The following is a 535780-nucleotide window of genomic DNA, read 5'->3' as shown; positions in this document are numbered from 1 at the left end:
AAAGGAAACTGTTTTAATTAGCCACATATGGTGCCACACACTTGTATTCCTCCCTACTTGGAAGGCGGAGACAGGAAGATCCCTTGAGCTCAGGAGTTCAAGGCTGCAGTTAGCTGTGATCACAACGCTGCACTCCAGCCTAGGCAACAGAGTCAAAGACCTCATCTCTTTAAAATACGGCTGGATAGATAGATAGATAACTCAAATATGATTGCCATAAGAAGAGAAAAGTCACGATCTTTATACCAACAAGATGAATAAAACACACAAAAAATAGAAAATATGTATCTGTCCAACTTTTGTAGGGCTCTCGTTCACACCCGAGAGCAGCTTTAGTGGAAAAAACACCCCGGCATGGGGCTGGCTCCATGGGGACCATAGTTTGTCACTCTGAGCCTCCTCATTACCTCCTAAGACTATAGTTTCCTAATCCTAAAATCCTGCTAATCTTGCTGATCTTTTCTGTCAGTGATTTGAGAAATGCTTTTCAGAGTTTTCTTTTGCATGTAAAAGAAAGCTTTGTTTTTGTTTTTTTTTTAAGATGGGTCTTGCTCTGTCACCCAGGCTGGAGTGCAGTGGCAGGATTGCAGCTCACTGGAGCCTCCAAATCCTGTGCTCAAGCGATCCTCCTGCCTCGGCCTCCTGAGTATCTGGGACTACAGGTCTGCACCGCCACACCAGGCTATGTATTATTATTATTATTATTATTATTATTATAAAGATAGGGTCTCACCATCTTGCTCAGGCTGGTCTTAAACTCCTGGGCTCAAGCAATGCTCCCCCTGTGGCCTCCCAAAGTGCAAAGAAAACTTAACACCTTTATCCACAGTGTGATTTTCTTTTCTCTTGATGCTGTGATTTATCCCCTTGATGTCAGTGAAGCTGGGGTTGTTTTGAAAGACTTAAATCAATACTTTCATTGAGAAAATTGGACCTTGCTGGCTAAAGATGAAAAGCTGGAACCCTTTCCAACAGCTCACTTCTGTGGGCTGAGATCAGGGGCAGATGGCTCAGTGTCCCTTGAGGTGATTTGATTACCCGTCACTGCCGGACGCCTGGTCTGGGTACGTGAAGAGAAGCACAGACAGACAGCTGTAGTTATACTGTTTAAAAAAACAGAGGTACTTTTTCAATTCAATGACAGGAAAGCAAAATGCCCCTTCAGATTTGAAGGAAAAGTAATTTTTTTCAAAATGGAAAATTTATTCCTGTCTTAAAGGGTCTGTTTCAATAACACACTCCCTTCGGGCTGAATCTTGTCCTCTAGAGTTCCATCAAGCTTGGTTAAGAAAATGTCCCAATAAAAAGCTCCATTAATTCCAAAGACTCATAGAACTAGAGCGCTGAGGGAGAAACTTCAGGATCATACAATGCTGAGTTCAACTCTTTTGTTTTTCAGTAGGAAGCCAGTGACCTCCTGGCATTTTGGTAGCACATAACCACACAGTTTACCCAGCGGGGTGGATAGGAAGGTGCATGAGTGTCCCACGAAGGCTTTTTGGTTGCATAATCAGAAACCTACTCCAACTACTTTAAATAAGGAAGAAAAATCAAAAGGAAGTCATGTGATGGAAAGAATCCTGGGGGCTCTCACAGAATCCAAGGACAAAGGGTGCATCTGAAAATCACTGGAAACCTGAGAAACTCCAAAGCCTTCAGGAACCCTCTGAGCATCTTCCACCTCTCAGAAACCACAGGGCTTCTTGCATACCTGCTCCTTCATGTTGCACCCGCCCGCCCAACCTGCAACCCCATCTTTCTGGCTTCAACTCTCAGCTCCAGCACGCACCACGGACTGACTCAATGTCCCACGTCCTCAAGAGGGAAACCCATTTGGTTCTCTTTCACTGTCATGCCAGCCTGGCCACTGGTGAGTCTACCGAGGGGACCCTCAGGTCAAGTGTCCAATTGTAGTGCCCTCACCAGAGGCTTGGAGCTGGGGAGGCAGGGCCACTTATTCAGCTGTGGAAGTGACCCAGAGGCAGGAAACGATTGGCATCTTTTATAACTTGAGATGGTTTGTTCTCCAGTCATTTTCAAATGACTGTCAAATATGAACAAAATTATAGCATGTCAAAGTAGTTTATGGAATACAAGAGTAGTCTGACACGTTGTTTTATTGTTATTGCTGCAATATCCCACATCTTTAAATTTAAAAATAAGAAAACATATCAATAGGTACAAATAAGACATTTGGTAAAATTCAATAACCATTCATCATTTTTAAATGGAAAAAAAATTGTTAAAACACCATTCAAAAAGCAAATAGCAAGCTAATTAAAATATGTACTAGACGAGAGGTTAATATCTTTAGTATAGAAATATTTCTTTCCAGATTGTTTTTTAAAATTAGCTTCTCAATAGAAAAAAATGGACAAAGCAAGTGGGCAAAAGGCAATTCATACATCCAAAAATACTCAGCTTTATGAGAGATTAAAATACAAAAACAATACTAAAGTATTATTGGTACTCATCAAATAGGCAAAGATTGAGATAACGATTATACTTAAGGCTATTTAGGGTATGGTAAAATACACATGCAATGTTTTTGGAAGCACGTATTGGTAAAACTTTCTGGCTGGGTGCGGTGACTCATGCCTGTAATCCCAGCACTTTGGGAGGCCAAGGCCGGTAGCTCACTTGAGGTCAGGAGTTGGAGACCAGCCTGGCCAACACAGTGAAACCCCAACTCTACTAGAAATACAAAAATTAACCAGGTGTGGTGGTGGGCACCTGCAGTCCCAGCTGCTTTGGAGGCTGAGGCAGGAGAATCGCTTGAATCTGGGAGGTGGAGGTTGCACTGGGCAGAGATTGTGCCACTGCACTCCAGCCTGGGCAACAGAGTGAGACGCTGTCTCAAGAAAAAAAAAAAAAAACTTTTCTGGATAGCCTTTTGGTATTATTCAGCAAAAGTCTTAAAATTGATTATGTGATTTTACTAGGAATGTATCAGATGTATTCTGATACTTATGTAAGTAGATTGTACTATAGTATCCCTTAAAATAAAGGAAAATTATAAACAAAAATGCATAACAATTAGGAATTTCAATAATTTATGGTATCATAACAATAAAGAGGATATGAGAAGCTGGATAGAAATAGACATAAAATAGTTTACAGGTTTATTTTTAGGTAAACATTTTCATACTACCTATGATTTTCATTTTCTTCTTTGTGCTTTTTTATATTTTCCAAAATTTTTCTAAAGCATAGTAATCTGTCATCAAGAAAGAAAAAAAAATGCAAGCATTTACAAAGATGCAAAAGGAAAATAAAATTTTAAAATAGGGACAAATGGGGAAACACTGGAGCCAACCTCCTTGAAATCAGTACCAAGAAAAATGTTAAATGTAGCAATTATTATTTAATATTTTTATTTCCTGTCACTGTGAGAAATAAAAAGGAACAAAACAGAGATTAGTCCATGGAAAACAGTTTAGAAAAGCTAGCCAGATGCAGTAAAATAGACTCCTTGAATATATTAATCACAGGCCAGAAAATGTAAAATAGTAATGAGGAAAATATGCAAATCTGTGATTCATAAAAGATAATCATATCTCACTTACATTCCTAAAGTTGTTGTGAGGAGTAAAAAAAATAATAGATTTGAAAGCTTTTTGGCATTTTGTAAAAAGTGGTATAATGGTAGGAATAATAATTGTATGACTGTGTTATTTTTTAAAAATTATAAAAAGCATGTGATCCCTTCCAAATAATAGTCACTATTGTCCCTCTTGCCAAAAATCACACTTTGTGATATTAATATGTTCTCATTATTGATGTCCGGCAGAACAGAGCTGTAAAAACAATGGCTTATGGCAGCAAAATGGTCACTATCCCTCTGCCCCCACAACCCTACACCTTTCTGGGTTTGGCACATATAGAAGCCCAGATATGAAGAGAAATCACAGTAGCACAGTTCTAGAGAGAGCAAAGGACTTGGAGCATAAGAACCCACGGGAGATCCATTAGGGGCATATGTGCTCTGATTGTCTTGCAGATACCACACATGCAATATCCAAGGTCATTTCCACCAACCTCAGTTCAGAAAGGGTGAGGGAGTGGAATTCTTCTCTATAGGCAGCAGAGGTCACAGGGGCTAGGAAAAATAACAGGGAGGAGGCAGAAGGTTCAAGAAGAAATCAGAATGTCTAAATAGAAAGGGGTGTGCAAGAATGGGGCCCTGGCTCTAAGGGCCGAGCCTGAAGGACCAGCCCTCACTTAGGAGCTGGGAGACAAGGTGAACAGTGTATAGGAGCCACCTCTAACCACTAGCCCCCGTCTCCACTCAGCTTCCTCCTTGGGCTCTGAAATGGTTGAAAGACAAAGCTCAAACCTGCAGTTGAGAACTGTTTTGTGCCTGATTAACTCACTTCCTGAATCAAGAACAGTATCTCAAATAGAGAATAATTAATAAATTGATTAAAAAAAGAAAAAGTTGGCCGGGCGCGGTGGCTCAAGCCTGTAATCCCAGCACTTTGGGAGGCCGAGACGGGCGGATCACGAGGTCAGGAGATCGAGACCATCCTGGCTAACACGGTGAAACCCCGTCTCTACTAAAAAATACAAAAAACTAGCCGGGCGAGGTGGCGGGCGCCTGTAGTCCCAGCTACTCGGGAGGCTGAGGCAGGAGAATGGTCTAAACCCGGGAGGCGGAGCTTGCAGTGAGCTGAGATCCGGCCACTGCACCCCAGCCTGGGCGACAGAGCAAGACTCTGTCTCAAAAAAAAAAAAAAAAAAAAAAAGAAAAAGTTTCTGAGGACCTATTTCCAAATGTGTTTTACTTATCTGATACTCCCTCCTGCTTCTCCATCAGTATCAGGATCAAAATTTAATGTCCCTCATCCCTCCGTAGATGTATGTCTATGCCATACCAAAAACCCAACTACTGGGTTCAAATCCCAGCTTCACCACTTTTAGATGCATGATTTTCATTAGACTGTTTAACTTCCTTGTGACTCATTTTCTTCATCTGAATAATAGTATATAACACTTATTTTATGGGGTGCCAGAAAGGTGAGTAAGATCAGGCAAGGAAATCACTTGAGAGTGCTAAATACTGGAAATTGCACCATAAGTACTGGTCTTTAAAAGAATCAATTAACATTATTTTGTTTTTAACATGATACTTGCAAGTTTCATAACACCACTGTTAAAAATGTAATGACCTGTAATCCCAGCACTTTGAGAGGCCAAGGCGAGCAGATCTTTTGAGGCCAGGAATTCGACCAGCCTGCGAAACACCGTCTCTATTTAAAAAAAAAAAAGTACAAAAAAGTAGCCGGATGTGGTGGCGCACACCTTAATCCCAGCTACTCTGGAGGCTGAGGCAGGAGAGTCCCTTGAACCTGGGAGGTGGAGGTTGCAGTGAGCCAAGCTCATACCACTGCACTCCAGCCTGGGCAACAGAGAGAGATCCTGTGTAAAAAAAAAAAAAAAAAAAAAAAAAAAAAAAAGATGTAATGAAACAGAGAAACTTTTATTAAATGAGATTCCTCTGAGGAAGTGCTTTATTTTTATTGGGTAGAAATATTTTGATAAACTGATTAGCATTGAGGGTAAGACCTCAAGGTCATACTTCAGGTGAGAAAAATGCTAAATTGAGATTCAAGAGGCAAGATGCGGAATTCGTTCTACATCTGAGAAAGAAGGAAGAGAAGAAAAGCAAAATGGGGTGGGGGTTGGGGCAGGAGAGAGAGAGGAGAGAGAGAGAAAAAAATTCTTTAGAATTTTATGCCCAGGTTACCTAACCAGGCAGTCACAGGGAGAGAGGGTATCCAGGGCTAGGATGTCTAGGAGAAAACTATTTCCTCTTGGAATTTAAGAGGAGATTTTCATATAGTTTTGTGCAGTTCTCTCATTTTCCAGGGCATTTGTCCCTGGAGAAACAGTTCTCATCTAGACCTTGGCTAGGGCCAGATGAATTCTCATCTAGTTAGTTCTTATCTAGTTAGTTCTCATCTAGTTAGTTCTCATCTAGACCCTGGCTAACAAAGTAGATTATGTCTCCAAAACTACTAACAGGGCAACGTGAATTACGTGAGTGTAGGATGAGAAGGGGTACTAGTTTGAAATATCCGCTTTCATATAGATATGGCCAATAGATTTTTCACTCAGTGCTGCCCTTTTTTATTTTCGGTCTCCCAAAGACCTATCACTTTAGGGAATTTAAGGCATTTCACACGTCTACACACCCAGTTGGTCTAGGGTTCGCTGAGCCTGCTCCTGTGTCTTCTGGTGTCGGTTTCTCTATCCCAGCATATTTACTGGATTTCAGCAAGGGCTAAACTTTTGGCAGTTTCACTTCTCTTGCCATACAAACCAGTAGGCCCATTAAGAAAAATGAGCTTCTGTTTATCAATTTACATTTAAATGTGTATGTCTTTCTATTTCTGTTATAACTAGTATTATAGCATTCAATTTCTTCATATCATTATATATATTTTACCTATAAGATTTTAATAAATTGCATAATATTTAATCATATGTATTTATAGTAATTTATGTAACTAATCCATAATGGGTAATGATCATCCTTCTGTACAACTTTTATTCCCATCTCACTTAAAAGACTTCCCTGTGATAGATCCTAGTCACGTGCCTAGAGGACACGTACACTATTAACGTTCTTAAAATATATTTTCTAAGTGTTTTCTAGGGGGAAAATGATGTATACTAATTTATAATCTTTTTAAACTAATTTATAATTTATTATAAATTTAAACTAATTTATAATCTTACCAGATGCCGCTATCAGCCCTGAGTATTATCAAGTGTTTTAAACTTTTAAGTTTGCCAGGCCTGGCACGGTGGCTCATGCCTGTAATCCCAGCACTTTGGGAGGCCAAGGCGGGCAGATCACTTGAGGTCAGGAGTTCAAGATCAGCCTGGCCAACATGGTGAAACCCTGTCTCTACTAAAAATACAAAAGTTAGCCGGGCATGGTGGCACATATCTGTAATCTCAGCTACTTGAGAGGCTGAGGCACAAGAATCACTTGAACCTGGAAGGCAGAGGTTACAGTGAGCCAAGATTGCACCACTGCACTCTAGCCCGGGTGACAGAGTGGAAAAAAAAAAGTTTGCCAATTTCATGCGCAAAAATATCTTGTTTTCATATTTTTGTGTTCACTTTATTTTCATTATTCATTTATTCAGTTAATATTTATTGTGCCACCATATGCCAGGCACAGCTGCAGGCCTTGAACATACAGTAGCGAGCACAGTGCCTCCTTTGTGGGTCTGGGTGTGAGTGAGGGTGCCATTTTACATTAAGGAGTCAGGGAAAGTCTCTCTGATATGGTCACATATGAGCAGGAACCTCAGTGAGTCCCCTCCTATCCTCTTGGAGCCTGATGGGAACAGGCCTTCTTAAAAGGAAACATGTCTGGCCTTGGGCCTTTTGTGCCGGCTATAAGCAGGGCCTCCAGAACCAAAGGGAGCATACAGCTCTTCTTAAAATTGAAGGTGTTTATGGCCAAGATGAAACTGAATTCTATTTGGGCAAGAGATGTGCTTGTGTATACAAAGCAAAGAGCAACACGATGATTTCTGGCAGCAAACCAAAAAAAAGCAGAGTAATCTGGGGAAAGGTAACCTGGGCCCACAGGAACAGTGGCATGGTTGCTGCCAAATTCCATAGCAATCTTCCTGCTGAGGCCGGCCCAGTGAAGTGGCTCACGCCTGTAATCCCAGCACTTTGGGAGGCCAAGGTGGGTGGATCACTTAAGGTCAGGAGTTCGAGACCAGCCTGGCCAACACGGTGAAGCCCTGCCTCTGTTAAAAGATAAAAATAAAAAAATTAGCCAGGTGTGGTGGCATGCACCTGTGCTCCCAGCTACTCGGGAGGCTGAGGCAGGATAATTGCTTGAACCTGGGAGAAGAAGGTTGCAATGGGCCAAGATCGCATCACTGTACTCCAGCCTGAGTGACAGAGTGAGACTCTATCTCAAAAAATAAAAATAGAGAGAAGAAACAGACACAGAGAGGAGAACACCAGTTGAAGACAGAGACACACAGGGAGAAGATAGTCACATGAAGATGGAAGCACAGATTGGAGTTATTTGCCACAAACCAAGGAATGCTTGGGCCACCAGAAGCTAGAAGAGGCAAGGAAGGAGTTTTTCCTGTAAACTTCAGAGAGAACATAGCCCTGCCTGCACCTTCATTTCAGACTTCCAGCCTCCAGAGCTGTGAGAGAATACATTTCTATTGTTTGAAGTCACACAGTTTGTGGCACTTTATTATAACAGCCCTGGGAAACTAATGTACCCTCTTTATTATATATTAAATTATCTCATTGAGTGGGATCTGTCTCTTGATTCCCTTCATTTATCATATCAATGTAACACTATTTCATTAAAGTGTTTTGATTTAATACTTTATACTTTTCCCTCATTACTTACCTTTTCTAAATTTTCTTAGCTAATCTCACACATTATTCTTCACAAGAAACTTTATTTTTAGAATAGATGTGTCAGGCTTAACGCTGTGTCTTGCACCTGTAATCCCAGCTACACAGAAGGATCCCTTAAGGTTAGGAGTTCGAGACCAGCCTGGGCAACACAGCAAGACCCCATCTACAAAATAATAATAATAACAGTCAGCCAGCTGTGATGACAGGCACCTGTAGTCTCAGCTACTCAGGAGGCTGAGGCAGGAGGATTGCTTGAACCCAGGAGTTCAAGGCTGCAGTGAGCTGTGATCATGCCACTGCACTTCAGCCCAGATGATAGAGTGAGACCCCATCTCTAAGAGAAATTTTAAAATAAAGAACAAACATGTCAAGTCCTGTTTCCACCAAAACATAAACCTATAATTTCCATATACAAAGTGATTCATTATTTAACAAGAATAAAAATTTACAATATGATTAAATTGAATAAGAAAATTTTCTGTTTATTTTAAATTATTTCAGTTTTTAGAACTTATTTACATTTAATAATTACATTTACTCTAGATAATTGGATCAATATGTGTTTTTAAAACACTTATGTGCTGAGGTTTGGGCACAAAATAAAAAGAAAAAGTTATAGGTCTTAAAAAATAATAATAAATGCATACTGCCTATAGTTGAAGAGAACTATTTATAAATAACAATTAGATTTATAGTTGTTATTGATAATGATGCATGTCTGATTTCCACATTATTTAAAATTTTTAAAATTCTTTCCCATCACTTATTTCAAGTAAACAGTAAAACAGATATTCTGCCTCAAGGAACATTTCCACATTCACCACCCATGCAGTCCAGTGCCCCAATTCCAATCATGAATGTTTGTCCAAAACATTCTGCTTTCCCAAAATCTTCCTCTTCCCTATATCATGAATGCTTGGATCCCACCAATCCTTCAAGAACCCCTCAAGAGCTGCTTATACCATGCTAAACGCCCTGAAGCCATCTGAGTTAGAAGTAATTCTTCCCTCTGCTCAAGTTTTTACTTTTGTCTACAGCTCCTTTGGTACTTATCATTTATTGTATAATACTGTTAGTTATCTTTTATTTGTGTTTATGGTTTGGACAATGATTTATTAAGTCACATTAGTTTGACAAAATTAGTCACATTTTGTTCTATTGTGTCCTAAAACTTTTTAAAAATCAGATTGGCTGATGCTACTTACTCCCCCTAAATTTGTGCTTCCAAGTAACCTGTTCTTATATGGAGAAGATGATGAGAACTGGCCTCACCTAGGACATTTTTGTGATACGGAATTCCCAGCATTTAAAATCCATTTTTATGTAGGTCAGGGTTAGTCCCTGTGGCTATTTCTCTGCATGCCAGATGCAGACATCAGTATTACCCTGATGTTTTCCAGTGTGCTTCAAATCTAACTTTCTCAGTGTGATGAAATAAGCAGTGGGCAAAGGGGTCTGAAAGACTGGATTCAAGCTCTGGCTTCTTTTCTTTTCTTTCCTTTTTTTTGAGATGGAGTCTTGCTCTGTTGCCCAGGCTGGAACAATCTCGGCTCACTGCAACCTCTGCCTCCTAGGTTCAAGTGATTCTCTCTCTCTGCCTCCCAGGTAGCTGGGAATGCAGGCACGCACCACCATGCCCAGCTACTTTTTGTATTTTTAGCAGAGACGGGGTTTCACCATGTTGGCCGGGCTGGTCTCGAACTCCCGACCTCAAGTGATCCACCCGCCTTGGCCTCCCAAGGTGCTGGGATTACAGGCGTGAGCCACTGCACCTGGCCCAAGCTCTGGCTTTGTTCTAATCTTTTACTTCTCTGGGCCCCAGTTTCTTCATCTATATAATGATGTTATTGCACCAGATCACTAAGAGGTAGGGGTGGAATTCTTTGTTTTATTTTCATTTCAACAGCAGTGGAGACTTTTTTGAAAATTCAAATGGGAGGAAGGGCAGTGGATAACAGGGAGTTGCTCTTGTGGTAGCTGGGAGAAGGCTGGGAACCTGCCTCTCCTTCCCTCACAGCAGCCCTGGAATCTCCTCTTCAGCTGACCCCAGCATGGCTCTTAAGAACACACTTTGAAACCATTAAACTAGGTCCAAGTTTCCTAAGCTTCAGGCATTCACGTGCTACCTTGCGATTTTTGCCGGAATCAGCATATATTGTGTGCTATTTATTCATTCATTCAGCCATTCAACAAGGATTTATTGAGGACCTACTCTGGGATGGAGATCCAGCTAAACCAAAGTCCCTCTGTTGAGGGTGTGGCTACATTCTTAGAAAGCCATATCTCTCTCGGTGGTTAGGAGTCTAGGCTCTGAATTCAGACAGATCAATGTCTGGATTCAGACAGGTCTGCCCCTTAAAATTTTGTGAACTGGAGAACTTATTATGCAACTCCTCTTTGCTTCAATTCAGTTTTCTGTAAAACAAAATTTTTACTCACTAAAAATTGTGAGGATTAAATGAGGAACTACATTGAAAGCACTTAGTACAAGACTCAGCACACAGTTAGCTCTTAGTAACAGCTGTTATTTTCCTAATCTACTTACTTTTTAACTAATTTTTTAGCCTCATTCTGAGCAAATAAATTTAATATACAAGCTGTATATTTCTAACACAGTTGAAGATATATGCACAACAATTTCATTTCAAAATGTTTTTCTTAAATTAGCTGGGCATGTTGGCATGTGCCTGCCTATAGTCCCAGCTACACTGGAGGCTGAGGCAGAATGATCACTTGAGCCCAGGAGTTCATGGTTGCAGTGAACTATGATCACCACCATTGCATTCCAGCCTGGGTGGGAGAGCAGAGCCTTGTCTCTAAAAAAAAAAGAAAAGAAAAGAAAAAAGAAAATGTTTGTCTTCACACATGAAGTCGTTTCAGAATACCTATGGTACAGGTGACACATTTGGGAAGCATAATTACATCATTCCTTCTACTATGACCAGTCCATGCTTGGGCTGCATGGACTGTAAGACCTCATTTTGCTTTGTGTACTGCTATCACTCCTATTCATCTTAAGAAAACAGTCATTAGATGTGCTTAATTGCCTCAGCATTTCGTATCTAGGGAACGGCCTGCACCCACTTCTTTGTCATCCAGATAATGATCGCAGTTGCACAAGGTGTGATGAAACCAGGCCCAGATCATGCATGCAACTCAACAAAGGCAACAAGCCAATCCATGGAAAGATACTAAAACATTTATACCATACAGTGCTTAGGAAGGATTTTTCAGGGATGGAGACAAGAGCAAAGCCCTGTAAAGTTAGCGATGTTCAGCACACAAGCTCACTCATCTCCCCATAGTGCTGCTCCCGCCCCAGAGGGCCTACAGAAGCCTGCAATACTCCCTCTCCTGTCTCCCTTTTCCCCAAGATGGAGCCTGGGGACTCTGCAAGGGCAAGGACACCAGGCAATCCTGAGCCAGAGACCTTGCTAGCTTCCTATTTGCTGCCACATAAAAGCAGCCTTTTCTGAGACCAGACACCAACTCCCTCTCCCACCCCACGCGCTACATACAAACTTTCATCACCACGAATTACCTGGCAGTTATTAAGAGAGTCATATGGCACACAGAGATAGGGTATGTCAGAGGTAAACACAGACATTTTCCAGTGACGAGGCTGGGGCCAGCCCTCTGGGCAATTCAGGAACTCTCTGGACACCCAGTTTCTGCTTCAGCACTAAACAGAGGCCACCACCTTTGTTACCCTCCTTACCCACCCTATAGCTTACAACCTGATGGGTGACCATATTTGGGTGTAGTCAAAGGGCTGTGTCCTAGTCCTTTGTCTGTCTGTTACCAGCCAATGGTGTCACCCTGAACAAGTGTCACTCTCTCAGCCTTATTTTCTTCTTTTGTAAAATGAGGAGTGTGTTTGATGAGATTCCTAAAGTCCCTTCCAAAACTAGCATTCTAGTTCTAGTTCTTCCAATCTGATTCTAATGACCTCTGTTTTCCATGACAACCCTTCCAACATTTAACTGTAGTGTTCAAGTCATCCCTTCCTCTGCAAATGTTCCCTTCCCTTCCACACATCCCTGTCACTCCTGGTTTCCAGATCCCTCTCTGCTCTGGTCATTGTCCTCTGGACGGGGGCCAGCTCATCAGCTCGGTTCAGATAAGGGGCACAGCAGAGCTTGCCTGGGACTTCTTCCAGAGCACCTGCTCATTGCCAGAACCAAGGCTGACTCGATTAGAACATCTGGTCACCTTCCCTTGCCCTGGCGCCTCCTCATCCTGTGGCAAAACCACTAGTTTCACAGATATAGTTAGATTTAAATTATTAGCCATTAGGAAAAGACAGAAAAGTACCTGCTGGCTAGGCATGGTGGCCCAAGCCTATAATCCCAGCACTTTGGGAGGCTGAGGCAGGAGGATCACTTGAGCTGAGGAGGAGTTTGAGAACAGCCTGGGCAACATCATGAGAACCCCATCTCTTCAAAAAAAATAGAAAATTAGCCGATGTGGTGGTGCACACCTGTAGTCCCAGCCACTCAGGAGGCTGAGGTGGGAGGATCAAGATGCAGTCAGCCAAGATGGCGCCACCGCACTCCAGCCAGGGCGACAGAGTGAGCAAGTTTTTGTTTTGGCCACCCTGCCTCAACACAAAAACAACAGTTACCTGCTAATGCATAACCTCATATTTTCCAAGACATTCATTTAAGGAAAAAGAAAAACATGAAGAAAACTCCTTGCAATAAGTGCTGTGAGGCACCTCAGCTCCTCAAAGAGCAACTTGAAGTCCCGGAGGGAAGAAAGCCATGGCTTCTGTATAGCTAGAGAAAAAGCACCCACTAGGCTAGGTGAGCGCAGCCAAGAAGATACTGCTGCCACCGTGTGGCGACAGTTGTTATATTACCTCTGTCCAGCCCCGGAAGGACTTAGGGATGAAAGGCTGAGGAAAATACATATTGACTGGTTTCCATATTAGGAGTCCTGAGACAGAAAATTAATGAAGACAGCACACTTGACCAAAATGTCATCAGATTGGTTCTCCTGTCTGCATTCTTCTCATCTCTCAGACCACTCACCTTCCTCCCAGCCCTCTTTAACATCAGGAACTAAATGTGGACTAGACCTTGCAGCATGACAGTCATCCCTGTGGTAGCAAGGGTGGCAGCATCTGACTGCCGACCTCTGACTCCCACCAGAGTGGGGAGTGATTTCAGAACCACAGCACCCATCTCTCTCTCTCTCTCTCTCTCTCTCTCTCTCTCTCTCTCTCAATTCTTAACCTTCTGTTACGCTCCTGGGACAGATCATATGTGTGAACCTTCTCGTCTCTTTGTCCCTACATGAAGCGGGTGTAAGCAGTGGCTACCTGAAGGGGGCGTAAGCAGTGGCTACCACCCTTTCTTGGTCATTTTCCACATCCCTTCAAGCTAGTTAGCTTAACCCACTGGTCCCGTGCCCCCGTTAACACCAATGTAGAGAAAATGTCTTTATTCATAATCTAAGTGGAAGATGGAAGTCTGACTTCCATCTCTGCAGGAAGATGAACTGCCCCCTTTTCAATAGTATTATGGCCATATGATTGCTGTCCTGGGTGATCTCCACCAAAAACTCTACCTAGAGATCTCTAGGCTGGATGGTGGCTCCAAGGAGGCACAGTCATAGCATAGTGGCTCTAGGGGTGCACACCACAGCTTCCCATGGTTGGTCCCTCCAGATTCGGACTCTAAGTGCCTGTGCCTGTGTCTATGCCAGTCAGCAGCAGCATCTTCTTCCCTCACAGATGTGTCCCTTTTCCTTCTGCATGTCCCACTGCAGGGAAGTGGAAGGTTGGAGGACCAATGTACAGGAGCAGGGGTGACTATGTATATCTGGTCTAGTGTAATCCCTGGGTATGATTCTAGGAAGTTAGTCAACCTTAAAATAACTTACTTCCCCATCACTAATTCACGAGTTCTACAGACTGAACAAAAAGTGCAAAAAAGAAGGTAGTGAATTCATCAATCATAGAAAAGCGCTATATTAAGCTTACTGTACGGCTCAAACTGATATTTACCTAAGCACCTTCCCCAGACAGCTATAAAAATAACTGTTGCCATCACAAAGAGAAAGAAAAGGACCTAACTGTTCTGGCTAAAAGGTGATGAGGGGCCAGGTGTGGTGGCTCGCAACTGTAATTCCAGCACTTTGGGAGGCAGAGGTAGGCAGATCACCTGAGGTCAGGAGTTCAAGACCAGCCTAGCCAACATGGTGAAGCCCCATCTCTACTAAAAAATACAAAAATTAGTTGGGCATGGTGGCACATGACTGTCATCCCAGCTATTTGGGAGACGGAGGCAGAAGAACTGTTTGAACCTGGGAGGTGGAGGTTGCAGTGAGCTGAGATTGCGCCACTGCACTCTGGCCTGGGCAAAAGAGTGAGACTCCATCTCAAAAAAAAAAAGGAAAAGAAAAAGGAAAAAAAAAAAACAGGCGATGGGAGAAATCATCTAAAGAAGGGAAAGAGATGGAAACAAACACAATGAAACATACTAAATATTCACTACATGATCTGGAGCAGAGGATAGAATCACCTGCACATCACAAACCTGTACTTTCTGAGGAGAATGAGTTACAAACTAACCCATTCCCAAGTAGGGCTACTTAGCCACATGCAATATGTAGCCTCATAGGAATTCATCCCGATCATGGCCTCCCAGGTCTTGTGAGCACCACCATCCTGTTCTGGCCCCGCGTGTACAGTGAGACACAGATAGATATATGAAATTTCTAGAATAAAATCTGGAAAGAGCCACGTCAAACTGTGACAGTGGTTACCTTGGGGAATGGAGGTGGGGAAAACAAGAATAGAGAGAGTTGATTAATGGGAACATTAACCTATTGCATCTTTTTTTTTGTTTGCAAAGAGAATGTATTCATTTATCATTTATGTGATTTTTTAAATACATTAGAGATATTACAAAATCCAGTAGAAGGAGTATGGATGTAAGTTGCACTACTTGGCCTACCTGGGTCCTGGCTCTGTCTGTATCTTACTGGTGGGTCTAGCTTTGGACAAGACACTAAAATTCTTGAGCCTCCATTTCCTCATCTGTAAAATGCAGGCATTAATATGTAACTCACAGGGTTGCTGTGTTGATTGAGACTGTAATAGAAAGCAACAGAAATATAGTTGGTCCTCAATAAATGCTTAAGAAAAGAGAGATCGTGGCTGGACATGGTGGTTAACGCCTGTAATCCCAGCATTTTGGGAGGCCGAGGTGGGTGGATCACCTGAGGTCAGGAGTTCGAAACCAGCCTGATCAACATGGTGAAACCCTGTCTCTACTAAAAATACAAAATTAGCCAGGCGTGGTGGCGCATGCCTGTAATCCCAGCTACTTGGGAGGCTGAGGCACGAGAATCACTTGAACCCAGGAGGCGGAGGTTGCAGTGAGCCAAAATCGCACCATTGCACTCTAGCCTGGGCAACAAGAACGAAACTCCATCTCAAAAAAAAAAAAAAAGAAAAGAGAGTTCATTACCCAGATCAGAGGTGATGAAGGCTTATGAAGATGGTGGTAAAGAAGATGAAAAAGAAGATAAAGATGGGAGAGACATTTCAGAGACATGAGAGAAATGAAGGCGATTTGCCAACGAAGCCAAGGCTTAGGACCCTGCACCCCCTTGCTATCCCAAGGTGACCTCTGTGCCTCTTTTCTCCTTCCAAGCTGCTAGAATGTTGCTGTTGTGTGAGAATATGAAGGGGGATGAGAAAAAAGAATGGAATGGAATGAATTCAAGAGCAAATAAAGTCCGTGGTGAGACTTTTAAATATTTATATTCGGCAATGGCAATTTTGTAAAAGAATTTGCAATGCCCCTACTTTCTGTAAATGAGTGGGTACCCCCATCCTAGGGATATCCTCATCTTAATACCTCCCGTTAGGACAGCCTGTCTCTCCCTGTCTCTCCCTCTAAGTCGTTCTTGGTGGAGATGACATCATCTTCAAGAAGACAAACATTGTTCTGGGGAAACAAAAAACTCTTCCTATGTTAACGTGTGAGGTACAGATACAGAGAACACACGCAGATAAACAGTATGTTTGTGGTATTGAATTTTGTGGGGAGGATATCAGAAAAAAAATCCAAAAAGATTCTTTAGAGAGGTGACAAAGAAAAACAGTCAAGAAACTCTAGTCTATATACCCTAAGCACCTTTGGGGCAGGGATTCTGAATTCACATTCACTGTGGAATTCTCCATTGGGAATGTCTCCATTGTGGAAGGTCTCTATTGGGAGCATTCAGTGGGTTTAAATGATTAACAATGTGAGCTCGCTGACTTGGAAGTCAGTTAGGTAGTGAGGTGATGTGGCCAATCTCGGTCCTCACCAAGTAACCAAGTAACCTTAAAAGAGAGCACCTTCTGGAAGCTCTCCAATAGGCCTCCTCTCCACTATTGTCCCATTTGCCTGACTTGAGCGAGGTTCCTTTTCCAGAACCAATCACAAGCAAGGGATTGGAATACCCCTGAGACCTTCAGGACGTGGACCTGGAAGTGTTGGCTTCCCCTGAGGCACAGACGCCGCCCAGGGGCAGGGGAGTGGCAGGGACCCAAATAAAATGACGGTTCTATAAGGAAGGAAAAAGGAATGAATGGACGTTGGTGTTGGTGGGACAGACAATGGTGTCCATGTAATTACTGACTCAAATGTTCCCAAACAGTTTTGTTAAGAGAAACAGGCTTCTACCTTGTTACCTCCATATTTTACTAGCTTTTTACAGAGCAAACAATTTTTAAAGTTGTAATTTTGGTCACATTTATTTTGGCTAGCTATTAATTTAGACACATGAACAATAGTTGAATCTTTTCATGTCATATGCACATTTTACAGTATGTTGTGGTCTCTTATTTAAGCAATGTGAGAGATGAAAGAGAGAGCACGCGTGCGTGTGTCTTAGAATCTTTCTGGGGACAGGAAGAGTATGTTAAAAAGGGAACATGGATCTGAGAACCTGGGGACCAAGGCTATTGCCTTTGCTTTACTGAGTTAAGTGGGTGACACCAGGCAAGTTAAGTGGGTGACACTCAGTCTTCTGAGCTTTGATTTTCTCACTTCTTATGAAATAAAGAAAAGATTATCAACGTCTCTGCCATCTCCCAGATTCTATGTTTTGGAATTTGCTTTTTTTAAAACTATATTATAGATTATAGATATTTGTAAGGTTTTACCTATATTGTTGCTTTGGCCAAATATTTGGAGCTTATTAGTAATTATTTCTGATATTTTGAACAGAAGCAAGCTCTCAATTATAGTATTGTTTTGATGGAAATATATAACCTATTTAACTATAAAACCTTGCCACATCACAGTTTCCAAGAAGAAATATTTGCACCATCAAATGAAGCCTGCTGTATTCAGTTTTAAATGAAACATTCAATCTTTTGGCAGGATGGATGGATGGATGGATGGATGGATGGATGGATGGATGGACACACAGATATCTGAATGAATATGTGTTCTTGCTGTCTGATCTTAGGTATAATTCACAGGTGACACCGAGGAAATTAAGTGGCAGGTGTATGTCATTCAGCAATTAGGAATGGTTGGACATTGTCCCTGTTCTAATAATAGGCCTATGGATGGTCTGCAGCTTGAGTCCACATCAGCAGCACACTCTATTTGTCAGCTTCCCAAAGGACATTCTGGCATTTTCATCAGACTCTGCTTTCTTTCTATTAACACATCTGAACAGAATGTGCCCTTGCAAAGGGAAGCCAGTGACAGTATTTAAGTCTATAATGTCAAAGAAAATCTCCAATGGTAGATACACTTCCCTGGTCTCTTTTCCCTTAAGTATGAGATTTATATACCTAACGAGTCAGAGTGCGTTTTCTTTCTATGCAGTATCCCATATCCAAATAAATAATGAAATAAATACACAAGCACAAACACCACATGTACATTTTGCCATTTACTGAGTCAGTAAGATTTTGACATTAGTAAGAGCAGCAATGAATTATGAATGTTTCTAAGAGAAATTTTTAATCCAGGAGGACTTTTTAAAAGGTACTTTTCGATTCTGGCCTAATAGATTAGTATAATCAAATAGCTGTTGTTTAAATTATTTAGTTATTCCCTACTAATATATAAAGCCCAACTGACAAAAACCAATTCTAATATCGCAGGCTGAGAAACTCCACTGTCTGCGCTTCTCCATACTCCCCATTCAGTGGAAGATCTACACTGTCAACACCACATTGTGATTGTTGCTTTAGCGGCCACTTCCTGCAGCTGCCATCTGGCTGATTAGAAGTGGGGAAGGCCTATGGTGACAAGCCCTCGGGGCATTTTTCCAACCCTTTAGGAAACAGAAGGAAACGCTTGGGACTCTAATTACAGACTAATAAATAGTTCAAGCAGCCTTAAAAAGAAGCGGTTATGGGCCTGAAAGGAGTTGATCCCTTCGTCTACCATATTCCACACTCTCTTTTAGTGTCCCTTTTTCATTTTAGAAGGTTCCCTATTCTTTTATTTTTTGTCTATCCTTTTTTTTTTTGTTTTTTTTTTAAATGGAATCTCACTCTGTCGCCCAGGCTGGAGTACGGTGGCACAATCTCAGCTCACTGCAACCTCCACCTCCCAGGTTCAAGCGATTCTCCTGCCTCAGCCTCCTGAGAAGCTGGGATTACAGGCATGTGCTACCGTGCCCGGCTAATTTTTGTATTTTTAGTAGAGATGGGGTTTCACCATGTTGGCCAGGATGGTGTCGAATCCCTGACCTCAGGTGATCTACCTGCCTCAGCCTCCCAAAGTGCTGGGGTTGGCCCTTTCTTTCTTTCTTTTTTTAAACTACAAATCTGAATGGCCAACCCATGGCCCCATTGTTAAGAACCAAACATTTCTGCTCTGCATCATGCCTATGACCCTATCCGATGATTCAACGAGTGTCTCTATTATGCACCAGGTGTGGAACTAAATGATGGGAATTCAAAGACAAACAAAGAAAATCTTGCCTTGAAAGTACTTAAGAACATAATCAATCCAATATCCTTCACTGTCTATTTATCTGTGTCTCCCTCTCTCTCTCTCTTTCTTTCTCTGCCACTTGTTTATTTTTGCTCCATGTAGCCCAGAAGTTAAGAATACATGCTCTGCTCTCAAATGGGACTTGAATCTCAGTTTCACCTTCCATCCCCACACCTCCAGAGTTCTTGTCCTATTCATATGTTCAGTAACTTACTCATGGTCACACAGCTTTTAAGAGGTGGAACCAGAAAGGGACAGAGCCATGATCCAAAGCCAAGCAGTCTGACTTCTGATTCCGTGCACCACACCACAGTGCTTGGTAAAAATTGGGGAAAATAGTTCAACATCTGTATCAGATGAAAGGTTAATGTTAAAACCTTTTCTGCTTTTCCAAAATACACATGCTATTTTTCACATAAAAATATATAATGTAAAGTTCTTTCCAGGTTCTTACTACATATATATACACATATGTATACACACATATATATACACACACACACATATATATATGTTTATATATATGTTTTTTAAGACAGTCTCACCCAGGCTGGAACGCAGCAGTGCAATCTCAGCTCACTGCCACCTTCACCTCCCCTATTCAAGCAATTCTCATGCCTCAGCCTCCCAAGTAGCTGGGATTACAGATATGCACCACCACATCTGGCTAATTTTTGTGTTTTTAGTAGAGACAAGGTTTTGCCATGTTGACCGGGCTGGTCTCAAACTCCTGGCCTCAAGTGGTCCTCTTGCCTCAGCCTCCCAAAATGCTGAGATTACAGGTGTGAGCCACTGCGCCTAGTCTTAATATACATTTATATAATTATTTTAACAATTAAAAAATCCTATATACATGTAATTCATATAGTCCAGGTATACATATATGTATACATATATATGTATATATACAAATATATATTATATCATAGTATTTATTATTTATATGTTTATAAATATATGTTTATATATTTAACCAACCTCCATTGTTGAGCATTTAGGCGGTTAACAATTTTCACTATTATAAATCACAGTGGCCATACTCCTGATAAACACAGGTATATCTATGTCTATTTATTTCTTCAGGATAAATACCTGCAAGTAAAATGCCAAATCAAAGAATATTCACTTTCTAATATTTTTAAGAGCTGAAGCCCAAGCGCCCCTTGGGAAGCCTCAAGCCAACAGGATGTGAGAGCATCTGTTTCCACCACACCCTTGCCAACGCTGATAAAATTTTGTCAGACTGAGAAGTAAAAGCTTTTCAAATATCTGTTTCTATTGATTAATAGTTGAACATTTCTTTGCTAGGTGATAATCATTTGAATTCTTTTGCAAATTGCCTTTCCTGTTTCTTTTTCTAATGAAATTTTGAAATTTTTCTTATTGATTATAGTATTTTCCTTATGTATTTATATTAACCTTTTGTCTAATACAGATGTTGAAATATTTTCCCCCAATTTTTAATAAGCTTGGTAATGGAGAATTTTTTTGCCCTACAAAAGTTATATGTGGCCAGACATGGTGGCTCACACCTGTAATTCCAGCACTTTGGGAGGCTGGGGTGGGCAGATAGCTTGAGCTCAGGAGTTCGAGACCAGCCTCAGTCACATGGTGAAACCCAGTCTCTACAAAAAATACAAAAATCAGCTGGATGTGGTGGCCTACACCTCTGGTCCCAGCTACTCCCTCTAGGGAGGCTGAGGTGGGAGGATCACTTAAGCCTGGGAGATGGAGGTTGCAGTGAATCATGATCCACCACTGCACTACAGCCTGGGTGACAGAGTGAGACCCCGTGTAGCAGGACGAGCCGCAGACAAAACTCCTCAGACACCGGGTTAAAGAAGGAAGGAGCTTTATTTGGCTGGGTACTTCGGCAGACTTGCGTCTCTAAAGCCAAGCTCTCCGAGTGAGCAATTCCTGTCCCTTTTATGGGCTTACAACTCTAAGGGGGTCCACGTGAGGGTGTCAAGCAAGCAGGAGGTACATGACTGGGGGCTGCATGCACTGGTAATCAGAGCAGAACAGAACAGGAGGTACATGACTCGGGGCTGCATGCACCGGTAATCAGAACAGAACAGGACAGGACAGGGATTTTTCACGATGCTTTTCCATACAATGTCTGGAATCTACAGATAACATAACCAGTTAGGTCAGAGGTCAATCTTTAACTACCAGGCCCAGGGCAGCAGGCTGTCTGCCTGTGGATTTCATTTCTGCCTTTTAGTTTTTACTTCTTCTTTCTTTGGAGGCAGCAATTGGGCATAAGACAATATGAGGGGTGGTCTCCTCCCTTATCTGTACCCCTTTCAAAAAAAGAAAAAAATTATATGTGTGTGTACACAAAGCAGGATATTTCCCTGACCCTTCTGTGGGACTTGAGACAGGGGTACATCATTTACTCAGCCCACAACTCTCGACTCCTCACAGGAGGAAGTGCATGAGCAAACGAGGGAGGCGGGGACTGGAGTGCACAAGGCCTGGAACTGGCCAGCCGCTTCAGCACCAGCAGGAGGGAGCTCTGTGCGGGCCCCATGGCAGCATCCAGGTGGGGGTGCCTGACACCTGGAGCCCCAGAGGGCGTGTTACAGTGCTCTTTTAGCTCTGCTGTCCTCCGACTCCTTAAGTGTTAACAGCTCGGTGAGGCCTTTGCCTCCTCGTGTGAGACGACTGCCCTCCACCAGCGAGGGCAAAGGGCTAGTGTGACAGCCTTTTGTGTCCACACTTGTGGCTCCCAAGCTCTTGTGTGGCATCCAGGAAAAAGGAGGTCGCACGAACGAATTGAAGGATGGTAAATGTGGGGGATTTTATTGCCAAGGAAAGTGGCTCTCAGAGGAAACGGGAGCTGAAAAGGGCATGGGGGATAGGTAATCTTCCCCTGAAGTCCAGCCGTCTTTGGCGAGATTCTTCTCCAAATTATTCTCCGAAGCTCAAGCTGTCCCTCTGAAGTCAAGCTGCTTCTCTCCAACTTCCAGCCCCAGACCCCAACACCCAGCTGCTTCTCCTTTCTGCTGGCTGAGTCTGGAGTCTTCTATGCACAGGATAGGGGCAGGGTGGGCCACAGTAGTTTAGGGAAAGGCAACATTTACATGGGAAAACAGGGATAGAAGTTCTCACTTTGGACCATGGGTTTCGGGCTTTTTGGCTTGAGGGTGGGATTTCGTCAGGGACCACATTTTTCTGCCTAGAATTTCTCTGCCCCTGTCCCTATCATGCATATAAATGGCATTCTCGATGCCAAGATTATACATATAGTCACTTATATTTGGATGGTCGTACAACCACCAGAAGCATGACTAACATCAATAGAGGGAAATAAGGCATTATAACCCAACCAGATAGAAATATGACTAAGTTGAAGTATTTCCACTTTTTAAATAATAATTTTATTTAATTTTTAATAACTGAAAAGATGGGGAAAAAGCAAACTATCTGACTAATCAAGAAATGATTCCACAGATCCTTATCTGGCAGCTCAGAGTAATTGAGTGACTTGGCCAGGGTCATGATATTAATAGATGAAATGGATTTGAACCATGACCACCTGGCATCAGAGTCTAAGCTCTACATCATTTAACTTATCTGAAAAACTAAGTCCCTTATTCTATCCCCACACCTCGTAGTTCATCCTCACTCTATTCATGGCTTCTGGCTTAATCGCCTAGATGCTCTCCTTGTGGTCCCTTACTCTGGCCGGAGAAACTTTGACTTCACCTGTGAATGTCAGGCTCCTGCAGGTTCTTAGGAGCATTCTAACTGTTGGCAAGGTTGCCTTCCTTTGGGCTTTTTGAGTTGCTGTCTTTGGTGGTGAACCAGTGCATTGGCTCCTGACTGCTACCTACTTTTCAGGGCTCAGTGCAAAATGACAATGTGGGGCCCCTTTTTCGAAAACCGAGAGAAGGGATTTTTATTTCTCCCCCTCACGGTTTCTCTATTGCCCATTCCTGGTGGTTGTTATTTGCTATGTAATGCCACACGCCCATGGGCACAACAATACTGCGAGGTGAATGCAGAGCCTCAGAAGCAAGGGGTTGGCGTGTGGGGTGGGGGTGAGCATGCACATGAGACTACCATGGCCCACACTGGGGCAGGGGGCGGTTGCAGTGGGGGAACCTGGGACTGGGGGGGGGTGAGAGGGGAGCCTGGAACTGGGTGGGTGGGTGGTGGGGGAGTCTGAGACTGGGTGGGTGGGTGGGGCAGTCTGAGACTAGGTGGAAGTAAGGGAGGAGACCACCCCTCATATTGTCTTATGCCCAATTTCTGCCTCCAAAGAAAGAAGAAGTAAAAACTAAAAGGCAGAAATGAAATCCACAGGCAGACAGCCCGGTGCCACACCCTGGGCCTGGTAGTTAAAGATTGACCCCTGACCTAATTGGTTCTGTTATCTATAGATTACAGACATTGTATAGAAATGCACTGTGAAAATCCCTATCTTGTTTTGTTCCGATCTAATACCGGTGCATGCAGCCCCCAGTCACGTACCCCCTGCTTGCTCAATCAATCACGACCCTCTCACATGCACCCCCTTAGAGCTGTGAGCCCTTAAAAGGGACAGGAATTGCTCACTCGGGAAGCTCGGCTCTTGAGACAGGAGTCTTGCTGATGCCCCTGGCTGAATAAACCCCTTCCTTCTTTAACTCAGTGTCTGAGGGGTTTTGTCTGCCGCTCATCCTGCTACAGAAGTGTGATGGGGGAGTCTGGGACTGGGTTGGTGGGTGGGAGGGGAGCCCGGGACTGGGTAGGTGAATGGTGGGGGAGCCCGGGGGTGGGTAGGGAGTGAGGAGAGCCTGGGACTGGGTGGGTGGGTGGTGGGGGAGCCTGGGACTAGATGGGTGGTGGTTGGGAAGCCTGGGACTGGGTGGGTGGATAATGGGGGAGAGCCTGGGACTGGGTGGGTGGGTGGGAAGGGAGCTTGCAACCAGGGCCAGGAAAGGCAGGGAGGTGGCAGGAGGCTCCAAGCTCCCAGCTTCTGCTCCATCATCCCATTAGGACTTCACTTAAAAGATAAATCAGAATTATAAGACAGCAACTGCAGACACTGGGAGTGCGGGGCCCTCTTCTGGGCTCAGAGGCTGTGTGCCAGCACTGGTCGCAGGCCTATGCAGCCGGCCCTGCCCCAGCTCCTCTTTCTCCATTGGAGTGCCTCTTCCTTGAGCTCCAGTCTGCCTGCACTGGGCCGTAATTAACTTTTTTCTTCCTCCCCTCCTCATCACCCCAGCCCACAGCCCACAGCCCACAGCCCACTACCCACAACCACTGAGCTGGCTGAGATAAGCACAAACAGCCACAGGGAAAGCCAAGAGGCCCTTCTGTGTGAGGTGGACTAGAGTACCAGAGTGCATTCCACTTAATTACCAGGATAAATTCTCTAGAACTGCTTTGAATACTATTCCTAGAACCAATTAGCCCGAACCTTTCATTTACATGCAACTCAAAGATGCAAAAACAAATAACTGTGGTACTGTATTTTAACAGCTTAAACAGCTCTGTTTGTTTAGCTAAAACAGATGAATAGCTTTCCAAAAATACACAGAAGAGCACTTCCGGCCTGATGAATGCATAACAATGACAGCTGCGAAGTCACAAAGGAAGTACCATTTAGGTGGCATTTGCTAACAAGTTGTATTTTAGGAGAGAAAGAAGAAAGTTGTTAACATAATTAAAGTCAAAGCCAAAGTAGAAACCTTTTCCCATCTACTTGATTTTATAAATTAACAATTTGATTATCAGTTTGAAATATGATCTGGTTGCCATCAGCCAGGAACAGGGTAGAGCATTTCATAAAGGAAGGCTCCGTCTCAGAGGACTTGTTTGACTTTACATTTAAATAGAAATTATATGTACAACATTATTCTATAATTGTGTGACTGTAACATTTGCTTTTGCTTTCATAAAGATATATGTTAACAATGAGATACAGGCCGGGCATAGTGGCTCACACTTGTAATCCCAGCACTTTGGGAGGCCAAGGTGGGTGGATCACATGAGGCCGGGAGTTCAAGACCAGCCTGGACAACATGGCAAAACCCCTTCTCTATTAAAAATACGAAAAAAAAAACAAAATTAGTCGGGCGTAGTGGCGTGTGCCTGTAGTCCCAGCTGCTTGAGAGGCTGAGGCAGGAGAATTGCTTGAACCTGGAAGGCAGAGGTTGCAGTGAGCTGAGATCATATCACTGCACTCCTGACATCAATCACTTTTTTGAGTGAGACTCTGTTTAAAAAACAAACAAACAAACAAAACCTATCGGCTATATATATATGCTTAGGAGCCACATTATTTAGAAATCAGAATTTCTACAAATAGGCATGTGAGTTTCTCAATTCCAGTGAACAGTTAAAAGCTATGCTAAAAAATATAAAACCAATTTTCAAATATTTTTTAATTTTAAAATTATGTGCTCAAAATAAGTTAAGGGTTTCATGAACTTTGAATTCATGCAAAGATTTTAAAATTTTATTTTGTTGTTTTACTTCTCATGTTTCATTCAAAGATGGCTTTTAAATTTTAACTTAGTTGATTTTCCATGCAAAGAGCCTAATCTTACCAAGGATGATTTTGAATTACATTGGTAACAATGTAAACCTGATAGCAAACATTTCTTGCTATTAATACAGCTCTATCGATTTGCAAATGAAAAGACTGATCTGAGAAATGGCCTGTTTCTCAATGACGCTCGAAATGTTTACACACAAAATAAGTTTACACACACAATAAAGACCATTATCCATTTGGAAAGTGAGAGATAGTGTACTCCAGTTGAGAGAGAACTGAACTACATTATTCCAGCTCTAAGGACATTTTAATTTAATTTGGGAAGAGGAAGCAACATTTGCAGCTAAAACAATGTTAATGATGGAAACCAGGGAAACAGAATCAACCTGCCCCGGCTTTATCTTAAGTCCTCTCCCCTTTTTCCAAATTGTCCCCTTTCTATCTTCTAATCTTCACCTAAATTATAAATCTTGAATTCTAATTTTAATTCCTTTCTTGATTAAACCCCTGAATAAAAATCAGCCCCTTCAACACACTGTCTCACAACCAAACATGTATTATTATTTAGCCTGCTTTGGTGTTAATTGACAAAACAAAACCCAAGACAAAAACACTGGGTTCTAAATTTTGTGCTGGTGAGAGTGAGTCGATGGTCGATTTATAACACAGAGGGCTCAGCCACAGTCAAAACTGAATTAACTCTTTTGTGCTCTTTTAGTTATCCCTTATTTCCCTACCTGACTGGTACTCCCTTCCTCTTCCCCACAGCCCTCTCTACACCCTACTCCCATCCTTGCCCATCCTATCCTTCAAAAGAGTTCTTACCTCCTTTTTCATTAATGCATCCATCATGCCCTACGTTGGTGATCCTCAAAATAGGCACATGTCGTATTATGGAAATCACTTCCCAGATCCTCACCATCCTTAGGGGCTTCTGCCGAAAACCATTCTCCCTGAGAAAGAGCCCGTGTGGTTCAGGTGTCTTGCTGGTTCTCTGTTCCCATCTCCCCTTTCACAGGCACCCTTTCTTCACCAGAAAAAAAAGGAAGGCATCTCATCTACCGGGACTTGCCACCATGGATTGCCTCAGGGCTTAAAAGCCTCGGAGGCACCCAAGATGAAATCAATCTGAAATCCTTATGTTGGTGTTGAGACCACGAAGGATTCCAACAACTAGCTGACAAATCCTTTTCCAAGTCAAGTGGATTCTACCTATTTGGAGGAAGGGATGATAAATCATTAAAAAATTTTTCGGCTGGGTTCAGTGGCTCAAGCCTGTAATCCCAGCACTTTGGGAGGCCGAGGCGGGCGGATCACGAGGTCAGGAGAGTGAGACCATCCTGGCTAACACGGTGAAACCTCGTCTCCATTAAAAATACAAAAATTAGCCGGGCATGGTGGTGGGTGCCTGTAGTCCCAGCTACTCAAGAGGTTAAGGCAGGAGAATTGCTTGAACCCGGCAGGCTGAGGTGGCAGTGAGCCAAGAGCACCACACTGCACTCCAGCCTGGGCAACAAGAGCGAGACTCCGTCTCAAACAAACAAACAAACAAAAATTCACAATATATCACCATATGATTTTGTTAGGATGTAACTTGGAGAAGTGAATGGCTTTCCTACAACAAAACACTTCTCATTTCCAACTACTTATTTTAGTGAACAAAGTTTCTCAACACTTACATGTGTAAAAATGACAAATATGATGAGAATTGGAATGTAACCCTATGCCTTTCTGATTTTACTATCCTTTGGTCTACTAACTAATGCACTAGCAATATACCAATGGTGATGAGATGTTGTCTGAGAAAGCACATTTCAAGGCCACTGCACAGTAATTGTTCAAAAAGTCCCATGACACAGAATACTTCTTTATTGTGTCAGAAATATTATGAGAATTGGAGCTGAACCCTATCTTTTTCTAAGTAATATTCATCCATGAATATATAAAATAACTTTGTTTTTTGCTTTTTAAATCCTGCTCCTCCTGTAATGAAATAACTTTTTAAATGCCCTATCTCATTAAGAGATGTGGTTCTAATGGAATTGTATCTTTATATTTAGTAACTACTAATACTTGTAATGTAATGATGTTGAGGACTTGCGAATACTATTAATAATTGTAATGATAACTAAATACAGAAGAAAACCTTTAAATACTTGGAGTCTTACAGTTAAAGAAAATCAAACATCAATTTCAATTTATATACATATTTTTGTTTCAGAAATATATTTAACATTTTTAAGCATAGAAAACACTAGGATAAAATTCTATTGGAGAATGAAATTGAAATATGATTTCAAAGAGTTTAAGGAAAAAGGATAGGATATAAAATTTCTCTCTCATGTCTACCTATGCCTTTCTTATTATTATGCTATCTAGCCTCCATTGAATACATTAAAAATAATTTATCAATGTTATTTTAAAGCAAAAGGAGAAATTACCATCCTTTGCAATTGTGTAGATTTAAGTTGAATTTTTTAAATGTCAATTTAAAAATGTTCAAAGAATACATAGCATTTAAAAATCCTCTTTGGGGACACACAAGCAAAACAGTTTGAAGCCCACGGCTCTACTTTATTCCAGTGCACACCTCTTCCCTCCCCAGCGTTGCCATCCATAAGATTCTGCTTTCAGCTATGGTGCAGTAGTTGGGAGCACAGGCTTTTGAGTCAGGAGGACATAGAACCAGGACCAGGTGAGGCAAGCAAGGACCAAGGGTGCAAATCTTGAGACAAATCATCTCTGGTTCAATCTCACATCAACCCTGCACACACACGCACATATCAGAGAGTTTGCCTCCCTGAGTGTTGCACTCTAAGTGCCCCTCTTGCCTCACCCCTCTTGCCTCTCTTCCACTTATTACTGAGTGATCTCAGTAGAATATTTAGCTCCTGTGAGCCTCAGTGATCCCCTTAATAAAATGGAGGAAATAATACTATTGTCCAGAGTCGCAAGAGAAGATTAAAGTAGAGAGCATGCAGAGAACTTGGCCAAGTGCCCATCTGTGGTCACCAGTCAATAAGTGGTTGCACTTTATTCTGACACCACGGAAGTGTCTGATAAACAACTTGTAATGAGACAGTGATCACTGGATGACTTAATGAATTATCTTTCCCAAAAAGGTTGATTTTAGGAGACCTTTGGAGAGGCAATATCTCTCTCTCTCTCTCTCTCACACACACACACACACACACACACACACACACACACAGAACCAGAGTGGCTGACCAGTGAAGTCTGTAGGGGATAAAAGGTAATATATCTTTTCTTTACCACCGTGAGGTTTTCGACTGACATCCCCATAATGAAGGACAAATTAACGAGATAATATCATAACCAACTGTATTTAGCCTAAGTTTTATGTGACACAGGAGCCTTCAGAAATAAAGACCCAATGACCTAGGAGACACTGTGTTTTTATGCTTAGGTTTGATGAAGAATTGACAGTGTGTAGAAATGTGATTGGACAAAAGGGTGTGATCTCATGGTAATAGACTGAAGGGGGGATGCCAGTAAGGCCTGTTTGTTTAGATTTTTCTTGGGCCGGGTGTAGGGCAGGACCCTTCTGGAATGAGGGTTTTGTGGCCCACTGTCAGGCGAGGTAGGTCAGAGAATCCCTATGACCAATGCCTCTGGAGAAGGCGGGAGAAGCCAGAGTGACCTTCTTGCTTCAGTAGTTTCCTCCATCACCAAGGTGCCATATTTTGGGATATGTTCTGAGCCTTAACAGGGCTCTCCTCCTTTCCTCGTGTCTGTTTTCTGCTTACACTCCTACGTGCCCTCTCTGTGCTTGGGAACATCCCTGTCTTTCAAAGCAAACTCGAAAAGGGCAGGAACCTTGCCTTTCCTTTGCAATTAGTGTAGACATAAGCACTCAGTCTGCATAATACTTTAGTGTAACTATATACAAACAGTATGGTCTCCAAAAGGCACTATTATGGAAATAACTAACGTGCAGAAAGGGTTGGCCTCCATGTGGGTGCCTTGAATAATTCTGTAAAAAGCCTAGTGAAGATTTAATAATCTCCTTTCCTGCCCAACTGTTAACATCTGCCCATAGAACCTGGACCCACCCTCAAGCTTCCAGTTACCAAACACTGAGTGTGGATCAGGCAGGATGACCTACAGGATGCAGTGCTGAGGGAACCCAGTGCTTGCCTGCAATTACCTTATAATTAAGAGGATATATTTAATTTCTTCTCTTGGCTCTTTATTTTCGCTTTTCTAGCTTCACAACACCAAAACTGATATTCTCATTTGTTTGTTTCTTGTTTGGTTTTACATGTCCAGGGTCACAGGGATACCAAGTGTTCATTCAACCCTTCTGTGTAAGGGAATTTTACTCATTCAATATCCACTAGCAAATATTTTTGAGTGCCTAGTCTATGTCAAGCAACTGTTGTAGGTGCTAAGGACATAGCAGAAACAACAACAACAGAAAAAAAGAAAAGAAAAGAAAAGAAAAGAAAAGAAACCCTTCTGTTAAGATGGGGTGAAGGAGGTGTCTCTTTTTAATAAATTAAAACTGCAACTGGATGTGGTGGTTCATGCCAGCACTTTGGGAGGCCAAGGCGAATGGATTGCTCAAGTCCAGGAGTTGCAGACAAGCCAGGGCAACATGGTGAAACCCCATCTCCACAGAAAACACAAAAAATTAACCAAATGTGGTGGTGCACACCTACAGTCCCGGCTACTCGGGAGTCTGAGATGGGAGGATGGCCTGAGTCTGGGAGGCCGAGGCGGTAGTGAGCCATGATCATGCCACTGCACTTTAGCCTGGGTAACAGAGTGAGACCCCATCTCAAAACAAAAATAATAAATAATTAATTAATACCTAAACTCTCAAGGTTTAAGCAGACAGAGAGAGACTGGTCTCTCTCTTGAGCCACCTGCTCCTTAGGCTTCTCTCACTTCAATTACTTCTGCCATCATTTTCCTTGGGCCCCAGGGATGGGCCAGACCCCCTTTAACTATGTACTGCACATTGAGGCCAGGAGGCCAAAGCTGCTAGCTCTGTGATCTTATAAATAAAGTTTGACTGAAACCCAACAACTCTCATTCATTTATGTGTCCTCTGTGGCTGCTTTCCCACTACAACAGCAGAGTTTAATAGTGGCCACAGAGACCATATGGCCTGCAAAATCTAAAACACTGAAAATATTTACTATCTGATCCTTTAAGGAAAAATAACAAAAGACTCCTGGTCTAGAAGCCTAACTCAAGCCTGCACCTGCCCTGAGCTCCTCAGTGTATCTGAAAAAGGCTTAAATTTTCAAAAAGATCTTACTAAATATACACAGAAAACAAACATGGAAATGAATGCAGAGAAGAAAATAAGCATACAAGCATTCTGAGCCTGTGCTTTGGTATCTGACCCCGTCATGGCTGACTCAGCATGGTTCACTGCTCGTGTCTTCAGTTCCCATCTTCTAATCCAGCCCCAACGGCAAACCCAGAACTGCAGATTCCTTCTCCCGCTTCCAGCCTGTTCCGTGTGGAGATCATCATCTCACGGTCCAACACTGGGGAACTACCTCCGGGACATCTTGATACCCTCAGGTCGGAACCCTGGCACACTTCCATTCCACAGTCCTCCCGGGACTCTTTTTTAAAAAAGACTTTTTTTTTTTTTTTTTTTTTTTAAGAGCGGTTTTAAATTCACAGCAAAATTGAGAGAAATGTACAGAGATTTCCCATTTATCCACTACTCCCACACATGCATAACCTCCCCCAGTATCAACCAGAGTGGTACATTTGTTACAACTGATGAGCCTACATTGACACGTCATTATCCAAAATCCATAGTTTACATTAGGGTTCACTCTTGGTGCTGTACATTCTATGAGTATGGACAAATGTAAAATGACGTATATCCACCATTTGTTGTCTGTTGTTGTTGTTTTGAGTTGGGGTCTTGCTCTGTTCCAAGCTGGAGTGCAGTGGTGCAATCATGGCTCTCTGCAGCCTCGAACTCCTGGGCTCAAGAAGTCCTCCCACCTCAGCCTCCTGCATGGCTGGGACTACAGGCATGCAACATCGGGCCCACCTAAGTTTCTTGTTGTTTGTTTTTTGTTTTGTACAGACAAGGTCTGACTATGTTTCCCAAGCTAGTCTCTAACTCCTGGCTCCAAGCAATACTCCTGAATCAGCTTCCTGAAGTGCTAGGATTATAGGCACGAACCTGTGCCTGGCCTGTATCCACCATGATAGTATAATATAGAATCATTTCACTGCCCTTAAAATCTATGCTGCACCCATTCATCCCTCTCACCACCCAGTCCCTGGTAACCACTGATCTTTTTAGTGTCTCCATAGTTTTGCCTTTTCCAGAAGGTCATGTAGTTGGAATCACACAATATGTAGCCTTTTCAGATTGGCTTCTTTCCCTCAATAATATGCATTTAAGTTTCCTCCATGTCTTTTCATGGCTTGAGTAAAATGTTAGGCCTGAGTAAAATTCTATTGTCTGGATGGACCACAATTTGTTTATCCATTCACCTACTGACAAATGCCTTGATTGCTTCCAAATTTTGGCGATTATAAGTAAAGCTGCCATACATATCTGTGTATATGTTTCTGTATGGACATAAGAATCCAATTCATTTGGGTAAATGCCAAAGAGTACAATTTTTGGATTATATGGTAAGAGTACATTTAGTTTTGTAAGAAACTGCCAAACTGTCTTCCAAATGGCTGTATTGTTTTGCATTCTCACCAGCAATGAGTGAGAGTTCCTGTTGCTCCACATCTTCATCAGCACTTGGTGCTGTCAGTGTCCTAGACTTTGGCCATTTTCTTAGGTGTATAGTGGTCTCTCATTGTTGTGTTAATTTGCATTTTCAGAGTGACATATGATGTGGAGCATCTTTTCAAATGCTTAATTGCCATCTTTATATCTTCTTTGATGAGGTGCCTGTTAAGGTCTTTGCTTACATTTTTTAAATCAAGTTGTTTCTTTTATTGTTGAGGTTTAAGAGTTCTTTGTATATTTGGGACAACAGTCCTTTTTTAGATACTTTTTCACAAACATTTTCACCTAGTCACTGGCTTATTTTTTTTTTACTTTCGAAATGAAATTTCACTCTGTCGCTGAGCCTGGAGTGCGGTGGCGCAATCTTGACTTACTGCAATCTCTGCCTCCCAGGTGCAAGCAATTCTTGTCTCAGCACCATGAGTAGCTGGGATTACAGGCATGTGTCACCACACCTGGCTGATTTTTGTATTTTTAGTAGAGATGGGTTTTCACCATGTTGGCCAGGCTGGTCTCGAACTCCTGACCTAAAGTGATCTGCCCACCTGCTCCTCCCAAAATGCTGGCATTACACACTTAAGCACCACACCCAGGGCAGCTTTTCTTCTTATTCTCTTGACATTGTCTTTTGCAGAGCAGAAATTTTTAATTTTAATAAAGTTGAACATACTAGATTTTTTTTTTCATGGCTCATGTATTTGGTGTTACATCTAAAAAGTCATCTCGAAGATGGGCATGGTGGTTCACACCTGTAATCTCACACATTGGGAGGATCACTTTGGCCCAAGGGCTCAAGCGAGACCAGCCTGGGCAACATGGTGAAACCCCATCTCTACCAAAAAAAAAAAAAAAAAAAAAAGCTAGCCAGGCATGGTGGTGCACACCTGTAGTTTCAGCTATTTGGGAGGCTAAGGTGGGAGGATCACTTGAGCCCAGGAAGTTGAGGCTACAGTGAGCTGTAATCTCTCCACTGCGCTCTAGCCTGGGTGACAAAGCAAGACCCTGTCTCAAAAATGAAAACAAAAATAGCAAGTCATTGCCAAACCCAAGGTCAGCTAGATTTTCTTCTGTTATCTTCTAGGAGTTTTCTAGTTTTGCATTTTACATGTAGGTCTGTGATCCATTTTGAGTTAATTTTTGTGAGGAGTATAAGGTTTGTGTTTAGATTCATTTTTTTACATGAAGATGTCCAGTGTTCCAGCATCATTGCTGAAAAGATGATCTTTCTTCCATTATTTTACCTCTGCTCTTTTGTCAAAGATCAGTTGACTATATTTATGTGGGTCTATTTCTGGACTCTCTATTCTGTCCCATTGATATATTTGTTTATTCTTCTACCAATACCACATTGTCTTAATTACTGTAGCTTTACAATAAGTTTTGAAGTTGGCTAGTGTCAGTCCTCCAACTTTGTTCTTCTCCTTCAATATCGTGTTGGCTTTTCTGGGTCTTTTGCTCTCCATATAACCTTTAGAATCAATCTGTTGACATGCACGAGATAACTTGCTGAGCCTCCTGAACTCTTTCTCTCTGATATTTTTTTTTTTTTTTTTTTTTTTTTTTTGAGACGGAGTCTCGCTCTGTAGCCCAGGCTGGAGTGCAGTGGCCGGATCTCAGCTCACTGCAAGCTCCGCCTCCCGGGTTCATGCCATTCTCCGGCCTCAGCCTCCCGAGTAGCTGGGACTACAGGCGCTGCCACCTCGCCCGGCTATTTTTTGTATTTCTTAGTAGAGATGGGGTTTCACCGTGTTAGCCAGGATGGTCTCGATCTCCTGACCTCGTGATCCGCCCATCTCGGCCTCCCAAAGTGCTGGGATTACAGGCTTGAGCCACCGCGCCCGGCCCTCTCTGATATTTTTTATAAATATCAAGTGCAGCAGTTTTTTCTCCAATGACTGACCCAATCAATGATCTCACCCTCCATAAAAGGGCCATATCCAGAGTACAAAACCAATAGTATTAAAATTCCTGATAAAGATAATATCCCAGTGAAAGAGTCATTTTCATGTAGTAGCAGTTGGTTCTGTCACATTCCAGTTTCAGAAACCCCAACTCTTAGGCTAGAAATTATCTGAGGAAATCAAACCTATTGGTGGACGATAATCTGAGAACTACATGAAAAACGTCCAAACATAAGTGTAGGTATAAATGCAGTCGCCGAGGGCTCTGGAATGAAAGAATGATCAGAGGAGTGGAAAGAAGAGGCAGGGAAGGCTTCTTTGAAGGGGTGGAACTTGAACAAATGTGGGATAGGAACGGACAAGGAACGTCTGTATCACTGAGAAACTCTGCTATGACTGTGCTGCTCTCCATTTCCCCCTCTACATGATTTCTTCCCTTTTCAATTGTCTCAATAGCCATGGCCACAGCAGCAGGTGGCTAGGGGTCTGGTCACAGCAGAAGTATTAATGGCTGTGTTTACTGAAAACAAAACAACAGGCAGCACGGAGAGCATCAAGAAGAATAGCTAATGGATGCTGGGCTGAGTACCTGGGGGATGGGTTGATCTGTGCAGTAAACCACCATGGCACTTGCTTACTTACGTAACAAACCTGCATATCCTGTACCTGTACCCCAGAACTTAAAATAAAAGTTGAAGAAAACAACAACAAAAGAAGATTTTAAGAGATCGTAATGCTATGGAGATAATTAGGCCTTTGGTAATCAAAAGTAAAATGGAGTTTGCTCAAAAAAATCACCCTTTCATTCCCATTGTATTAGTAAAACACCCACTAAAAATGGAGGAAGTAACTATAAGAGGCTTTCTCTTATCTAGGCAAGATGAATTTTTATAATTGTAAGGTAGCTGCTAACAGAAACTGATTTCCGCAAAAAGTACAAAATTTCCCCAATATTGCACACTTCCCCCCACCCAATAACTGGTTTTTAATTCAATGACTTTCCTTCATCACACAGTCATGGAATAAATATTCTTTTCCTTATAAATTAAGTGGATGTAGACTTTGATGTAAGATAACAATGAGGAGAATTATTAATAAAGACAAGATTAAGCTTAATCATTTGCCTTTGGATTTTTATCTTCCACTCTATATTAGTATTTCTAAGAAGAAGCAGATGAGGTCAAAAATATGACTAACATTTACTTTACTTCAAAGGAAAGAATATTCTTTGTTTCTGTGGAATTGTTGGGCCCCTGTTCAGCATTAATTTCATTCTAATGGACACTCTTTTCTGTCTTGCAAATTACACTTGAATTCCATGTTTTACTTTGATACATTTCCAAAGGAATATTCAGACAAATTGTGTTTTCTCTTTTAAATGTAATATTAAAATCCCATCCTATGCCACTCCTCTAGGTGCCTTGTTAAAATTTTTTAAAAGTCATAAATTTTCTTCTATCTGTGGAGGTTTGTTGGGGTAGAGGAGGTTGGAACAAGATGAAGGGGCTGCGTTCACTAGAGAATTGTTCCAGGATGAAAAAGCTCCCAGGAATATATAATGTGCTTCAGAAGAATTAAGGAGGAAAAAGCAAAGGTTGGAAGGAATCTGATCTTGTGGGTGGCAGACGCACAGGAGAGACTGCTCATGCATGACATGTTTCAGATCTTTTGACACAGTCATGCAAGCAACAGAAAGTTATATGGTTTTTAGTCTTCTAGGTAGCAGTGAAATGAGAACGTGGGTGGATCCGGAAAAAAATGAACTTCTCCTTATTTTTTATTTAAATGACTTTTGAGCTAGTTCTAGACTGTGGAAGAGTTGATAAACCACCCAGTTTATATACACTCATACCACCCTACTCCTCCACACTCACATCAGAGTTGTCCACAGACTTTCCCTAGCCAAATCATCATTTGCTCAAATTGCACTGATGCAATTTGACTGGTACATGTGGTCATCATGTCTATGCCCAGGAAAAGTAGACGAAAGAACACACTATTTGCCTCTAATGAGAAAGTTGGACAGGTAGATTTAAAATGACACACAGAGCCAGAAGTCCACTGACAGGGGCAGGAAGTTAGGAACCTGGTACTTGACCCAGCTGGGGATGAGTGTGCAGGGGCTAAGGAAACCTTCCCAGGAGAGGTAACAGCTGACTGGATTTTGAAGATGGACAGGAGTTGTTCAGGAAAGGGAAGGACATTTCGGGCATTCTCAGCTATGCAATTCCCAGATGTAAGACATGGCACGGGAAAACTGTGTTTGGAAAAGAAAGTAGAGACAAACACAAAGAGTCTTGGAGGTTACAGTAATTTTGGACATCATTCTGAGGTTGATGGGAAGCAATGACTAGGATATTTAAGAAGGGAGTTATCTGATTTGCATTAACAGCATCAGTAAAGTCTGTCTTCTCCTCCCCAAATGACTTGAATCAGGGAAACCAACTAAGACAATGACAGGGCTGGAGAAGTGAGTGTGAGGACAAAGACATACACGTGATTCAAGAGATATTTATAAGAAAGGGGTGTACCGAATGGGTTGGATGTGGGTAGTGAGTGAGAGCTAAGGCAACCACATAGATGGTAGCACAATTCAGGGCTCAGGAATAGGGGGCTTCATAGAGGAGGAAGTAGGGTGGGGGACAATGGTGGGCACAGTTTAGATGAGATGAGTTCAATCAATGGAACTATCCCAGGGGCAATTGGATCTGATGCTCAGAAGACAAGAAGGGTAGAAAGATATATTTGGGTGCCATCCAGGGGATAGGAGCAGTCACTTTTGGGGATGAGACGGTCAAGGAGAGATATGGAGCCCACAACATTTACAAGGGACCCTGAGAGAGAGAGAGAGAAGACCAAGAAGGGCAGATGGGCGGAAATAAACCATGAAAGCCATGTAAAAGCCAAGGAGAGAAATGTGCTTTAGAAATAGAGTGATCTGCCATAGAAAAGTAATCAGATCAAGCTGAAAAAGGGACTTGGCTTTTGTAAGCATGACATCCTTGCAGATCTTGGCAGAGCAGTGAAGTGGTCAGGGTAGAACCCAGACCTCAAAGACCGAAGACCAAATGGAGATGGGAAAGCAGAGAAAGGAATAGCAACTGGAATCTCAAGAGGCAAAAAAGGCAAGTAGGAAGAAGGGACAAAAAACAGAAGGAGATCCAGGCCAAGGAAGGGGTAGAGTGAGGTGGAGAGAGAGATTTCAGGTTTTCTTTAACAAGATACCATCTCTTTCTCTTTCCTGCCCACTGAGAACTCCAGCACTAATCTAATCCAATTCTCAGGTAAAGTTAAAAAAAAAAAAAAGAAATAACAGTGTGTATTGTCTAGGAATCAGTACACATGGAATGCTTACTGCATGTCAAAAGCTTTATGTATTTTTTTCCTTTTGTCATCCCAGCAGCTCTACCCCATGGACATTTTTATATTGTCTCGCTTTGAACTTCTGAGGAAACTAAGTCAGGAAGGTTCACTGATTTGCCCAAAGGCCCACTGTAGGTAACGGTGGAGTGGGAATTTGGTTCCAGGTCTTCCTGAATCTAAGGCACTGATGCCTGGTAGTGACAGAGAAGGCCAGCCACTGTCTAGCAATTTCGCCCCCAGGGGTCTGTTTCCTTATATGTGAAATGAAAGCATTGGGTTGGGAGGTCACAGTGAGGTACTTGTTTACTCTCTTTGGTGCACCTTGCAGTCAAGACTCAAGAGTTCTACTGAAGAAGCAAACCATTTGGCAAACAAACCATGTGAAAATCCACGTATTTTATGTCGCCACTCCGGCTTCCATCTGCATACCTGAGCACACAATTCTATTATTTTCAAACTCTAATTTAGGTGTAGGAGGAATTGAGGTGGTTTTAGCACCGTAAGTGGCTAGCTCAGCATACCGAAGACCCATTACACTAAACACAAAAGGCTTTGTTAGGCAGTTTCAGAAGAGTTTTTCTGGGAAGAGTTTTTGTTTTGTTTTGTTTGTTTTGTTTTTTGAAACAGGGTGTCACTCTGTCACCCAGGCTGGGGTGCGTTACTGCAGCCTTGACCTCCTGGGTTCAGGTAATCCTCCCACCTAAGCCTCCGTGTAGCTGTAACCACAGGTGTGCACCATGACACCTGTGGCTAATTTTTTTTATTTTTTTGTAAAGATAGGGGGTGCATGTGTGTTGGGGTCTCACCATGTTGCCCAGGCTAATCTCAAACTCCTGGGCTCAAGCAGTCCCCCCACCTCAGTCTCCCAAAGTGCTTGGATTATAGGCATGAGCCACCATGCCTGGCTGGGAATCTTTTTTTCCTCACTTTTTATCAGGTTTCTTTATATGTATATTTAGATTTTAACTTTTCATGGATATGTGATATACATTTACAATAGTGAACACATCCTAAGCATTCAGCATGAAAGATTTTCACAAGGTGAACACACTGTTGTAACCAGCACTCAAATGGCTGACTCTTTTTGAAAATTATTTGTTCTTTGTTTCCACAGTTATAAAGCTTGCTTGATAATTCAACTCTCTACCTCACAGTGAATTTAGAAGGGCTAGCTAATTATAGCTTTAAATGTAAAACACTTTGACAAACTTGAAGTAGGTAGAGAGCTACTTAAATTGATTATAATGTCACATGGTTTCTACTTAAATTATTTCACCTGAGAGAATGTCAAACTGTCCTCATTAGCAGATCATGAAAGAAATGTGTTGGAAATTCGCTTTAATGGAGACTTGCCAATTTTTTAAACTACTGGTGGCTCATTACCTGAAATATTCCTGTTTAATTCCTCCGAGTCAGACTCCTTCTTTTCCCATGCCTTTCTCTGTATTCCCTTTTCTATAACAATGGGAAATTTGCATTTGAAAATAATAGTGGTCCCTAAAACCTCCATGTATTATGAGTTCGTCATGTATTGGCTGCCACTGATGTCCAGCCACAAGTCTTAGATTTCAGGTGTTAATCATGTTTTATGCAAAGCCACATTCAGATTCTAACCATCTCCAAGCATGGACAACCTTTCAGAGTCCGATCTTCTTATATGTAATTTCTAGTCTGGAGGAGCATGGTTTGAAACAGCTAAAGTATCCTCTTCTCAGGGTAGAGGGAAGGAAGCAGGAAAGCAACTGACGTGTTTTGAGTACTCTATTTCCACTACCTTATTGGACAATGGTGGGGACAGTGGAAGATCCCTCTGTGACAATGATTCTGATGGCGAAATCTAGAGTCTCAGAGTGAACATCAAGGTTCATTAAACTGTGCAATATTTTCATCCAAAAAAGTCAACAGCAAATCAGCCATTGTGGGAGAAAGATGTGAAATGCTGGGGTTCAGAAAAATGATACCTGAGAATATAGCGCTTTGACATGCTGAGCTAAGCAAGCAGCCCTAGCATCTCTCTGATCTTCCCACACCTCTTTGTTTATCTGATCCTCTTTCCAGAAGCATCAAGAGGCACTCTTTCTGGACATTTTCTTATCTGACTAGGAAAACTTCTTTCCAATACGAATGCCTTGTCTTAAGACCTTCTATGTAGAAATCTCATCAAATAACCAGGAAATATTAACCGCTTGAGAAGAGAAGACTCTGGGAGTCATTACCATGCTCAGACAGACTTTTCATCTAGTTTCCTGAGGGCAGCTCCCAGAGATTACCTAGGAGACTTTATCTATCTAATAAGACAGCCTTTGTTCCTATGCTGTCAGTCCTTCCCCTTCCTATAACTTGTCCATCCCATTCAGCTTCCAAAGAGAAACATTTACAAATTAATGTCTGCCTCGCATGCCCATATGACTCTCCCATGAAGAGAGTATTCAGGCATCAACCATCTGCCCCTCTTTGAGTCTCATGCTTTGTGTATGGCTCTTACGTTCATATGCGCTTTTGTAAATTTTGTGTATCTTTTCCTCCTATTAATCTGCCTATTGTAAGTTCATTTTCAGTGAAACTTTGGAGTGCAGAGGGGAAGTTTATCCTTGGCCCCTATGAATTTGAAGAAAAATAATGTTTCTTGTGGCACATAAAAAGGAGTCTCCTTAATATTATTTAGTTACGCTGTTTGTGTCCAATAATTCCAACATGACTGGGAACTGCTGGAATGATTGGTTCCTGTATTAGTCCATTCTCACACTGCTATAAAGAACTACCTGAAACTGGGTAATTTACAAAGAAAAGAGGTTTAATCGACTGACAGTTCCATGGACTGTACAGGAAGCATGGCTGGGAGGCCTCAGGAAACTTACAACCATGACAGACAGCCTAAAGGAAGTGAGCACCTTCTTCACATGGTGGCAGGAGAGACAGAAAGAGAGAGAGAAGGGGAAGGTGCTACACACTTTTAAACAACCAGATCTCAGGATAACTCACTCACTATCATGAAAACAGCAAGGGGGAAGTCAGGCCCCATGATTCAATCACCTCCCACCAGGCCACGCATAGGGATTACAATTCAACATGAGATTTCGGTGGGGACACAGAGCCAAACCATATCAGTTCACTTTCTGATAGTTATTTTGATAAATCTAGTCCTTTTACATAATCTCTAGGAAATTAATTTTACTTGCTACCTGCCTGGAAGATCTAGCTTACAATCTAGATTTGTCTTCAATGTAGACAGATAGCTTCCATTCCCAAATTATGTGCCTCCAATCTTTCAAGCTTAGAGATTTACCAGGGGAGTGAAATTTAGCCCAGCTTTGGAAGTTACTAACTTTATTCTCTGTCTTGGAGCAAGCATCTATAGTTAGCAAATTCAAGGTCTATTGTTATTTTTGTTTTGCTTTGCTTTGCCTTTGGAACTGGCTAATGTACTATCTTGGATTCTTAGGTCACTTGTTATGTATATGTCTTATCTTCTCAAAGAGAATGATAGTTCCTTGAATGTAGAAACTAAGTCTTTCTTTCTATGCCCAAAGGGCCTTACACAACATAGTGCTAGAAACTATTTGTTAATTGGATGGTTGATAAAGGGGAAAAAAAGGTTACTAGACCATATTAATATTTTTTACATTTAGGAATATGCTACCTGATTTTGAGGTTTTTCAAGCTTAAACCACTGTTGCAGACAATCAATGAATCAACATCCGATAGAGTATCAGAGATAATAGCACCTTTCCTTTTATAATTCTAATGACAGTTTCAGATGAGGACCATAACCAATTCTGATCCACCCTGGAAGAGCTAAGGCTTTTTGCCCACAAGCAGCTAACAAAGTTATCACAAACAAGCTGAGTGCCTCCCTACAAAACATTTTAGATTATATTCTTGCTCTCACTCACCTCGATCAATTTGTACAATCTCAAGAAAGCATCATTTTACATATCTGACAATGAAAATTATTCTCTCAGCAAGTGTAACACCCCTCTTAAGCAATCCACGCAAGTGACATGAATAGAAGGAAGTAAGAAAGGTACTTCTGAATGCATGTAAATGAGCAATGTAGGGGCTTCCTTGACCTTCTCAGAGAAGACAGTCTTTATAAATCCTGAAGAGTGGTATTATTAAGTATTTCAAATGCAAAATATGAATATATCTGTTTTGCTAATTAAGATGTCTGTTCAACCAAGTACTTGGCATCTCATTTAAATAATTATCTAGTAGAGTATATTGCACTTCTATTTGGTATATTAAGAGTGTTCAATCAGGAGAAACCCTAGCCTGCTTAGGAAAGTTTGTTAATTAAAAGATTTGAAGATTTAAATAGAGTACCTCCAGCTTTGGGAGAATCCTTAAAGTTAAGTCAGTAAAACTTATAGTTCTTATTGTTCATCTGGAACTAACAACAAGCTCTGGCAGGCATTTGAACACATCCTCAGACAAATAGAAGTGGCTCCACTCACTAGGCCACTTTAGAATGCCACCTTTGCTAATCTCCCAGAGCTGGAGTCTTCCTGCTTCTCCAGCTTTGCCCATCTCCCCAAGGATCTTTTTCCATTACTGAATCTGAAAACAAAGTCAAAAAAAGTTTTTTGGCCCTAGCTGTTCAGCTTATATAATAATGTCTTGCCCAGGTTTGAGGACAGCCTAATTTTCCAGTAAGAGATTAAGAGCCAACTTAATAAAAAGAAAAGAAGAAACTGGATGTCTGTGCTATAATTTGGTTTTAATATTTTGACAACAATCCAATAGTAGGAAATTCAGGAAGGATTTTCAAAGAGTTACCTGTTTTCAAGGTCTGCCATTGAAGGGTCTGTGAATCCCCTTGTAGCAAGTGTTTCATTCATTTTTATGATGAATGTTTTTTGGAAATTAAATTTAGTTTGAGGAAATAGTTTCGGGCTGGGTACAGTGGCTCATGCCTGTAATCCCAGCACTTTGGGAGGACAAGGCAGGAGGATCACTTGAAGCCAGGAGCTTGAGACCAGCCTGGGAAAGATAGCAAGACCTTAACTCTACAGAATTTTAAAAAATAGATGGGCATAGTGGCACACACCTGTAGTCTCAGCTACTGAAGAGGCTGAGGCAGAAGGATTGCTTAAGCCCAGGAATTGGAGGCTACAGTGAGCTATGATGGTGCCTCTACACTCTAGACTGGATGACAGAGCAAGACACTGTCTCTTAAAAAAAAAATAAAAATAAAAAGAAGAAGAAGAAAGAAAGAAAAATTATTTCAAGAAATCAAAACATGTTTTCAGTGCACCAGAAGGAATTCATGCATTGAGTAAGCACTCACTAAATGCCTACTCCCAAGGAACGCAGAGATGAACAAATCCAAGTCCCGCTCCTTGGGAGCTCAGTCTAATGGGACCACAAGCACAGAAACATAAAAAAAAATACAACACAGGATGCAAGTACTATACCAGGTGTTGAATAGACCCTTCTAGATAAGCTCAAGGAAATTGACTAGGCTCTTCAGAAAAACTGTTGAGAATACTTCTGTAAAACAGGCTTAGTGCAGTGGCTCATGCCTATAATCCCAGCAGTTTGGGAGGCCTAGGTGGGAGGATCACTTGAGGTCAGGAGTGTGAGACCAGCCTGGCCAACATGGTGAAACCCCATCTCTACTAAAAATACAAAAATTAGCCGAGTGTGGTGGTGTACGCCTGTAATCCCAGCTACTGGGGAGGCTGAGGCAGGAGAATCGCTTGAACCTGGAAGGCAGAGGTTGCAGTGAGATCACACCACTGCACTCCAGCCTGGGCAACAGAGTGAGACTCTGTCAAAAAAAATAAAATAAAATAAAAAATTAAAAAAATCTGCTGTAATACAAACTATCTCTTTTGTTAGAAGTTCACATTTTAAGCTTAAAAAAAAAACAAACTGAGGTGTACACATCATTCTAAAAAAATAAAAGCATGTGCTCCTGGCTTCCAGTCTTCATACAACTTCCTGCTGACATGATTGAGGACTTAGTAATTAGATTTGCTTCCTATATCAGCAATTAGGCAGTTGCCTTCTAAAGAAGACTTCCTTAACTTTTCTTATGGAACCATTAAACTTAAAAATCCTTCTGGTCCGGGTGCAGTGCCTCACACCTATAATCCCAGCACTTTGAGAGGCTGAGACAGGTGGATCACTTGAAGTCGGGAGTTCAAGCCCAGTCTGGCCAATATCGTGAACCCTCATCTCTACTAAAAATACAAAAATTAGCTGGACGTGGTGGTGCACACCTGTAATCCCAGCTACTCGCGAGGCTGAGGCAGGAGAATTGCTTGAACCTGGGATGCAGAGGTTGCAGTGAGCCAAGATCACGCCATCGCACTCCAGCCTGTGCGACAGAGCGAACTGGCAGCAGAGCAGCCTGGGCTCCTTTGCATTTGAGTCAGCAACCACATATTTTTTTCTTTCTCGTTGTTTTATAATCTGAGGTTATCTTGGGCGTGACTTAGATTGTGTTGGCACTGGAATGCACACTTTATAACACTGGTACCCCTGAAAGCATCTTAGACATCATCGGAGTTACTGACTCCCAGCAAACTCTTGTGCTATCCTTCATACCCCCTTGCTTTCTCCTCATTCACCCTTTTCTAGGGCTTCTTCCCACACTCATTTGATTCACTTTCTTGCCATCTGTTTTTTCTTATCTTTTTATTTTTTCTCTTTGGATATTGCTAATTCTGTTAGGATAGTGCAGCGCTAACTTAGTGCCCGCTGACGGCTCTGTTAAGACCCACATTCCTCCAAACTCGGATGTGGTTGACCAGTTTCCCAGGATGTCTTCTGCTGTGGGGCCCTGTTAGGGAGACTGCTGGCCTCCAGTGGGTTCAGTCTAATCATTTCCTATTTGTTAGTTATATTGATTACCATCCCCAGAGGAGTGACAGAAATCCTGGCACAGATATTAACTCCAAAATACAGAACAAATTTCATCTGCCAAAAGCTATTTCAAACACTGTTCAAAAGATTAAAGAAAGGCCAGGACAGCTTCACCCTTCATTTTTTGTCTGACCTATTTCTACCTTCCCTGTCTGAATTGTTAACAATGTTCTGTATTATTTTTCAAGACAGGCATCCTAGCCAAAAAAAAAAACGTTTCTTTATGAACATTTTTATTGGATTGAGCCAGGGCAAGCCTCTTAAAACTTGCCTGTAGGGAGCTCCTGGGCACCAGGGGTGCTGGTGAGAGCACTTCGGACTGAGTGAACGTCCAAACACATGTGCCAAGCCTTCCTGCTCCTCTGCATTTTGTTTGTTTGTTTTGAGACAGAGTTTCCCTCTTGTCGCCCAGGCTGGAGTGCAATGGCACAATCTTGGCTCACTGCAACCTCCGTCTCCGGGGTTCAAGCGATTCTCCTTCCTCAGCCTCCCGAGTAGCTGGAATTACAGGTGTCCACCACACGCCCAGCTAGTTTTTTGTATTTTTAGTAGATACGAGGGTTCACCATGTTGGCCAGACTGGTCTTGAACTCCTGATCTCAGGAGATCCTCTTGCCTCGGCCTCCCAAAGTGCTGGGATTACATACGTGAGCGGCTGCACCCGGGCCTCCTCCACCTTTTATGCAGACTCTACCCAGCCCATTTCTTACCCAGCAGAACTAATTTATAGCATTTGCTTTTCTAAGAATGGCCCTATAGGCAAATCAGACTTATCTATCAAGCCGTCTTCAAAGGAGCTGTAGTTGCCAATTGAATGAGAAAACTAAAGTTAGGCTTTGATTTCATGACTTTGATTTCTTTCGGCAGGCAGTCAACCAATATTTATTGAGCACTGGACCAAATTCCAGGCACGGTGTTGGGCACCAGGGAGTACTGGAGCAGATAAAATAGCCAGAATGCCTGCCTTTGTGAGGTGTACTGTCAGGCCTCTGCCTCCCTTTCTACAATCATCTCTCCACATGGGTGTGGAATTAAAGAGGACAGTATTTACTCAAAGTCATTCATCAAATGAAAAAGGCAGTGCTATCCTATGATTACAGCAGTGCTCTGGAAGGCTTAGGCAATATTAAGCAAAGTGAATTTCCCTTTATACCATTGCAATGACAGTAAGTGCCTACAGAAATGGCCGCTTACCAAGTCAGTAATAACGTTTATAAAATACATTGCAGATTTTGGAAGACAGCCACTAGGTGAATTGCAAAATGTAAAACTTTTCTCTATTTGCCTACCCAATTCATCTGAAAATTGAATGCTACTCCTTCAGGAAAAACAGAAACTAGCCATTTGAACTGGGTTGCTTATTATGGACTGCTTTACGAGTGTAGCAGTTATTGACGAAAAAGCATGGTGGCCCTCTGGAGAGCCGGCAATCAGAGTGGATGCACTCTACATACAGGCAGGGCTTTTGAATTCCAGTCATGACCTGTGTTAACTCTCACTAATCCAAGGCAGGGATGCTATACAGCAGAGATTCACAACTGGTCGTGTTCTATTAAATTATACAATAGATTAGCGTTCTAGTCACACCGTAATTGTATGAAAAGCCAGCCCCAAGACCAACAGCACCCCACATTCATTAAGAGGTCTTTGATACAAGGAAACACACACACACACACACACACACACACACACACAGAGTGGGAGAGAGACACACACAGACAGTCTACATGAAGCCGAGTAGCCAAACAAAAATCAACAAATTTGGTCTACTGCCCAGATATCTCGAAATTTGATGCTCTGCATCAAGTCCCCAAAACATTAAGTTGAATGGTTTTTTACATTTTTTCCAACTAGGCTTTTTGGCATCAAATGATTGAAATTAAACTTTTTTCCATCACACCAAAAGAGAGAGTTGATTCAGAGGCAGGAATGGATCCAACACATTTGGAATAATATCTCATGGAGGGATAAAACCAATGGCATGCTTTTTCTAATAAGTAATTGTTCTTTCTGTGGCAGCAAGTTTATTTTATGGATTTTTTCAGAACGTATCACAGAGGTTAATCCATTGTTACATTCTTGGAAGCTTTGAAGGTCTACCAAATTAGTTTACATTAAAGGAGGGGTTTGAAAAAATGATGGTTTCTATCCTTTTGCTTTCATGGTCTCAAATCTTTTCTATGATGAGATAAAAGGAATAGATGACAAATACACATGCCTTCGATGCCTTTTTTGAACATATCTATTATATTCAATTGACTCTCCGTTGGCATAAACCATGAACTCAACCTTTTTTTTTTTCTTTTTTTAGGCTAGTCAAGTGAAAAGCAGTGGGAATGGAGAAGGAGCAAAGAAATCTGTAACTGGTTGTCATTAATTAGTTGTAAACACCACTGCATTCAGGCCACTCCATAAACTAATTCTTATTTGAGTTATAATGTAGGATATTGTACTCATCAAAACTATCAACTATTAATAAAATCAATGAAAACATTAAACGATAGCAGCTTACCCTTATATACAGTACTGTGCCTCCCACAGTTCAGTAAATTAAAAGCAAACTAACGTAGAGGGTACTGGGAGTGTGGAATCTGGGGCATGACTTGTTACAAGCTGAAGGCTGGTCAGGATGAGGGAGGAAGAAGAAGAAATAGGGCAGGTAGAAGCCCTCAATTACTGTCTGTCTGTCTTTCTCATGAGAGGTGAGGTGACAGTGGATTAGTTAGAATACGGGCCACACAGTTGAACTAAAAAGAACCCTACATATAAAAGCTCAACAGACAAAAGTGTATTTTCTCTCCTAATAGTTTGAAAGCAGGGATGGGGGTAGAATGGTAGAAAGCCTTTCTCAAAGGATGATTCAGGGCCCCAGTTTCTTTCTGTCTATGCTCTGATGTCCGCTGGAGCATTGTCATGGCTGGGCCAGTGCCACAGCCACCGTTGGGCTGTGGGACTGGAAAGGAAGGAAGGAAAGGACAAGCAGGTATCTTTTTTTTTTTAGAGTGGCTTTATTAAGATATAATTCCCATACCATACAATTCATCCATTTAAAATGTACAAGTCAACAGATTTTAGTATTACATTATTAATATTTTTAACTGTGGTAAAATATATGTAACACAAATTTTGTTATTTGAACCTTTTTTTTTTTTTTTTTTTAGGCGAAGTCTCGCTCTGTCACCCAGGCTGGAGTGCAGTGGCCAGATCTCAGCTCACTGCAAGCTCCGCCTCCTGGGTTTACGCCATTCTCCTGCCTCAGCCTCCCGAGTAGCTGGGACTACAGGCGCCCGCCACCTCGCCCGGCTAGTTTTTTGTATTTTTAGTAGAGACGGGGTTTCACCGTGTTAGCCAGGATGGTCTCGATCTCCTGACCTCGTGATCCACACGTCTCGGCCTCCCAAAGTGCTGGGATTACAGGCTTGAGCCACCGCGCCCGGCCTTGAACCATTTTTAAGTGTACAATTCAGTGGCAGTAATTACATACACAATGCTGTACAACCATCACTACTATCTATTTCCAAAACTTTTCATCAACAAGCAGTTTTAAACAAGTGATACGGATGTTGTCCATGCTCCTTCCCTTCCGCTTCCCATTGCTGCTTGTACCTGAATGAATCTGGAGTTCTGAGTGCAAGGAAGAATTGGTGGGTGGAGGGTAGGAGGGTAGGAGGACAAATGGGCAGACAACCAACTTTGTATAAGGTTGTAACATTTTCCAGGATAAGTCTCCACTCAGCATATGAGTTTTGCATAGTCAGACGGAAAAGGGGTGATGTTTTAGTAACAATGACTTTTCCACATGCTGGGAAGTGGTGAAGAATTATATTGGAGAGCATCTGTTCTTTAGTTTTAGAGAACACTGTTATAGCCTTTCTGGTTTATTCTTGAGAAAATGAAGAACTGGGGTCCTTGAGTCTAGAGTAAGAGTAATTATGAAAAAAGAATCTGTTCTGATTTACAGAGGACCCAGCCACATAGCAGCAGGCAGGGCCCACAGAGGGAGGACCGAGAAACTCCAAGCAGGGACTTCGGACATTAGCTTTCACGTTTTCCTTTTCTACATTGAGATGCCCTTATAGTAGATGGCATCAAGAGTTCAGTAAATCTTGTCAACTGCATCCCAGTGCCAGCTTTGTTCTGCAGTGCTTTGGGTAAAAACAGGAGTGCAGGAGTAGGTTAAGAAAAGCAGGCTGAAAAAACAATTTAGGATACCAAGAAATGATCAGTCCATACAGGCAGATCCATGGAGACAGAAAGTAGATAGTAATTGCTGGGGGCTGAAGGATTGGGAAGAAACGGGTAGTGACTTCCAATGGGTATAGGGTTTTTTATTTTTTGAGGTGAAGGAAATGTTCTAAAATTAGACGGTAGTGATGGTTGCACAACTCTGTAAATATACTAAAGATCACTAGTTTTACACTTAAATCAGGTAAATTTTATGGTATCTAAATTATATTTCAATGAGGGTTTGGTTTTTCTTTTTTTTAATTTTTAAAAAATAGAGACAAGGTCTCATTATGTTGCCCAGGCTGGTCTCAAACTCCTGGGCTCAAATGATCCTCCCATCTCAGCCTCCCAAAGTGCTAGGATTACAGGTGGGAGCCACCATGCCCAGCCTCAGTGAAGCTGTTTTTTTTTTAAAAAAGTGATCATCAGCACAGCAGCCTGGAGCAGGAAGTAACCAGCAGCACTGAGCTATGCTGCTAAGATAGGGCAGCGGTGCTCAACGACTCCTTTGAAATACTAGAGCAGGTCTGTGCTTTCCAAGGTTATATAAGGTGAAGGAATATGTTATATTATTTGAATATTAAAGGAGATATTGACCCAAAAGTTTGGATAGCTTGGGGCTACTTTGTTATAATAACAATTGAGACCTTTCTCTACTCTGCTTTGCATGGTTCTTCAACTGCTTTCTTGGTTCCTAAGCTCTCACAAACAGAAAACCACACACACACACACACCCCACGTTGCTTCTAATAGTGTTGTATCCTCTTCCCTTCTGAGGACAGCAGAAAGGAGTGAATGCTAGATCCGGGGTCCTCATGGAGCTGCACAACAACTTTGTTGTTGTTGTTCATTGCTTAAGCCATTTTGATTTGGGACTCCTGATACTTGCAACCCAAAGAGTCCCAAGTGACACAAACATAAATTAATGGCTTTCGTCAAGCAGGGTGGGGTAGAAGACCAAAAGAGAGTTATTGTTTGTTTGGTTTTGGTTCTGATTTTCTCCAGGGATGTCAGTGAAGAAACACAAGCTGGCTCCCCGTTGTCCCTTGCACCAACTAGGGACTAGGTAGGCCTCTTTGGGCTCTTGCAAATCACTGTCTAGCATGTACTGCTAGAACTCCCTACTGCCACTTCCACCACCTCCAGCTTTACGATATCAGACTGAATGCTTCTCACCAAGACGCAGAATGGCACAGTGGGGAAACACGGGCCCTGAAGCCAGACTACCAGGATTCATGTCAAATCCCAGACCTACAAGTTACTAGCTATAACACCTAGGGCAAGTTAGTTAGCCCCTCCATACTTCAGTTTACCCCTTGAATGATTGGGCTAATATTCATAGCAACATAGAGGAATGTTGTGAGAATAAAATGAATTTGTAAATATAAAACATTTGGAACTGAACCTAGCAAATAACAGGCATACTAATGATTAGCACTGGGTATTATTGGTATTACTATTATATTTATTTATAGTAGTATACAATTTATAATATCCTGCAATCTCCAGTGAATTTGTGAAGCATAAACGTAGGAATCAATTGACTTGCAAATTGAAGTGAAAGAGAGTAGGAAAACTCACGGGTTATTTAGGACTATGGGTGGTACATGCTAGACAGTGATTTGCAAGAGACCAAAGAGGCCTATCTAGTCCCTAGTTGGGTGCAAGGGACAACAGGGAGCCAGCTTGTGTTTCTTCGCTCATATCCCTGGAGAAAATCAGAACCAAAACCAAACAAACAATAACTCTCTTTTGGTCCTCTACCCCACCCTGCTTGATGAAAGCCATTAATTTATGTTTGTGTGACTTGGGACTCTTTGGGTTGCAAGTATCAGGAGTCCCAAATCAAAATGGCTTAAGCAATTAACAACAACAACAAAGACTTTGTTTTACATAACTGACAATCTGAGGAAAAGTACAAACTCAAGGTGAAAGCTTAATAGCAGGGCCAGTTAAGATCACTAAGACTCAGTCTCCCCAGAAACCTGCACTGCACCCCGCTCACCTTTCTGTGTTGTTTCCTTCCTATTACATCTTTTCCTCATGGCAAGATGGCAACAGCACCTCTCGTTCACCCTACTCCATTCTCCTAGGTACAAATCCAGTGAGAAAAAAAATATGCAACCTAATTAAGTCTTGCCAAAAGCATCCTTGCACCTCACTGGCTCTGACCAGGTCCCATGACTGTCACTGACCTAACCTTGGTAGCCAAGTGGAGGACATACTTTGGATTGGCTAGAATCTCATTCTGAGGGTGCAGGGATGGAGTCAACACCATATGAACCACCTGAGCTCAGAGTGGGAAGGGGATGGTTTCCCAGGAGGGATTTAGGATTCTATTTTATGGGTTGTGTGTCCTGCTATTCTGTTATACTCTGCTCTGCTCACAGGCTCTCTTCCAAACCCTAGTGTTTTATCTTAGCAGTAGGACAAAGCTGACAGGGAGATAAATATTTCAGAATTAGAACTACTTGTGATGTATGTAAGTGGGAGGGGACATAGCCAGGGAGAGGGTACCATTTCAGTAGATGCTGTGATGGAGTCCATCCTGGCAGATCTAACATGGTTTCTAGAGACTAAGCCAACAGATGAGTCAGGCTAGCAGTCATCACTGGGAAATTAACATGAAAAGTACAAGTGTCAGAGAAGGTGGTTGAAACATGGTAAAAGAAAATCCAGAAGTGGAAGAGGCTTGTGTTATGCAGAAGTGAAGCATTCCAAGAAGGTGAAGGAGTAATTGATACTAATTACAGCTGTCGTGGCATGCCAATCTTAATATGCATGGACTCTTGCTCACAATGCACTTGGATTTGAATGTTACCCACATGCATATGTCACCATGGCTGAATGCAGAAGTGGCCAACACTCAACATGCAGTATGGGAGGGTGGGAGTTACAAGAAGGGCCAGTAGCTTTGGGCACTTTTGTTTTCTCTTGGGAGCTTCCTTAGGAATGTCTAGGTTCCCTTCACACCTTCTGTTTTTAGAGAAATTGAGCAGACTTTTCAAAAGTCTTCACCCAGGACTTCTGGTTACAGCTCCAATGTGGAAAGAACTTAGAAGTGGTTACTTCCATCCTTATCATAAGAAAAAAGATGAACAAAAACTGAAAATCAATGACATTTCTTGGACCAGAGAACTGAGGTCACAGGGCAAATTGCCACCCCTAAACCTGAAGAGAGGTAAATCCAGAAAGTTTATAGCTGAGATCTCCTTACCTGGAGCAGAGGCCACTGGGGCCATTGGTCAAAACACTTAAATGGCAATTTTGATAAATTTCTGGAGGCTGAATATGGTCTATCAAGAGAGGGAGAAATTCCTCAGGATCACATTTTCATGGGCCTGACCTCCAGGAGCCCCAGAGGTGGTGGAGAGCTGAGAAGGCGCCCCTTACCCTTTGGATGGGGGAGGGGAGAGTAATCACTGTAATTAACAGAGCACTCCCCATGACAATACCGGGGTCAATTTTACTAAGACTCTGCTGGGCGCGGTGGCTGATGCCTGTAATCCTAGCACTTTGGGAGACTGAGGTAGGTGGATCACCTAAGGTCAGGAGTTCGAGACCAGCCTGGCCAAAATGGTGAAACCTCGTCTCTACTAAAAATACAAATATTAGTAGGGCGTGGTGGCAGGCGCCTGTAGTCCCAGCTAGTAGGGAGCCTGTGGCAGGAGAATGGCTTGAACCCGGGAGACAGAGGTTGCAGTGAGCCAAGATCACGCAACTGCACTCCAGCCTGGGCAACAAAGTGAGACTCAGTCTCAAAAAAAAAAAAAAAAAGATTACTAAGACTCAGGCTAGTGACTCCCAGGGTCAAAGGCTCACCAGAGCCTTATCCCACCTGGGGAAAGGGCATCTCTCCCATTTTTGGCTCCTCTAGCCTTCCTGTCTCATGTAAGGAGAGGGGGAAACACGCCAGCAAACACTTGTGAAGGTCAGAGACTAGGGACACAGGCCCACTAAAAGGCTGAAGTTTAATAAGATTGCAGACCACTTCCCCTCCTCGACACCTTACCACCACACCCGCAGTGGATTCCAGCTGAAAGAGTGGCAATGTGCCTGGCTCTAAGGAAGGAAGACGTCTCAGGGAAGCCCAAAGACAACAGGGAGACAAAAACAAGGACACTAGAGGAAGTTTGCAGCCTCTGGCACCTACAGTCACAGCAAACATTCAATAGAACCTGACTTCTAGCCAGATTAGCATGAAACTTCACACTAGAGGCCTGTTTGCCTCTGTTTATATTTTCTAATACAGCATGTAACTTCCAATAAAAAAATTATAAGGCATGCTAAATAGGTGAGGAAAAAACACATCTGAAGAGACAAAGCAAGTGTCAGATATAACACAGGTTCTGGAATTATCAGATGGGGAATTTAAAATAACTGTGATGAATATGGTAAGGGCTCTCATGGGAAAAGCAGACACATCCAAGAGCAGATGGATAATGTAAACAGAGAGAAGAAAAACTACGACTCAAAAGGAAATGCTAGAAGTTAACAATGACACTGTGACAAAAATGAAGAATACCTTTGATGGGCTCATCCAAAGACTGAACACAGCCAAAGAGAGAATCAGTGAGCCTGAACATAGGTTAATAGAAAGTTCCCAAACTGAAATGCAAAAGTGTCTTCAGTCAGTTAAAGACTTAGAGTTTCACCCACTTTTGTCTTCGTGAAGTATTGCTATTAGTCGCTTAGATCACGGTGTCCTCTGACAATGAGTGATTGCTTTTGTAGGACTGCTGGTCTTACAAGAGTTCATTCAGGTCAGTGCTCAGTCCTGCTCAGCAACCCCGGTAACATGCATGCACCCTCTCACCTACACAGTTCTGGCAGTCATTGCCCCATTGTTTCTTCATTATTTATTTATTTATTTATCTATTTATTTTTTGAGATGGAGTCTCGCTGTGTCGCCCAGGCTGGAGTGCAGTGGCACGATCTCGGCTCACTGCAAGCTCCGCCTCCTGGGTTCAAGCCATTCTCCTGCCGCAGCCTCCTGAGTAGCTGGGACTACAGGCGCCCGCCACAATGCCCGGCTAATTTTTTGTATTTTTAGTAGATGGGGTTTCACCGTGTTAGCCAGGATGGTCTCGATCTCCTGACCTCGTGATCTGCCCATCTCATCCTCCCAAAGTGCTGGGATTACAGGCGTGAGCCACCACGCCTGGCCTATTTATTTATTTTTGAGATAAGGTCTTTCTCTGTCACCCAGGCTATAGTGCAGTGGCACGATCACAGCTCACTGCAGCCAACCTTCCTGGGCTCAGGTGATCCCCGCACCTCAGCCTCCCAGGTAGATGGGATGATGAGCACACACCACCACGCCTGGCTAATTTTTTTGTAGAGGCAGGGTTTCGCCATATTGCTCAGGCTGGTCTTGAACTCCTGGGCTTAAGTAATTTGCCCACCTCAGCCTCCCAAAGTGCTGGGATTACAAGTGTCAGCCACTTTGCCCAGCCTTTCCCCAGGGTTTCTGATTGATCTATTCCTCAATAATAGAAAGCTAGGCCCAGGCAGAGTGGTTCATGCCTGTAATTCTAATGCTTCAGGAGGCTGAGGTGAGAGGATTGCTTGAGACCAGGAGTTCGAGATCAGCCTGGGCAACACAGTGAGACCTTCATCTCTACAAAAAAAAATTTTTTTAATTGGCCAGGCATGATGGCATGCAGCTATAGTCCCAGCTACTCGGGAGGCTGAGGTGGGAGGATCACTTGAGCCCAGGAGTTTGAGGCTGCAGTGAACTATGATTGCACCACTGCACTCCAACCTGGGTGACAAAGCAAGACCTTGTCTCAATAAAATAAAATAAGACTAGACAGCATATAGGGGGAGGGGGTCAGCAACAGGCCCGGTATTGAGAAGGTCTGTCTGACATCACGTTGTGTTTTAGAGACAGATTCTAGTTGGGCAGTGACAGGTGAGCATGGGGCTGGGCCTCAGCCATGAAGAATTGTTATAGGAACGGGTTGTCGAAGTGAGGGCTCAGTTGGGTACTAGGTGGGGGTGTAATCTCAGAAACAAGGGAAAATCCAAGTTGTCAGAATGGGGTAGACCGAAAAAGACTGGGTCAGTCTAGCAACAATGGTGAGTGACTTCCAGTGGAGTCCCACCCATACGGATATCCTGGAGCTCCTCAGAAGCCCCCTGCCTGCTTGATGCAAGGTCTTACTAGAGCCCGAAAGTCACGGTAGACCAGAGTCTCGGATTGCCTCCAGTGCTACCGACAGTGGAGGAAGGATTACTTTTATACGTCAACTTGGCTAGGCTGTGGTACCCAGCTGTTTGGTCAAATAGCAGTCTAGATGTTGCTGCAAAGACATTTCTAAGATGTGTCTTCCAATTAGTTGAAGGCCTACAGACCAAAGAGCGAGGTTTCCAGAAGTAGCAACATCAATTCTGCCTCAAGACTGCAACATAGAAACCCTGCCTGAGTCAGTCACCTGCCGGCATGGCCTACAGACTTCAGACTGCCCCACAATTACCACTTACTTAAAATCTCACTCTCTTATGGGTTCTGTTTCTCCAGAAACAAGAAGTCAAATACAGTGTCTCTATAAGTTCATTGGCAGTAAAGAGTTAATCCTTTTGCTATAAATGCAAACTCACATTTTTAACCAAAGGAGATTTCTTTTTTTTTTTTCTCAGCGAAAAACAATTATTCTATCCACTTATGTGGCAGTGATAGCCACAAGAAATATATGCTTCATCCAACTTTGCTGCTTTTCATTAATTCTCAGCTTTATAGAGTTGCAACGCGATGTTGCCCTTTGGCATGTTAGCATTCAAATTAATGCTTATTTTTGAAGAAGTCATCATAACCCTGGCAAACCATTTCTAACTGCAGTATGTGAGGTTTCCTACATCTTAAATGGCTTGTGGAGGCACCTCTGGAAACAGTCAATTGCCTGTGGAAACCAGCAAACCAGGGCCAATCACAAACCACAATTACACTTGCTCAGCTGCTTGTGGAGCCAAACTGATGGAGCTGAAACCTCATTTTTGCTTCTGCTTTTTGCTTTGCTTTCATTTTTAGAAAAGAAAGAAAAATATAAGATGCTACTATCTGAGAATCTCAGCAACATGCTGGCAGATCTGAGTACCCCCCTCACTCTCAAAGTATGTCTCCTGCCTGGAGCTCACAGAAGGCTTCCTGCTTGGTGGACATGACCATTTATTACTTCTCAGACTCCATGTTAACTGAAGTCTGGTGTGGATGGCTTTCGTACCTCAGTGCGATGGAGTGTTTTATCATTTTCTGTTTGTTTGTCTGTTTGTTTTTGAGGCGGAGTCTCGCCCTGTTACCAGGCTGTAGAGCAATGGCACGATCTCAGCTCACTGCAACTTCCACCTCCCAGGTTCAAGCGATTCTCCTGCCTCAGCCTCCTGAGTAGCTGGGACTACAGGCACACACCACCACATCCTGTTTGTTTGTTTTTGAGACAGGGCTTCACTCTGTTGCCCAGGCTATAGTGTAGTGACATAATCAGAACTCACTGCAGCCTCGACTTCCCCGGCTGAGGTGATCCTCCTATCACAGTCTCCTGAGTAGCTGGGACTACAGGTGCACACCACAACGCTTTGCTAATTTTTGATATTTTTTGCAGAGATGGGGTTTTGCCATGTTGCCCAGGCTTGGCTTGAACTCCTGAGCTGAAGCCATTTGCTTGCCTTGGCCTCCCAAATTGCTGGGATTAGAGGCATGAGCTGCCGCACCAGGCCATTAACAGCTTCCTTCACTGGAAGATGTGTTTCTGTTTTTGTTGTTATTTCAAACCAAACAGCTTTGTTAATTTAGGAAGTTTCCAGTGGTGCGGCCCCTACACACCAGATACTATGACCACACATTGGAGGCAAACACAAACAACTCTACAGCAACAATAGAACAGGTGTCTAAAATAAATTTCTAACAATGTATCTTTTAATATTAGACTCATACTTTATTTTGACAAATTTAAGATAGAAAAATATCATAATGTGAATATAGCAGTTGCTCTTTTTGTAACATGGTTTGGGATGTGCAGCACAACTTGAAAGGACTTGCTTTACAGGTGGTCCCTCTTCTGGCTGGGTTTCAGTTAATTCTGAATTATATTCCAGCCATTGCATTTGCTTGAAAGAATATTGGACACAGTAAAAAAAAAAAAAAAAAAAAAAAAAAAAAAAAAAAAAAAAAAAAGAACAGGTTTGGCATTCAATAATAAATATTATAAAGCAATGAACGGAACAACTTTTAAAATAATTACTAAAAGCAAACTTTAGACTTCATGATTAAAGCTAAGAACTCATATTTTCAAAATAGCTTTAACAGTTTCTATCAATATATAATACAATAATAGGACACCTATTTTTAAAAAACAAGTGAGTAGAATCAGAGTAAATATGGTATTTCAGATGACTATAATCAGTAAACATCAATTCAGTATATTTATATATCATTTCAGCAATATACTTTTTGCCCAGCTGGCGATAAAAACTGTAGTTCTATCATCAAAAATGCATCCCTGAATGTCATCTTTGAACTTATTAAGTGCTCTCATCATTTCTACACTCCATCTTTGGAGGGGGTGGCTTGGGGACTCTTGGTACATGCAGATATTTAGTTATGGTTATAATGACAAAAATTAAATGTGCCAGGAGTCTGAAGCAGAAACCATTGCCTTACTTTGTTAAGTACCTTCACATTCTTTTGTCTCTGTGATGCCTCAGGTGGAGTCACACTAAATAATTCACACAGGTGCTAATTTTGTCGCTCTGTGTCAGTACCTTTCAGCTTCTTTCTTTTCTTCCCTTACCCACTCCTCAAAGAATAAAATGGGGAGGCCTCTCATTAAAACGTGTCATTTCTAACATATAAAATAAGTGTATGCACATAGGTACATACATGCATCTCCTTCTCAAGGACTGGGTAACTCCTCATTTTCTATCAAATAATCCTTCTTCATATACCTGGTTCCCCTAACCAACCTCCACACCTCGAGGTAAGCATCTTTTAACGACCTCCTGCTCCCTTCTTCAGAGCTCCCAGCCACCAGCGGGACTCCTCGGGGGCTGCCCCTGACCTCTTGCTTGCTCTGCTGATTGGGGCCATCTGCTGCCTCCCCACCTTCTGACGGGCCATTTCCTCCCTCCCCAGGCAGCTCCTCCATCACGAATGGTAGCTGGTCTCCACTTAGCTGCGCCTCCTCTCCCCTGGGTTGGGCCTCCAGGTCCTCGTACTTGCTTTGCTTTCTGGTCTCCATGAACTTGGCCACACAGTAAATGATGGAGCCCAGGGTGTTCACCACCACGCCGGCAATGAACAGAGAGGTGGGTTCCACGTCGCTGAAGGCCACCATGCCCACCGTGATGGTGGCGATGCTCTTTACCACGCCCACGAAGCTGGTGGTCACGGCCGAGTTGATGTAGGTGCAGTGCAGCGTGGTGAAGTTCATGGCGCAGCCGATCAGGATGCAGGCCACGAAGATGCAGACCATAGCTGGGTCCTTCCAGCCAGGGAAGGTCCAGGCGTGGATGGAGTCGGTGCTGGCGAAGGAGCAGATGACCAGCAGCGGAGTGGCGGTGACGGCGATGACGTACTGCGCGGTGAGGGGCCCGTGCTCTGTGTCAGCGCTGGCCTTCTGGATGAGCACCAGGTAGGCGGCGTGCACCAGCACCGCCAGCACTCCCGTAACGTACCCGATGGGGTCGCCCGTCAGGTCGCCGGCTCCTGCGGCGCACAAGGAGGACGGCCGAGCCAGGGCAGGAAGGTAAAAGAGAGAAGACAGCAGGTTGGCGTGGGCGTGGACCCACCGGGAAAACGCGTCGGATAGGAAAGGAGACTGGGTTCGCGCCCCAGCTCTGCCCACCGATTCGAGTGACAGACGCCCGCCGTCCCTCGGCCACCCGTGTCAAATGCGACAGCCAAACTCAGTCAGTGCTCAGAGCGCCTTCCCGCCATATCCCCGGGTCACCCCATCTTCCCCTGTCCACGACAAAGGCCCCGGAGAGCGCAGATGCCCTCGGGGCAGGTGCTGTGGCTTCCCCGAGCTGGCACCGAGGTCACTCCGGCGCGTGGTACCTGCACTCCGCAGCCCCTGCCCCGTGGGGCACCAAAGGGAGAGGGAGCCCCAGCCAGTGGCCTGTAACCCAAAGGGGCCAGGAGCAGGGGAGAACGCCTGTCCTGGCCCCCAGTGAAGCTTCCCCCTGCCCCGGTTCTCGTCTCGCTCAGCACCTGGGTCGTCTGCCTCACGCCCGCAGTCCCCCGCGCGGCACGAGACACCCCGCAGTAGCCCCGGGAGCCTAAGCTTCGCCCCCATCCCCCACCTCCATTCCAGCCCCTGGTGACCCAAGGAAGTTCACGGCCCCCTCCTTCCGGCTTGGTCCTGGCTTGGAGAACTCCAGCTCCCAGGCTCAGGCGGCCCTCCCACCTCTCCCAGAGAATGGGGTGACAGGGGAAGACCAAGGGAGGGGGCAGCAGGAAGAGCGATGCCAGGTGAAGCAGGGTCGAGGGTCGGAAGCCAGGACATTAGGGGGTAGGGGCACTTGCGGGAGGAAACCGGAGAGCTGGGGAGCTCGCTGGGTCTCGGAAGTCCCTTTTGCGAGCTGAGCGACCACTTTCAAAGCTCTCCGTCCCTCTCTGCCTCAGTCTCCCCACCTGGAAGTGAGGTCGTTGCACTCAGTGATCCCCGCGGTCTCTGCCCGACGGAGAGGGGTGGGTGGGGTCGGCTGGGGTCGCCGCGGGGCCCGCTCACCTGCCAGGGCGGCGCCGCAGGTGGTGATGAGCACGGCCGCCAGCACCCCTGGCGAGGGCGCGCCGTTCTTGAGCACCAGGACGCCGATGAGCATGGTGACCAGGGGCAGGCAGCGCTTGAAGACCACGTACATGGGCAGGCTGAGGCCGCGCAGGGACCAGAGCGTGAGGCTGGACTGCAACGTGGAGAGCACCGCGACCCCCGCGAAGGAGCGCGCCAGGCTCAGACCGAAAGGGGGCACGGCTATGAGCCCGAGGCGCCGCAGCAGCTCCAGGCTCAGCGCCGCCGTGGAGCTGGTCAGGCACTGCACCAGGGTCAGGAAGGAGAACTGGTAGCGGCTGATGAGGAACTTGAGCAAGATGTTGAGGGAGCCCGAGAAGACCCCGTGCGCGATGGCCACCGAGATGCCCAGCACTCGTCCCCGGCACAGCTGCCGCATCGCGCCGGCCTCGCTGCACCCAGCGGTGGCGGAGCTCCGCGACCTGCGCGCGAGGAGCCGGGAGGAGCGGAGTGAGGGCGGCGGGGGCGCCCGCCCAGCGCGGCGGTGAAGGGCAGGGGGCGCCGGCTCGGCTGCAGAGGGCAGCTCTGGCCAGGCGTTCTCGCGGTTCGGCAGCTCTGCGTCCGACTGCCCCGCAGCTCCGGGGAGGCAGTGGCGAGGGCGGGGGACTCCGAAAAGTGGCAGAGGTGGCGGGGGGGCCGGTCTGAGAGGAGTGGCGGGAATCCTAGCGACAGCTATTTGTAAGTGGGTGATGAGCCGCGGTGGGTTGTGTCCCGCGCGGTTTCACCGTCAGGGAAGACGCTCTGCTGAGGGAAGCGGGCGGCTGGGCGCCCCGGGGCGGCTGCCGCAGAGCGGGACGGGGGCTCTTGGGGCGCGGCGCCCCTCTCCTTCCACAGTGCCAGCGGCTCTCGCTTGCCCCTTCCTCCCAGCCGAGGGGCTTGGGTTGGAGGGATCGGGACACAGCTAAAGATTTTAGAAACAGCGCATCAGGATCGAGCGCCGTTTATTGGTCGCAACAAGTGACGGTGCCCCCAGCCCCATCGCCCCGGCGCTGCAGCGGCTTTTTCTACCCACGGTCCCTCCCGATGCAGCGGCGGGACCTCTTCCAGTTGCCCTCCAGGGAAGTGAAAACCGTCGGTACCGGCGGGCTCCCGAAGCTCCCGATCCCGGCGCCGACGCCCTGGTATCAGCGGAGGAACCCGCGGCCCGGGGCGCTGTCCGGGGGTGCCTCGGGGCCCGGAAGCTGGCTCCTTCCGGTGCCAGGCCACGCGCACCGCTCTCGGCGTGCCTTCCAGAGAGGGTCCCGGGATTATGCGCGCGGCTCCGGGGAAGCTTTCAGGGGGTTCAGTGGTCTCGTACAGCAGCGGAGCCTGGTGGCGGGGACACACATTAGAATTGAGGCAAAGATGTAAATAAGCAAGCGCGCACAAACGAAGTCACAACCGCAAGTAGCCACCACCAGGAACCGAGAAGCTCGGGGGCGACGCTTCCCGAAGCGTGGGAGAAGGCTGGCTGCGCTCGCAGAATGGGGGAGTAGAAGGGGAGGGGGCGGGAACCCGGGGCCCCTCACCCTGTAGGGAGACTCCGCGTAGCATTCTCCGGATCCCAGGGAACTGATTCCAGGGAACCCTCACCCTGCGGGACCGTCGTGGGTTGCTTTCGGAAGCAGGATAACCGGGAGGCAGAGGGCGGGGGAGTCACCACCTCCCTGGGCCAGGGTTCACACCTTTGCACCGCAGGACTTGTGAACTGTGTTTTTCCTATATGACTAAGAAAAAGGGAATTCTAATTTTGGGATGGGAGTACGGCTTCGGTGACTCTTTCTTCTGAATTCAGTTCCCTGGAAAGTAACTCGCGCGGACCTGTAGTTAAATCAGCAGCAGCCAAGGGTTTCGCCCAGCCGATGGAACCGTTAAGCGCCAGGCAGTTTAGTTTTAAGGCGATTTGAAATTTGTGGCATTGGCCAGGGTTTGGCTGTAAGGGAAAGGTTCGAGATCGCTGCGCTCCAGCACCCCTTTCGTTCACCGCCAGCAGTTTATTTCTCTTAGCCCGGGGGATCGCAACCTCCTAACCTTTTAACGCTGCATCACGTTGCCTTAATAGACAGGATCCATTTCTCTCGCGGTTCTTCTGTTTTCTGCCTCTTACTTCCATCTCTGTGCTGAATGCAGCACACTTCAGCCAAGGTGTTGAAGTCGTGATTTACTGCAACAGGGGAAGAAAAAAAAATTACAGCAGGGATCAGCAGCATCACGGCAGCCCTTCATTTGGGCCAGCATTTTGGGCTTTGGATGCTCACTTTGGTGAGCTCTAGAGAGCTCGGTGTCAACCAGTCCATCAGCTCAGGTGCCCGGCGCCTAGGAGGGCCACCTCCCTGCCCCCCCACAGGTGGGCACTCAAAAAAATGTTTGTGAATGGTCCAGGGTGCCAACTTTCCAGGAATAGCTGGAAAGCATTATACTGAAACACGTGCTTCCGGTTCTCTGGGGAGCTCTTGGTTTTTGTTGCTAAAACTTGTGGTTACATACTATTGGCTGTTTAAGTGACTCTTTTTCTAGAGTTAATGTTATTTAGGAAGTAATGAAGTCTGAAGCACCAGTTCACATTATGTGTATGTATGTGGTATAACTGTATATTCAAAATATATTGATTAAAAACTCTGAAAATTAACTTATAGACATCGGCAAATAACGGATTTCTGCTTCTAGAGACTATTCCAATGAAAGTGTGGCTGCTTTAAGCCATCCCAAGTGCATATTATTAATATAAAGAATTGGCTGCACAGACCTACTTTTGGAATGATTCATTTCTGCCCGCAATTATAATTGCATCAATTTGTGATACTAACATTAGGTAAAAGATTTGGGGCTGATTCAGCTATCTTACTCTTCTCATTTAGGCAAGACAATTTAGCTTAATATTTGAAACCTACAGTGGCATAAAATCGCACATTTTCTCCACTTTGTTGCATATAATTCTTTTGGAAAGAAAAAAAAAACCCCTTAACCCCCATCTCCCACAAAACCAGATACTAGATGAGCTCCTTTTAAAAATTGTGAAAAACTAAGAATACCATGTTTAGCAAGGTTAAATGATCTAGATGAACAAAAATGTAGATCTAAAGGTCAAATAGCTATTTGACCTATTGGTATCAGGGTACCAAGGGTCTAGACTCAAGCACATCATCTTTGGAGCTACTCAATAAATATTAATGGCATTAAATAAATCCTTTAGTTTATCCATTCATTCAACAAACATATACTACAAGTATTTTGTGCCTAGGTACTCTGTTAGCCACAGAGGACTCAAAGATGAACACACCGCCTTCGTCCTTAGCAACAGTGGGATTGTGTGGCAGAAAACGGGAGCGCCAGGAGGGCAAGTACATCAGCTTGATAGCAGTAGCAGAGAAGGCTTCCTGGAGAAGGAAACACAGTCTCTTTGAAAGCTTATTTCATTATTTTTAATTGTAAAAGTAACACATGCTCATTGTGGTACATAAGAGAAAAACAAATTTATAAATAAGTAAACATGCTCTCTTCAGTATTCACCATCCCCAACCCTACAACATAGAGCTTGCTGTGCTCAGTGTGGAACCTTTCAGCCTTTTTGTATGTATGGGTTTTTTTTGTTTTTTTTTGTTTTTTTTTTTTTTTTGAGACGGACTCTTGCTCTGTCGCCTGGGCTGGAGTGCAGTGGCCGTATCTCTCAGCTCACTGCAAGCTCCGCCTCTCGGGTTCACGCCAGCCTCAGCCTCCCGAGTAGCTGGGACTACAGGCGCCCGCCACCGTGCCCAGCTAGTTTTTTGTATTTTTTAGTAGAGACGGGGTTTCACCGTGTTAGCCAGGATGGTCTTGATCTCCTGACCTCGTGATCCGCCCCTCTCGGCCTCCCAAAGTGCTGGGATTACAGGCTTGAGCCACCGCGCCGGGCCTGTATGTATGTTTATACACACACAAACTCCCCCTTTAAAAAAATAACAAAACCAGGATATCATATATATTTGTCTATAATTTCCTACTTTAAAAAGCACGTATTATGGGAATTAGCCTTCTAGATAGTCCCCAGTGATACCTGCTTCCCCACATTCACACCCTATGTTAACTCCTCCCACACTGTACCAGGGTTGGTCTGTGTAGCTAACAGAACCTGGCAGAAGTGATGGAGGTCACTCCTGACTTTAGTTTATAAAACACTGATGCTTCCATCTTGTATGTCCTTTTTCTTGTATCATTAAGTCTGGGGAAGCCGAATGCCACATTGTAGGGACATTCTGCCTATGGAGAGTCCCAATGTGGTTGAGTAATTGAGGTCTGATAACCATGGAAATAACTGTGGTGTCATGAGAAAATCTGAGCTCAAACAACTCAGTTGTTTCTGGATTCCCGACCTATAGAAACTGTGAGATGATAAATGTGTGTTGTTTAAAACTACTAAGTTTTGGAGTGATTTTTTACATAGAAATAGCATATTTTTTCAAATGACTTATTATTTTCAATAACTGTTCTACAGTATACCCTTTCTGTAGACAGGCATTTGGGTTTTAGCAAATGATGTAATGAATACCCTTGGACATAGCCATACTTCTACAGGTATTTTGGGAAAGGGGGAGAGAGGGAATCCTAGAGGTGAAATTGCTGGGTCAAAGGGTAATTTAAAATTTTGGCCGGGTACGGTGGCTCACACCTGTAATCCCAGCACTTTAGGAGGCTGAGGCAGGTGGATCACTTGAGGTCAGGAGTTCAAGACCAGCCTGGTCAACATGGTGAAACGCTGTCTCTACTAAAAATACAAAAATTAGCCAGGTATGGTGGCGCATGCCTGTAATCTCAACTGCTCTGGAGGCTGAGGCAGCAGAATCACTGAAACTGGGAGGTGGAGGTTGCATCTGTGAACTATTTATTGATATCCTTGTCCAACTTTTGTTTGGTATCTTCTTAGTGACTTTATTTATTTATTTATTTTTGAGACGGAGTTTCACTCTTGTTGCCCAGGCTGGAGTGCAATGTTTTGATGTCGGCTCACTGCAACCTCCGCCTCTAGGGTTCAAGTGATTCTCCTGTCTAGGCCTCCTGAGTAGCTGGGACTACAGGCATGCGCCACCACACTCAGCTAATTTTTTATATTTTTAATAGAGATGGCGTTTCACCATGTTGGCCAGGCTGGTCTTGGACTCCTAATTTCAGGTGATCCACCTGCCTCAGCCTCCCAAAGTGCTGGGATCACAGGTGTGAGCCACCATGCCCAGACTTCTTAGTGATTTTTAAGAGCTCTTTGTGAAGTTTGGCTATTAACCATCCATTCTGTGTATGTTGCCAGTATATCCTTTCATTAGGTCCTCTTTTAGCTTTGCTAGTGATGTGTTTTGCAATTTTAATTTTTGTATGTTGTCAATCTTACTCTTTATTTAATGCGACTTTTATTTATTTTTAATTATTATTATTTTTTTAGATGGAGTTTCGCTCTTGTTACCTAGGTTGGAATGCAATGGTGCAATCTTGGCTCACTGCAGCCTCCGCCACCTGGGTTAAAGAAATTCTCCTGCCTCAGCCTCCCAAGTAGCTGAGATTACAGGTACTCACTACCATGCCTGGCTAATATTTTGTAGTTTTAGTAGAGACGGGGTTTCGCCATGTTGGCCAGGCTGGTCTCAAACTCCTGGCCTCAGGTGATCCGCCTACCTTGGCCTCCCAAACTGCTAGGATTACAGGCATGAGCCACCGTGCCCAGCCTAATGTGACTTTTACATGATGGGTAAGAATTTACCGAGCCAAGAGCAGGGTAGTCCAGGCACATAGACCAGCCGAAAACCTGCATCACTTACATGAGGAATTTGTGAGCACACTGGTTGAGTGTGAAGAGAAGCGGTGCTGTAGACAGAGGCAAGGGCTATCCCTGGAGGACCCTGGCTGCTTGGTTAGTAAGCTTGAATTTTTTCCTATAGGTAATCCTATAAGCAGAGAAAGGTTTTATACTGAAATTGATGTAATCAGATTGCATTTGAGATCCATCTCCGGCAGCTGTGTTGAGGAGGAGGGCTCTGAGGACACAGAACTGGAAACAGACACACCATTTAGGAAGCTGCTGCAATTGTCCAGAGAAAAGCTAATGATGGCTTGAACTGGAGCAATGGTGGTTGGATTGAGGGGAAGAGATAGAAGGGAGCAGTGTTTAGGGGGTAAAAAGGATCTCATTCGATATATATGGAGAAGTGGGAATAAGGGAAGGACCAAGGATGGTGTTTAGGTCTTTAGCTTGACCCAAATGGATCTTTTATAACAGCTTGACTTTTGTCAACAAATGAAAAAGCATGTGCAGGAGGAAAAGCTGGGTTAGCAGGCAAGTGAGTTTGGTTGGAACAAAATGAGTGCAAAGGCTTGTGGGAAACCCAGGTGGGGAAGGTAGGTGTACAGATTTGGGAGTATTCAGTATTAACATGAAACTAAAAAGCATTTAAGTGGATCAGCAAATACAAGGAGAAGCCTTTTAAGTAAGAAATTCGAGTTCATTTTTGGAAGAGCCACATTATTGCTAAGATACACAGTTAAGAAGTGCCAAAGGCAGAAAGGATAGCTGACTCAGCCTGGATCTCCCTGGGCGTGATGGACCTTGGTAGGGTCACTCCAGACTAAGGCTCAGCTTAGCTCTTGAGACTTGGAAACTCAATTCTGTCAATTCCTTCAGGAATAATCAGGATCTACTCACCAGAGAGTTCTACATCTTACAACTATTTCTCAGTGTGCCAATTTCTGTTATTCTTAAGAAAAGGAGGCTATGTGGCAGGACCATGGGTTTAGATTCAATCATTCCAGATTTCAAATTCATTTCATTATTTTTTGGCTATTATGACTCCTGAGAACACTGGCTTCCTTGTCCTGAAAACAAGGAGGGCTACCTTGCAGGGATGTTATAGAGATTAAAAGTGATAACATATATAAAGCATCTCACATGGTGCCCTGACCACAAATCAGTAACTGAGTTCCCTTTTCCTTTATCCACTCTTTAGTGCTGTTCTGTCACTACAGGTACAGGAGGAGCTTGTGGGGAGGCCCACAAGATGAAAGCTAAAAGCTCAGCAGCCAGGAGACAAATGCTGATTTCCCAACCCAGAAAGAATGACTGGTCATCCTCTAAAGTCCAAAAGCTGCTTAACTTGTGATCTACCAAGGATTCAAAAATCTTGCACATTGTCTTTCAGGAGAGAATCCTTAGAGTTTTCCAATTCTAGTTCCAGGCAACCAACTGGATAAGCATTCACCCACTCTCACAATGATACCTGAGTTATATATTATGAAGCTAGTGTTCTAAACTTCTCTAACATTCCTGGAGTAGAGGGAAAAAATAAATCAAGGGAGAGGTTAGTTTTTAAATTATAAGTTTTTGTTTCAAAAGATACATGATAGAACATTTTATTAATAAAACCTCTTGCATTCTAGAAGGAAAGGAAATAATTTCATTGTAAATATTATCTGGGTTAGATATTTTTGAGACAAGGTCTTGCTCTGTCACCTAGGCCAGAATGCCTTAGCCTGGGTCACTGCAGCCTCAACTTCCCAGGATCAAGTGATCCTCCTGCCTTAGCCTCCCGAGTATCTGGGACTACAGTAGGTGCATGCCACCATGTCTGACTACTTTGGGTGGGATACTTTTAAGGGTCTATCTCAAATTCTGCTGATACAGAGAACACCCATTGTAAACCCACTTTTACTGACCACACCTTAGTATAATGCCGTTAGTTCATATAGAGGCAAGCAGCAAAAAAAAACCGCTGTCAAACTCATCAGTGTGACAACTCTAAGGATGTGGCTAAGCACCATGTTCACTGCAGTATACTTAGGTGGTTAAGCGGTGTCCTCTTTATCGAACCTCTCAAAAGCAATCTGTATTGCTGATCTAAGAACCAAAAAAAGCTGAGCACCGTGCCACGTGCCTGTAGTCCCAGGTACTTGGGAGTCTGAAGTGGAAGGATGGCTTGAGCCTAGGAGTTCAAGACCAATTTTGGGCAACATAGTGAGGCTCCATTCTCAAAGAACAGAAAAAAAAAAAGAAAAAAAGAACCAAAAAGAGCTGTATTTTCCCTGAGACCATTCATTCATTTAACTAACAGTTGCTGAGCCCCTTCTGTTGCCTGAGCCAGGCAGGGTGCTAGGGCCAAGCCTGGCACAAGGACAGAGTCTGCCCTCTAGGCTATAGGCACTGAACTGTGTAGCTGATCAGATTTCCCATTTATGAGGCTAGAAACCTTAGCGGTAAATCTTTGGCCCAGTCAGTAGTAACTTTCCAGGACTTTGAGGTATGTATACTGAAGCCCCACTCCTGGCTCCACTTTCTCTCTCTGGTTCCACTTCTTAATTTATGCTGTTTTGCTTTTATATCTTAAGCTGTCTTAAATTTTTTCTGCAAGAAGTAAACAAGCAAATTTATAAAGGCAATATATATATATTTTAGTTTATTTTTGCTCTGGTTATTATGAGCACATTTTGTTCTTTAAAAAGAACTTAAGAATTATAATCTTTACCACTTATAGTATATCTTAATATTATATAGGAAATATAAGTGTTATGCAAAGTAGTTTGATTTTTCCCCTTTAACGTACTTTTTTTTTTTTTTTTTTTTTTTTTTTCCAGTTCATCTGCACCTAGAGCTTTTCAAGAAACCTTAGGGAGGTGGCAAGGAGCATAATAGCGGTACTTAGGCCTGGTTTCAAGGGCAATAGCTAGAAGCCTTAGTAGGACCTAAAACTTTGTGTTCAATTGACAGTTTAAAAAATTTTTGATATTAGAGAAGTAGGAAGACAAAATTATAGAGTCATAAGTATAATATCTAAAAATATGTGAATAAATGCTAAAAAAAAAAAAAAAAAGTAAGCTCTTAGCTCATAGCATTCCATGTTCTTAAAAACATGGCACCAGTCCCTGAGAGAATCTCACTCAGTCTATGTGTCAAGCACTGAGTAGATGCTCAATAAACAGCTACTAAATAAAAGAATAAATATATTCTAGTGTCCTGTTACTGAACCACAGATATATCTATATTACATATAATACTGTATTCACATATACAATGTATTAGAAAGAGCAGTCTTTTTGGGGAAGTCATAAAATGATAAATGATCAACAGATATAGTTTATTTATCACAACAGTGATTGTATTTTACATCAAAAATGACAAATTAAAAATGAAATATATCACTATCTATACAAGTATAACCTACTGCGATCCCATATTTTAATCCATTTTATGACCCAGAGACTACATTTTAATAGATATTATAAGATACACCATAATATTAATTATTTCTTAGAATTTTAAGAAATATGGCTTATGTATCAGGCTTAATGAGTGAGCCAAAGCCTTTATCAGCTCCCTCAAAACTGATAAACTGGAAAGAGTTGAAATCTGAATAGCATATAAAAGCATAATGTCTATGTTTTCCATAGTTAATTTATTTGCTGTTAGGCAGTTCTTCAGCCAGCATCCTCTGTTTCTGACCAGAGTAGTGTATCTCAAGCAGGAATAGTAAGACAAGCAGGGTCATAGATCTTTATTGTTTCATCCCAAGAACAGTCAGCCACCTAGAAAACAAAAATGAAGTAAGAAGAAATGTATTTAGATGTACAAAAATTCAAAATTGGCAGCAAAAACCCAAGTCATTTAGAGTGTCGTAAATCATCCACTAGTAAACATATTTTTGAACAGGAAAAACATAGGGCTAAGTTTTGATAAAAAGTCTATATTCCCTTTTTAGGATATACCTCAGGGTATTCCAAATGATTCCAATTGATTGAGTATATTCCAATTGGTATATTCCATTTGATTGAGGTTTCCTATAAGCATGTCCCCCACCTTCACTCCACCCAACAACTACATAATTCCCTACCATCTGAGAGAAATGTTGAAAAGATACGTTCCAGACTGTGAACAAGATGCTGTGCTCAATATTGTGGGGATGGAGAGGAAGATAAAGTAAAGCTCTTGCCTTCAAAAAATGGCTCATTCGAGACTGACTGTGGAAGGTGCACTAACAGAGACTCTTAGGGGGACTATATGACTCTAGCTGGGACAGTGTAAGACAACTTCACAATGCCATGGCATTCCCACCGGACCTCTGTAGGAGGCAGACACAAAAGACAAGGACATTCACATCTACAAAGCCACAGGAAAACATGAAGGGAAGAAAGTCCAGGGTGTTCAGGAACTATGCATTAAAAACTTAGTGTAGCAATGTCTCCAGGTATAAAATTAATACATGAAAATGAATTGTATTTCTATATACTCATTTTTTAATAGAAATGGATGAGGCAATTTTTAAAATTTATGTGGAAATGCCAGGACTTAGCCGAAAGAATCTTGAAACGAAACAACAAAGCTGCACTACTTACTCTAGCTGACTTACAGACTCAGCATGAAACTACTGTAATCAAGACTGTGCAGGATTAGGATAAAGACAAGTAGACCAAAGGAAGAGAACAGGGTTCAGGAATAGGCCCCACACTAGGACAAATGGCTTTCAACAAAGGTACCAAAACAATTAAAGACAAAAGGAAAAGTCTTTTCAATAAATGGTGGTAGAACAACTGAATATCCATAGGGAAAAAAGTGAATCCTGACCCCAACTTTGCACATAAAAATGAATTTGAGATGGACCACAGACCTAAATATAAAAGCAAACAGTATAACACTTTTAGGAAAAAAAATAGGAAAATATATTCTCAATACAGAGGTAAGTAAAGATTTCTTAGGGATACAAAAAGTAATAATCACAAAAATTTGGTAAGTTACTCTCAATCAAAAATAAAACTTTTGCTCATCAAAAGACACTGTTAAGAAAATGAACAGGCAAGACACAGTTAAATAAAAGATTAATAAAATATACACCTGACAAATAACTTGTATCCAGAATATATAAAGAACAAATACAACTCAATAATAAAAGACAATCTAATTAAAAATGATGGGCAAAAGTACGCACATAAAAAAGTGCTCAACATCATTAGGGATTAGGGAAATGCAAATAAAAGTAACAATGAGATACCACCATATACTCACATTATGGCTAAAATTAAAGATTGACAACACCAAATGTCAGCAGGGATATGGAACAGCTATGATCGCATAGATTGCTGGTAGGGATGTACATGGTACCACCATTTCGGAAAACAATTTGGCCATTTCTTACCAAGTTAAACACATACCTATCTTTTGACCCAGTAATTCCACTCCCAGATATTTGTCCAAGAAAAATGAAAACATATATTTGCAAAACAATGTATACAGGAATGTTCACAGCAACTTCATTCACAATAGCAAAAAATCGAAAACAAGGCTGGGCGCAGTGGTTAATACCTGTAATCCCAGCATTTTGGGAGGCTGAGGCAGGTGGATCACCTGAGGTCAGGAGTTCGAGACCAGCCTGGGCAGCATGGTGAAACCCCGCCTCTACTAAAAATACATAAAATGAGCTGGGTATGGTGGTGCATGCCTGTAATCCCAGCTACTAGGGATGCTAAGATGGGAGAATTGCTTGAAACTGGCAGAGGCTGCAGTGAGCTGAGATTGTGCCACTACACTCCAGCCTGGGTGACAGAGTGAGACTCTGTCTTAGAGGAAAAAAAAAAAAAAAAAAGGGAAAACAACCAAAATACTCACTAACAAAAGAATCGATAACAAATTGTAGTAAATTCATACAACAGAATGTGCTCAGCAAAACAAAGGGAAGAACTGCTAACAGGCTCAGTACCATGGATGAAGCTCACAGGTAAGAGGCCAGAAACAAGTGAGGACATACAGAAGAGTTCCTTGTAGAATTTTAAGACAGGCAAAACTCATCTAAGGTAAATAAACAAACAAACAAAAAATCAGAACAATGTTACTCTTCTCACCTGGAGGGAAGGGTGGGGATAGGGGAGATTGGAAAGGGGTAAAAAGGAAACTGGGGGAAAGATCAAATAACTGGGATGATGTGAATTTCATAGGCACATCTATTTGTCAAAAATGTATATCTAAGACTTGTAAATTTCAATATATGTTAATTATACCTAAAAATAGTAAAAATAATGTTAGCGATAATAACTAAACGATGGGTGAGAGTACAGGAATAAATAAGAATGTTGATAGTTGCTCAAGCTAAGTAATGAAGTTCATTATCCGATTCTGTTACTTTGTATGTTTTCAAAAATTTCCACAATAAAAAAAAAGAAGAAAAGAAACAAGGTAGGCAGTAAAATGAAAGATGAAGTAGGAAGAGAGTACTTTTGACCAAAAGTATTTGCACTCCATTTCCCAGCCTTTCGTGGTTATTACAAAGGTTGAAAATTACACAAGAGAACCCTCGTTTTGACTAATATAATTTCTTGGCTATCACTAACTTTGAATACAAGAACCATTCAAACTAATCAGAGTAATATTAGCTCCTTATCATTCACTAGCAATATTCTGAGATCACAATCCAAGTTACAGAGAGCGTTATAGACTTTTCAGTCAAATGTTTACATTTTAAAACCACACTCTTCAAAATCTGGTTGTTCTCACTTCATTTCTCATTGCACCAGGATCACACCTCAAATCCAAGCATGCTGCTTCTGCCTCTTGATGCTCTTGTTCCTTTACTGATCCCTTCCCTTTAATAACTCCTCTTCTCCCTCCCTTTCTGTCTGCTCCTCTGTCCCCTTTGCCTTGCTCTGCCAGAGATGTCTCTTCTTTAAAAAAATCAGTTTAGGCATCACCTCCATGAGGTGTACTCATAATACTTCATCGTACCCATAATACTTCATCGTACCCATAATACTTGATTGTACTTATTTTACTGACCGAAGACAAACAGTTGTCTTCAGCTCTTTCAGGGCATGGACCATGTCTTCTTAGAACATAACTCAATGAATATTAGCTCAACAAATTAATCTTACCGATTAAAATTTCAGAGATTAACTCTGTCCTCGTGTTCACACTACAGTAGCAGAGCTACAACCAGAACCTAAACTTGTTGAATGTATCCACTAAAAACAGTGCCTCGTAGAAAAGGCACACTGAAAACCATTATTCGCCTAATAATGTTTTATACCAGTTTTATACCAGTTTTCAGTTTTTATACCAGAGGACACAAAGATCATTATGTTAAATTAACCGTCTCATCTATGCTTATTTTTTTTCACGTGCTGGGCCTTTCCACAAGTTAAACATCCACTGCTGGAGAGAAAAGAATCAGATAAATAAGACTTAGGTTTCTAGTGCAAGGTATCTATAAATTATGTTTCTGAAACCTTATTCAGCACTCTTCAATCCAGCTTCTTATTTACTCAGGACTTATAATAACTACCAAATATTAAGGCCACTGATTCAGCAAATGTTCATAAATCTATACTTAATTGGATTAAGATAGATGTAAAACTGCAATGATACAGAATTAGGAATAGATTAATTCAAATTGATGAAAATAGTATTTCTCTATTTGTTAATTAAACCCTATCTGGTTCTACAAATTTAAGCAAACTAACAATAAAGAAAATAATAATAAGGTAAGAAAAAAGCACTTTACTAACAAACAAAGAGGCTCCAGATTCTCCAAGGTTGCCATGTAGGAACTTCCTGGTAAGAAAAAACTGCTGTGCCATGTGGTCCCCAGGGGACCTCTTATTAATCATCACCACCACTGCAATGGCTTCTGGTAGCACTACTTGCCCTCTAATTCTAGAACTGAAAGTAAACACAGGGTTCGTTCTTAATGCCCCATGGTACCTATCTGTGGTCAGCCTAAGAGACATTTTAAAAAGACTGTACTAAAAATAAGGGCTAACAAAAAGACACATATTAAAAAAAGACTTTGCTAAAAAAAAAAAAAAAAAAAGTGTTAACAAACAGAAAAAACAAGTAAAGAAAATGGCATGAAAAGAAATAATCTGCTTTATAGGATGAGATACACTCATTCTTTAGCTTGTCAAACAGAGAGGCATCTTTCCTGGCTCCCGACCTGCTTCCTCATAACAAAAGCTTCCCCTTCCATCCCCAGAAATGCATGCCTGGCCATGAAGACTCCTTCAAAGCCAGACTCAGGACACAGAATGAGAAAGATGATGATAGGAATCTCCTTTTCTACTTACCCAAGATTATCTTTCTCAGTTTCAGTCCCATATATGAGAACCCCACTTATTTGCCCATTATCTTGCTATGAGAAAAACTGTGAATGATTGAAATCAGAAAAAAAGATGACTAAGTATCCTTTCAGTGGGAGGCTGGCATTGTCTTAGGGACCATATGGGTTACCTGTTTCTCCAGAGCTCTGTGCGTTTCACTTTCTGACTAGATTACTTTAGAACTCTGTAAATTATAGAAAACAGATAGCAATGCAAACGATTCCCATTCATAAAAGTTGCAAGGGAATCCTGTCCTGTAGAGATGCAACTGATGCCCCCGCTTACCCCCTGCAAGAGATGACTCCAAACCTTAAGTCTTATTGCCCTGTGGATACTGTCCAGTTCTGCACCTATTAGTAAATTCATTTCAGCACTCAATGATTCCTTTAAGTTAGCTGTCAAATCTTACATGAGTTACATAAATGAGTTAAATAAAATCTTTGACACATGTTCATACTATGAGAGTCATGTCACCATTTTGAAAATTATCCTTTAACATGGCCACACACAGGGATTCAGTTTACTGTGTCAAGGGGGTAACCATTATTTCAATGAAACATCGTAACTCTTGCTTTCTTATAGGACATACATAGTGAGTAACAGAAAAATCACTTCATTAACAGAACAAACATTATTAAATGGGGAAAACGGATACATAATTATATTTAAAAAAGAGGCTGAGAATAGTTGCTAAAATTGGACATGAAATTAAACGCAAACAATAATATAAGATATACTGATATGATCAATTTACCAGCTCATCAGAGGATATAAAAGTTTTTCCTAGTACTTGACTATAAGAGAAATACATAACATGCCCCCATTACAAAAATTATTCAGTGCCAAAAGAGTGGCTTTATAAAAAATACATCTTTCTTCACAAGGCAGTAAAAACAACATCTCAACTCTCCTGTAGGCCAAAGGCAGACATTAAACTATAGTTTACTGGAGGCACTTCTGGAAGATGGTGGTTCTCAAGCTTTAGTGTGCATGAGAATCACCTGGAGGTCACACAGACTGGTCCCCATCTCCCTAGCCTCAGGCTTCAAAGTGGGGTCCTGGGATCAGCATCACTAGCTCCACTTTGGGCTGACACAGGCTGGGGTCTTGAAGCCAAGGTCCACAGATAGGCTTCAGAAAGTCCATACATACAACATTTTGTGTATATTTACATTCTGGTGGCAAGGGAGAGAGAATCCATAATTTTCTTCAGGGATCAATTTACCAGCTCATGAGAGGATATAAAAGTATCCTGACCCCAAACATGAATCCAGAGAATTCTTCAGCTGGGCATTGTAATCGTCTGTGGCCCTTTCCAACACTCAGCTAGGACTGGGGACCGCTGAGAAACAGTGTAACATGTATCAATTTTTTAACTGGGTTTCTGTCATGTGAACTAAGATGGGGGACTTGTGCAGGAATTTTCTGTTGTTGATTAAAAGAAATTCAAAACTTGGCAGGATTCAAATATTCTTAAGGAATAATTCTCTTCCTTTCCCGAGGAGAAAGAATAAGAATATGCCACTAACACAACGGAAAACACCTTGTGCCATATTTTTACATTTTTATTTAAAGTTTAAGTTTCAAATCTGATAGGTTAATATGAAATAGGAGGAGACAGAATTGGGAGGAGGACTAAGAGGAAACATGATTGAACTATCTTTAAACAAAAACCAAAGTCCTCCCTGAAGCATCCCTAAATCAAAAGTTTATGTAGCTTCCTGGTCCTACTCTACATAAGCCAGTATCCAGAATTTCTATTGAAAGGCATGAGAAAATTTTATTAATCATTTAAACTATGGTTAATCACAATATTTTTATTTACTTTCCTCGAGATTTGTATCCTGCTAAGTTCTAAATGGGCTGATATGGTTTATAGATTAAACCACAGAAAGCCAAATAAAGATTTTTTAAAAAAAGCCAACTCCAAATAACAAAATCTGTTATAAAGGGAATGAATGGAGCAAAAGATTTCAGGCATCAGAGCTGAGCACATCTTAATACTGGCAAAATAACTTAGGCTCTATGCTTTACAACAATGAACAAGGAGGCAAAAGCATGCTGAGTAATATAGTATCTGTTTTCTAGTAACATTCATGTATGTTTATAAAAACTAAACCTCAAGATAATTTTTTTTTTTTAGAGTCAGGGATTGTATCTTGATTAAATCTGTAAATCTATATTCCTTGTTTTCTATATACAGTAAACCTTTGATAGATGCTTGTTGACTAAATGAATCCATGTATGAGCCATAGTTTTCTACAAGATTTTGTTGAGTAGAGAGAGCCTCTCACATAATAAAAAGCATCCAATTAGGTGTGAGTTCAGAGATATGGGTAAAAACAACAAGTTTTATGGGATTTGGAGGATATATATTTTGTTTGTTTGCTTTTAATTTCAGGAATATTTAGAAAAGTTTCACAGGGAGCTTTCCTTTGTGTCTTAAGAACTGTTTGTTAAATATTCCTCAGCATTACAAAGCTATCTAAAAGATAATTTATGTATATTTATCTATTCATCCATTTTTTCAATGAGAACTTATTAAGAACCTCCTCTGTGTCAGAAGTATGTACAGGTTATGACAATAAATACAAGGGTCCTGGTCTCTGGCTCCACAGATCTTGATTGTAATGGAGAGACAGGTAAGCAAAGAGAGACCTATACTGTAGAGTAGTATGTACAATGATAGAGGAATTACGGGGTCTCATAAAAGTAGGCAAGGGGCCATTATCATCGAATGTGAGGGAAGTGCCTGCTTTCAGGTGGAAGTAATATCCAAGCTGAGGCTTAACGGAGGAGCCGGCCAGACAGCATTTGTTGCTGTTTTTGGGACAGTGGCACAATGGAAAAAAGGAAAATGTTTTAGGCAGTGGGATACATCAGGGTAAGTAAAGAACTGAAAGTTTTAGTTTTCAGGCAATTTAAAAGTTATAATTGCATTATAACTCCTCTGATGAAACTCAATCTTTCGAGAGGCAGTTTTTTTCTGAATCCCATCTAGGGTTTTTTGAAGGCTGCGGCATCTCTTGTTTGACCCTCTTCCCTTACAGTATGAGTGTGCATGTGGACACTCAAGGGCAGGGGCCTCCAGGCTCTACTGCTTCTGTCCAAGGATATGCAAGTGGAAAATGTATTCCTTTACTCACAAGCCCCCACTGTGGTACATTTCATCCCTATGCCCTTCTGAATTTCCTTTAAGCTAAGATCAACATGCTAATCTTTTCATCAAAAGTCAGAATTAAAATTACTGACATTATGGGAAAAAATGGTTTGTCAAAATGTTGTATTTTTTTACTTAATGTAAAATTTGAAGAGAGAATCAATCTTCGTTATTATTTTAAAAGATGCTATCTACTAGGGTAGTAAAAAAAAAAACTAAACCAATAGGGTAAGATGCCATATAAGTTCTATTTTTAATTATTTCATTTTCACTTTAATACAGCAAAATAGGTATTTCTGTTAAAAGAACAAGCACACTAATCAGAAATATGAATTACTTGCTTTGAACTAATATGTCAGTTTCTTCGAAACATATAATAAAGCTTGAAAAACTGAACAGAAATTTATTTTATGTCAATAAAGCCTATTAATTGGTATGTATGGCATATACATTAAGACATCTTCATGCATGGAACGCCAGAGAACAACTATATTAAACCAGTATTTCAGCATTTCCTATGTGCAAAATACCAGACTAAATGCTACATAAATCCAAAAATAGTAAAGAAACATGCATTCACTAAGGAGACTATAATAAAAATTTACCAGTGGTGGATCAAATCACATGTATTATAGAACATCTTCAATAATAATGGTCCCATAAATATGGATTTTAGAGAAGAAAACATTAAAATGGAAATATGACCCTTTAAATACATGTAAAATTTAGAAAATGAATTTATATCCCTTAATTGTATCAATTCCCTCCACTTTATTAAAATGTTTACACATGCAACTGATAAGGTAACTTATCTCAAATGATTTAATGTGATTGTTAATAATTAGAATTCCAACTGACTCATTAGGAGCTTTACTTTATTAAGAAGTTTTCCATTTCCTATTTATCATTATACCCTTTTTTTTCTCAATTTCGTGGACAATTGCTTTTGCCCTTGGGAAACTTGTTCAATCTACTGTAATTATCTTTATGACACATGGCCTCTTTAGCAAAAATGAATAATAGAAACAGGCAGAAAGACACAGACAGAATGAAAAAAAAATCACAGTTAACTCTACATTTTGAAAAAGCAGCCAAGACGTTATATTGCAGTATATTAAACTTGGGACTAAAGGAAGAAACATGTTTTACTTACTCAACCAGCTTACAATAGAAAGTGACTACAGGAGAGAACATGATAATCATTATGGAGTTCATGCAAAAGCAAGAAAAGAGTTGATCAATAAACTAAAAAAATCCTTTTCATTAATTCATTCAATAGCTATTTAGCATATACGTATCAGGTAGTTGACATTAATCCTCTGTGTGTCTCCGGGCACTCAAGATATTTAGCTGACACAAAATATTTACTGAAGCAGAGAAGAAAAGAAGAGGAGGAGAGAAGGAAGAGAAGAATTTAATTCTGGAGTCAAAAAGGCAGAAATAATTTCCATAGGCAGAGGTGGAGGAGAACAAGAGAAACAGGGGTAAAAAACAGGGATATGACGAATAACAAAATGTAATTGTTCTGCAATAGAGGATTACACAGGATGGTGAGAACTAAAATTGAAAAGGAAAACAGATTATATTGAATCCTGAAAGCAAGATTAAAAGTTCAGACTCTACACTGAAGGGCATGAATGGGCTTCCTCTTGAAGGTTTCTGAGCAAAGATGACAGTGATAAAAATGACAATTTAACTGGATTAATTTGCAAATTAAAACTAGTATTTAATAGTATGGCAGGAGGTTAATGGTCAGAGTAGTTTAAAAGCATCACAGGAGTGATTAACCATGAATTCTAAAAAGAGAAAGACAGGTTAGGAGGCAAATATAGTAGCATCTGTATTGGATGACAAATGCCTTAAAAAAGGGACAGCAATAGGAAAAATGTATTCTGTTGCAGGAACATGATATGTCTGTCCATTTATTCCAGTCTTTTTTCAAAGGTCTCCTAGCAAAGTTACATAATCTTCTTAATCTAGAGTCCTGTATATTTTTAATTTTTATTCTTTAGGAATCCTACACCCATACACACACACACATGCACGCACACACATACACAGCTGTTGCCATGTAAAAGTGATTTTTCCCATTTTATTTTCTAACTGGTAATTGTTATATCTGTAGGGTATTCAATGTTATATATTTATTTTAACTGACTTTCTTATTGGACTCTCATTATTTTTAATAGGTTTAAAGTTGATATATTTAATACTTATTCAATTTGACAATCATATGAATTACAAATGACAATAAAATGTTCTACCTTTAAAAAATTTATATTCTATTTTGTTTTCTCCTATTTCTAACTGGCCACACAATTTTTAGAACCATGTTAATTTACAGTAGTGATGGTGGCAGTTCTCATCTTGCTCCTATCTTTAATGTGTTTCAGGTCAAGCACTAACAAAATCAGATTTGCATTATGGAAACCTCTCTCTAGAGGCAACATGGAGAATCAATGGGATAATGGAAACAGCTCAGAGACTAGCTTTGAGATTGTTGCAGTAATCCATGGTAAAGGTACAAATAAGTGCTCATCTAAGGCACTGGAGATAGAAAGGCATTGTCTGGATTTCAGAGATATTGGTGAGAAATAACTCATAAACTCGATACCAAGTTGAATTTAGGAAGTGTGAAGAGACAGGAAAACTAGGATGACTTCCCAGATCTCTCGTATGGCCCCAAAATGCAATCAATTGACCAGGTTAGGAATACTGAAGGAAAAGCATGACATCTACTCAGATCTCACAGTAAAGTCCGCTGGATACACAGGGCAAGTATCCTAGCATAGAATTATATGACAGCTTCAAGGAGAAGTTGCACCAAAGTAAAAGGGCTAAGATTGAATATTGGAGAACATCTACTTTTGGAAGGATGGTGATGAAGATATTTAGCAAAGAGGTAAGGAAGAAGAGGTCAGCATGGTATAGCATTGAAAAAATAGGACAGGAAGATTTTTTTCAATGGCTAAATAAGAAAAAAGTCGGAAAAAAGGCTAATTTGGTTTTCAGGAGTTTACTGGTGATCTTTTTGGGCTTAACTTCAATTGAATGATGAAAGGAAGACAGGTTTAAAAGAGAGTGTAGATTCTGAGAAACTAAAAGCAAGAGGTCAATCTACTAATTCTAGATATTTAATAATAGAAGAGAAATAGAACTTACTGATAGTGAGACAGGACAGTGGGGTAAGCCCCATAGAGCTTTGAAAACAGAAGAACTGATTGAAGATCTAAAAACAGTGGGTAAGGGAAGAAGCAAAGGTGTGGATGAGGGAACCAGTGAGAAAATTAGAAACCCACTGGAAGGATGGGGAAAAAAACAGAGATAACATGGAAACATTTTGGGGTGACAGAGACGGAAGAAGATGCTCATTCCTGGGAACTTTCTTTTAACAGTAAGTAGAACATAAGGTCAAATGTCCAGATACTGACACTGAAAAAGGTTGAGGAAAGATACAGTGGAGAATGGGCTAAAAAAATCAAAAAGACTTCAAAGGTAAAATCAGAAAGACTTCAAAGGTAAGTTGAGTAGGACCAAGAGCCCAAATGAAGTTTTTTTAAAAAGCTATTTGAAGTGTGCCTAGTCAGTATGTTTGGTGGGTTTTTAGAAGCAATGCTTCATAATCAAGAGAAAGGAAATTGAATAGGAAAGTGAGTGATTCAGAAATGGAAGCTCAGAGGCAGATGTCAACAGTAATGGGATGCTATAATTGCAAGGGGTATGTATTAGTCCATTTTCACGCTGCTGATAAAGACATACCTGAGAATGGGAAGAAAAAGAGGTTTTATGGACTTACAGTTCCACATGGCTGGGGAGGCCTCACAATCATGGCAGAAGACAAGGAGGAGCATGTCATGTCTTACATGGATGGCAGCAGTGAAAAAAAAAAAAAAAAAAAAGGGCTTGTGCAGGGCAACTCCCCCTTATAGAACCATCAGATCTCATGAGACTCATTCACTATCATGAGAACAGTGCAGGAAAGACCTGCCCCCATAATTCAATCACCTCCCTCTGGGTTCCTTCCATGACATGTGGGAATTGTGGGAGCTACAATTCAAGGTGAGATCTGGATGGGGACACAGCCAAACCATATCAGGGTGTCTATGCAGTGCAGAGGGTAGCAGACACAGCCTAATACCATCCATCTAAGGAGCACACTGATATCCTACAGAGCTGGACCTGGGAAATGTTTTATGGCTTGGGGAAAACAACGAGGACTTGTTATATCATTGTAAGCTAAAAAATTACACAATTATGAAAGCATCAATGAGGAAACAGCAGAGACTAATGCCTGAGGACACTGACTGTTTCTGGCACTTGTTCTTTTTAACTCTAAAGCTAGTCTGTGACAGACGCAGAAAATATCACCTGACATAAAAGGTGAACAGGACACAAATATCCTAACTACCAATAATGCTTGCCATCTTCTAATATCCAATTTTTCAAACTCATTAGAGAATTCTTAAATACTTTTATCTATTGTCAACCATTAAACCTGATATCAAAGATTATGGAAATAGAGATTTGAACCAAAACAAGAGCTGAATTTTTAAATGATACCTAACCAGGCACAGTGGCTCATACCTGTAATCCCAGTACTCTGGGAGGCTGAGATGGGAGGATCACTTGAGCCCAGGAGATCCAGACCAGCCTGGGCAACACAGTGAGACCTCATCTCTACAAAAAAATAAAAAAATAAAAAAGTGGTGCACACCTGTAGTCCTAGCTACTCAGTAGGGTAGGGTGGGGGTGGAGGCTTGAGGTGGGAGGATCGTTTGTGCCCAGGAAGTTAAGGCTACAGTGAGCCATGACGTACCACTGCATTCCAGCCTGGGTGACACAGTGAGACCCTGTCTCAAATAATAATAATAATTAAAAATAAAAATACATCTAAAGAACTAGTTTAAATTAGAACCAAATCTAATCATCTTACACTGAAACAAAACAAAAATATACAAAACTACTTCTACTCTATTAATATTTTAAAGAAAACTCATTATATAGGAGCTACATATTCCTAACATGGACAGATTCAGATATTCACTAATTAAAGATTATGTTAGGTGGGGCATGGTGGCTCATGCCTATAATGCCAGTCCGTTGGAGGCCGAGGAAGGAGAACTGCTTGAGTTCAGGAGTTCTAGACCAAACAGGGCAACATAGCAAGATCCTGTCTCTATGAAAAAAAAAGAGAAAGAAAGAAAAGATTGTTTACCAAGCATTTTGGGAGTCCCAGAAGGTAAACTTGTATATGTAGTATAACCAAACTTTGAAAAACTTGAAAAATACACACACAGAGACTGGAAGGGTAGCTACCATTGAGAAGGAGGGGTTCAGATTTGGGATGAGGCTTCTGGAATGCAAGCCATGTTCCATATCTCAATGTGGATAGTGGTTATACAGGGGTAGTCACTTCTGGAAAACTAATTGAGCTGTACACTTAAAAATATGTGCATTTTAAAATACAAATTTACATTTAATTAACTGTAAGAAACATAATAATATGGTAAAACAGACTTTTAAAAGAAACATAATAATATGGTATAACAGAAATTCTTTCTTAAGTGGAGAGACTATAGGTACTCTTTTCTCTTTCTTCTAAATGTAATTTCCAAAATTTTGTCATGAGGAAAACATTAAAGCTTATTAAACATACTGCAGTGATATCTGAAAGTGATAACGTTTACTTTAAAAGAGATTAAAATAATAAATATGCCCCAAAAAGAATGTATAAAGACATGTAAACATGTATCCAGCTTATAAATACTAAACTAAACATCACTGAGCATTCGGAAGAGCAGAATTGATACTGTAGAGCACAAAGTCAGGAATTCTAAAGATAATACAGAAATTCCAATTATATAAATAGGTATATTATAGGTCTAGAATCACAAACTTACAAAAAGAAAAAGAGTATCCAATTTAGAAATAATAAGGATAAGAAAGAAAAGATAAAATGTTAGAACTGTACAAATCATGATTAGAAAAAAAAAAAATCAAAGAAAACGATGCCTTCAGCCTGCTTAACAAAAGAGGGCGTAGAGCATTTCTCAGCAATTATCCTTAAAGAATGACCCCAGACACTTACTTGTCAAGTTTTAAACTTTTAAAGACAAGATCTTACATTCTGTTAAGAAGAAAGGTGGTGTAATGTAAGAATGCCCTTGACCTCATTTCTCAGATATCTAAGAAAGGAGAAGCTAAAAAGAAACAGAATTATACACAGAAGAACTCAGATAAATCTCTTTTAAGACTGAGAATATATGAAAACACAGAGCCTTAAAGTAACATCAGCAAGGTCCTACAGCTGCTAAGATCACAAGAGACAATAGGTATATGAAAGCAGATGGAAAGATACTAAGAGGTGACAGAAAGATACTTTCTAAGGGAATAAAATATGATCAAAGAGCAAAATTAACTTACAATCTGTAAATCTGACACATTATGAGACTAAAGGATAAATATAGTATGTTAAAAATAACTTGGCTGGGCACAGTGGCTCACGCCTGTAATCATAGCACTTTGGGAGGCCGAGGTGGGCGGATCACCTCAGGTCAGGAGGTTGTGACCAGCCTGGTCAACATGGCGAAACCCTATCTCTACTAAAAATACAAAATTAGCTGGGCATGGTGGCACATGCCTGTAATCCCAGCTAGTCGGGAGGCTGATGCAGGATAACTGCTTGAACCCAGGAGGTGGAGGTGGCAGTGAGCGGAGATCGTGCCATTGCACTCCAGCTTGGGCAACAAGAGCAAAACTTCGTCTCAAAACAAACAAACAAACAAACAAAACTTAAACCACCTACTATACCAACAAAGGTTAGTGTGGCAGATTTTAAGTGACTATCAGTTCTTCACAGGCCCTCCCATCAAGCGGTAGAGTCTATTTCCCACTCTTTGAATCTGGGCTGGCCTCGCAACTTGCTTTGCAACAGAGGGAATGCTGTGTGGCTTCCAAGTCCAGTTCTCAAGATGACTTACGGCTTTTGCTCTTGCCCTCTTGGAAACACACAACTGTTAAATGCAGAGACCTGGGCACACCTAGAGACACACGGCCTGGAAGACAACCAGCACTACCCACCAGACACACTGAACAAGGCCTAAGACTACCCAGCCCTAGTTAAGCCACCAGATGGCTGGAACCACATGGGTGGCCACAGGAAAGACCAAAAGAAGAACTGCTAGGGTAAGCCTGTTCCAAATTGCTGACTCACAGAATTGTGCGCAAATAAAATTGTTGTTTTAGGCCACTAAGTCCTGGGAGTTGTTCGTTATAACAGACAAAATAAGTGAAGGGAAAAATCTGGAGATACACGTAGACCTTGATTCATATCTCCCCTAGAAAGGAGTTTGATGTGGCCTGCAAAAATACAAATTATCTCTCTCCTCCAGTCGCCCAAGATGCTGAAAGAAGACCAAGGGCAAGACGGTGGCCCCAGTCCCTGCTGTCTTGAAGCAATAGGCCAAGAAAGTGATGAATCACCTGTTTGAGAAAAGGCCTAAGAATTCTAACACTGGACAGGACATCCAGCCCCAAAGGGACCTCACCCATTTTGTGAAATGGCCCCACTATGTCAGGCTGCAGCAGCAAAGAGCTACCCTCTGCAGGAGCCTAGAAGTGCCTCCTGTGATGAACTAGTTCACCCAGGCCCTGGGACCACCAAACAGCTGCTTAACGACATAAGCTGGCCCACAATACAGACCAGAGACTAAGCAAGAGAAGAAGCAGAGACTCGGCTCAGGCTGAGAAGAAAGCTGCTGGCAAAGCTGCTGCAAAGGGCAAAGTCCCCACTAAGAGACCACCTGTCCTTCAAGCTGGGGTTAACACCGTCACCACCTTAGTGGAGAAGAAGGCGGCTTAGCTGGTGGTGACTGCACATGACGTGGATCCCATTGAGCTGACTGTCTTCCTGCCTGTCCTGTCTCATAAAATGGGGGTCCCTGACTGCGCTGTCAAGGAAAGGGCAAGACTGGTCCACAGGATGACCCGCACCACCGTCACCTTCACACAGATTAACTCAGAAGACAAAAGGGCTTCGGTTAGGATGGTGGAAGCTATCAGGACCAATTGCAATGACAGATATGATGAGATCTGCCGTCACCGAGGGGTCAATGTCCTTGGTCCCAAGTCTGTGGCTCACACTGCCAAGCTGGAAAAGGCAAAGGCTAAAGAACCTACCACTAAACTGGATTAAATGTACACTGTTGAGTTTTCTGTATATAAAAATAATTAAAATACTACAAATTATCATTTAAATATATATAAATTAATAATATACACAACTCAAATGTTTGTGTTTAAAATGTATTAATGTTAGATACATTAAAAAAATAAAATACTGGATGAGATCACCATCTTAATTTGAATAAAATCTATTACTTAGGGACGTATGTCCTCTGATTAAGTCCTCTCATCACAAAGTTGCTTTTAATAAGGTAGGTCTACTATGTGTGGAGGATTTAGAAAACATTTGGTATTCTTCAGACCCGGGCGAGGAAGCACCACAGCTGAGGAAAAGGGCGCTGCAGCTACTGCCACAGGTTCCAGTCTGGGCTCACAGAGGACAGGTAATAGAAATACGTAAGGATGAGGATTTAATGAATATTTACTTAGGATCCTTTGTTTGGGGGTGCCATGTTTCAGTATGTACACTATAACTTTTTAAGACTAAAACAGAAAACAGGTACAATCATCTTACTAAAAACCATCCATAAAAAATGTATCAGAAAAGGACTAGTTCATCTGAAACATATTATATTTATGCTGAAAATAATGCCATTTCACTCATCACTATTTCAGGTTTTTCTCTTCTTGTATGACATTAAGTCATTTTAAATGATTATTTCTGGCCGGGCGCGGTGGCTCAAGCCTGTAATCCCAGCACTTTGGGAGGCCGAGACGGGCGGATCACGACGTCAGGAGTTCGAGACCATCCTGGCTAACACGGTGAAACCCCGTCTCTACTAAAAAATACAAAAAAAACTAGCCGGGCGAGGTGGTGGGCGCCTGTAGTCCCAGCTACTCGGGAGGCTGAGGCAGGAGAATGGCGTAAAAACCCGGGAGGCGGAGCTTGCAATGAGCTGAGATCCGGCCACTGCACTCCAGCCTGGGCGACACAGCAAGACTCCGTCTCAAAAAAATAAATAAATAAATAAATAAATGATTATTTCTAATGTTAATGGGAACTTTCTAATACCGAATGAAAATCTTTTAAACTCAGAATTACATCTTTAATTCCTAAAATGAAAAACTCACAGGCCGAGAGCTCATGCCTGTAATCCCAGCACTTTGAGAGGCTGAGAAGGGTGAATCACTTGAGGTCAGGAGTTTGAGACCAGCCTGGCTAACATGGTGAAACCCCATCTCTACTAAAAATACAAAGATTAGGCCAGGCACAGTGGTTCATGCCTGTAATCCTAGCACTTTGGGAGGCCAAAGCAGGTGGATCACTTGAGGTTAGCAGTTTGAGACCAGCCTGGCCATGGTCAACATGGCGAAACCCCATCTCTACTAAAAATATAAAAAGTTAGCTGGGTACAGTGACATATGCCTGTAATCCCAGCTACTGGGGAGGCTGAGGCAGGAGAATCACTTGAACCCAGGAGGCGAAGGTTGCAGTGAGCCAAGATTGTACCACTGTGCTCCAGCCTGGGCTGGAGTTAAAAATTAGTTGGGTGTGGTGGTGCATGCCTTTAATTTCAGATACTCAGGAGGCTGAGGTGGGATAATTGTTTGAACCTGGGAGGTCGAGGTTGCAGTGAGCCAAGATTGCACCACTGCACTCCAGCCTGGGTGACAGTGTGAAACTCTGCCTACCGCACCCCCCCAAAAAAGAAAAACTTATATATTTATTTAAATTTCAGAACACATTAATGTGAAGTGGGATTTTCTTTTTGTTTAACTTATGAAAGTTATCATAAAAGCACAATTCCACAGTCATGCTCTAGAATTTCCAAATGTTGTGTTTCACTGATATGCTGGTTCTTTAACATAGTCTGTATTTAAAGGGCCTTATCACTCAACATACTGTAGTGTTTCTGACTTGACTTTACAATTTCTAAAATGAAAAAGCTTTTTAAAAAAAAAAAAACCTGAGGGATATTTAAAGTGCAAAGTGTCTACTCTCAAGTCCTCAAGAGAACAAAAAGGGAGAAATATATTGTTTATTAACTTAAATAGTAGACATTCTCCTCTACTTGTTCTCCATCTGAAGGCTCCCGTTCGACACGTGGTGTGGAGACAAGGGCGACAGTCCTGAGAGGGTAGTGACCTGCCTGCCCATGGTCTCAACTGCCTAGTGGGACGGCTGAGTCAGGACCACATGCTCCTGACTCCTGCCAACCTGTGGCAACAATCCTGCCGTATTCCATCTTTCTCTTGTCACTTTTCTGATGGGAGAGGCCTAGAGAAAGTCTTCAAAATGTTAGGATAATACCTCCTGGGAAGGTTCCTTTTTCTCTCACAGAAATCAATCTTTCAAGAGGAGAAAGGTATGGGAACTTTCTTGATACCTCTTATTCCCTAGTAGTTTAATGCTCAAACACACAAACTTATATAGCTAAAATGGCAACAACGTTATTCATAAAAGCAACGCATGCCACACAGAGTTGGCTGTGAACTTGGGCAGAAGAGAATATCATGAGATTGTATCTGTTACCTGAGTGGGGCTCTGAAGACTGAAGTCTAAACCACAAGTAAACTCTGTATGATGCTCCACTGTTTCAAGGAGAAAGTCAGGCTTTGAAAAGTTCCAGAATCTATGAAGATAAACAAAAGGGAATAATTTAAATGCTAAAACTACCAAAAAACTTATATTAAGAAAAAATAGATATTTGACATAGCAAAGATTTTATCCAAACAGGCTCAACCAATTCATAAATACAGAACCCCACTATTAAGCCCCACATAAAAAATCCTATAAGAAAAAAAAAATGTACTCCATTCTATTATATAGAAAAAAAACCTAATTATTCATCAATCTACCCTTATAAAAGATTATTCTACTCCCATTAGTATACCTGGTAGGACAGAAGCTTAACAAGTTTTAATTTAAAATATGTTTTTATATTGCACAAGGGCATGAGATGATAGTCAGTATGCTTTTGTAGCAATTTCTAAAAGCATTCATGGCTGTAAAATAAGGATACTGAATTAAATGAACGCTAACAAATTGTGATTTTAAATACGACTTCATTTCTCAACAAGTGACATGAAAGATCTTAGGCTTAATTTGAATTTCAATAGCAATTAGAATTCTTTGAAAAAAATCTGTTCTCTTATGAAAATCTCTGTAATTCTGAAATTATCTTTTTTCTTTTTTGAGGCATAGCCTTTCTTACAGATTCCACATCAATATAATTCCTAGAATCAAGAAAAACAGAAATGTATTTTCCTGAGCCAATATTATGTATTCTACTTAACCTCCATAGACTGAAAGTGTAATATTTACCATAATCAAGCTCTCATTTGTACTGTGCAGACAAGAATTTGGCCCTGTTTTCAATACGTAACATAGTACTTTATTTCGAATGCTTTATTTGCTCATCATCTTTTTTATTTGACTCTAAACACACTATAAAAATGGCACTTTCAGGATCATAGAGTCATATCCTAATTCAGCTTCTCTAATGATCTACAACATGGCACACTGAAGGTTTAACAGATCCCGTTGAAAGAGAGTAAATTCACAGAACCAAGAGCCATAGTTTGTTTAACCTGGCAGTATTATTTCCCTAATAAATACAGAGTTGGCTCTATTAAGCTTTGAAAAGGGTTGTTGCTATGGATAATCCACTGTGTGGGTACCAAAGAAACAATGAATAAATAGCTTATTTATCAGATTACTGAAATCTACAAAATATTTGAGGAGAGTGACTTTACTTTTGAAAATTTGTCTGTTCAACCAAATGAGGGAACAAGCTGTACACATTCTCAGAAATCCTAATAGTGGTCTCCACTGTCTTTGCATATTTGTTTCTTTGAATTCTAGAGACAGTGAATTATATCAAAATCTAATTTTCTGGATCTCGATAATGTTTAGAGAAGCAAAAGTAAACATATAATTTTATAATTTCATTTCTAAAACATGGTTATTCACTAATTTGCATTATTTGAAACAATAATCAAATGATTTTGCATGTGGCTACCATGTTCCAAAAAATACTCAAAATGATTTAAAAATAGGCATTTAATATGGCAAAAAATGAGTTAAAGGAAAATTAAGGGTAGGGAAGTAAGATGGCATCTGCAATGAGATTGGTACATTCCATGAAGTTCTATGTCCTTGACAGGGAAGGACCTCAAGATGCTAAGCTTTCTAGCAGCCAAAGAAAACAGGGAGACAATCAAGACCCAAATGCTTGGTGTCCACAGCCAAATTGTTCCTGGAAAGCTCAGAAGGAAATTCTCCCTTGGGAGTTCAGTGACAAGAAACCCAACATTTATGTAATAAGAACATCCTCAGCATCTGTGAGGAAACATACAGATGCTTTGCCAGCTGCTGCTTATGAGTGAATGGCATCACCCTAAAGGGCAGTTTAAAAGAATGGGTCTAAGGGAAAGTCAATTTGACGTCATCCAGGTATTTAACTCTCTGACTTCATTTGAAATTTAGATTTTATTTCAGCAGAATGGATAGACTAAATATTCTTTATGTAAACCATAAAAATTGGTTTCTTCTAGAACATAAGGATAATACAAAGCAACGAGAATTTTATACTCTCCTGATAAATTCCTGGAATGCAGTTTCTGTTGTTTTGAGCCAGCTTAGGACAAAGCTGCACTGAGATAAGGTGGGCCTTATGAAAATTAAGATGCCTTACAAAGACACCTGGGTGCAGCTATCCAACTTCAGTCTGAAAGTGTGATGAGGCAAGTCACACTTTCAGGAGAACTGTGATTCTATTCAAAAGTCCATCTGAATTTGCTCTAATATACAGCTAATGGGTAGTCAAAGCCTCACAGAGTTCTACACCACAGAATCACAGACATAATTTTAACCTGGGAAAAACGATCCAGTATTTATCTGCATCTTGCAAAGAATTCATCAAAGAAAATACATGCTGAAACTCTTCTTTGGTGAAGGGAGGGTTAGTCTACTGAATGGCATAAAGACACTTCATTATACCATTTCACAGCTCTGGTAGAAATTATGTAACACACCAAGTGTATACATTATGGTACAAAAACTAAGAGAGGTTCATTTCCAACAGAATGGCTGACCTGGTTTCTAGATCAACATTTTAAAAACAACTAAAAACCCTGGAGGAAACATAAAAACAAACCACCACCATTAAAACTTCATTAAAGCATTAGTGAGGAACACTAATAGTGTAAAAACCAAGTAAAGTAAACAGTAAAAACCAAGGAACGACTGGAACCCTGAGCAGTAAATGGAACAAGGAAGCCAGCTTTTGCCTTGAGAGGATTTGCTAAACAGAGACAACCTAAGCTTCAGATTTCTTCACCGCAAGGGGATCAGGAGTCAGGAACATTTTTTCAATCAATATTAATATGCAAAATTTAACAATAATTTTCAGTAGTGAAATATCAAAAATATTGTTAAATACGGTAAATTATACAAACTAAGTTGAGAAAACCAAATGCTAAACTGTATGTAAATACACTATAATTTATTATTCAATTGCTAATGGTTTTTTAATAACAAAATAAATATATGTATTTCTTTCCCCATTCTCACTCTCTAATTAGCAACCACTGTTAATAGTTTCATGAGTATACTTCCAGAGTTTTTCTATGTATCTCTATTCAAGTTTCACCTGGAAAGAGTGAGTTGAAAGGAGGAGGAGCTAACAGGAAGAAAGCGGGTGTTTCTCCAAGTTTTCTCAAGTTTGCAATTAAGGGAGTGGGCATGGTCTCTCCTTGCAACCTTCTTCTGGATTCAAGCACCCCATAAGTGCTATATATCCAAGGGCCTTCATGCGTATATCGCGTAAGTAAAATGGGCTCCTTTTTGCTGGGAGAAGTCATACTATAATATATCATTAAGTGGTCAAATAAGGCACATTATTCTGAAGTGAAATGTTTGTTTTGATCCAGCACATATACTACTTGGTGCCTTTTTGTCTCTTTGCTGATGAAATCATTGACTATTTAATCTCCCTCATGGGAAGTAAATATACTGAATAAGTCTTCAATGATTAAAAATATTACTGAACTGTAGGAACATTTTTCATTTAAATCGTTATGTCATAATGTCTTGGTTATTTTTTGCTTTTTGGTTCCACAATTCTTGAACAATGCAAGTATACAGCACTATATTACATCTCTTCTTTAAACATTTTATTATTACTTTTTTTTTTTTTTGAGATGGAGTCTCGCTCTGGCCCCCAGGCTGGAGTGCAGCGGCGCGATCTCAGCTCACTGCAACCTCCGCCTCCTGGGTTCAAGTGATTCTCCTGCCTTTGCCTCCTGAGTAGCTGAGATTACAGGCGCATGCCACTACGCTCAGCTAATTTTTGTATTTTTAGTAGAGACGGGGTTTCACTATGTTGGTCAGGCTGGTCTCGAACTCCTGCCCGCCTCGGCCTCCCAAAGTGCTGGGATTAGAGGCGTGAGCCACCGCTCCCAACCTATTATTACTTTTTTTGGAGACAGTGAAATCATAGGTCCCTGGCAGCCTCAAACTCCTGGCCTCAAGCAATCTCCCTACCCCAGCCTCCCAAACAGCTGGGACTACAGGTGGGTACCACTACGCATGGCTCCTCATAGTCTGTATTAAATAAAATGTCAAAATCATTTCAACGATTAAGCTGAAATTACTTACTTCCTACTTTAACCAAATGTAATTTGAAATCTCTATACTAACACTTGAAATTTAGCCAACAGATGAATTCAGCAGAAGGTTTAAAATATTTTTTTAAAGTTCTTTCTTTTCCTTTTCTGTACTCAACTTATGAGTTAGTCACAAATTACTTATAAGTCTTTCCTTACTATGAGAAAGGGACAATGTTCTGGCTATTTTTCAATGCCTTACATGTACATTAATTTTTGTTGTGTTTTTATAATTTTAAGCAAATTGCACTATTATACTCCCCTCCATTTGCAGTACTTGGGCACAGTAGTCTCTAGAGCAAGTAGCAAAAATGTAACTACACTTACTTTCACCTCATTTAGTTACTCATTCATTCAACAATTTATTAGTCCTTCCATGTGCCAGGTAGGTGGTAAGCACCATATGCAAGACAGACATGGCCTGAGCCCTCCTGTGCAGCTCATAGTTCAGTGAGATCAACTGACATGTTTTTAAAAATCACCAAAACACAAATGTAATGACAACTGACAAGTGCCCCAAAAAGACAATGCAGGATGACTTAAGAGGATGTCCTGAGGAAGTGACATCTGAACTGCAAATCTGAAGGTTGAGGAGTTAGCCTGGGAGAGAACAGAAGAGCAGCTTGTCCCTTGTCTGCAAGGAGCCTGACAGTGTGTGACCAGGCAGGCCCATGAGGCTGGCACAGGGAAAGGGAAGAATGTTCCAGGACATAAACAGGGCCAGGTCAAACAGGTCTTGTAGGTCATTCGAAGAATTTGGGATTTTCTCTTTCAGAAAAGAAAGAAAAAAAAAACCACTGAAGGATTTTAAGCAGCAACTTAAATTTGTGTGGTCAGTTTATTTTAAAGCATTTTAATAAACATTTTTCATTTAGAAAAGTTCTAAATTTACAGATAACTTGTGAAGATAGTAAAGGAGGGGTCCCATACACCTCAACAGCCAGGTTCTCCTACTGTTAACATCTTGTCTATGGTCAGCTTTGCCTTCAAAGGTGTCTCTGGCCACAGTGAGAAGAATGGACTTGAGGGCTTGAGTGGGTAGGGGAAGATCAGTGGTCCAAAAAGAGATCATAGCAGCTTGGACTTAAGGTACTGACTGTGATGATGAAGAAAAGCTGATGGACTGGAGATTTATTTAGGCAGAAGAATTAATACAACCTGGTGATTAATGGAACAGAAGACATAAAAAAAGATTCTCATGTTTCTTGCTTCATTCATAATACTCATAATACTTCCATGCATTTATTTATTTCTTAATACAAATCTCTCCTCCTTTAATAGGCAATAAGCTCCTTGAATTCAGGGACAGTGTCCTATTCTTCTTTGTATCTCTTGCATGTATAAATATGTCTGACACACGGTCAACCAAAGAATTTATGGACACTCAATGAATGAATGAGCAAATAAATATACAATGGGTATAATTATTCTCATTTCAAAGGTGAAGACAATATGGTCCAGGAAATTAAGCAATCCATGGTTATAGAGCTAATAAATGGCAGCCCCAAAACACAGACCCTCCTGACATCATGTCTAGTACTTTTTCTACTAAAAAAATGGCACCATACATTTTTTTCTCTATGCCTGGGTCATGCCAGAAAATTTTAAATATAGGTGGGCAGGATCTGGAATTCTTCAGGCAGTTTTGATTAACACCCTGAAAGTTCAAATAGGCCTGGACCAAGTCAAGTATCCCCCAAACTCTTCAAACAACAGAAAGAATTTCATAAGCCAAAGCCCATGCATGCCAAGAGCCCATTAGTCAGCCACTTAGAATCAAAACCCTAAGGAAATTATGAGCCAGAATACATCTGAACTACCATGGCAAGGACTTCAGAAATTTTATTTTCTCCCTTCTAATATTTTTTACATGCACGTACTGCATCCTCTAGTCTACTGTGCTGTCTCTTTCTAACTTATGTATCACTCACCTCTCTTTCTGTAACCACTCAGATTTCCATTCTTTTGCAGTGAACCCACTATAGAACATATGGACTCACGGGCCTATTTCTTTATGATCTGTATCACTTTTGGAAGGGATTAAACAACAGAAGTGGTAGGGCATGGTAGCTCATGCCTGTAATCCCAATACTTTGGGAGGGTAAGGCAGGTGGATCACTTGAGGTCAGGAGTTCAAGCCCAGCCTGAGCAACATGACAAAACCCTGTCTACCAAAAATACAAAAATTAGCCAGGCATGGATGGTGGTGGATGCCTACAGTCCCAGCTACTTGGGAGGCTGAGGCAGGAGGATCGTTTGAACCCAGGAGGTAGAGGCTGCAGAGAACTGTGACCTGCAGTGAGCCTTAGCAACAGAGTGAGACTCTGTCTCAAAAAAAAAAAAAAAAAAAAAAGAAGTTGTTGGCTAGCAAAACAGTTTTATAGAGTTAAGCTATTCAATCACTGAAAAATATTTATTGGGACGGACGCGGTGGCTCACGCCTATAACCCCAGCACTTTGAGAGGCCAAGGCGGGTGGATCACGAGGTCAAGAGATCGAGACCATCCTGGCCAGCATGGTGAAACCCAGGTCTCTACTAAAAATACAAAAATTAGCTGGGGGTGGTGGCAGGCGCATGTAGTCCCAGCTACTCGGGAGGTCGAGGCAGGAGAATCACTTGAACCCGGGAGGCGGAGGTTGCAGTGAGCTGAGATTGTGCCACTGCACTCCAGCCTGGCAACAGAGTGAGACTCTGTCTCAAAAAAAAAAAAAAAAAATTATTAATGATAACATTCATTTATTTGCATGATTTGATTAAAAATTGTTTTTTGGTTTTGGAACTTATACTAACTTAAACTAATAACAAAAATAAAGTTTAAAACAGAAAAAAAACCTAACTACCTGCTAAATGAAGAATACATGATCAATTGCGAAAAATTACTGAACAATTTTCAAAGCTGTCTCGGAATGCTCAATCACTAATATCCAGAAACCCCACATTTACAAACTTTGAAGGCTACATATGATAAAATTCCAGACTTAAGCTTCCCTCTCAAAATGAGTCCATCACAATATTTCATCTAAAACTCTAATCGGATCAATATTTTAGAGGAGCAGACTTTACTTCATCACAATAAACATTAAGCCTGGGAACCACATACCACAAAGCCTAGGGTACTTGGACAAATTAATGAAAATGATCAGGCTGATGGAAGGCCTGCTCTGAGAGTATTTATGGCAGAGATCCACAGGGATGCAGGATGACTTTCTGAAGAATGCCACATCTCAGTAAGAGGAGATAAAGGAAAAGAGCCAAAACTCCTCTGTGGTTTGTGTATTGCTTACTGGTACAAATCAAAGAATCATGAAATGACTTTTGCAATACAGTTTCAAATAAATACTTGACTAAAAAAGAAAGAAAACTGGAAGAACTCTACTCATGAAATAGTATCACTATCTTAGGAATAAGAATAGTCTGTGTACATCTGAAGAGTAACTGGCAGCACCAAAATGTGGCCACCTAGAGCAAAAGAGCATTTCACTGATGGATAATGTGACCACACAGCGTTGCTTTAGCACTTCACCCCATACCTAAATGTTGACAATCATTAAGCTTACAGCAGCTGCCTATGCTTTGGTCATTTATTAGCAACATTACCATGAAATACTTAATGTCCTCATCTCTGCAGCTAAGCATTTATGAATAAACCCACTCAGGCCGTCATGTAATGGAATGTCCGCATTGCTCACGACGATCTCCTTTATTTAACAACTCTCTCCTCAGCAGACGGTGGACACAGTGATGGGGGTGTGGAGGGGGAGAAGACAGACACCGACAAAGAGAGAAAAAAACAGAGACAGAGCAGACCAAATAACTCTGTTCCTTTTCTTGTAAATGGACATGCAAGCCTGAGGAAAAAAAAAAGAAAAAAAAAACCAGCCTGCAGGACGAGGAGGAATGACAAAGTCAGCTGTACAGTTTCAGTGCCTTCCACAGGCCGCACTGCGCACAGTGCTCCTGCCTTTGGGCTCTGAGGGACCCCACCGTCTGAGAAATACTTCCCCGTTTATATTTAAGCTATCTAACGATGGTTTCTGTTTTACACATGTGCGCACAGACACACATACTGTAAATAATATAGTCGAGAAAGATAAGGGACTCTGCTGAATTTTATTTAGGATGAAAATAGATGAATAATTACAGTCTTTTATTCTCCATATGGTTCGTTCCATTAAGTCCAATCTCTAAGAATTCCATTTTAGAATATTTAGTGTTGCCACACTCTAGGGTTTCCGGACAGGCCTCAAAGGGTGCATTATTCATCCTTGTGCTCTCTGGGAACTGTGTAAACTACTACCAGCTGACTGGCAGTACCCAGTTGGTCTAAGTAAATAGGCTTACTATGTGTGCAAATAACGGAGAGAGGGAAAGACAGGTTTTCTGCTCAATTATCCTTTTCTTAAAAACTATAATTGCACAGATTCGAGTCAACTAATTCTACAAGGTTTATAACAGAAAACAGCAGCTTCCTGCTGTACTTTCTCAATCTTTCACCTCAGAGGCAATCACTCTAAATTCTTTTAGTTGCTTCTTCTGATATTTTACTCTGTATTTCTAAATAATATGCTCATGGAGCTCATTTATTTTGTCATTTTCAGATATTATCTTTTGACTTCCTACTCTGAAAAATGAGAAAAAGCAATATCTACATTTAAAAATACAAATACATGCAACAAAATCTACTCAGTTGCCTTACTGAAACCGCACAATAGGATTTTTTAAAAATATGACGCAAATTAACTGACAAAGTCCATAAATTTTCTGTAGGAACTAATCAGCAGAATTCAAAGTTCAAAGCAGTGACTTACACTGCATTAAGCTAAGGCTTAACATTCCTCGCTCCTTTTAGATTTATCTATTTATTCATGTGCTTGCATTCGGTTATGAATTAGACATGGATCTGGTTTGATTCTTAAAGAAAAATGTTAGTAACAAATAATTCTGAAAATGCTCTGCAGTTATAAAGCAAGCTATTTAAAATCAAAAGTCTTACAAGTTTCTTTCCAATTAATGTATGTTGTTTCATTTTATAGGAAATTATTTTCATTTTCTTCTGGTACTTAACTTACAAAAGTATACTTCACTTCATGAAAAGATCTTTCCAGTATGATAGTAATTAACACAAGCATTTTCTAATTTAAATAAGTCAAATGGAAAAACTCTTTTGGGACATATTAAAAAACTAACATATCAACAAACTTGGGAGTTATTGCTTCATATATACAAATATGTATCTTAACCCAAAGGTATAGGAAGCTTAGAGATTTGTCAGTATATTGCATATTACAATTGATTTGAAGAAAAAAATAAAAATGTTTATCTGTCACTTTAGTTAACAATCAGGAAATACGATGGTTCCAAATGTGCTAAATACTAACATTCTATTAGTTAGTTAGTGCTGACTTAACTACAATTGAACAGCAAGTTTTCTCCTTGGAAAAGATTTTGCATTCCAACAGGACTTTTCACCTTAAATTGTTTTTATTAATGACTGCTTCAGAAATATTTAAAGCGGAAACCATATTAAAACACAAGTGTTTGAGCTTCTACAGTCAGAGTGACCAAAGGATATCACAATTTTTCATTTAATTCAAATTCACTTACATGTATAAACATGTACTTAGTATATCCACATCCCAGGAGTCAGGGACAAAACAATAAAACAGAGAAGTCCTACCCTGTCAGGCAATGTGCTTTATTAACACAGAATAAATTCAGTACTAAAATATCCTTGCAAGGATTACACACATCGGGGAATGCAAATATTCCCGTTCTTAAAAGGAAACCAAAGACGACTATTAAGATGCTTTTCTAAAGTCATTGGTGAGGTGTGGTGAACCTGTCTCACAAAGTGAGAAACGGCGATAGGGTTACAAAGACATTTCTAGCCAAGATATCTGAAGGCACAGAACATTTTAAAAATCTCTGATCATCCTAAGAATTTAACTGTAGTTCCTGCTAATGTTAACAATCAGCATCATATCATTAGCCACATGATTTCTTGTGGTTTGATGAACAACAGTAGAGGAATTAAAAACAACTATCTTAAAAGATGAGGTAAAATGATCATCTGAAGCTGCATGGCAGCTCATATTCAGCCACATTTCTTATCTGTTTACTCTGACTGACCTTTTTTTGTTGGTAAGGGGGACTAGGTAAAGTTGAAACGAAAGGTTTGTGAGGCAGAGTACATATTCAACTATACTATCTATTTACTTTGGCTGACCTTTTTTTAAGGGGAAGGGGAAGAAAGAGAAGTATCTGCCTGTGGAAATCTCTGTGCTAATAAACATAAGGATCAAAAAAGCCCATCAGCCACACCAAAGTTAAGACACTTACTAGATAAGGGCAAATCCCATGAGAGTAGCTGTGACAAAGATAAAAGGTATTTCTGCATCCTCTACTTTAAGATTTTAAGTTTACGACAATCCAATTAAAAATCATTTTCTCACTTAACACAATATAATAAAGCTAGTTATCTTATTCTACAATTAAACTGATATCATTAAATAATAACATTAACTAGAAGGTATCTCAGGCTCTTATTTTGCATGAGTAAATACAGCTTGCTTTTTTCTCAAGTGTTTTTATTTTGAAAATTACCAACCCACAGTAAACCTCAAAGAATAAAATGAACACCCGTAGGTCCTTTGCCTAGTTTACTAACTGTTAAAATTTTGCCACATTTGTTTTCTCTTTCTCTCTCTACACATATGCATATGAAGGAATATTTTTGCTGAACCATTTAAAAATAAACTGCAGACATCATAACTTGTCTTTGTCATTCTGCTGGTTTTCAGCAATTTTGATCAGAAATATAAGAACATATTTACAGTGACATGACAACAAGAATAAAGTCTGAAGAATATATATGGGAATAAAAAATAAAATTCTGAGTGCCAGATATGGGCCAGGTACTATGGGAACAGCCTTGCATATATTGATATTTAAATATCATAACAGTACATCTTATGACTGAGGAAACAAAGGCTCAGGGAGGTTAAGTCACTTTATAAGAGATCAAATATAACCAAATTACATTAATTATATATTAAGTAATATATAATTAAATTATAACATAGCTAGTAATGGCAAATTCAGGATTTTAAGCTGTATCTCTTTCTCTATTACATCATGCTGCCTCCTTATGAAATAATTTTTTCAACAAATGTGTGTGGGTAATACATAACAATTTAGGGGAAAATTTCTAAATAGGTTGAAATGAAGTAGAAGTGGTCACCTGGTAACAGGTTTTGTTTGTTTGTTTGTTTGTTTTTGTTTGTTTTTTTCAAGATAGGGTCTCACTCTGTTGCCCAGGCAGGAGTACAATGGCAAACATGGCTCGCTGCAGCTTCCATCTGCTGGGCTCAAGAGATCCTCCTGCCTCAGCATCCCAAGTAGCTGAGATCACAGGTGTGTGCCACCATACCTGGCTAATGTTTTAATTTTGTAGAGGTAGGGTCTCATCATGTCATCCAGGCTGGTCTCAAACTCCTGGGCTCAAGAAATTTTCCCACCTTGGCCTCCCCAAGTGCTGGGAATACAGGCATAAGTCACTGCGCTTAGCCCCTCTGGGAACAGATTTGAATCAAATGCCCAAACATATTCAACTTTGTATGGTGTAACCATTATCCTGGTTCACGCTGCACCATATTCACTAGGTTCACTCTCCTACTTCACCTTCACAGTGCAATGAAAATTCCTATTCACAAAGCTCCTTAGTGACTGTAAGCAATATAATTATGTTATTAATGTAATGCTAGGTAACATATGAATGATTAGTATCTTAACTCTCCCTAAAGTACTTACATTTTAAAATGGGAAACATTATTACTACTAGTATTCTCATTTAAAACATCTGCTATTTTTTTGAGCTCTTACTATGTGCCAGAGTATTTACAGATACTACTTCATTTAATCCTCTGAACATCCCAGCAAGGTAGATCACAGTTCATTTCCCATATTTCACAGCTAGTAAATAGAGGAGTCAGCTTATCACTTCAAGTATGACTCACTCAAAGGTCTACATGCTCACCCCACTACGTAATAGATGTCTAATCTATAGAACGTTCCTAAATATCTCCAAAGAACAGGGATGTGGAGGGACAGAGCAGATTCTAGATAACTTCCTACGCCCAATTTGTACTTCTCTTTCACCTCCAAGGAGCAGAGGACAACAAAAGGCTAGATGGGGCTGCTTGCTCTTGCTGCTGTAAAATAAAAATTATTACCTCACCCTTGAAGACTAAAGCTGAAATGGCCTCAAGCCCAATGAGACAGCCTTCCGTCACCACCCATTCTAGCCTTAATAATGACAAACGTAGCAAACACTTACATAGTACTTACTATGTGCCAGCATTTGTGTATATTAGCTCTTCTGAAGCAGAAGCAGCTTTCCAGACCCTAAAGAAGGCCCTAACCCAAGCCCCAGTGTTAAGCTTGCCAACTGGGCAAGACTTTTCTTTATACGTCACAGAAAAAAAACAGGAATAGCTCTAGGAGTCCTTACACGGGTCCGAGGGACCAGCTTGCAACCCGTGGCATACCTGAGTAAGGAAACTGATGTAGTGGCAAAGGGTTGGCCTCATTGTTTACGGGTAGTGGCGCAGTAGCAGTCTTAGTATCTGAAGCAGTTAAAATGATACAGGGAAGAGATATTACTGTGTGGACATCTCATGATGTAAACGGCATACTCACTGCTAAAGGAGACTTGTGGCTGTCAGACAACCGTTTGCTTAAATATCAGGCTCTATTAATTGAAGGGCCAGTGCTGTGACTGCATACTTCAGCAACTCTTAACCCAGCCACGTTTCTTCCAGAAAATGAAGAAAAGATAGAATATAACTGTCAACAGGTGATTGATCAAACCTACACCACTCAAAGGGACCTTCTAGAGGTTCCCTTAACTGACGCCTACCTCAACTTGTATACGATGGAAGTTCCTTTGTAGAAAAAGGACTTTGAAAAGCGGGGTATGCAGTGGTCAGTGATAATGGAATACTTGAAAGTAACCCGCTCGCTCCAGGAACTAGCGTTCAGCTGGCAGAACTATCAGCCCTCCCTCGAGCACTAGAATTAGGAGAAGGAAAAAGGGTATATATATATATACAGACTCTAAGTAGGCTTACCTAGTCCTCCATGCCCATACAGCAATATGGAGAGAAAGGCAATTCCTAACTTACGAGGGAACGCTTATCAAACATCAGTAAGCCATTAGGAGATTATTATTAGCTGTACAGAAACCTAAAGAGGTGGCAGTCTTACACTGCTGGGGTCATCAGAAAGGAAAAGAAAGGGAAATAGAAGGGAACTGCCAAGCGGCTATTGAAGCCAAAAGAGCCGCAAGGCAGGACCCTCCACTAGAAATGCTTATAGAAGGACCCCTAGTATGGGGTAATCCCCTCTGGGAAACCAAGCCCCAGTACTCAGCAAGAGAAATAGAAAGGGGAACCTCACGAGGACATAGTTTCCTCCCCTCAGGGTGGCTAGCCACCCAAGAAGGGAAAATACTTTTGCCTGCAGCTAACCAATGGAAATTACTTAAATCCCTTCACCAGACCTTTCACTTGGGTATTGATAGCACCTATCAGATGGCCAAATCATTATTTACTGGACCAGGCCTTTTCAAAACTATCAAGCAGATAGCCAGGGCCTGTGAATGTGCCAAAGAAATAATCCCCTGCACTGCAGGCCATATATTTCAATCCCTGTATCTTTAACCTCCTTGTTAGGTTTGTCTCTTCCAGAATCAAAGATGTAAAACTACAAATGTTTCTTCAAACGGAGCCCCAGATGCAGTCCATGACTAAGATCTACTGAGGACCCTTGGACCGGCCTGCTAGCCCATGCTCCAATGTTAATGACATCGAAGGCACCCCTCCCAAGGAAATCTCAACTGCACGACCCTTACTATGCCCCAATTCAGCAGGAAGCAGTTAGAGCAGTCGTCAGCCAACCTCCCCAACAGCACTTGGGTTTTCCTGTTGAGAGGGGGGACTGAGAGACAGGACTAGCTGGATTTCCTAGGCCGACTAAGAATCCCTAAGCCTAGCTGGGAAGGTGACCATATCCACTTTTAAACATGGGGCTTGCAACTTAGCTCACACCCCACCAATCAGGTAGTAAAAAGAGCTCACTAAAATGCTGACTAGGTAAAAACGGGAGGTAAAGAAATAGCCAGTCATCTATCACTTGAGAGCACAGGGGGAGGGACAATGATTGGGATATAAACCCAGGCATTCGAGCCAGCAACGGCTACCCGCTTTGGGTCCCCTCCCATTTTATGGGAGCTGTTTTCACTCTATTAAATCTTGCAACTGCAAATAAATAAATAAAATAAAATAAAAAGCTTGTGTTACAAATATTAGCCATCCAGAGAATCTAAAGGTAGTATCTGTATAGTTATCAGTGCTAAAAATTAAACAGGTTATTGCTGGTCTTATATCTGAAATCTTTTTCTTCATGTTAAAATGGTTTTCTGACACTAAAAATATCATCAATCCAATCAGATTTAAAATTCTTCAGAGGATAAATTTAACTCATATCACGTGGAGTAAAAATCCACCAAAAACGCACCTTTTCTGACCTTTCCAATCAGTGGTCACCGCATTCAAATAATGAGACTAGACTCACATAGGCATTAGAACGATTAAAGTCTTATTCTTGACATGTGTTGAAAATTACAAATATACATACATGTAATATAGTCAAAAGTGAAGGGTTTTCAAATGATTTTGGCTTCCTTTTCTATTTATTTTTCTTGTTACAAGAAAGTCTTCGATAATCTTATATTGGAATACACAATCACTAGCCTCCAGTTACATTCAGTATGGAGCTGAAACAGTAATTTAGTAGCTACAATATATGTTAAAATTAAAATTATAATTCTAAAAAGATGATGTTGCTTTTATATACTGCCTGTGAAGCAATGCTCCACTTCATAGATGGAAAATGTTCACCAATTTTTCAAGAAAAAGGAGAATTCCAGGTTTCTGGCTTGTTTGAATAGGGATAAGGTTCCCATTAACTGAGATAAATAACACAGATAAACAAGCAAAGAAGGAGTTCAGTGTGAGATTCCTGTTTGGACACTCAGGTGCCTGTGTTCAGATACAGCAGAATATGCAGGCCTAAGGCTCTCAAGAAAGGCCAGACCTGGAAGAAGGGGCTAGAATTATCATTTAGAATGGGCATGTACAAAAAAGTTCTAAACCAAAGGGAGATGACCAAGTTTAAAGGGAAGGGAAGGAGATTCTATCATGAACCGTAAGAAGGAAGGGTCAGAGGAGAGTAAAACAAATAAACAAAAAAGAACATGGAATCCCTAGGATAAGGAGTTTCCAGAAGGGAAGGTATGATCGACAGTGTAAAACAGAAAAAGGTTCAGCATGACAAATGCTGACAAGTGGACTAGATTTGGTTTTACAGAGGTCGCCAGTGGTTTTTGCCAGAGCAATTTCAGTAAAGAAGTAGGGACTGAAGCCAGTTGTGCCATTAGGAAGAACTGTAAGTGCCTATGCCTATAAACTTTCAAAGGTCTACAAAATGCCTGAGAGCTGAACATTTAAATTAAACTTTTAAAAAAATTAAATTTAAAATTAATAAATTAACATTACTAATTGATAAACCTGGCACTCAGAAACATTTCATTCCACTTGGAAACAATTTCTAGGTTAGGGTTGTTTTTTTTTTTTTTACTTCACAAGAATTCCTTAGCAAGCGTAATGATTGCCAAAAAATCATAATCAATCATAAGTGAGTTACTCAATGCAAATCACTTCAAAAGCAAAAGCCACAAATCTTTTCAAAATAATTAACCTTATTTAATCAGTGATGTGGATCCATTGTATAGGTTCAAGTGATCCAGGGTAAGACCTCCAACATAGAGTACCCTGGGACAGTGAAGACCTTAAAATGGCCCTGGTGAATGGAAGCTTATGGGGACACTAAAAGCTTGGCTAAGAAAAAAAGAGAGATGTAAGAGAGGAGTTAAAGTCAAATGCAGGATGAAGGAAAATGTTACAGGCTGAGGAAAAAGTCACCAGAGATTTGGACACTAAAGATACAGAGAGATACGGGGGGAGAAGAGGTCGCTTCACGGCGTAAAGTCCTGAAGAAAACAAGTATGAGGGATCAACAGCATGCATGCCTAAGGATTCTAAATAACAGGAGGAATGAAGAGGTACAGATTTAGAGAAAATCCACAGGCCTAGCTTAGAAATTAAGATAATTTGTGCTTGAGTCCCACAATTATTATTATTATTTTAAAGGTAAGATCTTTTGCTGAATGTGCAGGGAATAGGGTTGGGAAGATGGCTTTAGAAGAGAGGCAAAGGGCCAGGAGTGGCGGCTCACGCCTATAATCCCAGCACTTTGGGAGGCTGTGGTGGGCAGATCGCTTGAGGTCAGTTCGAGACCAGCCTGACCAATATGGTAAAACCACGTCTCTACTAAACATACAAAGATTAGCTGGGGGTGGTGGTGTGTGCCTGTAGTCCTAGATAGTCAGGAAGCTAAGGTGGGAGAATCACTTGAACCTTGGAGGTGGAGGTTACAATGAGCCAAGATCGCACAAGTACACTGCAGCCTGGGTGACAGCGAGACTGTCTCAAAAAAAAAAAAAAAAAAAAAAAAGAAGAAGAAGAGAGGGAAAAGCAATTAAGAATTATCACAGTATTTTTAAGAATGTCTTCTCATACAATTCTTGTAATCACCCTGTGAGCTTGTGAGCACAGATGTCACTAGTTGCCATATTACATATTAATAAAAGAAACCTGGACTCTAAGTTATACAGGATCATTGCTTTCAAATATCTTTTAAACTTTATGTTTAACTTACGTTAAAGATATCCTATTATTGAACCATAAATCTCAATTTTCCCAAGTGCTTACAAACATAGCTACAACACCTTTGATCTGGTCTCAGGACCATGACCTAAGCCACCTCCCTCACCAGGGGCACTAAATACCTACTCCCCCTCCCCCGTCCATGCTCAGAGACTCAGCACTTAACAGTGGAGAGAAAAGTAAGGATTCTGAGCATGGTTTGATACTCCCAAGATTTTCAGAAATGCAGTTCACATCCAGTCTTAACGAACATTCCTGAGACAAACTTACATCTATAAAAGTAAGGCATTTTCCCACAGGGTGTTTAGGGGAACTTAAATACATAAAACAGGGAGTGGTCAGTCAGTACGATTAAGATCATAATGACAATTCTGAGAAGAAAGTCTCAGAAGTCATTAGATTTTTCTCTTTAATCAGAAACAAAGCACCAAATGGATTTAAGATGTCCCAATTAAAACTGTTAAGAATACCAAATATGAGATCACCCAAAGATTAATGTCTCATCTCAGTTTATGCTTTCTTCCCAGAAATATGTTCGAATTCCAAGATCCTATATGTGGAAATCTTTTTGAACCCATGAGTGACAATATGTAAGAGAAGATTCCAAGTTCTCTTTTTATCCTGCTTAACCCATCTGGTGGATCTGACATTACTGGCCATTCACACCTGGTTGAAAGCCCCTCCTCCCACAGCTTCTGTGACTACTGCATGCTCTAAGGTTTCCTCCTGTTCCTGGTGGGCTGCTCCTTCCTGCTTTCCAACATGAATTCCCTCCTGAAGAAAGGAATTTTTTGTTCTTTCTGTACATTTATCTCCCTTTGGCTTATTCATTCTTACGGACTGAACTATCAGTAAGTAAATGGTGTCCAAAGCTACATGCACAGCCTTCACTTCCAGTCAGTGATCTAGCTCCACAGTTCCAGTTTCTTCCTTTCTGTTGTGTTGCCACCAGTTGGTTCCCAAGTTGAAAAATCTATAATCACTACTTATTATTTTATATAGAATACTAAAAACAAACAAACAAAGGCCTGGTTATAGTACACTTTTGAAAGCTGGGAGCCTCCATGTGATTATGCTTCCCAGTTGTCTGCCTGCTTGTATTGAATGAATCAAGAAAACCAAGTTAAGGCATGAAATGCATCTCAAGGCTTTGTAATTTATTCTATTGGAAGTACATTTTATACAAACAAAGTTATATAGACTGGGCCATATCTAATACGGACTCAGAAGTGAGGAGAGAGGAGATTTGGGTAGTCTAGGCAATGAGGCTGTGTTAATCCAAAACTGTTACTGTATTCTTCAAAAACCAATACAGAACAACAAAGAGAACAAATAAAACTACACAAACCTCAGGTCTTCCACACATCCAAACTTCAAATTAACTGTAAGAAGAAAAATCAAAACAGAATCCTTATGAGCTTGCCTCCCTGTTCCAGCTGCAAGCCTGTGTGAATGGCAAGGGCAGTTTGGGGAACACTGAATGGTACAGAGAGGGCAGGAGCTAGGATTAGGTCTACCGCTGACATAAAACCATCATGAGAAAGAGAAAGTGCATCCTATGAGTGAAAATACTGGAAAAAGGCATAATAAAGATTAGATTACAGATTTTAAAGTACACTGGATACAGGGAGGTGATCTTGGAAAGCTGATAGTTTAGGGGGGAAAGGAAATTAAAAGGCAGGAAAGGGGCCAACCTCAAACCATCAACCCTGTCCACAGATATAAAGAGACAAAAACATTCTTTATTTATTTTTAAAAACACAAATACACATATAAATGGTTACAAGAATTCCAACAATTAATCTGACAAAAACTTCCCTCAAAAAAAAAAAAAAAAAAAAAAAAGCGAGGTAGAAAACCGTAACATATCCTAAACTGAATCAAATATCTTCAAGCAAGCACTTGGGGACATGGAAGAAAAAAAACCAACAAAACTCTTGATTAGGAACTCAAAAACAAAGAAAAGAAGTGGACAAAAACAGAAAGACCTGAAACAGACCTGACTGAACTCAAGAAAGAAATACAAGAAAAAAGGCACAATCATTTCACAAATAAACACAGAATTACATTGGGGCCCAAGAAGAACAGATTCACACAAGAGCATAACAAGGGCATTGAAGACAACAGGAAAACAACCAAGAAAATGAAAATGAGATAAAGAAAGAAAGAAAGAAAAATTATCAGAGAGAAAGTATCTGATATAGAACACAGGTAAAGGAGAGTCTTTTTATACATAATGGGAGTTCCACAGAAAATTAAACAATTAAGTAGAACTATTATTTAAAATTATAATCCAAAAAACTTTCTGGGAATAAAAGAGGACCCCAATCTATACACTTAAAGAGCTCACTGAGCCTGCAGCAAGAAAAACTAAAATGCAACAAGGGTTCTTTTTCCGCCCAGGGGTCTTGAGGAGGAGGGAAGGGGTTGATGGGGGGGCGGGGCGGGGAGTGTGCCAAACAACTTACAACTACAAGAAAATTAGACTGGCATCAGAATTCTCAAAAACGACATAGAAAACAAGGTAAAAACATAGTAGCATTTTCAAAAACCTCAAAGAAATAAATGTAAATCAAGGGGTTTATATTCAGCTAAACTATCCTCCAAGTAGGAAAACTACAGAAAAATAGTTTTAAACATACGAGAGTTCATGAGAATTCTATGCCCATCAGTCCCTCTTGAGAAATCTACAGCATTTCCTCAAGATAAACTGCATCAGATAATGGGGGAAACTCAGGCAAAAAAAAATTGATAATGAGTATTTGATATATTTAATTATACATTTAAGACTAAAACAAAGGTAGAAACCAAGTAAAAATATATTATATGCTATGTGCTATATGTTACATGTTGCATGTTCTAACAAAGCATAAATGAAACAAAATTTGATGGAAAAGGGAAAAATAAAAAGGGAAAGTAGAACAAGTTCACTGGTTATTATATAAGAAATAGGAGGGATTTCACAAAAATATAATGAAAAACTTACAAGGCAATAAATGGTTTTTTTTAAGAAAACTTTTGAAGACATTTAAAAAGTTGTAACACCAAAGGCAACCACTAAAACAAACACATAAAATCTTACCTAAATGTCAAAAAAATCTTAAGTCAAAGAAAAAAAACAAAACAACAGAAAAACACATCACACACAGAAACATAGCAAATAAAATACAAATAATAATCATAACATATGACACATTCGATGCTAAACATTTTTATCAAGAAATATGAAAGAGTTAAACTTACATATTCTAATAAAAAGACTATTTGTTCACTAAGCAAGATCCTAATATATGCTCTATACAAAGACATACCTAGAACAAAATGGTTCAACAAAATTGTTTAAAAATAAAGGTATGGGGGTTCAACATACACAAATCAATAAATGTAACCCATCACATAAATAGAACCAATGACAAAAACCCCATGATTATCTCAATAAATGCACAACCGGCTTTTAATAAAATTCAACACCCTTCATGCTAAAAACTCTCAATAAACTACATATTGAAGGAACGTATCTCAAAATAATAAGAGCTATTCATGACAAACCCACAGCCAATATCATACTGAATGGGCAAGAGCTGGAAGCATTCCCTTTGAAAATCCGCACAAGACAAGGATGCCCTCTCTCACCTCTCCTATTCAACACAGTGTTGGAAGTTCTGGCCAGGGCAATCAGGCAAGAGAAAGGAATAAATGCTATTCATACAGGAAGAGAGGAAGTCAAATCATCTGTGTTTGCACATGACATGTTTGTATATTTAGAAAAACCCCATTGTCTCAGTCCCAAGTCTCCTTAAGCTGATAAGCAACTTCAGCAAAGTCTCAGAATACAAAATCAATGTGCAAAAATCACAAGCATTCCTATACACCAGTAACAGACAAACAGAGAGCCAAATGACACATGAATTCCCATTCACAAATGCTACAAAGGGAATAAAATACCTAGGCCAGGAATACAACTTACAAGGGATGTGAAGGACCTCTTCAAGGAGAACCACAAACCACTGCTCAAGGAAGTCAGAGAGGACACAAACAAATGGAAAAACATTCCATGCTCATGGATAGGAAGAATCAATATTGTGAAAACAGCCATACTGCCCGAAGTAATTTACAGATTCAATGCTATCCTCATCAAACTACCACTGACTTTCTTCACAGAATTAGAAAAAAAATACTACTTTAAATTTCATATGGAACAAAAAAAGAGCCCATATAGCCAAGACAATCCTACAAAGCTGAAGGCATCATGCTACCTGACTTCATACTATACTACAAGGCTACAGTAACCAAAACAGCATGGTACTGGGGCCAAAACAGATATATTGACCAAGGGAACAGAACAGGGGCCTCAGAAATAACGCCACACACCTACAACCATCTGATCTTTGACAAACCCAATGAAAACAAGCAATGGGGGAAGGTTTCCCTATTTAATAAATGGTGTTGGGTAAACCAGCTAGCCATATGCAGAAAACTGAAACTGGACCACTTCCTTATACCTTATACAAAAATTAACTCAAGATGGATTAAAGACTTAAATGTAAAACCCAAAACCATAAAAACCCTAGAAGAAAACCTAGGCAATACCATTCAGGACATAGGCCTGGGCAAAGACTTCATGACTAAAACACCAAAACCAACGGCAACAAAAGCCAAAATTGACAAACGGGATCTAATTAAACTAAAGAGCTTCTGTACAGCAAAACAAACTATCATCAGAGTGAACAGGCAACCTACAGAATGTGAGAAAATTTTTGCAATCTATCCATCTCACAAAGGGCTAATATCCAGAATCGACAAGGAACTCAAACAAATTTACAAGAAAAAACAACCCCATCAAAAAGTGGGTGAAGGATATGAACAGACACTTCTCAAAAGAAGATATTAATGTGGTCAACAAACATATGAAAAAAAGCTCATCATCACTGGTCATTAGAGAAATGCAAATCAAAACCACAATGAGATACCACCTCACAACAGTTAGAATGGCGATCACTAAAAAGTCAGGAAATAACAGATGCTAGAGAGAATGTGGAGAAATACGAAGGCTTTTACACTGTTTGTGGGAGTATAAATTAGTTCAACCATTGTGGGAGACAGTGTGGTGATTCCTCAAGGATCTAGAACCAGAAATACCATTTGATCTAGAACCAGCAAACCCATTACTGGGTATATACCCAACGGATTATAAATCATTCTACAATAAAGACACATACAATAAAGACACGTATGTTTATTGCAGCACTGTTCACAATAGCAAAGACTTGGAACCAACCCAAATGCCCATCAATGATACACTGGATAAAGAAAATGTGGCACATATACACCATGGAATACTATACAGCCATAAAAAATTATCAATAGAGTTCATGTCCTTTGCAGGGGCACGGATGAAGCTGTAGACCATCATTCTCAGCAAACTAACACAGGAACAGAAAACCAAACACTGCATGTTCTCCCTCATAAGTGGGAGTTGAACAATGAGATTACATGGACACAGGGAGAGGAATATCACACATTGGGGCCTTTCAGGGGGTGGGGGACTAGAGGAGGGATAACATTAGGAGAAATACCTAATGTAGATGACTGGTTGATGGGTGCAGCAAACCACCATAGCATGTATATACCTATGTAACAAATCTGCACATTCTGCACATATATCCCAGAACTTAAAGTATAATTTTAAAAAAAATTTAAAGAATTGAAAATATGATAAAACAAAAACAAAATAAAGGTATGGGGGAAAGTATATCTGGAAAGTAAACACAATATGAAAGCGAGGGCAATGATTCTGATATGAGACAAGGCATAACTGAAACAAAAAGCATTAACTGTGACAAAGAAGGATATTCTTTAATGCTAAAAGTCTCAATTCGCCATATACATTATAGTATCTACACACCAGAAATACAGCATCTGTTTCTATAAAGTCAAAACTACAAAAGATGCAGGGAGATGTAGAAGCCTGCTAATGATAGGAGATTTTAACACACCACTCTCAGTAACATACCATTCTCAGACTAAGTGGACCAATAATAAGAAAGGATACAGAAAGCCTAAACAACATAATCAATTTGCAAGCTTATGATTACATACTGAACTTAACAGCCTGAAAATGGAGAATATACATTATTCTCAACTGCAAATGAAACATTAACAAAAACTGATCGTTTATTAGGTTCCACTTCCCCCAAATGTCAATATGTTCCATAAAACTGAATGACTAAAATAGTATTCTCTGATTTTAATGCAATAAAACTAGAAATTATTAACAAATTTTTTTAAGTTAAAAGGCATTTTCATATGGAAACTAAGTAATTTACTATTATACAACTCTTGGAAGAAAAGGCAAGTAAAACAGAACTTACAAAAATTTTTAAATGATAATGAAAACATTATATATCAGAATCTATGGGCTATAGTTTGAATAACAACCAGAAAAAAATTTATAGCCTTAAACACTTTATTAACAAAATGAAAGAATACAAATAAATTCCCACCTCAAGAAGCTGAAAAAAAGAACAACAAAAAGAAAGTACCAAAAAGGAAATAATAAAAATAAAAGCAGTGATTAATTTTAAAAAGCAGTTCTTTTTTTTTTTTTTTGAGATAGAGTTTTGCTCTTGTTGCCCAGGCTAGAGTGCAATGGCACAATCTTGGCTCACTGCAACCTCTGCTACCTGGATTCAAGCAATTCTCCTGCCTCAGCCTCCCCAGTAGCAGGGATTATAGGCATGCACCACCATGCCCAATTAATTTTGTATTTTTAGTAGAGATGGGGTTTCACCATGTTGGTCAGGCTGGTCTTGAACTCCTGACCTGAGGTGGTCCACCCACCTCAGCCTCCCAAAGTGCTGGGATTACAGGCATGAGCCACTGCACCTGGCTGAAAAAAGTAGTTCTAATTAATAAATTAAAATTCTGCCTGCTGAAGAAAAATAACAAAATAAACATACCACTAGATAGTCAAAGAACTCATAAAGATACAAAATCAGAAATAACAATAGTAAAACAACAAACATAAGAGAAGAAATCCTACAACATTCCTTCACAGACTTTTTTTTTTTTTTGAGGCAAAGTCTGCACCCAGGCTGGAGTGCAGTGGCACGATTTCAGCTCACTGCAATCTCTGCCTCATGGGTTCAAGCAATTCTGCCTCAGCCTCCCAAGTAGCTGGGATTACAGGCACCTGCCATCACGCCTGGCTAATTTTTCTATTTTTAGTACAAACTGGGTTTCACTATGTTGGCCAGATGGGTCGTGAACACTTAACCTCAGGTGATCTGCCCACCTCGGCCTCCCAAAGTGCTGGGGATACAGGCACGAGCCACTGTGTCCACCCACTTTAGAGACACGTCTACAAATAAATTTGAAAACCTACAAGCAAGGGACAATTTCCAAACTTGATCCCATTAGAGACACAAAGTTTAAACAGACTCATTTCCATAAAAGAAATGAAGTTATCAAGAAAGTACTCCACAGAAAACACCATGCTTCACTAGTTTCACAGAGCAATCCTACCAAGGATTCAAAGACCAAACAGCCTCAATGCCGTACAAGTTGTTCCAGAGCTTTGGAAACAAAGGAAAATTTCTTAATTCTTTTTTATGAAGCAAGTAAAATACAGACACATAAACAAAAGGAAAAAAGAAAGAAAACGGCAACTAATATCACCTTTGATTACTGATGCAGAAGCTTTAAATAAAATATTAGCAAACACAATTCAACATCATGGTGAGAAAATGATACACAAAGAGCATGAGAGACTTACTCTAGGAATGCAAGGTTGGTTCAATCCATTAATATAGTACATCATAGCCACATCTCTAAGAAGAAAAATCATGATTATCTCCATAAATGCTGGACAAAAAAAGCCTTCAACAAAACTTAAGATCCATTTCTGATTAAAAAAAAAAAAAACTCAAGAAAATAGGAATTCACGCATACTTTCTTAGTATGACAAACAAATAAACATATATAATTTGCATTACAGTCAGAATCTTATTTTTAATAGAGAAACACTAAAGGCATTTGCACTTGTATCATGAATCAGACATTCTCTATAAACTATTTAGCACTGTATTAGTGGTATTTGTGGAGGCAATTTTAAGAAAAATCAATTAGAGGCATCAGAATTGGAAATGAAGGTGTAGAACCACCTTTACTTGCAGGTGATATGATCATACACCTGGAAAACCCTAATGAATCAATGATCTTTAGATGGCAGAGAAACAGGTACTCTCAAACATTGCTGCTGAGTATCAAAATTGGCATATTCCTTATGGATGGGAATTCAGTAACATCTAACAAAACTACATGTGTTTACTTTTTAACTCAGCAATCCCACTTCTAGGAATACCGGACATTAATTCTCCAGTAACACAAAGCTATCATTCACTGTGGCACTGTTTATTTACAAAACATTGAAAACAAGCTAAATCTCCATAGATAGGAGAACAGCCAAATAAACTACAGTACATCCACACAATGGTGTATTATGCAGAATGAGAATGATCTCTTTGATATAGAAAGATTTCCAGGATATATTTTAAGTGAAAAATGCAAAATTTAAAGGAGTATGTATCGAAAGTACCCCACTCTTTGTGTAAGAAAGGGGGAAATGAGAAAATATATATCTGTCTATGTATATGAGTGAGACTAGTTACCTATAGAGTATGGAACAGAATAAAATAGAAAGGCTGAGGAAATAGAAGGGGGGAAATGACACCTTTCTGAATATATCTTTATGTACATCTTGACTTTTGAAACCATGTCAATGTTTTGCCTAGACAAAATCAACAAGGACGGGAGGAAAACCCTAAAATTGAATACAAACAGAAACAAAGGAATCAAACCATGTTTCAAGTGAATAACATAACCACACTCTAACAGAGAAGAGGAGAATTAACCTAAGTAACTTCTGAATATAGTATTTGAACTAAAGACAAAAAAACTCTAAGCAAGTGCTGAGCTCTAATCAGTAAGATTCTTTTTTTCAAAGGTATGGCTTTGCAATTCTGAAACTACTTTCTAAGCATTACAGGGTTTAACACGTAAGAAAATATATTGTGAATAAAATGGAAGTCAAGAGTTACAAATTTGGAAAGAGAAAATAAATCCTGTGTGGTGTGGCACTGTAACTAGAAGTATAAATAGAGACACACACCCACACACACTCTTATCTAGATACCCATGCACATATATACACATATATGTTCATATATCTACATTCACAAAAAATCATACATTCATGTTCATTGTTTTTTTCATCTAAGCAATCTTAGCCTTAAGACTCATATAATTAGATCTGAAGAAATGAAATTTCCAAATTTCTAAATCTAAATTTCAAAGATATTGGCTATGCGATCCATAGTGTAGGAAAGTGTTACCATAGAAACATCTATTAGAAAAGAGGGCTTTTAAACAGAAGAGCCAGGCTAATACTTGAAGAGAAAAAATTTACTCATATATGTGACTGGATCATGAAAACAGGAAAAATATAATATTAATCCTAATAAATATTTAAATGTACCCATCTCAGATTATTTTCATGTTAGTAAGAGTAATCACATTATCTTTTATAAAAGTTGCAAAGATGCAAATGTTATCTGGTATTTCAAAAGGAAATGTATTAAAAACCACTGTACCTTACAGTAAAATCATACGAGCAAGAGGCCAGCACAGAAGCATGAAACGGCGAAAACTAAAAAAAAAAAAGAAAAGAAAAAAACCCTTTTTGAAGTCAGCTGTGATAATAATACTGCTTTCTAAGATCATTCCATAAACATTATAATAAATTTAAGTTGAGTCAGAGCTGTCACTTAAAATTATGCTTTTCCAAAGCATATATGCTTTAATTTGAGGCCAAAATCTTCTGGCCTTTTAAGTATCCATCTTCGGGAAAAATATTTTTATATTCTCCAAAGAAAATTATCCCTCAAGCTTTTTAGAACTTACTTAGAACAAAATATTCCCAAAATGTTGCTATTCTGGAAAAATTAAATACAATTTCATACTGGCTATCCAAAAATGATTCTTATAGGCCAGGTGCGGTGGCTCCCACCTGTAATCCCAGCACTTTGGGAGGCTGAGGAGGGCAGATAACCTCAGGTCAGGAGTTCAAGACCAGCCTGGCCAACATGGTTTAATAGAAACCCTGTCTCTACTAAAAATACAAAAACTAGTCAGGCATGGTGGCATATGCCTGTAATCTCAGTTATTCGGGAAGCTGAAGCAGGTGAATTGCTTGAACCCAGGCGGTGGAGGTTGCAGTGAGCTGAGATCATGCCACTGCACTCCAGCCTGGGCGACAGAGAGACTCTGGCTCAAAAAAACCAAAAACAAACAAACAAACAAAAATGATCCTTACAAATATAAGGGATTTAATTATATAATAGTACAAATATATAATTATATCATTTACCAATTTTACAAATATATAATTACTATAATCACAAGTTATCAAAATAAACATTTAAATGTTAAATAAAAACACCTTTAAGATATTTTTATGTTATTTGTATATTACAGCTAATGGAAAATGATATCAAGGATAAAAAGCAAGTTTAAAGACAAGTAACGTCTTCTAGATGAGTAAAAATGTACTTAATAAGTTGACCTTTGCAATTACCTTTCTTCAGTGTTTGTCTTACCAGCACTTTAAACAGTTAAATACACATATGTAACTACATTTGACCAGCACTTAGTTTGCAAAGTACTTTCACTACATTACCTTATTTCATTCTCAGAATCACTCTGAAATATACATAGAGCATATTTTTCAACTGCTAAAACTTGTCCACATAAAACAAATTTTTATTAAAAAATAAAACAGCACTGTGTCTCCTATGTTGCATTGCAGCCAGCGAAACTTAAAATATTAACTTAACTAAAAATTTAGAATTTTTGGCCAGGCATGGTGACACAGCCTGTAATCCCAGCACTTTGGAAGGCTAAGGCAGGTGGATCACTTGAGGTCAGGAGTTCGAAACCAGCCTGGACAACACTGTGAAACCCTGTCTCTACTAAAAATACAAAAAAATTAGTGGGGCATGGTGGCGCACACCTGTAGTCCCAACTACTCAGGAGGCTGAGGCAGGAGAATTGCTTGAACCCAGGAGGCAGAGGTTGCAGTGAGCCGAGATCGTGCCACTACACTCCACTACAGGGCAAGACTGCATCTCAAAAAAAAGAAAAACAAATTTAGAATTTTTAAAATAGTAGGAATACTGTAATTATCTTATTAAAATAATCAATAAGGTACTTTTTTACCCTTAACGTAAAAAAAAAAAAAAAAAAAAAAGGATGAAATTGGGAGATGTCACTTAATAAGATGTTTTCCAGTCATTTAGCAGAACCTGCCTAAATGAAAGCCAGGAAACTAACCTAAGTCATCTTATAACCCAGAGAAATTTACTGGGACCATCATTAAAAATTTACCTCATCCTCTGCTGTTCAGAGTAGAAAACTTTCTATATCCCAAACATCTGTGAACAGTCATGTATGTTATCATGTTAGGAAAAAGAATTAACCATCTCTTTACACCTGTTTCAACAAAGAGACTCTCACTGATTAGAAACTTATAAAGAACATAATACTAAAAGTGAATTACTATAGTTAAAAAAATAATATTAAAGGAAATAACAGATTGGGGGTGAAAGAATGAGAAAAAGATTTTTATTTAACGTTAAGTATTGAATGTCTACATTGCCCAAATTCATTCAATAATTATTCAAATATTCTTAACTAATTTTAGCTTTCAATATTAATTAACTAGGTAACAAAAACACATATAAAAAAGAATTAGTAACTCCAATCCCTAAACCCAGAACACTTCTTAATATATGCTTCATTGATTATATTTATGTAATTTTATTCTACATATAAAAGAAAAGATGAAAACTTACTTTCACCCTCCTAATAGCATAGGTATGACCAAGAAGTTCAAACACTGGTTGTCGTACATTCCTTAAGTCCCAGCCTCTCAAACTACAGTCAACCGCACCTGTCACCAGCAAATTCTAAAAACAATTCAGAGAAACATAAACTGTGACATCTTTGCAATTAAACAGTATGCAGGCTTTCCTACTAGAAACAACATCTACTTTCTGATAATTATTTAATATGAACCCAAGAGCCATTTTTGAGAAGTTGTATAACAAGTACAGACAGGAATCAACATAGACATTAATAGCAAAAAATTAGTATGACTTGTGAGAAAAAGAACTCAATATGCTTTATGTACACGATGGAACACTACACACAGCTGGAAAAGGCATAGTTCCAAATAGCATTGTGGATTTTCTAATCCACCTTTACAAGTGGCAGTAAGTACACAGGGGATTAAAATTTTTATCTGACAAATGAGCCCAGCTTTCTCTTCAAATGGTTTTCCCTGGAATCCCAGCACCTTGGGAGGCACAGGTGAGAGGATTACTTGAGGCCAGGAACTTGAGACCAGCATGGGCAATAAAGCAACACCCTGTCTACCCAAAAAATTTTAAAACATTAGCCAGGCATGGTAACACACACCTGTAATTTTAGCTACTTGAGAGGTTGAGTGAGGCAGGAGGACTGTGTGAGCCCAAAAGTTAGAGGCTACAGTGTGCTGTGATCACCCCACTGTACATCAGCATGGATGACAGAGCAAGACCCTGCCTCTAAAAAAAAAATAAAAATTTAAAAAAGGTTTTCAAGACTGGGTGCGGTGGTTCACTCCTATAATCCCAGCACTTTGGGAGGCCGAGGCCGGTGGATCACTTGATCCTAGGAGTCTGAGACCAGCCTGGGCAACAGTGAGACCTCGTCTCTAAAAAACAAACAAACAAAAAGGGTTTCAACATACTCTGAGGTTTTTCCAGGCATTAAAAGGCAAGAGGTCTGTTCATTTAGGTACATCTGAAAAAGCAAAGGCTATGAATTAAATTTTTCCATGTTCTCTAAATCTAAATTAATCATTGTTTCCAACTCTCTTGGACCACAATTCTTAATACAATATCTAATCATATCCAAGAATGTAATCAAATAGTGGTGAGTCTCTTATCTATTCTGGCTTTACAAATTCTGCTATCTAGAGCCCCAAGTGAACCCAGAGGTCCTAGGTGAATAGGTCAAGTGCTGGGTCCACACTCAGTCCACCCCACATAACCCAGAACAGCAAAGGATTTAAGTTGGTGCAAAAGTAGTTGCGGTTTTTGCATTGAAAGTAATAGCAAAAACTGCAATTACTTTCGCACCAAGCAAACATTGTCTGACTATGTTGGGTTTTAGTGTAAGCTAATTTGAAGAAAAGTTTCAGTTATTAGAAAATAAATTTTGTAAACCACTCTCAAATGTCTATCAGCATCTTTGTTTAGAATTCCCAAACATCTAATATACAGGCCATAATTAATTTTCCAATATGAAAAATTCATTTATGACTTTGAAACTATAGTCATCAGCATTGAAATGTTTCGATTAATATCATTGCATATGTACTTATTAATAACTTATTTTACTTATTTTTATTTAAAGATCTCTGTCAGTACAATGTTCTTTTAGCTTTAATTAATTTAAAACTGGGAAAAAACAAAGCATATATTTTATGTATTTGTCACGGTCAACAGACTACTTCAGGGACATAAATACAGTCATGCATCACTTAATGATGGGGATATGCTCTGAGAAATGTGGCATCAGGTAATTTCATCTTCGCGTGAACATCACGGAATGTACTTATACAAACCTAGGTGGTACAGCCTACTATACACCCAGGCTAGATGAAACAGCCCATTGCTCCTAGGCTACAAGCCTGTCCAGCATGTTACTGTACTGAATATTGTAGGCTACTGTAATACAATGGTAAGGATTTCTGTATCTAAACACAGAAAAGGTATAGTAAAAATACAGTATGGAAGATAAAAAAATGGTAGTAGGGTACTTACCATGAATGGAGCTTACAAAACTGGAAATTACTCTGGGTGAGTCAGTGAGTGAATGGGAAGGCCTAGAACATTACACTAAATTTATTTTTTTAATTTCCTTTCTTCAATAATAAATTAACCTTAGCTTACTGTAATTTTTTGCTTCATAAATTTTCTATTTTAAAAAAAATTTCTTTTTGTTGTTGTTGTTTTGAGATAGAGTCTTGCTCTGTCATCAGGCTGGAGTGCAGTGGCATGATCTTGGCTCACTGCAACCTCTGCCTCCCAGTTCAAGCGATTCCCCTGCCTCAGCCTCCCGAGTAGCTGGGACTACAGGTGCCCGCCACCACGCCTGGCTTTTTTTACTTTTTGATTCTTCATAATAACAAAACTTAAAACACAAACACATTGTAGAGTTATACAAAAATATTTTCTTTCTTTATATCCTTATTTTATAAGCTTTTTTCTATTTAAATTTTTTTATTTTAAACAAAACTGAGACACACATGCATTAGTTTAGGGCTACACTGAGTCAGGATTATAAATATCACTGTCTTCTACTTCTACATCTAGCCCTGCTGGAAAGTCTTCGGGGGCAATAGGAATTTTTCAGCTCCATTATGTCTTAAGGGCCCTGTCATATATGCAATCTGTCATTGGCTGAAATGTTGTTATGCAGTGCATGACTGTAGTATATTAACACATATTTAATCCATTTCTATCTCTGATTCATATGTTCATGTGGTTAACTGAAGCTTTAAAAAAGTTGCACATGGACACTTATCTTACAGAGGCATGAAAATTGGTTAGGCTTAAAAAGGAAGATGAAACAGAAAAATTTAAAAACTGATGGACTGTCAAATTAAAAATCAAATTACAAATAGTTCAACAGCCTGACTAGCAAAGTGAAAAAGAAATAAAAGCAAAAGATGATACAAAATTGCAGGGTTAAGAGCAATAAAGAAAAACATTACATAAATTGGTAAGGCAGCTTCCCAAAACAAACAAGTAAGGCTGCACTGTTGAACTTTGAAAATTTCTGTTTCTTATTTTGCCGTTTTATGAGCACTTATATCCAATTAATGCTAATGCAGGTCAGTCACAATCATTAATTAGAAAGGAAAGGGACAGAATTTAACTTAATGGTCCAGGAACACCACCAAAGTCCACATAAACAAAGATAAATAAAATTTAGAACATTTTAACATTAGGAAGGACAGCAGCTTAGGATAGAGCCATACACTGTACCTCACTGTATTTACACCAGTCACAACTCAAGATTTCTGCCTGATGTGCGGGAATCACGATTCTGACTCCTGCTGCCTTCACATCCCATATTCTCAGAGTCTGATCACCTGGTAAAAAGGAAGACTTGATCATTTCCCATCACACCACTTGAATGCGCAGTGACATAATGTGTTCATAATAATAAGTCAAGCAAAAATACACTGCTTTCAGTGTTAGGATATTGCCACCTTTAGACTTATTTTTTTAAACCATAATAATGCATAGGAACTATTCAAATGAAGGAATACAAAAGTGACGTTGCACTGTGATAATGCTTTTAGGAGGAAAATTTGAATCTCACAGAGATAAACACAATATTGACTAATCACACACCTGCTGCTTTTTTCTTTGAGGCAGGAAAGGCCCTGAAAATTCTTGTATTAGGAAATAAAGTGATCACTCTGTACCCACATATTGTACTAGAAACCAACAATAGAGTAACAATTTTACTGCTAAAGGCGGGCAAAGTCTACCAAGCCAAAATGGAGAATTTTTTACTTTTCATTGTCAAGTACGCTATATGTTAATGGGCCAGCTATAGGTGTACTTTTCTCCTCAAAAAAAAAAAAAAAAAAAAAGCTAAAAAATTTTATTTATTTATTTATTTTGAGATGTGGTCTCGCTGTCACCAGGCTGGAGTACAGTGGCATGATCTTGGCTCACTGTAACCTCTGCCTCCTGGGTTCAAGTGATTCTCCTGCCTCAGCCTCCTGAGTAGCCAGGACTACAGGTGCGCACCACCACGCCCAGCTAATTTTTGTATTTTTAGTAGAAACAGGGTTTCACCATGTTGGCCAGGATGATCTCGATCGTCTGACCTCGTGATTGGCCTACCTCAGCCTCCCAAAGTGCTAGGATTACAGGCGTGGGCCATAGCGCGTGGCCTATTTAATATTTTTTTGAGACAGAGTCTGGCTCTCTTGCCCAGGCTGGAGTGCAGTGGCACGATCTTGGCTCACTGCAACCTCCACCTCCTGGGTTCAAGCAATTCTCACGCCTCAGCCCCCCAAGTAGCTGGGATTACAGATGTGTGCCACCACACCCAGCTAATTTTTGTATTTTTAGTAGAGATGGAGTTTCACTCAGGTGCGGTGGCTCACACCTGTAATCCCTACACTTCGGGAGGCCAAGGTGGGTGGATCACCTGAGGTCAGGAGTCTGAGACCAACCTGGCCAACATGATGAAACCCTGTCTCTACTAAAAATACAAAAAATTAGCTGGGCATGGTGGCAGACGCCTGTAATCCCAGCTACTCGGGAAGCTAAGGCAGAAGAATCACTTGAACCTACGAGACAGAGGTTGCAGTGAACCGAGATTGTGCCACTGCACTCCAACCCAGACAACAAGAGTGAAATTCTGTCTCAAAAAAAAAAAAAAAAAAAAGAGTGAGAGAGACAGGGTTTCACCATGTTGGCCAGGCTGGTCTTGAATTTCTGACCTCAGGAATCCTCCTGCCTCAGCCTCCCAAAATGCTGAGATTACAGGTGTGAGCCACCATGCCTGGCCAACAAGCTAAAAACATGTAAAGATTACACTTTGCATTATTACAAAAATAGTTTGCATTACCTAACTGCACAGTCACCTGATTAAATGTTTTACATGTTGCTTGCCTCCAATTTTTCTAAACTATAGGAAACAAAAGATGACAAGATCAATAAAATCCAGAATATATACAGCTACCTCAAAAGTAAAATACAAACAACTGACAATGGGAGAAAACCCAGTTCCATGTAATGAAAAGCACGCAGTTTCTGGCATTTTACCAGGTGGGGTCATGAATGCCATTTTGTGGTTCTAGGTCCCTGCATAGGATATGTAATATCTCTGAGACTGATTCATTTCTAAAGGAGACATCAGAATGCCCAACATGCAGCACTGTCTAAGAATTTCACCAAGTTTCTGTAAAGCACCTGGCATGGTCTCTAACACATAGTAGACACTGCCAAATATGGTATATAAAAGTGCTAAAATTTTAAAGTATCTTTTACTTATCTACATGTATTTTCCTATATTCCCAATTCTAAATCATATATTGTTAAGCTAAATTTAGCTATCCTAGGCAACTTTTTCCCGGCTTCTTTGGAAGTTGCTTAAGAAAGATAAGAAATGTGTTGGCAGTAATGAAATGCAGGGGTTAAGAACGGGGCGTTTGGAGTTCCCGAGCTTGGTTCTAATCCAGCTCAATCATTTGGTGGTCACTGATGCTTAATCAAGTTACTTCGCTGATCTTCAGTTTGCTACCTACAATAAAATAACTGCCTTGTAAGGCTGAAATGAGACAAGGTAGTAGCGTGAGTACGGTGCCAGATGTGTAGTAAGCTCTCAATATGTGTTTTTTTAAATGAGAAAAAATACCCATGATTACAAGTTATTTCTGTCCCCCCAGTAATAACAACATGAATAATAGTTAATACTTATTGAGTGCTTCCAATGTGCCACCACATACTGTTCTAAGCATTTTATACATATTTTTTCTAAAAACATCACAACTACATAAAGTAGGAATTTGGAGATATAAAAAGTAATTGTATAGTACTATACAAATGAGGAACATAGTACTATACAAATGCAGCATATAGAGATGAAATAACTTACCCAGGATAGTAAGCAGCAGAACCAGGACCTGGACCCAGAACTCAGGGAGTCTGGGTCCCCAGCATGTGCACTTTACAGCTTTACAACTATGCTACACTGCTGCCTCCTTGTGTTGCTGGAGGACAAATGCCATACAATCAATATTGGCTAATTCTGGAGGAATTATTTTAATTCTTTTATTTCCAGGCTGGAGTGCAGCAGTGCAATCTCGGCTCACTGCAACCTCCACCTCCCAGACTCAAGCAATCCTCCCATCTCAGCCTCCCGAGTAGCTGGGACTACAAGCGCACACTCCCATGCCCCACTAATTTTTCTATTTTTGGTTTTGCCATGTTGGCCAGGCTGGTCTCCAGCTCCTGAGCTCAAGCAATTCACCTGCCTCAGCCTCACAAATTGCTGGGATTACAGGTGTGAGCCACTGCATCCAGCCCTATGTTACTTTTTCTTTAAATTGGAGAAAAATCTGTTATATTTTCAATACCACTTCCCATCTCCCTGCCCAGAGACCACAACAGTCATGAATGTGGTCCACAGCCCTTTAGTCTGCGTTTTGGTAATACTTCTATTACATTTTTATGGATCCACAAATACGTACTACTACTGCTTTGTATGCAGGATTTTTTTCCTTTTTTGATTTAAAAATATTGTCTTATTACATTAAAAAAAGGTTGAAAACCACTTTGATAGACGAGAGTAACAAACATTTTTGGACCTAGCTAAGGATGGTACCTCTGTCCACAGCACCTCATTCCTTGTTCAGACTACAGATGACAGGCCAAATGGGGGTACTTGGGATTTTTCTGAACTACAACTGAAAAATAATGTCAGTCCCTCTTCTATGGCAGAATTGACAAGTTACAAAATTCAGGACCCACTAGTGACAACATATCTCATTGTGAAAAACAAATGATGAGTTTGAAAGTAACAAAAGGAAACTGTTCAGAATTGGTACAGGTTAGAGTTTCAAATAACTTCAAGGGCCCTCATTATAATCACTGTCTGTGGTCTAGCCACCAGTCAGTAGAATTTGCTTCCAGAATGCCAAATAGCTTTGATGCAATGATCTCTCATGATTTTCTCCAGCCTTCAGTGTGTAATGCCGGGTGACGTGGATGTCTAGTGTTTGGCCTGCCCAGAAATACCCTTTTTCTAGGAATATCATATGTCCTTTCCTCACCAAGTGATTCTATAAAGACTTACACCTCAACACAACTGACTGACCAAAGGTAGGTCCAGGCAAGACCAACTACAGTACCTCAGTCCCTGCTCTGACTACAGCTGAAAGGTCAAAGGTAGGTACTTGGGATTTTTCTGAACTATAACTGAAAAAATAATGTCTGTCCTTCTCTTATGGTAGCATTTACAACTTAAAAAATTCAGGAGGCCGGACATGATGGCTTACACCTGTAATCTCAGCACTTTGCGGGATCACTTGAGCCCAGGAGTTCGAGATCAGCCCGAGCAACACAGTGAGATTCCATTTCTACAAAAAATTTAAAATTTAAATTTAAAATTTAAAAATTTAAAAATTAGCCAGGCATGGTGGTGCACACCTGTAGTCCCAGCTACTCTGGAGGTTGAGGTAGGAGAACTGCTTAGGTCCGGGAGGTCGAGGCTGCAGTGAGCCATGATCGCACCACTGCACTCCACCCTGGGTGACAGAACAAGACCCTGTCTCAAAAACGTAAAAATATGGCCAGGCACAGGAGCTCATGCCTGTCATCCCAGCACTTAGGGAGGCTAAGGCAGGATCACTTGAGACCAGGCGTTTGAGACTAGCCTGGCCAACATGGCAAAACCCTGTCTCTACAAAAAATACAAAAATAAATAAATAAATAAATAAATAAATTAGCCAGGCATGGTGGCACACGCCTGTAATCCCAGCTACTCAGGACACCGGGGCACAATAATTACTTGAACCCCAGAGGTGGAGGTTGCAGTGAGCTGAGATCACACCACTGAACTCCAGCCTGGGCAATGGAGTGAGACTCTGTCTCAAAAAATAAAAATTATATATACTATAATTTTTTAACTATTTTAAACTATACTATATTTTTATACATATATATAATTTTTATTTTTAATTTTTATTTTATTTTAAAATATATATATAAAAATACAGAAAAAAATATATATGTAGCTTTGACGAAATAATCTCTCATGACCTTCTTCAGCCTTCAGTGTATATGTGTGTGTGTGTATATAAATATAGTGAATTTACATATATATATATATATATATATATAAATTCAGAAGCCACTCACTGGTGGCCATGTGTCTCATTGTGTAGAGAAAGCCAGTCCAGAGTGTCAAGTCAACAAGTAGAGAAAAGTCCAGATGAGAGACAGAATGTGTCCTGGGCCTTTCAAGCAGCCCTTCCTTTTCTGGAGTACGTTTTTTAACAAATTTCACAAAGATCTAACATAGTTCCAGTTCTATCACTTGTAGGCAAAGGAAATCACTCATTACAATAAGGGAGCAAAGGGTATTCTCCTGAAGCTTCAGTCTCCTGAAGCTAGCTCCAAAGAAAACCATTAGATTAAGCACGAGGCTTCCATTAAAACATATGAAATGCCTAAACAATATATACTAACTTTCAGGAATTTATATCTAACACTAGGTTAAAACTATAAATTCTACTATAGCTACAGCATTGTCTCAAGATCAATGAGCTTGGGTTCACCTTAATAAGAGTATGTGAATTGACTTAAAGTACCAAAACAGGCCAGGCATGGTGGCTCACACCTGTAATCCTAGCACTTTGGAAGGTCAAGGCAGGCAGGTCGCTTGAGTTTAAGAGTTCCAGAGCAGCCTGGGCAACCGTGAAATCCTGTCTCTACAGAAAATACAAAAATTAGTCGGGCTTGGTAGCATGCACCTGTAGTCCCAGCTACTCAGAAGGCTGAGGTGGGAGGACTGCTTGAGCCTAGGAGGCAGAGGCTGCAACGAGCCGAGATTGTGCCGCTGACTCCAGCCTGGGTGATACAGCCAGACTCTGTCTCAAAAAATAAAATTAAAAAAATTTAAAAGTGACAAAACATTACAATGAATGTGGACTAGGAGATTAAGAACTGTTATTGTAGGAATAACATGGATGAGTCTTACAAGACATCATGTTGCATGAAAGAAACCAGTAACAAAGGTATGAAAATGGGCAACATTAATCCATGTTATGGAAGGCCACACACTGGTCACCTGGGGTGGGGGGTGGTGAGAAGTGACTACAAGGATGGGAGGAGGCTCTCTGGGAACGTTCTGTTTCTTTACCTGGGTGCCAGTTACAACGATGTGTTCATTGTGAGAATTCACCAAATTGTATACTAAGATTATACACTGTCCAATATGTGTATTATACTCCAATAAAAGATTAAAAAACATAGTAACAAAGGTTGGGAGGTTTTGTTCCACACCACCACTCTCACGCAATATAAAAAAAAAAAAAAAAAGACAAAAACAAAAACAAAAAAAAAGCCATGGCTTGGGCTGTCCCCTCTTGCAGTTAATTTAATGGGAACAAAAATGTGAAGACTGCTGGGCAGGAGCTGAGAATTCCACTTCCTTGACGGCAACTCCTGATGTAACCATTTGGCACTTTGTCCTCACCATTTTGTTTTCCAGGTGGGAAAGAGACCTAATGACCAAATGGTACAATGACTCATTCAGCTCTTTCAGCTGCCAGGACATCTGTATTTATGTTGTTTTTTAAATTGAATTTTCCAGACAATTGGCCTTTCATTGACAGGCAGACATTTATCAGGGCCCTGTGATGGTGCCATAGACTCACCTGAATTGCCAGCTTCTCATCAACTGCAGACCTGCCACTGACAGAACCACTGAATTTTTTTTTTCTGAGACAGAGTCTCACTCTGCTGCCCAGGCTGGAGTGCAGTGGCTCACTGCAACCTCCTCCTCCAGGGTTCAAGCAATTCTCCTGCCTCAGCCTCCCAGTAGCTGGGATTACAGGCACCTGCCACCAGCCCGGCTAATTTTGTTGAGCTTTTAGTAGAGATGGGGTCTCACCATGTCAGGCTGATCTCAAACTCCTGACCTTAAGTGATCCGCCCACTGTGGCCTCCCAAAGTGCTGGGATTACAGACGTGAGCCACTGTGCCTGGCCAGAACCAGTGAATTTAAATATACAATACGGACGAGGAAGTGCTGGCTGTTACTATGTCTAATTTCAAATTGCAGCAGGTAAGAGGAAGTTGCATAAGGAGAATGAGTGTAAACATAGAGTCTAAAACTGGGAGGTGAACTGAGTAGCAATAAGGTACTTTGGGGCCAATATAATATAACTTAACGAAAATGCCCTGTGCCTTTCGGCTGTAATATGACTTTTTCTTACAGTAGAATGAGGTTTGCTTTAACTACTGATCCCACACATTCAGGCATGGTTATGACTTATGCAACTAGATGGAGTCCGTGACAGCAACAATTTAGTTTTCATGATTACAAAGATAATTTACTTCATATCAATCCTCTTCATAAAAAGAGCCCAAATATTCTTCCCTTCTATCTCATATAATTTAGAAATATGAATTCTGTACTAACACAACTATCATGAAATAGGCAAAATGCAATGTCTTTAGGGAACTCTGCTATGGAAGGTAAATCTAGATCTATTAGTAGTTCTCTAAAAACTTCCCCCATTTTGGCCTGTCTTAGCTTAGCTAATGATAACAAATTTGATTCCAGATTTGCAAAACTATACAACCTTGAAGGTGATTAAATTCTTGGAGTAAACTAAATGCTATGTTCTCATATATAATCTTAAAATATAAGTTGTAATCAGTTGAAAGATACACTTAACTATATGTGTGCAACAGGATTAGACATAAAAATATATCTTGACTGCCTATCACATAAGCTTCCACCATGAAAAACAAGTATTTTACAACTATGTGTTCCATACTACAAACTTTGCAATTGGGATTACTTTATGCAAAGATTATGTTATGTTTTATAACAAGCACTTGTTTGTAAGCAAGAAGACAAAGCAAGAGAATTAATAAAGATAAATTCACTAGCAAAACTGAGAAAAAAACCAAGCAGTTCTCAAACTAAAGAAACCACTTCTCTGAATTCAGCACTGAAACCATTATGTAGGCTTTTTAAAAAAGAGTTGAGTATATTCCACAATGGGAAAACAGACATGCAATTCCCATTACCTCAAATAGAACTAAGCTGTCAATTTGGCATCTCAAACAGAGATATTCCATAGACTAGTACAGTGCTTCCCAAATTGGACTGCTCACTAGATTCAGCTGGGATTTAAAAATATACCTCCCAGAGGTATTCTGTCTTTTTATTCGGCAAGACTTAAGATGAAGTCCAGAATTCTGCTGCTGTTTTTTAATGCTCTCCCAACGGTTCTGATGATTAGCCAGATTCTAGAATCACTGGACTAGTATGTTACTATACAACCATGCATTCCAGAGTCTACCTAGAGCAAGTCACTCTAGAGCTGTACGAGTTTTAGCTCTCAGATACGCACTAACTGTCGATTGTTACAGCACACATACACTGCAAGGGCCATTCTGATGGTCCTCAAAAATGCTCTGTTCTCTCCACATTCCAGCTTTTGCCTCCCACTTCCCATTTCCTCTTACTTGTTCATAAAGTAGTAGCTTAGACTGTTTCTTTTTTTCTTCTTTTTTTTTATTATTATTATACTTTAAGTTCTAGGGTACATGTGCATAATGTGCAGGTTTGTTACATATGTATACTTGTACTGTTTCTTGAGGGAAGTAATCTGACCAGTCAACTCTGACAAGCTCAGGAATCCATTTATACATTTCCACAGAATTCCGGGCATACGTGTTAATAATAACTGTAATCTCAGCACTTTGGGAGGCTGAGGCAGGAGGATTGCTTGAGTCCAGGAGTTCTAGACCAGCCTGGGCAACACGGTGAAACCCTGTCTCTACCAAAAATACAAAAATTAGTTAGGTGGTGGCGCACGCCTGTGGTCTCAGCTAGTAGGCTGAGGTTGGAGGATTGTTTGAGCCCGGGAGGCAGTTTCAGTGAGCTGAGATGGCACCACTGCACTCCAGCCTGGGCAACAGAGCCAAATCCTGTCTCAAAAAAAAAAAAAAAAAAAAGAGGTAATGCTCACAGAGCTTTTACTCTGCCAGTCACTGTTCTAACTAAGCCCTTTATACACATTAGCCACTTACTCCTCCTCAACACTCCATGATATGGATACCATTATCACCCTAATTTTAGAAATGAGGAATGAGGAGACAGGTTAAACGGCATGACCAAAGAAATTCTCCTAACAGCAGGAAAGTAGAACTTGATCTGAAGCAGTCCAGCTCCAGAATTCTTATTCCTGACCACTGTGCTATATTACCTCTCCTTAAAGAACTTCACAGTCTTCATCATTAGCTGCTTCTAGATTTTGTCTTAGCATTCCTCTTTCCTACTGGACGATATGCTCTAGGAGGGCAGGAACTCCATCTGTTGTCTTCCTCACTGAGTCTCCAGTAAATGATGGACATTTGATAAATATCTGACTGACTCATGGGCAACGTCCTTCTCAATAATCGAAATGAACTCAGATATGTTTTAAAAATTTGAATAAGATGGTTACTACCATATCTTATATAATAACAATCAAAAATATTTTCATGTTTGGCTATGTAAGGCATTTGGCTATGTAAAAGAATACACAAGTGTTACAGGAAATGTATGAAAACAAGCGAAGAAAAGAAGACCTAAGCACTGCATTTGCTTACAAACGCATGGTACATAGCTCAGTAAGTAAATGTTCTTGTCTCTGAAATGGCTAAGGCACAATGAGAGTTTCAGAACTTGCCTTGACTTTTTACTATACCTCAACTCCTTCCAATATTTTTGCCGAGTGGAAGAAGAACTTTGAATCTTTTAAAAAGTACTAAGTAGACTAATATTTGTAAATCATCACAAAGGATTATTTCAGGAAAATGGCAAATGTTTGATAAATCAACCTTCCAATGAGTTCCCCAAGTCATAAAAATGGGCAGAAAACAGCTTTACTGTATCCATTTCACAAGGAAAGTTTTTAAAGCACATATTTTAGAGCTTACAGGTCCAGAACTTGATTTTCATCAAATCCCCTCTGATTTATCCGAAGCCTTAGATGTGCAGCCAATTTAGTGAATACTGGCCCCTTAGACTCCATCCACCTCCTTTCACCTAATCTAGATTCACTCTTTTCATCCTCAGTCCATGTTGTTTGGGTAACTCTCTCATTTTCCATTCCCAACTGCAGGGACTAACTAGGCCTAAGCCAATCAACACATTATATCCCCCTCACCCACACACACTGATTAGTTCAGGTACACCCACAAGGACTCATCAGAGCCCATGACAGAAAAATGAAACTGCCTGGATGTCTGAGAAGGAATCTTTCAGTTTTTCCTACTGGACAGAAACCAGAAAGGATGTACTAGGGGTTGGAGCTACTGCCATCTTGCCATCATGTGGTGCCTGATACCCTGATTCTGAAACCAACACAACAGAAGACAGAGCCCTACCATCCAACCATGACTATAAAGCCAGATTTAATTCTGAACATTTCACTTATGTGAGCAAATAAGTTATCTTCTTCCTTAAAGTACTTTGGGTGAGAATTTTTTTTTTCTACTTTCAACCAAAGAAGTCCTGGCTGATACGACCAAGATTTATATTAATTTCTAACATAACACATGAAGGTAATGTAATTAAACAGGTGTCTTCTCTTCTACAGAAGCAATCATTCTGCTGATAAAAGATCGCTTTTCTACTACCCACTTACACTATTCAGATAGTTTGAAAAGTTAAGTGTTGTGATTACACTAACGCTCTACAAACAATTAATCTTCTGTTATTCAGTCTCATACACCGCAGATTCTACAGCACTATCCAGAGTCAATGCTATGTATTCCATGCTACACAAATACCAATGTAAAAGGAAGAGGTGTGTGTGACTCAGCGCAAATGACTAATGGCTAATACACATAATTCTGACTGATGTCTAAAAAATGCAGCTGCATTAGTTTGTGATTTTGTCACTATCAGATTTATATTTGGTCATACGCATAAAGAGAACAATGATTAAAAACAAATCAATACCCTCTTTTTACTCTGCCAACTGGATGTATGTAATTACTGGTCATTCCAGTGGGGCAAAGGAAATATCCTTTTTAAAACTCAGGCAAACTTGATGTTTGTCATAGTCATGTATCCTGTCAGAGAAAACAAACTGAAAACAAATAAACGAACAAAAAACAACAAAAAAATGCCCAAATCAAGGCAATTTTAGAACCTTAAATAGCCCAGGCACAGTGGCTCGCGCCTGTCATCCTAGCACCTTGGGAGGCCAAGGCGGGCGGATCACCTGAGCTCAGGAGTTCGAGACCAGGCCTGGCCAACAAGGCAAACCCCCATCTCTACTAAAAATACAAAAATTAGCCAGGAATCGTGGCGCGCATCTGTAATCCCAGCTACTCGGGAGGCTGAGGCAAGAGAATCACTTGAAGGCGGGAGGCAGAAGTTGCAGTGAGCTGATATTGCACCACTGCACTCCAGCCTGGGCGACAGAGCCTCTGTCTCAAACAAAAAAAAAAAAAAGAAAAAGAAAAAGAACCTTCAATAATAAAAAATATCAACAAGATTACATAAAATAAAAAGGTAAGGAATTTTTTAAGACCTACCAATTGTTCAAGGAATTGTATTTATGAATACTTTTCCAACTATACAAAATTATATTCTCATTATTAATTTTAGTTTACTGTGTATGTTGCCAATTAGAGCTCCCCGCAGACAGGTCTTCACTGTTTCACTAGAAGAGAAGCATGTTTCAGTTCTTTTTTTTTTCTTTGAGACAGTCTTGCTCTGTTGCCCAGGCTGGAGTGTGGTGGCTCTATCTAGGCTCAATGCAATCTCCACTTCCCATGTTCAAGTGATTCTCCTGCCTCAGCCTCCCAAGTAGCTGAGATTACAGGTGTGTGCCACCATGCCCGGCTAATTTTTGTATTTTTGTAGAGACAGGTATCACCATGTTCGTTGGCCAGGCTGGTCTCGAACTCCTGTTGTCAAGTGATCCATCCGCCTCAGCCTTCCAAAGTGCTGGGATTACAGATGTGAGCCACCATGCCTGGCCTCAGTTCATTTTTGAGGTGGAGCTATTCTATACCACTAATTCAATCTAGAGTTTGAAATGACTCCTTTGAAACTGTAGGATATGATGCTAAAAGGCATCCCTCACCTAAGAAAATAATGCTAATGTCAATCTAATTCACATCCTTACAAGAACTTTAATTCGACTTGGACTAATACTCTCTGCGGTAGAACCTTTCACCAGTGGTAAAATTACAAACCAGTAATGTGCTCAACTTACAGATCCAATTCACTATAAGCACAAAACTCATTACCATTGATTCCAAATCAAAGCGATAGGCCAGGCACAGTAGCTCACACCTGTAATCCTAACACTTTGGGAGGCCGAAGTGGGTGGATCACCTGAGGTCAGGAGTTTGAGACCAGCCTGGCCAACACGGTGAAACCCCATCTCTATTAAAAATACAAAAATTAACTGGGTGTGATGGCACACACCTGTAGTACCAGTTACTCAGAAGGCTGAGGCAGGAGAATTGCTTGAATCCGGCATGCGGAGGTTGCAGTGAGCCGAGATTGCACCCCTGTACTCCAGCCTAGGCAACAGAGCTAGACTCTGTCTCAATAATAATAATAAAAACATAAAAGATAATTAACTCAAGTTATATATGTAAGTGAAAGCGTTTACTGATTCAAATTAAATGTATTAATATTGCTACCACTGACTTAATACACACTCAGCCTTATGGTTAACTATGTTACAGAAAGATAAAAGACCAAAGAAGGAATTCAGGCTTGGAAAAGGCAACATGAGAAGAAAAAATGTATTACCGGTCCCATTCCAAACGACTTCATATGAAGTCTTAGAAAAAAATTTAAATTAAATCTTAGAAAAGATTTAACTCAGATTATGGACAAAAAAAAGCTATGACTTAGCTTAAAAATTCAAAAAATAATAGTTTATAACTTTATAAGTTGACAGTGTGTACTGCTCATCATTCTAGAAAACTGTTAATTTTTATCAGAGAACAAAAATATTTTTTCTTTTATTAACTATGCCCCTACACATAGGCATTACTAGTATTCATTATTAGGATCTCAAAAAATTACATAATCTTTCACCTTAATCATGCTCCCTGTAAAAAGAAAATTGCATACTCTAAATGGATATACTTGTCTGTATATAATTTACCTGAAGGTTTCCATTTCTGAGTGTTTTCAACCTAATAGTACTTTCACAATTTAGAATGGTTTGGTAATTTTTCACTTTTAAAATTAAAAATAATGAAATAATGAGAAAAATAGTGTGTGATATTATATCTCCTAAGAAAGCCAATCAACATAATTCAACAACTCAGGGCACTGATACAGTTTATTAGCAAGAAAGGAACAATTATCCTACCTATTGCCTATCTTTGGATGCTGCATAACTGAAAGAGGAGACACTATTAGGAGCACCACCTCCTCTTCCAGCTAATGTCTTCTGTTCTCTACTAAACAGCCAACTGCACAAAAGAGTTTCCGCTTCTTTCTCTCTCCTTGAGGATTTATACCAGAGGTCAGCAAACATTTTCTGTAAAGGGCCACAGGCGGTAAATATTTTTGGCTTTGAGGACCTTTCAGTTTCTCTCACAACTACTCAATTGCATCACTACAGTGTGAAAGCAACCACAGACAATATGTTAATAAATGGGCATAGTTGTATCCCAATGAAATTATTTATAAAAACCATCAGTTTTGATCTCAGGGCAGCAGTTTGCCAACTTGTGCTCTATTCCAAGGTTTCTTTGACTTAGTCTTTCCTAGGTGCTCTGATTTATTGCAATGGCTTCAGTTACCAATTCTAAGCCAATGATACAATTTTTATTCACAAAGCCAGAGTTCTCAGCTCCAAGCTCAACCTGCTTATTGACAAGCAGATGCATGTCTCACAGGTTCTGAAACAGTGTTCTAAAACAAAACTCAAGACCTTCTCTTTCAAACATGTATCATATCTCAGTTATAACATTACCATCCATGAATTTGTCCTTGCCAGAAATCTAGGAATTATTCTTTAGGAGCTGGAATCATCGAAAAGTAATCTGAACCACAGCTAATTCTTGTCAAGAGGCTGATAAAGAAGTAAAGTCCTAAACATGGAAAGGAACAACCGGTACCAGCTACTGCAAAAACATGCCAAATTGTAAAGACCATCGATGCTAGGAAGAAACTGCATCAATTAACAAGCAAAATAACCAGCTAACATCATAATCACAGGATCAAATTCACACATAACAATATTAACCTTAAATGTAAATAGGCTAAATGCTCCAATTAAAAGACACAGACTGGTAAACTGGATAAAGATTCAAGACCCATCAGTGTACTATATTCAGGAGACTCATCTCACATGCAGAGACACACATAGGCTCAAAATAAAGGGACAGAAGATCTATCAAACAAACGGAAAACGAAAAAAAGCAGGGGTTGCAATCCTAGTCTCTGATAAAACAGACTTTATACCAACAAAGATCAGAAGAGACAAAGAAGGCCATTACATAATAGTAAAGGGACCAAGAAGAGCTAACTATCCTAAATATATATGCACCCAATATATGAGAACCCAGATTCATGAAACAAGTCCTTAGACACCTACAAAGAGACTTAGACTCCCATACCATAATAATGGGAGACTTTAACACCCCACTGTCAACATTAGACAGATCAACGAGACAGAAAGTTAACAAGGGTATCCAGGAATTGAACTCAGCTCTGCATCAAGCGGACCTAACAGACATCTACAGAACTCTCCACCCCAAATCAACAGAATATATATCCTTCTCAGCACCACATCACACTTATTCCAAAATTGACCACATAATTGGAAGTAAAGCACTCCTCAGCAAATGTAAAAAAACAGAAATTATAACAAACTGTCTCCCGGACCATAGTGCAATGAAACTAGACTCAGGATTAAGAAACTCACTCAAAACCACTCAACCTCATGGAAACTGAACAACCTGCTCCTGAATGACTACTGGGTACATAACGAAATGAAGGCAGAAATAAAGATGTTCTTTGAAACCAATGAGAACAAAGATACAACATACCAGAATCTCTGGGACACATTTAAAGCAGTGTGTAGAGGGAAATTTACAGCACTAAATGCCCACAAGAGAAAGCAGGAAAGATCTAAAACTGACCCCCCAACATGAAAAGAACTAGAGAAGCAAGAGCAAACACATTCAAAAGCTAGCAGAAGGCAAGAAATCATTAAGATCAGAGCAGAACTGAAGGAGATAGAGACACAAAAAACCCTTCAAAAAATCAGTGAATCCAGGAGCTGGTTTTTTGAAAAGATCAACAAAATTGATAGACTGCTAACAAGACTAATAAAGAAGAAAAGAGAGAAGAATCAAATAGACGCAATAAAAATGATAAAGGGGATATCACCACCAATCCCACAGAAATACAAACTACCATCAGAGAATACTATAAACACCTCTATGCAAATAAACTAGAAAATCCAGAAGAAACAGATAAATTCCTAGACACATACACCCTCACAAGACTAAACCAGGAAGAAGCTGAATCCCTGAATAGACGAATACCAGGCTCTGAAATTGAGGCAATAATAGCCTACCAACCAAAAAAAGTCCAGGACCAGTCGAATTCTACCAGAGGTACAAAGTGGAGCTGGTACCATTCCTTCTGAAACTATTCCAATCAATAGAAAAAGAGGGAATCCTCCCTAACTCATTTTATGAGGCCAGCATCATCCTGATACCAAAGCCTGGCAGAGACACAACAAAAAAAGAGAATTTTAGACCAATATCCCTGATGAACATCGATGCAAAAATCCTCAGTAAAATACCGGCAAACCAAATCCAGCAGCAAATCAAAAAGCTTATCCACCATCAAGTGGGCTTCATCGCCAGGATGCAAGGCTGGTTCAACATACGCAAATCAATAAATGTAATCCAGCACAAAAACAGAACCAAAGACAAAAACCACATGATTATCTCAATAGATGCAGAAAAGGCCTTTGACAAAATTCAACAGCCCTTCATGCTGAAAAACTCTCAATAAATTTGGTATTGATGGGATGTATCTCAAAATAATGAGAGCTATTTATGACAAACCCACAGCCAATATCATACTGAATGGGCAAAACCTGGAAGCATTCCCTTTGAAAACTAGCACAAGACAGGGATGCCCTCTCTCACCCCTCCTATTCAACACAGTGTTGGAAGTTCTGGCTAGGGCAATCAGGCAGGAGAAAGAAATAAAGGGTATTCAATTAGGAAAAGAGGAAGTCAAATTGTCCCTGTTTGCAGGTGACATGATTGTATATTTAGAAAACCCCATCGTCTCAGCCCAAAATCTCCTTAAGCTGATAAACAACTTCAGCAAAGTCTCAGGATACAAAATCAATGTTCAAAAATCACAAGCATTCCTATACACCAATAACAGACAAACAGAGAGCCAAATCATGAATGAACTCCCATTCACAATAGCTTCAAAGAGAATAAAATACCTAGGAATCCAACTTACAAGGGATGTGAAGGACCTCTTCAAGGAGAACTACAAACCACTGCTCAGTGAAATAAAAGAGGACACAAACAAATGGAAGAACATTCTATGCTCATGGATAGGAAGAATCAATATTGTGAAAATGGCCATACTGCCCAAGGTAATTTATAGATTTGATGCCATCCCCATCAAGCTACCAATGACTCTCTTCACAGAATTGGAAAAAACTACTTTAAAGTTCATATGGAACCAAAAAAGAGCCCACATTGCCAAGACAATCCTAAGCCAAAAGAGCAAAGCTGGAGGCATCATGCTACCTGACTTCAAACTATACTACAAGGGTACAGTAACCAAAACAGCATGGTACTGGTACCAAAACAGAGGTATAGACCAATAGAACAGAACAGGGCCCTCAGAAATAATACCACACACCTACAACCATCTGATCTTTGACAAACCTGACAAAAACAAGAAATAGGGAAAGGATTCCCTATTTAATAAATGGTGCTGGGAAAATTGGCTAGCCATATGTAGAAAGCTGAAACTGGATCCCTTCCTTACATCTTATACAAAAATTAATTCAAGATGGATTAAAGACTTAAATGTTAGACTTAAAACCATCAAAACCCTAGAAGAAAACCTATGCAATACCATTCAGCTCATAGGCATGGGCAAGGACTTCATGACTAAAACACCAAAAGCAATGGCAACAAAAGCCAAAATTGACAAATGGGATCTAATTAAACTAAAGAGCTTCTGCACAGCAAAAGAAACTACCATCACAGTGAACAGGCAACCTACAGATTGGGAGAAAATTTTTGCAGTCTACCCATCTGACAATGAGCTAATATCCAGAATCTACAAAGAACTTAAATTTACAAGAAAAAAATCAAACAACCGCATCAAAAAGTGGGCGAAGGATAAGAACAGACACTTCTCAAAAGAAGACATTTACGCAGCCAACAGACACATGAAAAAATGCTCATCATCACTGGCTATCAGAGAAATGCAAATCGAAACCACAATGAGATACCATCTCACACCAGTTAGAATGGTGATCATTAACAAGTCAGGAAACAACAGGTGCTAGAGAGGATGTGGAGAAATAGGAACACTTTTACACTGTTGGTGGGATTGTAAACTAGTTCAACCATTGTGGAAGACAGTGTGGCAATTCCTCAAGGATCTAGAACCAGAAATACCATTTGACCCAGCAATCCCATTACTAGGTACATACCCAAAGGATTATAAATCATGCTGCTATAAAGACACATGCACATGTATGTTTATTGTGGCACTATTCACAATAGCAAAGACTTGGAACCAACCCAAATGTCCATCAATGATAGACTGGATTAAGAAAATGTGGCACATATACACCATAGAATACTATGCAGCCATAAAAAAACATGAGTTCATGTCCTTTGTAGGGACATGGACAAAGCTGGAAACCATCATTCTGAGCAAACTATTGCAAGGACAGAAAACCAAACACCACATGTTCTCACTCATAGGTGGGAATTGAACAATGAGAACCCTTGGACACAGGATGGGGAACATCACACACCAGGGCCTGTCATGGGGTGGGGAAAGGGGGGAGGGATAGCATTAGGAGATATACCTAATATAAATGACCAGTTAATGGGTGCAGCAACCAACATGGCACATGTATACATATGTAACAAACCTGCATGTTGTGCACATGTACCCTAGAACTTAAAGTATAATAATAAAAATAAAAAATAAAAATTAAAAAAAACAAGTAAAGTCTTAAGAGCACAAAAGAGTAGTAATAGGCTCCTGTTTTCTCTTTGAATCTAAGGTACACAGCGCCACCTAATGGTAAAAACAAGGCCACCATTCACTACAAATAAGGCTTTTGGTAAATACAGAATTACTTACCTGAGGCTGAAGCAAAACAACCAGGGATGTGGGGAGACCAGATTGTGCTATAAATAATACTTTCATGGCCTCTAAAGGTGCACAGAGACTTTCCAACAGTTGGATCCCACTAAAAATAAATGAATAGATCAATTGCTCAAGAGGGATAAATTCAAATTTATGCTTTTACATATACTATACATACCAATAAACTATATACATTTATATATACACATACAATATATATACAGATCTCAAGGATTTTTAAAGATCTATTTTGATATAAAGCAGGATGGTATTTAAGTGCCAAACTAATGCTGAGCTATTAGTTCACAGCCAAAAGATTAGAAAATTTTAAGTTCTAATAAATGTTTTAATTTTTTTTTTTTAAGAAAACTCAGCTATCCAATCATAAAGCTACAGAAGTATGTTTGGAAAAGAAAAGAAAATTTAGCAGAAGCTCTAGAGAGGGGAATATTTGTTTTCGAATACAATAATGCTATCATACCAATTTGACAGTTCGATCCCATGAGCCAGACACCACAAGCTGTTCACCTCTGGTTTGGCTCCAATCAACACTATACACCTAAAAACAATCAAAAGCATTTAGAAAGCAAAAGACCATCAAGTTCAACGTTGCATTTTATCTCTTGTTATATAACAGTGAGAGGCAGAACAACTAATTTACTATGTCAAAACATCAAATAATTCCTATCCATCTCAACAAGGTGTCCGAGAAATGAGAAGTTGATCTTGTCCATTCCTCCAGACTTATTCCTTACAGATAAGACTCCATTCTGCTTTCATAGAATTCTACAGTATACTTCCAAACCTTCTTCACTGAAACAAATTATACATATTTTAAAACCTACCAACAAATCACTGTTTGCAGCCCCACGAAGAAATGTCAAAGCAGATTAGAAAGTTAGTCATCTAAAAAAGCTTGCTGGGTCAATGTTTATTGGAAAGCATTAAAATTCAATTAATATCCCTATCTGGCCTTTCCTAGAAAAAGCTTGCAGGAACCAGGTGATCCTTCCAGATCTCTTGGTAAACAGTTTTAGTTATCCAATGCTGCTATTCTAATGTATGCTTCACTGCTCTCAGTGAACCATTTCAAATGAACCATTTGAAAACTTTTGGAAATGTTTTCATTCCTTCATTTTATACAACAGATTATACACAGATCACTCCTGTAAACTAAGTTCAACAAAATATGTGCATAATTATACTTTATGAAATTAGTCCTGACAAGGACCTGCGTATATGCCATTGGTATATCACATTGGTGATCAGCCAGCAGGTTACTTTGAATCTTATTACTCTCTCCCACATATATGTAGGAAGTATGAGTATCTGGGCTTAAGCCACTTAAATGTGGGTTACTTTCTCTCTGCTGCCCAGTACTATGTTGAGCCATGTTGGAGGCTGAGGAAAAAAAACATCAGTAATACTGATCCCGTCACTTATATATGGAATCTAAAAAAGTCAAACTTAAGAGAAACATACAGTAGAATAGTGTTTGCCAGGGGCTGGGGGTGGGGGAAATGGAGATATGTTGGTCAAAGGATACAAACTTTTAGTTATAAGATGAATAATTTCTAGAGATTCAATGTACATTATGGTAACTATTATAAATAATAATGTATTACTGAATACTTGAAATTTGCTAAGAGAGTAGATCTGCAATGTTCTTATCGTGAGAACAAGAAAATGGTAACTATTCAAGTGATGGATATGTTAATTAGCTTTACTGTAGGAATCATTACTCAAGATATATTTAGATCAAAACACTAAGCTGTACAACTTAGATTTCTTTTTTTCCCCCCCCCAAAACAGGGTCTTGCGCAGTCGCCCAGGCTGGAGTGCAGTGGCACAATCTCGGCTCACTGCAGCTATGACCTCCTGTGTTCAAGCGGTCCTCCCACCTCAGCTTCCTAAGTAGCTGGAGTCACACTTGCGTGCCACCACACTCAGCTAATTTTTTTCTTATTTTTTGTAGAGACAGTGTCTCACCATGTTCCCCAGGCTGGTCTCAAACTTGTAGGCTCAAGCAGTCCTACCACCTCAGCCTCCCAAAGTGCTAGGATTACAGCCACTGTGCCCGGCCTACAAATTTTTATTTGCCTATCATACTAAACCTGGAAAAAAGTTTAACAAAATTATATTAAGCTTCCAAAAAAGGAATAAAAAAGTAAAATATCAATACTTTGTTCATCATGGGTTTTTTGCATTAATTTTTATTTTTAAAAACATTAACAAATTATCTTATCAAGTTTTTTGGGGCCCCCTTAAATTGTGTACCTAGAGTGAGTGCCTCACACATCCTACCCTAGTCCTGGCCCTGCCTCTGACCACATTCATGCAAAAGATAGAAGAGTAGCTGGGACACTAAAGGAAGTACAATCCAGCAGCAGCTATGAAAGGAATAGAAGGGCCAGTGAAAACCAAAGCTACTGTTGCCATCTGTTAGTTATGGATAGAAAAAAGGCTGGTTTGGAAGCAATCACTGAAGATCTTGAGAGATAAAGAGTTTGATTTTATCCTCTAAATTTCTCCTACAAAGGACCATATAGTAAATGGTAAGTTTCTTCAAAAAGTTACATTTCTTCTACAAAGAGCCACATGGTAAATACTTCAGACTTTACAGGCTATTTGGTCACTGTCACAACTACTAAACCCAGCTCTTGCAGCACACACAAAGCAGCCATAGTCACTACTGAATTAATGGGCATGGTTTGGTTCCAATAAAACTTTATTTGTAAATCTAACTGCAGGCCAGATTTGGTCCTGGCCCACATGATGTAGTTTCCCAACCCCTGCTTTAGGCTGATGTAAACAGTCAAAAATAAAAATAGCAAACCTTTATTGAACACTCTGAGTGTCAGATCCTGTTGATAAACACTTTATGTATTTTATTTCATTTAATTTTCATTTATATGAAGTAGATACAATGTCAAGGCCCAGAGAGGTTAAGTAACTTGTCCAGAGTCCCAAAGCTAGTAAGGCACAGAGATGAAATCTGAACCTGGGCAGCCTAATTGCAGAGCCCACTCTTAATCGCTATGCGAGGCTATCTGTACAGCATGCTACTTGAGGGCACTGTTGAATCAGAACTTCTTGGCTACCTTAAGCCATGATATCAAAGAACTAAAGCTCTACCCCTGCTGGTATCACCCTTTACTGGAGCTACATTTGGGCCCATTGATTCCATTGTGTTTTCATGAATTACCTATACAAGGATCTTAAAGCCCCTGTCCACTTGTAAATTTCCATTTATCTGTCAAGATGTGGCCCATTACATCCCTTATGAAATAAGCCTCCCCTGATAAGCCCTTCAATGAGTCATATGATGCCTTCAACAACAGCTTGCACCTACTTCTAACTCAGCATTTACCATATTTTATTTACTTAAAAGAATGTTACATAACTGACATACCTGCTAGATTTTGGAGACTCCTAATGAGCAAAACATTTTGTACATCTACGTTCATCACAGTAAAATAGGCATTCAAACATTGGTTAAAATAATTTAACCAATCAAATTTCTCTTTACAACCTGAATCACTGCTAGGTAGGTATAGAGAAGTGCTAAGTAAATACTAGCATCATCAGCTCAGACTCTACTGCCTCCATACACCTCCAGCGTGATGCAGCAGGTGAGACCTTGTGACTTCTCACCTTCTAAAACTGCAGGAGCCTCCACCGGCTCAAGAGAATCCAGCCTGAATCAACATCAAAGATAGGAAGAAAACCATGCGGATGGCATTGTTGCTGCCAGCTGTCTTCTGTTGCACAACCAAGTGGCAAGCATTAGGTCTCTAGGACAGAGCTAAAGATAGGACACATACGGTGGTGAAGTTAAAAATGGGATAATAAAGAAGGAAATAGGCTGAGTGTGGTGGCTCATGCCTGCAATCCCAGCACTTTGGGAGGCTGAGGCAGGCGGGTCACTTAAGGCCAGGAGTTCGAGACCACCCTGACCAACATGGTGAAACCCCATCTCTACTAAAAATATAAAACTTAGCCGGGTGTGATGGCATGCACCTGTAGTCTCAGCCATGCGGGAGGCTGAACCAGGAGAATCGCTCCCGGGAGGTGGAGGTTGCAGTGAGCCAAGATTGTGGCACTGTACTTTAGGCTGAGTGACAGAGTGAGACCCTGTCTCAAAAAAAAAAAAAAGAAAGGCAACTGAATACTATGTTCAAAATATTAGGACATGGGAGAGGAACTAACAGATCAGGAGACTGTGCGGGTTTTTTTTTGTTTTTAATTAAATAAAAAGTAACTACAACAGGCATGGTGGCTCATGCCTGTAATCCCAGCACTTTGGGAGGCCGAAGCAGGAGGATTGCTTGAGGCCACAAGTTCGAGACCAGCCTGGACAATATGGCGAGACCCCGTCTCTATAAAAAAATTTTAAAAATTAGCCAGGTGTGGGGACACGTAACAGTAGTCCCAGCCACCCAGGAGGCTGAGGTGGGAGGATAGCTTGAGCCCACATGGTCAAGGTCAAGACAGCACTGAGCCGTGACCATGCCACTGCACTACAGTCTGGGTAGCAGAGTAAGACCCTGTCTCAAAAACAAAACAAAACAAACTATTGACCTAAGAGAAGGATTGAAGCGGGGCCCTGAGGGCTGGCTAAAATGTCAATAGGCAAAAAGCAGAAATCAAACAGTAACCAGAAAACTTCCCCAAAGACATAAATGGGAATATACAGCACCCTAGAGGTCGGAGGTAGTGAACACTGCAAGATAACACCAAGGTTTTGTGCCTGAGGACTGTCAGTGATGACAGCATTAACAAAAGTAAAAGACTGAAGGAAGGAAAATAATGTAATTTTATATATACTGAGTTTGAGGTGACAGCAAGACAGGGTTTGGGCATTAACCTCAAGCTCTGAAAAAAGTTCACAGCCAGAGAGATGTTTGAGATACAGCTGAAAAGGGAAGAATGAATTCCATTATCCCAACTTCAATCAATTCACTCATCTATTCAACAAATGTTTATTAAGCACCCACTATGTACTAGGTATGGGGGGAAGGGAGGTTACAAGTTTAGAAAAGACCAGCCCCTATGGATCTTATATTTTAGCAGCAGAAAACATGCTATAAATAAATGTATAATTTCAAGTTGCAATTTTTTTAAAAACTACAAAGGAAAAGCAGAGTAAGGAGAACAGAAAATAATGACAAGAGCAGGGGGTCATTTCTCAACAAAATGGCCAGGAAAGACCTCTCTGTGCAGAGACTTGAGTGCAGTTAAACATTGAACTCTGCAGGCCCGAGATGAAAGGCTCAGGTTACAGAGAACAGGGAAAGACCTTGAACAAGGAACAAGCTTGCCAGATTTGGGGAACAGCAAGGTTGAATAGTTGGGAGGGATAAGATCCTGAAGAGCTATGGCTAAGAATTTGTCTATGATTTCTCTTAAGAGGTTACAACCATCAACCATAAGTTACCACTTAGATTATAACATCCTTCTAACTGTTCTCCCCATCCATTTTTGTTTACCTCCAATCCATTATCCACACTGCATAAAAAGTAATCTTTAGAAAATACAAATTAAATGTCACTCCCCCGTACAAAGCCTTTCAATGGTTTCACACTATATGTAGCTCCTACAGCTTAGCATCTTCGCTCAACATTACGTGAGATTCATCCATGTTGATTCTTATTACCCAAAGGTCAAAATCATGCAAAACTATGCATGACTTAGGGATGCATACATATGTTGTAAAAATAGAAAGAAAAGCAAAAAATATATAAAATTTAGGCTAGTGGTTACTCCTGGGAAGAAGGGAGGAAAAAAAATGGAGAGAGGGGAAGGATAGGACTAGAAAGGGTAAGCAGCGGACTCCAATGGTATAGGTAATGTTTCATTTCTTTTTTTTTTTTTTTTTTTTTTGAGACGGAGTCTCACGCTGTTGCCCAGGCTGGAGTGCAGTGGCGCGATCTCGGCTCACTGCAAGCTCCGCCTCCCGGGTTCCTGCCATTCTCCTGCCTCAGCCTCCCGAGTAGCTGGGACTACAGGCGCCCGCCACCACGCCCGGCTAATTTTTTGTATTTTTAGTAGAGACGGGGTTTCACTGTGGTCTCGATCTCCTGACCTTGTGATCCGCCCGCCTCAGCCTCCCAAAGTGCTGGGATTACAGGCTTGAGCCACTGCGCCCGGCCGGTAATGTTTCATTTCTTTAAGCTAGATGGTGAATATGTGTGTTCAATATATCATTTTTACATCTTACATGTTTTTTATAATGTATAAAATATTTCATCGATTTTTAAAATCTGCAATGTCTTTCCCCTGATCTTGGCACAATGGCCAAAACACTGACAGCTCCAAGCACACAGGCTCTATCCTTTCTGGTCAAGCGTGCTCTTTCATTTGACTCTAACACTACTACCCTGGCCTCTCCACTTGAATAATTCATTCCAACTTCCCCTTTAGACCAAAGGATGCCCTCCCTGCCCCTTCCCCAGACAAATCCTCCCTTCCCATAACACTGCATACATTCACAGCGCTTACCACATTAGACATTAGATAACCGGAAGTCTGCCTCCCTAGACAGGGCAAGGACTCCAGGAGGGCAAGGGCATGCCTAAGGTGTTTGTCTTCCCAGCTAGCCTGGTACAGTGTCTTGTACACAGTAGCGCTAATAAAAGTTTCTGGAATGAATGAAGGAAAGGAGAAACAAATCTGAATGGAAAGCACATCTTCTGTTAGTCTCCTCTTCCATCTCTTCCTTATTCCCAACCTCCCCCTCCACTCCCACTCAAATAGTGGGCATGGCAAATGGTCAAATTAAATACAAAAAGGAAGAGAGATATGCAGTGCCTGACTTTATGCTTTAAGAGCAGGGTCCTCTAGAGGCCTATCTGATGAAATAACTCTTGGCAGTGGTGAAGAAAATTAACCAGGAGAATGGAAAAAGAAAAAAAAAAAAACCCACTGCACAATGTTTTGTGCTGCTTTATGAAATCTGAACCTCATCAAAACCACAGTTTGAGAGGACAAATTTTATTACTGAAACCAATTCCCAAAGAGCTCATCTTTAATCTACTGTAAAGTACTGCCCTTTTTAAGTTGGTCTATTTAATTAAAAGTTGTCAAATAAAAAACTATGTCCAGAATTTTTATTCTTATCTGTATCAATACAAAGGAAAGGGTCACTGACTTTTAATTCCTGAGTGACTAGAAAGGGCTATATATTTCTTTTAAGGTGAAACTTTAGTTTTCTCTTTTGAGACAGGGTCTCACTCTGTACCCAGGCTGCAGTGCAGTGCCACAAGCGCAGCTCACTGCAGCCTCCACCTTCTGGGTTCAATTGATCCTCCCACCTCAGCCTCCCGAGTAGCTGGGACCACAGGTGCACACCACAACACCAGCTCATTTTTTAATTTTTTGTAGAGACAAGGTTTTACCATGTTTCCCAGGCTGGTCTCTAAATCCTGGGCTCAGGTAATCCTCCTGCCTAGGCCTTCCAAAGTGCTGGAATTACATGCATGAGCCACCACCTCCAGCTCTGAAACTTAAATTTTCAACTTTTTTTCATTATGGACTTTTTAAAACATGCATAAAATAGAGAGAAGAGTATAATAAACCCTCAGGCACCCATTACGCACCTTCCATAATGATCAACATGTTGCCCATCATGTTTCATCTGTCCCATTATTGACTGAATGGCTGACTACTGGGGTATTTTAACATCAGACCTTTTATTCCTAAATACTTCAGTAGGTAAGGCCAGTTTGTTTTTTACATAAGCACAGGTCAATTTCACCCCAACGAGATTAACAATGGCTACTTAATATAATTTAACACTCAGTCCTTATTCATATTTCCCTGACTGTCCCCAAAAATGTTTCTTTCACAGTCAGCTTATTTGAGTCAGTATCCAAACAAGACCCACATTTTACACTTAGCTGTTATGTCTCTTAAGCCTCTTCTAAGTTAGGACAGTCCTCCTCCCCATACCTTGATCTTCCTGCCCCACATCCCATAACATTTATTTGTTGAAAGAAACCAAGTTATTGGTCTCATAGAATGTCTTGCCTTCTGGATTATCCCAAATGTTTCCTCATGGTGGTAATTAACTTTTTTCTCTACCCTTCCAATTTCCTTTAAATTAGAAGTTAGATCTGGAGGCTTAATCAGATTAGTTCATTTTTTTTTTAGCTTCCAATTATATTAGGAGGTATATAATTTCTGGTTGACCCACTTTTAGTGATCCTAAGATTGTTCAGAGAATGTTTCAATCTTCAACTAATGGTTTTAGCATCCATAGTGATCCCTGCCTAGAGTCATTATTTCATTAGGGGCTACTAAATAGTGATTTTCTAATTTCTGCTATTCCTTCTGCATTTATTAGCTAGAATCCTGTTATAAAGAACTTTTCTTATCAACTATTTTATAATACCACAATAAAAGTCATAAAAGAAAGGGAAGGTAAATGCCTTGATTCTTTACTTTTGTTTATCAATTTTCAGAATAATGAGCTGGTTGTCCTAATAATCTTCAATAGTGACTACATTTTTCCTAATCACAAGTCTATCTCCATATAAGGACTGAAAATACGTGTGTGTGTGTGTGTGTGTATGGTGTTTAAATTCATTGCTTTCATTCTTTTGGTTGTTCCAATAGTCTCATCTTTGGCCAATGAGAATCCCTTCAAGTTGTACCTTCTAAACCTTTGATATGTCTCCAGCGACCTTTCACAGCTTTCCTGCTTTCTGACACAAGAAGATGTCTTGCATTCCTGCCCAGCCCTGGAATAAACGACTTCTCCAAAGACACTATTCCGGTCAGTGGCAAACAGTATTTAGAGGCCATACTCAGGGCACTAAGAATATTCACTGCTACTCAGTTGTCACTGCTTCTAAATCTTTATTGTGCAAAAAACTAAGAAATATGTACTTTTCTCAGACAGAGAAAAATAAATCACAAGCTTATATGACGATTTCCCATTCAACTTTAAGATTGTTTCTACTTCTTTATTCTCGTAATGCTTTTCTCTCACTTTAAAACTTTCAGTTTCTTTTTTTTTTGAGACAGAGTCTCAATCTGTCGCCCAGGCTGAAGGGCAGTGGTGACATCTTGGCTCACTGCAAGCTCCGCCTCCTGGGTTCATGCCATTCTCCTGCCTCAGCCTCCCGAGTAGCTGAACTACAGGTGCCCACCACCACACCCGGCTAATTTTTTTTTGTATTTTTAGTAGAGACGGGGTTTCACCATGTTAGCCAGGATGGTCTCAATCTCCTGACCTTGTGATCCGCCCACCTCGGCCTCCCAAAGTGCTGGGATTACAGGCGTGAGCCACTGTGCCTGGCTAAAACTTTCAGTTTCTAATGACATAATTACTGGTATGCCTTATCCTACAATAGTTTCAAAGTAGCAATGTTAAATTTTTTGAATGTAGTTTCAAATTTCTTTCCAATTCTTTGTTTTTGTTTCTTGTGACAAGAGTCTCACTCTGTTGCCCAGGCTGGAGTGTAGTGGCACAATTTCACTCACTGCAACCTCTGCCTCCCAGGTTCAAGCGATTCTCCTGCCTCAGCCTCCCAAGTAGCTGAGATTACAGGTGTGCACCACCACACCCAGCTAATTTTTGTATTTTTAGTAGAGATGGGGTTTCACCATGTTGGCCAGGCTGGTCTGGAACTCCTGGCCTCAAGTGACCCACTCGCCTTGATCTCCCAAAGTGCTGGGATTACAAGCATGAACCACCATGCCCAGGCCTAATTATTTTTGTTTATCAGACTGATCTTATTAGGAATGTCTAATCAAAATACTGGGTTTCTAAAGTCACTTGAAATAATTATTTCCAATACCTAGTTATGGCACCAATTTGATGGACCTTTAATGTGCTTGTTTTCAATTTTTAGCAATTGCTTTTTCTTTCCAACTTATTAATACATTGGGATTCTTAATTACATAAAACATTTCAATGGTTCCAAGGTCAAAACTATAATACAAGTTATATGTGAAGAAATCTTATTTCCATTCTGGTCCCCTTTTCCCTGATTTCTACCTTACCCCCTTTCAAGGTAACCATTTTTATTAGTTTTTGAATTATTTTTCCGTTATTTCTTTTTGAAACGTATATACACAATATATACATATTTATAATATATAACTGGTACAGTTAAATATATATGTGCTTCTATTCCTCTCTTTATGTAAAACATAAATTTTACATACATTTACACAGCTCTGCCAATAATTTCATTTCATATTAGCTTGCAGCAAAACCAAACATAATTTCTAGTTTCATATAAATTGCATAATTCTCCTACATATGTTTTTGAATAGATTCTAAAATCAGAGATGGGGATTTTAATTTCTATCTACAGTTCACTCACTAACTCACTTCAGAGACATGCATAGTGTTGACACCTACACTGTGTGTATGAGAGAGACTACAGATACAGTAGCAGTAGTCATGCTTGAAAGTCCTTCTCTATCTGAACATATTCTATTATAGTTTCCATCTATTTAAAACTATCATTTTCTCTTCTTTAAAAAAATTTTAGAAAACTTTGAGGTTAGATAACGGGTTGGGAATAATGATTTTGCAAGGTAAACCAAATAGCTCCTTTTATTAAAGATTTTTTAAATCTACATTTTGAATATTGCAATCCCCAAATTATTAGATAACACACATATCAAGGTCATTAGAATTGAACACTTATCAAGTCAAGGCAGTGGCTTCCAAACAATGCTGCACATTGAAATCATCTGGGAATCTTTAAATAATACTGATATCTGGCTCCAGTCCCAGACACTGTGACCTGGGCATGAAGATATTTTAAAGCTTCTGGCTGGACGCAGTGGCCCACGCCTGTAATCCCAGCACTCTGGGAGGAGGAGGCAGGCGAATCACGAGGTCAGGAGTTCAAGACCAGCCTGGCCAACATGGTGAAATCCCATCTCTACTAAAAATACAAAAATTAGCCAGGCATGGTGGCACACGCCTATAATCTAAGCTACTCAAGAGGCTGAGGCAGTAGAACTGCTTGAACCCAGGAGGTGGAGGTTGCAGTGAGCTGAGAACATGCCACTGCACTCCAGCCTGGGCAAGAGAGCAAGACTTTATCTCAAAAAAAAAAAGAAAACAAACAAACAAACAAAAATTTTTAAAAGGTCCCAAAGCAATGCTAATCTGTTGCAAAGTTTAAGAACCACAGACCTAAGGCTGGGCACAAGCTCAAGCCTGTAATCCCAGCACTTTGGGAGGCTGAGGTAGGCAGAACACCTGAGGTCAGGAGTTCAAGACCAGCTTGACTAACATGGTGAAACCCCATCTCTACTAAAAATACAAAATTAGTAGGGTGTGGTGGCGCATGCCTGTTAGCCCAGATACTTGGGAGAGTGAGGCAGGAGAATCACCTGAACCCGGGAGGCAGAGGTCGCAGTGGGCCGAGATTGCATCATTGCACTCCAGCCTGGGCAACAAGAGTGAAACTCCATCTCAAAAAATAAATAAATAAATAAATAAATAAAATAAACTACAGAGTTAAGACAAGCCTTTGCATACCTTTTTTATGTTAAGTATTAAAATTCCAGATGCCTGAATTATAGTCTAATCCTACTTGACAACTAATACTTGAAGAAGTGGATTAAGTAGAAAATGGACAATACTTACCTATCCATGTACGTCCTGTTTTCTGCCCACAGTGTGTGGCCCAGAATCTACACAATTCATCTTTCTCCTGAATTTTAAAAGCATAAAGTCCAACCCCCACGATAAGGTATTCAAGGCCCATCAGGATATGAACCTTACCCACCTCCGTTACACCATCTCCTAGCACACACACTCTATGCTCCAGGCACATCAAAGGACATGTGGTTGTGTGGATATGCCTCGCTCTTCCACAAATCTTAACTTTTGTAGAGGCTCTTCTCCATCAGAAATGTCCTTTTCGGTTAGGTGTGTGGCTCATGCCTATAATCTCAGGACTTTGGGGAGCCAAGGTAAGTGAATTGCTTGAGCCCAGGAGTTTGAGACCAACCTGGGCAACATGGAGAAACTCCATCTCTACAAAAAATTCAAAAATTAGCCAGGCGTGGTGGCACGCACCTATAGTCCCAGCTACTCAGGAGGCTGAGGCAGGAGGATTGCTCGAGCTCAGGAGGCCAGAGGATTGCTTGCCTCAGGAGTCAGAGGTTGCAGTGAGCTGAGATTGTGCCACTGCACTCTGCCTGGGCAACAGAGTGAGACTCCATCTCAAGATAAAAACAAAACAAAAAAAGAAATATCCCTTTCCCTTAGGGCTGCCTAGCAAACTACTAAAAACTACTAACTGCCCAAGACTCAGGTCAAATAGCACCTCATCTGTGGAAGTCCCTAGTTCTCCTCTCTATGTACCTTCTAGATACCTCTTTTCAACATCTATCATCTTGTACGGAATGTTTTTTTTGTTTTATTTTTTAATTTACATGGAACCCTAAACGGTTTGTTTACATGTCCCAGAATTACAACCAGAGAACAGCACATGAGTCTTATTTATACCTGCATCTTCAATGACTGACACATGCCTGGCACATAATATGTGCTACAAGTAGAGACAGGTCTCCCTTTTTTAATACAAGTCTAAACTTTAAAATATAAAACAAAGTCAAAAGAAGGTAAATGCTTTTAAAACATGAGAATTGAAAGGTGATGACATATCACATCCTAATGGCAGTAAAATCCAAAAAGGGAGAATTGATTCAACTGACATTTAACCAGAAACTATTTTTCTGTACAATCACAATCTTTACAGGGAGAAGTTTTAAATGGCTATTATAAATTCTAATAAAATCTTATTGCAGTAACCTATTCCAAAATCAATGGCTGGGCATGACTAAATATGCAAAAGGAAATATATCAAGTCCAACTATTTCCTCAATTTTTTAAAAAGAAACAGGATGCAAAGAAAGAAAAAAATGCCTTCAGTTGATAAATCTGTTGTGTAGTTTTAAACATAAATGCATTTCTGAAGAAAACACACTGATTTTAAATGCAGGACTGGTTGTCATTCTGCATTAATATTTTTTATTGGCACCTGATATGGTTTGGTTTTGTGTCCCCACCCAAATCTCATCTTGAATTGTAATTCCCATGTGTTGAGGGAGGGACCTGGTGGGAGGTGACTGGATCATGGGTGCAGTTTCCCCCATGCTGTTCTAGTGATCGTGAGTTTTCATGAGATCTGATGCTTTTAAAAGTGGCAGTTTCCCCTGCTCTCTCTCTCCTGTCGCCTTCTGAAGAAGGCGTCTGCTTCCTCTTCACTTTCCACCATGATTGTAAGTTTCCTAAGGCCTCCCCAGCCATGCAGAACCATGAGTCAATTAAGCCTCTTTCCTTTATAAAGTACCCAGTCTCAGGTATTTCTTTATAGCAGTGTGAAAAAGGACTAATACAGAGAATTGGTACCAGGATAGTGAGGTACTGCTATAAAGATAATCTGAAAATGTAAAAGCAACTTTGGAACTGGGTAATGGGCAGAGGTTGGAACAGTCTGAGGGCTCAGAAGACAGGAAGATGTGGGAAAGTTTGGAACTTCTCAAAGACTTCTTGAATGGTTCTGAACAAAATGCTAATAGTGATATAAAAAATGAAGTTCAGGCTGAGACGGTCTCAAATAGAGGTCAGGAACTTAATGAGAACTGCAGTAAAGGTCATTCATGCTATGCTTTAGCAAAGAGACTGGTGGCATTTTGCCCCTGCCCTAGAGATCCGTGGAAGTTTGAACTTGAGAAAGATGATTTAGGGTGTCTGGCAAAAGAGACTTCTAAGCACCAAAGCATTCAAGAAGTGACCCGGTTGTTTCTAAAAGTGTACAGTCACATGAATTCATGAAGAGATTATTTGAATTTGGAACTTATATTTAAAAGTGAAGCAGAACATGAAAGTTTAGAAAATTTGCAGCCTAACCATGAGGTAGAAAAGAAAAACCTATTTCTTGGGGGAAAATTCAAACCTGCTGCAGAAATTTGCATAAGTAACAACGAGCCCAGTGTTAATAGCCAAAACAATGGGGAAAACGTCTCCAGGGCATATCAGAGATCTTTGCAGCAGCCCCTCCCACCACAGGCCTAGTGGCATAGGAGGGAAAAATGGTTTTGTGGGCCTCAGTGGCCCTGCTGCTCTGTGCAGCCTCAAGATATGCTGTCCTGCATCCAGCTGCTTTAGCTCCAGTCATGGCTAAAAAGAACCAAGGTATAGCTAGAGCCATTGTTTCTGAGAGTGCAAGCCCTAAACCTTGGCAGCTTCTATGTGGTGTTGGGTCTGTGGGCGCACAGAAGACAAGAGTTTAGAAGATAAGAGTTTAACCTCTACCTAGATTTCAGAGGATGTATGGAAACACCTGAATGTCCAGGCAGAAGTCTGCTGCAGGGGTGGAGCCCTCATGGAGAACCTCTGCTAGGGCAGTATAGAAGGAAAATGTGGGGTTGAAGCCCCCACACAGAGTCCCTACTGGGGCACTGCCTACTGGAGCTGTGGGAGACAGCCACTGTCCCCCAGGCCCCAGAAAGGTAGATTCACTGACAGCTTGTATTATACACCTGGAAAAGCCACAGGCACTCAATGCCAGCCAGTGAAAGCAGCCATGAGGACTGCACCCTTCAGAGCCACAAGGGTAGAGCTGCCCAAGGCCATGGAAGCCCACCCCTTGGATGTGAGATATGGAGTCAAAGGAGATCATTTCAAAGCTTTAAGATTTAATAACTGCCCTGCTGGGTTTCAGACTTGCATGGGGCCTATGGCCCCTTTGTTTTGCCCAACTTCTCCCATTTGAAACATTTAGCCAATGCCTATAGCCCCACTGTATCTTAGAAGTAACTAACTTGTTTTTTATTTTGTAGGCTCATAGACAAAAGGGACTTGCCTTGTGTCAGATGAGACTTTGGACTTGGACTTTTGGGTTAATGCTGGAATAAGTTAAGACTTTGGGGGACTGTTGGAAAGTCATGATTGGTTTTGAAACGTGAAAAGGACATGAGCTTTGTGAGGGGCCAGGAGTGGAATGATACAGTTTGGCTCTGTATCCCCACCCAAATCTCATCTTGAATTGTAATACCCATGTGTCAAGGGAGGAACCTGGTAGGAAGTGATCAGATCACGGGAGCAGTTTCCCCCACGCTGTTCTTGTGATAGTGAGGAGTTCTCAAAAGATCTGACGGTTTTAAAAGTGGCAGTTTCCCCTGCTTTCTCTCTCTCTCTTTCTCTCTCTCCTGCTGCCTCGTGAAGAAGGTCATCTGCTTCCCCTTCACCTTCTGCCATAATGTTAACTTTCCTGAGGCCTCCCCATTCATGCAGAACTGAGAGTCAATTAAACCTCTTTCCTTTATAAATTACCCACTCTCAGGTATTTCTTTATAACAATGTGAAAACAGACTAATACAGTACCTATCATTATTGACTTCTCAACTTCTATCATTATCAAAAAGCAAATAATTGATTCATTTTTTAAAATAAACAAGATTTTAACTCTTAAAATGTATAAGCAAATACATTTCCTCCATAACAGAATACTAATAGTTGCATACTTACGTCAAAAATAAGTTTTTATAAGCAATGCTCAAAAACCTCAATGGATCAAATATGTTATAAAAATTCAGCAAATTGATAAACCTTGCTATTTGACAATGAAAACAAATTTTAACTTTTTTAAACTGTGATAAGCAAACTCATTAGTTTGAAAATTAGAAATTAATATATTACATTGATTTATGTCATCTTTAAAGTCACTTTAACTCACTCTCAGTAGCACAGTGTTTTAAGTCAGAAAGCAGTGAAATAAAATTGTCGATTCACTCTTATTTTTCTATTCTCACTGAATTTTTTAAATTTTTTATTATATATTCAGCAGCATTAGAATAAGCAAAGCCAAAGGCATTTTATGGGACTCAAAAGACACAATGACCTCTGTAGACACTAGTTAAACAATACACAGAACAATTTGATTCCTACTTCGATGCTAAGTTTAGCAACCATTCACACAGATAATGTCCACGTTTTTCTTTCTTTTCATTTCACCAAGACCTTCATTCCTCAAAGCCTAAAATATATCTAAATCTTGGATTTCTCTTTTTTGCTTCATCTGACAACTTGAACATTGACTGTTGGACACACAGCCATCAAGTGATAAAATGGGTAACTGGAAAAGTTCTAACTTGTTTTGTATTTTTCAAACCCTATTAAAATAAGAGCAAATAATAATACTAGCTCATATTTATTCAATGCTGGTTCTAGTTCAAGCACTCACAGCAACCCTGTGATACAGACTACTAATAAACTTAGTTTGCAAATAAAAACACTCAAGTTTAGGAAAAACATGTGACATATGCAAGGTCTCACAACAGGTAACTTACAAAGCTGGGATTCAAATCCCAGATTGACTAAAACCATGCCATACATCTTTATTATATAATCTCTTCCATAGAAGAAAATGAGCCATTAGTTGCTGTTCCATTTCACAACATAGCTTCCCTGAACATACTGGTGGAAAAACAAACAAACAAACAAACAAACAGAAATTGGCTATGTTCATTCATTTATCAACTTTTTTTTAATAAATTTTTTTTTAAGACAGAGTCTCACTCTGTTGTCCAGGATGGAGTACAGTGGCACAATGTCAGCTCACTGCAACCACCACCTCCCAGGCTCAAGTGATTCTCATGTCTCAGTCACCAAATAGCTGGGACTACAGGTGTACACTACCACACCCAGCTAATTTTTGTATTCTTAGTAGAGGCGGGGTTTCACCATGTTGGCCAGGCTGGTCTCAAACTCCTGGCCTTAAGCGATCTGCCAACCTCGACCTTCCAAAGTATTAGGATTACAGGCATGACTACCGCACTCAGCCTCATTTATTAATTTATTCAACAAATATTTACAAGCTCCTTAAAACTCTCATTTGAGCTCAAATCCTTTTAAGTATTTTTGAGTATTTTGCATGTGCAATGGACTGAATATGTCCCCACAAAACTCACAAGTTGAAATCTTAACCCCCTACAATGTAATGGTATTAGGAGGTACGGCCTCTGGGGGGTAATTAGGTCATGAATGTAGAGCCCTCATGAATGGGATTAGTGCCCTTATAAAAGGGATTTCCAAAACCTCTCTCATCCGCTTTCCATCACCTGCAGATACAATGAAAAGATAGTAGTAGTCTTTGACCTGAAAAAGGACTCTCATCAGAACCCAACCATGTGGGCACCCTGACCTTGGACTTCCAACCTCCAGAACAGTAAGAAATAAATTTCTGTTCTTTATAAGGCACCCAGTCTATAATACTTTGTTACAGCAGCCTGAGTAGACTGAGGCAGAAATTGGTGCCAATAATTAGGGGTGCTGCTGTAACAAATACCTAAAAAGGTTATCTTCATTTATTTTTCACATAACCAAGCAAAATATGTGAAACAGTAAACTCTGACTGTTGAAGCTACTTGTTTTCTATTACACTAACATTCAAGGCATCCTGATACAAACGCTTACCAAAAATTGCATTTGAAAAGAAAACAAAGGCTAACTAGAATAGTAGCATGCAAAACAAATTTAAAAAGTTAAAAAACAGAAGTGTATCTTCAGTTCAATAGATCAGTTGCAAAATTATAGAATGATGTAAAACTGGTTTAACAGCAGTTCAAATAATAAAAGAGGTAAGTGTGTTACTAGTAGACTCAAAGTAACCTAACACTAAGACATGGCTGAGAACAATGTATAGCCACTTTAGGTAATATTATTAGAACTAGGGGCTCAAGACTATGGTGGTAAAATCTTATAAAGCTTAGCCCTTCATCACATTTCTGGAATAAATTAGATATATATTGAAAGGGGCACTGAAAAACAGTGCCCCTTTCTAAGGCACTGTTTCAAGGATTATCAAAGGAGGCTACCAGGAGGATGAAAGATGTAAAGATCATGTCATCTGAGGACAGGGCAATGAAATGACAAGTGCACAGTCTGGAAGAGAGCACAGTGGCTATTTTCAAGAGGTTTCCTGGACAAAAGGGGCTGGACTCGGTCTTACCACTTCAGAGAAAGGCACTAAGAGCAGCAGTTGGTTGCTATAGAAGGTAGATTTGGGCTTACAAGAAGCAGTTTCTTAATCATCAGAACAACCTAAAAATCAAATAAGTTATCTCAAGAGAAAGTGAAATTTACTTTCACTGAGATGAAGACTGAGTGACCATCCATCCAGGACATCCTAGAACAGTATTTCCCAGAAAGTAGGTGCACAAGAAATTATTTTAACTGGTACATACATTTATTTTATTCATTACTTATTTATCTTAATATACATTAAAAACAAATAAATGTACATACTAAAGTAGCCATCAACCCCATTGTTTCATGAATATTAGTGTTTTAGGATAAATGAAGCAACAACTTTAGTTGATTAAAAGAAAAACATTAAGTCAATATACTGAATTTAACTTAAGTAGCAATATTATTTTATGATGTTAGTTATCACCCTTGAATTTATATAGGTAATAAAAGGCACCAAAGATTTAAGAAAAGGAAAAAAAAACTTCTAAAAAGAAAAGTATTTTTTAAAAAAGAAAGAAGGAAAAGAAAAACATTAAATTAATTATAATACAAATGATAAAAGAAAAAAAAAATGTCAAAAATCACAAAAACTAGCCTGGGCAACATAGCGAAACTCCATCTCTACAAACACACACACACACACACACACACACACACACACACAAATTGACTGGGCACGGTGGCTCACGCCTATAATCCCAGCACTTTGGGAGGCCAAGGCAGGTGGATCACGTGAGCCCAGGAGTTCAAGACCAGCCTAGCCTACATGGTGAAACCAGTCTCTACTAAAAATACAAAAATTAGCAGAGAATGGTGGCGCACATCTGTAATCCCAGCTACTTGGGTGGCTAAGACACGAGAATGGCTTAAGTCCAGAAGGTGGAGGTTGCAGTAAGCCAAGATTGCACTAGCCTGGGCAACAGAGTGAGGCCCTGACACACATACACACACACACACACACACACACAAAATTCACATACGTTCCACAAAAGTATCTGAATTTTGGACATACTGTTCTGTAGAGATTCGTGCACTGATCATCCTGAAACTAAAACTTCTCCTTTACCAAAATTGTCTTAGTACTCAGTAATTCCCTGAAAACATGATAATTTACAACTACATTTATTCAAATAGCTATCACAATTTAAAAAAAATTAAAATTTTTCATTATTTCAGTAACAATCTTAGAAATCTTTTTTTTTCCTTTTTTTTTAATTTATTTATTATTATTATACTTTAAGTTGTAGGGTACATGTGCATAACGTGCAGGTTTGTTACATATGTATACTTGTGCCATGTTGGTGTACTGCACCCATCAACTCGTCATTTACATCAGGTATAACTCCCAATGCAATCCCTCCCCCCTCCCCCCTCCCCATGATAGGGCTTGATTGTCAATAGCTATAGCTCTAAAACATCTGGATCCCTCACATAACTAATCTTTACCACAAAAGACTGATATTCCTGCATCTAATAAGCATTTATTGAGGGCCTTCTCGGGCCAGGCACTGTGGTGGACAAAAATTTGAAAGTAGGGTAGCAAGTTGTCATTTGAAGGATGTACTGCTACCTTAAGGAAAATCTTAAAACATTTAAGGTAAAAACACAAAAAGAGGATGTCTTCATTATTATGTTCACTGAAAATATACATGTATGTTAGTATAACTGAAGCCCAAACTATTTTCTATGCTATACATATACACACACAAAATCTAGACACATGAACCAGATTTAGATATAAAATCCCTTCAGTAAGTCCTGCCTCATACTCAGTATTTTATGCTCTTGCTCCAATATACTCTGAAACACCTCGAGAATCTCACTGAAGCCCCAAAGGCAATCTTATGACGTCTATGTGAAAAGTCCACCTACCTCTACCTTAAGGCACCATGTGGCAAGCACATTCTTAGAGCACAAAGAAAGTGATGGGCCTCTCAGGAGGAAATGGTGCCAGAGTACACTGCTGGAGGCGTTTCTTCTGCCTAATGAGAAGACTGACCTTTTCTTTTCTTTCCCAGCTCCTTAGGCCAAAGGTACTTTATGTTTGAATAATCAAATAATAAGTGACATCTAATATGTATACGAAATGCTAAAGTTTAAACTTGTCCCCTGAAGATATTTCTCCATGTGTACATCCCCAAATGGATTTCAACCAAAGTCGAAGAAAGAAAAATAACCAGCTCAGAAAGATTCCCCTCCTACCTCCTGAGTGTGTTCTTTATAGACTTGCAGTGGCCCCGCAGCTTTGGCAGTGTCCCAGAGCTGCAGCGAGCCATCGCCACTACAGGTGATGAGGACGTGTTCATTGTTCTCACTCCAGGTCACATCAAACAAACCATCATTCCAGTCAAAGCTACACTAGGAAAAAACAAAAAAACACAACACTTACATAGGCAGTGACACAACAACAACAACAAATAACAATTATAATTATGGTTTTTTTCTTACAATTTATCACATATTTTAACACGTATATCTCATGTAATCTTCACAACTATGAGAGTTAAGAGAGCAGGTACTTGACAAATATGGCAACAGATTCAGAAAGGTTAAAAAAACAGTCCAGTGGAACGTAACAGTCCAAAAATGTAATGCTACACAATATACTACTCCATATTTTTTTATGTTTAAGTTTTATAATTTATGAGTGGACACTAAGAGACAGGCTTCAGATTTGTTTTGTTTTTTATTTAAGAGAAAGAGTCTTGTTCTGTCACCCAGGCTGGAGTGTAGTGGCCCAATCCCAGCTCACTGCAGCCCTGAACTGGACTCAAGCAATCCTCCCACCTCAGCCTCCCAAGTAGCTGGGACAACAGGTGTGCACCACGGCATAGCTAATCTTTAAAAAAAATTTTTAGGCCGGGCCCAGTGGCTCACACATATAACACCAGCTCTTTGGGAGACCAAGGCGGGCAGATCACCAGAGGTCAGGAGTTTGAGACTAGCCTGGCCAAAATGGTGAAACCCTGTCTCTACTAAAAAATACAAAAATTAGCTGGGCATGGTGGCGGACACCTATAATCCCAGCTACTCGGGAGGCTGAGGCAGGAGAATCACTTGAACCCGGGAGGCTGAAAGATTGCAATGAGCCAAGATTGCGCCACTGTACTCTAGCCTGGGTGACAGAGCCAGATTCTGTGCATAAAAAAAAATTTCTTTTAGAGACAGGGTGCCCCTAACATAGTGGGGGACCCTATGCCCATGAGGCTGGTCTTGAACTCCTGGCCTCAAGTGATCCTTCTGCCTCAGACTTGGGAATAGCTGGGACTATGAGTGTGCACCACCACAACCAGCTAAAAATAAGCTTCATCCCATGCAAACGCCAAGGTTCCTTTTATATTGTATATTAAAACATTAACCAAAGAGTCAAAACCTAACTCTATTAAGGCTTTAATAGCAACAGTAAATACCTTTAATAATTTCAGCCCCCTTACCTTCTAAAAAGCCTTAGCCCAGATTCATCTGGATCCAGTATTAGTAGGGTTCCACAGCCTAAAGAGAAAAAAAATCAAGGTCATCCCTTTGAACCTGCCAGGGTAACATCAAAAGTCAAGGAGTTATCAAGTAATTGGTACCTGATTTTAATACCACAAATTTCTCCCCCGAGTTTTTCGGACCTTAAATACCAAACAGTCAGGTGATCAATTTCTCCCTAAAGTTTTTGGGACATGAATACCAAATGTGTTCTCTATTTCTGTTTTTCCATATTGTACTTCAGTTACTAAATATTCAACTTCCCATTGCACCTAAGATTGGAATCCAGACATGGGCCTAACAAAGGGGTGAAATACTTAAGGGCCTACTCTGTAGCCAGACAAGGCACCAGAGACACAAACCTTCCAAGTTGGTGTTATCATCCCTACTGACAGATGAGAAACCTCTGGCTTACAGACCCCAGGGACTGCACTCCTCACCAGTAAATCTAAAATACATCTAACACAGGATTTTAAAGCAAAATATGAATGCGGAGATACCTGGTGGGATTTACCACATAACTGGTGGTAATACACCGCTGAAAACAGTATTAATATGTTACCCGTCAAAGATTATTTTACCAAAGGGCCATTGTATTTTAAAAGTTATATTTACTTTTATAGAGACCAAGGGGGAAAATCTCTTCTATTTAAACATGACTGAATGTTTTTTTAAATACCAATTCCTTTTAAAGAGTTTTTGCATAAGATTTTAAGTAGCATTTACAGGCCAGTCACAGTGGCTCACGCCTGTAATCCTAGCACTTTGGAAGTCCAAGGCAGGAGGATCGCTTGCACCCAGTTCAGAACAAGCCTGGGCAACACAGTGATACCTTCTCTACAAAAATAAAAAATCAAAAATTAGCCAGGTGTGGTGGTACGTGCCTGTGGTCCCAGCTACTGGGGAGGTTGAGACAGGAGGATCATTTGAGCCCAGGAGGTTGAGGCTACAGTGAGCCGTGACTGCACCACTCTACTGAACCTAGGCAACAGAGTGTGACCCTGTCTCTAAAAAGAAAAAGAAAAAAAGGAAACTACTACCATTATAGACTCATGAGTCTTCAATCCAACTGGTGGGCCATGTAAATCTGAATGTGCCAAGCACTAAGAGCTAATAAAGAAAATAAATCAAGTATTTCTCTGAGTTTTAGAAGTAACATTTTTTTCTGCTGTAGGACACAACAAAAAATACAACAGACCACTGACATTATGAAATGAGTTGTTGCATCTCCCTTCAGTGCCTATAATAGCTAGGACATGAATTAAGGCAAAAGCGAGAGGCCGGGCGCGGTGGCTCAAGCCTGTAATCCCAGCACTTTGGGAGGCCGAGACGGGCGGATCACGACGTCAGGAGATCGAGACCATCCTGGCTAACACAATGAAACCCCGTCTCTACTAAAAATACAAAAAAATTAGCCGGGCGAGGTGGCGGGCGCCTGTAGTCCCAGCTACTCGGGAGGCTGAGGCAGGAGAATGGCGTAAACCCGGAAGGCGGAGCTTGCAGTGAGCCGAGATAGCGCCACTGCACTCCAGCCTGGGCGACAGAGCGAGACTCCGTCTCAAAAAAAAAAAAAAAGGCAAAAGCGAGAATGAACCCATGCCTTTTCATCTAGTCCACTGAGAGGGATGATTAACTTTTTTTTCTTTTTTCTTTTTTTTTTGAGAGACAGTTTTGCTCTTGTTGCCCAGGCTGTAGTGCAAAGACACGATCTCGGCTCACCGCAACCTCCACCTCCTGGGTTCAAACTATTCTCTTGCCTCAGCCTCCCGAGTAGCTGGGATTACACGCATGCGCCACCACGCCTAGCTAATGTTGTATTTTTAGTAGAGTCGGGGTTTCTCCATGTTGGTCAAGCTGGTCTGGAACTCCCGAACTCAGGTGATCCGCCTGCCTCGGCCTCCCAAAGTGCTGGGATTACAGACGTGAGCCACCTCACCGCGCCTGGCCTTTTTTAAGACGGTGTCGCAGTCTGTCACCCAGGCTGGAGTGGAGTGATGTGATCTCAGCTCACTGAGCTGGGGCACAGCGATGTGATCTCAGTTCACTGTAGCCTCAACATCCCGGGCTCAAGCGGTCCTCCCGCCTCAGCCTCCCGAGCAGCTGTAACTACAGGCTGAGCCAATGCGCCCCGCTGGAGACAATTAACTGTAGTCTGTAACAGCTACTTGCTAAAGTATGCATTCCTCGTGAGACAACTACAGGTGAGAACTGAACTTAATATATTTCATGGTGTCACCGGTTGGACTCCAGGCATCCATTCAGGAGCATCCTTCTTAGGACGGCCAGCCCGCAGGTCGTGGCTCAGTGCTCGAATGCAGACTGGGAAATCTGGGCCAACTCGCGAGCCCTGGGGCGGTTCTGGCTCAGACCGTCTTTCCCGTACAGCTGTGTGGAGCGCACCGCTCCGAGGTGCCGCGCAGGCTACCCCGGCTCTCCGCACGGGGACGTGTGCCTGGGCGTGTGACAGGTGGCAGAGGCAGCCGGTCTCAAAGAACAAGGACACGGGCTACCAGGCTACACCTATATGCACTTACACACAACTGAAGAGGATCGACTCCCGCTTCAGACCAACTCCTCGCGCTCCGCAAAGTGAGAGGAGCCGACCAGCGCCTCTTCTGCCCCCTGGCGCGGACCCGCGGAACCGTCTACGCTCAGAGGGGCTTTCCCTCAAGCGCGAGGAGCTAGAGCCCGGCCGGCCCCCGCCTCCGCCTCCGCCCCCCAGCCCCGGCTGCGCGCCCCCGCCCCGGCTGCGCGGCCCCGCCTCACCCGCGATGCCGTAGTGCTGCGCGGTGGCGCAGGCCAGGCGGCCCGGCAGGTACGGGGAGAACTCGGCGGCGTAGCCGTGGCGTCCCGGCACCCGCAGCGTCCGCGCCGGTCCGCCGCACACCGCACTCATCCCGCCCGCCGCCCCCGGCCCTCGCCGCCCCTGCCGCCCCTGCCGCGGAAGTCGTTCCGAGTCGGAGGCGCACTGGCGCGATTAGAGAGACCAGGAAGACCGGGCGGAAGTGCGGGCCCCGTGCCCTGTATTCGATATTCTGATTGGTCCGCACAGGAAATGGACTCCGACGGAGACCATTTTTGTTTTGGGTGAAACCAAACTGAATTGCGCCTGCTGCAAAGATACAGATCTTTCAGGGGAGTAATCCAGGGTTAGGTATTATTAATAATTACGACAACTTTTGTCGTTGCATCTCAGCCTCTGCTGCGGTGCTGTTTTTTGTTAATTTCATTGAGCGTTTGGAAGACTGGCATCAGGAACTTTTCCTGATGATTACAAAGTGAGACAAGTTACAGCCGACTCTGAAACCACGCAGCGCGTCCAAAATTGCGTGCTGCTTGCCCAAGGAAACTGGAAGCAATGATAACTTAAGTCCGTGAAGTCAGTGCGGTCTTTAGGGATAACAGCGTGGGCTGGTGGGCTACTTTCACACTATAACTGGAAAAGACGAGACACCGACTCCAAACCAACTCCCCATACTTGGCAAGTGAGAAAGAGGAGCTGGCCAGTTCTAATGAAGCTAAGAAAAAAAGCAGCACATCGTCATAAACAACTTTTTAAAAAAAGTATTACTACATATGTATATATTGTATGGTAATAAGTGCTCAGATTCTGGTGCTCACTCTATTCATTCATTGCCAGGCATGTACTATGTGGAGAATGACCAGATATAACTTATCTGCCAAACCAAGATACTTTTGGAGTAAAGAGGGTCTAATTATTAAGCCGGGTCAACAGGCACAAACCAAGTCATATGATCACCTTAACCATATACCAAGCACAGTATTAGGCATTTGGGATTCAGAATAATAGGATATGGTCCATGGCCTCAAGAGACTAGAGAAGAAGACTAAAAGAGAAGTCGTGTAATTAGTTAAGTGTAATCAAAATACTGTAGAGGCTAGGAGAAATATAGGTGGGGTATTTTTAAAAGGTGATTGTCAGTGCCAGAGGTATGGGAATTGCAGGAAAGGCTGCAGAAGAGAGATAGTCTTTATGGTGATTGCACACAGATGAGTAGGTTTTCTTTAAGTAGACAAGAAGATGGAGATATTTGTAGGAGCAGGAATAACATGAGCAACCCAGGAGATCTCAACCAGCATGATCCATAGGGGATCGTGGCTGCCAGGACTCAGCCTGGCCAGATGGAAGGGATACAGTGAAAAGAATATTGGGTGGGGAGACTATAGAGTGTTGTACTGGGGCTAGATCATGAAGAATCTTATATACCATTTAAGAGAATTGGATTTTTACTGTAAACAATGAAAAAGAGTGGAAGTTTTCTAATGTGAGAAATTAAATGACCAAGGTTTTATTTTAAAAAGTCCTGCAACACTAATATGGAGGATGGAGTTTGGAGATGGGGAGGCCAGTCAAAAGACTAGCAGGCTGGGTGCGGTGGCTCACACCTGTAATCCAAGCACGCTAGGAGGCCGAGGCAGGTGGATCACTTGAGGATCCAGACCAGCGTGGCCTCAATTATTTTGGATTTTTATCATATGTAGTCACTGGAATGTATGCTGCATGAGGGCAGAAATTTTTGCTTGTTACGTTTGCTGGTGTATCCCAAGGACCTGGTATTTAAGCATTCGGGAAATGTTGAGTGAATCCAGCCTAATACAGTGCCTAAATGATCACTGTTTTTTGTAATACTATGAAAAGTAACCTGGAAACATTCTGGAGTTTATTGAAATGCTAAATAGGCGTTAATAAAATATCAAACTAAGCAAACATGAAGCAGCTGGGACCTTGGCAAAGCGTTGTATGTGGAGAGTTATCCAATCTAAGCTAAAAGTAGTGTGGTCTCTCTGGGAGGGACACAGGCTGGTTCCAGCTGGGGTAAAGGGGTAAACTATTTACAGTGACCTTGGACATACACACACACACAAACTGAGCTGTTATCTGCTCCTTACCTAACCATACATGATTATAGCATTGTAAAATACTTCATCCCACCTGTGAAGCTTTCTAAAATACAAACAACTAAACATGTAAAAAATAAACCATACTCTTAAACTAGATTTTGAGCATCTTGAAGTAATGTCCAAGTGTAATTTGTTTGTGTCTCCAGTACCTCATGTGCTGGAGGTACATGTTTGACAACTTGAGCTGAACTGGAAAATTAAGGAAAAGGAACATGAAATGCTCCTTAGATTCTCCTTGTTCCCTGCCCTTGCTCCACACCCCTTCCTCCACCTATACTTTACCAAGTGGAGTCCAAGTTTGCTAGGGATATGGATAGAATTGGAGTTAACAATTGCCTAGAAGGGCCAGGCATTGTGGCTCATGCCTGTAATCCCAACACTTTGGGAGGCCGAGGCGGGCAGAACACTTGAGGTATGGAGTTTGAGACCAGCCTGGCCAACATGGTGAAACCCTGTCTCTACTAAAAATACAAAAATTAGCCAGGCATGGTGGTGGGCACCTGTAATCCCAGCTACTCTGGAGGAGGCTGAGGCAGGAGAATCACTTGAACCCTAGAGGCAGAGGTTGCCGTGAACTGAGATCACACCACTGCACTTCAGCCTGGGCATCAGAGTGAGACTCCATCTCAAAAAACAAAACAAAAACAAAAACACACACTAAAAAACAACTCTCTTTGTTGTCTACCACCTGTTTTTGTCATCGTTTAGGAGTACTTGGTATTTCCCAACTGAGACAGAAACCGTTTTTTAATAAACATTCACTACACCTCAGAGTTGTGTAATTTCTAAACTTGTCCAACTCTGTGGAAGACTTTCTAACTCTGTGGAAGGCCTAATAGTGTAGGCGGACATGGCTCGATGTCAGGTTTCTATAAGGATCTACAATTATATTTAGATTGTTTTGTTTTCTAACTGCTGTGGTGACCTCATACTCTAACTGCAAATATTTACCAACCCACATCATTTTTAAAGCTAGTTTAGCTTTCCCATGGAGAGAGACCGGAAGTAAAATAATTGAAATACGTGGTCTTTCCACCCAGGTGAATCATTATCCTAGGTAAATCGGCAACTTGTTATGTTTAAGGCTGCATGTGGTAGTTATGTGAAATAATTCCAAGAAAGGATGGATAATTTCATTGTTCCTTTTAGCTCTGCACAACATTGTGCTGGGTAACTAGTAAGCCTTTAATCAACGTTTGCCAGAGGGTTAATGTAATCATCATCCAAGAACTTTAAGCACTATCTTCAAATATATGATGGGTACTTGGACTGATGCACTTTAGAGACCACTTAAAGCTCTGAGAGGCTACAATTATGGGCTAACTGTCTACATTGCTCATTTTATATCATTCATCACTTATTATTTTAGTTATACTTTCTTGTTAAAAATTTTAGAATCTGTGGTAATGTAAAATGGTGCAGCTGATATGGAAGATAGGATAGCAATTGCTTAAAAAATTAAACATAGAATTACCATATAATCTTGCAATTCCACTCTTGGGTATATATCTAAAAGAAACGCAGGAATTCAAACAGATATTTGTACACTCCTGTTTGCAGCAGTATTACTCATAATAGCCAAAAGGTGAAAGCAACCCAAGTGTCCACTGGCAGATGCTATGGTCTGAAAGTTTCTGTCCCCCCAAAATTCATATGTTGAAATTTAATCACCAATGTGATGTCTTAAGACGTGAGGCATTTGAGAAGCAGTTAGGTCATGAATGAGATGATTGCCTTTGTAAAAGAGGCTGCAGAGAGAGACCTCTTACCCCTTCCACCAAGTGAGGACACAGCAGGAAGTGAACATCTATGAACCAGAAAGTAGGACCTCACCAGACATCAAACCTGCTGCTGATGGCTTGATTATGGACTTTCCAGCCTCTAAAACAGTGATAAATATATTTCTGTTGTTTATAAGGTACCAAGTTTATGACAGCTTGTTATAGAAGCCTGAACCAACTAAGACAATAAGTGAATACATAAAGAGAATGTAGCATTTGCATACGATGGAATATTATTCTTCCCTAAAGAGGAGGGATATTCTTACATGGATGAACTTTGAAGACATTATGCTAAGTGAAATAAACCAGGCACAAAAGGACAAATACCATATGATTCCATTTATATGAGGTACATAGAGTAGTCAAATTGATACAGACAAAATAGAATGGTGGTTACCAGGGGCAAGGGGAAGCGGGGAATGGAGAGTTATTGGGTGATAGACATGGAGTTTCAGTTTAGGAAGACGAAGCTCTGGAAATAGATGGCGGTGATTGTATAACAATGTGCGTGTACTCAACATCACTGAAGTGTCTGCTTAAAAATGGTTAAAATGGTAAATTGTATGGTATGTATATTTTACTACAATCAAATTGGAATCTTGAGTATTGGTTTAGGACATACATTTACTGCACTTCTATGTAAAAGGAGAGAAAAATATATGAGTGATTGGTATAATCTGATCATAGTAGAAAATGCATTTAGTCTTTCCCTCTTTTTCTGGAAAGACAGCAATTAAGAGCATGGTGTTTAGAGTCAGAGACCTGGGATTGAACCCAGGCCTTATGCTTTTTAGCTTGTGTGATGGAAAGCGTGTAACATCTATTTATCTACTTTCAGCTCTTGGATAGGATTAATATTTTAGGTGATGCTGCACATGTACTGACAGCTCCTTGACTCCCCACATGGCTGGATAGACAGGTGCCTCTTCTGCAGGCTCAACTCAACAAAACAACATGAGGTGTGATATATTGGCTCTTTCAAATCCCTATCCTGATAACATCTCCCTCAAAGGGTTGTTGTAAGGATTAAATGGGGCAGGTATCACGTGTAACTGTAAACCCTTAATTGGCAGAGGCTATTATTTGAGTTGTGTGCATTCTAACTTGGATCAAGTATTAAAGTTACTTCTTCATGGCAGGAAATTAAACCGTCTAGTTCCCATTTCACTCTTTTTTTTTTTTTTTTTTTTTTTTTGAGATGGAGCCTCACTCTGTCACCCAGGCTGGATTGCAGTGGCATGATCTTGGCTCACTGCAACCTCCACCCCACAAGTTCAAGTGATTCTCCTGCCTCAGCCTCCTGAGTAGCTGAGATCACAGGCATGTGCCACCATGCCCAGCTAATTTTTGTATTTTTAGTAGAGATGGAGTTTCACCATGTTGGCCAAGCTGGTCTCAAACTCCTGACCTCAAACAATCTGCCTGCCTTGATCTCCTAAAGTTCTGGGATTACAGATGTGAGCCACTGTGCCTGGCCCCATTTCACTCTTGATTCTCTCTCTTAACCTCTTTTACTATCACCAAGAAATAATGATTTCTCAATGCTGTTAGTACTTTCCTAATGTTTTGGCTCATATACTTCCTAAAAGAATTGATAATCATGATGAAGCACATCTATGTTTTAAGTTGCCCTCTAAAATGTTTTCTCATAAGTTTAAATAGCTGCAAATGACATAATTTCAAGTTTATTGAAAATTAATGTCACTTTAAAAGTAAAAATATTTGATCACCCTTAAATGTATCTATGGATTCTAAAAACAATAGGCTTTTGGTACTCATCATTATTATATTAGTTATCTATTACTGTGTAACAAATTGTCCTTAAGCTTCACAGCTGAAAACAACCATTTATTATCTCACAGTTTCTCTGGGGCAGATAAAAGTCTCTCACAAGACCGCAATCAGGGGGTCAGCCAGGACTGCGGGGTGATCTGAAGACTTGACTCGGGGAGGATCTACTCCCAAGCTTCCTCACATAACTGTTGGCAGGATTCAGTTTCTTATGGACCATAGGGCAAAGGGCCTAAGTTTCTTGCTGACTAATAGCTAGTGACCTCCCTCAGTTCTGTGTCACATGAGGCTCTCCATAGGGTAGTTCATCATACGGCAACTGGCTTTCTTCAGAGCACAGAAAAGAGAAAGAGAGAGCAAAAGAGGAGAGCAACATAGAAATCACAGGGCTTTGGTAACCTAATCTCAGAAGCCTCATCCCATCACGTTTGCTGTATTCGCTTTATTATAAGCAAGTCTTTAGGTCAAGCCCAGTCTCATGGGGATGAGATTACACAGGGGCATAAATATTATACCTGAGGGCAAGGATCACTGGGGGCCATCTTATAAAGCCTGCTATCCACTACTATCAATTTTTTAAAAAACATTCGAACAAGGTCATTTTTAACTGTCAGAAAAATTTGTCGTTTCTTTTCTTCTTGAACTTGTAATTCCATTCTACTATTCTCTTGTAGAATTTGCTCTAGTGTAATATTCATTTATGCTTGAAATCATTTTATTGATCTCTTTATCATATATATCACATTAGAAAATTATGAACATAAACTGACATTTTAGTTTAACTTAATTTGGAGACAGGGTCTTACGTTGTAACCCAGGCTGGAGTAGAGTGGTGCAATCATAGCTTACTGCGGCCTCAACCTCCCAGGCTCAAGTGATCCTTCCACCTCAGCCTCCTGAGTAGATGGAACTACAGGCACCAGCCATCATGCCTGGCAAATTTTTTTTATTTTTCACACAGAGAGGGGGTCTCACTATGTTCCCCAGGCTGGTCTTTAATTCCTGGACTCAGGTGATCCTCCTGCTTTGGCCTCCCAAAATGTTAGGATTACAGGCATGAACCACCGTGCCCAGCCTGAAATTTTAATTTTTAAACAATTTCCTGGGGCCAGGCGTGGTGGCTGATGCCTGTGATCCCAGCACGTTGGGAGGCTGAGGCGGGCGGATCATCTCTGGTCAGGAAGTTGAGACCAGCCTGGCCAATTTGGTGAAACCCCACCTCTACTAAAAATATACAAATTAGCTGGGCATGGTGGCAGGCTCCTGTAGTCCAGCTACTTGGGAGGCTGAGGCAGAAGAATGGCTTGAACCCGGGATGTGAAGTTTGTAGTGAGCCAAGATCGTGCCACTGCACTGCAGCCTGGGTGACAGAGCGAGACTGTCTCAAAAAATAATAATAATAAATAAATTTTCTATAACCATATGGCTTTAAGGATTATATTTTTCTAGACTGAGTTATCATTAATTTGTTATTAGTAGTAGTATGAATAGCATTATTGATTAAAACTACATAAACATTTAATAAAATTGGATAAATAATATTATGAAATACAAAAGTAAAATGCCATTGGAGATACATTGCTTAATGCAATAGGTTTCTTTTCAGTTAGTTCATTCATGCTTTCTTCTGTATAACTTAGAATGAGTGAGGGCCACTAATAAATGAGAATCTAATGTTTATTAATGATGGTTGTTAAGTGTCTTATTTCTGGGAGAATTCACATTATATTCCCATTAAACTAATCCAAACTTAACAGATACATGGGAGGAATAATAAACGAGCAGAGAAATGGTTGCTGAATGAGAGAGTGCCAAAGTAAACACTAATATGGATTTAGGGTATCCAATAAGCTTTTGGAAAAAAAATAATGAAATGTTTCCTTTGCAAACTTTTATAAATGTTTATGTAAATACAAAACACTGGCCAGGCATGGTGGCTCAGGCATGTAATACCAGCACTTCAGGAGGCCGAGGTGGGAGGCTCGCTCGAGCCCAGGATTTCAAGAAAACACCAACTTACTTCCTAAAAAGGAAAAAGAATTCTGAAAACCTTTTCTCTACTCTAGCAGTACAGCAAAGATATATCTTTAAAGGGCACAAAAGAGAAAATTTGTAACAGGGGAAAACACATTCCAGAGTTTCTCTTTTTTCACAAATTCATAATCACCAGGAAGAACGAAAATGATCATCACAACATGAAGTGCGTTATTTTCAGGGTTCTTCTTTATTGAAACCACGTGCTTTGGTTCAAAGTGTGAGCGACTCTATTCAGCAGAGATACTTCCACATACATGTGGAAGTGATGCAGTCAGCAAGATCATAGCAAACTGTAATTTCTGCATTTGGTGATAAATGACCATAAATATTGTGATAAAGATGCCTCAATTCATTGGGGGAAGAAACATGAAATGCTTTTATTTTCCAGTTATTATCACCAACTATTCTTTATCTAATCTTCTTCATGCTGGGTAGCAGGACTACTGGCAAAAACATAGTCTTTCGTATGTGACTATGACCTTGAGTAACCTTGAGTACTGTATCTCAGACAGGTCTCCATCAATTTAGAAAGTTTATTTTGCCAAGGTTAAGGATGTGCCTGTGACACATTCTCAGAAAGTCCTGATGACATGTCCTCAAGGTGGCTGGGGTATAGCTTGGTTTTATACTTTTGAGGGAGACATGAGACATCAATTAAAACACGTAAGATTTACATTGGTTTGGTCCAGAAAGGTGTGACAACTCAGAGAGGGAGTGGCTTCCAGGTCATAGGTAGATTTAAAGACTTTCTGATTAGTGATTGGTTGAAAAAGTCATTATCAATAGAAAGGAACATCTGGGTTACTAATAAGGGGTTGTGGAGACCAGGGCTTTATCATGCAGATGAAGCCTGGAAATATTTCCCTTTTTAAAAATTTTATAAAAAATTTATTCAGGATCCAAAGCAGTATGTAAATGTTTCTTACCAGATTTAAAGAGTCTGTTCTATCAGTAATTCCAAAAGGGAGGAGTGTATAATGAGGTGTGTCCAGCTCCCCATTCCCATCATGGCCTGAGCTTATTTTCCAGGCTAACTTTGGAATGCCCTTGCCTACAGGAGGGGTCCATTCAGATGATTGTTGGCAAGGGCTTAGAGTTTTATTTTTGACTTATAGTATTTACAAAGGATTACTAGTGTCACAAAGGCTGAGGATTCAGAAAAAGCTGATGGGAATAATGCTATGGAATTCATGCAAAAGCAGGTTACAGTAGGTCTTTCCTTTCAGACCACAGGAGTGATTATAAATCTTGGCAGAGGTTATTGAGTCAGTCTGCCCAGCACCCCTTACTTCTCTGGAAGCTACCATCTGCTCCACCTAACCTTCACGACATAGGCCTCTGCCTAGGACTGAGCCTCTCCTAACACCCCTATCTAGATACCATGTTGTTCCAGGACTGCACTGGACCCAACCCACATTAGTCAGAGTTAGTCCCTGGGACTTTTCTAATTATCTTCTACTTTGTTGTTGTTGCTTTTGTTTGAGACACAGTCTTTCTCTGTCACCCAGGCTGGAGTGCAGTGGCACAATTGCAGCTCACTGCAACCTCTGCCTCCCAGGTTCAAGCGATTCTCCTGACTCAGCCTCCTGAGTAGCTGGGATTACAGGCATATGCCACCATAGCTGGCTAATTTTTATATTTTTAATAGAGATGGGTTTTTGCCTTATTGGCCAGGCTGGTCTCAAACTCCTGGCCTCATGTGATCTACCTGCCTTGGCCTCCCAAAGTGCTAGGATTACATGTGCGAGCCACCACGCCGGGCCCTAATTATCTTGTACTTTGATGAGAAGCCAGCCTGAGAGAATACTCCAAAAATGATAGTTTTAGGATCACCAGAGTATGTACCTTATAAAAATGCTGTACTACAGTGGAGGTTGTCCCATCTCTCTTAAATGGACTAAAGTCACCTCTCCAGGAGAGTTGAAAATGTATTAAAATCCACCTCCTCATTGTCTAAACCATAGGATTTCAGAAATAGCAAATCAAAATAAGCCTATACTACAAGGGTAAAGGAATTGGCTACATTTGAAAGAAAGAATCCCAGTGAATCAGAAGGCAGGAAGTAGATGCTAGATTTTAAATATTCATAAATGTTAAGACTTTGGTTTAGAGTATAAGGTAATCTGTTTTACAGCTAAAAGTTTCTGTTCTTTCCAAAAGGAGCTGGGAGCACTGTGAATCACAAAAGCATATTAGAAGCCTCTTGAATTGGAAATGGCATTCAGAGAACTCAGGGCACAATAATGAGATTTGTATATTCCAAAGATGATGAAACTGAAATTAGGAAACTTTGATTGGTAAAATGCACAATATACAAGGAACTGGAAGTTGAATAGTTCACCTGAAATTATTTTTAATCCAGAAAGGGTAACTATAAATGCATTCATACAAAGCTAGAAGTAGTATAAATTAAACTTTTTAAAACAATGTATTTTGTTCTGAAATTAGTTGTAAGCTCAGAAAAAATGAAATATAACAGGCTACAAGAGAAGAATAAAAACTTCAAAAGGACTTCAAAGATAGAAAATAAGCAAGAAACTTCAAAGAAAGAAAGGGAAAAAATGGCAGTTTTAAATAATATCTAACAGCAAAGTCTCTGGTTTTACCAAGATGGGGATTGAACCAACTACTCCTCACCCTTTTCTAAGTAAAGGAATGATTTATGAATATTAATTTCTTTTAAAAAAATTCTAAATTTGGGTATTTTTATATTAAACAATTTTAAATATCTAAAGGGATAACATTCTACAATGAATCAGGGAGATTTAATTTTACCTTAATTTTAAAGGAATATAGTTTTATTATAGATTTTCTCAATAATGATAAGTACAGTTACTACAGAATATAAAACTGGTAATTGAGGCATCGAATAACTTGTTTGTTTGTTTTTTCATTTTTATTTGTTTTAAGACAGAGTCTCGCTCTGTTGCCCAGGCTGGAGTGCAGTGGTGCCATCTCAGCACTTGGGCTCAAGCGATCCTCCCACCTCAACCTCCTGAGTCTCTGGGACTACAAGCATGTGCCACCACACCTGGCTAGCATTTTGTATTATTATTATTATTATTGTTATTGGTAGAGACAGGGTTTTGCCATCTTGCCCAGGCTGGTCTCGAACTCTTGGGCTGAAGTGATCCTCCCACCTCAGCCTCCCAAAGTGTTGAGATTACAAGCATGAGCCACTGCACCTGGCCAAGTATATTTGACTGCATAAACAAATTTGGAATTGTGCACTAAAATTAAATAGTCATATTGTAGCAGGACGAGCCGCAGACAAAACCCCTCAGACACCGGATTAAAGAAGGAAGAGTTTTTTTATTCGGCCGGGAGCGTTGGCAGACTTGCGTCTTAAGAGCCGAGCTCCCCGAGAAAGAAATACTTGGCCTTTTTAAAGGCTTACAACTTTAAGGGGTCCATGTGAAAGGATCGTGATAAATCAAGCAAGCATGGGAAACGTGACTGGGGGCTACATGCATCAGCTAACAGAACAGAAAGTTTTACAATGCTTTTTTCATACAGTGTCTGGAATTTACAGATAACACAAGTAGTTTAGGCCAGGGGTTGATGTTATTATTATTACTTTGTTTAACTCCTAGGGCCAGGTGATCGTGCCAAGGTTGTCTGGCTATTTATCTTACTTTTGTTTCTTTCTCTTACTCCTGTCTTGTGAATTAGGCAAGGTTGGGGGAGGAGGGCAGCAGGAGTAGTAGTGGTCTCCTTCCTTAATATTTATGTAAATATGCTTTTTTTAAAGAAATGTGTGTGATTTCAAATGGAATTTATTGTGCTGGAAGTGTATAGGCACATGTATATTTTGTGAGTTGGTTTTAGCAAGAGTTAGGAAAGTAGAACATTTTCTGAATCTATAGACCACTTTGATACTGAGTAAAATTGCAGTGTTTAGCATTTGACACTTTTTTTTTTTTTATATAAGTGATTATATCAGTCAGGGATACAGAGAGAAAGAGGTTTATATTAAGGTTGGCTCATGGGATTGTGGAGGTTGGCAAGTCTGAAATATGTAGGGTAGGCTAGAAACTCAGTCAGGATTTCTATGTTACAGTCTTGAGTCTTATTTGGGAAACCTCAATCTTTGCTTTAAGGCCTTCAACTGATCAGATGAGGCCCATCTACATTATAGAGGGTAATCCTCCTTATTTAAAGTCAAATGGGCCAGGTACAGTGGCTCATGCTTATAATCCCAGCACTTTGAGAGGTCGAGGTGGGAGGATCACTTAAGGCCAGGAAGTTGAACTGGGCAACATAGTGAAACCCTTTCTTGATACAGGTTTGGCTCTGTGCCCCTACCCAAATCTCATCTTGAATTGTAATCCAAATTGTAATCCCCATGTGTTGAGGGAGGGACCTGGTGGGAGGTGATTGGATCATGGGGGCAGTTTCGAACCATGCTTTTCTCGTGAGAGTGAGTGAGTTCTCAGGAGATCAGATGGTCTTATAAGTGCCAGTTTCCCCTGTGCTGTCTTTCTCCTGCTACCGTGGGAAGATGTGCCTTGCTTTCCCTTTACCTTCCATTGTGATTGTAAGTTTAATGAGGCCTCCCCAGCCATGTGGAACTGTGAATCAATTAAACCTCTTTCCTTAATCTTTACTCAGACTCAGCTGGGCGCAGTGGTTCATGCCTGTAATCCCAGCACTTTGGAAGGTCAAGGTGGACGGATCACCTGAGATTGGGAGTTCATAGACCAGCCTAACCAACCTGGAGAAACCCGTCTCTACTAAAAATACAAAATTAGCTGAGCGTGGTGGCACACGCCTGTAATCTCACTAACTCTGGAGGCTGAGGCAGGAGAATCGCTTGAACCCGGGAGGCAGAGGTTGCAGTGAGCTGAGATCACGCCAATGCACTCCAGCCTGGGCAACAAGAGCAAAACTCTGTCTCAAATAAAAAATAAAAAATAAATTACTCAGACTCTGGTAGTATCTTTTTTTTTTTTTTTTTTTTTGAGACAGAGTCTTGCTCTGTTGCCCAGGCTGAAGCGCAGTGGCTTAATTTCAGCTCACTGCAACTTCCACCTCCTGGGTTCAAGCAATTCTCCTGTCTGAGCCTCCCAAGTAGCTGGAATTACAGGCATGTGCCATCACGCCCGGCTAATTTTTGTATTTTTAGTAGAGACAGGGTTTTGCCATGTTGGCCAGGCTGGTCTCGAACTCGTGACCTCAGGTGATCCGCCCACCTTAGCCTTCCAAAGTATTGGGATTACAGGCATGAGCCACTGCGCCCAGCCGACTCTGGTAGTATCTTTATAGCAGAGTGGAAATGGACTAATACATGTCTCTACAAAAAATTTTAAAATTAGCTGGGTGCGATGACACATGCCTGTAGTCCTAGCTACTCAGGAGGCTGAGGTGAGAGGATCACTTGATCCCAGGAGTTTAAAGCTGCCATGAGCTGTGATCACACCATTGCACTCCAGCCTGGGTGGCACAGCAACATCCTGTCTCTAAAAAAATAAAAAATAATAAAATAATAAATTCAACTGGTTATAAATATTAATCACTCTACAAAATACCTTCACAGCAACATCTAGACTAGTGTTTGCCCAAACAACTGGGCATCATAATCTAGCCATATTGACACATTAACTATCACAGTTATCAATTTAATTAATTTAATTAATTAGTCTAGATAAAATCTGATTTTAAAAAGTTTCTTTATTGGCTTTTGGAGGTTTTAGTTCACTAACCACTAAAACAATAAATGTTTATATTTATTCAAAGGCCTCTTCTTAATTGGATTTCTATGCTAGAGATTAAAGTTACCTGCAATTAAAATAAAGGTAGTAGAAATATATATGACATTTTGGCCCATACATCAAAAGAGAATTTTAAATAATCTCAAGGGTAGCTGATATTTACATGCATCAATATTTCCTATTTACATGAAATTCCAAATACCAAGATCATCTTTGATTTCCTACTGGAAAATGAAAGACTATAAGAGATATTGCATCAAGATATTACTAATTGGGAGAGTTGTTCAGATTTATACAAAGCAAACTTCAAAAAATAATAATACATAGCATAATATTATATAAATTTGATAGGGGGATGTTTTGTCTTTTAAAAGAAGAAAAACTGGTAACTCAGAAAAAAGAGCAAAGTAAACGTAAAGGCTTTCATAACTGGCCAGGATTTTGTAAAATTAAAATATTATTAAATATATAAAAGTATAATATAAAATATATAATTTTACATATATTTTATATTATATGTAAAAAAGTATATATAAATATACTTTTATATATTTATAAACACGTGGGAATTATGGGAGCTACAATTCAAGACGAGATTTGGGTAGGGACACAGCCAAACCATATCCCCTTACGTCTGTCTACTTTCACTTTTGTCCTAATATTGCTAGAATTTAGGTAGTAGAAGAAAGGATCAAATTGTTTAGCCAGAACTTTATGTATATATAAAAGTTTATATACATGAGTCTTGCTCTTATAATTATACAGTAAGGTGTTGAAAATGGACTAGATGACAGTAAGATGACATCCATCAAATCGTAGAGTGACAATTTAAGGCTATACAGAACCTTAAATTGCACGAGTTTCCCTATCATCTCAAAATGGAATATGTAGATGTTCCTTTCATTGTATGTGCAGATGTAAAAATACATCCACATCCTTTCTTCCTTTCTAACTCTATCCACTTGAGAGGACCCCAGAGTTTCTGGTTCCCCTGATGAGATGAACCCAATAGGCAACCCTAGTACTTGAAATATGACTTCTTATACCAGTGAGTCAATAAAAGGCATGAGTCTCCTTAGAACGCTAGCTGATTTCATGTTTGTGGCAGGGCTACACTGAGCCTGGCATATCTTCTTTTATCCCAAAGCAAGGAAACTTTCAAAGATTAATGCAGTGGTGTCAAAAGGAAATGGGTGCTACTTAATAAAGGGCTTCATTGGCCAAGTTGTGACTTTGAGCATCAAAAAGAGAACCAAGGCTGTAGTTGATTAAAATATATCAAATCTGTGAAAGGCCCTAAGTCCATAATAACATGCCAAAAGAGAAAAGCGTTCTGAAGGAAAGTGAATGGAGGAGAATATGGCATTGTTAATGGTCATACTGGTCTTATCCACATAGTTGAGAAAATAGATATAGAAATTAGTAAATATTCAATTACATCAGTTAAAAGACATTTTTGGCACGGTGCGGTGGCTCACGCCTATAATCCCAGCTCTTTGAAAGGCTGAGGCAGGCAGATCACTAGAGGTCAGGAGTTTGAGACCAGCCTGGCATGGTGAAACCCCGTCTCTACTAAAAATATTAAAATTAGCTGGGCATGGTGGCAGTGGCCTGTAATCCCAGCTACTAAGGAGGCTGAGGCACCCGCATCGCTTGAGCTAGGGAGATGGAGGCTGCAGTGAGCCAAGATCGTGCCACTGCACTCCAGCCTGGGCAACAGAGTGAGACTCTGTTTCAAAAAAATAAGAGATTTTCTGATACAAGGGCATTTCAGAAAAAAGAACATACTTGATCCTCCTTCCCTATATTTTATTCTTTTCATTTCTAGGAGTAAATACATTTCCTAGAATAATTATGAATCCTTTTTGTCCATGTTTTTCTGCCTTTTACTGCACATATATCTACCCATAAATAATACACAGTATTATTTGGTTTGTTTTTAAAATGGACACTTGTCCTTTTGCAATGTACTATTTTTCTCTCTCAGAGTTTTTTTTTTTTATATATATTTACTCATGTTGATATACATATGTGCTCCCTTATGTGCACGGGGTCATTTCTGGGTCTGTCCCATTGGGCCATATCTCTGTCTCTGCATTAGTATCATTCTGATGTATAAAACCATATTTACCTCTGTAAAATGTCTTGATTTATGTCTACATTGAATCTTTCCCTCTTTACTCTTTAAATATTATCCTGGCTAGTCTCAGTCATTTAGTTTCATATAACATTTAGGATCTACTCATCAAAAGTGTTGAGTTTTAAGTTGATTGGGTTTGATATGGATTGAATTTATAACTTAAGGTTGCTATGAATTAATATATTTTAGGAGCCGGGTGTGGTGGCTCACCCCTGTAATCCCAGCACTTTGTGAGGCTGAGGCAGGCAGATCACTTGAGGCCAGGAATTCAAGACCAGCCTGGCCAACATGGTGAAACCCCCTCTCTACAGAAAATTCAAGAATTAGCTGGGTGTGATGGCCCACGCCTATAATCCCAGATACTCAGGAGGCTGAGGCACAAGAATCACGAACTCGGGAGGCAGAGGTTGCAGCGAGCCAAGATTGCACTACTGCCCTTTAGCCTGGGCAAGAGAGTGAGACTCTGTCTCAAAATAATAATAATAATATATTGTAGCATTCATTTTTCTCATAGATGTTTATAGCAAAACTCTCTGTCATTTAAATGTTCTTTCAAATATTTCCAGATAATTTTTGTTTGTTTTTATAGTGGAAAAATGTATGCAAAAGTAGAGAGATTACTATGATAAACCCTCATAAACTCATAATCAAGTAAAACAATGATCAATTTGTGGCCAATCCTATTTCATCTGTATTTCCATATATTCTACTACTTTCCTGTTTTATTTTGAAGCATATCCCAGACATCATATCATTTCTTCTATAAAAATTTCATCAAATATCTCTAAAAGATAAGGACTCCTTAAAAATATATCCACAATACAATTATTACCACTAAAACACCCAATAGGCCAGGCTTGGTGGCTGAGGCCTGTAATCCCAGCATTTAGTGAGATCCTGGCAGGAGGACCATTTGAGCCCAGGAGTTCAAGACCAGCCTGGACAACATAGCAAGAGCTTTTCTCTATTAACTGGGTGTAGTGGCTCATGCCTGTGGTCTCAGCTACTCCAGAGGCTGAGGTGGAAGAATCCCTTGAGCCCTGGGGGCCAAGGCTGCAGTGAGCCGTGATCGTGCCATTGCACTCCAGCCTGGGCAACATGGCAAGACTTCACCTCAATTTTTCTTTTTTCTTTTTTGTTTTTTTGAGATAGAGCCTCGCTCTGTCAAGTACAGTGGTGCCATCTTGGCTCACTGCAACCTCTGCCTCCCAGGCTTCAGTAATTCTCTCACCTCAGCCTTCCCAGTAGCTGGGACTACAGGCAGGTCCGATCATGCCCAGCTAATCTTTGTATTTTTTGCAGAGACAGAGTTTCACCATGTTGCCCAGGCTGGTCTTGAACTTCTGGTCTCCAGCCATCTGCCCGCCTTGGCCTCCCAAAGTGCTGGGATTACAGGTCTGAGCCACTGTCCCTGCCTATTATTATTTTTAATTGATACATAATAATTGTATATATTTATATGGCACCAATCAAGATAATGAACAAATCTATTATCCTCAAAAGTTTCTTCATGCCCCTTTGTCATATCTCCTTCCTGTGCTCCCCTTCTCCTTCCCCAAGTAACTACTAATCTGCTTCATTATAAATTAATTAGCATTTTTTTAAGAATTTTACAGGCCTATCACAGTGGTTCACACCTGTAATCCCATGGCTTTGGGAGGCCCAGGTGAGAGAATTGCTTGACTCGAGGTGCTCAAGACCAACCGAGGAAAAAAAGTGAGACCCTGTCTCTACAAAAAATCAAAAGGTTAGTTACCAGGCATGGTGGCCCATGACTATGGTCCCAGCTACAATGAAAGGCTGAGGCAGGAGGATTCCTTGAGTCTAGGAGGTCCAGGGTACAGTGAGCTGTGATGGGGTCACTGCACTCCAGCCTGGTCAACAGACTGAGACCCTGACTCAAAAACAAAAAAAAAACAAACTTTCTTTCACCTTGTTTTCAGCTTGTTTTTATGTGTATCTGCAGTCCATTCTTCTTATTGTGTACTCCTTTTTGTTGTACGTGTATACCACAATTTGTCCATTCAGTCACCTAATGGTGGACATTTGGGTTGTTTACAGGTTTTGCCTATAACAAAGCTTTGATAAATATTAATATGCAAATCTTTTTATGAATATATTCTTTCATTTGTCTTGGCTAAATACAACAAAATGATATGGTGAGTCACAATGGAGATGTGTGTTCGAGTTTTAAAGGAACTGTCAAACTATTTCCAAAGAGTTCTACCATTTTACATTCCCACCAGCAGGGGAAGAGACTTTCAGTTCCTCCATATCCTCACTAACACGTGATATGGTCAGTTGTGGTATTTCATTGTGATTTTTAGTATGAGTTTCCTTAATGACTACAGATATTGAGCATGTTTTCCTGTGCTTATTTGTCACTGGTTAAATATCTGTTAAAACCTTTTGCTCATCATTTACTGGATTTTTTGTTTTCTTATTGTTGAGCATTGCAAATTATATATTCTTACAAGTCTTTTGTCAGATAGGTGATTTGCAAATATTTTCTTCCAGTTTGTGGTTTGTTTCTTCATTCTCTTAATATGGTTTTCCAAAGAGCAGAAGTTTTTAATTATAATGACATCCAGTTTATCAATTCACTCTGTTATGGATCATGCTTTTGAAATCTTTGCCTAATTCAAAGTTGCAGAGGTTTTCTGCCATTTTTTTTTTTTTTTTTTTTTTTTTTTTTTTTTTTTGACAGAGTCTCACTCTGTCACCCAGGCTGGAATGCAATGGCATGATCTTGGCTCACTACAACGTCTACCTCTGGGGTTCAAGTGATTCTCCTGTCTCAGCCTTCTAAGTAGCTGGGATTACAGGCACCTGCCACTACGCCCAGCTAATTTTTGTATTTTTAGTAGAGGCAGGGTTTCACCTTGTTGACCAGACTGGTCTCGAACTCCTGACCTCAGGTGATCCACTGCCTTGGTCTCCCAAAATGCTGGGATTACAGGCATGAGCTATGGTGCCCAACCCTTTGCTATGTTTTCCTCTAGAACTTTCCTGGTTTTAAGTTTTACATTTAGGACTATGATAATTTTGAATTAATTTTGTATAATGTGAGAGGTATGGATCAAAGTTCATATTTTTGCACATAAATAGATGATTGTTTTTGCATATGGATATCTATAGTAACCAGATATCCATATACAAACAGACTATCCTTTCTCTACTGAATTGCTTTTGAAATTTTCTTCAAAGTCAGCCATCCATATACATGTACTATATATCTATTTCTGGACTCCACTCTGTTTCATGTCTCTATCTCCCAAGTAGCTGGGTATTGATGCCAATACCACACTGTGTTTATTACTACAGCTTTACAGTCTTAAAATAAGTAATGTTTGTCCTCCAACTTTATTTCTATTTTTCACAGTTGTTTCCGCTATTCTAGGTCCTTTCCATTTCAATATGAATTTTAGAATCAGATTTTTGATTGGAATTATGTCAAACATATAGTTCAAATTTAGGAGAACTGGCATCTTAACAATATTGGATATTTCCATTTATTTTCCTTCCTTCCTTCCTTCCTTCCTTCCTTCCTTCCTTCCTTCCTTCCTTCCTTCCTTCCTTCTTTCCTTCCTTCCTTCCTTCCTTTCTTCCCTCCTTTCTTTTTTTTCTCAGTGTTGCCCTTGCAGTGGCACACTCTCAGCTCACTGAAACCTGTCCCTCCCAGGTTCAAGCAATTCTCGTTTCTCAGCCTCCCAAGTAGCTGGGATTACAGGCACGCACTACCAAACCTGGCTAAATGTTTGTACTTTTAGTAAAGATAGTGTTTCACCATGTTGACCAGGCTGGTCCTGAACTCCTGACCTCAAGTGATGTGCCTGCCTCGGCCTCCCAAAGTGCTGGGATTACAGGTGTGAGCTACTGCACCTGGCCAACCAAGCCTGTTCATTTTTATACAATGTCTAGGAACTGCATATGTTTTAATTTTGATTAAGTCCAATGTATACCATTTTTATATATTTATACATATTTATATAAGATTCACATATAAATTATATATTTATAATTTAATTTGATTATTTTAGGTCATATCTAAGACACCTTTGCCTAGCCCAAGTTCACAAAAGTTTTCTCCATTATTTTGTTCTATTAGGTTTGCAGCGTTTGCTTTAAATCTAGGCCCATGATCCATTTTTAGTTATTTTTGTGTGTAGCATGAGTAAGGATTGAGGTTCATTTTTCTCTTTTTGTGGGTATTTGGTTATTCAAACACTGTTTTTGAAAAGACTGCCCTATCCCCATTGAATTACCAAGATACCCTTATTGAAAACAAATTGAACATATCTGTGTGCCTATTTATGGACTCTATTCTTACTCATTCTTTTCATGTTGTCAGGTTACCAGAGCTTTATAACAAGCAGTATAAGACCTCCTTTCGAAATTGTTTAGCTACACAAGTCCCTTTGCTTTTCATATGTTTATATATGTATTCAGATCCTTTAAAAGTATATTTTAGATGTAGCTTATCAATTTCTACAAAAATAAGCCTGCACAAATTTTGCTTGACATTGTGTTAAACTTTTAGATCACATTTGGGATATCTAAATTGGGACTTCTTATTAGTCCTAGTATTTTTTATTTTTGGTGATTTTTAAAGATGTTATACATACACAATCGTGTCTACAAATAAAGGCAGTTTTACTTTTCTTTTTTGAGACGGAGTCTCGCTTTGTCACTCAGGCTGGAGTGCAGTGGCGCCATCTCGACTCACTGCAAGCTCCGCCTCCTGGGTTCACGCCATTTTCCAAGGCAGTTTTACTCTTTTAGTTCCAATATTTATTCATTTTATTACCCTTTCTTGCCTTAATGCACTAGCTAGGACTTTGATACAAAAAAAATTTTTTTTTTCTTTGAAACTCGGTGTTGCTCTATCACCCAGTCTGGAATACAGTGACACCATCATAGCTTACTGCAAGCTTGAACTTCTGGGCTCAAATGATCTCCCCACCTCAGCCTCCTGAGTAGACTGGATTACAGGCATGTGCCGCCATGCTGTTTTTTTTGTTTTTGTTTTTTTCTTAAGAGATGCGTTCTGGCTATGCTTTCCAGGCTGGTCTCGAATCTGGCTTCAAGTGATCCTCTTGCCTCAGGCTCCCAATGTGTGAGGATTAGAGTTGTAAGCCACCATGCCCTACCTAAAAGTCATTAATCAGGCGAATATACTATTAAATAAATACATTTGTCCTTGAGAAATATACTTGCATAAAGGCTAGGAAGGTGAATTTTGAATTTACAATTGAACTTCTTGGAGTTCCACACCCAAGTGCGGTAGCATGGACAGAGTGACCTTTCTTGCCATCTTTAGCTCTACAAGATCTTATAGACATTTTTGGAGACATCCCAGCCTCAGCAGCCAAACTCCATCTATAGCCCTCACAAACAGGCTCTGAAAATGGGCTTGATAATGCTTGAGCAGATAATCCTGGGGTCTGGGGTCTCCAGAGGGCAAATTAGAAGAGGGAGATTTTTCTGTGGGTTCATACCTCTGATTCTCTGAGAAAGGGACATGGCCGGGCCCTCTAAAACATAGGGCCCAAGGGAGGGGCCTCTCTTGTCCAAGCAGTACTGCAGGGCAAACTGAGTCGCTCCTACCCTGTTGTACTTCCATCTGCAGGCCACTCTCATAATGATTTACCATTGCTGTTTCTTCCCTTGGGGTTATTGACCTTCATAAGGCTTCTCTATTAACCATGAACTGATTCTCCTGGTGGACTCTTCCCTGAGTCTTCTACATATGCCCAGGCATGGCTTAATTTTCAAAGTAAAAACTGTTTAGGCTCTCAATAGGAATACTCACCACATTAAAATAGATATTAATTAGGCTGGGTGCAGTGGCTCAGACCTGTAATCCCAATACCTTGGGAGACCAATGCAGGTGGATCACCTGAGGTCAGGAGTTTGAGATCAGCCTGACCAAGATTGTGAAACCCCATCTCTATTAAAATACAAAAATTAGCCGGGTGTGGTGGCACACACCTGTAATCCCAGCAACTCAGGAGGCTGAAGCAGGAGAATTGCTTGTATCGGGACATGGAGATTGCAGTGAGCTGAGGAGCTGAGATCGTGCCACTGCACTCCAGCCTGGGCGAAAGAGTGAGACTCCATCTCAAAAATAAAAAATGAAATAAAAAGATGATTTGCATGAGACTCTACAAATGTTCTTTTGTGGTCAGAATGGTAAAACATTTTTCATATGAAAATGTTGTCTTACATTCTTTCTGTTTCCATGATTTTATTTAATTTAAACTTTTTATTATGAAATATTTCAGACACATACAAGAGTAGAAAGACTAGTATAATGAACCTCCTCCATGTACCCATTATAAAAAATCATTAGTTAGGGTCAATCTTCTTTCATCTGTATTCTCACGCATTCCTGTACCTCCTACCATATTATTATTATTATTATTATTATTATTATTATTATTATTATTTGAGACAGAGTCTCGCTCTGTCGCCCAGGCTGGAGTGCAGTGGCGCTATCTCGGCTCACTGCAACCTCTGCCTCCCGGGCTCACGCCATTCTCCTGCCTCAGCCTCCCGAGCAGCTGGGACTACAGGCACCCACCACCACGCCCAGCTAATTTTTTTGTATTTTTAGTAGAGACGAGATTTCACCGTGTTCGCCAGGATGGTCTCGATCTCCTGACCTCGTGATCCGCCCGCCTCGGCCTCCCAAAGTGCTGGGATTACAGGTGTGAGCCACAGCGCCTGGCCTATATTATTTTTAAACCAACCCCAGAAGTCATTTTACTTCATTTATATGTATTTCTGTATGTAGTCTCTGAAATATGAAGCCTCCCTTTTTAACATAAGCACAATATCATTATTATATCTTTACAAATTAATCTTTTAATCTCAACATTGCCCTCTTCCACCACTGCAATTTATTTGTGCAAGAAAGTGAGCCATTTGTCTTACAGTTTCCCACAGTCTAGATTTTACTCATTGCATCTCCAGGGTATTTGACCCTGTTTTTATGACTTTAATATTTCCTGAAATTCACTGTTGAACCCAGTCCTTGGGTTCTAGGGCTTTGACAGATTCATGTCCACTGTTTTTGGGATGACTACCTCATGGTTGGTAGTGTGTTCTTTCATCAGGAGGCACGCAATAATCTGGTCATCTCTCTTTTAATGATATTAGTGACTATTAATGATTGATATGTAGGCTGGGTGCAGTGGCTTATGCCAGTAATCCCAGCACTTTGGGAGGCTGAGGCAGGAGGATTGCTTGAGCCCAGGAGTTCTAGACCAGCCTGGGCAACATGGTGAAACCCTGTCTCTACCAAAAATACAAAAATTAACCGGGTGTGGTAGCATGTGTCTGTGGTCCCAGCTACCAGGCTGAAGTGGAATGATTGCTTGAGCCCAGGAGGCAGAGGTTGCAGTGAGCTGATATGGAGCCACTGCACTCTAGCTTGGGCAATATAGCTAGAACCTGTCTCAAAAAAAAAAAAAAAAAAAAAATTGGTATCTGAATCCAAATTCATTAAGAGTTACAAAATGGTGATATTATAATGACATCAGGCTTTTGCATGCATTAGCTGGAATATTTCTATAAAGAGAAAGTTCCCTTATTACTATTTGGTTGCCCAGTGGTATTTTCGTTCTTTACACATTTCAATTCAGTATAAGAACTGGAATCTTAACTGAATACTTAAAATAGCACGTTGGAGCTTCAAAGGATTTTCAGTTGAATCTAATTCAACATTGTATTTTGTGGATGAAGAAACAGGTCCAGAAAGGTTAAATTAGTTTTCCAATTTCTAAACACTCATTAGTAGTTATCAGAGTCCCAACAGGAAACAGGTAGGATAATTTGAAGTGGGTTTATTTACAAAAAGACTAATTCAAAGGTGTGGAAGGGTATAAGGAGGCTTCAAGGAATTGTGCATGAGCTTGGGGCTAGCAACTTTATCATTTCTAGGTGCCAATAAACAACAAAGCAAGGGACAGTTATGAGACCCTGTAAGAAAGTGAGTCCTATAGGAGCTGTCACCTTGGGAAGAGTAATGACCTTCTGTTGAAGAACATAGCCAGCCTGTAGTGACTCATACAGAGTGAGTCCAGGAGAGAAATACCCAACTCCCAATCTCCTTTCTCCTGCAGATCCCTGCATGGACTCCCCATTGACCAAATCCAACTGATAAACAGAAAGGAAGGGAGCCCATTGACTTAATTCATGGTCTCCCAAGACAGATACTCTGGGGGATATAAATGGAGAGTCAATCTAGAGGGGAAAAGTCAGAAACAGATGGCAAAAATTTCAATTCACATTCTTGCTCCAATTCCACCATTCTACCATGCATTCAAATATTTGCTTACATTTACAGATCTTATATTTGTAGAAATAATTCATGGCCCAAAATGATGTCATCTTTCTCTGGAGTGAATTTTGTTTCTCAAATGCAGGGAACTACCTTAATACAATTTTAGGGTTTGAGACTTCTTTCTGGGTTACTCAGATGTTTGGAAGTAGGATTGCCATCCATGTATGGGCCATCTAACCTGTAGTTCAATCTTACTTGTAGGGTATATCATCTTTTTTGTCCTCAAGATGTTATCAATAATTCAGTTCAGATAAACACATGCACAAAAATCCTCAACAAAATACCAGCAAACAGAATCTAGCCACACATCGAAAAGTTAATTCACCCGGATCAAATAGGCTTCATTCCTAGGATCCAAGGTTGGTTCAACATATGCAAATCAATAAATGTGACTCACCACATAAACAGACTTAAAAACAAAAACTAGATGAATATCTCAATAGGTATGGGAAAAGCTTTTGATAAATCCAACATCCCTTCATGATAAAAACCCTCAACAAACTAGGCATCAAAGGAACATACCTCAAAATAATAAGAACCATTTATGACAAACCCACAGCTAACACATACTGAACAGGCAAAAGCTAAAGACATTCCCCTTAAGAACAGGAACAAGACAAGGACACCCATTCTCAATATTCCACATAGTACTGGAGGTCCTAGCCAGAGCAATCAGGCAAGAGAAAGAAATAAAAAGCATCTAAATAAGAAAAGGAGTCAGATGCTCTCTCTTCCCTGAAGATAAGAATCTTTTTTTTTTTTTTTTTTTTTTTTTTTTTTTTTTTTTTTAAAGACAGAGTCTCACTCTGTCACCCAGGCTGGAGTGCAGTGGCACAATCTCGGCTCTCTGCAACCTCCGTCTCAAGTAGCTGGGACTACAGACTAGACGCTCAGCTAATTTGTTTTTTAGTATTTTTAGTGGAGATGGGGCTTCACTGTGTTGGCCAGGCTGGTCTCGAACTCCTGGCCTCAAGTGATCTGCCCGCGTTGGCCTTCCAAAGTCCTGGGATTACAGGCATGAGCCACTGCACCTCGTTCCCTGAAGATAAGATTCTATACCTAGACTCCACCAAATGGTTCCTAGAATTGATAAACAATGTCAGTATAGTTTCAGGATACAACATCAATGTACAAAAATCAGTAGCATTTTCATAAACCAATAACGTTCAAGCCGAGAGACAAGTCAAGAACACAGTTCCGTTTATAATAGCCCCACACACACGCAAAATCTAGAATACTTCTAATCAAAGCAGTGAAAGATCTCTACAAGGAGAATTACAAAACACTGTTGAAGGAAATCATAGATGACACAAACAAGTGGAAAAACATTCCATGCTGATGGATTGGAAGAATCAATATTGTTTAAATGACCACACTACCCAAAGCAATCTAGAGATATAATGGTGTTCCTAAGAAACTACCAACATCATTTTCCACAGAATTAGAAAAACTATTCTAAAATTCATATGGAACCAAAAAGGAGCCTGTAGAACAGCAGGAAAAAATAAAATAAAATAAAACCCCAAAAGAGCCTGAATAAAGCCAAAGCCAGAGGTATCATATTATCCATCTTCAAACTGTACTGTAAGGCAACAGTAACCCAAACAGCATGGTACTGGGACAAAAACAGACACTCAGATTGATGGAACATAATAGAGAACCCAGAAATAAAGCCGTATACCTACAGCCATCTTATCTTCAACAAAGTCAACAAAAATAAGCAATGTGGAAGGACTCCCTATTCAACAAGTGGTGCTGGCTAGCCTTATGCAGAATAAAATTGGACCCCTACCCATCACCATATACAAAAATTCACTCAAGATGGATTAAAGATTTAAATGCAAGACCTCAAACCCTAGGAATCCTAGAAGACAACCTAGGAAATACCATTCTAGACATAGGCCTTGGGAAATAATTTATGACTAAGTCCTCAAAAGCAATTTGCAGCAAAACCAAAAACTGACAAGTGGGACCTAATCTAAACAGCTTCTGCACAACAAAAGAGACTATGAACAGAGTGTGGTGTTATGATATATGTTGGTTTTCATCTGCGGTTTCTGGCTTGTAACTCCCACAATCCTTGTTACAGTCTTTGGTTATGTTGAGTGTGTTAGGCCTCAGAGGCAGGCCTCTGACATTTTCCTGCTCTCCTTTTACCTGCTAATAACCCCCCACCTTTCTGATTGTGGGTCCTAATACCTTCCCAGGAGATGGTCCCATTGGATACACAGAGACATAAAGATGAGAACAATAGACACTGTGGACTGGAGGGAAGGCAGGAGCAAGGGTTGAAAAACTAACTGTTGGGTGCTATGTCTACTACCTGAGTGACAAGAACAATTGTACCCTAAACTTTAGCATCATGCAATATATCCATGTAACCTGCACATGTACCCCCGAGTCTAAAATAAAACTTGAAATTACTTTTAAAAAAGCCCTATTTTGCATAGTTCAGTGATTTTTAGGAACTCATGTGTGCCTTCACAGTGGAAGTGACTGTACTCCTCCCAGAGTATTTTCTTCATATACTTCTTCAAATACCTCCTACACTTCAGAAACTTCTCCAGATTTTCTTCATATCCTTCAACCAAAACAACATGCTGCAACAGCAGGAATGTAGAAGCAGAAATGAGAATCCACTGTCATCTATTAAGCCAGACATTAAAAAGATTTGTGAAAATGCACAACAGTGTCACCATTCTTTTTGTTTTGTTTTGCAAAATACCATTATTTTTCATTAAAAAGAATTCACTTCAGCCTTTCAGCTGCCTAATTCAGATCCACAAAAATCCTAAAGCCAAAGGGAACCCTGACTGTAGACTCACCCTTCGGATTCCTGTCCTTTCTTCCAGAATCTTGCCAGCGAGTTCCTCATTATCTCATAACCCTATGCTATGGAACATAAATTACCTAAACTGTGCCTTTTAGGTAGAGGGAGAATCTCAGGGCCAGCTAGAAGCAGCAGTATTTCAGCATTGTATTGGGGTTTGGGTGCCTAACATCAAAAACATATTTAAAGTTAATAAATCAAAAAAGCCAGCAAAGAAAACAAAAAATAAAAATTGTGTATGAAAATGGCTCTGAAAGGATCTGGAAGGAAAGCACAAAGTAAGAGGGTATAAAAAGTTATGGCTTTGGAAAATAGCTTGATATATAATCTCAGATTTTGTATTTCTACAGTAAAATGCCACTTGAACATTTAGGCATTTTAGTTTTCCACACATGACCCTCATGGATTTCCAGAGTTTATTGTTCTTGGTGAGGATGGAGGGGAGGATTATCTTACTCCTACAAGGTTTTGGAGGTTTAACAAGTTGTTGAAAATATTAAAAGGCACATAACCATTAGTAGCTCATCAACATTTTCTTTCAGTATAATCACTGATTCACTAACTACATATTTTACTATTGATATTAATTCCAAAAGCTAGTGTGGGTCACATAGATTCCATTTTACATGAAGAAAATAAAGTTTCCTTACTAAGAATTTACTTCTATTATTTTATACACCTTTAGAAAAATCTAATGTCACATTGATTCATTGAGGATACAGTTGTGTAGCTGGTAGGTGTTTTACCTCACGACTATTTCCTGCCTTCCTTTAATTATTACTTTTTTTAAGATGGTGGTCTCGATATGTTGTCCAGGCTGATCTTGAACTCTTGGACTCAAGCGATCCTCCCACCTTGGAGAAAATTTAAAAACTCTTTCCTTTAATCCTTTTATTCTCTCTCTCTTTTTTTAATTGAGATGGAGTCTCGCTCTGCCGCCCAGTCTAGAGTGCAGTGCTGCCATCTTGGCTCACTGCAACCTCTGCCTCCCGGGTTCAAATGATTCTCCTGTCTCAGCCTCCCGAGTAGCTAGGATTACAGGCGGCTGCCACCACGCCCAGCTAATTTTTGTATTTTTAGTAGAGAAGGCAGTTTCACCATGTTGGCCAGGCTGGTCTTGAACTCCTGACCTCAAGTGATCTGCCTGCCTCGGCCTCCCAAAGTGTTGGGATTACAGGCATGAGCCACTGCGCCCAGCCTTTCCTTTAATTCTTTAGTATTCAATTATTTTATCCTTCCTTATTACCCGGTTTGAAATGTAATTCATAGCTGGACATGGTGGGTCACACTTGTAATCCCAGCACTTTGGGAGGCCAACGCGGGCGTATCACCTGAGGTCAGGAGTTCGAGACCAGCCTGGCCAACATGGTGAAGCCTCCCTGCCTCGCCCTGTCTCTACTGAAAATACAAAATTAGCCGGGCGTGGTTGGCGCATGCCTGTAATCCCAGCTACTAGAAAGACTGAGGCAGGAGAATCGCTTGAACCCGGGAGGCAGAGGTTGCAGGGAGTTGAAATCGCGCCATTGCACTACCGTTCCGGCAAGAACAGCGAAACTCCGTCTCAAAGAAAAAAAAAAAAAAAAAAGAAAAGAAAAAAGTAATTTACATTTTCTTCTGCCCTTTTCATAGGACTCACCAGTCTCAGTTCCTGGAGACGGGAAATACAAAACCTATTTCTTTACTCAGTTGTAACTTGCACTGGCTTTCCTAACAATTACAGCATTCTGGGGTTCTCTGGGAACTTACACATCTGTTCTTTGCTCCCCAAATAAGCAGGTACTTTTTTGATTGCTCTTAAACAATCTGGGTATTTCCCTCCCCTCCTCGAGTGATGCAGTTTAAAAAATAGAATAGGTCACGTAATTCTCCTGTTTCATCTTGCTGATAATTTGTGGAGTCGGGTATAGACTCCATTTTCTATCTTAAGTAAGTATCTGGCGCTTGTGGGGGAATTAAGATCCTAAATGAGAATGCTAAGTCCTTCGGCAGTTGGCACTAATCAATTACTCATTACTCATAACGGAATGAGCCACTGGAAATTTTAAAAGGAAAGGTACATGGGAGAACCTGATAAATTTGGCCTGCCACTTCTGGAGTGCCACAGTCACTAATGAAGCACCCTCCGGTGTAGGCCCTGGGTCCAGGGCGCTATGTGCAACCTCCTGCCTCGCGCAACGTCGGTCTCCCGGAGCCTGTCCTGCCAGCGCCTCGCACGGTCCCAGTCCACGAGGCCGCCAAGGCCCGGAGGGGGGCGCCCTCGTTGCGGGGAACACTGGAAATGCTTCAGGGGCGGACTCCGAGGACCGAGTATTGGTTGGAGAGACTTTTTGCGCCACCCTATAATCGCTTGCGCTCCAGGTCTTCTTAGTTGGGGGCCGGGTGGGTGAGGACCGGGACCCCATGCCACGGGCGGCACTCAGAGAAGGGCTGGGGTCCGAGGGCCGCAGCGCGGTCGGTTTCGTCCGGGCTCGAGCTTCCTAGCAGCGCCCTACCTGGGGGCGGGCCCTGATCCCGGGTGCCGCGACGAGTGGGTGGCCAGAAGCTGGTGGCGGAGAGTGAGAGCGACTGCTAGGAGCGACGAGGCTGGCGCGGGGACGACGCGACGGAGGCGATCGGAAGAGAAACGAGGTCGGGCGAGTAGGAGGAAATCCAGCCCATGAAGGGGAGCTGCCGCCAAGGAGGGAGGAGGGTGCTTTCGGCTGCCGCTGCTGCTGTTCCGGGACGTCGCCCGGGGAGCCCGCCCGCTCGTAAGGTGCGCGCCAGGTAGCTCAGCACCCAGGGGGCGCCCTTCCTGGCTCCTCCCAGAGCGGCCGGGACGGAAGGAGCTGCGCTGTGCGGCGCTGCTGGTGGCAAGCGCGGGCTGCACCCCGAGCGCGGCGCCCTTGAGCTGCACCGCAGCGCAGGTTTGTAAGCCGACTTGTCAGCCGGCCAAGAAAAGGAAGCTCCGTCCCTTCCCGCTCACCCGACTTCCCCACCCCTTGTACTCTAAACCCTGCAGAGGGCGAGCGGCGCGGCCACGGAGGCGCCGAGGAGGAGCGAGCCGCCGCCGGGCAGCGGCGTGCCCTCGGGGGAGAGGGCGCCGGAGAGGAGGCGGCGGCGAGGCGGCGAGGGCGCGGCGCGCGATGGCAGTTGCTTAGCCCGGCGGGCGCGGAGCAGCCCCGAGCTGTGGCTGGCCAGGCGGTGCGGCTGGGCGGGGGACGCCGCCGCCGTTGCTGCCCGGCCCGGAGAGATGAGCACGGAGGCGGGCGAGGGCATCACTTTCTCCGTGCCACCCTTCGCCCCCTCGGGCTTCTGCACCATTCCCGAGGGCGGCATCTGCAGGAGGGGAGGAGCGGCGGCGGTGGGCGAGAGCGAGGAGCACCAGCTGCCACCGCCGCCGCCGGGCAGCTTCTGGAACGTGGAGAGCGCCGCCGCCCCAGGCATCGGGTGTCCCGCGGCCACCTCCGCGAGCAGTGCCACCCGAGGCCGGGGCAGCTCTGTTGGCGGGGGCAGCCGACGGACCACGGTGGCATATGTGATCAACGAAGCGAGCCAGGGGCAACTGGTGGTGGCCGAGAGCGAGGCCCTGCAGAGCTTGCGGGAGGCGTGCGAGACGGTGGGCGCCACCCTGGAAACCCTGCATTTTGGGAAACTCGACTTTGGTGAAACCACCGTCCTGGACCGCTTTTACAATGCAGGTGCGTGTGTGACCCCTTTGCCATCCCGCGCGGTCGGGACCCACGTTTAATCTGGCCATCTTCGGGGCATTTCATTTTTCTGGGCGGGAAGCATTTACTTCTTGCCCCACTTTGGGGGCAGCGAGCGCTGCTGCGTGACTGCTCTTGTCGCTTGCTGCTCCGGGGAGAGCGTGTGTGTTTGTGAAAGAGTCTGTATTTGTGCGAGAGACCCATGGATCCACCCACCGCCCAACGCTGGAGCCCTGGGTCCCTGCGATCGACTTGAACTGTTCTCTAGCAGTGAGAGATATTAGCCCCAGTCAGTCCTTCTCCGTTCAGTGTCTCGGTTTCGCTTCTGTGAGGTTTGGTCCCTGTTTTCCTTCTGTATATACCTGTGACCGTTTTAGATGAGGTTCTCCTTTTCTCCGTGTAGTTTTGAGAGTACAGGAACGATGACATACCATGCACGCAGAGTGTAACTATAGTAATTTGCACGCCGTATCATGAGCTTCGCAACACACCTTACCCTCAATAAGTTTTAGTAGCTTGAATTTCCTCTCACCAACCCAGACTTTGAAGTAATTACAGTGCTTCCAAAGGCAATAACATCACAACTTACACTGAACTTGTGTGTTATCTTTGTAAGGATTTTGGTGAAAGAACCAGGGCCTGTTTTTTGTTACCCCATAAACCATGATGGGCTAGAAAGTTTATAATTTAACATTGTCTAAAACACCTATATGCTATCCTAGTAATAAGATTAGTTTGGCCATTAAAGTGATTGCTAGCATAATCCATGAAAGAAATGTATCTTTTCAACCTATCTCAGATTTCAGAAAACGTTAAGGCAGTTCTAGTAACTGAAGCAATTAGCTGTTTGCAAATGTTAGGAATAATACCATGCTATCGAAATTAACCTTTAGCCTCCTGTACGTCCAGTGTTGAGAATATATACATATTTAAGTTTACATTTGTGGGTAAAAACTTGGTTTAATGGTTTCAAAACAGTACACTTCTTGCATTTGTGATCACATAAAAGGCTTTATTTTCCAATCTTGTTTTCAATTCTGATTCTCTTCAGTATCTTCCAAACACCTGAAGTAGGCGTATGTCAGTTTTGGAATTCAGCCAAAGCTGAGTATTTTAAGAACAACAAGAACTTCATGTTAAGGAAGCCAGACTAAATAAACTAGGACTTTCTGGTTCTGGTATTTTTAAAATAGTTTTGGTCTTCATAACTGAGCATGGCTATAATGTATTATAGCTTGATTCTTTGGGTAGCTTGCTATAAAAGTTACATCAACGTAACTTTTCTAAAAATTATAGCGCTCTTATTTTTGGATTATAATTTGGAAGAAGCTTCAAAGAACTAAAAGATATGAGAGGAAAATACCCAACTGAACACTTGAGCCTATTTTTATTGCACTGATTGGGCGTTTTTTTCTAGGGCTCTAGAAAAAAAATTTTTTTTAACTCTAAGCTAATTTGAAAGAAACTTTCCTAACAAGGCTTGGTTTCTGTTACTCTCCAAATACTGTCTCTGGGAAAGGGAGAGAGAGAATGATTAGAAGGGAGCTGAAGTTTGAGTGTGTTTCATTGAATCCTCCAAACAAGCCTGTGAAGGAAGTACTTACCTTCTTAGGTGAGAAAACCCAGGGATCCCTAACTGGCCCTAGGATTCATAGGGAGTAAGTGGCCAATGTAGGATTCCACTTCAGGTGGCTGACCCTAAAAGGTTGTGCTTGGGCCAGGTGTGGTGGCTCACGCCTGTAATCCCAGCACTTTGGGAGGCCAAGACAGGTGGATCACCTGAGGTCAGGAGTTTGAGGCCAGCTTCCTGGCCAACATGGTGAAACCCTGTCTCTACTAGAATGACAAAAATTAGCCAGGCATGGTGGTGCACACCTGTAGTCCTAGCTACTCAGGAGGCTGAGGAAGGAGAATCACTTGAACCTGGGAGGCAGAGGTTGCAGTGAGCCGAGATTGTACCATTGCACTCCAAACTGGGTGACAGAATGAGACTCTGTCTCAAAAAAAAAAAAAAAAAAAAAAGGTCGTGCTTGGCCCTTGCTTCCTCCATTTAGGTGGGCTGAGTTACTCTCAGAATCAAGGGAAACTCCCTATCTTGGAATCACGTGAGTGAGCTGGCAAATATCTTACCAGGCATTTAGGTGCATTTGGAATAGAGGGGAGGGCATGCTCTTGGAAGCCTCTTGTTCCTGTGCCTTCCTACTGCTTCTTTCAACCTAGACAGGTCTCAGTTTAACCCCTGCCCATCTGGGTGGCATGAACTCCCAGGATGAGTGCCCTCTCATTTAGCATGAAAGCATGAAAATGTGACAGAATGAAGGTAGTGCATCAGTTTCATCTAAACCCTTTGTTTTTATTTTATTTTATTTGTTTTAGAGACAGGGTGTCATTCTGTTGCCCCGCCTGGAGTGCAGTGGCATGATCATGGTTCACTGCAGGCTCGAACTCCTGGGCTCTAGTGATCCTCCTGCCTCAGCCTCCTGAGTAACTGGGACTAGAGGCATGAGCCACCACACTGGGCTAATTTTATTTTATTTTATTATTATTTTTTTGTAGAGACAGGGTCTTTCTATGTTGCCCAGACTGGTCTCAAACTTCTGGCCTCAAGCAGTGCTCCTGCCTTGGCCTCCCAGCGTGTTGGGATTACAGGCGTGAGCCCTTCACCCAGCCTCCCTTTGTTTTTTCTAAACTAAGGGCTGTGGAGTTTGATGGTAGTAGAACTTATTTTCTTCTGACTTCTAAGAGGGCTTATTCTTCCTCACTAGGGGTTGACAAACTTCTGGAGATGTCCAGATACTAAATATTTTAGACTGCAGTTTTTAAAAAACTTTTACTTGAGAATCAGAGGGTATTTGTGCAGGTTTGTTACAGAGATACATTATGTGATGCTGAGGTTTGGGGTATGAATGAAAAAAAAATTTCATTGTACCCAGTGGGTAGTTTTTCAGCCCCCTCTCTTTTCTCCTTCTAGTAGTCCCCACTGTCTGTTGGTCCCATCTTTAAGCCTTTTTTTTTTTTTTTTGAGATAGTGTCTTGCTCTGTTGCCCAGGCTGGAATGCAGTGGCATGATCTTGGCTCACCATAACCTCTGCCTCCCAGGTTCAAGCGATTCTCCTGCTTCAACCTCCCGAGTAGCTGGGACTACAGCCGCATGCCACCATGACTGGCTAATTTTTGTTTTTTTAGTAGAGACAGGGTTTCACCATGTTGGCCAGGCTGGTCTTGAACTCCTGACCTCATGATCTGCCCGCCTCGGCCTCACAGAGTGCTGGGATTACAGGCGTGAGCCACTGCGCCCAGCCTCCCATCTTTAAGTTTGCTTGTACCCAGTGTTTAGCTCCCACTTAAGTGAGAACATGCAATATCTGGTTTTGGTGTCTTTTTGGTAGAACAATTTATTTTCCTTTGGGCATATACCTAGTAATGGGATTGCTGGGTCGAACGGTAGTTCAGCTCTTATTTCTTTGAGAAATCTCTAAAGTACTTTCCACGGTGGCAGGACTAATTTACATTCTCACCAACAGTGTATAAGTGTTCCCTTTTCTCTGCAGCCTCACCAACATCTGTTATTTTTTGACTTTTTAACAAAAGCCATTCTGACTGGTGTGAGATGTTATCTCATTGTGGTTTTGATTTGCATTTCTCTGATGATTAGTGATGATGAACATTTTTTCATATGTTTGTTGGCTGCTTGTATGTCTTCTTCTGAGAAGTGTCTGTTCATATCTTTCGCCTATTTTTTAATGGGGTTATTTGTTTTTTTGCTTGTTGATTTGTAGACCTTTCTTAAATGCATAGTTTGTGAATATTTTCTCCCACTCTGAGGGTTGTCTGTTTACTCTCTTAATAGTGTCTCTTGTTGTGCAAAAGCTCTTTAGTTTAATTAGGTCCCATTTGTCATTTTTGTTTTTGTTGCGATTGCTTTTGAGGACTTAGTCATAAATTCTTTCCCAAGGCCGATGCGGAATGGTATTTCCTAGGCTTTCTTCTAGGATTCTTATGGTTTGAGGTCTCACATTTAAACCTTAATCCATCTTGAATGAATTTTTGTATATGGTGATAGATAGGGGTCCAATTTTATTCTGCATATGGCTAGCAAGCACCATTTATTGAATAGGGAGTCCTTTCTCCATTCCTTATTTTTGTCGACTTTGTTGAAGATCAGATGGTTTTAGGTGTGCGGTTTTGTTTCTTGAGGTCTCTTTCACAACTTCTCAGCTCTGCCCTGTTACTCAAGAGCAGCCATAAACAGGACCTAAACAAAAGATCGTGACTATGTTCCAACCACACTTTATTCATGGACACTGAAATTTGAACTTCATATACTTCATAAAGTATGATTTCTTGTTTTATAACCATTTTAAAATGTAAAAACCATTCTTAGCTTGTAAGCCATACTCAAAAAGAGATGGCCCGCAGGATTTGGCCCCTGTGCCAATGCTGACCTTTGCTCTACACCCATGACCTGTACTTGAAAGTTGAGTTTTTATGAGATAGTGGGAAGAACATGGTCCCTCATATTAGATCTGAGTTTTCATCCCAGCTCTGCTGTGAACCATGTAACTGTGAGAACAGCCCTTCATTGCCTCCAGTGGTGTTTCTTTGCTTGTAAAATTGACCAGGCATAGAAGTGAAGGGGGAATTGAACACAGCTTTTAGGATCCCCTTATTTAGTCCTGTGAATTTACAAAGGCAAGGCAGCATGGGATGCAGGCACAAAGTATTAGAACAGCATTTTCAAGGTTTGGCTTCGGGTCCTGATTGTTTTCTAACTTGGAGCAAGTCATTTAAAGCCTCAGAAAAGAGTGGAGTGTTGGAATAATTGGTATTTGAGATTCTGTCCAGCTCTCAAATTCTGTACTTTAAAATGACAACATTATTAAGACAAATGAGTCATTTCAGCTCATGGAGATTAAATGAACTGCTTGTATATATCATATTCCTGCCTCTGAAGAGCTCAGAGTTGGTGGGGAGGGCAGACCAATGCCTTTGCCATAGCAGTGCCTCTGTGCCAGGATGCCCTGGGCTCCCAGGAAACAGCTTCAAAAATCAGATTGAGGCTGCAGTGGGCTCAAGGGTAGCTTCTTATGCGTGTTTTTGTTTGCTTTTTTTCTTTTTGTGGAGAATGGGGTCTCGCTATACTGCCCAGGCAGGTCTCAATTTCCTGGGCTCAAGCTATCCTCCTGCCTCTGCCTCCCTAAGAGCTGGGATTAAAGGTGTGAGCCGCCACACCTGGCAAGGGGTAGCTTCTTAAAGGAGGTGACACCTGAAGTGAAATGGCAGGGTAAGCAAGGAGAGCTTAATGAAGGTCTCAACGTTTGCATGGGAAACAGTGATGTTCGAATAGCTCAACCTAAGGGAGTGAAAAAGAACTTAGTCCCAGCTACTCGGGAGGCTGAGGTGGGAGGATCCCTTGAGCTTGGGAGGCTGAGGCTGCGGTGAGCTGAGATCATGCTACTGCAGTCCAGCCTGGGTGAAAGAATGAGACCCTGTTTCAAAAAAAAAAAAAAAAAAACCAAGAAGAACTTAAAGTTTGGTAACATTTTTAATAAACTTTCCCAATCTTTGTGTATTGGTATCTTTAAAAAGAATAGATTACAAGTTAAACCTTTGCACTGATTTTTCTCGATCTGATTACTATTTACCTATATTTTAATTTCTTCTTTGACTACTCTTGTAGTTTGCTTTTTCATTTTCTTTCTGAGGTGAAACTAATGCTCTATTAATGCTTTTATGAAAATTCATCTTATTTATGTATACAACAGACTGTCACTCAGAGACAGCAAAGCCAAGCTGACAATACCCCTTCTTCGCCCTCTGCATTGTAGACAGAAAATTCTGTAAAAGCTAAGGGATGTCAATATCATCGTGTTGCCCTGGGTAGGTGGACAGATCCCAACTGGGAAGCTTTCCAAATACTTTTTTTTTTTTTTTTTTTTTTGAGATGGAGTTTTGCTCTTGTCACCCAGGCTGGAGTGCAGTGGCTCGATCTTGGCTCACTGCAACATCTGCTTCCTGGGTTCAAGTGATTCTCCTGCCTCAGCCTCCTGAGTAGCTGGGATTACAATCGTGTGCCACCACATCCAGCTAATTTTTTTGTATTATTAGTAGAGATGGAGTTTCACGTTGTTGGTCAGACTGGTCTCTAACTCCTGACCTCAGGAGTGATCTGCCTGCTTTGGCCTCCCAAAGTGCTGGGATTACAGGCATGAGCCACTGCACCCAGGCCTAAATTTTTTTCAAAAGACATCAAGTCTGTTGTTCTTTCATTTTGCTTATGAAAACACTGAACCTTGAAGAGGATATATTCATTCATTCAGATTAAATGGTTGAAGGTTCTTGCTTGGAGCACACTTTTTGTAGAAACATTATTGCACATGGTGGGCAGATTCTGGGACTAGCTTATAAGAAGCCTGGTTAACACAGTGTATGGAACCATTCACCATTTTAAACATTCGGGAAAATTCTGTTTCTGAAACCTAAAACCTGTATTAGAGCAATTACTTTTGCTTTCATCTAGCTCTGAGTAGCATCTTGGCCAGATGTAGGAGAAGCATCAACTTGGAGTGGTGAAAGGGGTGGGACTGTGGTGAGGTAGGGGACAAAGGGAAGATCAGGTGGCTGCAGGGAGAACCAGGGTGCTGTGTGAAAGAGGAGGCAATGCCAGCAGGAGATCCAGCAACACTTTCACTTCCTTTAGGCTTCTTCCCCTTCTATTTCCTGCTGATGTAAGACCCAGGGATACTGCTGTGCTCAAGGCCACCTCACTCCCTCAGTGGACACAGGGTTAGCTTGGCTGCCCGCTTCCCATTTCCTTGCCACCAGCCTTCACATCCGCCCGGGCCTTGGCTCACTGCAGATTGCAATCTCTTACTCAGCTTTTCACCCTGTAGCAATCATAGGTAACAGGAAGGAAGCACATGCTAGTTGAAATTGTGAGAACTTAGCTTTTCTATTCTCATCCATGGTATGTTCCCACTTTACTTGAGCTTGTGACAAAAGTCGCTCATGTGTTAATATGCCATCTCGCTGGAGAGGCATCTGACCTTGCCAGGCTTTGGCTTCAACTTGCTTCCAGCAAAGCTCCTTAGGACTTCTAATCTTATTTGGTAAAACAATAAAACAAAACAGAACATAACCTTGTATCCCATCTATCCCAGATGGAGAAGTTCTTGAAAATTTTCTAGCCCACTTCTGCATTTCTACTTTCAATATGCTTTCCAAGTATATTATCTCATATATTTTGAAGTAGAAGGTAAAGTCTGTATGTCCTAAATAGTGGTTCCCATGAACCAGTTAAAAAATTTGGAGGACTGACATGTGTTTGCCAACGTTTAAATTTTTCTACATAAGAGTGTTGTTATAAGTGGAGAGAGAAAGTGAGGAAAATTGAGAGAGAGAGAAAGAGAGAGACAGAGAGAGGAGATAGAGAGAGAGAAAGAGAGAGACAGAGAGAGAGAGACAGAGAGAGAGAGAAAGAGACAGAGAGAGAGAAAGAGAGAGACAGAGAGAGAGAGAGAGAGACAGAGAGAGAAAGAGAGAGACAGAGAGAGAGAGAAGAAAATCAACAGCCACCTATTGCCATGATTTCTTAAAAAGGGAAGTTTTATGTTAAAAAAAATTAGGGGGCACATAACTTTGGAATGAAGGGCAGATCTTTGCATACAGAAAACGTATGGAAAAACTCATGACTTTTTATTTATTTTTCCCATTTCTCCACGGATGAGTGAAAACTTTATCACACCAGTCAATAGAGTAGTGTTTAAGAGCCTCTGATTGGAACCACCCTACAGCCCCTTCCCACCTTTCAGCCACTGCTTCACATGAGAAACGAACCTTAGTAAAATTATCAAAAGAGCAAATGTGGAGAAACTCGTAAGGCAAAACTCTGGTTAGGAAAGGATTTAAAAAAAAATCCCAGTGGTGCCCAACACATGATTTTTCTCTGAGCTGTTCACGTTCCCTGGCACACCATTGCGGCAGCTGCCACCCACCTCATACAAACCGACAGCACTGTGCTGCTTCTTGCTTTTTTGGATAATGGGTCAATTAAGGCAAAACTATAATTTTTTAAAAAGAGCTTAACTAGAAAATCGGACGGAAAAAAGCAAAATCAAAAAGAAAACTCCAGAGCACAAAAATAGATTAGTTTTTAGAGTACCAATTTCTTACCCCACATCATCAACTGCATGTTGTCATGACCAGCTCTGCTTCCTAGGCTCCCAGGATCCTGGTTTCTTTCCTTAATTTGGTCACCTTTTGTCTACTTGAGACATTATCAGTTGGTAGTTCAAGCTGGTTCCATCTCTAGGTGAAGCCTGTGTATTATATAAGTGCATAACACAGGCTTGTCTCACCAGTGGCCTTGGCTGGAGCCTGCCTTTTGGGAGTTCTCTGTTTATAGGGCAGTTCCCCTCTGGTGGCTATAAGAACTGTGCCCTACTTCCTGTATCAGAGGTCTGGTTAGAGGCCCATTCAGTTCCTGTTTCTGGTTTGCAGGATAAAATTGGTTCATACTTTCTTTGTGAAGCGGTAGGAGATGGACAAGCACAAAATCCAGTAAATGTGCAAGGCTCTTCAGCATGAGGTACCAATCATGACTACTTTCCAAGTACTTCCTCCAAATGGTGCCTTCGAACACCAACCCAAGCCAGGAAAGTAGAGAACCGTAGGAAAATGCATTGTTGGCTACTGACTCCAGGGCTGACAGTGTGCTATGCAGTGATGGCCCCTCCCAGGAGGTCATTTGAGGGCCTTGTATCACACGCTCCCCTTTCCGTCACCCATGGGACCCTCACGGTGGCTGTAGAACATGCCAGCAGTCGCCCCACTCCACCTGGGGCAAGATGAGAGTGGGAAATGTGGTGGGGGTGGGCAGTGTTGCAGGAACCCACAGCTATGTGGTTATCAGAAGAAACTGGGAACCCACAGCTTTGGGAAAAATATATCTTGAAGACAGCCTCATCTTCCTGTAATTTGTATATAAGTAGGTGGGGAAACTGGCTAGATATGAGAAAGATCTTGAAAATTTTATTAGTGGCATAAAAGGGAAATAAAGGAAATCAAGGCAAAATGATAAATTAAAAATCCATTGGTGATTGTAATATATTGGTTTCTGTAGTTGTGGGTTTTTATTTATTTATTTATTTATTTTTTTAAAAGACGATCTTGCTCTGTCACCCAGGCTGGAGTACGTTGGCATTATTTCAACTCCAGCTGCAACCTCCGCCTTCTGGACTCAAGCGATCCTCTTGCTTTGAGCACAGCCAAACCTGGCCAATTTTTGTATTTTTATGTGGAGATGGGGTTTTACCATGTTGCCCAGGCTGGTCTCAAACTCCTGAACTCAAGCGATCCTGCTGCCTCAGCCTCCGAAAGTGCTGAGATTACAGGCGAGGGCCACTGCGCCTAGCCTAGTTGTTTTAATGTATTAGTTTTTCTCTTTGGCCAGAGGTATTGACTAGAGACACTGATCGAAATATGTGCCAGGTTAGTGGAAAAGAAGGAAGGATACGAGACAAAGCCGATTTTCACAATCTTGTCTAATTGTTCAAAAAATGTAAATAATTGATCACTTATGTTTTATATGAATTTTATTTTGTAGTGTTTTTGGTTTTCCAAAGGAAAACAGAAATAACTGAAGCTGCATTGTGGTAATTTTCTTAGGGGAGACAGGAGAGAGAATTTTAAATATGAAGGGTATCTCTTGTTTAATGAAATCATAGTAGATCAGATCTGTGTAACTTAAATGCCACAGAAGTTGCACAGGGTAACAGAAAACACTCCACTATAAGCAGACCTTTTCTGTTACAGTAGTTCATCAACAACGAGGAAAGCAATTGCCTTTGGTATATGATTCATACAGGAAGTAAGTTATATTCCTTTGTACAGGCAATCTCTAAAAATGGTTGAGACCAGTTATACCAGTACTTTCCAATACTTGCAGCCTCTTCTATACCCGTGAACTCTTAAGAACTGGAAACATGGAGGAGAGCTGCCCTAGTCAGTATCAATCAGCATCAGGTTATCTGTCCACTGACCCCAAGCCATATAAAACCAAGTCTTTGCCTAAGCCCGAGAATTCTCTCTCCTTTAAAAATGTTGATTACTTCTGTTTCTATTGTTTTTTCTTATCTCTTCTTCTTCTTCTTCTTTTTTTTTTTTTTTTTTTTTTTTTTGAGACAGGGTGTCAGTCTGTCTCCCCGGCTGGAATGCAGTGTCCCAGTCATAGCTCACTGCAGCCTCTAACTCCTGAACTCAAGGGAATTTCCCACCTTAGCCTCCCAAAGTGTTAGAATTACAGGCATGAGCCACTGTGCCTGGCCTAATTACTCCTATTTATTATTTTAAAAAAGTCATCCAAAGCTATTACATGTCAAAAGCCTCCCCCCCGCAACCCCCCCTCCGACTAGAGACAGGGTTTCACCTTGTTGCCCAGGCTGGTCTTGAACTGCTGGGCTCAAGCAATTCATCTGCTTCTGCCTCCCAAAATGCTAGGATTACTGGTGTGAGCCACTGTGCCCGGCCATGTCAAATACCTCTTAATGTCACACTCAAGTTTTGTAATATGGTCATTATGACAAATGTCAGCTTAAAACCGGGGCAACCAGGACGGGAGTGCTATTTCTGATGTCCAGGGGCCACTGCTTTGGCCTGTAGCTAGATATTTCCCAATATATAATTTGATCACTCTGAGGTTCCAGTGATTTTATGCAGTTGGGTCAGAATGATAGTATCAGTGAATCAGTTGTTCAATGCTACTCCTCCTCCTTTGATTATCTTACTCTTCAATAAGATGATCCTATTTCTTATAAAATAAGTAGGCGTGGCAGTGTAATTAACTATATCTTACAGTTGGAAAGGCTATGAGAGCGGCCAGATTAAATCAAGTGGTTGGATAGGAAGTCTTCCAACTTCCAAACAATACAGATGTTTTGTTTGCTATACTACAGTTTCCACCTGCAGTGAAAAACATTTCAAAACATTCTGAAGTACATGTTCTGTTTAAGAGGATCAGTTCTAATATTTTGGTCCATGATGGCAGTTATTATTATGAGGAAGAGTCATAGTAGTCACACAACTTCTGATCCCCTCTTGCTAGCAGATTTTAGTGACACCTTAATCAAAAAGCTGACTTACCTTTTTCGGTCAATGTCAACAAGGGAGCCAACTCAATAGTGGTTGCCAGTTGCTTGGCCTTAAGCTGTGAATTGGGCTTTCTTCAGGCAAGTCTTGGGTTGTTTTCTGAGCATGACGGTTAGATGGACTGTGATAGGCCAAAACCAGCCTTTCTCTAGAATGATCCAGAGAGCTGGGTTCACAGCACAGCCTGGGGACTGTTCTTTCCTTGTTTCCCTGAGATGTGCTGGCTCTGGAGTCTGATGCACTTTCCCTTAATGTGATAGCATATTCTAAGTAATTAAATTTTGTAAGCATTTATTATTAATTGCCTATAATAATATGCCTCTTACTGAATCAGGATGTATTGAAGAACTAAGAAGCAGAAGAAGGCATACATCTTCAGGAGTATAAAGGTTTATAACGTGTATCTGTTAGCATGGGAAAAACTGAAGCTAAGGGAAGCAGTCAGGAGGAACGACCTAGATTCCCCATTCCTCTCTACCAGACTCATTCTTTTTAGAAAAAACATTAAAAAAATTTATGAAACATTTTAGTCATAAAGAAAGTATATAAAATAGTTTAACAGACACTTATGCATCTACATACTACCTAAATGTAATAGCTAATGGCAATTAAACATTTTGACATACTTGTTTTACTTCTTTTTCTTTCTTAGAAAAATAAATAATTCTGGGTAAAACTAAAAGCTCCTTTCTGTCTCATCAGTTTCTCTTCCTGTGAAAGTACATTCTTCACGGGAAGCGCCACGTTACAATGTTCTAAACTATAATTTACAACAATCCAAAATAACGACTCTCTACAAATATAAACATATGTCAAATATTGAATTAATTTATTATGTAATGAGAAAAACCAGAAAGATATTAAAACTGGTTGAAAGGAGAGTTTGAAGAGCAAATATTATATACACACATACAAAATCAGGAATGGTGAAATGAATTTGCTAATAGATGCAAAATTGGCTAACATTATGTAAGGCAATTCTATAAGTATAAATGCTGGAGTCATCTATTCTAAAGGGTGGAAATCAATTGTATCTCTAGCAAACCATATTCATTTGTATTGCTGTGGACAAAAAATATTTGCATTACTATCAGTTTTGCACAAGGTAATATTTACCCCAACAGCATTGTAAAATAGCCAAATCACTAGGAGGACAATCAAAGGTACACACCCCTTTAAAATCAGATAATTCCCAGAGGGAGTGCTGCCCTAAGCCCAGCCCTCCACTGAAAGGATACTCAGTACCTTTTGACCTTTTCCAAGTCTTTGACAGCTCTTCCCTGCAGAAGGTTGGTCATTTCGGCAGGCTCTATGCCTGTCTCTCCAAGTGCTCTGAACTCAGCCTGACTTCAAGGACCTGTTATTGTCTCTGCTACTCTGCCATCTGAAGCCTTTTGCCCTCAGAGGGTCCCAGAATACCTTGCTTTAACCAGGATTCCCAGTCATGGTTATTTTAGGTCAGGGAACGTGTACAAATTGACAATAGGATGTCAGTCCCCTAGGTTTTGGATATGAGAAGAGATATAAGCCATGTGGCAATAACCAAGTCAGGAATATGCTAGTGGGATGCTTGCAGTGTCTGGAAACCCAACTTCATTCTTATGCTAGGATAATATAATTATTACTATGGGACCTTCATTAGTTTAGACTGCTCCAAATAAGCCTATTTTATGGAGGAAAAAGGTCCTTATTTTATTTTAGAGGGCTAGCAAACTGCTGTAAGATTACATAAGCTGACAAGCTGAATATATGACACTTTGGTCTTATAAATTAAAGCAAGCCATACACAAAGAGCATGCTTTACTGTGGCGTATGTGCTAATCACTCTATCACTCTATATGCGTTATCTTATTTAATCTTTTTTTTTTTTTTGAGACAGGGTCTCACTCTGTTGCCCAGGCTAAAGTTCAGTGGCATGATCATGGCTCACTGCAGTCTTGATCTCCCAGACTCAAATGATCCTCCTGCCTCAGCCTCCCAAGTAGCTGGGACTACAAGCATGTGCCACCATACCAGGCTAATTTTTTATGTTTTTATTTTTATTTTTTATCTTTTATTTATTTGTTTTTAAGACAGGCTCACTCTGTACCCAGGCTGGAGTGCGGTGGTGTGATCTTGGCTCACTGCAACCTCTGCCTCCCAGGTTACCATGCCCAGCTAATGTTTTGTGTTTTTAATAGAGACAGGGTTTTGCCATGTTGGCCAGGCTGGTCTTGAACTCCTGGCCTCAAGTGATCTGCCTGCCTTGGCCTCCCAAAGTGCTGGAATTACAGGCATGAGCCACTGCACCAAGCGTTATTTTTATTTTTTGTAGAGACAAGGTCTCATCATGTTACCTAGGCTGGTCTCAAACTCCTGAGATCAAGTGATCCTCCCGCATCTGTCCCCCAAAGTGCTGGCATTGGCATTACAGGTGTGAGCCACTGCACCCAGCCTATTTAATCTTTAATACAACTTTATGAGGCAGATAGCATCAGTTGATCAGTTTTTTTTGTTTGGGGAAACTGAGCCCCTGAAACTGTTACTAACAGCGGTCTCAGTGTCACATAGCTACTGGGGGCAGAGTCCAATTTTGAATCCAAGTCTGTCAGATTCCAGAATCTATTCACTTATAACTTATGTTCTCCTGTCTTACAGAAATACATTTTCTATTTGAAAACATTGAAATAATTATTAATATCATAATTACAGACATCACATCAGCAGACATTTTTTGGCTACTTAAAATCTGTAAGATTTCTTTCTAAGGTCTGTATAAAATTAGGTTAAAAAGGTGTAATTTCTGCCTTTTATGATTTTATAGTCTACTATTTGAATTCAGCAATTTAATAAATAATTGTTGGGAGCCTACAACATGCAAGATTATATAATGAACTAAGTAATGAATAAGTAAAAAATTCAAGGGAATATTTTAAGGACTTCATAATGTAGATCATTTCATTGAACTGTACACTTGAGAACAGTGTTTATTACTGCTATAAAAGATGTGAAAATGCATCAAAAATAAAAAAATCTTATACAATATCATACTGTGCATTAGACTCCCACTTAATTTTTTTAATGAAATCAGTATCATAATGAAAATTACGTATGTAAATTCCAAGATTTTATTAAAAACCTGTCAGATCTCTTATAAACACAGATAAAATATTATTAAATTTACTTCCAAGAGGGGTATTATGATTCTTTAATTAAGAAGAACTTGTTTATACTGACTGTTAGGGAAACAAATAGAGTTATTACCTGAGATTTAGAACCTTTTAAAAAATATGTTATTTTCCTAGTAGTGGAATTTGAAGTCCTTTGTATTAGTCTTTTCAACTTGTGAAAAAATCTAGGTTTTAGATAATTAAAATATGCCAACAACATAATTTCAATTTAGTATTTTTCTGACCTGTGTTACATAATAAAATTGTGTTGCTTGCTTGTTGATGATGTGTAGAGTGTGTGGTTCTTGGCTGACAGAAAATTGTCAACCTGCATGCCAAGCATTTGAAAGGCTGGACCAGAATAAGAATAGCAAATAAACAAGCCAGGTTCCTTTTGATAATAAAGGTGGATGTAGTAGATGCATTGTCAATGCTGAACCATATCTGTATTATGATATACATAAAACATGACTAAGGGAGAAATCTGGGCTACCTCTGAAGGTTCTAAGTAACATTAATGAATGTGTACTTTATATAACATTTCTTTTTTAAACATTTATGTAACATTTCTGATTGTTTTTGAGTCACATACATACAGTTGATATGCGTTAGTTCTTCCATGATATCTCCTAGATTGTTAGGAAATTGGTCTTGGGAAACTAGCTTTGGTTGATCCAGGGAAAATTGAGGTTTCAAATCTGGACAGTAGCATTTTAATTTTTCAGGCTGCAGTGAGCTGCAATTGCACCACTGCACTTTAGCCTGGGCAAACGGAGACCCTGTCTCAAAAAATTAAACAACAAAACACCTCCTGGTCAGTTTCCCAGATATAGTGACCCAGTGCTTACTGTATACATAGAATTTGAGTAAGAAAAAGATTTGTAGATACTCCCAGCACTTTGGGAGGCAGAAGCTGGTGGATCGCTTGAGCACAAGAGTTCAGGACCGGAATGGGCAATGTGGTGAGACCTCATCTCTACAAACAATACAAAAATTATCTGGTTGTGGTGGTACACACCTGTAGTCCCAGCTACTTAGGAGGCTGAGGTGGGAGGATCACTTTGAGCCAGAGAGGCAGAGGCTGCAGTGAGCCGTAATTGCACCACTGCACTCTAGCCTGGGTGATAGCAATGCCCTGTCTCAAATAAATAAATAAATAAATAACAAAAAACAACCCTAAAACCTTAATAGCATACAAGTGACACTCTTCTACTTTAGCCGAATCATGTATATACTTGGAACTAAAATTAAGATATTGATGTATCTCCTTGGTTTACCTGGAGAGACATTTTCACTGCTGGGTGAAATATAAATAAATAATGAGAAAGTACAGCCTCACAATTTCCAAGCTTCGTAGAACTTAGGACTCTCCACTTAGTGTAGGTTTTATTAAAGAAGTAGGTTTTTATCATGTTAAATAAATAATGAACATTCTTCTTGATGGATAATCTCTTGATTATTCAGGATTGGATCTTCTTATCATTACCTGTTTGCAGGCAAGTTAACTTCTAATTTGAAGTAGCCCAAGAAGGGCCAGATCTCATCTTCAAGTGATCCCAGAAGGGAACGCATTGTACACACAAAAGCTATTGCCACCGTGTTGTGACATTGCTTGAGAATTTTCAAGCAAAATTGCACTATGGTATTTGTATATTGCCATGCCTTAATTTTCCCAGGCCACAACTATTTAATAGGCTTGTATGTTCTTCTAAAAACATCATTAGATACATTGGACTAAGTTTGTAGGAATGGGATGTATGAAGCAATCATGATTTTTCTGTTTTCACACTATATGTTCTTTGGGTTATTCTCCATGGTTTATTATCAGGAGCATGTTACCTAAAGAGAGTTCTGTGCCAGAGGGTATGCCACATTTAATGTGAGGAGGTTTTCTGAGAGCATAGAAGAAGAAAAAGGCTATGATAGGAGAATTCGAGACTCTCATCTGCTTTCAGTTTTCAGTTACCTGGTCTACATGCTGAAAGCTTAATTTGAGACCTGGACTAGGTTACAAGCTTCTGATAACTTAATATTTAGTCTGAGATTACTTTTTCAAGACTTGTCATTGTCCCATTTAGCCACAGCAAAAAGTATTACCCAACTTTTGAGCCATAATCTATACCTAATATGTGGTCACCAGGTAAATTTCTTCCTGAATCCAGCACATTGCATAGTTGCTTATAAGCTTGACCTTAGCATTCTTTTTCTTTTAAGGTACGAATAATCCTGGAACTATTTATCCCTCTATTTTTATTCTCTCTTTAAGATCTGAATTTTTTAAAATGCATATTTCTGTTAGCAGCCCCTATCTATTCCCTCTTGAAATGATCCCTGAAGGTTGTTAAATAAATTTTGATTTGCTTTAGGGATTCAGTATTCAAATCATGCTTGATTCTTTGGGAGCTATAAAAAACCTGTTGCTCCACAGATCTTGCATCATATGTGATATGAGTAAGAAGGAACAACTGAAAAAGTCAAGTCCAATTTACACAATAATGAAAAACCTTTTGCTATAAATATCTGACAAACAAGGAACAGTTTCTGGTTTTTTAAAAGAATTGTTAGAATATAGTTCCATGTCTCTTTTTCTGTCTTATTAACCCTGCACCTCTAGTACCTAATGGAGTCCTTGGCACTTGATGCAGATTGCTTGATTGAATGAATGTCACACTTTCCCCCAAGTGGTGTTTTAGTTATTGGTTTTGATGTCTGCTTTTTCTGCTTAAGTGTGAGTTAATGACAAAGATCACATTTTGTGGTTCTTGACATCCCCCAGGTCTTCTTTATCAGTGTGTGACCTGTAGATGACACTTAATGATGTTTATAGAATACAATTCAGTGATGTCATCCCTTTCCTGGAGGGGCTCACAGTCTGATAAAGGAGACCAGCCTATGAACGTATTACATATATTGTGCTAATTGGTGGTGGTTGTTGTTTTTTAAAACATTTGAGACTGAGTCACTCTGTCACCCAGGCTGGAGTGCAGTGGTGCGATCACAGCTCACTGCAGCCTTAACCTCCTTGGGCTCAGGCGATCCTCCCACTTCAGCCTTCTGAGTAGCTGGGATCACAGGTGTGTGCCACCATGCTGGCTAATTTTTTAATTCCTTTTTTTGTAGAGATGGGGTTTTGCCATGTTGCCTAGGCTGGTGCTAATTGTTATACTAGAGGTTTATGTAAAGTTCTTTGAGAATACAAATCATGGAGGATTCTTTTGGGGGAGAAGGAAGTGTGGAGGAGGTTGGCTAAGACATTGGACAGGAGGTGACATTTGAACTGGGTTTTGAAGGATAAAGATGAAAGCTAACATTTATTGAGCACTTAATATGTGCCAGACATTTTATAATAAATCATGGAAATAAATGAGTCTCTGCATAAGAAAGGGGTAGAATAAAGAGAGGGCCTATGATAGAACTAAGGAAACACTGGCATTTAAAGATGGTTGGCCGGGCACGGTGGCTCATGCCTGTAATGTAATCCCAGCACTTTGGGAGGCTGAGGCAGGCAGATCACCTGAGGTCAGGTGTTTGAGACCTGCCTGGCCAACATGGCAAAACCCCATCTTTACTAAAAATAGAAAAATTAGCCAGGTGTGGTGGCACGCGCCTGTGGTCCCAGTTACTTGGGAGGCTTAGGCACGAGAATCACTTGAACCCAGGAGGCAGAGGCTGCAGTGAGCTGCGATCGCACCACTGCACTCCAGCCTGGGTGAAACAGCCAGACTTTGTCTCAAAAAACAACCAACCAACCAAAAAAAAAAAAAAAAAAAAAAAAAAGGCAGAGGAAGGCGTCATCTAGTGAGAAAGGGAAGATGGTAAGATGGCACAACAGATGAGAGAAAGTTCATCTAGTGAGAAGGGGGAAGATGGTAAGATGGCACAACAGATGAGAGAAAGTTCAGAGAGGGAGAGAGAGAAAGGATTAACTGTAAAAGCAATGCAAAGAGGGCTTGTCCGAAGGTCAGTGAAGTTGAATGTTTCAGAGAACTAGCTGGACTTGGAGATCAGAAAACCCCTGATAACTTTGCCAGAGCAGTTTCAGGAAAGCAGGTGGCGGTAGATGTCAGGTACAGTGACTTGACTGATTTCTGGAGGACAACAGAAGACGTGTAACAGGGAGTGTTATTTAAAGAAATGTGTTCATGAGGGAAGCAGAAAGAGAAGGCAGTCTCTGGAAGCGGTGCAGGCTACTCCCAAGGTAAGGCACGTGGCCTGGCTGCTGGTATTCATGCCTCAGACAGGATGAGGTCAGTAGGCCTTTGTGGGCTCAGGTGTTATTTAACAGGGTTTCCATGGGAACAGGGAAGGCAAATTCCCAACCACTTTCTTATGAGAATAACTTCTGGAGCATGACCCTTTGTAAATGTACTTGTTTTCTTGCTAATTTTAATTGGCTGAAAATAGAGTTGTTTTTCCTTCTGAGAATCTCTAACTTAGAGAAATTTGAATTCACAGTAATACAGCTTAAGTTGAGAATTCTTGACTGGTTTGAACTCAGTTTACAGAAGTGTAGGGCTTCTTCAGGAAGGGAACGTGCCCATCTCTCAGGCCAGGTAAGTCTTCCATGCGTTTGTCCCCAATGGCCAGATTTCACAAGGCTTTTGAAAGCTCAAGAATAAGAACTGGAACCCGAAATGCCTTTCTTGCTTTCTCAACCACTCGAAACACTTAATTGCTCATAATGCTGGCTGCATAATAGTGAACATGATTCATTTTTAAAAATGAGGTTTTTCTTTTTGCTCAATTTGCCACCTTACTTTGTAAACTTACAGTGGAAACACTTAACATTTTTTCAAAACTGCTTGATTTTTAGGTTTTCTTCATCTTAAGCTTCCTAACCCCTCCTCAGTGGAGGACTGCTGTCAGTAGATTAGTGAAATAAACCCTGGATTAACCTGCATTGTCTCACTACTGTGTGTGCATTCATTCATTTTCATTGTGTGTTCATCCATTCCAAAAAGAAGCACCCCCACCGCCCCCAACCATCCTTTTCTGAATAGGTACTATTATTTCACTGCACGTCTTGGAATGAACTCCCTTCTGCCTTATCTGTGTACAGAGAGGTGCACAGTATTGACTGCTGTTTCTGATGATACCTTCTACAGGCTCTTCTGTGCCATGCTTACCACAGTAGGGTAGGAAGGAACACATTTGCATAGAAACATTTCATATACTTAATATACTAGAGAATTACTTTACTAGGGACTAAGCTCTCTCTCTCTCAAAATAACGGGAGACCACAGGCTGGGTGTGGTGGCTCATGCTTGTAATCCCAGCACTTTGGGAGGCCGAAGCGGGGGGGGGCAGATTACCTGAGGTCGGGAGTTCAAGACCAGCCTGGCCAACATGGTGAAACCCCCTGTTTCTACTAAAAAATGCAAAAATTAGTTGGGTGTGGTGGCACACGCCTGTAGTCCCAGCTACTTGGGAGGCTGAGGCAGGAGAATCGCTTGAACCTGCGAAGCAGAGGTTGCAGTGAGCTATGCACTCCAGCCTGAGTGATGGAGCAAGACTCTGTTTCAAAAAAATAAAATAAAAAATAAAAAGGGAGACCATTATAAAGCCAAATAGTTTGAAAACCTGTTTTGAAAATCAGCTCTCAGGTTGGAAACATGAATTTTCCAAAAAGAACATATTTTAAAATATTGGGTTGTTGAGATAGAGCTGCTGCAGGATACGCAAGACCCAAAGTGGAGCTTAGCCCATGAGGGTTCTTGACTTTGCCCAGGAAAGAATTCAAGGGCAAGCCAGAGGTGCAAGAAAACAGTTTTATTGAAGAGGCAGTGTTATAACTCTGTGACTGCTTCTTCAGAGCAGGGCTACCCAGTAGGCAGTGAGTAGTAGCTCAGGGCAGCTTTGCAGTCATATTTATACCTGTTTTTAATTGCATGCAGATTAAGGGGTGGTTTATGCAGAAATTTCTAGGGAAAGGGTAGTAACTTTTGGGTCACTAGGTCATTGCTATGGAAAGGGGCGGTAACGCCCTGGTATTGCCATGGCAACAGTAAATTGACACGGCATACTGGCGGGCATGTCATTTTGTTGTTGAAAGCTGCTTCTGCTTTGGCTCTGTTTCAGCTAGTCCTCAATCTGGTCCGGTGTCCAAGCCCCACCTCTGAAGTCAAGTCCTGCCTTCTACCTCAGTACAGAATGGTTTTTGATGACAGCAATAATCATGATAATAATAATGAGATTAGGGTAGTAAGTTTTCTATTTGCAGTAGGGGGAAATCAGCTAGGTTTCACTCCTTTGGTTCATGTGAAATGAAGAAAATGCGTTTTTGATTATCAGATGACTCCCTAATACATATTTGTAGCCCAGACCTCAGAGCTGTAGGTTAAGCGTCTGCTCTACTCTCCATACCTGCTGGCTGGCCCACAGGAGCCTCAAACGTAGTTTCATACAGAAATTGGTTTCCATCTCTAGTTCCTAACATCACATTAAATGACATCCAGTGTTGACAACCAGAAATGTGCTTTAGATTCCTTTAATATAATGAGTTGTATACATATTAAGAATATTAACCCTTTGTTTTTAAAAATTTATTGTATTTTTCCTTAATTTTATGTTTATGATAATTTTTATGTGAATTCTTGACATATTTTTTAATTAGTCAAAATTATTGTTTTTAAGTGCAGATTCTTGCTTTATACATATATCTGAGGAATATTCATTTGTATTTTATTATTTTGAGAGACAAAGTTTCGCTGTGTTGCCCAGGCTGGAGTACAGTGGTGCCTTCATAGCTCACTGCGGCCTCGAATTCCTGGGCTCAGGCAATCCTTCTGCCTCAGCCTCCCAAAGTACTGGGATTACAGGCGTGAGCCACTGCATCTGGCCTATATTTTATTCTGTAAAGTTTAATATATTTTATTTTTACACTTGACTCTTACCTCCATCTTGAATTTATTTTGTTGTATGATATAGGAAAAGTAATATGTCTGTATTGAAATGTACTATGATTGATGAGAAGAAACAATTTGTGGGCTAAGTGAAATTTATAAATTTAACATTTCTTTAAATAACACATAGTATTTGGTCATGGCATGGTCTGAAATGTATCAGTTATTTGTATGAAAAATCTTTTCCCTTGCTTTTAAGGATTATACTGAAAATAATTTAACCTTTTCTACTTTGCCCAGAACTGCTGTTATAAACATTGCACTGTTGTGTATTTATTGTATTATACTGTAATATAATTTGTGAGAGGGGCTTAGCATTCCCTTTTACTATATGCCTCAGTCCATCCCTTAGGGGAGAGATGCCCCAACATGGTCTCAAAAAATAAACATGGTCTCTGTCTCAAAAAATAAAAATAAATAAAAATAAAAAGGGAGACCATTATAAAGCCAAATATTTTGAAAACCTATTTTGAACATGGTCTCCCCTTCCCTTGCAGGAAGAGGCAAACTTAGTAGCAGTCATTTAGTCACTTTTAGTGTAGCATAGGACTTACTGATGTATATAGTAGCTGTCTATTTTAAACTTCACTTTTTCCTTCCTGCCTGCCTCTGTCTCTTTCTCTCTCTCCCTCACTTCTCTTCCCTCCCTTCCCTTTCCTTCCCTTCCCTTCCCTCCTTCCTTCCTTCCTTCTTCCCTTCCTTCCTTCCTTCCTTCCTCCCTTCCTCCCTTCCTCGCTTCCTCCCTTCCTCCCTTCCTCCCTTCCTCCCTTCCTCCCTTCCTTCAGTGCACATTGGTTGGGTCAGCCTTGTGTGTGCCAGTGCCAGACATTAGGAACAGAAAGTGAATGTGACATGGATCCTGCCCATTGAATACTCAGTGGCGGTGGGCTTCCCTCTTCCATCTCCTCGCTATTTGTTTTTCTGTTTACTGTTACCCCGCCCCACTTCTGTATATTCACTCTTCTGTTTTTAAATTTATTTTAAAAATTGAGAGATAACTTATAAGTTACCATAAAAGTTACCATTTTAAAGCACTGTGTACAATTTAGTGGTTTTCAGTAGATTCACAAAGTGTGCAACCATCACCAATATATAATTCCAAAAGATTTTTAGCACCTCGAAAATAAACCCTGTACCCATTTGCTGTTACTCCCCATATCTCCCTTCAGCCAGCCCTTGGCAACCACTAATCTGCTGTCTCCATGAATTTGCCTATTCTAGATATTTCTTAGAAGTGAAATCATGCAATATGTGGCATTTTGCGACTGACTTCTTTCGCTTAGCATAATGCTTTCGTGCTTCATCCATGTTGTGGCAGGGATCTGTACTTCATTTACTTTTCTGGTTGAATACTATCCTGCTGTGTGGTGCTTGAACACATTTTGTTTATCCATTCATCAGCTGATGGACCTTTGGATTGTTTCCACTTTTTGACTACCATGAATAAACCATGAACACCCATGTCAAGTTTTTGGGTGGACATGATTTCAGCTTGCTTAAGTATATATCTAGGAGTGGAATTGCTGGGTCATATGGTAATTCAATGCTTAACTTTTTGAGGAACCACCAAGTCATTTTCTTTTCTTTTCTTTCTTTTGACATGGAGTTTTACTCTGTCACCCAGGCTGGAGTGCAGTGGCATGACCTTGGCTCACTGCAACCTCCGTCTCCCAGGTTCAAGCGATTCTCCGCTTTAGCCCCCAAGTAGCTAGGATTACAGGCACCTGCCACCATGCCTGGCTACTTTTGAATTTTCAGGAGAGATGGGGTTTCACTAAGTTGTCTAGGCTGGTCTCGAATCCCTAACCTCAAGTCATACACCCACCTTGGCTTCCCAAAGTGCTGGGATTACAGGCGTGAGCCACCACGCCCGACCGCCAAGCCATTTTCTAAAGTGATTGTGCTGTTTTGCAGTACCACCAACAATGAATGAAGGTTCCAGTTTCTCCACATCTTCACCAATGCTTGTTATTATCTTGTCTTTTATTAAGCCATCCTAGTGGGTGTGAAGTAGTACCTTCCTGTGGTTTTGATTTGTATTTACCTAATGACTAATGATGTTGGCATCTGTTCATGTGTTTATTGGCCATTTGTATATCTTCTTTGGAGAACTGTCCGTTCAGATTCTTTGCTTATTTTTAAATTTGTCATTTTATTCCTGAGTCGTAATAGTCTGTACCTATTCTGGATACAAGCCCCTTATCAAATATATGATTTGCAAATATTTTCTATCATCTTGTGGGTTGTTTTTCATTTTCTTGATAATGTCTTTTGAAGCACAAAATGTTTTAATTTGAAGTCCATATTTATCTGTTTTTTCCTTTGTTGTTTGTACTTTCATTGTCTTACGTAAGGAAGCGTTGCCCAATTCGATGTGACAGAGATTTACACCTATGTTTTCTTCTAAGAGTTAGATATTTTTGCTCTGACAGTTAGGTCATTGCTCCATTTTGAGTTAATTTTTATATATGATGTGAGGTAGGAGGCCAGCTTCATTCTTTTGTGTGTGGATATCTAATTGGCCCGGCATCATTTGTTGAAAACACCTTTCTTTTGTCATTGGATTTTCTTAGCACCCTTGTAAAAAATCAATCGATCATAAATGTATGAGTTTATTCCCATACTCTCCATTTGAGTCCATTGATCTATGTTTGTCCTTATGCCAGTACCACATAGTCTTGATTACTTTTGCTTTGTATTAAGTTGTGAAATCAGGAAGTGTGAAGCCTCCAGCTTTCTTCTTTTTCAAGACTGTTTAGGCTATTTTGGTTCCCTTGTATTTCCATATTAATTTTAGGCTTGTTAATTTCTGCAAAAAAGGCAGTTAGATCTTCCTCCTATTTTTAACTATCCCGGATATTCTTTCTTTTGTCATGACTTTTTTTTTTCCTTTTTGTTTCATTTATATTTCTTGATTTTCATGACAGCTGGACTCAAGTTTTGCTTCTTACCTATTGACTACTGAACTGATCAGTGAATTGTAGATTGCAGTTTTCAGGTTTTCAAGGTTTTGGCATTTATTGTCATTTATCACAGCCCAGTGGTGTGGGTGGTTTTCCCTCCCTGCCCTCCTCTCTTCCTTCCTCCTTGTCTCACCCCTCCCCTCCTTTACTCCACTCCCTCCTCCTTCCTCCCTTCTTTCTCCTTCCTTCCTTTCTTTCCATTCTTTCTCCTTTATTTCTTTGCTCCTTCCCTCCTTTATGTTGTCTTCCTTCCCTCTTTCCTGTGGGTTTAGCGCTTATGAATTATGGGTGTTAGACTCTGACTTTGAAATCAATGAGAATCACTACTTATCTTGTCTGTATTTTACCTAAAACTTAAATATTTCAATGTGAAAAGTCAAAATATTTTTTGAAAGATTTATTATAGAGATAAACTTGTCCTTTGTGATTTAGTTTCTTATGCAAATATATATACACATATGAAGTACAACTTTAGAGGTCATGTAATTTATCACCTTATCTAATGCATAAATCTACCAAATGGCTTTTAAATGTGCTTTTATTATGTTTCTATTTTGCCTTGTAAATTTGATAGTGGAAATGTAATGAAACTTCCTAATTTTTGTTTGGGTACTGTGTAAAAACTCTGATTTTTGTAAGAAAAAAACTTATAAAAATTAATTTTCCTGTAGTATACTTACTAGTTCATGCTCTTTCTGAAAGTAATTCCTATCTGTAAATATTTCCAGGGTACATAGTTTAGCATCTTGTGTTTTGCAGAGTACATTTTAGCACTAAGATGTAAGACGAAGAAATGGAGTTTATTATAGATTTAGATTGGTCTTATGTTGGTCTAATAGGAAACCTTCTCTGAAATGTTACCTCGAATTTGGAGATCACGATGACATGCTCTTTTCTGTGTAAATCCTTTAATGACCTCTGTTCCCAACCACAAATTCTGACTTGTTCAGTTTTGTTGAGCCAGATGTCCTTGTACTCAGTACCCTAAAACCTAGTTGTTGGCTGGGATGTCTGGTAATGAAGGGAAGACGTCAGAACTTCAGATACCCTACCCTTCTATTCGTGACCCTGAGTGAATTCAGATAAAGCAGATATGAACGTGTAGAACTGGCACGGGCCACAGCCTTGACCTACTTGGCTGTGGGATCAGTGGTGCCCAGCTATTCTGGTTTTTAAATTATGAAGCGTTTCCAGAGGTCATCCTTGTGGGCCTTTCTTTAAAGAGTTATTGCTTGGCCTTGTTCTGAAAGATAAACTAGAGCTGCAATTCAGAAGTTTATTCCATAGAACAGTTGGTGCAGATTTGCAGGCTTAGTGTTTATACACTCAGTCTCCAACTTCTCCCCAGGGCAGGAAGTGGAAGTTGGCTTGGGTTCTGGCTTTACCTGTAGCTTCCATGGTTTTATGCTGTACCAGATAGATTCTTGCACACCTCATGACCTGTGGTGCAGCTGGGATGGCTCTTTTGGAGTTGAGACAATTTCTTGGAATATGTGTAGTCAAAGCAAGTCCACAAATTATGTCTTCCTAGTGAAGGAATAGAAACTGTATATTTTATGACAAAACTTAGGCTGTGGATTTGGGAGACCTGTGGTGTTTAATCTTGGCTCTGCCACGTACTATTTCTGTTTTCTTGCTTCTCTAAGCCTTAGCTTTCTCATCTGTAAGGGGGAGATAAAAGCAGTTACCGCTGGGCAAAGTGGCTCATGCCTGTAATCCCAGCACTTTGGGCGGATCACCTGAGGTCAGGAGTTTGAGACCAGCTTGGTCAACATGGTGAAACCCTGTCTCTACTAAAAATACAAAAAAAAAAAAAAAAAAAAAAAAAAAAAAAGCCGGGCATGGTGGTGGGCGCTTGTAATCCCAGCTACTTGGGAGGCTGAGGCAGGAGAATTGCTTGAACCCGGGAGGCGGAGGTTGCAGTGAGCCGAGATAGAGCCACTGCATTCCAGCCTGGGTGACAGAGCGAGACTCCGTCTCAAAAAAAAAAAAATAAAATAATATAATGCATAAATAAATTAGCCATGCATGGTGGTGTGTGCCTGTAGTTCCAGTTACTCAGGAGGTGGAGGTGGGAGGATGTCCTGAGTGTAGGAGTTTGAGGTTAAAGTGAGCTATGTTTGCACACTGCATACCAAGCAGGGTAACAGAGCAAGACCCCAAAGACCTCCAAAGAAAACAGTTTCTACTTTATAAATATAGGCTTATTGAGAAGGTTAAATGAGATCATGCACATAAGGAATTTTGCACAGTGCTTGGCAGGTTATAGATTGCTGGAAGAAAAAGGACTTCAGAGTTTGTATAATCTGTCATCTTATCTGATGCATGAATCTACCAAGAGGCTTTTAGATGTGCTTTTATTATGTTTCTGTATTGTCTTATACATTTGATTAGAGCGAATCTAATGATGACTTCCTAATTTTTGTTAGGATACTGTATAAAAAGTTCTCCATTGCCTGGGCATTAGTGGCTGGATGGTAGAGGAACATGATCCTGAAAACACACATGGTAATACTGATCCCCAAAGCAGATACATGTTCAGAGAGCTGAGAGTTGACCCCTCAGAGTCACTTGTCCCAGCTTCTGAGATGCAGTGAGACAAACACATCAATTAGGGCCAGGAAGTGTGCCTTGAGTTTCAGTTCCGCCTCTTATATAATCTCTCTGCCATGAGAAAGCTGATATCTTAGCATAGTTTTGAGCATTAACTGAGAAAATATATATTAAAGGAGCAGGCCCATAGTGGGTGCTTTGCTAGCATTTATATTTTCACAGTGTGGACTTGTGATTTTGAGAGGTCTATATTTCATTTTTCTGTTGCGGCATAACCACAGAAAAAGTGTAGTGGCTTCAAACAACAACCTGTTATTATCTCTCACAATTTAGTGGGTTGAGTGGGTTCAGCTGTGTGGCTCTTCTGTTTCACATAAACTTGGTTGGGTCCAAAGCCATCTGGGGGCTTGACTAGGCTTGAACGTCCAATAAGGTTCATTCCCATGGCTGGAAGGTGGTGTGGGCTGTCTGGCCTCAGTTCTTTTCCATGTGGCCTCTCCACGTGACCCAGTTGGACTTCTCACATGGTATCTGTGTTCTGAGAGGGAGCATTCTTTGCGTGAGTGTTCCAAGAAGAAGGACATAGAAGCTATCAGTCTGTTAGGTTTTGATCTCGAAATTCTCAGAACATTATTTTTGTCTGCATCCTATTGGTAAAAGCAGTTACAGCACCAACTCAGACTCAAGGGAACGGAGGTAACTGAATGGGAGAGGGGGCATGTGCATGCACAGGGGTGAGGACTTGATGGGGGCCATCTTTGGAAACATCTACCATGGTCTGAACATTCTTGCATATGTCATCTGGGTGTGCACATGTACAGGTGGCTGATCAGCAGGGCAGTAGCTTAGTCCATTTTCTGTCGCTTATAACAGGATTTCTGAACCTGAGTAATTTATGAGAAATGAAATGTAATTTTTACTGTTCTGGAGGTGGAGAAGTCCAAGGTCAATGGGGCGCATCTGGTGAGAGCTTCCTTGTTGTTGGGGACTCTGCAGTCTCAAGGCGGTGCAGGGTATCACATGGCAAGGGGGCTAGCTTAGGTCTCATTTCCTCTTTAGTCACCAGTCCCAATCTGTTAATGGATTAATCCATTCATGAGAGCAGAGCCATCATGACCCAGTCACCTCCTAGAGGCCCCACCTCTCAGTACACCCATATTGGAGATTAAATTTCACCATGAGACTTGGAGGGGACACCTGTTCTGTTCAAATCACAGCAGTAGCTCTCTGACTGTTTCGCATCCATCAGGTAGCCAAGTCATAGAGGGAAACTGAGGCCTTGAGAACAGTCATCAGATTTTGAAAAAGTAGCAATTGAAATTCAAAATAGAAGGTACCTGAATAGATTCAGCAAGAATAAGCTTTGTGTGAAAACTTTTTTCCCTCTGTAAATTTTCAGTTTCTATAGATAGGATGAGTGGAAAACATACTGTCAGAATACTGCACCTGAGACTTTTTGCTAACCAGTCAGAAGAGCATATGCTTGTAAACTGACCTGTTTTCCCACATCTTTGGGCATATTGAGATTAAATGGTTGAACAGAGACAAGACAGCTGAAGATCTACCCTGCTGGTGTTTGAAGAGGAGAAGGCAATGAACAATCTTGTAAAAATCCTGTTTACACATCCAAGACTTCATCTTAGATGACTAGTTATGCAGGAAAGCAGAGATGGTTACCTTTTATAAAGGTATACCAGGAGTTCAAGACCAGCCTGGGCAACATAGTGATACCCCGTCTCTACAAAAAAATGCAAAAATTAGCTGGGCATGGTGGCATGCACCTGTGGTCCCAGCTATTCGAGAGGCTGAGGTGGGAGGACGGCTTCATCCTGGGAGACGGAGGTTGCAGTGATCTGTGCCACTGCACTCCAGCCTGGGTGACTGAGTGAGAGCCCGTCTCAAAATAAATGAGTAAATAATATAAAATAATATAAAATGAGTAAATAATATAAAAGTAAATAATATAAATAAATAAAATAAAATATACATAATGCTAACATGCATCCTATATATACTATTTCATTGCAGCCTTAGAAATAGGCGGCATTTGCTGTTTTTATCCTCTAGCTGTGAAGAGGGCAAGGCAATGAAGGGGTGAATTCACAGAGAGTACGAGGGTAGCAATGGTGCTAGAAACCTCCAGAAGACTGGGAGGAGGAGGGGGGAGAGGACTCTCTCCAGGGGCAACGCAGACATTGGCATGTGGTTTATGGACTGCTTTAATTCACCTGTAACCTGCTTGTCCCTAGAGGACCTTGCAGCAAGCATTCTAGTTTCCAGATAAAGACAGAGGACAGGAGGTGTACTTTCCCTGGTATAATTTCCCTCGGTGCTTTTCCCTGTTTAATTCCACTTGGCTTTAGAAACTCAACTAGGAGTTTAGTTTTCTTTTTGTACTTTTCTTGAACTAAGCCCTCCTCCCCTCTTGCCCTCACACACTCACTATCTTGTTTCTGATGCTGCCCATGGCTGAACCAGTTGAGGCACATGAGCCACCCTCTCTGCCTAATCTTTGTCCATGGAACACCTGAGGGTCACGTGCAAACATGGGCAGACAGTTCTTGGCTGTGTATCCTATCAAATGTACTGTCTATATTTGGAAAAAGCATGGGTTCCTCTACTTGATGAAAAAACATTTACAGCTTTAACCATACAGTGTCAGGGGCTCTGTTCACCTTGTGCTTATTCCCATACCTTGTCCCTTCCCGTTTACTTCTCTGTCTCTTTTGTGCCTCTTTCTTCCAATTTTTCCCTGGCTGGGCATCAGGATAGATTTCCCTTTCTTATTTTTGTCACTTACTCCAGACTGACAGTGGTGTTCTCTGCTAAAATTAGAAACAAAAAATATTTGCATAACTTTCTGTAGGGTCATGGATTTTAAATTTTAAAAGGCTGCAGAGTTCATTTCAAGATTACATTGTTTCCTTTTTCTAATATTTGGTTGGTGAACAGACACTCTACTCATTTTAATTTTCGGCAGGATTGCTGCCTGGTTAGGAGAATGCCCAATCCTCCCCAAATGCGTTGTATCTGCCTTAAACTTTTGACCTTTTCTGGTCTCAAGTGGGCCATTCAGCGGCTTTCCCTTTTTCCCTTCCTTCTCCGTTGCTTCTCTGTGCTGTCTGAGTAGTTGCTATGAAATTACCTTCTGATCAGTGGAGTTTCCTGCTTGGAGTTCACTGGGCTCCTGACCAGCTACGGGAGGAAACTAAATTTGCTAGCACAGCAGCAAAGCGTGTCAAGGTTTGGTGTCCATCTGCCTCATCGCAGCCCCTCTCACAAGGCTCCGTTTCTGGGACCAGCCCCAGCCACAGGGTTGCCAGTCTTTTCTCTAATAGAGGTTGGGATCTCCTCACCCTGGGGCACATCTGTCCTTCTGTACTTATTTTCCCATTTCAAATTCTATAGTTTTATTGTGTTGACAGTTGCTGGAGCCACTGATTTGGGATGCGAGAACGATTCTCCCAGGCTCCTGGCTCCTTCCTGGCATGGCATCCTGCAGGACTGCTGTGGGCACCTTCTCTCCTCCACACAGCTCTGCCCAGACACCTGGGATCTAGTCTTCTGTCTTCCCACAGTGCCTGCTGCATGCACTCTTGCATTTTAGTGGCCAGTCTCCTGGCTGAGACTGTTCTTTTTTTTTTTTTTTTTTTTTTTAGGTTAGGGTCTGTTTTCTGTATTCTTGTGCCCGTAGTGCTCACATGTAATAGGTGCTCTACAAGTATTTGTCCTATTCAGTCTGGCTGCCATAATAAACTCCCATAAGCGAGGTGGCGTATAAACATCAGCCATGTATTTTCTCACAGTTCTGGAGGCTAGAAAGTCCGCGGTCAAGGCCCCAGCAGATCCAGTGTTTGTGAAGGCCCACTTCCTCATAAATAACTGTCTTCTCTCTGTTATCGCACGGGGCAAAAAAAGAGAGGGACCTCTCCTCTCTGGAGCTTCTCTCTGTTTTATTTTGTTTTGAGACAGAGTCTTGCTTTGTCACCTAGGCTGGAGTGCAGTGGTGCAATATCAGCTCACTGCAACCTCTGCCTCCCAGGCTCAAGCTATTCTTGTGCCTCAGCCTCTCGAGTAGCTGGAATTACAGGCATGTGCCACCATGCCTGGCTAATTTTTGTGTTTTTAGTGGAGAAAGGGTTTCGACACATTGACCAGGCTGGTCTTGAACTCCTGACCTCAGATGATCCACCCACCTCGGCTTCCTAAAGTCCTGGGATTACAGATGTGAGCCACCGTGCCTGGCCTGGAGTCTGTTTTATAGGGGCACTAATCCCATTCACGAGGGTTCCACCCTCCTAACCTAATCACTTCCCAAAGCCCTCACCTTCTAATATTATCACCTTGGGGGTGAGGATTCCAACATATGAATTTTAGGGAACACAAAAATTGAGACCTTAGTAGTATTTATTGAATCAATAAATTAACAAATAATACCATTAATTACATTCACTGAACATAAGTGAATTACGGATTTGATCATTTTCATAAATAATACCTCATGTAAGAGCTTTATTCAGAAAAAAATAAAGCTTTTTGTCTTTCGTTCTAGTTGTTATGGCCCAAAGAGAGAGCTAATTAATATATAAGATGGCATGTGCCTTGAGATTTGTGATAGGATTTACCAGTATTAAATGGCTTTATGTTTGTTGTTTCTATAAGGAAAAAAATTGTAGTCTGGTGACAATTATATATATAATTGACTGCTGACTAGTCTTTACTGTTTAAGCATGAGATAGCATGTTTATGCCACCTTATTGCAATTGGACTATCCTAATTGAAGAAATTAAAAAATACTCTATCACTCTCCACAACATGACAGAGGACAAATGAACAAATTGAATAGTGCAGTGTGCATTCTGTCCTGCTTTCTTTGGTGTCTGTAAGAACAGGATTCAAACATTATTTTCATTTTTCTCTTAAACTAATATGGATGTTTACCATGATAATAGTAGATAGAACCTATTCTTTGAAACTAGAGGGCCGGATGCGGTGGCTCACACCTATAATGCCAGCACTTTGGAAGGTTGAGGCGGGCAGATTGCTTGAGCCCAGGAGTTTGAGACCAGCCTGGGCAATATGGCAAAAACCTCGTCTCTACAAAAAAATAGAAAAAATTAGCGGGATATGGTGGTGTGTGCCTGCAGTCCCAGCTATTCAGGAGGCTGAGGTGGGAGGATCGCTTGAGCCCAGGATGTATATATAGTTTTAGTATAAAGGTTATTTTAGGAAACTTTCTTCTTTGAAGATTTTCTTAGGATCATATTATTCTTAGGTTACAATGTGGGTTTTTGTTACTGACTTTTGCCTTTTTATCTTTATTGGAACATGGTACATTCATGAATCAACTACTTGTTCGTCTTTGCCTGTATTGTTCAGCCTATATTCAGGCACATAATACTTAGTCAATAAATATTTTTTGAATGAATAAGTAAGGCTATATAGAGTAAAACTTTACTTTCAAAAGTCTATTATTTTATTTTATTTTATTTTAGGCAGTCTCACTCTGTTGCCCAGGCTGGAGTACAGTGGCACAATCCTAGCTCACTGCAACCTTCACCTCCCAGGTTCAAGTGATTCTTTTTTTTTTTTTTTTCCCTCAGGGATTTTATTTTATTCTTTTAGTTTTTTTTTAATTATACTTTAAGTTCTAAGGTACATGTGCACAATGTACAGGTTTGTTATACATGTATACATGTGCCATGTTGATGTGCTGCACCCATTAACTCGTCATTTACATTAGGTATATCTCCTAATGCTATCCCTCCCCCCTACTCCCTCCCCAAAATAGGACCCGGTGTGTGATGATCCCCTTCCTGTGTCCAAGTGATCTCATTGTTCAATTCCCACTTATGAGTGAGAACATGTGGTATTTGGTTTTCTGTTCTTGCGATAGTTTGCTGAGAATGATGGTTTCCAGCTGCATCCATGTCCCTACAAAGAACATGAACTCATCCTTTTTTATGGCTGCATAGTATTCCATGGTGTATATGTGCCACATTTTTTTAATCCAGTCTGTCATTGATGGACATTTGGGTTGATTCCAAGTCTTTGCTATCGTGAATAGTGCTGCAATAAACATACGTGTGCATGTGTCTCTATAGCAGCGTGACTTATAATCCTTTGGGTATACCCCCAGTAGTGGGATGGCTGGGTCAAATGGTATTTCTGGTTCTAGATCCTTGAGGAATCGCCACACTGTTTTCCACAATGGTTGAACTAGTTTACAGTCCCACCAACAGTGTAAAAGTGTTCCTGTTTCTCCACATCCTCTCCAGCATCTGTTGTTTCCTGATTTTTTAATGATTGCCATTCTAACTGGTGTGAGATGGTATCTCATTGTGGTTTTGATTTGCATTTCTCTGATGGTGAGTGATGATGAGCATTTTTTCATGTGTCTTTTGGCTGTATGAATGTCTTCTTTTGAGAAGTGTCTGTTCATATCCTTTGCCCACTTTTTGATGCGGTTGTTTGCTTTTTTCTTCTAAATGTAATTGAGTTCTTTATAGGTTCTGGATATTAGCCCATTGTCAGACGAGTAGATTGCGAAAATTTTCTCCCATTCTGTAGGTTGCCTGTTCACTCTGATGGTAGTGTCTTTTGCTGTGCAGAAGCTCTTTAGTTTAATTAGATCCCATTTGTCAATTCTGGCTTTTGTTGCCGTTGCTTTTGGTGTTTTAGACATGAAGTCCTTGCCCATGCCTATGTCCTGAATGGTATTACCTAGGTTTTCTTCTAGGGTTTTTATGGTTTTAGGTCTAACATTTAAGTCTCTAATCCATCTTGAATTAATTTTCATATAAGGAGTAAGGAAAGGATCCAGTTTCAGCTTTCTACTTATGGCTAGCCAATTATCCCAGCACCATTTATTAAATAGGGAATCCTTTCCCTATTTCTTGTTTTTGTCAGGTTTGTCAAAGATCAGATGGTTGTAGATGTGTGGTATTATTTCTGAGGACTCTGTTCTGTTCCATTGGTCTATATCTCTGTTTTGGTACCAGTACCATGCTGTTTTGGTTACTGTAGCCTTGTAGTATAGTTTGACGTCAGGTAGCGTGATGCCTCCAGCTTTGTCCTTTTGGCTTAGGATTGTCTTGGCAATGTGGGGTCTTTTTTGGTTTCCATGTGAACTTTAAAGCAGTTATTTCCAATTCTGTGAAGAAAGTCATTGGTAGCTTAATGGGGATGGCATTGAATCTATAAATTACCTTGGGCAGTATGGCCATTTTCACAATATTGATTCTTCCTATCCATGAGCATGGTATGTTCTTCCATTTGTTTGTGTCCTCTTTTATTTCACTGAGCTGTGGTTTGTAGTTCTCCTTGAAGAGGTCCTTTACATCCCTTGTAAGTTGGATTCCTAGGTATTTTATTCTCTTTGAAGCTATTGTAAATGGGAATTCATTCATAATTTGGCTCTCTGTTTGTCTGTTACTGGTGTATAAGAATGCTTGTGATTTTTGCACATTGATTTTGTGTCCTGAGACTTTGCTGAAGTTGCTTGTCAGCTTAAGAAGATTTTGGGCTGAGACAATGGAGTTTTCTAAATATACAATCATGTCATCTGCAAACAGGTACAATTTCACTTCTTCTTTTCCTAACTGAATACCCTTGATTTCTTTCTCCTGCCTGATTGCCCTAGCCAGAACTTCCAACACTATGTTGAATAGGAGTGGTGAGAGAGGGCATCCCTGTCTTGTGCCAGTTTTCAAAGGGAATGCTTCCAGTTTTTGCCCATTCAGTATGATATTGGCTGTGGGTTTGTCATAAATAGCTCTTACTATTTTGAGATACGTTCCATCAATACCGAATTTATTGAGAGTTTTTAGCATGAAGGGCTCTTGAATTTTGTCAAAGGCCTTTTCTGCATCTATTGAGATAATCATGTGGTTTTTTGTCTTTGGTTTTGTTTATATGCTGGATTACGTTTATTGATTTGTGTATGTTGAACCAGCCTTGCATCCTAGGAATGAAGCCCACTTGATCATGGTGGATAAACTTTTTGATGTGCTGCTGGATTCGGTTTGCCAGTATTTTATTGAGGATTTTTGCATTGTTGTTCATCAGGGATATTGGTCTAAAATTCTCTCTCTTTTTGTTGTATCTCTGCCAGGCTTTGGTATCAGGATGATGTTGGCCTCGTAAAGTGAGTTAGGGAGGATTCCCTCTTTTTCTATTGATTGGAATAGTTTCAGAAGGAATAGTACCAACTCCTCCTTGTACTTCTGGTAGAATTCGATTGTGAATCCATCTGGTCCTGGACTTTTTTTGATTGGTAGGCTATTAATTATTGCCTCAATTTCAGAGCCTACTATTGGTCTATTCAGGGATTCAACTTCTTCCAGGTTTAGTCTTGGGAGAGTGTGAGTGTCCAGGAAATTATCCATTTCTTCTATGTTTTCTAGTTTATTTGTGTAGAGGTGTTTATAGTATTCTCTGATGGTAGTTTGTATTTCTGTGGGGTTGGTGGTGATGCCCTTTATCATTTTTTATTGCATCTATTTCATTCTTCTCTCTTTTTTTGTTTATTAGTCTTGCTAGCGGTCTATCAATTTTGTTGATCTTTTCAAAAAAGCAGCTCCTGGATTCATTGATTTTTTTGTAGGTTTTTTTGTGTCTCTATCTCCTTCAGTTCTGCTCTGATCTTAGTTATTTCTTGCCTTCTGCTAGGTTTTGAATGTGTTTGCTCTTGCTTCTCTAGTTCTTTTAATTGTGATGTTAAGAGTGTCAATTTTAGATCTTTCCTGCTTCCTCTTGTGGGCATTTAGTGCTATAAATTTCCCTCTACACACTGCTTTAAATGTGCCCCAGAGATTCTGGTATGTTGTATCTTTGTTCTCATTGCTTTCAAAGAACATCTTTATTTCTGCCTTCATTTCGTTATGTACCCAGTAGTCATTCAGGAGCAGGTTGTTCAGTTTCCATGTAGTTGAGTGGTTTTGATTGAGTTTCTTAGTCCTGAGTTCTAGTTTGATTGCACTGTGGTCTGAGAGACAGTTTGTTATAATTTCTGTTCTTTTACATTTGCTGAGGAGTGCTTTACTTCCAACTATGTGGTCAACTTTGGAATAAGTGCGATGTGGTGCTGAGAAGAATGTATATTCTGTTGATTTGGGGTGGAGAGTTCTGTAGATGTCTATTAGGTCCGCTTGGTGCAGAGTTGAGTTCAATTCCTGGATATCCTTGTTAACTTTCTGTCTCGTTGATCTGTCTAATGTTGACAGTGGGGTGTTAAAGTCTCCCATTACTATTGTATGGGAGTCTAAGTCTCTTTGTAAGTCTCTAAGGACTTGCTTTATGAATCTTGGTGTTCCTGTGTTGGGTGCATATATATTTAGGATGGTTAGCTCTTCCTGATGAATTGATCCCTTTACCATTATGTAATGGCCTTCTTTGTCTCTTTTGATCTTTGATGGTTTAAAGTCTGTTTTATCAGAGACTAGGATTGCAACCTCTGCTTTTTTTTGTTCTCCATTTGCTTTGTAGATCTTCCTCCATCCCTTTATTTTGAGCCTATGTGTGTCTCTGCATGTGAGATGGGTCTCCGGAATACAGCAAACTGATGGGTCTTGACTCTTTATCCAATTTGCCAGTCTGTGTCTTTTAATTGGACCATTTAGTCCATTTACATTTAAGGTTAATATTGTTATGTGTGAACTTGATCCTGTCATTATGATATTAGCTGGTTATTTTGCTCATTAGTTGATGCAGTTTCTTCCTAGCATCGATGGACTTTACATTTTGACATGTTTTTGCAATGGCTGGTACTGATTGTTCCTTTCCATGTTTAGTGCTTCCTTCGGGATCTCTTGTTGGGCAGGCCTGGTGGTGACAAAATCTCTAAGCATTTGCTTATCTGTAAAGGATTTTGTTTTTCCTTCACTTATGAAGCTTAGTTTGGCTGGATATGAAATTCTGGGTTGAAAATTCTTTTCTTTAAGAATGTTGAATATTGGCCCCCACTCTCTTCTGGCTTGAAGAGTTTCTGCTGAGAGATCCACTGTTAGTTTGATGGGCTTCCCTTTGTGTGTAACCTGACCTTTCTCTCTAGCTGCCCTTAACATTTTTTCCTTCATTTGAACTTTGGTGAATCTGACAATTATGTGTCTTGGAGTTGCTCTTCTCGAGGAGAATCTTTGTGGCATTCTCTGTATTTCCTGAATCTGAATGTTGGCCTGCCTTACTAGTCTGGGGAGGTTCTCCTGGATGATACCCTGCAGAGTGTTTTCCAACTTGGTTCCATTTTCCCCATCACTTTCAGGCACACCAATCAGTTGTAGATTTGGTCTTGTCACATAATCCCATATTTCTTGGAGGCTTTGTTCATTTCTTTTTACTCTTTTTTCTCTCCACTTCTCTTCTCACTTCATTTCATTCATCTGATCTTCAGTCGCTGATACTCTTTCTTCCAGTTGATCAAGTCAGTTACTGAAGCTTGTGCATTTGTCACGTAGTTCTCGTGTTATGTCGTGTTATGGTTTTCATCTCTATCAGTTCTTTTAAGGTCTTCTCTGCATTGATTATTCTAGTTATCCATTCATCCATTCTTTTTTCAGGGTTTTTAGTTTCTTTGAGCTGGTTACCTAGTTCCTCCTTTAGCTCTGAGAAATTTGATTGACTGAAGCCTTCTTCTCTCAACTTGTCAAAGTCATTCTCCGTCCAGCTTTGTTCCGTTGCTGGTGATGAGCTGCATTCCTTTGGAGGGGGAGATGCGCTCTGATTTTTTTAATTTCCAGCTTTTCTGCCCTGCTTTTTCCCCATCTTTGTGGTTTTATCTGCCTTTGGTCTTTGATGATGGTGACGTACTGATGGGGTTTTGGTGTGGGTGTCCTTTCTGTTTGTTAGTTTTCCTTCTAACAGTCAGGACCCTCAGCTGTAGGTCTGTTGGAATTTGCCTGAGGTCCACTCCGGACGCTGTTTGCCTAGGTATCAGCAGCGGAGGCTGCAGAAGATAGAATATTGCTGAACAGCGAGTGTTGCTGTCTGATTCTTGCTCTGGAAGCTTCGTCTCAGGGGTGTACCCAGCCATGTGAGGTGTGAGGCGTCGGTGTGCACCTAGTGGGGGATGTCTCCCAGTTAGGCTACTCAGGGGTCAGGGACCCACTTGAGCAGGCAGTCTGTCCGTTCTCCAATCTCAACCTCCATGCTGGGAGATCCACTGCTCTCTTCAAAGCTGTCAGACAGTGGCATTTTCAGGTTCAAGGGATTCTTGTGCCTCAGCCTCCTGAATCGGGATTATAGGTGCCTGCCACCACACCTAGCTAATTTTTTTGTATTTTTGACAGAAACAGAGCTTCACCATGTTGGCCAGATTGGTCTCAAACTTCTGGCCTCAAGTGATCTGCCTGCCTTGGCCTCCCAAAGGACTGGGATTACAGGTGTGAGCCACTGTGCCAGGCCAAAAGTCTGTATTTAATACAGGTTTGGCACGTGGAAACATAGGCAGAAACAAGATTCCTACTGTGAATGTAAGATGTGTAAAAACTCAAAATACATTTTAATTTTCTCAGATAGACTTACAGTTTTAATCAAGGCAGAATACACTGAAACCTAATAATTGATTCCTTGTAAATTATTAAAGTATAAACAGAGTCTTCGCTTATGAATTTGTCGTTTGCTTCCTGCTCGTTTCTATTTTATTGATTTTTCTGATCCATAGGTAAAGGAGGGGTAAAGATGATTTGCTTCTGAAGTCTAAGAATCTAGATCTGGATTCACTGCCCACACTGCAAAAATGATTTGGTATGCCACTTGAAAGTGGTTGAGGGGGTGGGTAAGGCCCATGGCTTTTTTAAAAAAAATGGGAAACGAAAGATAACATTTATGAATTTGAACTCCTGGAAGAATGTCTCTGAGAGGTATAAATGCAGTGTAAATTCAGAGATTGTTTTCATTTTCATTCAGTTTTCATCATATATAAAGTTATGAGACTTTAAAAAATCTATCATGGGAACATCATAAAGAATAAAAATTAGTCAAAATAATGAAAAAGAAAAACTGCAAGGCTTTGTTCTGTAATGATTTTTTGTAGTGCTCTAAAATATTATATAAGAACAAATTTGCAGAGGCAAAGAAGATTACTTTTAAAAGGCATGAAGATTGTTGAACCTTAAATTTTAGTATGATGTGATGACATTGATTTGCAGTGTATCTAAGAGAAAGTAAAATCAGAATAGCATTTGTTCCTAAATTACTAAAGAGCCTAATGTACTCTCAGTATTTTAGCAAAAGTCATGCATTGGGTGCTGGTATTAAAATAAGCTTTAGTTATTTACAGAAAGGCTATTTAGTTCTAATACTTTTATATAACTCTCCTACTACCACTTTGCCACTTTAAATGGTTTTATTTTTGTGTTCCCTAAAATATATTCAGATATTTCAGGTATGAAAAGAAGTCTCTAAGATCTATAAAATGAGCCTGGGCATGGTGGCTCACAATTGTAATCCAGCATTTTGAGAGGCTGAGGCAGGTGGATCATCTGAGATCAGGAGTTCCAGACCAGCCTGACCAACATGGTGAAACCCCATCTCTACTAAAAACAAAAAAATTACTGGGCATGGTGGTGCATGCCTGTAATCCCAGCTACTTGTGAGGCTGAGGCAGGAGAATCGCTTGAACCCGGGAGGTGGAGGTTGCAGTAAGCCAAGACTGTGCCATTAATAATATATAATATATAATATAACATATAATATTAGATAATATATTAATATAATATTAGATAATAATTATTAAATATAATATATTATTAATATACTATTAAATAAATAAATAAAAATAATAAAATAAATCTATAAAATGAGTTCTCTGATTAATATGTCTGTTGATCTTCTCATATTTCTAATTGGTAAACACAGTAATCGAAAGGAATCTTGCTAATTATTATGAACATTATTCACAAATCTGTAGTGCTATCTGACTAGACAGACAGCTCATAAATTCTTGCTTCCCAACACAGAAACATCTCCCTTGAGCTTATTTCTCCAAAAACCCAGCCCTGACTCTCTTACTTCCTGTAAACTGTGTTGAAACTGAGATGCTGTTATAGTTGTATTTGGCTGGGTTGCTAAGGAATTCCACAATCTTTTCCTGGAACTTATTTTCTTGAAAAGTCCTAGAGGTAGGTATGTAGTCAGAAAATAAACTAAGGCAAAGCATCTCTTGATTATTACGCAGGGCTCTTGCCCCACATCCCAGCGTAAAACTCTGGTGAGCCAGGCTGCAACCCTATGACATCTTCCCTGGACTTGGTGACTTGAATGGTCTAGAACCAAAGCAGGCCAAAGTCTTCCTATCAATTTCTACTGCAGCACTGAAAACCTGAGTTTTCTCAGGTCTTCACCTTGATTTGCTGGAAAACCAGAGATGCTGGAAAGCCAAAATGAGCTTTACTCCTGAGCCTCGTGTGGTCCTGAAGAGAAAGCCTATGCACACTTGAGAAAGTGTCTCTTGGAGTCTTGGGGTCAGTCTTCCTAATGAGATGGAAGAGGAAAAGGAGACCTTATCCACATGCACTGGGCCATCAGCCCCTCAGTGCTGACAATTCTCTGATAATCTAGAAGAAGCGACTCATGTTACTCACCTAAGTCTTGCAAGTATCTTTCTCCCATCAGTTGTTGGAAACTGTCTTCTGATGAATCAGCAGGACCTTTAATCATTCAATAGTATGACCTTCAGGCTTAATTTTCCTTGACAGGAGGGTAAAGGGGCTGACCACTCCTTTTCTCTTGAAGAATTATTGTCTCATTATTTAGGACACTTATGATAAAAAGGTGAGTACAACACAGGCAATACCCTTCCGGGAGGCAGAGGTTGCTGTGAGCTGAGATCGTGCCACTGCAGTGACAGTATGAGACTCTGTCTCAACAACAACAAGAAGGCAATACCCTTAAGGAGCTTCTAGTCTAGTTGGAAAGATATATTCAAAGAGATCGTTTCATTACACTCTGACTCAGCTGTATAGCATCCATGCCCAGCTCAGTGAAAATGACCTACATTTTGGTTTTTTGAGACAGGCCTGGCTGTGTCGTGTAAGCTGGAGTAGAGAGGTACCATCTCAACTCACTGCAGCCTCTGCCTCCCAGGCTCAAGTGATCCTCCCACCTCAGTCTCCCAAGTAGCTAGGACTGTAGGCATGCACTACCATGCCTGGCTTATTTTTTTTTTTTTTTGAGACGGGGTTTGCCATGTTGCCTAGGCTCGTCTTGAACCCCTGGGCTCAAGCAATCTGCCCATTTTGGCCTTTCAAAGTGTGACAGTGACTTTCAGGTACATATTTCTAGCCCATTCTTCTCTCCTTAGTTCCATTTCTACTTTTCCACCAATCTGCTGAACATAGTTTTCAACTTCCAATTTTAATGTCATAATTTTTTCCTTTTAACTTACACCCCTTTGCTTACCAGTGATAGTGTCTTCTCTCTAGTCACCCTGACTGGAAACCTCAGTGTCATCTTTGTCTCCTTGCTTCTTATTCATCTGTTCATCTAATGAGTGCCTTCTATATACAAGATACTATTCTAGCCTGTATGTTTAGGGTAAGCCTGGAGCAGAGGGCAAGTCTAGGGAAACAGTCATTAAAAAAGTAGCTTTTCAACTTTAACTTTTTTTTTTTTTTTTTGGAGACAGAGCCTCACTCTGTCACCCAGGCTGGAGTGCACTGGCAAGATCATGGCTCACTGCAGCCTTGACCTCCCAGGCTCTTAGCTGTGACCACAGGCGTGTGCCACCATGCCCAGCTAATTATTTTATTTTATTATATTTTTTGTAGAGTCGGAGTCTCACTATGTTGCCCAGGCTGATCTTGAACTCCTGGGCTCAGGCGATCCTCCTGCCTGGGCCTCCCAAAGTGTTGGGACTACAGGCATGAGCCACTGCACCATGGCTGCTTTTCAGCTATTGAATTACAAATTATGTGCTCAAAGGAAAGTTTAGAGGGCTGGGAGAGGAGACCCCATGTCTGAGGGCCTAGGTGAAGAGTGAGGGGCATTTCTTGGGGTGGGGGAAGCAGGGAAGAGCTGAGTTGTGCATGAGGATCTAGAAGGAAGCCAGGGGCAGAGAGGAGCTGGATGAGGCTGGAGAGGGAGGCAGGAACACAGTTAAGCAGGGCATTAGAGACTAAAGTGAAGGGTTTTTGGCCTCTTTCTAAGCCATTAAAGGTTTTTTCATGTAAGAGAATGTCATTATCAGCTTAGCATTTTTTTAAGAGATCAACATGAATTTTGTGTTGCGAATGGAGTGGAGTTGCATGCGTTAGGAGACCAGATGGGCCATATAGATAGAGAGGAGTAAATGGACTCAACAGGAAGTAGAATTGATGGAACTTCATGATTCACTGGATTGAGGAGGAGACGACAGCCTCATATTTCTGGAATGGGCAACTGTGTGAATAGAATAATGGTTTCCCCAACATCTGAAGCATCTAGATCTTGTCAGTGGACCCCAGGAATGTGCCTCAGCCCTGTTTCCTCCTTTCCATCTGCACTGCCATCTTTCTTCCCTAGGCTGCCGAGGACCTCCCTTGAGGTGTCCTCTGCAGATTTGCTTCTCTCTAGTCCAGCACATGGGTGTCCTGTTCTTCCGGAAGCATTCTTCTGGACATCTTACTGTGCCCATGCAAAACCTTTGATCAATCTCCCTTTTCTGCAGATTAAGCATAGGGTGGGGAAGCCCTACAATCCACCTTCAAACAGGATTTTCTGTTCTGTTCCTTTTCTCTTTCTCTCTCTCTTTCTTTTTCTTTCTTTCTTTCTTTCTTTCTTTCTTTCTTTCTTTCTTTCCTTCCTTCCTTCCTTCCTTTCTCTCTCTCTCTCTCTTTCTTTCTTTCTTTCTCTTTCTTTCTTTCTTTCTTTCTTTCTTTCTTTCTTTCTTTCTTTCTTTCTTTCTTTCTTTCTTTCTTTCTTTCTTTCTTTCTTTCTTTCTTTCTTTCCCCTCCCTCCCTCCCTCCTTTCCTTCCTTCCTTCCTTCTTTCTTTTCTTGTCTTGTCTTGTCTTGTCTTGTCTTGTCTTGTCTTGTCTTTTCTTTTCTTTCTCTTTCTCTTTCTCTTTCTTTCTTTTTAGAGTGGTCTCTCTCTGTTGCCCAGGCTGGAGTGCAGTGGTGCATGCCATCACCGCTTGCTGCAGCCACGAACTCCCCAGCTCAAGTGTTCCACCTGCCTCAGCCTTCCGAGTGGCTAGGACTATAGACATGTGCCACCACATCTGGTGAATTTTTTGTATTTTTAGTAGAAACAGGGTTTCACCATGTTGCCCAGGCTGGTGTTGAATTCCTGGGCTCAAGCAATTCCCCCGTGTCAGCTTCCCAAAGTGCTGGATTACAAGTGTGAGCCACTGCACCCAGCCTGGGGATTTTCTTTTCTTTCTTTCTTTTTTCTTTTTCTTTTTGAGATTGAGTCTCACTCTGTCACCCAGACCAGGGAGCAGTGGCATGATCTTGGCTTACTGCAACCTCCACCTCCCAGGTTCAAGTGATTCTCCTGCCTCAGCCCCCTGAGTAGCTGGGATTACAGGCACCTGCCACCAGGCCCAGGTAATTTTTGTATTTTTAGTAGAGACGGGGTTTCATCATGCTGCCCGGACTGGTGTTGAACTCCTGGACTCAAGCGATTCTCCGTGTCAGCCTCCCAAAGTGCTGGATTACAGGTGTGAGTCACTGCACCCAGCCTTGGATTTTCTAGTACTGCTTCTCTTCCACCAAACTGAACTCGCTGCTTCTCACAAACACCTTTCAGTTTCCCGCATCTGCCCTAAATGTGCTCATCCCTTCAGCAGGGCTGCATTCTCCCTTTACTTCAAAGCCCTGTCTGACGCTGCTGTTCTCCTTGTACACCATCTACCCTCAAGTGCATCCTCTTTGCCTGTCTTGTGGCATTTGGGGCTTTGAGACAGGCCTTAGCATTATTTATGATGATAAGCTACCTGAGGTCTGATTCATCTTTGTATTTCACTCAGACGTAGTACAAATGCCTGAATGAAACATGATGGGATATTTGTGGAGAGTGAATAAGCATTCAGTGGATACTTTTTCACCTCACCCAAGAATAATTAATTTTCAGGTAATTTAAAGTCCATCAATTTAACACCATGCCTTACTTTTTAAAGTATTTTAACAAGATTATCAAAATGCTTTCTGGTCCTTTTAGATTCTGGAAAAAAAATACATATATATATATGTGTGTGTGTATATATATATGTATCTGTGGTAATGTTCCCCTGCTGCCACGGAATTTCCCTTTATAACTTGGCAAGGCCAAGAGAGATTCATGCCCCATCCTTACCATTCTGCATGCTGTACCCAAGGTGTTTTCATGCACACCATGGGGACCCACACTGTTGCTGCCAAATGTTAGGTTCATATACTTTTGTAGTAAAAGAAAGTAGGGAATTCCCTGTGTTCACTTGAAAAAAAGTGGTAAAGGCCTATTATTGTTTTAATGGACTGACAACTCAGATGTATTTAAATACAGTCTTCCCATGTTAAAAACAAAAGTACTTAAAGTGTAGACATTCTTTTTTTATAGCATCTGTGGGTCCTGAAGTGTGTATTAGAAAAATATCATGCAATAAACAGGCAGAGAAACAAATTAATAGTGGGTTCCTGTTGGGATAAGTACCAGAAAGGAAAGATAAAGTGTTGGAGGGCACAGAGGTAGGCTAGAGTTAGGGATTATAAATTTGGGGATGGGGCATGGGGGCAAGAACTATGGGGTGGTGGTGTTGGTAACCAGGCCTGAGTGGTGTGAAGGAGCCATGCAGAGATCTGGGAGGAGTGTGTACCAGGCAGAGGGAGCAGAGCCTGTCTTCTAAAAGCTGACCTTTGCAATTGCAGTCTGACCCCTTCCTCTTTCCCCTCCAGCCATTGTCCCAGCCATGCTGAATTTCTGCCCTTTCATAGCTCTGTGCTTTTGCATAACTGCCTTTGTCTGGAGTGCCCTTCATCTTCTTCCTGCAGTAAAGTCACATTCAGAACCCAGCTAAAGGCTGGGCACAGTGGCTCACGCCTGTAATCCCAGCACTTTGGGAGGCTGAGGCAGGCAGATCACCCGAGGTCAGGAGTTCGAGACCAGCCTGGCCAACATGGCGAAACCGCATCTCTACTAAAAATACAAAAATCAGCTGGGTGTGGTGGCATGCGCCTGTAATCCTAGCTACTTGGGAGGCTGAAGTAGGAGAACTGCTTGAATCCAGGAGGTGGAGGTTGCAGTGAGCCAAGATCGTGCCATTGCACTCCAGCCTGGAAGACAGAGCAAGACTCCATCTCAAAAACAAAAACAAAAAAGAACCCAGCTGAAATGGCAGATACGACCCACCTGCCCAGCCACCTCCCCCTCCTCCTCCTCAGGAAGAGCTGGGCTCTCTGACTGTGTTGCTTCCTCGGTGCCATTCCTGTTTCTAATACAGTCCTTATTGATCTGAATGGTAGGTGGTGTGTTTAAAGTCTCCTCCCCCACTAACTGTAAGTCCTTAAGAACAGGAACTATGACTTGATCATTTCTGTGTGCCAGGGCCTAGAACCTTGCCTGGAACAGGGTAGGTGCTGACTCATTGTGGAGTGTGTGAATGAATGAGGGAGAGAGGGAACAGGGGAAGGAAGGATGGAAGTAGGAATGAGAGGAGGCAGAGAACGAATGTAAAAAATTTTTTTTGAACTATGAAGCACACCGAGAAGAAGACTCTAGAAAGAAAAGTAAATTAAGATGACTTAAAAAATAATACCAGAGATGTTTCTATAAATTTAACTAGAACCCAACTGATTACTGTGGTCACTGGGATTCTATCAAGCCATAAATCAAACTGAAAGTTCACCTATGTCTAAAGGGTGGCAACCTTCCGAAAGTAGGAGTGGCTTGGCTTCGTTCTTTTAAGTTCGTGTGTTTTCAATATTTTACATGTTTGGTGGCTTCGATTACAAGAATGCAAGCCTAAATCTACTTTCTGTATAACCACATCCCTTTAGCAGCCTGCATTGGCAAATCATACTCTGGGCCAGAAAAAGAGAAGCATACCAATATGCTTTCTTCCTCTTAAGCAGTCTTCACAGTTTTTCTAGGCTGAGGTCACATCTTTAAACTTCATAAAACATTACTGCCTGATTGTTGAGTGGGATGGGAAGGAGTGTTTAATTCAGCACCTGCAAGCTGCAACTGCCAGCAGATTTCTGCATTGAGACACATTTTGGTGTTTGTGTATGCATAGGATAGAAGGAAGAAATAAGCAGGCCTTTATCAGTATGTTCTTTTGTAAAGATCATTACTAGATTTGACCAAAGTTCTCACAACCATATTTAACAGTCTATCAGTGCTTTCTTGAGTGTTTCCTTAATGCTAGTAAATTCTAACTCTCACAAATTCCCATGGGCTACAGCAGTGCCATCTGGAATTTAGTTCCTTTTACTAATCTGTGATTTAAACATCAGAAAGATATTGCCGTAATCCCCAAATAAACACTTAACATGTGTGGGAAGATTCAGGATAATGGGCCTTCTGATGACCTAATAAAAAATGAAGGTGGTAAAATCATAAGCCAAAAAAGCAGCCAGAGCCCAGAGAGAAGCAGAGATTATGAGCAGATTTGTGCAGAGAAATCTTCATTAGAGCAAAAGAATGCTATTCTGGGATGAAGTGGTCAAAAAGTGGGGAAGAAACAACTCACTGGGGTTATAAGTCATGAGAAAATTTGACCTCAGAAGAGGCCCAAAAGAGAGGAACATATTCTGTGGTTAGTCATTCTGATGAGCTGAGTTGAGAAGTTATTTCAGAAAAAATTTCAGAAGAAACTCAGAACTTTTAACATCCCAAAATACTAAGTAGGAATATTTGTGGAAAATTTTGCATTTTGTAGTTGATCCTTAGGAGCAGGAGACAATTGTGTAAACACACTGCAGGTCTAGGACTCAGGATGACTTTCTTTAGAAGGAGGAAGAAAATGAAATGTATGAGAATGACAGGATCTTCACAAGTTTAATACCTTTCTCCATCATTTGAAACAAAAGATAAATTGGGGGAAAAGGCTGAACTTTTTCATCTAGATTCAGAAATACTTTCAAAAAGCAACATATTCTAAATCTATCTAAAGATGCTACATGATCTTGTCAAAAAGGTAATTTGACAAATTATTTTTAACAACAAAAATACTCAAGTGCGACATGAACAATTCACCCCTTCATTGTTGAAGAGAACTGTTGGTTCTCAGCAGTCCTGCAGAACACCTCAGTGGCATAAGAAGAAGTATTTATGGTCTTTTAGAGATCTACAGGAAATGTTTTTGAACTAATCTGTATTAACTACTGAAAAACTGGGAGGACAAGGCCGGGTGCAGTGGCTCACACCTGTAATCCCAGCACTTTGGGAGGCCGAGGCGGGCAGATCGCTTGAGGCCAGGAGTTCGAGACCAGCCTGGCCAATACGGTGAAACCCTGTCTTTACTAAAAATACAAAAATTAGCCAGGCATGCTGGTGCACTCCTGTAATCCCAGCTACTCAAGAGGCTGGAGCAGGAGAATCGCTCGAACCTGGGAGGCGGAGGCTACAATGAGCCGAGATCATGCCATTGCACTCCAGCCTGGGTGACAGAGCGAGACTCCATCTTAAAAAAATAACAAAACTGGAAGGATGGAAGGCCAATGGGGTGTGGAGAGAGGGTGGCCACACCTTGTCTCTAATTTCTGCTTTGATGAGTACCTTGGGCAAGGGCATTTGGATAATGACTGGTTGTTTGCAGGTTTATATGTTGGAGGAGGAGGAATTTGAAAGCAGCATCAGTAGGTGGTTTACCGATATAGCTGCTCACCATGAGCGTTAAATACTGGGTGGATTAGTGTTGCAAAGCACAGCCTGCCCCAGGTTCCTCCTTGTGCTTCCTTCATCCCTGGCTGCTGACTTCCAGCCTTATTCATCCTGGTCCTCAGTCATTCAGTCGACGTCCATGTGGGCTTATAGACGTCAGATGAATTAGACTTGCCCCCTGCCTGAAAGTTCACATTCTGTTGGACAAGACTGATAAAAAAAAAATGACAGATTTTAAGTTCGTGGTAATTGCAAACTAGATGTGGTGTGTGGGTGGCAGGAAATCTCGTAGGAGGCAATGTTTGAGCCCTCTGTTTTGGGAGATGAATGAGCATTCCCTAGGTGCTGATGATGAGCATTTCATTTTGAAGAAGGTTATCTGGCTGTGGGTGTGACAGTGGTCCTGAGATATTGGAGTCATATTAGACAGCAGCACCTGCCAACAGAGTATCATGGAGGCATTGTGTTTTCACTGGCGACCTTAACGCCCCCTAATGGATTCCTTTTTTTTTTTTTTTTTTTTGAGACAGAGTTTCACTCTTGCCCAGGCTGGAGTGCAGTGGCATGATCTCGGCTTACTACAACCTCTGCCTCCCAGGTTCAAGTGATTCTCCTACCACAGCCTCCCGAGTAGCTGGGATTACAGGCACGTGCCACCATGCCCGGCTAATTTGTGTATTTTTAGTGGAGATGGAGTTTCACCATGTTGGCCAGGCTGGTCTCAAACTCCTGACCTCAAGTGAGCCGCTAACAACCCTGACATTTTCTTCTCCAGGTTACAACAGCTTTGGCCTCTCAAAGTACTGGGCTTATAGGCGTGACCCACTGTGCCAGCCAGCCCTAATAATTAAGGCAATTTGACTATAACTTTTGAACATATTATGTAATTTTCTGTCTTGTTCCAGTTTTATTTCTTAACTAAAATCATGAATTTGTCTATAACTTTATGTAAAAGATGCTGAGTAAAACAACAGCCACTGGCTTTCTTCTCCTTAATTATCCAAAATAAATTGCATGTACAGGTATCCAAGAGCCTTAATCAGTGTTAATCTAGTTAAAACTACCTAATTAAAGCTGTTTTAAAATATTTTACACTCATTTCTTAGAAGTTTTTCTCTTACCTTTGACCACAATTTCTACAAAACACATGCTTCAACTTTTAACTTTTAAAAATCTGCCTTCAAGTTTTAATTCTTTATTTCTAAGATATCTTATTGTACCATGCCAGGTGTTAAATTCTGCAATTTAATTGCATCTTTATTCTTCAAAAAACTAACCTTATTGATATCTTGTAATCTTTTATATATTTTCTCATGTTTTATTTGCCCTGTGTCTTTTCTTTGCATATGTTTTGTGAAGAACACTCCCCCATTTTTTTAGAACAATTTTTCTTCAATTTTTTTTTTTCTAAACAAATACATATTTGTGTGAGCATACACATATAGATATTTTGGGGGATTTTAACCCATTTATGACTGAGGTTGCAAGTTTTTGAATTTTTGCAATCAGACCTTGGTGGTGACCTTGAGCAGTAGGATACAAATAACTCCTACATGCTTGGCTTGGTGTTCCAATAATGGAACACTAGGTATAAATTAATATGAGTCGTTAACAAGGTTCAAATGTGACTGTATAGTGATAAATATTGACATTTTTCCAAGTGCTTCCTTTATCTGAATACACTTGAGAAGCTTGTCAACCAAGATATCCACACCTGATTCAGAAAGGTGAGATTAAGTCAACTGAATAAGGATGTGAAACGGATAATATTGTACACTCTCTGCCTACATGGACACATTCACAGCTCTACAAATGACTCAAGGAATATTGCTTTATTTAGGATTTCTCACTTTGGGGCAGAAAATGGAAAATTTTTTTTTTTTAGAGATTTGGCATCTTGAAATCCATCTCTTAGACCATGGTAATAAAAATGGCCTCCAAAGAACCACCATATATCTGATAGACCTGGGTTTTTACATATAGCAATATTTGCCCTGTTGGCTAAAGTTGGCTTCATTGTATGCTGAAAGCATTCCTTTTTACCCTGTTTATGGATTTACGATATGGCCACTGCTTGGAGATTGCTTGATAATAGTCTACACCCTTGCTACTCAAAGTGTGGTCCCTACACAGCAGCATGGGCATCACCTGGGTGCTTATGAGAAAGGTAATCATCATTCCTGTGTCACACAACTTAATCAGAATCTGTTATTTGACACAATATGCTGGTGATTCATGTACACATTAAATTTGAGAACACTCGTCTGAGCTCACTATTTTTGCCTCGTAATCTCCTACTTATTCTTCAATCCATTGTTTTTAATCTGCCAGTCTTGCAAAAAACACTCATGACCTGTTAATACTAACATGCACAAGTCTTCTGAGCCTTTGCTGTACGTTTCCAGCATATACTATTGTGGTGGGTTTTCGGTTCTGTTGGTTCCTTTTAGAGTTATACTTTGTTTCACCCCAGAAAATTCTTTTAATGGGCATTTGCTCCCCGTACATTCTTTGGCCAGAGTGTGTCTAGACAGCACCCATATTAACAGGACTAGAAGCCCTGTTGCCCTGTGAAGGGACTAGAGATGTTGTAACCTGGAGAAGAAAATGTCAGGGATGCCAAGATTGCTGTTCTTAAGTCTGAAGGTTTCTGGAGGAGAAGGAATTTGAGTTTTTCAGTGAAGCTCTAGGAAAGCAGAAAATAGAAGCAATGGGCCAGACATAGAAGCTCATAGCTGTAATCCCAGCACTTTGGGAGGCCAAGGCAGAAGGATCGCTTAAGACCAGAAGTTCAAAACCAGCCTGAGCAACATAGCAAGATCCTGCCTCTACAAAGATTTAAAAGTTAGCTGGACATCGTGGCACATGCTTATAATCCTAGATACTAGGGAGGCTGAGGTGGGAGGATCCCTTGAGCCAAGGAGTTTGAGGCTGCAGTGAGCTATGATTGAGAGAGCAAGGCCCTGTCTCTAAAAAAAAACAAAAGAAAGAAAGAAAATTGAAGCAGTGGATGATTAGAAGTTAGAGAGAGACAGATTTTGCATTTGTATAAAAAAAATTTTTAAAGAATTTGAATATTCTAATAAGAAGTGTAGTTCTTCCAACTGTATGTAGCAAGCTGACCATTCTTAGAGCATAGACGGTGTTCAAACCAAGATCACCAGAGGTGCTGAAGAGTAGGGGTCAGAAAGAGGACTGGAGGATTTCTCCTAATCTTTCTCACTAATCCTCATTGCTTTTTTATTGCAAAAAGGAAAGTATATTGTTGTGCATACTCAAATTGGTTTTTTTACCTCTTAAACCATGATTATACATAGATTTTGTCACCCTCTCTCGTGGGTATTAGAACCCTGCATGGTTTTCTCTGTGTAGTGGGGCCATAGCTTTCTTCTAGGATAGTTATTAAAATGCATACTACTTTCAATTGTGTATCCAGTATTCTTTCTGTGATGTTCAGTGCCTTGCTAGTCATTTTCATTTAAAGAGACCCAAATACCTCCATAGACTAGTACACAGAAATTCCTGGGTCAATAATTAAGTTGTAACTAATAGCTCATAGTCAGATATCTTGTTATTACAGGTAAGATTATCTTCTACCTGTATCATTTTTCACAGACCTACAGACACGAACGTATTTGTATTTTCCTGCCCCACCTCAAAATTTTATGAAATGTATTTCATTTGATTCCTTTATGTCTAGTTTTTTCATTCTGTAAACCTAGAGAATACTTATTAACTTGAACATTAAGCCATAAACCTGCTGTATTTACCATAGTTGGTATTTCTTCTATTGGGGAAGTCAAGAGTTAAGATATTAAATCATTTTAAGTATCTGATGCTCTTCCAAAACTGCCACCATCCTAATTCAAACATCAGCATTTCGCACCTGGACCCATGCAGCTGCCTCCTAACTAGTCTTCCTGCCTCTTCTCTTGACCCTGTTTCCAGGCTATGCATGCTCCTTACCAACTGACATCCCATAAGCAGACGTAACAGAATCAATCTGGGTTTGAGAGAGAAGCAATGTTAGACATTAAGCTAACATTAGGATGAGACTTTGGAACATGAGTAAGAAATCCCTGGGTTATGCTGACTCTCCTTGGAATTATCTAGATTAAATTTCTTGCTACCAAAAATGACATAATCTATGCCTTTATTGAAAATATCTTTGAGTAGCAGATGCAGATGTGAGCTCTTTTTCATGTCCACGGGCCCTTTTTCTCTGTGTGCAGCTGGTAGCTGGAAAGCTTTGAACAAACAAGCAGCGGAAACATGCAGAATGCCTGCAGAAAAACTGAGGCACAGGCAGCGGCACAGGGAATTTTATTTTTAGAGTCCACCCTGTGAACAGGGTTTTGTGATGTTCATGGGCAAGATGGGAGGTGTGCTGGGAGTCACTGCATTCCTCTACTCCCAGCTCAAAGAAGGGGAGAAAGAGCCATTCAGCGGGGAGAGTTCCCAGCATCCTCCTCCCTCCCACAGCAGCCAGAGGCTGGGAGCTGGCCGGCCTTTCCTTTAACTCTTTGAGTGCCCTGACAAAACCTCTTTTCTAGGTCACATCCGTGTTCTTGTATTTTCAAAAAGTGTATTCGTGTGTTGAGAGTTGAAAATGGAGGGAAAATTAATTTTCCTCCCAACAACTCATGTGTTGGTGAAATAGATGATTATGATATTTATCCCATTTTTAATACTCTGATATAGGAAAGAGAAAAATAGTCATCTTCATCTGTTCAACCAATTTAAAGGAACTTTTCTAAACAAGATACATAATAGATGCAGAAGCTCCAATTAAGTTGCTCAAATAAAAAAAAAAATTTAATAACTGCCAAGTGTATGCCCACTGCTGCCCTGTCAGCATTCTGAACAGGAAACATTATGTTCCAGCCAAATACTACTTACACTGGTCTTCATTTTAAGAGCAATTTATTTCCATTAATATGAAAATGAATATTTGTTGCCAGAATTTCTAAGGAGCATGATAATGGATCAAAACGCTAAAATAAGCAGTCCGTGCTCTGCGGCATGGTTGATGGATGAGTGTCTTTAAATCAGCTTCCAAATCTGTGGTTCTTAGTCTTATTGAAAATTAGAATCACCTGATTCCAAAAATCCTGATGGCCACCCTACACCCCAGACCAGGTAAATTAGGATCTCTGGGGTGAGGACTCAGACTTGCTGCTTTTCAAAGCCCCCAGGTGATTACAGTGTGCAGCCAAGGCTGTGAATTTTTCTTTAAATGACTAGGCTTTGCAGCTGCACTTCATTGAACCATAACCAGAACTCCCTGGTGTAGGGGTTGGTGAGGGGTGTACAAGGTGTGGATACCTGTCCATGTTAGAGTGCATGGGGCTGAAGGTTCTACTTTCTGCCACTGGATTGGGAGCTGCTGATTTCCAAACTGTGGTGGCATGGACTAGGTCCTCCTTCCAGCACAGTGTCAAGATATCTGTGGGAGTTCTTTGGCTTCTCTCAAAGTGTCAGGGGCCTTCCTTATAACCCTGAGACCATGAACAGAGACTTTTTTGAGCATGGGGGAGTCAAGGGTTCTCATATATACATATATATGTGTATATACATATGTACACATATATACACACACGTGTATACATATATACACACACATGTATATATATATACATACATGTATATACATGTATATGTATATTTCAGAGCAGTTTTAGATTTACAGCAAAACTGAGCAGAAGGTATAGAGACTGCCCATGAACTTCTTACTCTCCCACAAGCACAGCCTCCTCTGCTGTTAATATACTGATCTAGAGTGGTGCATTTGTTACAACTGATAAACCTACATTGACACATCTTTATCACCTGATGCCCATAGCTTACTTTAGGGTTCACTCTTGGTGTTGTATATTCTATGGGTTTGGACAAATATATAATGACATGTATCCACAATTATAGTACTATATTGTACAGTATAGTTGCACTGCCCTAAAAATCTTGGTTCTCTGCCTATTCATCCCTCCTCACAACCCTTGGCAACCACTTATCCTTTTGCTTTTTCCATTGTTTCTCTTTTTCAGAGTGTCGCAGCCTTTTCATACTGGCTTCTTTCACTTACCAGTGTACATTTAAGTTTCCTCCATGTCTTTTCATGACGTGATGGCTCATTTCTTTTTAGCCCTAAATAATAATGGTCTGTCTGTACCACAGTTTATTTATCCACTTACTTCCTGAAAGACATCTTGGTTGCTTGCAAGTTTTAGCAATTATGAATAAAGCTGTTATACACATCTGTATGCAAGTTTTGTGTGGACATAATAATTCATTTGGGTAAATACCAAGGAGTGCAAATGCTGGATTGTATAGCAAGAGTATGTTTAGTTTTATCATAAACCGCCGGACTGTCTTCCAAAGTGGCTGTATCATTTTGCATTCCCATTATCAATGAATGAGACTTCCTGTGGTCCCATATCCTTACTGGCATTTGATGGTGTCAGTGTTTTGGATTTCAGTCATTCGAATAGGTGTGTAGTGGTGTCTCAATGTTTTAATTTGCAATTCCCTGGTGACAGATGATGTTGAGCATCTTTTGTTCTTTTTCTTTTCTTTTTGTTTTTAGAGACAAGGTCTCACTCTGTCACCCAGGCTGGAGTGCAGTGGCATGAGCATAGCTCACTGCAGCCTTCAGCTTTCTGGGCACAGTTGATCCTTCTACCATGACTCCTGGTCTTCAGTGATCCTCCTGCCTTGGCCTCCCAAAGTGCTGGGATTACAACCATGAGCCACTGTGCCTGGCCCCATGAACATCTTTTCATATGCTTACTTGCTATCTGTATGTCTTCTTTGATGAGTCATCCATTCAGGTTTTTGGCCCATTTTTTAATCTCATTGTTTGTTTTCTTATTTTTTAGTTTTAAGTATTCTTTGTATATTTTGGCTAACACTCTTTAACAGATATGTCTTTTGCAAATATATTCTCTCAGTCTGTGGCTTGTCTTCTCATTCTCTTGACAGTCTTGACAGTGTTTTTTGCAGAGCAGAAATTTTTAATTTTAATGAAGTCCAGCTTATAATTCTTTTATTATGCCTTTGATATTGTATCTAAAAAGTTATGATGATACCAATGGTCAATTATATTTTCTTCTATATTATTTTCTAGGAGTTTATAGTTTTTCATTTTACATTTAGGACTGTGATCCATTTGAGTCAATTTTTGCAAAGGGTGTAAGGTCTGTATCTTTCTTTCTTTTTTTTTTTGCATGTAGAGGTTCAGTTTTTCCAGCACCATTTGTTGAAAAGATTATCCTTGTTTCATTATATTGCCTCTGCTCCTTTGTCAAACATCAGTTGACTGTGTTTATATGGATCTATTTCTGGGCCTTATATTCTGTTCCAATGATCTATTTCTACAGTCTTTTGCCGATACAACACTGTCTTGTTATAGAGCTTAAGAGTAAGTTTTGAAATCAGGTAATGTCAGTTTGTTCTTCTTCAATATTGTGTTGGCTCTTCTGGTCTTTTTCCTCTCCATATAAACTTAAGAATCAGTTTGTCAATATCCACCAAATAAGTTGCTGGGATTTTGCTTGAGATTGCATTGAATATATAGGTCAAATTTTGAAGCACTGACATCTTAACAACATTGAGTCTTCCTATCTATGAACATGGAATAGCTCTCAATTTATTTAGTTCTTTTTTGATTTCTTTTATTAGAGGTTTATAGATTTCCTCATATAGTTTTTATCGATATTTTGTGAGATTTATACCTAAGTACTTCATATTTGGGGGTGCTAATGTAAATGGCATTGTGTTTTTGTTTTCGAATTCCACTTGTTTGTTGCAGGCATATAGAAAAGTAATTTACTTTTGCATATTAATCTTGAATCCTGAAATCCTGCTATAATTGCTTATTAATTCTATGAGGGATTTTGTTATTGTTGATTCTTTTGGGTTTTCTACATAGATGATCCTGCCGTCTGTGAACAATGACAAGTTTTATTTCTTGTCTCCATCAGTATACTCTTTATTTTTTTCTCATTTTATTTCATTAGCTGGGATTTCCAGTATGATGTTGAAAAGGAGCGGTGAGAGGGGACAAGTTTGCCCTTTTCTTCGCCTTAGTGGGAAAGCTAGTTTCTCACCATTAAGTATGATGTTAGCTATAGGGTTTTTTTTTGTAGGTGTTTGAACACTTTCATTATTTTGATTTGACTGCAAATTATCAACATCTTATTCAGGCTTCTCCGGCTGTGAAGTTAGCAATTAGAAGTGATTGTGATTGAAACATTATCTATAATTCAATTTTGAATTAATAATATATAAACCAATAATTTGAATTTGCTCCCATACCAAATGGGCATGTGTATGTTTATTTGTATTCATAATAAATTGTATAGGGAAATGCTTACAGTGAAATATCAAAATGCTTAGTATCTCCGTGTACTAACTAATAACAGGTCATTTTAATATGTATAGTTCTTTGCTACTGAGGACTAAATATACTATATTTTTGAGGGTTGTCAACCATTAAATTGTTTATCATTTGCCTGGATATAGTTTCATTATTTCATACATTTAGTTAAGAGGCTTACATTGCTAGTGTCATGGTCTATATCGACAACCAAGACAGTCTTATTGATAGAAAGCAAGTGCATATATTATAATGAAATGTGTTGAGAACTATTGGGAACTCAACATGAAGAAGTAAATAGTCTCTCCAGGAGTGAAAAAAATTAACCATCTTAATGTAACCCTCATTTTCAAAACAAGTAAAAAATCTAGCTCTCGTACAGAGCAGTAGGATCAAATTAAATGGCAGAAAATTGCCCCTTTGTTATTTTGCACTCAAGCTCCTTCTCAGAAGTCTGGTTTATTTATGATGACGGGAACAAATGGAAGATTCAGAGCAGTTGAAGAAAATAACTTGTGTAGCACTTTTTCTAAAAGTAACCTAACGTAAAAGCTCACTCAAGAATCCTAGGAAAAATGTCATTTGGTGAATGGTGGCATTATGGATGATGGAATTTCAGGTAACATATCTTCCTTTTTTAAATCTTTCTTTTTTTTTATTGTCTCAACCTTGCTCTTAAATAAATCACATGGAGGTAGAAAGAGCTGGGGAGAAGTCTTTCAGATATGGCCACCTGGTTTAAACCAGTTTCCAAAGAGTATTTGGGACTTTTAGTCCAGGACTCAGGGGACACGTGGTCTGCATTATAAAATCAGCCCTGGCTTGTTGATGTCTAAATGAAACTTGACCTGACATGCATTTTTTCAGTAAGAAATCGTAAGTAAACAGCAGAAATTCAAGAAGACAAAGATCAGCCCTTGGAGGAAGATGTAGATTCCAAAAAAGGAAACCCAAGATTAAAGGTGAAAGAGGGGGAAGGTAAAAAGGAGGGAAAAACACCTCACCTCCCCTTGTCCCCAGCCGCCCGTGCACACTCCCACACAAACAAAAAAAAACATCACCAAAGAAAAGATGAAAAATCGCAGCAAGATGAAATGCAATTTACCGCGAAGAGCAAGGGCTAGAGTTGAAAAGCTGTCTGATTCTACTCCATGCCATTTGTAAAATTTCTCTCATTACCTTGGCTGGGAGATTTGGAAAAAGCAGCTTGTGTCTGAGAATAATTTGAAGAACATGCGGGGCTGAGGTCTTCATCCTGTGAAAGCCCCGGGGCCAAGCCACCTAGAGTAGCAGCGGTAAAGAGGGGCTCCTGCTGAGTTTCTTGGCTGCTGCAGGGCCCTGCTGCCACTGCCCGTGGAAGGGATGGCTAATGGTGTGGGAACTGCCCCTTTCTTAGGGCCCAACCAGGACACTTGAGAATGAAAGGGGGAATCTACTAGAAATGACAGTGAGATCATACACATCATGGGATAACAGACATCTAAGACTGTTTGAAGCAAACTGGAATATGTATTCAGCTGGAAAATTTCTGTACCTTCTATGGGGCTTGCCATTAGCTGCCCAGGTCTGCCCCCTTCAGACCCCCAAAATAGTGACTGCAAATGTTGGTTGTGTCCATATGGTCTAGGACCTCTCTTGAAGATGCTCTTTAACTTCAGACTTTTTTAAGGCACTAAAGGGTCTACTGAAAAGAATGAAATTCGTCTTATTGATTCCATACCTCCTGTTTATCAAATAGGAAGAGTATGGGAAATAAGTACAGGAAATAGGAAAAATGTCTGTAAGTGATTGACAGTACCCTAGGGTGGGAGTGAGGGGTGAAGGGACGTCCCCCCAACCCATGGCCCACTCTCTAGTCATGGCTGATGTTCACTGATGCCGCTTTGTTGTTAAGCCCTGTCTGTAACAGGGACTATTGTTATTGTTGGTTGACAGGTGAGGAAATGGGCTCAGGGTGTTCAGGGCTTCATAGAGCAAGTATGGATTTGGGCATTCTGACACCAGCCAGCTATACCCCAGGCGTAGCAGGCAGGAGCGACACCATTGTCATTTGTAATGCCTGGTCAGCACTGACTACTGATAGGCCACATTTACTTCTACATCCCTTTATTTCTATATCCTTCAGACCCCATGGAGCTCCACCGACGAATCAGTTCTGTCTGTTGTACTGTTCAAAATGCCCTGTGTCATGTTGTCAACACACTTACCACAGTGTGCATTTGTTTTGTACGTTTATTTGATTGTCTCTTCTCCTGCTAGATCATCAACTTTCTGAGGGCAGGAACCCAGTGTGCATGGGTGTTTGTTGTGTGTGTGTGTGTGTATGTGTGTGTGCACGTGTGTATGTGCGTGTGTGTGTGTTTGGATGACTTTTGTATCCCTTGGACCTAGCACTTAGTAGGGATTTCATGAACATTGGCTGTGCTGATGACTGAACCGGTCTCTGCTTTGGAGCTGACGTGGCTACAGGTTCCTCAGGCCGTCAGCCATCTGTTCCAAGTAGTGCTAACTGTATGTGGTACTTTGACTGTTCTCACCAGCACTTCGGCTCATTAGCTCTTTCTGTTTCCGATGGTTAATATACATATAGAAGCAAATGCTGCAAATTCAGGAGCTTATATAGCCTCCTTGAAATGAATTAATTTTGCTAATGCCTTTGTCAGATCTGCATTTTGTGCTCCTCATTGCCTCCAAATACTGTCTGTTGCTGTGGCGATGATCTGTGGACTCTTGGGCTGAGTGCCTGTTGGAAGACTCTTATTATTATTCAGAAGCCTTTTCCACAGGTTGTCTTCTGTTTGTTTGTCTCCCATTTTAGCAATGTGAATTAGAAGCTGTCTCCTTACCATCAAATGCCTCCTCTGCCGAGTATTTTTGTTAAACGGTCAGGTCCCTTGGAGTACACAGACAAGCAGGTCCGCAGCTATAAGGTCTCAAGTAGAGAGAGGTTTGCCAGGAAGAGGACCGAAAAACTCCCCTCTGACCAGGGGAGTGGGGGATCCAAGTGATACGTTACAGGAGAAGATGCATTTAGTTGGGCACGGTACAGTGCACAAAGACACAAGTAAAAGGAAATTTCTCTCTTCCCTAATAAGAAAAGTTTTTACTGAAAAGTGTTCCAAAAAATGATTGTGCAATTAATTTTTTTTCCCCTCTAAACTTCCTGTGGAAAGACCAGCTGGGCAGAGTGATAAGCCATTTCTCATTTGGTGGGTGGTGGTGTACATGTCCATTCTTAGGTAGTGGAGCAATTTTTTCTGGTAAAAAGAAACTCCTATATTGTGCAATTGCAAAGCAGCCAGGAATGTCCCTTCTTCCCAGGCCCTGCATCCTGAAATTCTACCACTTCTCAAGGCTTATTGTGAAGCTGTTGCCCTGAATGGCCTTCTCCGTTACTCCTATAAGAATCAGCCACTCCTTGTCCTCTGCTCCCAAAGAACATTTACATCTATTTCAGTTGACTTTGCACTTCTGCCGCTCACATGTCCAGCCCTTGCACTTGAAGAGTATCAGCCCGTGAAGGGCTGGTGCTGATTCCTTTGACCCCTTCTCAGTACTTTGCATAGAATAGACAATCAAGTGTGTTCAAATCAACATGTGGGAGAGCAGAGTAAAGGGAGTTCTTACTTCCACAGTGCTGTGATGGATGGAAGCTGAGGCGAAGAAACTGGAGCCTCCTGGGCAGCGTGATAAGAAGCCATCAAAGGGCTCCTTGGAGGGACTTAGTATGTGATACATGGCGGGGACTGCCCTCTCCTTTCCTTTCTGGTCTGTTGTCTCTATTCAGCAGGCTTATCTCATTTTCCCCATTGCGGGGCTGGTGAGGGTCTTTGGTTGCCTGTCTCACCTCTGTGTGGCTGGCCTTTTTTTCAACTTTTATTTTAGTTTCAGAGGATACATGCACAGGTTTGTTACGGGGTGAATTGAGTGTCAATGAGGTTTGGTGTACGAATGATCCCATCACCCACGTGTAGTGAGCATAATATCAGATAGGTAGTTTTTCGACCCTTGCCCCCTTCCTACCCTCCCGTCTCTAGTATCCCCAGTGTCTATTCCTATTTTTATGTCCATGTGTACTCTCATGTTTAGATCTCATTTATAAGTGAGAACATGTAGAATTTGGTTTTCTGTACGTGCAATAATTTGCTTAGGATATTGGCCTCCGTTGATAGCCTTCTTTTAAAGAGACATTTATGTAATCACATTTAAGTTATAGATATGTAAAATTAATTTGTCACATTAAAAAAATAACAACATGGCTGGACACAGTGGCTCATATCTGTACCTGTAATCCCAACACTTTGGGAGGCTGAGGTGGGATGATCACTTGAGTCCAGGGGTTTGAGACCAGCCTAGGCAAATTAGCAAGACACCGTCTCTACAAAAAATGTGTAAAACACTAACCAGGAGTGATGGGGCATGCCTCTAGTCTCAGCTACTTGGGAGGCTGAGGTGGGAGGATCACTTGAGCCCAGAGAGCTATGACCATACCATTGCACTCCAGCCAGGGTGACAGAGTGAGACTCTGTCTCTAAAACAACAACAATATTAGTTTTCCTAGTGAGTATGTGAGCTCCTTTACTGATAGATTTAATCAAATGGAAGAAAGAAAGAAAAAAAAAAGGAGACTATTTAATTATAGTCAGCAAAGTCCAGCCACCTGTCTGTCAGCAGTTAAAAGATCAGTTAGCAATGAATAGTTTTAATCCTACTCATTTCCTCTAATCATTCTCAAGAAAGAAGTCTAAACCCCCCTAAATGGATTGTTGGACTCAAATGGAATGTCAACACGTATGCTAGGAATGAAGTTATTTACTGGCAGAATCATGTATACATCTGTCATGTCAACAGAATTACAGATACTATTAGAAATAAATTTGAACAAAAACTGTTGCACATTTTGACTAGATGAAATTATTTACTACGTGTTGAAAATGAGTTTAACAGAGTAGAAAAAAAGGAAGGGTATGGCATCTTTTAGAGATGTTGAATCCTGACTGTGAGAGGTTTCCATTTGTTGACACATTAAGAATCTTGGAGCACTGCGGAGCTCCCAGGCCCTCACCCACACTTCTTAGATCCAATGGAATTTAAGACCACAAGAAATGACAGCCATAATTGCAAGGGAAAAACCCTCCAAACTGGCTTGCTTACCAGGGTGAGCAACAATTTCTGCCCATAAGTAGTATGCAACTGGATTTCATTTAATTTAGTTTCTACAGCAGTAGAAAGAAAGAAAAAAACCTGCTGATTTCCTTTCTACAGCAATAATGGTATAGTGTTTATTGCTTACAATTATATTTTCATGGCATGTGAAATAATGCTTTTTTTGATAAAGAATTCATACAACATGTGGTGCCAGACATTAGCATTCTTTATGTTTTAACATAGGATGAAATTACCATGCTTTTTTTTGTTTTGTTTTTGTTAGAGATAGGTTCATGCTCTGTCACCCGGATTGGAGTATAGTGGCACGATCGTAGCTCACTGTAACCTCGAACTCCTGGGCCCAAGTCATCCTCCTGCCTCAGCTCCTGAGTAGCTGGGACTGTAGGCATGCACCACCACACCCAGCTATTTTTAACATTTTTTATAGAGATGGGGTCTCACTATGTTGCTCAGGCTGGTCTCAAACTCCCGAACTCAAACGATCCTCTTGCCTCAGCCTCGCAAAGTGCTGGGCATTACAGGCTTGAGCCACCTCACTCAGCCTATAATGCTACATTTTTCTTCTCTAAAAGGTAAGGACTCCTACCATAGTACCTTATCGTACTTAAAATAATTCGTTTCTTGATATCATCAAATATCCTGTCAGTTTTCAAAATTTTGATTACCTCATAAATGCCATGATTTTTTAAAGTTTGCTTTTGTAGAATCTAACCAAGGTCCACACATTACAGTTGACTATGTCCCTTAAGTCTCTTTTAATATCTAATTTCTACTTCCATCTCTTCTTTACCTCTGTGATGTTTTTGTTAAAGAATTCAGGTCATTCTTTCTGTAGAATTTTCTAGAGTCTGAGTTTTGCTGTATCACTATGTTATACTGCTTTAATAACTATTAATGTTTATGTAAACATAATTCACATAAATGACAGTTATTTCTCTAGCCAGAGTGAGAAATACCTCCTCTAAATCAGAACGACCTCAAACATGAGTTAAACTACCACAGCCATTTTTGCTACTGAACATCATCAGAGAATGTGAAGTTCTCCCTGTTCTCTTTCTGTTTTCCATGTGAAGAGGTTGTGAAGGTATAGGACGATTAGGTAAGAGTATGTCACTTAGCATCCACATCTGTGAGGAACAGTCAGATTTTCTTCAAAAATTATCACAAATCAACTCCTATAATCTTACGTAACTTCAACAAGTGCCAATTAAATGAGGCAGATTATTGGTTTGGGTTGTGAGGGAGGATGCTCCCATAAGAATCTTAAAGTTACAAAGGGCTACTCTGTGTGCCTGGGGAACTTCACTGAAGCATAAATGAATGAAGCTTTGATGGTTTAATTAAAACTAAATATGAGAGACCAAAAAAACAAATGACATAGACCTTAACCACAGTAAAACTGTAATAAGCTTTACAAAAGCTTGTTCATATATTCATGAGCAGCATTTTCAGTATCTGATTAAAGTAGATTGATTACTTAAGGACTGAAATGTATTATACAAAATGAGTTTATAGAGATCTAAATGTATGCATATAGACTCAAACCCAGCACACCTTTATGAAATATAACCATTTCAAGGAGAAAAATGGTTTGCCATGGTGATACAGAAATTTTTACCAACATAGCAGCCTCCTATCCCATTTCTTTTTTTTTTTTTTATGTTTTTGAGACAGAGTCTCACTTTGTCGGCTAGGCTGGAGTGCGGTAGCATGATCTTGGCTCACTGTAACCTCTGTCTCCTGAGCTCAAGCAATTCTCCTGCCTCAGCCTCCCAAGTAGCTGGGATTATAGGCGTGTGCCACCGCGCCTGGCTAATTTTTTGTATTTTTAGTAGAGACAGGGTTTCACTATGTTGGCCAGACTGGTCTCGAACTCCTGACCTCAGGTAATCTGCCCGCCTCAGCCTCCCAAAATGCTGGATTACAAGTGTGAGCCACTGTGCCCGGCACCCATTTCTATTTATAATGTATAGCATGTGCCTGTCACATAATAAACCTTATGGTTCATTTTGACTTATACATTTCTTATATACTCTTTGAAGGTCATTGACCTGTTGTATTGCTGTTACCATGACATTAAAACGTAATTTTTTAATGGATAGGCAAAGCCTGGAGGATTTTTAGGGCAGAGGAATTTTAGGGTGTTATGGTATCATACTCTGTATGATACTATAATTATGATACCATAGTGGTGGATTCATATCATGATAAATTTTTCCAAACCCAAAGAATGTACAGCACCAAGAGTGAACCCTAATGTAAACTATGGACTTTGTGTGACTATGATGTATCAATGTAGGCTCATCAGTTGTAAAGAATGTACCACTCTGATGGGGGATGTTGACAATGGGGGAGGCTGTGTGTGTGTGAGGCCATCAGGTATATGGGATATCTTTGTACTTTCCTCTCAATTTTGCCGTAAACCTAAAACAGCTCTAAAAAAAGTTTTTTTTTTTTTTTTTTTTTTAAACTTAAAGACAAAAACAAAACAAAACAAAACATTAAGGCATAAATCAGGCTCTATTTTAACTTGAAAAGAGAGTAACACTTTTTTGGGTAGAACCTATTTGTACTTTTCTAATAAGCAAAATTATGTAGGGGATTGCTATGCTCATATCAGAAAAATGTCTCTTCATAAAGTAGTTGGTATGCACCAGAAGATATAAATTGTGATTTACCCACTTTTTTTTGTGAAGTGATATGAGGGACTCACTTGAAGACTGAGCCCAGTGACAGTATTTGCAGGGCTCTCTTAATAACACTTACTAAACCATCATCGAAATGCTGTATGCTTGAGGCTGGGCGTGGTGGCTTATGCCTGTATTCCCAGTACTTTAGGAGGCCAAGAAAGGAGGATTGGTTGAGGCAAGGAGTTCAAGACCAGCCTGGGAAACATAGTGAGATACTGTCTCTACAAAAAATAAATAAAATTTACTGGGCATAGTGGTGCACACCTGTAGTCTAAGTACTTGAGAGGCTGAGGTGGGAGGATCGCTTGAGCCCGGGAGGTCGAGGATGCAGTGAGCACTGTACTTCAGCCTGGGTAATACAGCAAGACCCTGTCTCAAAAAGGAAAAAGTACTATGTGCTTGAAACTGGAGTTTTTGTTAGTCCAGTCCATTTTGTGACCAAGAACAATCATTTGTAAGATTGGGATTTTAATGTGTATTTAAGGCTTTTGCCTGTGGCCACTAAGCAGAATGAAGTTTAATTCTAGTCTAGATCTTCCCTCTTTTCATATTTTCCTTTACCTCTATTGTAGGCAGATAAGAGTTCAAAAAATGGTGTTTTTGATACTTATGAGGCTTACATCTTGCTTCTGTTGCTGTAGTTGTAAGCGTTGTTACTATCACAAGTAAAAAGAATGCTAAAATAAATTCCTTTTAGTGAAAAAGACGACGAATTGGGGTCACGACATGCAAAAACTCAGGTAGTGCTACTTTCAGGCACATCTCCAATGATGTCACTCAGGCCTATTTCAGCTGTCCCTGGAGAGGGCTTTCTTTTCTGTTGACCACTGGCTATCTATCAGTGAGTCACCACCTGAAGTGAAGGAGGAGATCGGTGTTCTTCCTTTCACTTCATCACTTCCTTGTCTTTGCCATTAATTAATTCCCTCCTTGTTTTTTTGTTTTGTTTTGTTTTGTTTGAGACAGAGCCTTGCTCTGTCACCCAGGCTGGAGTACAGTGCTGTGACTTTGGCTCACTGCAACCTCCACCTCCGGGGTTCAAGTGATTCTCCAGCCTCAGCCTCCCTAGTAGCTGGGACTACAAGCACCTGCCACTGTGCCTGGCTAATTTTTGTATTTTTAGTAGAGACGGGATTTCACCATGTTGGTCAGGCTGGTCTCAAACTCCTGACCTCCTGACCCGCCTCAGCCTCCCAAAGTGATGGGATTACAGATGTGAGCCACTGCGCCTGGTACTTCCCTCCTTCTTACCTTTAAAGTATCCCTTTTCCCCCATGGTTGACTTTTCTCCTCTGTCATAGAACCCAACCCATCTGTCTAATCTGAAAATGTAGAGATAGCCTCTATTAATTAGTACCCCCTTTAAAATCTTTCTCTTTTTTTCTTTCAGCTTGACTTCAAAAATGCATACAATCTCCACATGTCCTAATAATGTTCAAGTACACCATTCTAACACTAAAAACCTTTAGATCTTTCTGTCGCATTAGAATATTGTCTGATCTCTTGCTTTCCTTAACTGATTGTAAAGGTGCCTACCATGGACCTTGGAAAATGTTAATCACCTTTTGTTCTTCGCCTGTCTTTGGAGAATCCTTTGGGCTCCTTCCCTCCATTCCTTCATCTTGTATTCAGCACCTTTTGTTCTGTTGTAGTCACCTTCATTATCATGCAGCTTCTTTATAATCCTTGTGGTAAGCTAAAATTTGTCCCTCATCTCCCCTGCCACCCTAATATCTATGTCAAAACTCTGGAAGGTGTGCATGGTACCTTATTTGGAAAACGGGTCTTTGCAGATATGATGAAGTGAAGGATCTTGAGATAAGATAATCCTGGATCATCTGGGTGTGTCCTAAATGCCATCCTAAGGTTCCTTTTAAAAGAGGCAGAGGGCATTTTGACACCACATGCATACACATCACAAGCCAAGGAATGCTGAAAACTTAGAATCTTGAAGGGGCAAGGAACTGATTCTCTTCTAGAGCCTCTGGAGGAAGCATGGCTCTGGCCCTGCCTACACTTTGATTTTGGACTTCTGGCCTCTAGAACTGTGAAAGAAGACATTTCTGCTGTTTTAAGGCATCAAACTGTAATAATTTGTTACAGTGGCACAGGAAGCTAATGCAATTCTCTTTTAACATTCTGGGCAAAATAATCGATTAGAAATGAGTTAATTTTCACAAGGCAAACATGCCAAAGTAACCAGCACCTAGATCGAGAAGTAGAACTTTACCAGCACCCCAAAAGACCCTTTTAAGCCCTCTTTAGTCATGGCCCATCCTCTCCAAGGTGTGCGCCGTTGTGACTTTTAATATTGCAGAATCACACGGTGCCTAGTCCTCTGTATCTGGATTCCTCCTCTCAACAATGCATTTGTGAGATTCATCCATGTTGTCACATGTGGTTGTAGATTTTTCATGCTCATTACTGTATAGTATTCATTGTCTCTAGATAGCATGCTTTTTAATTTCTTCTGCTGTTAATGGTTTACAAATACTATGGCTATGAACATTCATTACATGAACACATATCTGTATTTCTATTGGGTATATAACGAGAAGGGGAATTCCTGAGTCCAGGAAGCCTCATTTCTTTCTGTACTCTAAGTTGACAACCTCATCTACATTTACGGTTTCAGTGGTCACTCATTGCTGTGACTCTTTTTTTTTTTTTTTTTTTTTTTCTGAGTTGGAGTCTCACTGTCGCCCAGGCTGGAGTACAGTGGTGCGATCTCAGCTCACTGCAAGCACCCCCTCCCGGGTTCACGCCATTCTCCTGCCTCAGCCTCCCGAGTAGCTGGGACTACAGGCATCTGCCACCAGGCCTGGCTAATTTTTTGTATTTTTAGTGGAGACAGGATTTCATCGTGTTACCCAGGATGGTCTCGATCTCCTGACCTCGTGATCCACCCGCCTTGGCCTCCCAAAGTGCTGGGATTACAGGCATGAGTCACTGTGCCTGGCCTGCTGTTATTCTTACATCTTTCTGTTTTTGATCTTTCTGCTGAGATTCAAAAGGACTGCTATCAGTAATATATTCACTCCCCACCCCCCAATTTAGTGTGTTCCAATTTGAACTCAAGCTCCTATCAAAAAAAAAAAAAAGTTCGACCAGATGTGGTGGCCCATGCCTGTTATCCCAGCACTTGGGAGGCCTAGGCGGGTAGATCACTTGAGCCCAGGAGTTCGAGACCAGCCTGGTTAACATAGTGAGACCTTATCTCTAAAAAAAAAAAAAAAAAATTAGCCAGGTATGGTGGCGTGTACCTGTACTCTCAGTTACTCAGGAGGCTAAGGTAGGAGGATTGCTTCAGCCTAGGAGTTGGAGGCTGCAGTGAGCCATGATTGCATCACTGCACTCTAGCCTGGATGACAGAGTGATACCCTGTCTCAGAAAATACCACAAAACCTCCCTTACTATGTTAATGGCAAATCGTTATCCTTAATTATGCATGTTCAAAGCAGAATCATCTTTAATTCTTTCTTTGCCTGTAAACACCAAGTCCCTGAAGGCTGTTGGGTTTCCCCACATGTTGTCTGTGATAGTCGAGGGACGTACTCTCTCGGATGACTCCCACACGATCCCCAGCCCCCAGTCTGTGTAGTCTATTATCCATCTACAAATTCTAGTTTTATCTTTCCACAGCAAAGCTTAGATCATGACATACATCTTCTCAAAACCCATGGACATGGATGGATCCATCCATTGATTATAGGATCAAGTCAAAATTCTTTATGTTGGTTTTCTATGTTTTCAAAAGTTTGCCTTCAACATCATTTCTATGAGAAATTACTCATATAAGGCTTTATCAGGAGGTGTTGAATTGTATAATAGCATTATCTTCAATCACATTTTAATGATTCCTTGCTCAAAGGGTCTCCTCTGGGCATTTCTTGTCCTGGCTCCATGTGATTACCATTCATGGTGAGTTTACTGTGCCTAGCACACATGTAATCCTTACAACAGTTTTGTGCAGTCAATACCTGTGTTGTTATTCCCAATTTATACTTGAAGAAACCACAGCTCAGGGAGTTTGAGGTATTGTCTGACGTCATCCGTCCAGAAACGTAACTGGGATTCAAACTCTGAAAGTCAAAGAACAGCTTGTCTGTTATTTACATGCTCATTACTCTTCTGGAGATGGGAGTGTTTCCTTTCCAGCTCTTCAGCTCCGTGGAGTGGTTTACTGAGGCTGGGTGTCCTCCTGGCAGAGAGCCGTGGCTCTAGATCGTGACCTTCTGGTCTGGTCACCTCCGAAGGATGTGTGCTTTCTCCGCCTTCACATTCTCTAAAGCTGAGCTCTTGCAGCTATTGCCTGGGTAAGGGGTCTTTAGTTATTATAACACCTATCTTCGTTTTGCACCCTCCTCTGTCTCTGTTTCACTCTTCCTCCCTCTTCCTCCCTCTTCCTCTTCTCTTTTTCTCTTCTGCCCTCCCTCCCCACTAGGTTTCTCTCTTTTCCTCTCTTCCCTTTCCTTTTGTAAGTGTAGTGGCTCTCAACTCTTTTTAAGGCCAACCTCTAAAAGTGAAAAATATCCCTCTGATTACCTCCCTACCAGGCCTCACTTAGTGGATTAACAACAACAACAAAAAGCCAGCAAAACACTTCAGTGTAATACAGTGTCACCAAATAAGAAAATTAGGGCTGGGTTGGAGAGGTTAGGTATAATTTGCTTTAGCAATATAAGAATGATTCATGTTTGAATCACCATGCATACATTTATTGGAGTTTAGTGATGAGGAAATTATGGGCCAGAATATACTGTTGATATAAATTTGCATCATTTTACATGGTATAATTAACCAAATAACACACAAGAAATTAAAAGCAGGCTGATGAAGCTGAAAGAGTAGTCATTTATAGTAGGGATTGCCAAACCGTGACCAATTCAAGGCTACAACAATAGATGATTCTTATGGCCTTCTTGAAAATTGCAACCATCCTAGCTGTATAACAGGACTTTTGCAGTTTCCCAATGTTATCTACTTGCCAAACTTTAGAAAAGTGACTTGGAGTCTTTAGGAAACTCTACCAGGACATGACTTTTAGGTTAAATTTCAGCAAATGCCAATTAACATCTTCCTTCAACTCAACTCAACTCTTCACAAGCAGCAGCAACTCATGTGAGATATTTAACTAACAGATACCCTATTATGAAGGAAAAATTCAATTTAAAAACCCCACAGACTACCAGCCACTGCCATTTGACAACCAAAATGCAATTAAGCTTAATGGTTTAATGTTATTACCCTAAAAATTTTATTATGCTTTAATAAACCCCTGGTAAACCTCATGTTATCCTCCATTTAACATTAACTCAATCGGAACAGGGAGGCAAATTACACCTTAGGTAAAAATGTAGGAGATTTTTGTGTCTTTGTCTATACTTTTAAATGACTAACTTTCTTAAATTTCTAAATGTGGCAGTTTTACTTACAGTATTATTACAACTCAATTAGATAATTATTAAGTGCATTTACTCATAAAATACACAATAAGACTGGTATGATTTGATCCCCAAATCTATTTTCACATCTCACTTATGTTCTGAACTTGTGAATTTCTGTCTCCTGTAAGTTTAGGATGTGAGTAAGTGAAGAGTTAAAAGAGCTTGGACTCTAGAGCTGGATTGCTTGGGTTTGAATTCCAGTGGCAACACTTTCTAGCTGATCTTTGACAGGTACATTCTCTGCTTCAGTGTCCTGAAATAATACTACCCATCACAAAGGGGTATTAGGAAGATTGAGTTAATATTTGAAAAGCATATAGTGCCTGACACATAGTGACTACTGAATATATGTTTATAAAATGAAATGGATAAACTGTTCCTCCTATAAATGGGGCTCAGGAATTCTGGAGTATCAGGCATTTGTTTAATTTATTATAATTACATCTTCATTTGTGTTTTTAATATGTCTTAGGATCATTTCACAAGGAAGATAATTTTCACCTGTTTATTTTACTACTTTTGAGAACGTACCCAGCAGAGTCAGGAAGTAGCCACAGAGAATATGTTCTTTAGTTAGGTAATGAAATATTACCGTTTAAACAGTGATGTGTTACTGGAAGTCCTAGCGAGTATAACAAGGCAAAAACAAACAAAAAACAAAAGGCATACAAATTGGAAAGGAAAACGTAAAGTCACTTTTAGTTGCAGATTACATGACTGTCTATGTAAAATAATACATATAAAATAATATATATGAAAAAAGCTTCTGGAACTTATAACTGAGTTCAGTTAAATTTCAGGATGCAAGATCAATCTACAAAAATTATTGTATTTTTATATATTAGCAATGAGCAATTATGATTTGAAAATTTTAAAAACAGTACCATCTATAATAGCACCAAAAAAAGAAAACATTTAGGTATAAATTTAACAAACTATGTGCAGGATCTACATGTTTAAAATTATGAAATACTAGTGAAAAAAAAATCAATGGCGACCTAAGTAAGTGGAGAGATATTCCATATTCTTTTTTTTTTTTTTTTTTGAGTCAGAGTGTTGCTCTGTCACCCACGCTGCAGTGCAGTCATGTGATCTTGGCTCACTGCAGCCTCTGCCTCCAAGATTCAAGTGATGCTTGTGCCTCAGCCTCCCAAGTAGCTGGGATTATAGGCATGTGCCACCACACCTGGCTAATTTTTGTATTTTTAGTAGAGACAGGGTTTCACCACGTTGGCCAGGCTGGTCTTGAACTCCTGGCCTCAAGTGATTTGCCTGCTTCGGCCTCCCAAAATGTTGAGATTACAGGTGAGATATTCTATATTCATGGATTGAAAGACTCAGTGTTGTTAAGATGTCATTTCTCTCTAAAGTGATTTTTTAGATGCAACACAATTACAATCAAAATCCCAGGATTTTTTTGTAGCTATCAGTTGATAGATATCAACAGCCAGCTGATTCTCAAATTTACACAGGAAAGCAAAGAGAACAACTACAACAGCCAAAACATATTTGAAAACCGAATAGAGTTGACCTACCTGATTTCAGTAGCTACCGTAAAGCTCCAGCAGTCAAAACAGTGTTGTATTGACAAAGGATAAACACATAGATTTCATGAAATAGAGAATCCAGAAATAAACCCACCAAAGTATAGCAAGTTAATGCTGAAAATGCAGAGGCAATTCAATGGAGAAAGGACAGTCTTTACAACAAATATGAACCTTGACCCATGCCTCACACCATATACAAAAATCAACTCTAAATGGTTCATAGACTTAAATTTAATGTAAAGCTATAAAACTTCTAGAAGAACCCATAAAAGAAAACTTTTGTGACCTTGGGTTATGCAAATATTTTTTTTCAATACCACACCAGAAGCACAATCCATTAAAGAAAAAGTGGATGAACTGGACTTAATTATATTTAAATACTCTTATCTTGTAAAGACACACTTAAGAGAATGAAAAGACAAGTCATAATCTGACAGTATCTGCAAATTGCATATCTGACAGAGGAACAATATTCAGAAAATACAAAGAACATTCAAACCTCAACAGTAAGAAAACAAACTCAACAATAATTTTTAATGGGCAAAAGCATTGAGTACTTAACCAAATAAGATATACAGATAGCAAATAAGCACATGAAAAGATGCTGAACCTCATTAGTCATTAGGGAAATACAAATTAAAACCATAACGAGATACCATTACATACCTATTAGACTGGCTTTAGAAGAAAAACTGACAGTACCAAGTGCTCACAAAGATGTTGGACAGTTGAGATGCTCCTCATGCTTTTCTGGTGGGAATGCAAAATGTTTCAGTCACTTTGGGAGACCTTGGCATATTCTTATTAAGGTAAACATACCCTTACCTATGACCCAGTAATCCTACTCTTAGGTCTTTACTCAAGACAAATGAAAGCATATGTCTATATAAAGACTTGTATATGAATAGCAACTTTGTTCAAAATTGCCCAACCTGGAGACAACCCAAATGTCCTCAAACCTGTGGGTGGACATCTGTGCATGAATCTCACATGCATTTTGCTAAGTCAAAGAAGTCAAACCCAAAAGGCTACATACTGTATGGTTCCATTTATATGACAATCTGGGAAAGGTAAAATTTTCGGAACAATAAATAGATCAGTGGTTGCCAGGGGCTGGGATTTGGGGTGCGGGGAAGACTAACCTCAAAAGGAGAGCATGACAGAGATTTTGGGAGTGAAGGATCCATTTTGTATCATGACTATGCCGGTATATATGCATTTTTCACAACCCATTAGACTGTACATCAGAGACAAAGAGAATGAAGTTTGCTGTATGACAATTAAAAAGTAAATTTAGAAAAGAATAGAAATGTCTTAGAGCAAGTCACTTATTTGAATTTGAAATAGAAAAAAGCCAGCCTTTTTCTAAGTTACTATACCGTATTACTGTATTTTAAAATTATACCAGTAAGCACCTTTCAGTATTCTTTATAGCATCCAGAAATGGATCTGTTCCTGCTTAGGTGTTCAGAGGTAATAAATATACCTTACTTTGCTTGCACCATTTATTTTAAATATCTAGGCTGGGCACAGTGGCTCATGCTTGTTATCCCAGCACTTTGGGAGGCTGAGGCGGGCAGATTACCTGAGGTCAGGAGTTCAAGACCAGCCTGGCCAACATGGCGAAACCCTGTCTCTACTAAAAATACAAAAATTAGCTGGATGGATTAGCAGGTGCACACCTGTAATCCCAGCTACTTGGGAGGCTAAGGTAGGAGAATCACTTGAACCCGGGAGGTGGAGGTTGCAGTGAGCTGAGATCGTGCCACTGTACTCCAGCCTGGGAGACAGAGTGAGACTCCATCTCAAAAAAAAAAAAAAAATCTAGTTTCTCTCTTAATCTGAAAACTTTCTGCAGTGTTTTTATTTCATTTTAGCATCTAATTCCACATGTCAGTTCTCCGGAAAAATTTATCCCCTCCTTTCATTACTTTAACTTAGCTAGTATTTTTCTTTGCATGTCTCTTATTTTTCATCAGTAAGTGTTTTATTTGGTTTCTTCCAGTCCCACATAACGCTGCTTCTTGATTTTAAAGCAATGTGATTGACTGCTGAGTGGCTGGCACCTGTGGGAGGAGGAAGCCGTGTGGGTGCAGGAGGCAGCTGGGCTGTGTGGGTAGGATGCAGTGACTCACTTTTGTCATGTGTTGATTTTTGATGCAGAAACGTTAAGGACCCCAAAAGAAAACTCTTTATTTGTATTAAAGAGTCCTTAAGTCATTTTTAGCCTCGAGGGGGGAAAAAACCTTCTGAAGCTCCTTTGACCTGTCTTCCCATTTCATAAACTTCTTCTGTGTCTTTTACCTCAGTTTCATCTGATTGATTTCTCATTCACCAAAGTTTAATGCTAATTTCATGCCCATTAGACAAGATGGACTCTGCACCAAACAGCTTCTCAAGCGTCTGCGGTATTTTTATGTGCTGCACTTTGGTTTTATATTCTGTCACACAGGTCTTGAATGTTGTTCATTTTATATTTTGATAGGTTCCTAAATTGTGAAAGTAATCAATGTTCATAATAGAAATTGTGGGAAATATAGAAGGTATAATATAGAAAAATAAAATAATCCATAATCCCTATAACACAGCTATTACCAACAAAAGTTGGTGTACAACTTTTCAGGTATTTTTTATGCACATGGATATGTACATAGAATGTAAACATCATAATGCACTCACTATAATGTATACATTGTATTTTTAATGTATATGCTATACATGGCAGTATGTATATTATATTTTACTTTTTATTTTTACTTAATATAGTTTGAATTTATCCCCTGTTGCTGAGTATTCTTCTACATTTTTCTTTTTCTTTGGTTACATGAAATTCCATTATTTGAAATTATGATATACATATATATATCTCATGATTACATATATACACATACACACATACATATATAACCATTTTCTTACTGATAGGTATTTAGATATTTTCCATCATTTTATCATAAAAAATAATTTTTCAATGGACAGACAGGTAAATCTATTTTCACATTTATAATAATCTTCTCAGAGTAAATTCCAAGGAATGGAATTATTGGGTCAGAGTGTACATAATTTTTAGGATTTAAGCCTCCTAGAAAGTTTACACTTGGCTGGGGTGTGGTGGCTCATGCGTCTAATCCCAGCACTTTAGGTGGCTGAGGCAGAAGGATTGCTTGAGGTCAGGAGTTTGAGACCAGCCTGTGCAGCATAGTGACACCTGTGTTTACGAAAAAGTTTTAAAAATTAGCCAGGCATGGTGGCACACACCTGTAGTCCCAGCTACTCAGGAAGCTGAGGCCGAAGGATCGCTTGAGCCCAGGATTTTGAGGCTGTGCATATATACAGTGAGCTATGATTTTGTCACTGCACTCTAGTCTGGGCAACAAACTGAGAACTGTCTGCCTTTAAGAAAAAAGAAAAAGGAAAAAAAGAAAGAAGAAAGTTTACACTTCCCACAGCATAAAAGAGTGTCATTTCTCTGCATTTTCATTGACTTCTTTACTTTGCTCACTTAGGCAAAACATTGGCATTTTATAGTTGGTTTAATGTGCATTTATTAGAAGCAAGATGAAGAATAATTTCTCATATGTTTATTTACCATTTTAAATTTCTGTGAATTTGCTTGCTGATGTCTATAGTGTGATTGTCTAACGTAATGTTTTTATCATTGCTGAGTTATTTTAAATTGATCATAAGAGATGATTTATAAAGATATTAACCTTTCATCTCTCAAATATTACATATATTTTTAACAAATTATCTCCTTTTAAATTTGTTATATATTAACATTTTCGTCGTAATTATGAATGGCTTCTGTTTTATATTTCCGAAATGTTTATTGCAATTACAAAGGAAGCTCTTTGTTTTCATAATAGTTTTCCATCTTGATGCCTTACTAAATTGTATTATTACTTCTAATAGCTATTCAGCTAAGTCTGTTGGGGTATTTGGTTGACATCCACAACATCTGCAAATAGAGATAATTGTGTATTTTATTTTCTAGAATTATATCTTCTTACTTTCTAGAAATCTTATTGCAGTGGCTGGGATTTTTCAAAAAGCCATTATATAATAAGTAGTGGCAATAGCTGACAGCCTTTGTTTCTGATTTTCATGAGAATACCTAAATGCACAAAGTTGGAAGTTGTTATGAAATGTGTATTATTCTCTATGTTATGGAAATGCCCTTATATTTTTAATTTGCAGTTATTTTTTAATTTTAAAATTTTATTCTTCTTAGAGCTAGAGGTCTTGCTGTGTTGCCCAGGCTGGCCTCAAACTCCTGGCCTCAGGTGGTATTCTCACCTCAGCCTCCTGAGTAGCTGAGATTACAGGTGTGTGCCACTATGCCCAGCTCAGCAATTATTTTTAATGATAAATGGATTGAGAATTTTAATTAATGCACTTGGAACATATTCGAGATGCTGATGACTTTTTTCCATTGAGCTATCCTTGCATCCCCCAAATAAATTTTAAACTCACGATCTTGGTCTTATAACACTTGATACATTTTGTTAGTTTTTCTTTCATATTTTTGTTTATAGCCATAAAGGAGTTTTAGACTAATCTAAATTTCATTTTTGTGACATTGTCAATTTTTGATATCAAATTTCTACTACCTTGTTACTGGTCATCTTTGAGCCTTGGATGGATTTGCATCTGTGGTTATATTCCCCTTAGTTATATTTTCTATACCTTTTTTCTCTCTTTTTTTCTTGATTATACTTACCAGGGACTTACTAGATATTAGTTATTTAACTCTAAAACCCAATTCTGGATTAACTAATAAGCTTACCTATTTATTTATTTAAGTCTCATTTTACATGTGTTACTGCTATTTTTTATGAATCTGCTTTTTTTAAAAAAAATTTTCTTATTTGAAACCTTAATTAACTTGTTTTAATGTTGAAATTTATGAGAGAGCAGTAGCCCCTGCTTCCCACTATCACAAATTCTCTTCAGTTTCCAGTAATCATGTGATCTCCTTCTTCTTTAAAAAAAATGCAGGTTTGGGCCAAGCGTGTTGGCTCACACCTGTAATCCCAGCATTTTGGAAAGCCGAGGCAGGAGGATTATTTGAGGCCAGGAGTTTGATTTCCACCTGGGAAACATAGTAAGACCCTGTCTCTAAAAAAATTTTTTTAACTAGCTGGGCATGATGCCTCATGCCTGTAGTCCCAGTTACTAGGGGGCTGAGGTGGGAGGATCATTTGAGCCTAGGAGTTCAAGGCTTCAGTGAGCCACGATCGTGCCACTGCACTCCAGTCTGGGTGACAGAGCAAGACCTTGTCTCTTAAAAACAGAAAAAGGAGGCTTGTTACATTTTATAAAACCGCTTCCAGGTAGAGCTGCAAATTAAAAATTCAGTGATAAATGAAGAGGGAAAATCCCTATCATTTCCTTATTTCCTCTTTTGAGTACTAAGATAATTAAAACCAAAATGTGCTGATTGGGCATTATTTGGGTGTCATCCTTTGGGGGACTTTGTTTTCTGTTTGCAGATATTGCGGTGGTGGAGATGAGCGATGCCTTCCGGCAACCGTCCTTGTTTTACCACCTTGGGGTGAGAGAAAGTTTCAGCATGGCCAACAACATCATCCTCTACTGTGATACTAACTCGGACTCTCTGCAGTCGCTGAAGGTACCTCCCTTGTTTACTGAATGTTTCATTTTAGCATCAGCATTTCAGGGATACTGGTTTGTCATCCAAACATTTTGAGTAGCTTTTATTTGTGAAAGGCGTTTATATGTGTGGTCAGTATGCACCAATTACTAGTCAAATTGGGAGGTTTATTGAGAATTCACTGTAGAAACTTGATGACATGAGTAGGAAAAAAGTTCACATTGAGTTCTGAGTTTCACTTATGGTTGTAACGGAGGAGACTGTGTTAATAGGAAGTCATCAGCACAGACGTGGAGAAGGGAGATTGCATAAGGTATGGTTAAACCTTCATGCTCTGTCACTTTTGGGAGCTTCCTGGTGCCCACCGGTCTCCTAACTAAAAGTACACTTCCTCCTTGAAAGTGCTCTGAGAAATTCTCTCTGAGTATACCAAAATAGTTGGCATCCTCTTTCACTAGGGTGTGATTTAAACTAAGATGGAAGAAAAGGAAGAGAAACTTACTGTGTTTGTCTACAAAATTCAACCTGTCTTAATGTCATTCTCTCCAGTAATAGGAACTTACTGCTATAAAGGCATTTCCTCCGTCCAAAAAAATTTGCCTAAAATGCTTTTTGCAAGGCCAAGTGATTTTACACTGTATGATTCTTTGAAAAGCATCCCACAGTTCAGTGAAACGCATGCTGTGCTTGCCATCATCCATTTCTTTTGTGAAACTTCCAGCTAGCTTCATGTGGCTTTTTCTCAGCTCTGTCTTCCAGTTCCCAAATCTGAGCCAACCTTGCGACATTGAGCTCTAGAATCCTGAACCATATTACTAATGACTTAGCAATTGTTCTATGAGTATCTCTAACCCATATTTCATGCAAAAAAATGTCAATAGCATTTTGAATTCTGCGTATTTAAAGCATGTGTGACTTTCTTTGAGAAATCTGCAGAACTTCATTGAGCAAACGTACCTACTACATGCCAGGCATTGTGCTGGTGATCGACAGGCATATCCCTTTCCAGAATACTCTGAAACAGTTCTAAGAGATTTGCCCCTATTGTCCTAAGTCTGTTTTTTGTCCTAGAGCAATCCTTGACCTGGAGCAATCCTTAAGCCCCTCCTTAATTTTCCTCCAGATTTACCTCTTTAATAAATACATCATAAAATGTTGTAACTCATTTTTAATTAGACATTTTGATTTGCTGCTATTTGTAACACATATTAGCATTTGATGAAGGAATTAGATTATTTGATTTAGCTCTTTTCATTTTTCTTTGGATTAAGTTTATGTATGTATTTATTTATTTAGGGTCTCACTCTGTCACCCAGGCTGGAATGCAGTGTTGTGATCACCGCTCACTGCAACCATGACCTCCTGCGTTCATGTGATCCTCCCTCCTCAGCCTCCTGAGTAGCTGGGACTACAGGCGCATGCTACCTCACCTAGCTAATTTTTCTCTTTTTTTGCAGAGATAGGGTTTTGCCATGTTGCCCAGGCTGGTCTTGAACTCCTGGGTTCAAGTGATTCTCCCACCTTGGCCTCCTAAAGAGTTGGGATTACAGGTGTAAGCCACCACACCTAGACAGATTAAGTTTATTTAAGCAGGCACTATTATGTTGGAGATTTTTTACTCTCTACATTTTTTTGCTCTTGCTCCTACTAGTATCTGGTGATTTAATTTTGTGCCCATTCTTTCCTAGGGAAGTATTCTTAAATTCTTTATTGTAACAACACTTATTTTTAAATACTTCCCTAGGAAAAGGTGTGGCAGCACATGCCTAGCCAGATGTGGCAGCACTTGCCTGTAATCCCAGCTACTTGGGAGGCATGAGAACCCCTTGAACCAGGAGGCAGAGGTTGCAGTAAGCTGAGATCACACCACTGCACTCCAGCCTGGGCAACAGAGCAAGACCCTGTCTCAAAAAAATCCCAAAACAAAGAAAAATAATAATAATAATTCTTAAAAGAGCTCTGTGAGGTGTATATTCTATTAGCATTTTTTTAATATCACAAACTGAAGCCCAAAGAAATTCAATCATTTGCCTAAGGTGATATAGCTAGGAAAATTTGGAATTAGGACTGCCTGACTCCAAAGCCTGTTGCCCTTCACCGCTAAGCATTATTGCATTATTGTCGGTTACTTCTAGTTAAAATTATATCATATATTTCTGCTGAGTGTATTCATTTAGAAAAACCTATCAGCTATGCCTCCTGAGTTTTCCTAGGTAACATCCGTCTTTTTTTCTTTATTCTTTATTCCCTTTTATTAACTGAAACTTTTGCTGTTTTCTTATTTAGACTATTTCTAGCCTGGTAGGTCATGTGTCTGGTTGCAGAGGACAGAAATATCTGGGATAGGAAGCATTTTTGGCAGTCTAGCAATTTCCTCTGAGTCCTGAAAGTTCTTCAGGTCCTGTGCTACTGAAAAGAATTGGTGTGTGTATATATTTTTAGTTTTATTCATTTCTGGGCAGTTAGTTAAAGATGTAACCCTTATTCCTGCCATTGACCAACAGATAGGAAAACTGCAATGAAATAAACAGAACAAGAGATATTTAAAATAATATATCATATAAGGATTAGCCAAGCGAAATAAAAACAAAGCATCCCTCTGTTTTCACAGGGCAAAGACAGTTTTAGAATGCTATTCTTGTCATATGTTTAGTTTCACTTAGGTTGATTCTTTGGCCGTCTAGAAAGTACAGCTGCACAAGTTTTATTTTAATCTGTTGCTCTTTGTTGAAGACTGCAGTTTCTCTTTGGCGGCAAATTCTCAGGAAGAAATCGTAGAAAAAAAAATTTTTTTTTAATTTAAGCTCCTGGAAAAATAATGGGAGCTATAAAAGTACTTTAAAAATCTATGTCTAAAGTATCATTTGAAAGGATATTTAGAATCTAGTCATGGCATTTAATTGTAATAAGCTTTATATCCATTGTTTTAAATCACAAGTACTATCAAGTACTAAAGAATGAAAAATTTTGGTTTTTTTTTTTTTAAGAAAAGATGACCATTACACTTTGAGAGAAGGAAGTTGATTTTTTTTTTTTTTTTTTTTTTTTTTTTTTTTTTTTTAGTGCAATGGAGCAATCTCGGCTTACTGCAACCTCCGCTTCCAGAGTAGCTGGGATTATAGGCATGTGCCACCACACCTGGCTAATTTTTACATTTTTAGTAGAGATGGGGTTTCACCATGTTGGCCAGGCTGGTCTCGAACTCCTGACCTCAAGTAATCTGCTCACCTCAGCTCCCCAAAGTGCTGGGATCACAGGCATGAGCCACTGTGCCCGGCCAATTCTTTTTCTTTTCTTTAGCATTGTAACAACACTTATTTTTTATAATTTTCTTTAAATAAATCTCATGAGAATTTCTCATGTGCCTACTAATGTTTATTGAGAGAATATCTGTGCCAAGATTTACATTGGTTTAAAATAAGAAATGCTAGTAACAATTACTCTGTGATTTATTTCATGCATTATGAAATGATCATACTTCCACTTGGGGTCTCTCAGTAAGTAGTGAGTAAGTCTGGACGCTCCTGGTCAATGAGCTGTGGCGCAGATGCGTTAAACACCTCTGATGACTTAGGAGAAATGAAGCCGTTTTGTGTAGAGTGAGGAAATTGTTTTCATGAACCATCTCTTATCACTAGAAATTCCTTTATAACACCAGCTCTCAGCTCATCTTCTTGTGATCCTTTCCTCCACTCCCTTTCTCAGCTCCTTCTCTATGTTCTGGGCCATTCCCCACTCACTTTAAACAATTGTACTATAAAACAAAGCAAAACAAAACGATGAAACATGCCTGCACGTGCCAGATAGTCAAGAATTAAAACCTCTTATACTACAGATGGCCAGGTTGTGGAGAGTGGGAAACCTACGCACTACTGGTGGGAGAGATAGTACCTTCTGAAGCGTAATTTGGGGATATTTAATAATATCAAATGAGCGTATCACCAAGACTTAGTCATTCTGACCCTAAATGTATACTGTAAAAAAAAATCTCTTGCATGCATAAGGAGATATAATCAAGAATGTTTATGTTAACATGTTTATATAACTCCTCCTCCCAAAGAAATGGAGAATTAATAGATACCTTCAGCTGTAATCTTTTTTTTTTTTTTTTTTTTTTTTGAGACTGTCTTGTTCTTTTGCTCAGGCTGGAGTGCAGTCATGCTATCTTGGCACACTGCAACCTCTGCCTCCTGGGTTCAAGCAATTCTCCTGCCTCAGCCTCCATAGTAGCTGAGATTACAGGCTCCCGCCACCACGCCCAGCTGATTTTTATATTTCAGTAGAAATGGGGTTTCACCGTGTTGGCCAGGCTGGTCTCGAACTCCTGATCTCAAGCAATCCACCCGTGTTGGCCTCTCAAAGTGCTGGGATTACAGGTGTGAACCACCGTGCCCAGCCAGCTATAATTATTTAATGGAATATTATAGAGCACTTAAAACAAATCAGCTAGTGCTTTAGACATCAATATAAATATATCTCAAAACAACAGTGTTGGGGGAAAAAACAAATTACTTGTGTACAGTATCATACCATCTATATAAAATATCATGTGCAAGAGGATGTTTTTATACACACTTGTGTTAAAAAAGGATAGACATGTGTATGGGAATTATAAGCAGCATTCAGAATAGTTACCTCTTAGGAGATAGGAATGGAATAAAATTGAGAAGGGAGTATGAGAGTCTTCAACTATATCTGTGATGTTATATTTCTAAATCTAGGTGGTAGACCATGAGTGCTAATTTTTATACTTTTTATATACTTGAAATATTTAATAATTAACCTTTTTTTAAAAAAGGAATAGATTGCTATATTCTTTTATTTTTTTTGTATCCATCAGGATAACGTATATGCGTTTTGGACACTGGAATCCCAAAATATTTTTAGTGTCTTTTTTCTATGTTCTGGCTGTGGTTAGAAAGCTTCAGATATTTGGATATTTCCCTTTCTGCACTCCAACAGACTTTATTCTCATTTTATCCATTAAATGAGATGTTTCCATGTTTCCTGATAGATTGGTAGGCAGATCAGTTAGTGGCGATGCAGTTTGTGTTGAAACATAATGATTATATTAGATTATTTCTTGTTCAAAAGATTTAGTTGTATTTTTATCTTTAACTATTGGCTGAAAAGTTACTTTATGGATGGGATTTTCATTAATAGACAGTCTTCTCTGTGGCAACCTGTCTACATGCTTCCTTCTTCACTATCTCACTGAATACAGAACACACATATGTGATGCTTGAAACACTTACTCTGCCTCAGTGCATCTATTATTTTCTAGATCGGGATCTGACTAGCATGAAATCTTAGGTGCACAAACCAAAATTTGTAACACTTCACTAAATTAGCCCTTAAAAATCAGCAAATGTTAATAATATGGCAGCTCCCCAAAACATTGAAAATAAAATTACCACATGATCTAGCAATTCCACTTCTGGATATACACCCAAAAGAATTGAAAGCAGGATCTTGAAGAGGTATTTGTATACCCATGTTCATGGTAGCATTATTCTTAGTAGCCAAAAGGTGGAAGCAGCCCACATGTTTATCAACAGATCATTGGCTAAACAACATGTGGTATGTACATAGATGGAATATTATTCAATCTTAAAAAGGAAGGAAATTTTGACACATGGTACAACGTAAATGAACGTTGAAAACTACTGCTCATTCAAGCAGTTCCATGGCACCTAGACCCATGATCTTTTATCTGCAGGCACTGAGGGCCCCAATCTCCTTTAGAACTTAAACACGGAGTCTTGTCTTTCTGGCACTCATTCATATCCATTTGAAGCAAATGGTTATAGTTTTGAAAATAACAGTGGTGTCCATGTGTAAATTTTGATGATTATACTGGTTTGTACATTGGTGAGGACATCTGGTAAGTTATTACAAATACCTCACACTTGAATTGAATTCTTACCTGTATTTGGAGAATCTACTCGGATTCCAGAGTGTTCTTAAATCCATAAAAACATGTATCTCTTTTTTTGTTTTTATAAACAAAAAACAGTACTTCCTTTTGTTAAAGTTTTGCCTCCCTTATCAAAGTAAATAAGGTGAATTTGGTTTTAGCTTGAGTTGTGCATGAAATTAAAATTTTTATTTTTCAAAGGTTTAGGACTCTTTTAGTTTAACAAAGAATTTTTGGCTGGATTCTTTTCAGCATTTTAAAAATTATCAACTTGTTAGTGGTACAAAGTACACATTCAATAATGTGTTTTAAAAACATTGTTGTAAAATATGATCCTATAAAGTGGTCTCACAATTTGTGAACCGGGAACACTGGCCCTGCCCCTTTTTAATAGTGCTGCCTCTGGACATCCCTGAAGTTTCTAGCTTACTTTATGACCAGCTATTGATTTTAAAATGCTGGGACTCTGTACTCTTCCTGGTTCAATGTTGCCATCCCATACACTTCTTATCATTTGGTAGAAACAATCTTGTTCCTTTATTTTATTTATTCAGAAATGATCTAACTTTCTTTTAAGCTATAATCATTCCATCTCAAATTGGGGAAAGAAAGAGGTAATTTGTGGGGAGAAGCAGATAAGCCATTTGTGTAACATTGCTTTATGGAGGTTTTCTCTGAAGATCTTGAATTGACAAGCTAGATGAATGATTTATTTAGCAGGAGTTGACTTCCTAATTGTAGAATCCCTGAGGTTATTGAAAGGACTCAAGACTGGAGAATTCAGCTTTCTTGGATGTCAATTAGCAATAGTGTACCTTCTAAGGAATTATGTATAGACTGGGTAAAATATGCCCTTGCTTTCTCCTTCCTGATTCCTCTTTAACCACCCTCACTCCTTGCCCACTGTTTTGAATCTCTTATTACCATTTTGTCCAAGAGGCGATGCACAATACCATATATGACTGGGTAGGCACCAGCTATTTGTCTCATTTGTAGTGACTCTGGTCATAGGCCTGTGACTTTGAATACCCGTAAAGACCAAGAAGGACTACCTCTGTGCACAGAGGAAGGAGTGGGGCAAGCCTTGCTGAATTATCTTTCTTTTCATTTATTCTAAATAATTGACTCTTTCTGTGAAAGTTGATCTTTTTGGCATTGTAACCCATCACCCTCTTTGGGCCTTTTTAGAATATATCTTTGAAACTATTGCTGAAATATGTGTGTCTATTAGTCCATTTTCATGCTGCTGATAAAGACGTACCTGAGACTGGGTAATTTATAAAGAAAAAGAGGTGTAAGGGACTCACAGTTCTGTGTGGCTGGGGCAGCCTCACAATCATGGCAGAAGGTGACAGGCACATCTTACATGACAGCAGACAAGGTAGAATGAGAGAGAAGTGGAAGGGGGAACCCCTTATCAAATCATCAGACTTTGTGAGACTTCTTCACTACCACGAGAACAGTATGAGGGAAACTGCCCCGTAATTCAATTATCTCCCACCAGGTCCCTCCCACAACATGTGGGAATCATGGGAGCTACAATTCAAGATGAGATTTGGGTGGGGACACAGCCAAACCGTATCAATGTGCAAAGTATGATTTACTGTAGAAAAATTCATTATGCTTCCAACTTTAACAATACAGTTAAAAAGAAAAGTAATACATGAACTTGAATATTATGGCCCAATTAGATGTTGCTGAAAGAAACAGCTGGTTAAAAAGAAGAAGAAGTTGATTATAATAGCAACACAGTATAAAGTGAAGTTTGTGTTAAGAAGCTCTGTTAGGCCGGGCACAGTGACTCATGCCTGTAATCCCAGCACTTTGGGAATGTGAGGCAGGAGGATCACCTAAGCCCAGGAGTTCAAGACCAGCCTGGTCAGCATAGTGAGACACAGTTTCTACAAAAATTACAAAACTTAGCTGGGCATGGTGGTGTGTGCCTGTAGTCCCAGCTACTTGGGAGGCTGAGGTAGGAGAATTGGCTGAGCCTGGGGAGGTTGAGGTTGCAGTGAGCTGAGATCACATGACTGTACTCCAGCCTGGGTGGTGATAGAGTGACAGAGTGAGACCATGTTTCTAAAAAAAAAAAAAAAAAAAAAGCTCTGTTAAATGCTTTATATATAAAGTGTCATTTTTCAGCATTCCAGCCCAGTTTAGAGACAGATATCTACTTACGGCAGAGTTCTTCCACCAAGATATACTTATTTAAATATGAAAAGAATTTAATAGGGAAAGAAGAGAGGCTAGAATTCCTTTTAGGATTAGTTTCCAACTTTGGTATAATTTAACCTGATTTTTGATACTAGTTGTTTTAATTGATAGGTATTCATATTCAAGAGAAGGATGTGTTCTTAACCCCTGTCATGAATAACATAGGTGTGAAAGGTCTCTAGACCTGGCAGTGCAGGAATTGAGTTGGAGTTGTTTGCTTTGGTTTATTAATACCTCCTCCTATAAATGGCTTTAAAGTACTGCAAATAGTTTCGTTAACTTACTCCATTTGGCCTTTGCATAGAACCCAATGAGACAGACAAGTTAGATATTATTTGGATTGGAAAGATAGAAGGTATTTTCTTTTTCTTTCTTTTTTTTTTTTTTTTTTTGAGAGAAGGTCTGACTTTGTCACCCAACCTGGGGTGCAGTGGTGCCATTTTGGCTCAGTGCAACCTCCACCTCCCAGGTTCAAGCAATCCTCCCACCTTGATCTCCTGAGTAGCTGGGTATACAGGCATGTGCTGCTACACCTGGCTAATTTTTGTATTTTTTGTAGAGATGTGGTTTTGCCATGTTTCCTACCTAGGCTGGTCTCAAACTCCTGGGCTCCAGTGATCTGCCTGCCTGTGCCTCCCAAAGTGCTGTGATTATAGGCATGAGCCACCCCTCCTGGCCAGAAGATATTTTCTTTACAGAAGAGAAATAAGTCCAGAGACATGCGATGACTTGTTTCAGGAACACACACAGCTAGTGTCAGGGCAAGGATAAGCCCCATATTCTTTGACTTGTCATCTGGTACTTGTCTCTCTCAGTCTGTCCACAGATTTCATATGTTTTGCAAAAAGATGATTTTCTTGGTGTTTTTTTTTTTTAAGATTATTGAGATTTTTTTCTTTTAAAGCTTGAGCTTATGTAGGCATAACATGTAAACACAAAAGTGCTTTGTTTCCTATCTATCTTTAAAGCCTCTGTGTCACGGCTCTATGACACTTGTGTTGGATTACTCTCCTCAGGTCTGCTCAGCTTGTTTTAGCAGCGTGCAGAAAGGGTAAAGGGAGTGTTTCTCCTTCTCAGCAAGGCCCAGTAGGCCCACACAGCCCATCTGATAGTTCCTTGTTTTGCTTTTTTGACACATTGAAATGAGTTAAGAAGATGGAGCTGAGGAGTATAGGGATTATTCTTTTCCCCCACTTTAATGGAAAACTTGCCAAGTTCCACTAGGACAGAAAGAGGGATCAGAATGGAAGACCCAGAAAGCCACCAGCCAGGGCCAGGTTCTTTCCCTGGCCAAGAACTCCCAGCCTGCTCCTTTCTCTTCTTTCAGGAAGCTGAAATCCTGGTTCCTATTCCTGCTTCTCCCACCCCAAGTCTGATTCGACTTGGCCACTCCATGCCTGCGATTCCCACTTTTTCCCCTGGCTGCAATTACCTAAATTTTAGGCACAAAAACTTTCTAGTGGTGGAAATACTCCATTTAATTATCCCTGAGGTGGCCTTTTCAAACATTGTCCCAGAGAGCTATCAAAAGTTAGTATTTGCCTTCAAATGAGACCTGGACTAGATTGTTTCTTTTGTCTTGCTTCCCTTACTTGGTTATCAACCAATACCAGAAAATCAGGAAAAAAATTTTTTTGGATGTTTCTGGTATAGCCAGGGCTACACTGACCAAAAACCCCCTGAAGACCTCAGACAAGTACAGAGTTGTAGTGGGATAATGCATCTTCAGAAATGTGCCACTGGTAAGGAACTGGAATTTATGTTGATTTTATCTTCTTATTCATAGGTACTTGAGATGAAAATTTCTATGAGCTGATGTGAAATAGAGCAGTTATGTCTTAAATTTATTCCCTTTCCTTCCCACCCCTCTTTAGTGGATTTAATACAAATTAAGCATTCTCTGCTCTAGGTACCTTTCAAGGTCTTATTTGTTATTTATTTGGATTGAGTTAAATGCACAGACAGTACCTTTGCTCCGTTAAAGTTGATGCCTCCTTTAAGGTTACATGATAAACTGTGAAGAAACTCTGTCTCCTTCAGCTTTAGCTTCTACAAAGCATAAGCAATAGCTAATGAGAATTCAGATGTTATACGAATGATTTTTCTTTCTCTTTTTAAGAGACGGGACTCTCTTGTCACCCAGGCTGGAGTGCAGTGGTGCAATCATAGCTCACTGCAGCCTCGAACTCCTGGCCTCGAGCAACTCTCCTGCCCCAGCCTCTTGAGTAGCTGGGACTACAGGTGCACACCACCATCTGGCTCAGGAATGATTTTAATAGAGTTTTGTAATTTGCAGGCACAATCGGCAAGCATAATCTAAGATGCATGCTTTATAATGTATGCATAATCTGACAGGAAGGCAGAGGAGACATGTAAGAGGGTTATTATTTCAATGAGCAATTCATAAGGAAGACATACCATATTGGCACTAAGCCAGTAGTGGCCATTTCCTTTTCTATAGAGCCTTCTGCTCACTCAGTACTCACCACTGTTCCCTTCCCTGCCACTTCCATTTCTGTGCCTGGTGCATCAAAAACAGAGTCAAGGGTAGAATATCTCGTATGCTGGGGGAGCATGAGGGCATCTCTCCTTCTAGCAGCACAAGGACAACACTGACCATGAGAGCCCTTTAGGCTAAAGCAAATGATGAACACAGCGTTGGAAGAGACTAGCAATCGCTTAGTCCAACTCTCTTAGTGTCACATGAGAGAGAAGTGAAATGGCTAACTGGGAGCAGAGCCATATCTTGCACATATCTACCCCTAATTCATAGTCCAATATTTTATACATTCATTAATTTATTCATTTATTTATGTTTTTGTGATACCTGCTATATGTCATGACATTTGCTAGACCATCAGTCAAGATACAAATATGAATAAAATACATGGTCTTTGCCCCCAGGAAGTCATGATGTAGGGTGAGAGAATCCTAGGAACAAAAATGTGCAATATAGTAAGTGAAGTGCTATCAAGGAGATCTGTATGAGGGTTAATGGCAGCACAGATGAAAACATAATCTACTTCTGTTGGGAAGATAGGTGTCACAGAACACAGCGAAGGCCAGCTTCACAGAGGACAGGTTTCTTATACATTGCACAGAGGATGCTGCGCGGAGAGGATGGAGAGGGCATTTCCTTGTTACTTAGAGGGGAAGAGAGAAGGATATTCTATCAGGCGAGAGCCATATTTGCAAGCGTATGGTTTGCTACTCTGGAGAGAGGCTCCATAAATCAAGTTTGAAAAATTCTGCGTACTGTGTTCCTGGCTTTGTGATTATCCAACATTTTTCAACTTCCTTGTTCGTGAGCCATTTCTATGTGTGTGTGATATTATTTGAAACACCTGCAGGAAAAGCCATTTTCAACCTTCCTCTAAAATGCCACTCATCTGTCCTTTGATTTCCATTCCTGGGGCACTCCCATTGACTAAACACTTATTATGATGTCTCCAGACTTTTTCAATAGCCACTTAAATGCTTTTCTTCATCAAATACTAAGTACTGGCCAGGCACGGTGGCTCACACCTGTAATCCTAGCACTTTGGGAGGCTGAGGCAGGTGGATCGCTTGAGCCCAGGTGTTAGAAACCAGCCTGGGAAACATGGTGAAACCCCATCTCTACCAAAAAAATAAAAATTAGCCAGGTGTGGTGGCACATACCTGTGGTCCCAGCTACTTGGGAGGGTTAGGTGGGAGGATTGCTGGAGCCTGGGAAGTTGAGACTGCAGTGAGCCGTGATCCCACCACTGCACTCCAGCCTGGGTAACAGAAATTAAAAATTAAAAAAATTAAAAAATTAAAAAAAGAATAATTAATACTAAGTCTCAAAAAATTAAAAAAAATAATAATTAATACTAAGTACCATCATCAAATTAGTTTGCGTAAAACTTTAACAAGGTTTACCTTTTATTTATTTGTCCTTTTAAGGTAATACATTCACCCGCTACAAACATTTAAAAGTACAAAAGGATATATAGTGAAAATTTATTCTTTTATCTTTATCCCAGCCAACCAACTCCATTGGCAACTACTGTTATTAGCTTTTTATACATCCTGCCAGAGAGATTTTATGAATTTACAAATTAGAATTTCATTTTTCTCTCTTTTGTACATAGATAGGCGCATAGGATAAAAAACTGTTCTCTACTTTGCTTTTTTTACTTAGCAGATCTGGGAGATCCTGCTCTATCACTTCAATAAGTTCTTCATTGTTTGTTTGGTTGTAATGTATTCCAGTGTATGGAGGTACTAGAGTTTATTCTACCAGTTTTTAGGTGATGGCCATTTATGTTGTTCTCAGCCTTTACTATTAAAAACGGTGGCCCAATATGTGCTGATACTTCTTTGAACATATCACTCAACTTAAAAAACACGTTGACTGCCAGGTGCTCACAGAGCAGAGTACTTTATTGGAGCATTCGAAGCCTTCTTCAATAAGGCTCCAAATAGCTTTCTGATTTTACTTTTTGTGTGCGTCAAAATGAATTTTCTGCGTTAGCCAAATGACTACATTCAAGGTTTTTTTCCTTCCCCCTGCTCCCTGCCCAAGTTCCTCTTTAATTCACTCTTCCTTAGGTCCCCAAGTGAACTGTCTTCTTTAGCTCCCTTTGATAACATTTATTATTCCTCAAATGGGCCTTTGCTTTATGAAGCTCTCTGGTCTGAATCCCCACCTTCGGGCTTTGCCCTTGGAGGTCGTGTCTGTCCTTCACAGCTCAGCTTGAGTTCCACCTTCTCTGCTGAGCTTCCCAGGCTTTCTAAATCTACAGGAACATCTTTCTCTGATAAAGCATAGCTCTTGCTGTCTGTGTCATTTTTTTTCTTTTAGCAAGTGTGTGTATACACAAATGTCCATCCAGACTTATATAAATGTTTAAATGTTAAATGTGTACATGTCCTTTTTTATCAGCAACATTGTGAGGTATTGAAGAATATATTTTAGTCATTGTTTTTTTTTTTTTTTTTTTGAACCAGGATCTTGTTCTGTTGCCCAATCTGGAGTGCAGTGGCACAATCACAGCTCACTGCAGCCTCCATGTTTAGGGCTTAAGTGATCCTCCCGCCCCAGCCTCCCACGTAGCTTGGTCTATAGGTGTGAGTTGTGTGCCACTACACCCAGCTAATTTTCAAATGTTTTCTAGAGGCAGAGTCTCATCATGTTCCCTAGGTTGGCCTCAAACTCCTAGTCTCAAGTGATCTTCTGGCCTCAGCCTCCCAAAGCACTGAGATTTACAGGTGTGAGCCACGGCACCAGGCATTTTTAGTATTTTGTGTACATCTTCATGGCCCTCACAACTACCCAGTGCAGTTCTTTCCTCTGTCAGTTTTTGTTTTCTCATTTGCTATCCTTAAACATTCAAAAATCTTACATGCTCCTTTGCATGAAAGCCCTCGTTGGTTCTTCTTTGCCCCATGTGGATTCAGCATCCTGGTCCTGGGCTGAAGATGATGGCCACTCAGCCGGGCCTTGCCTGGCCACACTCTTCCCTCTCAGATCTGGCTCCTTGCCTCAGCCAGATGGACTCGCCCTTGAGGCTCCACAAATGCCTTACGATTTCTGTTTCCATGGCAACATTCATGCCATCCTTTCCAATATGCTGTTCCCTTTTCCCTTTTCTAAATCATGTTTCCCCAACCTCAGTGAAGCTTTGATACAACAGGCTTTTCTAGATCGTCTCTCCAGTGTCTGCAGTCATGGTGAGGTACAGGAATAACAATACCGATAGTTAGCTTATATTGAGAGCTTTTACGTGTCAGGCACTGTATAGCTATATTATTTGTATAATCTCACTCACTCTTCACAACCTAGAAGATAGGCACACTGCCCACACACTATGTATTTATCCCATTCTTTTTTTTTTTTTTTTTTGAGGAGTCTCAATCACCCAGGTTGGAGTGCAGTGGCGCAATCTCAGCTCACTGCAGCCTCTGCCTCCCAGGTTCAAGTGATTCTCCTGCATCAGCCTCCCAAGTAGCTGGGATTACAGTCATGCAGTCATATGCCACCATGCCTGGCTAATTTTTGTATTTTTAGTAGAGATGGGGTTTCACCATGTTGGCCAGGCTGGTCTCGAGCTTGTGACCTCAGGTGATCCACCTGCCTCTGCCTCCCAAAGTGCTGGGATTACAGGCATGAGCCACTGTGCCCAGCCACTTATCCCATTATATTTCTTAATGAAAAATACACAAATTATGACTATTTTTTGTCAGATGTCCTGATCATCTGTGTGTGGATTTGCCGGTGGCCAATACCCTTTACTTCTAGCTGCTCAGGATGTAACACACTGCTTTTTCCCCTCCCAGAGTGTGAGACAGATTGTGCTTAGGGAAAGCAAACTCATTTTAACCTCTTCCCAAAGAGATGGTGGCTGATCAGGTAATGTGCAGAAATTAGTTTTAGGTTATTCAGTTTGGGGATTTTACATATTTATGCTGGTTTTTTGTTTTGCTTTGTTTTTTAAACCACAGACAATACTTTTGTATTCTCCTGTCTCCTCCATAGATTGTAAACTTTTTGGGCTGGGCATGGTGGCTCACACCTGTAATCCCAGCATTTTGGGAGGCCAGAGTGGGAGAATTGCTTGAGGCCAGGAGTTTGAGACCAACCTGAACAACATAGTGAGATCTTGTCTCTACAAAAACAATTATTAAAATTAGCTGGATGTGGTGGCATGCACCTGTAGGCCTGTAGTCCTAGCTACTTGGGAGGCTGAGGTGGGAGGATCACTTGAGCCCAGGAGCTCATGGCTGTACTGAGCTATGATTGTGCCATTGTACTCCAGCCTGGGCAGCAGAGCCAGACTCTTTCTCTAAAATAAGTAGATAGATAGATAGATAGATAGATAGATAGATAGATAAACTTTTCAGATGCAGGAATGTAATCTACACTTCCTGAAATTTCTAATTGCTAATATCATTGTTAATACAAATTTTCCCACATAGTTCAAGAAATGTTGTTGAATGATTCAGTTTTATATTAACTTGTGGTATATTTTTTTCTTGTTTTTCAGGAACTCATTTGCCAGAAGAATACTGTGAGTACTTTATTTAGCCTTCCGGAGTTTTAAAAATATTTTCTTTTTCATTAACTAATCTTCAGTATTTTTAAAATCACAAATTATTAATTTCTCTCTCTGTTACTCCTCTTTAGATTTTCTGATGTATCAATATAAACATGGTTATCTAAGTACTTCATTGTAGTGAAACTTTATTTTTCATAATGAGAGATGACACTGATACCTGTCTTTTTCTGCATATAATTAAGTTTTGGAAGAAAATGTTTCATAGTATATTCAGGCCAGACATGATGGCTCATGCCTGTAATCCCAGCATTTTGGGAGGCGGAGGCAGGCAGATCACCTGAGGTCAGGAGTTCAAGAACAGCCTGGCCAACATGGTGAAACCCCATCTCTACTAAAAATACAAAAATTAGCCAGACATGGTGGCATGCTCCTGTAATCCCAGCTACTCCAGGAGGCTGAGGCAGGAGAATTACTTGAATGCGGGAGGCGGAGGTTGCAGTGAGCCAAGATCATACCACTGCACTCCAGCCTGGGTGACAGAATGAGACTGCGTCTCAAAAAAAAAAAAAAAAATGAATAAAAAAGAAAATGTTTTATAGTATATTCAGTGTTGTGGAATTATGAGTGGCTCTAAAGCAACATATATCCACACAGAGATACACATATGTGTGTATGTATATGTGTCTGTAGTAAGTTTCCATGGCAACATTCATGCCATCCTTTCAAATATGCTGTTCCCTTTTCCCTTTTCTAAATCATGATTCACCAACCTCAGTGAAGCCTTGATACGACAGGCTTTTCAAGATCATCTCTCCAGTGTCCGTAATCATGGAAAGGTATAGGAATAACAATACTGATAGCTTATATTGAGAGCTAGCCGGCTCAATATAATATAATTAATGTCCACTAAGATATAGACATATCTATCATCTGTCTTCTACTTGAAGAGATTGATTTAAGTTCCTAAGTATTGTACTCTGCCTCTGAGACTACACTACAGAATTCCTACCTTCCACACAGAATTAAACAAATGTGAAAACATGAGAAAAGTAAATTTTAAATTTAAAAAAATGCTGTGTGAAGAAGAATTATAATATAAAGTGGAGACAGCCTTGTTAGGCCAACGGTTGTGGCCAGTGGTTGTACATTTATTTCAGAAAGTAAGCCAGTATTTAAAAACCTTAAAGAATGTACCCCTGCAACTCGGAGTGAAGATAATACACAATATGTTATAAAAGCCTGCACAAGATTTGATTTAAGATGACAAAATTAATAATACAATTGGTCATTTCTCCTTAAATCAGAAATTTTAAACATTTTTTTTTTTTAGTAATGATTATACAACTCTGAAGTAATTTTAAAACATATGCTTAAGATTTAACCAGGGCAGACACATATTTCAGCGTAAATAATGCTGCCATTATAAACTCTTATCCTTCCTATCTCAACAGGAAATGAGCAATTGTTGCTTCATGCTTTAATGCACTGTTTTTAAATATTGTTTAATTTGTTAAAGGTGTTAAACTGTTTAATTTATCTCACACTTTTTTTTTTTTTATATAACAAATATTGATTGGACATGCACTGCGTGCCAGGCTTCGGGCTTGGTGCCTCAGGGTTCTCACGGGGGAGGCTGGAAGTGGAAACAAGCACATGTGTAACTGTTGTGTAGACAGTCTAATTGGTAGAAAATCAGCAAACAAAGAAGCAGACAAATTAGAAAATGAACGTAAGGTGATGTGCTAAAGAGAGGGTAGCCATTATGTCAGTGTCTTTCACAGAAGGTAGCACTCCCTGAGACCGAATGGCAGAAGGAAGTCCGTCCTGCCTAGCCCAGCTTGGACTTGTGGAGAAGCAGGTTGATAAAAAGACCAAATATTGTACCTTGTGAAGAAGTTGCCCCCTGACTTGAGAGAGAGCTGTTGCATTTCAGGTGCTGAATGTTCTTATAAAAAGCTGAATATTTCAAGCATCTATTTCAATACATTTGAATGCTGACAGCTTTTCTTTCCAGAAGCTCATTTCATTTTCAACACACACTTCTGTTTACCTTAATGTAGTTTCTAAAAATTGAAAAACAGAATTGGAGTATTTTTGTGGTTTTTTTTAAACGGTGAAAAAAATTAATTAGGGGTCAGGGCAGTGGCTCACGCCTGTAATCCCAGCACTTTGGGAGGCCGAGGCAGGTGGATCATTTGAGGCCAGGAGTTCGAGACCAGTCTGGCCAACATGGTGAAACCCCATCTCTACTAAAAATACAACAATTAGCCGGGTTTGGTGGTGCACGCCTGTAATCCCAGTTACTTGAGAGGCTGAGGCATGAGAATGACTTGTAGCTGGGAAGTGCAGGCTGCAGTGAACCGAGATCATGTCATTGCGCTCCAGCCTATGCAACAGAGCGAGACAACAACAACAACAACACAAATGAATTATGAATTAGAATAACAACAACGACGACAACAAAAATGAATTATGAATTAGAATAAGACTAGATTTTGAGCTGTGGGATTTTATAGCTTGTGTTGTCATTTTATGACCATGCCTCAGTGTTTTGAAATTTAAGGAAACAAGGTTTTTGAAGCAAGTTTAAATATTTTAGATTGAGTACTTTATTAATAAAAGGCAATTGTTCCACTTCAGGTGTCTATTCTTGATCACATCGGAGTTGTTGTTACTTACTTTGGGTTATCAGCTATTTCATGCTATGGGTTTGGTGGCAGTCTGCACACAGCAAATACAGAAATAACATTTCTAAGTTACATGTGAGCCAACTTGGGAAATAAATGTTCCCATACTATTAGTTTTCATCATTTTGCAAAAGTGCTTTTCTGGGCAGTTATATCTTTTTGAAAAACACAGTGTCACACAGCTTTTCCCCCCACTGCATACTCACTGGGCTGTCTCTTAGCTCAGGCCCAGTTGTAGCCATGTGGCTTCTGTAGCTTATCACCCGCCTTGTTTCCTGACATTGGCAATAGGAAGTTGAAAAAAAAAAGATTGCCTTAGAAACATGGGAAAGAAACTCCAAAGAATGCGTTGAAGCCTAGAACTTGGGAAAACCCTTAGCATGCTTAGGTATTTTCAGCAAAGATTCTGAAGCCTTATACCATGGGGTTTGTTTCAGGAACTGCTTTTCTCTGCTGTTTGCGTACTCGTTATTACCCCTTTACCTCTCCTCTGCCTAACACACACCCAGACATCTGAGAGTCATTCTCCCCCAGAATTAGTTTTACACAGGTGCAGTATTCCCCATTGCCCGTATTTCAATAATAATGTCTGATAAACTAACGTATGTAGTATTAAGGCTTCTGAGGATACATAATTTTATCTAGCAGCTTAAATTCTGATACCACTTTTCTGCTTTATTGGCTTTTTGGCTCTTTGTTCTCATTTTGTGACTTGGAGGATTCAGATAATTTTCGTTCGTAATTTTGAGTTATGGTGCTTATCTGCAATAGTGTTTGATTCTGTCGTTCTTTTAGAACAATTCTCATAGTTGAAGCTTCAGATGCTTTGGAAAGCAGCCTCTTTGGTATCCTTGCCTTTCTTTTCTGCTTCAGCAGTAGCTTGGGTAAAAGGATTAAATTGGGCGGATGTGGCGTGGAATCTTGGTAACATTTTAGAAGCAGGACATGTTCACTTTCCCTTTTCCAATTATTGTTTCCTCTTCTAATTATTGTTCCATGGAGGAGAACCTGAGACAGGAACAATTTAGCATACTTGATTTTCAAATCAAATCTCACTCTCTGGAAGTTCTTCTCATGCTTTAACTGGAAGTGAGGTTTGGTTTCTGCTTCATTACCTGACATACAAGAAGCAGCCTTAAAGGATAATATGGTCATAAATAATGAAGTCTGGCCATAAGGGCATTTGGCATTTCTTGTCTGTTTTCTGTGAAGAGTCATTTGGCTCATGCAGGGTTCCCACAGAAAGTGACAGAAGGTTAGAGAGCAGGTATGTCTGCTGTAAAGGCCACTCAGGAGGGTGCATACCCCCCTAGTGGGAAGGACATGCCCTCTAGAGAAAGAGGTCCCTGGGCTGGAGTGCCAAACATGTCACGGACCAAATGTAGGATCTCTCTAAGCCTTACCTGTCTCCTCACTTTTAACATGAAGGCCACAGCAGCTTCTTTGTAGGTTGTGACCCACTGACTTATGACTGTTCACACCCAGGCACACGCACATGGTGAATACATGTTTGTACCTATTACTTAAGTGCTAAGGGTAAGAGAAATGCTGTATTATTCTCTGTATGCTAATATGGCTAGGAATGGATAACCTGGACTTTTTTTGTTCCGCGTAATAGCAGTAGTCGGGTTTCCCACATACCTCTTTCTAGTTCTCAGCCTCTGCCTTTTTCTATGATTTTTCTCATGGAGGTCTCTCCCACTTCTTTTGATTCTACCATATCCAATAATTCTCAGGTCTGTATTTTGGCTTGAAACTATTTTATGTTTCAATCACATATTGCTAGCTCTCTTTTGGACATTTTCACGTTAGGTATCTTGCCCCACCTCAATCCCAACCTCTTTAAAAGTGAACATTTCACCCCATCCCACCAAATGCAAATCTCAACCTTTTGAAGTTCTTCTCATATTTTAACTAGAATTCAGATTCTTTGATTAATTACCTGATATACAAGTGTCTCGAAGAGTCATGTGTTCATAGATAACTTAGTCTGGTTCTGCTTTCTGAATTCTTGCTTTCTGTTAATGATACCACTCTGTATAGGCGGTCCCCCTTAGGACTGCAGAGTTGCCTTTGATGCCTTACCCTTTCTCAGATTGTGTTATCAGTTACCAGATCCAGCTGATTCCTCCTTCTTCAGTCGAGCATGTGTCTGTTTCTCTATCGCCACCTCTGCCGACCTGGTCATGCTGTGTAGCTTCCTGCCTCATCTCTTCAAACCTTGTTTCTCTTTCCTTTAGTGCATCTTGTTACCTGCCCAGGCTGCCAAAATGCAGTTTTGATTGTGCATTTTGATTCGTGCATTTGATTTGTGTATTTTGATAGTGCGTTGTGAAAATGCACAGTTCTCCATCTCTCCCTCCTCCCTCCCTCTTTTCTCTCTCTCTCTCTGCCTCTCTCTCTCTCTCCTTCTTTCGTTTGTTCATTTGTTTGTTCTTCTTGACAGAGTCTCGCTCTGTCACCCAGCCTGGAGTGCAATGGTGCAATCTCGGCTCACTGCAAGCAATTCTCTCACCTCAGCCTCCTGAGTAGCTGGGATTACAGGTGTGCACCACCACACCTGGCTGATTTTTGTATTTTTAGTAGTGATGGGGTTTCACCATATTGGCCAGGCTGATCTTGAACTCCTAGCTTCAAGCAATCTGCCCGTCTTGGTTTCCCAAAGTGTTGGGATTACAGGCGTGAGCCATCACACTCGGCTGATTGTGTTTTCTTTCCCTCTGTGGATCCTTCTATGATTCTCCATTTCCCAGAATGTACAGTCTAACATCCTTAACTTTGCATTTAGTTCCCTTCCCTGAGCTCCAAGCTCTAGTCATATTTGCTTACTCAGGGTATCCAACTCACTTTCCACTTTCATCCCCACTCTGCTTTTGTTTGCACCAGTTTATCCTCACTTGGGCGTCATCCAGGAACCAAGAGAAGGTCAGTGAGCCCAGGTTGTAGTGGGCGAGGGGAGAGTGGCAGGGCTGAGGTTAGAGAGGGGCAGGATCTGCATAGTCAGGCCCTTGTACATTGCATTGCAGTTTCTTCTTCCTCCCAAGAGCAAGAGATGGGGCTTTAAGCAGCTGCGGGAAGTGATCTGAGGGAGGGTGTTGAATGATCACTCTGATGGCTGAGTAGAGAGTGAATTAGAGAACAAGAGTGGAAGCAGGGGGACCAGTTAAAGCTGATGACAGTGGCTTGGGCCAGGTCCATTGGTGTATGGACTAAAGTGCTGGCCGAGAAGATGGAGGGAAATGGACAAATATGACATTATATTTTGAAGTCAGGACAGATAGGACTTCGACAGGATATGGAAGGGAAAGGGAATGGAAGCATCAGGGATAACTTCTGGGCCTGTCGTTTTAGTAGTGGGGAGACAGAGAGAGAGAGAGCAGCCTCCCAGGGAGTGGATTTGAGCAGGACCTACTTGCAGCATCACCTTATATGTAGGAAGCCCTTCAAATGTGAGCTTGTAGCATTTTCATATATGTATGCTGCACCCTGTGACTAAATTATAAGTTCCCTGAAGGCTGAAGGCCATGCTTTAAACTACGTTTTCCAACAGCAGTAACGTAGTGCCCTGGCCTTGAAAATGGTGAATCAATATTTAATTGATAGATAGAAACTGTTCCACTCTTTTTTTGGTATCATCTGTAAGTCCTAATTATTTGAAGTGAGCAATGAAAGGAATTGGGGAAATTTTCATTGTCATAGGTCGTAAATAAGTAATGAGGCTTTTCTATTTCCCTTTGCATTTGGAATTATTAAAACTGAGTAAGACATGGGACCATCTGTGCTGTGTCTCCAGGCCAGCTCCCCACTTCCCGGTGCCTCCTCTCTCCACAGATGTGCACTGGGAACTACACCTTTGTTCCTTATATGATAACGCCACATAACAAGGTCTACTGCTGTGACAGCAGCTTCATGAAGGGGTTGACAGAGCTCATGCAACCGAACTTCGAGCTGCTTCTTGGACCCATCTGCTTACCTCTTGTGGATCGTTTTATTCAACTTTTGAAGGTGGCACAAGCAAGTTCTAGGTAAAGTTTAATAATGCCATTTGTTGATGATAATGAAGTGTTATTCTACTTCTTTATTTGTGCATGATATCAGGTGCTCTTGAGATATTAGTATACATCTAAGAACCAGGGGGAAAATGTTTATTATCCTCCAAGTAGATAAAATAGATGCCACATAATACATTTTATTCACAGAACAACAACAGGACAAGTTGAAATCAGCAAAAAATTAAAAAGTCTACTAACTGCTTTATAGTGATGGTAGAACTAAAAATATATACAAAGCAAGTACAGAAACATTACCAGGATAAATGTCCAAGGACTTTTAGTGTAAGGGCAAGAACATTTTAACTTTAATTAACTCTTAACTCTAATTGTTCTTTCAGTGAAGAACAATTATTTATGTTAATAAATGATAGGCTGCGTCAGAAAGTTAAGGTTGTATTATGTTCAAATCATACATCATGGCTGGTGCAGTGGCTCACGCCTGTAATCCCAGCATTTTGGGAGGCCGAGGTAGGCAGATCACTTGAAATCAGGAGTTCGAGACCAGCCTGGCCAACATGCCAAAACCCTGTCTCTACCAAAAATACAAAAATTAACCTGGCATGGTGATACACACCTGTAATCCCAGCTACTCATGAGGCTGAGGCAAGATAATTGCTGGAACCCAGGAGATGGAGGTTGCAGTGAGCCAGGATCATGCCAGTATACTCTGGCCTGGGCAACAGAGTGAGTCTCTGTCTCACAAACAAAAACAAAAAACAAACAAACAAAAAATCATAGGTACATCTAATTTATTTAGAACAATTTATACTGGAAACAGTAAAATGGAAAACAAAGTTTTGGCATTTTAAGTGGTTTTTTGCAGGAAAATTTATTAATACGGAGTACCTTTACCTTTAATTCTTTCTGAAGGCAGAGTATTAAAAGAAATACATTGGCTGCTAAATTTCTTAATAATGCCAGATATGTAAGATATTTACTAAAGGCATCTGAATGAATTGAAAGCTACAAATGCTTTATAGCTATTGCTGCAAATATCATTCATTTCTTTATTAAAATTATTGCTTTCAATTGAAATCATTTCTAATGTCAAACTCTTTGAAATGTGTGTGTTTTTACCAGCCAGTATTTCCGGGAATCTATACTCAATGATATCAGGAAAGCTCGTAATTTATACACTGGTAAAGAATTGGCAGCTGAGTTGGCAAGAATTCGGCAGCGAGTAGATAATATCGAAGTCTTGACAGCAGATATTGTCATAAATCTGTTACTTTCCTACAGAGATATCCAGGTGAGAAGATGTTTAAAGTGAAATCTTTGTCATGTAAAATGTTGGAGGGATGAGGGAGTATTAACCTCAAATTTCACTTTGCTGGTAAGCAGTTCATGTTACTACACGTAATTTTTTATTGACTCTCTTAAGCTTTCCATCCTATAATTTTATGGTGGATGAAAAAGACTCATGTGAGTTAACCATCAGTGATTGTGAAAGACTTGTATGGTAAAGGCCTGACTTTTTCCTCCAAAAGAACAAAAAGAAAAATCTGCTGGCACAGCGAACCTGTGGACACAGTCTATTCTACTGTTCGCCTCAGGCACACCTGTCAGTGAAAGCTTTGTTTTGGCAAATAGCAGACATTTTTAGAGCTTTCTGGACATACTTTTTATCCCTTGAAATTGTATTGCTTGAAATTGATAGTGCTGAATCTAACTTGCCCGAAGGAAAAAAATATGTAATTGATTACTTATAGAAATAACTTTAAAAAATATGTAATGTAAAACACACTAACAGGCTATATCATTTTTATTGACATGTCTTAAAATTTTAAAAATAGGGTAAGTAGAATAAAATCCTCTCCAAGTTAGGGATTTGCTCTTAGGTTTTAATAGTAAAATTTAAGTGACATCTGGTTTCTTCTTTCCATTCCTAGCCTTTCAGGTCTGTGTAAAGGCTTCATGTGGTTGAGACAGACTCATATCCATGGAGGGCTGTGGCACATAGGATCCTGTGGCTAGAGTGCTTACTCATGTGACATGGAACTGTGTTGCTACTTGTAACAGAAGTTCAACCAATTGCCTCATGTCCTTGACATTTTTATTTCCCTGAAATTGCTAGAACACTGCATACCAGGAATCTGGCTCTGTGGAGAAATAAACCACCCATATTTAGACAGCAGAGCATTATCATGCTTGGCGTTTTTGTTTCTTTTGCTTTTTTAGTTTTTGTTCAACATGGTAACTATGTTTCTAATGTTTATATATATATATATGATCTAAACCTTTTAGAAGAAAAACAAAAACTGTTATTCTAGGTTCTTCAAAGTGTTTTCTGGATTCTAATGTCTTTTTAATGTGTTTCTTGAATTCAGATACCTGGTTGTCAAAAGACATGTTATTGTCAGAATTTTCTCCTAATGGTTTAATTCTGTGCTATTCTCACCTTGTTTGAAAGGACTATGATTCTATTGTGAAGCTGGTAGAGACTTTAGAAAAACTGCCAACCTTTGATTTGGCCTCCCATCACCATGTGAAGTTTCATTATGCATTTGCACTGAATAGGTAAGAAGAAAAAGTTCCCTTCCAGAATGCGTTAACATATTATTGTGTAACCTGCATTTCGTTACAGGGAATGTGTTTACTGCAGCATTGCAGGAAGTCCCTATTAAAATGTAATATTAGCATATCTGCTTCAACCCTGTGAAATATAGGAAGCACACATTCTTATTTTTTTCTGATTTATTTTTCAGTAAAAAAAGTCTCACACTGTTGATATATTTAAATTCTTACAGTTTTCTGCTCTGTCAAAGTTTGTATTTGCTATTCATATTTTTTAGAATTGTAAAAGTTACATGAATATGATGTTATCTTTAAGCAAATACACTCAACACCAGATGGTCATTCACACAAAAGTTTTCACTAGAATAAGGATGGTTATGTCTAGGTGAACATAGTGTTAGATATTTAGTACAAAGGATAAAAAGGAATTTCATGGACAGAAGATTTAGAGTAGTAATTGAGAATAGAAATGATACATTTTTTATAATAGCTTTATTGAAATATATTTCACAGGCTGGGCATGGTGGCTCACACCTGCAATCCTAGCACTTTGAGAGGCCAAGGTGGTCTGATTGCCTGAGCTCAGGAGTTCGAGACCAGCCTGGGTAACACGGTGAAACCCCGTCTCTACTAAAATACAAAAAAATTAGCCAGGCGTGGCGGCGTGTGCCTGTAGTTCCGGCTACTCAGGAGGCTGAGGCAGGAGAATCGCTTGAACCTGAGAGGCAGAAGTTGCAGTGAGCCAAGATCATGCCACTGCCTTCCAGCCTGGGCAACAGAGCAAGACTCTCTCCAAACAAACAAAAAAGAAATACATTTCATTAAAACAATAAATTTTAAAACATTTTCATCACTCCAAAAGGAAACCCTGTACCCATTAGCAGCCCCCCTTCCATTTCCCTCCCAAATCCCCAACTCTAGGCAACCACGAATCTACTTCCAGTCTTTACAGATTTGCCTATTCTGGACATTTCGTATCAGTGGAATCGTACAGTATGTGGTCCCTTGTGACTGACCTCTTTCACTTAGCATAATATTTTCAAGGTCCAAGAAATGATAACTCTATGTGGTTTTTATCTGGTTTTGTGAACTGTCTACACATACTGTCTTAAAACATGCTACATAAAGCAACTTCCTTAGATAATCAGTTAGTCACATGTAGAAATCAAGCAGTTGTTGGGTTTGATTTGATTTTTGGTATCGTCTGTGAATGAGTTTGCTAAGTTTTGGAGCAAAAGCCATTGAAACCTAAGGTCAGGGTTTTGTCCCTACTTGGATTAACTTACTCTGCCCTATTCAAAACCACAGACTACAGCTCTAATCTCATTTCACCAACTCGAACCTGCATATAGGCTGCAGGGAAATCGGAAGGATTGTGGATGAGTAACTACAAATCCATCACCGTTATCAACACAGAAACTCAAAAGAAATCCTTGTTAGACCCAGTAGACATACAATAGGATAAATCAAAAAATTAGGCCTAGGACAGAGGTTTACAGAGGACTCTCAAAATCTAATTGTTTCTATCCTGGCAAATTTCTCTAATGTGAATCAACATGTTAAATAGAGCTTTTTAAAAAGAATTGACCTGTATTGCTTCTGTAATGTATATTGAAACAACAATGTTTTCTACCTTAGGAGAAATCTCCCTGGAGACAGAGCAAAAGCTCTTGATATTATGATTCCCATGGTGCAAAGTGAAGGACAAGTTGCTTCAGATATGTATTGCCTAGTTGGTCGAATCTACAAAGATATGTTTTTGGACTCTAATTTCACAGACACGGAAAGCAGAGACCATGGAGCTTCTTGGTAAGTATATAGTATATAAATGAGCTACTTACTTGGTAAATCCATAGCATAAAAAAGTATTTGCAAATGAGAGTGTTAAACTGTTATTATAATCCATAAGATTGTGTATTATGAACTAAACCTTAGATTTTATTTTATTTTATTTTTGAGATGGAGTCTTATTCTGTTGCCCAGGCTGGAGTGCAATGGCGTGATCTCAGCTCACTGCAACCTCTGCCTCCCAAGTTCAAGCAATTCGCCTGCCTAAGCTTCTCGAGTAAATGGGATTACAGGTGCCCGCCACTATGCCTGGCTAATTTTTGTATTTTTATTAGAGACGGGTTTTACCCTGTTGGCCAGGCTGGCCTTGAATTCCTGACTTCCGGTGATCCACCTGCCTCTGCCTCCTGGGATTACAGGTGTGAGCCACCATCCCTGGCCAATCTTAGAGTTTATAACTTTAGTAAATAATTTGATAAAATTCATGTAACATGGTAGAGTAAATTAGGATTAATTAGATGAAAAGATAATTTAGGAAATATAATTTTAAAAAGATATTTTAAATAATTAATGTAAATAATAAAATATAATTTTGTAGAAAAATTTATATAAAGACATTTTAAAAGACCTGAATGAAAGGAAAAATATACCAAGTTTGTAGATGAGAAGGGTTGATATTTTAAAGATTTGAATTCCCCCTAGCAGAGGTTTTCATGTGATTTGAAAAACCAATTCCAAAATTTATTTGGAAGAATAAAGGACTGAGAATAGGCAAAGCAATTCTGGAAAAGGACAAGGTGGAAGGACTTGCTCCACCAGTTAACAAGACTCATTATAAAGCTGTAATGATTAAGATATTGCAGTGTGGCTATAGGCATAGACAAACAAAGCACTGGAATAGAAGAGACAGCCTGGAATAGACTGAGATATACTTGAGTCCAGATTTATGACAGAATCAGCTTCATGAGCTGTAAAGGAAAGGATGGACTCTGTAGTAATGGTACTGGGAAAATTTCTTTATTTGCTTGGAAAAATAAAATAAAGTCTTATCCCCATTTTAAGCCATGCACAAAAAATGAAATCTAAGTGAATTAAAGACCAAAATATGAGAAAATATTTTAGAAAAATATTTTTAGAATAAAATGTACAAATTATATATGACTTTTGGATAAGCAAAGATTTCTTTCTTTTTTTTGAGACAAAGTCTTGCTCCATCACTCAGGCTGTAGTGTAGTGGTGCAGTCTCAGTCCACTGCCACCTTCGCCTCCTGAGCTCAAGTGATCTTCCCACCTCAGCCTCCTGAGTAGCTGGGACCACAGGTGTGTGCCACCACTCCTGGCTAATTTTTTGTATTTTTGGTAGAGAGAGAGTTTCACCATGTTGCCCTGGCTGGGGCAAAGATTTCTTAAACAAGGCTTAAAAACGCCATATACCATAAGAGATAAGATTGGGAAAATGGTCTGCATGAAAATTGGCTTCTGCTTATCAAAGTAACAGCTTTTGGAAACAGCAGAGTAGATTCTATTGTGCTGATCTTCCTGTTGATAACAATTATAAATGTTGGAAAAAGTTGGAAAGCACTGAAGAGTGACTAAAAGTAGCCAGAAACTGGAGAGGTTTTCATCCTTGGCTGACGGGCACCACATGGGATAAACTCCACATTTGAATGGCTTTTCCCTTGGGGCATTCCCTGGTCTGCAGGGAGCAGGACAGATAGAACTCTAGCAGGAAATCACAGTCTTATTGGCCTGAGAGTGAGTTTGAGGCTGCCAGAGGACCTGGACATTGAGTGGGATAAGGCTTTGTGTGAACAAGGTGAACCACCAATAATTTATTTACCTTTTATTTAAAAACTAAATACTCTTGGCTGGGCACGGTGGCTCACACTTGTAATCCCAGCACTTTGGGAGGCCGAGGCAGGTGGATCACGAGGTCAGGAGATTGAGACCATCCTGGCTAACACGGTGAAACCCCGTCTCTACTAAAAATACAAAAAATTAACCGGGCGTGGTGGCGGACGCCTGTAGTCCCACCTACCCGGGAGACTGAGGCAGGAGAATGGTGTGAACCAGGGAGGTGGAGGTTGCAGTGAGCCGAGATCGTGCCACTGCACTCCAACCTGGGCAACAGAGTGAGACACTGTCTCAAAACAAACAAACGAAAAGACTAAATACTCTTAAGAGGAGGATAACAAATCCAAACTCTCTATAGCATATGATCCAAAATGTTTAATACACCATAAAAATCACTAAGGAACCTGGGTGTGGTGGCATGTGCCCATTGTTCCCGCTACTCAAGAGGCTGAGGTAGGAAGATGGCTTGAGCCCAGGAGTTCAACTCCTGCCTGGACAATATAATAAGACCTTGTCTTATTTAAAAAACAAAAACAAATAAAAAAGAAAAAGAAAAACCCCAACTACTAAAGAGATGAAGAAATAGGAAAGTGTGATTCATAATTAAGAAAAAAATTAGTCATAGAAATAAACCCATAGATAAAACAGAGTTTAGAATTACCAGACAAGGACATAAAAATAACAATGATAAATATATCAAAGAATCTACTTGAAAAGATGAATAAAATGGGTGAAAATATGGGGAATTATAGGAGATATTTGGAAACTGGAAATAACCAAACGGGAGTTCTAGAACTGAAAAGTGCAATATCTGAAGTTGAAATGTCATCAAATCAGATTAACAGCAGGTAGGACACAATACAATAAAAGAGCAATAAACTTGGAAACAGGTTATCAGAAATCATTAAATTTGAAGCAGAGGAAAGAAAAAGATTAAGTCATTAATAGTTTCAATGACCTGTGGCATTTAGTGGTATAAATACTTTTTTTTTTTTTTTTTTTTTTTTGGAGACAGAGTCTTGCTCTGTCACCCAGGCTGGAGTTCAGGGGCGCAATCTCAGCTCACTGCAACCTCTGCCTCCTGGGTTCAAGAGATTCTCGTGCCTCAGCCTCCCAAGTAACTGGGACTACAGCCATGCCCCACCATGCCCAGCTACTTTTTGTATTTTTAGTAGAGTCGAGGTTTCCCCAGGTTGGCCAGGCTGGTGTCAAACTCCTGACCTCAAGTGATCCACCTGCCTTGGCCTCCTGAAGTGCTGGGATTACAGGTGTGAGCCACCGCACCCAGCCTTGAGTGGTCTAAATACTTTTAACTGGAGTCCCAGAAGGAGAGGAGAGATATACTATTGCAGGGATAATATTTGAAGAATTAATGGTCAAATATTATCCAAATCTGTTCAAACAAACAAACAAATAGAAAACAGCTCACAGATCTAGGAAGCTCAGCAAAACCCAAGAAGCATAAATATCAAAGAAAATTATCTCTTGGCACATCATAGTAAAATTGGTGAAAAACAGAAATACAAAAAAATGTCATAAATGCAGCCTAAGAAAGAAGATACATCAGGGGAAAGAGTGAGTGCTGACTTCTTATCAGAAGGAAGCCAAAAGATAATGGAATAACATTAAAGTGCTGAAAGAAAGAAACCCAATCAACCAAGAACTCTATATCCAGTGATAATGTCTTTAAAATATGGGAGTGAAGTAAAGACAATTCTAGATAAGTCAAAACTGAGATAATTTGTTGCCAGCAGAACTTCACTACAAGAAATGTTAAAGTCTTTAGGCTGAGGGGAAATGAAACCAAATGGATCTATAGGAAAATGCATATAGCAGTAGAAATGATAAATATATGAATAAATATAAAAGATACCATCAACAAAGAAATCACAGGGAACAATGCATGTAACCAATATAGTATATGTATTCAGTATATATAAATAACTCCTCAAAATATCTCTAAGAAAAAGAGATTTAAAAAATGCATAGGATATGAACAGATTATTCACAAAAATGGAATCACAAATGGCCAATAAACGTATTTTTGAAACATATAAAAAGATTTTTATACCACTTTTCTCTATTCAGATTAACCAAAATTTATAAATCTGACAATATCAGTTGTTAGCCAGGATGTTAGAGAAATGTGAGTCCTAATGCCTGCTGGTTGTGCTATAAATTTCTATACGCACTTAAGAGATTTTGGCATTGTTGAGGAAAGTTGAGAACTTGCCTCCCCTAGATCCAGCAGATTTATATACCTTACAGTAAATCTTAGATGTTTCTCTACATAAAAGTTTCAACATTAAAAAAAAACTTTTAAAAAAGTTGAGCAAAGTAAGCAAGTGGCAGAAGGATAGAGAGTACAGTATCATTTATAGAATGTTTAAAAACAGTCATAGAGATTTAGTATAAGTATAGATGCACGGATGGGCATCATAACCTCCAAATTCAGTATAATGGTTACCAGTGGGGAGAAAGAAGTAGAAAGAGATCCTGGAGTGATTCACATGCAATTTCAAGTATATTAAAAATATTTTATTTCTTAAGCTGAGTAGGAAGTATATTGGGGTGTTGCTTATATTATTCTTTTGTACTTAGTATTCCTACCACATTCCCAAAATAGTCCTTGATTTAAAAAAAAATTAAAGGAGGCCAACTTAGTTTAGGAGTTCCTGTATGGTAGCCATAATTTTTTTTAAGTTTTGAAACAGAAATCTTAGCTTTTAGAAATCTTAGATCATTTTCACAGTTTAGAGGGACTGTCTTAGTTATTTTATGTGCTGCCAAAACAGAATACAAGAGACTGGGTAATTTACAATGAATACGTATATACTTCTCGTAGTCCTGGAGGCTGGAAAGTCCAATATCAAGGGGCCAGCATCTGGCAAGGGCCTTCTTGTTACATTAGCTCATGGCAGACGGGGAAAGAGACAGCGGGCAAATGGGGTTGAACACATTCTTTTAAAAGGAGCCCACTCCTTCTATACGGAACTGACTTTTGATATAACAGCATTAATCTTTTCATGGGGTCAGAGCCCACGTGGCCTTTCACCTTTCATTAGACTTCATCTCCTAACACTGTTGCACTGGGGATTAAGCTTCCAATACTTGTTTTTGGGGAGAAACATTCAAACCATAGCAACAACTGAAAGTAGGGTAATGGGAAGAAGGAGACACACTTGGGGATGGTAATTTCCTAGATCCTTTAGGGAAGCTTTGGACTTTTAAATTTGTACTATAAATTTTTATTACACTGCTAAGAATTTTACAGTTTATCTTAACCAAATTTATTTTTTAAATTTTTATTTTTTAGAAACAGTGCCTTGCTCTGTTGTCTAGGCTGGAGTACAGTAACACAGTCATAACTCAATGTAGTCTCAAACTCCTGGCCTCAAACAGTCCTCCTGCCTCAGTCTCCTGAGTAGCTGGGACTACAGGTGTACGCTACAACACTTGGCTAATTTTTAAATATTTTGCAGATGCGGTCTTGCTATTTTGGCCAGGTTAGTCTTGAACTCCTGACCTCAAGTGATCCTCCTGCCTCAGCCTCCCAGAATGGTGGGATTATAGGCATGAGCCACTGTACTTGGCCTTAACCAAGTTTTTGTTGTTGTTTTCTGCTGTTAAAAAAGAGGAGTGTAATTTTGCAGGCTTTTTATTACCCTGATGTTTACACTTTAGGAAAATTCTTAGTTGTAGGAAATTTAGAGTTGGATATTTGAGAAACATTATGGCCAGCATAAAATGCTTTGGTATGTGACAATGAAATGCATAGGTAGTCCAAAAAGGCCTGGTTTTCAAGGTTAATGAATTAAGATAGGAAATATCTCCTATGAAGTCAGAGTGCATTGTGTACCAGGATAAAATAGAAGTGTTTTTCCATTTGAAAACAAAATAATCTAGAAGACTGAAAGCTTTCAAGGTCGCATAAAGTTCAGTTAAGGAGCAGAGTTTTTTCTGGTTTTGTTTTTGTTTCAATTTTCTGTACTTACAAATTCTGGCTCTTTTATTTTAATAATTCCCATTTAGCCTAGGAACATTAACTGCCTCTCAAAAGAGCTTTGTGTTCAAGGTCTTCAGGTCAAATTGAAGATGTCAGGATTTTTATGATTTCATTTTAAGCTATCCATTTATTTTCTAGTAAGAACAGAAAATGCTGTTAGAGCTCAAAGATTTCTAGACTTCTTTCTTTCTTTCTTCCTTTCTTTTTTTTTAAATTATACTTTAAGTTCTGGGATGCATGTCCAGAATGTGCAGGTTTGTTACATAGGTGTATATATATGCCATGGTGGTTTGCTGCACCCATCCACCCAACATCTACATTAGGTATTTCTCCTAATGCTATGCCTCCCCTAGCCCCCACCCCCGACAGGCCCCATTGCGTGATGTTCCCCTCCCTGTGTCCATGTGTTCTTATCGTTCAACATCCACTTATGAGTGAGAACATGCGGTGTTTGGTTTTCTGTTCCTGTGTTAGTTTGCTGAGAATGATGGTTTCCAGCTTTATCCATGTCCCTGCAAAGGACATGAACTCACCCTTTTTTATGGCTACATACTATTCCATGGTGTATATGTGCCACATTTTCTTTATCCAGTCTATCATTGATGGGCATTTGGGTTGGGTCCAAGTCTTTGCTACCAACTCTTTGCTATTGTTAACAGTGCTGCAATAAACACGTGTGTGCATGAGTCTTTATAGTAGAATGATTTATAATCCTTTGGGTATATACTTAGTAATGGGATTGCTGGGTCAAATGATATTTCTGGTTCTAGATCCTTGAGGAATCACCACACTGTCTTCCACAATGGTTGAACTAATTTACACTCCCACTGACAGTGTAAAAACGTTATTTCTCCACACCTTCTCCAGCATCTGTTGTTTCTTGACTTTTTAATGATTGCCATTCTAACTGGCGTGTGATGGTATCTCATTTTGGTTTTGATTTGCATTTCTCTAATTACCGGTGATAATGAGCTTTTTTTTCATATGTTTGTTGGCCACATAAATGTCTTCTTTTGAAAAGTGTCTGTTCATATCCTTCACCCACTTTTTGATGGGGTTGTTTTTTTTCTTGTAAATTTAAGTTCCTTGTAGATTCTGGATATTAGCCCTTTGTCATATGGGTAGATAGCAAAAATTTTCTCCCATTCTGTAGGTTGCCTGTTCACTCTGATGATTGTTTCTTTTGCTGTGCGGAAGCTCTTTAGTTTAATTAGATCCCATTGGTCGATTTTGGCTTTTGTTGTCATTGCTTTTGGTGGTTTAGTCATGAAGTCTTTGCCCATACTATATCCTGCATGGTATTGCCTAGGTTTTCTTCTAGGGTTTTTATGGTTTTAGGTCTTACATGTAAGTCTTTAATCCATCCTGAGTTAATTTTTGTATAAGGTGTAAGGAGGGGGTCCAGTTTCAGCTTTCTGCATATGGCTAGCCAGTTTACCCAACATCATTTATTAAGTAGGCAATTCTTTCCCCATTGCTTGTTTTTGTCAGGTTTGTCAAAGATCAGATGGTTGTAGATGTGTGGTGGTATTTCTGAGGCCTCTGTTCTGTTCCATTGATCTATATATCTGTTTTGGTACCAGTACCATGCTGTTTTGGTTACTGTAGCCTTGTAGTATAGTTTGAAGTCAGGTAGCGTGATGCCTCCAGCTTTGTTCTTTTTGCTTAAGATTGTCTTGGATATATGGGCTCTTTTTTTGGTTCCATATGAAGTTTAAAGTAGTTTTTTCTAATTCTAGGAAGAATGTCAGTGGTAGCTTGATGGGGATAGCATTGAATCTATAAATTACTTTGGGCAGTATGGCCATTTTCATGATGTGGATCCTTCCTATCCATGAGCATGGAATGTTTTTCCATTTGTTTGTGTCCTCTGATTTCCTTGAGCAGTGGTTTGTAGTTCTCCTTGAGGAGGTCCTTCACATCCCTGGTAAATTGTATTCCTAGGTATTTTATTCTCTTTGTGGCAATTGTGAATAGGAGTTGACTCATGATTTGGCTCTCTGTTTGTTATTGGCGTATAGGAATGCTTGTGATTTTTGCACATTGATTTTGTATCCTGAGACTTTGCTGAAGTTGCTTATCAGTTTAAGGAGATTTTGGGCTGAGATGATGGGGTTTTCTAAATATACAATCATGTCATCTGCAAACAGAGACCATTTGACTTCCTGTCTTCCTATCTGGATAACCTTTATTTCTTTCTCTTGCCTGATTGCCCTAGCCATAACTTTCAATACTATGTTGAACAGGAGTGGTGAGAGAGGGAATCCTTGTCTTGTGCCGGTTTTCAAAGGGAATGCTTCTAGCTTTTGCCCATTCAGTATGATATTGCTTGTAGGTTTGTCATAAATAGCTCTTATTATTTTGAGATACATTCTATCAATACCTAGTTTATGAGCTCAAAGTCTTCTAATGGGACAGTCTTCAGGAGTTGATCTTGCACATGACACTTAACTGATTTATTTAGTAATGTAAGAATGCCACTTTTACTGTAGTGGACCTATCCATAATCTGCCATTATTGTCATTATATCCATTTGTCCTATTTAACACTAAAAGAGATCCCCCACTCCCCAATCTTAAAATAGATGTCTTTTCATGTTCTTGCTTATAAAGCTATTTTGGTATTTCTTAGTGTTTTGTCCAGCTTCCACTGTAGTGCAGACATACTCTTATTTGTGTTGGCATTGTCCCCGACCTCCCTTTCTGTTAGAGCTGAGAAGGAAAACTGCCCTGTCAAGGTGCTAACAGAGAGCAGGGCTGCTGAGGTTGTTGGGCATCTGGCCAGATGTTCCCAGGATTATCCCCCTCATTAGTCATGCATCCCAAAGGGATGTTTCCACTGACCTTTTTTTTTTTTTTTTTTTTTTTCTTTTGAGTCATAATCCTCTGGGTTTTCATTTCTTAAATGCTGGTGCTGGGATAAGGAGTGAGGTGTTAGGGCAGGTAGTCAGTCCCTCGGGCTTCTTTCCATGGACTGAGTCATTTTCTGTTGACTTGAATAAACAGTAAGCCACTGACCATGGAAAGTTTAAGGATAAGAGTGCCAACTCAATGGAAAGAGAATCCAAGCAGTTGTGATTACAATGGCTCATCGAACTTTTTCTGCAATTCTCCTTTTTAATAATATTAATAAATGTTCCTGACCCACAGTAGAGGGAGGCATATTATCTGATCCAAGTACTAAATGGCAGCATTTTAGTGCTACAGAGAGCCTCTGATGTGATCTATTTTCTGATAGCTTTAGTTGTGGGTTCAGAATGTGAAACAGAAAATAGGGGAAAAATGATGATGATGATGATTATTATTATTATTTTAGAACAGGATCTTGCTCTGTCTTCCAGGCTCAAGTGCAGTGGTGCAATCTTGGCTCACCGTAGCCTTGAGCTCCTGGGTTCAAGCAATCCTCCTGTCTCAGCCTACTGAGTAGCTGGGACTACAGGTGCATGCCACCATGCCCAGCTAATTTTTGTATTTTTTGCAGAGACAAGGTTTTCCCATGTTGCCCAGGCTGATCCTGAACTCCTGGACTCCACTGATCCACCTGCCTTGCCTCCCAAAGTGCTGGGATTACAGGCGTGAGCCACCGCGCCTGGCTGGTTTAGATTTTTCTAAGTGTGCTGAATTACAGTATATTGTTGGAACAAAGTGATTGTTGACTCTTATGTGAGACAGAGAGTGAATGGTTTGAATGAATACATCCTAATTTAACCGTTAAAAAAATAGTTCTCTAACATTTGATGTTTTGCCTTGTCATTTCCTTAGTTATTTTTGTTCATCTAAGCTCTTGAGAATGGCTGAAATAATGCAGTTTGTATTTAAAAGGTTGTGACATTTTTCTCATAGCTTTTCAATATAAAGATTTAAATTAGTTAAAGGCAGCAGTGGTGCCCATCACATGCTAGTTAGAGGATGACTTGGGCTGCAGGAGAAGGAGCAAGATGACAGCAGAGAGGGTGAGAAGCTGGGAGGAGAGCCAGCTTTCAAAGGGTGAGAATTTGTGACTAAAGAGCTGAGACTTACATCCTAAAAAACAGTCACCAAGTTTCTGAAGTGGCAAACTTAACCCCTGGAGATGATCCAAGGAAGTGTTAGGGACAAATCACCATGCCTTAGAGGACCGCGGAAGTTCTCATTGCCAGATTATCTCCACATTTTCTTTTTTAAGCCAATCTAAAAATAAATAACCACAAATGGTTATGCTGAATTCCTATGCAGTATGACTTATTTAGAAAATTTTGTTATATGCAGTATTTGCTCCGATAGATAGAAATATTAATAATAATTGAGCCCTTAACCCTTACAGTTCACACAAAGTTCTATGCATGTTACTAATGAGGGAGGCTTACAGGAACCTTGTGAAGTAGGCAAGGCTGACATTTTTCTTCCTGTTTGAAAAAAAAAAAAAATTGAGATAGGGTCTCACTCTTTCGCCCAGCACAGATCACAGCTTGCTGCAGCCCTGAACTCCTGGGCTCAGGTGATCCTCCCACCTCAGCCTCCCAAGTAGCTGAGACCACAGGCGTATGCTGCCATGCCTGGCTACTTTTTTATTTTTTGTAGAGATGGGATCTCGCTATGTGGCCCAGGCTAGTCTCGAATTCCTGGAGCAAAATGATACTAATGCCCCAGCTTCCCAAAGTGCTGGGATTACAGATGGGAGCCACCACACCTGGCCACTTCACATATTGCAACTGAAGAAATTGAAAGTCAAAGAATTCCAGTGAATTTCATGTTGCTCTGTGATTAATAAAATTTCAAATCTTATTTTTTCAGATCCAGTGTTGTTTTTACTGTATCCTAGGCCCTCCTTCCTGAAGTTTCCAGGCATAGACATTTCCAGAAATGTCTAGATTTCAGTTTTGTTGAAGAAGTATGAACTAAGGGGAGACTCACAAGGGATCAATGTTGATACAATACTTGGAAACAGTGTGATCTTGGGCAAATTACCCTTAGAATATTCTATTTTCTTACTTAAAAAAAAAAATTAACACTTGCTTAGATGAATTAGAATGCTCTTGGCATATTGCAAGTAGCAGAACACCTTACTCCAATGGGTTTAATCATAAGAAAGTGTATGTCCTAAAACATGAAGTTCAGAAGTAGGACTGGCTCAAGTGCAGGTTGAACCAGCAACTGAAAGACATCAGTCAGGTCCTTTTTCTTGCTATGGCCATGGGTGGCTCTGACCTTGGGCTGCCCTACTCAGGGTTGCAAGATGGCTATGGCCATTCCAGAATCAATCCAGATTAGCTGCACCAGTGTTGAGGGGAAATGAGACAATGTTTTCCTGTATCATTCTCTTAGGACTGAGAAAACATGCCTGTAAAAACCCACTCCAGACTTTCTTTATGCCTTCATGCTTCTAGTATTTCATCAGCCCCAAACTACACAAATCACTAGCAAAGAGGATGGGATTATTACAATCGGTTTAGACTAATCTCTTTGGGATGAGTGCTTTGTTGTGAGGACTGAATAAAACAACATATGTTAAAGTCCTGAAATTTAGTAAGCCTTTAGTGTTATATCCTTGGTGTATAATACATCCTTAGTGAATAATTTTGTATTTTTTTCTGCCCCCCCATTTTGTATTTCTTTACATATTTAACATATTTATCCATGTTCAAAATGAACATTGACTATATTAAATTTCTCTTGTTATAAAATATTTCTAAAAGTCATTTTTTTTCTTTCTGGATATAGCTAAACATTTTAGCTAATGAGGGAAAATGTGTAGAATCTGTAATTTTTACACAGGCCCTGTCTGAATTTCATATATCAGGGCTATTGTGGCACCATGTAGGATAGGTAGTACTTGCCTGAAATCACATTTGGTTTTGGAGAAAATGGTGTTCTTGTTCTTAAGGGAAGATATGAAGTCATTTTGAGAACTTCGAAAGGAAATTAGGTGTTTGTACTGTATTAGCATAATCATGTCTGTCTTGTTATAATGCCAAAAAAGATCCATAACCAGGAAATTAAAAGCATTAAGTCTGCTTTTAGCATTAGTATGTTCATTTTTCCATAGTAACTTGGGGAAGAACAGTGAGCCTGGCCTTATCAACTAATTTTCTTTTACGTCAGTGACAGTGCTATTCAAACAGTAATGTGTGCCTAATAAAGATTTAGTTTTTACATTATTAATGGGGTTGGCTCTACTTTGGAAGAGTTATATAACAAACTAATCAACAGACAAATAAAGAGCAATGTCGATTTTCCATTTGCCAGATTAGCCTTGTTTCCTTTGTCTTGGCTTCGAGTTGTTTCTCAGTGTTCTCTTCATTTTTACCACCCTCCTTCCCCCTCTCTCCCCACCTCCAGAGTTTTATCTCACCATAGTTGCATTAACATTATTTTTGCTTAGTCCTTTATTGTGTCTGTTATATGAGTCCCCAAATTTTGGTTGATTTTTATTTTTAGAACACAAGGCCTGAAGAGTTCTTAGTAACTCAGCATGACACCAGCTCATTGGTGACCAGATGTACAGGGTTCCTAAGGGATCACTAGTTCCAGAATGACCTAAGAACTTGGGTAAAACACACAGCGTGTCCATAGTTGCTTTGTAAACAAGTGCCCTGGAACATTGGACTGAAGCTTTGACCTTGATTTAAAGCACATTCAGCAGACGATGGATTGGATGAAGCTGTGTTATGGCATGACCAAGTTGAGGTCTAAGAATTATATATACATATATAAAATATATATATATATATATTTATTTATTTATTTATTTATTCTGAGATGGAGTCTCGCTCTGTCACCCAGGCTGGAGTGCAGTGGTGCGATCTCGGCTCACTGCAAGCTCCGCCTCCCGGGTTCATGCCATTCTCCTGCCTCAGCCTCCCAAGTGGCTGGGACTACAGGCACCTGTGACCACACCCGGCTAATTTTTTTTTTTTTTTTTTTTTTTTTGTATTTTTAGTAGAGACGGGGTTTCACTATGTTAGCCAGGATGGCCTCAATCTCCTGACCTCGTGATCTGCCCACCTCGGACTCCCAAAGTGCTGGGATTACAGGCCTGGTTTTTTTTTTTTTTTTTTTTTTTTTGAGACAAGATCTCACTCCGTCACCCAGGCTGGAGTGCAGTGTTGTGACTGTGGCTCACTGCAGCCTCAGCCTCCTGGGTTCAAACTATCCTTCTGCCTCAGCCTCTGAAGTATCCATGACTACCCATGTGCACCACCACCCAGCTGATTTTTCAAATTTTTTCTAGAGATGGGTGTCTCACTATGTTGCCCAGGCCTGATCTCAAACTCCTGGGCTCAAGTGATCCTTCCTTAGCCTTCCAAAGTGCTGGGATTATAGGCATGAGCCACTGTACACGGCCAGAATGAGTATTTACTATGTCTCTGTAGAGGTTTCCTAATTGACTAACAAAGAAGGAGCACCTAAGGAGAGAAACTAAGGCTTGCTTTATGTAATTCAGTTATTAGAGGAATGAGGGAGAGAATTAGATATTTGTCAAGCATTATACTGAAAAGGAAGGAGAATATGGAAGAATAGGAGTGATTTCATTTAGTGAACCAAAGCGATTGTTTGCAAATCTGACTGAGAACATCAGAATTACTTAGAGAATTTTTCAGCAATGTGAAATTCTTTGCCCCTGGAGATTCTGCTTTAGTGGATCCATCTTACAGCATAGATTAATCATAATTGGTTGATGTAACTATTCCCCTTGCATGAAATATTTAGATTTTCTCCATATTTGTTGTCACTTCCTTCCTCCTAAATCTTTACTGTTCTTCATAGCCTCAAAGATTGAATCTAAACCCCCAACCCCACTTCCCCTCCCGAGCTCTTCCACGTGTATCTCTTCCCATCTTTCCAACCTTCTCAGAATATGGGTTTGCATTTCTTTTTAAATAATTGGGGCAGTTATTGCAAGAATAAGTGTACATGCATCATAAACATATGAAAACTGTTCACCCTTAAGAGTAATCAAATTAGAGCAAGTTAGAATCCTGAGCTATTCTTTCTTGTTGCAATCAATTGGCAAAGATGAGAATAATTTATTTCGGCATGGGTGCGCTGTAAAAGTCACCCTCCTACACCGCTCTTGAGAATGTGAATTGGTAAAGACCTTTCTGGAAAGCAGTTTGGCATTGTGCATCAAGAGCTTTGAAATCATTCATGTTCTATGATCCAGTTCTGTCACTGGGAAACTATCCTAAAGAAATAGTAGACATAGAAACAAAGATCTGCAATGGTGTTCATGACACTGAACTTCACAAAAAGTTGGAAGAAATCTAAATATCCCAAAATAGAGAAGTTGTTAAGCAAAGAATCACATTTACAAAGGATGGAGTATCATTCATTCAAAATTTGGTGGTAAAATATATATAACATAAAATTTACCATTTTAACCATTTTAAGTGTACAGTTTAGTGGCATTAAGTACATTCATATTGTTATGCAACTATCATCACCATCCATCCACAGAAAATTTTTTTATCTTGCACAGCTAAAACTCTGTATCTGTTAGACAACAACTTCCCATTCTCTCCTTCCCCTGACCCTAGGCACCATCGTTTTCTGTCTTTCTATAAATCTCTCTGAATTTGACTACTGTAAGTACCTCACATAAGTGGTGTCATATTTGGTTTGGGTTTTGTGTGTGTGTGTGTGTGGCTGTCTTATTTTGCTAAGTGTAAGGCCCTCAAATCTTCCTCCGTGTTGTAGCATGTGTCTGAATTTCCTTCCTTTGTAAGGTTGAATAATAACTGTGTTGTGTGTTTATACCACATTTTGTTTATCCATTCATCTCTTGATGGACATTTAAATTGTTGCCAACTTTTTTGGCTATTGTAAATGATGCTACTTTAAACATTGGTGTATAAATATCTCTTTAAGGTTCTACTTTCAATTATTTTAAGTATATGCCCAGAAGAAAATTGTGGTTTTGAAAAATGTTTAATAGTAACATGCATCATGATATTTCATCAGTTAAACAGCAGATCATAAAAATAGTGTGATTCTCTTTTCTTGGGAAAAAAAATATGTGCGTGGTAAAAGGACTGGAAAAACACAGTTAGAACTTGGGGTTCTTTTATTTTGTTCCCGAGTTTTCTATTATAAGAAGATATGTACACAAATAAGTAGTTTGAATTGGAGGGTTATACCCCCACCAGCAGATCACAACAGCAGGGTGATTCAGCATTAGTTTCTTCACATGCTGTCCTGCTTTGTCTCTGAGTTATTTTATGAGTGTTAATTTCAGAAATATCCCTAGAGATAAAAAACACCATGAAATTCTAATTTAATTACCTTTGTGTCTCATAGAAAGAATCACAGCTGTTATATCACAACAATGAAAAATAGCAAGAACTTGACTTGAGCTCAGTGTCGTCTTTGTTGGAAAGTAGATATTCCAGCTAGAAATAATCAGTTCAAAAATATTTTCTTTATTTTTGATTTCTGTTGAACATATCAGTGCAGATGTGAAAAGTGAAAAGCCTTTTTTGTGAAGACTTCACTCACTCTATAATCAAGGACTTAACTGCTTTTAAGCTAGTTTGCAATCAGGTGAAAAATACAGTACTAATCATAAGGCAATTCTTGAACAGAAACCTATTGCTTTGAAAGCTTGAAAGAAAAGTTTTCAACTTTTAAATGAAATAATGAATTAAATAATGCAAATTATTTGCCCCCTTTTGGCTGGGTGCGGTGGCTCATGCCTGTAATCCCAGCACTTTGGGAGGCCGAGGTGTGTGGATCACCTGAGGTCAGGAGTTCGAGACCAGTCTGACCAACATGGTGAACCCCCATCTCTACTAAAAATACAAAAATTACCTGGGTGTGGTGGCGCATGCCTGTAGTCACAGCTACTCGGGAGGCTGAGGTAGGAGAATCACTTGAACCTGGGAGGCGGCGGTTACAGTGAGCCAAGATTGCGCCATTGCACTCTAGCCTGGGTGACAGAGTGAGACTTCATCTCAAAAAAAAAAAAAAAATTATTTGCCCCTTTCAACAAATATTTAGTGCTAAAATTAAAAAAAAAAAAAATCAACAGGAGTGGAAATAACTTCGTATGGTTACTCAAAGATAGGCACTAAATTTCTCTTAAGATGTAAATGTGTAGTTCCCTAAGATTTATTTCCTTCTTAAAGTCTTATCTAATTCAGCTTCATCCTTTTATTTATCTATCTTTATAGATAGTTTTGCACTTTTAATCATTGTTTATAGGTTTCTTTATGGATAGACTTACATATTGTTCATATTTACGTATCCTCTTGCTAAACTGTAACATTCTCAACAATATAAAACTCTTGTTTGGTGTGTTTTTATGGGTGCATTTCAGCAGTATTGCCATGTAAGTCTTTTTGAAGTATAAGTCTTTTGTTTTATGAGACTGATCAAATAGATTGTGAAAAACACCGTTCTTTTTAGAATATATCAGTATCTGTTTCTGTTGTATATAGAATACAAGCCTTATCCTTAATATAAAAGCAATTCTCTCATTTATTTCTCATTTTTATTTTTCCTGTTTCATTCAACTCCCTTTTATTAAAAACAAACAAAAAAAATTCCCAGAAATCAATGAAAAGGAACTACAAAAATTGTTAGTATAAACCAAAGGGTAGGCAGAGCCATACAAAGAAAAGGGCCTAGGCTTTGGAATCCAGCAGAACTGGGTAGAGTTCCTGCTTGACCACTTCCTCACTGCATAACTTAATATTCCTGTGCTTCAATTTTCTTGTTGACAAGGAATTCCCCCTACTTTAAAGAGTTGTCAGAATTAGAAGTATTATGCCTGAAATGTCTCATTCAGTGCCTTGTACCTAGTAGGTGCTCAGTAATCAGAGGCAGCTACTATTGATTCTTTTACCATTTGATGTTAATCACAGCTTTCTTTGATAGAGACTATAATCTATGCTGTTGTATTATTGTTAGAAATACACTGTCCTCATTTGTAGGAAGACTAAATATTCCCACCCATGACAACAGACTTGGTTGTGTGTCTTGATTGATGTGTATTCTGAGCAGAAGCTTTGAGAGCAATTTTGTGATTGTACCACATGTACTTTTTCCTTGGCCATTCCCACAAGAAGGCTGCTCCTTCAGGCTGGATCCCAGATGGAAGACAATGTGGAGCAGAGCTGAACCATGACACAGAGTTCATGACACAGATATGTAGCATGAACAGGAGTTGCAAGCCACTGGGATTCGCAAGTTGTTTGATACTGTGACACTCTTACCCTAAAATATCTGAGACAGCATCTTCAGTTAAAATGGATATCATCATTATTTTAACATCTACATTTGTAAAATCAAGTTTGAGTCTTAGAAAAACAAACAAAATGAGCCGGGTTCAGTGGCTCATGCCTGTAATTCCAGCACCTTGGGAGGCTAAGGCAGGTGGATCACAAGGTCAGGAGTTCGAGACCAGCCTGACCACCATGGTGAAACCCCCATCTCTACTAAAAATACAAAAATTAGCCAGGCGTGGTGGCACGCACCTGTAATCCCAGCTACTCAGGAGGCTGAGGCAGGAGAATGGCTTGAATCCGGGAGGCAGAGGTTGCAGTGAGCTGAGATCGCACCACTGAACTCCAGCCTGGGTGACAGAGCGAGATTCCATCTCAAAAAAAAAAAAAAAAAATTGAAAAATTAACAAAATGATAAAATATATATGAAAATTAACACAAAGAAACTAGAGAATGTAAATATGGCAATAATAAGGATCAACATGCTTGCTATGACTGAGCTTCAAGCCAATATGCTTTTTAGTAATAGAGTGAAAAAAAATCATATACCGATTATTCAGAGGAAGCTAAACTCTCCCTCACAGTAAATTAAAGGAATTTCTCATGACAGACCCTGTGTAAATAAAATCTACATAAACAACAATCAATCAATAAAAGCTATATAAACAACATCATCAATATTTTTATTGAAGTTTTGGACTCCAGTAACATTAAGATGTAACACAGTGAATAATGTAACACAGTGAAAGTTATATCCTATTCACTTGTTTAAGGTGGTCCAAGGATGTAGTTTCTAGTAATATGGTTTTATCAAGATCAGAGTTGAGATCACTAACGAAAGTTAAAAGATTATTTGTATCTTGTATGAGCTGACGTATTTACCAGTAATCTCAGCCTGGTTCTTGGTAGGAGGTGGATGCATTCTTTCTTCATTTCACAAGTATTTCATAATCACCTGCAGCATGTCAGGTATTCTGATTATTCAAGTACCAGAGATTCATTGGTCAGCAAGGTTGAGAAGGTTCCTGCTCTTACAGAGCTTACATTCTCTTGGAGCAGATAGACAATAAAAAGAAGAATTTCAGATTATTATAAATTCTGTTAACAGATATGGAGCTATTCAGAGTTTCCATTTTTTCTTGTGTCATGCTTACATGTGATTTTAAGAAATTTTTTCATTTTACCCGTGTTGTTATATTTATTGGCATAAAGTTGTTCAAAATGTCCTTTACTTTGCTTTTAATGCTCATATCATCTGTACTGATGCCCCTCTTTTTGTTTATGAGGGCTTAGCAGTAATTTTTGTTTCTCTCTGTTTCATGAGAAGTCTGCCTAGGAGTTTATCAATTTTATTAATCTTTGCAAAGAACCACATTTTGACACTATTTTCTTTATTGCATGTTTGCTTTTTATTTCACTGACTTCAGCTCTTTTCTTTATTATACCCTTCCTTCTACTTTGAAGATGATACGCTGTTCGTTTACTAGATGGAAGCTTGGAGCATTGATTTTTCAACCTTGCTCCTTTTCCAATGTCTACATTTAAAGGTATAATTTGTTCTGCATCCCAGACATTTTATCTATTAGACTTTCATTACTTCATATATAACAACATATATATATAGTTCAGTTTAAATACCTTCTAATTTTCAGTATGATTTCTTCTTTGACCTTTGGGTTATGAACTGAGTTGCCCAATTTCCAAATATATCTTTCTTTATTGTTCTGTGGTTTAATTCTATTGTGGTGAGAGAACACATTTTTCATTATTTCAGTCCTTTGAAATTTGTTGAGAAGGACTTTATGGCCCAGAATATGGTACACAGTTGTTAGGTGTAGTGTTCCATGTAAGTCAGTTAGATTAACTTGGCTAATAATGTTATTCAAATCTATATCCTCACTGATAATTTTTGTCTATTTGTTTGATCATCACTGAGAGTGTTTTAAGATCTCTACCTGTGATTGTAGATTTGTATGTCTGCTTTTTTAGTTCTGTCCATTTTTTCTGTATATATTTTGAAACCATACTATTAGGTACATTTGGGACTATTACATGTTCCTATTGAATTTACCTCTTTATCATTATGAAACGTTCCTTTTTTCTCTTATAATTTTTATCTTAAAGACAATTTTGTCTGATATTAACCTATAATAACATTTATTTAATATTTGGATGATACATCTTTATGCATCGTTTCACTTTCAACCTACCTGTGTCCTAATACTTGTTAAGTATCTTTTCTATATAAAATGCTTGGGACCAGAAGTGTTTTGGATTTTTTATATTTTTGAATTTGGGAATATTTGCATTATAATTGCCAGTTGAGCATCCCTAATCTGAAAATTGGAAATCAGAAATGCTGCAATGAGCATTTCCTTTGAGCATCACATCAGCACTCAAAAAGTTTTGGATTTTGGAACATTTTAGATTTCAAGTTTTTGGATTAGGGTTACTCAACTTGTATTTACAGTGTGCCTTTTAAAAATGAATATAATTGCGTTTTTTTGCTGTTATTGTTCAGTTCAATTTGAAAAATCTCTTTTATTAGGAATGATTAGATCATTTACATTTAATGTGGTAACTGATAGTTGGGGTTATATCAATAGTATTGACTATTTGTCTTATTTATTTTGTATTTGTCTTACATGTTTTTTGTTCCTTTAGTCCTCAATTCTTGCTTTATTTTTATTAACTTAGTATTACATTTTCTGCTACATTAGCACTGTAGTAATAGTTTTCATATTATTCTTTGAGTATTCCCTAGAGATTACAACCTGCATCCTTTACTTTTATAGTCTACCTTATATTTTGTATTTTACTGCTTCCTGAACAAGGAAAGAAACTTGGAGCAGTTTAAATAATCAATAGATTTTAAATAATTTTTATATTTTAGATCTTGTCACATATTTACTCTTTCCAATGCTCTTTCTTTCTGAAGTTCAGTGCTTCCAAATGAAATCATTTTCCTTTAATCTGAAGCACTTTTAGTATTTTTTTATAGTTCAGATCTGCTGGCAACTAGTTCCCAGTTTTTGTCTGAAAATATCTTTTTTAGGCTTTTTTTTTTTCTTTTATTACTCTAAAGATGTCGCTACGTTGTATTCTGGCTTCCAGAGTTTGTATGGCAAAGTCTACTGTCAATTTTATTGCTCCTTTGAAAGTAATGTATCTTTTTTCTCTGGCTGATTTTAAAAGATTTTCCACTGTGTTTTTGGATTTTGGTAACATGTTTTGGCATTTAGACTATAATTATCTTATTTTATCCTGCATGAGTTTTGCTGAGCTTCTTGGATCTGTGGGTTGATGTTTTCATCAGTTTTGAAATGTTTTTATCCATTATATCTCACATATTTCTTGTGCTCCATATTCTTTTTCTTCTCTTTCCGGGGCTACAGTGATACATAGGTTAGACCATTTAACTGTGTCTCCTCTGTTTCTTATGCTTTATTGTGTGTGTGTGTGTGTTTTCTTTCTTTTTTCTTTTTTTTTCTATATCTCTGCTTCAGTTTAGATACCTTCTATTGACATAGAAGGTAGTTCACCAAAACTGTTTTTCCACTTTGTTGAATTAACTTGTAAGCCCATACACTGAATTCTTGTTTTCAGGTATTGTATGTTTTGGTGCTAGATTATGTGATTTCTTTGATTCTGATTCTCTTTTGAAGTTGTTTGTATCTTTTATCCATTTTATCTTTTTCTCTATATTCTTTACCATATTTGTCATAATTATCTTAAAGTCCTTGTCTATAAACTCCAGTATCCGAATTATCTGTAGGTCAGCTTTTCTTGTCTGTGTTTGCTCTTGTTTATTGGTCACAACTTCCTGGCTCTTTGCATGTCTCATATTTCTCTATTGTATCCCAGACATTTTGTATTAAAAAATTATTGAGACTTGGAGATGATTTTATTTTCACTCACAGAGATTTTCCCTTTCCTCTGTTAGCCAGATAGGGTAAGAAGCTGATTACCTCAACAAATGCAGTTGAGTTGGGTTGGGTCTAGGTTTTTATTTTCATTGACCTAGTCTGTTTCTATTTTATCTCTGCTTGTTAGCTGTGACCCTCTTGAACTTCTAATTGATAGGCAGGCAGATTTCTATCTTCTTATCCATTAAATACTGTGGGATATTTCATATCTGTCCTTAGGAGTTTTGTGTTTAGCTCTTTATTCTCCACAATTTGATAGATTTCTTTTTTCTTTTTCTTTTTTCTTTCTTGATTTTATTATTATTATTTTTTTGAGACAGTCTTTCTCTGTTGCCCAGGAGGGCAGTGGTATAATCTTGGCTCACTGCAACCTCCACCTCCAGGGTTCAAGTGATTTGCCTGCCTCAGCCTTCCAAGTAGCTGGGACTAGGGGCACACACCACCATGCCTGGCTAATTTTTATATTTTTAGTAGAAATAGGATTTCACCATGTTGTCCAGGCTGGTCTTGAACTCCTGACCTCAAGTGATCCACCTACCTTGGCCTCCCAAAGGGCTGGGAGCCAGTGTGCCCAGCCCAAAATGTGGTAAATTTCTTAAAGGGGAGACTTTTTTCCTATGGTTGTTGTAGACTCCTTTCCCTAGTGGGACTTTTCTCCTAAACACTCAGGAGATTTCACTCTGTCATCCCAGCTCTACTCCACGCCCTAGCCTCCTGTACAACTCAGCATTCAACGAATGTCCTGTGAAGAAAACAGCCACACATTTGGGACTCTTCCAGGTTTCATTCTGTCATGCCAAACCACGCAATTATCAAGAAATCCACTAGTTTTTCTTTTCCTTGGTAAAGTTTAAAATAGACAGAGTTTTTCTGCCCATGCCAAGCCCAAGCCTTAATCTTAGGATCAGAATCAGCAAATGCCCCCATGAAAGACAACGGCAATTCAGCTCATCTTGGAAGGCCACTTCCCTCTTTGGAATTTATTTCAGTGATTTTTTTGTTGCTTCCATAGATCTCCAGTGTCCGCAAAAATGTGTTTTTGATATGTGTTCTTATTTCCCCCTAGTTACTGAAGCAGGAGTGATGGCTCCCAAGTAGACGACTACGTCTTACTTGGAAACACAAGTTTTCCCCCTCACATTTAATATTTGTCCACAATATAAATGGCTATGTAGGTTCCCAACATTTGTATAATATTTTGTTCCATATTATACTTTATAGTATTATTGGACATTTAGAGTAATTTTTCATCTTGTAACAAATGCCCTTGTAATGAAACTTCTGATTACATGTTTAATATTTTTTCATGGTATAAATTTGCAAATGTATAATTGTTTTGTTAAGAGGTATACATAGTTTTAAAAAATTTCTATAGTTGGCCGGGTGCAGTGGCTCACACCTGTAATTCCAGCACTTTGGGAGGCCAAGGTGGGCGGATCATCTGAGGTCTGGAGTTCAAGATCAGCCTGACGAACATGGAGAAACCCTGTCTCTACTGAAAAAAAAAAAAACCCAAAAATTTAGCCGGGCATGGTGGCACATGCCTGTAATCCCAGCTACTCGGGAAGCTGAGGCAGGAGAATTGCTTGACCCCTGGAGGCAGAGGTTGCAGTGAGCTGAGATAGTGTCATTGTACTCCAGCCTGGGCAACAAGAGCGAAACTCCATCTCAAAAAAACAAACAAACAAAAATTCTATAGTTTTGATATTGGCAATTTTCTGCCAAGAATACTGTACTTCTTTGCTTTTACAGTATGGGAGAATTCCCACTTCCTGCAGTGGTATACTAATGATATATGACAGGATTTTATTTCTTTTGTAATATACCTACATGCTCTTTTAAGCTCCAGAAAACATTAAGACTTTTTCCTCAATACGGTATTCAATTTAGTCTCATGGATGGAGGGGAGCTTGAGAAAAATGTGAATTATTAATTTTATTGGTATTTATATTTTCATTTAAAATACAAAAATATATATTGTTTGTGGCAACAGAAAAACAGATATAAACCCAAATATTCATTTGGGTTGGTTCTGGCACATAGGAGATATTCGCCGATATTTATTGATTGATTTTGATATGCCTTCATTTTTGCCTCTTCCTTTTCATATCTTTAAGAGAGACTTTTCATGTTCTTTGGTTTCAGGGAAAATGCAATAATGTATTTAATGAAAAATATTATGTATCTTGATATGAATTGGTAGAAAGGGAAGTGTCTACTTCTTTCTTCTCCTAAATCCTTTTTGTTGGGACACTATACTTGCCTCTGAACAAAGACAAAGAACTTTGAGACTTATGTTAGTCTAAGACTTGTAAGTTGACCTGTAAGTTGTGACTTGCCTTGATATAGTGTTGAGTATCTGTAGTCTAGGTGTATATACTTTCATTTTAGAATGGAAACATGTATACTTCTGGAAACATTAAAATATGCTTTTTAATCACCTATAGTGATGCAGTGGTACTTTTTTTTATTCCATAGGTACATAACTATCAGAGCCAACTAGTTAAGATTCATAGTTATTTTTGCTTCCATTCAGAGATGCTTGTTCTACTTAAAGAGCAAGACCTTTAAAAAAGAGACATGGTCCTCAACATTCAGAAAAATGTATTTTTTGTTTTCATTTGATGTTTAATTTATTTTAAATTATGGAAAATTTTGAGTATGTATAAAAGCCAAGAATATACACGTATTGTGCCTACAGTATACACTATTGTACCTATCACTATGTTTAGTATTCCTGTCTTTTATTTACACAGTTATGACTTAGGTGAGAATGCTTTTATCTTGGAATTGTAATGTATTTCTTCCCACATAACCTTTTTTGGTATCATCAAATGGTCATTTGTTAGATATTTAGTTCTTATATTTTCTTCAGCATGATTTTTTTAAACATAAAAGTTTCATTTTTCATGCATTGGCCTCAGGCAGTTCCTCTTAGTCACTAGGGCATTTATTTTATTTTTCTGATTTTACATACCCCTAAGTGAAATTATATTGACTATCATTGCCTGTTTAATGATGCATGTAAGGAAACCCTTAAATGTATCCTAGGAAGTATTACCTTGAAAATAAAGTAAATATCCAAACACTGAAGTCCTTTTAAATATTGAAGTGTTTTCAAAGGTTGATACTCAGTTTTATGCATATTCAGAAAAGTCTTTTTATAACTCTCTGAGCCAAAATTAGTATGTAGAGACACAATCTCTGCTTTTCTTAATTTCATCCTATAATTGACATTATTTCATTTTTATATCATTCTTATGGAATTGATCATTTCAGTATGTTACCTCCTCAGTGCTCTGTATATTTTTAAGAGTTTTTAAAAACTACTTTAAAAAATATGTGCAGGGTTCTCATTTTTAAATGTTTATTGCACACACACACACACACACACACACACACACACACCCTGAATGATGGCTTCCAAGTAGACGGCTACATTTTACTTGGAAACACTAGTTTTCTTCTGACTTTTAACATGCTTCCACAACATAAATGACTACATTGCTTTCTAACATTTGGAATATATGTTATTTCATATTACACTGTATAATATTGGATATTTAGGGTAATTTTTCATCTCGTAACAAGTGCCCTTGTAACTAAATTTTCACATTCACATACTTCTGGTAGATGATTGAAGACAGGATTTTTTAAAAGACTAGGGTTACTAGGTAGGTTGAGAGTGAGCTAAGTGGGGGAAAGCAATAGAACTGTGGACAAAGATAAGCAGTTTCTGAAGCGTTAAGTGCTAATAACACACCAGATTCTGGGGTGAAGGCCAGTGCAATATTTTTACTTGCTCAGGCATTGGAGTTATACAAACAGAAGCTATTACACACCCAGGGTTTCATGATTGAGAAAGTTAACTTGTACATTTGTGGTTTTTTATAGGTTCAAAAAGGCATTTGAATCTGAGCCAACACTACAGTCAGGAATTAATTATGCGGTCCTCCTCCTGGCAGCTGGGCACCAGTTTGAATCTTCCTTTGAGCTCCGGAAAGTTGGTAATTATAACTTGATATTTTACATGGAAATCAAGAAACTAGACCCAACTTGGTGCAAAGAAAAAGAATCCTGAATAGATAAATTTTTTGCTTTCTGTCTTTTCATACTTCCTAAAGATAAAAAAAAAAAGGCTTATTATATCTCCTTGTTTAGTATTTCATACTATTGTACAGAATCCTGATATTAGGACATAATTCAGTTTTTAGTTTTTCTTACCTGTCTCTAAAAGCCCCCCTGGTTAATATTCTAGCTCAAACTAATATTGAGGATATGAGTTCCGCATTCAGCCCCTAACTCCCAAATAATGTTAGTGTTTTGTGAGACATCAGGAATATTTCCTATTTTAGATTGTGCTTTCGTGGTGCTTTTCTTCAAAAACTTCTGCTATTTCCTTTATCTGTTTCTCAAGCACACCTGTCTCTATGATTTCACTGGTGTTGGGGGAAGAGCCTCCCAAAGCACCAGGAGCAATAGGTTAAGCAAATGGTGGTCTTGGTAGGAACTATGCTCCTAAGACCGTCTTTGAACCATAGCCATCGACAGAATGTGCTTTTGTCCCTTTTATCTGTAGACATTATCTCATCTGCTGCCTTTCCCTGGGGATTTAAAGAAGTTAGGGCATCTTAGTGAACAAATTTCGAGTGATTTTCTTGGTTTTGGCTTTGCTCACATTTTTAAAAGATTCTGGATACTGGAATCCTGTCTATGGGAATCGTATTTTGCTCTGTTGGGTGTCTAACCATCTCCTTTCAGAGAACCTTTCCAACTCTTTTAGGAGTTACTACCGACATAGAAATATTCAGTCTTATTTTTCATAGGGAAAAAATAACACGTTCAGCTTAGTGAAGCTATGAATTGTAGAAAAATTCTTTTCTTCAAAATTAAAAAAAATATTTATTTTTAGAGACCAAGTCTCACTCTGTCACCCAGGCAAGAGTGCAGTGGTGTGATCATAGCTCACTGCAGCCTCGAATTCTTAAGCTCAAGCGATCCTCCCACTTTGGCCTCCCAAGAAGCTGGGACTGTAGGTGTGCACTGACACACCTGGCTAATTAAAAAAAACCTTTTTTTATAGCGACGTGGCCACACTGTGTTGCCCAGGTTGGTCTTGAACTCCTGGCTTCAAGCAGTTCTGCTGCAGCCTCCCAAAGTACTGGTATTACAGGCGTGAGCCACCGCACCTGGCCCACTTTAACTGGAGAATTTCTTTTTACTTTTCTTAAAGAGAAATTAAAGTCTATTAAATCCTAGACTTAATAAAAAACAACATTATTTTGGAAGAGCTCATATCTATATGTAATGTTCTGGAGAATCTTTGAAGCTAACTAAAGTCAGAATGTTTTTTTGTTTATGTTTTTAAATGCCCAGACTAAAAGAATGATAAAATATTTATTACTGTGGGATGGCAGTGGTATTAAAGGCAGAAAGGTGTGTTTGAAATAATTCTTTTTTTGTTGTTTTCTTTTGAGACATCTCACTCTGCTGCTCAGGGCACAATGGCACAATCACAGCTCACTGCAGCCTTCACCCCCAAGACTTAGGTGATCCTCCCACCTCAGCCTCCCGGGTAGCTAAGGCTACAGGCATGTACCACCACACTGGGATAATTTTTTCGTATTTTTTGTAAAGATGAGGTTTTGCCATGTTGCCCAGGCTGGCTTAGATTGTGCTTTCCTGGTGCTTTTTTCAAAAACCTGTGCTATTTTATTTATTTATTTATTTTTAAGGCTAGGTCTCACTCTGTCACCCAGGCCAGAGTGCACTGGCATGATCATGGCTCCCTGCAATCTCAACCTCCTGAGCTCAAGAGATCCTTCCACCTGGGTCTCCCAAGGTGCTAGGATTACAGGTTTGAGCCACCTTGCCCAGCCTGAAATAACTCTTTTGATTGGTTCAATGAAATCAGAGAAGGTACATTGCAATTTGTACTTTTCAGAAATTATAATAAAATTTTGTGTCTAAGACTAAATTAAAAACTCTATACTAGCCAAAACCCCTATATCAGTGTTCTAAAAATATTTTTATTGCTCTTTTGTTGCTTTTTTCATTGTTTTTATTGATATACAATAGATAGATATTTTTTCAGTATATATGTTCTATTTTGGTACAGTCATACATTTATTGTTCTGTTCTTTAACTCAAGGTGAGGTTTTGTTGAAGCCTCTAAATTATTGCAGGAATTGACACTGATTTGCGTATGTAGGCAGAGCAATGACAATGGTTTGAAAATGTACTTATTCTCAATTTCATTTTGAAGGTAAATACTTATTAAGATGGTCAGAACTCTGAGGTCTGAGGAAGTGTGATTAATATGTAAAAGAAACATGTTAATTTTTTTCAGGAAGAACTCACTTGTAATACATGTTGAACAAACATTTAAAAACATATAAAGTTAGTTTAAAATTTTAGAAATTGCATAACATATACAGACTTAAAATATGGCCTAACAGTGAATTTTTAGCTATCGTGAGAACTGTTTTAGGCTTCTAAAATACTGTGATATGCGTTCTAAATTGTATTGTCCTTCAATAATGAAAACATAGTTAAAACTCAAATTATACTGATCAACATAGATTGAGCTAAAGTTAATTTTTATATGGTAAGAGGATTAAATGGATTTTCAAGGAAAGACAGGTTGGCTAAATAAATTGGTAGTTTAATATAATAATGATGTTAATTGATAGTATATAATAAAAATGAGACAACATACTTGGCATATTTTAAAGATACGTTTAGTTTCATTCTTTCTTTAAATTCTCCAATCAGCTTTTCCAGTAATTTATATCTCCCATTCCTCCTGTTGGCCTCTGCAAACATACAAGTTATTCTGAATTATTGAGTTCTTATACTAATTAGACTTTTACTTATGAAATCCCTTCTTTAGATGCTTTTTGAAATTTTGATTTATTTATAAAGGGTAAACAATTAAAAATTAAGATGAGCCCTCAATATGAAGCTAAATGTATTATCTTAAGATCTCAAATGTAATACAGAAATGATTCTTAACTGTCATGCTCTGTTGCCCAAAGACTCTTAATTCTAGTTGTGTGTTTGTTTGTGATTATGACTAATTGCTTCATGGATCTGTGTTTTACTTTTCCAGTTTTTGAAGAATCACTGATGCTTAGGCTATTTAGAGCTAGGATTTAAAAACACAGAGCCATATCCTACATCTTCCTGTTTTCACCTTCACAAGCCTTAAAAATAATATTCGAACTTTAGCTAAATACAAGATGATGCTTCCATCTTCTGTGGAATTTTCCCACTGTGAGACATTTTATGGGTGAGAGTCAGACTTAGAGGTTTGAGTCTCCAACAGTAATGATGATATAGTAAAAGAACACTATGTTTAGAATTCAGACAAACCACTATTTAAATATCATTTTCAGTAAGCGTTAAAAAATATTGAATATAAAATATATATTACTATACATAAAAATCCATGAGTCAATAGAGATAATCAAGGAAAAATAATCAAAACAAAATCTATCACCAACCACTGAAAAACTCCTTTGTCACCTATGGAAGTGACCAACTTTTCAGAAAATTAGAAGTTATAAGGAAAGAAGTAAGTACATTTCCTTCCTCTTTCAGAAATACTGTAGTTCATCCCATTGATGAAATATAGCTCTTCTTAGGCTGGGCGTGGTGGCTCACACCTGTCATCCCAGCACTTTGGGAGACCAAGGAGGGTGGATCACCTGAGGTCAGGAGTTCAAGACCAGCCTGAATAACATGATGAATACCTGTTTCTACTAAAATTACAAAATTAGCTGGGTGTGGTGGCACGCTTCTGTAATTCCAGCTACCTGGGAGACTGAGGCAAAAGAATCTCTTGAACCCGGGAGATAGAAGTTACAGTGAGCCAAGATTGCGCCACTGCACTCCAGCCTGGGTGACAAGAGCGAAACTCCAACTCAAAAAAAAAAAAAAAAACAACGCTCTTCTTGAGGTATGCTACATAGTAAATGTATTCTTCTTCCAGAGAATGTATTCTTCAAAAGTACGCTATTATAGTTAACAAGGTAATGATAAAGCTGATAATGAGAGTGATGTTAAAATAATTGATTCTGGCAAGGATCATCAATTAGAACTAAAAACATTAAATTGAAATGCTTACTTTAAAAAATTTCATTTTACCCCTTTTACATGATACCAAAAACTGACTCATAGATAACTTGTTAGTCACAAAGGAACAAATGTACCTGTAGAATGGAGGGACCCAGCTGTCAGTGACCCATCCTTGTATCACTAATAATAGGGTAGCCAGACATGTGCCCTTAGGACTTTATTATGATGTATGAAGTGTACAGCAGTTCTTCTTTTTAGTTTTTTAACTTTTATTTTTTGAGACAGAGTCTCTCTGTCTCCAAGGCTGGAGTGCAGTGATGCTATCTTGGCTCACTGCAACCTCCACCTCCCAGGTTCAAGCGATTCTCATGCTGCAGCCTCCTAAGTAGCTGGGATTACAGGTGCGTGCCACAATGCCCATGTATTTTTAGTAGAGATAGGGTTTTGCCATGTTGGCCAAGCTGATCTTGAACTCGTGGCCTCAAGTGATCTGCTCACCTCGGCCTCCCAAAGTGCTGGAATGACAGGTGTGAGCCACTGCACCCGGCCAAGTGTACAGCAACTCCTGTGAAATATTCTCACCAAAAATGTTTAACTTGAATCTTAAGATCTAAAGTTCGCTTAATAGGAATCACAAGCTCTAGAGAAATAAGTTAAATAATCCCAAGAAGTTACATCAGACAGATCAGAATGTGAGAACACTAGAGCGGCAGTCCCCAACCTTTTTAGCAATAGGGACTGGTTTTGTGGAAGACAGTTTTTCCATGGACCAGGGGCAAGGGGTGGTTCAGGGATGATTCAGGCGCATTACATTTATTGTGCGCTTTATTTCTATTATTACATTTCAATGTACAATGAAATAATTATACAACTCTCCATAATGTAGAATCAGTGGGAGCCCTGAGCTTGTTTCCCTGCAACTAGACGGTCCCATCTGGGGCCAATGGGAGACAGTAACAGATCATCAGCATTAGGTTCTTGTAAGGAGCGCACAACCTACATCCCTCACACAGGCAGTTCACAATAGTGTTCACGCTCCTATGAGAATCTAATGCTGTCGCTGATCTGACAGGAGGCGGAGCTCAGGCAGTAACAAGAGCAATGGGGAATGGCTGTAAATACAGATGAAAAAGCCTTTTGCTCAGTTGCCTGCTACTCACCTCCTGTGTGTGACCCCCTTCCTAACAGGCCACAGACCAGTACCTGTTCGTGGCCCTGGGACTGGGGACCCTGCACTATAGCACTCCTTGTCTTTTCAAAAAGTCAGGGTCATAAAAAAGCGTGTAGAGGGATTGGTTAGATTAAAAGAGATTTAGAGGCCGGATGCGGTGGCTCATGCCTGTAATCCCAGCACTTTGGGAAGCCAACGTGGGCCTCACTTGAGGTCTGGAGTTAGAGATTAGCCTGCCCAACATGATGAAACCCCATCCCTACTAAAAAAATACAAAATTAGCTGAGCATGGTGGTTCACACCTGTAATTCCAGCTACTTGGGAGACTGAGACAGGAGAATTGCCTGAACCTGGGAGGTGGAGGTTGCAGTGAGCAGAGATCGCACCACTGCACTCCAGCCTGGGCAATACAGTGAGATTCTTTCTAAAAAAAAAAAGAGAGAGACAGATTTAGAGACATAAAAACTAAATGCAATTAATGTTCCTTGACTGGATTCCGGTTTGGAAAAACAAAAACTGTAAGAGACATTTGGGAGTCAATCCAAGAATCTGAATCAGGACTAGATGATAGATAATACCAGTGCGTTGTTTCTGTTAGGTGCAATAATGGAATAGGATATGGAGGAAAATTTTTTAGGTATATGCTGTAATATTTCAGAGTGGAATGTCATGATATCTGCAATTTAATTTGAAATGGCTCAGCAAAAATATTCAGGGAGAGGAAGCAATAGCAAAATGTTAATGATTGTTGAAAATATGGTCATTCATTGTAGTTTTTTAATTTTGATGTATGAGATTCTTCATAATGGAAAATTAAAAAGGATCTAATCCCCACCACTTATGAGGTGTATGGCTTTAGACATGTTGCTAAACCTTTCTGGGTTTTATTTTTCCTTACCACAAAAGGGAGATAATTTCTAACTCATTGTGGTGGTGTATGGATTCAGAGAGTTAACATTTTCAATACACACAGTGCTAGGCATCTGAGTGTTCAGTAAAGTCTGCCATTTTCCACTAAAACAGCCTTGAACATAATAACAGCTGCAAGGTGATAAGACTGTGATAAAAACTAAACTGTTAAAAAATCCTCAGTGTAAGTCAACCAATTTTAATGACAACTTTGTCAGCATTTAAATTGCATAAATATGCAACTGAATCAAATAAATGGTGAACTGGTTGTTATGAGCAGAAATGACATATTGCTCATTGCTTACAAATTCAACCAAAATATTTTTAAATGGAGAAAAGTATTGATCTGGAAGGACTTGGTTAAAAAGGTACAACTGAACATCACAAATTGTGCTTTATTAATTTTTCCCTGTGAATGAAGAGCCTAAAAATATTGTAGTCTGGAACCAAGTATAACAGTACTCCTGAAATTCTATCCTATGGAAAAAATCCTAAATACAAAACAAATTTTATGCACTAAGATGTTTATTTCTATATAAATTCTGTGTGGGTGTGAGAGAGAGAGAGAGAGAAAGGGAGAGAGAGAGAGGGAGAGAGAAAGGAAGAGAGAGAAAGAGAACAGACTTCTAAATATAAAAAATTAGAACCATGTTCTTAACTCCATACTTAAAAGATTAATCTCTTCATGTAGAAACAAGTTTGTGCAAAGAGCATAAATGCTCATTCACAAAAGAAATACAAACATGAAAAGAGAGCCAATCTCAGTGGTTAAAAAGGACAATGTTCCTTTTCTTCCTCTGTCAGATTGGTAAAGATGAATGCACGTGATAGTCTCCCTCACCGGGAAGGCTGTGGGTAAGAGCTTATTGTCAGATGCCTCCAGTGAAAGTATAAATTGGTACAGCATTTTCTAAGGGCAATTTGGCAAAAATGCATCAACATTAAAAATGGGCATGTCTTCTATCCCTAACAAATCCACATTTAGAACTTTATTATAAAGAAATAATTGAGCAAATACGCAAAGCTGTGTGTGCAAGAATGTTTAGAGTAATAACAATGGCCACCCATCTGCATTTGGGTAAATAAATTGTGATACGTCCATATGCTAAAATACTAATTGCCATCAAAAATATACATTTTATCCAAATGCTGGCTGGGTGTCACGATCATGTGATAAATGTATGGCAAGGCCAAAACCAAATATCACCACCACACAATGAACTTCTGAGGTTCAAGAGTGCATCTGAAATTTTATTTTAAAACTATTATTGGGTTCGTGCCTGTAATTCCAGAACTTTGGGAGGCCAAGGTGAGAGGATTGCTTGAGCCCAGGAGTTCGAGACAAGCCTGGCCCACAGAGTGAGACCCTGTCTCTACCAAAAAAAAAAAAAAAAAAAAGTAAAAACTACAAAGAAATTTAAAAATTAGCCAGTTGTGGTACCATCTGTTATCTCAGCTAGCAGGTCTAAGGCAGGAGGATCACTTGAGCCCAGGAGTTCGACTGGCATGGCGAAACCTTGTTTTTCCAGAAAAAAACCCGAAAATTAGCTAGACATAGTGGCTCGTGCCTGTAGTCCCAGCTACCTGGGAGGCTGAGGTGGAAGGATCACTTGAGCCCAGAAATTCAAGGCTGCAGTGAGCAGTGATCATGCCACTGCGCTCCAGCCTGGGTGACAGAGTGAGACCTTGTCTCAAAAACAACGACAGCAATATTATGTCCAGATAGAAGACTGTGGATGTTGTCCTATGTGTGTGTAATTTTTTTTCATCTCATGAAACAGCAGTGGCAGAGCTGTTCTCTCTTTACCCTCACAAAATGTGAAGAATTCCCAAATGGACATTTTCCCTGAAATACTTGTGGTTTGAGTGGAATTATATGATAAAAAGTAACATGAAAAATTTTAAAGGTTATTTTGTTTCATTCACAGATAATTTTCAAAAAGGTAAAATCATGACTCTCCTCAAATATAAAACGGACACATATAAAATCATGACCCTCAGCAAATATAAAATATTTTACTTAACTCAACTAATATAGAAACTAGTAAGATGGAATGTCCAGTTCAAAAAATCATTTCTATTCATAGACAACAAAGAAATGTTAAGATATCTGAGTTTGATTAGGGAAAAAAAAGCTGTTTTATGTCCACAGGCCATAAATCTTAGGGATTCATCCATTCCACTCTACAGAAATTTGCATCTCTACTGGACAAAAATCTGCAGGTTAACAAGTAAACTTCGGTACGCCTGAGGCCTTTAATAAGTGGTACATAATGAGATGAGCTAGCTTCACTTGCCCGAGACACTCCTTGAGTGGCCTCATCCTCCCATATGATATGGAAATGATATGTCCTACCTTTTTGCCTTATTCCTAAATCTCAGATAATTTTCCCAACAATTTAATATGGTGGATGTTAGTGGCACCAAACAATGCTACAAGGACATATTCTTTTTAAGCAAACAAATACTTATAAAATGCAAAAATAATACAAGACACAGTAGAATAGAAAATATATGATGAAACATTAAGAACGTAGAAGTGCCAAAACAGTGTTGAAAAAGAACAAAGTTGGAGTATTTATATTACTGGATTTCAGGACTTTTAAGACAGTGACATAACAAGACAGTATTATCTGTCAGTCTATTTCCTTTTTTTTCTGTTTTTTCTTTTTTTTTTAGATTTTTAAATTTTTTTTCATGAGACAGAATCTTGCTGTGTTGCCCAGGCCGGTCTAGTGACTCTGGGCTCAAGCAATCCTCCCACCTCGGCCCTCCAAAGTGCTGGGGTTACAGGTGTGAGCCACCGTGTCCAGCATATTTCCTTATTTCTTTTATGTTTTAGGTGTGTAACTTTTTGTGTCTAAAATTATTATAGCATTTTACTCTTGCAAAATATACATACTGTATACATTTATACTTCAACTGATAGAATTTCAGCATAAAAAAGGTGAGATTTCCCTTTTAAGTTATTTAAGAATTCATGTTATAAAAAGACAAAGAAGGTTACATAACAATGTTTGTATTATTGCCTTTTAATTTGTGCATATACTGACATATATACAAATTCTAGATTTATGTACATTAAAGTGACCATAGCAGTTTTCCTTGGGTTTTCAAATTAAAAGTTAATTTTCACTTTCTTCTGTGTACCTTTCTGCTTAGTCTGACTTACTATTGTTTTTTCACCCAAGCTTTTATTGTGATAAAATGTACATAACAAAAATTTCCATTTGAAAATTTGAAGTGCACGCTTCAGTGGCATTAAGAATATTCACACTGTTACGCAGCCAACACCACTATTTACCTCCCAAACTTTTTTATCTTTTCAAATTAAAACTCTGTACCCATTAAACTATCACTCCTCATTCCCTTCTTCCCCCAGTCCCTACTAAGCTCTATTCTGCTTTCCACGTTTAGGAATTTGACTTTTATAGGTACTGCTTGTGAGTGGAATCACTCAACCTTTGTCTTTTTGTGTCTGGCTTATTTAATTTAGCATGTTTTCCAAGTTCATCTGTGGTGTAATTGTATGTATCAGTGTTCCATTCCTTTTTATGACTTATTTTTATGGTGAACTGAAACCACCTTAATAATCAGAAACTTAACAAAGCTGTTTTAATCTGAAGAGAGGAATGAAAGCTTAATTTTACTTTTTAGTGAAAACCTGGTTCTACCTGTCTGGGGTGTGTTTGTAACATTCTACTTCCTGTTTGTATTCTAGGGGTGAAGCTAAGTAGTCTTCTTGGTAAAAAGGGAAACTTGGAGAAACTCCAGAGTTACTGGGAAGTTGGATTTTTTCTGGGGGCCAGTGTCCTAGCCAATGACCACATGAGAGTCATTCAAGCATCTGAAAAGCTTTTTAAACTGAAGACACCAGCGTGGTAATAATTAGCTATTATATGTTGATACAATTATTTTTAATAAACAGCTCCATATTGTTCCCATATTGTATTTACTGAACTGACAATTAGATGATTTTATTTGCTTATAAAATAAAATGCAGAATATAGAGGAAAATTGTGATATTCATAAAATGTGTTACACATAAATTCTGATGACTTTGGACATAGGTGATGTCAGCAGGTTCCTGACTTTGCCTTTCCTGCACATTGACCAACCCACTGACCAACCCACTGACCCAGGTTGGCCAGTATCACCCATGTGAATCATGCAGAGGTCACGCATTTTGCACCTGCAAATATAGCTTCTGTTCGGGGCCTGAGACCACATTTCCATTACAGCTGTTAGACCTCTACTCCAAACATATGCCCTTTGTTTCCTCTGTGATCTAATCTCAGTTTCGGAATTCTCATTCTTGATTTTTCTTTTCTTCTTAGGATTTGACTGACACATTTGAGTATTTCCTATGTATGTATGTTTTTCTAATTTCAAATTGTTCTTGGAGTACACCCGCATCTCATCCTTATCTATGTGGTAATTGGAGAGGTGGAAACAAAATTTCATCTGCATTCAGGACCACTTTGAAAAACAATGTTGGCTGGGCGTGGTGGCTCACACCTGTAATCCCAGCACTTTGGGAGGCCGAGGTGGACAGATCACTTAAGGTCAGGAGTTTGAGACCAGCCTGGACAACCGGGTGAAACCCCGTCTCTACTAAAAATACAAAAATTAGCTGGGCATGGTCGCGGATGCCTGTAATCCCAGCTACTTGGGAGGCTGAGGCAGGAGAATCACTTGAACCGAGGAGGCAGAGGTTGCAGTGAGCCGAGATCGCGCCACTGCATATCAACCTGGGTGACAGGGCGAGACTCTGTCTCAAAAGAAAAAGAAAAAGAAAAAAAGGAAAAAGAAAAAGAATTTTTATTAGTATCACATGTAGCGATTAACCATTAGCTATAAAGACTTTAAAAGGCTAACCATGATATAGTGAAAGCCTCTTTCCAGAGCTGCTCAGAGCCCAGGCCGCCGACTTCCCTGTTTTTATAACAGAAACCGTGTGAGGAAGAGACCACCAAGTTAGACCCTCATGACTTTTTAAAGAATTTTCCTCATGTTCAGGTCTCCTTTAGCCAATCCTCCCCAGGGATCTTTCTGAAGATCACAGTGATCTTTCAAAAATGCACACCTGACACTTTCCCTGCACTGAAATCCTTAAATTGGTATAGTTTAATTGTTCCTCACAGCCTAAGGGATAAAGTCCATCATTTTGTCTTAGCAAACAAGATTTGCCTTTAGCCATTCCAGCCTCAGCTCTTGTCACACCCCTGGGTTTACACTGCTGTCTCTTCATACCACACTGCCGGTTTCATGCATGAGTGTCTGAGCACGTGCTGAGCATGCCTCTCACAATGCACACATTCTCCGGGGAACACTCATCCATCACACCTGCTCATAAAGCTGACCTTGACCTAGAGCCCTTCCTCACACCCAAGTCCCTTCTTTAGTGTTTCTGTCATTCTTTAGTTATGCCTCTCTTAATACTCTCTTAGTGTATGGCTTTTTAAGTTGTCTCTCTGTTTAATCATATCTCCATGGATATTTATTCTTGGTGTTATAACATCTTTTGATATTTATCCCCACAGCACTGTGTGCAGCAGTAGGCATTCAGCAAATGATACAAAATAAAGGAACCAATAGATGCATGCATGATATTGAGTCACATTTGCTATTTCTTTACAATGACCATTCTGATGGCAGTATTTTAGGCATCCTGGTTCTGTTAGCAAGAAAACAGGCACTATTCTATGCGATGGTACTCATAGCCGCAAAACAGTGCCTTAAGGTTTACTAACTTAATTTTTATGGAATGTTAACTTCCATGTTTATAGTCCATAAAGCGCCTGCATAGCCATTATCACCTATAATTATCCCACTCCTCATTTTTCCTAACTTTTTCTTTTGAGGCACCATCTGTCTTATTAGGTTTGAGGGTATTCGTATAATATATAAGCTGAGTTGCCTCAGAACTAAATAATGATCCTTATGAAGGGTCTATTTAGGAAAGCTTCCTCAAAGAAGCGTAATTAAAAATAAATGCATTAACCACTTCCTTGAATAGAACATAGGCATTTTAAAATTCATGTTTTAACTAGATGTATGGCCCTAGTCCAAGTTACCAAGCCCTCTAAGCCTGCTTCTTCATCTCTAAAATAGGGATAAAATAACCAACGTTATTGAGTTTTTGTGAGATAGAAATGAGATAATGTGTTGCACAGCCGGGCGCGGTGGCTCACACCTGTAATCCCAGCACGTTGGGAGGTCGAGGCAGGCAGATTGAGGTCAGGAGTTCGAGATCAGCCTGGCCAACATGGTGAAACTCCATCTGTACTAAAAATACAAAACGTAGCCAGGTGTGGTGGTACACGCCTGTGATTCCAGCTACTCAGGAGGCTGAGGCAGGAGAATGGCGTGAACCCGGGAGGCGGAGCTTGCAGTGAGCCAAGATTGCGCCGTTGCACTCCAGTCTGGGTGACAGGGCAAGACTCTTTCTCAACAGAGAAAAAGAAAAAAAGAAAAAAGAAAGTGTGAAAGTACATGATATGTAACAAATAACGAATAACGTTTGGTGAATCTGAATGCATAACTATTAATGTCATATATAAATTACATTTACAGAATTAGACTGGGATACAGGTGGTTCTAAATTTATGTGTTATGTGTTTTATATCTTTTACTTCTCAGGTACCTCAAGTCTATTGTAGAGACAATTTTGATATATAAGCATTTTGTGAAACTGACCACAGAACAGCCTGTGGCCAAGCAAGAACTTGTGGACTTTTGGATGGATTTCCTGGTCGAGGCCACAAAGACCGATGTTACTGTGGTTAGGTTTCCAGTGAGTACTCTTCCTTTAAATCTAAGTACATTTCTTTATTTAAAGAACATCTTGTGCTGTGATTGTAACAGTGCTTGGGGGCTGATTTTTGTGCCCTAAAGCTGCAGTTGTCTGGTTAATATCTTTATTTCCTGCACATTGGTTTGCTTTAGCTTACTTTTAAAAATAACTTCTCAAAATCAGAGAAATGAGATCTATTTTTATGTTTTTGCCATGGAATTTGGGTGGTTCCTTTTGATAAGTGGTGAAGTGTACTTCCTAAGCAATGCAAAGACTGTCTCTTGGCTTAGCTTCAGGGCAGCCCAATGGATGCTTTTCCTTAATACTGCAGTTGCGTTGACATGATCTTCAGTATTATTTCCCATATTGTGGTGAAAAGTATCAGGCTCACCTGCATTGTTATCCCATCCCCACCACCCATTACCCAGGTGGGTCAGAGTTAGATGTAATATCCCCAATCACTATTTACAACGTTTTAGACCATGGGAAATAATGACTTGCAGTTTCTGGTCTGCAACTCATTTTGACTGGTCTCTAGTGGACTTCAGATACACAGATTTAAATGTATCTCACACACACACACACACACACACACACACACACACACACACACACACACAAAACACCTATTGCTCTTCTCAGATGGTGCCATGCCTCTTCTGATAGTTCTTAATATCGTCCAGCATCCAATTCAAGAATTATTGGTAACTTGCTGTATGTACAAATTTCTTTCCACATCAAAGTTATGCCATAAATCTCTTTGAGCTCTCTGATCTCTATCTTCCATACTCAGAGGTGGTGACAGTTCCCAATTCTTTTTGCAAAATCTAGTTTTCTAGTTCTTGTTGATAGGATCATCTACTTCACTTAATTAAATCCATTGCTCACATGAGCATGCTTTACTCTTGCTTCCAGATGAAGCCTTGAGCTCAGCAGGGTCTTTAATTGAAAGCCTTTCTAACTGAAACACTTCATTTTCTAGCCTAGATAATGTGTAGCCTAGGAAAATACTTACCTTAGAATGAGCTGGCAGCGTGCCTCTAGCTGCTGCTCTCAGTAGCAGTAAATGTAGTCAAAGAAGAGAATGTAGAATTCAGGTATTTAATTGACTGTTGACTTGATCAACTAGAAAATTGGCTATGAAAGGAAACCATTCAAATTAGTCACTTTGAGCCCATTTAGATTTTTTTGTATGAATTTGTCTGTCATAATATAAATGTAAGTGAATATAAAATATATTTGACAGTTGTCTGTCATAATATAAATATAAATAAGTGAATATAAAAAACAAATCGGAAAATATTAAGTGAGAAGTTAGGAGAATATAGGTATAAACACCAGTTGAGAGAGGCATCCTTAAGCAAGAAAGGGACTTATAAGTCCCAAAGGAAAATATTCACCAATTTGATTTCACTAAAAAAATGGATATTTTTGTTTGATTAAAAAAGAAAAAAAAAAAAACCACTGTGAACATGCCAAATAGAACTGCTAGGCAGGGAGAAAATGTTTTATAAAACTGTGTAAAATGGTCAATTTGCCTAATATGCAAAAAAATCCTGTATAAAGTGATAAGCAATATAAAATAAGAAGAGGCCGGGTGTGGTGGCTCACGCCTGTAATCCCAGCGCTTTGGAAGGCCGAGGTGGGCGGATCACCTGAGGTTGGGAGTTTGAGACCAGCCTGACCAACATGGAGAAACCCTCTCTCTACTCAAAATACAAAATTAGCCAGGCATGGTGGCTCATGCCTGTAATCCCAGCTACTCGGGAGGCTGAGGCAGGAGAATCACTTGAACCTGGGAGGCAGAGGTTGTGAGCTGAGACCATGCCATTGCACTCCAGCCTGGGCAACAAGAGCAAAACTCCATCTCAAATAAATAAATAAATAAATAAATAAATAAAAGAAGAAAAAATTTATATGAAGAGATAATTAACTTCTGGTTAGTCAAGAAAATGCAAATTAAATGAGACACTATATTTTTTGCCCATTGGACTCAAAGAATTAAAACATTTTACAACAGTTGACACCATTGTGGAGACAAGAGCATGTTTAGAGCCTGCTGGTGGGCATGGGAATTGCTGAATATTCTGGGATTTTATCTGGGAAGGAGATGATATAATTGTGTAAGGGATCCTGAGGACCTCAACTTTATTTGCAACATTTCATTTCCTTAGAAAACATTTTGAAGCAAATATGACAGCATGTTAACACTTAGTTATCTGCCAGTGGTAGGCACATAGGTGTTACTGTGCCAACATATTTATGGCATATTTGATTTTTCTCAGCAATCCATTTCCTTCTTGAAACTTTGTGGCTTATTTGGGGTCTGTCTTTTTGTGACAAGACTCTAAAATGCAGTGTTTTCCCACTCATCTCTAAATACTACTACTACATCAGAATTCATAACTCAGGTACTCAAAATTTCTTTTCCATAGTTTGTTGTTACACAGAGGACAAAATTGTACAATTTTGTAGTTCTTCTTAAGTTGAGTTTTCCTACAACGACTTCACCTGTGTGAGTTCCAGAACATGCCAGTCTCCCAAGAAGCTCCAAATTTAATGGAAATTGCTTTAGGATTAACCACTTGATTATTTTCTTATATTTACATGTATGATGAAGCACTGAAGAAACTGTAAAGATATTGCTTTAAAAAATAATGGAAGCCATAGAGATGATTTTTAAATCTCAATGTACATGATAGCATAGCAGAAAAACAGGACCAGTATTTGGGTAATAAGTTGTAACCACTTCTGGAATTTGCCATCAGTGCTCTCCCTCATAGAGAAATGCAGCCTTTTAGTACCTGTAGGGTGATCTTGGTCACTGCAACTTGTCGTATCCTCAGCATAGCATCTTCCGTGGCTCACACTACAAAGGTTGCAGTAGGTGTTGATTAGGATGATAACATTATCCTTCTTTTGAAATGATCTAATAAAATCCAGGATGGCCTATTTTAGAAAATATTATTTGATTGCTTTTATTTATCTCAATACTGTATTCATTCTCATTTCTCCAAGAATTAACTGTGACTCTGGACAAAAGAAAGTTGAAAGTTTACTTGGGAAATGATTTAAATGGTACCATCATTTATCACTTTAATTTATTCTTTTTTCTTAGCTCTCCTCTTGATATATTTTCTTTTCTTCTTACATTGAAAAGTTTGGAGACCGTCAACTCATTATCTAATGTCAGGAGAGAGGAAGGAGAGAAGTATGGTACTTCAAAGACCCTGTAGAAATTTAAACATTTGGTTAATATCTATTCTTTATAGGCCTTGCAGTTTTCCTTTTTGATTCAGATACATGAAATTAGCAGTTAATTATAATATTAACCTAAAAACAAGAAACTAAAAGCAAGAATGTATAAACTAATAAGTGAGGTATATCTAGCTTTAAGGCTTTATCAAATTGCCTCCATTCCCTGGTCTGTTTCCCAGCCTTTCTGTGACCTCTGTAATGTATGCTATGCATTTCTCACATTTTGTCATTTCAAGGATAGAGCAAAGAGTTCAACAAATATTAAGACAGTGATAGTTACAACCTTGTTTTTATTTCCTGTCTCAAGTTAGCGACACATAGTCCAGATTTTATCTGTTAGAAATATTAAGATGACAATAAAGACATAATTTAACAAGAGAGGAGCTGGTGCTTTTCTTTTCTTCTGTTGAATATAATAGTGTGCCCACATAATTTGGGAATGGGGTATATTCTCACTTGTCAATGAAGAGAGTTGGATGATGTTTTGGGAAACTCACCTTTTATTCTCTATTATTTTGATTTCATGTACATTGTGATACTCAGATATGAGAGCACCATTTCTGCAAAGTTTAGATGGGAAAATGATTTTCATTATTCATCATTACCGCTTATGTCTCTGTTGATTGGAATTAAGATTTTGATTCACTGGGTGAGTTTGTTCCTTAGTCCGAATATGTTCCCTTATGGGCTCTCACCGTGTGTTTTTTTATGGTATAGCCCATCTTATTTTCACAGCTAGAGCCTGACTGAGAATTCTTTGAGCCCTTAACATTTCTAATATTCAAAGAGTAAAGAAAAATTGTTTTTTCTACCTCCCTTTCTCTAGTTCCCTGTACCTTAAGTAAACGCACTGTTAGGATAAGTTTGGAGTAAAACAAATACGCCCAGATTCTTTTGCCTTCTTTCTGAGGGTTGTTTTACTGTATTATGAATTTGTAATTCCTTATGGATGGTGCCTTCTGAAGGAGTTTTCCTCCACTTTTATTTGGAAAACTTGCTTGATTCAAGATTAGTTCTAAAGGTAATTTTCTTGAATGTTAAGCAGTAGAGTAGAAAGACTATTCCAGTTTCTCTAATAGTTAAGTATTGACTTTTCTTTTTTTAAACCTTCCTAGTGAAGTCTGCCTAGGAAATTTGGGCCAGGAAGATGCCTTTAAGCATCTGTACAAGTAGATAATGAATCATCACACCTTTGAAACCAGGGCATGTGTATTATTTTAGTACTATCACTCCAAATGTGAGACATTAGTAATAATATAATACTTCATGAAGTCCTTTGATGGAGATTCTCAACTCATTTATCACATACCCCTCATAGAGCTTCAAAATAGGAACAAATTTTATTTCTGTTTTTCTCTTACAAGGCTAAATATATCATTATTGAAGATGCCAGTTTCATCTGGAAGGCAGTGCAAAAACGTGTTTATTATTTCATATGGCTAAGTTTGTTTCTTTGGTTTATATATAAAACTCAGGAATAACTAAAACCATTTCTAAATTTATTTACATGGGTATGAAAACCATACTACTACATCTGTATGATAAAGTGTGATAGCAGAAAACTAAAATAAGGATGTGACGTTCTATGTATGGACCTTTTCTGTCTTTCTTTGACACGTTTATATTTATAGAAATAGCTTATGTAGTACATGATAAAATAGAAGATTTTTAAAAGTTATCGCTAGTAGATTCCCTGAGGATAGCTGAGCCCATATATGGACTTCAAAAATGTATGTCTAAGTTTATTAGCAATACAAGGTGATGCATTATTGAACGTTATGATAATTGATAGATACTGTAAAATGCTTGAAGGATTTATAGGAATAACAGCAATCAGAAGTTGAAATGATTTACTCTGGCAACAGACTCAGAAGCTCATCCAATAATCCTCTACGTTGGTGGTGGGGTGTTACAGCAACTCTAAGTGGTTTCAATCTTAAGTCACTGATATTAGTTTCTTTGCCTTATCTTTTCAAGGTATTAATATTAGAACCAACCAAAATCTATCAACCTTCTTATTTGTCTATCAACAATGAAGTTGAGGAAAAGACAATCTCTATTTGGCACGTGCTTCCTGATGACAAGGTAAATTGTGCAATTATCAACACAAGAGCATTAGTAACAAAGGACTTTACACCCTTCTAGCATTTTTTTTGAGACGGAGTCTCGCTCTGTCACCCAGGCTGCAGTGCAGTGGCCAGATCTCAGCTCACTGCAAGCTCCGCCTCCCGAGTTCACGACATTCTCCTGCCTCAGCCTCCGGAGTAGCTGGGACTACAGGCGCCCATCACCTCGCCCGGCTAGTTTTTTGTATTTTTTAGTAGAGACGGGGTTTCACTGTGTTAGCCAGGATGGTCTCGATCTCCTGACCTCGTGATCCGCCCGTCTTGGCCTCCCAAAGTGCTGGGATTACAGGCTTGAGCCACCGCGCCTGGCCTCTTCTAGCATTTATATACTCCAGCAAATGTCTGTGTTAGTTAAGAAGAAATAGCTCAGTTGTGTGTCTGTCTTGGCATAAATGCATTCTGTATTATAAAACTTGTTAAATTTGAATTATGAATTTTTCATCAATATTAATAAAATATAATTGAACTATTTGGATTTTTATTATAGATGGCATAACCATCCAAAACATACTCAGAATTGGAATATTTCTCTTTTGTAAATTCATGCTGTAAGTTATGCACCAAAGAACTAATACTTAAAATGCATGACATAAAAGATGCATATGTTAATTTTAGGAAGCCTGTCAGAATGATGCCACTTTTAATCTTACGCTGGTACCATTATAGTTATCATTACATCTAGCTGTTTTGTTATCTAAGTAGTTGCTAAATCTCAGATTAGCCACTGACTCAGTGTGTGCTGTGCACAAAGTGAGGTGGGCTGTGCGACCACCTATTTTGAGAAGGATCTTAAAACAGTCTCACTTCCGTTCATAGCAGTCACGTGGATAAGCCTTTCCACTTCTATATTCATCAGTTTTAATGCATGTACAAATCATCCTACTATTTTTTAAAAACAGACATTTTCAGGACCTGGCTTCAGTCCACAGGATAAACCAACAGATATGAGAGAAGTCTTGTGGAAAGATTGTTAATTTATTTTCTTTCTCATAACTGTTTCTCAGAATGCCCTTATAATTTTATTTAGCCATCATTCATCAACTTACTCATTTAATAAATATTTATTGAGCACTTACTCTGGACAGGCACTACCAGACATGGTGTTAGACCCTAGGGGAAACAGCTGTGTCCAAAATGAGTGAAATTCCTGCCCTCGTGGTCCTTGCTTTCCACTCAGAGAGGGCAATAAACCAATAAATAAATGTATAGGTATATTCAATGGTGAAGAGGGAAAAATAAAGCAGGAAGTGGAATCAGGAAGTAGATTTGGGAGTATGGGCTTGCACTTTTTTACATGTGGACTTGAATCAATAGACCTGGATTCAAATCCTACCACTGCCCTTGGGCAACTTGTCTTCTCCAAGCTATGGTGTCTTCATCTGTAGAATGAGGTAATAATGTCCGCCTCGAAAGGCTGTTGTGAAGGTTAAATGAAATAATTTGGTAGAGTGCATTTCACAGAGCCTGGTATATAATAAATGTTCAATGTCTTAACTACAATAACAACAAAAACAATTATAAATGACTGCAGTGTACATATTATATGGACTAAATCCTAACTTTGAAACCCCAGAGTTTAACCCTGCTTTGCTCTTTAAATGGCATGGGAGTAATCATTTGGGAGGTTGTTGGTGTTGAACTGGTACACAAACCTGGCTCTGCATCAGAATTATCTGCAATACACTGGATCTCAGGAGACCAACTGAGTTGGAATCCTTTATACTTAGAGTGAAGCTTGGACACATGCATTTTTATGAAGATTTATCCATGATTCTGATGTGTAGCCATGGTTGATAACTTTAATAGGGATGTAAACATACTAAATTACTCAATTGTAGTAGCTCAAGAATTATTACATCCTTGACTTTATGGCTAAGCTGGTTCCTGGGGATGGTGCTTTTCAAGATGTGGTTCCCTGGAACACCAGCATTAGAGTCACCCAGGGAGCTGGTTTAATTAAATGGCAGATTCCAGCTGGGCACAGTGGCTCATGCCTATAATCCCAGCAGTTTGGGAGGCTGAGGTGGGCAGATTACTTGAGGTCAGGAGATCGAGATCAGCCTGGCCAACATGGTGAAACCCTATTTCTACTACAAATACAAAAATTGGCTGGGCGTGGTGGCACACACCTGTAATCCCAGCTACTTAGGAGACCGAGGCAGGAGAATTGCTGGAACCTGGGAGGCAAAGGTTGCAGTGAGCCAAGATTGTGCCACTGAACTCTGGCCCGGGTGACAGAGCAAGACTCTGTCTCAAAAAATAAATAAAATAAAATAAATTGCAGATTCCTAATGTGCATGTCAGACCTACTGAGGACAATTCTATGAGGTAGACTCAGATCTCACATGTGTGAACCACCACCTTAGGAAGTTCAACAGGAAAACAACACAGCATGTCCATAATCTAGCAAGAAGAATGTCCCATGCTCTGATATGTCCAAGTCAGCTGGGACAGATCCTTCCTGGATGTCAATCATGGCCAGGCCCTGTGACCTCTATCAGAGTGGCAAGAAATCACTGGTCCCAGTGCTATAGTTTCTAGGAAGGGCAGTGTCTTGTGTTTCAAATGAATAGATACTAAGCAGCACCCAGAATGCATGTTATTTATATTTTAATTTGTTCTATATTTAGATACAGTTGGTCATGTTAAGTCTTGTAACTTAGTATTTTAGCAGGCACACTAAATGTTGGCAACGTGAAATTACATAATAAGCTTGGAGAAAACCATCCATCCTTACGTTCTCAACGCCGAGTCCATCTAGTAGCACTGAGGAATACTGAGGAGCATCTTTCAGAACTGGGGTCTTTCTCCAATCCCAGTTTGTGAAACACTGTCCTAGCTGACACTTTTACAAGTCAGTGTGGAACTGGCTGCATCTGAATTTTAGAGACACTCTACCGATAGGTTGTGGTAACTTAAGGATCTTCGATCACCCAACCAGCCCCAAATTACACATGCCAATATTTGCCACTATGTGCAGAGTCAGAAGCTTGATTCTTTTTCATTAATAGGAGTGTCAATTGTATGGAGAAACACTTGAAAAAGTTACTTGTGATACTAATTTATTCATAACAGAAAACTTCCTTGATAAAGGACTTTGAAGACAGGCTTTCAGCTAAGACATAGCTTCCCATGAGACTCATTTCCATGAGCGAAGTAATAGAGGGAAGACTTTGAAAGAAGTCATTGCCCCAGCACCCCCATCAGCAACATTTCTAACATGTTATTTTAATTATGTTAGAATGCATCACGCTACACCCGAGGAAAGCACTGTTGAGATGATAGTAGAGCAAATCAATCTACCAGCATTCTTTTGAGTTCTGTGGACTTTGGGACTGTGCCGGTTCCTGAAGAGGACACTATAGGTTCTTGGTCTGTGGCCTTCAGTGAGGAGGAAGATCAGTGAGGCATGGAGTCCTTCGAGAAGGCTTCCTAAAGGAAGTGGAACCTGTACTTTGGCTGTGCGTAGAACTGGAAGAGATAAACGAACACGGGAAGACAAACTGGATTAGAAGAATAAGGCAGAATTCCAACCAAGGCACCAAAGTGAAAGCAAGCATGGGACGTTCAGGGGCTGGGAGAGTCTGACTCGTTCCACAAGGGGAAACGTGTTGAGGGAGGTGGGAGATATGATTGGGTGGGCAGGATGACATAAAACTCTACAGTGCTATGTAAGCTAGGAAGAAGAATTTTAAGCATGTGTCAGTAGGAAACAGGACGTCACTCACGTTTCTGAAAATCTGAGAGCTGGCATGAAGGCAGAACAGAATATGAATTATGAACCCAGGGTCAGCATCAAAGTGCATAGGTGTGAAGGTTGACGTTACCTCTTGCATGCTTTGTGGCCTAGGCATCCACTTCAACTCCTCATGCTTTAGTTGCCATATATGTAAAATGAGAATAATAGTACCTCATAGAATTGTTGCGAAGATTAAATGAGAGGATGAATGGAAATCATGTAGCACAGTGCTAAGTGGCTTGGAACAAGTGCTCCATAATGGTTGCTAGTGTAGCTATAAAATTGATCTGGTCTTGACATTTGATTTCTGAAGTCTGAGGCTCTGGAGGGTCACAGAGAAGACTAGTAGAGGAACTAGCTAGATATGAGGCAGGTAGAGATCCTAGAGTGGAATAATACAATTGTGACTGCAAAGGGATGGATGATTTGGAAAGAAAAGTATACGACTTAATCACAAATTAGGAAGAAGGGTTAAAAAGAGGGAATAGGTATAAGGTGACTCAAGTTTTGATTGCATTGATAAAGGTGGTAGGATTCTTAGAAGGAAAACCTGAGTTGTAGAGGAATCATGAGGAATTTCATTTTGGACGTGTTTAGTTGAAACTGATGGCAAGACTCCAAATGGAATCATCCAGTGGCAAAATTGGGAATAATCAATATAACTGTCTATATACATGTTAGTGATATTGCTTTACAGTGCAGTGCAATATTTATATTGTTTTGTATGTATGCAAGTATATACATACATGTTCTCACAAACTGAGCTACAGTAATCATCCAGTGGAAACTACAAAAACTAAGAGAAGTTAGGAGACATGAACATTATGGAGACGAGAGCAGGACTGGAGGAGGAGATTTTCAAAGGCTTGATTGAAAAGAGCAAGGTTATCCAAGGACACTTGGAAACAGAGTGAGGCTAAAGGAATTAGCGATTAGCAAGGCCTGGAGAATGAGTAGAGAGCCAGAAGAATTTGGAAGACAGAAAAAGAACAGAAAGTAAGCCAGAGATTTTTGGAAAATGAGTACTATTTCCAGCTATTTGTTATTGTTTTCTCCTTCCTAGAGGTTCTTTGCTCAGTAAAGTGAGCCTCGTATTAATTCTCTTATGTTTTGTGACAATTACAGAGACAATTTTTACATTATTATTACATTTTACATATTACTAAGAAATATTAGGATATATATTAGGATATAAACAAGTGCATGAAATAGGGTTACAAATTTAAGTTGTATACTGTCCATTTTCCATTTTCACCATCTTTTGATCAGGAAGAATTATATTTATGTTGTCCTTATTTCCTATAACTTTTAGTGCTAAAAATTCTCCTTGTTCAAAAGTTGAAGCTTTCTTGTATCAGTTTCCATTCTGAATTTATGTCAATTTCTTTGCAAACCCTGATTCTAACCATAGTGTATTCATTATCACTACCATTTTCTCAATTTTTTAAAATAAAAGTGGTAAAATTGGAAGGAGGACAAGCAATAAAAACAAAAAAACTTTATTATTACCATGTTACTTTAAAACATCTATAGCTAACAGAGAAGCAACCAGTTTAATAGGTCTTATGTTAAACTAAACATCGGTTGCTTTTATCATAGAATGTTTAAAATTTTTTCCTAAAATTAGAATAGAGAATGTAGCTTTTCATTTATCATGTTTATTTCTTTAGTCACTCCTTCTCTATTTTTATTCTAAAATATGGAATAAATAGCTCTGTGAGCTAGTATATATATATATATATACTGCAACTTTCAAAACTTTAAGCACATTATATACCAATTCCCAGGCACTCTTAGAGAGCTGCTCTACCTTCAGGGGTAAAATTAATTGAAATCCCGATCTTTTAACAGTTCTCTCTTGGTTGAATGAATGGCTGCTGCTAAAAAGTAAGTTAGTCCTTGAAGAAAGTCTGAATGTGTACAATGAAAGAAAAACTTAGATTGAGGAAGAGAGAAGTTATTTGCAGGATGTTTTAAATGGTTATTTAGAATTTCCCCCGCTTTTGGGGGTTGAAGTTTGGGCACCTTTGGCCTATCTCATGGATTATCAAGCAAAGGCAGGGGCCTAGTGGAAGATTAAGTGCTGATTCTCCTCCCTCACTCCAGCTCCAGCCAGTGGCCACTCACAGAAGGCCCAGGAAATTTATGAGGGAAACATGCTTACCCCAGATTCTAGATTAAGATGATTTGATGCTCTCATCCACCAAGGATGCTTTCTGCTACAAACTCCCTGCTGAAAGCAGCTTAAATAAATGGTATTTCATATTACAAGAAATTATAGGCTGAGCATGGTGACTCACATCTATAATCCCAGCACTTTGGGAGGCCAGAGCAGGAGGATTGCTTAAGGCCAGGAGTTCAAGACCAGCCTGAGCAACGTAGCAAGACCCCCATCTCTACAAAAAAAATTTTTTAAATTAACCAGGTTTGGTGATGTCTGCCTGTAAGTCCCAGCTACTTGGGAGGCTGAGGCAGGAGGATCGCTTGAACCTGGGAGATCCAGGCCGCAGTGAGCTATGATTATACCACTACACTCCAGCCTGGACGAAAAAAAATAAATTTTGAGGTGGGGTGATTCTGAGGGTAATTTCAGCATCAGAATTCTGAATTCTGGCTTCTCTGCATACTCTTGGTGTTCCTCTCATGTTCTTAAGTAGCTAGCTATTCCAAGAAGCACTTCACACAGGCGGCGTCCCGGGGAGGAGGGCCAAGCGCTCTCCTTTATACCATAAGTTGTATCACATGACCATGCTTACACCTATCCCCAGCAAGGCAAATGAACTTGCCATGGCCAATTTAGACTTACCGATTTCACCATTCATAAACATTGCCACCTGAACCTGGGCAAAATTTATTTTTTGTCAGCAGAGGAGGAGGGAATGACAGTTGCTGAGGGAGCCGACAGTGCTTACTACAGTATAACTCCTGCCACTTTCAGTCAATACGGCATTAACTTCCAGCTCCTATTCTAACCCTAACTGGGGCCTGGGATCTGCAGCTAACCCGTTCCTAGAAAATGGTGCTTGTGCTGATTAAATTAGGTTGAGTGTTGGTTTGCCTGCTGGGGCTAATTATCGCTAGCGCTGCCTTTGGACCCGCTCTTCCCTAATTCCCAGACAGGTCCCAGGAGCCTTGAAACTACCTGTTGGCTTTGTAGGTCATCAGCGCCTCCTTGTGGTGGGTCCTACAGGTAGGTGGGGAGGGAGGCCTCCTTCCACCTTCCATCTCAGGGCTTGGGCTTTATTTACATCACTGAAATGGAACGTTCCCTGGCAGCACTGGCAACTTTTCAGGAACCAAGCATTCTGGAAATACTCCACTCCTTTCCTACGAAACCAGTCCAAAATTTCTACTTAGCTGTTCCCAGAAAAGGATTGATAGAAGATGCGTTTTACCAGTGCTGTCTTGTTAGTATTTGCCAGTTGCTGTGTTCAGGGGCGGGTTTGCATACTGCCTCAGCTCTACACTTGCTTCCCACCTCCTGCTCCTGGACATGGTCTTGGAAAGCAGCTCAGCTGCAGGCTCTGAGGATAAGGCTGCATTGCACGCAAGTAGTGTACAGGTAACGGCTGCAGCTCCTGGGTCATATATATATTTAGAAGTTCACCTGAGGCCAACAGGATTTAGAAGCAACTTTCCAAATTACCAGCTGAAGCTGGAGGCTGCTATTTTAATTTCACTCCCTCTGTACTCTGGTTAAGAGAGCCACCACATGCCATGAGTACCTTTTTATGGCATCTTCCCTCCTGGACTTCATGCAACAAAATTTGCTCTGTGTTCATTCAGGTCACATTCCCGTGACCTGACTGATATGCACTGAAACTAGCTTTTTAGTAAATTCACATCTGACTTGAGAGGATCTATTTTTATTTTAAGTTGCATGGACCTGGCAAAGAATTATGGGCTGTAGATATAAATTGTGGCTTTTGAGTTGCTTTAGCCAAAAGGAGGGTTCTAGGCCACCTCAGAGCCACAAGGCTTTGCCACCCATTTCATTAACCCAGGCCAGACCTCAGCCTCCTGGCAGTGGCTGGGTAAGAACTCCTTTTCCTGGTTGTTTTAAATTTATAGAATTGAATTTCAGTGTCAGTTTATTGCTGTACTGTACTTGCTCAACTTAGACACATGGAAAAACTACTTTATTTCTGTAAAAATATTTATGCTATTAATTTTATATTGTCACACATTTTTAAAGGGATTATGATCCATTTTGTAATTAATTTAGGGACATACGAATTTGATAATAATTTTATCTTAGCTTTAGTAATAAACTCAAGAAATAAATTCCGACATTTTTCTTCACCTTCGCTCTGCAAATCACCCATGTTTATAGTATGACAATCAAATTTTTTATGTTCAAACTTTATTAGCATATGAAATTTTGCATAAATTAGGTAGCAATACCTTGTAGTTATGATGGGCACTACATTCTTGCTCTACTACTTTCTGAAGACATAGAGCCACCTGTTTAGTTGGAAATCTTAACTAAAGATAATTCAGAAATAGTTATCTTTAAAACCTTGCCGAGATGTTATTCAAATTAATGTTTATCTTTCTCAGAAAAGAAATATTGCTCAACTGTACTAATAGAATTACCTTGATCATTGAGTTTTTTTACTTAAAAATTAACACACAACAGTTATTACTAGAATCAAGTTTTAGAACTTAATGAGACTAATTCTCCTAGGCTCTTTTGGAAGCTGTTTTATTGAAGTACAGGAATTATTAAGTAGAGTAAACATTACCCTTGTGACTTGAGAATGAATCGTGCTTTCCATCCAGATAATTCTTTCATGAAAAATAGTGTCCCAGGAAAAATGACTGTGTATATCACTTTAAAAATAATTAAACAAAATTATTGTTATGTTATTTTCCATTTGGATGACTCTATTTTTTCTTCTTGTTGTTCTAGAAAGGTATACATGAGTGGAATTTTAGTGCCTCTTCTGTCAGGGGAGTGAGGTAAGTTTCCTTGGTACATTTTGTTTACTTGTAAGATATTTTTCTCCACTATTCATGGGCTAGATAGAACTTTTAATCATGATTTTAAAATACAAAGAATGTCAAGAATCATTCAATTGGTGGAAACACCCAACCTTCTTCAGCATCACTATCTCCAGCAGGAAAAGATTTGCAACAAAATGTTCACTGCTGGTTGAGGTGACTCTGTGCTCGTGACCTACTTAAATATGGTAACTGTGGGGTAAATGCGAACTGTGGACCAGCATCAAAATGTAGATAACACTCAGCCATGTGGAGTTCCTCTTTAACGGAGCTGTTGGTTTATGTAATAGGATGATTTTCTGTCCTTCTGATATACCAGGAACTCATCTCTCCTTGCATGGATCCAAAGCACACATGCCATCTACCAGGATGTATCCTGCCACTAATTTTATTTATTTTATTTTATTTTATTATTTTTTTATTATTTTTCATTTGTGAGACAGAGTTTTGCTCTTGTCGCCCAAGCTGGAGTGCAGTTGGCATGATCTCAGTTCACTGCAACCTCCGCCTCCCAGGTGCAAACGATTCTCCTGCCTCAGCCTCCCAAGTAGCTGGCATTACGGGCACACGCCACCATGCCCAGCTAATTTTTGTATTTTTAGTAGAGACGAGGTTTCACCATGTTGGCCAGGCTGGTCTGAAACTCCTGACCTCAGGGATCCGCCCGCTTCAGGCTCCCAAAGTGCTGGGATTACAGGTGTGAGCCACCCCACCCAGCCCCTGCCACTAATATTAATAAATTCAGATGATAAGGAGTCCATTTAAAAAAAAAACAAAAAACTTTCCGTGAGGTCACTTTCCTGAACTGATCTTGAGATTACAGTGGTGAACTTCAGTTTGGTTCAGTTCTGACTGCTGTCCCAATACCAGTAGCTCAGAAAATGCCATTTCTTGGGATTTAGAAATAAGATTTTTTTTAAGAATCAAGAGTCAGTGGTTAAGTCTTTAAATAATTGTTCTATTGAAGGTCATGCTGAATCAACTCTTGCAAATTTCAAACCAAGTTAGATGTGCGTACTACTGTTTACCCCCACGTCATAGCAATGAGAGACAACAGATTTTTGCAGCCTGGTTATGCAATATCCTGTTGCTTTTGGAATAATAATAATTGGTTTTATTAGAGCATAAATTGGTACAGCGGTCTGAGTCACTAATAATTAGAGTTCTCCTGGTAAAGCTACCTGTTACCTCATGAATGATCTGAACAGAAAGAAGCAAGATGATGGACTGACTCATTATATATCTTTTGGTCGATACTTTCTCAAATAAAGCTGTACTCTTAATATTTAATTTTTAAAGCCAGTCTAACAAGGCACTCACTATTTATTGCTGCATTTTTAAGCAATCCACTTAAGAAAGTATGGTAAATGTAAATTTCACTTTATCATATCTGTTTTCCAGTGAATACATTTTCTTTAATTAGGTGTGGTAGCCCTGTGTAACAGTTGTTGTGATTTATGACTTAGACATAGGCTGCTAGTATCTGACTATTGCTGGCTTATATGCTGAGAAACTTGAGTTGTAGTCTGTGACTTCAAAGAGAGCTCATTTTTCCTGGCCTCCTCCTCCATAAAGAAGAGATGACAAACTATGGAAGAAAATCCAACTAGGTCAGCAGCTTGCCTTGCGTCACCTCAGAACTTGCACAGCTCGAGTTAGTGGGCATTAACTGAGCACGAGCTGCGTGTCAAATGTTGAGTCCTGTTCTGCCAAATATACAAAAATGACTAAGACGTCAACTCCTCTGTTGAAGAACTCACAGCCCAGCAGGGAGAGGAACAGACGTTTAACAACTCATGACAAAACAGTGTGAGAAGAGCAATGAAAGAAGTAAACTCAGAAACACAGGTGTAAGAGGAAGTCTTTCTGTTTAGGGCAGAAGTAGGGCAGGGAGAGAAGGTAAGGTCTAAGCTGGGCCTTAAATCGTGAATAGAGTTTTCTTTTAAAAGTAAAAGACGATATGCATTCCAAATGGAAGGAACAGCAGACACAAAGGCATAAAATAAGGGTTGACAAACTATGCCCCATGGACTACATCTGGTCACCCACCTGTCTTGTAAATAAAGTTTTATTGGAACACAGCCATGTCCATTTATGCATCCTCTTAGGCAGCTTTTATGCTTCAGCAGCAGAATTACATAGTTTGGCCTGCAAAACCTAAAGTATTTTACTATCTGGCCTGTTACAGAAAATGGTTGCCAATCTCTGGCATAAAACAGCATGGCCTAGTGGGCTGACTCAAAACTGTTTTGTAGTGCCGTAAAGTCAGCCACTCACTGAGTCCTAACCAAGCGCACTTGTGCATTGCTTCACTCCTCTAAAATCTCTATAACGAATGAGGTGCTTTTACTGCCTCCACAAATTGCCTGCCTAGCTTCGGAAGCATTTCATTGTTCTACAGATTGCATAGCACCAGAATCACTGAGGTCGGCCAGCCAGTTGATACTTATGCTTTTCCTCCCAGCACACAGAATACTATAGTAGGCAGGACGCCTTTCCCTGCTCTGTTGAAAGGATGTGTAGTTTACGTGTGCTTACAACACCCTAGAGCAGACCTCCTCTGCAGACATGAGGAGGAGGACACCTCTCAGAAGAGTAAATAATTTTAGTAGTGTGGTGCAGGAAATGTCACTTTTTAAAGTGCTATTTATAACTGCTTGTTATAAACAACATAGATATAAATGGGATTGAATTTAAAACTTACTTCTTTTTCATCATAGGACCATAGAAGAATTGATAGTTCTCTGAATAATGCTTTTTTGTTTGCTTGTTTCAGTATTTCTAAATTTGAAGAAAGATGCTGCTTTCTTTATGTGCTCCACAATTCTGATGATTTCCAAATCTATTTCTGTACAGAACTTCATTGTAAAAAGTATGTATTAATCATTGTGTGTGAAAAAGATTCTTCTTACCTGATCATTATTTTCAACTAATGAGTGAACATGTACCTTCTGTGAAGAATTCATGGCTATGTGGTTATATAAATATTTTATTTGGGCTAATATTTTATAATTATGTCATAAATTTAACAGATTTTGGGGGGGGTTCTTTAATAAGTCAAACTTTATCTTAGTCATAACTTATTTTCCCACAGATGAAACATTAACCAAGACTTACTGGTTAATTGTTAAATATTGTAATGCATACTTTAAGTGCTCACTTACTGATATAAATCATCTCAGTATCATATACAATAGTACCTCTTTACCTTGGCTCGTATTAGTTAGATTCACCTGGTAAGCTTTGAAGAAACATACATGGCCCCCACCTCAGACTAATTATATTGGGTGTTCTGGTGGGGGTGAAGCCTGGGTTAAGAGCCGGTGATCTGATCTATGCCAATAAAAGAGATCATCCAAAAATCCATGGACTGCATTGTATGTTTGTGTTTTTCTCCATTGTATGTTTCTCTTGGGCTAATAATTAAAGTCTTCTTACTTCTTTAGAACACTGTGACTGTGGGAAACTAGAGAAGTGAGTGATAATTTAGAAGCCAAAGTATAGGTGAAAGTTAGTTTGGACTCAGAATTTTGCTGGGGATTGTTCTTATTTAAATAATTACTATTTAACTTCATTATAAATGACTGATACACTAACTACAATATACAGTCGTTCATTTTTATCTTGGTGTGAAAAAGAAAAGTGTTTGTTGAATCCACAATTCTTGGCTCAAGCTTTATCTTTATTATTATAAAACATATGGTAAGGGAAAAAAAAACACTTGGAAATAAGAAAATTCCTAGCTCTTGTATGGACTAATTATCCACTTACACTTAAACTCTCGAGTCTGTTGACTTATTTCTATGATAATTACAGCTAAGATTTATGAAGTGTGTGCCCCGGGACGAATATTTCAGTCTTCAAAGAAACCCCATTAGATGGGTAGTATTAATATCTCTATTGAAAAGAACAAAAAAGTAGTCCTGGAGAGTATAGCCTAAAATCATGTAGTCAATAAGCATAAAAATCTGGGGTTTGAACCAGGCACAGGAGACTTCAGAATGCAAGCTTCTGAAAATTACACTAGTGCTCCCATCCCACTGCTGAGTGTTATATTCTGCCTAGAGATGTTCATACTGAAAATTTTTACATGAGTGGCTGATGCAAATCCTTAACCCAGATCTTAAATTGTGTCTGTAAGAGCAGATTTTTTTTCTTTTGATCTTTCACTTTATTCTTCCTCTTGGTTGAACTAGCTTTTCTCTCTCACTCATTGTGCTGTTTAATCATCATGAGTGCATACTGTTATTCCAATCATGCTTGGGAATTTTTTTCTTGTCATGGACCTCTAAGAAATGTGTATAGAGATAGGAAGAGTGAGGAAGTTGACACCACATGAGAACTCCATCAATGGGGTCCAAGTTCCAAGACAGACTTTGTTCATCATCATGATCTCAATGGCCAGAACAGTTCTTTATCCTAGTAGACACTCAGTGAGTATTTGTTGAATGAATGGATGGATGGGTGGGTTAGAAAGATTCTGAGTTGTGTTAGGGAAACTTTTCTTGTCACACCATAACCTGCTCTTCCCTTGGTCTGGCATCACATAGCTTGACCTGCCTGTGGGATCATCAGCCCTTGTGCACAGTGCTTCCCGGCTTTATGTCTGTGAACCATCAGCCTCCTCTCAGAACAGACTAGCCACAGCAATCAGGATGCCAATCTGTTTGTCACCATAATCACTTTGCTTGTCTCTTAAATGGTCTCCAGAAAAAAAAAAAAAAAAAAAAAAAAAAAAAAAAACTTTACAAGAAGAGTTCCTGAAGAAAAATGTATTTGAAGTGAGGCATTAGGTTAGAAATTTCTAGAAAATTCTACCAACCTGTATTTTCTTTTTGAAAAATTGTATTTTTCACATGATTGTGATAGTGTGTTATTGCCTGGTTCTAGAGACTCTCTTAGCTGTCAGTTTTGGTTCTGAAGTCACTTTGAGATGTACTTGCTTATATTTACTATTGTTTGTGTTATGGATGCTAATGTGCTAACTTGTATTGTAGGTTTTTTGAGATGGTGAACACCATTACCGAAGAGAAGGGGAGAAGCACAGAGGAAGGAGACTGTGAAAGTGACTCGCTGGAGGTAATGACTTAGGTGTCCATCTACATTTAGAGTTCATTTTAAAACAAACTATTTGAAGCCTTACTGAGGCAGGAGGCAGGGTGTATGAAGGGTAGGAGACTGTCTGTAAGCTTTCCTTTAATGTTAAAAACAACTTCTGGAATCCCTTTCATAAAAAAGGGCTAAAGAGTTAACATCAGAGAATTTTTATTCCGCAGCACCAAGTGTTAGCATTTAACTTATCTGATAGCAAGTAACTATGCTTTATCTATGACAGTGTCAATGCATGGGCCATGGTGTCCTTACACATTTTCTATTCTCCTCTGAGATATGTGCAATTCAGACAAAGAAGATTCAGTGAAGATTCTGGTTGATAGCACGCTTGTGGCAGGCGTTAATATGCTACCCAGAGAACCCGAAACCATGAGAGATTAATGGAATTAAGAGAGGAGGGGATAACAATGACTTCAAATGTTGTTCTTTTCAACTGGAATCCTTTTACTAATGTCTGATGGACACAGATCACTATGGATACCTACTTTTATATCGTTTTTATTTTTATTTTTGTAGAGACTTGGTCTCATTATGTTGCCCAGACTGGTCTTGAATTCTTGGGCTCAAGCAATCCTCCTACCTCAGCCTCCCAAAGCACTACAATTACAGGCATGAGCCACTGCACCTCACTGCTGGTTACCTACTTTTAGTTTGTGTCCATTTTGTCTGCCATGTGTGCTGTGTGAAGAGGAGCCTTCCTCCACTGCAAGGACCAATGCTAGAGTGTGTCAAGAATGCTGACTCCAGCATCTTCAGTGTCTGAAGGATGACACTTCTCCAGGCTTGACACATGGCCACCATTTTCTCCAAGCTCTTCCCAGTGTTTGACTTGGGAGAGAACTCTGAATCCAAGTATCTTAGTCCACTGGGCTGCTATAACAAAATACCGTAAACAATGTGGCTTATAAATAGCAGACATTTTATTTTCTTATAGTTCTGGAGGCTGGGAAGTCCAAGATCAAGGTGCTGGTAGATTCAGTGTCTGGTGAGGGCCTGTTCCTCATAGAAGGTGCCCTCTTGCTGTGTCCTTACATGATAGAAGAAGCTGACTAGCTCTCTGTGGTCTCTCTTACCAGGCCGCTAATGTTACTCTGCTCTGCCTTCAAGACCTAATCACCTCCCAAGGGCCTCACCTCCTAATAACCAGCACCTTGGGGTTATGATTTCAACACAGGAATTTGGAGAGGACACAAATACTCAGTTCATACCTCCAAGCCGTACTGAAAATTATATTTTTAATGTTAAAGTAAAATTGAAGAAACTGTCGCTCACCAGTCTAATTGGCATACTTATTTATTAGATCACATTGATAATGTCATCTCATAAACTAAAATTTTTATAAAAACACTGAATTAGTAAGGTAACAGTTGAGAAAAAATTTTAATATAATCAATAGTTTGTTTTTTGAGACCAGCTCTTGCTCTGTTGCCCAGGCTGGAGTTGGAGTGCGGTGGCACAATCATGGCTCATTGTAGCCTCTTGACCTCCTGGGCTCAGCAATCCTCCCACTTCAGCCAGGGCATGCCACCACACCCAGCTAACTTTTTGTTGTTTGTTGTTTTGTTTTTGTTTTTGTTTTTGTTTTGGTGGAGATGGGATTTCACTTGTTGCCCAGGTTGGTCTTGAACTCCTGGGCTCAAGCAGTTCTCCCGCTTCGGCCTCCCAAAGTGCTGGGATTATAGGGATAAGCACCACACCTGGCCTATAATAATAGCCAGTTGTTAACTCTGCCTGTAGTTAAGTTCTATGATTATCTAGCAATTGTATAGCTTTAATATTTGGAGTTAAGCCTAAGGCTCTTTCATTAAAGTTGTAAAAAGATGACGGACCTAATTTGGAAAAAAAAATTCCTATGCATTAGCTTGCTGTCTATAGAAGTAATAGATGATAATACTTATTTATGTATGTTTTATATTTTACAATTTTTTATTTCTTATTCAAGCGATTGTTAGGAATTAGCTTTCTTGACTCCTACTTCAGGGCTCGTTTGATTATACCTTGTTATCTCTGTTTCTGTGTTAAATTTTGCTTCAGTTGATACACAGCAGTTTGCCAAGGTAAAACTTAAAGAAATTGAAAATGAAACGATTCTATCAATAATGTAGAATTATGAAGGAGATGACTGGAAAATTTATAAAGTCTTCTGCAATGTTACAAATTTCTGGCTTTTTTTTTTTTTTTTTTTTTTTTTTTTTTTTTTTTTTACCAGAGATAGCTATCCTTTGTTTCATACCCTCCTTTCAGGAATTAACTGCTTCTTACCAAAAATATGCATAGCCTAGCCAGGCTGTGGTAACCGTATTACACAAGGTTGGTCTTTATAACCGATTGAATCGATCGTTCACAGGCTCTACTCTGGGAACTATTCTAAAAACCATATGCATAGCTTAACACAGCTTTAATTGCCTTAGAATTTAGCTAGCTGATTTTTCTAAGCCCCAGTTTTCTATAATGTAAAGGAAGAAAGGGGTGAAAACTTTTCAAAGAGCTAGCAGGTGGACCCACTCCCAGATCCCGTATTCAGTATGCAGTAGTATATGGGGTGAGCTTTGTGAGAGACCCTCCCTAATTAGGCAATTCTATGCAAGCACTGGGAAACACTCTCACCAACTGAAGAAGGAGGGAAATGCTAAGGTTTCTTCCTAGTAATATCCAGAGGGTTTTAGTCAGTCTGCTGACCTCACAAAACACAGCTTGTATCATATTGCTCTGATTCATCAAAGTGCTCCTAACAGCCTTTTCAAGCAAGTTCAAGGATTCTATTTTAACATTAGAAAACATTCTGTCATGCCTGTAATCCCAGCACTTTGGGAGGCCGAGGTGGGTGGATCACGAAGTCAAGAGTTCGAGACCAGCCTGGCCAACATGACGAAACCCCGTCTCTACTAAAAATATGAAAAATTAGCTGGGCATGGTGGCAGGTGCTTGTAATCCCAGCTACTCGGGAGGCTGAGGCAGGAGAATCGCTTGAACCCGGGAAGCAGAGGTTGCAGTGAGCCAAGATTGTGCCACTGCACTTCAGCCTGGGTGACAAGAGTAAAACTCCATCTCAAAAAAAAAGAAAAGAAAACATTCTGAAGTCGGGTGTGGTGGCTCATGCCTGTAATCCCAGCACATTAGGAGGGTAAGGTGGGTGGATCACTTGAGGCCAGGAGTTTGAGACCAGCCTGGCCAACATGGTGAAACCCTGTCTCTACTTAGCTGATTGTGGTGGCGTGCACCTGTAGTTCCAGCTACTCAGGAGGCCAAGGCAAGAGAATCGCTTGAACCTGGGAAGTGGAGGTTGCAGTGAGCCGAGATCGCACCATGACACTCCAGCCTGGGCTACAGAGTGAGACTTGGTCCCAAAAGAAAAAAAAAGAAAAGAAAAGAAAACATTCTTACATTTCTATCCTTTGATTTCATTAGATTAATGTAAAATTTCTGACCCAGAATGGCTTCTACAGTATTCCCAATGGACTTTAGAGCCTGTAGGAAGAATTCAAGCAGACTGGCTTCAAGAGTCTTGGCTTAGTTTGCCATTGTGCCAGCTAGTGATATTGCTGATGTTTTTTGTGGGTGTTCTGTTAGCAAAACATGAATGAATGCATGTTTACAGGGATGCTCTGGACTGGAGGATGGTGAGATCCATCGTGGTTGTCCCTCTCCCTGAAGGTCCTTTTGTAGCCAGGGCACCTTTCCAATATGAATTATTAAGCCTTAACATGTATTTTTGCATAACTTATAACTCTCCATTATGTATTTGGTTACATTTCTTAGATGTTTTCAACATTCTTTATTAAAGTTATTTTATCAGCATCCTGCATATTTGATTTAAATGAATTCTTTAATTTCATTACCACAAACTGAACTCAAACTTCAGCCCATGAATAACAAACTAAAAATAATTCCTCCACTTCCAATTCTTTACAGTGGAAACAAGAAGAATTACTTTAGAGATCATCTTAACACAATGGTTAAGATTTGTATGCAGAATAATTATTTTCTGATGTTTACCTCAATTGAAGGTAGAATTAGAGTTGTTTCAATACATGTGTCAATTATCCTTGAAGCCTTTGGCTACCTCGGCCCAGAACAAAATAAAAATGTTGGCAAGGTCAGGAAATGCTACTTAATGTTTTTAACTTCACTTAGGGTGTTGTCAGCAGTCAGCAAACAGTAACTATTAATGTGGTTCTATAAACTACAAATGTGAAACTAATTCCTAGAATTTGAAAGACTTCTTAGAAGCCCAAAGCAGGAACTGTTTTTCATTCTGACTGGAACAATAAGGTTTATTTGAAGCAGTACAACTGTGAGAGGGATTCGGCTTCTTTCAGGTCACCAGCCCCTTCTTCCTTCTGATTCAAGCTAGATCTACTAAGAACTCCAGGCTGGGGTCAGGAGCCTTGGGCCCTGGTTCTGACCTTTGCCAGCAGTCAGTTTCATAACCCCAGACAAAGTTCATACTCCTGCTGGGCTAAGATTACTTCATTCCTTAAGTTAGAGTTGAAAAGATGATTTTTTTTTTTTTTTTTTTTTTTGAGACAGAGTCTCGCTCTTCACCCAGGCTGGAGTGCAGTGGCATGATCTCGGCTCACTGCAACCTCCGCCGCCTGGGTTCAAGCAGTTCTTCCACCGCAGCCTCCTGAGTAGCTGGGATTACAGACACCCACCACCATGCCCAGCTAATTTTTGTATTTTTAGTAGAGACACGGTTTCACCATGTTGGCCAGGCTGATCTTGAACTTCTGACCTCAGGTGATCTACCCGCCTTGGCCTCCCAAAGTGGTGGGATTACAGGTGTGTAAGCCACCGCGCCGGGCCAAGAGCAAGAAGATCTTTAATGTCATTTCCTACCTCTAATTTTTAAAATAATATCCAAGATTGGTATAAATTGTACAAGGTTATTTCAAACATAACGCAGTACCACTTCTCAGAGAAGGACTTTTCTGTCTTTTAACAGAAAGAAAATCTATTTCTTTTGATTCAAAGCTATGCTTTTTGACTCAAGGATGTATTTTGACATGGAAGGATCATGAACTCATATCTTAAGTAATTTAATATGTTATTATTATAATACGTTTATATTGAAATCATCAAACAATTGATGAGAGTTAACCAGCCTTGGTCTCCATTGTTCTTCTTCCTGCCTTCCATGTCTTCATTAAGAGTAAAGGCATCTACCCAGTAACCCAAGCCAGTTTCCTGAGAAACCCCTCCCAATCCCCTCTTAATCCCTCATGCCCGTTCTTTCCTGCAGCCCCTTCATTTCATCTTCTCAGTCACTCCCCTGATCTCAGGTCTTCACCCTCTATCATAGCTTAACATGTCTCATGATTTGTCTCTGTTATCATCAGAGAAATCTCTCATACAGATTTAATCCTGTGACTCCCCAAATTAAAAACCTTTGATGCTTCTTTTTGTTTTTTGATACAGAGTCACACTCTGTTGCCCAGGCAGGAGAGCAGTGGTGCAATCTCGACTCGCTGCAATCTCCGCCTCCTGGGTTCATGCAATTCTCCTGCCTCAGCCTCCTGAGTAGCTAGGACTACAGGCATGCACCACAATGCCCAGCTAATTTTTGTAATTTTAGTAGAGATGGAGTTTCACCATGTTGGCCAGGCTGGCTTTGAACTCCTGACCTCAAGTGATCCGTCCACTTGGGCCTCCCAAAGTGCTGGGATTACAGTCACCACGCCCAGCTGATGCTCCTTTTTGTAGAAGGAGGTATTTGCACCATACAACATTCTCACCCTTCTGGCTGTAGCTTCCCCTTTCCTTTCCACCCTGTGGTCCAGCGGTGCCAACCTCCTTTCCACTTTCCAGGTGGCCATGCTTCTCCGACCTCTGGGCTTGACATGCAGATGCCCAACCTCACAAGCTTTTCTGCCCAGTCCCACTTAGTGACCAAAGCCTTATTTTTTCAGATCCAGGTCCTGTGTCCTTTTCTCTTTGAATCATTTCTCAACTCCCCATCTTACTTTTTTCTCGTAGCATTTTGGCCCACTCCTCTGGCCTAGCTCTTCTCAATGCATTGTAATCTGGTAGCCAGCACTGGACTGGACTGTTAATGTCCCATGGCAGGATGGTGGCTTTATGCCCTTTTTAATCACATGAGCTCGCATGGTGCCAGGTGTCCAAGCAGAAGAGATTCAGTCTGAAGGGTCTGAAGCTGGGCAGTGACAAAACCAGAGTTGTTTTAATATTAGGTTGTAGCAATAATGGCAAAAAACACAATTACTTTTGTACCAACCTAATATCTCAAACTGGGAGGAGAGAGATATGGATGGGAGAAGGCCTCCAATCCGTATGGACCTCTCTGCTTGAGCCCGAGAGGTCAAGGCTGCAGTGAGCTAGAATTGCGCCACTGCAGTCCAGCCTTGGTGACACAGCCAGACCCTGTCTAAAAAAAAATAGAAAAAAAAAAGTGACATTATTTTCATTTGACTCAAATATCTGCAGGGTGATGAAAGACCTTACTGTTTTCTTTTCTGATGATTGGCCTCATATACCTTAGTAATTATGGTTTAGAATTTATTTTAGTCAGTTTGGAATCATCATGTAGAAAACTTTAACATCCTATTTCTATTTTTGTGCAGATATGAAACTGAATACCCAGTTACTTCCCTGACTGAGAAAATACATCACTTATAGTGTTGTATGATAGGAGTATCGATTCGTTATTCATTCATTCATTCTGTTGGGAACAGGGAAAAACCTTTTTCTTCTACCAGCTTATGTTCAATGGTCGGGGGCCTGCAAATTAACTGACAAAAGACAAGTTAATAGGAGAACAGACAAACTTAATTCTTTTGTTTTGTTTTGCTTTTCAAACAGAATCTCCCTCTGTCCCCCAGGCTGGAGTGCAGTGGTGCGATCTCGGCTCATTGCAGCCTCGATCTCTTGCGCTCAAGCGATCCTCCCACCTCAGCCTTCTGAGTAGCTGGGACTACAGGTGTGCACCACCACACCTGATTAATTTTTGTATTTTTTGTAGAGACAGGGTTTCACCATGTTGCCTAAGCTGGTCTTGAATTGCTGGCATCAAGCACTCTGCCTGCCTCAGTCTCCCAAAGTGCTGAGATTACAGACGTGGGCCACCGTGCCTAGCCAAAGTTTATTCATGTAGTCAATGCTAAGTCAATGAAAGAGACTTACACAAAGAATTGGCTCCCTAAACAGCTACAGTTGAGTGCTTATACATCATCTTAGTAAGAAAGAGGGTTAGGACTTTAAGAAAGTGAATGGTGGGGAACTAATGAGAAACAAGTGCGAGGAACAGAAAGTTTTGATGAGGTTTTGTTTATGCAACATCTCCTCTAGGTGCAAGTGGTCCATCTCTCCTCTTTGGTCATTAACCTCCTGGAGGTTATATTTTAGGAGGCATTGCTTATGTCTGCAAAAGAAGTTTAGATCAGGATTTTTTCTGCTGCTGCTGTTTTTCTGATGTTTTCAGCCTAAAATCATCTTCTTGCACATCAGTGGGTCCAAGTGGATCTCACTAATGCACTCACATAGTTTTTGGACAGCTATTGAGTGGAAGGCATGATTCCATGTGCTGGAGAGACGGCAGAGAACAAAATGGAGAAAACTTCCTGCTCTCACTGAGCTTACATGCTCTCATCTAAGTCCTAATCGGGTTCAACTCCGCTTGGCTTCCGAGATCAGAAGAGATTGGACGCATTCAGGGTGGTAGGGCTGTAGACTGAGCTTACTTTCTAATGAGAGATGGACAATAAACACAAATAAGTAAAATACCATCTATAGTATGTTTGATGGTGATCCGGGTTAAGGAGAATAATAAACCAGGGAAGGGTTCAGGAAGTTACAGAGTAGCAGGGACGTGTAATTTTAGACAGGAAGGCCTGGGAGGCTCATTAAGAAGGTAAGATTTAGGCCGGGTGTGGTGGCTCACACCTGTAATCCCAGCACTTTGGGAGGCCGAGGCGGGTGGATCATTTACTGAAATACAAAAATTAGCTGGGCATGGTGGCAAGAGCCTGTACTCCCAGCTACCCTGGAGGCTAAAGCAGGAGAATTGCTTGAACCTAGGCACTCCAGCCTGGGCGACAGAGTGAGACTCAAATAAATAAATAAATGAAGGTGAGATGTGAATACAGATATAAGGGAGGAGAGATCCATCACACTAGATATTTGCACCTGCAGTGTTTTTGGCATTCTATTAATGTTATCAGTAGTTACTAATGTTTTGGCATTTACATATTAAGAAGGCCATACAGACCGAACATTAACAAAGCTGCCATTGGAGTCTTCGAAGTGATTACTCACCTAACGTGGTTAAGCCCCCGCCGAAAGTGCATGGGTTTTTCTAAGGTAGTTGTTTCCCTCGAGAGTGCAAGGACTCAGTGAGTCACCACGTCGTTGTTTGGCCTTGTCAATATTGTCTTCCTACACTGATTCTCTTCCCACTACCGGTTTAGATTGTTCTGGGCAGACAGCAATAAAGAGATGATTCTAGAAAAATTCTCATGATTGCCTCAGAATGAAATTCTTGTTTCCCTTAGCAACAACCTGATTTGCTAACCTATTACCATAGAAATAGAATGTAAAATATATAAGCAATGTAATGTTATCTTTTAGTTTTTAAAACCCTCCTTTCCCCGCCCCCCACCACTGTTTTTTTCTGTATTTGTCGTTAACAGACCTTACCTTTCTTGGTTTGAGGTCCAGGCTCTCTTCTACTATTTCTGGCCATTACATAGATAATTCTATATCCTTCTAGGCTGAACCAGTCTCTTGCGTCTTTTCAGCTTTCTTTCAAAACTACAATTTCAATTTCTATCTATATCTCGTCAGAATAGAAAAGGGAGATAGAAAAAGCAGCAATTACCCACAGAGATGGTTTTACTTAAATCACACTGCTCTTTTTACAAGTCCTTTTCATTTTTACTATCACCATTTTGCTCAACAGGAGTCAGCTTCTGTATCTAATACATAATCTTTTTAAAAAATAGTCTTCTGATGCCTTAGATTCCTAGGGGAAATGAAAACTGTAGCAGCCTCGTCGAGGTTTATGTATTCTTCACTGTTCTATGTAAGCATACCTGTTGTAGAGTTAGATCTGGTGGTGTACACCTGAGTCCTAGCTATTTGGGAGGATCACTTGAGCCCAGGACTTTGAGTCCAGCCTAGGTAACATAGCAAGACTCCATCTCTTTAAAAAAAAAAGTGCTGAGGATGATGGCTCCCACCTGTACTCCCAGCGCTTGGGAGGCCAAGGCAGGAGGATCAGTTGAGGCCAGGAGTTCAGGGCCGGCCTGGGCAACATAGCAAGACCATATCTCTACAAAAAATAGAAAAAATTAGCTGGACATAGTGGTGTACACCTGAAGTCCCAGCTGTTGAGAAGGCAGAAGTGGGAGGGTTGCTTGAACCCAGAAGTTCAAGGCTGCAATGAGCTATGATGGCACCACTGCACTCCGGCCTAGGCGACAGCAAAACACTCTTTAAAAAAGAAAAAAAAAAAAAGATTGTAAATGTATCTATTGGAAAAATGCTTTCACCCAAGAATAAACCAATAATGATTCTAAAGGTTTGGTTTTGGGATCTAGCTCTTTTTTAAAAAAGTGCTCATCACATTTTTCTATAACTTGATTAATTAATTAAACAAAAAATTACTAAGCATCTACTACAAGCGACATGCTAAAACTGGGTTAGAGTAATTATGGATGAAGTCCCAATTCTCAAAGAGCTCAGTGTCCAGACGAGGATGACAGAGGCAGCCCTATGACCTTGAAGGGCATTGTCTTAGTCCATCCAGGCTGCTATAACAAAATGCCTTAGACTGGGTAATTTATACCCAACAGAAATGCATAGGTCACCGTTCCAGAGGCTGAGAAATCCAAGATCAAGGCACCAGCAGATTCAGTGTCTGGTGAGGGCCTACTTTCTCTAGATGGTACCTTCTGTGGGTGCTCACATGGCTGAAGGCTCAACCGGGCTCCCTCAAGCCTCTTTTATAAGGGGACTAATCCCGTTCATGTGGGCTCTAGCCTCATGACCTAATCACCTTCTAAAGGGCCTAACTCTTAATACATTGAGAATCGGTTTCAACATACAGATTTTGAGGGTGCTGGAGACGGGGGTACACAAACATTCAGACTGTAGCAGGCATTTATGCTGTGCTAAGGGGTTTGGATTTCATCCGGAAAGTAACAAGCTGCCAATAAAATAGATGCAGTGGCACTGACATGGAAAGCTCACGTGGAACTTTGGACTTTGGAAAGTTCACTGTCAACTTAGTGCAGAACAAATTGGGGAATGGAGCCACATGGAGGAGAAAAGCCTCTGAACTTTGTTTTGCAGAGAAGTGCTTCTGTGCTGCTTCTACAGAGATTCTGAGGCAATTGCAGTGAGAATAAGGAGTAAAATGGATTTGTGAGATTTTAAGAAGAAAAATCTGAGAACAGTTGACAATAAATTTGAAATATGGAGTAAGAGAAGGAAAAAAGCAAAATTCTAAGAGGACAGTGGCTACCAGATGTCTGCTTGAAAAAGCAAATGGATGTTCAATCTATATTAACAATATACTGTAATATCTTTATAATACTGGTGTTTGGAAACAAGTAGTGATCATTACCCTGTAAGCTCTTATTCTATGATAGGGTTTCCCTAGTGCATAGGTAGTGGAAAGGATACAAAATCTGGAATCTTACAAGCTGGTTTCAAATCACGACTCTGATATATTTTCACTGAAAAAAAAAATTCTGATCATTTGTAAATTGAAAGTAATCAGAAACCTACTATGATATTATGATAGTCAAGTGAGGTGGGTTATCGAAAGTTGTTTTTTTTTTTCCTTTAAAATTATAAAGCATTGTAGTGTAAAATGGTGGTGGTACTAGATTCAGTGTATAGGTTTCTAATCCTTTGAGAGGGCACATTGTCAAAGTTGAGCTTCTTTAGTGATGGTCCCTGCCCTACCTCCTGCTGACTGGGTCCCACTGGTAGAATTCCGGCGTGGCAGGCACAGCATTGCAAAAGTCTAGACCACAGGAATTGGGTGTGGAGACTTGGGCTCCTTCAGGTGGCATTGTTTGGATTATGCTTCCTGCCTCCTCACAGGAGCCCAGTTTTAACTCTGAGTTAGGGCATGTTGCTAAATGATCCCTGCTGCCTGTTCCTTCACTCTGACCACCTACCTGATCATCTGCCCTGGACCAAGACAGTCTTCAGCTTTACGTTAGGCAGCCAGAACAGGGTTTTCTCTAATGTGCCACTGGATACTTGGCAATGGGTAAGCAGTCATCTCCCTTCCAGAGTTTGGCCTCTGTCCTGAGCCAGAGAAGGGTTCATGCTAAGGAGGCCAGTGCTCACTCCAGCCCTAGCATTGTATTAGGCATAATTTTCCCCAGAAGACACCACCTGACCTCCTTCTATAAGGGCTTGGAAACCTGTGGAAACAAATAACCTGGAGCTGTTAGGAACATGCTCCACCCCAGCCCCATCCTCTCGAGTCATGCATGTGTACCCAAGAGTGTGCAGAGTGATCTGATGAGCTCCCTTTGTAGGTAATGTGCCCTTTTATGATCTGTCTTTCGTATTTTGTAGTTGCACTATATCATATCTGAGTGAATTTGTTTTTATTTTTCCTATTTAGGGCTGAATTTCTGGAAGTTGTATTCAATTCTCTTTCAAGTCTGGCCTTTTTTAGAATATCTCATCTTCTCATTTTTAAATATTTTATATCTTTATGTTAAACGTACATATTTTATAACTATATTCTATCATATCTGACTTAATGAAGTCTTGAGGATTGGGATTTGTCATATATATTTTCACTGATGTTGAATTGTTTCCTTACATAATTTATATTTTTTGGATTGTGAATTCAACTTTAGTGGTGCATTATCAGTAAGAATTCTGCATAGCAAACTTCAAGGGGTCTACCATTAAAATGTTTTTCCTTTGTTTCTGCCAGGCACTCCAGGGATATCCCAGGCTCAAGAGCAATTATGAGTATTACAATAAGTGTTAATTTGAAGTTCAAACAGCCAGGATCAGCTATGGTTGAACGTGTTTAGAGAAGACCTATTTTTGCTCCTCCAGAGCTCAGTCTTGAGACAAACCAGCTTTCTTTTTGTTTCACAGTGTAGTGGGCTGACTTTTCTAATCTACCCTTTCATCAAGGGCCTGGTTTTGTGTGTTTCTGCTGTTTGCCTGGCATAGGCACTAGGCCATACTTCCTATCCCCTCCTGGGCATTAAAACCCAAGCCCCACATGAGAGGTCAGCAAACAATAGCCCTAGGATCAAGTCCAGCTCACTGTTAATCTTGGTAAATAAAGCCTTATTGGAACATAAGCATGTCCATTTGTTTATGTATCAGCTGGGCTGCTTTCACATCACAATGGCAGGATTGAGTAGTTGCTACAAAGACTATATGGCTCTCAAAGCTAAAACATTCACTACCTGACCTTTTACCAAAAAACGAGCATGAACTCCTGCCCTAGATTAATGAAACTGAAAATCCTGCCTTCATCCCTACCTTTTGAGCTTCAGGAGTTCTTGTGATTACCTGCTAGTATTCCTTTCCTCTTCATTTCTAGCGTCTGCAATCACCTTTACTCTTTAGTAAGCCCAGCTAGACATTTAAAAGTATGTCTGTTTTATTTTACCTATGTGTTTTTAGCAGGAGGCTTCTCAGGTATCTGGTCTACCATCTTGCCAAATCCAGAGCCTCTCTTCTACTGTGTTGGTAGCAATATGTTATTCTTTTTCTGTTTCCTTGACTTGACCATTAAATTTATTCATGTTAAATTTTTATTTTCTAATGGATTTGTTTAATATCATGACATTTTTCATCTACCTAACTCCATATCTATGGAATTTGATAAATAATGCTTTTCTTCTCATATAAAAAATGATTGTGTAATTCCCATGGTCATTTCCTTTTTAACCCATTGGTTATTTTAAAGTAAAGTAAAATATACTTTTGGCTGTCTTATTTTTAGTGTTCTGTGCTCAGAGATCATGGTCTTTATGATATCAGTTCTTTGGAATTTGTTGAAATTTTTCTCTGTTGTCTAATATGTGATCAATTATATATTTTTATATATGCATGAAAGGAATCTGTATCTGGGTGCAGAGCTTTCTCTGTAGATGTAATATCAGACTTGTTTATTGTGCCATTAGATTCTCTATTTTAAAATCTGTGTGCCAGATACATTCCTTTCTAAAAGAGTTCTGTTAAAATCTATTGTGGTTGATATTTGCGTATTTTTCTCTGAAATTGTATCAACTCTGCTTTATATATTTCAAGGCTATGTTGTTAAAGAACATAAAAACTCATGATCATTGCCCTCTTCTTAGATTACTCATCAGTATTAACGTTAAGTTTGTTGACTTATACATGTTAGAAATCATTTTTTTTTTTCCTTTGAGATGGAGTCTCTCTCTGTTGCCCAGGCTGGAGTGCAGTGTCGCCATCTCAGCTCACTGCAACCTCCATCTCCCAGGTTCAACCAATTCTCCTGCCTCAGCCTCCTGAGTAGTTGGGATTACAGGCATACAGCATCGCACCCGGCTAATTTTTGTATTTTCAGTAGAGACGGGGTTTTGCCATGTCTAGGCTGGTCTCAAACTCCTGACCTCAGGTGATGCACCTGCCTCAGCCTCCCAAAGTGCTAGAATGACAGGCATGAGCCACTGCACCTGGCCAGAAATAATTTTTTTAATGGCCAACTCAGACCCTGCTGTGCATTGAATCTAACTATGGACTGCCAGCTTTAAACTCCAGCAAAATGTAGACTATGTGAAAAGCTTGTTCTAATGTTCTTTCCCGGGGGCCTGTAGTTTTGTGCTGGGTTTCTACAGGGACATGCCTTGATCATGTGATGGCCCTAAATCCTTTAGTTCAGTCCAACACAAAGGATGTGGCTTTGGGGTGATGCCTCCAGATCTGAGGAGGTCTTTACTGAATCCTTTCTGTAGATCCAGTTTTCCATATTTGGCTGACACACTTGACAGTTTGCAGTTTAGAGCTATAGATATTTCCTTTCTACATCAGAGATAAACATTTTCCTCTATTTTTCATTTAAAAAAAATGTTTCTGGGTCTTGGGGAGTGGGGGGTGGGTTGAAGTAAAATAATCCTGACTTTATCATCGGCAGCTGGTAAGATGTCAAAATTTTCTTCTTACCCAAAGCCTTTCAGTGGTTTTATTCCCCTGGCAGTGTGAAATGCTTTGGCAGCATCAAAAGTGAATAACAAAAGGACGATTTATTAGATGTGATAGACATTGATAGATGTTCATGCTAGTTATGCACTGTTTCATTGATCTCCAGAATCAATGAAAAACAGGACTGAGTGGGTAAAAGAATCCACATGGCTTTTGGAGAAGCACTTCTATGAAGTTAACTATGTAATCCCCACTGTATTTGTAACAGTTGTGAAAACATAAACACAATATCTGCTTTATGTTGGGAGTATTTATTTGTTCATCCTTGAAGCACTTCTTAGAACTTTGGCCTGTTAATGCCATCTGATAAGATAAGGAATAATGCTCTTGGAAAAAAATCGATGTTTGAAATGTAGAATGAACTAACGTTTCAATCTTTTCTCCCCGTTTTTCCTTTTGTAGTATGACTATGAATATGATGAAAATGGTGACAGAGTCGTTTTAGGAAAAGGCACTTACGGGATAGTCTACGCAGGTCGGGACTTGAGCAACCAAGTCAGAATTGCTATTAAGGAAATCCCAGAGAGAGACAGCAGGTACAGTAATTGTGGCTACTAAAAGCTGTTCTATAGTACTTTGGGTTGTTCATAGTATTTTAGAAAATATTGATGACATTCTAATGAATGAAACTCTGACATTGAGTCAATTAGCTCCTTCTGAGGTTTAGCTGCTGCATCGTTCAGTGTTTGAAGTTCCAGACTGGTGGGGAAGAACGGGGCTTTCAGAGACTAGAAAAGAGAATGGCCCTGTGTGTGCTGGGCTCAGGTTGTCTTGGATAAAGGTGGATGTATTATATGAATAGATGGGGAATAAGCACTATCAGAAATGGTTTAGGTTGGAACCAGTTCTAAGTTCCAATCGGGCATGTGAGGAGCTTGGAAATTGTCATTCTATCTTAACAAGTGGAAACTGAACAGACTGAAATCAACGGCTCTTCTTGGATTTGTCAGTGAAGTTGCAAGGCAGGCAGCTGCCCCTGAAATTGGAGAGACTGGCGAAGTGAGAGACTCATAACTTACTGAGCAGAAGTCCATGATCAGAAACCTCTGTGGGAACCAGTGCGGGGGTAGGAAAACTGAACTGTAACTAACAAATCTCTAGAGGCCCACTGTGAAGTCTGAGTGAAAAACTCCAGCGGGACCCAGTCACTGGGGGCTGGGGGTGAGGGTCACACTTTCATGAGTTTTGGAGCTTTACCAGGTCCTCACAGAGACCGGAAATTAGAGAAATCCCATTGTGCTTCTGGCAGCAAGAAAGGAAAAGTCACCATTTTAAAATACGCTAGAGCATTCTGTTCTTAACAAGGTCTGTCCACAAGAGACTCTATTTTACCAGAGCCTCACCAAACTGGGGGAAGGGGAGTACCAAATGTAGCCCAACTCTAGCTGTCCTGTCTCATCTAAGGGGGCTAAAGCTAAGAAGCACTTTGAAGCACTTGTAAAATTCACAGCCCAGGGGCACAGACTCACTAAAAGACTGAGACCTAATCATAGACCTATAGAACTCTTCTCCTGCCTGACTGCTTCCCACCATACCACTAAAAGCCTATTTACTGCAGTATTTTCACCGGGGACATCATGTCCACCTTTCTATAGAAAACTATAAGGCATACTAAAAGACAAAAAACACAGTTTAAGCAACATAGCAAGTGTTAGAACCTGAACCAGATATGGCGGGATATTAGAGTTATCAGATTGTGAATCGTATTCACACGCTTAGGGCTCTCATGGAAATGTAGAGATTGTGCAGGAACAGATGGTAATGTAAGCTCAGAGATGGAAATCCTAGGAATAATTTTCAAAAATGCTGGAGATCAAAAACAGTAATAGAAGTGAAGAATGGCTTTCATGGCTTGTTAGTAGACTGGACACAGTTAAAGAATCTCTGAGTTTGGGAATATATCAATAGAAACTTTCAAAATTAAAAAAGCAAAGAGAAAAAAGACAAAAAAACTGGGACAATATCCAAGAACTGTGTGACAACTACAAAATGTATAATATATACATTTTTCCCATTAAAAGTAATGGCAAAAACCGCAATTATTTTTGCACCAACCTATACTTGAAGAAATGAGTTGAACCTCACGTAGTGAGGCCTTGTGAAAGATGGACTCTTTTTTAGAAACAAAAATGTTGTTCAGGAAACTGAAGCACTCTGGTGATAGGATTACCTGTTGCTCACTGCTCTTGTGCTCTGCCTTATGGTTTATTTCTCCAACTAATAATTCTGTCTTCTCTCAACCTTATGATTTCTGTTGCCTTAGGGCTTCCCTTACATCTCTCTGTAAGGCAGTGCTCCTATAATTAGTGAAACACAGTTGTAGTGTATGATACACAGTTGTGTGTGTTGTGTATTCAGTCTGAAAGAGAGAGAATTTGATTATTTAATAGATGGTTATTATTATCCATATTTGGCCAGGCTTTAATGCTGGGCTACATCATGGGCTGATTCTGGCTGCCCTTGAGTCCACGTTCTGTGGCCGTGGTCATAGGCCACGTGACCAGCCTTCCTTAGGAAGGACCCACCCCTGAGCTCCCCAGGTTACCTGTCTACCCCACATCTTCAATTACAGATCTCAAAGGCATCTCAAGGTTAACATGACCAAAACTGAACCTGGATTTTTTTCCTTTTTTAACTTTTATTTTAGAATCGGGGTACATGTGCAGGTTTGTTACAAAAGAATATTGTGTGTTGCTTAGGTTTGGAGTACAAATGAATCCATCAAATATACCTAGGTAGTCAGTATATTACCCAATCGCGAACCTAGATTTTATTTTTATTTACTTATTTTTTTTAAGACAGAGACTCACTGTGTCATTCAGGCTGGAGTGCAGTGGCCCCATCTCAGCTCACTGCAACCTCCACCTCCCGAGTTCAAGCAATTCTCATGCTTCAGTCTCCCAAGTAGCTGGGATTACAGGCCTGCACCACCATGCCCAGCTAATTTTTGTGTTTTTAGTAGAGATGGAGTTTCTCTATGTTGGCCAGGCTGGTCTCGAACTCCTGCCTTCAAGTGATCTGCCCACCTCAGCCTCCCAAAGTGCTGGGATTACAGGCGTGAGCTGCTGCGCCCAGCCATAAACCCGATTTTTATTCCCAAATGTACTCTCCCTAAAGTACTCCTTGTGTCATCAGTTACTGTCTCCCCATCCATCCAGCTGCTCAGGCTAACCTCCAGGGTTCATTTGGATTCCTCTCTTTCTCTTGCACTCCACATCTACTCCATCAATAGGTCGTACTGTTTGTTGTATCAGCCTCTGCAATATATTCTGAATCTCTCTACTCTTTCCGATCACCACAGCTGCACCTCTAATCTAAGCCTTCAGGCCTCTCGCCCGGACTCCCTTCTAGTCTCTGCAGTCACCTCATAATTGGTCTCTGCTTTCATTCTTTCCTCCACTCCTAGTCCATCCTTCTTTGAGGAGTCACAGAGGTCTTTCTGAAGTTAAAATCAAATCATGCAGTGATAATGATGTGTCAGTGAAGGTCCATCGGTTGTAACAAATGGACTACTCTGGTGGGGAATGTTGATAATGGGGGAGACTGTGCATGTTTGGGAACCAGGAGTGTGTGGGAAATCTCTGTACCTCCCTCTCAAATTTTTCTGTGAACTTACAAACTGCTCTAAAAAATAACATCTATTTTTAAAAATCACATAATGTCACTACTGCCTAAAACCCTTCAGTGGATTCTTATTGCAACTAGCATGAAACCCAGAACCCTTACTTTGAATCACAAGGCCACAGGCGATCTGCTTCCTCTGTGGCCTCACCTCCACTCCAGCCACACTGGTGTCTCTCTATCGGGCATACCAAGATCAACCCAGACCTTCGCAGGATTGCCTCATTTTCATCATTTAGGCTTTAATTCAAATGTCAAGCCCTCAGAGAGGTCTTCTCTGACTACCCCAAACTGAAAAAGACACCCCCTCCCATGCAAGCACTGTGCCCGATCCCAGCTCTTTATCCTTAGTGCGTGACTTTCACGCTGCCTCCAGGCTCCGTATGTCATCCCAGAAGGAAAAGGAAAACAAAGCTTCCCAGAACTGCCCAGTATACTTTCCCCTCTGTTGCACTCGCCCAAAATGCCTACCCCTACCTACAAGGAACTAGGAACTCCGGCTTTTTAGCCAGCCATTTGTTTCTCCAAACAAAATCATAGAAAGAGGGAGGAATAGATATTAGGTAAGCAAACAGCTGTTGCTGCCTGCCGCTTCTGTAGTTTCATTCAATTTCATATTTGTTTGGTGTTGTTCCAGCATTTCCTCTTAGTTAATTCATGAGACATGATTACGGATTCTTATGAAACAGCAGTAGAAATTACTCATTAAATACCTAGGTAATATATATAAAGTTGTCATCTTAAAATTTTTCTTTTAGTCCTACAGGTTCTTAAGGATCATATATATAGATAGTATAGATTTGAAACAATATGAAATTTAACGAGGTCATCGCTATCAAATTGCTGCAGCCAAATTCACTAACCTTTAGCCACAGCTCCTCTCTTTTCCCCTCCTGATGGATTTAGGTGGACACTTGGAAGAAACTCACTTTTAAAATCATCCTGTTGTTTAAGTTTATTCAAATGCTGCTATACACACACAAAGCACACCAATACCAACAAGGTGTTTCAGCTCCTGTTCTGTAACAATGCAGTTGGTATATGTGATTTGCGCATGACAAGCCCTTACCTTAAACAGCTGGTGCAGGGCATCTTCTTATTAACAATATAAAGAGATTGCTGACAAGTCTATTATTGTGAAGATACAGCAACCAAAGTTGTTTCTATCCATGTGACCTGGAGGGGTGTGGACGTTCTGTTGAAAAAGATAGCAGTTACAGTTACAAAGGATAATTACAAAAGTAGTGTGATGTGAATAATGCATGATACAACCTCTGTACACTAAACTCCCATCTGTAAAGAAGGATCAGAGCAACGGAAACAATTTCTCCTCTGTTTCCTTCATGTTCGAAAACCACTTTGTTAGAGAATGAAAGTGGTTGTAAGAGAGAAGAGGTAGATTTAGTATGTTCTCATCATCTACCCCCAACTAGTTGTTAATCTCAGGTTGGCTTTCTCTTCTGATATTCTACATATCCTGAACTGGTTATTTTTTTTTTTATTTTATTTATTTTATTTTTGAGATGGAGTTTCGTTCTGTCGCCCAGGCTGGGGTGCAGTGGTATAATCTCGGCTCACTGCAACCTCCGCCTCCTGGATTCAAGTGATTCTTCTGCCTCAGCCTCCCAAGTAACTGGGATTACAGGCACCTGCCACTACGCCCAGCTAATTTTTATATTTTTAGTAGAGACAGGGTTTCACCATGTGGACAGGCTGGTCTTGAACTCCTGACCTCAAGTGATCTGCCCACCTTGGCCTCCCAAAGTGCTGGGATTACAGGAGTGAACCACTGCACCCTGCCATGGACTGGTTATTTCTATGTCATTTTTCACCCAGCTGTATATGAGAGACAACAGGGGAGCTTTTAAAAATACTGATGCTCAAGCTCTACTTCCAAAAATCCTAGGGCGGTCCTGGAAATTAGAAGCCCTTTAGGAAATGTAAATACCGGCCGGGCGCGGTGGCTCAAGCCTGTAATCCCAGCACTTTGGGAGGCCGAGACGGGCGGATCACGAGGTCAGGAGATCGAGACCATCCTGGCTAACCCGGTGAAACCCCTTCTCTACTAAAAAATACAAAAAAAAAAAAAAACTAGCCGGGCGAGGTGGCGGGCGCCTGTAGTCCCAGTTACTTGGGAGGCTGAGGCAGGAGAATGGCGTAAACCCGGGAGGCGGAGCTTGCAGTGAGCTGAGATCCGGCCACTGCACTCCAGCCCGGGCGACAGAGCGAGACTCCGTCTCACAAAAAAAAAAAAAAAAAAAAAAAAAAAAAAAAAAAAAAAGGAAATGTAAATATCCAGTTAAGGTTGGCAACCACTGGTCTAGATGGTTAGCAGTGGGGATTTGACTCAAAGGGAGTGTCTGGAGATACCTATAGATTAATAGTTTTGTCAAAACCAAATATATAAGTATCTCTGATTATCTAGTCCATTTCTTCTTTCCTTGTTACAAGTAATTGAGAAGAAATATGATTTTCTTATAATTCTCATAGACAAGACTAATTTGTTGATGTGAACAAATTATAATTCCATCCTTGTTTAATGCTTGGCACTTACACTTAGTGAAAATGCTGGGTGTTTGTACTATTTTCTATATTGGAGAAGAGTACGTGTCCTTAGCTAGGTTGGATTCTGACCATTATTGCAAATTTTGACCTATCTCCTTAGTTTAATAACGTAAGGATATTGCTTCTCCAGGATCTTAAGTTTAAGCATTGATGTTTTGATTTTCAGTGGAGAATCAGAAGGTGGGAGCCTTATGATTAATAATTAACTGAGGACCCAGTATGGTGGTGCATGCCTGTAATCTCAGCACTTTGGGAGGCTAAGGCTGGCAGATCACTTGAACTCAGGAGTTTGAGATTAGCCTGGGCCACATGGTGAAACAAAAAATACAAATATTAGCTGGGCATGGTGGTGCACGCCTGTAGTCACAGCTACTCGGGAGGTTGAAATGGGAGCATTGCTTGAGCCTGGGAGGCTGAGGGTGCAGTGAGCTGTAATCGTGCCACTGCATTCCAGCCTGGGTGACAGAGAGAGACCCTGTCTTAAATAATCATCATCGTCATCATCATCATCATCTGAGTTAGTTGGTTGTTTCAGATTTTTCTTTATCTCTTAACTCTGTAGAATACAGAGGCACAGTATTTGCCACTAATCCATATCAATAGAAGTTGTGAGCCAGGTGTGTTGACTCACACCTGTAATTCCAGCCCTTTGGGAGGCTGAGGTGGGCAGATCACCTGTGGTCAGGAGTTCAAGACTAGCCTGGCCAACATGTTGAAACTCCATTTCAACTAAAAATGCAAAAATTAGCCAGGTGTGGTCGCAGCCGCCTTTAATCCCAGCTACTTGGGAGGCTGAGGCAGGAGAATCGCTTGAACTCGGGAGGCAGAGGTTGCAATGAGCTAAGATCGCGCCATTGCATCCCAGCCTGGGCGACAAGAGCGAAGGTATGAACTAACATCAAAGTGTTTTAACCCTCATGGAAGAAGCAACTTGTAAATACCCTTATAGTTGAGAGTCATTACCTAAATATCTTATTGGTAACACTGTATATTGGTATTTCTGGTGTTATCTCACTCAAGCAATTATCAAAATGTTGTTGCTATCTCTAACTGGTATACTATGAAAGTGCTCATTTTAATACCTGCCCTTCATAGTTCCTAAAGCAATTCTAAAGAAAAAAAGAATAATCGATCTAAAATGCAAGTATTTTGTTGTTTTTATTGCTGTTGGCTGCTTTCTGGAAATATTACACAGATAATAAAAATTAATTTAAATTAAGTGAATTTAAATTTTTATAAACTAATTGCTTTAGCTATAGCACTTACTCTAAAAAGCTTATTGAAAATAGCATTATTCAATATTAACCAATGGATTTGTCAGTGTAAGATCTAAGGATTTCCTATATGTAGGACTGAAGCAAGTGTGAGACATCAGGTTTGCACTAATGTGCATTATTAGTGTATTTCACACCGGTAGCCTCCATTATAGGAGATATATATATTCGATTTAGATTCGATTTAGATTTTATAGACAGAGAGAGAGAGAGAGAGAGAGGAATTCCTTTGAGTCTGTATTTATTGTTGCTGACACCCTACAATATTTAGCTTCTTAAGTAAAATTTGAGGCTACAGATTTGGACTGAGCTCCTGCACTAGGCTCCAGCAGACCAGCCTGTGGAACCATGCTAGGGTTCCACATCACCAAACCAAAACTAAGCAGTTTACTTGTAAGATCTGGCCTTCTGAAAAATCAGGAGAGAGATGATAGCCAAATTATCAAACAGGCCAATTTTCAAAAAACAAAAACAAAACAGAGTCACAGGGACTGATCAAAAGGCACCCAGCCAACCTGAGCTGGCATGATAAGGAAGTCCCCTCTGCTTTAACCCCTGCAAGGGAAGTAACCTGAACTAACCTAACATTAACCACTTGGCTTTTGCTCTGTGTTGTTTTTGTTCCTGCTCAAGCTACCTTACAAAAGAAAACCCACTGTTCTGCCATGCCCAGTGGACCTCCTATTTGGATTGGATACTGCCTGGCTCATGAATCATGAATAAAAGCCAATTTGATTTTTAAAACTCAATTTGCTGAAATTATGTTCTTTGGCAAGCAGTAAAATAATTCATTAGGGCTACATTAAATTCAGGGTGCTTAAGAGTCTATAAAGCTTTACAGTACTTCCAATAATTATCAAAAGTGTTGTTCTGCTCCAGAAATATAAAATAACTTTCATAATTTGAATCAGCAACATATATCAAGTACATAATTTTGAAGTCACACTTTCAATGTGGAGGCTTCATGAGGATTAGGTAAAAATCATGATATAATAGAATTAGTGGACACAGTAAGGTGAAGATTTTGATGCAAGGGGCTCAAAGAGATTTGACCTATGAGTGGTATTTTATGTTTGCTGTTGAAGAATTGACGGGCCTTTCAGGAAGTTCTAGAATGTACATTAAAGTTATTTGCAAGTTTTGTCTTCCTGGGCAGGAGTCTCCTGATTATTAGTAAATTGTGATAGTAAAGTTTTATAGTCAATAATAAAGTTGTGTTGATGAGGCCAGTAGAATAGAAAGTCATGTTAATGTTAATATGTTAATATGGAGAGTAAACTGTGTGGACGATTTCAGTTCTCCTGGGTTTGAATCTTAGCTCTGTCACTTACTAGCTTTGGGATCTTGGGCAAGTCAGTCATCCTCTCTGTGAATCAGTTTCCTTATCTGTAAAATGGGCATACCAACACTACCTTCTCATGGAAATGAATTAACGTATACAACTGGCTTAGTACCTGACACATTTCCCCTCAAATCCTACCACACCTTCAACCTCATAGAATTTACCTTAGGAGAAATAAAGGCCTTAAATGGTCATTTTGGTTTCACATATGGACATATATTTGGCTGACATTTTCCATTTGTATTGTTTAAATTTATACAGTAAAGTCTGGCTACATAATTAACTCATTGACAATTGCATGTCTTTTAGATACTCTCAGCCCCTGCATGAAGAAATAGCATTGCATAAGCACCTGAAGCACAAAAATATTGTCCAGTATCTGGGCTCTTTCAGTGAGAATGGTTTCATTAAAATCTTCATGGAGCAGGTCCCTGGAGGTAAGAGATATTTCTTTCTTTAAAAAGTGTGAATTTTTAGAGCCTTGAAGGGGAGTAAACTTGAATGGGATTTACTAGAGTACAGGTCTTCATCTGTGTAAACTGAGAGAAAAATTGGACGTGTGACATTACCTCCAGTTTGTTAGGAGATGTCAACCATAAATGATGAGATTTAGAAAATATCCTAATGTATAGAGTTTATTCTGGTGCAAAGCTTGAGGATAGCCACCCAGGAAACACAGACTCCAAAAGAATGGGCCAGTGTTCCAAAGTGAGGAAGTTCATGTTTCACTTATATAGGCCGAAGACTAACGGGGTGGCAACATCTTCTACACAAGGTCATTACATTTAAGTGGTTACAGCTTTATATTCCAAGGTATATTATTTTAATATTCCATAAGGAGGGGTAATGGTCTCAAGGGATCTTTTCTTTGGCACTATTCAGTCTTTCCCAATCATTTACAGGACAAAAATGCGGAAGAGATTTAGCCTATAATCGTGGAATCAGAAGTTACAACCGAATGCTACATGACTCAGGCCACAAAGTCACATTCCTTAAATAATAATAAGGCTTAAATAATTTAAAGTTCCAGAAGCTTTACAAGTGAATTATGTAATTTCACAGAGACAATACATAAATATGGAAACCATTTCAGGATCAATCATCATGACTTGAATTAAAGTTAGCAGTAGACATTGGCCTTTTACTTAGACATATTTGATAGCAATCATCTTTAGAGTAGGGATATTTGCAAATTCATGTTTGAGCCCAATATCTAGTACAGCTCCTGGGCCACTGTGAAGAACCAATGAATATTAGCTTAAAGTGCTGTTACATTATTAATACACTTTAAAGAGCTCATTTGAATGAGGATTTATTTACTATTTATCCCTACTTTACAGGAAGTCTTTCTGCTCTCCTTCGTTCCAAATGGGGTCCATTAAAAGATAATGAGCAAACAATTGGCTTTTATACAAAGCAAATACTGGAAGGATTAAAATATCTCCATGACAATCAGATAGTTCACCGCGACATAAAGGTAAGGTGCACCAGCATTCATTTTCATGAGTTCTTTCTTTGCTGGGTTATTATTTTACTTGCAAAAGTCATATTGTGTTATGAGTATTAATTTAGAATGGTGAATAAGTAAATCTTAGAAACAGCAGAAATATAAGAAATCGTTTACCCCTGAATCAGTTCTTTATGTTCATGTCTTAATGCTTTTGCTCAAAGAACAAACTGCTTAACTGCGTTCAGCCAACAAGATTGTGCTCCCACTACACAATGTTTCCTAGGAACTCTGTGGTGTGGGATGCAGCTGTCTAAAGTTAAATGGGAGATGGCCCCTGGTCCTGAGGAACTTACAGGCTGGTTAATCTTTGTATCCTTGCCCATAGTAGCTACTCAGTAAATTATTGAATCAATAAATGAATAGTTAGAAGAAAAAAAAATTCCCTTTTCTCACAAGTATCACATATTCATTGATTGAACTATAATTATAAGGTATAGATTCTCTAAAATAAGCTAAAATAATAACTTTACATTCTCTTTTTAAAAAGAAAATTCAGAACTAATACATTTTTTACAAAGTGTGGACTATTGAAAATAAGTTAATATTACTACCCTAAAAATCAACCAAAATGCCCATTTATCTATCATGCCTCTACATATTCCAGGAAAAGAAGTAAAGAAACATAGAAAAGAAAATAAAGTAACTGGAAAGTTATGAAAATCATAATTTAATTATACATACATCATTATATCTCTGTAAATAGCAACAAGCTCTAACCAGTTAGGAATCATATTTGATCTTGTGATCTGAGTAGCAGATTATGAAGAACTTACAACTGCCCAATGAGTTCCTGTTGCCCACTGACCAGATAGAGCTGATTTCTCAAGATGTAAGAATTGCAACTGAGAGTTTAATACACATAGAGATGGCCAAACAAGATATTGGATTTTATAATTATTCAAATCAGCCGCTCCAAAAATTTAGAGGCTAAGGTTTTCCAGAGATAGTTTGGTGAGCAGGGGGCTAGGGTCTGGGTGGTTGGGGATGCAATTATACAGGTGTGGAAAATAGTTCTTATGTGTTGAGTCCAGTTCTGGGTGGGGGCTACAGGACTGGCTGAGTCCAGAGTCACAGGTCTGGGTGATGCCATCTGATAGTCAGAAATGGAGAAGCCTGTAAAGACATTTCAAAAGGCCAGTCTTTGGTTCTATAATAGTGATGTCAATTATAGGAACAATTGGAGGAGTTGCAAATCTTGTGACCCCCCAGAATAGTGGGCTGATAATCATTTGGCTATGCCTACATCTTAGTGGACTTTAGGCCCCTCTCATCCTGTTAACCTGGTGGCCTTTCATTAGTTTTACAAAGATGGTTTAGTTTTGGGGAAGGGCTATTATCATCTAAACTATAAATTATAAATTAAATTTCTCCAAGTGAGCTTGGTCTACACCCTGGAATGACCAAGGGCAGTTTGGAAATTTAAGGCAAGATGGTGGTGGTTAGATCAGTTCTCTTTTACTGTCATAATTTTCTCACTGTTACAATTTTTGCAAAGGCAGTTGGTCTCAAACTGATAATATGTAAACAAAAAACAGTGTCAAGAATTCAGTATTGAGATAAACTATTAATGAAGAATACAGAATTATGTTGTTGGTTGCTGTAAGGACACCTTTTTTTTTTTTTTTTTAATTGGACTTACCAAGTCAACAATAGACAGTATCTGAAGAAAGATAACATTTGTGATTAAAGTCCTCTGTTCTCTAGGGTGACAATGTGTTGATTAATACCTACAGTGGTGTTCTCAAGATCTCTGACTTCGGGACATCAAAGAGGCTTGCTGGCATAAACCCCTGTACTGAAACTTTTACTGGTATGTTTTTGCAATGATGATACAGATCTTATGTAATTAAAGAAATAATTGCTGAGTTTGAGCATAATGTGAGAGAGAAATTCAGTTGGTGTTCTCACACACAGTAATGTTGATATCTTTTCTCTTTTCTTTCTTTCTTTTCTTTTTTTGTTTTTTGAGACAGGGTCTTGCCCTGTCACCTAGGCTGGAATGCAGTAGTGTTATCACCTATCACTGTAGCCTTAAACTCCCAGGCTCAAGCAATCCTCCCACCTCAGCCTCCTGAGTAGCTGGGACTACAGACGTGCGCCACCATGCCCAGCTAATTTTTTTGTATTTTTGATGGAGACAAGGTTTCACCATGTTGGCCAGGCTGGTCTCAAACTCCTGGGCTCAAGTAACACACCTGTGGCCTCCAAAAGTGTTGGGATTACAGGTGTGAGCCACTGCGCCTGGCCAATGTTGTTATGTGTTACAGAATTTGATTTGGCCCTTTTCTCTTCCTGTATATATATGACTTGCTTAGTTAGTCTCCTGCTTACTGCCACTGAAGATTTTTTTTTTTTTTAATTTTCAACTTGTTATTTGTTTTTCTTTTCATGTAATTACTTCTTTCCTGGTTGGCCTACAATAACTCTAGCAAGATTTTTTTATTATTATTATTAAACATTTCCTTGGCCCAACCTCTCTGTGATTCTTACTCATACCCTAATCACTTCCCATTTGGACGATAAATTCTCTCTTTTACTGTTTACTCTCTGTGGTTGACTCCCCTACTCCACAATATAAATAACCTAGGATTTCAATTCAGAAAGAGGAAATGACTCACCGACTCAGAAGAAGGGAGGGAGAGAGCTTTCCTGAGAAGTTAGGCAGTGCAGCCACTGAGCTGCCTTTGGTGCAAAGTACTGGGAGGGTGGAGACCAAGTGATTTCCAAAAAGGTAACAGTAGCCAAGAGGAAGCTCAGACTCAAGAGATTCATGACTGCCCAATAGTTCTAGGGAGGGTGTGTAAGATTTCAAACCTGATCTCCACCCTTAGTTCTTATCACTCCATCATGCTGATTCTCATGAAGTGTTAAGTTCTTCTCCTTATAGAGAGAAATTTAGGCCCCCCCCCCCCGACAAAAAAAAAAAAAAAAGAGGAGGGGAAGGGAAGAGAAAAAGATCATGAATAATCTTTGGTCTACTATGAAGCAACATGGCCCCATTTCAATTCTGTGAGGTAGGTGGGAGTACCTCCATTTTGCAGACGAGAAAATTTCCTGGGAGAGAAGTGACATTGCAGTCAGAAGTCACAGCAGTGTTTACCGGATAGAACTCAGATTGGTTTTTTGTTTTTGTTTTTGTTTTTTTGAGACTGGGTCTTGCTATGTTGCCCAGGCTGGTCTTGAACTCCTGGGTTTAAGCAGTCCACCCACTGCAGGCTCCTAGGTATCTAGGATGTCATGCCTGGCAAAACCCAGTTTTTTTGTTCTTGTTTTTTCTTTTGAGATGGGGTCTCGCTCTGTAACCCAGGCTGAGGTATGGTAGTGTAATCTCTGCTCACTGTGACCTCTCCCACCCTGGATTTAAGTGATTCTCCTACCTCAGCCTCCCTAGTAGCTGGGACCATAGGCACGCACCTCCATGCCTGGCTAATTTTTTGTGGGTTTTTTTTGGTAGAGACAAGGTTTCACCATGTTGCCCAGGCTGGTCTCAAACTCCTGACCTCAAGTGATCCACCTGCCGTGGACTCCCGAAGTGCTGGGATTACATGTGTGAGCCCCCACGCCTAGCCAGAACTCAGATTTTGTATCTACTGTTTGCTCTTTGCTTTTGCCTTCTGGCTCTAGTCCATCTTTCTCTCTGCCTTCCTGTAGGAGGAGAGAGAGACGTTCTGTGTCAAGTTTTTTCCCCAGAGCATTCAGTCAGCAATACCCCTGACCCAGGTCCTGCCTCAAGGCGATGGATATTTTAGGGTACAGAATTAACACATTTGGAATATATTTTTTTGAAAAAACTAAGTGCTGACCTATTAATAACTTCAAATGTCTTTACATTTCTTTCCTCATACTCTGAACTTGGCAAGTGGCAGTTTCTGTGCTGTCAAGACTCAGTAACTTCTGAGAGGAAAATCCCTCCTTTCACACGCTTTGTGGGACAGGATGTTAACGCAATATCTTGTGCTACTAATCTGGGGAATATCTTTTTTGTGAAATCTCCAAAGGAATTGTAGGAAAGCAGTCCTCACAGAGCCCTTTGCGTGGACCTCTTCCACTGGTGTCACGTAAGAGTGACGTGCGTCACTAACATGCATAGATCTGTCCCCAGCACTGGTCCCGAGGGCCCTGTACATCGTAGGCTTCAAACATGAACTTGGTGGTCATCAAGTCCCAGGAGCTTAGTCCCAGGTACTCAGTCAATAAATTGGTCTGTATAACCTCTTGGTGATTTTGATGAGGGAAAATGCAGCAGTAATCACCATTTATGGAGTGCTTACTGTATACCTAGCTCTGCACTAAGTGCTTTACATACATTTTATTGAAATTCATACATCAGCCTTAATCATTAGGTATCATTATCCTAGTTTGTGGTGAGAAAATGAAGGTTCAAAGAGGTTGAATAACTTGCCCGAGGTCACAAAGCTAGTTAGTAATAGAGCTGAGACTCAAGCGAGACTTAACAGGCCAAAAGGAATTAATTATCTTCTCCCAAACCTGTCCCCGGCACACTCTTCTGTCTCAGTTGGCAGCCACTCCCGACATAGTGTTATCCAGGGCGCTTCTCTTTTCTCACACTCCATCCCAGTCCATCCAGGAAGCCTATTGGCTCTGTCTTCAAAACATGACCAACATTGGACCGGTTCTCACGCCTCTGCCGCTGCCACTCTCATCGCTCACCTGCATTTTCCCCGTGGCTTCCCCAGCTGTGCTCCTGCTTCACTTTTGCCCCCTACTGTCTACTCTCAGCACTGCAGCAAAAGTGATCCCTCTGAAACAAACGGGGTCCTATTGTTCAGAGCCCTCGGTGGCTTTCTTTTTTTTTTTTTTTATGTAAACAAATATCAAAACCCTTATAGTTGGGGACAAGGCTCTGACCTGATTCGGAGTCTGTACCCTTTCAGACCTCATTTCCTACTCTTCTTCTGTTGTTTACTCTGTGCCAGAAACGTGGACCTTCCTGCATTTCCTCTATGACAGCAGGCAGGGCCCTGCCACAGAGCCTTTGCATGGGCTTTTCCTCCTGCCGCTACCACACTTACCCCAGCTGTCTGCACGGGTAACTTTCTTACCTTCTTCCAGTCTCAATGCAGATGTCCCCTCTGCAGTGAGACCAACCATGAACACCCTATTGACCATGGCGGCCTTCCTGCTGATCCTCTTCACTCAGGTCTATATTTTTTTGGTCATAATATATCACTTTCTAACATGCTGTGTAATTTACTTACTGTGCTGATAGTTTATCATCTGGCTTCTACTGCAAAAACATAAGTCCAGGTATTTCTGTCTGTCTTCTCCACTGCTGTATTCTAAGTGCCTAGAACAGTGCCTGGCCCATCGTAGGCCCTCAATGTAGATCTGTTGAATGAATGAATGAATGAATGAATGAATGAAATGTGACGTTAGAGTTTAATTAACTACTAAGCTGTGCCACCTCCCTGGGTAGTTGCAGCAGCAAAGAAATTCTACAATAGCTAATTCAAAGCAATTTTTTAAAAAAACTTTAGAATGCAGATACATGAGGTATGAGTTTTAGAGCAAATTCATTGATTTTCCTCCAATGTTCAGGTTGGCTCTCATCTTCATTATCCAGCTTCGTAAATTGCTTTGTTTAAAATACTATGTGTCATGTGTTTGTGGAGTAAAAAGAGGAGCAGATAAGAACACATGACTCAACCTGTTTTTCTGGCACTTGCTCAGTGGGGGATAATTAAACACAATTGGCAGATGGAGCTCTTTGAAATGTTATCTGATGAATCAAATATTGCATAATTTGTTGTTGACATTATTTGAATTGTGCAATTTACGATGTTTAAAAATTAAAAATTTCCAAATTTTGGTCTGCTATAATTCCTACTTAGCTATTAATGCCACTTAAATTCTCTCATTAATTCTACTCTAGGCCCCGATACAACAAAAGGGGGTGGTAGACTTCAACGCATTTTCTAAAAGACTATTTGAGCTTATTTAAATCATAAATTTATCACTTGGGGAAAAGCTACAAATGAAGAGAAATCATACCAATTTTGTAGTAAGGGTGGGCGAGTGTTTGGGGAGCATGGTTGCCTTGTCCTTGGCCAGGTGAAAGGCTTTCTGAGAGCAGACATGTGCAGTTGTACGTGAACGTGAACTACTGCTATGCAGTGATAAGCTCTGTGGGATAAACCTAGAAAGATGGCAATACGTAACGAAAATGATACACTTTTATTTTTGTAAACAACAGTCCATTTCTCGCCTATGATAGTGGTTTTCGGAGGAACAGTTTGCAGGAATTTTACATAATTGTTTTCACCTATAAACGATGCACGAGGCATTCCTAAAAGGTGTCATCTGTATTTATCAAAATGTCTGTCACTTTGGTTATGAATCAGAAAATACTGAAGCAGTTCTTTTGGCAAACACCTCATGATTTGAAGTAATTCAACATGGCATCTTGGATGAGTTCTTGTTTGCTGACTATATTATTTGTATATCAGAAGCAGGGTATGTGGTGATGTGTTTTTATTCATGCTTCTGACTCATTGCTAGACTTTGGGAAACCACTTTATGGGGTATTCGAAGTTCAAATCCAGCCTCTCATTTGGGTTAATGAGGTAATTGTAGTTGTGTGTTTACCTGGGATATACTTGGCCAGAAGCAGACTAAGGGCTCGTGGCCCTCTCCACTTAATTCTTTCCATTATGCCACACTCTCCACCAGTCTGATTCCATGCAACCTTAAATCTCTTCCCTTTTTATTTTATTCTTTTTTTTTTTTTTTTTTTCTGAGACAGAGTCTCACTCTGTTGCCCAGGCTGGAGTGCAGTAGCATGATCTCAGCTCACTGCAACCTCCACCTCCCAGGTTCAAGCGATTCTCCTGCCTCAGCCTCCTGAGTAGCTGGAATTACAGGCGCCCACCACCATGCCTAGCTAATTTTTGTATTTTTAGTAGAGACAGGGTTTCACCATGTTGGCCAGGCTGGTCTCAAACTCCTGATCTCGTGATCCGCCCGGCTCGGCCTCCCAAAGTGCTGGGATTACAGCACTTTGTGAGCCACCGCGCCCAGCCTTCATTTTATTGTTAGTCACTGTATCTGATGATGTGTCTGTATGGATGGCTCATGGCCTGTCTTTGATCTCTTAAACCTGTTAGTCCATGGACCACAGACAGCAGCAGGAGTCATGTATATTTGGATTACAGAATAGGGCACACCAGAAATGTATTTGCATTAATTTTCACAATGGCTTTCAGAATCTTCATGCTGTCATGATTAAGAAATAAGAATGAAAACAGAAGAGCTAAAGCATTCAATTTGGGAACTGAGAAATAGAGATAGAGCTAAGGAAATGGATGAATGAACTATATTCTTTTCTGGAAAAGATTAGAAGTATACATAATAACAGTCTTCATGCATTTGAAGAAATGTGTGCTGATGTTATTGTTCTCAAAAGACTAATTGTTAGAAGTTTGTAAGCGGCCCAGTGAAATGATGCCTCACTTATACTCCACTGTCTAGGGAATGAGAGCATACCTATTCAGAACCAGACAATATTGGCAAAGTAGTTTTATGTCACTGATGAAATCCATTATAAAAACTGCTATTTCCACTTTTATTAATAGCAGAGTAAACTGGAACTCACAAAATATATTAGGACTTGAATCATGTTTTTACAGTTATCTAACTCCTATAGAAAAATTGAAACTGTCATTAGATATCCTTCTGTTTTATCTTTTTAAAATGGAAATGTGTTTGAATTGCTTCCAGGTACCCTCCAGTATATGGCACCAGAAATAATAGATAAAGGACCAAGAGGCTATGGAAAAGCAGCAGACATCTGGTCTCTGGGCTGTACAATCATCGAAATGGCCACAGGAAAACCCCCATTTTATGAACTGGGAGAACCACAAGCAGCTATGTTCAAGGTCACACTTCATTTCTCTTAAAAACAAATGGATAAACCTTTTTATAGCTATTGGATGTTCTGTGTGTGTGTGTGTCATATTTTTTTAGATAAAGGGAGCTAAGTAAACACGAACTGAGAACACATTAAAGGTCAAGAAGAGTCTCTCTCAGTTAGAGCCAGCGCTGGTGCCTCACACAGTGGATCTCTCTGTGCCTTAGTTTTCTCAGCTATAAAGTGAGATTCAATGTAACTTCCATTGACCACCTTTTTTTTTTTTTTGAGACGGAGTCTCGCTCTGTCGCCCAGGCTGGAGTGCAGTGGCCGGATCTCAGCTCACTGCAAGCTCCACCTCCCAGGTTCACGCCATTCTCCTGCCTCAGCCTCCCGAGTAGCTGGGACTACAGGCGCCCACCACCTCACCCGGCTAGTTTTTTGTATTTTTTTTAGTAGAGACGGGGTTTCACTGTGTTAGCCAGGATGGTCTCGATCTCCTGATCTCGTGATCCGCCCGTCTCGGCCTCCCAAAGTGCTGGGATTACAGGCTTGAGCCACCGCGCCTGGCCTGACCACCTTTGAACAACACAGTATAAATAACACATGACTATACTGAAGATGATTTAAGCCCTTTGGGAAACAGTCTGAAAATTTTCCATGGAGGAAGATATAAGAACATTTTTTAATCTGTTTAGGAATTAAATCAAAATTAATAATTTCCTTTACTTCTCTACCATAATAGTTTGAAGGCTTCATTTTTTAAAAAAGAGCATAATTACCATTTTAAGTAAATCAATCTTATTCTCATATACTTACTCCTCTAGCTTGTTAATTTGGCCATCAGTAACTCCTATGGGAGGAGGAAGAAGCCCCACCTTTTGCAGTAGGAGGTACCTGATAATAGAAGTAGGCTTATGAGAGCACAAGTGCCAGCATTTTGGGATCTGGGGACTGAGCATGGCTATGACCTGCGTCTTGAATCCCTGCAGTCCTCCCCTGCCAGACTGCCAGGCCAACAGGGAGTTTGAAATGGAAACATGCTTCCCAAGTAGTAAAACTCACACGTCTGCTACTTTCTAAGGCAGAGAACTTAAAAAAAAAATTAATTAATTAATTAATTAATTAATTTATTTATTTATTGTGCTCTCCTGTGGTATCCAAGGCAGAGGACTTTTTTTTTTTTTTTTTTTTTGTGGAGACAAGAGTCTCAATCTGTCACCCAGGCTGGAGTGCAGTGGCGTGATCTCAGCTCACTGCAACCTCCGCCTCCTGAGTTCAAGCAATTCTCATGCCTCAGCCTCCTGAGTAGCTGGGATTGCAGACGTACACCACCACACCCAGCTAATTTTTTGTATTTTAGTCATGTTGCCCAGGCTGGTCTCAAACTCCTGAACTCAGGCCCTCCGCCTGCCTTGGCCTACCAAAGTGCCAGGATTACAGGCGTGAGCCACGCATTTGGCCTGAAAGGACTTTTGATGGTAATTGTTATTCCTCTCCCTGCTGCAGACCACGTTTCTAGCCCTTATTCCATCTGTGCGTAGCCTCTTATGAGGGGCCGTGTGTTTTGACAGACCTTCTGCTTTTGTGCAAAGCTTGGCTTTATGCTTGAAGACAATCTGATAGGATACTGCTGGTATAACAATGAGTAGTGTGACCAAACCTCAAAGAGCAATGACAGGTGCCAAGAGAGGTGCCTTTCTTGCCATGAGTGGATGTCTTTCTCTTCTTGGCCAGTCTTTCAGGTTTCCTCCAGTGTCTAGGACTTATCTGAAATGCTGCTTTATAATTCACGAATGCAGTGATTATTATACCATGTGTTTTGGTCACATTAGGGCCAGTCTAAGCTGTGCACAGGAAGTGATGCTATCTTAGAGAGACGGCGTGACATAGACTGTGGCACCAGTTTACAGTGTTTGAATCCAGGCTCCAGCATGGTCAAGATATTTGAGACTGAGCGAATTATTTAAACTGCTTGTGCCTCAGTTTCCTCATCTATAAAATAAGGATAAAAATAGTACCTATTGGCCAAGCATGGTGGCTCACACCTGTAATCCCAGCACTTTGGGAGGCCGAGGCAGGCAGATCACCTGAGTCGGGAGTTCAAGACCAGCCTGGCCAACACGGTGAAACCTCCTCTCTACTAAAAAAGAAAAAATAAAATAGAGGGTCACGGTGGCAGGCATCTGTAATCCCAGCTGCTCGGGAGGCTGAGGCAGAAGAATCACTTGAGCCCAGGAGGGGGAGGTTGCAGTGAGTCAAGATCACACCACTGCACTCCAACCTGGGCAACAAAATGAGACTCCATCTTAAAAAAAAAAAAAAAGTACCTATATAATAAGAGCTTTTTGAGGAGTGTATGAGGTAAAATGTACCAAGCACTTAGAACTGTGTCTGACACATAGTATAGGCTATATAATTCTTACAAATAATTATATATTGTTTATATTACAATGAATTTATATAAGCTATATAAGAACAAAAGGATTTCCTTTGAAAATTTGCTCTGTACTAAAAAATGAAAATACCATTAATTTTTTTTAGAATAGCAGCAATAAGAAGTAAATTCTAATTGTTATAAAAATAGGTTTGTTTAATTTTAAAGTGCTTTTAAATATCTCTTTTAATGTAGGTGATTTGAGACAGGGAAAATATTCACAAATCATGTAATAGGGAAAAGAACATAGGCTTTAATCCAAACAGTTCAGGTTCAGATCCCAGATCCCTCTTTTCTTAACCATGTTACCTCATCCTTTCTAAGCCTTATTTTCCTCATTGGTGCAACAAGGAAAATATTTAATCCACTGGGTTGTTGGAAGGATTTGATGAGATTCATAAGTGGAGAAACCCCAGCACAATGCCCAGCACTTAGCTATTGTGAGCAACTCAGTGGTCTCAGCTCAGTGGCTGAGCATGGTGGCTCATGGATGTAATCCCAGCGCTCTGGGAGGCCGAGGTGGGTGGATCGCTTGAGCCGAGGAGTTTGGACCAGCCTGTGCAACATGGTGAAACCTTGTCTCTGCAAAAAATATAAAAAATTAGCCAGGCGTGGTAGCATGCACCTGTAGTCTGAGCTACTCAGGAGGCTGAGATGAAAGAATCGCTTGAGCCTGGGAGGTCGAGACTGCAGTGAGCTGAGATGGCACCACTCTGCATTCCAGCCTGGGCGACAGAGTGAGACCCTGTCTCAAAAATAAATAAATAAATAAAAATAAAGATTCTTTTTGTGTGCCAGTGTACCAATATGTTCTAAAGCTTTGAAAGACTAAATTATTACTCTGTAGTGCTGTCTACTGTCTTCAACTAATTATTCTGCCTTGGTAAAGTTACCAAGGCACTCTGTCAATCTTTTATAACCTACAGCAAACGCATCTCATCTCCCTTTGAGAAAAACCATGAATTTGTGTTGTATAATAAAAGATCTTGTTGCATTGGGGCATCAAGTTATGGAAGCTGGGGTTCAGGTGCTGAGGTGTTCACTCAGAAGGCACATTGCACTTTTTATATTTATGTCTTAGGTGGGAATGTTTAAAGTCCACCCTGAGATCCCAGAATCCATGTCTGCAGAGGCCAAGGCATTCATCCTGAAATGTTTTGAACCAGACCCTGACAAGAGAGCCTGTGCTAACGACTTGCTTGTTGATGAGTTTTTAAAAGTTTCAAGCAAAAAGAAAAAGACACAACCTAAGCTTTCAGGTATGTGATTGCATTGAAGAGGATATAGTCTGAGTCCCTAAATCATAAGCTTTTAAGATGGAAGAATTTTCCAGAAGTAAACTAACCTGTTTACAGATATCACTGGAAATTGGTGTAAATATTAGCACAGTGTCCTCAGGCATTTGGTTGCAGCATCAGGGAGCTGTGTTCCATCAATTTCATGAATGCTGGGACCTCATACATAGTAGTCTTCAATGACACAGTTAGTAGGTAGTTAGTATGTCAGCATCTATGTCACTCTAGCATTGTGGATACTAAGGTTCAAGTGTAAGAGGGGTTAAATTTAGCCTTTTGGAGCTGAAACCCCAGATTACCACAAATGGGCCTACAGAGCCATTATAGAGCTGTTGAATTTCCAAGCTCTGTGGGTAATAGGTTCTTTTAATTTTAGGCAGTAGAAAATACCTATTGTCTCTTAGGGCATATACTTCTGAATAATTACACCCCCAAAAAAAGGAAAGAAGGAAAAAGAAAGAGAACAAAGATTGCCAGCTATAAATAAAACAGCAGTGTAAAAATATAACTACATTGTATTTTTGCAATAATTGTCTATAACTCAGAAAAAAAAAACAAGCAAAGGTTCCAATTGTTCTTGGCATTTTTTTGGTGTTTATATTGGATGAGAATGGGCAGATTGAATGTTTGGAAAGGACATTGATCCCATTTCAGGCATTCACTTTTTGTTGATTTCTCAGTTTAACAACAAACCCAGCACGTGCTTATTCATGGCTGTTTGCTTTTCTTTCCACAGCTCTTTCAGCTGGATCAAATGGTGAGTTTGTTTTTACTTTGCCCATTGAGCTGAGACCTAGTGTCTCGTGTGATAAACTCCAGAATTCCCATCAAGTAGCCTCATCCTCTGCTCCCGGCTTACATTGGTGGGGGTTGGGGGAGTACTGTAAGGATGTGTGCAGCTGAAAGCCTACCTGGGTTGTTCCTTTGGAAACCCCTCATCTTTCTCTTTCATGAGTGGGGGTGGCTTAAATTTTTTCTCCCTAAAAGCAAGATAGTTACTGTGTTTTTGACATCTTCAATTTGAGTGAAGTAAATGCTTCCTTATCTAGGAGCCAGTTGACTACCCAATGTGTTTTTTGTGGAAAATATCAATGCCGGATACCTTCCTCTATCATCTTTGGGGTGATACATTGTATTTTTAGTGGTCAGGAGTTATTGTGCCTTTGTTTTCTAACGTTGGCATTTGTGGATCATAACTAGGAAGGTAGAGAAGGTAGATTTTCCCTAGGATGATCCATTAAAGCATTTCCAAGAATAGTAAAGAACATGGGGCTGGGTGTGGTGGTTCACTCCTATAATCTCATCACTTTGGGAGGCTGAGGTGGGTAGATTGCTTGAGCTCAGGAATTCGATACTAGCCTGGGCAATATGATGAGACCCCATCTCTACTAAAAATACAAAAAAATAGCTGGGTGTGGTGGTGCATGCCTATGGTCCCAGCTACTCAGGAGGCTGAGGTGGGAAGATCGCTTGAGCCTGGTGCAGTGGAGGTTGCAGTGAGCTGTGATTATACCATTGCACTCCAGCCTGGGTGACAGAGCGAGACCCTGTCTCAAAAAAACAAAACAAAACAAAACAAAAACGAACAGCATGGTGTTGGATTTTCCTAAGTTGGATAAGTGGTTGATCAAAGAGTTCAGGGGGCTTAATGTTCATTGTGCATAGGTTCTGCAGGCCAGGGGCAGGGGCAGGTTTTGCAGGTTGCTCAGATGCCCCAAAGCCAATCAGTCCAGAGTAGAGGCCTGTTAATTGAGGTTTCCTGGGTACAGCCTCTCTACTTTTTCTTCTTCCGTGTCTTCCATTCTGAGAATCTGGGGAAACTCAGAAGAGGAAAGGCACATCCTTGTACCTCTTTTCTCCACAGACAGCCTGGGCTCCGGAAGGCAGCCTTGCATTGTCACAAAGTCAGCCGTGCAGCGCTTGACAACCTTCTGACCAGCCTGCTTCTGGTATCCTAAAATGGACACTGACTTCAGAATTACACAGAAGTGGGTTCTGATCCCACTGACCCACTTTCTAAATATGGGACATGCACATTTCTTCTGTCATTCTTTGCTGGTAACATTACCTACTTCACAGATTTGGTTCTGAGAATAAAATAAAATAATATCCTAAAAGAGCCTTGGAGCTGTGCCCGGAAGTTTAGTCCACGATTGTTTTATCCCTTCCACATGGCTTGGTTTTTGTTCGCAGGAAATAGGTTCCCATCACACACACGCATTTAGCTTCTGTGAACTCAACTATACACACTTGGCAAGAGCGTGCACGTGCGCGCGAGAGAGCGAGAGAGAGATCATTTAAGTGGACAGTTCTGCCCATGTCTTCTCAGTGAGGATGTACCTTAGAGTGAGCATGAGATGGAAGGTGTAAACCTGCTGAACTCTAGTCAGTCAGGTTCCTATTGCCCTTTCGCCCCTCATGCTCACACGTGAACTTGGGCCTAGAAAAAGGGGCAGTCCCCAATTCCCTGCATAATTAAACTGTTCAGACTCTCAGCTAAAACAATATCATTACATGGATGGTGTGCCTCCTCTCTGTCCTCCCTAGGAGAGCAGGACAGATGTGCTAACCAAATTAGGAGCTAAAATCCCTCCCTCAATTTTTTTTTTTGAGATGGAGTCCCAGGCTGGAGTGCAGTGGCACAATCTCAGCTCACTGCAACCCTCTGCCTCCCATGGTCAAGCGATCCTCCCACCTCACCCTCCTGAGTAGCTGGGACTGTAGGCGCCCACCACCACACCCAGCTAATTTTTGTATTTTTAGTAAAGACGGGGTTTCGCCATGTTGGCCAGGCTGGTCTTGAACTCCTGGCCTCAAGTGATCTACCCACCTCAGCCTCCCATAGTGCTGGGATTACATGAGCCACCATGCCTTGCTTAAAATCCCATTTGATTGTTCCCAGGTATTATAGAAAATGGCCTGCCTCATGTTAATTGAAACAATGACCTATTCGCTACTCTTACTCTCCTAGATGAGTGCAAGATACAGGCCTCTTCCTTCCCCAGGTACTTCCTCTAGGCCATATATGTGTTTCTGTCCAGAGCACAGGCCCACCTCTCAAGGTTCTCTACCTCCCATAACTGCACTTGGCTTCCCCTCAAGAGGGGAGTAAGAGGGTGGTGACGATGAGACCCCCTTCCCCTTTAGAGAGAGACATGACTTGTCTCATCCTGACTGCTCTCCCATGGCCACACACAGACCCAGAGATTTAAGTAATTCACGTTCACTTAAATGTTAATTGTACAGTGATGGTGTGCACAGGAAATGTGCTAGGCCCTGAATGTATAAGGATGATAAAGACAGAATTCCTGATTTTAAAGAGCCGTTGACCTTATAGGAGAAAAACACTGGAAAAAGTCATCTCCACCATAGTGCAGTTTAGTCTGTGCAGAGGAGTCAAAAGGGAGAGACAGTGATTGAAGTCAGTCTGAGAATGCCGTTTCAAGGCAGACTTTCCAGTGAGGTGCACCTGATGAGTAAGAACAAATGTGAACTTAACAGGTGGATGGGGAGTGGAGATCCAGGTGAGGCCACTCCTCACATGAGTTAATGCCAGGATATGTGAAACTTTACTGTGTGTTCAGGAAGCCTTGCTGACTCAGCAACACTGGTGCTTAAAGTCAAAGGAGAGGGATGATGCTGGAGTGGGGAGCAGGCTCAGATCCCAAAGGGCTCCTTATGAAATGCTAAGGAATCAGCAAGGAGGGTTGGGGAGCCAGGGAAATTTTTTATCTGAAATAATATTATAGACAAGCACTGGACATATGATTGTGAAGTAAGAGAAATGTCCTGTACCTGCCCTGTCCAATACATTAGCCACTAGTCATATGTGGCTATTAGACACACTACACATGGCTACCATGGCTGAGGCACTGAATTTTTATTATTTAAATGTTAATTTTAATAACCATATGAGGGTAGTAGCGACCATATTGGACAGTGAAGCTATTGATGGATCATTCCGATAGCTGTGTGAGGATGGTTTATTTAATAACATTTATTCCATAACATTTTTAACCCTCTGCTATGCACTTGGCACTAGAATATAGGCACGAGGCACTAGGAATATAGCTGTGCCTCAGTTGATCCCAGATCCTGCCTGCATGGATCTCTTGCAATGCTTGTTAAAAATTGAGATGCCTGACCCTTCTCAGAATCTGGAGGTACAAGCTGGAATTCTGTACTTTTAAGTAAACCCAGATGATTCTTGTCATCACTGCAGTGTGAGAACCATTATTCTGTTTGGCCAGTTGGAGACTGGAGGCAGGATGGCCACTTAGGAGACTCTGTGTTGTGGCCAGACTTTGTTCCTAAACTGTCTAGGAGAAGGAGAACCATAAAGATCCCTAGTGATCGTGAATAGCTGTTAGGATTTGAGGCCACCCTCACAGCAATGGAAGGGATTTAGAAAATCCCCACTTTCCCAAAGCAGGAATGTATCTAATTCCTTAAAGGTTGCACTATCTCCCTTCCATAGACGGGAGCTCCCAACAATCTAGAGTCCATAGAGTGGCCAGTCACCCCTCCCGACTCCAGCCTACCCCTGGCCTCTTGTTAAAGCTATCTCTTAGGGGTATGGGGCTCACACCCCTTCCCATCAGCCCCTGAAATAGGGCAATGAGAATCATCTCCCTAGAGAAGCACCTTTGATGTGTTCTATCCTCAGAGAGGTTCATTCAGCCTCTTTTAGACTCTTCATGGTCAACCCCATAGATGAGGGCTCCTTAATACCTGGCAAGACATCAGCAGTAAGGCTGCCTGTGACTGGAAGTCCTGCCAGGCTCCTCTCTTGGAGCCTGGGGTCCCAGTCACTCACGTGTATGAGCTGATGTTCAAGGAACTTGTAACCTCTGTGATATCTGGAAACTGTCACCATGCTTCCCTGGAAATATTTATACTTGAGCTTCTTCCCATTTACAGTGATACAGAAAGGTTCTATGCATTCTCACTTGCCTGGAAATATTCATAACTTAAGAAGCTAGAAATCTCAGGCATGGATTTGATCCTATTTCCACCACAAATGTATAAAGCGACCTGTCTCAGCACCACCTGTCTTGCTCTTTCCACCCCTTACAATAGAGAAAACATTCATTGTCCTGCAGAAGGCCAATCCCCCACAGTTGAGTTCTGGCTCCTGTGGAGCCCCTGTGACTCCTCCAGCTTCTGCCTCTCCCGATGAGTTCCATATACACATGCTGTAGTGTCTTCTGTCCTAAACCCATCCTTCCCCTGATCTACAAATGGCCTCACTGGCTGATACCACCACCATTTTTTTTTTTTGCCCCCCATCCCAGCTTCCTGTCTTGAAGCACAGTGTCGCCAGATCTCCACCTCTTCCTTCCCACCCATGTAGCATCTCCCCTTCCACATGATCACTGGGCCTGCTCTGGCCAAGGTCTAATGAGATCTCTTCAGTCAAATCCAACAAGTGCCTTTCTCAACCTACTCAACTTCTCAGTGGCTCTCGGCCTGGATGACCGTTCTCTCTTACTTTTGCCCTCTCCTGTGTGGGCTTCCATGACACCCCATTTTCTCTGTTTTCTTCCAACCTCATGGCTGCTCCTTGTCATTCTCCTTGGCTGCCTGTTCATCCCCTTCTTTTCCTCTAAATATTGGCATTCTTAAGGGCTGGGTCTATACTGTCTTTTTATCTTTCCCCAAATTATGTCATCCTTTACTTTAAATACCATCTCCAGCCAGTAGGCTGCTGAGGTTCTATCTAGCCCAGCCTTCTGAGCTCCAGACTCATATCCAATTGGTTTTTTTTTTTTTTTTTTAAGATGGAGTCTTGCTGGAGGCTAGAGTGCAGTGGCATGATCTTGGCTCACTGCAACTTCCGCTTCCTGGATTCAAGCAATTCTCCTGCCTCAGCCTCCTGAGTGGCCATCACTACAGGCAAACCACCATGTCAGGTTAATTTTTGTATTTTTAGTAGAGGCGGGGTTTCGCCATGTTGGCCAGGCGTCTCGAACTCCCAACATCAGATGATCCACCTGCCTCAGCCTCCCAAAGTGCTGGGATTACAGGCGTGGGCCACTGCACCTGTCCCCCCGAGTTGCCTTCTTCATTTTTCAAACTGCACTGTCAAATAACACCCCTTATCCACTAAAAAGAACTTTCCTTTTTGGCCTGTATTATTTCTCATCTTAGTATATAAGTACAATATGCATCCATTCAGTTTCTTAGGCCAGAATTCTACTTTGGGGTCATTTTTGATCTTCCTTTTGACACCCTTCACTCTGGTCCATCAGCAACTCCTGCTGGCTACCTGACAAATAGTAGATGATCCACAACTGTATGTTGGATGAATGAATGCATGTGCCTAACAGAGAAGGGGACTCAATCTAGAATCAGGTTCACTCATTTAAAATCAAGCAGGCCGGGTGTGGTGGCTCACACCTGTAATCTCAGCACTTTGAGAGGCTGAAGGGGGTGGATTACTTGATGTCAGGAGTTTGAGACCAGCCTGGCCAACATGGCGAAACCCTATCTCTACTAACAATACAAAAATTAGCCAGGCGTGGTGGCACACGCCTGTAATCCCAGCTACTTGGGAGAGTGAGGCAGGAAAATCACTTGAACCTAGGAGGTGGAGGTTGTAGTGAGCCGAGATCATACCACTGCACTCCAGCATGAGCAAAAGAGTGTGACTCCGTCTCAAAAATAAAAATAAAATCAAGCCAAGGAGGGAATCAGGGCTCTGCACATAGAACATGCAGAATATCTATAAGTCCCTTTATTTCCTTAATGAGCCATAGCAAGAGGCACTGGGTTCCATCCTTAAGCATATACAGTTTTACCTCAAGCAATATTAAAATTAACAGGTATGACACAAGTCCTCTCATTAGTGGATAATCAAACCACATGATATGACCAAAAAGCCAAAATATAGGATAATTCAAGTCCTTACGCCCTCTCTGCTTTACATACACATACATGTACTCCACAGGCACACACACACACACACACACACACACACACAAACACGGAAACACATGATAGCAATCCCTCATCTTGTACTGTTCTAGATAGGATTTAGTCTCTTTACTCCCAAGAAACAACAATTTTGTCTTTGAAATATGAATGATGCACACCTCCATTTCTGAGTGTGGCATGCATCTTATGAAAATGGGCTGGTGAAGAAACTCACCAAGTCTCAAAGATCAGCAGTGAGTTCCACTGAAGGGCTTGTAGCCTTTCTTATAAAGAGATCGGCTACTCAGTCAAGCCAAGAGATCTTCTTCAGCTGTATTCTTCCATCAGCAACATTTAACTTTAGGGGCTTGACATCTCATAGCAGTGAAACTCTTTCTCCCAAGTAGCTGTTTTTTTTCTGTTCTGAAATCTGTTCCCCCCAAATAGCAATGATGTTGACTCTAAAGTGAAACAAGGCACACTCTAGACCTTGACTTTCCCCAGGAATGACTCAAAAGTAGTTCGGTGTTCGAGCCCCCTTTCAAACCTTTCTTCTCTCAGACAACCTTACTATTATCAGTGCGGAAGAGGTCACCCATTTCCTTTCTGCTGTAGCAGCACTGCCTAAAATATGGTCCATGAAATGCTAGGCCCATGAGCTGCTCCAGAATATTTGGAAACAATACATGCCAGGCATTTCCCCTGCCATATATCATTTGCATACTGATACTTAATTGGTCTATTCAGCAACTCTTTGTGGTTTCCTCTTGCTTCCTGCCTTCTAGTGATTCAGCTACAGAAATGTTTAAATAACAGCAGATAAGTCAACCAATTCATCCTGGGGAGACTTTCCAGTTACCGACCAGTAAGGTGGTTTCCCATGAGGTCAGCTGTTCCTGAAAGCTGTATATACTTCCGTCTTTCTCCCTACAGCTGAAACCAATGTCAGGAGTCCCCTGCTATCCTTGAGATCGGGGCAGTTGATTCAGTTCAGCCTAAGAGGAATTAAGTAAGAAGGAGATTCCAGGCAACAGTGGATTTCCTTTTCTATAATTTTATACCTTCATTCTTTATTAAAATACTTTTGTAGCATTAGGATGTGTGTTTGATAAAGATATTTCTGGCAAAAACTACTTTCTTTAACACCAATGTTTGAGGAAATATAGGCAACTCCACCGTCTTATTCTCCATCCAAATAAAGAAGAAGCTCATGTCTACTAGAAAATCATAGTATCTGAGAACCAGGACAGACCCAAGAGATCATCTAGTCCATCTGTTTCCAAAATTTGTTTTCAGTGAAGAATCCTTTTTTATATGAATCCTTAAGCAGAACTGTGATATATGACAGTCATCATATTTGCTCTGGTTTCAGGTATAACAGGATTGGAACCTGTGGTCTAGACTTACAGCATCCCCCTCACTCATCCCAACCAAGGCAGCTCCAAGATGCTAACGTAGACCCTTAAGCCCCTAAAGAACAGGCTTAAAGATTATCAATCTGACCCTGAATTTTATAAATATGAAAACTGAGACCCATAAATAGAAATAATTAGTAAAAATGAGGGGATCAGACCCACTGAACCTGTTGCTTCCTTGACTGTTTTGGTACCCCAGAGATATCCCTCCCAGGGCCTGGGAGGCCCTTTCCTGGCTGCCCTGCTGTATGGGTTTTGCTGAGCAAGGGGGGCAGTCGTAACACATGACCATCCCCTTACATAGCATAATTATGCTGCTCATTGCAACAAGATATGTGACAAAGAATATGGCTCTCTTTCAATGGGTGTTTCAGTATGTGTACAGTTTTTAAAGCCTCAATTATCTTTTCCCTCCTCTCATCACAAGCAGAATATCTCAGGAGTATATCTTTGCCAGTACCTGTGCTGGTGGAGGACACCAGCAGCAGCAGTGAGTACGGCTCAGTTTCACCCGACACGGAGTTGAAAGCAGACCCCTTCTCTTTCAAAACAAGAGCCAAATCCTGCGGAGAAAGAGATGTCAAGGGAATTCGGACACTCTTTTTGGGGTAAAGACCTGACTTTATTTGGGGTGAGAGAAGTGTGTTGTTAAGTGTGTCATTTTATAAAGGAAACTGTGATGTATGCCGCATAAATTTTCTCAGCATTCCAGATGAGAATTTTGAAGATCACAGTGCTCCCCCTTCCCCTGAAGAAAAAGATTCCGGATTCTTCATGCTGAGGAAGGACAGTGAGAGGCGAGCCACCCTTCACAGGATCCTGACAGAAGACCAAGACAAAGTTGTGAGAAATCTAATGGAATCTTTAGCTCAGGTAAATCCTTTCCCAGGTGCTTCATTTCCCAAAGGTTACATATTTTACCTGTGTCCTAACCACCTGCAGCTGTCACAGATGATGTGAAAGGCAGGAGGAAGCTGTAGTGCTCATGATAAACAAACCTACCCCAGGGGAAAAAAGAAAGCAAATCCTACAGTAGGGACTATATTAATATGAAAAAAGGGAAACGCTTTTTTCACTGCATTTTTGAACATAAGATATTTTTAAGTCAGAAGCAAATTTTTCACATTGATGACATTCCAGCTAGCCCCTACAAGGCTCTTTTACTCTTCATTCATTTGTTTATTCATTCCATCAATAAACACGCCTTAAGCCACATGAGTTGCTAATTCTGACAGAAGCACGAGGCTACCTGCGAGTCGCTCCTCTCAGCATCTGGGAAACATCAGTGAATACAACAGAAGCCCGGAGCTTGTGAGGTTACATTCAGATGGAGGGCGAAGGGCAATGGGAAGTAAATTGTAGTGAGTCTTTGCTTAATGTAGTTGATAAGTCCTTGGAAACTGTAACTTAAGCAAAATTACATATAACCAAACCAGTGTTACCATAGACTAATTGATATAAACAAGAGTTAAGTTCCTATGGCATATTTCTGGTCACAAAAAAATGACCAAACTCCTAAATAAAGACTAAAACACTTCTAATATTCAACATTGAAATAAATGTGAACTCTATATATGTTTAAGAAAGTTTAATAAAAACAAGATAACTATCTACCCAGTTCAGGGCCATAGGTGGCCAGAACCTATTCTGGCAGCTCAGTACCAAGTGGGCACCTGCCCTGGACAGGACACTATTCCACTGTAGGGCACATCCACATACACCCACACTTACTCACACGGACCACGCAGACACACAAATGAACCTAACGTGCACATCCTTGGGATGCAGAGGAAACCATATGTATTAGTCTGTTCTCACGCTACTAATAAAGACATACCTGAGACTGGATAATTCATAAAAAAAAGAGGTTTAATTGACTCACAGTTCCACATGGCTGCAGAGGCCTCACAATCACGGTGGAAGGTGAATGAGGAGCAGAGTCACATCTGACATGGTGGCAGGCAAGAGAGCTTGTGCTGGGGAACTCCCATTTATAAAACCATCAGATCTCATGAGACGTATTCACTATCATGAGAACATCATAGGAAAGACCCACCCCCGTGATACAGTTACCTCCCACTGGGTCCCTCCCATGACACATGGGGATTATGGGAGCTACAATTCAAGATGAGATTTGGATGGGGACACAGCCAAACCATGTCACCAGAGTACCCAGGGAAAACCACACAGACATGGAGAAAATGTGCAGACTCCACACAGACAGTGGCCCCTACCAGGAATCCATTCTTTTTTTTCTCATCAAGGTTATAATGAGACAACATTGGGCAAAACAATGTTATCTGAGGATCTGCTGTATATAATAGTTTAGAAGGCCAAATGTACTCTGAAATAAACAAAAGCTTGTCAGTGAAACTGTCATTCCTTGGTATACTAGTTTGCTAGGGCTGTGTCTTAGTCCATTTTCTGTTGCTATAATAGAATACCTGAGACTCAGTAATTTAAAAAGGAAAGAAGTTTATTTGGGCTCGTGATTCTGGAGGCTAGGAAGTCTAAGATCCAGTGGCCCATCTGCATCTGGTGAGGGCCTCGTGCTGCTTCAACTCAAGGCAGAAAGTAGAAAGGCAGCGGGGCTTGAGTGGAAAAAAGAGAGGGACAAGGAGAGCCAACTGGCTTTATGACATCTTGCTTTCCTGAGAACTAACCCAGTTTCATGAGAACGGCATTAGTCCTTTCGTGAGCCTCATGACCCAAATGCCTCTTTACAGACTCTGCCGCCTCTCAGTATCATTACATTTCAACATGAGTTTTGGCAGGACAAATCACATCCAAACCGGGGCAGGCAACCATAACAAACTATCACATACTGGGTGGCTTAAACAACAGAAATGTATTCTCTCACAGTTCTGGAGGCCGAAAATCCAGGATCAAGGGGTTGGCAGGTTTGGTTTCTCCTGAGGCCTGTCTGCTTAGCTTGCAGATGGCCACCTGCTTATACACTCAAATGGTCTTTTCTGGTGCATTTGCAGCCCTGATGTCTCTTCCTCTTCTGATACGGACACCAGCAACATCAGTTCAATTGGATTAGGGCCCCACCCTTATGACTCACTTAGTCCTAATTATCCCCTTTGAGGCCCTGTCTCCAAATACATCCCATTGAGCATTAGGGCTTCAACATATGAATTTGGAGGACACAGAACCATAATACCTGGGAAAGTGTGTTCCCTGGAATTCTGTGTACAGATACAAGGAAGAATCCCCTTCCCAAATATTCACCAGGAGAAAAATGGATTTTCCTCAGCCCCAAGCTTCTTGTGGATACAACCTCCCACAGACACGGTCATCCCTGGTATGACACTTCTCATCCTCTTTTAGTTCAGTGGGTACTGGGAACTCATCGACCTGCCTCCCTTACCGTGGCCTCCACCTGTCCTTCATGATCACTGTGGACTACTGCTCATAGCTTCTTCCCTCCGTGTGTGCTAAGGAAATACCTGCAAGAAAAGGTTGGGGCTGGAGGAGTCCAGCCAAGTTTTTAGTCTCTCAGTACAACAGTTTACCTGTTCTCATCTTTTATTGAGATATAAATGGAGCAAAGCTCTCTCTTGGCTCTTACTAAACAATCTCAGCCTGTCTCTGTCTTGAGAACCTCACTGTGCTTCTTTGCTGAACATTTTATCGCCTTTGGAATTCCCTAACATCCATCTCTTTAGATCTCACAAAAGGAGCAGAAAGGCCATATACATGCCAGTAGGGCCTCGGTACAAGGAGAACTGAAAAGAGTGTCTTCTACACGCTCTCAAAAACCTTGACTTGGGTCCTAAAGGAAAGCTGGCTCAGGCAGTTACTCTGAGGCACAGGAAGAAGGGGCTCTAGAGTGAGGGGAAGCTGGCCTCTGAGTCGGGGCTCTAGAGTGCTCTAGAGTGAGGGGAAGCGGGCCTCTGAGTCAGGGCTCTAGAGTGCTCTAGAGTGAGGGGAAGCGGGCCTCTGAGTGTCATACATGCTTCGTGGCAGTGGAGACTGGAGCGGTCTCGAGCCATCAGCTTTCTCTCTGGCCTTTCCTGTGGCTCACTGTGATCATTCAAGGACTGAGAACAGGACTGGGTTGACCCAAGAAGAGGAACCAAGCTGGATGGAGAGAGCAGCTGGGCAGCACTTGGAGTTTATTCATTCATTCAACAAATACTTACTGAGCATCAGTCAAAGGCCAGGCACTGTAGTATGTGCTGGGGATACCCTGGCAAACTGAATAAAAGTATCTGCATCCCCTTGAAGGTGATATTCTAGTGGAAGAAGAAAAACTATACATATATATAAACCATATAGTAATAACAGCTAACATTTTCTTTAGGCCAGGTACTATTCTTAGTATTCCACGTGTATTTGCTCATTTAATTTTCATGACAGTAGTACTATACCAGTAATTCTATTAGCATCCTCATTTTACACATGAGGAAACAGGCACAGGGGACTTGAGTAGTTTGCCAAAGTCATGCAGTCCTAAGTGAGGGAGTTAGGATTTTGACCCAGGCAGTTTGGCTCCGAAGTTTTTGCTTTAACCACCACATTGCTCTGCCTTGCTGGTAGGCCTGATGGTGACAAGTGCTAGGAAAAATGTAAAGTGGGGTGGGGGGTAGGCATTGGAGGTGAAGAAGGAAAGTAAATCACCATTAGCCACTGCGGAGTGAAGGCCTCTCCTGTGGACCTTTAAGATGCTTGGTTTTAGGTCAAAAACACATAAAATCCAGGAATTGCCTAAATCTCTAATTACCCCCAAAGAATGTGCTTTTCCAGTACAGGAAATGCCAGCTTGTTGGGGTCTATTCTTTGTCTCCCTGCTGGACCATAGCGCCATCAGGAATAGGACTGCCTTGGTCATCACTTCTATGACTGTGCTGAAATATTTAAATGTGGGAGTGGTTAGTCATATTCAATTGTTTGGTACCTCCTAGTTTTAAAGTGCATTTGAATGTTCTCTGTAAAAGAAGAAATGAAAGAAAACCTTAAAAGCAACCATCAGAGGCCTTAGTGGACCAGCATGAAGCTACCAGTGAGTACCCAAAACTGCTGAGCAGAATCACACGCTGCATCCGTGATGGCCACATGATGGTGGGGGCCCTTCTGACTGTGCTGTTAAGGATGTTGGCACAGTCAGACACAATCACCACCTGTGACATCAGATGGTGATTCAGTGGTAGAACAGGTCCTGACCCAGGTTGACAGCTGCTACTGCAGGTCATTGGGGCAGTAGAATATAATGGTTAGGAGCTTGAGCTTAGCTTGGATTTCCCTCTGTTCGGGGCCTCGTTCCATCACTTAAAGGCTGTGCAGTTTGGGCAACTGATTTAACCTTTCAGAGCCTGAACTTCCTCATCTATAATGGAGGAGTCTACTTTATAAGGTTGCTATCAGGAGTAATGGAGATTGTGAGTGATTTAAATCATAACAGAAAATATTCCACAACTGTTAACTGTTATTGTTATTATCAAGCAGGCTAGTTATAGTTATGTAAATATCTTTAATTTTTTCTACAATCAATCAGAAATAATTCTTGTCATTGTATTATTTCTAGATATGTATTTATATTTAAGCCTACACTTTATAACAAAACCAAATCTAGATATTGGACAGGTCCTCAAACCTTAAACCATGAAAAGCCTTGTAATCTGTAACGTCCTTCTGAAATCCACTCCTGGTTTTTGAGGAAGGAAATTTAAAAGATGAAGACTGGAGAGCACCTTTGAAGAAGACCCTGTGTATTAGGGTTCTCTAGAGGGACAGAACTAATGGAATACATATATATATACACACATAAAGGGGAGTTTATTAAGTATTAACTCACATGATCACAAGGTCCCACAATAGGCTATCTGCAGGCTGAGGAGCAAGGAGAGCCAGTCTGGTTCCAAAACTGAAGAATTTTGAGTCCAATATTTGAGGGCAGGAAGCATCTAGCACGAGAGAAAGATGTAGACTGGGAAGCTAGGTCACTCTCTCCTTTCACATTTTTCTGCCTGCTTATATTCTAGCCACACTGGCAGCTGATGAAATTGTGACCACCCAGATTAAGGGTGGGTCTGCCTTTCCCAGCCCACAAACTCAAATGTTAATCTCCTTTGGCAACACCCTCATAGACATACCCAGGATCAATACTCTGTATCCTTCGATCCAGTCGAGTAGACACACTCAGTATTAACCATCACACCCTGGTACTAGGAGTGCAGGAAATGCGTACCGTCAAACCTATGCTGACACTGAGTCAGGCTCACCAGATACTGGCCAAGATGCTTGTTTTTGAAGGCACATGAATGAGTTAACATGGAGAGACAGGAGTCAGAACAGAAATAAACGATGACATAAGTAGATGAAATAGCCTGAACAGAAAACATTTCCCAGAGTAGAGCATGTTCCTTTGTAGGACAGTGGCACACACATCAAAAAACAGAAGCAACATGTTTTTCTGTTGTAAAAACAAAGTTAACGTCGAAAAAAAAAGTTTGTTATTTGAAGCCTGCTCTTGGCAAACATGTTGCAACTGATTTTTTATTAAGAGAAGCTTCCAATTTCTGCATAACTCACATTTTTCTTCTTGAATATATTTTCGTGGTGTTATGATTTTGCCTGTGAATCTTTTCCTTGGGTGCAATTTAGTTTGTGGTAAGGAAAAAAACCAACAAAGTTTATAATGGTTCCCAGTGTGATTTTAAAATATTCCTTGAATGACAGCTTTCAAGCTTTTCAATATAATCTTTTCTCATGAAAACATAAACATGAGACCGAGCTTCCAAATGAAAATATATTAAGAGAAAGAACTCAATGGTGCATTTCTTTTTTATTTTAATAGACTCCTAGAAATTATAATTTTCACAGCCCAGTTGAGGAATTTTCATTTTAATGGTACAGTAAGAAAATGTACAATATAAAATAAAAATGAGATAATAGTTTCTTACAGTTTCTTACAGTTAAATGGGAACAAATAACATCCTACTCTGCTTCCTTAAAGCAGCAGTATGGGCCAAGCATGGTGGCTCATGCCTATAGTCCCAGCACTTTGAGATTACAGCACTCAGGAGGCTGAGGCAGGCAGATCACTTGAGGTCATGAGTTCAAGACCAGCCTGGCCAACATGGTAAAACCTCAGCTCTACTAAAAATACAAAAGTTAGCTGGACATGACAGGTGCCTGTAATCCCAGCTACTTGGGAAGCTGAGGCAGGAGAATCACTTGAAGTTGGGAGGCAGAGGTTGTAGTGAGCCGAAATGGCCCCACTGCACTCCAACCTAGGCGACAAAGCAAGACTTTGTCAAAAAAAAAAAAAAAAAAAAAGAAAAGAAAAGAAAAGAAAAAAAAGCAGTGTGACTTGCTCAAAGGAGAAAAGTTCCATTTGAGGTTGGGGAAAGTGGCTCACATCTATAATCCCAGCACTTTGGGAGGCCAAGGTGGGAGGATCACTTGAGCCCAGGAGTTTGAGGCCAGCCTGGGCAACTTAGCAAACCCAGTCTCTACAAAAAGTAAAAAAAAAAATTATCTGGGTGTGGTGGCACGTGCCTGTAGTGCCTAGCTACTCAGGAGGCTGAGGTGGGAAGAGAACTAGAACCCAGGAATTAGGGGCTGCAGTGAGCTATGATTGTACCACGGCACTCCAGCCTGGGTGACAAAGAGAGGCCTTGTCTCTTAAAAAAAAAACAAAAAGAAAAATTCAATTTGAGAAAGAGCATTTGTTTGAACATTGTAATATATTTTAGTGTAATAAAATAGTCCATCGGTCCATTCTTAGAAGCAATTGCCTCTTTGATGGGTAAGGAGTAGTTTCAAGAATGAAGTTTGAGGCCGGGCGCGGTGGCTCAAGCCTGTAATCCCAGCACTTTGGGAGGCCGAGATGGGCGGATCACGAGGTCAGGAGATCGAGACCATCCTGGCTAACACGGTGAAACCCCGTCTCTACTAAGAAATACAAAAAATAGCCAGGCGAGGTGGCAGCGCCTGTAGTCCCAGCTACTCGGGAGGCTGAGGCCGGAGAATGGCGTGAACCCGGGAGGCGGAGCTTGCAGTGAGCTGAGATCCGGCCACTGCACTCCAGCCTGGGCTACAGAACGAGACTCTCAAAAAAAAAAAAAAAAAGAAAAAAAAAGAATGAAGTTTGAGATCAGCCCCTCTTGGTTGCAAGGAATTGACACACTGTAAGGACAACTGAAGTACCAAGGACATGTTATAGGTAGACACGCATAGCAATAAGGGAAGTAGACTCTTAAGGAATTCCAACCATAGTGCCTAGCCGAGTCTCACAGGCACTGAAAACAGAATATGAGACTAAGGAACTTCAAGTCCCCGGAGTTTGCACATCTTTTCTCTGACTTGGTTGCTGTTGACCCTCTGGGTGCGCATTTCTGTTTTTGTCCACTTCTCCTCTCCCTCCCTGATATGGTTTGGCTGTGTCCCCACCCACATCTCATCTTGAATTGTAATTCCCACAATTCCCATGTGTCATGGGAGGAACCCGGTGGGAGGTGATTGAATTATGGGGGCAGCTCTTTCCTGCACTGTTCTTGTGATAGTGAATGAGTCTCACAAGATCTGATGGTTTTAAAAAATGGGAGTTTGCCTGCACAAGCTCTCTCTTTTTGGCTGCTGCCATCCACGTGAGATGTGACTTGCTCCTCCTTGCCTTCTGCCATGAATGTGGGGCTTCCCCAGCCATGTGGAACTGTAAGTCCAGTTAAACCTCTTTCTTTTGTAAATTGCCCAGTCTTGGGTGTGTGTTTTCTGCAGTGTGAAAATGAACTAATACACTCCCTATTGTCTTTCTCAATTCCATTGCTTCTGCTTCTTTTCTTATAGTTGGACATATTCATTACCCTGTTTTATAATTTCTCTTTCTGGGCAGACTCTCAGGTTGAGATCCTATAGCTTATTGCTCAAATCTCTTTTTAGTTCCCAATTAAAATTTCTGAAAGAATCTTATGGCCTCAGTCTTTTTGGGCAAAGCTTTGTTATCTGACTGTATCATGGCTACTGACCAGCGTGTGGGGCAGGTACCTTTTCTCTCTGATTATTTCTTGGTGTTGGTAGGAGGATTGAAGAGGAGCCATATAGTTCAAAATATGGTCTTTCCTTTGGAGACATTTGGAAGTCCAGTTCTTCTCAGAAAGGGGCGTGGGAATTGGATAGGCATGGTGGCTCACACCTGGAATCCCAGCACTTTGGGAAGTAGTGGTAGGAGGCTCGCTTGAGCCCAGGAGTTCGAGACCAGCCTGGGAAATATAGTGAGACCTTGTCTCTACCAAAAGAAAAAAAAGCGGAGACAGGGGGTATGGGGATAGGAGTCCCATGGCAGGTATATCCGGCATATGTTGACTGAAGGATTGTTGATTTTTATTCTCAGGGGTCTGAAGAACCCAAACTAAAATGGGAACACATCACAACCCTCATTGCAAGCCTCAGAGAATTTGTGAGATCCACTGACCGAAAAATCATAGCCACCACATTGTCAAAGCTGAAACTGGAGCTGGACTTCGACAGCCATGGCATTAGCCAAGTCCAGGTGGTGCTCTTTGGTTTTCAAGATGCTGTAAGTATGATATTTTGCCAGTGTTTTCCCACACACTAATATTGGTTAGAAAAATAAGATAAAACATAAGTTCTGTTATTTTTCTTTAAAAATTCCATTGAACTCTATTCTTTTTGGATGAAAAATGAGATATTCGCCTCTCAATGTGCTTCTAAGTATCTGATTTGTTGTTTTGTGTGTTTGCATTCCCCAAGTTAAAAACACATAAAACCGAATCACCATGGAAAATAACAAAATATTTCCCATGGCTGAACTTCGTTCTTATGAAATTATGTTGGGTCATTGTTTATTTTGACGACTTTAGCAACGTAACACACTTTAGTCAATGCTATATGAGAAATGCCATCTAGTGGCCATTGAGAAAAACTTAACAGTACAGATTGAAATGGTCACTGCTGAATAAAACCAGTAATTTTTTTCCAATTTTTTCTAGTTTTCATACAGAACATTTTTAACATGTCTGTTTCATAAATACCTACTCTGTCCTAGCCAGAAATATACTTGCAGAGTACAGAGCATCACTGATTAAAAAGTAAAGCACATGATCTAATGAGAGATTGCTGAGAAGTCTTCTCTCTAAAATTGAGTTGCTATGCAACACAAACTAAAGCTAGTCTTCTGTAACGGATTCAGAACCCTCTGTCTTATTCTTGGGTGAGACTTATCTGTGGAACTCAGTGCCAAAAAGCCTCAAGCAACCCCCAGAAGACCCTTAGCAAGATATGGGAGACTGAAATAAGAGGGTTCTTCATGGTGGTTGTGGTATAAATCTGGAAGTATAATTTTATTTAAATTCCAAAAATTAATTCAGCCCTAATGAGTGCATTGCTTCTATGTAGAAAGTATCTTGACAATTTTATATGCAACATCAAATGATCCCCAATTTAAAGCCAAATCAGAATCCTTCAATAACCACTAGCATTCTCTGAGACACGGCATAAGCCACTTGGTCTTTATGCTATATTGTGGACAGGGACAAGAGTCCTGACTTGATTGAGGGCATAAGAAATTAAAGCAACTGGCAAAGCCTATCACTAATATTAAATGCTAAAAGCATGCTTATGCTGCAACTAGGGAAACCCAACTGCCTGCAAATAGAGTGAAATAATTTCGCTAATTTGCACTTGCCCACACATTTGGCTTCTAGCCTAGAGGTTGGAAAGCAAGTTTGCTGTAGAATTCAGACTGAGACCTATTGGGTTGTACTCCTGGGCCTTGGTCAGACAGACACACACACACCTGCTCTTACTCATTCACTGTCCAGGATGAGAATGAACCCAAAGTATGGGCCCTATGATGTAATTTGCTATGTAATAAAGAGCTAAAAGGAGCAGGTCATGGTTATAACAGATCCCTCTTCCACCTAATAAGAATGTAAATTCTTTTCTTTTGAGGTGGAGTCTCCCTCTATTGCCTAGGCTGGAGTGCAGTGGCATGATCTCAGCTCACTGCAGCATCTGCCTCCCGGGTTCAAGCAATTCTTGTCCCTCAGCCTCCAGAGTAGCTGGGACTACAGGCGCCTGCCACCATGCCCAGCTAAGTTTTGTATTTTTTAGTAGAGATTGGGTTTTGCCATGTTGGCCAGGCTGGTCTTGAACTCTGGCCTCAGGTGATCCACCCGCCTTGGACTCCCAAAGTTCTGGGATTACAGGGCATGAGCCACTGTGTCCAGCCAGCATGTAAATTATTTAAAGAAATGAAGATACCAGGACAAACTCAGCCTGGATGGATTTTCTAGAACAAGTGGGAACCTAGCAAGGGTTCACTTCCTGTGCAACTACTACAAGGAAGTCCTCAAACTGACTCTCTTCCAAAATAGGGGATTTTGATGAAGATGGACCAAGGACAGGCATGAGCAACTGGAGCTCCAGCTCTTGGCATGGGTTTGTGACTAGGTTACCATCTCCCCAGCCGCAGTAGGGATGGTGATTAAATTTTTGGAATTTAAATAAAATTATACTTCCATAATCATACTATAGGCACTTAGAGGTATCTAACCAGAGCCCTGTTGGGGAAATAGCCTATTTTTTTAGAGGTCTGTGTGAGCCAACAGGTAGTAGAGTTAACCCAAACTTTAAGTGAGCTTGTCTTAGTCTTACGCTAAAACCTTGTTTTTAGAAAGGTAATACACATGATAAATACATACAATGGAATATTATTCAAGCTTAAAAAGGCAAGAAATTCTGACACATGCTACAACATGAATGAAGCTTAGAGATGAAGCCAAGTGAAATAAACCATTCACAAAAGGCCAAATACTGTAATTCCACTTATATGAAGGTACCTATAGTAGTGAAATTTATAAGAGACAGAAAGTAAAATGCTTGTTTGCAGGGACCGTGGGGAGGGAGAAATGGGAATGTACTGTTTAATGCGTTTAGAGTTTTAGTTTTGCAAGATAAAGAATTCTGTGGATGGATGGCAGTGATGGTAGTACAATATTGTGAATGTACTTAATGCCACTGAACCGTATACTTAAAAATGCCTAAGATGGCCAGGCACGGTGGCTCCTGTCTGCAATGCCAGCACTTTGGGAGGCTGAGGCAGGAGGATTGCTTGAGCCCCAGAGGCACAGGTTGCAGTGAGCCATGATCCCGCCACTGCACTCCACCCTGGGTGACAGAGGAAGACCCTGTCTCCAAAGCAAACGAAAAAATAATAATAATAAAAAATAACTGAAAATAATGAACAGTAAGAACAGCCTTTATTTTTATTTAAAGTCTCTTACACCCTGTCTTCCTCCTTCACCCCCTCCCTCCATCCATTCTGTAGACATCATAAAAGCTAAAAACTGCAGATTCTGAGTCCCAAAGAAGCAACATTCTCATTTGAACCAGACTGCCTTTCACTTAAATAACTTATTTGCTTACATGGGGCTCACTGAACTTTGATTTGAAGTAGCAATTTTTACTTTATTTTCCAATGACATAAAGAATTACAAAGAATTCAAGGTGAAGAAACTTTTTAGTTTTTTTTTTGTAAATGGAACTTCATCCAACTGCTTGGATCAGCTAGGCTATTTGCAATTAAAAATTAAAGTAGGCTAAATGTCACTCTCTCTCCAGGTCAATAAAGTTCTTCGGAATCATAACATCAAGCCGCACTGGATGTTTGCCTTAGACAGTATCATCCGGAAGGCGGTGCAGACAGCCATTACCATCCTGGTTCCAGGTCAGAGATATTTAATTACTCTGCACATATTTAGTGCTTGGATATTTTAGATTAGTGTTCATCTGTTATTTCTCATATCACTTTAGTACTTTAAAAACCATAATACCCTTTTTTAAAGAAATATTTTCAACATCACCAAATAGTACCTGTAGTCTGGATAATGGTACACAAAGCAAAATGTTTACTAAGCGTGAGGAAGGCTTGCTTCCCCTGTCTTTAAGGAATGTTTTTGGATGTGAAGAGAAAGAGAAAAATATACAGGTGACTCAGATAAATATGCATTTCAAAATATAGATATCTGGACCACAAAACACATTCCTACATATTTTACCCAGTGGTTCCCAAATCTTCCAGTGTATTGAGCAATTTAAGGAGGCACTGCATAGCTCATTGCATTGAGCAATTTAATTGTCTTTAAAATTACAGCTTTCAAAGCCCCATCTGAGGCCAAATAAGAATCTGCCAGGAATAAAGCCCAGGAATCTGATTTTTTTTTAAGACTAGTCTTTTAGAGCAGTTTAAGGTTCACAGCAAAATTGAGTGGAAGGTACGGAGATTTTGCACATACCCCTTAGCCTCACACATGCATAGCCTCCTCCATTATCAAGGTCCCCCACAGAGTGGTATATTGGTTACAATCAATGAATCTACATTGACATGTTATTATCACCAAGAATCCATGTTCACATTAGGGTTCAGTCTTGGTGTTGTACATTCTCTAGAAATTCTACATATATAATAACACGTATCCACCATTATAGTATAATAAATAATATTTTCACAGCCCTAAAAATCTTCCGTGTCCCATCTATAAGAACCTGATTTTAATGCAGCTCCCAGGTCATGTTGATGCACAGCCAAATTTGGAAATCACTGGTCTAGACACAGCCCCAGCTATGTTGGCAGTGAAATACAACAGGGGTAGTGTTGATGAAACAAGGCTTTTTGGCATAAGTGAGGAGTGTATTCATACTCTAAGGCAAAACTTCCAACAGGTTTTGATAGTCTGCCCATTAATAAAGAAATTGTAGGCAAAGCTCTTCCACCCTGTGTGTGTGTTGGAGTGGTGGGTGGATGCATGGATGCATGGATGAATATGTAGGTAGGTAGAAAGAAAGAGCAGTTGACCAATTGATAGATGGATAGATACAGATTTATATATATATTTATATAAACAAATTAGAAACATGTTCTGTTGTACTAATTTGTACCTATGTACCTAGTACAAATTAAAGCATTCTGAAATATAAATTTAAAAGGATAAGATCAATATGAAATATTTTCATTTTAGTTTTCTTTTCTTTTCTTTTTTTTTTTATAAGTAGAGACAAAGTCTCACTCTGTTGCCCAGGCTAGTCTCAAATCCCTGGGCTCAAGCTGTCCTCCCACCTCAGCTTCTCAAAGTGCTGTGATTATCGGCGTGAGCTGCTGCACCTGGCCCTGAAATATTTTTAAATTAAAATTATTTACAAATGGTACTACAAACTTTTAAGTTCAGGCCAACCCTTCTGAGTTGTGGAATTCCCTTTCTTCTCACAGAACACTTGAGTGTTTGACATGAGAGGGAGAGCATCCGTGTCAATCTTTATGTTAAACATTGGTCAACATTAAGTTACTTCTTATGTAAGAAAGAAACAGAAGTTCTGCTATCCCCGAACATGTTACTTCGACCTGGAACACACCTCCACCCCATGTCTCTCCTGTCCTGTGGCTTGCACCTTTGCATCCTTCAGGCCACCGAGAGTCTGGACCTATCACCAAATCTAAAGTAGGCTTCCTCTGTTATTCTCTCTCCTTGGAAGTGGTTTTCACCAATATGTGATGCCATAATCTGAAACTACTTTTGTTTCTAGTTTAATAGCTGTTACCCTCACCAGAGGGTAACTGTTTCTGGTTTATTTTATTCTGAGCCTAGCATACTGTCCAGCACAGTGTCTGGAAAACAGTGGATCCCTGATTCATATTTGGTTGAAACAGTAAGTAAATGAGTTTCACCTGATTATAACAAATTAGGGGCCGGGTGCGGTGGCTCACGCCTGTAATCCCAGCACTTTGGGAGGCTGAGACGGGCGGATCACGAGGTCAGGAGATCGAGACCATCCTGGCTAACACGGTGAAACCCCGTCTCTACTAAAAATACAAAAAAATTAGCCGGGCGTGGTGGCGGGCGCCTGTAGTCCCAGCTACTCAGGAGGCTGAGGCAGGAGAATGGCGTGAACCCAGGAGGCAGAGCTTGCGGTGAGCCGAGATCGCACCACTGCATTCCAGCCTGGGTTACAGAGTAAGACTCTGTCTCAAAAAAAAAAAAAAAAAAAAAAAAATTTGAATGGAAATTTTGTATAGTGTAGAAACTTAGAAAAAAATTCTAGAGAGGCTTTGAAGCACATGATTAGTAGTTGGATGTGAACCTAAGAAATTCATGCTTTAAGGAAGTCAAACAATACTTTTCTTCAGATGCTTTATCATTAGGATAAGGCTGGTTGTATGGAATGTGCTATAGAGGGGTTAGATATTCAAAAGATCTAGGGGGTAAAGGGGGAATAGTGTGTATCACTGAAAGGGAGAGGTATGGGCCATGAGTTAAATACAGTAGCACCCTAAATTAAGGACACCTAAATGAAGAAAGGAAAAAGAGAGTATATTTTGAAACGACTTAAATAGCATATAAATGATCTGTTTACTTAATTTAAAGAAAAACAAAAAACTTCCTTTTAGTAATGATTACCTAATGTAACGTGGTATCCAGAATAGAAAATGAACATTAGTGAAAAACTGAGAATCTGAGTGAAGTCTGCAGTTTAGCTAATAGTATTGTACCAACGTTAATTTAATCATTCTGAAAAACATGCCATAGTTATGTAAGATATATTAGGAAGAGCTGTGTGGATGGTATACAGGAATTCTTTGTACTATCTTTGCAATGTTTCCATGAATCTAAAATTCTTCCAGAATAGAAAGTTTAAAAAGCAAAAGTAACTGTAGGTGAAACTCTGTTAGGTTTAGGGAGAATAGCAGGGAGGTTGCAGAGGGAGCTGTCCTTGCACGAGTATCCCAGGAATGGACACTGCTGTGATCAACCATGTGTGGAACAAGGCACATTGTTTATTAAAAGTGTTTGCTAAAGAAAAAATGCTCGTCATCACTTGCTGTCAGAGAAATGCAAATCAAAACCACAATGAGATACCATCTCACACCAGTTAGAATGACAATCATTAAAAAGTCAGGAAACAACGTGTGCTGGAGAGGATGTGGAGAAATAGAAACACTTTTCCACTGTTGGTAGGATTGTAAACTGGTTCAACCATTGTGGAAAACAGTATGGTGATTCCTCAAGGATCTAGAACTAGAAATACCATATGACCCAGCCATCGCATTACTGGGTATATACCCAAAGGATTATAAATCATGCTGCTATAAAGACACATGCACACGTATGTTTATTGCGGCACTATTCACAATAGCAAAGACTTGGAATCAACCCAAATGTCCATCAGTGACAGACTGGATTAAAAAAATGTGGCACATATACACCATGGAATACTATGTAGCCATAAAAAAGGATGAGTTCGTGTCCTTTGTAGGGACATGGATGCAGCTGGAAACCATCATTCTCAGCAAACTATCGCAAGAACAGAAAACCAAACACCGCATGTTCTCACTCATAGGTGGGAATTGAACAATGAGATCACTTGGACTCGGGAAGGGGAACATCACACACTGAGGCCTATTATGGGGAGGGGGGGGGGAGGGATTGCATTGGGAGTTATACCTTATGTAAATGACGAGTTGATGGGTGCAGCACACCACCATGGCACAAGTATACATATGTAACAAACCTGCACGTTGTGCACATGTACCCTAGAACTTAAAGTATAATAAAAAAAAAAAAAGAAAGGACTTTGTCCTTCCACCATGAAATTGGTTTCTCTGAGGCCACTAGGAGTTTCTGATTTCAGTTGAAGTTACTGTTTAAAAACATTTATTTTTGAAAAGTGGAAATTTTAGAGGAGAATTACATGGAGACAGTACTTTTTGTATTTCCCCCAGGATAAGAGAAATCCATACACACTATATACCAATATATAAATGATGAAATATGTGGACAAGATGAAGTGATGTCAGTCATTCAACAATTCCATGAAATTTCTCGATGTCCTGAAAGATTCTGTTATGCAATTAAGATATAAAGAAACTACATGAAAAACAGACGGTCTTCAAATGCCCCTGATAAAAATTCCTTTTAGATGTAAGATACTACAGTTAACCTGCCATTTCAGAAGACACATGAAAGAAGACCACACATTTTAAAAAGTATACCATCACTAGGACAATCATGCATTGTTTAATGACAGGGCTATGTTCAGAGACATGCGTCCTTAGACAATTTTGTCATTGTGCAAATATCCTAGAGTGGACTTACACAAACCTAGATGGCAGAGCCTACTAGATGCCCAGGCCGTATGGTATGGCCTGTTGTTCCTGGGCTACAAATTTGTACGGTGTGTTACTATACTGAATATTGTGGGCAATTTTAACACAGTGGTAAGTGTTTGTGTGTCTAAACACACAAAAGGTATAGTAAAATACAGTCTTATAGTCTTATGGGACCCCTGTAGTATATGCGATGCATCCTTGACTGAAATGTTATTATACAGCACATGATTGTACATTCATTTCCTAGATCTGCTGGCTGAGAAGACCCAGATCTTGGTTTCTAAATGCCATTCTTCAATAAAAGGAATTGGGTCTCCTTGGAGCAGTGGTTGATTCTGGGCTGGGGGCAGGGGAAATAAAAGATAAGATTGTAGCTGGGCATGGTGTCTCACCCCTGTACTCCTAAGGCTTTGTGAGGCCAAGGCAAGAGGATCACTTGAGGCCAGGAGTTTGAGACCAGCCTGGCTAAAATATCAAGACCCTGTCTCTAAAAAAATAAAAATAAATTAGCCAGACATAGTGGTGCATGCCTATAGCTACTTGGGAGGCTGAGGTGGGAGGATCGCTTGAGCCCAGGAGATAGAGGCTACAGTGAGCTATGATTGCACCACTGTACTCCAGCCTGGGTGACACAGCGAGACCCCATGTCATAAATAAATAAATAAATACCTGCCAGAAATAAGAAAGTGTCAAAAAGGATGGAGATTTATTGAAAGGACACTATAGCCAACCTGAAAATGTTCCAAATAGTCTAAGACAGAACAATCTGAACAATAAAATAATGATCATATTGGATTATAGATTATAGAATAAAATAAGCATCCATGAGTCCATATTAATATAAATAATTGAATAAATAAATATATAGATGAGAAAGGTTAGCTTTTTGTTATAGTAGAGTTGCGATTGATAAATGAAAATGAATGAGGAAAACAGAAAATCACCAGTAGGCAAACACCACAGTAATAATTATTGCAGGCAAGGACCATCAATGACTGCTAAAGTAGGCAAAAGGATGAGGAGAAACAGGATATGTGATGGTTTTCAAAGTGTCTCCCCACAAGATATTTACTAACTGCCAAGAGAAAACAGTAATTTTATAGTGAAGGAATGTGGTAGACACTGCCTCAACCAAATGATCAAGGTAAGCATCACTAGTAAGAAGACATGTCAGCGTCACGTCATATACCTCCTGATAGGATGCGCTGAGAAGGACACAGCATCACACTGTGGTGTTCTTGCCAAAAATACACAGCCCCAACCTCATCACAACAAGACATCAGTGAACCTCAAATAAAAGACATTGTACAAAAACCTGACCAATACTCCTCAAAACGGTGAAGGTCTTGAGAAATAAAGAAATACTAGTTACATATTGGAAGAGACTAAGGTGACGTGACAACTAATTATAATGAGGGATCCTTGATCAGAAAAAGGACATTGGTAGGCAAACTGGTGAGATTCAAATAATGTCCATAGATTAGTTAATAGTATTGTACCAAAGCCGGGCGTGGTGAATCACATCTATAATCCCAGCACTTTGGGAGGCGGAGGTGGGAGGATTGCTTGAGCCTAGAGTTTGAGATCACCCCAGGCAGTGGGGTAAAAACCCATCTCTACATAAAAAATACAACAATAAGTCAGGCATGGCAGTGTGTGCCTGTGGTCCCAGTTACTAGGGAGGCTGAGGCGAGAGGATAAGCTGAGCCCAGGAGGTCAAGGCCACAGTGAGCTGAGATTGCGCCACTGCACTCTGGCCTGGGGGACGACAGAGTGAGACCCTGTCTCAAAAAAAAAAAAAAAAAAAAAAAAGTATTGTATCAATGTTAATTTCCTGGTTTTGATAATAGTGCCAGAGGTATATAAACTGTTAAGGTGAGGGCAAGTGGCTGAAGGCTATACAAGAACTCTCTGCACTATTTTTGCAACTTCTCTGTTATCCTAAAATTATTTCAAAATAGAAAGTTAAAAAAAAAAAAAAGTGTTTAATCTTTTTTCCAAAAGGAGCACACAGAACAGAGAGTACAGTACAAGTCCCTTAAGAATTTGTTTTTTCTCAGACTATTTTCTCACTTGTCATCAAGAATCAACTTTTAAATTATTGGCAGCGTTAGTCCTGTAGTACAGGCTGCTTGTGGGTGACCAGATGCAGTAATGCTGAGCACAGAGACTATGATGGCAGTGCTAAGGTAAGAGTATTGATAATGTACGCATACTTCCTATATTAACAACAATTGTTAAAAGCTGCTTCAAGCACTTGATATTACCACCAGTTGTTAAACTGAATCAAGCACGTGCTCCAAGTTCACATTAATGTGAATTGAACAGCATTGTATACGTACGAGGAGCTTCATGCAAGTGTGATACACTGCACTCACAAGTATTACGATCTTACTAAGCATTAGAAATACCCTGTGTTAAAGCAGCTTGGTCTAGGCCAAGTGTGGTGGCTCATGCCTATAATCCTAGCACTTTGGGAGGCCAAGGCGGGCAAATCACATGAGGCCAGGAGTTTAAGACCAGCAACATGGTAAAACCCTGTCTCTACCAAAAATACAAATATTAGCCAGGTGTGGTGGTGCATGCCTATAATCCCAGCTACTCAGGAGGCGGAGGCAGGAGAATCGCTTGAACCTGGGAGGCAGAGGTTGCAGTGAGCTGAGATTGTGCCACTGCACTCCAGCCTGGGTGACAAAGTGAGACTCCATCTCGGGAAAAAAAAAAAAAAAAGAAAAGAAAAAGAAACTTGGTCTAGTTATTTTCCTCTGGGGAAGTAACTATTTGGGTGGGAATAGTTTTGTTGTTGATCCCATCATGCTAGTTTAGAAACAATGCACTGGCCCCACTTTCCCACTCATAGGCTTTAAGGCCCCCTTGAGTCCCAATGTTTCTCCTGACACATGGCTTTCTCCTGACAGTCCCCTCTGCTTTACATTGTTCCCAGAGGGTCCTGGGCCACCGTTTGAGCTTCCTTCTCTCAAATACCTCTCCCTCTTTCTCTATCAAGCCAAGGCTCCCCTCCTCAAGAACTCTGCATAGGCCCTTCAGCCTCTATGAATCCCTCAGTGAGTGAGGAAACTACCACTGGATTTAGTCATTGCAAATGTACTTTATTTACCCCTTAGCACCCTTACTACATGTATGTGTTAGGGTTCTTCAAAGAAACAGAACCAATAGGATACATAGAGATACATAAGAGAAGATTTATTATGGGTATTGGCTCATGCGATTATGGAGGCTGAGAAGTTCCACCATATAACATCAGTAAACTGGAGAACCAAAAAAGCTGGTGGTATAATCAGTCTGACTCCAAAGGCCTGAGAACCAGGGGAGCTGACTGTAATTGAAGGCCTGAGAACCAAGAGCTCCGATATCCAAGAGCAGGAGAAGGTGGATGTCCCAGCTCCAGAAGAGAGAAAGAGAATTCACCTTTTCTGCATCTTTTTGTTCTATTCAGGTCCTCAGTGGATTGGATGATGCCTTCCCACAATGGAGAGGGCCATCCTCTTTACCAAGTGCATTGATTCAAATGCTAATCTCTTCTGGAAACACCCTCACCCCTCACAGACACATCCAAAATAATGTTTACCAGCTATCTGGCCATCCTTAGCTCAGTCAAGTTGACATATAAAATTAACCATCTCAATATACATGTGAATTATATATATAACTAGGTCTATACCTGAGATAATCTGAGATATTTGTAGCTGTATTCATTTGCACTTATAATTTAATGTTATATTTGCATGTGCTCTCAGCACTCTTCTGTATAGTTGCCCTAATTCTCCTTTAGATTGTCATCTCTTTGAGAAAAAGGACCAGATGTTCTATGTCATTTGCATATTTTACAATGTCTAATCCGATGACATGCACTCAGGGAGCCACCATGAAAGACCAAAATAACAAAGCACTGCATGAACTTACAATTTTCTACTTTCTTTAAATTATTTCAGAGAATTTTTAACATCATATATACATATGTAAAATGATAATTTTAAGTTTACAGAATTAAGAGGATATTTAAATATAATAGGATTAGAAATTTTCCTTCCCTAAAAGTGAGATTATAGTCAACAGGACTACAAACCTTTTTACATTATTTAAAAATTTCAGTTTAGGGCCAGGCATGGTGACTTACGCCTGTAATCCCAGCACTTTGCGAGGCCAAGGCGGGGGATCACCTGAGGTCAGGAGTTTGAGACCACCCTGACCAACATGGAGAAACCCCATCTCTACAAAAATACAAAATTAGCCAGGCATGGTGGTGCATGCCTGTAATCCCAGCTACTCAGAAGCCTGAGGCAGGAGAATCGCTTGAACCCAGGAGGTGGAGGTTGCAGTGAGCCAAGATCGTGTCATTGCACTCCAACCTGGGCAACAAGAGCAAAACCCCGTGTAAAAAAACAAAAACAAAAATTCAGTTTAGAAATCATAACAGAAATGTAAGACTAATTATAGAAAGTTTTAAAAGGTCTAATCTTGTCCTCTAATCTAGAATCATATTTTCTTAAATTATTTTTAAATCACTTTATTGCTTTCTAAATACAAATAACCCTAGTAGGAATACCCTTCCATTCTGCCAACAGTTTTTGAAGACGTAATATGTTTAGCCCCTGCAATCAGTGCTGGGTTTACAAAACTAAAACACATGATTTTGACTTACTCCTACTGCACTATCAATACATTAAGAAATGGGATTTTGGAATAAGAGATGAGATAGAGTAGAGGTGATGTTTGGTTAGCCTTAAGAGTTAAAGCATGAGGACATGGAAAAATTGGAATCCTTGTACACTGTTGCTGGGAATGTAAAATGATACAGCTACTATGGAAAACAGTATGATGGCTCCTCAGAAATTAAAAATAGAAGCAAGCACCCTTGTGAACCAGCAATTTCTCTTCTGGGTATATATTCAAAAAAAACTAAAAGAAGGATTTCAAAGAGACATTTGCACATTCATATTCATAACAGTACTATTTACAATTGCCAAGAGGTGGAAGCAACCCAAGTGTCTGGCAACAGAAGAATGGATAAACAAAATGTAGTGTATACATATAATGGAATATTATTCAGTCTTAGAAAGGAAAGAAATTCTGACCCATGCTACAACATGGATAAACCTTGAGGGCATTATGCTACGTAAAATAAGCCAGTCACAAAAAGACAAATAGTATATGATTCCATAATTTTATGGCTTTTTCACTCCTGTAGTTCAGCAAGTAGGAGGGAGTGGCACCCAGTGGCTTCTTCTCTCCCATCGTTCAGCAAGTGGGAGGGAGTGTTACAGCTCTATTACTCCTGCTGCCCACAGCTTGGCGAGCAGGAGTGCTACATCCCTTTCAATCCCACAGTTCAGTGAGTTCTGGGTTCTTGTCCCATGACCAAGAGGAATAAGGTACATAGACATTGGAGAGTGAGCAAAGCAGAGTAGAATTTAATTGAGTGACAGAAAGAAAGTTCTCAGCCTTGAGAGGGGACCTGAAATTGGGTAGCCATCTGTGAGGCTGAGTCTGGGGGTTTTATGGGCTTAGAATGGGGGCGCGGTACATGCTGATTGGTTCATGGGTGGTCTTGGAAAAAGCACAACTTGACTGGTTAAAAGGCATCATTCAGAAGGAAGCAATTTTGAGAGAGTGGGTAAGATGGGGATAGAAGTTTTCACTCTGGTTGTGGACTGTCTCCGGAATTGGCAGCTTGCTTCTCAGGCTTTAAACTGTCCTTGGCTTTAAGGTCAGGTTTCACTGGAGACCGATCCCTGTCTGCCTAGGAATTTGTCTGTCTTCTGTCACTATAAATGTGAGGTATCTAGAGTAGTCAAATTCATAGAAACAGAAAATAGAATGGTAGTTTCCAGAAACTGAGGAGAAGGAGTAATGGGGAGTTGTTGATGGGTAGAGTTTGAGTTTTGCAAAATGAAAATGTTCTGGAGATTGGTAGCATAGCACTGTTAGTATACTTAACACTACTGAACTGTGTACTCAGAAATGATTAAGATGGTAAAATTTCTGTCATGCACTTTTTAAAACCACTATACAGAATTTTAAAGGAGGGATAAAGCAAGCCAGGTCTATGTAAATCGGGCTTTGAAGAAGGACACTCTAGTTTTTGTTACAATCAAAAGATGATGAGTTCTCTTTAAATTGTTGAATTTAAGGTGCCTACTCAACAGTAATGTCCAGGATGTTCTAGATGTAATAGGACTGGAGCTAGAGGTGTAGAGTTTGTCATCCACACGTCAGAAGTACTTAACCTTCATGGATTTGAATGAGCTCATCTATGGAGCAAAAGTAGAAACATAAAAAAGTGAAGGATAGAACCCTAGGTTCCAGCTTAAAAAGGGGGCAGGTAGTAGATAAAAAGGCTCTGAAGAAGAGAAATAGCAGCCAGAGATTTAGAGGAAAATACTGTTCACAGATCAAGTAGGGTAAAGATAAAAGTTACCTAGAGGATTTGGCTGGTGGGACTTTGATGACCTTGCCAAAGTGCCCATATAAGAATGGTGGGATGGGGTTCTCCGCTGCTCCCACTGGACTCCCCTCCTCTACACAGGGGCTCTTAACGTGTGATTCATGAACTTGGGAGAGGCTTCAGGAGTCTGTGCAAATATAGCAAAATCTAGGTAAAACCAGGAAATCTAGGCAAAATGTTGCATGAATGTGTTTTTATTCTGGGGAGAGTTTTTATGACTTTCATCAGATTTTTAGTAGGTTCCATGATCTGATAAATGTTCTATGTGCCAGAGTATATGGAGCCAAAATTCAATATTTCTGCTACCTTGATTTCACTTAAATTATGACTGTAATTCCTTCTTGTGGACCAAGTTTAAGGATTTAATCACAATTTATAATATTTTTTCTTATGGGAAGATATTATTAACAAAAAATAGCCAAACTCTGTATACTATTTAGAAGTTTATTCTGAGCCAAATATGAGTGACTATGGCCTGTGACAGAGCTTTCTGGAGGTCCTGAAAACATGTGCCTAGAGCAGTTGGGTTATAGCTTGGTTGTATACATTCTAGGGAGACAGAAGTTACAGGCAAAGACATAAAGCAATATATGTAAGGTAGATATTCAGCCCAGCAAGGCAGGACATCTGGCAGGGATTGGGAGGTGGGGAGGTGGTTGGGGTCCCAGGTCATAGGTAGATTCAAAGATTGGCAGTTAGTTGAAAGAGTTAAACTTTGCCTGAAGAGTTGAAGTCAGCATAAAGAAATGCTTGAGTTAAGATAAGGGCTATTGTGGAAGCCAAGGTTCTTATTATGTAGATGAAGCCCCTAAGTAGCAAACTACAGAGAGAATAGATGGTAAAATCTCTATTGGACCTTAAAAAGTGTCAGACTCCTAGTTGAATCTCTCCTGGATCAGGAAAAGACCTGGAAAGGGAAGGGATTGTCTACAGAATGCAGATTTCCCCCACAAGTGATGACTTTGCAGGACCATTCCAAAATATGTCAAATAAATATATTTTGGGGCAAAATACTGTGACTTCCTTTATGGCCTGTTGTTTGTCATGGGATGCTATACTAGAGTCAGGTTGGAATTTGGTATCTTATTGCTACAAAGAGTCTGTTTTGTCAGCCTTATGATCTTTATTTTAATGGTATTGCTGGTCAGTCATGCCTAAACTCCAAAGGGAGAAAGTATAACAAGGAATATCTGACCTTTCTTCCCATCATGGCCTGAGCTAGTTTTTTCAGGTTTTCTTGGGGATCCCCTTGACCTGGGGGTATGTGGTTCTTCAGTCAGTTGGGGGGCTTAGAATTTTATTTTTAGGTTACAGTATCATCCAAGTTTTTTGTTTGTTTGTTTGTTTGTTTGGAGACCAAGTCTCGTTCTGTTGCCCAGGCTGGGGTGCAGTGCCACAATCTCGGCTCACCACAGCCTCTGCCTCCTGAGTTCAAGTGATTCTCCTACCTCAGCCTCCCAAGTAGCATGCCACCATGTCTGGCTAATTTTTGTATTTTTAGTAGAGACAGGATTTCACTATGTTGGCCAGGCTGGTCTCAAACTCCTGACCTCATGATCTGCCCGCCTTGGCCTCCCAAAGTGCTGGGATTACAGGCATGAGCCACCGTGCCCAGCCACAGTATCATCCAAGTTCTAAACTGGCATGCAGATGATCTCATGTTATACAGTGTGTTTAAATTGGAAACTTGTAGCTTCTATAGTTTAAATTTCAATGGTTAGTCAACAGGTTAGAGGAGAACACGCACTAGAAATCAGCCTAATAGTCAAAGAGAGATAGTCTTACTAACGTATCAGCCTGTGTGTGGCATTTTCAGCACCTGCTCTGCATCCCCTTACATTTTGGATGTTATAGGCAGAAAGTATTCTGCATACTCACATGTGTTTACATAATCTCTGTATATCTCAGTTTCCTTATCTGTAAGCAAGTTAATAGTTGCCAGATATTGTGTAATCTGAAAATGAATTTTACTTGTATAAACACTTTTAAATATTCTTAAAGGGTTTTTACATCTTTGCCTTTCTTTCAGATTTCTAGCATTTTCCCCACATATGTGCAATGTGAATATGTATTGATCATTCTTGAATTAGATCATTCTGTTTGAATTAGATAATATCTTGTGAATTTTGCAAGTTCAATAGAAGAACAAATCTGAGTGCCCAGAAATCCATCCTCACTTTTGGAAAAGCAGTTTGGAATATATCCTATTGATGGCGGGGCAGGAGGGTAGCACTCATATCTTAAGAAATTAAGGCAATGAGTCATATTTTATAAACGCTACCATTGATATTATGCCAAACAGAACTAAGGCCACATTTCAGCCTTGCATCTGAGAGTGATACTGCTGATCAAGAAGACTTGGATGTAGAAGATGACCATGAGGAACAGCCTTCAAATCAAACTGTCCGAAGACCTCAGCCTGTCATTGAAGATGCCGTGGCTACCTCAGGCGTGAGCACGCTTAGTTCTACTGTGTCTCATGATTCCCAGAGTGCTCACCGGTCACTGAATGTACAGCTTGGAAGGATGAAAATAGAAACCAATAGGTAAGTCCTACGCTGAAATGGGTTGGTTTCTAGTCTTTTACTAAAGAGCATGTGTTTTTGGTCTACAGAATATGATTCCCATATCCCATTCGTGGAAACTTGATTGAATGCCTTTCTTTATAAAACAAGAGAGGTTTAGTTTAGCCTCTTTTGTCAAATACCACTTTCTGCCTCTACCAATTTAAGCCTTTTTCAGCAGCATTTGATTAGTTCTTCATCTCCAAGTGCCCTAAGATTTTTCCAGTAGCTTCGTTATAGCCTCATGGACTGTCTAAGAAACAGGCTCAGAGCAGCATGTACCTTCCAGTAGATAGCTGAAAGAATAGAAAGCTCATGTTTTTGAAAGCCCAGTCAAGTTCTTATAGGAGAGGAAGATTACTGAGGTCGAGGGAACAAAACTAATTAATGGTGCTAAAGATTTGTATTTTAGAACCTAAAAAGGAAGATAGTTGACCACATTTGTGATTCTATTTTGTTTTTGATATATTATAACATATCTGGAGTATAATTTGCCTTTGATAATTTGGTAGCATAGAACCCACAAGATCAGATCATTAAGTTAACAGCAAATGTTTCCTGTTCTTCGCAGATGTTGTTGGTACAGTTCAAGGTCTGAATTTTTATGATTTGTAGCTTCCTGTGCTGCCTACAGTTGACATGTGGGAAACTAACTTTATTACTCTGGGTTTGCATTAAAAACTTTTTTTTAAGTGAATCAATAACAGTTGTTCAAATATTTAGAAACCTTAATTGAAAATTCTAGTTGTTCACCAGGGAGATTAAAAATATCTTATTTCCAGTCATAAAGTTTAGGTTTTTAAAGGCAGGCTTGTATACCAAAATGAGTACAAGTGGTGAAAGCTCATCCTATATTCAGAAACATGAGATTTGGTTGCATGGTTAAGTAAATCCGTATAGACACATCTTCTATGATGTGCACAGAGCAGTCTTATTTTAATAAAGGGAGTTGCCTCTTTGACTTTCATATCCCAATTTTGTCCTCTGAAACCCAGCTCTTGCCATCTCTACTATTTAGTGGGAAAGAACTTGGGTCTTTTCTCTTCTGAGACTTCATGGAAATCTTGGTTTCCCTCATTCCTTCTCTTCTCAAGCAAGAGTCCAAGGATAACACCCCATCATTATGGAAGTTGTCTGATAGTCACTTATCTCTAGGTTACTCTCTGTTGCCCAGTCCTGAGTGGTGGTGTTTTTTGGACTCCTGCTGTGATCTCTGGAGGAGGAAAGTTCACTCATTACTGTTTTGGTTGACCCCTTCCCACCCACGACTTCTGGTTAGAATTACACAGATAGTAAAGCTACTTTGTTTACCAAAGAGCTGGTACATCTGCTTTTCTGGTCCTGAAACCTCCTGTCTACACACCTGGCAATGTCAATAGGACCTGCCTCTCCTAATGCAGCCTAGACACAACTCCTTTTCCTTCTCTCCTTGGCCTATTTGCTTAGCGTTGTGCTCACCACCCTGGCGCCACTGTCTGTCTACCACGCTTGGGCCATCTGCAGTCCCTGAGGGCTTCCGGCCAATTTCTTCACAGCTTCCTCCTTTCTCTTCTGAGGGTCTCTTTGTTCTAGCTGAGGGCCTGCTTCTCACATCTGCCCATCTCTGTTGAAAAGACTAGCATTTACCCACATTTCTTTATTACATTAGTACGTAACTGCAGTTTTCACAACAACTCACACATTTTTGCTTTTTCCTCTACATATTTACATTTGAATCTGTGAAATCTACAGATAATCAGCCTCGTTTTTCCTTTTTCAGTAATATCTCCCACGGCTCTCCATCACCCGCAGAAAAGTGACATGAGGGACGATGTTTGCTTCATCCTTGATTTGAAGAAAGGACAGCAGCTTTAGTACAAAAACCAAGTAATCGAAATAAGGGACCAGTCCTGTCCATGTTGGTCCTTCTAATTTTCAGTTGAATACTACCTGAAATATAAAGGCATACCTACTGCAAAATGAATCTAGAGGAAATGTTACTGTGTTTTTAGGAAAGGTTGTAGCTCTCATATTAAAAATTGTAAGCTTAGAATATTTAGGATGATCACTGATGAAGGGAAATCAGGTTTATCCTGCTCGGAGGATCACCTGAGCCCAAGAGGTTGAGGCTGCAGTAAGCCATGATTGCACCATTGCGCTCCAGCCTGAGTGATACAGCAAGACCCTGTCTCAAAAACAAAAACAAAAACAAAAACCTATCTCAAGAAGAGCTGCCTGTTTATCTAATTTCCCCATCCTGCAGTTCTGGAATTACCCACCAATCCACCTCACCACTCCTGCCCATCCAAGGTTAAAAATTGACCTCATGGCAGATCTTGCCATACTTTTTTGGAACAGAAAGGCAGACAGTTGCCTTGATTTCAAAATATTGCACTACTAAATAAACACAAAGTAAAAATAAAATTGATATACTGGATTGTTCTTAAGATAAATACCTCTAAGAGCTGGATTTGGAGCAAATGAGGTGGGCTGTCAATACTCTGCTTCCAGTGTTAAAGTTCTGGTGTTTAAGGTGTTAAAGGAAAGCTTCAGACAAATTAAATTTAATGGAGTTTAATTGAACAAGAAAAAAATAATTTGTGAATCAGGTGGCCTCCAGAATCACGGCAGATTCAGAGAGACTTCAGGGATGCCTCATGGCCAGAACAAATTTACAGCAAATAAAAGTAAAGTGACGTTCAGAAATCAGAAGTGTACAGAAAGAGCTAGATTTGTTATGGGTTGGTGTTCACCTTATTTGAACACTCAGCAGTGTATGAGTGGTTGAAGTATGGCTGCTGGGATTAGCCAAGACTCAGCTATGGTTACAGACGCACACTCCTAAGTTAGGTTTTCAATCTTGTCTACCTGTTAAGTTATAGTTTGTCCACGAGGACTCAAATATGCAAGTACAGAGTCCTTCTCAGTCCACATTTCATTCATTTTAACAAAAGATAAAAGGAAAATTACATAGGTTAAACTCTAGAAAATGTCACTTTGTTCGTTGAGAAAACAGTAAGAAGATACCATCACCATCCTATACATATAAATTAGCAAGTAGGACAAAAATACATACCAGATCAAAAAACTGCCAACTTAAACATTCACACGGAGCTTGCTGCCCATTTCTTTGGATATCATTTGTTTTGGACTAGATAAGAAGGCTCCCTCCAACCCTCTGCTCCCTCTGCTAGCTTTTAGTTCATGCTGCTTCATCCACCTCATTGTGCACCACACTTACCCTGCAGCTGTCTTTGTTAAACTATTTTCCTCCACCCACCTTCTCTGTCTACCTCTCATTGTGTTTTACTTTTGTCCCACCTCTGCTACTTACTCAGCTGTGATCCCTTCTCCTATCTGAGGATCTCATCTTTATGTCCTGTGGGAATTGGGTTGAGCCTGGGGGTCTGGGCAGGTTTCCTTCCCACTGAGCCCTGGAAAGGCTGTTTTCCAGGGACTGAGGCAGCAAGGAACAGAACAGCCCTTATTAAAGACCAGACACTGACTTGGCACTGTACCTATGCTGTCTCATTTAATGCTCACAATAATCTTTTCTGGAAGCTTTAGTTTTCTTTTTTACAAACAATTTGAAAACTGAAGCCTGGAGGCATTAGGTAATTTATCTAAGGTTAACACAGGAAGTGCAGGGCTGAACCAGGACACAAGCCCAGATCTGTCAGTTGCACGATGCTGCCTTCAGAGTATGTCAAGTGAAGCAGAAACAAACTTTTCGATGGAACTTGGTCTTGAGTTAAATCTATCAATACTCAGAAAATGAAACAAATAGAGCTTGTTAAGAGCTGTAGGTTATGCAATGATTTATCTCGATAATCTTAATAATGATATATTTTAAATTATTATTTCTGAATCCAAGTTACACTAAGATACTTTTCTAAAAAATTAGAGCACCACTTTTCATAACTTGGAATGTTTTCTTTGAGAAATTCTATTGGAAATGGTGAGTAGGTTACCAGTTGGCTCTCAGTTGCATAGCAAACCTTCTGTGGGTAAGAACTTTGGTATGAATATCACAGTTTCTCCTTGTTTCTTTGGGGACTGCATCAGATGCCAACTAGGAACTGAATGTACCAGGAACACAGCTATCCTTTTACCCGCTTCACCCCCTCCCCCTTAGAAGGGAGAGGACTAATAGTAACAATCACAATGGTAGCAACAACCATGAACATTTATTGAGAATTTGGTATGTGCCAGATATTCTAGGCGACCTCACCTATGACTATTTCTCAAATTTTCATAGTTTACAAAAAGTGATTACCTTTCTGATTTGCATTGATTATGGTATTATGCACATTTGCCAACTTTTTTAATGGGCGTCCATACATGTAAAATATAGGTCTGTTAATATCTGTATCCCATATTTATATTTTTGATATTTATGGTCATGAAAAGAAATAGCAGAACCCATCTCTGAGGATTTTGGCAGGCAATCTGTGGTGGAGGTTTTCAGTTCTTGTCTGCAGGCACAGTCTTCCAAAGCTTTGCTTCTGGACACGGGGGTCTGTGGACCTGCGACATCAGTGTCACTTGGGAGCTCATTATAAATACAGTCTCAGAACTCACTCCAGGGGCACTGGACCAGAATCTGTATTTCAATAAAATCAGGGGTATTCGTGCTTATTATAGCTCATGTCTAGAAGGTCACCCTAGACCTGGCACAATGGCACGTGCACACACCTATAATCCCAGAGCTTTGGGAGACTGAGGTGGAAAGACCATTTCAGGCCAGGAGTTCAGAGAACAGCTTGGACAACATAGCAAGACTCTGTCTCTACAAAAAAAAAAAACAACTCAAATTAGCCAGGCATGGTGGTGCATGCCTGTATTCCCAGCTGCTTGGAAAACTGAGATGGGAGGATCGCTTGAGTCCAAGAGTTTAAGGATGCAGTGAGCTATAATCGGGCAACTACACTCAGCCTAGGCAACAGAGAGAGACCTTGTATCTAAAAAATAAAAATAAAAATAAAAGGTCACCCTGTGTCACCTAATGTATTTTTCTTCTGCAGATTACTGGAAGAATTGGTTCGGAAAGAGAAGGAATTACAAGCACTCCTTCATCGAGCTATTGAAGAAAAAGACCAAGAAATTAAACACCTGAAGCTTAAGTCCCAACCCATAGGTGAATAGCAGAAAATTTTATAGTAATACTGTTCAGCCAGGCTGCCACAAAAAACCAAGCAAGCCAACACGAAGTTTTATTTGTGGCTAAGTCAGCATTTGTCACTTCTACCATGACTGCAAGCAGGAATTCCTTTAAAAAAAGAAATATCATTTTTAACTCTAGCAAACTCATTTCTATAAGTACAGTAAAAATAGATTATTCATAATCATCTTTTCCTGAGATTACGTATTCCTGAGGTAAATAGGGCTCTCCATGTTTTTAATCTTCCTTTATTTTTAAAGATTTCACAATATTACTAGAATAAATAATACTATTTTTTGTCGTTTTGCATCTATATTCTGTGTATTCTAGCTTTTTTCCTTATAATTTGAAGAGGCTTAAATAGAATAAAGATGTAGTAGTAAAAAGGCATAGGTGGGGAGAATGTTATTTAGCCCATTTAGAGGATAACAGAATTCTCAGTTATTTGTTTAGATATATGGCTCTTTCATAGTAGAAAAAGAGATTATGATCATTATATAGTTCTCTGCTAGTTGTGTTCGTCTTTATTGCATGAAAAACACAGAGTATAATTTTGGTGCACAGAGTTTATTCTAAGAAACCATAAAATTGATATGAAAGTATAACGTAGGAGTATCATTTCATTATTGCTTTTGCTTCTTGTTTACTGGTAAATTCACTTGTCTGAGTTTTATTCATACGATCATTTATACTGCCAAACTCAATTGTTTCTATGAACTGTTCTCTGATAGAGCAAAATCTTTTAAAGTATCAATAAATGTCTGTTGATTGTGAGGGTCTCAGATGACCTCTGTTAGGTGAAACTAAGAAAATCTTCCCAAAATTCTGTTCTAGAAATTCCTGAACTGCCTGTATTTCACCTAAATTCTCCTGGCACAAATACTGAAGATTCTGAGCTTACCGACTGGCTGAGAGTGAATGGAGCGGATGAAGACACTATAAGCCGGGTAAAGAAAACTGTCTGTGGGACAAGTATTCTTTCACTTCATTTCATAATGTTGGGTGCCTGCTATGTGACAGGTACAAGGGAGATACTGGTAAGCAAATCAGACCCAGCCTTGCCCTCCTGAGGCTTACAGACCAGGGTAGGCATGTGATAATCAGCTAACTCCACAGATACAAATGTGATTCTACACTGGTAAATTCTGTGAAGAAAAAGGTATCAGGTGTTATTAGACAGGGAGAGAGAGAGGTTGGGGAAGATTCTTGGAGAAGGGGATGAAAGAGCTGAAGGCTAACAGAATATGAGGGAGTAAATAGGCCAATTGTATGTATGTTCGGGAGGGGTGTGGGAGGGAGACCAGGGAAGAACCTTGTGCAGTGGGGCTGCAGTGTGTACAAAGACAGTGAGGCAGGCAAAAGCTCTGTGGTCCTGAGCCCCTTAGGAATTTAATATGTTTGAAATGAGAACCAGAAAAAGTGGGAAAAAAATAAAGATAGAATTTAAAAAATTCTTGTTTCTAATTCTTTGTATGTTAATTTTTATTTTATTTTATTTTTTTTATTTTATTTTGGAGACAAGGTCTCGCTCTGTTACCCTGGCTAGAGTGCAGTGACCGTAGCTCCCTGCAGCCTTTGACCTGCTGGGTTCAAGTGATCCTCCCACCTTAGCCTCCTGAATAGTTGGGACTATGGACATAAACCATCATACCCAGCTAATTAAAAAAAAAATTTAGAGAAAGGGTCTCGCTATGTTGCCCAGGCTGGTCTTAAACTCCTGGCCCCAAGTGATTCTCTCACCTCAGCCTCTCGAAGTATTGGGGTTACAGGCATGAACCACCATGCTAGGCCTGTTTGTTAAATTTTTGATTCTCTTTCAACATTATTAGACTCCACTAAGCAGCAGCTATTTTATTGCTACTTAATGAAATGAATCTAGTCGACTTATTTCAGAAACATTTTCTATACAAACCATATTTTACTTATAATAATCTAATTCCTTTGTGCTCCATATAGACTTTTTTTGATTTTGTTTTTTGAGACAGAATCTCACTCTGTCGCCCAGGCTGCAGTGCAGTAGTGCGATCTCAGCTCACTGCAACCTTCGCCTGCCAGGCTCAAGTGATTCTCCCGCCTCAGCCTCTCAAGTAGCTGGGATTACAGGCATATGCCACCATGCCCAGCTAATTTTTTGTATTTTTAGTAGAAACAGGTTTTCACCATATTGGCCAGGGTGGTCTCAAACTCCTGGCCTCAAGTGATCCACCCACCTCAGCCTCCCAAAGTGCTGAGATTACAAGCGTGAGCCACTGCATCTGGCCCCTATAGACTTTTGTAATGAGCGTGAATAGCATTTATGTTCATTATATGAACACACAGGCATACATTGAAAGATTGTAATATTTGATAGAGGGGCCCTCTTAATACAATATTGTTTTAATTTGTTTTATATTTAAATTTTTTAAATAAATAAGAATAAAGATATCTCTTCTTTTGACTTGATAATTTATTAACTAAGATAATTTCGGGCCGCCTTGGAAATCTACATTTAACAAGTTACAGCTGAATACATTTAAACAACTCCAGAATATACATTCCTGTAACTTAGGCTCAAATCCCAATTACGGAATAGTAATTGATAATCTACTAAATAATTGCCCTTTCTTATTTGATTTCAAAGCTTCAGGACAGGTGCAGTGGCTCCCACCTGTTATCCCAACATTTTGGGAAGCATAGGCAGATTGCTTGATGCCAGGTGTTGGAGATGAGGCTGGTCAATATAGTGAGACTTTGTCTCTCTCTATATATATAAAAAAAATAAAATTTAAAAATGTAAAGGTGCAGTTCAAATTAAGATTCTGCTTTTATGGTGAATTACAGTCAAGTGCCTTTGCTTAACCATGAAAAAATAAGTTCAGAAATTAAGCATAGGCAACACCTTTCCAGGAACACTTTTTATCCACTTGAGAAAAAACAAAGCTACATAGCATTGAACTTCTAAATACAAGATTTGTTTTTGAACAGCAGATGTGATTACAAGTGAGTCTCATCTGTTCATTAGAAGACCATTCAGAAGTTCTGTGTCACTTGTAATCTTTTTGCATTTGGAAGTTAATATGGATGCATTTGTATTTTTTTTTTTGTATGGAGTCTCACTCTGTCGCCCAGGCTGGAGTACAGTTGTTCAATCTCAGCCCACTGCAACCTCTGCCTCCTGGGTTCAAGTGATTCTCCTGCCTCAGCCTCCCAAGTAGCTGGGATTACAGGCACATGCCACCACGCCCAGCTAATTTTTTGTATTTTTAGTAGAGATGGGGTTTCACCACTTTGGCCAGGCTGGTCTTGAACTCCTGACCTCAGATGATCCGCCTGCCTCAGCCTCCCAAAGTGCTGGGGTTATAGGTGTGAGCCACTGCACCCAGCCTGGATGCATTTATTTGTATTTATTGAGTAATAGGGAGGCCTTTCCCCTAATAATCACAGAAGATTGTGTTTTTAGTAATTTCATTTTTAGATTCATTTTTAATTATAGTCAAGGTTTACATTATAAATAGAGTTTGTGCTTTATTAAAGTTATATAAAACATCTTACTTTTGTGCATATTCTACTTTCTCTACAGTTTTTGGCTGAAGATTATACACTATTGGATGTTCTCTACTATGTTACACGTGATGACTTAAAATGCTTGAGACTAAGGTACCACTTTTCTTTCTGTTGTCACGATAGAAAGAGTACCGGGCTAATATAAGAAAGTCTGAGTACCTGCCCAGGCTGGGTCTCTAATTAGCTTTGCAGTTCTGGACAGAGCTCTCTAGTTCTTAGCTGCTCTGAGTAAACTGAGTTAGTTGGACCATTCTATTTTTGAGGGCTCTAATAACCAATATTTCTATATTAGTAAGTGAAAATCAACTGGAAGAATTTTTTTGAATAATATGCAGACTAAGTCCATGCAGATATTCTGAAGCTGCCTTACACAAATGCTTTAATTGAGTTCATGATGGTGTTATACTCAATAAATATTTGGAGGAGGTGCTGACTTGCCCTCCAAAAGCCTGGTATAATCTGATATAATTTATTATTAATTAAGGCCAAGCATATAACTTTTTTTTTTTTTTCCGAGACGGAGTCTCGCTTTGTCACCCAGGCTGCAATGCAGTGGCGTGATCTCGGCTCACTGCAAGCTCCGCTTCCCAAGTTCACGCCATTCTTCTGCCTCAGCCTCCCGAGTAGCTGGGACTACAGGTGCTCGCCACCATGCCCAGCTAATTTTTTTGTGTTTTCAGTAGAGACAGGGTTTCACCGCGTTAGCCAGGGTGGTCTCAATCTCCTGACCTCATGATCTGCCTGCCTCAGCCTCCCAAAGTGCTGGGATTACAGGTGTGAGCCACCACACCCAGCCCAAGCAGAAAACTATTATACCCACCATTATAAAGACAAATTTCAAAAATGCTGAAAATCTGAAATGATGTTTTGGGACACAGCAGTTTGTGGGAGTGAAAAGAGAAGGAATGGAGGGAAGATGAGAAAATATATACAAAAAGAATACATAATAACTGATCAGACTTTGGGATCTTCTTCTGACCAGAGCAGATGAAAGCTAAGAAGTCACTTTTCTATTTCAAGGGCAGTGTTTCAAATGAAATGTTCTTTTCACCATGTTCTTGTGTCTTTCAACAGGGGAGGGATGCTGTGCACACTGTGGAAGGCCATCATTGACTTTCGAAACAAACAGACTTGACTGTTGCTCAATTTAATCTTCAATGGAAATTCTAAAAATTAATACAGATCTGACCTTCTTAGGGGTGGGAAAATCGAAGGGAGAGGAGAAAGGAGCTGCACTTTAAATCCAGTATTTGTTTACTCACGTTAAAAAAAAAAAAAAAAAAAGACAAAACACACTGAAATTTCCTAACTACATCTATTTCTATAATTTTTAAGGACTCTTCATAAGGACTCTTAAAATAATCCTGAACATTAGAACCCTAACGTTCAGGAAGATTTTAATCTAAGCATTTTTATGGAAATATTTTTAATGCAGCAGCTATTGCACTTCAGCCAAATGTTTATTTCACACAAAACGGATGTAACATTTCATGTGATTGTGCACCACTGGAACAAAACCAAAATGTGACCATAACTTTTTAGGCTTCTGTGTGTTTGTAATACGCTCTAATAATCTGAGTAGAAATGCATAATTTCAATTACTGTATAAAGTTTATGTTTTTTTAAGTGTGCAGAATCTGAGAGCAATGGTTTTTACTTCTCTGTGTTAATTGTAATATTGACTATATTTTGTAACTTAAGTTTCTGACCTGTCGTACATTTGTTTGAGTCGTTTATGTACTACTGAACTGTACCAGTTGCACATGCTTGAACCGTAGTAATGTTAGCTTGTTCTAAAGCTATCCATTGTGTCATATTTACTCTAAAAATTAAAAAGACTCTCAACATACTGTTTTGATAACTTCTAAAGAATTCTTATTTTGTATTGACAAACTAGATAGTCTGCTGTGTTAAATTTCCAGTCGTTTCTCCAGCTATAACATTTAGTAAAATCTGTCTTCTATTCAAGCAGTCAGACAACTGACATCCAGGTTGTTCCTCAGGGGAATGGAGGTTTAAGAAAGGGTAAGCCTGGGCAACAAAGTGAGACCCCATCTCTACAAAAACTCAAAAATTCAGCTAGGTGTGGTTGTGCACACCTGTGGTCCTAGCTACATGGGAGGCTGAGGCAGGAGGATCACTTGAGCCCGGGAGGTTGAGATTGCAGTGAGCCATGATTGTGCCATTTCACTCTAGCTTGGGCAACAGAGTAAGACCCTGTCTCAAAAAAAAAAAAAAAAAAAAAGAGGGTGAGGAAAAAAAGAATAAAGGAAAGTATATTTTTCTCAAGGCCCCAAGTTATCTTGGATGACTATTGTGTATCTTAAGGCGTCTGCAAAGACCATCTTAATGGAGAATACTACGTATTTATTTATTTATTTGTTTATTTATTTATTTATTGACAGAGTCTTGCTCTGTTGCTCCGGCTGGAGTGCAGTGGCACCATCTCAGCTTACTGCAACCTCCACCTCCCGGGTTCAAGTGATTCTTGTAGGTCAGCCTCCTGAGTAGCTGGGATTATAGGTGTGTACCACCACACTCAGCTAATTTGTATTTTTAGTAGCAATGAGGTTTTGCCATGTTTGGCAAGCTGGTCTCAAACTTCTGACCTCAAGTGATCCATCTACCTTGGCCTCCTAAAGTGCTGGGATTACAGGTGTGTGCTACTATGCCTGGCCAAGAATACTGTATTTTTCTATCTCCTCAATTTACTCATATTTGGAGAAATATTTTTATTTATTTTAAGCTGAATAGTATATTTTTATGAGCCTGCCCATATTGATCAGAGGAAGTCTGATGCTCCTAGATGGATAAATGAAATATATTTTCTTAAATACAGAGGAACCTGTTTATTAGGCAGGATAGAAATGACATAGAGCTGTTTATACATCATGATTTCACTCATATATAACAGTCTTTGACAAAGCAGAAGATACCTTTATTTCGACGTGAAAATCCAGGTACAATATATTTTATATTGCATTAGAGTATTCAAAACATTCTCACTAATGTTTTCTGATTGATTGATTGAGACAGGGTCTCGCTCTGTTGCCTAGACTGGAATGCAGTGGTGCGATCATAGCTCACTGCAGCCTTGTCCCTTTAGGCTCAAGCAATCCTCTCATGCCAGCCTACAGAGTAGCTGGGACTACAGAGGCATACCACCACAACCAGCTAATTTTAAAATTTTTAGTAGAGGTGGGATCTCACTGTGTTATCCAGGCTGGTCTTGAACTCCTGGACTCAAGTGATCCTCCTGCCTTGGCCTCCCAAAGTGCTGGGATTATAGGTGTGAACCACTGCTTCTGGCCTCTTTTTTAACATCCTAATTTGGAGGACACAGTTGTCTCTGGTATCCTGTGTGGATATTCTGAAAGAAGTGAGGCATAAATTCAGTGACACGTCATTTGGCTCATGCTGAAACACAGAGTAAGCTGTTTATTCAGCCACAGTTCATCTTCTCAATTCTAATGGTGAAGTGCTTCTTTTGACTGTATATAGGATCAAGGTACCCATCTTAAACCAAATCTTCAATGATACAGTCTTTCCTTGGCACCTTCCTGCTACCCTGTCTTTGTGAGCAGATGATCCTGTGTCCCTACATGGTTCATAACACATTCCCAGGCCAACATCATTAGCCATTTGTCAGAATTTTGGGTCTCAGGCACAAAAGAAGACAGTTCCATTATGGAAGGCTCCATTATGGAAAGGTTTGCGTTTGAAACGCTTTTAGGATCAATCTAGGGCAGTGATTCTCAACTCAGCTTCACATTAAAATGACTTGGATGCTTTTTCAAAAATATTGATGCCACCACCTTGGGACAACTGAGTTTTTATTGTTGTTATTTTTTCTTGAGACAAAATCTCTGTCACCCAGGCTAGAATGCAGTGACACTATCATAGCTCACTGCATCCTTCACCTCCTGGGCTCAATTAGTCCTCCCACCTCAGCATCCCAAGTAGCTGGGACTACAGGCGTGGGCCACCATGCCTGGCTAAATTTTTTTGCTTTTTTGTAGAGACATGGTTTCACTTGTTCAGCTCACTCTCATCTCAAACTTTTAGGCTCAAGTGATCATCCTGCCTCGACCTCCCAAAATATTGGGATTAGAGGCGTGAGCCACTGTGTCCAGCTGGAAAACTGTTTTTACTGGTCTGGGGTGGGGCCCAGATACCCTTTTTAAAAATTAGTTTCGCAGGTAATTTAACATCATCAAGCCTCACCTCCTTATTTCAGGTAACAGCTAGAGAGGGAAATGGCGAGCCCCTTTCTATAGAGGGAATAGCAAGATGGTTAACATTCATCACTTGTTTAGTGTAGCAGGAGGCTGCACACACAGGCCTGAAGCAAAACTGTAACTCGACTTGTGACCTGGAACAAGTTAATTAGCTTCTCCAAGTCTCAGCTTTCTCATCTGTGAAATGGAGGAAATGGTGTACCTTCCACATAGGTCTATTATAAGATGTAAATAAGAAAATGGAGGCTGGGTGCAGTGGCTCACGCCTGTAATCCCAGCACTTTGGGAGGCCGAGGTGGGTGAATCACTTGAGGCCAGGAGTTCAAGATCAGCCTGGCCTACATGGCGAAACCCCGTCTCTACTAAAATTACAAAAACTAGCCAGGTATGGTGGTGCACGGCTGTAATCCCATCTACTCGGGAGGCTGAGGTACGAGAATTGCTTGAACCCAGGAGGTGAAGGTTGCAGTGAGCCGAGATCATGCCATTGCAATCCAGCCTGGGCGACAGAGCAAGACTCTGTCTCAGAACACAAAAGAATGCAGGAGAGGTGCTCAGCACAATGTTTAGCATATAGTAAACACTGAGATATGCTTGCTATTGTCATCACTTATCCTTCATTCAAAAGTATTTATTAAATACTGGGGGCCGGGCACGGTGGCTCAAGCCTGTAATCCCAGCACTTTGGGAGGCCGAGACGGGCGGATCACTAGGTCAGGAGATCGAGACCATCCTGGCTAACACGGTGAAACCCCGTCTCTACTAAAAAATACAAAAAACTAGCCGGGCGAGGTGGCGGGCGCCTGCAGTCCCAGCTACTCAGGAGGCTGAGACAGGAGAATGGCCCGAACCCGGGAGGTGGAGCTTGCAGTGAGCTGAGATCCGGCCACTGCACTCCAGCCTGGGCGACAGAGCGAGACTCCGTCTCAAAAAAAAAAAAAAAAAAAAAAATACTGGGTACTACCTATTGTGGTGCACCAACAAGATACGGTTCTTGCCCCTGAAGTTTCTTGTCCAGGAATCAAGACAAAGCAGAAACAACGGTCGTGCAGTCACTGCTATACTCACATTTACTGTCAGAAGGGGTCAAGGAAAGCTTTCCAGAAGAGGGAAGGTGCAAAGCTGAGCCTAGAAAGATGATTTGAAACAGAACAGTTATGCAGGGGTGGTGGCAGTGTTACAAAAGAAACAAAACAGGAATTTGCTGGGAGAAGTAGATCTAATGTTTCCTTTTAACTGCATTTTGATCTCTTTCTCCTGTCATTGGATACTTGGTTTCATTCATCCCTAGGCCACCACATAAAAAAGTTGGGCATTGAGGAATTATTATTAACCCATTTGAATGTCCACTGTGTGTGAGGCACGGCAGCAACACAAAAGATATATACCATGCCTACCAAGTTCAGAATGCAGGCGGTGCACATGATGTCATCAAGAACATCCGCAACTTGTGAGCAAATAAAATAACTGATAGTTCTAGACTTTATGGACACCCTATAGAGAAGTAGAGTACAAAGTCCCTACTACCAAAAATGTGCATCAGATTGAGGAGGCAAATTTGCAATAACTCATGCCTAGTCTATTTTAACAGCTGGCCAAGTACCAAGCCCAGGAAGCCCTGGCCAGGTCCAAAGGACAGGCATGCTGGGAGCCAGGGCAAGAAGAACAGGCTTCATGGAGGAAGTAAACCTTAACCTGGGCCTCAGAGGGAAAGTATTATTAAATATGTCAGGATGAAGGAAGTCACTTTGGGCAGAGCGGCTTCAAGAACAAAGGCTAGAAAGCAGGGATTTGGAAGGTATTCTGGAGAATGAACAACTCCATTGGCTAGAAATATGAGTTACAGAGGTGAAAAGTGGAAATGGGTAGTAGAGAGCTCAGGGCCCAGTTAGGGGGTGGTGGTGGTGATGGTGAGGAGGCGGAGTTAATATTTAGTTATATAGGAACGGGGAGTCTATTAAAGGTTTTTGAGCAAGGGAGGGGTCTGTGTAAACTGGTTATATATTGCAAAATTAATCTGGTTTGGAACATATTAAATTAATGGCAGGGTATCTTGATAGAATTGTGCAGGGACCATTCAGAATGTGTTAGTGGAAGTCAGGAGTGAGATTAAGGGTATATATTCAGGATTTGGGAGTCACCAGGATCCAGGATGGAAGTAATAGCAAATGAGGGCTGTGAGAGACAGTAAAGATAAAAAGGTTGTGGCTTACAATTTGGGGATAGTAAAAATACCGGGGGATTAGAAGGGAGGAAGAATCTGAGTCAACAAAGACGAAAGGACTGCTACAGAGGAATGAGAAAAACCAAGCCAATGGTAGACCAAGAGCAAGGTGATTAGAGGATCAAGTGCTGTAGAAACTCTAGGGGCAGAAAGTCTAGGGGAATGATGGATTTAAAAATAAGGATTTGATTTGTATACGTAGGCATGAAAAACTTAATATATAGCTTTTTTTTTGAAAAATAATGGCACCAAAATCCACATTTATTTTTATTACCTTTGGTGAACAAAACATAAGACAATAGATTCTGGAGGGTGGGAAGTTAAAGGAAGATATTTTCAGAATCAAAGAGTCTTAGCTGTGTTTATTGGGGTAGAGCCCCTGGGTGCACAAACATTTAGGGATTGGGGAGAAAAAAGGGATGATGTTTGAAGGAGGCAGGAGGGGAGTGGATGGTGTCAGGAGGTTCAGCTCCTCCCCTGGAATGGGGAACCCTGAAGATTTGAAATGGATGTGGGAGCTCCAGACAGATGGCTTCCATGTTCCAAGTAAAGTACAAGTTGAAGTACATTGTGATGGTGTTTGACATTTAACAGATGTCATCCGTTCTCCGCAGAGTCACTCAGCAGCCTACCCCGTTGCAGACACCTCCTTAGGTTTGGAACACACTGTCTATACAGGATTTTGTATCCAGGATTTTGGTGTGTTCCTTATTTATTTTTGTTTAACTTGTGGCAGACAAATATAGGCTATCAAAAGAAAGGGACAATGAGTAAGCACACACCAAACTAAACAAAACAAAACAAACATCACAAGTCTTGACTTTTTTTTTTTTTTTTTTGGTCAAAGAAACAACCCATTGGTTGATTTAAGTCGGTGGTAAATCAGAAGGTTGAAAATAAATCACCTTCCTTCTCCGGGGTTCTTCGGATAGTTCAACTCTCTAAATTCAGCTAAGAGAGTATTTCTCATGCTCAAAGAAAAGTGTCTCAAACTCTGATGTTTTCATATAGTTAAAAAAAAATCTTTGCTGAGGCCCAAGCTGAGGTCAAAAACTACCTCTAGCCACCTGGTGCTTTATTTGTATTTATTAGAAGTCTCTGATAAGACTGATTTGAATGTGATTTAGGAATATCACATTCTAAATGGTCAGTTTGCCTATTCCATTATAGAAATGGCACTACAGGAAAATTCATCATCACAGACCATAGAAGTGTTCTTTAGTTAAATCTCTACCTAGTCACCCAGAAAGCCAGTAAGTAAACCAAATAAAAATAGTTCGCTGGGCTCAGAGTGGCAAGTTTTGCACGCAAAGATAGTGAAAATTGTAACCCTAGCAAGAATCCAATACTGTTCTCAGACTCTCTTGGGTGTCCAGTGCTGCCACAGTCCTTGGAAGGGTTTTAAACTGTTCAGAGCTTGCTGGTTATCTTTAGCCAAGCCAGAGTGTGGGAGTGCATTTTAGTGTAACCATGCGGAACTGGTCGCTCCTTGATTTTCTTCCGTATGTTTCCATTTGTGTAGGCTTTTTTCCCCCCTCAGTATTTTGTTGCTTATCCTTTAGGGCGAAATTGTTTTTTCCTCGGCCAATAATCTGTTTCTTTAAAAAAAAAAAAAAAAATTCGTTACCTATTGTCTTTTTTTTCTGGTCTTCCTAAGTAAGCCAGAAGTCACAAGGTCGTTTACTAATGGGAAACCAAGAAAAAGAAAAGACACCTCAGCCGGCACAACCTCTCTAACTTGTGTGCCGTGAGGCTCATCAGATGCGAAGACCTGGCGACAAGATAGGGTGGTCCGCAGTGGCTTCCTAAAGCGCAGATCCAGGCCGGCTCCCAGCGTGGAATCCGACCCATGTACTTCGTCTCTCTACGTGGCATCAGATGCTCTGCTGGCTGTCACCGTGAACTCCAGCCCTCGCGGAGTGGACAGTGACCTGGCTGCTTCAGAGTTCGGAGGGGAATAGCGTCTCCGTACCCTTGTCCCACCTGGGCTGCTCCTCGGACCGCCGCTCGTCCCAGACTCCAGGAGGCGCCACCAAGCCTCGCCAACCCCGCTCCATATCTCCGGGAGTCCTCAGCGGGTCCGCCGCGGCGACCGGAAGCTCCGGGCAGAGGTGCTGGTTCCGCCCGCCGCTCTTCCAGACAAGACTCGGCCGCGGCGGTCGGAGCGGCTGCCACGCCGCACCTGCCCGCGAGGGGGCGCGCTGGGCCCAGGCCGCAGCCGACTGCCGCGCTCTGTGCCCCCGCCCTCCGCCGTCCCCAGACTGCGCTCACCTGTCTGGGCCGCTGGCCCAGGAGGCGGGGGCCGGCGGGAGCCAAGCCGAGGAAAGGGCGGAGCGGCTCTCCGGGCGCGTCATCGGAGCACCATGGCGGAGCTAGGAGCTGGTGGCGACGGCCACAGGGGCGGCGACGGCGCAGTACGGAGCGAAACAGGTGACCGCGCAGCGGGGATAGTGGGGGTCCCGTGCGCGCGGGCAGGGGACGGCGAGCGGGGCCAGCGGGCTGGCACCGAAATCACCCGGCGCCGGTAGCCCCCTCCCCGCCCGCGCGGCCGCAGCCCGGAACAACCGGCCCTGCGCGCCGCGCACCCGGGCTCCGAGCGCGCGTTCCCCCGCCCTTCGCCGCCGCGCCTCGGCCGTCCGGCTCTCCCCCGCCGGGGTTCCGGCCGCCCTCGGGCGCTCCACCGCGACTTCCCGCAACAGGTGGAGGCGAGCCGGGGTTCGCGGGCGTGGTGGGGAAACGGAGAGACCCCGGCCGCTGCCCTCCCCGCCGCGGGCTCTGGTCTAATTCAGTTGAATGGGAAATCGTATCCCGCAGACCAAACCAGCGGCCAGAGAGTCGTCGGCCAGGTGCGATTGGCAGGACGAGCAGTTTCTGGGCACCTCCTCCCGCCTTGCCTGGTCGCCCCCGGTGCCGGGGGCTCCTCGGCGGGGTCGGTGTGGGGCAGGACCGCGGGGTGAGCGGCCCGCCCCCCAACCCGGTGCTCGCAGTGGCGACGACCCTCGTCCGAGGGGACCGAGCTCGGGAGGGCCGGGGCCCAGTGCAGCATGGTGGGGGGTTGCGAGTGTGGGCTTGACGGGATCAGACATTCGTTGACTTGTCAGAGTTCTTAGAGAGTTTTTTGTTTTCAGTCTGTTCAGGAGCCCAAAGGAGGATTGTTGGCTCTGCAGCCCAGGATTTGGTGGTCAGGCCTCTGTGTTGAGGATATTCTTCCCCCACAACCTCCAGGGGCACACTTGGGGACAGGGGATCACGTCCCCAAGACCAGCAGCAAGGCTTCCCACCCCCGCCCATCTCTCCATAGTATGAAGCCGATTTTTCTCCCTCGTGGTTTTTTTTCTCCAGAGGCTATCTTGCAAATCCGTCCCTCCCCACTGGTTCCCTCTTCTATTCTTGGCCAGTAAGCTGTTTCTGTATCCTCCTACACTTGGGGATGGGGACGGTGAGGCAGTTTCTTAGTTTAAAAAGAAATTCAATTCTTAGGCTCTCCAATTGCAAGCTGTTTTCCACTTCCGTACACTCCCAATCGGAAGCAATTGTTTCCTAAATGTAAGAATCACTGTCTCCCCACCGTCGAGGATGCTTATTTTAACGTGGAAGGTCCAGAGAGCTCTGAAACAGTATTTGCAAATTATGTATCTGCTATTGCTAGGAAGAGGTTGGGTACCCAACGTCTTATGATTTAATCCCTTCAGCCAAGATACATGAGGTTAAGACTGACAAAGTACCTTGAACTTGTTTATTTTTAAGTCATGCTCCTTCCTGTAGGGAGTTTGTCTTAATGTGTTTGCAAGATTGGTAGATCGTTATTTTGGTTTGGGGTGGAGAAGAGATGCTTTTGTAATTGCTTTCGGGAATTTGATGAGCTAGACGCTGGGACGGGGCTTCCCCAAGTGAGGGCCTCGGGAGAGCAGCGTCCTCTTTTGTAAATATACGTCATGATTTGGTGCCTAACCCTGACCCAGTAACTGCGTGTGAAACAACATTGTTCTAGCGAGCTAAGTGTCAATTTGTGCTCAAAAATACTTTCTAGAATCTGCACATGAACAACTTGTTCAGACGTAAGTGAACTAACTACAAACTGTAGCATATTCAGTGCCTGAACATGTTAAGGAATAGGCCGTGCTTCCAACAATTAATATACAGATCAACCATGTGCCTGTCAGTGTAATATTTTCTTTTATTATAAAGGGAATTAAATTGGTTGTTATCTCCTTCATAGAAAACATTTCTTCCACACTTTTGCCTAAGAACTTAAATTTCCAAAGGACACATTTTATATATGGTCTTGAATAATTATACTTTATAATTTCACTGAAAACTTAATTCTGGCCTCACATCTCTTTCCTATTTTTCTACCCCAAGATTACTATTAATGTTTTTAGTGTTCAGAAGCATTTGTGTCAGCAGGTGCCAAAGAAAGAAGGAAGGTGTAAATGTATTTTTTTGAATCTAGGTGATAGTTATTTTGAGAGAACAAGGGGGATTGTTTGAATTTCAACAACTTAAGTTATTCCATGTATTTAAAACACACGACCTATGTCTGAATATGAGACTTTAATTTAGCACTTTATTCTGGTGAACATATTTCACATTATACACATCCAAATACTGCAAGTCTCATTTTTTTAAACGATCAGAAGCGTGTATGGAAATGGGGGGTGGGTGGGTGGCGGTGGACAGAGAAACCTGTATTACCATCAAGAGTTGAAAATTGCCACCTTAAATGGCAACGTTTCTTGAGGGATTAATTTTAATTTTTTTAGATCTCATTATTATGAGGTAGAGTCCACTCTTTTTTTTTCTTTTTTTTTGAGACAGGGTCTCGCTTTGTCGCCCAGGCTGGAGTGCAGTGGCGCGATTTCGGCTCACTGCAAGCTCCGCTTCCCAGGTTCACGCCATTCTCCTGCCTCATCCTCCCGAGTAGCTGGGACTACAGGCGCCCGCCACCACGCTCGGCTAATTTTTTTGTATTTTTTTTAGTGGAGACGGGGTTTCACCGTGTTAGCCAGGATGGTCTCGATCTCCTGACCTCGTGATCCGCCCGTCTCGGCCTCCCAAAGTGCTGGGATTACAGGCGTGAGCCACCGTGCCTGGCGAGTCCACTCTTAAATAGCTCTTAGGTTTTGTGTCTCTGTACAAAGACTGGTGTAATTTTAGGGCACTTTAGGTTAGAATATCAGGTTATTATAAAAATGATACCTGTAATGTGTTCAGAATTATGTGTGTGTTTGTGTGTGTGTGTGTGTGTGTGTGTGTGTGTGTGTGTGTATCAAAGATGAATTGACAGTGGTGGCATGCAGCCTATGAAATGAGACTGTTCTTAAGCGTATCAAAAGCTATTATATAAATCCAACATTTAAAAACTATATTTCTGTGGGTATATATTTATCTTCTTCTCAGAGTTAGTCAAATCACATTCCTTGCGGTGAAAACGTTTATTTTTTTTAAGGATGAAAAGTTCTTCCAATAGATTTTTCTTGCCAACAGCCAAAGTTAAGCAAGAGCTGGGGAAAAAAAATTGCCTTGGAAACAAGTTTAAGACATCACCACTAGAGGATGTCAAGTCCTTTTTCAGGCTTTTTTGAGTAGTCGACCTACCTCGTGTGATATTCACAAAACTGCCTCAATCCAAGCTTTGTGTATTTAATTTTATGTTCATGTTCAAGAGCTGTGGAAAGCGAGTGTACAGCACTAATTCCTAGTCTGATAGCCTGTTTTAAAAACCTCCTGAACTAAAAGCAAATTTAAAGCTGCTTTTGATTAATTCAGGAAACTCTGATGCACAAAGGAATAAGTTAATACCAATAACCTGTCAATTCTGTTGATATTTTGGGAAGTGGGTCATGACTTAGAATCTGGAACTGGGCTTTTTGTCCACTTTAGCAACGTGTGTGATGAACATGGCCTCTTTTGTGACCATCCTTTCATGAACTTTTCCATATGAAAAAGTGACCCTGTAGGTGTCACTTAACTCTAAGGGTCTACATTAAATATCTACCAATAGGGGCTCAGATGACAATTTGGTATTAAGCTTGTCCCGTTTGAAAGAGATGCTTCATTTGCGTAGCTAGATAGCTTTTCTCCCATCCTATATGGCTGTTACCTTTACATCTTGCTAAGTAGGGGGAAACATTATTAGACTAGGCAGTTGTGCTCAGGAGCATGCATTTATGTGATATTGATAGGCATGTGTGAAATATTTTTACACAGTTTATTTACACTGGCATTTTCTCTAAAAAAAATTCTAACATCTTTGCTTCCCAATGCATGAGAAATAATCATTTGGAAGAATTGTTTTTAAAAACTCAGGCCTCATATTGATGTAAGAATTGAAAATATTGAGGCTTAGAATAAGAAATGTGTGCCTTCTGTATATTCAGCATTATGGTGGTTAGAAGGCTGTTGAACAAATGATCCTTGAATTTAGTAAGGAAGATAAAATTCACCAACAAACAGTTGTAGATTATGAGAGTTCAGTGAAGGAGAAATCACTTCCGGCTATGGTCAGCAGGAAGAACATACCGGATACAGCACTGAAGTTAAATTTTAAAAAGTGGTAGAACTGGAGATCTTTATGTTAAGTGAAATAAGCCAGGCACAGAAAGACAAACATTGTATCTTCTCACTCATTTGTCGGGTCTAAAAATAAAAACAATTGAACTCATGGACATAGAGAGTAAAAGGATGGTTACCAGAGACTGAGAAGGGTAGAGGGGGTGGGGAGTGAGAGGTGGCAGGAAGGTGGGCATGGTTAATGGGTTTTTTTGTTTTGTTTTGTTTTTTAAAAAAGGCCAGAAGCAGTTGCTCACGCCTATAATCCCAGCACTTTGGGAGGCTGAGGCAGGCGGATCACATGAGGCCAGGAGTTTGAGACCAGCCTGGGCAATGTGGTAAAACCCCATCTCTACTAAAAATAAAAAAATTAGCCTGTGGTGGCGCACGCCTATAGTTCCAGCTCTTTGGGAGGCTGAGGCAGAAGAATCACTTGAACCCGGGAGGTGGAGGTTGCAGTGAGCCGAGATTGCACCACTGTACTCCAGCCTGGGCGACAGAGCGAGACCGCGTCTCAAAAAAACAAAAAGAAGGAGTAAGACCTACAATTTGATAGCACAGCAGGGTGATTATAGTCAGTGACTTAATTGTACTTTTAAAAATAACTAAGAGTGTAACTGGATTGTTTGTAACACAAAGGATAAATGCTTGAGGGGATGGATACCCCATTCTCCATGATGTAATTATTTCACATTGCATGCCTGTATCAAAACATTTCATGTACCACATAAATATACCTACTATTTACTCACAAAAATAAAATTTAAAAAATTTGTTTTAAAAAATAAAAAAATAAACTTTTAAAAGTGGGTAAGTGGGATATAAAATTGGATGGAGGAAAGGGAGAAAAACAAAGGTGCAGATGTGAAAAAGAGCAAAGTTTTGGTCATATTGACACGTGTAAAGCTCAAAGAAAGTCCTAGATCAGTTAGGAATGACTGTTCACTGAAGCCAAATTGTGGAAGGGCTGGAGGCCAAACTGAGAGGTTATTACATTTTTCTGGGGTGGGGTAGTGGGGGGAAGTGAGGATTCTTGAGAATAAAGAATATTGATTAAAGAAGGCATAGTCAGGTAGTTATGTACCCATGAATCTTGAAATCTTGATTGCAAGTTCTAACAAGAGCTCAGCTGTGCCTTTAGCTGATGAAAGCAAAATTCCTGCCTCTGGGAAAGTCATTCTCTTCCATTGATTTTTTTTTTTTTCTTTTACTGCTTTAGGAAAGGTGCATCTGCAGGGATGAGAATGCATGAGAAACATCTGCCTAGCCAGATTAGCCAGATCTCTGGAGATCAATGAAGGGCTAGGTCTACTCAGCCGGTCCTCATTTCAAAGTAGCAATGTAGACTTGAGGATGGACTGAAGAAGAGTTCAGTGACATACACACCAACTTTGAGATTCCAGCAGAAATCCAGGCAGTCGTTAGCATGGCAATAGGAAGAGACGATTAAGGTTCTGCAGGGGCATGTGTCAAAGGATTGCATGTAAAAAGGTGACATATGAGACTTCCAAGTTTGAGTTTGGTTTATTGACTTATTGGAAAATATGAGGAGGACCTGTTTTGTTTTTTATCCCAAAGAGGTGGGGGAGGGGGGCAGGTCTTGCTATGTTGCCCAGGCTGGACTTGAACTCCTGAGCTCAAGTGATCTTCCTGGCTCAACTGCCCGAATAGCTGAGACTACAGGCATGTGCCACTGTGTCCAGCAGAATCAGGTTTTGGTGGGAGAAACAGGAAGAAAAACCCTCTGCTTTAGATATGAAAATGTGTGGTATAAGAGAGATCTGTAAGTGGAAATGTTCAAAAGGCAACTGGAAGTATAGGACTAAAAGAGAAAAATAGAGGTCAGCACTCTGGGATTCACTCCATAAAGGAATAATGACTGAAGGTTTGGGAGTGAGGAGAGCTCAGAAAAACCACGGAAGGGTGAGATGACGTGTAAAGCGTGGGAGGAGGAAGAACCAGCAAAGCAGACAGATGGAAAAGCACAGCTGAGCAATGTCACACCTGCTGAGAAGGATGGAGAGGTAAGGGATTCAAAGACTGATGAAGACATTTTATAAAAAGCTGTGCATTTGGTTACTAGTAGTCACTGACCAACCCCAGAAGAAGATTTTCAGTTGTTGGTGGAAGAGTTGGGGCTACATCAGATTATAAGTGATTATTAGATAAACAGTTTGGGAAGGAAAGGTAGCCAATTTAATAGACCCTCCCATAAAGCTTGCTGGTGAAAGGAAAAATTACAAATCCTTGAATAGGCAGAGGGATTTTTAAAAATTTATTTAAAAATTTGCATACAGTCCAGGTGCGGTGGCTTACACCTGTAATCCCAGCACTTTTGGGAGGCTGAGGCAGGTAGATCACTTGAGCTCAGGAGTTTAAGACCAGCCTGGGCAACATGGCAAAGCCCTGTCTCTACTGAAAATACAACAATTGGCCAGGTGTGGTGGCATATGCCTGTAATCCGAACTACTCAGGAGGCTGAGGCAGGAGAATTGCTTGAACCCGGGAGGCGAGGTTACAGTGAGCTGAGATAGTAGTACCACATTCCAGCCTGGGCGACAGAGCAAGACTCCGTCTCAGTAAATAAATAATAAATAAAAAATTTGTGTACAAAAATTACTCATTTTCTTTTGTTTTTTAGTTCTTATTGAATGTATAGAGTAATGTAAGCACCACTGTTAACATGATCCCAAAGAGTCCTCTGCCTCCAACCCAAATTCCCTAATGCTGCACCTTTGTAGTGAGATTCTCTTCCTACACCTAACCCCTGGCAACCACTGATCTGTTTACCATCTTCCTAGTTTTGCCTTTTCCAGAATGTCATAAAAGTGGAATCATACATTGTGTAACCTTTTTTTTTTTTTTTTTTTTTTTTTGAGACGGAGTTTTACTATTGTTGCCCAGGCTGGAGTGCAATGGCACGATCTCGGCTCACAGGAACCTCCTCTGCCTCCCGGGTTCAAGCGATTCTCCTGCCTCAGCCTCCCAAATAGCTGGGATTACAGGCATGCGCCACCACACCCGGCTAATTTTGTATTTTTGGTAGAGAAGGGGTTTCTATGAAACCCCGTCAGGCTGGTCTTGAACTCTCGATCAAAGGTGATCCACCAGCCTCGGTATCCCGAAGTGCTGGGATTAGAGGTGTGAGCCACCGTACCCGGCCCCACATTTCGTAACCTTTTGAGTCTGAATTTTTCACCTGGCATCATGGTTTTGAGATTCAGGCACACTGTTGTGCATATTAGTAGTCCCTTCCTTTTTCTTGATGAAGTAGTTTGCCATTGTATGGATGTATCATAGATGGTTTATCGAAGAACATTTGAGTTGTTCCCAGGTTTTGGCAATTATGAATAATGCTGCCATAAACAGTTACCTACAGGTTTTTGTGTGAGCGTAGTTTTCATTTATCCTCAGTAAATACCTAGGAATAGGATTACTGATTCATGTAACTGTATGTTTAACTTTATAAGAAATGGACAAACTTTTCCAGAGCGTCTCAATGGTTTTACATTCTTACAATCAGCGTATGTGAGTTCTGGTTGCCCTGCATCCTCACTCATACTTAGCATTGTTAGTTTTGTTTGTTTTTAAAACTTTAGCCATTCCACCAAGTTCTTTGAGTAAAGCAATGTAATCACCTCAAAGTAAAATAGTGCCTTTTTAATGCTAACCCATGCTCACATGAATTAAGAAAGCCTGGAGGTAGTGTTGATCCCAGAGCCCAGGTATAATATGGAGTTTGTATTTGGCTCTCATATCTTTATTCTCCCTCATTCTTTTTTCCCCATAGTATTTCTTTTATTTTTTATTTATTTATTTTTTTAATTTTAACACACCATTGCTGGCTTGAAGATCCATGGTATCTCTTATTTCCTGTGGAGTATACATTCTGAAGTTGATTATGGATGGAAGTGCCATTATATAGCACAGTCCCTGCCAATTCAAGTTCTCTCTTCCTCCTTAATAGTCTGTCTTCTAATCCCTTGAGATATGGCTTTCTGCAACTTGGAAATAACTTGTTTTGTTGTTAGAAAGCTAGACATGTTGGTCATATACCTTGTTTATTACCCTGATTAATTCCTTATTGGCACATTTTGTATTGTCAAACTGAATACTTACCAGTTCTCAGATACAGTGCTTTGTAAAGCCTTGATAGTCTATCATTGGACGTTTCATCACTTCCTCATGGTCTAAGGTTCCATAGGCTAAATGTTAATGGTATTTAGGCTTATTCTTTTTTTATAAAATTCAGTTTTAGTGTTTGTCTAGTTTTCTAGCAGTGATACTGTCTACCTCCTTACTATCTTAGCTCTTGTAAAACTCTTGAGTTATGGTTGACATATTTAAATGGCATTTGGATTTTCTCTTCAGTAATTATTTTCCTTAGTATCTTTTTAATTTGAGAAATAGCCTGTTGAAAAAGATCTATAAGATTTTCTTATTAGGAACCACTGTGAAATTTTTTTTGTAAATATATTTTTTGAGACAGAGTCTCGCTCTGTTGCCCAGGCTGGAGTGCAGTGGCACAATCTTGGCTCACAGCAATCTGCGCCTCCCAGGTTCAAATGATTCTCTTGCCTCAGCCTCCCGACTAGGTGGAACTACATGCGCCCACCACCATGCCTGGTTAATTTTTAGATTTTTAGTAGAGGCAGCGTTTTGCCATGTTGGCCAGGCTGGTCTCGAACTCCTGAACTCAAGTGATCTGCCCAACTCAGCCTCCTAAAGTGCTGGAATTACAGGTGTGAGCCACCACTCCCGGCCCCACTTTGAATTTTGATTTGAAGAGTAATATGTAGTATTTGACAGTAAGAATAACTGCATTCAACAGTTCTTCATCCTTGATGCTCCTTTAGGAATAGTTGTGGAAAAAAGAATCATGAGAAAGTGCCAAGGAGGATTGACACACCTGACCAGATGGTACAGATGAGCACAGGGTGTAAAACAATGCAGGGAGGAGGCTGGGAGCAGTGCACTTGGCATATGTGAGCTGCACCTCATAGGCACTGTTAATAAATGATATATCTTTAAGTTTAGCGTATTGAGATTTGGGGTATCTTAAAATTTCTCCTTCTGTAACTTTTAAAATTAAATCCTATGAAAGCTTTCTTTTTGGAGTTGGCTTTCTGGTAAAGAGAAATGTCCTTCACTATGGCATAACCTCTGAGTATAAAACTTATTTCTCCAACACTGTTGAATGTAGAAAAGAAGTTCTCTAGGATCAGTTTAACTGTCAAGATGAAATTCTAGAAAGGAGCCTTTCGTTTAGCACCTCCACCCCTCATCATGAAGCTTGCTTGGTTGCAATAATGTGCATAATAATTGACTGTAAGATGTGTTCCTGTAGCAAAACTTTTGGCTGCTTCTCAAGATTCAAATCTGGGCTTCTGGTTCTCAGAAGCTCCTGACCCAAGTCTTTGGGGTGGCAGGCACACCAGCCAGGACCTGGTTACTTACTTCTTGCATTCCAGCTGGACTGGTTTCTATTCATGCTCCAAATTAGTCCAGTGACAGCCTTCACCACAGGCCTGGTGGATTCATTTAAATATGGGTCACTCCTTGACCCTAAGGTTATGTTGTTGAAATGATCATTGGGCCCATGTGCTGGAGTATCACTGATTCACATCATTGGCTCTCAATCTTGGCAGTGATTTAAAATCACCTGGGGACCATTTAAATATCAGGATGCCCAGGTGGCATCCAAGGTAATTATCTGAGGATCTTGCAGGATGGGAGTCAGGTGGCAGTGTTTTTAAAACTCCCCAGATGGTCTGGTGTGCAGTCAGTGCTGAGAACTACTGATTCAGAGCCTTTCCTATTGTATTCCTTCCATTTGACCGTTGTGGTGGGTGGTGTCAAGTGTGCGCACCTTGCTTATGGAAACCACATGGAAAATCAGAATGGCAATTGCCCTAAATCTAGTGAGTTTACTCAAGTTATCTCTTATTTTTGCCCCAGGACTTTTTTTGAAGGAAATACAGATGTGAATACAGGTCTGAGTACAATTGAATAGCTAAATATGCACACATATATTCAGTGGCCACATGTATGCACATTTCTGTATGAATATGTGCAGTGAGACAAAAGACCATTCAATTTTCTTGTTTTCGACTTTGCTTAGCTCTCACACTGCTTTCCTCTCCATCCTGCCCCTTAAAACCAGGAAAGGTTAAATTGGGGTAGATATTTAAGTCTTTCGTAGAAAATTATACATTTTTCCCGGAGATCTTTCTAGTGACTCCTGACCTCTCATCACCAGGTCCCTGGCTCTGGAGGCTGGGGCTTGTTTCTTCTGTCTATAAATAGTTGACCCAAGTACGACCTTCTCCCTTCCATGTGACCAGATGCTAATACCCTTCAGGCTAATCTTTCTTTCTTTCACCTCTCTTCTTTCTCACCGCATGCCGCTGTGCCCAAGGCCCAGCTGGTAACCTCTGCGGTTTTTACTGTGCATTTTTTTCTTAGCAGGATTATTCAACTTGTGCTTTGATTATCACCTAAAATTATCATCTCTGGCACTACACACTGAAATGTGTACAGACATTTCTGGTTTTTGTTTTCGAGACAGGGCCTTGCTCTGTCGCCCAAGTTGGAATGCAGTGGCGCAGTCATGACTCACTACATCCTTGACCTCCTGGTCTCAAGCAATTCTCCTACATTAGCGTGCCAAGTACCTGAGACTATGGGTGCATGCCACCATGCCTGGCTAATTTTATTTTTTGTAGAGATGAGTTTTCTCTATGTTGCCCAGGCAGGTTTCAAACTCCTGGACACAAGCAATCCTCCTGCCTCAGCCTCCAAAAGTGCTGAAATTATAGGCATGAGCCACCACACCCAGCTTACAGGCACTTCTGAGTTGCGTTCATGCCTGCTCCTGAGGTTTTGTGCCATCTTTTGTGATTTGAAGCTTGTTCTGGGAGGGCTTACCTTTGGCAGTATGATTTCTTTTCATTTTCTCCTCTTTGCAGCTAGTGTGTTTCTAACTGTGAAGTCCAAGGCCAAAATGAAAAGGTCAGTAGGGGATGTTGGATGGGACTGATCCCTAGAAAAGAGTATCTTTGATTCCTCTTTAAGATTATTCGGAAACTGAGCATGTGTGAGGCTGTGAGGTTTGAAGCTCAAACCTAACACTAATTATTTAGGGGTAATTGTAACCTACTATTTTGTGCAAGGTCTCTGGAGTCTGGCTGCCTGGGTTCCAATCTCAGCTCCACCACTTGGTACCTGTGGGATCTTGGGCCTGTCATGTAAGCATTCTCTTCCTCAGTGTCTTCCTTTTTAAAATGGGATATTGGTAATACCGTCACAGGGCTTAAATGAGTTAATACTGAAGTTCTTAGAGCAGTGCTTGACACAGCATAAGCACCAAGTGTTTGTTATAATTCTTGTCATGATTAGTGAAGATTAGTATTGCATTACTGTGAAACGATGGGCATACCCTGGCATGCTAAGTTTCTTCCTTAAGCCATTTTTTATTTATCACAGTAGGCTCTCCATAATGAAGGCATCAGAATGTAATGATGATTCAGACCTCATTGTAGCTGTGTGATCACATTGTCATAGGCTTGGCGCTGGGATCAAAGGCATCATTAAAGCACTTTGGATGATAGTTTTTACCTGTCAAATGTTCCAGGAGGTTACTGTACACTGGCCTGTGAGACCCTTAGATTGTTATGTGATCATGCTAAACACCCGTAAAAGCCCTTCCTGGTTTTGTTTTTTGTTTTTTTTTGAGACGGAGTTTCACTCTTGTTGCCCAGGCTGGAGTGCAATGGTGCGATCTCGGCTCACTGCAACCTCCGCCTTCCAGGTTCAAGTGATTCTCCTGCCTCAGCCTCCTGAGTAGATGGAATTACAGGCATCCGCCACCATGCCCAGCTAATTTTTATATATTTAGTAGAGGCGGGGTTTCACTATGTTGCTCAAGTTGGTCCTGAATTCTTGACCTCAGGTGATCCACCCACCTTGGCCTCCCAAATTGTTAGGATTACAGATTTGAGTCACCGTGTCCGGCCTTGGCTTATTTTTATGGAATCCAAAAGTGTTTTTTTAATGGCTGTATCATAGTTCTAATTTTTTTTTCTTTTTTTTGAGACAGAGTTTTGCTCTGGTGACTCTGTCACCCAGGCTAGAGGGCAGAGGCACCATCATGGCTCACTGCATCTTTGACATCTGGGCTCCAACGACCCTCCTATCTCAGCCCCCTGAGGTAGCTGGGACTACAGGTACACGCCACTATGCCAGGCACCAGCTAATTTTTTTTCCTCTCTCTCTTTTTGTAGAGATTGGATTTTGCTATATTGCTCAGGCTGGTTTCGAACTCTTGGGCTCAAGCGATCCTCCTGCCTCGGCTTCTCAAAGTGCTGGGATTACAGGCGTGAGCCACAGCGCCTGGCCCATAGTTCTAAATTTTAAGTCCTTTGCTAAAACATTGCTACAGAGGTATGTTGCTTTAAGCCATAGAGAGATGGACCTCCTAACACCCATTCTGACTATAAACAAGGCACTAGCACCACGTTGACTATGCTTCTCTACCAGGAAAATAGAGGAAACATACAACTTGCCTTCCACGAGATGTTCATGAGAAGCAGGAGGCAGTTTGGGTTTCTTCAAGCAAAGTACATACATGAAATAGAAAATATCAGTAAGTTGTCTTATTAAAGTCACAAATTTTAGAAGAAACTTTCTTAAGTTGCAGAATACCATTTACAAGGTGTATCCTGGGTGTGGTGTGTGGGCATGTATGTGAGGCACATTTCTCGCTAAGAAAATGATATCTTGTTCAATTTGGAATTTAGATTTTTATATCTTTTAAAAATTTTGGCCAGGCATGGTGGCTCACACCTGTAATCGCAGCACTTTGGGAGGCCGAGGCGGGCGGATCACCTGAGGTTGGGAGTTTGAGACTAGCCTGACCAACGTGGAGAAACTCCCATCTCTACTAAAAATACAAAATTAGCTGGGTGTGGTGGCGCATGCCTGTAGTCCCAGCTACTCGGGAGGCTGAAGCAGGACAATCGCTTGAACCCAGGAGGCGGAGGGTGCGGTGAGCCGAGATCGTGCCATTGCACTCCAGCCTGGGCAACAAAAGTGAAACTCCGTCTCAAAAAAACCAAAAAAATAAAAGTTATTTAATTTCATAACTTCGTAAATCTGAAAATACGTCACTTCCTCAGATGGGTCCTGGGTTGAGATTCTTCCAACAATGCCCCCAAATTGTCTTTTTGTGTCCAGTAGCCACTGTGGAAATTGATTAAACAAGTGTTCCCGATGCCATCTTTGAAATATTAAAATGTGTTATTCAGTAAAAATAAACTGAATTATTATTGAAATAAGTTTTGTACGGATTTACTTAACACTAGGAATAAACCCATCCAGATATCCTGGTGAAGATGCCCTCCCTGTATATAGAAAAAGTTACATCCATATACTTTGTGCAGTGACTGTATAAGGCCCAGATAGAGTATAAATAGAAGAGATGTCTCAACAGCTGAAAGAAAGTATGGAAATAAATTGAGAAGTGGGAAGCTATTTTTAGTCTAGAAGACCTGTGAGACTCAAATGACTTTGGATAGAAAAACCCCATAATCTTATACTCCAGTGAAGCCTCACAGGGAAGAGCCCTAGGTTGGCATTTCAGATTCAGTCCTCGGTATCCCAGCTGTGTCTAAAATGGACTGATTTGAGAATGTCATTTCTTCAACTTATTTACAAACTGATCAGGCCCAACATCTATCTGCTGCTCGCTGAGAACAGCATCAAAGTTAAAAAAAAAAGAAAAAAGAAAAGGAGTTCCAATCATCAACCAACTGTGCAACACAAATCTAAACCATGTATGTGATGAGACCCACATGTCATTGTGAGAGTGTTGCAGGACTCATTAATGACACCCACAGTAGCAAGTAAGTCTTCAAGAAGCCTTTGGAGGAGAGAAGGCCTATGTATGAAATGCCAGAAGGTTCAGAATTAGGACTCTGGATATGGAGTTCAGACACCTGTGAATTGGGCATTCTGAACCCCTTGTACAATGTGCAAAGCTGATTTTTTCTTACACAGCACAGTGTTGCTTACTATTACAGATGTCCCTATCTGGAAACATGTTCATTCAACACTTTGCAGATTTGCAGTTATTTTCAAAACAGCTTTTGTTATACAAACCTCCCTCTTTTTGTTGTAAACATGGTCTTTTTCCAGTGCGCTGGATAAAGTCTGGCTCTGGGCAGTAAAGGGACATGGCTACTGCTTATTTCAGGAACTTAGGGGCAAGTGTCTTCATGCCTGTGGAAACAGGAGCCAGCTAGAAGTATTTCCAGCAAAAAATTTAAGAGAAAGGAGAGATTTTTTATTATGATTTTGATTTCTTTACTGCAACATTGCAGGTGTCTGGAGTATAGCCATTACACTTTATGAAAAAGGCAAAATGGTCATTTGGGGTGTTTTAGGAAGTTTGCCAAAAGGCTCCTTTGTCATTATAATCCTTCCTAAGCTGCCATCCATGGGTTTAGGTTATGGATATGAAAAGTGGAAGGGTTTGAGAAATGAAGTAGGTGTCTTCCGAGTGCTTACCAACCTGTTAATCTTTTTGAGATGTTAATATTTTCATATAGAGCCCCCTAAAAATCTTGATGGCTCTAGGTCAGTCAAGCCTAAGAGAAGATGTATTTGTCAAAAAAAAAAACAAAAAAAAACCTTACTGGATTGCTAGTAACATCTACTTCTTCGAAATTAATACTTCATATTTTTTTTAAAAAATATTGATGCATTAGGAACATTTTTTGCTTAGCAGTTACAAATTTTAAGAGCTTCTAAGCTTGTTACTCAATCCTAAATATACTTGTATCTTTATAATTTAGCTTAAAGGCTTTTGGTGTTCTGGTTGGTTACTGACAATTCTCAGTGTGACATTCACTGAAGGAAAATGTACCAAGCCTCTAACTTACTCACCACAATTATATAATTTGGCATTTCTTTTAGGTGCTTCCTTCCTCTAGATTGGTTTCAGAACTATGCTGGAGAATTGTATGTAATTTTTTTTCTTTTGTCAGAATTGGCGTGTTAGGCCTTTTTTGTGTCACTTAAACACCTGAGGCTAGGCAATTTATAAAGAAAAAAGGTTTAATTGGCTCAGGGATTTGCAGGCTGTACAAGCATGGCACTGACATCTGCTCGGCTTCTGCTGAGGGTCCCAGGAACCCTACAATCATTGTGGAAGGTGAAGCGGGAGCAGGCACGTTCACATGGCAAGAGAGTGGGGTAACGGGAGGTCCCAGACTTTTAAACAACCAGACCTTATGTAAACTAACTGAGGGAGAACTTACTCATCACCACGGGGATGGCGCTAAACCGTTCATGAAGGACGCACCCCCATGATCCAGTCATCTCCCACCAGGCCCCACCTCCAACATTGGGGGTTACATTTCAACATGAGATTTGGAGGACACAAACATCCAAACTGTAACAGTTAGTTTCAGTTAATAAATAAACCAAAAAATAAAGTTAGTGCCTCAAACCTTCATACGCTTTTCTCATGAAAAGCATTTTTATCCAACCCTCTCTCCTCCCCCCATGTACGTATCTATATACTTTAGTTTCTACTGATTGAGAAAGTGGGGTTACTTCATTATAATAGAGAAGGACTTTTTTGTAATCTATATATCTGTACTTCCTGAATCATTTAATGTTCAGATGAACAGACTGCTTAGTTCTCATCAAAAGGGTTTATTTGATAACGCTTTTAAGCTCACCAGTACTTGATTCTCAAAGGGTGATCATTAGTGAAAATAAAGAGGGATTTAATAAGTCTAAGATATCCTGACCCCAACTGTAGGAACATTATATTAATAGAGCGTTACGGTATTGGAAAATTATCTGAGTAAATAGTAGCCATCCTATTCAATGAAGATTGTGATCATTGATACATAAACCTTTGACTTTTGAATGCATGCTTTCATTCGCAGCATGTTGAGTTGAATGTGGGAATGTAGTATCTTAATCTGTCTGAGGTCACTGACTGATAGGTAATTTTAAGTGTCAACTGGGCTCAGCTGTGGTACCCAAACATCAGCTGTTGCTGGGAAGGTATTTTGTAACCATGATTAACATTTGCAATCAGTTGACTTTAAGTGAAGGGGATTATCCTGGCTATGGGTGGGCCAAACGCAATCAGGTGAAGACCTAGGAAAGAAGAAGGAGGGGGAAGTCTGCCTTAAAGCTGTGACATGGAAATCCTGCTTGAGTTTCGAGCCTGCCAGCCTGCTGCACACATTTCACACTTGTTAGCCCCCACAGTGGCAGCAGCCATTATTCCTTAAAATAAGTCTTTATATACAATATATTTCTCTCCAGAGAAATAGCCAAAAATACTATTGGTTCTATTTCCCTGGAAGAACCCTCACTGATACACCGACACTCAGGAAGAAAATTAACAGTTTTTACCTGGAATCATACAAATCATTTTAATTATTTAAGAGATAAAATTTAAAAATTAATCTTTCCTGATTTTTTTTAAGGTAAAAACAGGATATTAAACTCGCAGTGAAAAAAATGGATGTCTTTTAATTTCAGGTTTTAGGAGAAAGAAATGGAAAGAGTGGCAAAGTAGCAAAGGACGGTGATACAGTTTAGATACGGTTTCATGTTGAAATATGACATCCAATGTTGGAGGTGGACCTAGTGGGTTATGTTTGGGTCATGGGAGCCAATTTTATGAATGGCTTGGCACTCGTCTCATGGTAATGAGTGAGTTCGCATGTGAGAGCTGGTTGTTTAAAAGAGCCTGATGTCTCTCTTGTTCCCTGTCTTGCCATGGCTCCTTCTGTAAGCGTCCTGAGCCCTCAGCAGAAGCAAATACCAGCACTGTGCTCCTTGTACAGTCTGCAGAACTGTGAGCCAAAATAAAATTTTTCTTTATAAATTATCCAGTCTCAGGTATTTATAGCAACACAAAGCAGACTAACACAGATGGGACTGAGGAAAAGTCTTAAAACATTCTGAAATGAATGTTCTTCACCTGTCCAATGCTTTGCTGTCCTAAAGACTTAGTGTATCACTATCCTTAAAATGCCCATAAAGTCATACACTGAATTGGTTTGCTGTTCTTTAGTATCGTTCTTCATTCACAAACTTTTAGATTTCACCTCTCAAGTCACATAGCTATAGGGATCCACCTATAAAAAATTGGCTCATTGAGGGGAAAACTCTCTTGTTCATCTTTATCAGTAGGTTCTTTTTGTTGTTGTTGTTTTAGACGGAGTTTGGCTCTTGTTGCCCATGCTGGAGGGCAATGGCGCGATCTCGGCTCACTGCAACCTCCGCCTCCTGGGTTCAAGCGATTCTCCTGCCTCAGCCTCCCGAATAGCTGAGATTACAGGCATGCGCCACCATGCCCGGCTAATTTTGTATTTTTAGTAGAGATGGGGGTTCTCCATGTTGGTCAGGCTGGGCCTGAACTCCCGACCTCAGATGATCCACCCGCCTTGGCCTCCCAAAGTGCTGGGATTACAGGTGTGTGTATCAGTAGGTTTTCATTACATTGTGGGTGAGAGAATGTGGGAGGTCTGGAAGCTGCAGGTGCAGAGATCAGAGTGGTGTGGCCCTCTTCTTTTTTTTTTTTTTTTTTTTAATTGAGACGGAGTCTCGCACTGTCACCCAGGCTGGAGTGCAGTGATGCAATCTCGGCTCACTGCAAGCTCCGCCTCCTGGGTTCACGCCATTCTCCTGCCTCAGCCTCCCAAGTAGCTGGGACTACAGGCGCGTACCACCGCGCCCAGCTAATTTTTTAAAATATATTTTTAGTAGAGACAAGGTTTCACCATGTTAGCCAGGATGGTCTCGATCTCCTGATCTCGTGATTCGCCTGCCTAGGCCTCCCAAAGTGCTGGGATTACAGGTGTGAGCCACTGCGCCCGGCCAGTGTGGCCCTCTTCTAACCCAAACACCTGGTGAAGGTTCAGTTGTTTCTGTGATTTAGCATTTAAGGCTAAATCCTCTGGGCCATCAGTTGAATAAGTCAAATAATGAAACGCAGAGTTGCTTACAAAATGAAGCCATGTGAGTAAGTAAACGCACAGGTACAGCAAAGGAAAGCGCTTTTTCTCAGCCTTGCTTTTTCCCTCTGCCTGAGTGTTCTCTCTTGGCTATATAACTTGACTTTCCATTTACATCAAGTCATGGAGTCTCAGGATCAGAAGAAGCTCTAGAGATTAAAAAAAAAAAATTCCAACCTGTGAACAGTGCATTAATCCAACATCATCATCCCAGATCAGTGTTTGCGCACAGCTATCTTCAATGTCAAGAAACATAACTTTTTACATTCTGGTAACTTCCAGTCACTGTTATCAGTTTTCTCTTCCAGAACTAAATTTACACTTCCACTAAAAGTGTAAATTCTTCCATATGTTAACCTTTAATTCTAGTATTTTATTCCTCTGGAGTCTTGTCTTATTTTCTCCTATGTTATGTCTCCTATGTTATGGCCTAGAATATTTATGATAAGTCCTGGGTCACTCTCTTCTGAATGTGTTCTCATTTATCATCCTATTTCAAATATCTTGCGAGTACCATGTGGTATGAGGACCAGAAAACAGAGAACGCTTGTCTTCTATTAGGCACGCTGGTGTCTGCCGATTCCGCTGGGACACTGTTAGGGTTTTTACTTCCTCAGTGCGCTGATGATGTTTAGTGAGCTTGTTGTCCAAGTGCTCTCCTTGTTTCTGGTGCAGCTTGGGTAGGTCTTCATTTTATACCTGTCCAGTTGAACTTTTTTTAAATATAAAAAGAGATGTTCCTGTTTATTCCTACTGAATTAATAAGAATATAGCCTATTCAGTAGGAATAAACTGAATAGGCTGTATCCTGTCTAAGTATAGCTCATTATTTCATTCTTTGAGATCATTTTGGACCTTAGTCTATCCATCTCTTAGTTTTCTTTTATCTATGGATATAAAGCACTTGTTGTCATATTAATCTTTAATAAAAACGTTAACTACCTTTCTTTCCATTGCCCACTTCTCCATCTTTCATCTGGACTATTGCAGGAGCTTGGTATTCACGTTCAAGCCTATGGATAAGTTTTTCACACTGCTAGAGGGATGTCTGTTAAAAAACACAAACATGATTGATTCTCATATTCCTGTTTTTATGTCTATCCCTATGGCCACCATTTGATCCCTTTTCTCCACTTGGACGAAGTAGTTACATAACTAGTCTTTGTCCCGTCTCTCTTTCTCACTGCAAGTTCATCCTGGCCTGTCTGGATCACACATTTAGCTGTCAATACCCTTCAGTGGCTCCCCACTGCCTCTGTTTGGTGAAAACATTATGCCTTTGGCTCTGTATCCCCTCTGATGGCATGCCCCAAAGCACCCCATCTGGCATCTTTGACATGATTTTACTACTCCTAAAGCAAAGCAAGGCAAGGAACCATAGTTTCATTTTCTTATCTTTCTAATGGTGTGGCTCAACAATAAAACTAAACACTAAATTAAACTGCTCACAGACCCTCAGTGAATTAGGTAACTAACAGAAACACAGTCCAGGCATCTGTATGAATCTTCTGTTGAACTCAGAGATTGATTTCTTTGCCTCATTTGGAATCTATAAAACTGGATTTCTTAGCCTAATTATCGTGAGGGGAGAGGATATCTTTGCACCTTTAACTTTTATCAAGTAATTCAGAAGTTCATGTGGTGCACATTAATGAAGTAGTATCAATGAGAGTAATGAATACGAGGGCTGAGAGGCACTCTAATATGTGCTACTGGATTAAGGTTTAATGTGGCATTTCACACCTAATGTTTAGGAAAGGGTTTTAAAGCTTAGTATCCACACCTCACATTTGTATAAATGAATCCCTAGAGTTTGAAATTTGTTTATGATAGAGCAGACGTGGGAAAATGGACTCTGTAGGCTCCATGAAGTGTTTTGCAGTGAAGATTTATAGAAATGTTATAAAAAGGCACCACAGGGACCTTGTACTTCTGGCTGATGGCATCACCACTACTAGGGCAGTATTTACTGTTTTTCTTATATGCCCGTTAACAAAAAGTGGTCAAATAAAGAAGATTAAAGCAAATCTGCCTTTTCCTTTCAAAGGGCTGATACTTCTTTGTGCAGTATTTCTTTATCCAGCCTCTTTGACGCTATGCATGATGCTGCAAGATGGCAGAATGTTGTGCCTTTATCGTCACAAAAGCCATCAGTAAGTGGCGTAATTCTAGGAAACTCTGAGGCCGCCCTTTAACTTTAAGAATAGAGTGGCAAAGAACCAAATGGGAACCTTTGTTCCTTAGTGGTTGTTTGATTCCATGTCAACCTGTGTTGGCTTTGTCATTTTCAAAATCATGCATAGGTTTTAAGTTGCATAAAAATATTGTTAAAACTCCTGCTAGAAGTAAATTGCAGTTTATCTTGGGGAGATGCATTAAATACTTAAAAGATTACTGAAGTCTGGGAGTTTTGAAGAATTAACCATCTCCTCGAATGTAGGAATGTGGAAAAGAATTTTAGAACTTCTGGACCCTGATGAAAAGTAAATAACTTATACATACATGGAACTTGTAATTTACTGGTGACAGACCATTCAATCTGCAGTAATAATTTATGTTTTCAGCTCTAGCCCTTGAATAGTACAAATTAGGCTCTTTTTTCTTTCAATAATGTTTTCGTAAAGCTCACTGGGCTTTTAGAAAGGAAAATTTTAGATTTGTTTCTCACTGGTTAAGCAGATTTCTTGGATTCATTCATGGAGTGTGCTGTTTTCCAACTTTATGGTCACAGGAGTCTAGGAAGCATAAATGTGAACAGAAAGCTGATTCTATGTGTGTGTATGTGTATGCATGTGACTACATGTTAGTCTTTTATATAACGTTGTGACAGCTAGGCCCAACTCATGAGCTTACTTCCCCAACGATCAGCAGGTTTGACTCTGTTTCATATTCATCCAACTCACAGGTTGGACATAGGCCAGAGATGCCAACCAGCCAGGGTAGGAGGACAAAGAGACATAAATTTATTGTGGACTAAGCAGGTGGGGCCTGCAGTTGCTCAGGGGCCTGTGGGACTGTTTTAATTATAGTAGCTGAGTGGTAGTGTTTTTACCTATACATGTGAATACATTTTAAAATTATACCACAGAATATTTTTACGCAATGTAAAGCCAATCTAGTTGTAAAATCAACCCTGTTGCACGAGGCAATGTCTCATTTCTCTCAAATTTGTACAAAGTCTCTATTAATACAACATTTGTCACTTTAATGATTTAAACAAAGTAATTGCAAAACCTGACTGACTATTGGAGAGCTGCATGCCCATTTCCCGTGGGGACTGATTTAAAAGCCTCTATATCTGCATGTGACGTGCAAGGATACTTGTACCACATCTAATTGAAAATGCTCCTTAGTGCTGGAGAAGAGTTCAGGGGGCTGGGCGCGGTGGCTCATACCTATAATCCCAGCACTTTGAGAGGCCGAGGTGGGTGGATCACCTGAGGTCAGGAGTCAAAGACCAGCCTGGCCAACACAGTGAAACCCCATCTCTACTAAAAATACAAAAAAAATGTAGCCGGGCTTGGTGGTGGATGCCTGTAATCACAGCTACTCAGGAGGCTGAGGCAGGAGAATCACTTGAACCCAGGAGGCGGAGGTTGCAGGGAGCCGAGATTGTGCCACTGTACTCCAACCTGGCAACAGTGAGACTCCGTCTCAAAAGAGTTCAGGAATTCAGAGTAGTGTTTATTTTACTTTGGCAGATATTTAAATTTAAGGTCTCACCATACCCCTTTCCGTATTTGCCTTTGTTTTGGATCAGAACGTCAAAGGGAATTGGGAGAAGATGGTACTCACATCCCCACAGGGGCCAAGCCACAGTATTCCTGGAATTCCGCAAGAGCTAACCCTATATCCATTAAAGTTTGGGTGTGAACATTTAAGAAACTAATCTCAAATGAATTTAGTCTTAAGTGAAAAATGTGTCCTTTATAAGGGGAGGAAGAAAATCCTTTATTATTATTATTTGATCTGTGGTGTTTGCTTTTTTGTGACAGTGATGCAGCTAGTTGATGTTGGAGGCAGGATTTACAAGACAGCAGGATGGGAGCATCTTGACTCGGTGGAGATGATCTGTTAGTTATTGGAGCAGCAGCTAGCTTTATTTGGAAAGTGTAAGCTGTATTTGGGTGACAAACATTTCTAAATGAAATTAGTCATTTGCTTAAGACATAGATTTTCATTTTCTTTACCAAAAGGTAATTTCAAGTATGCTTATTTTATATGTGGGTTTTTTTGTTATTCTTTTGCTTTTTTGTTTTGTTATGCTTTTGCTATTGTACATACTGACCTGATTCTCTTGAAGTAGAGGAAAGAAGTTAATGTGGATTTGAAAATATTTTCATTTCACAAATAGTATGATATTGATGTGTATTACACCTATGTTTATTGATCATCTGATTAAAGAAAAATAATAGGAAATAACAAATGTCTCATTCAAGAATAAAAGTTTATAAATATAGAAAATTATGGAAGTATGTTACATTTACAATTTGTATTCATTTTTTTATTTCTTAATAAGATCTTGAATATTGGAGGCATGCCTCCTCCCTTTCCTTCCATCTCCACATAAGTTGGAGAGAGATCTAGGATTCAAAAACATCTGGGTCAAGCATTCGTCATCAGGAGAAGCACTGGACTAGGAGGAAGGTGGTCTAAATTTTAATTGTAGACTTGGCGCCAACTAACATTTGACCTAGGCAAGGAATTTCATTCACTTCATGAGATTTGGCTTCCTCGCATGTAAAATGATGCTAACTCCCTTGTTTTCTCAGGCCCATTCAGCTCCAAAACTCCATTCTCTTTTGTTCCAAAGACCCACTGCACAGATTGACACAATTTAAAATAAACTCTAAAACTGAAATTTCCTGCGTTTCTTCATGCCAGAGATCTAATAAATACATGTGAACTTAATTAAATCCACCAGCCTGTGGAGGGAAAAAGTTCTGAAGATTCATTTATTTTTTTCAGCATGTGTTTGCTCGCCATTTAGTACATCCCCCAGCACCATGCTGGACAGTAAGAGTAGATACGAAGAAGTACTTCCTGATAGCGTTGATAGTTGAACTGGAAACACCTTGAAAATAATTACAAAGCAAAAAATGGACTAGTTACAGCAAACTATTATAAAGTATAATAATAGTTGGTATTTATTAAGCACTTCACGTTGCTGGCACCACACTCATTTAATCCTCACCCTAATCCCATAAGGTAAATGATAGTCATCACCCCAATTTTACAGAGAAAATGGAGGCACCAAGAGAGTTAAGTGATTTGTCCAAAGTTACTGTTTCACACAAGAGATTTAGAGAGGATATTTTACTTGTCTTAGACTCCCTTGGGTCCTCTCTTGGATAAGTAGGTTTAAGTACTGAGAAAAAGTAAGGGAGTAATTTGGGAGTGGGAGGATTGCTTTTGACTTGCTAAGCAGACTTGATTTTTATTAAAACGCAAAAGCAACAAATTTTTTTTCTTAATTTGGGGGTTGGCGCATTTTAATGTCATTTATTGTAAATTCTTTTTGGAGACAGCATACATTTTAAGCAGTCTAGAAGTGAAGAGTCTTAAAGTGAGATAGCTTATTTCAGGAGAAAACAATAATCACATGATTCTGTGCTTTGAAGAAAACGATCCAGAAAGAACTAAAATTGGGTCAGGTGTTGAGCATCGCTCAGCACCGCTGGTAGTGACTGCCCAGAGTGGTGGGGACTGAGGGTGGGGGGTGTGCTGGGTGTAATAGAGGCAGGTTTTTCTCCTTTGGAGAATTCCCGAGTATAGGTTCTGTCCTTGAAACTTCAGTTGCAGAGGAGACACTCCACATTGTGATCTCTAGTGGGAGCCAGCATAATTCTTCCCTTGCCTGTCTTCCCTGGAGGGTTTCAGGGACATGGCACTGGTGGCCCTTGTGATCAGTGCTGCCAACCCTGTTTTTATACATGCTCTGGGGTGGTAAGAATGTCAGGAAAGTAAAGGGAGCTGCTCTGTGGGTACCAGCCATGCCTTCATTCATCCAGGGGCTTGCAAACGTTACGATAGACAACCTGGCCCAGAAAAGAAGAAAAAGCCTTTCTTCCTCAGGCCTCTCTCTCCATACTGAGGAGTCTACTGCTGCTTGTGCGAGCAAAACTCTTTCTCCTCCCATCCTGCTGCTCTGCCTCTGAGAGGAAGAGGGAGCTGCCCAGCGGCCTCACGCAGTAACCCTCTGCTGGTGAGTTCCCAGAACCCAGCATCCTGCAAGCTGCCGCTTCTCAGCTGGGGAGATGGAGCTGCTCTCCGCCCTCCTTGATTAGGATATGTCAGGGTTGTCAGGGCAACTGTTAACGGCAGCGTATCATATTTTCCCCTCTCTGCTGTGAGCTGAATATTTTACTGTGCGGTAGCAGGAAGAAGACTGGGAAAAGGTGCTGCAGCAGGAAGAAGCTGATTGAACAGGTTAGGCAGTGGTGGGAGGCACCAGACCCTGCGTGTCTTTAGTAGGGCTTTTCTGGAAAGTGTGTGTGTGTGTGTGTGTGTGTGTGTGTGTGTGTGTGTGTGTGTGTGTATGTGCGCGCGCGCGCGCGCGCGCATGCATGCGCCCGAGCAATCACCAGCGCATGTGCCTGTCGGGGAGTCAGTGGGAGGGGGCTGGTAGGGGAGGTGGGGAAGCTGCTGCTAGGTGAGGGGAACTGCAGGGCCTCAGTTGCCAAGTGGCTGGTACTATCTGTCAGCTGTTTGCAAACTGTTTACCCATAGGGGATCTATTACAAGTGCTCAAATGAACAGGCAGCTTAGGAACTAGCAGCTTCCTGGGAGCTGCAATTACATAAGCATATATTTTTAATATAATAATAATTAAAAAAAAAAAAAAAACAAGTAGCAGCGGTATGCCTGGATCAGCTACAGCTCTCCGACACGAGAGACTGAAGAAGACCAATGCAAGGCCAATTCCCCTTGGTTTATTCACCATTAATGAGGAAGACGAACAGCAAAAGAATGGAAATTCCAGAAGACCGAAAGGTATGCATTAGCTCCATCATTTGGTCGGAGCCGGATCCAGCCCTTGTCTCCCACACTGCCTAAAGAACGTTTTATAAACTGTGCTGCTCGTGCATGCTCCGGGGAGTGCTTGTGACCTCCTAGCACGGTTTGCTGGTAGTGTTTATACCCTCGGTAGGGCTGTGTATGCATGAAATGGGAAACAGTTTTTGTAGATTTGGTATATTTCAGATCAGTTGCCTTTTTTGACTTAAGCTACTTTCTTGGCCTAGAGATCTTTAATTTTTCCCATGCTCACTTCAACAGTGACCAGTCACTCTGTCCTCATCAAGAGGAGAAAATACTGAGTTATCAAGGTTTAAACGAACATCTCCCCACCTTCCTTAGGTGCCTCAGATAATTTTTGCTTACTTTAATGAAGTGAGTTTCTGCTTTAAAGGGATGAGTTAAAGTGACTCAAGAGTGCAACCTTTTCTAGGCAAAGGGTCAAAATGTCACTTCTCTTTCTATACTAAAATGCCTACTAAAATGCCGAGAGTAAAGAGGGGCACAGCAAACATTGAGGGCGAATGTGGAGGGTGAAGCTAGGGAGCAGGGAGCAGATCGTGAGGTTGTATAACTTCTGATGATAACTTTGTCACTGAATGCGTGTATGGCAGTTGAAACGCACAGGGTACAGAAAAGGGAAGTCTGACCCTTGTGTTGTTCTTTCACGGTGTGAAAGGTAGCAGCAGCTTGCCAGCTTCTTGAGGGCCTGTGTACTGCATCATCGTCAGCATTGTCTCACAGCTGCCCTCCCAGGGCTGTAATTATCAGCCAGAGACAGCAACATCAGGCATTTTTGAAAAAGGGGCTTTAAGGCCTTTGTTTTATGTTTTCCAGCATCCTAAGTCTTGCTTCCCCTTCCCCAAAATATATAAGCTGTTCTTAAACAGATGGGTTATGAGTTTTCTTGCTTTTATGTGCTGATTAAATTTTAGCATGCACTTAAATTATTCTGTCACTGAGATATCAAATTTTCTTCTGTGATGGCAGAGAGGTAGCGTCACAAAGTAGAAAGCAAATATTTAAGCAATGATAAAGTGAAGAGTGTTAAATGGAATCCAGTGTCTGAGGACTCCTGGTTTTCTTTTTCCTGGTTCTTGAATGAATCTTTCTTTGCTTTTCTTAAATGTAATTGAAACTGTCTACATCAGATCCAAAAGCATATTTCTTCCTTTTTATGAGACTGTACGCAGGAAAGTTCTAATAAGTAGAATCTTAGTACTGTAGTTGACTTTTATTTACTATCAGACCAGGCTCCTGTCTGAGAACCAAATGACCTCAGAATTCAAATGATGCTATGACTGGAAGGTGACTTAATGTGATTCTTTTATTTGCCTGTGAATTAGATCGTTGAACCAGAGTGTGTTGCTCTGGATGAAAACTAAGGACTTTAAATTTTTAGCGGCAAATCATTTTGCCTCTGAAAAGTTGGTAACTTTTAAAATTAATGTGGATTTGTTGAATTGTTCCCATGGGGTATTTTTGGAAACATTCTTGATTTGTGGTACTTTTCCTTGCATATCTTTTTGGCAGTAACTTAGGATAACCATCCATTTTATTCTTAATAATTTTCTTTTCTTTTCGAGGTGGAGTCTTGCTCTGTTGCCCAGGCTGGAGTGCAGTGGCGCAATCTGAGTTCACTGCAACCTCTGCCTTCCAGGTTCAAGCAATTCTCCTGCCTCAGCCTCCCGAGTAGCTGGGATTACAGGCACCCGCCACCACACCCAGCTAATTTGTTTTGTATTTTTAGTAGAGACGGGGTTTTGCCATTATTGGACAGGCTGGTCTCAAACTCCTGACCTTGTGATCCTCCCACCTCGGCCTCCCAAAGTGCTGGGATTACAGACGTGAGCCACCGCACCCTGTCCTCTTCTTAATAATTTTCTTGAATACCTCTTCCTGTCTCCTGTTGTTGTTTTGTTCAGTTGCCTTTTAGTATTTTTTTAAAAAGGAAGAGAAAGGGGAGGAAAGAAGATGCTTCTAAAAACCTATTTATTTTTGGCAATTTATGTAGGTTCTTGGATAAGAGAGACTTAATCAGGGAGTTTCTGACCCCCTACCATTTTTCTTTCTATCCCTGCCCACAGTGGTGGGGAGGGCAAAGGTGGGTATTGGAGGAAGACTGAGAAAAACAATCCTGTGCTGATAAGGATGTCCAAACTTTCTGTGGATCATCAGTTGTCTCTGTGACACATTCAATAAAATAACCAGATAACCCTGGGCATCTCTAATTATGCTCAGTGAATAAAATTATTGGCTTTGACTGAATTTTTCATTGGGTCCATCTTAACAATAGGAATATTCACTTTGTAGTCCAGCTTTGTTCCATGGAAAATGATGGAAATGTTCTGTATATGCACTGTCTAATACAATAGCCATTAGCCACAGCTGCAGAGCTTGAAATACAGCTAGTGCAACTGAGAAACAAAATTTTAGTTAAATAGCCACATGTGACTACCTTATTGGACAACACAGTTCTAGTCTGTAGAGCTGTTACGTTCTGAATTTGTGTCTTCTCTGGTTTGTTCGTCCTTACTGCTTCCTGGTATTGGATATGGTTGGGTCCTGAAATGAATGTGGTTATTAAGAAGAACATTGCCGGGCGCGGTGGCTCAAGCCTGTAATCCCAGCACTTTGGGAGGCCGAGATGGGCGGATCACGAGGTCAGGAGATCGAGACCATCCTGGCTAACACGGTGAAACCCCGTCTCTACTAAAAAATACAAAAAATTAGCCGGGCGAGGTGGCGGGTGCCTGTAGTCCCAGCTACTCGGGAGGCTGAGGCAGGAGAATGGCGTAAACTCGGGAGGCAGAGCTTGCAGTGAGCTGAGATCCGGCCACTGCACTCCAGCCTGGGCGACAGAGCGAGACTCCATCTAAAAAAACAAAAACAAACAAACAAACAAAAAGAACATCAAGGAGCAGACAGCCTCTTTACTGCATGAGAACACAGAAAACTGGATGTGTAGATAATTCCATTTTTCCTTTTCCACTTAAATGTTGTTGCACTGTTCTGATTATTATTATTATTACCAGTCACTAGTTGCCTGTATCATTTGTTGCACCTCTTAATGGACTCTTTTTTTTCCTCCTTTTTATTTTTATTTTTTCTTTAGAGACAGGGTCTTGCCCTGTTACCCAAGCTGGAGTCCAATGGCACGATCATAGCTCACTGTAGCCCCCAACTCCTGGGTTCAAGTGATCCTCCTGCCTCAACCTCCTTAATAGCTGGAATTACAGGCACATGCCACCACACCCAAGTAATTTTTTAAAAAGTTTTTTGTAGGGATGGGATCTTGCTGTGTTGCCCAGGTGATCCTGAACTCCTGTCTTCAAGTGATCCTCCCGTCTTGGCTTCCCAAAGGGCTGGGATTACAGGCGTGAGTCACTGTGCTTGGCCCTCTCTTATTTTCTAAATCAGTTATTCCCAAAGCATCATAGCAAGATGACATACAGATTATATTTTGTGTGTGACTATTATGATACACAATCAGAAACTTTTCCCACCCCATGGCCTAATCTGCCAACCATACCCAAACCTGGTATCCAAACCTGGTTTTCATGCTTAGTATCTTTTTTTTTAAACTGGTAGTAAAGAAGTTTACCATCTAAATTTGATGAGTTGAATGTTTCCGTTCAGGATTATCCTGGCTAATGATGAGTACCATCTTTTCAGGTACCATACTGTTGGGCAAACATCAAATAACTCAGTAAGAGTGAGCGTGGAGATTACCATCTGGGTTTCTGTGATGGCTTCATAGTTATCTGGTGGGGTGGCAATAGTTTGTTTAGGTGGTAGACTAGATAATTCTTGAAGAAGTGATTACTCTTCCATGTAATCAGTAGGAGTGTAATGTTTTACATACCTGACTGTTATTACCATAGTAATTAAATAGTCACTGGGAGCGAGCTGGGCTTATGCTGATGCTCTTATACCTCAGAACCTCAAGCCTCCTTGTAATGCTGACTTCAGGACTGGCTTAGGAGAGACTGTTTAGGTGCTGCAGTAACTAAATGCCCTTGGATAGGTCTCAAGGCAAACCTGCCTTATGGTGAATTTTGCTGAGCACAGTGATTATTAAGTAATAAGGCGTTTTCCTCCTAAACCAGCATTTGTTAAATGCTCACTCTGTGGCAGATTGCTCTGCTGGGGTTTTTTGGAAGTAATGCAAAGATAATTGACATGGTTTCTGCTCAGAAGTGCAGGAAGAAAAATATGTACAAATAATGCAAGAGTATAAATTGAAGTCAGGAAGGGAAGAGGATGAGAGTGGTGGAAATGTTAAGTATGTGCCAACTGTGAAGACATTGGCCTCAAGATTTTAATCTGAAACAGAGCGTTTAAGGGATATAGACTCCTCTCCCATCCCAAATGTCTGGCTGAGGTTGAAGACCTCAGACCTTAAAGGCGGGAGCAGAGAGAGTAATGGACAAAGCATCTTTTAAATGTCATTATAGAAGCTAGACATCCACACAATGTTTACCTGCAGATAGACACTTCTAGAGGCTTCATGACTATTACACAATATATTTTACAACTTCTGCTTTGTAATGGTCTCCTGACTCATTCTGTGAACTGCCTAAAGCAGTCATCTGATTGACTTTATACTCCTGTCTTGTTTTTATATAAAACCTGATTGATGTGCAGCTCTAATACTAAATTTACTCATGAGACTTGACTCTAAATGACTTTTACTTGATTTTATCAAAATTATCATCTCCCTCAAAAGACGAAAGACTCATCACTCTCTAGGTGGATCATGGTCTTCCTGCTTTCAATCTTTCCTCTTTCCAACCCATCCTCCATAGCATGCCTCTATGACATCTTTCCAATGGGAATATCTGCGTATTAGAAATAAACTTCTCAGTGAAACAGAGGTCTTGACTAGCAGTCTTTAAGCCATATTTAGTCTATAGCTATGTTTATTTGTCTCCTGCAGGTGTTTATGAGTCAACATTTAGAAACTGATTTTTTCCTAATCTGGATTTCAGCTTCCCTTGAAAAATTGGAAGACACAGCCACTCTTGTCGTCTTCCCAGCAGTCATCAGCTGGAGCGAAGTAGCAGGTGTCACCATAGCTAGAGACAGGTCATGCGTGCTGCAGTGCCCCTCTTCTAGAATATACATTACATGGCCTGCCTCAGTTATCTGCATTACCGTAGTCATTGCTTTTGTGACCCCTGACCTAAGGAATAGTCCAAGCCCCTTAGCATGGCACCTAGACTACCTGCCAGCTGGTCCCTTTTTCCCTCTTCATCCTCCTTCCTGCCACTCTTTGCACTTTGTGCTCCAGCAGCACCAAAATGCTTGTTGCATTTGCCTGCTCCATCATGTTCTTGCATGCCTCTGTGTCCTACTCATGCTCATCTGTCCATTTTCCTCATCTTTCTTCCTCATTTGGGTAACTCTGACTTACTCTGTAGAATCAGATCACATGGTATCTTCTCCAGACTTTCCTTTGGTGCCATGTCCAGGAAACCGCCTCTCTTGCTCCCAGCCTCCTCATTCCTGGCACAAAGGGCAGCCCCTCGCTGTGTTCCTTCGGCACTGTAAGTCCTGTACTGACTTCAGCCCTGACACTTACTTACTTCAGTGTAATGAAATCATCCATGCACGCATCCATGCCCTTCCTTCCTACAAACACTGTAAGCTTTGTAAGGGCCAGGACTCATCCTTTTTATACCCTGTACCTTCCAGAGTACATGGAACATTATGAAACAAAGGCAAACTTAACACTTAAAATAACTTTTACAGACTCTGAAGGTCTTCATAATATAGGAATTCTAAGAAATGTTGATAGCATTAGAATTGTCCTTTCAAGGTAACTACTTGGAAAGAGACAATTCTGTGTTTGATACATTAATCATATTATTCTCTATCCAACTGCATTTGTTTAATAGTATAACAGAGATTATCTCTTTGTCTTCTTCTCCTCCTTTTTTTTTTTTTTTTTTTTTTTTTTTTTTTTTGAGGGAGGCAAACTCTTGCTCTGTCTTTCAGGCTGACGTGCAGTGGTACGATTATGGCTCACTGCAACTTTGAACTCCTGGGCTCAAGTGATCCTCCTCAGCCTTCCAAGTAGCTTGCAACTAGAGGTGCACACCACCACACTTGGCTGTTTTTTTTCTTTTAATTTGTAGAGGTGGGGTCTCGCTTTGTTGCCTTGGCTGGTCTCCAACTCCTGGGCTCAGGTGATCCCCACACCTTGATGTCCCAAAGTGCTGGGATTGCAGGAGTGAGCCACTGCACCCAGCCCTGTTTTGTTGTTTTCTGTCATGCTATTCATTTTTCTTTGGTGGAAAAACAAAGGTATATAGTTATAAGGTGCTATTAATTGACCACTTTGTGAATATCAAGGTTAATAATGCTTTCTGTCCCTTTTGTTAGCTAATCGTAGATTAAATTGTAAAGAAATACAACTTCTCCTTGAGATCAGGACACAGTGGTTCTGAGAAACTGTACTCCCCCACCCCCACTTTGTTAAAATGTGTATTTCTGGAGCCTGCAGTGACTTCTTTTCTTTTGGCTTTTCCACCATAAAGGTAGAATTTCCTCCAGTTAAGGTTTCCAAATGAAATATAATCTAGTGTTTATCATTTATATTCCTATCGGATAGGTGATGATCTAGCAACTGTAATGTCCTTTTCTAAGTTATGAATCTTTTTGTTTTCCAAGAGGAGTCTTAGAATAAGAAATGTGAATGCCTCTATAGAATCATTCTCATACATTTACTTGTTTCTTTTTCTCTTTTGTTCTGTGAGGCTTGCACCATTGTCTTCCCAGTGTCCTTATGCGTGGCATTTTAGGGCTAGGCAAATGGTTTTAGCTGTAAAATTTAACAGCTAGGGAGGCAAAAATATATTTTAGAACAATGGTATCAAAGATCCTTATTTTGAGGAGGAAATCTTGAGGTCAAATTGATTGGCATAAAGTTTTATTTGCTGAAGAGATCTTAAATGTAATATTTATTCAAAATATTTATATAAAAATAATAGGGGATGGAGCAAGGATCACATCATCTAATGTATGTCTTGTACTTATTGGATTCTCTGTAACTATTGAGTAAAAGAATACAGCTGTTCCCTAGGCATTCTGTGTTATATAAGAAAGAATTACCACATACATTACTGTGTACAAGAGGAACATGATTTAACCTGTGTTTGGTTATCGAAAGTTTTTGTATAGTGAGGTACAATATAAAATGTAATTTGCTTGCTATATAAAACTAAAAGACTGAAAAATTGTGTGCCTGTTTCCAGAGCTATAATTGATGGAGCTAAAAGAGCTGACTCCTCCAATCACAGGAACCAAACACAATTAAGTATTTGCTTAGAGCCTCCTGGCTGATAACTCTTAGATATTATTTATTAAAAGATTATAGTCTGAGTTTGAATTGAATGTCCATTTCCATTAACATCCGTGTGTCTCCAAGAGCAACTTTAATTTGTTGTTACAGAAATTATCCAGGTGGCTCCAGGCACCTTGACTATGTTTTTCATTTAGCAGAAACTTAACAGCAATGAAAATGATTTTACCGAGAGACTCCATCTTAATTCTCAGATCATCTAGACATTTAGGAAAAACCCACTTTATGTTGCACCTTCCATATGTTATGTTAAGTTTATGTTCTAGATTTGCCAATTCAGAAGATAAGTCATGCCCCGTTATACCCCAGACTCAGATGCAGAGGCCCAAAATGTGTCACAGATGGACATAAGGCACTGTTTGAAATATTTACCAGAGCACCGTTTGACATTTATGCCAACTGTAAAATGCAGGGTTTTTTTGTTTTTTGTTTTGTTTTTCCAGGCTATCTGCCCAGCATTGGTTTGTTAGTAAGAAAATTCTCATAGAATCTTTCTGGATTCCAAAGAATTTATAATCCCAGGTCTAGTGTGGAGTGGGAATGACGTTCAGGAATATAGACCAAGAAAAATTATCTTAACAGTTTTGATCTTGAATATATATGGTTTGGGGGACTAGATTCATTCTAAGTTAAAGTTGCAGGCCTAATAAAGTAGTAAAAATATATTAAAATACCAAGATTCAGCAGAATCTGCCATTCTAAAATCATTATTGAGAACAACAGTATGGAGGCTCGAGCCACCTCTGTACTCCTAATAGGATTGCTTTCAAGGTCACTAGCTGAGTGCATGACCAAGAGGTGTCTTGGAGCTGGGCAGGAGGGAGGAGAGTTGGAATCTCTATTAGCCCCTTTTAAAAACTTCCCAAATAATGTAGCTTAAGATCTAAGTAAAAATGCAACTTTGAGAGAAGTTACCCCCTTATAAACCAGTTGTCGTCTCTGAGCCCCGATGTAGAACTATAGAAATTGAGAACCAGCCACTCTCAGGGATATCAGTTTACATAGTGGGAAAACAGGATACTAGGAAAGTTTCAGCATGTTCACTAGTAGTGAGTGGCCACAGGTCCAAGTTTGCCACAGTTATTAGAAATCCAGGCTATATTTGGTGTGAGAAACTGTGAAAAAAGTGCTTAGAAAAAAGTGATAGAAAAAGTGCTACATGTGGAAGTATGCACATTACTGTTATTAATATTTAAACTTTCTAAGCCTCAGATTCTCATCTGTGGAATGAGATGAATAAAATCATGCTCACAGGTGATGGCGAGTATTAGAGAGAATACATAGCACTTACCTTATTCTCTGGAAAATAATTGGAGCTCATTATATGACAATTATAACATTGGTAATTTATAACCAAATGTCTCACATTTTCTGATAACTTCTACTGACATGTTCTGTTGGGAGAATGGCCTGGTGGAAACACCATCGTGCTTGTCTGTGCCAGATCTTAACCAGTCTCTTTTTATAGAGATATTCTCCCTAATCTAATTTCTTTCCTTAACTTGCTTGTGAGTGAAAATTTCTAGGAAGGCTGCCCCCTTTCTTGTGTCGTTTTAGTCACTTTCCTGCCATAGGCGTATGTGACTGGTCCTTGTTCTGTGTTTGCTCATGTGGATCAGAAGTCCTAGCTGCCAGGTAGATTGCTCATGCAGTACCCTGTAATTTTGTTGTGTTAAATGAAGGAAATACATTGCCATTATGTCAAATCACCTCATTTGTTATTTTAAATATGATTAAGGGAGTGTACCTGTTATTCCTTGGGATTAATGGAAACCTCTGATCTGCCTTAATCAGGGAACAATAGCAGTGATCGTCTGCCATTTTAAAACCCAATTCAAAAGGATTTTTTTTTTTTGCAAGGGTTTTTTTTTCCTTCTGATGTGGGGTGTGCGTGTGCGCTCATGTGCATGTATGTGAGTTGCTTGATGGTAATGTCTTAGGCTAGTGGACAGGTTTCTGCCAGTGGTTGAGATTATGGATGCTTACACTGGGGATGCCAAATGTATCCAGGCTTATTTTATGCAGGCTTATTTTCACATACTTATTTTCAGCACCAAGACTTCTTATTCTAAGTATGATTAACCATCTTTTCTTTCAGTACTTCTTGTTTCTCTGTGCTAGTCTCGTTTTGTTCTCTAGTCACTCAGAAGTAAGTGCTATGAACACTTATGGTGGAGAAAGCCTCAAATTAAATGTTATTTGCTGCTATAATTGAACCTATATATGCCAGCGGATCTGTGTCCTGGTACGGTAGATTATGTCTCGCTTGGAGCTCTTCCCTCTACCTGGTATGTACTTCTGCTGCTTCTCCTCTTTCCACTTCACTCTACCTGGTCAACACCTACTTGTCCTTCAGTTTAAATGTCATTTCCTTTGCCAGGCATGGTGGCTTATGCCTCTAATTCCAGTGCTTTGGGAGGTCAGAGTGGGAGGATCATTTGAGCCTGGGAGTTCAAGAACGACCCTGGCAACAGAGACTCTACAAAAAATACAAAAATCAGCCAGGTGTGGTGGTGTGCGCCTGTGGTCTCAGCTACTCCAGAGACTGAGGTGGGAGAATCCCCTGAGCCCAAGGAGGTCGAGACTGCAGTGAGCCATGATCGTAGCACTATACTCTAGCCTGGACAGCAGAGTGAGACCGTGTCTCAAAAAAAAGAAAAAACAATTTGTCATTTCCCTAAGGATGTCCCCAGACCAAGCTAGTCTCAGATTCTAGGCCATTTCTTACTCCAGGCAAATTGTGTATTAAGTGTTTGCTGAGTTGTTGTTTATTGTCTGTCTTCTCAACTAGACAGAGCTTCCAGAAAGCAGTGAATATGTCTGTCAGATTCACACTGTGCCCCCAGCACCTAATACAGAGTCTAGTATGCACATACTTTCTTTTATTGTGCTTCACAGATACTGCATTTTTTTACAAATTGAAGGTTTGTGGCAACCCTATATCAAGCAAGTCAGTTGGCACTATTTTTCCAATAGCATGTGCCTACTTCTCATCTCTGCATCACATATTGGTAATTCTTGCAATATTTCAAACTTTTTCGTTGTTATCATGATACCATATTGGCCAGTCTGATCTCAAACTACTGACCTCAGGTGATCCTCCCACCTCGACTTCCCAAAGTGCTGGGATTACAGGCATGAGCCACTTAACAAATATTGTGTGTGTTCTGACTACTCCACCAACCAAGCCATTTCTGTCTGTCTCCCTCTCCTCAGGCCTCTCTATTCTTTGAGACACGACAATTTTGAAATGAAGTTAACTAATAACTTTACAATGGTCCCTAATCTAAGTGTTCAGGTGAAGAATTACATGCCTCTCACTTTAAATCAGAAGCTAGAAATGATTAAGCCTAGTGAGGGAAGGCATGTTGAAAGCCTAGATAGGCTGAGAGCTAGGCCTCTTGCGCCAAACAGCCAAGATGTGAATGCAGAGGAAAAGTTCTTAAAGGAAGCGAAAAGTGCTACCCTGGCAAACACACAAACGATAAGAAAGCGAAATATCCTGAATGCTGATACAGAGAAGGTTCGAGTGGTCTGGATAGAAGATCAAACCAGCCACATGTTCATTAAGCCAAAGCTTAATCCAGAACAAGGACCCTCACTCTCTTCAATTTGGTGAAGGCCGAGAGGTGAGGGAACTGCAGAAAAAAAGTTTGAAACTAGCAGAGGATGGTCATGAGGTTTAAGGAAAGAAACTTGTCTCTGTAACATAAAAGCACAAGGTGAAGCAGCAAGTGCTGATGGGGAAGCTGCAGCAAGTTATCCAGATCTTGCTAAGGTAATTGATGAAGGTGACACTAAACAACAGAGTTTCAATGGAGATGAAATAGCCTTCTGTTGGAAGAAGATGCCATCTAGGATGTTGATAACCAGAGAGTCAAAGTCAATGCCTGGCTTCAAAGGATAGGCTGAATCTCTTGTTAGGGGATAATACAGCTGGGTCATTGCAATCATTGACTTGGAGTTGAAGCCAATGCTTATTTGCCATTCTGAAAATTCTAAGACCCTTAAGAATTATGCTAAATCTACTCTATGTATGCTCTGTCAGTGGAAAAACAAAGCCTGGATGACAGCACGTCTGTTTATAGCATGGTGTACTGACTATTTTAAGCCCACTATTGAGACCCACTGCTTAGAAGAAAAAAATTCTTTCAAAATATTACTGCTCATTGACAATGTACCAGGTCACCCAAGAACTCTGATGGAGGTGGACAAAGAAGGTTAATGTTGTTTTCTTTTTCCTTTCTTTTTTTTTTTTTTTTTTTTGAGACAGAGTCTTGCTCTGTCACCCAGGCTGGAGTGCAGTGATCTCAGCTCACTGTAACCTCTGCCTCCTGTGTTCAAGTGATTCTCCTGCCTCAGCCTCCCAAGTAGCTGAGATTACAGGCGTACACCACCACACCTGGCCAACTTTTTGTATTTTTAGTGGAGACAGTGTCTCATGTTGGCCAGGCTAGTCTCGAACTCCTGACCTCAAATGATTCACTTGCCTTGGCTTCCCAACATGCTGGGATTACAGGCATGAGCCACTATACCCAGCCACAAGGAGCTTAATGTTGTTTTCATGCCTGCCATCACAGCATCCATTTTGTAGTCCATGGATCAAGGAATAATTTTGACTTCCAAGTCTTACCAATTAAATATATTTTGTAAGGTTATGGTTGCCATAGATAGTGATTCCTCTGATGGATCTGGGCAAAGAAAATTGAAAACCTTCTGGAAAGGATTCACCATGGCAGATGCCATTAAGAACATTTGTTCTTAATGTTCTCCCAGCACTTTGGGAGGCTGAGGCGGGCGGATCACGAAGTCAGGAGCTCGAGACCATCCTGGCTAACACGGTGAAACCCAGTCTCTACTAAAAATGCAAAAAATTAGCCGGGCGTGGTGGCAGGTGCCTATAGTCCCAGCTACTTGGGAGGCTGAGGCAGGAGAATGGCGTGAACCCGTGATATGTGGAGGCAGGTTGGTTGCCAAACCCCTGTTGACTCCAGTGGTGATGGCACCCGGTTCAAGAGGCTGAAGAAGAGACCCAGAGCCAGCGAATGAGACATGGGTGTTACTGGGGACTTACATACAGGTGAGAGAGTCCAGTGGTGGCAGACTGGGCGAAACCACCACCACCACTTGCAGAACACATACAGCTTATATAACATTTTCACTTAACACCCTCCCCCTAGCAACTTCCACCTGGCAAACCTCATTTAACCCAAAACAATGGGCTGTGATCCCCTGTATGGCCCATGTTCCACAGGATGCATCTGGGCCTCAGGTGTTACTCATAGACAAGGAATGGATCTCTGAGTTGGTCACTTCTGGATTCCTTAGCTCAGACTTCTGAATACACATTGAGGTGCCTCTGCCATACAGGGTCATTCTCAGGGTGTACTTAGGTCACATTATCACTGTCGGTGTGTCTACCATACAAAACTCAAAATATCAACATTAACAGGTGTTTGGAGGCAGTTGATTCCAACCTTCGTGAATGACTTTGAGAGGTTTAAGACTTCGGTAGAGGAAGTAAGTGCAGATGTGGTGGAAATGGCAAGAGAACTGGAATTAGAAGTAGAGCCTGAAGATGTGACTGACGTGCTGCAATTCCATGATAAAACTTGAACAGATTAGTTTCTTCTTATGGATGAACAAAGTAAGTGGTGTCTTGAGATGGAATATACTCATGGTGAAGATGCTGTGAACATTGTTGAAATGACAAAGGATTTAGAATATTACATAAGCTTAGTTGATAAAGCAGCAGCAGGGTTTGAGAGGATAGAGTCCATTTTTGAAAAAAGTTCTGTGGATGAAATGCTATCAAACAATATCGCATACAATAGAGAAATAAATCTTTCATGAAAGGAAGAGTTCATGGACTTGGCAAATTTCCTTGCTATCTTACTTTAAGATGCTGCAACTGGGTGCAGTGGCTCATGCCTATAATCCCAGTGCTTTGAGAGGCAGAGGCAGGAGGATCACTTGAACCCAGGGGTTTGAGACCAGACTGGGCAACACAGTGAGACCCTGCCTCTACCCAAAAAAAAAAAAAAAAAAAAAAAAACCTAGCTGGGTGTGGTATCACAAGCCTATAGTCCTAGCAAGTTGAGAGGCTGATGAAGAAGGATCGTTTGAACCTGAGAGGTCAAGACTGCAGTGACCTGTGGTTGTGTTACTGCACTGCAGCCTGGGCAACAGAGTGAGACCCTTTCAAAAAAAAAAAGAAAGTAAATTGCCACAGCACCCCAACCTTCAGTGACCACCATCCTTATCAGTCAGCAGCCATCAACATGGAAGCAAGACCCTCCACCAGCAGAAAGATTACAACTCACTAAAGGCTCCAATGATTCTTTGCATTTTTTAGCAAATCAAGTAGTTTTTAATGAAGTTATATACACTGTTTTAGGACATAATGTTGCACACTTAATAGACTACAGTGTAATGAAAACATAACTTTTGTATGCACTGTGAAACAAAAAAAATGTGTGTGACTTGCTTTATTGCAATATTTGCTTTATTGGGGTAGTCTGGAACTGAATCGGCAGTATACTGATGTATGCTTTGTTGAGGCTTCCTGAATCTTCATTACATGAACAGGTGTCACAACCTAGATAAAAAGTTGACAAGAATACATCCAACAATTTTTTACATCCATAATAGTCTTAGAAACTGTGTTATTTACTTTTCCCACGGAAACAGTTCTGTTTTTCTGTTGAGCTGTTCTGTGGAACTTGAAGGAAATTATTTCTAGGTGCTGATTCAAGACCTCTTAGTCCATGGGTGCTAAGCCAGATGGCAGAAGCCCAAATCTGGTTCCTCGTGAGATAACCGATTGGAGGCAGCACACTGTGGCCCTGCCGGCCAGAGAATGAGACAGCACAGCTGAAGAGGCAGTCTGTCTAGGCCTTCAAACATTCCAGGGTCCAGGACTTTGTTCTGAATCTAGCAAAGGCCTGGAGATATCAGATCAGTTGCCACCCTGCCTGGTGATAATGACAGTGACTTTTGTATTAATGACCTTTGTCCACTAGCCTTCATGCAGGGATGACTTGTTTGTTTTCGGCCAGGACATTGGCTTGGACAGTCTGCAGTGGCTTACTTGGATAAAATTCCAGTGCTAGACCATTCCAGAAGCACCTTCTACCATCATCTTTCCTTGAACTGCCAGAGCTTATTATAAAATGTTCATTTTGAGTTTGTGGCATATCCTCATTACAGCCATGTTTGAAGTATTATAAGTATTTTCTTTCCTTTTGCACAGTTGAAATTCACTTATCATGACCATATTAAGTGTAAGCCAGGGAGAACTTGCATACATAAATCCTTAGTGTTTTAAACTCCCACTGAGCTCTAGACTAATAGTGTCCCCCACTCCCACCTGCCGCTCTGTGGATTAGGAAATATCTTGGAAAGTGAACTGGAGCTGCTGCTAATTTAACAAAGTCCACTGTGTACCTAGCCACATTCCCTCTGGTTCTCCACCTATTCAGTGCATCTCATTAAGCCACCCTCACAAGTTTCCTTTTATGCTTCTCTTTTATAATACCATCTCTGCATCTGCCTTTGTTTTTTTTTTTTTTTAAGGCCCAGAAAAACAGGTTCTTTGTGGGTAGACAGTTCCTGGTGCACACCTTACATTCAGCGCTGTAAAGATGCAAAATGGCAACTGCGATATTAGGATTCAAAACCTCAGCACTCTGGGTTTTCACCCTGGGCTTGCTTGGGGAATCAAATTTTCTTTTTATGAATTTGCTACCTCTGATTCTTCTGTGACAGCACAGTAGAAAATCCTAATTCTTTATGGTATTGTTCAGAATCCTATAACTTCCCCTTACCCATCTAGTAGTTTAGAATACTATGACATTAAAATTAGTATGAATTTTGAATGGAACTTCAAACTGACCTCTTATATCAACATTTCTAATCATCAGCAAAATTTTCTCACAATCTAAGTAATTTCAAAATTATTCTTACTCCACTGCCATAAGTTTCAGGGACATACACATCTACTTTGATGCTGCATGACCTTCACTTGAACTTCATTCAGCCAGCTGTGTGGGTTTATGCTGGGACTTGTTTCCACACCACCTATGATATCATGAACTCAGAAATTCCCCTAGGTACCCACAGACTTCAGATTCAGCAAACAATGATTTGCTGCCTACCCTATGCTAGATGTTTCCATACGCAGTAGTCTCCCACTTACCCTTGTAAGAGCCCCAGTGGATGCCTGAAACCTCAGATGGTACTGATCCCTATATGTATATACTATGTTTTTTCTATGCATACCTCTGATACAGTTTAATTTATAAATTAGACACAGTAAGAGATTAACAACAATAATGAAATATAATATAGCAATGTACTGTAATAAAAGTTACGTGAGTATGGTCGCTCCCAAAATATCTTACTGTATTGTACTCACCTGTTTTCAGACTGTAGTTGAATGCAGGTAACTCAGAATGCAGAAAGCAAAACCAGCGATGAGGGTGGACTGCCGTGTGTGAGCTCATCCTCCTACTTGAAGAAAAGCCTCACACCTTCTGAACCTTCATCCTCTCCACCACCCCCAGGCTTCTGAACCCCCTGTGTTCTTACCGTTATGAGTCCTCCTTCCCACTCACTGGCGTTTTGTCAAGCCTGGAACTCATGGGTAGCCATTTCAAAGATGCACTTGCAATGATGCCTGGGCCTTCCTTGCAGGCTCGAGTGTCCCCTCATAGCCTCCTGTTTCTTCTTTAGGTCTGTTAAATGTTACTGTGAGACTCCTAAAAAACAGCTGCTTGGGTCGTTTCTCCTTTCTTATTCTCTCACCATCAGCTGAGCCCAATTTGCTGCTGGCCAGTTGTCAAATCGCATCACAGGGGTGTTCACCCCATCTTGTCTACCGTACCTTACTCTTTCGACCAGGCTGGAAGTACAGTGGAGCGATTTTGGCTCACTGCAACCTCCGCCTCCTGGGTTCAAGCAATTCTCTTGTCTCAGCTTCCCGAGTAGCTGGGACTACAGACACACGCCATCACACCCAGTTGGTTTTTGTATTCTTAGTAGAGACAGGGTTTCACCATGTTAGTCAGGCTGGTCTCGAACTCCTGACCTCAGGTGATCCACCTGCCTCGGCCTCCAAAGGGATTACAGGCATGAGCCACCGCACCAAGCCGGTACCTCACTCTTAACATCTAATATTTGCTGTGAATATTGAGGATGTTTTAAATTAGCTTCCAGGCAGGGCACTGTAGCTCATGCCTGTAATCCAGTGCTTTGGGAGGTAGAGGCAGGAGGATCTCTTGAGCCCAGAAGTTCAACACCAGCCTGGGCAACATAGCGGTATCCCACTTCTGCAAAATTAAAAAATAGCTCGGCATGGTGGTACACGTATGTATTCCCAGCTAACTCAGAATGCTGAGGTGAAAGGATTGCTTGAGTCTGGGAGATTGAGGCTGCAGTGAGCTGTAATCATGCCCCTGCACTCCAGCCTGTGCAACAGAATTGGACCCTGTCTCAAACAAAGCAAAACAAACAACAAACAACAAAACCAGACTGGGTGCAGTGACATATGCCTATAATCCTAGCACTTTGGGAGGCTCAGGTGGGAGGATTACTTGAGGCGAAGAGTTTGAAACCAGCCTGGGCAACATAGCAAGACACATCTTTACAAAAAAACTTAAAAAAAAAAAGTAACTTCTACATCATAATTTACTCTCTTGACTAGAAGGAGAAAATAGGTGGAAAGACATATAGCCTGTATTATTCTAATTTAAAATTCAACAGGAAATAGAAGAATGAGGAACTTTGTTTTCATTTGACATGATTTTGAAGAAGGAAGAGGTAAATGTTTAAAAAGGACTGTTGGCCACTGACACTGGATTTCACTAACTCCTGAGTGTCAAAGGTAATTGCAGTCATGTGGCTAGTGGCATAGTTTTTTGGTGAAGTGTTATCGAGAGGAGCAAATTGAATGCTCCGGCCCCATCTGAGGATTTCTTGGTTATTTATTGTGGGCCATTATAACTACAGATGCTTCATAAGAGAGTTAATATAATTGCTGGTCTATATAGTTTTACTTTAGGAGAACAAAGTTAAAGAATAAGTCCATTACTATTTCAGGTGATGTGTTTTGAAAGCAGAGCTTTAATTCAGGACTTAAATGGCATTAAATGGTGTTTCGTGAATTCCATTCTTCTGACAGTTACTGCCATAATCATTTGTAGTGAAACCTACATAGTCATTCCCAGTATCCTGGATTTGGTTTCTTCCAAGATTACATACACTTTAATGAGTAGGTACATTTCCTATTTCAGTTTTTCTTTAGTGTATTTTATCTTCAAACTTTACTGTAATATTTTAGTGTGAATGTTAAAACAAAAAATAAATAGGAAAACCATTCTGAGTTGCGACTGATGGTTCATCCTGGACCAGTCTACAGCATTTAGCATTTAGCATTATCTGTTCCTTTCTTGGGACCCTGAGACTTACAGTTCATGAGACTTAGAAGTTGAATGAAGAGAAGCAGGCATCCCTGTATGAAGCCATAGCAGGTATATCAACACAAAGCTTGGGATAATTAGGTTCACAAAAAGTGTTGGTGTCCAAATTCAGAATGCTTGATCTCTGATAAGTTAACATTTGATAAAAAATTAATTTCTTTATCCTGATGCTGATGAAGATCTCTTCTGAGAATCACAGTGATGCTTCAGGACTGATAATGATGTGACAAGTCTTTGTTACTGTGTTCTCTGATGAAAACCAAATTTTCTTTTCTTTCTTTCTTTTTTTTTTTTTTTTTTTTGAGACAAGGTCTCACTCTGTTGTCCACGTTGGAGAGCAGTTGTGCGATCTTGGCTCACTGCAGTCTCCACCTCCCCAGGCTCAGGTGATCCTCCCACCTCAACCTCCCATGTAGCTGAGAGTACAGGCGTGCGCCACCATGCCCAGCTAATTTTCGTATCTTTGTAGAGATGGAGTTTCACCATGTTGCCCAGGCTGCTCTCAAACTCCTGAGGTGAAGCGATTCATCCGCCTCAGCCTCCCAAAGTGCTGGCATTACAAGCATTCACCACTGCACCCAGCCTGAAAACCAAATTTTCTAACAGGCAAATTGGGCAAGTTAGGTTTTAATGTACTAGGAGTAGCTCTGAAATTTTAAACTTGGATGTGTGTCAAAGAATATGTAGAATTGAGGGAGCTCGCAGTGTGTCGTGGTGTCTTGGAGACCATATGATGTAGGAGTTAAAACTTGGACTGCGGAGCCAGTCCAGAGCCCATTTTTGCCTTCTCCTACATGTATGCTTCAGGCAGAGTACTTACAATTTCTGTGCCTCGCCTGCTTTATCCATAAATCAGGGCTAGTAGTGACACCTATTTCATAGGGTTTTTAAAGATTAGGTAGAATAATATCTAAAACGTGCTTGTAATTGTGCCTAATCGGGCACTAATCAAGCAGCCTGTAAATGGTAGCGAATGTTATTAGTATTTGGAAAACTTTCTTAGTTCAATGACTTTATCTTAGTAGTTTTAAGAAACCAACATTTCTGCTAGGATGTCTAAATTTTGTGTTTTTTTAAATGTCTTTTCTTAAATTTAAAAAGAAAAGAATTATTTAAAAAATAAAATTTGTTTTTTCTTTTTTTTTTTTGAGAATCTTCTGGAAGGATGTCTAAATTTTGGAAGACTTGAAACAAGTTAAAAGAAATTTGTATCTGGTCTATGAGAAAATTGAAATCAGTAATTCTGGCTCTAGGCAGGTTACTACCGCCTTCCTGTCCTTCTCTCCTGTTTTCTGGATCTTCTGCTCAGCCTCCAGGAGTCCAGAGAGAGAACTGTGGGATGCGAAGACTCATTAGATTCACATGAGGTATCCTTTAAGCCCTGCATTGAGGTTGACCTCTGCTTAAGTACATTTCAGCTCAAAATGCTGCCTTCCCCCACTTTTCTGGGGGGCAAGGATTACTTTTCTTGTAGCCCCTGTTAAAAGAAAACTTCAGAAAAGTTAAATTTGATGGAGTTTAATTGAGCAAAGAAAGAGAAACGATTCACGAATCAGGCAGCCTCCAGAATCAGCAGATTTGGAGACTCCAGGGGTGCCTCGTTGTCAGAACAAATTTATAGACAAAAAGGGTAAAGTGATTTACAGGAATCGGAAGTGAGGCTCAGAAACAGTGAGATTGGTTACAGCTTGATGTTTGCCTTATTTGAATGCAGTTTGAACACTCAGCAGTCTATGAGTGGTTGAAGTATGGCCACTGGGATTGGCCAACACTCAGCTGTTGTTACAGGTGCATACTACTAAGTTCGGTTTTCAATTTTGTCTGCCTATTAAGCTACGTTACGGTTCATCTGCAAGGACTCAAATATAGAAGTATGAGTCTTCAGGCCATATTTAATTTGCTTTAACACCCGCCTCAAGCTTCATTCCTTTTTGAAGGTGAAAGGAATATATCTAGTGTTCTTGCACGTCAGTGAAGGAAACCTTTCCAATCAAAAGGAGTCTGTTGACCTGCCTAGGCTGGACCAGTTCCAGTATCAACCTGGGCCAACTCCCAGTACTGAGGCTGGAAGGGCAGATGCCCCCTGCTAAATAATCTTTTATTGTTTCCAGAAATTTCCCAAAACTTATAAACCTTAAAATATTCTGAATTATCTAAAATTGTGGATTCTGCCCTCTAAAAACTCCTACCAATGCCCTTCCCTCCCCACATTTATCTTCCCTTCCCTACAGGTGACCCTCAAGTGTGATATGTGTAAAGTATTATTAATTCCAGCTATTTAGTGACCTCTTCTTTCTCAGTGAAACCTAATACCATCCACAGTAATGATTATGCATGTCTTTAGGTGGGGTTTAACTTGTTATAAGTTTTCTTCGATTACCACAGTCATCTTACATATATTCAATTCTCCCTATTCGATGTTCTGTTATTTACTTACATTCAGTATATCAGTGGCAAGATGTGTTGAATTGAGGTGATGCTGTTAAAAAAAGGTTTTCTAGGAAAACATAAACTGGCATTTACTTATAAGAATTTTCTTTAACATTACATTCAATTAAAAACACAGTTCTTTTTGTTGTTGATTTGACGAAGAAATTTCTCAAGGCTTAAATACATTATTAAATCTTCTTTACCAATCACTTTAGTTTTGCTACATCAGCATGTTTATAAAGGTTTTCTGAAGGAAAAGTTTGTATCAGCATACACTTCACAGGCAATGTCTAATGGTAGTTTTTCCCACAGTGGAAAAGATACTGTAGTTACATGAACTACATTTAAAATTCCTTATTTTTCCTACTTGCCAGTAATAAGTCCTATATATAAATTATTAGATTTTTATTTTTTTCAAACTCTTAAGTTCAGGAATACATTTGCAGGTTTGCTATAGAGGTAAACTTGTGTCATGGGTGTTTGCACAGATTATTTCATCAGCCAGGTATTAAGCCTGGTGCTCATGTTTCCGGATCCTCTCCCTCCTCTGGTAGGCCCCGGGGTCTGCTGTTCCTTGTGTCCATGTGTTCTCATCATTTTTCTTTTACTTCTGACTTTTTATAACTTGAAAATAATCTCAGATGCCTAGTGATTGTCGAGCTATAGCAAATATTTTTATTGGAACTTATTATCCTTGACAATCACTTTTATAATAGCATTGTGAGGCAAACTACTTTTACATCAGACACACAAAAATGGGGACACTAAAATGAGGACATTATAACTAATGTTCATCTTTCTCTCCCTTCCTTTCCCTATTTCCCTTCCAAGGGAGATAATATGTACCCTTGCAGTCAATTCCTCTAATTTTACTGCATATATCTGCCTATCTATCAATAATATATACATTATATAGAAATGTAATGTGTAATTGAGTTCTTAAAACAGTGTTCAGGAAGATACTATTTTATTTCACCTTAAACTTGTTGTAAGATTATATACCTTTTTCAGTCTTTCATTTTATCATCTGTTTGGCCCTAAAAAAGGGAGTTATAATGTTTACAAAATTACTTTAAAAACCAAAAGAAGCAGAGGGCTAACATAATAAATACTCATGGACCCCAGAACCCAGAACTTTTAAACACATTTTAAATATTTTGGCTGGGCACTGTGGCTCATGCCTGTAATCCCAGCACTTTGGGAAACCGAGGTGGGAGGATCACCTGAGGTCAGTAGTTTGAGACCAGACTGGCCAACCTGGCAAAATGCTGTCTCTTCGGAAAATACACAAATTAGCCAGGCATTGTGGTACATGCCTATAATCTCAGCTCTTTAGGAGGCTGGGCACAAGAATCGCTCGAATCAGGGAGGCAGAGGTTGCATTGAGCCAAAATTGCGCCGCTGCACTCCAGCTTGGGCGACAGAGCAAGACTGTGTCTACAAAATTTTTTTGAAGGGTAAATATTTTATATTAAAAGATATATTTATGGGAAATGGGCTGGACACGGTGGCTCAGACCTGTAATCCCAGCACATTGGGAGGCCAAGGCAGGTGAATCGCTTGAGGCCAGGAGTTCGAGATGAGCCTGGCCAACATGGTGAAACCCTGTCTCTACTAAAAATACAAACATTTGCCATGGTGGCACGCACCTGTAGTCCCAGCTACTTGGGAGGCTGAGGCAAGAGAATTGCCAGAACCCAGGACGTGGAGGTTGTAGTGAGCTGAGATTGCGCCACTGCACTCCAGCCTGGGTGAACAGAGTAAGGCTCTGTCTCAAAAACAAAAAAGATATATTTATGGGAAATACAAATTATTATGGCTAGTTTTGTCATTTCCTGTGTATCCTTCCGTAGTCTCACCTCCTTCCATCTTTCTTCCTGTTTCCCTATTTCCCTATTTCCCTTCCCAGGGAGATAATATGTACCCTTGCAGCCCTGTAATTTTACCACATGTATATATCTATAAATAATACATCATTTGTGTGTTTAAATTGACATAAATTATGTCACATTAACATATCAGTTTGCCACTTGTACTTCCCCTACTCAAGTTTTGAAATACCCATCCCAAGTGATAAATACAGTTTAAGTGCTGCCTAGAATTCTGTAGTGTGACTTTACTGCAGTTTATTTACTATTCCCCAATTGATGAATGGAGAAGTTGATTATAGTTTTGTTTTTTCACTTTGTTGTGACTACAAATCGGTGCTGCAGTAACTTTTTATAGTTCTCTTTTTTAGCATATGTGCAAATGTATATTCCTAGAAGTGGTATGTGCTGTGCGTTTTCACATGCCAAATTGCCTTCTGAAATAGTTTTATCAGCATACTTCTGCCTGCAGCTCATGTCAATCCCTGTTTCCCCATATTCACTTCCACTTGATTTAGTAAGACACTTTGATTTTTGAGAATTGGATGGCTATAAAATGGTATTTAGTTTTAATTAGCAAAATTAAACATCGGTTAATGTAGATTTTTTAACATTATGGAAAGGACAGCGCCGTTTAGGTGGTTTTCTTTTCCCTTAGAGGAAGACAAGAGAAATTGCTGCATCAATAATCTGGTATAAAGATAATTGTTTTCATGGCCGGGCGCGGTGGCTCAAGCCTGTAATCCCAGCACTTTGGGAGGCCGAGACGGGCGGATCACGAGGTCAGGAGATCAAGACCATCCTGGCTAACACAATGAAACCCCGTCTCTACTAAAAATACAAAAAAAAAATTAGCCGGGCGAGGTGGCGGCGCCTGTAGTCCCAGCTACTCGGGAGGCTGAGGCAGGAGAATGGCGTGAACCCGGGAGGCGGAGCTTGCAGTGAGCTGAGATCCGGCCAATGCACTCCAGCCTGGGTGACAGAGCAAGACTCCGTCTCAAAAAAAAAAAAAAAAAAAAAAAAAAAAAAGATAATTGTTTTCATAAGGTATGCTGAGTCACTGGGGGAAAGAAACAGATGGTACCAGCACTGTGCGGATCCGTGGGAAGGGCAATTATCATCTCCATTGACATGGCGGGTCAGGGTTAGAGTCAGGTTTCAGATTCTCCTTCTTCCTCCCACCCCCCGCCTTTTATTTTTCCTCAGAAATCTTTGTTCGTACAGATTCTTCTTTTGGATCCGCATGGAGTTTACAGACCTGAGCCTTTGGTTTTCTCTTCTTCTTGCTTCACTTCCTTTTGGTCATTCAGCGTCAATACTATTAGGTGGGCAGAGAAAAAGCAAAGTACATCAAAAGTTAAGTTGGCCGCCTTCTTTCAGAATAAAGGAAGGAAAGGGAGACGGCACCATTTGGGGAAGATTTCTGAGGAGAGCATGTATTGAAAACATTGCTTAAGATTAGATTTGATAATTATTTGTGGGTTTCCATTATTCATGTAGTCATTGGGCCTGATTAGCACTTGTAAAGTATAAACTCTACACATGCAAGGCATTAGCATGAATAATTAAAAGGTAGAGAGTTAGCTATCCATGACTGTGGGTTTTCTTTTTATTATTGTAGAGGCTATTTTAGTTAACAAGAGGAAGCTTAGACTTGCAGACTGCTGGTCTGGCAACCTCAATTTTGCTTTCAGCTCAGCCACATATCATGATGCATTGTATGGCCACCTTATTTTCCTGGAAAAAAGAAAGTTACTTTGCTGGAGGGAAAAAAAAAAAATCAGTATTCTGTGTACTCGATCCATATCAATTATAAGGGCACAACCTGAATTCCTGGGAGGAGAGCTCTGCTTAGAGTAATCATATCAAACTAAGTGTAATTATTATAGTACTTATAGTTTAAAATTACCTTGGTCATCATTATAACCCATTGATTCAGGACCCATCAGCCCCTACAAAATATCCCTCCCCAAATTTTGGACATTTCCCAGGGGTATCTGATGTATTCACAAACCAGTCCTCTGCAGGACTGCCACATTCATCCTGGAAGCATCTTCCCGCCGGTGCAATGTGTGCCGCTCCGCTACTTATGCTGTGCAGTTGTGTTTCCCATACTGGGGTTCCACAGGGCACTCCTAGTGCAGGCCCTTAATGACTGTGCCAACAAGAGTGTTTCTAATTCAGGTAAGTCTGGAAAATACATTTCATTACTTTTGAACTTGTAAAAGCATTTAGTATTTTATTATGAATCACCAGGAAAGGAATGTAGTATACTTATCTGACCAGGGAATAATTCTGTGTGGGATATCTATGTGTATATACCACTTTAGGAAATTATGTAGCATATGTATGCGTTTGTGTGTGCACACACAGAGCACTTCTTAAGAGATTCTTCATTTGCTTCTCCTTGGTACCAAAGCCATGAGCTGGCTCTGTTGCTGCAAATGAATGAATTACACTTTTAAAAATGGCTTTTGGTAGACTCCTTGACAAGCCGTGGTGTATTTCATTGTCTCTTAAAGTCAAAATTGGACCCATGCTACATAACAAATCTACAAATCTAGCTTGGCTGTTGGTGAAAAATGCACAAAATGGCATCGTAGTATTTTCTGGTTCTTGGTTTGGAATCTAGTGGCAAATACTACCACCTCTGTGAATGCCAGACTCTGGTCCATGAAGCCATGGCTGCCTGTGGCCCTCTGAATTCACAGGAGGAATCTTTCCTTATTCTGCAGCCTCACACCCAGACTGTGATCCTCCCCTCCAGATGTTCCAGTGAGTAGAGGAGAGGAGAAAATTTGTGATGGGAACTTAACTGCTTCATCTGGAGCTTAATCTGAGAGGTGCATGTGAGCAAACCATGGTGGATCTCTTTATTTTCTCTGTTCTGGAAGGATGGGTGCGATGAAAGTTGTCATGCTGTGGTCTGATCATTGTGTAACTTAAGTTTGACATGTGCAATATATAATAAAAGCCATCTGGGCATAAAAATTGGATAAACAACTAGGGTAAAATGAATGATAAATAAGATTAATGAGATAGGAGTGGAAAGGAAGATCTGAAAAATTTTCCATTTCCAGCTTTATAATATTTAGTAAGAGAAATGAGAACCACCATCATGAATGGAGCACTTACCATGTGGGAGCCTTGAGGGTGTTCTCTTAAGGGAGGTATTTACCCCATTTTACACAAGGTAATACCTAAACCCCAGGGTGAAGTAACTAGCAAGAAATACACATAGCTAGCAAATGGTGGAGCAGCACTCAGGCCCCTCTGACTCCAGGCCACCTGCTGGCCTTGTGATAATATAAGAACTGGAGGGGAAGGGAGTGCTTTTCATTCACAACCTTCAGTTCACAGTGAAGGAACAGACCTGCAGTGGTCTGTTGCCCGAAGTTTCATAGTGACTGGTCACTATTCTGCTTCTCTGGCTACTGAATTAGTGTCTATTAAAATAAATAGATGTGGCCAACTGTTTCAACATGGAAGAGAACAAGGAAAAAATTTCAGGTTTTTAGTTCTACTTTGGAAATAATATTCTTTATTTTTCTTTTCTCAAAAGGAGCATGAGATTGTGTTTAGAAAGTTTGTAAAACATAAAATATACATTGCAATAGGGTAATCACAAGAATAAGATTCTTGGAAAACTGTTGACATGTGGATGTATTTTTTTTTTCGTCTTTTTCTGTGTATATTTCCAATGATTTGGAAATTAGAGGCTCTGCCTTAAAATCTAATGGTTATACTGTCAAAGATTTTTCTACAAATAATCTTACATTATCTGACAGTGACAAAAATATTTGTATTCTGCTTTGTAAAAGATGAGCTTTTTTTCTTCTTAAAAGAAAAAATTAGAGAAAGAGTTAAAACCTGGAATATGGGATTACTCATAAATCAAAGCAGATGTTGAAACACCTGATTTTTAAGAATCTGTTAGAAGTTTGCTTTTTCCCATTCAAATCCCTTTGGGAGTCAGGTAGAAGCACTTAGGGTAACCACAAGTACACTTTGCTACTTTAGCATTCCTATGTTTAGAGAAAGATAGTGTGTCTAACATTACTACAAAACCTGTAAAGAATTTGATTTATTTAGAGTTACTTTCAAAGTGATTCAAGATCAGTGAAAATATTTTTACTAAACTTAAGGCAATTCTATGCAACAGCTAGACAGATCCTCCATAAGTATACAGACGCACTAGATGTTGAGAGATTAATTGAAAAACAAGTGAAATATTAGTATGTTCCATAAAGAAGGAATTGAGAAGGAAAATTCCATTTGAAGAATCAATGTAGAGATTGTGAGCCACAGTTTTCCTGGCCTGGGATGCCAATGAAAACTGTAGAATTTGGAATTTTTATTGGGACAATTGTTTAAAATAATTGCCAGTATTTATTGAACACTTGCTATGTTTCAGGTACTTTGTATAGATAATTTAATCTTACTCCTCACAATAATCAGATGATAAAGGCAGCTACTATAATTTCCTTTATATATGACTAAATTGAGACTCAGAGAGGTTAAAAGTAACTTGCTCAGGATCACACAGCTAGGAAGTGCTGGAGTCTGAACTAGAATACAGGTCTGTCTGACTCAAAAGTCCACTCTACTGTTTTTGTTTGTTGGTTGGTTGTTTTGTTTTGAGAAAGGGTCTCCCTCTGTCACTCAGGCTAGAGTGCAGTGGTGTGATCATGGTTCACTGCCACCTTGACCTTCCAGGCTCAAGGAGTTCTCCCACTTCAGCCTCCTGAATAGCTAGGACTATAGGCACGTGCCACCACGCCCAGCTCATTTTAATTTTTGTAGAAATGAGATCTCCCTATGTCGGCCAGGCTGGTCTTGAACTCCTGGACTCAAGCAATCCTCCTGCCTAGGCCTCCCAAAGTCCTGGGATTACAGCTGTGAGCCACTGCACCTGGCCATTCAGGGTTTTTTAAAACTGTGAAAGGTTTGTAAAAACAAAACACAGAGAATGTACGACATACTTGTGGCCCAGAAGCCTAAAGTATTTACTGTCTGGCACTTTATAGATTAGGCTTGTTAACCCCTGTCTTAGTTCTTTCTCTGCCTGGGGAGATAAGTAGTGGAGTGATCAAGGGCATCAGCTGTGGAATTGGAGGCTCTGCATTGGCTTCAGGCTGTTACTGTCATCAGCTGTGTAACTAGGCACAGTTACATAACCTCTGAGCCTTGTTTTTCTCAAACTCTGTAAAATGGTGATAACTGTGATAACAGTACTTACCTTGGGGTTATCGCATGAAGCCCTATATTAGTTAGGATTATAAACAATAAAGGAAACTATTGGCACATGTAAATCATGTGTCCAGAGGCTGTGGGTGGGTTCTTTTTCTCTTTGAAAGTGAAGAAGTCACAGAGCCTCAGGGCTGCTGGCCCAAAGAGGAGGCCAGAGCTAAGAAATCTCAGAGAGGCCGGGCAGCATGGCTCATGCCTGTAATCCCAGCACTTTGGGAGGGCGAGGCAGGCAGGTCACCTGAGGTCAGGAGTTCAGGACCAGACTGGCCAACATGGTGAAACCCCATCTCTACTAATAATACAAAAATTAGCAGGGCGCGGTGTTGCATACTTGTAATCCTAGCTACCTGGAGTAGCTAAGGCACGAGAATCTCTTGAATCTGGAAGGCAGAAGTTGCAGTGAGCAGAAATCATGCTGCTGCACTCCAGCCTGGGTGACAGAGTGAAACTGTGTCTCAACAAAACCCAAAAAATCTCACAGAAATGGAACCAGTATCCTAATGACTTCCTGAATTTTCAGATCAAACTGAAGCCTTTTCTACTTTTGGGCCTGCCAGTTGTGAATGCCTATAAATTTCTTTATTATTTAAGTCAACTTCGTTGGGTTTTCCATATACACACACACATACACACACACACATACACACACACACACACACACACATTGCCATATAGGTACAACTGCCCAAGCCAGCTGTGACCGAATGGCTTGTGGGATCTCTTGGCTCACAGTCTTTCATATCCTCCATCTTCCATCTGTTCCCTCTTAGCTAATGTTTGGGACTCTGTCTTTCATCTCCCTCTAACCACCCAACATTCTCAATCCATTTCCTCTGCACAGATAAGCATGTTCATTTAGACACAGGTGCATGCAAAGACCTGAGTCTCAACTCACAGAGACTTCTGGTTTTCGTTTCATTTTAGAACCAGCGTCTGTACTGTGTTGTCCAAAGTCAGTTGGGAAGAAAAGTACATTAATTTGTGACTGTTTCTCCTTTCATCTCCCTTCCTATCCATGAATCAGGCAGGTCCTGGTGTTCCCAGTGTCCTCAGTTACTTGTGCTACTCTATGTACGGGCCTTATTCCCTCTACTCCCATCCTATCTTCATGCTGATGATGAACAGTTTTTAAGTGTTCCTCTAAAAGGCAGATGGATTTAACTTTACAGTATGCAAATCTAAATGTAGGATTCTTTCTTTGTGAGTATCTGAAGAGAGATCCCTAAAACTTTTGGGGTCCACAAATTATATATTAAGTATATGTGTATGTCGTAATGTGCATTTTTCTGGGGAAAAGTTCTATAGCTTTCATCATCTTCTCAAAAGGACACATGACCCAAGGAAAGGATAAAGTCTTTCACCTTTCGATTGAGAAAAATAACAAATCTCCATCATTTTAGGAGGTTTATTTGTCAAAGTTAAGGATATGTGGTTGGGAGTCAGTTCTAATGCCTTTCTCCAAAGATTATTTTGAGGGCTCCAAATTTAAAGGGGAAAGGGTGGTATATTGAGAAGTACACAATTTTCATGTAAGAGAGAGGCTAGGGAAAAAGAGTCTGGCTTGGTGGCTTGGTGAATCTGCCTTTTTTTTTTTTTTTTTTTTTTTTTTTGAGACAGAGTCTGGCTCTGTCACCCAGGCTGGAGTGCAGTGGTGCGATCTTGGCTCACTGCAATATCCACCTCCTAGGTTCAAGTGATTCTCCCTTCTCAGCCTCCTGAGTAGCTGGGATTACAGGTGCCCGCCACCACACCCAGATAATCTTTGTATTTTTAGTAGAGATGGGGTTTCATCATGTTGGTCAGGCTGGTCTCGAACTACTGACCTTGTGGTCCACCCGCCTCAGTCTCCCAAAGTGCTGGGATTTGCATTTTTTTTTTTTTTAAGTAAGATGACATAGACATGGGGCAGAGGAAACATGCAGGGAATCTGCATTTTACATAAGAAAACAAAGATAACAAGACAAAATGGGGTAGGGGAACAATCCGATTGCATGTGTGTCTGGTGGGTGGTGCGGGGAGGTGGCTGCACCTGCAGAGATAAGCTATCAGTTTACATTGCTATGGTGAAATTTTAACAAAAACACCCGAGAGTAAAGATCTTGCAGCTCACTAGGAATTTTCTTGTGGGCAAAAATATTGGGGAGGGCTGTAGCTTTTCATCTTGTAGCCATCTTATTTAGGAACCAAAAAAGGGGAGGCAGGTTTGCATGACCCAGTTCCCAGTTTGTCTTTTCGCTTTGGCTTAATGAGTTTGGGGTCCCAAGATTTAATTTCCTTTCACACCTTACAGGGCTTTGGTGAAAAAAGTGAAAGGGTGAAAGGATGTAGGAGAAAAAAAGTGTATAACCTATTTCACTATATTACCTAGCAGGGTCCGCCGTCTCAGATATTTAGTACAGGGCATGAAGCTAGAGAAGAGGCCAGGAAGAGAAGAAACTGTTGTTCAGATGAAACCAGTGGTACCAGTAGAGAGTGAATGAAGTCAGTCCCCAAGAGAATGAAATGAAGGTCAACATTAGTAAGTACCTTCTATGTGCCAGAACTTGGGCACATAATTGTAATTTTTTATTTAATTCTTTCCAGCATTTATCGATGTGATGGTAAGCACTCAGGCTTTGTAACTAGTCAGAAATAGAGCTAGACCCAGATTTGAATTCTGGTTCATTATTTTCCTCTGAGATCCAACTTGCCTATAATATCTGAAACCCAGTTTTTTTCCATTTGAAAATGAGGCTAAGACCACTTACTAAATTTGCATGAAGATTGGGGATTATTTATGGAAATTTTAGGCATGCAGCAAATAATATCAAATATAATATTATTATCATATTTCAGAGAAGGTACGGTTGACACTTGGGGGCTGGTTAGAAAACCAGAAATGGGGGCTGGCCCTGAGATGGGTTTCCAGGAGCTGCTTAGCCAAGAGTTTAGCCCCAGTAGTTCCACAATCCCTTCCTTTTGGGAGTTGGCCTTCTCTTCTTACCCCCAAGGTTCTGACAGCCATCACTATTGCTTTGGAGTTAGGGGAAGCTCTGTCCTCATACAGCAAGAGACAGACATGTTCCTGGCAGCTCAGGTTGAAACTCTTGCCCAGGGAAATATCACTACATGATAGCACAGAAAGCAGTACTTTATGTTATAGGTTAGGTTATGGATCAAATGGGCTTTATTTTATTCATTTATTTATTTTTGAGATGGAGTCTTGCCCTGTCGCCCAGGTTGGAGTGCAGTGGTGCGATCTCCGCTCACTGCAGCCTCCACCTCCTGGGCTCAAACAATTCTCCTGCCTCAGCCTCCCGAATAGCTGGAATTACAGGCATGTGCCACCACTCCTGGCTAATTTTTTTTTTTTGTATTTTTAGTAGAGACGGGGTTTCGCCATGTTGGCCAGGCTGGTCTCAAACTGCTGACCTCAAGAGATTCACCCACCTCAGCCTCCCACAGTTCTGGGATTACAGGTGTGAGCCACTGCGCCTGGCCTCAAATGGACTTTGGTCAGCCTAGGAGCCAAGTTACCATATGTAATATTGTTTCTGTTGGGGAAATATTTTTAAATGCCGGTTAAATGCCACGTTCACATGTAGGGGACTACCAATACTGGTATGTATATACGTATAATGGTATATGAAAATTGATAGGATCTTGAGGAATAGTATCTTAAGTAAAAAGAGAACCAGAGAAACATGACATTGACAAATGTTTACACTTTTTCCCATTGTTTGTTGAGTGTTAACTCCATGTAGTTTTCATATGAAGCTCATCCTATCCATTTATTAGTTGCATGACATAAAGGAATGAGGGACATGAGAGGATGCTTAATTGTCTGTCCTTTTGTGACAACTAAGGCTTCTCTTCTTTTCCAATCGCAGGTAATTAGAAACTGCTACTAAGAGGAAGCTTAAACAATGTCTCCCAGTGGATATCTTTTCTTCCCCTGGGGGAAAATACCTAAATTTTTTTTGCAAATAATTTCCCTTTGCCCCTACCCTGGGGTAGGGAGAGATGGGTACAGTATATTCATATGACAGAAGAAGTATATCTGTCAACAATATAACATATGGTTTGGGGATGTAAGTTATGCCCTTTATAATTTGTAGCTTAAGGAACATCCTGTTATAACTTATTATTTTGATTGTTCCACAGACTGAAACATTCCTTACCAATTAAGCCTTCCTTGAGCCTTTATTTTGAGATGACTTTCAGCTTTCTTATCAATACTTTCTTTTTCCAGTATTTAATTTTTCTTTGTTTTGATATGTATAAATAAAATTAAAGAGAAAAATTCAAGAGTTGTGATCCTTAAAGATAACTGTAATGTAAACTTGAAAATGTTATTTTCCTAGCAAAATCTATAGATTCTGTTTGTATCTATAGACTCTATCCAAATGCATATCCTTTTTCACATTGGGGACATGTGGACCTATGGAAACCCCAGTAGAGAAAACCTTTCCAAAAAAGGTTAATATACCTATCAGGAATACATTTTTTAAAAATACTTATACAGGTTGAGTAACCCTAATCTGAAAAATCTGAAATCCAAAATGCTCCAAAATCTGAAACCTTTTGGGCACCAACGTGACTTTCAAAGGGAATGCTCATTGGAGCAGTTTGGATTTTTGGATTAGATATGCTCTACGTGTGTGTGTGTGTATTCTCACACTTCTCACTTGTCATGAAAATAAACCTATGTATTTAAACCCAGAATCTGGAAGATGAGAGTTCAAGAATGGACTAAAGTAAGCTATGACCAAATCGGAATGGTCCGCACACAATCACCTGGGTATGCACTTTTCAGAGCTCCTGGTCTTCTCTTGGAGAAAGTTTTAACACCATTTAGAAAACAGTTTTCTGGAGTAAGTTAGATAATGGACTTAAATAAGGTCTTTCTCCTCTCCTTGTAAGAACCATGAATTTTCTACGTGTTCAAGCTTTCAGGGTCTTAGAGATTCAACGGGGATAGAAGGTACTGGCTATAGGTAGAAGACAGTAATGGTAAAGATAAAGAGGGTCAATGCAATTCCAGAGGCCAAGCAGAGCTTCTGCTAGGCTTCATTTTGTGTTTTGAGCAGGTTGGTTCTGCTGTATAAGAAGTTTTAGTGATGACCTTAACATTATAAAATGAGGTGTCGTGCTGTCTCTCATTTCTCTCTGTTTATGTGTATGTGTGTACCTGAGATGATCTTTCATCTGTGGTCTGTATGGACACCCATGCTCTGTATTGTTGGATCCAGAGGCTCTCAAGGAAATATTCTGTCCACTGTTTTGATGCATAGGGTTTGACACAGTGTGAAACTGTCATCTCAAGTTTTGTTTTTAGGCCCCTTCTTAAGGAGAAAGACATCTTTTGAGGACTAGTTTTTTTCTAGTTTGTCTATATCCTGTCAATATAATCTTTCATCTCGTGTAGACATGACTTAATAATGAGAGATCCCTGTGGATTAGTTGTAGCCTCAGTGTCCATGAAATGAGAGAGGATAATGGTTATTTTAGGATTTTTTTTAAATCGTGGTAAAAGACATAACAGAAAATTTATCATTTTAACCATTTTTAAATGTATAGTTCAGTTGCATTAAGTACATTTACATGGTTATGCAACCAGAGGATTTTTTAAAAGTAAATTTTTCTGCACAAGTGTTTCTATCTTGCCTAGTGAGAAATTTCTCCCCGGAAAACCATATATCTTACCCCAAGGACAATATAAGTAAAATGTGTTTGCTAAAATAACTGAGCACATCAATTTAAGTTTTTGCAATAAATAAAAGACTCAATGTTACAACTGCCACCAAATCTGTTACTAAATCTGTCAGAATTCTAATTTAGCTACTGCATATCACACCCTATGAATGCAGCCTTTCTTGTGGCACATCTTCACGTTTCCCATTTCTGTTTCCTAAGTAACAGTCTATTTCTAGGTAGGCTGCAAGACTGAAGGCACTCAACTCAGCATGCTTGGTTCTACTAATTCACTGCAATGATAATGATTGCCTGTTCCACTAAGATAGGCTACTTCCAGTTATCTTCCGTGTCATAGATTTCAGCTTCTAAAAAAGAAAAGTGGTTTTATGTGGTACAAATAAAAATGGTAAGGTATTAAGAACTCTAAAGGTTTTAATTACTTATAACCTGAGAGGTAGGTAGGTTGTGCCTTCCCCATTTTACAGACATGAAACCTGAAGCTCAAAGCTTAAATAATAGTCTCACATTACAGCTGGATTTCATCTAATGTTGCCTCGCTATAGAGTACTATAGGGTGTTAGAGTCGAATGCCATTCTTAGACTTATAGGAAGATAAAACTGCAGATGGGAAGCCTTTATCACATATGTCTGAGAGTTTTGAAAAATAATTGAATCCCAATGAGAATGATACAATGCTCTTGGTATGGGTTTTCCAACATGTTTCATAGGAATCACTTTGCAAAACTTTGAGATAATCATTGTAGAATTGTGACTTCTCAGGGGAGGGTTTAACTGACAGATGGTGTCTTAGTCTCCCTTCTTCAAAAGTTGAAGATAGAAGCCAGGTGTGGCAAGTGTGCCCCTGTAACCCCACCTAATCTAGAGTCTGAGGCAGGATCCCTTGAGCCCAGGAAGTCCAGGCTGTAGTGAACAATGTTCAAGCCACTGCATTCCAGCCTAGGGGACAGAGTGAGACCTCTTTAAAAAAGGAAAGAAGAGGCTGGCATGGTGGCTCACACCTGTAATCACAGCACTTTGGGAGGCCGAGGCTGGCGGATCACCTAAGGTCAGGAGGTAGAGACCAGACTGACCAACATGGAGAAACCCCTTCTCTACTAAAAATACAAAAATTAGCTGGGTGTGGTGGTGCATGCCTGTAATCCCAGCTACTTGGGAGGCTGAGGCAGGAGAATCGCTTGAACCTAAGAGTCAGAGGTTGCCTTGAGCTGGATTGTGCCATTGCACTCTAGCCTGAGCAACAAGAGTGAGACTCCATCTCAAAAAAAAAAAAAAAAAAAGAGCACCAAAAAAAAATTGTGAAGAGACATGAGACATTCCTTTCACATTGTTCTTGGCACTACTAAGTATAACAGTTTTATGATTTATATTATTTTATTCAAAAGAAGTTTTCCAATCTTATTTTCTTCCCAAAAACAATTTTTAGTTCTAGGACAAAGGATTTATTAATTTTACATAATAAAATTATACAAATATATGTACAGTGTTTCTGTCCAGTGGTGTTTCTTCCTTCCAAGTAGACAGACATTAAGTACTTTATTTAATAATACTCTTAACAGGCTTTGGTGTAAGCCACTGCCTTTGCTCCTGGGAATACTTTGAATGAATATATCATTCGCCATTTCTTTATCTCTTGGTTTTCAGGAAAATTTCTTGGGTTCATCTAGCTAAGTTAAGATACATAATTTTATTTTCATTACTTTTCTGTATTTTATTCTTTTATGGAAATATTGCCCTTTATACTGTAATTTCAAAATCAGTTAAACCCTACTGATTTAGCTCAGTAATCAGAATGAATCTTCCAATTTTCAAATGATAAAAACCAGACAACAGAGAAATGTAACTGCTTTTTCCCAAACTCCCAAAGGAAAACATTAGAGCTAGGATTATATTTACATGTATTTTTAAATCACGTACTTTTGCAACAGATGACACATATTTGAAAAAAAGTTTTCCTTTTCTCTTAATTCATCAGAAAATTACATGGGAGAGTTCATGGTTCCAGGAGTTTAAGATGAATATACACTTTGAGTTCAAAAATACTTAATAGTCACTGTAAAGATACTAGGTGCACTTCCTGGCTTAGAGATAACTGTGTTCATATTACTGAATCCAAAGACTGTAAAGGAAGTGATTGCAAGTGTGTTGTATTTACTACCTATAGTATATATATTCCATAATGTCTGCTCACGCAAGGGATCAAGGTTGTGCACTCCTTATGAGAATCTAACTAATGTCTGATGATCTAAGGTATGACAGTTTCATCCTGAAACCATCTCTCTCCGGACCCAATGCCCCTGGCCCAGAGAGGGGACCTCTCTCTTGCACTATAGCTCTTTGTTTACGTTGTCCTAATCACCTTCTTTTGGAATGTAAACTCATGGGTTTGGGAGCAGAACAGAGAAGATGTCTTCTCCCCCCTAGTTTCCCTAGTAACTTAGCTGAATGTTGAGATACAGGTGATTAATTATGGAGAAGCTCTGGGAGACTATTTATTATGTAGACTTAATGCATTTTTAACATGTTTATTCTGCTGTTTTCCTGTAAATGCCATTCTTTCAGATCAGAATCTGAAACCAAAGAGAGCCAGCCAATCACGTGGGCAGGATTACAAGGGCATCATTTTAATGTATTGACTTTTTGGTCTATTTCTGTATTTAAATCTAGGATTTCCATTCAATCAATATAACCCACTAATTGAATGTTAGACTCACATTATAAAAATGATTTTGAAAAGAAAATAGGAGAGATTATAGTAAAGCTCTACTTTTCTTATGTTTTATTCCTCAGTTTTGTTCCTCACACAGGGATACAGGTTTGCCCACAGGGTGGTGGTTCTTCATTTCTGCTGCTGTGAGTAATGACTGTCCACCGTCTGAAGCAGTTGTCATGATAAACCGGGTGATGCCATTGAATAGACTGGGTTTGGGCACCACAGGGTGAGAAGTCTAGGTCACTAGTCATAAACAGCTTTGTCTTAGGAACAAGAGGCTTGCTGGTTGTCATCTGTCTTTGCACAAACAGCTCATCCTGGCACTTAAAATGATTGGCATAAATTGGGTCAGGTATTAGATTGAATTATATGAAATTGCCCTACTTGTCCATTTTTGACCTAACATGACAATTTCATGTTTTTCCGTGTAACACAAAGCACAATGAAGAAAACCTGTTCAAATGTTAGTCTCTTGTGTAATTTTTACATTTTGTAATTAAAAAATATTACCAGTTAAAAACAGGTTCAATAGTCTGTGAGAATTTATACCATTCACACCTTTCCCTTTCAGAAGCATCATTATTCTAGGCAAAAATGACATAGAGTAGAGATGGATTCTAGGATTTCATAAAAAAGTTAAAGTTCAAAGACATCACAAAGTCCTAACAACAGTAATGCCAAAGTCTTTGCAGCATGAAGTCTGCATCTGAAAGAGGAGTGATTATGGGGAGAAGGGAAAGGGATTTTTGGGGATAAGATAAACTCTGGAGGGGATGTAGGATGAGAGTCTACAGGCAAGGGCCTGTCAGGCAGACCTATAGGTGTGAGAGAGCGCGACTCAGGCCCACAGAAGCAGTGATGATGGAAATATACCTTAGTGCTGAGCTTGGCTCATCTTCCAAGCAGCACAAGTAGGTATCTGGGGAGACAGGCACATATGTTTTTCCACTTCCACTTATCCCAAAAGGATGAATTCAGACTCACACCCTGAAAGATCATGCTATGTGCTGACGTCTGAAATCAGGTACCTGAGGGATTCAATTTTTGCTTTGCTACTAGAGAAGTAAAATTCAAATGTCCTAAAAAAGCAGTTCATGCCTTGGTTGATAGTATTGAATTGTAATCAACTTAATAATTAGAGTGAGAAACACTCATCAGATCCTTTGATGGCTTGAATTATTGAGAAAAGGGCGTAGGAGTGTACTGAATCAAAAAACAGGTGATGAGGTGTGAGACCATGATAACCAGCTAAGTTTAATTAACTGAGATCATACAGTATCTTAATGACATCATTTGGCATATTTGTGTCATTGAAACAATATAATAAGTATAATAGAAGTAGCTTTTCCTTGGATCTTGTATTTCTCATAACTAAATTATATTATTAGAATTTTATCCAGCTACTTAAGAAAATCTTCCTGATGGCTTTTAAGTGTGATGTTCCTGAATCTTATAATAATGATTTTCTATTCTTGGCTCTTTGGGTTGCTTCTGCCACTTCTATTTTGAAAGAACTTAATAATAACCACAGGGTTAATAACAACATCTAATTGTTGAAGGCTTAATGGCTAGAGTATTTCATTGTGACTTTTCGTGTAGACATAGAAGGATTTTTTACTTTTTACAAACTCACAGGTTATCTTGTGCCAGCTTATATATATCTGGAAGAGGAATTGTATGTATTTGGCTGACTCCATTTCACAAGTGTCTTATGAATCTCTGTGGCAAATTGATATATCCATCCATGGTAGAAGGCAGGAGACTGCCATGGGGATTTGTCTCAAGGATCATCAGGGTCCTCAGTATAAGAAACCTGATGTTACAGGCCAGGTGCGGTGACTCATGCCTGTAATCCCAGCACTTTAGGAGGCCGAAGTGGGTGTATCACCTGAGGTCAGGAGTTCAAGACCAGCCTGGCCAACATGGTGAAACTCTGTCTCTACTGAAAATTACAAAAATTAGTTCGGTGTGGTGGCATGCGCCTGTAGTCCCAGCTACTCAGGAGACTGAGACACAAGACTCACTTGAACCCAGAAAGCAAAGGTTGCAGTGAGCTCAGATTGCGCCACTGCACTCCAGCCTGGGTGACAGAGCAAGATTCTGTCAGAAAGAAAGAAAGAAAGAGAGAGAGAGAGAGAGAAAGAGAGAGAGAGAGAGAGAGAGAGAGAGAGAGAAACCTGATGTTGCAGAGCATTGTAATGAAGTAAGAATTTCCTAGAGTATATTGTTGCCAAATAAACTAAATAGTATGAAGAGGTAAGACAAAGTTATAGGCCTAGGCAAGAATGGAAAAGAAAAAAGGAATCATTAATGTTGGGGATAAAAGGACAGATATTTATCAAGTATTTACTGCTTAATAGCAAAAGAAACATACTTTTTTTCTAGTTGAGGATTTTCATGAGTTGTTTTTCAGGATATAATTGAATGTATACAATTCCTTACCTGTCGGTACAACATGCGTTGGTTCCCCTTCACCCCACAGATGGCAAGGTGAATTATGAAACTTATTTAAAAACATATAGCTAGTCTTGGAAGGTAGAGATATGTCCTTATTTGAAATGGCTTGCAGTGTTTTTCAAGGAGATTAGCACCTACTGGACTCTTTCTGTGCCTATTAAAACCGGAAATCGGAGCTGGATGTGGTGGGGCACTGCTGAAGTCTCAGCTACTTGGGAGGGTTACTTGAGCTCAGGAATTTGAGGCCAGCCTAGGCAACATAGTGAAACCACTGTCCCTAAAAAACACATTTTTAAAATAATAAAAATCAGAAATTGGTAAAAACATTGCAAAAAAGAGGGATGGTGAAGGTAAGCATTGTCTATTTGGGGATTGACAGATTATGCCTAAAATTTTAAGATTCCTAATGATGACTTGCATGTATTTCCTATAATGTGCTATTAGTTATTTCTCATTGCATCTAAGAACTTTATTAAGAAGTACCTAGTGGCCGGGCGTGGTGGCTCACGCCTGTAATCCCAACATTTTGGGAGACCAAGGCGGGTGGATCATGAGGTCAAGAGATCAATACCATCCTGGCCAACATGGTGAAACCCCATCTCTACTAAAAATTAGCTGGGCATGGTGGTGCACACCTGTAGTCCCAGCTACTCAGGAGGCTGAGGCAGGAGAATCACTTGCACCTGGGAGGCGGAGGTTGCAGTGAGCAGAGATCGTACCACCGCACTCCAGCCTGGTGACAGAGCAAGGCTCTGTCTCAAAAAAAAAAAAAAAAAAAAAAAGTACCTAGCATGGCAAATAGCAAGAATCAATATTTTGCTGCTTTAGTGGAGGAGACACTATTATTTTTTATTTTATAAACAAAAGTAGAATTTTGTGTGATAAGTTTTTTCTTGGAGCATATTCTCTTCAAAAATAAATGTGGAAAACATATTGTTTTCTTCTGCTACAATTGATACCCAAAAAAAGCTCTGTGAAAAGAATGCCAAGATAGTGTCACTACTATCGTAAAACTTTAAAAAGTGAATAACAATGTGAGAGAAGTTAATACTTAGCAAATGGTTTTTCCCCAAACTGGAAAAGCTTGTACAAGAATATTATCTGGAAACTATTTAAAACTTTAAAAAGTGACTTTGGAAAGAAAATTGTTATAGAAATTTGCCTTTTGTAAGATGTTACAGTTAGTTAAATATGAACATAATGTGAAAGTAAATGAAACACAAGCTGCCCTTTTGCAATAATACTGTCCTTTCGAAATTTTTTGAGAGGCCTTTTTCCCAGAATAAGCATGACTCTTAACAGAGGACTTTCCGCTCTATATTGCGTATGAAGTGCGTGCCCATGTTAATGGTCCAACTTCAGGCATCTTTTGTGCCATCATTAACAACTGGAACACAGAAAATTGTGAACAGAAATCGCCTCTAGGCATCTCTCACTTGTTATTGCCTAAATATTGTGAATGTAACATGCATTTTTCTGATGAGAAAAGAAATACAATTTTTTTTTTTTTTTCTGGAGATCGAGTCATGTTCTATCGCCCAGATGGGAGCACAGTCGCACACTCATAGCTCACTGCAGCCTTGAACTCCTGGGCTCAAGCAATCCTCCCTGCTTAGCCTCTTGAATATCTGGGACTACAGGCACACACCACTATGCCTGGCTAATTTTTTTTTTTTTTCTTTTAAATTTTTGTAGAAACGGGATCTCGCTATGTTACCCAGGTTGGTCTCAAATTCCTGGCCTCAAGCAATCCTTCCACCTTGGTCTCCCAAAGTGCTGGGATTACAGGTGTGAGCCACTGCACCTGGCCATATTTATTTAGAAATTAAAACAATTTAAATTGTTTCTAAATCATCTATAATCCCTACCATCTCTGTATAACTATGTTAACATTTTGGTATTTATTATTCTGGTCTTTATAAACCCTAACGTGTGTGTGTGTTTACAAATGTGGCATTTCATTACATATGCGATTTTACAATCTGATTTACAGTTTAAATCAGAAGCATTTTTGAAACATTCTTCTGCAATAGTTAAGATGGGTATCCGTTATTTAGGATTTCTTCATTAAGGATTCAAACATACTTTTCCACCTCTCCCCACCACTTGTCAATGTCATGGGCAAAGAAATCATGGTTTATTTTATGTTTTTGATTTTTCTATCCTGCCCCTTCCATAGGTGGTTTATGTTTTAGTTTGCATTTCTTTGATTACTGGTGATGTTACACATTTTTATATACTTGTTAGCATTTTCCTTTCTTTTGTCAATTACATATTCTGACATTTTCACTGGGATGTTTCAGTTTTTATAAATAAAGTGTACTTACCTTTTTCTTGTCAAATATGTTATAGATACTTTTCCATTTTGACATTTGCCATTTGATATCATTATCGGCTTTGTTTATTTAAATTGTTGTTTTGAGAATGATGGGTTCAGAAATCTTCCTATTACAGAGAGTTGATTTTGGGATAGCCTTAGGTGGTTCCGTCAGATCCGCACCAAAATGGTTTCAAATACCCAAGTGACCTATAAACTGTAAATTCACAAGACCCAGTGAACCCTAAGGTCTGAGCTCTGGGGCATAACCACAGCCTCAAAGCTAGGGCAGGATTAAGCCAGCTCAGATGCACTCAGCCTGTAGAATCTAACTAGGTCAGTCTGCTGTGACTCTCAGATTGTGGGGCTATTTTTGTCAGTGTCTCTTCTGCCTATGAAAATTAGAATTGAGGAAAGTTACAGATGCGTCCTATATGGTTGCTATTAGTGAAATTATATACAGAGAATGTAATTTGAAAACAGTTGATACACTGACATTATTTAGAGACTTAAAGGACTGTGAAAGATACTTCTAGCTATCACACCTGCAACTCTCCTGTTTGCAGGGAGCCTTCATCTGATATGTGGTAGCCTTCTGTCCTGTTCTTGCTTTTGCCAAGGAAGGAGGCTTCTTTCTGGTGTTCATGATTTTGCCAGGCACATAAAGTAGTTCTTCATTAAGGATTTTTCGCCTTTCTTTCCCCTCCCCACGTCACTTTTATTCAAATATATAGCTCCTAGATTTTTGCATTGACTTTAGTGAACTGAGCAGATAGCTGCTCTAGTTCTTCCTATATCTAGGATTTAGAGAATTTTCATTTGCAATCAGTTGCACTTGTTCTTATAACAGTTTGTGTAGATACAGCAGCAAGCAGGCTGTGAAGGTTTATTACTCTAATTGGTCCATTAGATGTACTTGATGTTTCACAAGCTTAGGAAGAGAAAAAAATGTTTATCCACATCAGACTTGTGGAGCCTACTAATGGAGTTTAATATCTATTTTTGCCATCTGTGAAAATGCATTATGGGTTCTATTTAAAGCATTAAAAAATCTGAAGTGGAATTGATCATTAAGTCATCAAACTTAGTTACCTTCTACTAAGGCAATCAGGTGACCCTCTAAATTTGATTTCCCCTAAATTTCCAATTAATGTGTTTATCCTGGTACATTTGATTTACAAAGAGAATTTACTACCACATGGTATTCATTTTATGGGAATGTCGTGTCGAAACAATATCATGTAACTATATCTTTTAAAGACAATCCTGCAATAATAAAACTAACAAACATAATGTAATGACATTTGTAAAGTGTATCCCAGAACTACCCCTAGATTAATAAATATTGAGGAAAAGGAACATCCTCAGTCAAGTAAATTTAGAGACCTTATTGAGTTGTTTGCTTTACTGTAAGATTCCTCAAGACATTTAATATATGTGTTTTAATTCTCTAAAAGAAGAGACACAATTCATACCATTTTTCAAATACATTTAATATCAGAACCTTCCATTTTGGAAGAAAGTACCACCTAGAGGACACACTTGGTAAATCCTGTGCTACAGTAGAAGCTTTGGAATAAGTGATTAAGAATATTAATATTATGATTCACAGTTTAAGAATCATTGAATATGGGTCTGGGCACAGTGGCTCATGCCTGTAATCCCAGCACTTTAGGAGGCTGAGGCTGGAGATCACTTGAGGCCAGGAGTTCAAGACCAGGTTGGGAAACGTAGTGAGACCCTTGCTCTACAAATAAAATAAAAATTACCTAGCTGGGTACTCTCCTGTAATCCTAACTGGGAGGCTGAGACAGGAAGATCACTTGAGCCTGGGAGTTTGAGGCTGCCATGAGCTATGATAACACCCCTCCATTCCAACCTGGGTGGCAGAGTGAGGACCTTGTCTAAAAAGAAAAAAAAAAGTCAGTATTGTGATTGACAGTTTAAAGAATCATTGAACAAATATCCATATTCAAGTACAGAAAAAAACCCTCAGTTGATTAAGAAAATGACCTTGCAACCCCAAATTCTGTTGTGCAAGATATTGGTGAAGAAAGCTGAAGAATTCTACTTATTGTCTAAGAGTTTAATAATTTAGGTGGCAAAGAAAGCATTAAATAAATACATCTACATCATACCAGAATGACCATAGGCAAAGAGAAATGAGACTCTTTTCTTCCATTGCAAATGGCCCTCACAACAATAATGATGCTGTTATGCCAGGATCCAACTAAAGAAGCCTTTACTCCATGATTCAAAATTATTATACTTTACTCTTTAATAAAAGAATGTTTAGTTAGCTTTTATTTTACTTTAGGAGAAAAAGTATGAGAAATATTTCTTTTTGCTTTCGTGTTTAAGAATAGTGCCAGTTTTTAATTGGGCTCAAGCTGCTCAATGTGAGGTCTGTCCTGGCCCTAGAAGGGGAATCCTGGACTCACTTGAGATTGATATTTCAGGGCTTCACTTGAGCCAAGAATAAGAATCTCAAGTCAATTGATGCATGGTCTCATGAAATTGCTCCCAGAAATTCCCCCAGCTCAGCACCCGCTGCTCTAGATAAGAGATTCTATTACCCTTTGCCACACAGAGCCAGCAAGTTTCACCTTCAAATTGCTCTTTGCTCAATTTTCATATTTATTTCTGACCAGTTTTTTTTTTTTTTTTTTTGAGACGGAATCTCGCTCTGTCGCCCAGGCTGGAGTACAGTGGCCGGATCTCGGCTCACTGCAGGCTCTGCTCTGGCCAGTTTTAAATTAGGCATCTGACAGTTTATTCCATCTGATCAAATCAAATTGATTTTTTTTTTTCTGTTGAAAAAAGGTTTAAAATATCTGAAGGTAGGCTACTATGTAAAAGAATCCATTTTCATATTTCCTCCGAAGTTTAGAGCAATACAGTTGTAATAGAAATGGAGAAGGGAGTAGGTAAGAAGTTTACTTTCTTTTTGTATCTTTTGCTTTGGAGAAAATGTTAGTGTATTTTTAGAAAAACTTGTTGTTGTTGTTGTTTTGATGTGTTTTACGTTCAGTTTTTTTCCATTTTAACTAATGTTCCTGTGAGTATAAAGGAGCCAAATGTTGCATTCATTTTTTTGACTATCAATAATAGGGATTCGGTGGCCTTGGTTTAAATATTTTTAAATTTAATTTAATTTTTAAAATACTTTTATATCAGGGGTACATGTGCAGGTTTGTTATATAGGTAAATAATGTGTTGCCAGGGTTTGGTTTATAGATTATTTTGTCACCAGGTAATAAAGCACGGTACCCAACAGGTAGTTTTTTTAGTCCTCACCCCCCTCCTGCCCTTCACCCTCAAGGAGGCCCTGGTGTCTGTTGGTCCCTTCTTGGTGTTCATGTGTACTCAATGTGAGTGAGAACATGAATTATTTGGTTTTCTGTTCCTGCGTTAGTTCACTTAGGATAACTGCCTCCATCTTCACCCATGTTGCTGCAGAGGACATGATGCTGTTCTTTTTTATGGCTGCGTAGTATTCCATGGTATATATGTACCACATTTTCTTTATCTTGCCTACCATTGATGGGCATCTAGGTTGATTCTATATCTTTGCTATTATGAATAGTGCTGTGATGAACATGTGCATGTGTCTTTTTTGAGATGGAGCCTCCTTCTGTTACCCAGGCTGAAGTATGGTGGCACGATCTCGGCTCACTGCAGCACCCTGCCTCCCAGGTTCAAGTGATTCTCCTGCCTCAGCCTCCTAAGTAGCTGGAATTACAGGCATGTGCCACCACACCCAGCTAATATTTTTGTATTTTTAGTAGAGACGGGGTTTCACCATGTTGTCCAGGCTGGTCTCGAACTGCTGACCTCAGGTGATCTACCCACCTCAGCCTCCCAGAGTGCTGGGATTACAGGCATGAGCCACCACACCCAGCTGTATGTGTCTTTATGGTAGAATGATTTATATTTCTTTGGGTATATACCCAATAATGGGATTGTTGGGTCAAATGATACTGCTATTTCAAGTTCTTTGATAAATCACCAAACTGCTTTCCACTGTGACTAATTTACATTCTCACCAGCAATGTATAAGTGTTGCCTTTTCTCTGCAACCTAACCAGATCTGTTATTTTTTGACGTTTTAATAAGAGCCTTTCTAACTGGTGTGAGGTAGTATCTCATTGCGGTTTTAATTTACATTTCTCTAATGTAAATCTTTAAAAAATTTTTCACATACATAATGTCAGACCTACAGAAAAACTGAAAAGTTGCAAGAATAGTACAAAGAATTCCCATGTACCCTTCACTTGGATTTTTCAAATGTTAATAATTTAAAACGATTTTTGTTGTGGGTCCCTAGTAGCTCTATGTATTTATGGGGCATGTGAAATATTTTGATACAGGCATATAATACATAATCACATCAGAGTAAATGGGGTATTCATCACCACAAGCATTTATTCTTTCTTTGTGTTACAGACAGTCCAATTATACTCTTGGTTATTTTTAAATGTACAATAAATTGTTGACTGTAGTCAACCTGTTATGCTATCAAATACTAGATCTTATTCTAGTTATTTTTTTGTACCGTTAACCATCCCTACTCCCTCCATCCCTACCACTACCCACACTACTTTTCCCAGCTGCTGATAACCATCATTCTACCATTTATCTCTGTGAGTTCAGTTGTTTTAATGTTTAGCTCCCACAAATGAGAACACACAAAGTCTATCTCTTTGTCCCTGGCTTATTTCACTTAATTTCTTTCATTTCCATCCATGTTGTTGCAAATAGCAAGATCTCATTCTTTTTTATGGCTGAATCGTTCTCCGTTGTGCATTTATACCACATTTTCTTTATTCATTTGTCTGTTGTTTGACACTGAGGTTGCTTCCAAATCTTGACTGTTGTAACTAGTGCTGTAATAAATATAATAGTGCAGATATCTCTGATACATTTGATTTCCTTTCTTTTGAGTATATACCTAACAGTGGTATTCCTGGATCATATGGTAGTTCTATTTTCAGGTTTTTATAGAACCTTCATACTATTCTCCATAGTGGTTGTACTAATTAACATTCCCACCAGCATTGTACAAGGGTTTCCTTTTCTCCACATCCTCACCAGCATTTGTTATTGCCTGACTTTTGGATAAAAGCCATTTTAACTGGGGTGAGGGGATATTTCATTGTAGTTTTGATTTGCATTTCTCTGATAATCAATGATGGTGAGCACCTTTTCATATACCTATTTGACATTTGTATGTATTCTTTTGAGAACTGTTTATTTAGACCTTTTGCCCATTTCAAAATCAGATCATTAGATAGTTTCCTATAGAGCTGTTTGAGCTCCTTGTATATTCATTATTATTCCCTTGTCAAATGGATAGTTTACAAATATTTTCTTCCACTCTGTGGGTTGTCTCTTCACTTTGTTGATTGTTTCCTTTCCTGTGAAAAGCTTTTTAACATGAAGTGATCCCATTTGTCCATTTTTGCTTTGGTTGCCTGTGCCTGTGGGTATTACTCAAGAAATCTTTGCCCAGACTAATATTCTGCAGAGTTTCCCCAATGTTTTCTTTTAGCAGTTTCATAGTTTGAAGTATTAGATGTAAGTATTTAATCCATTTTGATTTGATTTTTGTACATGGCAAGAGATAGAGGTCTAGTTTCATTCTTCTGCATATGTATATCCAGCTTTTCCAGCACCATTTATTGAAGACACTGTCCTTTTGCCAGTTTATGTTCTTGGCACCTTTGTTGAAAATGCATTTACTGTAGATGTATGGATTTATTATTGGGATATCTATTCTGTTCCATTGTTCTGTGTGTCAGAATAATTTTTATGCCAGTACCATGATATTTTGGTTACTATGACTCTGCAGTATAATTTGAAGTCGAGTAATGTGATTCCTCCAATTTTGTTGTTTTTGCTTAGGATAGCTTTGGTTATTGGGGTCTTTTGTGGTTCCAAATAAATTTTAGGATTGTTTCTATGAAGAATGTCATTGGTATTTTGATAGGGATTGCATTGAATCTGGGTACTATGGACATTCTAACATTTTAACAATATTGATTTTTCACATCTATGAATATCTTTCCAATCTTTCTTGTTTTGTGTGTCCCCTTCAATTTCTTGCATTGGTGTTTCACAGTTTTACTTGAAGATATCTTTCACTTTTTTGATTAAGTGTATTTCTGGGTATTTTATTTGTAGCTATTGTAAATGGGATTACTTTCTTGATTTTGACTGTTTGCTGTTGGCATATAGAAATGTTACTGATTTTTGTATGTTGATTTTGTATCCTGCAACTTTACTAAATTTGTTTATCAGTTATAATAGTATTTTGGTGACATCTTTAGGCATCTCCAAATATAAGGTCATATCATCTGCAAACAAAAATAATTTGACTTATTCCTTTTCAATTTGGATGCACTTTATTTCTTTCTCTTGTCTGATTACTCTAGCTAAGATTGCCAGTACTCTGTTGAATGACAGTGGTGAAAGTGGACATTCTTGTCTTGTTCCAGATCTTAAAGGAAAGGCTTTCAGTTTTTCCTCATTCAATATGATACTAGCTGTGGATCTGTCTTACATGGCTTTTATTATGTTGAGGTATGTTTCTTCTATTCCCAGTTTTTGAGGATTTTTATCATGAAGGGATGTTGACCTTTATCAAATGCTTTTTCAGCATCACTTGAAATAATTATATGTTTTTTTATTCCATTGATATGATGTATCACACTGATTTTTTCATATGTTGAACCATCCTTGCATTCCTGGGATAAATCCCACTGGGTCATGATGAATGATCTTTTTAATGTGTTGTTGAATTTGGTTTGCTAGTATTTTGTTGAGGATTTTTGTGTCAATGCTTATCAGGAATCTTGGCCTGTAGTTTGTTTTCTTTTTTTTTTTTTTTTTTTTTTCCTCTTTCTTCCTTTCTTCATTTCCTCCTTTTTCTTTTTCTTTTTTTTTTTTTTTTTGTTTGTTTGTTTGTTTGATTGATTTTGGTATCATGCCTCTTAGAATGACTTTGGAAGTACTCCCTCCTCCACTTTTTTTTTCTGGAATAATTTGAGTAGGATTAGCATTAGTTCTTCTTTAAATATTTAGTAAAATTCAGCAGTGAAGCCATGGAGTCCTTGGCTTTTCTTTGCTGGGAAACTTTTTACTGTTGCTTTGATCTCATTACTTGTTATTGGTCTGTTCAGGTTTTGGATTTCTTCATGGTTCAAGTTTGGTAGGTTTGTGTGTCTAGGAATTTATCCATTTCTTCTAGGTATATTATTGGTGTATAGTTGCTCATAGTAGCCTCTAATGATCCTTTGAATTTCTGGAATATTGGTTGTAATGCTTCCTTTTTCATTTTTATTTGGATTATGTCTCTTTTTTTCTTACTTGTTCTGGCAAATGTTTTGTTGATTTTGTTTATCTTTTCAAAAAACCTGTGCTTCATTTTGTTAATCATTTGTATTTTTAAAAATATGTTATGTTTCTGTTTTTGTTTGGTTTGGTTTTTTTGTTTGTTTTTGTTTTTGGTACAGACACGGTCTTGCTGTCTTGGCCAAGCTGGTCTTGAACTCTTGACCTCAATCCATCTTCCCACCTTGGCCTCCAAAATGGTGGGATTATAGACCTGAGCCACCATACCTGGCTGCTTTTATTTATTTATGCCCTAATTTCTTTTCTTCTACTAATCTTGTGTTTGGTTTGCTCTTGCTATTCTTGTTCTGTACGATGTCGTTAGGTTACTTGTTTGACGTTTTCAACTTTTTTGATGTAGGTACTTAGTGCTATGAACTTTCCTTTTAGTACTGTTTTCACTGTATTCCATAGGTTTTGGTATAATGTGTTTGCATTTTCATTTGTTACAAGAAATTTGTTACTTCATTGACCCACTGGTTATTCAAGAGCATATTGTTTAATTTCCATGCATTTGTGTAATTCTCAAAATTCTTCTTGTTGATTTCTAGTTTTATTCTATTGTGATCAGAGAAGGTCCTTGATATTATTTAATTATTTTTGAATTTTAAAATACTTGTTTTGTGGCCTAACATATGTTCTAGCCTTGAGAATGATCCATGTGCTGAGGAGAAAAATGTGTATTCTACAGCTGTTGGATGAAATGTCCTATAAATACCTATTAGATCAATTTGATCTATAGTGCAGATTGAGTGTGATGTTTGTTGATTTTCTGTGTGAATGATCTATCCAGTGCTGAAAGTGTGGTGTTGAAGTTTCCAGCTATTATTGTAATGGTGTCATTCTCTCTCTTTAGCTCTAACATTTGCTTTATATTTCTGAGTGCTCCAGTGTTGGGTGCCTATATATTTGCAGTTGTTATATCCTCTTAATGAATTGACTCCTTTGTCATTAAATAATGACCTTCTTTGTCTCTTTTTATAGTTTTTGACTTGAAATCTATTTTTGTCCGATATAAGTTTAGTTACTCCTCTTTTGGGGGTTTCCATTGTCTAATCTATAGACCTTATAAATATGTCATCATTTGTCCCAATAATATATTTTCTAACAAATGAAAATCAAGATTATGTATTGTGCTGTTATGTCTCTTTAATCTTTATCACTTCCTCTGTGTCTGTCTTTGTAGTTCATAATATTACATTTCTGAAACATTCAAGGGCAGTTATTTTGTAGGACGTCTCTCAATTTGGATTTGCCTGATATTTCCTTATGATTAGACTGAGGTAATATATTTTTTGCCTGAATGCCACAGAAATGATTTTTTGTTCTCCATATATCACATCAAGAGGCACATGTTGATTTGTTCCAGCTTTAACCTCCATCATGTGTTTGAGGTGGTATCTGCTAGGTTTCTCCACTATCAAGTTACCAATTTTTCCTTTTCAATTAGTAAGTATCTTGTGAGGAGTTATTTTGAGACCATATAAATATTCTGTTCTTTCTTATATATTCATCTGTTAATTTTAGCCTTGATGATTCTTGCCTGAATCAATTAGTATTTATATTGGTTGCCAAATAGTGATTTTAAAAAATTAATTTCTTTTACATTTATTAGTTCACTTTCTACCATAAAGAAGAGGTCTAATTTCTCTCTTGTTTATATCAGTGTAGACTTGTGAATATTTATTCTATGGGTTATAAATCTTTTTGCTAATTACATATTTTGATGCTCAAATTGTCTCAGACTTGTATGTATATATATACACACACACACACACACATACTACACATACACAGCTAAAATGTACACATACACTAACTGGTCTTTGCTTTTAATATAACTGATTCCTTTTCTCTGTTACACAGTAGAAATCCTGGAGCAGGTGTCATAGATTAAGAATTATATGTTCTAGTTCTGCTTATCCATTCACTAGTCATATGAAGTTGAACAAATCTCTTATATCCTCTATTTCAACTTTTTCTATGTAAAAAAAATTAGGAAATAAATGAAGGTGATCTTAAAGAAACTTTCATTTTTGAAATTCTATTATTTAATGAGTTAAAATGTTTGTAGTTATATTTTTGTAAAGTTTTCAGAGAAAGCACCTTAAAAAGAACTTCAAAGCCACAAAAATCATTAGAATTTAATTCTAGAAGGTACTTTAGAAATTATCTAAACTGTGGCTACTGCAACTAAGAAACTGAATTTTTAATTAGTTTAAATTTAAATAGGCACATGTGACTGGAGGCTACCCTACTGGACAGCACAGCTGTTGAGAATAAATGACATGCCCCATGTTACATGGGTCCTAGTGTCAAAAGCAAAGCAGGATCCCTTTGCATAGTGCGCACTCAAGTAAATTAAACCAGGCTAGGGAGGAGACAAGGGCACTGTGCAGGACACCTTACATTTATTTGATGTGCAGAAAAGACTGGACCATAACAAAGATCACTGGAAAACAGTCCATCCTGACTTGCCCCACAAGCTTTCTGCTCAATGCTATGCTTTCAAAAAAGAATGTACATGTGGAATTGGTAGTATCTAGGCAGAGAAAGAATACAAGATACAATTTGATGGTTTCATAGAATGTATGTTTCAGCAGAAAATGATGAAACATAAGTACCATCAAGAAGCAGCAGACTGGCCGGGCGCGGTGGCTCACGCCTGTAATCCTAGCGCTGTGGGAGGCCGAGGCGGGCGGATCACGAGGTCAGGAGATCGAGACCATCCTGGCGAACACGGTGAAATCCTGTCTCTACTAAAAATACAAAATAAATTAGCCGGGCGTGGTGGCGGGCGCCTGTAGTCCCAGCTTCTCCTGAGGCTGAGGCAGGAGAATGGCGTGAACCCGGGAGGCGGAGCTTGCAGTGAGCCGAGATCGCGCCACTGCCCTCCAGCCTGGGCGACAGAGCGAGACTGCGTCTCAAAAAAAAAAGGAAACAGCAGATTGCGCTCATAAAGGAAGGGACGTATACCCGCTTCACTGCCACGTGGGCAAGGAGGATCCTGCCCCGAGTAGAGCTGCTGATGATGGCTAAAGGCTGATTTTCATGTTCTCTCTTCTCCTTTGGGAAGATTGTGTATTGAAAACCTCTTTGTCAAAGCATATAAAAATAAAGGATTCCTCCATCCTGAAAAAATAAAAATAAAAATTAACTAAACCAACTTTCTCATATACCTTTCATAACTGATTATAATTTTTGATACTAAAACTCTGGCATATTAACTTTGTAGCAGATTATTTAAATCACAGGAGGTTGAACACGATGTTGTTTAGCAGTATGTTTATTACATTTAAAAGAAAGTTTAAAGATCAACACATCAAGAAGGCTGATCTGCTCTCAGTAGTTAATAGTAAGAGCTCTAATCTGAGAGTTTATATAACTTGTTTTCAGTAGAGATGCTTTTGTTAGAGAATCTACAGTACTACTGGCAACATTTATATTAAAATGATAATATATTCTCCAAAAATGTTAATTCTCTTGTATGTTCAATTATATAATTTATGTTTACAACCTTTTTATAAATGCTATACCAAGATTTGTGTTTGCTTTTAATAAGAATATGCAATACATTTAGATAGTAACTCACCTACAGTGTTGGTAAGAGAGTAAACTGGTAAAAACTGTCAGGAAATTATTTTGGGTGCTAGGTATTAAAGCCCTAAAGCTATTCCTACTTTTGACTTACTGATTCCCCTTGCAATCTAATCTGCAGTTAAAGATTTATGTATAAAGTCATAGCAAAAATTGAAATAACTTGAATGTACAGAAGGTGAACATACCTAGTATATTTGGTACATCTATGAAGAGTTTTTATTGACATGGAAAGTAATTATAAAAATTTTAGATTGGCCGGGTATGATGGCTCATGCATGTAATCCCAGACTTCGGGAAACTGAGGCGGGCAGGTTGCTTGAGGTCAGGAGTTCAAGACAAGCCTGGCAACATAGCAAAACCCCATCTCTACCCAAAATACAAAAATTAGCCAAGCATAGTGGTGTGCACCCGTGGTCCCAGCTACCTGGGAGGCTGAGGTGGGAGGATCACTTGAGCCCAGGGGGAGATTGCCATGAGCTGAGATCGTGCCACTGCACTCCAGCCTGGGTGACAGAACAAGATGCTGTCTCACACACACACACGTTTTAGACTGACATGCAGCATAGAAGACAATATTTATATAATAAACTATGTAAAATATAGAGAGACAGTGTGATTACATCTTTGTCACACTGTCACAGATTTTACCTTTTTGATGCGTCTTCTTTTCTTTCTTGATTCTTTTCCTCACACTTGTTTGGTGCTCAGGCCGCTCTGTTGCAGTAGTACTCAGCCAACTGCCAGGTGTCATCCAGTCCATTAACAAGCGCTGTTGGCTCTACCTCCAAAGTATCACAGTTGTCTACTTATGTCCATTTCTGGTCCAAACCACATCTGCTGTCTCCCCAGATTATGACGTCAGTGACTGAACTGGGCTCACTGCTCTACACTCGCCCCTGCCATGTGCAGCCTGACCTCCAGTCAGTCTCTACACAGCAACAAGTCACCTTTTAGACTAATAGGACAGATTTTGGCACTCTTCTCCTTAAAGCCTTTTATCTGCCAAAGGTTGCCCATTGGTGTTAATATAAAATCTTTAATATGAACTACAATTCCCTGCATTTGTTCTTTCTCACCACTTTTTAACCCAGAGTGACTTTCTTTCCACCCTCTGAATATTCATTTTCACTCTAGCCTCAGGGTCTTTGACCTTACTCATCCCTCTGTCTGAAGCACTAATTTCTTACTGGGTCCTCTTTAACCTGTACTGCTACTTCCTCAGAGAGGCCCTCCCTGACCACCCCCACAAACATCTCCCACCCCCAATATTGTTTTTTTCATAATATTGATCTGATTTATTAACCTGTTCTCTCATATATTATCTGTCTCCATCCAGTGGATGTAAGAGTCTTGAAGAACAGCTCCTGGAACACAGCAGGCATTTGATAAATGAGAGACACTAGTAAATGAATCACTGCCATCAATCAGGATGAAGCAATAAGGGTTCTCTTTGGCAAAATATATCACAATTCTTTTTAAATGTTCCTAACCAAAGATTTAGCAATTCCTCTTGAGGAATTTACCCTTCAGACATTGATAAAGTTTGCACAGCTCTGTAGGCAGCCTTGCTTTATAACATTGAAAAACTGGAAACAGTCTAATTTTGGGAATCTGCTACATAAGTTAGTGCTTCCCTACAATTCAATATTATACAGCCATTAATAAAGGCATTTTAGAAACATACTTTTTACATGGAAGATGTCAGATATCAAACAGATTCTAAAATAGTTTTACATGGAAGATCCCATTTTTATATTATATACATGTACATATTTATACTTTAAAAAATCTACAAGAACAGATACTAAAATATTTAAAGCAGTTATGTCTGAACTTTGAGATTGCAGCTTGTTATTATATACCAGTGCCACTGGAATTGACTCATACTGGAAGGTAGGCCGTTGCAGTTCAGGCGTTTCTTGAGCTATACACAAAGCCTTTCAGGGACTAAACAGATGAGTGTGATAACCCTCTCCTCCTGTGGTAATGCTGTTAGTGTTAGCCACAATGTGTTTGTGGCTTCTATAGAGAGAAGACAAGCACTTCTGTTTGGGAGAACTGAGATGTACTTTAGGGAGGGTGAGGGCATGTACCTTGGCTCTTGATGTGTTTGGAAGATTTAACAGAGATGATTGAAGAGACATTTCAGGTGGAAAGAAGAGCCAGCATGAAAGAAGGAAATAGACAAGGAAATCATGAGGCATGTTAAAGGAATAGCAAGTACACACATTCTGTAAAACCATGGGATATCTGGGAATGGGAAATAATTCTTGAAAAGTAGAAGGAAAGACATTGCAGTGACCTTGATTTAGTGGGCACTTGGAAGATATGATTTGAGCAGGGGAATGATGAGCTACTTGAGCTGTTTTTGTTTTGTTTTGTTTTGTTTGTTTTGTTTTTTAAGGGAGACTAATCTGACAAGTTATAGGAATGAGTTGGTAGGCTAAAGCTGGAAGCAAAGTGGTAATGCTGGTTTGAGCCTAGGCTGTCAAGTAGGCTGCATGCAAATTAGGTTATAAGGAAGAATTTCTTCTTTTGGGTATATTAGACTTGACTTTTTTCTTCCCTCTATTCCCCAGTTTCATTGTGGCATTACTGGCTGCTACTCACTAAGGAGAGTGTATTATCTAGGGCTAGTGGTTGGGAGCAATGAGTGAAGTTCATAGCCTGGGATATACCTAAAAGGAAACATCAAATTATGTGTGTTTTTTAAAGTCAAAGATATTTTGTCCAAGAGTTTCTTATACATACGGATAATGTATTTTTGTTCCCTGTGATGACACAGGTATTTTAGCCCCGTATTCTGAAGGCAAATAACTGAAAGATTACATTGGTTTGGTTTAAGGAAATTAACAAATGTCCCTTCTGAAAGTAGGTCAAGTTCCTTATTTTAATTTCTAATCTAACATAGGACTCCAGCTGTCAGGCTCTCCCATTAATCCTCTGTATCAGTGAAATCCTCTCTGAAATACTTTGTAATTAATTTGTAGAAATTAACAGGAAAAGGTAGCGAGTTCAGATAATATTTGACTACAAGTTTCCCATGTGAAAGGGGACAATTAAATCTTTGAGCTGTTGTAAAAAAAAAATGGTTGAGAAATAGTATTTTGGCAGAAATTCTTTCCGTTGAAAGAAGCAATTGACTGTTGCTAGAAAGAGTCTAGCGTTTGACTCTTCCCGGGTTTCAGCCCCAATAATCCAGACTGGGCAACCTGATTTTGCTGCAATGTTCCATAAGAACTTTTGCTTCAATCATAAACATTTAAAAGTGGCTTCATTGTAATTATCCCTAAACCAGTATGAGTCTCACAAGTGCCACAGGAAAGCCAGTCATAGCTAGTGATATGCCTGTAGTAAGGGTAGGAAGAAGAGTGGGAAGGCTTGATTACAGGCAGAGTAGAAAAGTATTAATATAGAAAATAAAAGTATCTCTTGTTATAGTTTTGTCTGCTTTTGTGAGGTTTAGATGTTTCTGCAATTTGAGGATTGCGTGCAAGATTCCAGGGTAATGTAAATGCAGATTTTGAGAAACAATCACATGCAGGGTACGTTGGTAACTGAATCAAGTGAATGTCTCCTAAATAAACAGCATGGGTAGCTTTTGTCACTGTCCAAGGTACTATAAATCTTGGGCTTAAAAAAAAAAACCCAGCAACTTCCTTTTCCAGCATCTTGAAGAGTGTGTCCTCTAGAGACTCTCTAAAGGAAAAAGGAAAGAGAATAAGATAACTGTTGAGAAGGAAAGTAAAACCTGAGTGCCAGATTACATTGTAAATGTTGAAAGCAAACAAAAACCCTCCAAAAGCTCCACTTACTACTTTTCAAACACAAAAGCAATGGCAAATAAAGAACTACGATTAAGAAGGGAGTCCAGAGCAAGTGATGTGCTGCAGTACTCCTGGGCTGCCATTGGAATTTGAGACAATTCAGATGTGTTCAAGTAAGACCTCCCGTGATCATAATCAGCTTGGAGCAAATGATAGCCTGGGTGAACAGGGTCCTTTAATAACGTATATTATATGTGTGCTTTTAGCTTTTCAATTTTTCAGCAAAAAAAGCACCATCTTCTTTATAAAATGAATCTCTGCTTTTACTTTTCTATAACCATAAATAAAACATAAGTGAAATCTGTTTCTCAGAATTTGCCTCTTAAAATAACAATAGCCAAGTTCCCTGGCATTTATGTTAGATAAACACAATTCTACCAAACACCAAGAGTTTAAACTGTACCATTTTGATAATGATGATAACGACATTTAGTATATGTGATTCTAGTGTAAAATATGTGAAACTCTGCAAGGAAAAAAATTTTAAATTCTTGTAAATAATGAGAATACACTGTAAGTGCATTTTTTTTTTTTCCAGAGGAAGTGCTTAGCCTATCCATATGCTTTCAGTTATCTGGTAGAACAACTAGATCTTCATCTTTTCATTTTTACGTTCACTATCACACACACACAAAAACGCACACACACACACCTTCTACTCCTGCCGCCTCTGATGTATTCTAAGGAATACAAAAGAATGCAGGAGGACACAATTCTTTGTGGAATAAAGCTTTGTTGAAAGCAAGCAGAGGAGGGTGGGGAAAATGAGATGTTGGCCAAAGGGTACAAAATCTCAGGCAGGATGACTAAATTCTGGAAACCTAATGTGCAGCATGGTGACTATAATTAACAATACTATATTGTATACCTTGAATTTGCTAAGAGAGTAGATCTTGTGTTCTTACCACACACACAAAATGAGAACTATGGGAGGTGATGGAAGCGTTAATTAACTTGATTGTGGTAATTGTTTCATAGTGTATATGTAGAGCACATCATTATGTTGTACACCCTAAACAGATACAATTGTTATTTGCCAATTATACCTCAGGAAAGCTGGGGAGGAGACAATAAGCAGGAATACTACTGCATATCTCATAACCTCATGGAATTCTTGCTGCAACTTCAGAGTTCCTGTTTTACAAAAACCAGTTTCTCTATTAGTAGCCAAAAGCTAAGAGGGAGAAACAGGAAAGAAGAAAGAACAAAAAAGAGCAAGGTGTCAGATTGCAGATTTGATGAGAGAGAATCGGAAAGGATGTGAACAGCCTCCACGTGTTACTAGGGCAAGACAAGGCTTTCTTCAGTTTCAAGGGTAGCAACATAGCCTTAAGAATGGAGGAAAGAGCTGTTGAATCATGAACTTGACTAGAGAGCAGGGTTAGAACGACTCTGAAGAAAGCAAGTAGGCAATGAATTCATGCACAAAAGGGGAGGATGTGGACCCGCAGAGTTCTCCCTGAACTCCTCTGTAGTCAAGTTTATAATTCGCCAACTCCCATTACAAAATGTTTATTGTATTTTATATTTGTTAGGGATTATTGTGTGATCTTGACTTGAACCAATTTTTATTTCCCCTTGATTTCCATTTCTTTACATTAAATTGTAAGCTATCACTTTGGGCTTCATCCATCTGCCAGTATCCAGCACTGATGTCGTTTTGCTATATAGTATATTGAAAATGAAACCAGGCCAGGCGCAGTGGCTCATGCCTGTAATCCCAGCACTTTGGGAGGCTAACACAGGAGGATTGCTTGAGCCAGGAGTTCAAGACCAGCCTGGGCAACATGGCAACATGGCAAAACCCTTTCTCTACCAAAAAAAAAAAAAAAAAAAAAAAAGCTGGGCATGGTGGCATGCTCCTGTGGTCCCAGCTACTCGACAGGCTGAGATGGGAGGATCACTTGAGCCCAGGAGGCAGAGGTTGCAGTGAGCCAAGATCACACCACTGCACTGCAGCCTCGGTGACAGAGTGGGACCTTCAAAGAAAGAGAGAGAGAGAGAGAGAGAGAGAGAGAGAGAGAAAGGAAAGAGAAAGCAAGCAAGAAAGAAAGGAGGGAGGGAGGAAGGAAGAAAAGGAAGCCAGGGAGGGAGGGAGGGAAAGAAAGAAAGAAAAGAAAAGAAAAGAGAATGAAACCAAAAGTGGGGTGATAAGCTGATACCTTAATCTTGAGAAAATACCAAGAATGATTTAGGATCATGCCTGTTTCTACGACAGTGACTGTGCAGTGTACAGTTTAAGATAATGCGTAATTGACAGTACCCACTGCTGCATGCACTGGGACCAAGAAATTGGCTTGAGCCGCTTGTCATATACAAAAACCTTTATTCTCTTTTCTCTCTTGTTGGCATTCAGCTGTTTTTCTGGATGAATTCACCACCATTTAGTTTAAAAAAAAAAACAAAACTGTTTTTCCTAAGGGAAGAGTGGTGCACTGTCTCCACACAATGTCCTCTGTCTTTCCCTGCCTTTCTTCTCTCCTTGTGGTACCAGTCATTTCCCATCAGCAGGCAGCACTGGCCTGAATGCCTTTGTTGCTCGGAAGTGAGAAGTCACCTCCTTACTTAGAGGGAGGGTAGATGCTACAGTGGAACATAGTGCAGCCAGTTCCCGACTTAGGAGTTTTCAGCTTTATGATGGTGTGAAAGCCATAGGCATGCAGTACAAAACACACTTTGAGTACCCATACAACAATTCTGTTTTTCACTTCGGGTACAGTGTTAAATAAATTACATGAGATACTCAACACTGTATTATAAAATAAGCTTTGTGTTAGATGGTTTTGCCAACTGTAGCCTAATGTCAGTGTTCTTAGCACATTTAAGGTAGGCTAGGCTAAGCTATGATATTCAGTAGGTTAGGTGTATTAAATGCTTTTTCAACTTACAATATTTTTAACTTATAATGGGCTTATCAGGACATAACCCCATTGTAAGTTGAGCAGCATCTGTATAGGGATTAAGAGTCTGCCACTTAACATCTTCAACAGTTCCTCTGTATCTCAGAGTTTCCTCATCTGTAAAACTGGCGTCATAATAGGGTTATTGTGAGAGTAGACTAGTTCATCTGTGCAAAAGCCCTTAGAATAATATCTGACACATAATAGATGATCAATAAGTTTCAGCTGCCACCCACAACAAAGAATTATTCAGTCTAAAATGTCAGTATCAGTACCATAAGAAGGATAAAAAGAAAAAAAAAGTCAGTAGTACCAAGGTGGAGAAGCCGTGCACACGAGGTGTTGCCCATGTCTATATAGACTACTTTTGAAAATGGAGTGGATGGGGAGTGGTGGTCATACCGTCTGATGCTGGGTCCCTGGGGCTGTAGGGGTGGTGCTGGGCTGGATCTGGCACTCCACTGGCTCCTCCTAAGGAGTCTGTAGTTCCAAGGGTATTAACAAGGTTAGTTGCCAAGTCCAGTGCCCGCGTTTGATCCTCACACGTCTTAGAAACCATGAGTGGCCAGTCTCTTTTTTGGGTCAGGTCCAGCTGCTCAAAGGGGCTAGTTCAGAGGGGTTTGGCAGGTTTTATTTTCTTCTAAAAATTGTGTTTTCCTTTTCACATTGGGCCCACTGCTCACCCAAACTCATTAGGTTAATTGGTTTTAATCAAAGTGTTTTGGCCCCCAGGTCACATGTTTTTAAATGCTATGAGGGCAGGGCAAGGATTTAACCTGATCCTTTCTCCTCGGTTCCCACTCTATGACCCTAAACAAAAAGCCCTTTTAAAGATAATCCCAAGTCAAAAGTGTGGTAGTCATGTTGAGTTCACAGTTTACAATGCAATATATCACTGACTAAAAAAAAGATAAACTCCGAGGACCAATATTTAACGTATATAGAAATAACTTCTAAAACTTTAGCATTTAAATTCACTACTTCTTCCTCTCCCCTGTGAAAGCCTTCAGAATTATTCAGAACTTGCTAAAAGCAAGTCAAGTTTTTGGACCTTCTGAACAGGGCACCTAAACGTCATTCCATACACTTTCTCAGTGACTGCGTGTCTGTTCTCAGCACTGAAGGGAGAACAGAGGCCACTCTGCCTGACTGATCTTAAATGATCGCCTTTTTCAGATGCTTTTAGTATGGGAACAAAATCAGCCATAACCCTCAGGGTTTTAAATGACATTGTTAATGCATCAGGAAGCCCAAAGACAGAAAGTCTGGAGAAGTAGTATGTAATATTTAGATGATTTTGGTAAACAATTAAGTTTTTAATGTATGTTTAATGTGCATTCTGTTTGGGGTCTCTGAGTTTGAATCCCTGAGACTGAGCTGATGTTTAGCAACCATTTCTTAACCAGGAAAAGCCTCCCCTACTCCCAGCCCATAGCCATTTGAGCTTCACTGGCTTTTTTGAACAGACGCCTTTCCCAGTTTTTGCTTGGTTCAGTGAACACGGTTACTGTTTAAAAACAGTGGCTGTCGAGTCGTATGTCTCACCACCCTTTGCTCTCCTCCTGAGCTACCTCACGCTGTGTGAGAGATAATACTTAGCATGATTAAACGGCCCCTTCACTGATATTTGGTCTTTGCCTGGCTGAGGGACGCAAAGCAAGAAGAGGGAGACATGCAGATATGTTGCAGGATATTCAAGAAAGAAGGATTTTAGCATGGAAGGCACTAAACTGGACTGTAAGTTCTTGGGCTCAAAATGTGTCTTGAAAACCTTAATAAGGACATTCAGTAATCAGGCAATCTTTACATCCGTTTTGACAAATTAATACTTGTAACAAGTGGAAGTACAGAGTAGGAAATCTAATAGAACTTTTTTTTTTTTTAATCATTGTTTTCATGTCCTTAGAAAAAGGAGTGGGAATTTAATTAAATAAAATGATATTTGCTATATAAACTATGGATTTATACTTCTGCCTTCATGTCCTAGAGCCGTGTGATAGTTTCCTTGAAAATTAAAGGCAAACCATCATCATTCTCTATTTTCCATATTTCTTTCTTTTTTTGACAAAAACAAAGTGAGAAGCTGAACAGTAGCAAACTAGACAAACATAGACAATTATGCTGCTGTCCAAAAAAAATTTTCAGTATATAATTTATTGATAATTTCTTAGCCCTCTTAATATTTGTGTCTAGATCAGATCGGGGTTTTTGAAAAAATACACCTCTATTTAGAGAGGTGTATTTGGGGAGTGCTGTTGTTTGCTTATTAAAAAGAAAGATCACATCTTGCCTACTTATTGCTTTTTTTATTTTGTTTTGTTTTTTATCAGAAACATTATTTGTGCTGCCCAGTTATGTCTTCCCTTACCAGAATGCTCTCATTTTCATGTTATGTAAACAGTGAGTCACACATAGGCTTTACAGAGAAAATACAGGCATTGGAACTTTATAAACTACATTTCAGGGAGTAACTTTTATCACTTTATTTTCTTTTCTAGAAGTTTCTTTATGTAGATGTTCTATCAAGTTTAAATTTTAGAATAATAAAGCTGCCTTAATCACTAAATTATTTGCCTTTTAAAAGCATAAATCTTCATTTTCACAGATAACATTTGCAAATTTGTGTTATAAAAACATACCTCCTACATCTGATGTAGGAAAGATATGTAAGATATATAGTTGCCAGTATCCAGTAACTGTTAGAAGATGGGTTAGTGTGAATTAAGTGGTTTGCTTTTGGTCCGGGCAACATATTAGAAATACCTTTGGGGTTGGATCTGAATTTGTCTTTTAGCTGTGACATTTACTAGTTCTGTGATTTCAGACAGGTTATTTATATTCTGTAACTGTGTCAATATCATTAAACAATGGAATAATCTCAAATGTTCAGGGTTGTATATACATTCAAGAAGAGTAAAAATGCCTTGCCTAGTATTTGATCGGCTAACTGACTTTCCTTTTTTTTTTTTCTTTTTTTGCACTTAATGATTCTGTTTTATGGAGACGTATCTTTCTTTGCAGAAAGCATGTTTACATATGTTTTCAAGCATTAGTATAAGACATAGTTGATGCATAAGCACTGAATTTCATTATCATTTGAATGTGATAAAATAGGATTGCTTCTATCAGATGAAATAGAGGTTACTCAGTAAGAAAACTGGATAAATGTCCAATAGAGAAATTTAAAATTGAAAGGAGAATTTTTTAAAAATCCAGATAATTGGTCAAAAACTCCTAGATAAGTGGCTTTAAAATACTCAATTTTTGTATGATTGATTTGGGTCCTAGTTTTCCAATTTCCTGCAAAAGTAGAGAACATAGAAGCTGCATGTTTCCATAAATTCAAATTTCAGTGGAGGTGCGGGGGGAGCTGTCCTCTGCACACTTCGCAGCTGTGTGTGTACTCGACATACGGCAGCCCTGCTGCTCATTCATGAAAGTCCACATGGTTGTGGGAGCAGAACCTGTTTTCACCATCAAGCTGCTGTGGAATAATGAACAGTAAGGTACATGTGACCTCCTCTAGACAAAAAATTGCTCTCCGTCATTGTTTGGTCTGACTTCAGCACTTTTCACTACCTGATGCTTTAATGTTTGTCTTTCCTCACACTAGAATATATGCTCACTGGGGGCAGGGAATGTTACCTGTTTTGTTCATTGCTGTATCCCAAGCACCCAAAACAGTGCCTGGCAACCAGTAGGCACTTAATTATCAAATTAATGAATTCATCCCTAGTTTTCAATAGGACAGCAATGTAGGAGAGACCACACCTACTCTCTTTGTTAAAAGACAAACAAAATGACCAAAAAGATACAGTTTTATATAAAATCAGGAGTCTCACTGCAGTGAAACATGCTAATTGTTTTTGTACAGTAGTCCTTCTATCCACGGTTCCAGGATCCCCAGTGCATGTCAGAAATGGTGGATAGTACCGAACCCTATATGTACTATGTCTTTTCCTAGGCATATACACCTATGATAAAGTTTAATTTATAAATTAGGCACAGTAAGAGATTAACAACAATAGCTAATGATAAAATAGAGCAATTATAACAATATGGTGTAATAGGAGTTACATGAATGTGGTCTCGCTCTCCCTCAAAAATATCTTATTTTACTGTACTCACCAATTTTCAGACTGTGGTTGAGCACAGTTAACAGGAACCTCAGAAAGTGAAACCATGGATAAGTATAACTACTGTAGTTAACAGACCACTACTGGTTTGTTCTAACTTTTGGAAGAAGAAAAGAAAGTCAGCATGCAATGTTAATATCTTCTGTTATCATAGATGATTCAAACAATGTTTCAAGCAGAAAAGAAAAAATCAGGAAGTTTACTTCCTTCTTGGAAGATAGTTAAATTGAATACTCCAGAAAGATAATTTCATGGTGAAATGCCAGGTCACAGACTGAATAACATCTCTCTTTGTCTGAAGCCTGGGTGAGGCCAGCGTTCTGCTCAGCCACCGCGGGAGGGGCAGCCCCTTCCACATACACAATGATGGTCGTGCGGTATGGCCAACTCAGGCTCCTTTACCAGGAATTTTATGGTTGGCATATTTTTTTAGAAGCTACAAATCTTGTTAAGCAAGGCACTCGAACACTAGCTGTTCTCAAACTTACATTGCCTCTGTACCTTTACCAAGAAGACAAAATATTGTACTTGAAAGTCAGAAAACTAGATTTCAAAACTCAGCTCCAACACTTCGTGTTTGCCTGACCACAGGCAAATCACATTTAACCTCCCTGAGCCTCAGTCTCCTCCTTTATAAAATGGTTCTAATTTAAGATGATCAAGTAAGTTATGCACAAGAAAAGGATCTGTAACCCATAAAGCAAATTATACAGTGTTACTCAAATATAAACTAAACACAATGCAAGTTCTTTCCTTAATAAGATTCTAAATTTTGACTTTATATTCTGTATTTGCCAAAAATACTAGTTAAGGGTGAAAAACCACCCCAGCAAAACAGTGAAAACACTAAAGTACATTTTGAAAAAAAAATTCTTTAGAAAACATTGTAGCCTAGTGATTAGGATAATAGATTTTAAAGTCAATTTGATGTGGATTTTATTCACAATTTAGCCATTTATGTTGACAAATTGCTTCTTTGAGCCTCAGTTTCCATTTCTGTAGAGTATGGAGAATGTTTCCTAACATGCAGTCTTTATGCATTCTTACTGTGAGCAATAAATTGAATGAGACAAGGTATTTAAACATTTAATACATTCTGAAACACAGTAGATATTCAATAAATGAAAATTGTATTTCTGGTTAGTATTTTAATTCTTCATAAATATCATTATGTATACGGTATGCCTTTTAAATGATATGGGATCAAACTCTTAAGATGTATTAATTGACTACAATTATGCTGCATAAAAATCTGGTGGAAATTTCCTCAAAGAGAATAATTCTTTGATTTTCAAAACTTTTTACTCTTCTGAGCCTTATGATATTTAGAATAGGTGGTCTTTGAAACATGCATCAATAAAATTAAAGGGTTTTTTGTTTTTTGTGTGTGTGGTGTTCTTTTTTTTTTTTTTTTTTTTTGAGATAGGCTCTCACTCTGTCGCCCAGGCTGGAGTGCAATGGCACGATCTTGACTCACTGCAGCCTCTGCCTCCCAGGCTCAAGTGATCCTCCCACCTCAGCCTCCCAAGTAGCTGGGACTACAGGCATGCACCACCATGTCCAGCTAAGTTTTGTATTTTTAGTAGAGACAGGGTTTCACCATGTTGCCCAGGCTTGTCTCACACTCCTGAGCTCAGGTGATCCACCTACCTCAGCCTCCTAAAGTGCTGGGATTACAGGTGTGAGCCACCAAACCCAGCCTATAAAATTAAAGTTTTAAATACCATCATCCACTCACCTAAACCTCCTGAGACCTCAAAGTATATTCAGTTAAATGGAATTTAACTTGCCCTCCACCTAGGTATTCACAGGCAAAGAGCACCGGCAGGGGCATATCAAGGACAGAAGTTAGAGATTCTTTTTCTAGGAAATGTGTTGCTCATGAATCTGCAATGCTGTCCAGGCAAAGAGTTGTTAAGTTTAAACATAAAAATCTGCTGTGTCTGTTCTAGAAATGAGATAAAATGAAAGAACTGGCAGAAACTTAAATCAGGAAGAATACTGAGATGGTAATACACACTGTCACACAACCTAAAAATGCCCAAGTTCTAAGATTTACCGTTTATAGTTTAAGATATAAATGATACATTAAAAGCCCCCAATCCTTTCTCATAGCATTTCACTGAGTCATTCTTTAGTGACTAGTCTCTGAACTGAAATTTTTGTACTAAATTGCAACCAGTGGTATACCATCTTTTTTCTTTTTTCTTTCTTTTTTTTTTTTTTTTTGAGAGAAGGGTCTTACTATGCTGCCCAGGCTAGACTGGAACCCCTGGGCTCAAGTAAGCGATCCTCCTACCTCAGCCTCCTGAGTAGCTGGGACTACAAGTATGTGACACTATGCCTGGCTTGATATACCATCCTAACAATGTAATTTATTTATTTTTAATCAGAGCCTTAAGGTGACATAAGCAAATACATTTTAAGTGAACTACAAGGCAATTGGCCTTTTAAAACTTAAAGTTTTTAAATATGTGAGAATACGGATTTGAACCAATAGCATATGACTACTTAGCATAAATAAGAGTTTTTCTACTTTTTAAAACCCAAGGCAGTTTGTTCACCAAAGTCTAAAACTCCTAATAGTGTTTAGAGAGAAAACCCTAAAAGCGTATAAGTAAATTCCACTATATTTCCAGTTATATGTGTTGACACGTAGTTTTCTTCAGAATACCCCAAACAATCCTTAAAGGCATCAGTATTCTCAATCAGAGGATACTTTGCTGCAAGGCATATTCTATTTTAAAAGATATTGCGTTAATCCATTTCTGGATCATAACCCATTAGGTTACATAAGTGCGTATCTAATATCACAGACAATAAACTCATGTGGCCTGAATAGCAAGTAACATGCGATGAAGGACCAAGGAAGGTAAATGTTAATATTTAAGCTTTCCACTTACTTGAACCAATATTAACAATGCCAAGGTTTCATGTTTCTCTTTAACGTAACAGTTATAGTCAAAGATCAACATTTTTATATTAACGTTTTATTGAACCTTCTTGCTTTGAGAACTTGAAATTTGTATTTTTATTTTTCTCATAAGTGAAATACACAATTTAAATATGTAAGTATTCAGTAATAACGTTTCAGTCATGCAAGGTAAAAATTAAATATGTCATTCAGGATTTTTGGTTGGATTCAAATTAGGTGAAATCATCAATAAGCAAAAGCTGTTTCTCTACATGAATGTAGCTATATGTAAGTGAGAATTCTCTTAGTTATAAAACATGGAGTTTGGAGTTTTCTTAAATACTTCTTAATTATATTCTTGACTGTGTATTTTCTTAAATATTTTTAAGGTGTACAGTGGGTGTTAGGAATCAAATGGAGCTGTTAGGAATAAGACAGAGAAATTCTTAATTGTGTCAGCTGTGTAGAGAGTTTTAGACTTTTTGTATAAGTTACACTCGCTATACCCAATAGCAACTGAGTTGATTGAAATCCTGTTATTGGAACCTAAGAGGTCCATATACCTTAGGACATGTGTAATGAAAATCATGTGTTATCATTGGGTCTAGTGGAGGGCTGTATTCCTCAGGAACTATTAAATTAAGTGTGCTATGGATTTAAAGCAGTTAATTTAAAAAAAAAATCTTCAGATGAACCTTAGATGTGGCTTCACTCTGGTGTTTATTATGACAGCAACTCCACAGCTACCTCAGCCCACAGGAAAAGTCTAGTCCCAGGATGGCAGGTGAGGCTGCATTCTACAAGTCACAGCCCAGGAAATTGTAAATTTGCTTGTATTGAAGGATGGGGCATGACAGAGGACCCTTCTAACCTAGAAGAAATCAGTCTTTCCACATGAAAAACTACAGGGCTGACTTGTTTCCTTTTGTTTTCTATGATATGTAAACTGTTTTTTACGAATTAGGAAGATAAACCAGTTTCAACTAAGAAAAATGTCTGTTTTCGAAGCATTTTTTTATAAACAGTGCTTCATGTGTATAATAAGTAAATGTATTTATTTTAATGATCCAAATATAACATAGCATTACAGAAATTTTGGCAAAAACAAAAAAGGAACACCGTCCATAATCTCTTCACCCTAATGCAGCTTTAGCAATTTTCATGTATTCCCTCTCAGCATCAATGTGCATATTGATAATCAAATAATTATTATTAAATATTGTATGAGCAATTATCTGTGGTACTGACTTACTTTAAAATACATTTATTTTCACTGGTTAGATAAAAATCCATGGAAGGAACAGTCCCCCATTGACTATTACTGCTTTTGCTTTTTTTACAATTACATGTATTACTTTAATGGATGTCTTTAGGTATAAGACTTGTTCCACATCTTACAACTTTTCATTCAGTTGGTCCCTCAAAAGTGGGATTCAAAAGTGGGTGCCTCAAAAGTGGGATTGTGGAGTCAACAATTTTGAACTTTTTCATGACAATAGATAAATATTGCTAAATTACTTTCCTTGAGTTATGCCAATATAATAATATACTATAACTCTGTTTTGTTCATTGTGGTAAGAATACTTAACATGAGATCTGCCCTCTTAAATATTAAGGTGTATGATACAGGATCATTAACCATGGGCACAATGTTGTACATCCTATACTAACCCCTCATCAGATAATATGGTTTGCAGTTATTTTCTCCCCATTTTGTAGGTTCCTTTTTTACTCTCTTGATTTCTTTGCTGTGCAGAAGCCTTATAGTTTATGTCCTAGTGATCTATTTTTGCTTTTATTGCATGTGTTTTTGATGTCATGTTCAAGAAATCATTACCAAGACCACTGTCATGAACCTTCTCCCTATCTTTTTTTCTATAAGTTTTACACTTTTAGGCTTCACATTTAGGTGTTTAATACATTTTGAACTGATTTTTGTTTATGGGTCTAATTTCTTCCTTAAGCATATGGATATCTAGTTTTCCCAGCATTATTTGTTAAAGAGACTATCCTTTCCCCATTGTGTATTTTTGGCATTCTTGTTAAAGATCAGTTGACAATATATTTGTGGGCTTATTTCTGGGCTCCCTGTTCTGTTCCATTTGTCTGTATGTCTTTATTCCATTACCATACTGTTGGGATTACTATAGCTTTGTAATCTATTTTGAAATAGAAAAGTGTGATGCCTACAATTTTGTTCCTTCTCCTGATCATTTGACTATTCAGAATCTTTGGGGTTCCATATGAATTATAGGACTGTTTTTCCTATTTCTGTAACAAATGCTATTGGGATTTTGATATGGATTCCATTGAATCTATGTATTCCTTTGGGTAGTGTGGACATGTTGACAATATTAAGTTTTCTAATCCATAACCATGAGATATCTTTCCATTTATTTGTGTCTTTTAAAATTTCTTTAATCAATGTTTTATAATTTTTCAGCGTACAAGTCTTTCATCACCTTGCCAAGTTTATTCCTAAGTAATTTTTGATGTTATTGTAGATGGGATTGTTTTCTTAGTTTCCCTTTTGGATAGTTTGTTGTTAGTATGTAGAAATGCAACTAGTTTTTGTATGTTGATTTTGTATCCTTTAACTTTACTGAATTCCTTTATTAGTCCTAGTTTTTCTGTGGATTCTTAAAGTTTTTTACAAATAAGATCATGTCATCTACAAACACAGTTTTACTTTATCCTTTTCAGTGCTTATTTCTTTTTCTTGCCTAATTGCTCTGGTGAGGACTTCTAGGTCTGTGTTGAATAGAAGTGGTGAGAGTGGGCATCCTTGCCTTGTTCCTTGCCTTAAAGGTATTAGTTTTTCACTACTGAGTTGATATCAGCTATGAGATTTCATATATGGCCCTTATTATCTTGAGGAAATTTTATTCTGTTCCTAGTTCATTGAGAGCCTTTGTCATGAAAGGGTATCAAATTTTGTCAGGTTTTTTTTCTGTAACTGTTGAGATGGTCATGTGGTTTTTTTGTTTTTTGTTTTTTTTTTTAATCCTTCATTCTATTACTGTGGTGTGTCACATCTATTAACTTGTGTATGTTGAACCATTCTTGCATCCCAGGGATAAATCTCATTTGTTCCCTTAATATACTGTTGAATTCAGATAGCTAGTATTTTGTTGAGTATTTTTGCATCTGTCTTCATCAGGGTTGTTGGCCTATAATTTGCTTGTCTTGCAGTGTCTTAGGCTATGGGGTAAGGGTGACACTGCTTCATAATTTGAGTTCGAGAGTGTTCCCTCTTCTCCGATTTCCTGGAAGAGTTTGAGAAGGATTGACATTAATTCTTTAAATGTTTGGTGGAATTCACCAGTGAAGCCATCTTGTCCTGGGCTTTTTTAGTGGGGGGGTGGTAGGGAGTGGGGGATTTTTTTTTTTTTATTCTTGATTCAATCTTTTTTCTATTTAAATGTGTGTTCAGATATTTTATTTCTTCATGATTCAATGTTAGTAGGTTCTGTATTTCTACAAATTTATCTCCTCCTTTTAGGTTATCCAGCTTGTTAGCATATAATTATTTAATTGTTCATAGTAACCTTTTATGATCCCCTTTATTTCTGTAGCATCAGTTATAATATCTCCTGTTTCATCACCGATTTTTTTTTGAGTTTTTCTTTTTTAGTTAGTCTGGCTGAAGGTTTGTCGATTTTGTCTTTTTTTTTTTTTTTTTTTACACTGTTTCATTGAGTTTTTTTACCCAGTATTTTTATATTCTCCTTTTTTTCCTGCTCTGATCATTATTACTTCCTTGCACTAACTTTACACCCTGTTCTTCTTTTTCTTGCTCTTTGGAAGTATAATGTTTTGTTTTTATTTGAAATATTTCTTCTTCTTCTTTCTTCTTTTTGATACAGGGTATCACTCTGTTGCCCAGGCTGGAGTGCCGTAGCATAATCATGGACCACTGCAGCTTTGACCTCCTGGGCTCAGGTGATCTTCCACCTCAGCCTCCCAAGTAGCTGGGACCACAGACGCATACCACGCCCATCTAATTTTGTTATTATTATTTGTAGAGACAGGGTCTCCCTATGTTTCCTAGGCTGGTCTTGAACTACTGGGCTCAAGCAATTCTCCCACTTTGGCCTTCTAAAGTGCTGGGATTACAGTCATGAGCAACCTTGACTGGCCTTTTTCTTTCTTTTTAATGTAGGCATTTATAGCTATAAATTTTCCTCTTAGCACTGCTTTTGCTGCATCTCATAAGTTTTGGTATGTTGTGTTTTTGTTTTCATGTGTCTCAAGGTATTTTATAATTTCCCTATAGGGAATGTAAAAAGTATTTTTCTCTACTCATTTCAGGTTTTCCAGCTTAATTTTTCCAAAGGCAGATTAACAGGAGAAAAACAAACAGAAGGTTACTAGCATGTGCATCATGCATGTACACTTGGGAGCACATAGCTATGAGTAACCTAAATGGGTGTTTAGAATTTGAGCTTAAATACTGTATTTAACAAAACAAAGGAATAGAGGCTTGGGGCTTTGTGGCTGGGTAAACAAGTTATGGGAAATGGACCAGGAAAAGTATAATAAATAAGGGTTATTTAGTAAGGTTTTTTATGCACATTTACGTTGACGTCTTCTCCATTGATATGAGTTAGGAGTCATCATATCCCTACTGAATTAGAGGGGGATATCTCTACAAATGAAAATTTTCTATTTAAATATAAATTTCCTTTACAAGAAGAAAATTTGTGCCTTGATTTTAGAGCTTCATATTGAGTCTGCTGA

General features: G+C 40.1%; 4 protein-coding genes and 1 non-coding gene across 16 annotated transcripts in view; 3 read left to right on the top strand and 2 right to left on the bottom strand.

The window, feature by feature from the left end:
• Positions 1-56894: 56894 nt before the first annotated feature.
• SLC35D3 (solute carrier family 35 member D3) lies at positions 56895-62450 on the bottom strand. 2 transcript variants are annotated; one of them, XM_077999457.1, is made up of 4 exons: positions 61779-61913; positions 61277-61474; positions 59709-61076; positions 56895-58684 (listed from the first exon to the last, which is right to left on the bottom strand). In XM_077999457.1, exons 3-4 carry the CDS (start codon positions 60145-60147, stop codon positions 57873-57875), a joined length of 1251 nt encoding a protein of 416 aa, XP_077855583.1. In that variant the 5' UTR covers positions 60148-61076; positions 61277-61474; positions 61779-61913; the 3' UTR covers positions 56895-57872. The 2 variants fall into 2 exon arrangements, with proteins under 2 accessions (XP_077855583.1, XP_001097534.3); XM_001097534.5 differs by having other exon boundaries at positions 59709-62450.
• Positions 62451-68812: 6362 nt separating this feature from the next.
• PEX7 (peroxisomal biogenesis factor 7) lies at positions 68813-162385 on the bottom strand. The gene is made up of 10 exons (XM_001097630.5): positions 162173-162385; positions 159367-159424; positions 158135-158285; positions 138401-138478; positions 137914-138022; positions 119787-119893; positions 116544-116657; positions 114285-114340; positions 87653-87752; positions 68813-69281 (listed from the first exon to the last, which is right to left on the bottom strand). The coding sequence occupies exons 1-10, from the start codon at positions 162300-162302 to the stop codon at positions 69213-69215; spliced, it is 972 nt and encodes a 323-aa protein (XP_001097630.2). The 5' UTR covers positions 162303-162385; the 3' UTR covers positions 68813-69212.
• Positions 130513-130646, top strand: LOC114677886 (small nucleolar RNA SNORA27). Its single transcript, XR_003729314.1, has one exon. It is a non-coding gene; the product is annotated as a small nucleolar RNA SNORA27 (small nucleolar RNA).
• A 28827-nt stretch (positions 162386-191212) lies between the features above and the next one.
• Positions 191213-433471, top strand: MAP3K5 (mitogen-activated protein kinase kinase kinase 5). 6 transcript variants are annotated; one of them, XM_077999451.1, is made up of 31 exons: positions 191272-191718; positions 191965-192643; positions 268861-269000; positions 284124-284147; positions 290654-290847; positions 291955-292123; positions 293285-293391; positions 295027-295197; positions 320057-320169; positions 330043-330202; positions 332964-333117; positions 338353-338460; positions 347153-347202; positions 350021-350116; positions 352242-352323; positions 366940-367073; positions 375649-375776; positions 376680-376816; positions 378554-378659; positions 384587-384744; positions 388235-388412; positions 389185-389205; positions 397209-397386; positions 397483-397651; positions 406119-406304; positions 409370-409475; positions 422678-422921; positions 427943-428055; positions 428914-429026; positions 431639-431715; positions 432697-433471. In XM_077999451.1, the coding sequence occupies exons 1-31, from the start codon at positions 191623-191625 to the stop codon at positions 432755-432757; spliced, it is 4452 nt and encodes a 1483-aa protein (XP_077855577.1). In that variant the 5' UTR covers positions 191272-191622; the 3' UTR covers positions 432758-433471. The 6 variants fall into 6 exon arrangements, with proteins under 6 accessions (XP_077855580.1, XP_077855578.1, XP_077855581.1 ...); XM_077999450.1 differs by having other exon boundaries at positions 397206-397386; XM_077999454.1 differs by lacking the exon at positions 191965-192643 and having other exon boundaries at positions 191213-191718.
• Positions 433472-440433: 6962 nt separating this feature from the next.
• Positions 440434-535780, top strand: part of MAP7 (microtubule associated protein 7) — a 210021-nt gene continuing 114674 nt past the window's right edge. For 2 of the 6 annotated variants that reach the window (XM_077999448.1, XM_077999446.1), the window contains exon 1: positions 440434-440514. In XM_077999448.1, coding sequence (XP_077855574.1) covers positions 440448-440514 — 67 coding nt within the window. In that variant the 5' untranslated portion in view covers positions 440434-440447. Of the gene's footprint in view, positions 440515-464906; positions 465675-525416; positions 525728-535780 lie in introns of those variants that run through there. The other 4 variants (XM_077999445.1, XM_028847150.2, XM_077999447.1 and 1 more) reach the window with 4 other exon arrangements.

This window comes from Macaca mulatta, chromosome 4 (genome assembly GCF_049350105.2).
Source record: "Macaca mulatta isolate MMU2019108-1 chromosome 4, T2T-MMU8v2.0, whole genome shotgun sequence".
In the NCBI taxonomy this organism is placed as follows: Eukaryota; Metazoa; Chordata; class Mammalia; order Primates; family Cercopithecidae; genus Macaca; species Macaca mulatta.
Note: the sequence above shows the minus strand (reverse complement) of the source record. Positions and strands in the feature narration are given on the sequence as shown.

What these genes read in the sequence shown, in the direction of transcription:
- SLC35D3 (XM_001097534.5), bottom strand. Translation starts at nt 60,147, where the DNA reads ATGCGGCAGCTGTGCCGGGGACGAGTGCTGGGCATCTCGGTGGCCATC. An exon ending in CTGCGGCGCCGCCCTGGCAG is followed by an intron (nt 58,685 to 59,708) that starts GTGAGCGGGCCC and finishes TGTGCGCCGCAG; the next exon opens with GAGCCGGCGACCTGACGGGC.
- PEX7 (XM_001097630.5), bottom strand. Translation starts at nt 162,302, where the DNA reads ATGAGTGCGGTGTGCGGCGGACCGGCGCGGACGCTGCGGGTGCCGGGA. An exon ending in GGGCTAAGGCTTTTTAGAAG is followed by an intron (nt 158,286 to 159,366) that starts GTAAGGGGGCTG and finishes TTCCTAGTGTAG; the next exon opens with CTTTGACTGGAATGATGGTT. An exon ending in ATGCTATTAGGAGGGTGAAA is followed by an intron (nt 114,341 to 116,543) that starts GTAAGTTTTCAT and finishes TTTTTTTTTTAG; the next exon opens with TTTTCGCCGTTTCATGCTTC.
- MAP3K5 (XM_077999450.1), top strand. Translation starts at nt 191,623, where the DNA reads ATGAAGGGGAGCTGCCGCCAAGGAGGGAGGAGGGTGCTTTCGGCTGCC. An exon ending in ACTCTCTGCAGTCGCTGAAG is followed by an intron (nt 269,001 to 284,123) that starts GTACCTCCCTTG and finishes CTTGTTTTTCAG; the next exon opens with GAACTCATTTGCCAGAAGAA. An exon ending in ACAGAACTTCATTGTAAAAA is followed by an intron (nt 350,117 to 352,241) that starts GTATGTATTAAT and finishes CTTGTATTGTAG; the next exon opens with GTTTTTTGAGATGGTGAACA.